The sequence below is a fragment of the Chaetodon trifascialis genome, chromosome 20 (genome assembly GCF_039877785.1).
Source record: "Chaetodon trifascialis isolate fChaTrf1 chromosome 20, fChaTrf1.hap1, whole genome shotgun sequence".
In the NCBI taxonomy this organism is placed as follows: Eukaryota; Metazoa; Chordata; class Actinopteri; order Chaetodontiformes; family Chaetodontidae; genus Chaetodon; species Chaetodon trifascialis.
Window position 1 is genome coordinate 17,838,468 of NC_092075.1, and position 433,346 is coordinate 18,271,813.

At 42.3% G+C, this 433,346-nt stretch overlaps 11 protein-coding genes across 14 annotated transcripts; 4 read left to right on the forward strand and 7 right to left on the reverse strand.

The window, feature by feature from the left end:
* Positions 1-8,177: 8,177 nt before the first annotated feature.
* On the reverse strand, positions 8,178-45,233 carry LOC139349012 (collagen alpha-1(V) chain). Its single transcript, XM_070989456.1, has 25 exons — positions 45,159-45,233; positions 44,792-44,845; positions 44,230-44,283; positions 43,896-44,003; positions 42,955-43,008; positions 42,721-42,828; positions 42,531-42,584; positions 42,274-42,327; positions 41,636-41,689; positions 40,522-40,575; positions 39,755-39,862; positions 39,536-39,589; positions 39,370-39,423; positions 38,807-38,860; positions 37,101-37,154; positions 36,713-36,766; positions 36,568-36,621; positions 36,304-36,357; positions 34,134-34,187; positions 10,196-10,249; positions 10,003-10,056; positions 9,368-9,385; positions 9,020-9,073; positions 8,402-8,453; positions 8,178-8,200 (listed from the first exon to the last, which is right to left on the reverse strand). Exons 1-25 carry the CDS (start codon positions 45,231-45,233, stop codon positions 8,178-8,180), a joined length of 1,464 nt encoding a protein of 487 aa, XP_070845557.1.
* Positions 45,234-49,253: 4,020 nt separating this feature from the next.
* LOC139349013 (collagen alpha-1(I) chain-like) lies at positions 49,254-57,618 on the reverse strand. The gene is made up of 15 exons (XM_070989457.1): positions 57,580-57,618; positions 57,422-57,475; positions 56,955-57,008; positions 56,391-56,435; positions 56,252-56,305; positions 55,297-55,404; positions 54,898-54,951; positions 53,971-54,024; positions 53,768-53,812; positions 53,245-53,298; positions 51,695-51,739; positions 50,606-50,659; positions 50,150-50,203; positions 49,975-50,028; positions 49,254-49,370 (listed from the first exon to the last, which is right to left on the reverse strand). The coding sequence occupies exons 1-15, from the start codon at positions 57,616-57,618 to the stop codon at positions 49,254-49,256; spliced, it is 885 nt and encodes a 294-aa protein (XP_070845558.1).
* A 61,488-nt stretch (positions 57,619-119,106) lies between these two features.
* Positions 119,107-281,211, reverse strand: cacna1bb (calcium channel, voltage-dependent, N type, alpha 1B subunit, b). 3 transcript variants are annotated; one of them, XM_070989612.1, is made up of 50 exons: positions 281,151-281,211; positions 279,451-279,766; positions 275,302-275,580; positions 273,124-273,229; positions 270,230-270,369; positions 219,871-219,962; positions 219,404-219,556; positions 214,552-214,739; positions 198,629-198,732; positions 195,963-196,078; positions 195,765-195,854; positions 193,278-193,367; positions 190,534-190,755; positions 190,334-190,446; positions 190,104-190,216; positions 189,004-189,135; positions 181,043-181,115; positions 180,619-180,736; positions 180,045-180,112; positions 179,239-179,345; positions 177,087-177,149; positions 173,125-173,883; positions 171,447-171,652; positions 170,325-170,454; positions 168,322-168,451; positions 167,442-167,501; positions 166,442-166,548; positions 159,543-159,639; positions 156,737-156,897; positions 156,323-156,460; positions 154,369-154,570; positions 153,648-153,812; positions 152,065-152,175; positions 150,423-150,506; positions 148,863-148,979; positions 148,015-148,080; positions 146,751-146,842; positions 146,471-146,621; positions 145,584-145,711; positions 141,846-141,942; positions 137,998-138,103; positions 137,773-137,880; positions 137,138-137,247; positions 136,326-136,510; positions 134,732-134,861; positions 134,527-134,637; positions 132,036-132,074; positions 129,447-129,705; positions 124,409-124,632; positions 119,107-122,989 (listed from the first exon to the last, which is right to left on the reverse strand). In XM_070989612.1, the coding sequence occupies exons 1-50, from the start codon at positions 281,209-281,211 to the stop codon at positions 122,420-122,422; spliced, it is 7,587 nt and encodes a 2,528-aa protein (XP_070845713.1). In that variant the 3' UTR covers positions 119,107-122,419. The 3 variants fall into 3 exon arrangements, with proteins under 3 accessions (XP_070845713.1, XP_070845714.1, XP_070845715.1); XM_070989613.1 differs by lacking the exon at positions 141,846-141,942 and adding an exon at positions 144,073-144,169; XM_070989614.1 differs by lacking the exon at positions 132,036-132,074.
* Positions 281,212-282,893: 1,682 nt separating this feature from the next.
* Positions 282,894-313,828, reverse strand: ehmt1b (euchromatic histone-lysine N-methyltransferase 1b). 2 transcript variants are annotated; one of them, XM_070988702.1, is made up of 26 exons: positions 313,792-313,828; positions 299,988-300,078; positions 299,369-299,892; positions 297,830-298,040; positions 297,526-297,674; positions 297,157-297,312; positions 296,688-296,759; positions 296,475-296,577; positions 296,063-296,200; positions 294,529-294,806; positions 293,166-293,398; positions 292,827-293,042; positions 292,654-292,736; positions 292,430-292,536; positions 292,221-292,343; positions 291,895-291,996; positions 289,089-289,193; positions 288,848-289,002; positions 288,546-288,713; positions 288,067-288,211; positions 287,878-287,955; positions 287,589-287,704; positions 287,262-287,348; positions 285,088-285,166; positions 284,751-284,926; positions 282,894-284,290 (listed from the first exon to the last, which is right to left on the reverse strand). In XM_070988702.1, the coding sequence occupies exons 1-26, from the start codon at positions 313,810-313,812 to the stop codon at positions 284,101-284,103; spliced, it is 3,906 nt and encodes a 1,301-aa protein (XP_070844803.1). In that variant the 5' UTR covers positions 313,813-313,828; the 3' UTR covers positions 282,894-284,100. The 2 variants fall into 2 exon arrangements, with proteins under 2 accessions (XP_070844803.1, XP_070844802.1); XM_070988701.1 differs by lacking the exon at positions 313,792-313,828 and adding an exon at positions 303,648-303,846.
* A 4,097-nt stretch (positions 313,829-317,925) lies between these two features.
* Positions 317,926-320,592, forward strand: ssna1 (Sjogren syndrome nuclear autoantigen 1). The gene is made up of 3 exons (XM_070989260.1): positions 317,926-318,210; positions 319,166-319,365; positions 320,347-320,592. The coding sequence occupies exons 1-3, from the start codon at positions 318,159-318,161 to the stop codon at positions 320,437-320,439; spliced, it is 345 nt and encodes a 114-aa protein (XP_070845361.1). The 5' UTR covers positions 317,926-318,158; the 3' UTR covers positions 320,440-320,592.
* Positions 320,593-320,700: 108 nt separating this feature from the next.
* tprn (taperin) lies at positions 320,701-344,279 on the reverse strand. The gene is made up of 4 exons (XM_070989395.1): positions 341,907-344,279; positions 326,511-326,712; positions 325,116-325,237; positions 320,701-324,196 (listed from the first exon to the last, which is right to left on the reverse strand). Exons 1-4 carry the CDS (start codon positions 344,103-344,105, stop codon positions 324,134-324,136), a joined length of 2,586 nt encoding a protein of 861 aa, XP_070845496.1. The 5' UTR covers positions 344,106-344,279; the 3' UTR covers positions 320,701-324,133.
* A 1,336-nt stretch (positions 344,280-345,615) lies between these two features.
* On the reverse strand, positions 345,616-348,654 carry tmem203 (transmembrane protein 203). The gene is made up of 2 exons (XM_070989677.1): positions 348,527-348,654; positions 345,616-348,078 (listed from the first exon to the last, which is right to left on the reverse strand). Exon 2 carries the CDS (start codon positions 347,801-347,803, stop codon positions 347,393-347,395), a length of 411 nt encoding a protein of 136 aa, XP_070845778.1. The 5' UTR covers positions 347,804-348,078; positions 348,527-348,654; the 3' UTR covers positions 345,616-347,392.
* A 278-nt stretch (positions 348,655-348,932) lies between these two features.
* Positions 348,933-353,641, forward strand: alad (aminolevulinate dehydratase). The gene is made up of 12 exons (XM_070988839.1): positions 348,933-348,983; positions 349,882-350,007; positions 350,128-350,178; positions 350,646-350,742; positions 351,030-351,165; positions 351,261-351,344; positions 351,741-351,829; positions 352,122-352,177; positions 352,271-352,358; positions 352,447-352,533; positions 352,703-352,832; positions 353,013-353,641. Exons 1-12 carry the CDS (start codon positions 348,949-348,951, stop codon positions 353,069-353,071), a joined length of 1,038 nt encoding a protein of 345 aa, XP_070844940.1. The 5' UTR covers positions 348,933-348,948; the 3' UTR covers positions 353,072-353,641.
* A 2,219-nt stretch (positions 353,642-355,860) lies between these two features.
* npr2 (natriuretic peptide receptor 2) lies at positions 355,861-408,755 on the forward strand. The gene is made up of 22 exons (XM_070988966.1): positions 355,861-357,228; positions 365,459-365,640; positions 367,287-367,400; positions 367,806-367,941; positions 368,993-369,087; positions 373,481-373,616; positions 375,378-375,462; positions 381,400-381,520; positions 382,771-382,845; positions 383,923-384,000; positions 386,998-387,102; positions 389,769-389,840; positions 390,655-390,814; positions 390,896-391,051; positions 392,932-393,100; positions 400,348-400,494; positions 401,177-401,300; positions 403,250-403,318; positions 403,528-403,702; positions 404,809-404,907; positions 407,128-407,219; positions 408,167-408,755. Exons 1-22 carry the CDS (start codon positions 356,532-356,534, stop codon positions 408,227-408,229), a joined length of 3,150 nt encoding a protein of 1,049 aa, XP_070845067.1. The 5' UTR covers positions 355,861-356,531; the 3' UTR covers positions 408,230-408,755.
* A 4,101-nt stretch (positions 408,756-412,856) lies between these two features.
* On the reverse strand, positions 412,857-419,249 carry spag8 (sperm associated antigen 8). Its single transcript, XM_070989659.1, has 6 exons — positions 419,163-419,249; positions 418,432-418,591; positions 418,277-418,322; positions 415,689-415,803; positions 413,839-413,901; positions 412,857-413,334 (listed from the first exon to the last, which is right to left on the reverse strand). Exons 1-6 carry the CDS (start codon positions 419,229-419,231, stop codon positions 413,227-413,229), a joined length of 561 nt encoding a protein of 186 aa, XP_070845760.1. The 5' UTR covers positions 419,232-419,249; the 3' UTR covers positions 412,857-413,226.
* Positions 419,250-427,264: 8,015 nt separating this feature from the next.
* pmchl (pro-melanin-concentrating hormone, like) lies at positions 427,265-427,869 on the forward strand. Its single transcript, XM_070989192.1, has one exon. The coding sequence runs from the start codon at positions 427,318-427,320 to the stop codon at positions 427,714-427,716; it is 399 nt and encodes a 132-aa protein (XP_070845293.1). The 5' UTR covers positions 427,265-427,317; the 3' UTR covers positions 427,717-427,869.
* Positions 427,870-433,346: the final 5,477 nt, after the last annotated feature.

Here is a 433,346-nt window from a genome sequence, read left to right on the forward strand (position 1 = left end):
GTAGTTGAGTCAAATGGTACATGTTGTACAATGTGACCTCTCACCTGCCAACAGTGCATTTAAATTACTATTACCTTCAGCAATGTTGGCTTGGGGGATGGTAATGTCATTCTGTTGGTTAGCCAGTCCATCACATTGGTTCAGAATGAAATATCTGAAAAACTGGATGGATTGAGGTGCAACCTGGTACAGACAATCAAAGTCCCCAGAGACTGAATCCAAGGGGACCCCGACTCTGCGTCCACTGCCACCATGAAATGGACATTTGTGGATTTGATGGATGGACCACACATTCATGCATCCCTCAGGATCGTTGAGGATCCTATGGCTCTTCATCTGGCACCACCAGATGGTCATACTTTAATTTATCCAATAATTCGGTTTATTCAAATAATTGCAAAAACTAAAATACACTGAGCCAACTTTTGATTATACATATTTTTTTTTTAATTCAGCTTACACAATTCATTGCATGAGCTGATGGAGGGATCACACAAGACATATGTCCAGCATGTCATTTCATTTCTAAAAATGATCATTTGTACAAAACAAAGCAATAATGATCTGTCTCAGCCAGCTAAGGCAATCATGTGGAATGATGATGTGACAAATCTAAATACAAAAAGAAAACACTGAATATTAAACAAGCCAGAATTGCAAATCTGTAGCTAAAATACTTCAACTTTAATCCAATTCATCTGGTTGAGATTAATATTAAGTACATTTCTTTCCTGTTATATAGCAGTGGCATGCATCAGCCTTGTATTTGGTTTAAAGAAATACAATGAAGTTTGGGGGATTTCCAGCTGCAGAAGTGCTGTTTTGGCTGAGCCGGTACGCTACGCCTTCACCACAAACTCCCTGAGATCTCACTCAAATGAATCCTCTACTCCCTGCAGACTGTACACAGCACTACTCATCACTCACTGCTGACCGCCTCTTGGACATAAACACCAAATCCTGAAGCTACAAGGCTTGCTTCTTTCCTCTAAACCCAAGCACTTCTCAGATTGAACGAAGTAGAAATTCAGGTTGACAGCAATTACTCAATGCTAAGTGGATGGTAATAGGCACTTATTTTTCATCAGGGGGGAAGAGAAGCTCTGCAGGTCCAGGGTACTACTTTGCAATTTCTCCACAGCTAAACTTAAGCATGATCTTTACAGTATGGTAAAAGAAAATTACAGTATTGCTCTGGGAGAAAAGAGGTGGATCTTTAAGCTCTGGCTGCTTAACTTCAGTCTTTGGTCGACATGAGAATAACAAAAAAAGAGATTCCCCTTAACACAAGTGAATTTGTCATTTCCATTGTTCAAACATATGATCTAATGTAAATCTGCTGGGCAGGTACAGCACATAGGAGAATCAAATTTAATGAAAATTTGGTAAACTCTGGTTCGCTGTCAGCACAAAATTTACTAAAGAAGCCACATTTTTGTCACAGACCTTCAGGGAAATGGGGGAAAATAGTAGCTTGATCATCAGACTGAATTTTGTTTCATTTCATTTTTAAGTTCATGTTAGCAGATTTTTGTTTGGAAGGTAACACTTCCCCCCTGTTTTCCCCTGCATTTAGAGTTAGATATGTTGATTCTTCTTCTTATATATGTCTTACATTTGACAGATTGTTGAGTATCTAATTGTCTCCGCTGTTTCTATGATTTGACCCTGTCTGTGACTGGGTGATGCAGCTTGTGGCCATTTTAGATGCTGTTTATTGTATTTAAAGCTTAATGAAGACCTAAGGCTGAAGCCTCTTTAACATTTTTTGATAACAGTATGCAGGAGTTCACTACTGGCATTATTCTATTTTTCCTTATTGTCAACAAATCTTATGAAAATTGATGCTTTAGTCCAGCTCTAAATATTTTCCAATTACCCTATTCTGTCTGTAGAACTCCTTTCCAAGCTTACTTACAGCTCGTATTATGTTGTTTCATTAAAAAATTTACTGTAGTTATTACTACTGCATTTGTTCGGGACTATTTTCAGCTGCGTATTAATGGAAATTTGGTGCTCTTCCGAGTATTTCCAGCAGCAGGACAGTGTATGTCTGATTGAGTCAAAGTAAACTACACTGTGTGTGTTCATGGTAATGAAGGAACATGTCACCCTGTGTAACTATGTGGCTTACTGATGTGTTTTTAATATTGTTTGTATGACAATGGAGCTCTATGGCACAGAGGAAGACGATACATATAGCAGGCTTTGGACACAAACACAACACTTGTTGGTAGGACTAATTCAGCGTTGGGTTTGGTCTTTTCATGGATGTATCCTTTAACATTTGTAATTGTAACATTTCTGAAGTCTTGTTTTAATGCTGAACTGACTTTAAAACTGTGGAAAAAGCAGCCTCAGTGCCCATGCGTGCGTATATCATCAATTAATGTATCATACCTGAGATGTCAAAAAACACAATTATATGAAACTGTAAAAACAATAAACAATGTTTTGTACCAAAATGAGGAAATTTGGTCTTGCAGTTGACAACAGACAGCACCAAGGATGCATAAGCCAATATGACTGTCCCCCTCTATTGTTTTTCAGTTTAAATAAATGTTGGTCTTTCAAATGAGACTTGATCAGCACCACATCTGACTTCACTTACAGTATTAAAGCAATGAATTTACAGTGAGAGAGTTTACTGGCCTGGTCACATGTGGCCAATGGGACGACAGTAGCCGTGTCCCCATGCAGAACACATTGTTAAGAGGTCAGTTAAGACAGTCTGACTTTTATATACACAATGGGTAGGCTAAGACGGACACCCAAAATACATAAAAATCAAACAGATAGAAAAAAAAAACAATGTATATGAAGGATAAAAGACATGAATTTTTAAATTATTCAATACAAGATAAACGTCTCTGTAAACAAAACTGACTTCTCCTGCTTGTGTCCTCTCAAATTCATGAATATGGAGTCACTTAACTTGAGAGATCGAATCCCCCAAAAACAAGAGAAAAAGGAAGTAACATCTTCAGAAACTGCGAGAGTCGTCGTTCCAGTTTATCCTCTTGGTGTCCATGATTTGAACAGAGGTTTGCATCCTGGACCTGTGAGTCTTCCGGGACAGCACAGCTCTCGAGTATCATCTAGCTGAAACACACAGGTCCGGCAGTGAAGCCAAACTGGTGTGTGAAGTTTTTCCCTCCCATCACGGCTATGTCTCTCAGAGGAAGCAGGTGGAGGTCCTCAAACTCGAACACTGCCTCCCGAGGTCCAGAAACGCTCTCCTCTCCAGGCTGGCACACAGGAAAGAGAACACATATTGTTTATATTTAACTGCAATTTTATTCAATAGAAAAAAATTCTCCAATAAATCTAATTAGGAAGTTGAAGATAAATGATGCTCACTATTGCCAGGCCAGCTAAGACTTAACGAGATTTTACAGCAGCATGATCTGCACTTCCTTAAAAGTTTGGAAGATTTTCTACGTACCACACAATCTTTAAGTGCTCCGAGGTAACTTTGCTTCCTTGTATCGGTGAGGAACTTCACGTCTCTTTCTGTCTGGCCCAGTATGTGTCCTGGATGGCAGGAGTAGGTCATCTTCTGGATGGCAGTGCTGCTGTGCAACTTCAGAAAACGCATCTGCACCACATTAGCACCTGGATAGTAAAACTGATAAGAAAGGAATAAGAATAAATTATGTTAAAAATGTCAGCTGGTGTATTTAGCCTCTTTTAGCTCACTGTTTTATGTTTATGGCATAGGCTCTACTACCTCCAAGTGTCCAATATCATCAATGAACATAGTTTTGATATACTAATCTCACCCCAAACATAGCAATGCTTCGTTTTGGTTGTTCCCTTCACTGGGATTCACTCACCTGAAACCCCTGCTCCATCCTGCTGAGCCACTGAAAAGACCCTTCTTCAGAAAATTCTTCCATCCACACTTTCATGGCCAACTGCAGGCAGAGAAAGAAGGCACGCATTGGCAAATCGAAATGCAAGTCCTGCTTTTGTATAAGAGACTTGTGAAGGTCAATGGTGTTCAGACAGCTGCTGATGAACTCTGGATTAGCATGCAGCTCATGCATGAACCAGAAGTAAATTGGCTACCTCAGTGCAAGATGCATCCACTTCATGCTACCTGAGACCAATTCATATTGTCCTTTGGTTGAGTGAGTTAATTCTTTAAGTATTATTGACTGTATTAGAGTGGAGAAGGTGACAGACGTGTGTTTTCATCCAGACCGCAGAACAGTATAACATGAATGACATCTCTGTCTTGATCGTCCTGATGTCCTTTGTTTGAATGTCGTGTCTCATTTAGCCATGCATTAATCCTCTCCTGCCCACAGGGTGTCAACATTTTTCACTCACAAAGCTTAATTCATAAAATACTGTCTCTCTCTTTTAATGATTTTTTTTTAAATGATATAGCAAGTAAGAGTTACCAAATTCCTAAAAAAAATCAGTATATATCTCTTTATTTAAAAAGGCTAAGATGAACAGTCAAGGTCATCCTTTTGACGTCTAGTAATTGTTTTACACTGGGTTGGATGTCTTTTATTAGCTTTATTTACTCAGGATGGAGCTATAACTCTCTTTCATCAGAGAGTCCAACATGACAGCGCAACTATGTGAAAGCAAAATTATGTAACTATCACTGTGGCCACAACTGGCAATTACAAGATAATGGCAAAGAATAAGTTGTGAAGAGTCATGAAGTTAGTGCTCTGACTCAGAAATGTCAGTTTGCTAACATTAGTTTAGATTAGCCATTTGATGCCATTGAATCAAGCTTGACCACTCAACTGAAAGAGCACGGTGAAGTGAAGCACTGTATGGATACATTAGAGGAAGCTGGTCGTATATGCTCATTGGAAGCTACCTGCAGGGAGCTACAGGTGGCTAACAAGTTGCTAAAGGCCAAGATGACTTGGAGGCTAAATATAAGAATACTCAGAGTCAGAGCAGGTGAGGAGGCTGTTCTGTGTTTAATTCTGGGGCTGTTTGGTGAGGACAATTTTCAAAAAGAACAATCCCACCGCAGCTTGAGACCCAAGCCTGCTGTGGCTGAGCAGCTTCGTGTCGTCATCGCTCAGCTCCAGCCAGACCTCACTACGATTCTCCGCCTCAGCCGTCAGAAAGCGGCGCTTCACTACCAAAGGGGCAGGGGGTGGATTTTTCCAGTCTGCACAGCAGAGGTGACTGCTCAGGTCTTTGATAGGGTGCTGACAAAATGCTGACAGATGCTGGAACTAAGTTCATGCTACGCTTTCCTGCCAAGCTCCATGTTGAGCACAACTCAGCACAAAAGTTTGCAATATCACACTTTCATGTTTCAGAAGATAACCGTTAAGAGATGATCTTAGTGATGCAGTAGGACAATACAGTGTACATATGTATGCATGCACATAGAGCCATTTATTTGTGTCCATACTTATGTACTGCATACCTGTCCAAATGAATCTTTTTCTCCAGGAGACTCTCACAAGACCTACTGGACAGAGGCTCGGCAAGGGCAGCTTGGGTCTCCACCTTTTCTTCCAAAGCTGGTGCTATTGATGCTCTTATATGCAAGTCTATACCGCTTGAATTTAAGTTTCTGACTACTGATCCAGGCAGAATATTCATATTAGTCACAGGCAGAATGAACTCTTATTGACACTGTTGAGTGCGTTCCAAAATTTGCCCTGATTTCTTCTGTTTTAACCTCATTCTCCTACAGAATGATCGTCCACTAAATCAACCCCAGTCTTAAAATCAGAGACTGTATTAAACAGCTTAAGAAATTCTATGAGTCTGGTTGATGTATGGAGACACCAGCACCCCTCAAGCAGAGAGTATTCATTCCCCTCGCCTGTTCATCACAGACATACCTGGACAGATTACTTTCTTTTGGATTACAGGTTCATATCCAACACGCTTCAGTCACCACATCATAGTCTCAGTAAGCAGATGAGCATTCTCTTGTGTAAAATGAAACAGATATTTTGAACTGTGCCATAAAGCGGGTAGATTGCTTTCACGACAGCTCAAATGTTCACAGGCTGAGAGGGCAATCTGCGGGATTCACTCCACCTCTGGGCATATTGTTACTGATCCTAAACAAATAAATTAGAGGCTTGGGGAAATTTTAACACAGCTGTACTCCAAAATTGCAGATTAAAAATGCCAACTGTCAGCACAGATGCCAGGAGTGAACTGGATACTGCATTCACTCTGAGAAATCAAGATGCATTGAACTCTTTTTTTATGTTAATAAAAATCTTGCCTCTTTAAGGGAGTCAAGCTCCCTAATCGTCACCATTTCTAAAACAGTATTTAGCTCACTCTAACATCTTACCCATGCATGTCTCTAGCTTCCACCTCTAGACACTTAATATCACATTTGGTAACTCTCTTTAAAGAGAATATCACCTCTGAACACCTCAAGGATGCACGTGGGCAATGAAATTGGTCTGAAATTGAGCTTTGGGAAAAGGGGTGAAGGAGAATTACGGATTGTTCTGTTAATACTAGACAGCTCGTACAATTTAAAAGTATGCACCTACGCACTATTCAAAGGTCAAGCTGTGTAAGATTTACCACTCCGTTTCCCCGAACAAATGTAAGCTGGGGGATGGGACTTTAACTCACCTCTCCTGGTTATGCCCCAAACTGCATAAGTTCTGGGAGGAGGTATTTCAGTGGTACAGTGTAATACCTGGGAAGCGAGACACCCCTGACTGCAATTTTACTGAACTTGGCTGTTCTGAATACTGCTTTCAGCTACCTTAAGAGAGTCAGCTGACTGTCGTGTTTGGCTTGTTTAAGGCTAAAAGAAGTCTTTAAAGGGAAGGGCATTTATCCATGTCCGTGTCCTGATAAACATTGAGCACCCCTCACTTGCTCCAACTGGACTGCTGGACATTGTGTTGCAGTAGCAGTGGCTGTTGCCTACACAGCTTATTTTGGCATACATGCACAATAAACAAATTGAAATACAAATATACAATATTCACATTTTCATGTATTATTTAATTCTAAAAGTATTGCAATACTTGAAAGGTAGATGTTTGGCTGTGATATGCTGTATTTACTGCTGCTGAAGGTTCATTGCTGTCTAACTCTAGTTTGTGGTTTGGCATTTTTCTGATCTGTAATCACTACCATTGAATTGCTTCATCTTACACTAGTCATGGTCTGTTGGGGAACAAACTATATGTCTAGAAATTTTGTTGTGTGTCCTGAAAACTGGGCTGTAAAGTGGAAGAATGTGTGTGTGTGAAGTCAGTGAATTAAACGATTTCATAAATGATCATAAATGATACTGTTGGAATGATGTCCGAGCTGAAGCAGAATTTTTCTTTAAGGTGTCTGTGTCCCAGGCTCAAGTTCAAGCCATCGCTGCAGAAGTCTCAGTCACCACTCCCAAAGTGTGAGCTGACTGACAATTCATCAAATTGAGATTCAGCTCATACAACACGACTATGCGAAGTTAGCGTGAACGCCATTGATCTAGAGGTGCAATTTTCTGTAGCCTTTCTCTGCTGATGTCTTCATACCTGAGAGTCTTGAGGATGAAGGCAGGTCTGTTTTGATGTGGGAGAGAAGCTGCAGTAGGCCAGCAGAGCGTCAGCAGAGCTGCCCTGGTTGGGGTCAATGTAATACATTCCTGCAGAGAAAGGTCAGCGAGAGCTCAATGGCGGGGCTCCACACTGACAGGCAGACTGGAGCAATGCTGGAAACACAACCACTCCAACATACAGTAGTGGAAGGTGCTAAAGAAATATTAAAGATGATCAAGTGTAACATTTCTTTTCAATATATTGTGTACACAGTACTATTCTGAATTTTTTCAGGACAGACAGATTTGACCATTGACACCAGCCTTTACTGGACTGTTAGCAAAGCCTAAAGAAGCATGTCAGTTACAATGTGACAGCTGAGAGAAGTTTAAATGTCAGAGTTTAGAAAAGTTCACATGGAGGATGATGCACACATGGATCAGCGTCCAGAATTCATGCCAAGTCAGTGATTCCCAAAAATAACTCCATGTGGTTTTACTGCTATTTCACTGTTTTGGGGACTGACCACTGCTGTATTCAGGGTGACAGAGCCAGAGCTCCAGACAGGTGGTGGCAGGACGCTCCTTGCTGCCATCAGGAGGATCCACCAGCAGCCGAAGCTCCTGCTGCACAGAATCCAGCAGAGTCTGGATCAGAGGGTAGTTGGGCTTATCGGACACATACATCAGCTCCTGGACGTGGAAAGAGAATAAAAAAGCAAAACAAAAAACACAGCTTTTAGATACTTTGATATTTGTGGAGACAGATCTAGATGATTTCTTCATTTCATGTCTGTTTATGTTGACACGTCAAATGCTTTTGTAACTGTAGCTGCGTTCGACAAAATACATGAATTGGACAATGAATACATGAATCACGTGCCTTAAGCTGACTCAACGTCATGTTCAGTGACTGTCCTGGGGGTCCGGGAACCCCAGGTGGACCCTACAACAAGAAGACACACAAATTACACGACATAAATATCAATATTAGATAAAACACTTCGCCTCACAAAGTGACTGAATTTTGAAGTGAAAGAAATTTGTCTCTTAAGTGAAAATATACATTATACACTGACAAATATACAAATCTTGAATTCATAGAACAACTGAGTGATGAGGAACATAAAATACCTCAAATCACATAATGTGGTGTTCAAGTGCTAAGGCCCTAAAATTACAGTGCTGGATTACAGTCGAAAAACTCTAAAATTTAGACCCATTTTCCCTGAATGTGAAGCTGATTTGAGCTAGAATCCAGTCAAGTTTTAACAAAGCAAACTGTCAGACACACAGGAACTATGCACACTATGCTAACCTCATATTTAACTTCTCAGCATTGTCAGTGTTGCTCCAGACATCTTAGAATAAATGTACATATTCTGGATGTACGGGATCTATATTGTCTTAAGTGCTTTACATTAATATATTGAGCACATCTGTTTTAACCAAATCAAACTTGAATGCAGAGTTTGCTTCATCCTCTGTGGTCTAACCCTCCTGTAAACTTACAGGGAGGCCCCTCCTGCCGGGCAGACCAGGAAAACCTTGGTAGCCTTTCAAACCCTGCAGGAAAAAAGAAAATGTGATAAGCACAACATACAATTCTGGACTGTTCTGCACGGCAACACGACACCATTAACTATAAAACACGCTGATATGGAAATGAAGACTGCTGCAAAATCCCATTACATTCTAACGCAACCTCCACAGCCTTATGATTACATGTGCCATCAACGTAAACCAGAGGCATCCTGATGCAAAGAACCCTTCAGGGTGTTTGCTTCAGATAATGGTGAGTGAGAGCTGAAGGGAGTTTGATCTGTCAGGACAATAGTGCTGGAGTTGATGATATCATACCTTTAATCCAAACAAACCCTGCAACAGAGGAGAGTACAGGAGAATAGGATATTAGTATGATTTTCCAGTGTGAAGTGGATTTATCAACAAAGAGCTTCAGAGTGCTTTTATCTGCTGCATTAAGAAGCTATCAGCCACAGCGTTGCAGATTTTATAAGCCAAGTCAATGGATTTTTCCCCCTAAGACACAGTGGGTTGAACACAATCATTATGTGCTGCTGAACTGTGAATGATTCAACAGACTGGCAGCTGAAGAAAAGATTAGTTGGCTGACAGATAACTACTTTGCAGGAGAGACTGGAGTGATTATAAAACAATAACATTTCCATCACACGCTCCACCTCGGTGCTCAGTCCATTTTTCAGGCACAATCTGGATGAAAGTGTCTGAGTGACAGATGAACCGCTTACATTCAAAATATGAAATGTCATATATAAATATAAGACAAAAAGTAAGAAAATGCATTGCCTGAATACATTTTGTGTATGCAAAGGGAATGTTAAACACAGTTGTAAAGTTTTTTCCATAAAAGAAAGCAACAAGTGCAACATAAAAGCCAAACTAGAAAACAAAATAACACTTGAATCAAAGATTAATGAAATATGTTCAATAAGCTCTCTGTACATGTAACTTACAGGCAGCCCTGGCATCCCTGGTCTACCCCTCGGTCCTGGTAGACCAATATTTCCCTAAAAAAAAAAAAAAAAAGAAAAGAAAAAGAAGAGAGATGCAAATATGTCAAAGCTGGACAAATGCTATTCTTATCATTATTAAATTGTGGTAAAAATTCTAACTAAACACAAGAGGGAAAATAAGAGGACAAACTACCTGCTCTCCCTTCAGGCCCGGTGGACCTTGCAAACCAACAGGACCACGAATACCCTGAAAAAAAAGGGGGAAAACACAATGTTTTCAGTGACTCATGCACAAGAAAACTCAATAAATATCCAGAAGATCAATATAAATGTGATTCTCTTTTGTACATGAGTACATGTGTGCGTGTGTGTGTGTGTGTGTGTGTGTGTGTGTGTGTGTGTGTGTGTATCCAAAAACAATGCACATCACATATCAGTCATGAGTTATACTTTCTTTTAGTAAACTGCTTTTTCCATAAGAAAATATAAACCAAATAAGATCTTATGCCAAAATAGAATTTACATCCTTCACATCTGAAACTGAACTTGAAAACACTCTTTTAAAACCTCTGGCCTTCGCTACACACAAAAGAATATAAGAATAATAAACAACATTGAATGTATGTATGAATCGATTGATTGACTGTGGAAATCCACCATGCTCCAAGTTCCTAACCCTAACCCTAACCCTGTAAGTTGATAGCTCATGTTTCCACGAAAACCATAAAATAAATATATTATAAAAAAATAAATCTCTCATATTTTCTAAACACAGTATATACTTTACAAACTTTACACTGTTTAGGTGTATATATTAAAATATCTTTAACTACAATGTGCACATTTTTCTAAAAAGAGCATTTTACATTCCCAAAAAATGTGTGTGGTTTGCCTCTCTACTCCCACGTGACTGCCAATGTGACTGTGCTAAACCAGTTTGTTCACATTTTGTTGACATAATAAATCGGGGGGGATACAGCGGTGACTTTTATCTATAACCTACTTAACTTCACTGTTCATACATCCTAATAAACTAAATGTCAACCAGTGTAACAAATTCAGATCATATTTTTTCAGTAACAGAAAAAAAGTTTGCCCTAAGCAAATACTGTATATTACACATTTATTAACATGAAACATTTTACAGATATACAATAAAAGTTTATTGACTGCAGTCATGAATATTTGTACATGGAAATACAGTACAAGTGAAGGATTCACTGAATCCAAATTAAAAAAAAAAAGTGAATCCAGATGCTGACAATTTAGAAGCTGTTGACTAACATAATGTTGAATTTTCTCAGTCGTTACAGGTATTTAGCCTATAGGAGTCTTGTGAGCTGGGGCTTACTGAAAGTACCGAGTTGCAGTACTTTGTGTCATGTACAATAATTATATTTATTTTCAGCGTGAGAAATACAATGTGTGGCGGGAGACTGAAAGACTGAAAAGCGTGACTGTCACAGTCAATGCGTGAGACTTGAGAGCCCTGACACATTGTATTTCTCACGCTGAAAAAAAATTAGAATATCAATTTCTCTGGCACGCCGCTATCGCTACGGAATCAGGAGGAATCAAGCAGGCCTCCCATGGAGTCGAGTCTGCCACTTACCTGTCAATCAAAAAAAGGAAAGGGGGGGCTATACAATAGTCAATCAGAAGCACTTTTGTATCTTGGTAAGATAATGCAACACAGGGCTCAAGTCTCACGGACTGGCCGTGTGAGTCTTTACGGCCAACAACAGAACAGTCCGTGTGGCGCCTTAACATCATGATTCCAAACACGGTGAGAAGGCAGCTGCATCTGGTGGCTGGAGAGACATCGGGGAGATGGGGAGGGTGGTGGCTGGTGGGTGGGAATATGCAAATCTCACCACTTCTCAGGTAAGAGTTGGCGCCAAATTCGATCGTCTCGTTTGGAAGCTGCAGGTAGGGTGCTTTCAGAAATCCATATCACTCAAAAAAGCATGGACGGTCTTATTTCACACTTTAAATCCCTCTAGGAGTTGTGCACGTGTCAATGTACGTCCACTAAAAGTGTTTGTTTTTGTGTTATGGATGTAGCAATTGTCTTTCATACCATAGGCCATAGGGTTGTAACTTTGGGCACCCTGCCTGATACTGTAAGGCAGTATATCATAAAGATTTTTAATTAAGATGTTTCAATTAAGGATTTTTTATATCTATAATTCTAAAAGCCCAAATTTGAACAAAACACAAAAAACAGACACTTGTTCAAAACATAGAATCTGCATCTCAACACCACCAAGACAAAGGAGCTGGTGGTGGATTTCCGCAGGAGGAAATCGGTCCCCACACCCATTTCCATCAACGGTGTGCCTGTGGATGTTGTGCAGGATTATAAATACCTCGGAGTACACCTGGACAATAAACTGGACTGGGCCAAGAACACTGAGGCTGTCTACAAGAAGGGCCAGAGTCGACTCTATTTCCTGAGGAGGCTCCGGTCATTCAACGTGTGTAACATCATACTGAGGGTAGCCAGTGCCATCGACTATGGTGTTGTGTGCTGGGGCAGCAGGCTGAGGGTAGCAGACACCAACAGGATCAGCAGGATCATAAGGAAGGCTGGCTCTGTCCTGGGGGTACATTTGGACTCCTTGGCAGTGGTGCCTGAGAGGAGGATGCTGTGTAAACTGCATAGTATCCTGGATAACAATGCTCACCCTCTCCACAAGGTGCTAACTTCGAGCAGAAGCCCCTTCAGCAACAGACTCATTCCCCCCCGATGTAACACTGAACGCCAGAGGAAGTCTTTCCTTCCTGTGGCCATCAGTCTGTTCAACTCATCTACCTCTGGCCATGAGGGACTGTAGAGACTCTGTGTCCTGAGCCAATGTAGAGACTGTGTGTCACCTGTCACCTTATCATTCTCTTCACTGTCACTTTATTCAGAGACTGGGTTCGTTATTGAGAATAATGACATTTTGTCTTATTGCTGCTGTATTTTTATTTTTATTTCTCATTTTATCTACTACTATATTTTATCATTGTCATCACTTTAAAGGATCAGTCACTCAATTTAATTCTTGCTCATCATATCACTTCATCACTTAATTTTATTCTACTGTGGATTACGCTGCTACATGTTTAGACTGTACTTATTATATTTCATTTATATTTCAATTTTCATATTTCAATATATATTTCAATTCATGCAACTACCGTCACAGTGCGTATTGTTGTATATTATATATACCTATGTTAACTGTCTTTTGTTGCATTCAGTGTTGCGTTTAGTGTGTTTAGTTATTCCGTTATTCTTCACCTTATTCATGTTTTATTATTCTAATAGTGCCTTGCACTTTGTTGCATTTAGTTACGTGTTTTATTTATCCTCTTGTACTACTTCTCCACTTTGTATCGCAACTGCTGCACAGCAATTTCCCTCGGGATAAATAAAGCTTCTTGAATCTTGAATGAAAGGTCAAAGGGAATCTTTTTTCAGGATCTGGTCAAAATGGACAAACTATGTAAAACCTGTAATTTCTGTGAAATGAATATGATTGTTATATGAAAACATTTGATATACATTCCTGTTTTGGTTTATGTAAATATAAACACTTTAATATGTGTTTTCCTGATGCCTCCGCCTTCGCCCACTTGTTATATTTGTTCTGTTAATCTGTTTAATTGTATGGTACCCAGGAGAAAATTTCTGTACCACTTGCTTTTCCAAATAAATAAATTTTATATATATATAAATCAATGGATGGGAAACCCTGTTTTTTTTTTTTTTTACTCTTTTCACATCACTACCTTGAGATCATAATACACTCCAGTGCAAAACATTTAATTCTCAGTAGGAGGCTGGAATCCATTATTCAATAGCTGAGGTCTGCAGTGTACACTGATTATTATGAGATTACACTTTGTAATCTGGCACCTTTCTTGACAACATACAACATATAACTTCAACATAAACATGTCTTTCAAAAGATCTACATACATACACATTGCAAAATAAACAAATGAAATAATGTCCAATACTGTGTTGTTGAATTATATTCACTGGTATCAGCTTGACCCACATTTCACTTGTGACTAACAGATAGCAAATGAAAGGTTTTGACATAATCAATCAATGTTTTGTCATATGAACGCTATCATAAAAAATAAAAGTCACTGTTTTTGCTGAGAAATTGTTTGAGTGAAACATAAAATTTGAAAGTCATTATTTGATTGCAAAGTTAACCACAAATGATTGATTAGTAGGGAAAAGGATGATATTTGTAACAATGTTTAAGCCAAACCAACGCATGAAAAACCTTTTAAACCAGAAAAGAGATTCAGATACAATTATTATTATTATTATTATTTTTTGTCTTTTATTTTTATTTATTTTTATTTTATTTTCATTTTTACTTGTTTTGGTTATTCATTTTGATTGATTTTTTGAATAACCTGAAGGTCCCCCCCCCCCCCTTTTGTTTTCAGGCTGTTCATTCTGATTGATTTTTGAATAACCTGAAGGCCCCCCCCCCCCCCTTTTTTTTTTTTTTCAGGTTATTAATTCTGATTGAGTTCTAAATAACCTGAAAGTCCCCCCTGGATTCTGCAGAGCGACTGGAGATGTGACCTCTCAGTCTGCCACTGCAGCTGTTGACTCTCCAGCTGTTTCTGCACCTCTGTCAGTGAAGCCTTCAGCCTGTTGGTGTGCTGTGTCCGTGCAGCCAGGAGCGTGTCTTTTGCACTCTGGAGTTCCTCTTGCTGCTTAATAGTTCTCATCATTTCATCGATCTTATCGTGAGCCTGAATTTCAGTAACTTTCATTTCTCTTAGCTGATACTCCAGTTTTCTCATCTCTCCATATTTCTTCAACTCAAGCTCCTGCTGGAGATCAGAGTTTCTTTTGAGTATTTCCCTTAACTTCTCCATCTCATCTATTAAGGCCTCATTTTCTCTCTTCAACTTGGTCTGCTCAGTTTTTCTGCTTCTGAACTGCTGGAGATCATCCTCAGTAATGTAAATTGTGGTCTTCTGGGGAGAATCCTGCACACTGTTAGTGTTCTTGACCTGCCTTTTTTGTACTTCTTTCCGCTCCATCTTGGCGGTCTGCTCCGTGGAGCTTTTGTGACTTGTGTCGTGCTGGGGGCAAGCCTCCACACTGCCACAGGCCTTGATCATGTCAGCCTGCTGTGGTTCAGCAGGTGCATGCTGAGGGGCGATGTGGCACGGTGCTGCCGAAAGCTTCTCCTGTTCGTCTTTGGGAGGGGTTTTATCCCTCCTCTGTGACTGAATGGTTGTCACAGCAGGGGTAGCAGCCTGCTGTGGAGCATCCTGATCTGGCCGTTGTAAGATGCGATACCTGGGCATTGTCTTGTATTTCTCCGTCTGGTCGTTATTGGTGAGATGGGGTTTATTTCTCCTCTGTGACTGACAGGCTGGAGCCTTCTGTTGGATGGGGCCCCTTTTACAATCAGTTTTCACAGCCTCTCTTGCAGGTGCTTTTGCAGGGAGGTGGGGCCCCTGATGTGGTGTCCAGGGTTTTTTCCTCAAGACAGGGCCCCTTGCATATTCACGATCCACACGAGCCTGCTGAGTCGCACCTGATGATGCACCCGCGTGTGGTACACTCGCAGGGGTAGCAGCATGCTGTGGAGCATCCTGATTTCGCTGTTGTGATGTGCGATACCTGGGCATTGTCTTGTATTTCTCCGTCTGGTCGTTATTGGTGAAATGAGGTTTATCTGTCCTCTGTGACTGACAGGCTGGAGCCTTCTGTTGGATGGGGCCCCTTTTACAATCAGTTTTCACAGCCTCTCTTGCAGGTGCTTTTGTAGGGAGGTGGGGCCCCTGATGTGGTGTCCAGGGTTTTTTCCTCAAGACAGGGCCCCTTGCATATTCAGGATCCACACGAGCCTGCTGTGTCGCACCTGCTGATGCACCCACTTGTTGTGATACACTCTCAGGGGTAGCAGCATGCTGTGGAGCATCCTGATTTCGCTGTTGTGATGTGCGATACCTGGGCATTGTCTTGTATTTCTCCGTCTGGTTGTTATTGGTGAAATGAGGTTTATCTGTCCTCTGTGACTGACAGGCTGGAGCCTTCTGTTGGATGGGGCCCCTTTTACAATCAGTTTTCACAGCCTCTCTTGCGGGTGCTTTTGTAGGGAGGTGGGGCCCCTGATGTGGTGTCCAGGGTTTTTTCCTCAAGACAGGGCCCCTTGCATATTCACGATCCACACGAGCCTGCTGTGTCACACCTGATGATGCACCCGCACGTGGTACACTCGCAGGGGTAGCAGCCTGCTGTGTCGCACCTGATGATGATGCACCCGCGCGTGGTACACTCGCAGGGGTAGCAGCCTGCTGTGTCGCACCTGATGATGATGCACCCGCGCGTGGTACACTCGCAGGGGTAGCAGCCTGCTGTGTTGCACCTGATGATGATGCACCAGCGCGTGGTACACTCGCAGGGGTAGCAGCCTGCTGTGGAGCATCCTGATTTCGCTGTTGTGATGTGCGATACCTGGGCATTGTCTTGTATTTCTCTGTCTGGTCGTTATTGGTGAAATGAGGTTTATCTGTCCTCTGTGACTGACAGGCTGGAGCCTTCTTCTGGGCGGGGTCCCTTTTACAATCAGTTTCCACAGCCTCTCTTGCAGGTGTTTTTGCAGGGAGGTGGGACCCCTGATGTGGTGTTGACATTTTTTTCCTCAAGACAGGGCCTCTTGCATATTCAGGATCCACACAAGCCTGCTGTGTAGCACTTGATGATGCACAAGCTTGTCGTGGTGCACTCTCAGGGGTAGCAGCCAGCTGTAGAGCATCCTGATTTCGCTGTTGTGGTGTGCGATACCTGGGCATGGTATTGTCTTTCTCCACCCGGTCTTGAGTTTTATCCCCCCTCTGTGACTGACAGGCTGGGGCCTCGACAAATTGCTGATGATTAGCAGTCATTGGATCTTCAGACAGAAAACCTCTGGAAAATGCAATCCTTCTGTCCCAGGTAAACATGCTGTCTAGGAGATGTGGTGCCGGCTGGAACTTCTTCTTTCCTTTGTTCCCACCTTTTCGGTTTTGTTTTCCTGTGGTGTTCGCCATCGAGAAAACTTGTCTCTTTCTATTCAATATATAAGAATTCTCTACAATACTCTGTATCCCTGTACGAGGAACTGCTCTCTCTGAGTGTGAATGAGTTTTTTAAGTTCTGGAGTAAAGTGATGATTTAGATAGAGAAGTTGCACCTAAAGTAGTCTTGTGTTTCCTTTGATTAAAGCCATCAAAGCAATCAAAGGCAATGCTATGGTTACCATGTGCCTTTGATCATGAAAGGAAACAGAATGGAATGATAGAAAGTTGGTTACCATGGAAACCAAGTTTAATCACATGACATGGCCATGTTTTTTTTTGTTTTTTTTTAAATGAGATGGCTATACATGAACTTAAATGATGCTAAAAAGTACCATAATCTTCTATGTGTGTCTATATAGAGAGAGACACACACACACACACACACACACACACACACACACACACACACACACACACACACACACATATATCTTTTCAGACAACGTGCATACGTCACAGGCAGTAGGACTTTATCTGTTTGTGCTTGGTTTGTACATATTTTATGATTTACTGTTGCATGCTTTTATTTGTGTGACTTACTTATTATGGTTTTAGGTCTGTGTTTTAGTGCATGTTGCCGTTTTTGTTTTTGTTTTTGTTTTTTTTTAAGATTACTACTGCCCGTGAACACCACAAACTGCCGAATTAGTGGGAAGTTCTGCCTTCTCTTCTTCTCCCCCAACAAGTGGCCTTTCCACCAATTAAGAACGGGAAAAGAATATCGGCCGAGGGTACAAAGAAGAGCAGGGAGAGGGACCCAGGCGGAGACTTGGAAATAGAGACAGACAGAGAGCAGCGGAGCGTGACGACAAAAAGGAACGCCTGAAAAACGCAGACGCCAGAGGGGTACCGGACAATACGGGGAGGCAGTAGAGGGTCAGCAAGACGCCAAGTAGACAAACACTGCATGAAAAGTCACATTTCCGTCAATTTCTGTCACTGTAAATTGCCGTGGAAGTTCTCTCTCAGCCACTGTGACCATGAGGTGTTAAAATGCAAATGTAAATGTTGCAAAGCTATACAAATGCAAATTGAGATTGTGTGTGTGTGTGTGTGTGTGTGTGTGTGTGTGTGTGTGTGTGTGTGTTCTGTGCCTACAGAATACAAAGATTTTTTTTTTTTCATGAGGATTTAAAAGTGTGTTTAAATAATTTTATAGGTTACATACAGGATAAGTGTCCTGACTCTCAAAGGTCTTTAATTTTCCACTTAAATTGCTAAATCAAAATTGTGAAAATTAAAGCATCTACAGTTCTTGGACACTGGTCACAATTTTTCGCATTTTGCCACCACAACACCAGATGAACAATGCTTGTGTGATTAGCTTGCAAAATTCCAGCAGAGTAAGTCCACTGATGATTCTTTAAGTAGGAATAAAAAGGGAATACACCAAAGTAACTTTTCTTTTTTTAATTTTCGATGATGTCACTTTAAAGGAGTTTACATGTTTTATAAAATATTCAGGTACAAAAATAGAAAATCAAAGTACCTAACAAAATCACAGCATGTTTTTCATTTACGCCACAAAAATGGTCTCGCGAGAAATTCCGAGAGCGCGACCTCGCATATGATTGGACGCCTCCTCTGACGCAATGACGTCGGCAGAAAATGACCTCGGCACGTCTGTGAACGCGAATCGAGCTTGGATTAGAACAGTTACGTTTTGGGTCCTGCTAAACTTTAACTCTGTTCATACAATGGCCGGACGTCGTCTTCAGTTCATCCCAGAACGCACTGCTCTGCGACGAGCGGACGGCCTGGCTGCGGAGCGACCATATCCAGAAAGTCCAAACAATTTAGAGAAGAAACTGCTGAGCGCCTTCAGTGGATTGTCTCGGCTGCTAACGCAGCTGATCGCGCAGTTGGCGAGGAGAATGACCGTGATAAAAGCCAGACTGCTCGCTCTGGAGGAGCAGCCCCGACCGAACTGCAGCTGCGGAGACGAAGAGACGGGTGCGCAAGTTACGTAAGTAACGTTAGCATTTAGTACCACATTGTGCAGTTTTTAGGGCGCCAAACCTTTATTATTCTTATTGCACTACGCTCCGAACGTTTGGTAATCGTTCACGTTACATTTAACATTACAATGTATTTCATATTTTAAAGGAAAAGGTGCGACGTCTGCACAATAGTGACGGACAGAACAGGCGATATGAACCTGAGCAGGGGTAAGTTAATAAAATGCACAGGAAACATTCTGCAGAATATAAGTAAACGTAAACGTTGCATGACCTGTTTGTACTTTTTGTGTTTTACAGACTAAACTCGCCCCACAACGAAACGGTGACGTCATATTTGATGGCGACTTTAACTGGGAGTCCAGACATGGATGGTGTGGACAGCAGTCTTTTAAACCCTTTCTGTTGTTTCTTGTTGTTGTTTTTACTGAAGCCTATCTTAATTATTTCAAACCAATATACATTTTCTTCCAGCGGCCTGTAAGAAATATTATGAGATGGTGTGGAGGAGCTTCAGGTATGCCCAGGTAGCTCTTTCAGTTCAGGCAGCAGCTGTGAAGATTTCAGCTGGCAGCAGACAGAGAAGGAAGCAGGTAAGAGTCCCATGAATGCCGCTTTATTTTCACAACAATGTAAAAATGGGCTGAATTTTATTTATTAGCTGCATTGTTTTTGACAAACATGCTCACATATGTTATCATGTGTTATTGTTTCTTAGCATTACTAATATTATATTAATACCTGTATTTACAGCTGCTGGAAGCAAGAAGGAGTGTCCTAGCTCTCCAAACTCTGCCAGACTCTGCAAGATCGGCTGGAGAGCGACCCAAACTATGTGGCGACACACCGCAAGAGGCTTCGCATCGAGTCCCCTTCAAAGCGACAGGCGCCAACTCAGTATGACCCAGAGGCAGCAAAGAAGCATTTCCAAAGGCCTTAGACTCTTTTTCATGCACCATAGACCAGCGGCATGGCCCAACCCAGAGACTCTTATCAGTGAACCCCTCTGCACATTTCCTTGCTTTTTTTCCCCAGTAGTCATTGATTTTACTTGGTTGATCTTTGTTAATGTGTGTGTCACGATTTCATTAAAGACTTTTTTTCAAAATATTTCTGTCAACTGTGTTCTTTGTGTTCTACTGTGTGGTAGTGTAGAAGGTGGATCGCCAAATAAATCAATGAATCATCAATCAAATAAAATATATCATTTCTATTTTATATATACATAAATATAACAATATAATGATTATTTTTAATTATTAGTTTATTCTATAGTATTTAATTTAATATGTATTTATTATTACTATTACCATTATTATTATTATTATTATTTGTGGTGCACAGATGACCAATAGCAGCAGAGTTGTCATCCAATCACATGATCGCTCACTCATGTGATTGCAGTTGCTATCCAATCACATGATGGTTTCCTTTTAAAATGCCTGTGGAATCATCCAATGGTTGTTTGTGAAGTCAGCAGGCCAGCCTGAGTAGATCAACGTCGGTAGCATTCATGTGCTAATTAGAGCTATTAGCACCTTCGCAAAGGCGCGATTAACCACGCCCCCCGACGATGGTTCGTTTCCGACGATATTCGGAGCCGGCGAAGTTCCCGTAAACTTGCTGTAAATCGCCGAAAATCAAGGAACTTCGCGGGGATTTACGGGTCGAAAATGTGGCTTTTCAACGACTGGAGCAGCGGGCTGGAGAATCAGGCAGAAACCCCAGAGCGTTACAGCTTCACATGTCCACAGCGGCAGGACACAGCCAGCGCTCTGCCTGGTGGGTGGCCTCCGGGACGCTGCCGGCAAGGACAGCTTTAATATGTGTTTTCCTGATGCGAGAAGAAATGGAGTAAGCCCCCCGCCTTTGCCCACTTATTATATTTGTTCTGTTAATCTGTTAAAAACCTGGATTAGCAATTAATAATCTCGCATCCACAATTGGTTGTGGACATTGTATTGTACTCAGGAGAAAATTTCTGTACCACTTGCTTTTCCAAATAAACAATAAATATAAAAAATAAAAATTAAAAAAATCAATGGATGGGAAACCCTATTTATTTATTTTTTTTACTCTTTTCACATCACTACCTTGAGATCATAATACACTCCAGTGCAAAACATTTAATTCTCAGTAGGAGGCTGGAATCCATTATTCAATAGCTGAGGTCTGCAGTGTACACTGATTATTATGAGATTACACTTTGTAATCTGGCACCTTTCTTGACAACATACAACATATAACTTCAACATAAATATGTCTTTCAAAAGATCTACATACATACACATTGCAAAATAAACAAATGAAATAATGTCCAATACTGTGTTGTTGAATTATATTCACTGGTATCAGCTTGACCCACATTTCACTTGTGACTAACAGATAGCAAATGAAAGGTTTTGACATAATCAATCAATGTTTTGTCATATGAATGCTATCATAAAAAATAAAAGTCACTGTTTTTGTTGAGAAATTGTTTGAGTGAAACATATAATTTGAAAGTCATTATTTGATTGCAAAGTTAACCACAAATGATTGATTAGTAGGGAAAAGGATGATATTTGTAACAATGTTTAAGCCAAACCAACGCATGAAAAACCTTTTAAACCAGAAAAGAGATTCAGATACAATTATTATTATTATTATTATTTTTTGTCTTTTATTTTTATTTATTTTTATTTTATTTTCATTTTTACTTGTTTTGGTTATTCATTTTGATTGATTTTTTGAATAACCTGAAGGTCCCCCCCCCCTTTTATTTTTCAGGCTGTTCATTCTGATTGATTTTTGAATAACCTGAAGGCCCCCCCCCCCCCCTTTTTTTTGTGTGTGTTTTTCAGGTTATTAATTCTGATTGAGTTCTAAATAACCTGAAAGTCCCCCCTGGATTCTGCAGAGCGACTGGAGATGTGACCTCTCAGTCTGCCACTGCAGCTGTTGACTCTCCAGCTGTTTCTGCACCTCTGTCAGTGAAGCCTTCAGCCTGTTGGTGTGCTGTGTCCGTGCAGCCAGGAGCGTGTCTTTTGCACTCTGGAGTTCCTCTTGCTGCTTAATAGTTCTCATCATTTCATCGATCTTATCGTGAGCCTGAATTTTAGTAACTTTCATTTCTCTTAGCTGATACTCCAGTTTTCTCATCTCTCCATATTTCTTCAACTCAAGCTCCTGCTGGAGATCAGAGTTTCTTTTGAGTATTTCCCTTAACTTCTCCATCTCATCTATTAAGGCCTCATTTTCTCTCTTCAACTTGGTCTGCTCAGTTTTTCTGCTTCTGAACTGCTGGAGATCATCCTCAGTAATGTAAATTGTGGTCTTCTGGGGAGAATCCTGCACACTGTTAGTGTTCTTGACCTGCCTTTTTTGTACTTCTTTCCGCTCCATCTTGGCGGTCTGCTCCGTGGAGCTTTTGTGACTTGTGTCGTGCTGGGGGCAAGCCTCCACACTGCCACAGGCCTTGATCATGTCAGCCTGCTGTGGTTCAGCAGGTGCATGCTGAGGGGCGATGTGGCACGGTGCTGCCGAAAGCTTCTCCTGTTCGTCTTTGGGAGGGGTTTTATCCCTCCTCTGTGACTGAATGGTTGTCACAGCAGGGGTAGGAGCATGCTGTGGAGCATCCTGATCTGGCCGTTGTAAGATGCGATACCTGGGCATTGTCTTGTATTTCTCCGTCTGGTCGTTATTGGTGAGATGGGGTTTATTTCTCCTCTGTGACTGACAGGCTGGAGCCTTCTGTTGGATGGGGCCCCTTTTACAATCAGTTTTCACAGCCTCTCTTGCAGGTGCTTTTGCAGGGAGGTGGGGCCCCTGATGTGGTGTCCAGGGTTTTTTCCTCAAGACAGGGCCCCTTGCATATTCACGATCCACACGAGCCTGCTGAGTCGCACCTGATGATGCACCCGCGTGTGGTACACTCGCAGGGGTAGCAGCATGCTGTGGAGCATCCTGATTTCGCTGTTGTGATGTGCGATACCTGGGCATTGTCTTGTATTTCTCCGTCTGGTCGTTATTGGTGAAATGAGGTTTATCTGTCCTCTGTGACTGACAGGCTGGAGCCTTCTGTTGGATGGGGCCCCTTTTACAATCAGTTTTCACAGCCTCTCTTGCAGGTGCTTTTGTAGGGAGGTGGGGCCCCTGATGTGGTGTCCAGGGTTTTTTCCTCAAGGCAGGGCCCCTTGCATATTCAGGATCCACACGAGCCTGCTGTGTCGCACCTGATGATGCACCCGCGCGTGGTACACTCGCAGGGGTAGCAGCATGCTGTGGAGCATCCTGATTTCGCTGTTGTGATGTGCGATACCTGGGCATTGTCTTGTATTTCTCCGTCTGGTCATTATTGGTGAAATGAGGTTTATCTGTCCTCTGTGACTGACAGGCTGGAGCCTTCTTCTGGACGGGGTCCCTTTTATAATCAGTTTTCACAGCCTCTCTTGCAGGTGCTTTTGTAGGGAGGTGGGGCCCCTGATGTGGTGTCCAGGGTTTTTTCCTCAAGACAGGGCCCCTTGCATATTCACGATCCACACGAGCCTGCTGTGTAGCACTTGATGATGCAACCGCGCGTGGTACACTCGCAGGGGTAGCAGCCTGCTGTGTCGCACCTGATGATGCAACCGCGCGTGGTACACTCGCAGGGGTAGCAGCCTGCTGTGTCACACCTGATGATGATGCACCCGCGCGTGGTACACTCGCAGGGGTAGCAGCCTGCTGTGTCGCACCTGATGATGATGCACCCGCGCGTGGTACACTCGCAGGGGTAGCAGCCTGCTGTGTCGCACCTGATGATGATGCAACCGCGCGTGGTACACTCTCAGGGGTAGCAGCCTGCTGTGTTGCACCTGATGATGATGCACCAGCGTGTGGTACACTCGCAGGGGTAGCAGCCTGCTGTGGAGCATCCTGATTTCGCTGTTGTGATGTGCGATACCTGGGCATTGTCTTGTATTTCTCTGTCTGGTCGTTATTGGTGAAATGAGGTTTATCTGTCCTCTGTGACTGACAGGCTGGAGCATTCTTCTGGGCGGGGTCCCTTTTACAATCAGTTTCCACAGCCTCTCTTGCAGGTGTTTTTGCAGGGAGGTGGGACCCCTGATGTGGTGTTGACATTTTTTTCCTCAAGACAGGGCCTCTTGCATATTCAGGATCCACACAAGCCTGCTGTGTAGCACTTGATGATGCACAAGCTTGTCGTGGTGCACTCTCAGGGGTAGCAGCCAGCTGTAGAGCATCCTGATTTCGCTGTTGTGGTGTGCGATACCTGGGCATGGTATTGTCTTTCTCCACCCGGTCTTGAGTTTTATCCCCCCTCTGTGACTGACAGGCTGGGGCCTCGACAAATTGCTGATGATTAGCAGTCATTGGATCTTCAGACAGAAAACCTCTGGAAAATGCAATCCTTCTGTCCCAGGTAAACATGCTGTCTAGGAGATGTGGTGCCGGCTGGAACTTCTTCTTTCCTTTGTTCCCACCTTTTCGGTTTTGTTTTCCTGTGGTGTTCGCCATCGAGAAAACTTGTCTCTTTCTATTCAATATATAAGAATTCTCTACAATACTCTGTATCCCTGTACGAGGAACTGCTCTCTCTGAGTGTGAATGAGTTTTTTAAGTTCTGGAGTAAAGTGATGATTTAGATAGAGAAGTTGCACCTAAAGTAGTCTTGTGTTTCCTTTGATTAAAGCCATCAAAGCAATCAAAGGCAATGCTATGGTTACCATGTGCCTTTGATCATGAAAGGAAACAGAATGGAATGATAGAAAGTTGGTTACCATGGAAACCAAGTTTAATCACATGACATGGCCATGTTTTTTTTGTTTTTTTTTAAATGAGATGGCTATACATGAACTTAAATGATGCTAAAAAGTACCATAATCTTCTATGTGTGTCTATATAGAGAGAGACACACACACACACACACACACACACACACACGCACACACACACACACACACACACACATATCTTTTCAGACAACGTGCATACGTCACAGGCAGTAGGACTTTATCTGTTTGTGCTTGGTTTGTACATATTTTATGATTTACTGTTGCATGCTTTTATTTGTGTGACTTACTTATTATGGTTTTAGGTCTGTGTTTTAGTGCATGTTGCCGTTTTTGTTTTTGTTTTTTTTTAAGATTACTACTGCCCGTGAACACCACAAACTGCCGAATTAGTGGGAAGTTCTGCCTTCTCTTCTTCTCCCCCAACAAGTGGCCTTTCCACCAATTAAGAACGGGAAAAGAATATCGGCCGAGGGTACAAAGAAGAGCAGGGAGAGGGACCCAGGCGGAGACTTGGAAATAGAGACGCGGAGACAGAGAGCAGCGGAGCGTGACGACAAAAGGAATGCCTGAAAAACGCAGATGCCAGAGGGGTACCGGACAATACGGGGAGGCAGTAGAGGGTCAGCAAGACGCCAAGTAGACAAACACTGCATGAAAAGTCACATTTCCGTCAATTTCCGTCACTGTAAATTGCCGTGGAAGTTCTCTCTCAGCCACTGTGACCATGAGGTGTTAAAATGCAAATGTAAATGTTGCAAAGCTATACAAATGCAAATTGAGATTGTGTGTGTGTGTGTGTGTGTGTGTTCTGTGCCTACAGAATACAAAGATTTTTTTTTTTCATGAGGATTTAAAAGTGTGTTTAAATAATTTTATAGGTTACATACAGGATAAGTGTCCTGACTCTCAAAGGTCTTTAATTTTCCACTTAAATTGCTAAATCAAAATTGTGAAAATTAAAGCATCTACAGTTCTTGGACACTGGTCACAATTTTTCGCATTTTGCCACCACAACACCAGATGAACAATGCTTGTGTGATTAGCTTGCAAAATTCCAGCAGAGTAAGTCCACTGATGATTCTTTAAGTAGGAATAAAAAGGGAATACACCAAAGTAACTTTTCTTTTTTTAAATTTTCGATGATGTCACTTTAAAGGAGTTTACATGTTTTATAAAATATTCAGGTACAAAAATAGAAAATCAAAGTACCTAACAAAATCACAGAATGTTTTTCATTTACGCCACAAAAATGGTCTCGCGAGAAATTCCGAGAGCGCGACCTCGCATATGATTGGACGCCTCCTCTGACGCAATGACGTCGGCAGAAAATGACCTCGGCACGTCTGTGAACGCGAATCGAGCTTGGATTAGAACAGTTACGTTTCGGGTCCTGCTAAACTTTAACTCTGTTCATGCAATGGCCGGACGTCGTCTTCAGTTCATCCCAGAACGCACTGCTCTGCGACGAGCGGACGGCCTGGCTGCGGAGCGACCATATCCAGAAAGTCCAAACAATTTAGAGAAGAAACTGCTGAGCGTCTTCAGTGGATTGTCTCGGCTGCTAACGCAGCTGATCGCGCAGTTGGCGAGGAGAATGACCGTGATAAAAGCCAGACTGCTCGCTCTGGAGGAGCAGCCCCGACCGAACTGCAGCTGCGGAGACGAAGAGACGAGCAAGTTACGTAAGTAAGGTTAGCATTTAGTTCCACATTGTGCAGTTTTTAGGGCGCCAAACCTTTATTATTCTTATTGCACTACGCTCCGAACGTTTGGTAATCGTTCACGTTACATTTAACATTACAATGTATTTCATATTTTAAAGGAAAAGGTGCGACGTCTGCACAATAGTGACGGACAGAACAGGCGATATGAACCTGAGCAGAGGTAAGTTAATAAAATGCACAGGAAACATTCTGCAGAATATAAGTAAACGTAAACGTTGCATGACCTGTTTGTACTTTTTGTGTTTTACAGACTAAACTCGCCCCACAACGAAACGGTGACGTCATATTTGATGGCGACTTTAACTGGGAGTCCAGACATGGATGGTGTGGACAGCAGTCTTTTAAACCCTTTCTGTTGTTTCTTGTTGTTTTTACTGAAGCCTGTCTTAATTATTTCAAACCAATATATATTTTCTTCCAGCGGCCTGTAAGAAATATTATGAAATGGTGTGGAGGAGCTTCAGGTATGCCCAGGTAGCTCTTTCAGTTCAGGCAGCAGCTGTGAAGATTTCAGCTGGCAGCAGACAAAGAAGGAAGCGGGTAAGAGTCCCATGAATGCTGCTTTATTTTCACAACAATGTAAAAATGGGCTGAATTTTATTTATTAGCTGCATTGTTTTTGACAAACATGCTCACATATGTTATCATGTGTTATTGTTTCTTAGCATTACTAATATTATATTAATACCTGTATTTACAGCTGCTGGAAGCAAGAAGGAGTGTCCTAGCTCTCCAAACTCTGCCAGACTCTGCAAGATCGGCTGGAGAGCGACCCAAAGTATGTGGCGACACACCGCAAGAGGCTTCGCATCGAGTCCCCTTCAAAGTGACAGGCGCCAACTCAGTATGACCCAGAGGCAGCAAAGAAGCATTTCCAAAGGCCTTAGACTCTTTTTCATGCACCATAGACCAGCGGCATGGCCCAACCCAGAGACTCTTATCAGTGAACCCCTCTGCACATTTCCTTGCTTTTTTTCCCCAGTAGTCATTGATTTTACTTGGTTGATCTTTGTTAATGTGTGTGTAACGATTTCATTAAAGACTTTTTTTCTAAATGTTTCTGTCAACTGTGTTCTTTGTGTTCTACTGTGTGGTAGTGTAGAAGGTGGATCGCCAAATAAATCAATGAATCATCAATCAAATAAAATATATCATTTATATTTTATATATACATAAATATAACAATATAATGATTATTTTTAATTATTAGTTTATTCTATAGTATTTAATTTAATATGTATTTATTATTACTATTACCATTATTATTATTATTATTATTTGTGGCGCACAGATGACCAATAGCAGCAGAGTTGTCATCCAATCACATGATCGCTCACTCATGTGATTGCAGTTGCTATCCAATCACATGATGGTTTCCTTTTAAAATGCCTGTGGAATCATCCAATGGTTGTTTGTGAAGTCAGCAGGCCAGCCTGAGTAGATCAACGTCGGTAGCATTCATGTGCTAATTAGAGCTATTAGCACCTTCGCAAAGGCGCGATTAACCACGCCCCCCGACGATGGTTCGTTTCCGACGATATTCGGAGCCGGCGAAGTTCCCGTAAACTTGCTGTAAATCGCCGAAAATCAAGGAACTTCGCGGGGATTTACGGGTCGAAAATGTGGCTTTTCAACGACTGGAGCAGCGGGCTGGAGAATCAGGCAGAAACCCCAGAGCGTTACAGCTTCACATGTCCACAGGGGCAGGACACAGCCAGCGCTCTGCCTGGTGGGTGGCCTCCGGGACGCTGCCGGCAAGGACAGCTTTAATATGTGTTTTCCTGATGCGAGAAGAAATGGAGTAAGCCCCCCGCCTTTGCCCACTTATTATATTTGTTCTGTTAATCTGTTAAAAACCTGGATTAGCAATTAAAATTCTCGCATCCACAATTGGTTGTGGACATTGTATTGTACCCAGGAGAAAATTTCTGTACCACTTGCTTTTCCAAATAAACAATAAATATAAAAAATAAAAATTAAAAAAATCAATGGATGGGAAACCCTATTTATTTATTTTTTTTACTCTTTTCACATCACTACCTTGAGATCATAATACACTCCAGTGCAAAACATTTAATTCTCAGTAGGAGGCTGGAATCCATTATTCAATACCTGAGGTCTGCAGTGTACACTGATTATTATGAGATTACACTTTGTAATCTGACACCTTTCTTGACAACATACAACATATAACTTCAACATAAATATGTCTTTCAAAAGATCTACATACATACACATTGCAAAATAAACAAATGAAATAATGTCCAATACTGTGTTGTTGAATTATATTCACTGGTATCAGCTTGACCCACATTTCACTTGTGACTAACAGATAGCAAATGAAAGGTTTTGACATAATCAATCAATGTTTTGTCATATGAACGCTATCATAAAAAATAAAAGTCACTGTTTTTGTTGAGAAATTGTTTGAGTGAAACATATAATTTGAAAGTCATTATTTGATTGCAAAGTTAACCACAAATGATTGATTAGTAGGGAAAAGGATGATATTTGTAACAATGTTTAAGCCAAACCAACGCATGAAAAACCTTTTAAACCAGAAAAGAGATTCAGATACAATTATTATTATTATTATTATTTTTTGTCTTTTATTTTTATTTATTTTTATTTTATTTTCATTTTTACTTGTTTTGGTTATTCATTTTGATTGATTTTTTGAATAACCTGAAGGTCCCCCCCCCCTTTTATTTTTCAGGCTGTTCATTCTGATTGATTTTTGAATAACCTGAAGGCCCCCCCCCCTTTTTTTTTTTTGTTTTTCAGGTTATTAATTCTGATTGAGTTCTAAATAACCTGAAAGTCCCCCCTGGATTCTGCAGAGCGACTGGAGATGTGACCTCTCAGTCTGCCACTGCAGCTGTTGACTCTCCAGCTGTTTCTGCACCTCTGTCAGTGAAGCCTTCAGCCTGTTGGTGTGCTGTGTCCGTGCAGCCAGGAGCGTGTCTTTTGCACTCTGGAGTTCCTCTTGCTGCTTAATAGTTCTCATCATTTCATCGATCTTATCGTGAGCCTGAATTTCAGTAACTTTCATTTCTCTTAGCTGATACTCCAGTTTTCTCATCTCTCCATATTTCTTCAACTCAAGCTCCTGCTGGAGATCAGAGTTTCTTTTGAGTATTTCCCTTAACTTCTCCATCTCATCTATTAAGGCCTCATTTTCTCTCTTCAACTTGGTCTGCTCAGTTTTTCTGCTTCTGAACTGCTGGAGATCATCCTCAGTAATGTAAATTGTGGTCTTCTGGGGAGAATCCTGCACACTGTTAGTGTTCTTGACCTGCCTTTTTTGTACTTCTTTCCGCTCCATCTTGGCGGTCTGCTCCGTGGAGCTTTTGTGACTTGTGTCGTGCTGGGGGCAAGCCTCCACACTGCCACAGGCCTTGATCATGTCAGCCTGCTGTGGTTCAGCAGGTGCATGCTGAGGGGCGATGTGGCACGGTGCTGCCGAAAGCTTCTCCTGTTCGTCTTTGGGAGGGGTTTTATCCCTCCTCTGTGACTGAATGGTTGTCACAGCAGGGGTAGCAGCCTGCTGTGGAGCATCCTGATCTGGCCGTTGTAAGATGCGATACCTGGGCATTATCTTGTATTTCTCCGTCTGGTCGTTATTGGTGAAATGAGGTTTATCTGTCCTCTGTGACTGACAGGCTGGAGCCTTCTGTTGGATGGGGCCCCTTTTACAATCAGTTTTCACAGCCTCTCTTGCAGGTGCTTTTGCAGGGAGGTGGGGCCCCTGATGTGGTGTCCAGGGTTTTTTCCTCAAGACAGGGCCCCTTGCATATTCACGATCCACACGAGCCTGCTGAGTCGCACCTGATGATGCACCCGCGTGTGGTACACTCGCAGGGGTAGCAGCATGCTGTGGAGCATCCTGATCTGGCCGTTGTAAGATGCGATACCTGGGCATTATCTTGTATTTCTCCGTCTGGTCGTTATTGGTGAAATGAGGTTTATCTGTCCTCTGTGACTGACAGGCTGGAGCCTTCTGTTGGATGGGGCCCCTTTTACAATCAGTTTTCACAGCCTCTCTTGCAGGTGCTTTTGCAGGGAGGTGGGGCCCCTGATGTGGTGTCCAGGGTTTTTTCCTCAAGACAGGGCCCCTTGCATATTCACGATCCACACGAGCCTGCTGTGTAGCACTTGATGATGCACCCGCGCGTGGTACACTCGCAGGGGTAGCAGCATGCTGTGGAGCATCCTGATTTCGCTGTTGTGATGTGCGATACCTGGGCATTGTCTTGTATTTCTCCGTCTGGTCGTTATTGGTGAAATGAGGTTTATCTGTCCTCTGTGACTGACAGGCTGGAGCCTTCTTCTGGACGGGGTCCCTTTTACAATCAGTTTTCACAGCCTCTCTTGCAGGTGCTTTTGTAGGGAGGTGGGGCCCCTGATGTGGTGTCCAGGGTTTTTTCCTCAAGACAGGGCCCCTTGCATATTCACGATCCACACGAGCCTGCTGTGTAGCACTTGATGATGCACCCGCGTGTGGTACACTCGCAGGGGTAGCAGCCTGCTGTGTCGCACCTGATGATGCACCCGCGCGTGATACACTCGCAGGGGTAGCAGCCTGCTGTGTCGCACCTGATGATGCACCCGCGCGTGATACACTCGCAGGGGTAGCAGCCTGCTGTGTCGCACCTGATGATGATGCACCCGCGCGTGGTACACTCGCAGGGGTAGCAGCCTGCTGTGTCGCACCTGATGATGATGCACCCGCGCGTGGTACACTCTCAGGGGTAGCAGCCTGCTGTGTCGCACCTGATGATGATGCACTCGCGCGTGGTACACTCTCAGGGGTAGCAGCCTGCTGTGTTGCACCTGATGATGATGCACCAGCGCGTGGTACACTCGCAGGGGTAGCAGCCTGCTGTGTCGCACCTGATGATGCAACCGCGCGTGGTACACTCTCAGGGGTAGCAGCCTGCTGTGTTGCACCTGATGATGATGCACCAGCGCGTGGTACACTCGCAGGGGTAGCAGCCTGCTGTGTCGCACCTGATGATGCAACCGCGCGTGGTACACTCTCAGGGGTAGCAGCCTGCTGTGTTGCACCTGATGATGATGCACCAGCGCGTGGTACACTCGCAGGGGTAGCAGCCTGCTGTGGAGCATCCTGATTTCGCTGTTGTGATGTGCGATACCTGGGCATTGTCTTGTATTTCTCTGTCTGGTTGTTATTGGTGAAATGAGGTTTATCTGTCCTCTGTGACTGACAGGCTGGAGCCTTCTTCTGGGCGGGGTCCCTTTTACAATCAGTTTCCACAGCCTCTCTTGCAGGTGTTTTTGCAGGGAGGTGGGACCCCTGATGTGGTGTTGACATTTTTTTCCTCAAGACAGGGCCTCTTGCATATTCAGGATCCACACAAGCCTGCTGTGTAGCACTTGATGCACCAGCTTGTCGTGGTGCACTCTCAGGGGTAGCAGCCAGCTGTAGAGCATCCTGATTTCGCTGTTGTGGTGTGCGATACCTGGGCATGGTATTGTCTTTCTCCACCCGGTCTTGAGTTTTATCCCCCCTCTGTGACTGACAGGCTGGGGCCTCGACAAATTGCTGATGATTAGCAGTCATTGGATCTTCAGACAGAAAACCTCTGGAAAATGCAATCCTTCTGTCCCAGGTAAACATGCTGTCTAGGAGATGTGGTGCCGGCTGGAACTTCTTCTTTCCTTTGTTCCCACCTTTTCGGTTTTGTTTTCCTGTGGTGTTCGCCATCGAGAAAACTTGTCTCTTTCTATTCAATATATAAGAATTCTCTACAATACTCTGTATCCCTGTACGAGGAACTGCTCTCTCTGAGTGTGAATGAGTTTTTTAAGTTCTGGAGTAAAGTGATGATTTAGATAGAGAAGTTGCACCTAAAGTAGTCTTGTGTTTCCTTTGATTAAAGCCATCAAAGCAATCAAAGGCAATGCTATGGTTACCATGTGCCTTTGATCATGAAAGGAAACAGAATGGAATGATAGAAAGTTGGTTACCATGGAAACCAAGTTTAATCACATGACATGGCCATGTTTTTTTTTGTTTTTTTTTAAATGAGATGGCTATACATGAACTTAAATGATGCTAAAAAGTACCATAATCTTCTATGTGTGTCTATATATAGAGAGAGACACACACACACACACACACACACACACACACACACACACACACACACACACACACACACACACACACACACACACACACACACACACACACACACACACACACACACACACACACACACATATATCTTTTCAGACAACGTGCATACGTCACAGGCAGTAGGACTTTATCTGTTTGTGCTTGGTTTGTACATATTTTATGATTTACTGTTGCATGCTTTTATTTGTGTGACTTATTTATTATGGTTTTAGGTCTGTGTTTTAGTGCATGTTGCCGTTTTTTTTTTTAAGATTACTACTGCCCGTGAACACCACAAACTGCCGAATCAGTGGGAAATTCTGCCTTCTCTTCTTCTCCCCCAACAAGTGGCCTTTCCACCAATTAAGAACGGGAAAAGAATATCGGCTGAGGGTACAGAAGAAGAGCAGGGAGAGGGACCCAGGCGGAGACTTGGAAATAGAGACAGACAGGGAGCAGCGGAGCCGCCAGAGGGGTACCGGACAATACGGGGAGGCAGTAGAGGGTCAGCAAGACGCCAAGTAGACAAACACTGCATGAAAAGTCACATTTCCGTCAATTTCCGTCACTGTAAATTGCCGTGGAAGTTCTCTCTCAGCCACTGTGACCATGAGGTGTTAAAATGCAAATGTAAATGTTGCAAAGCTATACAAATGCAAATTGAGATTTTGTGTGTGTGTGTGTGTGTGTGTGTGTGTGTGTGTGTGTGTGTTCTGTGCCTACAGAATACAAAGATTTTTTTTTTCATGAGGATTTAAAAGTGTGTTTAAATAATTTTATAGGTTACATACAGGATAAGTGTCCTGACTCTCAAAGGTCTTTAATTTTCCACTTAAATTGCTAAATCAAAATTGACAAAAAGGAACGCCTGAAAAACGCAGACGCCAGAGGGGTACCGGACAATACGGGGAGGCAGTAGAGGGTCAGCGAGACGCCAAGTAGACGACAAGTGACAACGACTGGAGCAGCGGGCTGGAGAATCAGGCAGAAACCCCAGAGCGTTACAGTTTCACATGTCCACAGCGGCAGGACACAGCCAGCGCTCTGCCTGGTGGGTGGCTTCCGGGACGCTGCTGGCAAGGACAGCTGAGGCGCCTGGAGCACCCGACGATGTACAGACCCCCACCGCCTTGGGCTGGGATGTATGCGGTCTGGCCGTCCGTTTCCAAAGACTCTGGTTGTTTTTGTTACGAAGGTTTTACACGTGCCTAGTTGGTATTTTTAGCTTAGTTTTAACCTTTCGGTGAAGGTTTTAATCATCTGTGGCTCCTTTGTTGAAAGCACTGGAAATAAATTCTCTGTACGGCATGTGTCGCTTCCTATCCTTGTAATTTAGATCACTGTCAGTGTACTCCTACCCGATCATACCTATGCAGATGGTTGTTTTTCTTGTCATCTCCTCATGAACAAACTAAATATGAGCAGGGCCTACCTTCATGCCATCACCTCCAGGTGGTCCAAGCAAGCCCATGTCTCCTTTCTCACCCTGAGGACACAAAAAATGTGAACTATGAGCTTGAGCACGACAACAGCTCAGCATAAACAGTACACAACACATTCCACCATTGCTTTTGAAATATGCGAGCTGTCTTATTTAATGGTTGAATTTCTGCTGTCCATAATAGTGATTGGGTGTTTTTCCTCACACATTTTCAATCTTCACCCGTGTATTGGTTATGATGCTGTTACAAGGCCATAGTTGCTGTAAATTATACCAAAAACCTCACAGATTTCACCGATAGCTCCTATTACTGTTCTGTAATGACCTTTAATATTTGACACCTACAATAAAACAAACAGAAAAAGAACTCATTTTATTTATTTTATGTCTTTCTTTTATTATGGAGGAGGTCATGCATTTGGTTGTGTGGATGTGTGCAGTACTGCTCCCATCAGTCTGGTATTTTCTGCACACATTTATGACTGCATGTGCACTCACAATATTTGAAAAAACGGTTTTATTGTAGCATTTATACCTTCTCTGACTGCTGACTCCCCACTCTTCTTTACTGCTTGGTGGGGGCCACCAGTAATCAACACCAACTTCGGTTTACCCTCAGACAAAACTGACAGTAGTGATGTGAACCCAGCTCTGATTTAATCCAAATCTGCATGTACACACAGATCATCCACCCACCACCTACCCAAACTAATTATTTTCTCCAACTGAGAGACCTGCACCAACATGGACATTTCACTCTACCTCTCCTGGTCCCTGTAGGATATATTGCTTTATCATTTATGTTGAGCGGTGTCAGCTTCCCAGATGATGTCTTTACTGTGTTGTACTGATATGAGTTTTTACTTTAAGATTAGGGAGGCTGCCGTCAGTCATTTTAAACATCCTTCCATGTGTGCTGTAGGACAGTGCAGCAAATATCATGGGGCATCTAAGTAGCAAAACTTAAAAGTGTAGTCATTAGAAGAATTCAGCTTTTAGCTTCTGAACTGTTTTTTTTTTTTTTTTTTTTTTTTTTAAAGACAGCTCTCATGGAGCTCAGGATTTATCAGAGGCACAACTGCTTTCACCTGAACATTTTGGACATTTTGGATTGGTCAACATTAGATCATGAACGATCGGCCATGATGTCAGTGTGTTGAAGAGAATTAAGAATTCCTTTATTCATCACATTACACACAACATGCATAGTTGAGGAGGGAAATTGTACATGCCATGCAATTGTGAAATTCTTTCCCGCTTTTTAACCCATCCATGGTCAGTCCTTCCTCCACGGCAGACCAGGAGCGGTGGGCTGCCCGTCGACCAGCGCCCGGGGACCCAACTCTCTTTGTCACCATTGGTCAGGTGGTGATCTTCTTGCATGTTTTTAGTGGGGGTATTTTTATGGAGGATACCCCAGGTGAACACGGGGAGAACATGCAAACTCCACACAGAAAAGCCCCTTATTTTCCTCGAGCAGCAGACACCAAAGCATGGTGGAAGACATGCCCCCTGCACCCACAGTGGGAATCGAACTGGGGCCTTCTAGCTGTGAGGCGACAGTGTTACCACCGAGCCACCGTGCCACCATTTATTAGTAACAAATAAATAATAATAATAAAAAAACTGAAGTCACACTAATAATGTAATAAATATTTTCCTCATTAATGATTTATTATTTCACACACCTGAAAACCATCCACTACGAACCACAATTTAAATTTTTATGACCCAGCCTACCTGATTTATGCATGATGCATGCAGGTGTAACCGTGACATGCATCACTGCCTGGCATAGATCTGCACTCTGAGTGCACTCTTCTATTGATTTTCCTGGAGTGTAATTTTTTCCTGAGGGAAGTTATCTGTATGCGTACATGTACACTGATGTGTATGCATATGTATATATGTACATATTTTGTTGGGTCTCATTAATGTGATACAGAATTTCCTGAATTTTACATTTCACCTATATTTCTAGCTAATGGTATATCAACTATTATTTATTCTTTTTTTTTACTGAGATAAACCTATTATGAACCTACCATTATTTTACAAAAACAAAATGAAATTAGCCTCGTTTTAACAAACTAAATCCAGTGAGATCCGGTTGGGTTTGGCTTTCACTGGATCTGTGTCATGTTTATGAATTTGTGTTTACCTCATTCCCCTTTTCACCTGAATCCCCCACATCTCCACGTAAGCCCGGGATTCCCTTAGTGACAAAAGTAAAAGAAATAAATCAACTGGACATCAATTCACTGACTGATCAAATGCACTTTCAAGGTGAAATTCATTACTTTGCTGATCTCCTCTCTCCAAATCATTGAATGGGCCAGTTTAGTGAACAGGTAGAACTAGTGTACAGACAATGACATAAAAAAACTAATGAATGGATGTTAAGTGAACAAATAAGCTGACTTACAATGAGCCCTGGCCATCCGGGGAGGCCAGTCTGTCCCCCGTCTCCCTTTTCGCCCTGAATTATAAAAGAAACCTACTGTTGGCTCACACATCAGAATTAAACCAGGTGTACACAAAGCCTGTGGCCTTGTTTGCACACATCCCACCTTTGGTCCTCTGTCTCCTCGGGTCCCTCTGACTCCAGCCTTCCCACGTTTTCCCTGTGGACAGATTCGCCATGTTTTTCAGTGAGGCAGACACACACGAAACCTTATGTTTTATGTGTGAGTCTGTTCATGCAGTGTCTTTCAGAATGGCTGTTTCCATTCCCACTTTTATCCCTTGAACGCACCACAATATCTGCATGAAAACTCATATTTTAAACACTTATCAAAGGCGCCATCATCACTAAGTTGTGAAAAAGTACTTGCATTAGTAATATAAATTGAGACAGTGACTGAATATTGAACTTCTTGGATTCATTTGTTTTTATTTTTACATAGAACCACATTTCATTTGCACAAATTTCACAAAAATGAAACCGAAAGCTCTTACCCTCCTTCCAACATGACCTGTCTTTCCTGGTGATCCATTCTTACCATCGTCTCCCTGTAGGGGAAAAACACAAACTGATGAGTGACAAAGCAAACAAGTTTCTTCCTGGATGACCTCTAACTGGGAAAGGAAACACTTAACCGCTGCAGACATTTTTTTGTGTTGCATTTTCGTGTTTTTGAAGAGCTGTCTGTAGTCTAATTAAAGGGACAAAAAAAACAGGCGTTTAGGTGAGAAGAGTCAGTACTGAAGAGTAATTAAAACATTTCGGCACTTCTCACACATTCATTCGAGACTGTAAGAGTGAGGAAACATGAGAGCCTTCACGGAAGTCTTTTACCAGCTGACATGCCCCCTTATTGGATGTGTGTTAGTGATTGGATGCTGCGACTGATTGGACTGACCATACTTGAGCTTCACACCGGAGTGATGACAGATAACTCAAGTGTATCGCTCTATCGCTCTCGCTTTATATTTTATTTGTTTTGTGGTTCACCATCTGGTTACAAATCTGTATGAATTTGAGGTCAAACAACAAAATGACCACAGGCTTGTCTTTTCATGATCTGTTATTTCCCTCATAAAATTTTACGATGGATACAATTGAAGCCAGATCGAGAACAGGAGTGAAACATTTTTATATCATCTATCATCATTTCCATTCAGCCACATGTGAGGGGGTATGGGTTACATAATTTTAATTTCCCTGAAACGATTTCTAGCATATGTTATCTGCATCTCTATTCACTGATATTTTGAGTGTGAAGCCATTAAGATGAAGATTAAGAGATTAAGATTTCACTTTATTAATCACTGCACACACGATACAGGGAGGAGACAGCACACACGCCATGCTTCGTGAAATTATTTTCTCTCCATTTAACTCATCCTGGTAAGTCTTCCTTGACCAGGAGCGGTGGGCTGCCAGCCGACAGCGGCGCCGGGGACCAGTTCCTCTTTGTCACCGTTGGTCAGGTGGTGATCTTCTTGCATGTTTTTAGTGGGGGTATTTTTTTAATGGAGGAAACCCCAGGTGAGCACGGGGAGAACATGCAAACTCCACACAGAAAGGCCCCTTTCCTCAAGCAGCAGGCACTGAAGGCATGATGGAGGACACGCCCCCAGCGCCCACAGTGGGAATCGAACTGGAACCTTCTACTGTAGCTGTGAGGCAGCAGTGTTACCACATGTTCCATCTAAACCATTATAACCAAGAATATGATTATATATATGCTCCAAAATCACCTGTGTGCAACATTCCACAGGTAAACAGGTTGATTGGTAATATGATAGTATCATGATTGGGTATGAATTGGGCATCCTGGAAAGACTCAGTCGACAAGCAAGGATGGAGAGAGGTTCACCACTTTGTGAACACATGATTGTGTAAAGGATATTAACACATGGGCTCAGGAAACACTTTGGAAACGTGTTGGGGGTAAACACAGTTTGTCTGCAAATGATTGCATTATGTTTTTAATTACATTTTATACATTGTCAGAGTATAATAAGACTGATACCACTATCATGCCTGTAGGAGAAATGTGAAAGCTGGACACAGGGGGAAACAACAGACCTGCTAAGCTACTGCAAGATACTTGAACTTGAGATGTTTTGGAAAACTAGAACATGACAAAATTGTTAAATTACGCATTAGGGTGGATAACAAACAACTAGAAAGTCGCTGTGGAACACGAGGATCTTACCTTCTGCCCTTTCATGCCCTGTTTCCCCTCAGCTCCTGGTCTTCCTTGCACTCCCTGCAAAGCAGCAATCGTTTTTCATCATTTTGTTATGAAGATAAGTGGCTGTCGGACACACACATACACACAATAGGTTTTCATCACTTTTGGGGACATTAAACAGACTTAAATTCATTTCCTGGAGACCTAACCCTAACCATAACCTAACTATAGGAGCCATGATGGATTTAGAGTAAACAGATAATTTTGTTATGGCTTATATATTTGCAATTTTGGTTATTTTTGATTTTTAGTTGTTATTTAATAATTATGGTGATTGTGATAGGTCACGTGGATGTGGGTGGTGAGTCATACAAATGGCAAGCAAGGCCCTACCTCAGCCTCTCAGCGACTTTTACTTTTTGGTTTCCATTAGGATAGGCCTGGTCGCTGCACTAACTTTAACTTCAACCTAGCCTTACCGTGATTTGATTGTTTGCTTTATTCTCAATAATTAATCACTTCCAAAACTACTAGTATATTCATGATCCAAAGTGTTTTTGTATTGTGCAAATCCACACACTTACAGGAGCCCCAGTGGGACCTGGGGGACCCTGGGGTCCCATCTCTCCAGAAGACCCCTGAAAAGAACAAAGTTGGAGTTGTTAAAGGAGAAAAACAATATTCCGCAGTAGGAATTAGCATTAACATTAACATTAGCGTAAGTGTTCATGCTCTTCAATAGACATTCACCTCAAACCCTGGCAGAGCTGGAGGACCTTGGATTCCTGGCAGACCATCATCACCCTGCACAGGTAATTCATTATTTAGGTAGTTTTACAGATTTTGTATCAAGATGTATTCATCAATAAGGTGTAGCACCATGCAGACATGCACTTTGTGTGGATGTCTAAGGTGGATTTGTAAATGCGATACAGTGGATACATACTTATAACATGAAAACTTACTAACCTGTTCCCCTGGTGGACCCGGAGCTCCTGGCTCTCCCTTAAGTCCCTGTGGCCCTGGTTCCCCTTTAGCTCCCGGGTCTCCATGAGGTCCAACTTGTCCTACTGGACCCTGTCATGCAGCCATCACAAAAATGTCATATAGTTACCTGAACAAATGACTAAGCCCTTTATTTAGAGTGTTTAGAGTGAGATGCTTGGTGACTGGGCTCAAACTGCAACTAAGCTTCTTTCAGTTAATGAAAAAAGTGCACACATCAGACACAAAAAACTGTACCACTTTAAAACTTCAGCAATCTATCTAAAGATGACATCTGCATTTCCTCAGCTGATGGTTATCTGTTTAAATGTTAATAAACTAAAATGCAGAGCTGAGGCTGATGGAATGGCATTCGTTTTTCATGTATTTTGTTGGTTGTGTTGTTGAGAATTTGTTGATCCCTTATCTGGGCTTCAGTCTAGAGATGAAAAGACGAGCTGATGCAGTCTAAACTCAGTGCGTCCTTTGTATTCATTCAGCAGCAGCACACCACACACTATGATGACCAGTGCAACTTAAATACCACTGCAATTAGTTCAATTTCTCTCTAAATCTCCTAAAGTGCAGTCCTCACACGAACACTTAACCTGCTGATGCTTGCTGTGATATGACAAAGGGGAAATCTTGCATTTAAAAAAGTTGCTTCAATTAGCACTACTGCCAATACAGGAAAACAAGCAAACACGCTTGACAATACAGTGAACAATTTTCTGACATTTGAGGATACTTACAGGTGGTCCCAGCCCCCCCATGTCTCCTCTGACACCACGTGCACCACTTATTCCCTATGTGCAAGACAAACAGAGCAAATGGGTTTCATATTATTTAGTGCCCTGCATAATTATCTTGTCATGTTACGACCTGCAATTCAAATTGATTTTATTTGGCTTTTTATTTCATTTGATTAACACAGCATGCATAATGCTTTGAGGGTGCAAAATACAGAGCTGGTGTGGTCCAATCCCAAGATGGTCTCTTGCCTCATCTCATCTCTTGACACACTCCACATTCATGACAGCAAACAAGGGAAAATTTCAGCAAAGATGCTGATGTGAGGATGGTATCATTGAATAAATCTGGCACAGTTTACCACTTTTGCCTCGTTCATGTCTCTCATGCTGTGTTTCATTGCACCATACTTTCTGTTTTGGCAATCTCAGCTTGTGTGATTCCATCACAAGCACAAGTTTTACTTTGCATCTTGTCACTGTTCAGTCACTGGAGTGACTGAAATTGGGGCACAGTCACACAGTGAATCTGTCCACAGACAGACATATAACACCTGGCAAAGTACTCAAAACCACTTCTGTGGTTATTCCTGTAACAATAGGCTTCTCCGGGTCCACATTTTGCGATGCCATTTGCCACTGTGGTGTCCCAGGAACAGTGACAGCGAAGAAGGCAGACAGGAAATAAGAGGGAGAGAGAGAAGGTCATGACATGCAACAAAGGGCAGCGGCTTAATGGTGCTCTGTGAGGTATTCAAAGCTTATGATCTTTATTTTTTTTTTTTATAACCTAGCCCTGCTTTTTACTTCTCCACAAGCGTATCCCTGAGCAGTCTGGTGAGCTCCTTGGTATTCATGATTGTGTTTTTTAGTCTGTAACAAACTCTGAGGCCCTTCCTGAGCAGGTGTATTGAGATTACATTGCACACAGGTGCTTCATAAATTACATGATCTCTGAAGGCAGTTGGTTGCACCTGAAAACCATATAATATTTCCCTCCACTTCAAAATGATATTCTATTTTATGTTGGTCCATTACACTCAATCCCAATGTGGAAAAGTCCAAAGGGGCTGCACGCTTATGCACGCCATGCTGTACAAAAAAAGTCGGCGTTTACCTGAGGGCCTCTTGGCGCTGGAGGTCCAGTCATTCCCACAGGGCCAGACTCCCCCTGACAAGATGGATGAAAGCATTTTAATGCCATTCCTGTGACATTTATTCTCATTTCACTGATTTCATTCAAGCAGAGCACTGCGGGTGATAAAGTGTATATGTAGGAGAAGAATTAGAGAGAGCACAGCATGTGTCTAGTGAGGCAGGGGTCCTATCTCAGCCAGGTGATTACTGAAAGCCAGCATTGATTAGTCCCTCTAACATTTTGTCACCAGCAGCTGTTCTGTTTGTCCACAGTGGCAACCTGGAGAAGTTACCAAAAGTGTACGCTCGTGACTCTTTGAGAGGTTTATTCTGCAGGAGAAGGATTTTCTTGTGAAAGTAAATTCTTTCTAAATATGCACTGATGCAGAAGAAGTGAACAGAATACCACGGCTGTTCTGCTCTTGTTAAGCAAGTGACCAAATATTATGCATCTTTTTCAAAATTACACACATTTGGATTCATTCGCTAAAACTAAGATCAAGTGCAATCTGCAATTTGGCTGATGAGGATTTTGTGTTGAACAAAACAATTACTGTGTTAATCATTAACACTGTGAGCATATGACAGTGTCTTTTTATTGAAGGACAATGATATTACCTTCGGGCCCTGAGGTCCATCTAGTCCCGGCAGTCCCCGAGGGCCTGTGATTCCCTAAAATAAGCACAAACACAGAAAAGCTGTGACATCACTTTGAACATGTGTGGAGGCAGGAAAAATGGGTAAAAGCATGCATCTGTCAGATGGATCAATTAAAGTCAATCCCTGGTGTCAACAGTTCAAATAAAGGTTAATTTAAAGGCTGCTGATAGCAGTGTGTCATCGGGAGCATCAGTAAAACCTGGGAACAAACTCACCTGTAACCCCATAAGACCAGCAGGTCCCACTTCACCCATCAGCCCTGGTTCACCCTGTTCAACAGGAAGAACATGGCATCAGGAGCAGTTTCGACTCATCAGTATTTGGGGTCAAATATATATAGCACACTTTCATTTTTTCAGCTGGCACACACAACACACCATTACCAGAAAACCGAGGAGTGCTCACCATAAGTCCAATGTGGCCCTTCTCCCCCTTTGGACCCCTTTCGCCATTTTCCCCGAGGTCTCCCCAAGGGCCTTCTCGACCAGACAAACCTAGAGGTCCAACTTCACCCTGCCGACAACAACCACAGCCTGATCAGAGACATCACTCAGAGTCAAAGCAACGCTGTCATCGTCTTCATCAGGGAACTTGTCCATTCGCCCATTTCAACAACCTAAAGTAAAGCACTACACTGACCTTGTCCCCTTTGGCTCCAGGATCTCCAGTTTCACCAGGATGCCCGACATCACCCTGCAGAGGAGACATGAATATCAGTCTGGAGTTGAGAATCTGTCTCACTGCATGTGGAACAAAAACGTTCATTCAGCAGTTTGGGAAATATTCTTATTAACTTTGTGGCAGAGAGCTGGATGAGACGATTGATACCGGACGATGAAAAATGAGGCTGCGTTGTTGTTTCTCCATCTTATCTCTTGCTGGTAATTTGTTTCGGTTTGCTTTTGTTTTGCTTGCATTCTAAATCAAAGGCTCAACCCTGAAGCCTCCACGGATGAGAAACTCCAGCCACATCTGACTGTTTCTCAAGACAGCTTTTTACATTCATTGACAAGTTGAAAAATTGCTTTTAAAAACACCAGTAATGACTTTAAAAATCAATGACACACTCCATTAATACTCTGCTGGACTCCATACACGTTTCTTTTTGTTTTTTTTTATACCCCTGATGCTTCAAGGTACATTTTGAGGTTATAGAAGGTACATTTGAAAAGCCTCGTAGCAGTCTGAGTTCAGCACTGCCATCATCGCATCATTGGGAACATTTTAATTTCATGGTTTATGTAACAGTGATGGTGCTTTAATGCTTTTCACACTGTTTTTATTAGTATTTCATGGAGCACCTGAAATACTTTCATGCTGACAATAATCTGTGACACTAACAAGAAATAAAAAAAGTACGACATGCACATCTGTTCACCATAACAGTTTGTGTTTTGCTGTGTTTGCTGGATACAATGGTGCTGTGATGGAGTCCTTAAATTCTTCACTGAATCGGAAAATCACCTCCTGTGGAGCTGCTCTGTCATTTATGAGACAGCAGGTGGACACGGGTGAGAACATCTGCAAGCATTTTAAAGTGACGACCCTCTCTGTGTAACAAGCAGGTAAACCACACAGACCTCCTTCCCCTCTGGTCCAGGCGGTCCCTGTAAGCCTTTTGGGCCCTCAAGTCCTCTCTCTCCCTGGAGCCCGGGAGGACCAGGTTTCCCACAGGACCCTACGTCCCCCTGTCAAGCATGGCGAAGAAAGAAGGCAGGAAGTCAGGCTTCTCAATGCGAGCCGTCACAGGCTTTTGTTCCCTCACACCTCAGCCTCCAGACTGTTCCACAACATTAATGAAAATCAACTTGGCCGCACGCTGCACAAAACAAACATTGTGATTCCTCAAGCTGCTTGTGTTATGAACAAACAATGGTGTAAAGACTCAGGAACGATGCTGCTGTGGTCACTGACCTGGTCTCCCTTCCGTCCAGACGGGCCTTCAGTTCCTGTTTGGCCATGGAGACCCTGATGATTCAAAAGTCAGAACATCCATCAGCTGACAGGAAAATGTGCACTGCTGGTCCACGTGTAGATGGAAATCCATCATGTTCAAAGCCTGCTGATTCTAAAGGCGATAGAGACTTTTTCCCCTCATCTTATCTACTCTCATCTCTGTCTCAGTCACACATTTTTATTTCTCAAAACATATCAGGAGTATCAGACTGAGCGTCTCCACAATAGCTGACCATAAAGTTCAGATTGGATGCTCCTGTAGATGAAATTACACGTTAAATCACAGGTTTATGACCACACTTTATTTTGAACGTATATGAGTTTTTAGCTGTAGATCTCTGGAGGGTTTTTTTCTCTGCTGCTCTATACGACTGGTAACATCATTTTTATTCCTTTACTTATTCTCTTAATGTATTATCTTTATAATAAAGGGAGTGCTAGAAAACATAAGGCAGGTGAAGAAATAAATCATTTGGAGATTGGACATATTCCTTTCTTTGCTTTATGAAACTAAACCAACCTGTGGTCCATCCTGTCCTGTGGGGCCAGCATCGCCAGGTGGGCCGGGCAAACCCTGGAGGTCACAGCATCAGTTCAGAACTCCACATGAAGGAAGGTCACATAGATGAAACTGACAACTCCAAATGCGCATGCAAACCAAAGAGGCCAGGCACTGAGACACAAGCGAGCACATAATGAAATAAACAAATAAATGGCTCGCACACTGCAGGGCCCGCCGAGTTGTGTATATCTGAGATGGTGCTGTGCACTGATGAAGACCAGTTGTGCTCAAAACACTTTGATGCAGCCATTTCTTTGTTTATTACACAGACAAAGTCTCAGAAGAAAAGACTTGTATCACATGGTTCTGGTGAACTGTGGTTTACCTTGTGTCCTTTTTCTCCTGCTGCTCCTAATAATCCATCTGCACCCTCTGGGCCCTGAGAACATCCAGCAAACATGTGGTCAAATAACTTGTTTATGCGCTTGGTTTTTATGATGTGATGACGGATCAACCAGGTGGTTCACACACTTGTATTTAGATGAAAATATCGCTGGATTTTCATCCAGACTACAAGAATTGAGGAGTTTATAAGTAAAAGCAGCAGTTGATGGTAGGTACCCACTCACTGGGATTCCTACTGGCCCCTGTGGTCCCTGAGGTCCTGGGGGTCCTTGGCTTCCCCTCGGTCCAGGTTTTCCAGTTGTCCCATCAGCACCTGGGAGACCTGGAGGACCCTAGAAGTCACACGACAGGCATTCAGAGTGAAGCTTTTTGAGCAGGGATTGATCTTAAAAATCACGTCATGGCAATAATTTAATCATATTTTAATGTTGCTCAGTGATTTCGTCTGTAATCTGTACATTTCTGCACATTTTGTGCCTGCTGTTGCTTCAGTCTATCTTTGCTATGTGCAGCTTTTCAATAATATTCAGTCAACTGAAGCTAATTTCAGTTGAACTGGTCTATTTTAATTTTAAGAGACAGTTGACAGATGCACGTCAGCACATAAACAAATAGACAGACACAAACTGTTAAGTTTGACTTTGACTATCTGTACACATCAATATGTGCATCCAAGGAATGAGAGCTGATATGTTCCTAATTAGTGAGCTCAGTTAATGGACTGTGAGTAAAACATTATGAGCAGGTGTTGCAGGGACATCAGTGAGAACCAATCAATTACATCGCCTGTTTTCATTCAATTTAGGAGCAGTGGACTTTAATGACTGAGTGAATTATCCTCAGTTAAACAGATGCATTCGTTCAGATTAAATCATATTTACCGCTTTGTAATGCTCCTGAAATGAAGCTCTCACTGTGTGTACAGCAATGCTGATCAAAGGATCTTCAAGCATATGAAAAGCCCGACTGGCGTCAGGAACATGCAGAACCTTGGATTCAATATTTTTTTAATTCAGATGACAACACCAGCTTCTCACTTCTTTGATAAGCAGCATACTCGTGATGTTGGACACCAAACCTGAACTTTACTGCCTGAGAAACCCCCTCTCTCATCATCTCTCTTCGCAATGACTCATATTAATAAAGTGGAGCAAAAGGACAAGAACAAAACTGTGTGCTTCCATCTAAAACACTAAACATATGGCCCCATCACACACAATGATGTGCTGTTGTGACTATCACTCCTATGAACTTGACTTCACTGTGAACGTTAACTTACTGGTGGGCCCCATATCCCTTTGGGTCCTTCATCTCCAGGTCGACCCTGTGAGCAACAACAAAAGCTGAACTTTAGTCGACGGCTGATTCAGAACAGAAAGATGAAAAGAACTGATGTACAGCTTTTAAAAGTTTGTTTTTAGTAGATGGCTCCATATCTGTCGTGCCGAAAAAACAACATTAAGTAAATTCCCAATTTGAGCAGCTTCCACTCCAAATACTTGCACTTCCTCCCTTGGTGTTAGTGGAATGCAAGCGCACTGTTTAAGCTCTATAAAGTGCTTTACATCGTCCAATACAAAGCTACAGAGGGTGCAAGGTTAATGCTAAAGCTAACTGAAAAAGCTCAAGGCTGAGATACTATCATCCAAAAGAGGGACCTTTTATACATTTACTGCAACATCTGAATTTCTTTACAGACAATAAGTGCTACTGTCCAAGACTGACTCACTATTAAATGATTAAAAAATCTGGCATTGCAGTTTGAGTCCATCAACAACATGTGGGGGAAGCAAAACATTTACTTCTCTCTGATTTAGGGCCCAAACCTTCAAACAGTATTAAAAGTTCCTCTCACCTGAGGTCCCCGGGGTCCCTTCTCTCCAGGGGGACCCCGCAGACCCTGAAAAAGAAAAACAGACAAGTCAGAACATGCTGATCACACCCACGGCTCACACTGCTGTCTGAGCACCGTGGGAGCAAATAAGGAAGAGGAGGTCCAAGAGGAGGATGCAGAGATGTGCGTGACGTTCCTTACTAGAGGAGCTCCTGTTTCACTGTGACCAGGCTTGATCTCTGCTGTGGTGTTTCGAATCTCTATCAGATGTATACCTAACGCTGTCTGGACACAGTTTTATACTCTGCTCTTTACTTCACATTAACCTGCATGCTGTATAACATATACAGCACACACTGTGATCAGTTATGTCCAATCGCTGCAGTTTGATAGTAAAAAGGGAGGGGGGAGTGGGCGTCCTCGTCTTCTCTCCATGTGCAGTGTGAAACTTTTAGAGGTTATCCCTCTGGTGAAGCATTAAGTGTTCGAATCTAGTCAGTGCATCATTCTCTGTAGCAGATTTTAAGTGCTGAACATAAACGACCAACTAAGCATGTAAACTGCCTTTTCTTTTATTGTCGGTTGCTTGGTGAGAGATGTATGGTGTGATGGGATTAAACGGTCTGACTTTTCATCTGCTACTCCTCCCACACTTTACCTGGACCTCCGACAAACGGAACGTTTTTTAACCGACTGTAAATCCTGAATAAGACTGTATTGTAATGCCTTCAAAAAGGTTTAAAAATGTCACTTTTGGACAAACGTTTCCCCCTGGCTCTGCCTACTATCCAGAGCCCTCATCACATTTTCATTTATTCCCTCTGAGGATAAATTGTGAACATGATATTTCTTAAAAACATTTTCAGCAAAACCTCACTCAGTTCGTCCATTTGTCCCTTTTGTTGACAGGATCATTTTCTTCCAATGATGGCTGTGGCTTTCAATGCTGCCAGTGATGTGGACACAATAGCACTCAGTTCACCACCACTATTTAGTACCCAAGCCAGCAGCTGACGAATCCACCTCCTCAGCACTGTGTAACTTTACTCCATGACAGATTGATGGATTTCACCACAGCGGTGGGTAACCATGTGAGTGAGCAAAGAGTGTGTCCAATGACACTGCGGGGAGGACTGTGGACAAGGAGTGAACTTCAGAGAAAAGTCCTGCTTCCATTACTGAAAGTAACTCTTTCCATGCAAGAGGGACTTTCTTATTCCCCAATCTAACCAACCAAAAGAGGAGGATTGATTTGAAAGTGTGCAGAAACTCTGACAAGTTTCAAGAGGAAGGTTTGACGTTTCAGCTTCATACTGAATAGTTTGGTTGTGGATAGGCTGCTAGGTTATCATCTGTCATATAAATCAAACACATATGACATCTTTTTTTAATTATTAAACCTATTTGAACCTGTAACGAAAATACTGTTGAAACAATGCTCATGTGTAAGCAAGACGTCTTAAAAAAATAGCAGTTTTCAACCACAGCTAGCCTGATATTAACCTGTATGAAATCAGTGAGCGTGTTACTGGCAATCTGAGGATTGTGGAACAGAGCTGTAACATGTGAGGACCACTGAGGACGTCACCTGGCTCTCTGGATTGCAGCGGACAGGTGGGAAGGGCATTGATTGGAGCAATTTATTTGTCCTCTGTCAGTTGAACCTGTGATCTCGCTCTGCCTTTAGATTTGCCACCAGTGGCCCCAACAAAATCAATCACTGTGACCTGCTCGCCTCCATAAACAGCCGCTCCCTGCACACCAGCTGCACGCTTCACTGGTTTACTCGATTTTTCCATCCGTCCTCGGTGTGACCCACACATATAGCTGCTGTCTTAATCAAATCCTTTGAACAATACTCAGTCCTACTCTCATATACCCCTTAACAGTTCCCAGAGGCTGAAAGATAGGAAATAAACAAAAATAGACTGCAGACACTTACTGCAGGTCCTGGCTTCCCAACAGGCCCAGGTAGACCTCGTAAACCTGGCTCACCCTGGTGCAGAAGAAAAAAGAACAGTTTATTATTGTTCACAGTTAATGTTGTGGTGTTTTTCCTTCCAAAGAAATTATAACAGAACATCTAAAAAAGTGCTCGCTCACCTACATTTTCAATTTCCTCCTGATTAACAATCTCGCCTTCTACAAATGGCTTTTCACTCTCTGAACTCTGTTTGCCATCCTTGACTATTCTCACGCACAACAACATGTTTGAGGCTCCCCTCCCGTTCCTGTCTTCAATCAGCAAAGCTCACCTTTAAATGGCTTTAACATTCGAGACAGGTGGGACAAAGATGACCTTACCCTTTCTCCTGTGAACCCCGGAGGCCCACGCATGCCCACGTTCCCCTGGATACCCTGATGGCAGAGTGAACAACAGAGGGGAAAAATTTATGCCACAGAGGCTCATCCAGCACCTCACAAGATTGCCAGAAAATTGTAGGGATCCATATCTGTGACACGTCTTACAGGCTACGCTCATCATTTTCATTTTCTAGAACATTAACAGGCTGTTTGGAGTATTAGAAGATGGGTAGATTGAGAAGTTTGACTTTTAGGGACTTTCTCAAATTTATTGAAACCACCTTTGTAATACTAACAGCCTGGATTCTTCATGCATTGATTCAGCATGGATTAACAGGACATAAATGACTCTAAATCCAGCAGGAAAAACAGCCAATTGTTTGTGTGAGGACATAAACACCCCCTTATGTCATGTTACAAGCTATCTATACTTAAACCAATCATTACACAGCAATTTGTTGACTTTGAACCAAACATTTAACATGCGAGATATCTGTAAAAACAGTCCTGCTGTGTCATTTTCTTAGTAAAAGCTTCTGAATGACTTACACATACACGTACAGGTAACAATCTGCGCGGTCTTAAAAGTGTCTGTATATGTTGTAAAAAGGTAGTGCAGGTGCATTCCTCGTATCTGCCCCGCTGAAGAATCACTTACATACATGCCTACTGGGCCCTGAGGTCCCTCCACACCTGGCTTCCCTGTGAAACCCTGCAAAAACACGTGACACACATAACTATGTAACACATTGTGACAAAAAACACACACACGCAGCAGATATCTGTGTGTTGATGTAACGAAGGTCATGACAGCTCTGTGCCTGTGGACTGACCCGCTCTCCTGGGGGTCCTGGTAATCCTGGAGGTCCTGGTTTCCCTGGTGGCCCCTGTCAGATAAAAACACTCCATCATCAAAGGTCCAAAGTACCAGTCGATACAATCAGTTTTTCTGTTCAGCCAATCAGTTTGCAGGACTGCGTGGACATTACATCAGCTCAAACACCTTTGTGGCACAACTGACAGTGAAAAGAGGGATGCTGCTGGTCAAGCTGCACATTTAAAGAAATGTTGCTGTCTGACTGGAAGTTCGATTGATAGCACCGTGATGCCTCAGCTCAGCTTTCTGTTGGCTTAAACATTAGTTCCATGGGAAATAGATTTTCAGTGGACCCAGTGGTTCTTCTTCAAGCTACAAGCTTCAGTTGATCTGTTCACCTGCCTGGCTGCCTCGTCTCTGAAAGTTTCTGCCTTCCCAGTGACTCAACCACAGAATGATAACGAAAGCTTACCGGAGAACCTGGTGGGCCATCTGCTCCTCTGTCTCCAGCAACTCCTTGAAAACCCTGAGAAAGTAGCAGAGTAAGAAAAGAAACACTACAAGAAGTGAAACAGGACAGAGCGCGATTGCTAGTTGTTGCTGACCAACAATACAAAAGTGCAAATTTTTGGACAAACTATCATTTATTTCGATCAATTTGCAGCTGTGCACTGAGCTGTTAAATTATTGCTAGAAATTAGCTGAATGAGTATAGTTGCTTAATCTGCCCTTTAATTGTTTCTTGGCCATTTCATCTGATGGGATTCATGAGGCTACAGCCTAACTGTCCGTGTGGGTAATGTATTGCTGATTAAGAGTTTAATTCCTTTCACAGGCTCCATTTCTCATTGTTAACTTGAGCAACTTTGTTTCACTGAAGAGAAATTTTAATGCCACAGTATACATTGATATTACATTCCAACTTTTGGGGCTTTGGGTTTGTGTTGTTCCCTTTCCCGTTTCAACACGACAATGATTTTCCCAGCTTGGTGAACTGGCCTGTACAACCTCATCCAACACAGTCCAACATCAGTGTTGGGCCTCACTAATGCACTGATGGGAGCAAATCCCTGCAACCAGGTTCCAAAATGTGGTGAAAAGCCTGAAACCAGCAGAGTGGAGGCTGTCATAGCAGCAGATTAATGGCCATGGTTTGGAATGACCATGGGTGCAATGATAATACTGCACATACTTCTGACCAAACACTGACTAGCTACATGCATGCATACATAATAAGTCTGTGTGTTATACAAACACACATGAACTTACATGAACTCTGATCCTGCTGCTTGCAGTGAGCTCACCTGATATTTAAACTGCCTAGTAGCAGGTTCTGTCCTGTTAAAGCTTTTTTTCCTCATTGGTAGTGTTTGTTGTGTTTGCCTGCTCATGAATCAATAAAATCCCTGTTACTTAATCCTGGGCTGTCTTGTAAAACTGTAATCATGTGTTTTTATTCTGCTGATGCCCGCAGCTTGTGGCAACGAGCCAAAGAAAGTTGAGCTGGAGGGATGATGTCATGAGCTGAACACTGAGGTCACTGTGAGGCTAACAGTCTTACCGTCAGCCCCTTACTGCCCACGCTGCCAGCTGCACCCGAGGGCCCCTGAAACACAGAAAGACGGAGAAGAGACCAGCAATGCGATTTTTCGGCACAGCAGAGGTCACTCAGAGTGCAACAAGTCAACTTCATCACTTAAATGAATGAACTCATAACTTGACTCTCCATCTTATCAAGACATTTCATCTTTAAAGTAGGAATGCAACACGTTGGGTAATATGCTAACTTGCTTTCTTGCCAAGAGTCAGATGGGAAGATTCTCATTAAATATGAAGCTACAGCCACATCAACAAATACCATCAATAACATCCACACTTTTAAAAATGATTGCAATCTGAATAAATTAAGGCTGAGGTTTGGTTGAGGTTAGGGAAAGAAAGTGGTGATGTTAAAGATGTTACATAGCACATGTTTAACAATTTTGCCATCGCCACACTGGTAGCCGTGCTATGCTGGTGCTCTGCCGTCCTCTTTCACACCCACTTTGCAGCTTTCATGCCTTCATGTCCAAAGAGCCTCGCAGTAGCGAGGTGGCAGAATGAAATGACAGATTACTATGACATAAAGTACTGGAAGTAAATGGGAAACTGGGTCTGTTCAAAGGTTAAAATATCTCAAGGGGATTTATGTGCTGGACAGTTTGTTGGATCTGGCAACCTTAGGGTGACAGAGGATGTATGGATTTAGCAACTCAGATACAACATGTTAATTAGATAGTTTTAGAGGAGCCAGAAGAGGCAGATACCTCCAGACAGTGTCAGACGAGCTGTTTCCCTGTTTCCAGTTTCTATGCTAAGCTAACTGTCTCCTGGCTGTAACAGATAAAAGAGCAGTATCAATCTCCAAACTAAACCTTTGGTGAGAAAGCACGTAAGCATTTTACCTAAAATGTCAAATCAATTTCATAAAAACTGTTTTTCATTTGTTACTCTGCATTTTCTCAAAATAAAGACATTTTAAAATGGAATCACCCCAATTTGCAAATAACAATTGTTTACATTAACTATGAATCTGTTGTTCCCAGAGAAGTTCCCAGAAGCCAAGTGCAAACAGCCCAAAATGATATAAAACAAAGACGCATGCTCTCTCATGTGAGAAGCTGGTACCAAATGAGGGGCCCAGCATCAGCTCTGCACCACTCACAGCTCGACACAGTGTTACTGTACTGCACAAAGACTGCCTCCTACTGCAAGTACCACATACTGCAAGAGTGACCTCCACCCAACCTGGGAGCCAGTTTTGACAGTTTGAGGGCATTTCTATCTTACAGTCTTTCAGTATGTCACTCCTTTAAGCTCGCATCTAACGGCCTTAAAATGCTGTAATTCAGAGAAGCATTTTTCTTTAAACAAGTGTGTGATGATGTGCACACGTATCCCCAGTCTTACACTCTAAAACACACAGAATGCAAGATGAGTAATGAGGTGTGTGTGAAATCCACAGTATTACATAAAAAAAAAGCATTCACAGTAGTAAGTGTGGGACGAAGCTGACACACAGACACAAACACGGCATTTACAGGTGATGGGATTGAAATAGAGAATGGGAACCTGTGTACCAGGCTTTCCTTCAGCTCCCTCTGGTCCAGGTGGCCCTGGCAAACCCTGAAAGGGACCAACCAAAAACACACACACACAAACACACACATGCAAACTGTTCATCCCGTGGAACTCTTTCCACTGTGTAAAATATCTAAACATTACTCTTGTGCAATGTGAGTATACAGGTTTAATATACAGTATGTTTAAAAGGTTGATCTAGAGCGGAGATGTATACTATTCCTGGTGATATAAACATATATTCATACAAGCTTTTAGGTTTTAAGGCCATCAAATGCTCTGAATATGACAAATCTGCTTAAAAAGATAAAAAGAGTGGAAATAAAATCCAACATTATGCATGAAGATGTTAAAATTAAGACCTCATCATTTCAAATTGAAAGGAAATTTAGCTGCTCTTATGGTTTTGTATTTGTAACACCAGTATTCCAAATCTTTAAAGACCTGCATTTTGATGCTTAGAAATTTGGCTTGACTACATTTTAAAATCATGTCCGACAGGCTTAAAGTTTACCGATGGGCCCGGCTGGCCAGTGTGACCCCTCTGTCCAGGCTGACCCTGTGGAAAAGTCAAGAGAGAAGATCAGTAGCGAATACAAAGCAACTTACACACCAGGCACCTAAAGCCAAGCTATCTATCAGGAAAAAGAATATTAATGCCAGCCCTAATATGGCAATAATATTAACTTTTATCTTCATCTATTATTATATGAATACCTTGTTCCCTCTGGGTCCTGGTTTGCCACTTCGTCCATCTGGTCCCCTGTTCCCCTTCAAGAAGATTCACATATTAGTGCCTGTGTGGCTAATATGTGAACAACATGTACAACACTGTCTCCACGTGTGCTTGTGTTGTAATAAACATATTTTGTTTCTGAATTTACAAAAATAATGAACATGGGGCTAATATTAATTTTACTTATTAGCAGAGATTTGCTTCATCATCATTAAATCACAATCACCTTTACAAATGCACACATTCACAGACACTACACTCCCTGACCAGTAGGTGGTGCAGAGAGACTGCAGGAGAGACAGAAGCAGCAGAGGAGCCACAGGTAGAGAACAGAGTCTGGTATGCTGAGCTATGTAAAGCAAAGTTGGTCAGCAGTTTGTTTCCTGTGTTTCACTCACCAACATAACAACATTTATAAGAGAAAACACAATTTTATATCTCTATTCATTTCATTTCAGACGAAAGCATGGCAGCAATGTAGAATACCTCAAAACGGACACCAACAGACACTTGTCATCCCTGGAGGCATTAGATTTTTTTTTTCCTTTTTTTAATGATCAAAATCATATCAACTTAAATCAAATTTTATCTTAAGCTCTTTAACAGCTGATTAAGCTTTGGTTGAAGGCTGAAAGTGAGATGAGTGACTCCAATGAAAACTTGAATTTACAGACATATTCAGGCCTACATTATGTTTTGCTTTTCTGATTTAAGCCATGAAATATTCCTCTGGAACGACCGAGTGCAGACACAGTCAGGAGCGTGTTAAATTCATCTTCTTGCAGTTATTCACTCCACAATATCAGACTGTTAGGTTAACAGGCAGGAGGCCATGTTTCACAGTTAAATGTAAAGTTTAGATCAACATATGAAGTCATCTGGGTTCAGACACACAAATCATCACTGACCTTTAACCCACGGCTGCCCTGTTTTCCCTGAGGGCCGCTTTCTCCATTTGTGCCCTGAATAATAAAAATATAAAATCAGTCAAGCTTATCTCCTCTTTCATCTTCACCAGGCAGCTTCTTTCTCCTGGTTGAAAGAGCACATACCACAATGTTAGGTTTGTTTATTGCCTGTGTAAAACCACTCAAAGTTTGACATGCAGGATAGCTTTCATATTAGTTTATAATAATAACATGAAAAAGTACTGTTTTCCCAACAATGCTATCAGAATTGTACCAGAAAAATAGGAATTTTTTTTTATTTGCATTTTTAAGTATGACCTTGTTGTTGGTGTTGAAAATAAACGGTGAGCATCAAATTTCATTCTTAGTCAGCAAACATCACAGTGCTGCACACTGTACCTCTGTGCCTGCGGGGCCATGCTGGCCCGTGGTGCCTGGGAAACCTGGGAAGCCGATGGGGCCCCTCTCTCCCTGAGGACCACTAATACCTGCTGCCCCTTGGATACCCTGAGATAAAAAACAGAAAGAGAAATTTTCTCACTATGAAAATGTACGGTCATATTATAGACATGAGATGTTAGGGGATAATTTTGCCTTTTGGGAATTATGCTTATTTGCTTTTCTGGAGTCACCGTGAGGTTTCTGGGCAAAAAGAACAGACTTGAGGGAGTAACTGTGCCCGGTCATGAAATAGTCCCTCACATAACCCCCATAAACCCACACACCAACAATAGCTTGAATGACTAGATCTGTTCTTAAGTGCACAGAATTTTCTTAGGTATGAACGAAAACGCACGAGCGGTCCGGCCCAGATGAGTCACGCACATCCAGTCTGCCTAAACTTAATTTCTAAACTTAAATATAGAGTAAGCCTCCACAGTTAGCCAAGAGAGTCTTTTGTGCATATCACACACGTTAAAACACATTTAGTTTTGACAATCTTCAGGACTGATTTGTTCATTTGATAATGGTATGCAACTCGACATGCAGACAGCCTCAAATGGCAGCTTTAGGGCTGTAGATTGCACTAATGATGAAATCTCACAAATATGCACCTCCTTGTGAACAGGCGACACTCATTTACAGCAATACCAAAATATTCTAGCATGTCTCATTTAATGATAGTTTTTGCGTGATTAAACAAACATGTTCACTGGTGAGTTTTAGAGGTGCTGGTGGGCAGACTTTGTTAACTTTGGAAAGAACCAGGATAGCTGTTTCTTTGTGCTAAAATAAGCTAAAGGGCTGCAGGCTGTAGCTTCAAACAGCATTTCCTGTACAAACTTACTAACAAGCATATTCCCTTATGTAGCTCAATGTCAGTGTTATCAAACAGAGAGTAGCTGGCTCCTACTTTGTCGCCTTTAGGTCCCGGATCCCCTTTGTCCCCATCTGGTCCTCTGTTACCCTGTAAAGAAGCAAATGGTCAAAGGGAGGTTCAGCCAACAATGTTTTGCAGTAAACATGTTTGTAAATCAACCACGAGCACGTACCGTTACCCCAGGAACACCCATAGGACCCCGTTCCCCTGGCGGACCCTGTAAATAATCACAAGAAGGATGATGATGGGTTAAATACTTGGGTCCAACAAGCAAATCTGCAAGCAAATTATTCAGTGTAGACAAGTAAAATGATCCCATTCCATATTGAAATCATTTCAAAGATTAATTGTCTAGAAAGCATGTTATTTTGAAGGACTTCTGAGGGAATAAAGAATAAATCTGTGGAATGAAGCGTGCACAGACTAAATAAGAAACACAGCGGCTTCAGTGTCTCACAGCATCACGTCACCCTTCACAGAGACACGACCACCAGTAGAGGGCACTGTGAGGCTGCAGTGTGCCGTCAGGGTGCTTGCAGAGATCAATGAGCAGATATATTTACAGTCTGTCAGTGTGAACGAAAAGGTGGTGGAGTGTCGATCACAAACCCTGCAGACGACGGCCTGTAACGCTCTCACATACATGGAGTCTGCTCATACAAAGTGTGAACCTTCATGTGTTTGACTGGAATATAATGATGTAATACCCTGGAGAATACGTTCAACTGCAACTCACCATGGGCCCCTCAAAGCCAGGATCCCCCCGGGCACCGACGGGCCCCACCGGCCCCTGGTATGAAAACAAAAAGAAAAGAAACAACACAGAGGAGAAAACAATGACAAGATCCTGCATTTTCTTTTCAACTTCTCCTTACGCTCTTTCACCTTATCGGTACAACAGATACAAGTCGGCCTAAAGAAAACCTTTTCTATCATTGATTTACACCATGAATAGTTCTGTTCTAGATTCATCATTAAATCTCCTGTGCACTTCATGAGGTTTAGAATACAAAAGAAGAAGAAAGAAGAACTTTAAACTTACAGGTTCTCCTTTAGTTCCAGGACCACCCGTCAGTCCTGGATGTCCCTGTCAAGATGCACAGATTGACTTTAACCTCTGCACCTCTGACCTAACTGGCTGCAGAGTGAATGGAGCAGCAGCAAAAAATCCCCATTAACAGTCCTGGCTTGAACTGTACTCACTTGGGGTCCTCTGAGTCCTGGAGGTCCAATCTGTCCCTCTAAACCTGGAGGCCCCTAGTCGAAAGAAAAGGAAGGTAACGCATATCAAACCACACAAAGTGTCTGAATCCTTCCACCAAGCTGAAACTGCAGCATATATAACCTGACAATATGTCTACCTGTGGGCCTTTGGGTCCGACACTGCCAGGAGAGCCCATGTCCCCCTGAAAGAAACAAGAAACGACTGATAAACCTGAGTAACCTGCCGAGTTTGGACACTCTGATGTCTGTGAAAGTCTCCAGGCATGACGTATAAAATCAAAATGCTGCATTTGCTTTGGTTTTAATTTTACGCATCTTATTTTCTACATTTATCAACAATTTGGATAATCCATCATCCATCATTTCATTAATCAAACAAAAATGCCAAAAATTATCTGGTTCCAGCTTCTGAAATGAGAGAATTAGTTGCTTTTCTTTGTTATATATCACCACAAACTGAATATCTTTGAGGTTTTGGACTGCTGGTTGGAAAATCTTACCCTTGACCCATTAACTCCTTGAGCACCGACTCGTCCTGTAAATCCTGGTGCGCCCTGTGACACAACAAACAAATATATTAGATATATTGATAACTGGCACTAAATGTTTTGTCATCTGATCTGCCTGCTTACCGTCGGCCCTGGCAGACCTGGAGGGCCATCGAGTCCGCCTTCCCCCTGACAACAGCAAGTTCATAAAATGAATGAATATACTGTCCGAAAGGCTGTCCATCAGTTCGGCCTCTCACTACGTGATCACTTTAAAGGGATAATTCACCCACAATAAAAAATAATCAGGTGTTAATCCCTCAGACCTAATTCAGTTTATTAAGCTATAGTGAAGTTTGTACAAAAGCCAAATACAGACAACACATCATACAGAACTGTGGTGTCAAATATTTCCTTTCTTCCATATTTTCCTCGACATGGGCTTCAAAAGAAGCTGTTTGATGGAAACAAATGCAAACATGGTATGCATTGTCTGGAGCTCAACCACAAAAAGAAGTCTGCAATAGTTTGGAACGCGGCCAAAATATAAATACAGGAGCTAAAATACCGTGTTTGGTTTTGGTACAAGTGTCACTTGTTTCAGTTGCTTAAGGATGATTATTTCAACACTGATTTATAACAGGGGAAAAAGAGGGGTATGACATGCAACAAAGGTCGCCATCTGGAGCCGGGCGACGGCGGCGACCACGCGGCACGCACTGTAACCATTCGGCTGTGGCGCTCCTCATGACAGAATTCAAATTTTTTGTTGAATTACGTAAAATGTCAAAATCACCACATGACAATATAATGAAGCAGTAAAGCAGCAGTGAAGACAGACATGATAACCAAACAGAAGTCAGAACAACGACTCTTCATCCTGAAAAGCTTAAGAGCAACTTCTCAAGTAACTAGAGTCAGACGGCTCATCACTCACATCAGGCCCATGGGGCCCCTCTGGCCCATAGCCACCTCGAATGCCCTGAGGTCCCTGCAGAGAAGATTCAGGTATTCAGTGTTAGCTTCATGACAATAAATCATTAAAATACACAGAAAACACTGTTTTCAGAGGGAGGATTAATCAAGCAGATTACTTGCTCCTGGTCAGACAGCCTCTGCTAATACTATGAGGCAGAGATTCTGATTTCATGCCAAGTAGAATCAAAGTAAACCCAAGAATAGAGCAAAGAGAAAATGGGAGTCATTGCCTCACTGCTTGGAATGCCAAGTTCAAAGAGGGACTGGATTATGGATTAAAAGGGGATTCAGAAGTGCATGTCTTTCACAAAAGCGGATTGTTTGTTTTGTTCCTCTTGTTTTACACCAGTGTACGAAATGTACGACAAGGGGACTGCTATTCCTTATCGTTTTAAATTGATACTGTAATGGAGCTGGCATCTTGTCCGGCGGTACACGTACATGTACATGAAATGTTCTATGTAATGACGTATAAGCAGCTTAATGTCACTGATAAAGGAGAAATGCTCCTGGCTCTGACTTTCTATCCAAGGGTAATGAATATAATGTAAAATCCCCACAGATTCCTGGTTTGTTGCATTTCTAAAAAGACTAAACACTCACTGGTGGTCCGACAGGACCGGGTCGGCCCGGTACGCCAGTTGAGCCCTAAACAAAGAAAAAGCACATTTCACAATCATTGTGAGAGACACAGGTGCTCCACGCCTTTGTATTCATGAAAACATACCACTCACGGTTCCTTCATTCATATTGTGCAGTGTTTGTGTGTTTGGACACAAATTCTAGTTCAAAGGTTAACGATGGCTGGTAATCAAATTGCACCAATTAGTACCTTCTCACCAGGTTCACCCATTTCTCCTCCTGGACCCTTGTAGCCAATGAGACCCTGGAGGGGTCAAGAAAAGCAAAAACACATTATCTGCAAAAATCTTTTCCTTATTGTTTTATCCTCCATTGCCAGAGTCAAAGGTGAACTTAAAGTAGCTATAAAAAACATTTTTATTATGAGCAATGTAAATTTAGCAGCTAGCTGGTGATGATATAGCAGCATTTAAGGAGCCACATTTTTCCTCAGGAGTTGGTGGAGACCAAAAACAGAGGTGAGAGCATGGGGACAACATTTGACATTTACAAGCTTCTTTTGTTAAATGACAAGTGGCACTAAAACTAAAAAACTGCCCTGGCGTTTGTATAAAAAAAACTTGAAATGACATACAGGCAGCAGAAACTGCTTTGGATAAACACGACAATCTCAGTGCTGACTTGTTAGAATACATCAGGAAGGTGCTGCTCAGACTGCATATGCTGCAGTATACGCACGTTGTCTTGGCTCCAATTTCACAAACGGTAAATCTAAAATGTAAATGGGACTGATTGGTTTGCTTACAAAGGCAGCTGTGCCGTTTCATTCCTCACCTCATCACCTTTTTCCCCTTTGGACCCTCGTTCCCCCCTGTATCCCCAGGGACCCTGAAGTCAAACAGAGACACGATGGACAAATTTTAACAATTAAAGAAACACAAAAACGATCTTCTATAGCACACTCGTGCTGTACTGTTTGTCTGCAGCTTAACTGTTTACTACAGAACGTGCCCACCTGCAATCCAGGTGCACCAGGTGACCCAGGCTGACCATCTTCTCCATTTTCCCCATCTCTCCCTGGGGCCCCATCTCGTCCTGGAGGGCCTCTCTGACCCTGCTCGCCCTATTAAAAAACACAAATCATCACTGCAGTTGATACCGTCTGCTTATTTAACAGTCTGTTAGTGAGCAGATACTGGAAAACAACATTAGCCTCGAACTGACTATGGAAAAACAAACAAAATCTGAAATCAAACAACTGAGTGAAATTTCAATCCTCCGCCAGCTGCAGTGAACTCCACACTGGGAAAACTCTATTATGAATGAGAAGTTTGCACTGTGAAGCCACTGACCCTCTCCACCACTCAGCAGAGCCATCCATCACACAGACAAGGCATCACATGAATAACAACACACTGTCTAACAGACTGTGGCCTGCAATAACTCTGCCTGAAGACAGGTGGAAAACATGTTCACTGTATATTCACAGTGAACCACCTGAACCACCTGTTCTGGCTGTGGACAGTGTCATATTTTAAGCTACAGAGGATGATGGATACAGAGTTACACATGCAGGGACTGGCATGATGAGTTTTTTAACCATTATCTAGCTTAGATTTTTTTTCCACTTTTATACACAACCACTGTCATTAGCAATTATTTGGTTGATCATTTAGTCTACAAAATATCATAGAAGTGCTCAAGGTAATGTCTTCTGAACGCGAGTTTTGTCCCACCAACTGTCAAAGATATTCAATTTGGTGGTACGGTGGAACAAGTGGTAACACTTGCGCCTCACAGCTAACCAGTCCCGGTTTGAATCCCGCTGTGGGCGCTGTGGCGTGTCCTCCACCATGCCTTCGGTGCCTGCTGCTCGAGGAAAAAGGGCCTTTCTGTAGTTTGCATGTTCTCCCTGTGTTCACCTGGGGTATCCTCCATAAAATATACCCCCACTAAAAACATGCAAGAAGATCACCCCCTGACCAATGGTGACGAAAGAGAACTGGGTCCCCGGGCGCCAGTCGGATGGCAGCCCACCGCTCCTGGTCTGCCGCAGAGGAAGGACGACCAGGATGGGTTAAAGGCGGAGGAAAAATTTCACCAGTGCATGGCGTGTGTGTGCATGTGGATGTGTTGTGTGACCAATAAAGGGGATTGTCCCTCCGATTCTTCTTCTTCTTCTTCTTATTTGCAATCACATAAAACAGAGAAAAGTAGCAAATGCTAACATTTGAGTAAAAAATGGTTTGTCACACTTGCGAATCAGTTCATCAGAATGATCAAATTGTTGTTGATTATCTTGACTAATACTTTCATCACTGATCACACCTGGAAGCTGCCTGTACAAATACAATTGAATCTTTTACTTTTGGCCACTGATCAGCTTCATTGGAGCAGTTGGGGGTTCAGGGAATCCCTCCAGAGCACCTCAGTAGTAGTAATAAGGGAGAAGTGAGTTCTTTTCTTTGGAAAAATAAATGAGAGTGTGTGGTGCAAAACTCCTTTTTCCTGATTTTCTTTGCAGTTGATTACCTTGTGCACGCTGAGATTTGTCTTGCGACCTCAGGTTGGATACCAGGACTGACAGACATTGAGGTGACATCACCATCAAGATCACCTCTGGCTAATTGTGAACAAACAGAGTGCTTTCTTTCATACATCCAACACAGTGATTCGAACACAAACGTGCCCAGGAGCTCTATATTCACTGCCACATGGAATCGAAACAAAGCAGACGCCAAAGAACATTTCCAAATATCCCAAACCACACTACGCATTTCCCAGCTGAGACCTCATACAATGCATGACAGGCTCACGGGTTCCAGATGGTTCCAATGGACTTCCAGGATGCATGTTTATGTATTTTGAGATGGTTTTTGTGATGGATGTAACAGTTTCATTTACCTTTAGCTTTACAAGCTGCTCACCCAAACAAATTAAGGCAATTATGTGACTGCACTAAATGACAAGAAGGAAGAGAACGTGAAACTTCTGGAATAAGACAAGACACTGGAAAAAAATGGATCAACTACAATTCTGTATAATCAAATTTTGAAAAAATATGGAACTTCTTAATTAAGCAATAAAAATACTTTCACTGCTCACTCTCTCAATATGAGAATGATGACATCATAGGGAGTTTCATGTGCACAGGGTTTCCAAACACCCACTCCCTTTAACCACACTCACTCTGCTCCACCAGCTACACTTCATTTAACTTCACACTCAGCCCCTAAAATCTGCTGCATCCACCAGTGAGTCATTTTTACAAACTCTTATTGTTTTATTGTATGAACAATCATTTTTCAAACCCACAGAACTTAATTTTACATTTTGATCAACATCCCAAAGTTTCTATTGACACCAAGTATGTCAGATTTCATTCAGAGAGCATTTCAGAAACCTGTGAGAGAAATGTCAATGATAAAGTTACTGATGGATCAGGAAGTGATAGTTTGGGGACTAACCATCTCTCCTGGCATCCCTGGTGGTCCTCGCTCCCCAGGTTCACCAGGTGGCCCCTGAGTAGGAAAACCATGGAAAATATAAACCAATCAATAATTCAGAATTTAATCAACATAACAGATTATTCTAAACTAAACTGTGAGTAGAGCACATCTCTAACCTGTATGCCGAGTCTGCCCATTTCTCCAGGTGGTCCTGCAGGGCCTTCTTTACTCTGCAAGCTCACAAAGAAGAAACCATCTTTGGGTCAACAAGAACAAACAAAACAAGGAAATCCCAACAAAGAAAGGACATTGATTGTCACAGCATACTTACAGGCCAACCAGACTGAAGCAGCTGGTAGAAATTGGTTTGCTACAGGAAGAATGGAAAAACAAAGGACAAGTTAAGAATCTGAAATAAATGGAATACCAATACCAATCCTCATTCATAACCACATCATTTGAAATTAATGTATTTTCTCCCAAACTCCAAAGTCTCTGTCTTTGACTTATCATTGACCCTCATTCTGAATGACTGGAAGAATGTGAATGACCTCTGCAGGTTGTCCATATAAAGTTCAAAGCACATACAGTAACAAATCGCCATCACAAACTGCTAACAGACTCTTTATTTTCCTCATCTTTTTTCAATACTGAACTTGTAGTTCTCCATCATGCTGTCATACTGGATGGTGTATTCTACAACATACAGCTGTGGCCACTGCAGAGAATTAAAGAGATGAGGACACAGCAGTTTGCACGCACCATAACTGCGGGGTCAAAGGTTTTACAGATAGTCTGGGGAGCTTATGGGTCTCAGTAAGATGGCTTAACCTTGAGAGAATATTTGATGTCCAGTGTGTCTTTTATGTGACTAACGATAAATGACTCAAGGGCTCAGGGAGAGAGAAGCAACGAAAAGTCTGTCTGCAACTTTAAAGATGCTTAAATGAACACGAGGAAATGTGCTAGCTTACTAGGATTTAGATGAAAATATACATATCAACTCCATCTCTCAGCATTTAGCAGTGACATCAGTCCACAATGTTTAGCCTAGCTTAGCACAAAAGGTATGGAAGCCTGCTTTAATAGTGGGAAAAACATCTTTTACTTACTCCAAAATTGTCTTTTTTACATGTTGTATCTTGTTAGCATGCTAGCACCCCCAATAAGTTGAGTTGAGTTGTAAAAGTAAAATGTGCAAAGCTGTTAACCTTTGAGCACAAGAGGAGATGTCATGGATGGTCTCAAGTGGCCACTTGTTCAGTATTTGAAGTCCCATAGTATATAGAGTCCCAATGGGTGTTGTAACTGCTTGCTGAATTTATGTGTAAATATAAAAGGAACAACATGCAAATGTGGCAACTTTGAAGTTGTTGGAAAGCACTTGAGAGAACTGTGTTAACATTTCCTTTATGTATCCAATCTTTTTATTAAGCCAGGCCAATGTGACCCTGTGCTGTCTCTGCACAGACCTCTCTCACATTTTGATTTGTCAAACACAAACACAAGCACAACCTATATATACACCACAGGGGTGGATGATGTTTTGTAAATTATCCAATGAGAACAGGCACATAAAAGGCAAGCCTGGGCAAATATGGCCCGCAGGCCAGATCTGGCTCACTGAAAGGCTATATGTGGCCTGGGCCTGTAAGGCCAACAAAAACAGCCATTGTCATTTTGCCTGTCATTAAACCAAGATTGGGCCTTTATTCTGAAAGGGGTCAGTGCTGTCTTACCAGTACACAGTGCGCATGGCATAACATAAAACAAAAATAATTAGCCCACAATTCCATCACATGGCTGTTCAGAAAGGATGGCCAGCAGCAGCGCATTACCATGTTAGCCAGCTGTTAGCTCACAGACACCTACGTGCATCATCGATGTGGCCTGCACAGCACACTTCTGACTATATCATTGTGACAGATTTGGTCAGTATGAAGAGGTAAATGCTAATTAGCAATAAACACAAAGTGCTGAGGGTGAAGAGAATGTCACTAGTTTTGTATGTATTTAGTCATAAAATTTCGTCCTGACAGGTCCACCAGAAGAAAAGTTTAGATTAAAAAATTTATTGCAATTCATTCTGAGGGATTCAACCAGTCTATACTAAACTTAACTGCAAACTTGTTCAATAGCTGTTGAGATATTTTGGTCTGGACTAGGGGACCGACCGACTGACAGACCAGGCAACCAGTTAACAGACCAACATTGTCATCCTGAGAGCCATGCTGTGAGTGTGGCCAAAAATGCGAAGTGCAAAAACTATAAAACTCTTGAATTAAATAATCAAGTATCAACTTAAACTAGCTAAAACGAATGCTTCTGGTATACTAAATCCAGAAAGTGATGTTTAAGTTTCTTGTCTACAACTAGCTACTTTTATGACAGTTATGGATGTACAGATGTTCTCTTTATTGTTAAATAGTAAAATATTATGGAGGCACAGATGAAAGAACTATCAGGCCTAAGACGGGAGCTTTGCTCTACATATCAGCCAAAATGCCTTACTGACAGCATACAGCTCATGCTGAGTATGAGACGGCAGTGTGAATCAGACTGCATAGAAGATCTGTTTCTCCAGAACAAGGGCCTGCCACTTAAAAACATTTTTTCTATACTGTAACTGTAGCTACTGCTCATCCAAACCTTAAAAAAATAGTAGGTGCTTCACTTGATTTTCAAGCTCAAATTATGAAAGAGGAATGACTCTACATGGACAGAGAAATAGGATAACAGAGAATCCGTTTAATGAGAAGGAAAGCAACCTACTGTCAAACATTGCATTAAATAAAAGAATGAATGCACTGTGGTCACCATCTTACCTGAAAGGCAGCCCATTCCTCTGCTGTGTTCTTCCACAGGTAGAGGGTTGGTAAACCTGGTGGTCCAGGAGGTCCTGGCTCCCCCTGTTTTCCTGGACTCCCTTCAGGGCCCAGCTTACCCTGTTAGAGATGAAAAGGAAGTGGTGCGTTTATGCAAGACAAATCAATTCATATGGAATACTTGTTTTTTAACATTGCATCATAGAGGAGATTTGATGCAGCATTGGCAGCACAGGCATAAATAATCGGCACATGGACTTAATGGAGAAAGGGACACAAGTTTGTAGGTTGGTATTAAAATGTCTAAGGCAAAACTGAGCTTTAAAAGAAAATATAGCCCTGGATACTATTTCAGAGGTGCAGAGAGCCAAGTGGAGTAACCTAACACATCATCTCAGACTATTATGTCGTAAACAAGCTTCCCTTACCTTATCACCTTTGAACCCAGGCAGGCCAGGCTCACCAGGACAGCCCTGTGACAACAGTAATAACTGTCAATAAGGCTTCAAAAACAAAAACACCATAAAGAAATAAATATTTTTCACCAAGGATACCTGGGTCTGGGTAAGATGGCTTACCAAATCATGTGTCAATTCATCTCAGAAATCTAAAACTAAAGATTTAAAACTACTACTCCTTAGAAGCAAAGACCTGACCTGAGAGATCAGCAAAGCATCAGATCCTTGTAAAACCATCCAATTTGTTGCCTATTTGGCTTCCAGTTAAAAAGCAAAAGGCTTTTCAACTGCCTGTAAAAGCCTTTTACAGACAGCGGGTTTGCCATCAGCATCGGCTCAGTAGGCAAAGCAGTCCCACAGGACACTTCGCAGTCTGTTTTCTTAAACACTACTGAGCTTGGAGGTATAATTTCTGAAGATGACCCTCTGTTGATGACAGTATCAGACATGATGAGGCAGAGGTTATTTCTCTTTGTCAATTGAAGCTGAGGCTCAGGCTGTATCATTGGGGATTAATGAACATGTGCATGTCCCCTGACCACGACTGTACAGGCGCCTGAGTTGGATACCTTGCTAGTACTGCCACCTCATGGATATTCAGACAAATTATTTTCATCCTCTTGAACACTTACACAGGACACACATCTGACCTAGGACAAGTAGCAAATGCTGGGGAATTCTAATACTGAAGTTGCCACATTTCTCTAAGGCATGGAAGGATATCAGATACCAGAGCAAAGTGGCTGCCATACAGTCAGGCGTCCTGAGTGTTTTGGGGGTTTGGTGGTTTACTCAATGCACTCTGAAAGTGCCCAGGAGGTGAATTCTAACTACCCGTCCACACTACATATTGAATGCTATATGATATGCTTGAGCCTGCAACCTTCCAGTGTCCAAGCAAAGTCAATACAGAGTCAGCTACTGTCACCCTCAAATATTCGTGATGCTACAGGCTAACAAATACTACAAACAGCTAAGCAAGGAAGACCTGAACTGCAACACATGAGAGGGAAGAAGAACAGTATTTCAAGCCAACAGGACATCTTCCTTCATGTTCCCTACAGCCGTCTTCAATCACAGTAATAGTGCTGAGGGATCCTGTGGATTTTATGGCAGCGTGACTGCAAAGACTGGTCCAGACATGACCAGATGTGCAGTCTGGTTCTGGTTCTGTCTGCCCTGCAGTCCCTGTGATGACCCACCTCTTCCACTAGGTAAATCTTCTGATTGGTTAGTATCAAATGAGTTCTCTCCTTGGCACCAATCAGAAAACTTGGCAGCCAGAGGTTAAAATTGTCACAATGAGTAATGCTTTGACAAACTGTTGAGACTCCTTAACTGTGCAGTTCCCTTAGTGCTCAGATCAAGGCATCAAAGATATATGGATCAACATATGTTTGAGCAGTGTAACCCTCCTTGATCAGATTCAGATGGCAGCTGATGCAGAACAGCTCTTGTAAGCTGTAAAGCATAAACAGACGTCACACTCTCTTCATTCACAAGGCTTGTCCTAACTTTTTTATCTGATTCAAAGACAGATGGCTGTAATACATCAAATGTACTGTTAAATCAGTGGGAAACAAGCCTTAATTAGAAATATAAAGAAAACAATAATGTCTCATTCGGCAGTTTACATCAGTCAGAGCATCCTAAAAAAGACTTTATTTACTGTCTTTAGTAAAAAGAAAAATCCATTGATGACACTTGGATACATCTGGTAGCATCAAAACAAGGGTATTAAAGCAACAACAAGACCGTAAGTCTACTCACCTCCAGCCCTGGGGGACCCATTCGACCTAGTGGACCTCTCTGGAGCCGGTATTTCTTACCATCTGAGCCCAGGACCACATCTCTGTCTCTGGATACAATGGTCACAATGCCAGGCTGCTCCTTGTCTGGTAGTTTACCATTGTGCTCGACTCTATGATCCTCAACAACTGCGTTTGTAGATGGACCAGAAAGGATGACATGAGGTGTAGGTGAGACAGATCTGGACCTTTCATCTGTTTCCTCCTTTAATTTGTTGGATTCTGTGGATGTTCTGGGATCTGAAGGGATCTTTGGAGGCACAGGAAATCCCACTGAGGGCTTCTTGGTGGCACTTCCTGTATCCAGGTTAATGATGTCATTGGATGGTTTTCCAGGGAACAGTAATGAAGTCCTCCCATTGGAGTCAGTTTTTTTTTCTGTGGTAATGTTCTCTTCCAATAGTTTTGATGACAGCTCAGGCTTCCCCTTCTGGCTTCCTTTAAATCCATTTCTGGAGGGCTTCCACTGAGGGTTGACTTGTCCGCCATTTTGGAAGATTGGATCCAACAAGTCAGTGTCCTCATCCACCAGGAAAACATCCCCACGACCTGTTGAACCTTTAGACCGACTGGATCCTGAAGGCACCGTCCCATCCCCTCGAGAACTCCCTCGTGACAGAAACATTTTCTGTTGAAAAACACAAGAGTTGCGGTTCATTCGAGAACAGCCTTTGAAATATATTTTTGTGTTTCTTTTTGGTTTGTATCATGTTTTGATGTCATTAGCAAGATTGGGTACAGATCTCTTATAATGTGGGACAGTCCATCTGAAGGGCAATAAAGATTACTAAGTGTCAACTTATTCCAGTTTCATTTCTTAACAATCACTACACTCAAAATAATAGCAAATGAATACTAATGGATTGAGAGTGTAGACTTTGTGCTTGCAGATAAGTGAAGCGCAAATAATCAAAGATCAAACAGATTTTCATTGTAAAAGAAAAAAATCTGTGATCCACAGTACGTCAAGTGACTACTGTGTCAAAGAATGAGAAATCATGTGTTGTGTTACTCCTACTTGAAACACTAGCTCACCTGGTAGAGTGGGGGCACTGTGTACTGAGGCTGACTCCTTACCGCAGCAGCCCTGGTTCGTTTCTAACCCGGGCTCTTTGCTGCATGTCATCCCTCTCTCTCCCTCTGTCCTTGACTCTCTTCCTTCCTTCCTTCCTTCCTTCCTTCCTTCCTTCCTTCCTTCCTTCCTTCCTTCCTTCCTTCCTTCATCTGTCACTATCATAATCTTGAAAAAAATAAAATGCTTAAAGTTGTTTCCTACAACCCTCAGAGAAAAACAGTGCTGCAGATCTTCTCCCCTTCATGAAAACTGTCATCAACTCTTTGCTGACATCTGGCATGATTTCATCTGCCTTCAAGTGGATTAGTTTCTCACGTTTTCAAGACAGTTACCCTTGACCCATCTGCCATCACACACTGCACATTACTACTGATCCTTGTCTGATTTCTTTCCAAAACACTTGAATGTGCTGTCTGTAATTAAAATTTCCGTGGTTCTCACTGAAATGTCTGTTGGAACCAAACCACTGTAAAAATGTTTTCTGTTACTATTTAAATTTTCCACATTGCTGGAGCCTCTCTTGGATCTTTGACCTTACATCATAGGTGAGGTATCACATTCACATTTGTAACTGTGTTACTTTTTTGGTCCCAGCCTGATCCAATGCAACACTTCTGATTCTTCTAACTCTTGTCTCCCCTGAGGTTTAAGCTTCTTCCCTCTACAGGAGGACAGCAGAGTCTACGTCATAGGAATAATACTCAAATATTATTGAATTTCTACTTTTGTCCTCATTGTAAATCAGTTTGGTTATGAACATCAGCTATCAAGACGCAAACTTTTATTATTGAATTATGTTAAGTTTCAGCCCCTTAAAACACTCATTCAAAACAAACACAGCAGTTTAAAGTTATGCGGTATCCAGAGGTGACAGGCAAAACACTTGAAAATCAACATGCAACACACCACGGCCCAGGAATTTTCCCTTGCTTGTCATATTGCATTACACACACAAACACACACACGCGCACACACAACAAAACACATCAGAATGTTGGGCCTCAGGGAACAGTGGCGCAGTGAGAGAGGCCTTTTCAGGGGAGGGGACCACAGGGCTATAAATTTCGTTTGATGACCCTAATGGGCTGAAATGGAGAGAACTGAAGTCGAGCTGAGAGGCATATGGAGAGCAGAAGGACAGGAGGAGGAGAGGGAAGCAGGAGTGTGCGCAGTCAGAGTAGAGCAGAGCATTGACAATTCATGAGCTTACACAGGTGAAAGGTGTTCAGATGCATGCTATGCAAAGTCTGCAGAGTCATAATCATTGCATAAGCTAGTCATTTTTAGCCCATTATGATACTTACTGCATACAGGAGTAATTTGCGAAACTACCTTCAGTTATAGCCAAACCAATTTTGTACTTTATACAACTGTAAATTACTTTGAATCAGGCCTCAAGGGGCCCTATTATTTGCATACAGTATGTTAGGGCACATCTGTGAAAAATCTACTTCTTACAAAAATGAATTCTTTCTGCTAATGCAGCTGCACCGCGATACTGCATGCTGGATCACAAACTACCTGCTACTGGCCAAGTACAGTATGTGCATCTCAAGGAATCATACTGGCACCATTCCTCTTCCCTCTAGACCACAGGCTTCAGCTCCAAATCTGGTTCCTGCCATCCTCAAAAGCTTTTCAATGACTCCTGAGTACAGAACATCTGTCCCAGTTATTGTCCAGGCAGATAAGTGAAGAGGTTGCACTACCTTGGGATCCAAATCAACCACTGGACTAGTCTGAAAAAAACTGATGCCCTCTTCGGGAAGGGACACAACAGACTGTTATTCCTCAGGAAAGTCAGATCTTTCAGTGTGTGTGAGAGGCTTTAGCAGATCTTCTGCCAGTGTGTGTTTCTGTCTGTAAAACCCAGCACTCTGTTCTCTCCTGTGGTGTGCTGGCACAGTGGCCTTATGGTCAGAGAGGACAGCAGACTCAACAAGCTGGTAAGGATGGCCAGCTCTGAGTTTGGACTGGAACCGGAAAGCCTGAGTCAGTGGCGGAGAGAAGTATAAAGAACAAGATAAAGCCATCCTCAATAACACCTCTCACCTGCCCTATGAGCTATGGCAGATAAACACTATGGATGCCAACCATTGTAAAACTCAACAGAAGAAGAAGAAGCAACTGTCACCTGTCATCAGTAGACATTTCTAGTGTACAGGTTTCTTGTCAATACGTTTGATCTAATGAAGTAACCTACTGTGATAGATGCCCAAACAACAAAGCAGCTACTTTGGTGTTCCGCCACCTACAAAGACTCGACAAACCAAAACCGAGCAGCAGAAAAGACTTTTCTCTAAGCAGAAGATAACAATAAGCACATCGAAATATGGTGCAAGATATGTCGTTCTCAAGCACAGTGCAGCATTCTCACATCTCGACATAATAAAAAAACAAGTACAGAAGTCACACACTTGTCTCTCGGGCCTGATGCACATTCACCTGCCAAAGACAACCACAGAGACATTTGACCCAACAGCCAGCTGTTGACCAACAACTGGCTGTTGGGTGGAGACAGCTAATCAGAGGCTCAAACAAGGACCAGGAGATGCATCTTCATCATCTACCATGCAGGAAGCTGAAGAGTGCAGACATACATACACACACCTACATATACTGTATCTCATATGTGACACATCAGACAAGCTCAAGTACAACTACATAATCATAACATATGATACTTTGGTGTATACTGTTATAGTTGCCAGTATATATTACTGACCATATTACTCTTACATATATTATATTTTGCTGCTACTAATTGTATCTTTGCTTGAGGCAATACTGCATTATTAGTTCAAGTACAAGACTAGTTGTAAATACTGTAGGTGTAGTGTTGGTGCCTATAATTTTGCATTTTGAGTATAATTATTGTTATGCAGTTTTTATTTTAGCATACTCTTATTTTATGCATGTTTATTTATTTCCTCTACGTTTCTCTATTTATCTGAGCTTGTTACTCTCCCTGTGCTACTTTAGCAGCTGAACTTCACCATCTTGTTGATTGATTAAGGATTATCATACCTTCTTGTGAGCATAACATTTAGCTCAAGGCCATAGGCCCAGCGGTGCTTTGAGGTAAACGCTCACAAATCCATTAGCATGTCTGTAGGTTTATAGTCTTGTTTTATAAGATTGTACATTGAAGGTGGAAAGAGAAACAGCAGAGAGGCAAAGGCAGAGATACTCAAAGTACAGGGATTGAGGCAGACAGTTTGATGCAGTTTACTACAAATTTTGACCACATCTCCTCCAACTGCAACAAAAGAGGAGAACTGGGGGTAGGGGTGGGTATCAAACATGAAGAATAAATTCGTACCATTGGTACCACATTTTATTAAGTAGTACAATTATTACGAATGGGGGACTCAGGTTTCCTATTTGGTTACAGTCATTTGTTCAGGCAAAATTGAACTGAGCATGCTCTGATTGCATTATAAGAAAGAATGATATGTCAAAACATTACCCAGAAGTTATCAGCTGACCCTGGCTTTCATTCATCAAATCTGAAATTTTAGAACAGAAGTCAGTCTTAATACTGTATCTTCAGTGAAACACAGCCCTTGGAGGAAGGTTGGCTGGGTATAGTGAGGGCTTGTGAAGAGCAGAGATAGGCAAGAGACCAAACACGGTGCCCCAGCTGAAAACAAAGGCCCTTTCTCTCTCTTATCCCAGGCCACAGTCAGGCAGCCAGCCCTGGTCGATAAGCTGACACTAGATCTCCTCTGGTCAACACCGTCCCCTCAGCTTATCTCCCCACCAGTCTGTGAGATATCCCTATGAACGCCAGCCCAGGGCATACTTAGTTGGAGTACTATGACACACTGGCCAGTCAGTCAGGAGCCGCTAGCTGTCAAATACCCATCACCAAAGAACAACATACTCCATGAACATCCCGGTATGACATTATATTTTAGGGAAATCTTCCACTTCAGGTTTATTGTGTGGTGCAATATACATATTTCATGTACTTGTCTCAGGGTAGAAAAATGGTGCATTGGCCATCTTATGAAATTAGCTATATAATGTCTCACAGTATGTGGGTCTGGAGGGAGCTTTCCGAAGTGAAGGGCAATGGTAAATGGAAGTGTAGCATGTTTCTACCTCCGTGGACAAGTGCTTTACAATTTGCCTCTCATTCAACCATTCCCAAACACACTGAACCTTTCCTCAAGGCAAGGCAAGTAATACAGTATCTTTTTGACAGTACTGCCAAAGGCTCCATGGAGTCTTTCAGTTTAAAATTCAACAACTCTAAAGATACTCCATAGAGCAGACTCTGTGAAGCTTGCATCTGAGTGGTTCCTGTATCTTGTCAGAGAAACCTCTAATAATCTCAGTCTGTGACTCTTTAAACCTTTGCATCATTTGCCAAGACTGTGTTTACACTTGCTGGCTTTCTATCAGCTCTGTGGTAGCAGCAAGCACAGACATTGTGCCTATTCAATGCGTTTGTTCATGCCTTCGTATCCTAACAACACACCACCTAAAAAGGAAGTACTATGGGAGTGCGTAGGGTTTTGGCCCACCCCAATCTATAGCTGAACCAATGAAAGTCAGGATATCAAGTGGTTGGATAATGCACAAGAAGTATTGAGGTCAAACCAGTGTTTGTCCTTTTTTTTTTTTTTAATAAACTTTTCCAAGCTCCAAGGCAGCCACCGGTCATACTTGCAGGGACTTGAAACGCTCTGATCAATCACACTGTCATATGGCCTTGTCTCAGTTATTATCACTGTGTGGTTATGCAGTTCAAAGTAATTTGAAAAGTCTGGTGATACGGTGCTGTTGGGACAATGTTCAGATAAGTTTGTTAAACTCTCACCGGTCACTTTAGACTGCTATTCATAAAAAGATATTCTAAAATACCTGCTTAATGAGGTCACTATTTGTCACCCACGTATGATAATATACGGTACAATCATATCAGTTCCATGAAAAAAAGTATGTATGAGCAATGTCTACCAATGCTGAGAGAACATGAAGGTTATAAATGCATCTCTGCAAACAGGCATTTTCCCAGATCACAGCAGTGAAACTGCCCTTACTTAAGTAATCAGTGACCTAAATTCTGCTGAACATAAGGTCTCAATTCTTGTGCAGTGTTTGATAGGATTGACTATGATATCTTAATCTCTCGAGTTTTCTGACTGTGTGTCAAACTGGTTTAAAACATACATCAAAGAGAGGAAGTTGTATGTCAGTCTTGGAGATCATGTGTCTGAGAAACATGACATCTCTTTTTGCACAAGGGAGCTGCCTTGACCCATTAATGTTCTCACTGTATGTGCTGCTGCCATCATTTAGAAATCAAAAGGACTAATTCCCTTGTCTTGTCTTTGCCTTCAAGAACACTGTGATCATCTGCTTCTGGTTTATTAGAGGTTTCCAGCGACAGCTGAAAGAAAATCAGGGATGCAGCCTTCGTCAATTACATCCAAAAGCTCTGGAACATACAATCTATAGATATCAGGGAAGCAGCTTGCTTTATCTAGCTCTGACTTCCTGGTATAAGCCTGAAACCTTTGCACTTTTCCTCAGTTACGCACCTCTGCTGTTCATTCTCTTTTTTTCTGAGAAGCACTTGGTGCATGTGATTTCTTTGTTGTATAGCACTTTGATCTGCTTTTCTTATATGAAAGGTGCAATACAATTTAAGTTTATTATTATTATTATTATTATTATTATTATTATTATTATTATGAAGATCAGAACTCAATGTTTCTGCAACTCTCAACAAATTGAGAGAAAACCAGATCAGACCAAATCAGAGTTAGGGGAGATGTTGAGAGCACACACCTGGACTCAATTAATGGTTACAACAAACCACTGTGTCCTTCCATCATCGCAAGTCTCCTCAGGAGCTCACAGATCCTGTGTTATGAGCAATGACAAATCTAAGGAGGCCTCACAGTCTGACACAAGTGCTGCAGGCTACAGCGTTACCATCAACACACATGCACACACACAGACAATGAACAGTTGGTTCTACAAAGGGCTAATCAAAAGGCAAGGTCCGTAAATCTAACTAAGACACAGGTATGCAGACGCTCTCAGACTGGCTGGGTCTTGCAAGCAGCAAGCAGCAAGCAGCGGCAATTTGGGTTTGAAAAATGCATGATGACAGTGGTTTGATATTTCAGGAATAAGGATGGGAACAATGCGCCTGGTAGAGTATAATAACAAACTGAAGACTGCAAAGAAAAGTGAACAATTTCCTATGATTAGTAAAATGTTGGGAAAAAGGAACAAACACTGCCAAGAATCTTCAAACAAAAACAAGGAAACCAGCAACAGTAGGACAGACAAACAGCCAGTGAGGTGTGTGTGTGTGTGTGTGTGTGTGTGTGTGTGTGTGTGTGTGTGTGTGTGTGTGTGTGTGTGTGTGTGTGTGTGTGTGTGTGTGTGTGTGTGTGTGTGTGTGTGTGTTTCAGCCTCCCAACAACACTTGCTGACTGAGGTGATGTGAACAGGGCACAGTCTTAATGTGTCAAATCACTATAAGCACACATGTCCTTACCTGCATGTGTATCTTAATGTCTCTATGTGTGTGTTCACCAGAACTGTCATGTGCACACGAGTTCTTGTGTGTGTGACTTTCTACTGTGGCTCAGCAGGTTGCGCATAGTATTAACACCGTCATCGGTGGGGATTTTATTCCCACCAGGACCACCCATGTTAGAAATCGTTGGGATCAAAGCATCCACCAAATCGCCAGTGGTGGTCCTGGGATATAAGATCATAAAGCATGTCAGAGGGCCAAAAGATCTGACATATTTTAACAATAATATTGCGCAGCAACTTCTGGCTAGCTTCCACTTGGGGCAAGTGCCTATATTGCCACTGCAGGCCTCAGTTTCACATTAGATAGCCATAGTGACCAAAAAGTCATGAAGATAGCCTCCATACAGAACTGAGTTTCATTCTACTGTATGTTTTTGAATGGCAGAACCACAGAGGGGTGTGTCTGCAGAGCAACTTCACTGGAGTTACTGAGTAACGAGGAATGAAAGAGTCCCATGCACTGTGAGTAACTTACACTCAATTAATGTTTCAGTTTGGATGCTTCACTAAAACATTTCATTGTGCAAGAACTTCTTAATAAAATTAGCCAAATCTGCTAAAATTAATAGGTCTATTCAAAAAGCCTAGTATGCCACTGAAAGTCATGAACGTGATACGTTTTGCATACACGACAGACAGTCTATCAGCACTTGGACAAGTAATTACTCAAGAGACAGCTAACTGGAGATGTCATGTATCATATCTCTGTCCGAACATAGGGGCCGCTATGGTGCTAACTGCTAGTGCACAAATGGGCTCTTCTTAATCATTTAACATGTCAACCTTATTTCCAACAAGGTAAAATACTGAAAACAATGTCCCATGAAAAATGTGTATCTCCATAGGAGAATGTTCCCAGTCCCACCACCAATTAAGTTTCATGTTTATTTGATTTAAAAAAAATCAAATCAGAGAAGACCAGAACACACATTTGAATTGATGCTAATACAAAAATGCCAGTAAAATAATACTTGTATGTAATTCTTAATATAAAGGATTAAGAGTGAGCGACATTGTTCGGGGAGATTCAAAGCTGAAAAGCACAGCAGGTGCAACCTTGAACCTTAAACATTGAAGTCAAATCTCAAAGAACCACAAACTGCAAATATGTTCATCACACAAATATTGAATCTGAAAGGAGAAAAACATCCTCACTTCAGCAAAATCAAAAAAAAAAAGCTGCAGATCATCACACACACTACTTTACATCAGTGTAGAACAAAAGAAAAAAGCACAATTTACTAATGCAACATCTGTACGGGGTTACACAGGACAGTACCTTTGCTTTCTGTCGCCTTACACCTTGCAAGTGCAATCCATCTAAATCCAGCAACAGGCATCCCAAAAGCAGGTACCATCCAACTGAGTGCATGGCTGCAGGAGACACTGCAGGTCTGCCTGCACTTCAACTCTGTTCTCATTGTACCCACAGGCAGACCTCTGCACAGGAGGCTGATCCAGCTCCTAGCAGACACACCCACACACCTACTGGGTACACACCATTCCAGAAGTACTGATCATACATCTTGAAAAAATAATCAAATCTGAGACTGCAGCCCAGAACATTAGCATTCAGGGTGGCCTATGTGAATGCTGAGAAAGACAAGACACAATGTCCATGAAATCAGACAACCTAAAGACAGACTTTTGCAAAACAAATACATTCTACCACCCAAATAAGTCAGAGCATGCATCAATGTTACTGCACATTAAATCCTCAGCGTCCAAACTCAACTAGATTAAGAGTGAACATCTGATCGCAGCGAGCTATTGGCACGACACGCAAACCGCAATATCGTGGGAAGCTAAAAATCTGCGAGAATGAGTAACTGCTCCTACCAACTGAGGGAAGCAGAAGGAAGGAAAACAGGCACGATGTGAGGGAATCCCCACTGCTTTCACACATGGATGGATTCCTGTCACACGACTAAGACCTAACAGAGAAAAGGATCTCTGGAGGGGGATTAAAGGAGGGTAAAGCCGCAGTGGCCAGATTCAGCGGAGCAACCGCAGCTGAGAGAATATTTGAGGGGAACTGTTCGCTGAGGATTGTCTGAGTTTGCCTTGATTTACATGACTGGGTCGAAGCGGAGAGAGGAGACCTCCTCTGCATGCAAAGTCGAGAACAGCGGGGCAGCTCTCTGTCACCGGAAGCATTACTTCATGTCTATTAGGAACAAAAGGAGAGGTGGTCTGGCATAAACAGCAATATAAATAGACGAGAGCAGAGGGAGGTTGATTGGGGGTGAAGAGGACCTCAGTGAGCGCTTGAAAACTGCAGGGCAGATGTGCGGGGGAAATCAATGATCTCTTCTTAATTCTAAACAACTTCCCAGCACATCTTTGTCCTCCCCGCCACATAATGGCTTCCAGAGTTCGCTGCTGTCTGCACTGAAAACGTAATCCTCTTTCTACTTTAAGAGCGGGGACCTGTAGTGTCGAGAGAAACAGAAAGGAGAGTGACTGCAAGTTGCTGATGCAGCACTCTTTTGACAACATTCCATCAGTGAGCATTTAACTACAGCTGATTTATTTTCACAGCATGGATAGCCCGTACTAAATTACAGTTTTGGAAAGGTAAATTATTAGTCTGAGCATGTTGGGGCTTCTCAACGTTGAGAAAACTGTTCAACACCTCTTAGTGACAAAATAAAGAAACAACTAGAGCAAGAACTCTGTTTCCATGTTCTTCCAATCCTTGATCCCCTCCTCCTCCTCTTTTATCCCAGCATTGCCTCTTTCAACTACCCACTTCCCCTTGTACTTCCTGATTTGAGGGCCTTCTTTCTTGTCTGTAATTACTTTATTTTCTATTGGAAACGGTTATGAACCTTGCCAAGCAGATGAAAAGTTACGGCTCAATCTATGGTAAAGCGCGGAAAAGAAAAGCTTGACAGTGTGCAGCAATGTCCTGTTGATCAAAAAACAAAGGCGCAGCATTCAGGTCCTCTTTGACTTTTTTTTTTTACAGCAAACTCAAAGCATGTTTCCTCATGCTGTGTGTTTTAATTTAGCAAATAGTTTGTGAAAAGCGCTGCGTGCCATTTAGCCTTTGATGCATCTCAGAGGAAACCCCAGAAAAACATGGATTGAGCTTCAGAATCGATCCCACCAGATGGATTGTGGGGACTGTTTTAATATTAGTCGTTTGTCATCATCCTGTCTTGGGATAGCATCTCACTGGCTCCCTTCTGTTGCTGCTCTGCATTGTTTGTGTTGCAGTGTGTCATCCTCCTGCGAAGCCAACTGTTTGCTTGAAGAGCTCCAAGCATGAACAGACCGCAAAGTGTTTCATTGGACGGTTAATTGATCGTGTTGACCTTTTAAAAATAGCTAACTTAAGACGTGAAAGAGCTGAAAAAATATTGGCAGGGCTGCAATGGGTGGACTTTTTTCTCAAAACTTTATTGCTATAAACTCTTTATTATTTATATAATTTATATGTGCCTGTAAGAAGTTATTTCATTATTTTAACTTTCTTCAAAGTAGAGGTTTTCAAACTGTTAGGGAGGACAAGAGGGGTTGCAGGGGGAGAGACATCCTCAAACCTCTTTAAAATAAAAGAAAGACAGAAAGAAAAAAGACACTTCCAATACCTTCAGACCTTGGCAAAGAATCATCAGATTTCTAAGTTTTCTGCACCAAAGTAATCCAGTGGCAGTGTGACAGACTTTGCAAACTCCTGAAGAAACTTGCATTGAGAACTTCCTTCTTATCTTTGATGCACACACATAAAACAGAACTGGAACAATATAAAGCTGGGAGTGAAATGGGACTCACACAGTATCATACTGTATCTATCTTTCAGCACTATAATTAAGGGAACATTACATTATATCACAATACCATCAACACTGCTTAAATGATGAACTCTTCTGTAGATGCAGTACTGCAGAGAGCCCTCAGAGAACTGGAGCCATTCTTTCACCAGATCCATCATCTTGGAGCCGACTCGATCAGGATTTACATTTTCCACGCTGGCAGAGCGCCGTACAACATCCCAGATAAAGAGTGACGACCTGACTCATCTGCTGCTGGGCCCTTACTGGAGCTTCCTGGCTGAGTACGGGCAGATATTTAGAGACATCTGTTAGTTGAGGACGTCTACCTGCTTCCATCTCTTTGTTGCTAGGAAACCTGGCAAATACATCTGTGTGGAGCGACCTCGTTCTCCAACAGAGAGCAGAATTAAGCGAACAGAACCGAGATCAGTGATGGACTGCGACATTTACTGGTGTGAGATATGTTGTTTTTGCCCAACGATGTGCACATGACAGGAATATTATGTAAAGAATGACTGATTCCAGCTTTGACAGCCTTTCGTCCACACACCTGTGCACAACTTGCCCTGGTACAGCTCTCCTGACAAGCAGTCGATACATCATCCAAACTTCAGCAATGATCTGCGAGATACTCTTTTAGGAGCAGCTCATGCTCCCCTAATGTTCAAGACGAGAGGTGAAGGCAGGCTAATGTGTCTGAATCTCCTCTCTACATCTCAGCTGGATGACTGTGACCTGGCCCCTGACCTCTGACCTTGAATTCAGTTAGCTGCGACCTCTGGCCAAATGTGAAAAAAGAGTCACAGATGGAAGAAAAAAGAGTCAGAGAGGAGAAAGGTAACTGCTCCTCGCAGTGTTAAAAGATCTCATCTTAATGCTCCTTTAAACGCTATCAGCACTCAATGATGACATGTGAAGTGAAAGGAAGTGGTTGCAGTGATGAACCCAAAGACACTCTTTAACACATCTGCAGCTGAGTGTTGTTTTCAGCAGCACGAAGCTCCAACACAACACTAACTGCAAAACAGTTTAGCCATAACAGCTCGACTGCGCTGCTATTGTGCTCTCAGCAGCGTAGTTTCCCGGCAGCAGCAGGCAGCTCTGATAAACCCACTGTACGCTACCTGCCCAGCAGTGTTTAGCAGCTTGTGAGCTACATATTTCCCTTTGAAGTTGGACTAAAACAGAAATAGAATGTCGGACTTAATTTTCCAGATGGGCAGAAACACAACTTCAAATGAATGCTTGTGATCAACTGAGCCTTTTGAGGATGTCGCTTTCATACCCAGTCATGACAATATCACCTGTTACCAATGAACCTGTTTACCTGTCGAATGTTCCAAACAGGTGATTTTGGAGCATTCCATAACTTTGCCAGCCTTTTGTTGCTCCTGCCCCAACTTGTTTGAAATGTGTTTCAGAATGAGTGTATATTTACAAAAACCAATAAAGTTGATCAGTTTAAACATTAAATAATGTTCTTGTGCTGTTTTCAACTGAGTATCGGTCAGAAAGGATTTGCAAATCATTGCATTCTGGTTTTATTTATGTTTTAGATAAGCGTGCCAACGTTTTTTGGAGTCAAAATTATAATAAGCAACTCCTTGCCAGACTTTACATAAAATACTAAATGGACCCTGGTGGATTGGCAGAGTAATGGAGAAGTGTCATAATGATGGATCGTTCTTTTTTCCCATCTTTTTGTTTCTGTATCTGCTTGCCAGTAAAAAGCCATTGTTTGACAAGTTTCATGAAAGAGGCTTCTCTAGAGACCCAAGTGGAAATACTTGGTTATGGTAGGATATGGAACGGGGAATATTATGACCACAGGCGTGTGTGTGTCTGCCTCTCTCGCTCTTGCTGTGACAGATGCAGCTTTAGGGATCAAGTGCAAACGGTGTTAGAACTATTTAGAGAAACTGAAAGCCCTCAAACAAACAGGAATCGCTGTGGTGGCGACGTTCAGCGATGAAAAAAACAATCAAACACAAACTCTGTCATGCTCCATCTCGCCCTCTCTTTCTGACACACACGCATACTGTATATGCGAGAAAATCCACACAAACACCTACACACACACACACACACCATTTAAGAGACTGATCCACCAAGAGCTGATCACTGTCAAATATATAAATTAATACCCAATGAATCGATTATTTTTCCAATCAACTGTCCAGTCTATAAATGTCTGAAAGTAATAAGAAAACTTGTTGCTTGAGTTCAAACTGATATTCAAGATCACTTGTTTTGTTTGACCAAAAATGTTGACTGATTCAGTTTACAATTATCCAAATAGAAGCTACATCTGGGAAGCTGGAAGCAACATTTGGCCTTTTTGCTTGTCAAAATCTACAAATAAGTGCGACAATTTACAAGTAATTCTGACTAATACAGGGCATGTCGCTTACGAGGGTTCAAAGCCATCAACATACGCTGGAGTTCAGAGCTCTGGCTTTGTGATTATATGTTTAGTTAAGGTCCCTGACCTCCAGGAGTGTTTAACATCTAATGGCACATTGGAGGTGCTGTAGATTAACTGGGTGAATGCCATGTCTCTAAAGAGCGCACCTGTCAAGGGAGCCGGTGGCCCCAGTCAGGACATGCATCAAAGTCAGGAAACCCAAACAACATGGCCCCACAGTCAGAAATGTCACGCTTCAAAGACGACAGCAGCAGACCTTAGCGAAAGAGAAAGAGATTTTATTTTTTTTAAAGTTTTCTGAGGAAAGCCAGAAACGTCCTGTAAGTGTGCTTCCACAGGTCTGGTCTGTGTGGATTTAATGAGGAACAGGCTGCAAGGGAACAAGGGCTGTGTCTACAAACATACATTCCCTCCGACATATTTCCCATATGATAGGCTGCAATTAACTATTATTTTCATCATTAATCTGCTGACGGAGCCACTTATTCTGTGAAATTAAATCTAAAATGTGAGAAGTACAGCAAAACTCAAAACATATTCATATTATTATTTATAAAAAAAAACATCAAACATTCACATTTGAGAGTCTGGACACTGTAAATGTTTGACATTTTACCTTGGTGGTGGTTAAAAGAATACTTCGACATTTTGAGAAAGGCAAAAGGAAGCAGGGGGAGACAGCTGGCCAGGCTCACTCAAAGGTGAGAAAATAGAAAATTAATTACCACATTATATCTTGTTTAATCGATACAAAAACCAGTGTAAAAAACAACAAGACATTATGTGCTTATCAAGATGTAACTGGTTGGTTGGTTGGTTTTTCAATGGATATGGTGAAAATGAATATTGATACATTTTACTACAGTCTGCTGCACAAGCAAATGAGCTGATTGATCAGGTGATTTTCAGAAACTGCCGGGGAGCACAGAGGAAGACAGATGATGGCAAGTGAGACCAAAAGCTAAACAGACAAAGAGCAAGACACGTGGAGACGCACAGAGACAGAGAGACAGACATTCAGTCAGAGGAGACACTCTCAGACACAATCAAAAACAGAAAAACAGAAACAGATGAACGGAGAGAGAGAGATAATGAGAAAGAGATGCAGCCCGCTGAAGAGATTTCAGTGACTATAAAGACAGATGTGGTGCAGCATGTTGCAAACATTCCCTACAACAAAACAGCAGGAGAGGGCTTTGTCATCCGCATCATCACAAAGGCATCCCAATGCTATCCTGATGCAGAAACCCTGTGCCTGATGAGGCTGGCATGGCCCGGCATGGCGTGGTATGATCTGCTGCATTTCACTCCTGGCTGTACACTACTGTATAACGTCAAGAGAACCAGATCCTCGCTGCTTTTTTTTTTTCAGGCTTTTTGCATAGACATGAAAATGTAAATTCAAACCAGCTTTGCTTTTCTTTTGCCGCCAAGTGCACGGCCTTTGCTTTGTTTCCACTTCGAACGTGCAGATTCCAGAAACATGGTTTATTCTGTCGGTGCCAGAGTAAACAAGCATATGTACTTCAGGAACTGTGTTTTGTTTGGTCGGAGACATTAAACTGCACTATGTGTAGTCATAACAGATGGATGTTTTAATGTGCTAAGCTAGCTTATTGTGCAATCAGATGTGCTGATCTATTTAAAATATTTACCATCATCAACCCGAGCTTTAAATGTTGTCATTACTTCCTGAATGTGATATACAGTATTTCAATTCAAACAGCATTTTGGAGCAGAATACTTAACAGAGATCAATCTGAAGAGGAAGCCTAAGAGGAAACCTATCAGGTAGCAGTTCTGAAGAGAAAAGCAGTTTGATTTGATAGGACAGGCAGAAAGGTGGGAATAAAACGTGATGACTGTAATAAAGTGGGCAGACCTTGTATTACTATTAAATGTGTGATTGCATGGATCAATCAGCTGTTACCAATGTGGGTAGTCACACCAAATGTACACAGATTCATATTTGTCCACTGACAATTCCAATAAAGTTTTATTCGAACAAGATGGCTGAATCCTCAAAAGATGTTGACAGAGGAGGGAAAAGCAGCATTCATTTGCACAAAAAAAACAGAAAGTGAGAAGAAAAGAAGGTTTGTTTATCTGAATTTAGACCTTTGCACTACGTCTGCATAAAAAAAGCTCAAAAAAAGAAAGGTCCCGGATTCAAATGTCTTGTTGAGTCTGAACAGTCCAAAACCAAAATCATGTATGAAAAAGAAAAGCATGAAATTCTATTGGTTTATATTGATTTTTATGCAAATTTGGTCCCACATGCCCCCAAGAGTCAACAAGAAACAAAGGAACTAGAAAATACTGATCATGCTGATGATCGCCATAGATTACAGCAGGTTTTCTTGCAGAGATTCCCGCTCAGAAACTCTGCTTCTAGTTATAGAACATGAAGAGAAAAAAATACAGATGATCTATTGATCATAGATGCTGTAAATAACAAAACCCAAAAATTCGCAGTGGTTGTGTTGCAAAAGTTAAAATCCATTACCAGTTTTTGGTGGGTGTTTGTCAAATTTTTACGCACTCTTTTCATATTCAAAATAACAACACCAATAAAGTCCCCGATTGTTTTCTTCCAATAAAAACCATAAGAAACGAGCCCAGGCTACAATGAATCAAAAAAGAGACTTTTAGCTTCAGCACCCAGATGAACCCTTTTCAGGCCACAACAAAGACACCAGTGAGCAGAGGCAGACTGATGGACCAGAACACAGACAGGTCAGGAGCAGGCGTCTCATAGGACACACACGCGCGGACGTACGCACAATGGCATACACACATAAAGGCACAGAGGACAAGTCAGCCAAGGACAGGAGGTGGGACGGCTGGCTGGTGCCTCTGACGCCTGAGGCTCTGCACCGCAGCGCTAATTAATGACATACGCTGGACTGGTGGTTTAACAGACAGAGACTGATGAAAAAAGAACAAAGTCAGTGAAACTAGACCACTGCTTGGTACTGTATATATGTATTTCAACTTAAATGAGCCATCTCAGCACTTTATATCCTCCTTACCGTTCTGCCAAAACTCAAAAAGGACTCTTCCCTGGGATTCCCCAGCAGGTCCTCCAGGTCATTCGAGGACAGCAGTATATTCTGTGTGGAAACAGACGACACAGTTCCTAAATTTAACAGCGCACAGCAAAACCGATGAGCGACCAAACACTCACACGGTTATTAAATTCACCAGACTGGATCAAAACCACAGGAGTCAGTGCCGTTTTTGTTTTAAATCCTCTGATGAGCTTTTATCATGCTTCAGAGTACATAACAGGTTCTGCTGTCAAAGCATTAGCTGCAGGAGTCTGAGAGTCTGGGCTGTGGGCTTCACCTTAAACACCTCGGTGACATGTCAGAGCTTTGCTGTTTGCACAAGTCAAAGGAACGGCGCTAAGAAATGACGTGCGTTTCCCTGATTGCGTGTGTTTGTAATAGCACAGAGTACATGAGCGTGTTTTTTTCTTTTCCATTCGTCTTCCTCACCTCCAGGCCGCTGTTGGTGCGTGGGGAGTGAGGAGGTTTCGGGCTGGCGTCACCACAGCGAGGCGGGTGGCGGCTGCAGTGCTGCTGGGCGGCGTCTGGGTCACCCATGAGGAAGGTCAGCTGTCGGAGATGACCCTGCAGTGACGGAAGCATTCAACACAATGAGAGCGATCAAACACACAAGCCGCCTGTCAGACCACCACACAGATTTAAGATGAATTATATCTTTAATAAAAAGCTGCTAATTTCTCATTGTTTTGCCAAATTCAAACTTGATGGTGCGTAATTTGCACATATACAGCTCATCAGGGAAAATGAAAACCCATCTTGAAGTTGAACTTGATGTTTGGTTTTCCATTCATAAATCAAATCTCAAGACAGGTGGACATGTTTCAAAGAACTCCAAATGCTTCGGATGTTTAATGTTTTCTGCAGAAAAACCAAACCTCTCGTGTCTCTGCCAGAAAAATCTCATATCATTCTAAAAATAGAGGGATCACACTCCACATGTCTGCAGTACAGACTTTTGCAGGACACTGTCACGTGGGATCAAGAATTCTCTTTTCTATTTATGATTGATCACAAATTATGGAAATAAATCTTGCAATTCCTGCTAAACAAAAAGTCTGGACACATGTTGACCAGTCCACAGTTCATTTCATCAGTCATTTCTTCTTTGGCAACTATTAAGCAAATGATTAAAAGGAGGACAACAGACACATCCGGTTTCACGTTTCAATCCTAATAAAATCCCTGTGTGGAACAAAACACTGTTAAAAAGTAATGAAAGTGTGAAGCAAGACAGACAAATCTGATGATAAACGTTGGAGAGGATGGATACCTCATCACCCCACAGGCCTGAAAAAGCACCCGATGATTCTCAGCCCTTCAAAACAAAATCAAACCTGCTAAATTACAATCAACTCTGACAGAGAAATCACTACGACCTGTCAGTGTAACAATCACCATTTTACTTTCACAATGAGGAGCTATCTATGCTTACACATGACAAAATCTACAACAAAATAAAACTTTGGGCACCGAGAGAGAACCAAACCAAATTTACTTTGAAATACCATGAGCCATAAACTCAACTAAAAGAATCTGACAGCCACAACACTGAATCTGGAAACTTGAACACTAAAACTTATTAAATAATTTACTGCACAACTCACATAGCTGAAGCCTATTCGTGGAATTACAGCTGCTTTTAAGTTTCATTTTCTTAGCAGGCTTATGGTTATTACTTTAAAGTCTCTTGCATGGCCTTTGGGAATCGAACCATATTCCTGGTAATGTGTAACAGAGCAGAAACAGTGGAAACAATGGGGAGCACAATGGACACCCATGATGATGCAGAAACACATAAAATGAGTCTATGAATCTATTGCCCCAGTGCATGCTGGGAGGGTTCCAAACACACCAACCTCATGTCACTGCAATCATGATCAAGGCCTCTTGTCAATTGATTTTGCATTTGCAGTGGATGACAATAAGAGTTCTAGATCAAAGCAAAGTACAGTCATGTATGGTTTAGCATTGCCTAACAGGAAAGATCGTCCTGTGACAAGACTGTCACCACCTCTGAGTGTGGACGCGCTCTGTCCTTGGAGCTCCGTAAAACGCTGTCACCAGAGGAAACATCCAGTTTATCTGTTGCTAAGAACAAATCCAGATGCTACTTCTCCAGCACTTCTCCTCACCCACACTGTGATACAGCCACGCTGCCCGCTTTGATCCTCAGGCTTGGTGTAACTGGGGCAGCATGACCACAACGCACAGCCAGGTGCATTATGGGCCTTCACAAGCAGCCTCTAATGGAAGAGCCTCTGTTTTTGGCCTTGAGAAAAAGATTTAAAAAGGACCATGCAAGGTAATGTCATGACGACTTCTCAAACCGATCTGCACTTCAGCTGCATTACCACAAAACAATAACGTAACGTTGATGGGAATGAAAGCAGACCTGCTGTTTCTGTGACAGACGACTCAACTCTGGTAAGTTTCAAGAGTTTACCAATAGATTTTCATCCAGAAGTGAACGAAAACGAATAGGTGCCTGGAATGCACTGACAAACTTTAAAACTGAACTGTACGCATTTGAAACCTGTCAGCAAAAATACAATGTTTATATGCATTTTGAGGTTACATATTCTGCTTGTGAATTACCTCTAAAGACATCCAGATTTGGTTAACGATAAAGTAAAATGAAGTGACATGTCGGGGGGGGGCTTAAGGATCCTGAAGTCATCCCCTGTCCAAACACTCATCAGTGTTTCCTCTGTAATTTTATGTAACACTGGTGCCTGGGGGGTAATTGAGGCTGGGGTAAGAGCAGGTTAAAGGGATTTCTAAGTATACTTAATAAAAACAAACACACGGTTTCTAAGCATTACAAGCTACACATCTTCGTGTCTGTGAAGAAAAGGGAATGGGGTTGGATGGAGCCATGGAGCTGGATCTGCTTGTGTGTTCTTTACTGTGTGTGTGTGTGTGTGTGTGTGTGTGTGTGTGTGTGTGTGTGTGTGTGTGTGTGTGCGTGCGCGCTGTAAGGATGAGCAGCCTTGCATGTCTTTTTGGACTAAACTCAAATGAACTGGACTGCACACATGTGGCTTGTTACCCAGCAGCTGGTTTAAATATCATCTCGCTATTGCATAACCATCTGGTCATATGTGTTAGTGCACACACGTGCAACATGGAACAACATTCAAAAATTCTAAAAGTAGCAGTAGGAGAGATTTTTAAATCCGACGAGGGTCATTCAGGCACCCTCAATTTCGTCTTTTCGTCCACAGACGGTTTGACCTGATGTTGATAGAATAAAGGTTGATGAATTCAGCTTCAGGGCATCTTGTAAATGAAAGAAATAGAAAGAATAAGAGAATAGGCAGGAGGGTTCGGGCTTTTGTGCGTTTTCATGTCTTTTAAAATGATTGATGGGAAAATTAATTGAGCAAGAGAGAAAAAGGGAGTTGCGGAGCCACTTACTTCAAATGGAGTCTCAAAGGTCTCGATGATGCCTCCGACCATGAGCAGCCCGTCGGCGCTGATCCCCATGCCGTGGTACACCCAGTCCACGCTCTCCAGCAGAGAGCAGTCCACATACAGCGCCAGCCGCTTGGCAGACACACTGACGGCCACATGGTGCCACTTTCCATCAGACAGACCGCTGACTGGGAACCTGACAGAGGGACACATGGGTGATTGTGTAATCACTGTGTGTCTCGAGCTCAGTGTCTGCAGGAATTAATCAAGGAGATAAGTTCAACTCCTCCTTGCACCCTCCCTTCCTCCTTACCCTTTTTTTTAAGTAAATGGTAATGAATGGTAAATTGACTGTATTTATATAGTGTGTTTCTAACACAAGTCTGCATTCACTCTCTCACACACATTCATACGATGGCTAGGTCACCTGCTCATTAGAACCTTATAACATTCACACACGCTCACGTGCTGATGGCACAGCATGGGGGGCAATTTGGGGTTCAATATCTGGCCCAAGGATACTTCGACATGTAGACTGCCAGGGATCTAACCACCGACCTACTGATAAGTGGACGACAGTTCTACCTCCTGAGCCACAGCCACCCCTTTAAGGAAGACTGTAGGTCACTGTAGGTTTAAACTACATGATTTTAAGTGTTCTTGAGCAGGATGCTACATCCCTGACACCTCCAAAGCTGGTGGTGTCTAGCAAGTGATATTATGTTGGGCTGACAGCTTTCTCTTGTGTCTGTTGGGCTGCTAAGGAACTCCACAACAAGCCAACAAACACATATTATCACCTTATAAACATGCCATGGCTTGGTTGTTGTGTAACAGTTACCTCCACCAGCTCATGAGAAAAAAGTCTGCCTCTTTACCTGCTACGTGCTCCACTTTCTCCACCAGCTAGTCCCCGAGCCCCTACCAACACTGACTGAAGTGACATCGCTTGAGGTTTGGTCAATTGTGGCTTATAAGATTTTTTCCCTGTCAGACTCCCTCTGGAGCTTTTGTCACATACACAGTAGTACTCCCCAACATTTTTAGACAGACTTTGATCTGTAAAATTGTTGATCTAAAAAACAGCATCCTCTAGAGATCAAGCTGGGCTGTAGACCCAACCGAACCCTGTATGTAGAAGCCATCAATGAACATGTTTGGCAGACATGCTGTCTAAAAGCAAACACAAGGTGAAAAACAAAGTACAGTATCTATGTGTGTCTATCTTTTGGCCCAGTTCTGTCTGCTGTCTTGCGGTGATGAATTGCTTTGAGCTCTGTGGTTGCTGAAGAAGTGAAACCTGCCAAGAGGCTTCTAATAAATCACCCCACCTAAGAGACAGCCAATTTACAGTCAAACAGTGAAACAAATACACACATGCTGCAAACAAATACACCTCAACAGAGTTTCCCTTCATCCTACAGACACATTTGCATACACTTTGGCCAAGAAGCAGGAATTGGCATGAGTGGGCCTCAATTACCTGAGATAGACATTGTAATCAAATTCTGACACCTGGATTTTTTTTTTTTTTTTTTTTTTGAATAATGGGTAAAATAAAATGCATGTTCTTGGCTGTCTCACTGGTAGATTTTGCTCAATTTTAGCGATTTAACATGAACAAAAGCTTCTTCAATATGCAGAAGGTTTCACAGCACTCAATACATACATAACTCTCAACTTCTATTGATTTGGTAAAAAGTAAAAGCAAGTAAAAAAAAAAAAAAAAACATTAAGAGGTGGGCTCACTCATAGTGTCGTTGCTGTGTTCCTATGAAGATGACGGCGTAAGCGCTGACCCGCAGCTGCAGCACGATGTGGCTGTCGTGGCTGAGCATGGTGAAGACACTGCGTTCGTCTCTCTGAGGACTCTGCAGCTGCACCAGCAAACTGAACTCATCTGCAAACCTAAACACAAATACAGACACACAGAACCAACAGCTTTAACTTTACATGCAGGAGTTAGGCACTATTAGTAAAAGACAAATATAGAGATGTAGATGAAACCATACCCATCAGTGAGGACCTGCTGAAGCGGGAGAGCCAAGGTAGAGTACTGTCCCACCTCTAGGACCGGACACCTGCTGTCGTCCATAGTAATGGAGGCATTGCTGCCGCTCGACAGGTGAAGAGAAAGCTCCTGCAGAACGTCCACCTCATCTGTAGTGAGACAGTTAGGGAGAAAATACAGCTGAAGCAGCTTCAAACTGTTGTGTCATATAGAAACATCGTGCAGATGTTGAACAGCAGCCCAAACGAGTAAAGATAACGTGGTGCTATAATATTGTGTATTGTGCGTTTCTTCGAGAGTCCAGTCCCAGTTTCACCCACACAAAATGCTTCAAAATGTCTCTTTCCAAGTGAGATTTATATTAATAGAATTGTACCTTTGTTACTGTGCCTGATCTCAATTTTTTCAGCATAGCACTGTATCAGCTTTGATGAAGCATCGATCTGTATGCTGACATGATAACTGGAACCTAAAGCTGCCTTTGTCTCATCGTCAGTGGAACGGACCAACTTCTGCACAACAGTATTTTAAGCATTTCTTTAATTTCATGCAAAACACGCATGCAAAAATGTAGAAAACACAGTGATTCAAAGGAATTTTCATTACAGAGAGGGAGAAGTTCATCTTTCATCTTGCTAATGTTAGTAGCACTCATAATGTTGTTTCACAAAGCCCTTGGATAGGCCATAATGGAGGGAAATTTCAATATTACAGCATGCAATCATATTTAAAACAATGGCGTGCTTCTAACTTTGCTGCAGCAATTTGGGGAAGAACCTTTCCTGTTTCAACATGACAATCCTGCCATAAATCAAGCCAGGTCCATGGAACAAAGGTTCGTCTGCACAGAGTCTTGACTTCAACCCCAACATCTTTTGCATGAACTGGAGCACCGACTGTGAGCCAAACCTTATCAGCCAACATCAGTGCTGTTGCTGTCGAGCAAATCCCTGCAGCCACGTTCTAAAATCTTGCGGAAAGTCTCTTCCAGAAGACTGCAGCCTGCTCCAGCAGTACATTAATGTTTATAGTGTATTCACGGTTTTGGAGTGACATGTTTAACGATCAGTACAAGGTGTAATATTTGAGTGTCCTCATACTTTTAGCCCCTCAGTGTAAATTCATGGCAGCCCCTATCTGCAGCAACCAAACCAAACATTCCTCTGCTGGCACGTAGGAAAAAACCTTAAAATGCTGTGAACAGACCACTGACGGCATCACTGAAAAGCGGAAAACCACTAACAGGGCCGATGCCTTTCAAAGCTGCAGAGGGCTGTTACAAATTCCATCCTATTTTTGGTGCCCTAAAGTGCCAAACATCGGTGTAGCGCTCACCCACTGGCTTTGTTCACATCATTAGACTTAAGTTGAATGTTTACTCCATGTGAACAGGTGAAGTGCCATTCGTCATGTCCTGCCCACAGGTGGGCTTTGTTGACTGATCCTGCGCTTTAACAACTCCTCCTGGGGATTACAAACAAAGCTTCATCATATCTGGAGAAAGTGAGTCACCACTCGAAGACTGCTATTGTATTCTGTTCACCCTCTAACCTGGGTGCTGACTGAGATCATTCCTGACTTAAATGTCAGTGTCATTATGTATGAGGCGGTGATCAGACTAATTCGTCTAACAGAGAAGGTGCATTTGAGGAACATAGAAGAGGAAAGAATTGATTTAACTACAGAACATTCATGTTTGAGTGATCTACATGAGCAGCAGGGTGCCTAACTATGACAATAGTCGCACTAAAGCATGACCCTCTGGGATTAACCACTATGAGCATGTCTCAAACTGTCTTGGGACTTTTTCCAAAGATATGGGATTGTTCAAGCAGATTAAGCTCTACTCCTCTCAGGCACTTTAACAAATGAATCCACATCTGTCAGCCCTTTAGAGAGCTGTTTGCTCTTTACACTCATCCTGACAGCAGTGCCAGACAAATTACTGCTCTGCAGAGAGCCACGGAGTCACACTCCGCTGCCCCGAGGAATGGCATTGTGGGAACATATCTGGTGTCGCACTAAAAATTCCAACATACCAGCCTTCCAGGAATCCTCAAAGATATATGGACGAGAGCTACTTAGAGAGATGATTTGAATAATGGTTTACTTTGCACTTTTAACCTTCAGTTAACAGCCGTGAGGGATTCGAGGTCAAATAGTTTGCTAAGCAGGTAAATCAGATGGTTTTTGCTTGAAAAAGCTTGAAAAAAGGACTTAGAAGCACAACAGCAAGTAAAAAAATAGACATTTCTCATTCGTCTCAGGCCCCAAGGAACCAAGATGATGAAGAGAACATCTGCATAGTTCAATTTCAGACCTTAATCTCAAAATCTACTGCTAATGCTGTTTTCTAAACAGAGACATTCAGCATGAGTGCAGTTAATTCTGCTTGATAATGGGCTGACATCATCAGGGCTATTTCCGGTTTGTTTTCTTTTCATGGATTTAGCCTAGAATTTCCAACAGAAAGCCTGAGTTACATTAGGTTTGACAGGTGTCGCCATTTAGCAGTCAAGCAAGATCCAATGAATGATGCTGCTTGCATTATGGGAAATGTGGGCTTTACTCACACTAGACACTGAGAGCAAAGACATCCAAGCCTCCACCGCATCTGTTTTGATCATTCTTTTTTATTGTCTCTTCTCAGTCCCCTAACTTGTATGGAAGTGCAACACTAAATCACTGGAGTAACCCTTTAAACTGGTATCATGTTTGATGCTCCAGTCCCAAGTTCACCCTGCCCAAGAGGCACTCAGTATCAACTGTAATGATACGATATGATCACATCAATCAAATGTAGGATTTTGCATTGATGTAAAACTAAAGCCAAATGCTTTCAGCCTGTAGTGACTGTACTTTAGATTTTTGTAATTTTTCATGAGAATAATAAAAGCACGGACCCTTATTTTAACAGGCTATTATCACTGCCTTGTCGAACAATTAGTGATTACGGTTTATTATAGAAAGGCCTATTTGGCACTAGAGCATAACTCTACTTTGCAGTTTAAGATTTTAGCTGAGACTTGGATAATGAGGGGATAAGGAGGCAAAGTCAGAGTCTACTATGCCAGCAGACAAACTGATCCACCTGTCATTAGAGCTGAGAGGGAGAAGGTGTAGCAACGATGACGTTGGCATGAAGGCCTCAGCAGAGCAAAAGTGTTGAATGTCAGGTTAGGACGGCTGCACTGTACACCGGCATGAATATAATTGGACATTATATCTCAGCTGGTAGCCAAGCAGCTAGTGAATGAGTGACTGATGGTGAAGCATCTGCCAGAACTAACAAGATACTTTGTGTAATAGACAAACATTTATGCAACGTGCTCTTCCAGTGAGCATCAAATATATAAAATAAAATAAATATCTTACCTTGAAGTACAAATTCTCTGAAGGTGTGTTAACGATATTATGGCTGCAAATAGTGACTGTTTTCATTAATCTCTTGATTTGATTTGTTTTGAATTGAATAAATGTTAATCTAGAAAAGGTCCGTCGCAAGTAGCCAGAGCTCAAAGTCCCACAATTACACAAGCTTCTAATTACGAGTTGCAGTGAAGCATAATAACAACATTAACATCAATCACACAAACTCCACTGTCACAGCGACATGTGTGTAGGATTGCTGATGCTACAATATCTTAATGAGCAGCAATTTACAGCCCCGGGGACCATGGAAAATGTTCTCACACACTTAGTGCTGCTAGTGCTGTGATGGTCTACATTAAGCCACACTCGTGCGGGAGCATTCATGAAAGAACACTGCATGTGCCAGCACTGTGCCCTCAAGGAAAACGGAGGAACATACTCATGTGCTTTCCTCTCAAAACTACAATGAAAGGATTGAGCCATTACAATGTTGGGGGGGTGGGGTGGGGGGTGGGGGTAAAGTAAAGTAAAACAGATGTTGAAGTCCTGCATCAGAAGAAATTTGTGAGCAGTAAGGACTTCAATGGTTACCTCAGTGTTTGGGTAATTTTGCTATTTGTCCTACTTATCCAGAGTCCCAGCAGGACAACATCCTCCGCCACACCGCAATAAATACCCTTCAGGAGTGACTCACAAAACATGACGAAAACCCTATTTATATCTGCATGCAGGCATTATCCATATAAGGACAAATGCATGTTAATGGAAGGTGCAAATGCGGCATGGTCATGGTTTCTGGTTGACATTTCAGGCGGGGGTAACAAAAATTGCTTGCTGTAAGCGATAAATGTTAGCTGGGTATTGTCAGAGATGAATGGGAAACAGCAGACAGTAACACAGCCCCGTTGACTATCAGAGTGACGCTGTTTCAAATAAAATGTCAATCAAGTTTATCAGATCAATTGACAATTTATCAATTCATCTAATTTCCAATTCACATACATTTCATCACTTCCACTATTAATTTCCTAAGCATCTTCATCACTTTCATTTTCTTCAGTTAGTTTTTGATCGTTTCTTAAAATGATAAACTGTAATTTTGTGTTGTGAATGAAGAATGATGAATGTGAGATGGAGAAAGGGATGAAAACATGGCTCTGTTTTCATCATATCATGACTATTGTAATCAGCTTTCGATTCATCAAATCAGTATACATTTCGTCATTTCGCGTTCATTTTACCCGTCTATTTTTCATTTTACAAGCATATTCATCACCTCCAATGTTATCAATTAACTTTGGTTAGTTCCACCCCATATGCATTTGGTTTACTTGTTGGCAAACAGTTGCATATTTACACATCCAGCAGTTCTGGAGCAACATTGGCATTCTTTTGTGAGCATGTTTCTGGCCACCTGCTGAATGTAAGTCCAATATTGACTCTCTTTTGGTCTGTTTTTGGTCTCTATCAACTCCTGAGAGAAATATCTATTTATCTTTCAATACACTATTGCCTGTGCTTGTGGGTTGGAGCACAGCGAGTGTTTATCCTTGCTGCACTGGACAGTCCTACAAGCTGCCGTCTTGTCTGAACTTCCATTGTGTTACATTGACCAGGAGAAGCTCATCGTCAGCAGGTGAAAACAAACCACCACATGTTGCAGGGATAACTGTTTCTGAGCGAAAAAAAGAACGAGCACCAGCCAAACACATTAACACAGAGAGATGAGCATAAACAGAATACAGTGCATCAGGGAAAGGGTACTGAAAATGAAAACACAGGCAACAGCTGTGCATGATCTTCCTTTAATTCCCCCAGTCATTGTAAAGCATTGCGTCTTTTTGTTATCATGACATGCACTGATCCTTCCCATAAATCTCCTCAGTCGCCTTCTGATGAGGGAAAGTGATAATCTGTGGAACAAATAGAGTGATGATCCACCATTGTTATACAAGAAAAGCCTCTTGAGGAACATGAAGACAAATGGTAAAGAGGCCTCAGTAATTCTGTGTTTACTCTACTTCAATCGCTACTACAACTTTCATTGGCCAGAACTACTTTGATTTAGTTGAGAGTTGAACACTTGGGTGTGGGTGGGTGAGGACAATGGATGTCTAACAATGAGCTAAAGTCAGTTTTAGATAACAATGAGTTAAGAAGTTTTTCGTCATTGATGGTCAGCCAGAACTGCACATGCTTGTAGTTTCAACACGACGCAGAGTTAATAATCTGGGAAAAACTGTTGTGTTCATGAGACGTGCATGTGGTTCTCATGCATTCTGCATTGTGCTGTGACGCTACATTAAACGCATCATTCTCCACATGTCAGCGAGCCATCAACACTGTCCTCTGCATGTACATTACCTCTGCAGGTAATTCAATTACCTGTAACACCCTTTCTGCGTCGGTCCAAAGAGATCTTTGCAGTATAAGTATGACTCAAACCTTACATAAGAAAAACAACATTTCAGGTTTGGTGGTTTCAGACATGGAGTCCTCAGAGTTTCAAGTATTGACTACATGGCAGTTCAGTGGCAAAACAAGGCAAGCATTGCCAACCCTACTCTATATCACCAAGTGGATGAAAGAACATGATTTACTTTGGGGGAAATGATTTGAACATGACACAACCTGATACATCCAGCTCGTGTTTCACTGGTGCAATCAATGTGCGAGATCCAACGTTAATAAACGGCCAACAGCCATAGATGCAGCAGATTGAGTAAAACCCACCTAAAGACGCTCTCAGAGTTGCAGAGCTGCGAGGCGTTCAGGTACTTGACCTGAACAGGTGTATACTGGAATCCCACATGCACACTTATGGTAGACTTAGCAAACAAGTCCAATATACATTCAGCAAAACACACACACACCCACACACACACACACACGCACACACGCGCGCACGCACGCACGCACACACATATATATAAAGCTGCTGGCTACACATAGGATCCATCCAATCTCTTCTAAGTACACAAGACATAAATCATCCATAGACTGTACCTCCCCTAATTAGCCTGGAGAAAAGAATACTGTCTTACAATGCTGTCATACATTCTTTGATAAAAATCACTTTGACAGCAATGAAAAATGATTCCCTGAAACATACAACAGATGGAGCAATTTAAAACAAGACATGTTTTACATGAGTGGAGGAAAGAAAAGCCTTGAGCATGTTCGGCATTGTCCTTAGACAACATTCAAATATTCTCATTCCTGAGGGATGATGCTTCAGTGTGAACACGATCACACTCTGAGCAGGATTTTCTCTGGAAATTACTTTGGAGCTGCGGAGCAGAGCGAGGCCAAAAAAGGAAAGCCATACCCTCCAACACAGTCCACATTCATAGCTCCCATAGCTTCAAGCCTCGGACACACTTCTCTTGATTGTACTAATTTTTTTGGCTCAGACATCAGTGGAGCATGTAAGGAGATTACAGACTTAATGGCAGACTGTGACAGTAGGTACCAAAGCTCAGGTCCACCACAAACCAACAATAGGGAATGGCATGAGGCCAGAATAAAGCCAGTCTACACTTCCTCTATTTTTGTAACTCTCTAGAGTTTCAGCAATTATCGGTCTTGGCTGAGACCCAGCTCTGAGTCAGTCCACTGCAAGCAAGGAGGAAAAACTAGCTTACAGGAGAAAGAGTTTGCCAGGTCCTTCCTTCAACAGGAGGTTCAAAACAAAGATGTAACCCATCAATCAGCAATCAGTTGTAACCGGTCAAAACACATTGTAAACAAGTCTCTGTTTAAACTGCCAGATGATATTGTAGTTTTAGATCCATTATGTATGCATGTTTATGGGTCTTAGGCTGTGGCCCAAATATACTGTGCTGTATTACATGATATACACCCATCTGTTCATTCAGACAGCCTTGTTCCTTTGGATTTTAGCACAGTGAGCACAGACAATTGTAAGTGCTGCGAGTGATTAATAATTCTTTCTACTATATGTATCATCATATAGTTAAAATAGAATTGACTTGACAAATGGCTGCTGCAGTGTAAACTGAGACCAGTCTAGTAACTGATTTATGTTTGCATGTGAAAAAATGGGAAAGATGCAGCAATTTCATCAGGGCTGCAACTCACCATTATTTTCATTATTCATCAATCTACAGATTATTTCTTGATTAATCATTCAGTGTACAACTTGTTTTTAAATTCCATCACAAAGGCTTTGTCCAACCAGCAGTCAAAACCCAAATATGTTTAGTTTGCTGTGCAGAAGAATAAGAAAGACAGAAAATATTCATGTTTCACAAGACTGAAACAGGGATTCTATTTTTTTTGCGGGTTTTGCTAAAAAATATTACTTGGACAATCAAGTTTGACATTTGACATTAACTTTGTTTGCAACTGATTCACTGACAAGTCTTTGCTGTGGGGAATGTAGAAGAAGTTGTTAAGAAAACAATGCTTTATGTGAAACAAGTCATGTGTCGGAGAAGAAATGTTTTGTCTTTGTTAAATTGTCCAAAACCACAAAGGCCATAGTGGATTATCCCTCTCACACTACGGCCCCTTGCAAGAAAACACAACATAAAAACTCTTCAGTGACTTTTGAGGCTTTTTAAAATGGAAACTGAAAATATGGTACAATCTTTGACAACTGTGCAATAAACAATCTAACATTACAATAAGTAGGAATCGCCTCAGCCTTAAATTATTTTTGGAACCGCGATGAGGCCACCACATGTGCAAATAACGGACACGCACACTTTCTGACCTGAAGACACTGCTGTTTAACATCCTCTTTTGCAGTCGCACAGCATAAAACTGAATGTCCTGTTGGGATTTTCCACACACTGTTCCTCTGCTGGGGTAAGTTATGGAGGTGAGGCAACCGTGTCAGTCAGCGAGGGTCAGACCTGGCATGCAGGGGTCACTGAGGGTCACTGATATGGGACACAAACACTGAGTGTTCTGCCATGGCACATTGACTTTGTGAGTTGACCAGTGGGGCCTGTTTCCTTGTTAAACACAGACAGGCACGTTTCTGCTGTTTCTACTTTACACAGTGTGCACAGTGACAAACCTCATGGGAGGAAGAAGAGAACAGATCTCTGAGTGTTTATTAATTCATGATGTATATCATTTAGAGCAGTCTGAGGGAAGGCATTCTTGCAAACTGTGAGACTGCAGGTTGAGTATCACATTTGCTGCAAAGAGAGAATGATTTAGGATTTTTGAAGAGTAAAAAGAGACTCCACAGGTGGAGAGTGTGACCTACATCATAACTGGACTGTCTACTCTGTATACATGTTTACCCTGAAATAAGCCTTCTGATTGCTACAAAAACTGCCACCTGAAAATGCTAAAATGTACATTAAGCCTTTTGTTATAAAGCCATCTACTCCAGAAATGTCATGCTTCATCATTAAACTAATCAATTCAAATTCTGAGAACCAAGTACAGCTAAATAATTCACAATGAATCAAACGGCTTCTAGTATTTAGGGCTCTTCTTTCCACAATGAGTGAAATCTCTACATCATGACAAGCAGGTTATTATGACATGCACTCAAAGGTTACTTTTAGTAAAAAGTCCCATAAACTGCAAACCATAAACCTCAGAGGAATGTTGTGACTCGAGGTGGTTCGCTGGCTTAAGAGGGACAGACTGAAAAAAAGACTGAGGGCTCAGATCAGTGTTCAGTCCTTACTAGGGCTTTATCGCCATATCACCCACCACCATTAGCCACAACAAATCAGTAACATGCCAGAATATGTCCCCTTGTAAACATTTAGAAGTCGAAGTGTACCTTGTTCAAACGTTGTACTCTAGAATAAACCTCAGGTTGTAAGAAGGCATGCCTTTGTGTGTGGAGAACCAGTGCTTTTCGTGGCTGGCTACTGCAGCGATAACCACAGGGACATGATAAGACATCCTCCCTTCCAATCTGAATCAAACTCTTCCCGCCCGCCACTGCCTCCTGGTCTGGCCGACTTCCAGCAGCCGTAATCAGGGGAAGCGGAGCCGGCTGCCACGCTGTCTTGTGGTGGGATCACATTACTTTAATAGTCTGAGATGGACCAAAAGATAGCTCAATTACTGTGCTGGTACAATTACTGGGCTCTGCTGTGGTAGAGGGGGCAACTCAAACAGGCAGAAGATTAAAGACTTCCACCTGGCCTGGTGGAAAACGAGGGGGGAATCACCGCGCCAGATAAGTAGGAAATGAGAGATGGAAAGTTGGAGTGAACACAGGAAACATAAGAAACTCCGTGTTCCTAAACATCTCAATCAGTCAGTCATCAACAGAGCTTTGAGTGATGAGCACACCTACTGCCACACGAAGTTTTAAGTGAACAGCAGATTGAGAAACGCTCTCAGATGCAGCACCCTAATGTAAATACCTCCTGTCAGTACAGCCTCAGACTGCTGACTTTATGGAGATCCGATGTTGGGATACTATTTCAAGAGGTCTCTATTACAGGGGATATAGTGAGCTTATGTAAAATCTGTGTTTGTGTGAAGACCGGCTTGTTAACTGGGCCTGTAGCCCAAAGCAGGAAACAGAGGGAATTAAGTGGAGTGAATGGATATAGCAGCTATGCTGTTAACCTGTACATAACAAGGCCCAGCGACTGGTTCAGGACACATTGGATGTGGTCCCTTGCCTTGAAAACCTACAACACTTCCTCATGTGGAAAAGCGGGAAATATGTATTCTCTGGAGGGGAAATTATGGTGCCGTGAACAGCATGAAGTTAGAAAGGTACAGCTAGAGGAACAGGAGGGCTCTGGGCACAGACTGAAACCAGAGTTGAACCAGTAGCAAGTACAAGACATGTACACCATGATACATTCTTTTTAATGCAAACTTCTGGAAGCAGTAAATATTGATTTGGTTTGCTTTTTCTCCAGTCTTTTAATCATTTTTGTTTGTTTTCTAGAATAAATAAATACATCACAAGGAGTTCTTGTCCCTGATTGAATGGACATGCAAGCCCACAGGACTGGTTTTCTTCCTCCATGTATTCAGAGCGGTTATCCACAGTGACTAATCACTCAGTCCTGGAGGGTTGAGAGAGACATAAAAACTTCCTGTGCTGTTTTCCTCTCGTTTAACTGCTGTTGTAATCCGTTCAAATCGGGCCCTCAGAACACTGGAGCCAGTCATCAGCAAAGTATATGAAACATTACAGTGGCATACATTCGAAGAGGGGAGTTCCGTCCTGCTGGTTAACGCTACAATTAGCATGACATCTGCAGGTTCCTGTATTAAATGTAAAATATGAAACAATTCACTATATATATATAAAAAAAGATTCAGCTGTACTGACTGCAGTTTGTGAACTATAGCTATCAAATGTCAATTACTATCAAGGTGTACTTCACTTTGAAATTATTTAAACTAGGTTGCAGTCGGCAGTGGTTGCAGTGGTCACTGCAGAGTTCAAGGTGGAGAGATTTCCACCAGGTAAGATGTGGAACATCATAGGAAGTCTCCTGTCTGGACTTGCCTTAAATAAGTTTCATCACATAAGGTGACAGCACAGCAAATATTCCCAATGATTAGGAAACACTGGGTTTATTATAATCTGATTTTAAGTGTTTGGGAGAGATTACAAATCTTATTTTCCATAAATAAACAGTCCCATTAAAGGAGCCGACCCTTTATGCTCCGAGCTGATGAACACTGAGGATCTGAGGGCAGCTCAAAGTGCTTTAAACCTAAACTTAAAACTTAAGCTTTCAATCAAAGTTTTTGATTGTGTTAATGTTATTTTGTTATTGTTCTTTATTAGTTTTTTTTTTTAATCTAATTAATTGGTTCTTTCATTAAACCTTATTTTTATTTCTCATGTGCATTAGTTTCATTCATGGGCAGCATGAAACCAGATGAGTTGCTCATGGCATGATGGGATAGACTGATCACTGACAGACTATTAAAACTATATTTGTTTGGCTGTGCTGTAATTTCCTGCACCAGCTGTCATTGCCGTTTGCTGTAGCATTACGCTGCACTTACTGTTACTGTAACCATGGTGGATTCTACCTTTTAGTTCAGTTTGCGTCATATAAAAATAAACTAAACACAATAGCAAGTGGAAAATCTAAGACTTTGCAGGTTAATAATGTAAAGTTTATCAAAAGATCTCATCTTTTCACAGAAACTGAGAGACAGTATGAGAATAATAAACTTCAGTCTCTTCAGAAGACTGTGCAGAGCCCCCTTGAACATTTTCTCATTTCCCCTCATGGGATGAATAATATTTAAGTATGACCCAGGGGTGCAGCGAATCCAAACATTAAATGTCTGCGTGCAATTTTACTGCATAATGGATCCGTGGTGAAAAACGACCATGCTTACAGACATGCTAAAGCTTTCAACACACAACAGTTTTCCCCCAAGACAACACCAGTGTTTCCCCCTGATGATTTTCCTTTCAGGAGAGGAAACATACAAGAGCGCCAGTCAACACTTGCCCAGGTCTGCTTCTAAACTGTTGAAACATTCATCAGAGGACTCCAAAGGAAGTGGATGTAGTGATGAACATGCCCTCGGGTCAAATTCCCTGCTGTTTTGCAGAAGTGAATAGCGCTAATGATATAGTTACGCCACTGTACAGCTTGGAGGTATTTCTGCAAATGAAAACTGCTGACTGTGCATGTCACAATGTCAAATATTCACCTTCATTTTTTTCCTGCCTTTAACATACTGACAGGTACTGAACTTGAGACATTAAACAGCCCAATGAGGTCGCTCTTTCATGTTTAATGAATGACATGAGGGCAGAGGGCAGGAGAGAGAGTTGAGAGTCATTCTGGCTGAGGGGAATCAAGGCCATCCATCAGTCGTTCCACTGTTTGACACACTCAACCCTGAAGCACGATGACCTGCAGGTCTCTGAGGTTAAGGTCAGTGTCAGTGCGACTAAACAAGCAACCAAAGAGGATTTTAGACTTCATAAAAAAAACCTCAACTGGCATGATAGCTTGATATACAGCTGCATGACAGGCATTCTTGCACCTAACTCTGCACTTTAAAGCCAATCCTGAATCACTGTTAGGAAATAGTGTATCATGCATAGTCGGCCCTCTATAGTGCATCTTTGTATGGATTCTTGCATGTACTAGTTGTGTGGTCTTGTGGTGATTTCACATCTTTTCATGCCCAGATATCAAATTAAAACCGGCTAAATTGCTAAGATTTCCGGACATCTAAATTGTAAAGAAACATACATGTCAATGAGAAGCAGGTCCTACAATAGCTGCTATGAGCTACAGCAGACCAAGAGGATATTCTACTGACCCATGCTCCATTCTGTTTTAAAATGCAAAAGAAATTTGTCGTGGGCATTTGCGAGACACGGTTGAGTAAGTAAACTTCCAACAGCCACAAATCCATCTCTTGCACTGGAAGTGGTTTATTTTAGACATCCTTAGCTTAGACATCGTGCTGTACCACTGTATGAGAGTGTCATGTTAAAAAGCCACAGTCCATAGATTCAGAGATTTTAACAAAAACAAATGGGCTGCATGTTTTCACAGATGTGAGCCTGACAGTTTGCTTTGCATGAGGGACGCTTCATTTCTCACTGAGAAAGGCACAATGCACATCCAGCTGCTGGGACAAGATCCATCTTTGGACCACACCTACGGAGGCTGCAGAACAGATGAAAAAGGTGAAAAGGCCTTAACAGACCTCCAAGTACATCTGGAGAAGTCGACTTTGCAGACAGCCAGTCCCCAAAGCTGGACTCTGACCAGGCACATAAACAGCACCTGTGGTAATCCACTGGCCTGTGTCCTACAACCAACGTGAGAAGTTCTCTAACCATGTCAAGCCAGGTATTCAGTGAGATTCATCTAAAGGCTTCAGCTTCAGAACTGCAGAAATGTGGGAATATGAGGCAAGTATTTGTGATTACATGTTCATTAACACTTTCCAAGTGCTTGTTCCTTCCTGGTCATGTTCTGAACGCCTTTTTGCAATTCCAAGAACCACACGGCCAGACGAGGAATGTGTCGGCTGAACATGCAAACAGATGGGGGGAGACGGCCTTTGTGCTACATGTGTCTTACATACCGGTTACTAAAACAAAACCGCAGAGGGCAGGGAGGGCAGAACGGCCTGTAAATTAGCATTTTACATGAGATGAGGAAAGCAGAGAAGGGGCTTTTGAATGGCCGAGGGAGTTGGTGAGTCACGTAATGAGCCTGCTGGAACACTGAAGGAGAAACACATCTCAGCTGGAGTGAAACGCGAGCAGTGAAACAAGGTGTGTGTTTGACAGAAGACAAACCAACCAAGATCCCAGCACTGTATGAGAGATGATCATGGGATGGGAAAACAATATTTTCCAACTAAAAGAGGCCACTCTATTTCCACAGAAAACATTAATATCAGCGCCAAGCGCTCTCTCAACAGAATGCAATTAATTTTTAATTTACAGACCCCTGAAGTTTATTGGTTTATTTTCGCGATTGTTGCTGTTACCTGTGAAACACGAACCACAGTAGAAAAACACATCTGAGTTTCCGAATTACATAACTGATCCTGTAACTTCTGTGTTTCATGTTACACCTCTATGTAAGCAAGCCTTCTTTTGAAGCTGGAACATGAATGTGTTTTCAGACTGACACATTAAATAAGATCCAGGCCTGTCAGTGTATGAGAACAGCACTATAATACAGTCTGCTGTCACCTCTGTACAGTCAGCAACCTCTCTACTGCACTGTGTCTGTTTTCATGTGGCAAACATGACAGAGTTAAGTTAAACATAGACCCAATCTGTGCCAAATACTCACAATACTGCTGAAAATGAAATAAGAGTTAACGACCCGATGAGGCTGCACTTTCTAACATACACGTGTTAAAAGCTTTAATCATTCTCACCATGAGAATGACTTCTTTCAGCCACATTAGCAACATGGCTCGGTCCACTGCTTTGGTCCAGACAGAAATATCTCAATGGCTATCGGATGGATCGCTATGAAACACATATTTAGCAGTTTTCAAAGTTACTTATACAGTGAAATATCTCACTTCAATATCTTGAATCCTCATGACTTTGATGATCCCCTGACTTTTCCTCTAGCGCCACCATGAAGTTGATATTTGGTGGTTTTGAGTAAGAGTATTGGATGGACTGCCAAAAAATTTGCTTTCCCTTCACGATGAATTGTAATAAGTCTGATGATCCTTCACTTTTCATCTGTCAACTTCTTCAGGTTAAACTTTTGTTCTGTATTTTATATACTTCAATACATTTATTTATAGCAAAACGTGGAAAACTAATGATAATCGCATCAGATTCAACTGAACTTTGTGTTTTGTGCTAATTAGCAAATGTTAGCATGCTAACACACTAAAACAAGATAAACATCGTAAACATCACTCCTGCTAAACATCAGCATGCCAACCGTCAGTGTTTGCATGTTAGCATGCTGAGATTAGCATTAAGCTAGTGTACAGAGCCGCTAGCGTGGCTTTCAACTCCTAATTTAAGTTTCAATATGGACTGGATGGACATTTACACTTTAACAAACAGTATGACAAAAGGTACAGGTGTGGAAGTAATTGGTTGGTTGGTTAATTGATTAGTCAATCAAAATTTCGATAATGAATTAAGTCATCTATCCTATAAAACACAGAAGATTTGGTTAGACAGGCCTCATGACCTGAAAACTCTTCCCTGCCCTCATAACCACTGCCCTGTCTTGTTCAGGTCATTGTTATCGTGCAGACCACAGCGGACGAGGTAAGAAAACACCAAAGTTATATTGACAAAGTCATTAAAGTGCTTGTAAAAAAACTCTTGTAAATTTTTACAAGGCACACTCAGCTCCGTCAAATGGCCCTGTGCTGTATGAATCCTGACCCTGAGAGTCAAGTTCAGTTGAGTCGGTTGCTCCTCAGGTCTCCAGTAATCCCCTGACTGGCTGAGAGGTCGTACCACAGGGACATTAACACAGGGCAGCCTAAAAAGTGCCTCAGTGAAGGTGTACACATTAGCATGACAATGAAAAGACTCTTTCCTGTCATTCTCTCTGTTCTATGCGTAAGGCAGTGAAGATATCTGCCTCGACATGAGAACTCTGATCAGAAATCAGAAAATGTTAATGTCCAACCTTAAATGTAGGAAATGCTGGTATTATGAAAGTCATTTCTAGCCAGTGTTTTGTCATTTTCATATTGTTCTTCATAGCTGTCAACTGTGTTAAACTATGCCAACATGCTGGAAATGCTTGTTCTCCAGACTGAAAGATGGATGAAGATGTAACATTTAGTAACTGGTTGTCATTCTGATGGAGACCCACGAGCACTGGAAAACGAGTTCTCACAAGCAGTTCGTCCTCAAACTGACCTGCTTTGCATCAACTGATCTACATCTAGTCTCAGCCCTGCAACGCTGTAATGACAGCCACACTCAGACATCCTGACAGGCTTATGCCTGCCTGTAAGGGCGCCAGCAGCACAGATACCGGTGGTTTTCTCTTCATGTCTGTCAGCAGCACTGACCACAGTGGGTTACGTCACTCTCACCTAATCAGCAGAGATGAGAACAGAGCTGGGACACCAGAACCAGGTTATCCTCACTTTACATAGGAGGGAGGGAGCCAAAGAAAATGAGGAAAAAGACAAAGATGGAGGCATGATGATGACGATGATGGATGACAATTGATTTTGCACACCAAGGCAGTTATCCAAGACGGCACTGTCTCACAAGCACCCACTCACTTGAAACAATAGAAATTTGCTAGCACTGCTATCATAGTAGGACATAAATAAGCAATGATGTCATACCATACTTTGTTGAATACCCTCATGAGACCCAACATGTCGACAAGAAGATGGACACAATCTTCAAGTCCCAGTAGCTCATTAAATGTAGAGTATATTGTAGAGAATTAGAAAGCCAAAATGAGCCTTTATGGGTGGCATCTCAACTCCCCCATGTTGGCTCAATGACTGGCACCCTGTCCCTCCTCCAGTCTGTGAGCATTAGTGTGGAAAAGGGGTCCACATGTGTGTAAATTCAGCTTGTATAAAGTGTGACAGGAATGTGGCCAGCTGAGTCTTTATCTGCAACATGTCAATCTGCAGATGTACAATGTCACGTCTCTTGAGAATCCACTGCAGACTGCCTGGCTGAAAGAAGCACAATCAGTCGCATTGTGTGCATCCCAACTGTCTTTCCCATTGTTCATTGTTCACAAGCTTTCTGTCAGCGTGTGCATGTCTACTTTTACTGTACTGTTAAAGACAGTGCCATTATACGAGGTCACAGAGATGAAAGACAAAGAATCCAATTTCTAATTACATGAATGGGATAATGGCTATGGCTAATACTTAATGCTAACAGAAGTGACCATGATGACATGCAGGCTGTTTCTCTGCCATGCAACAACTGTAGCGCATGGTCCTGACTGTAAGATGTGTCCATGTTAATGAAAGATTAAAAACCTGCAAAAAAAATCCCTTTATTGAGTCATTTCTGCAATCTCGTCCTTGAAGTCCTTGAACTTCTTTCACGTATTTAAGTTTTAAAAAGGTTAGGGAAGCTGATTTGTAATGAAAACAAGACATATTTCCTCGTTTGTTTTAAGGTTTTTAGGACTCATAATTAAACAATTGTGGATAGATTATATGGAATTTGTGTTGTAGTGTTTCAGGTTTTTTTTTATGACTGGGGCTGGTCTGGCTATGGACTGATTAGCTGCTTAATGTGTCCAACAGGCAAACATGTGGCCAACAAACATATGCACTGACAAACAGCCAAGCAAACAAGCACAAAAAAAATGGTTAATGTCTCGTTTCAGGGAAGAACAGCTTTGATTAGAGTGGCGCAGTGCCATGCAGGCAGTGAAGAAAGAAAAAAAGCCGTCCTGTGGTCCCCAGAAGCAAATCCTCCAGGGCTGTTAAACTTTGAGCAATCTGGACTTACATGTGAGCAGCGACAGCCAGCGACACACTGGACTGAGCCCAGCCTTCAAAACAAATCAATCACATTCAAGTAAACAAAAGATTAACAGGTTGAACGGGTCATGACAAACAGTGGCTGATAGGCCTTTTAAAAGTGAGGGCATGGTTCACCCACAGAAAAGTAAAGAAAAAAAGAAAACAAATTTGTCTTCCCTCCCTGGCTGTCCCATGTAGAATCTGCTCGAGTTCTGTTAGTCATAACACAGTTGTCAACTGGGCCTTCATCAATCAAGTTCAGCCAAACCAATAAAGATAAGCATCTGCACATGTCTATCATCATGGAGGATGTTTATGAACACGTCAAGTTCATTTCAACCTGTTACGCTATTCATTTAACTTAAAGACCTATTTATTTTATCAAGCAGGTTTACCAGGGTAGAGGGCTTGCCAACAATAATATCATCTTATAAGAGAAGAGGAGATACAGGTGAGTTGAAGCAATCCCAACATTTAAGAATAACACTGGTATTATAACAAATCCTCTCTGCAGAATAAAACCAAAAATGTATCTATTGCCAAATCCTGATTTCTCAGGCCTCTGTGCCCCACAGCTGTTCTGACATCCCAAAACTATAAACCTTAACATTAAAGAGCCATGTTCTCGCACTTGCTGACATATTCTTTCCTGAAGGTGGCCACGCCAGGTGTAGCTGATTTAGAAACAACACCTTTGGAGCGGCATTTTCAGTACCAACGACAGGCAGACGTCTTCAAGCATGCAAGGCTTACACTGTAAAGCTAAAACAAGCTATACAAAGCTAATAAAAGTATAGAGGGAAAATGTCAAAACCAAAATCTTTATTGTTATCAATAAATTTTAAACTCCACCTTGGCTCTTGATTTTTTTTTTTTTTTTTTTTGACCTGCTTACTGAAAACAAACCCCTCAGGAAATGAAACACTGGAGCTGACAGAAGAGCATGACTGGCATATTAAACTGTGCTGGGCCAGTCAGAGTACTCGGTTTATTTTATCATAAGGCACACCTTGCTGATGTCACACACGGGTCAACGAAAAAGCAGATGGCCAGCGGAACAGTTAGTTTATGTGAGAGCCAAGCCAATAAATCTTCATATGAATCTCTGACAATTCACCTTAATCATGTTTAAAATGTGGTTAACTTTTTATGTGGCAAGAAAAAAGTTCCTGTACAATGAGGTAAAACGGGAGTGTGTGGCAAGGACAGGAATTAAGTGTGTGTACATATGTGTCTCGCTGGTATGAAACAACATTGCATCACCTGGCATCTATTTTGTGGAACACAAGCGTATTAAGGCAGTTTCACATGTCACAGCTGAAGCAGTTAAAACTAGCCTCCTGGCTCCACCTTGCCTTTTATTTAATGACGAATTACGATAATATGATAGTTTAAATGTGTCCCATGGGGCAAATGGTTGCCAAATAAAGTCAGGCCCTGCTATTAGACACCAATGTGCACTAGATTTAGGTCTGTACGCCTGCCAGGAATGAATGCACCCTGCCAAACTCATGCCAAGTGCTCTAACTGCACCCTCTGCTCATAACCATAGTCTGGAGTCAGCAAGGAAGCGTGGTTTCTACCTGACGAGACAAGTAGTACATGACAAAAGAACAGATCCTGCAGCCAAATCTGTGAGACAAACAATTTGTGCAGTTACCTCTAGCAGAACCATAACATGGTAATACCACTCAAAGATTGCATGAAATTTGATCAATATCATGACAGTAAAGTACCCTGGCACCATTGTGAATCTAGCCTTGCATCGTTATGGATGATTACTGTGATTTATATATTTATAATAGCAATGTATCAAATGAAAACAATGTGAGAATGTGTCTGTAGCGATGAACCTACAGAGAATTATCAGCTGAATCTGCAGCTCCCTCTGGCTTTACAGAGCTTTATAGTGAGTTTCAGCCAGAACACGTGAGGCCTAAAACCAGACATTATAAAAATCATCAACTGATCAAAAGTTTAAATTTCTACAAGGTTTTCCTCTTTCTTAGTTAGTCTTAAGTACTTGTGGCAGGAAAGACTTTTTTTTTTAAAACATTTTTTTAATTTATGTCCATTATCAGATTGCTCATAATGTGCACTCGCAGTATGTGGGAGCTTTTCGAACGCACGCAAAGACTTCGAGGTGTTATGGGGAAAATTTTTCAAGTGTCCCACTCAATCAAAATAGCCTCACACATCAGGGCGTGGTGATCATCCTGTTAAAGCCTGGTCTGGAAAGAGTTCAGTCCAGTCAGCTACAGAGCACAAAAAACTGCTGTTAGTGCTGTAACTGATGTAAAGGCCACATGTGAAATGACTTGGTTATAGCTCTTATAGATCATATTGATTGATTAGCTTTAATTAAACCACGAGAGTCACCCATGACGTCATTATATAGACTGAGTTTCTCTCAGTGCCCCCCCAACTGAGACTGACTTCCATCACCCCTGGTTTGTTTAGCTGCCCAGACCTCTGTTTACATTCACTGTCACTGCTCTCACAGCATTTTCAGCCACAGCAGGCAGCTGTTTCAGAGACTTCTACCGACTGTATGTTACTTGCTCAGCATAAACCAGCAGACAGGCAGACATAGTGGAGCTTTTATCGGCTGAGCAGCCAGATATTTCCCTCAGGAGTTCGTAGAAATCAAAAACAGAGCTGACATAGAATGAATGGACTCCCATTCAACATATGGCCAGAAACCCAACTCCAAATGAATGATAAAGTTAGTCCACCATTTCTGGTTGTGTAAATAAGCAACTGTTTGCTAAAAGGTTCATCTCAACTTGTTTCCGCTGGCCCTAGTGATAAAAAAAAAACCTTCATTCACTTCCAAAGATGCCCCAGCTTTTTAATTCCCTGTTGGGTTCTGTGTTTATTTTATACCAGGTAGATTCTGTGACTTGATAGTTCAGTGGTGTAATGTACATTTCACAGTATACACTAACTATAAATAGCCTCAATCTAGATTGATACTTTTAAGACAGGAAAATAGGTGCAAAACAACATGCACAAAAGTTCAAAATAAAAACATTTGTAGTTTACCTGCTGCCACCCTGCAGTATTTGTTCATTACACTGTTTATTATTAGATTACACAGAAAAAAAATGAAAGTACAAACCCTTACCACCACAGCTCCATGGTGTTTAAATGGGTAAATGTTTCAACTCAAATCACTAAATATGGCTAATCAATAAAAAAGAATGTAAACCAACAAACCTCAAATAAAAAGAAGCATGACTGCTGGCAGCTTAAGCAGGTACTACCTGCAACACCAGGTGCATACTGTCACCATTAGTTCTTTAATTCAACACCACAAGGCAGGTGTTTAACTTTTGCAAGCTACAAAGAAACTTACGAGTGCTGCACAGACAATGGACGCAATTACGTGTATCAACACTTGAGTCGAAGCTAAACCACAAACGGCATAGCTTCGGACAAAACACCAAATCATTAACTTGCCGGTTCCCCATAAATCTGTGCCTCTGTGTCCTACAGGCTGTAATGTGTCTGCAGGCTCCTTGCGGTGAATGAGCGATGGGAGACGCATTGAGAAACGACACTACAAAGTGCTCAGTGAGGTAAATGCTAAAAAAAGAAAAATAAAAACCCCCTTCTTTTATTCATCTTTAAGGCAAAACATCTGAGGAACTCTGTCTGAACACTATCAAGCCACCCCATCTGTCATCTGGTTCCATTTGGCTTGAGAAGACATTACAGACAAGGAAGGAGGTTCTGGTCCAACATGTGGTTTGCACCTAGCCCTCTCCACCCGCTTTTGTTCACGCAAAGCTAACCACACACTGTAACCTGCTCCACACCCAGAGCCAGACTGATGACCCTGTGTATATTGGAGGGAATGTTACACCACGCATGCCACAGTGTGGGCCTCTGCCTGGTTAAAGCTGGCTAATGGACTCCAGACCAGGACACACCAAGCACTAAGGCTCAAGATCACGTTTCATTGGATGCAGATGCCTGCTTATGGATAAGGCAGTATATTGGCAATGACATCACAAGCTCAACCTGCTGGAAGAGCATGAGCGTGTCAGTGACATGGCTGTTCTTTTGATCTGGTTGGCTCAAGGGTTTGGTGATGTGACATAAGTGTTGCAAAGAGAACCAAATGAACTGAATGATAATGATTATCTATTAAGAGTGAGTTAGAAAAAGAAATACTTGTGTGCCCGCTAGACTTTTGGATTACACTTCTAACATGGGGTTATATCCTAATCCGATTATCACGTTTGTTGATAGAGAAACCTTCTTGCACACCATTTAAAAATCGAAGCTAATGTCATAGCTATCTGCTCATTAGATGACATTGTGTGCTAGTGGAAAATGTGGACCAATGGCGATGACGCTACATGAAAATTCAGAGGGTCACTAGAAACCGCCGCGTTCATCTAACCATGAATAGAGACACTGAATGCGAATGACTCCCTCTATCCAAACTTTTCATTTTAAAGATGCCCTTTCATTGACTTAAATGTTGAGAAATTTTGACTGAAGAAGGGAAAAAGTTCAGGTTTAGGGCTCCAACTAACAATTTTGTTAGCGATTTATCTGCCAAATAATTTACTCCATTGCTTGATTTTTCCAACCAGCAGTCCAAAACCTAACCAATATAATTCATAATCACAGCCTGCATCATTAGACTATGATTACAACAGACTGTTCACCTAATCATTAGAGTTTAAGCCAAGATTCCACCCAAATGCACTTCGGATTAATCCTCTTGGGATCATGATCCACATCAAATTCCAGGACAATCTGTCTGGTAGTTTTTGAGATTTCTTCTGTGGAGTTTCAAAGGACAGACATATTTAAGCCCCACTGCTAACAGGTCAAAAAGGTTCTGAAGTTGGATAATGCAAAGCACATTTATGTCATCCACGGTATATATGATTGAAAATATTTGGAAAAAAAAGGTTTACAGCTATGTCTGTGAAATGATGCCTTCCCATATTCCCAAATTGCTTAAGACACATGAAAAGACTCTGCTGACACTCTCACACTGAAGGTCAAAAGGGTTAGTCAGCAATTTCCACTTCTGAAGAAAGTGCATTAGTGTTGGAGTAGCAGTTAGGCAAGTGGATGGATGATGCTGAGAGGCATGAAGACACAAAGACATGTGCAAACCACTTTGCCTCTATGCAAGAATCACAAAAACTCTTCCCAACAGCTGTTTTGCATACTGTGCTCTAGCGATACCTATCATGGGGTCAGAGGTTACAGTAAGCTATTCCTGCCATATGGGAGTCACATATCACAGCTAGATATGGCTGACTGGAAGGACGGATGGATAAATGGATGAATGGATGAATGGATGAATGGCTGGACTGGAAATGACAGAAAGACTTCATGCTAAGTTCACGGATGTACAGATATAGGCCTGCAATTGCACCCCAAAGGTGTCACTCATTACCACAAGCTCATCCACACTAAACCTGGAAAACTGCCCATGAGGTCAATGGAATTAAGATCCTCTGATATCAGAAAATTCGATTAGAATTTTAGAGTTTTAAATTCTGCTGGTAAAAATGTTCTTAGAAATGCCAAAAACCTTTTTCCTCCATTGATATCCACATGAATTTCATCAAAATCTGACCATTAGCTTCTGGTGGCAGGTATCAGGTATAAAACAAGAGGCAAGAAGACAAGTTGATAGATTGACCTGAGGGTGGCACTGAGAGGTTTCATCCTCTGTGGAGCATTGACATGTTCAGAATATACAATGGCAATATTTAAGGAAGTGGAACACTTGGTCTAACCGCAAACTTGGTCTCTCCACAACTGTTGTGGACAGGCGTAGGCTCCTGCTACGGTGGGGGAGGTGGAGCTGGTGGGCTGGAGCTGGTCACAGGGAATGGCGTCAGGACTGTTCCATTGTCCTTTCAAAACAACAGCAGAACCCATTCAGTTCGTTGACCAGGTGCAAGTGGTTAATGGAGTGGGGGGCTTTAGGCTTGCAGTTTGTAGTTCTTCCAGACAGAAGTGGAGTCACTGGCTGAGAAGCGGAGTTGAATTTTCAGAGTACAGTCGTTAAGCTTCTCTCACCAGCTTGCTAAACCTATCCTGTACTTAGACTCTAAACTTGTCCCTGTGCCCACAGCTAAAGCCCTCTTGCTTTTGCAACCATAACTGAGTTTGGCTGTGAGCCATGGTTTGTCATTATTAAAAATCACCCTGGTGCATGATGGTACACAGCAGTCCTCACAGAAGCTGATGTTGGTTGATGTACAGCAACTGTGAACTCATAAAGACATCAGTAATATGTCAGTACAGTCCAAGTGCGCCTGAAGATCCTCCATAGCTTCACTGTTCCACTGCTTTCAAGTTCTCACAACAGGTTTACACTGCTTTCATTTCTGCCTGTATGCAGGAATCAGCTCGACCATGCATGCAGTTGATTGTAGCGTAACAGTGATTCAAAATATTCTCCTCCTGGTTGGGCATTTAAGACACTGTCTGTATTTGGGAAGTTTATGGATGAGATTACCTTTGTTAAAGTTGCTAAGAACGTTAATTAAGAAGTACGGGTTTGTCCATTTGTCCACAAACAGTATCTGGTCGGCTAGCGTTGCATTCTGCATTGGTAAACACCAACCAAAATGGATGAAACAGACTCATGGGGAACTCATGGGAGTTGAAAGGTTTACAGTTAGTAAAAAATGATTCCAGGTCAGGAGAAGAATGCTCAGGATCACCGTCACATCACTACATAAGCCACCGTTATTATGAAAACAGACACCGCCACCTTTTGCTTTGCCAGAAATTTCTCTGCCGTGATCCACTCTGAAGCCTGCCAGCTGCAGAGCAGAGTCCGCTCCATCAACACAGCCACATCTCCATGAAGCATAAAAACAAAGATGAAGAAGAGTCTCTGTCTTTCCCCACTTTAGCTAAAGTATGAACACAGATGACATGAGAAAAGTGGGAAATAAATGCACTGGGGTTGTTCCCCTGATGTTCATGAGCTGTTCTTCGGTCAAAGAGCTCCAGGTGCCACAGCAGAAGATTGAATTTACAAGCAAAACAAGACAAAACAATGTGCACCAGGGCAAGAAAGCATTCTACAGCCCTGCCAATCAAACAAACTGATCGCTTAATCCAACATCCTATCAGGATGCTTACCATGAAGTAATCAAATACGGCAAGTACGTGACTGACAGGGTGCAAAATGTCTGGGTCCTTCTCAGTTTTTGGTACTTTTTGGTGCATTGCAGGTGCAAAAGAACAATAACAAAGACATCAAATGCGGCACACTGTTGTGCAGACTAAACATGGAGACCACTGAAGTCAGCATTTACGGTTTCATTTCTTAGTCGATGTGCAGCAGAGGCCAGCATGTTCGTGAGCTAATGACAATGAAGATGAAGAGACAGATTTGTAGTTATGGCTTTTTGTGGAGAAATGGCTGCTACTTCTGCATGAAGGTGTGTGTGCCTGTAGTTGGAATGTAGCCTTAGTTTTTGCCTGTTTGACTTCATTCAAAACACAAAATCCCAAAACAGTTAGCCTTGATGCCCAAAAGCTGAGTTCCACAGCACCACATTGCTTTAAACAACCTTAAAGCAGCTTAGGATAAAGTCACTATAACTTACTCTATGTGTTGGCTCATATTCAGGTGTTGATTCATTGTATCTGCAGAAATCACAAATTCCAAATTGAGTGCACTCACCTGTGGAACAGAGCGAGATTAAACTTAGGAAATCTAACCACAACAACAAACACAAGTAGATTATTAGAGCAGCATTACATAACCATCGGCCTACTCAATCATATCCAGTGAAAGTTGCTTTAACACTCTGTCGTCCACAGTAACTCTCTGAAAACATAGAGAAAATGCTCAACATGCTGAGTCCAGTCAGCACACTGCAGGATTTGTTTGTCACCTCACTGGTCTAATCCAAACCCTCAGTTGGTCCCCTGCTCTCTGATGTCTTTGTTTGGGTCTCCCGTGTGGCTCTGACATACAGATGATAGTAATGAGGAAATGTGACAAGGACCAAACTGTAAAATAAACAAAGTATGATGCTGTGGAATCCAGACATGACACACTCAGGCACATGGCAGACCTCCAATCCAAGATCAATTTCAACAAGCCACGGGTGGATGAAACAACTCCAGCGCAGCTCCGAAAACACAATGTAAAGCTCGAGCATGTACCCTGCCATCACTCTTATCAACAGTCCTGATGAAACAAAGGAGATCCAGACACTGAAAACACTGATGAAACAGCAGAGCAGGCTGTGGAAAACCATGTTGTGATTAACGAAGTCTGCTTGGCAGAATAAAAGCATTCCATGTGATTTAATAACTGCAGATGAGCTTTGGCTTCAGTTTCCACATGTGTTTTATGCAAACGAAAGACATTTTGTGTGCATGATGCATCAAGCAAGTCCATACATTTCTTTTGGGCCATTAAAACGGAAACTTATCAATCAAACTGTGTGCGTTCCTCCACAGAGGTCAGGACTGTCTGGATTTTAATTTGCGACCAAAGATGAGACAGAAGATTTTATCTTGGCTCAGACTGATTTCATGCATTTTGCAACTGTGACAACGGCAAAGTGGTTTTTGACAATTAAGTTGCATACTGACAGGCAAAACAGCAACAATGATATAATTTTAGGTTCGCCGTTGCAAAATCAGTGAAGCATTTAACAGCGCATGCAAAGTACATTAATGAAACACCTCAGATTTTGGTTTAAAGGGCTTCAGATTTATGAGGAGACTGATGCTGAATAAATATCAGCAGGTTGCTAATTTGATTTACAAATGCGCTCTAAAAACAATTCTTAATTATTATTTTTTTCCCCTTTGAGAAGCTGTTAAACTAATTGAAGAGAAAGCCGTTAAATGCAACCGGCCCACAGTGAAAATAGCCTTATTGTTTCATTGTGGTCTGAATTCAGTCTTCACAGCTTGCCAAACAAAGTCCTCCACTCAGTTTACAAGTGTTTGAGGCTCGCTCTGGCAGCATGGAGCGATGAGAGGAACTTTTAAAGAGAGCTGCAGCATCAAGAGTTGGACGGGTCGGGGCTGCTGAGGGGACGGGGCTGAGGAGAGGTGGAGGGGTTTCATCTGGGCACAAACTGCACTGAACAAATGATGTAATGATCTCCAGCTGATCAAACCTGACTCCTACTTGTTGTGACTGGGTGTTAAAGAGGCCTCACAGGTGTTTTCTGGTGGATCTTTACAAGTTTACGTCCACAGGAAAAAGGTTTATTGTCTGCATGTATATATGGTGAGATTTCTTTATTATGAGATCAAAATCCAGCGTACATAAAACAACTGAGGACTCAGATTAAAGGCAAGCAAACAACACAGAAAACATGTTGTTGTGGCAAAAACGTTCAGAGTATGAAAATAATGTTCAGTCAAAGGGACTGAATAATACACTCAATCAGACCCGTCTGAATCTAACATTAGTTTTCATGGTGAAAGTCACTTGCTGAAGCGCACAGGCGCGTTTATTCTGCACCTATATCTGCCCTCAGGTCGCACAGGTGTGAACACCACTCTTACCTGTCTGCAGCATCCCGGAGCCGGACTCGCCTCCAAAATCTACCGGTGCATCGTCAGGTGAGGCGCAGCTCGTCGTTATGAGCCCCAGCAGACAAAGTGTCCATTTCAACAAACAGCTGAACATCTTCCCGTTTTAATCAACTTTGTAATTAAAGATTTAAAGACATGCAAACCAGAGCGCTAGACTGTGCTCTGCGTGTACCAGCAGCTCTACTGCGGCTCTCTTTGCTTCAAAGAGAGGAACATCGCAGAACGGTACTTTCTTCTTGAACTTGCAGAGATATTCACTAACTCCTCATCCTCTTCGCCTCTCCTCTTCCTCCTCGTCAGACAGCAGCAGCCTCTCTCCTCCTGCAGCTGCATCCCATCACTGAGGCGCCAAACGAGGGAACGGGGGACCCGCCCCTTTCTTCTAATGTGGACCAATTAAAATCGTGCAAGGCCTCCGCCCAGTCTGTGTTAAAGCCTGGCTGCAATTTATTTGCTAATTGCTCACTTCTTAATAGGAAAGATTGATCCGTTTCTTCGGACCTTGCATCACTCCAGTCTGATTATACTCCAGCATGAGACATATGCTGTCACTTATGACCAGTGTGGAATCACATGATCTTAATTTCATTCAAATCATTCATTTAGGGTCTTGTTTGTGTCCACCTGATGAATGTAAGTATATTCGCTCTCCTTTTAGATCTGTCTTCTGGAGCAAATGTCTGACTCTGTTAAAAGGTTCACCAGCGACAGTCACTTACTTTGTCTGGTTGCAGTTTGGTGCTCAAAACACCTTCCTGCTTAAGCCAAATGTGAGGCTGTGAGAGCAGTGAGAGTGAGTCAAAATAGCAAATTTATGGGTCAGACAAAAAACAATAGCTGAAAATCATTATAAAGCTCTGTAAAGCTGAGGAGAACTGCAGGGGTTGGGAATAATTCTCTCTGGGTTCATCTCCATGAGTGACAACTTTGTCATACAGGTGGTCATGTGACCCATTTTTAATCTAAAAATATTCATTATAGGTGCTTTGATGAAATCATTTGGAATATTTAATCAGACTTGACAAAGCTCTTCCAGAACCACTGAATACTTCATACAACTGTTTTCACAGACATCTTCATCATGAGTAAACTCATCAGTGTAAAATCAGTGAGTGCCCCTTTAATAGTTTTGCTCTCCCCCATTCACATTAATATTAGTTAAAGGTCAAAAGTAACTTTGACTGCATAATGTTTTCCTGGGGGGCAGAAAATTGAAAAGAACCAGGAAAATTATGTCTAAATGTATGTCCATTGGATTTATAGTGAGATCTGTCATATTAGCAAAAACTTAACATCTTCAAGACAAACACAAACTATATTTTGTGAGCCACATCACTCGTCAAGGAGAGGAATTAGACTATATGTGTTTTTCACAAGTAGACTTGGGTTCCTAGTTTCATCTGAATGAGTTTTCAGTTGATTAAAACATACATGTAGCCATTTTATCTGAGGATAACCCCCAAGCTTTGTTTCAAAATGTGAAACTTTGTGATTTGATTCTCCTATATTATGTTATTTATAACTGATGTTACTTAACAATTGCAGAAAGCTACAGCTGAGATTGAATGATGAACATGAATTCAATCCTGGATTTAGATTCAATAAAATGCTATCAACACCCAAAGCTCATTACAAGACATTTCAATGCACTCTCCAGGGATCTACATCTTGTAATTCCATTATCATACCTCTTTATTCAAGGACTTATGATCATACAAAATCCATAGGTACAGTCAAAATGACTGTGGGAGAGACAGTCAAGTAACAGAGCAGGCAGCGAAGGATTCAGCCACTCCAGAACCCTTTTTCTGAGAAAGAGCCTTGTTTCCACTTTGGTGGTTTTGTGACAAAATGTTACTCAAGCTCGTCTTTTTTTTAAACTTTCTTTTTACTTTTTTTCTTGTTTTTCCTTTTTTACCTGAAACAGATACATTGTGTGTTTAGATAATTGGAAAATACAACCAGGAAACAAGTTGTACAAATCATGGACTGAATGAAGTCAAACAATGCCTCTTTTTTTTTCTTTTCTTTTCTTTTGTTTTTTTGCACATGCACATTTTCATTTCAGAACATGCAAACAGGACACGTCTAGAGGGGGCAGCCATAGTAAAACTGTAAGAGGAAAAACTTGGCATCCTGTTTGTGTAGGGCTCATTGGAGGTCTGAAAATGTTGGATCTTTTTTTAAAATCTAGATGAACACAAATCTCTGCTCCATTACGGCAACTTACAGAAACGTTTCAAGACCATAAGACAACGAGCAATCTATTACGCTACCTTAATAAAGAACAGAGCTACGCTGTAGTTAGACCTTCCCGCTCAGAGTCTAAAATGTCTCCTTTTAGATGATCCATCAATAGATTGCACAGATATGAGACAACAGGAAGTCGAATTAAAACACAAGGAGGTAAATAGACTTGGATCAAGTAATATTTGCAAATAATTCACATATTCATAAACTTGCTTAAAGACTGTATAAAGAACACCACAAGATTTAGACAGACCTTGAAATTGGTTATTTTGATTTAATCTGTCTTTTGATTCAAGACACTCATAAACTCGTAAAACATAATCTGTCTGTGCTGTTCCTGTGCAACAGTTGTTTAATTCAAATAAATCCATCAGGTCAATGTTAAAGCATTTCTGTACCCACGTTTCTGATAAATCCTTTTTAAAAAAAAAAAAAAAAAACCCTAATTTGCACCGAAGATATGAATTTGTTCTTTGGCCTGTTACCTAATTTCATTTTAATCTGAAGGTTTTCTGTCAATCAGCTATATCAAGTGTTTTAAGGGTGAATCTTAGTTATTTTCTATACTTTTCTCATTTTCAACAAATACCACGAATAAAGCAAAAACAACAATGACTTGATCCTCCTAACAAGTATTGTTAGTTGTTTATCCAAAACCTGACATAAAGTATCTTACTCTTCTATTTTTCCTCATGAGCTTTACTGTGAACATGCTGCTTCATTGCCATGAACACACACACTGCAGTTTGACTCAACAGTCCCCAGTAATGAACCATATACTCCTGTAAATGTTGTTTCTCTGAGTAACTTTCTAAAAAAAAAAAAAAAATAATACAGTTCCCAGCTGTTTTAGGAAATTACTGAGCATGTTTTAAAAAATAAACATTAATTTGTGACTGGTTTCTAAAGATTTACATCTTCAGTTGGAACCAATGAGCTTGGAGCTGAGTGTCACAGACACAAGTAGGGAAATCTGAAAATACAGACAGACAGACAGACAGACAGACAGACAGACAGACAGACAGACAGACAGACAGACAGACAGACAGACAGACAAAGAGTGGTTGGTATGTTTGGCTCTTTTCATGGGATTTGTTGACAATAACAAAACTGAGAAGAAGACCTTATCCTTTAAGGCTACAAATATGTCATGCCCTGTGGGAAGAAAGAGTCAGAGTATAGTGAGAAAAACAGTTCAACCTGCTGTTATTGACAGAATACCTCAGATTTATTAATACTATTATTCTGGTTCTCTGAGCAAGTTTAAAAACCACTGAAATTGATTTGAAAATACAACTTGACCCAAGCCTGGAAAGAACACAGTTTTATATTTTGGGTGGTTCTATCTGGGTAGGCATCATGCAGTCGACTTGCCAACCTCAAAAATGCCCTGTGATTCACATATATCAGCTTTGATACCACTTGTGCCTCTGTGTGTGTTGTACTGTACATCATATAATACAATTTATAACTCTTCATACATAAAATTTGGTCACAGTCACACTAAAGCCTGAACCTGGAGATTCCAGAGGGTAAAGCTACAGGGCAGATGAAGTGTCGTCTTGTTGCATAGCCCTACTTTAAGTCAACAGTCAGCAGCAACAACACAACTCGTTATGTACCTGCGAATACACAGACAGGTAACCTCTCCTACAAACCCTTACACAATACTGCTCTCAAAGGAATGAGATAAGAAGACAGGAAGCCCGTGAAAGCTGGGCAAATATGGCAGAGATGAGATATATACTGTATGCTTGAGGAGGTGCTTGTGAATATGTGAAATTTGTTGATTAGATTTCAAAAAATGGCACTTTTCTCCATTCAGAGACCATTTCTACCAACTGACTGGCAGTATATTTGAAAGAGAAAGGCAAATGTTTACCACACACTCATAAGCAAAAGTACATATGCTATTTTTTTTTTTTTTGACAAGTTCAAGACCCTGGCATGCACTAGATTTCTTACTTTGGATCTGTAATTCTGACTTACCTACCACAAGATTCAGTACAAAAAAGTGTTGGTTTTTTGCATTCTGTCCATTATACAAGATTCAAACTTTGTTCTCTACACTTTTTCTCAGCTGTGTACATACTTACATCCTCTACTACCTATTCAAGTCCACCTGACCAGACTGCGTCTTAATACATCTTTGAAAACGAGGCACTTAGTATGTATCCACATAACATCAAAAAAAAGAGATATCTGGTCCCTACGTGCACTCCAAAAATTTACATCTGGTACAATTTACAAAAACGTGATCTGAAAACTCGATTCTAGACCTATTCTATCCCATCTAATTGTTTCATTTTTGTTACATTACTCACTGTGTCTGTTTGGTGTCATGGCAGAAGGTTAAGACCTACAGTAAATCTCCTAAGATCTGGTCAGAATTCGGTGATGGCTGATCAAAAAAAAAAAAAAAAAGGAAAATAATTTGGTGGTAGCATCAATATGATCAAGTTCAAAGTCTTTTCTCACCTACATGGCAAACACAAAGAAAATGAAACATACAAAAATAAAAACAGTGTTGCGAGCAGCCATATAAATACCAGGAATGAGGCATCCAGATCTGTCTGAAACACAGTTCATAGTTTCACTCAAAGAATGAGGAGATTTTGGCTTTTGTCTTCTGCTCCAACACTGATTTTACTGGCCAAGGCAAAATACTTAAGGGTCTTCACATGTGCTATAATTTCAGTGCAAGTAAAGGGGGTAGAAAAAGTCATCAGTGTCTTTTGTCCTCAAAGAGTTTGTTGTATAAAAAGGAGAGTAACCAGACAAAGCTGGAATGATTTCTGATCCCCTTTTACAGCACTTTCCACGGGCTTTTTCTTCAATAACTTTCCTTCTGTATTAATCCACTGGCTTCCTGTCAGCTCCCCGGATCTGACATGAGCACTGCCCCATCCTCAGCTAACAGTTTTCTGCCACGTTAGCACCAGTCTTCTTCCTCCCTCTCCCTGAGACTTCCTGTTCCTCGGCTCCCGGGCCCAGGCGCAGAGTTGACCCCGAGGGTGAAGTGGTACCCATTGGGCACCACCCCCGCCCGGCCCTGCGTGGTGGGTGCCGTGACGGGTGCAGCAGCAGTTCCGTGTGAAGCTGAGGCTGTGGTGGAGGCAGTGGTTCTGTCAGAGCGTCCCCCTCCGTGGCTGCTCACAGTGTCCTGGAAGTCCTCTGTCTCTTCAAGGACAGCCTGTTGAGAAGCAACCTGTGGCTGCCGGTTTAAATTAGGGTCCGATCCGATACGGGTGATCGGCATCGGGGTCTCATCGTGGCCCCTGTATAAGCGATCATGCTCTGAAAGGCCACGGCTGAAGCGAGTCTGGAGCCCTGTCGTAGCAGTGCTGGCACTGGACGGAAGAGGCGAGGAGTTGGCGGTCTTGTAGGCCACAGCAGGACGTGGGGTGAGGGGCGTTTGCGGCAGCTGCCTGCGACTGCGGCCTGGAGTGCTCGAACCAGACGGAAGCGTTACAGGGCCAGCTTTAACCACACCGCTACCATGCTGAGGAAACAATATATAGCAAATGACATAAGATCGGTCAATGGGAAGAATTTTATCAAGTGCGGTAAAATGTGAAAAATGTCATATCTCTTCTTAGGTGTGGATAAGAAGTATTTGTGACATAAAAATCATCTCTGTTCATACTTTGAGCCTTTAAAGAACATTGATAGCCGTTTGATCATAATGCTGTGTATGCTTTGGTGCTAAGGTATTTCTTCACATACAGTGTAAGTCCAACACACTTAAGATGACCAGACAGCCCAAAAAATTCAGGACAGCCGGAGCAGTTGTTCCGAAATCTCAAATCCTGTCCTGTTTGTCCCAAAAATTAGACTAAACCTTAATTTTGATGTTTGAGCCTTATAAAACATTAAACAATTCTTTCGGTGTTGGCCTTAGAGGGCACTCTTGCAGCTCTCCATTGGCTACAGCAGTGACTGCAGGGGGACGTTCTTTTAAAACATTAAAGCCTGTAGCCTAAATGAATTGTGGCTAAGTGGCATAACGCATAGCTATGATGTTGTTGAATTAAAACATTTACATCTTTGACATGGAGCCCAGTGTCCTGGAACCTGTCAACATCCAGCAAAAATATTACTTCAGACAGGCAGGAGGAGTAGGGATGAAAATACCCATGGATCATTGCTGCCTTATGAGATCTAAACAAAGCAATTTGAAGCATGTTTTGAAAGATTCTGAAAAGCAGCACTTGCTGAAGTTGGGATGGTCTTCCGATTGGTCACCCCAAACACACTGTTGTGCAACTTAACACCCTCTGAAAATCTTGTTTTTCCTGACATCCAATAGTTTAACATCTCACCTCGCCTCAGTGATGCAGAAGCGTACTTCAGGGTGAGTCAGTACACTATCAATGTTGGTTGTGGTCACACAATTCTGAGCACACCCAATCACATGCATCATCCATCATCTTTAATTTGAACAGCTCATTGCTATAATTGCAGCCGTTTTTATATATTTTGATGTAATCTTAATTTCACAGTTTGGTTTGGTTTTATTCTGTCATGAAACAATATACAGACATACTGCACTTGCAAAAACATACATAAAAACAAGACAGATACTCAAAACAAAATAGATTTAAGAGAATATACAATATGTACTGTATCATGTACTGTATATACAAAGTCAAAAAAGCTGGTCAAAGAAAACTGCTGCACTGTCCTAAAATTAGGGGACACTGAATCCATCGATTCCAACTCTGTTCACAACTATGGATGTGAACACCCTACAATTAAAACTGAAAGTCACTTAAATTTCATATAGTCACTGTTTTCATTTCAAATCCAATGTGCTGGAGTACAGAGCCAAAACAACGAGACATGTGTCACTGTCCAACGGCTGCAGGGTGCAGGACACGCAAGAAGTCACTCGCTGAACCACATGTGGCAGGTAACTCACCTGTCTGAGCAAGCCAGTGTCCTGTCCCTCTCCAGGAGATGTGGATCGACTGGGACCGGCTGACTTGGTGTGACACTGCTCCCTGCTGCCGTAACGCTCACAGGAGTAGTAACGCTGTTTCTCTCCTGCTGAGGAGTGGTGCCTCCTCTCATGAGGCCGGCTGCGGTCCCGCTCCCTCGCTCGTTCCCTGGACAAACCTTCGGCTGAAGGGTCGGTGAACGAACCTGGAGGATGGTGCAATCAAGTGAGATAAGAAAGAGCAGGTAGACCATACAGAACATGGTTTAGCTGTCACTTTTATTACCAGTTCTTCATGTTTGAAGAAAACATGAATTTAATGTCTGAATTCACCTTTATTGTATTAGCCAATTGATTTAGGTGATATTGTGATCCATTGTCAGCTCCACGATATGTATAATATATTTCTACTGTGAAGTTTTGTTCCACAATATTTCTATTACACCTCTAATTAAAGGCAAATGGCCCATCTATGTGTGTGTGTGTGTGTGTGTGTGTGTGTGTGTGTGTGTGTGTGTGTGTGTGTGTGTGTGTGTGTGTGTGTCATCTTGGGTGTGTGGCATAAAGCAAAGCACTGTGGTGAAATTACTGTCTTCAGTGCTGGAATAATTCCAGTTTTCCGATTAAAACCGCGATGACAGAAACACAGAAGCCTATTCATCATTCTGATGTGTCAGATCTGCCTCGAGAACGACAAGCTTCGAGGAGTGAAACTCTCCATCGTTCTCTTGCTGTTTCTGCTGAGGAGAGCGCTGCTGGATGTACTGCTATCTCACCAAGACATAGCCATAAATCCCTGTGCTGGGCCTGTCCACTGTGGCCTTTTATCTCAGCAATAAAGCCCAGCTGCTGCCCTCCAGTGTTAACGCAAAAAACACCCTGCCACCAGCTCTCAGCCTCTGATTGCTCTAGCAGACGACCCCTGATGTCAAACAAAGAGTGTGACCATGACCCTCGACACTGAACAAGTATTGAGTTGCATGAATCTGTCTTATAATGCTAATTTTCCATACACTATGAGAATCAATTTGCAAAGACCTGGAACTTGACTGATATAGTACGTAATCCATCACATTTCGGCCTTTGTTTTTGGTCAGATTTATGTTACTGTTACTTCCAGATACTATTTTGAAAATCCCTCTTGGTGGTGCATTTATGGACACTGTGACATTTATGGTTTAAGAGCCAGCTGTGTATCCTAAAATCTAATCCAAGGGAAACACAATATGCCAAAATGGAAGGTGTGAAAAGAATTATGTGAATTTTGAATTTTCTTGAAATAAACTGCTTGTTGTTGCTGCTCAGCTGACTCTAAGGTATTTGAGCACCCTTGAATAGACCACCATGGGTTCTGGGTTTGGATTTTTTGCTCAGAAATGGTTTCATGTGTATTTGTCTGATAGAACACAGGTAATCTGCACTGATGGTCTCAAACCAACCTCCTTTAGCATAAATAAGGAGTTCCACAAGGTTCTGTTCTGGGTCCTTAACATATTTACATTTGCATTTGGCTCCTCTTCATCTCAAGCTCTGTCAAGATAACCATCTGTCTTTAACATTCTTAGACATCTCTGCATAAACTCAAACTTGTACTGAACCACATTCACATGGTGGCCATTTTCCCCTGATATCACGTTCAGGGTGGGATGCTCAAATGCTGTTATCTAAAAAGGATAATGTGGTAGAGCTGTGTTACAGGTTGCAAGCTGTAGAGAGTCGGGCAAATCTTTGTCATTTCACCACTTTCTGATTGATTAGCAACTGAAAAGACAGATAGTTATCAACCTATTTGATAACCCATCAGCTACAATTACACAAGGCTAACATTAGCATTTAACCATTTTGTAACATTTCCGTTTGAGAGTCTTATGATAAGAAAGGCACACATCAATTCTAAAACAACGCATATCTTGGACACATTTAATTAGCCTGCAAGTAAAATGTACTGCATGCTTGCAAGTTTGTATGACTTGCAACCTGGTTTACAGCAGAACAAAGTGATCCTTTTAATAAGAGCATTTGAACTTCCCACCCTGTGACGTCAGAGGAAAATGGCTGCCATGCCAGTACAGTCTGAAGTGGTACTGAAGTGTCACATTTAAACAGCATGTGCAGCAACAAGCACAAAAACTAAAGCTAAAAATTGATTTCTCATATCTGAATAAACAATGTTTGTGTCTTGAGGACAGGAAAATAACTTTATATATAACCATCATGTCTATGCATGACTATGGAGGTATCCTTCATTTTCTTGCTACTCGCTCTACCTTAAAAGCAGCTTGAGGCAGCTCATCATTGTGCTAGATAAATCGTTATGTTCCCTTACGCTCTCAGGTGTCTCTTGAAAAAAATACTGTATCTTGATTTCAATGCGATTACTTGATTCCATGAGATTTATACAACAAATGTTCCAAATGATAAGCGGTAATGAAAAGTCTATGCATTTGTGTGGATGGGAAAACTATTCAAAAGTGACAGCACAGTCATTTACAGCAAGTGATGTAATATGTCAAATTCACTTATTTTAGTGCCTCCCAACACATCAAATGCTCTGACTCTGCACTCTCTCTCTCTATACATTCATTTTATTTCTGACATTTTTACAGATGACTCCAGTGTTCAGCTTGAGTGGTAGACCTGACTTCATTCATGACAAACTGCCAATGACTGCTGCCATACCGTGTGTGTATGTCAGATGTATTAAAAGAATTAAGGGTACTATACAGTGTGTGTGTGTGTGTGTGTGTGTGTGTGTGTGTGTGTGTGTGTGTGTGTGTGTTGATTTACTGTACAGTATATGAGAAGTTAGAATGATGAATGTGTTTGTGTGTGAAACAAGGCAAAACCTTTTTCTTAATGTGACACAGTTCATTTCTGTTTTTCAAAATGAAGAAAATGTAAATGTAATTTTTCTCAGCTGAATTTTGCAGCTCTACATGTGAAATCCGTGGACAGATCAGTCTTCCCAGTGCTTATGGGAGAGCTTGGTCTACATTTTCTAAATGTAACTGTTTCTGTCGAGGGAACAAAGGAAGAAAAAGGGAAAAAAAGAGAGAGAAAAAAAATCCCCAGCAAAGCAGATTTTCCTCTGAGAGCTCACAACTCTCTCTGCTAATCAGATGGAAAGCCTGACATGTAAAATCCCTCGATGAAGTGCAGCAGAAACCCCTTCACCTACATAACTCGATCATGGAACCTTAATCCTATAAAGAATTTCTGCAGCAACGTTAAGACATCCAAGTGATCTACTAGAAGAGCCTGGCCTGATATCACTGTCTCTCCATATGAGTGATGCCAATTTTCTCTGTGGATACTCCTCGCTGTATTATATGAATTAATTTTGCTGCGTTAAATGAGTTAATCTCTCAACAACCTAATATATGCCCCCTTAATGGACTTTAGAAAATTTCTTTGTTCATGAGTTTTAAGCTCGATGTGATGACATACAGTGTTTGTAGGAAAATGTTAAACTCTTACATCTTATTAGTGTTGTAGGGGTGTCCTGGTGGGTGTAACAAAGCATGTGAAGCACGACTAATTAATTTTTGCTGAAGAGTGGTCGCTGTGGAAACAAGTGGTAATTACAGGGTAAAAGCACATTGCATTTACCTTCATTTCTTAAGACTACCTTTGGCAGGAAACAACAAAAATGTTCACAAATGTTTTATCTTTATATAAAATGACAAAAGTACAGTAGATACTGGATATCATAAGGTTTAACTAAAGGCTCCTTAGCAGTGGATAAAAAACCCACGACCATTTGGCTTCTGTCCTCGGTGGGAAAGTGTATAATTGGCATTAATTTGAGAGTCAAATGACTCCACTGTTGTCACAGGTATTTATCTTCTCCAGCTCTGATCGGCAGTTATGGAAACAAGACACCCAGATGGACGTGCTAATTTTCACCCCTCTTCCAGCGCAATGATGGCATGCTTTGAGGTTCCGGACTCCGGTGCATAAATCTTTCCTGATATCAAACAGAACTGTCAACCTGTTACACTCTATTTCCATCTCATCATTATCATCATTATTTCATAAAAAGAAAAAAAAAGATCAGAAAGGACAAATTCATCTACTGGCAGCTGAAATGAGTCAATTGCCTATTTTAGCTGGTTTACCTGTGTTTAAAAACCTGCATGCATGGGCTAATTTTGGTGTAAAAGTGGTATCTGCTTCAACCTATCTGCATAGTATCTGCATGCATTTCTCGCTGAAATGAATTAGAGGGCTGCATTTTGTTTTCATACAATGCTCATGCCAGTCATGACGTTGTGTTCTAATGTTCTGTGCAACACATCTTCATACCTAAAGGACTGAATAGGTCAATTGACAGTGACTCCCAAAACTATGCTTACGGTCATTATTTGCTTAGCTTTGGGCACCAGAACTACTAAGTTTAAGTTTATGATTGGGATTAAAATAAGTATATTACAGTACACACATGCTGTAACATAAGTACACTATGTAAATGAAAATAGGTCCATCCATCCATCCATCCATCCATCCATCCATCCATCCATCCATCCATTCATCCATCCATCCATCCATCCATCCATCCATTTTCTATACCACCTATCCCTTTCGGGGTTGCATGGGGTGCTGGAGCCTATCCCAGCCATCAACGGGCGAGAGGCAGGGTACACCCTGGACCGGTCGCCAATCAATCGGTAGGTCAACATTGATTTTCGGTTTTCGGACTCAAACATTGGTCTCCTGGGTGAAAGTCCTGTGTATGTTTGACCCATTCATCCATCCATCCTCCTCCATGTGCAGACTTTCTTGCTCTGTATACTACACCACGTGACTTCCTCTCTTGCTCTCATTATAATTACTGAGACCACTAGAAAACATCACCTAAAATTAAATGTAAATTTGGGCCATAATAACCTACTTGCATGGACAACCAACACGGCCACTATGTTCAGTTACCTACAGTTACCTACTGATGAATGAAAGCCTTTCAGAATCAATTAAAAAGTTTTACTCATCATAATATAAGCTTGATTTTTTTTGTCCTCACCAACAGTGCTGGACGGTTGAACTGATGCAGCTCTATCCAGGGACTTCTGCTTCTTTGTCTCTTTGTCCCTGCGTCGATGGCAGCGATGGTGGTGGTGATGGTGGTGGGCTCTGTCCTGGCCCTGGATTTGCCCCGACGCTGTTGTGGACTGGGCCAAGCCAGGCCGTTCTAGGTCATACTCCCTCAGCCCGATCTCCTGGCGATGGTGTTGCGTCAGCGAGGATGCTGAGCGTCTGATAGGACTGAGGTCAACAATCGGCTGAGAGGGAAAGAGAAATGTGGAGAGGTGTGAGGAAAAAGTAGGGCAGAGGGGTGGCTGTGGTAGTTTTACCCAAACCACTACTGGATCACCAACATATCCACAACATACAAAAGACACAACCAGTGGACGGCAACCTTTTGTCTTCAGATCGACGTTCAACCCGTTCTTCTCCAGGCACAGAAAAGTTTGAGAAGAATGAACACAAATGTGTGACAGAACTTGGATACTTACCCTTTCAAAACTTAAATAATTTGTAAGCTAGCAGGCGCCTCTGCTAGTGAACAAAGAAGAGGTGGGGTGTTGACTTTGGCCTTTGTGGCATTTCTCACTATTTCAACATGCCACTTCTAACCTTGGAAGGAAGTGTTATCTTTCTGTAAACTGCTAATGCTTGCTAATCAACACATTATGTTGCACCTAATTTTAGGCTTTATTGCCATCACAGGGAATGGGAACATTTCAGCTGCTCAGGAATCATTAAATTCATTATGATAATAAAGTTGAGAATAGAAACTCACTGGATGGAAGGAAGTTCTACTGCTGTTGAGGAACACTCCAGCTGGCCATGTTTGGTTTTACATGGTTTGTATTGTCTTTAATAAACACAAGTCAATAAAGACAGTTATGACATTTTTTCTGTCTTTTTCATCATCATCATTTAAGTATGGTGAACTTGTTGGCAAACAGTTGCTTACTTATACATTCAGCAGTTATGGAGCAACATCTCTGACCACCGGACGAATGTAAGTCCACTGTTCACTCTCTTTTGGTACTGTTTTTGGTCTCTACCAACTCCAGAGGGAAAGATGTAACTCTTTAGCTGTTTAGTGCTCCACTGTGTCCACCAGCTCGTTGCTAATCGTGTCTGTCTGCTGTCTGGTACTGAGCAGAGGTTTTTTTTGCGAACAGCTGCTTCTCGCATGAGAGTGGTTAGACTTACAGTGTAACAACACAATGGCACAATCAGTTGAAAACTATTATAAAGCCCTGTACAGCTGAGAGCTGTCGAGTTGGATGAGCGACACCTTTTGCGTAGTTTTAACACTGTCATTTGATACTTTGCTGTTATAAAACATTGATTATAGTGGCTTTAAGTGAAGTGCATTCATTAAGATTCTCTCCAGCGATTCATACTTTGACTAATGCTTTGAGGACATTGACACTCACCCCACCTAATTCTTATCTTACTGACCAGCACAGCTATCAGGTAACAAACTGATGTGATAGGGAACTGGAACAGCAGCTAAGTTACCACCCCACCTGCTGGTTACTGTATAGCAGTAAATAGTTTTTGAGGACTTTAGTTTCCAAATGTATTTATCTAGATCATATACTGTAGCATCCAGTGCTAAAAATGTGCTTAGTCATGCTGCTATAAGGAACTTTGAATAGTCACTAAATGACAAATGTTATGCTGATGAACTACTATTTTTCTTATTTGTTCTATCACAGACAGATTTAGGGTGATTGCGCTGTTCCTCTTGTTCCTACCCCACAGCCTAGCCTGTAGCTACAGTCAGGGACAACAATGTCACAACACTGCAGAAAAGATTCATGTTACCAAGTCATTTTATATAGTATGCAGTCTTAAAATCTTACTTTTAAGATCAACGCCATAATATGCTCTTAATAACAAATGAAAATAGTATAGAGTCCAGAAAGAGAAATAAATCGAAGGTGCAGTAAAAGAAAGTGAAAGAATAGCGATGAATCAGACTTGTTCTGTTTGCTTTTGTTCTCATGTGTGAAAATAAGATTTTAAGACTGGCAGTAACATCAAATGACAGATAAGGTTGGATGGCTTTTTGTGGTGTGTTAGATAGAAAATGTTATTTCAAAGCAAGAAAGCAGCAGTACTGTCCCTGCCTTGTCTAACAATCACACACCAACTCACAGATAAAACTACACACTACTACCATACTACATAACAACACTTACATACACACCACCACGTTTTACCAAAGTGTAGTACTGTATTGTACTGCTGTAGTTAATGGCTGAAAAGCAGGACAGAGTGCGTGACATACCCTGGATACACTGGACTACTGCACTGGATACTTTTCCAGGGATGGGTATGCTTGGTGGATAATGTAAATTTCTGTATTTCATGTAATGTGACTATCAGGAATTTCATGGAATGACCAGTGTATACTGTATATGTAGGAGGGTCACTTTGTCCATGATGGCTAGATGGTGTGAGCTCTGCACTGAGATGAGAGGAACACATGGAGGCAAACACAGACATGAGAGGAGAAGAAGAAAAAGAGGGAGAGCACGAGAGGAGGAGAGAAGAAGAAGAAAGAGGTGGTACAACAGGTGGTACATACTGCCAGGTGGGTCCCAGGGGCGTGGCGAGGGTGGCTCCGCTATCAGACAGCACACACAAGAGGGAGGTGGGCAAAACATTAGCAGTGGGCATTGAAATTAGGAGAAAGGGAAAACAGAAGAGGAGAGACTAGTGATAAGGCTGGTGATAGATATTTTCTTAATGTCAGTAAATCAGATGAAAAGACCCAAACCAATAAGGTGTTGATCCTACTAACAAGTACTGTCTGTTAACCAAATCCTGATAGATCTCATTCCTCTGTGCCATGGGGCTCCTTTCTTGCACACAAACTGTGTGACCATGAACTCACACATATTTTGACTAATGCCGCACATTCAGCATCCTGCTGCTCTAAATACTCATTACAACACCCAATGCGTATTAATCTGCAGCTGAAAAAAGTCCCCAACACTATTTTCACCAAACACTAACTCAGCTAGCCTTTCTTAGACATAAAATTTGTTAATATTTGTAGGCTGTTTTTAAAGCTTACATCCTCAGGGGTAGGACTGGGAAATCATAAGGTATTGAGAGTAGGACTAACACATTGTGGGTTTTGGTCTTTTCATGGGATTTGTTAACAATAACCAAAGCGCAGAATAACGCCAGCCTCATCCTTTAAAGAGAGAGAAGAGAGATCAAAAGGCAACATAAACATAAGGAAAGCACATGTTAAGTGTTGTGGGAGAGAGGTGACAGAGAGAGACAGACAAGAACACACAGAGACAGGCAAACAGGGCAAACAGCGAAGCGAACCAGACAAGATCAGACAGGTGAAACAATCCAGCAACGGAGCAATGAGACACAGAAAAATCATCCTGACATGACATCCATATGCAGCAGACAAGAGCAATTACTGAAAGTAAGAAAATGACAGTAAAAAGGTAAATGATTTAAACATGGATGAAAGTAAGTGACAGTCATAAAAATCAAAGGATTACTGCAGACACTCTCAACTGTTGGATCAGATCCTGTTGCAGGTGAGTCTGAGTATTGTATGAAATATAATAATAATTACTGGGGGAAACAGGGGAAACAAAAAAGCATTTTCAAAACAGCATCCTTAGGATTTCCAACTAAATTCAAGTCACACTTATTTACTATTTCACAATGTTTTACGTTGAAGGCCAGATTTTACAGATGCTAAATTCTAGAAATCCAGTATCTGTATATCTGTATATATCCAGTTCCTATTTCAATGCAAAACACAAAAGCCACACTGTGGCTCTCTACTTTCAAATGATATTTCAGTACCATGTGATCATTTCTGGTTTTCCACTGAAATTCTTTTGCTTTTTTCAATATTCATTGAAAATTAAGTTCAAGCCATTCATCATCTCTCTAAAATGAATTCAGTCTTAATATATCAATATTTGAAATGCAGATGATATAAACTTAAAGGAAAAGTTAAGCATTTTGGGATATATTTTTAGTTGTTAGATCTTTCTAAGACTTAGATAAGAAAATCAAAGTCACTGTGCATGTATTAAGTGTGGAGCTTGAGCCAGGAGGTGGTTAGCTTAGCATAAAAACTGTAACCATGAGAAAACAACTAGCCTAGCTTTGTCCAAAGTTCAAAAACACAGCAACCATAACACAAACAGTAATGTTAAATTAACATGTGTGGTTTTATAGGGAGCTCCGTGCTATAATTATTGCAATTTCTTTAAACTGCTTATTATGGTAAGCTAGGCTAATTGCCTCCCAGTTTGACCTCCATACATGAAGCAGAAACTGGGTCTGGTATTAATCTTCTCAAGTAACTCTCAGAAAGATGGGAAATTATTGTCCTTCCTAAAGTGTTGATCTATTTCTTTAAGAAAAGGGGGGTAAAAGGGGATAAAACAGCATTGAGACTGAGTTTAATTATTGAGACTTACAGGCTCATCAAGTGGACTTTTCTGCAAAATGCACAGTTTATCTTTTTGAAGGACAAAAGCTCAGTGAGATCAATTTTGAGTCATAAGTCAGGAACACACACTGCAGCTCAACTGGTCATTCAGTATCCAAATGGTCAATATTCCTGCCTTCTATTGTAAACGAGTAAAAACTGGCACCATGTTTAATCTACTGTATGTAAGACATTAGTGTGACATCTGTGTTGTTCACTTGGCTGAGTCCATCTATCCTGAATTTCCTCCTCGCCATAAATGTGAAATCGTCAGACTGAGGAGGTTGGGGTCAGCAGGATGAACTGATGTGGACTGACAGAGAGCGATTCCGCTTCTGTTAGCTTACGGCTGCTTTCACTAACCGATTACTGCTCAGCTTTGCACCAGCCTTTTTCAGCTTTTTCAAATGCCCCCCGACCTGAGCCACCGTTTTTTCTACTAATTTATATTTCCATTACATTGCAGAAGCCACTGTCTAAGGTATCCACAGTGTCTTTTCCAAACCTGAACCAAAACAAATCAGCTGTGAATGAACCAAAGAGACCTTTGCTGTGAGCGCTGCAACAACAAACATGGAAGCATGAGCAATGGTGGGCTTACGTAGTACTCAGCATTGAGTCGGGGCAGAGAAGCTGCTCTGCAGTGGCCTTCCAGGCTTGGATATCCTTCTGTGTCTGAAATGTTCTCCACCTGCTTCAGTTCAACCAATTCCTGAAAGAAGAAGAGGAAGAAGAAGTAAGACTTCACAGAATGTTAGAATGTAAAATAACCTTTCAGTGATGGAGTTTTTTCTGTGTCTGTGTACCTGAGGTCTGGTGGATTGAGGCACGTCCTCTGACTGGCCTCTCTGTAGTTTCCTCCGGCCTTTGGGCCTCTGTGTTGGCTGAGAAACATCTCCGGACTGGGAATGTTTTATGGCACTCCTCTGGTTTAGTCTGTACACAAACACAAAAGATCTGACTGTATTACTGGCAGCTAGTCATTGTTGTAGGATAAGATGTGAATTGAGAAAAGACCATTTCTGGAATAACCAAAGATTGTGCATGATTGACTGTTTGTGCCCTCAGAACCACATTTCAGTGTTTCTTGAAATTTTAGACCAAACAATTAATTGATTAATCGAAGTAATACCTGTCTGATCAGTTGAAATAACTTCTATCTGTAGCCCTCGTGTTTCTTCAGATTGAATTTGATATTGGCATCCTTCCATTTCTGTTTAGTATGCAATCAATTTGAAGACTGACAAATTGACGAGACCGGAGGCGTAGCATGAGCCGCACATTAGCATGGCAGAGGCAGCAGCTTCAGTGCTCCATCTGTGTCTACACAGGATGCTTTCAGGCACAGTATTGAGTGGAGATCACTTGCATTTTGACAGCTGCCGATACACAATCACTACAGTTGCACATGTAAAAAGGAAGAAGACGGACTTGTAATGTAAAAATACGCTTAGTGTGAGTTTGTGTTCTTTCAGGAAAGGGTGCAGCACTAGTGACAATACTGTAGCGATGCCAACCCGAACAGCAACTCCGTGTGTGACCCTGGACAGTGAACACATCACAGCAGCAGAAGCCTGCACCTGGACATTCTTCATGTACAGCATCAGGAAGGTTCACCCCATCCTGACTGGGGAGGAGGCCCAGAGGCTGTTCAAGGTGTTCGTAATCTCCTGCTTGGACAAGCCCCTTGTCAGAACCCCCCCCCCTGTTATCAGACCAGTGCAACTAGTCCAGAATGCTGGTATTCAACCTGCCATAGTTATCCTACAACACTCAGCTTCTTCAGAAAAGAGAAAACAGGAACTTCTCACACCCAAGCCATGGCTAATACCGACTTTGTGGCGCGAACATTTTGCTCCTGTCACTCTGAGGGCCCTGTGGCTGCTCGTGGTCCTCAGTGGTAAAATTACCTCCCCGCTGACATCCTGACAGCAGAGTCACTGCTCTTCCGCCATAGGCTGAGAACCCACATTTTCAGACAGTTTCACATTTTCTACACTGAGTCATCCCACCCTCACCTGCTTATTAATGCTGAGCTGTAGGACTGAACACAGCTGTTTGTTTGGAAAGGATACCTCAGTTTTTGATTAAATCCACAGAACATCTAGCTTTTGCTCCAATGGAATCTGAATTCACTTATTCTCAGTTATCATTTCTGACAAAATAGTGTGCTAAATGTGAAGTACTATATGTCTAAAACAAAAGAAACTAGATTGAGAAGAAGAAATCTTTCTTTACGACATGAAGGTAGTTTCTCTTTATGTTAAGTTCTCTTTTCTAAGAATATATTGTCTAATATATTGTCTTGTATTTGAAGGTAATATTAGAATATCAATGAAGACAGCTCCATATGGATATATTATGTTTCTACTGGATATGACAGAGAAGACAATCGCTCACATTGTGTCCCTGTTAACCGAGGTGGCAGTGGTGGTGGTGGTGATGGTGGTGGTGGGCAGTGCTTCTAGCTTCGCCTCTGGCTCAGGCTGGGGTGGGAGGGGCTGTTTGGGGCTGGAGAACGATGGTTCTGCTTCCAGTATCTGAGTGAGGGGCAGCACGGGACGGAACAGCGCCCCCAGTTTACTCTGCAGGACAAACCAACAGCAGTGTCATAAATGGACTCATCACAATTTGACAATTTGATTAAGGGAGCAGCATAAAGAAGTGTGTATAGACTGAGGGAGCACCACATCAGTTTAGATGAAGGTTTATGTAAGAGTAGAAGGGCAAATGTGGTTGTACTTGCTTAATAAATAGTAAATAAAAATGATCGTATTATTTTTATTTCGTCTCATATTCAACCTTCACAATTGAAAGAAGTGTAAGACAGAGAAGTGCAGGTTGCTGCAGCTGTATACATGATCTCACTCCATTGGCAGATTAGCTCAATCTGTATTGTGAGATACACTTTATTAAATTATAAAGCTCGAGTTTAATTCATTAATGATGCTAATCAAGATTATTTGTCTTTTAATTCAGCTCGTTTCAGAGTTAATGTCTTAAGACTAAAAGCATGAGCTGGAAACTGTGTCCCTTAAATATCATAGGATTATATCTCGTTAGTCTGCTTAGTCAGCATGAGAAAATAATTTTATACACAAAGTAACACCCAACTAGATTTTAAATCCACATGTATCATCATGAACACAAGATGTTTCTTTCCTGTCTAAACCACCTCTGAGCTCATGGACAATTTTTGAATCATACTGCACCTGAGGTCCCCCTGAAGACTGCTGCTGCTGGAGTCTCTTGGCACGATTCTGCTTATAGTAGTCAAAGATCATGAGAGCTGCATAGACTTTCCCCACAGTCAGCTCATTGTCTGGAGAGGAGAGACCTGAGTGAGAGACAATTCCACCATGTGGGCAGTAGATGGTGCCAGATGAGTAACAAAGTGGAACTCAGAAAGGGGGACATGGACAGAATGGACTGGTCATTGTGGCTGCAAACTGAGCTGTACTGTCATGCAAACAATCTACACCTCATCAATTCAACTGTATGTTTTCTAGATTTCCTTGGTATCAAATGTTTAAAATTTTTTCTTCTTGAATTTTCTACATGTGTAGTAACTTGAAAAAAGAAAACAGAAAAATGCATATCAGTGCACAAACATCAAGCAGAAAATAAGTGAATGTCTTTACTTGTATAAGAAACTAGCTGAAATTACCAATTTTCCTCTATTATTGTATTTAAAAGAATTCTTTTTTTTTTTTTTAGGAAAATCAGACATTTAAGGACTCAATAAAGAGGGAAGAGGAAAATGTTAGGAAACCAAGCAGGAAGAAGTCAAGTGACAAGCAAACAACTGGGTTTCAGTGGAGCCCAGCAGAACTCAAACAGAACTGACATTTATGTGGCGTCACCAGCAGATCCACAGTCTTCTGCGACAGGTTGGGCCAGACTCGGTTTATCTCCCTCTTCAGGTCAACGTCGCACAGACGCTGCGCCAGGACCCCTGGGGACGTGCCCACAAACATGTCACATCAAATCTGCACCACAGTGATCACAGCCATTAACTTTAACGTCAGTCCGGCCGCAAGGGATTCTGGATTTTGTAGTTTCAGTCTCTCACCAGATGCCAGTTTGATCTCCAGGGCCGTGCGTATCAGGGCCATCAGCGTGGAGGTGAAGTGCACCGTGTTGTCATCTGCAATGGGCATGTTCATCTTCACCAATCGCTGAGAGGAATGGAAGCAAAGAGGAGGGGCCATGAACCAGGAACAAATGATCAACAGCTCAGGGAAAGCGGGCTGGATTAGAGATGTGACTACAATCCAAATTAAAGGGAAGCTGTTTAAATATTAGGCTTTGCACAACTAGTCTACTTCAGGTAAAGAAATCCTGTTTGTCCGTCCTGGGTTTTGCAAAAGTCAGCTGTATTTCATTTACAATGAAATGCATCTGAGAAAAACATCAGTCTTCACATTTGAGAAGCTAGAACCTGCAAATTTCTGTTTATTAAATGACAATTTCTGTCAAACTATTGCTTGATTAGTCAAATAGTCATTTCAGTCCATGCAAAGGCCTCAGCCTGTGTGCCCATCATACACACCTTTTCATAAGCTAACAGCACTAAACAGATGAATGCGGGCAGCTCTGTGCTGTTTATGGCTGCTGCTGTTGCTATGAGACTATTGCAAATGCACTGGAAGCGTAGCACACTGCTACAAGCTACAATATGATGAACTTGTGATGCTGAGCATTGTTAGCTCTGTGAACATGTTAAGCTCAATGCTGCTGTCTTTGTTCTGAAAATAATGACTTAGAAGCCTGAGGAGAAAAAAGAGGTCACTGACCACCTAATTGCCTTAAAAAGAAATAAAATAAAAAAAATCTGCCAGTGCCATTAAAATATTTAAATTCTTCCAATCAACCATTTCCTTCAGTATGTTTCTGGAAATATGTGTCTGTAGCTTGAAAGAAAAAGAGTTTGTCGCTGCACCAGACTCAAGCAATGAGAAACCTGATGTGTTTTTAGAAAATTTGAATTGAATTGAAAACATGACAACAACTTTGATGCAGATTAAACGTTAAAGTTGCTTTAATTTGCAGATTCTAGCCTCTCCAATGTGAGGGCTTTCTGTTCTCTTTCTGTTTTACATGGTGAAAACAAACTGTTGGTTGGACAAAATGAGCACCTTAAAAAGTCACCTTCAGCTCTATTTTCACTATTTTCTTACATTTTATAGACTAAATGATGAATTGGTTAAGTTAAAAGTTAAAAAAAGGGCTATTCTTCATTCACTGCTGCGTGCTGCAAGTACTAAAATTTGGTAACTATCAGCAGCAATTACTAGGCAGCACGCAGGCATCATCATTTTTAATTAATCATTATTTCTAGAGTAGGTTATAAAGCTAAAAAAATTATCCAAAATAGGAACTGCTAAGCATAAATCCACACCATGCAGGGCTTTTGGATCAATACTGCAATGAAATGATTCATACAGACATGCATGTTTGAGTTAGTACACCACATTCACAGTGAGGCTGGAGGGACAGCAGAGGCATGTACTGGATATAAAACTCCTAATCAAAAGAAGACATTAAGAACTGAAAGACAAAAGAAAAAAAAAATTAATCATCAGAAACATTTGTGAAAAAGGAAAACCGTAGCTGATGGTTGCCATTTTTTTCCAAGCCAAGATAAGAAAAAAGAGACCGTATATTCACTGCGGGAGCATAACAATACAGATGGAGAGATGGCGAGATGAGAGGCAAGAAACAGGAGGAGGAGGAGGAGGAGGAGGAGGAAGTGCCTCAACTGGAAAGCATCTACGCATGAAAAGTCTTGCATCTTTTTCCCAGAAAGAGAGAGCAGAGGAATGGCAAGCTGCAGACATGAGCGTCAGACAAATAAAGAAACACATAATCACAAAGCACATATGTGGAGGACACATGCTTGCAGACAAAGACTCCACATGCACACGCACACAGACACACACAGTGAAGTTAGAGGAAGGAGGAAAGAGGACACAAATCCCCAGAGAGGGTGAAGGAGAGATCATTCAAAAGAGAGAGTGAAGCTCTGCCTGAAGACAGAACATAAAACAGAAAACAAGAGGGTAACGGGGACAATTATGACTGTCAGGGGAAGATGTGTTCATTACGAAGGGAGGTTAACTAGGAGTGCGATCAACTGCAAAGCAGTGGGATGGGAAAAACTCAAAAAACAGAGATGGGGGAGAAAAACGGTGGCCTTGCTCTCAAATGCACTGCTGCTCTCTCTGTGTGTCTTGGTTCATGTCTTTCTCTGTCGATTCACAAAAACAGGAGTTATATTTGGAGATGCAACCACGTCAGACCCAGACATTTTTAACTGGGGCAAGGGCAGGGCCGTTTTAAACGTGATTCATTTCGACAGCTGTGCATGCACTGGAACCACTCACATTAAGTCTTCATGCTAAGAGGTAAGCAGCTGGCACAGGAACTACCTGAGGATCATTGAGCTGCGTACTTCAACTTCACTCCTATACAAGTCTTATATATAGTCATGGGGTAAATGTGCCAGCCTCTCCTTCAGTCAAGTAGGTGCTGTGATGCATTTTTTTTTTTTGGCCAATAGTGGGAAGATGAACTACAAAACAAGTTATTCCATATGTTTCTCCATAATTTGGGAATATGGCATTCCTCACACAAATCTCCAGTATCATAGTTTAGGATGTTAGCATGCTAACATGCTACACAGCACTAAACACAAGCCCCACCTGACACTGATGTGAGTATCAGTTCTAAACTAATCATGGTACTTAAAATATTTGGTCAAAAATCAAAGCATTGGGCAAATCTTGACCTGGTGATGGTGCTATGAAAAGTTCTTACAATTCATCCTGAGGGCAACAACGACTGGATTTCAAGGCCATCCATTCAATAGTTGTCAAGACATCTCACTCTGAGCCAAAAATGCCCCTGGGAGTGGATGTCGGGACAAAGTTTCATAGGATCCAGACGTACTATCCCAAGAGCTCTGCTGTAGCATGGCAAACACTATCTTTTATCAGTTTTCCAGAAGGTTGCATCTTCAAAGGTGTTTTCTTGATCTGGCAGATATCCACAGTCTCCCCTGAATAATAAAATAATTGTTAGCAGGTTTTTTGCTGGGTGCTTGTAAAGTCCACTGCATGGGCCGATGGCAGGCAGAGCAGAGCCTGGCGCAGTCTGTGAAACGCTGGTTTCACCCTGGGCTAATATTTTACCATCTCAAGCAGACTGCAGACAACTGTGAGATCACAAAAGAGAGAAACACTTGAAGATGCAACCTGATGGTGGATAACAGGTACAAAAATAAAGATACTTACCCCTTAGGTTTGGGAACACTAGGTGAACAAATCACAGAGTAACATACACTCCTGAAGTCATCAGTGGGTCTAGGTCTGTCCCAACTCCTGAGAAAAATATCTGGCTCTTCAGGCAATAGATGTTCCACTTCCTTCTCTGTCTAGTCCCTAACTTTGTGTCTGCCTGTTGTTTGGTGAACTGAAAACAATTCCCTGTTGCTGCTGGAGACACTGCAGCTACCAAACAAACGAAAGGGACAAAAAAACATAACGTCCTTGGCCGAATTAATATCGAAGTTAGGATTTTTATTCTATACTAGCAGCTGGTGCTGTTATTTTGATGCTCTTATTTTCTAAGATGATTTTGTGGAGGTCAAATATTATGATTTTGCTCAGCTCCTCCAATCTATTTTTTGCATGTCAGTGTTACATGGACCTGAAGGAGACGATTAGAGTGTTCGACAAACCCTCACAGAGCAAGGCAAGGTCACAGAGCTTCACAGATGAACAGAAAGAACACAACAGCAGGCCAGAAGATACTGACTGCAACACACTGACAGAAGCCTGAAGATGTTTGACAGGAGGAAGCAGGGAGCCAGCAGTGACTGCAAGAGGGAGGGGGGACAGAAGGGAGGAGTGATTCTACCTTATAGGCGACTCTGGGGGGACATTTCTTTCCCAAACCTAGCGGAGGGGACATGTCGCGAAGCATCTCGTACATATCGCGGTAAGTCATGCGGCCGCTTCCCGGGGGAAAGATGGTACGAGGCCATGGAAGAAGGAATGAAGATTTCCCAGGTGAGGAGGTGTTGGGATTAAAAGCGGTAGGAGGGGGTTACACCATCACAGAAAGTGGCAAAACCCAAAAGAGAGAATGGGAGGGGAAAAGAGAGGAAAAGACAGAAATCCTTGTTAATAAGATTTCCAGGATATCAATGATCTGGAATGCCATCCTAGCTGGGTTTAAGGATTCAGGAATGGATCCCAGAGGAAGGAGGGGAGGATGCTCCGGAGGATTCCCTGTGGAGAGATGCTGGATGGAGGGATCCTGGTGGAAGATATGCATTTTGGAATGAGAGTGCATTTTACATTAAAGGATTACTCCTCCGAAAATCTATATTTAGAGTATCAAACATGGCAACCCAGTCTCACAGCATAATTATCAAAACATTCAGAGAATCTTCTCATACTGCCCTGGCAACATAATCCCCCTGTCCACAGATTACCCTTACATTCACTATATAGTATATACAGTATATAAATAAATATATACATATACAGTATATGTATACTGTAGTATATACTGTACACTACATGCAGCAGAGTTGCAGAGCTACATGGAGACGATGGTATGGTATGGAAGTAGAGCATTCAGCTCTGTTGCTGAGAAACTAAGAGAATTTAAAACATATTTTGATTAAAAATATATCTTTGTTTCTCTCAATCAGCGTTAACGTTATGAAAGAAAAACACATTAATATCGTTGCATTAATTCATTTGTTGCTGTGGTGGCTCAACTGGTGCTGCTGGTCCCATGATGTGCTTGAGGCCCAAAAGCTTCCACATACACAGTCATGTAAAACAATGATTTTTTTTTGATGACTTTGAACTGCCAGGATTTCAATACTTGCATTGGGAGTTTCAAGATATTTATGCTCATGTGTCATGTGCTGTATACGTCTGTGCACAAATTGTGTTGGAATGAATTGGACACTGTCCAAGACCACAATGTTCAGCTCTTTTAAAAGAGTACTCCACACTGCACTTCTGTAGAATTGTTGAACTTACAGCGCCTTTAAAAAAGTATCAAAACTGATGCAGCAGAACCAGAGACACCCTTCCCCTTAAGTCCACATATTCTTCTCACATACCCATAATGCAACTCAATTGCCAACAGTTCAGTCGGAGAGCTGTTGCTCGTTGGAAGTAGCGGCTAATGTAGCCTCGAGCTGCTAGCCTCATGCATTTATGAGGAGCTTTACGCTAAACTTGCTCTTTCTTTTTTCATTTCAAACTGTCATCTTTAGTCACAACTGATGCTGACTCATGTGACATCACTTGAGGACAATTACCAGGTTTCACACAGCTCCCTCTAGAGCCACAAAAGGCTACAGTATATACAACATTTTGCACATATGCAGTAGTACTCGCCAACACCTGTAAACTGATGTGCAAAATTAGTGGAGTTCCACTTTAAAAAGTTCTAGTCTGTCCTTCTATAACTGTTATTCTTTGTCAGACAGAAAGGACATTTTTGGAACATAAAACAGGGAGAAGTGGATTATGCTGCAGAAGTGGTTTGAGAATTTTCTCTGGCTGTTTTGATGTTTTCATTCATTCTCTTTTGTTATGACTCACTGTCATCGCCATTGGAATCCACTGAAATCCAAGAAGGACATACTCTGTAGTCAGTGCAGCGACTTTCCTTCTCAAAGCATCGGCTCCAAACTTTTCAGAGCCACGTTTCAAGGAGGGGTCATTATTTCAGAGTCAAAAGACAGATTTTCAGTGGAGTATTCCTTTAAGATGCCCTCTGTTTCAGCATGCTAAGAGGCATTAGCAGTAACCAAAGTGGAAACAAAGCACACAATGCTCTCTCCTCACTGCCCACTCTTCTTTCACTCCTGTGTTTAGAAGCAGGGGAATATATTGGACATAGCATCTGATGCCTTTTGTTTGAGCCTAACTTGCGGCATTGTTTCCTGCACTCGCCATGGTTACCTGCCAGCTGGTTAGTGGAGGATCGATGCGTGTTTGTATGCATGTGTGGCTGGGTCATTCTCTGGCACTGCAGGGAATGAGAACAGACATTTACAGTCCGAAAACCATCACAGTCCCTTTGAAAACAAAAGGGACTGTGTGGGAGTGCAAACCTTATAAGCCACCCTGTTAGGGCACTTCTTCCCCAGGCCCAGGGGAGGTGAGATAAAACGCAACAATTTGTACATATCCTGATAGCATATCCTCCCACTGAAAAAGACAACAGATGTTCAAGAGGTTAGTTCACAGGTTATTTCATTACATCTATCTAAAATAATCTGATATCAGTTAGTGGGTGTTAACTTCAGATAAATACTCAGCAAGCAGCAGCATAAAGAACACAGTGTAATCAGTGGCAGCCGTTCTGACTTGTTGGTGTTTGTTTTGAGTATTAAAGGATTCAATTAATTTTTTACTTCGAGTTAAGTGTCTGGCACCCAATCCCTGATCCTTTTTTTCTTTTGCTGACCACAAATACTGACCTCAGGTCTGTAGCGAGGCAATTTAAATTTAGAAATAGTTTTTTTTTTTGAAGATGAAAAGAATGAAATCTTAAAAATAGCTAAATTATTTGGACTTTTCATCTTTGATTTCTATTATGTTTACTTTTTTGTTCCCCTTAACGTAGTCACAAAAATACTGGAAGCAGAGTTCTTAATAACCATCATGTGCAAGTTTTCAATTGTACTGTGGTGTAATCTTTTCTTCCCAGAGGAAGAAAAAAAATGGCTGCAAACTAATGTGGTCATTTTCTTCCTGCAACAACAACATTTGGATGTTTGAGGGACATTGCATGGTGAAATCCTTTTAAATAAGAGCAAACTGATCTGTTCTGCTGAAAAATTGTGATGAACAAATAAAAACTGAAAACAATGAGCCTTAAACACACTGCTTGCTGCAACCGGACATAAAAATGAGTTAAAGCAGTTAAAATATGCTGAATGTTACTGAAGGCACTTCTCTGAGAGCAGCTAATTTATATTCAAAGGAATAAATAATAATTCCTCCCCCGTAATGTCTGTCAGGAGATGGCAATTTCATATTTCACATCTCACACCTCTCCCTGAGTCCTGACTCACTGGCAAGGCTCCTGTGAAGGCCTCTTTAAAACTTAATGAGCCTTACATAATCTGAGACAAATTACGCCTAACGCTGTCTCACTCAGAATTTGTATTGTGTTTTAGTCAAGTTAAATGCTGCTGGTGAAAGGCGGAGAGGGCGCTAACATAAACCTGGATTCCCCTTTTGGATGAATAGAAATGGTTTCTCTTCACACCACAGTAGCACACTGAGGAGCTTTGGGGCCCACCGGCTTACAGGGGCGAGGACTGAGTGGACGCCAAGCGGAACGCTGGATTTACATGCATCAGTCCGGCCGACAGGGGGCTCGTCACCAGCTGAGCCGACACTGGGCTCAGGCTTAATGTCATTCACCCACCGCTGCTCAGATGGGATTTTTCCAGCTGCACATCACAGAGTCATCCTGCTGGAACTCCCAGGCCATTCTTAGAGTGTCCCGTTTCCTAGCCTACCTCTCTTCCAAAAACAAGCCCCCTCTTCTTTAACGCCGACATTGGGGACGATATTGAAGCTGCACAGGTCAGAGATCAGTCTAAGCACTTACCAGGCAGCCGGGTCATACTCTGCCCACACGCGGATGAATTCATCAAGGTGATGAGGCCCCAGGATGGAGGCGTCCCTGGTCAGATACTCAAAGTTGTCCATGATGACAGCGACAAACAGGTTCAACATCTGAGAAATGGAAACACACAAAATACTATTTGTTTCTATGTTCAATGTTAAACTTAAATTTGAAGAGAAACATTAGAGAAGTTTTCTGTTGATTGATTTCTGTCGATTATTAACAGCATGTTTCATTTGTATTCAACTTAAAGGACCATTTTAGCCCAAAAATATGTATTTATATTACTGCTGATCATTTTGCAAAACCTGTACTTTTAGATGAATTTGGGTCATATGACATGCATCTTTCCAGAACTGACCCTGCTTGCAACTGCATGGACAACCCCATTTCACTAATGTTGGCAATGATTATTATTATTGATTTAAGACCAACCCATGAATATAAAATTGTACAAAAAGTATGAAATTAAGTTACTTGATGGGATTTTCTCACATACCCAGTAGCCTATTTGCATTTTCTTGCCATTTTTCTGTCTACTCACTGTGACTGTCAGCATTTTCAGAGTTGTGCTCTGTACAAGAAGACCTTGTTTACTTTAAACCGCAAACAGGGTCTTCTCACAGCAGGACACAAGACAACTTGAGTTTCATGAGGGCCTAAAATCTGGGTGAAAATAAGTTTTCTGGGTCTGGGTCTCTTTTGATCATCAAAACAAAAATGATGAGCATTAGTTACAATGATCTAAGTTTGATGAAGTTAACCAAGTTCTAGCTATTAGTTAATGAACTATTGCATAGAAAACCAACAAACTGTAGACTTTCATACAGTATGAGACCAGATGGCGCTCTGTTTTCATTCATACTGACCAGGAAGGAGCAGAGGAAGATGAAGGAGACAAAGTAGAAGTAGGCAAAGTCACTTCCGCACTCCTTCCCCACAGTTCCTGAGAGCTTATCACACGGCCGGTTACTGAGACACGCCAACATGATCTCATGCCACGACTCGCCTGTCGCACTCCTGAAACGCAAATCGCATTAAAGGTACACAGACGCTTACACTGAAGTGAATGTAAACGCTGCTCATCAGTGGCAGGAGCAGGGCTCAGCGTTAGCAGCAGGTATTTTTAGAATATGGGAGCAGGATTACCTGAAGAGAAGGGTCAAGGCCTGGAAAAAGGTCTGGAAGTTGTTGTGGTGATTTATTGCCGTCTCCTCAATCAGCTCGATGTTTCCAAACACCTGAGGCAGCAGGGAGCAGGTGGGTGAATGCAAACCTCAAAACTTAAAGCCCTACACTATGTTATTATGAGCTACTGTAGCACAGACACGACAACAGATCTGGTCCTCAAACTGAGACCCAAACACGGCCCATACCTACGTCTTTAAAGGCCTTCAAAGCATTCTTCTCAACCACCTTTTTAATTTGACTGATTCCTGCATGAACACATTTTCTTTCATCTCTCTTCTGTTTCTGTTTTATGTACTGTATTGCCAGATTTTGTGTATAAAATTCTATCTATTCTTTACCTTTATTATTGCTCAGTTTACATATATACATCGTCAGCCTTCCATGCCTATAAATCTTGATTGATTTGAACTGAAATTGCCACAACTTGATGTCCCAAGGTGAGTCCAGTAAAACAACCCAGAGCTCTCTTTTTAAATATTTATTTGCCCCTCAGCGTGTCCACCCTGCTGGCCTATGAGCAATGGCTGCCGGTCCCAGGAGACCTCGGACAGCAGTCAAATATGTGTGTACAGCATACAGCAACTGACTTTTTCAGCACAAACACTATGACAATCTTATACACAAGAGAAATAAAAAGTTATATCAGTTTTTATCAGCTACCTCTAAAAAACATGAAAAATCCACTTCAAAATCAAGCACCTGTACAGCATTACGCAATCCAAGGCAACAACCATGCAATGCATGCTTAGCTTATGAAATGTATAATATTAAATTTTCATTGAAACTGTGTCAGAAATTCAGCTGTATGGTAAAGTTACTGGCTGCTTGCTGGAATACAGGTAAAACAGCTCTTTAGCTAATCTTACTCGCTGGTCAGAGTAGGGATCTGCTAGCCAGACTCTGTCCAAAGGAAAAGCCTACCACCTTCAAGCAGCTCTAAAGCTCTGGGAGCATCCTCAGGTTGACAATAAGACTCTAATAAATAGTCCAGAATAACAGGAGGATGGGGATAATGTCAGCCAAGCACAGCCTGTACACACCGACACAGTTCTGAGAGGAGGAGGTTTGATTAGGCCAAATAGGTCAAAACACCTGTGGAGGGGTACCACGGGTGTGCAGGGACTCTGGGTTAATGAGAAATCCTCACTTTCCAGGAGGCATCTATCGCTGAGTCATTACATCCTGACTTCACTTTAGCCCAGCTGCTTATGTCACAACGCACCTGCATTCCAATGATGGCATAGATGAAGAACAGCATGGCAATGAGCAGGCAGACATATGGCAGAGCCTGAAAACAAACAGAAATACAGGTTTAAGTCAGAGCACAGATACATGGCACAGCAAATTCCCCACATGTACACACATAGAGAAAGTGCATGACTTCTCTTTTGATCTCGCCCTCTTTCTCTGCAAACACGCTCACAAATCTGATTCTCCACAGCGGACTAGAGCCCTTGTAAGATTTTACAGTCTTGTTTAAGAACTTGAGCAGTCAACCTGACCTGCAGGGTCGATTCTTTTAACCAGCTATTTATATCACTGCGAGGAGGAGGCGAACATTTGTTGTAATTAAATAGCCACCTTTTAACACTCTGCAGATACTGTCCATTTTCATTGGACTTAAAAGCTCTCACCACTGACATTAAACCTGCTATAAATTCCCTCGGCTGCGGCCCGGCGCTACGCATTTACCTCAACTTGTCCCGGAGGATTTAGAGAGCAAACCGGCACTGCGTGAAAATCCAAACTGCTGTCTGCTGAGAGCTATTCAGTTCAAGTTCAACAGAAGTCTGCAGAGTGCCTCTGCCTGCTTTTCAGTCCTCTATCCCACTGTGTGTATTTCCTGTGATATCCTTTTATTCAACTATCAATCAATCTAATTGAAAAGCTCTACACTGAAATCCATGCCAAATAAATCTGCATTCTCGTTCATTTGTTCCTGACTGAATGTCTTTTGTGCCTCTCTGTAAAACAGATGTTTTCAATCATAGTCCATAAATCAAGTTTGCATACATGTTTTACACACAATGAACAGTTTGTGTGTTTAGGTCACCGTGTGCGCTAACTCACCTTGAAAGACTGAACAAATGTCCACAGGAGGATGCGGATGGTGTAGCCCTGCCTCAGCAGCTTGATGAGACGAGCCGCTCTGAACAGCCTCAGGAAACTCAGGTTGATCATCTTGTCCTGGGAGAGAAGGACAAGTTTCAGGTAAAATTTTACCCAAATACAACATCTGACTGTCCTTTGTTCTCTAAATCCAAGCAGCACAGATAGCAAGTGGCGTATCGCTTGCATGAAAATCAGTGTTTTCATTCTGTTTCCTTTAAGGATTTAATTGAAGTTGACGGTTTACCTTCTTATGCGAGTTATGTAGGAAATTTAGACTGCAATGGCTTTAAAATATTCAATTGCAATTTCTTCAGTCAAAACAGTAACAAAAGATGATGATGTTGTGCAATAGTGTGGGATCATGGGAGTTGTCTTCATTGTTAAACAAGCTCCTGTATTCATGTGTGTCTACAGATGGATCTAGAGGGGGAAGGGGGCACCATTGAGAGGCATCCAAATGAAACACGGGGTGAGATCATGTAATCTTGCTGCACAAACCAGCCAATTTCAAGTTAATTTTATACTCTTGCAGTGATCTTGTCTTAGTTCAAGATTTTGATGTAAACCACGGAAACTAAATGCCTTGTTGGGGGTGAAATTCTACATTTTTACATCAGGTCTTATGCAACTGGAACAGTTGTAGGCGATTGTCTCTCTGTTAAAGTACACGTGTTTAATAGCTCTTTGTCTTTTCTATCATGTCACACTGAGGATTCAGTAGGCAGACACTTTAAGCTAAGACTGTGGGAGAGAACAACACACACTGACAGGGGAATTGACAAAATCAGCAGCCAACAAGAAAAGCCACTTACCGTCTAAAGGTGTCAGTTGTGACAGAGGGGGCAGAGTGAGGGCACAGGCGCCAGGAGAGAAACAGCAGAAGATGGAAACAGCAAAAGAGAAAAAAAGCAGAGAGGAGAGCGAGAGAGAAGAGACAGAAAAGAAGACTAATGGTCACATGAAACATGAAAAGAAAGTCACAAGAAGAGAAAGAACGACTTTGCCACACAGAAAGCGCCGGCGCTGCGCCTCAGCCCTCCATCTCCACAATCAAATACCTTCGTCCATTTTTCATCCGTTCTAATTCAACAAAGGAAACTAAAAGCTCCGGGCTGGAACAGCAGCATCAGTCCTCCTGCTGCCCTGTGGCTACCTTTGTTTTATGCATTGATTTTCATTTCGTGTATTGATTTTCATGATGTCATTCTTTTGCTGGCAACTTTCTGGATTGAGCTTCTGATTCAAGGGCTGAGACTGTGAGAGCAGAGCAAAACATGGTTCCTACATTCAGGATGTTAGAGCGGAAGTGGTTTGTTCAGATTGCTAAAAATTTGTGCTGAAACTGTTGATAAAGTACATATCATCTTTTCCGTTAGCACAGTTCCCTTCATCTGACTGGATTAAATCTACCCTCTGTATCGCAGCATGCTACCCTTCCATGATGCTCATGGACGAAATGACCCATAAGAGACTGGTGTAATGGCACCCAGAGGAGCCCGTGATGGCCGCAGCACTTACCTTAATCTCTGTAACCAAGATGTCTGTGATGCTTCCGAGCACAGTAACAAAGTCAAACACATTCCAGGCTGCTTTCAGGTAGTTCTAAAAGACAAAGAAGATACCGAGAGATTAGACTGGATTTCATTCAAACTTTAAAATGTTCAGCCTCTTTGGTATAACTGTTCAGACGAGGGCTAAAAATATATTATTTTAAATGTAAAGTCTATAAAATGTCAGAAAATGTCCAATGTGACTTCTTCAAATGTCTTGTTTTGTCCAACCATCTGTCCAAAATCAAAGGATAATCAGTTTACAGTGACAAAAACGTTTTTGCTAGAAATAATTCCCTCAATGATTAATCAATTATCAATCTAGTTGCCAATTACTGTCAACTGACTCATCAATTAATCAGCTTACTGTTACAGGTCCAGCTCAAACCTGCCTTTAAGATTTTAATCAACATTTCACACAATCTGAACTGATCACATGTAGATTTAGAGTCAATTAAATGGTCCATGCACAGGCGATTAATTCTCTAACATGTGCAGGAAATTTAATGTTAAATATTTTGCTGGTGGCTGTGGCTATGCTCTCAGCAACCGCATTGAGCACCTGGTCATGGCGCCAAAGATAGCAACCTTCCCCAAGGAGATGGGGAAGGTCTGAGGAGATGTTCTTAAGATCCTCTTCCAAAGCAAAGAGGGTATGAAGCTGTCTCATTCTTCCCCTCGACAAGCAGGTTTGTTGGGCTTGGCACAGCATTGTAGACAGCTTGAACAAAGGAACTGGATGGGCTGGAAGTCTGCTCTCTCTGCCCTCCGTACAGTATGTGGATTTACAAAACAAAGATGTACAAAACTGCTCCCATAGACTGAAGGCAAAAATCTGGCTCAGACACACAAACAAACAACAAAAACAAACAAAAAAAATCGCCAAAAGACAAGAAAACCTAGACATTCCCTTAGGCACACAAATCTACATGTGCATATACAACACACACAGACACTGACACACTCCCCTGCATAAACTAAGTGCTGAGCTGCTGCCTGCAGCCTGGACCCCCTCAGACTGGTCAATCATCCAGTTCCTGGGGCCAGAGGCTGCTGCCAGGCCCCGCAGCTGCAGTCTGAAGAGATACAGCAGCCGAGTGTTTATACCAGCAGATGCGAGCTCATCCATCTGGGCTTAACAGCTAAACAGGTGGAGGCAAGTGGTGTGTGAGAAAAGCTATTTAATAAATGGGCCTGGTAAATGGAACAGAGCCAGAGATGAAATGCCTCGCTGCAGGCTCGATGGCCCCATGTTGGGGCAGATTTATTCTCTTTGAGCACTCTTCCATTCATCCCTTCTTTTGTTAAGTTCAACCCCCCCCCCCCCCCCCTTTTACTTTCACTGCTTTCTGATCTTTTTTCCGTTGGAAGAACCCTGACACAGTGATTTCTAAATGCTAATGACCACAAATCAAAAAATTGTTTCACATGGACAACACCATCAGCAACATTGAGCACTATGAGCACAGTGAGATGCAGAAGTCACTCTCAGTCTGATTTTTCTGGCAAATTTGCATTTCCACAGAGAGTTTCTCCCTCATGTGCGTAAACAGAAACACAATATAACAATATTGCAGAGCACAGTGCAGCATATGGTACTGAAAGCTCACCAGTGGACCGAAGGCAATAATCTTGAGGATGCACTCCAGTGTGAAGAGGGCTGTGAAAACGATGTTTAGGTATTTCAGCATGGACTCATACAGGTCTGGAGCTCCATAGAACTGAGGACAGGAGGCAAAACATACCCTGAATATCTTGAAAGATTTAGAGAAGAACCACAGCAAGTGTGTAAAAGGTGAATCCTTTACCCCATTAACTGCACACTTTCATTTCTCACAGAGATCAGATAGCTTTACAATACTGAAAGCTACAAGTGTTAATGCAACCAAAAAGCACTGTACTTATATTTGATTGCTCAGACACACTAGCAAGATGCAAGAAGTGTGCAGGCATTTGTCAGTCCCTGCTGCAAGCATACATTTCAGTCATCTCCAGTATCAGTCGGCTCTGTGTCTTGTGATAATAGAAGGTGACTGTGAAATTATCTGTGGCTGTATTTGTTTGTATTCATTGTTAGTTCTACACCTGGTACTACCAATGTTACAAATAATATTATGTTACAAAAAAAACGTACCACTGCAAATTCTTAGTAATATCGCTTTTGGCCACCAGGGGCAGCACTGAACACACTGATAAAGCAGCACTGGAGTCTGCAAGCAAGGAAGAAACTTGAGCAATCTCTGTTTGTATTATTATATATATTACATTTGCTTGTTTTGACTTTCATCCTTTCCATCTGAGTAAATAATTAGCGTTTTCATTAACTTTCTTCTAAACCATCTATCACAGTCCCAGCTGGCCAACTAACCTTTTTTTTAGCACAAGTTATCCAGAAGTATTACGCTACTCTTTTTATTCTTTTGGGTAGTTTTAATAGTTGACACAGTTTTAAATACATTACTGACACCTCTCACAGTTTTTGTTAGTTTCATTTATTTATGTTAAAATTAAAAACAATCTGCAGCAGTAGTGTCTTATGGCCTGCCCAAATTTGCAGTGTGGGAAATGACTGTGGGTCCTGGATTTCTTATCTGGTTACTGGAAACACAATTGTGTTTAGAACAAGAGCAAGCCTACACGTATTTAAGATCACACTTAAGCAGTATATGAACAGCCTTTCAAAGTGTTTCTTCAGATTTTATAGTCAGAAACTGACAAAGCGAGGTATATTAGAAATACTCCTGGATTATATAAATGAAACCACAACCAGCAGGAGAACAGAGCTCCTCTCTGGCAGCACCCTGCTTTGCAAAAACTGGCTTTTTCATTTCTTTAGGGAATTTGTCTTCTGAGTAGATAAGTGAAGGAATTGCCAAGACACGAGTACTTTGCCCAAATAGCAGCAAGCACTGTTTGGCAGAAGTGTCACAGGGGTGTGCTGGTGGTGGTGTTTGACCATGTCTGAAGGCCAGACCAGTGCTGCTGTGACTGCATTTCTGCCTTAAAAACCAAAGATGAAATGGTACAGATTCGGGGAATCAGCTTCTGCAGGGCCTTTTAAATATTTCAGCAGTGTGCTGTATCTTACTGGGAACTGAATAACTACCACTGAGCCAATAAACTAGTTTTTTCTGGCTGAGAGGTATCTGAGAGGGATTGGCGCTTTGCCTCGTTAGCAGGAGGAATCGCTGACCTTCATCATCAGCACGACTGTGTTGAGGGCGATTAAAGTCATGATGGCGTACTCAAATGGAGGCGACACAACAAATTTCCACATCTTGTACTGGAAGGACTGCTTGTTCTCTGGCATGTATCTTGTCAGCGGCTTGGCGTTGATGGCAAAGTCAATACAAGCCCTCTGTTTGATGAGAAGACAAAACAAAAACAGATAGTGGATGAATCCTCTCTGATACAGGATCTTCACACCTTTCATCATAGAAGAGAAAAGTGCTGGAAAATCAAATTTAAAAACATGAAAGACAGCTGGTGCGCCACAAGAGTATTTTCTAAGCCTTTCGTAATATTAAAAGATGAGACCACAATTTGAAGCTCTCTGATCACTATCCAGCACTTTGTAGACAAAAAACAACATGATTTTAACAAAGTCCCTGTGAAGTGGAGATGAAGAGAGCGGAGAACATAACCCCAACTGTTTTCTTTTTCTGTGCTTTGTTGTGTTTGAGGGGATTGTGGGTCATATTAGATCTAATTTGCCTGGAAGTGATGTTTAGAAGTGGATCAGCATGTGCTCTGATTTCTAATGAAGAAAACATTTGTGATGCAAGAGACATTTTGAGAAACTGGTGCTTCTGGAGAAATAGCCAGCATGTGTTCTGCTTGCATGTAGGGGAGGGGGTGTCATTGTTTTTCTCGAGAAAAGCAAATAAGGGCATCACTCTCCACCACTCTCACACCTCATTCTTTTCCAGGCTACACTCTGACATGGCCTTGTCTCCCTGCTCCTGGAAGGTGATGATGATTAAAGCCACGAATATGTTGACAAAGAAGAAGGGGAACACCACAAAGTAGACCACGTAAAAGATGGAAGTCTCCATGCGGAAGCCTGGGTTGGGGCCCTGATCCTCATAAGTGGCGTCCACAGAGTGCTTGAGGACCCTGAAAAGAAGGAAAAGATGAACTGACAAGAAATTCAAACATCCATGCAGACTTCCCTGAAAAGCACAGGGTAATAACTAAAACATCTCTAGAGATTCACTGAATTCAGGCCCTCTTCCTTTGTCTGGCCTAGTCCATAAATTTCCCTCAAATGGTATCTGCCCATCAATTCCAGAGTTGTCAGGCTCCTACGTTCCTTCACCCAGTGTTCAGACATATATTCCTGAATCTAAAATTAAATCCTGGAAGTGGAGTCAGGCCAGTCTGATGAAATAACAATGAAATCAATCCGTCTTTAAATGTACAGGGAACATTTCCCAAAATATTCAGTGAAGGTTTCGAACAATCCTCATGGAGGACTTCTGACTGAATGAATGAAGGCAGTCAGGAGCCCTGTGCGCCTTGAATAGAGCCTATATGGTGATGACCATGTGGGCCCAGCTGCAGTGTGTATCCTCACATGCTCACACAGCATTACAGGTTATCCCGCTAAGATAATAAGGGCTCACGGTTCTCCTGCTGTGAAATCAGCAAGTGTTTGATGGCTCTCTGGCAGACTTGTTCCTCACTGTCTGTACACTTTCCATAAGTTGTTTTGCAGTGTGAAGCACTTTTGACTTTTTGAAAAGTGCTCTGCAAATAAAGCCAATGGCAAACTGTCCTCGAAAGACAGCATCAGTCATTTCAGCAAGGACTCTAAAACAACATATGTTTGAGTTCAAGTGACAGAGCCCTGCAGAGGCAGGAGTAATTATGCAAAGGAGGAAGTAGGGTGCCATTGTTATGAGTGACGGAGTCCAGAGAGGGAGGAGGTCATTGTGGATGATGGGTCACTACAACATCTCACTTTTACACAGGAGAATACTGTTTTTTCCCATTTCCAATCACATGTGGCAAGTTTTTCTTTTTTTTTTTTGAAAGCATGACCATGATTGCTGTCTGACCTTAACCACATGTTAACTTAACCTTTTAATAGTGAACTTTCTCTGTGCTGTCACCAGGTGAAATGCTTGTTTACACTGCACATTTGGAGATTAAAGTGATTCTGATTATCTTAATAGAGTTGTAGTTTTTGTCACTTGGGCTGTGCGGAAATGTACAATTTCTTATGTATCCCATATCATACAAATGGGGAAATACTGTATATTTAAATGTACAATTCATTTGTAAGTTGACTCTTGCTGAGGTGCCATTGTGCTGTCACTACTTGTTTAGGAGTGTGTGATTTTAAATGATCATGACTAGTTCAACGGTTTACTTTTCATCTTCAGGTGAGTGCAATGAATGAAATGAGCAAACAGCCATCAACAGTCCTTGACAGAGATGATGGCGATGATGATGATAAACGTTACTTCAGCTCAGACACAGAATGGCAGACTGAAGCCATCTATGCAATGAGCCTTGATTACATCTTCGGAGAAGGCGCAGTAATTAAGGCTGGGAGAAATCACTCAGGTTTAATCTGCGCTGTACTATCAGCTTCCAGGTGTGCTAGGAGAGCGTTTCAGGACAAATCGCTGGCATGCAGAAGAATAAATATTCAACAAGACTTCAAATACTCAAGCACTGATATTGAACACATTTTAAGCTATATATTGTGGCTATCTTTAATTTTTGAACCAATTCATTCCCAATATTTATCTGATTTATCATTTTCCTGTTCAGCCTGTAAACCACTGTGTGTACAGCTGACTTAAAGTGACATTTCATGTATGAAAGGTGCTACACAAATGAACGGTTGTTCTGACTTACACTGGCCAGCCCTCGCCGGTGGAGACGGTGAAGAGCGTTAGGAAGGCCCAGAGAACGTTGTCGTAATGGAACTCGTACTTCTTCCACTCTCTGGGCTGCGCTGCGACGTCGTCCCTGTCATAGTCCAGAAAATGACCCCTGAGAGAGAGAGAGAGACAGGAGGAGGGACAGAATCAGGCGAGAGGTGATGTGATCAAAAGAGGAGATAGAGACAAAACTAGATGGTCAAGAAACAAGAGGAAAAAAGTGACTGAGAATTTCAGTATAAAGTCAAATGTTACCATGGCTGGAAATAGAGGTATGATGGTGGAGTCTCAACTGACAAAAGTCAGTTACTTTATGGATGATTTAAGACATTTTGAAAATATACATTGATTAAAAAGACATTAATGACGAGGGGTTTGGATGATGTACCTGCAGTCTTTCTCCAGACCCTTGGACTCGTCGGTGCAGTAGAAGAATTTGCCTTTGAAGAGCTGCACAGCGATAACAGCGAAGATGAACATGAAGAGGATGTAGACGATGAGGATGTTGAGAACGTTCTTCAGAGAGTTTACAACACAGTCGAACACCGCCTGGAATATTTACACACACACACACACACACACACACACACACACACACACACACACACACACACACACACACACACACACACACACACACACAGATCAGTTGAGATCACAGACATTTTTAGGAGACTGTGTTGATGTCCACCATTCCCAGGAAGCTAACCATAACTGTGTCATTACCTTCTGTTTAATCATTCAAAGATGAATTGTTTATTTTGAATTATGGATGGATAACACTGGTCACGCATGTCTATGTGAGCCTCACTGTATATCAGAGTTCTGCTATTTGGGCTGCATTCAAGTTCATTTGAACTTGACTTTTTGAAAAAGTGACAGACCCATTTTGAAAACAGGTGAAAACCGGATGATGTCAGCTCGTGCTGCGATCTCTATACAAGATGAAGCGCTTTCTCCATCCTGACATGTATGCGATCTAACCCAATGAATATGCTGCTGCATGAACGATCACCATCAAGGCTTTTGTCTCCAGAACGAGGATAGAGCACATTTCACTCCTCTCTACCAGCCTGTCCATCAAACCACTCTGCCCAAGTATCTCAGAAGACTTGTGGACGAGCCGTCTGTCTGCCAGCTCTGATCTGTCTCAATCATCGCACTTCTATTACTCCAATCACATCTTTCGCCTTTTGTCAGATCCATTTTTCTCGGATGATCAGCCGCCTTCACCAACCAGAGGGAAGCTGTCATTTCTGCATCAGAGGAAACAGTTGAGGTTCTTGCCTCGATGGGGGTCACAATCCAAAATTCTTCACTTTCCACACTTCTCTAAAGCCACTACATAGACTTCAAAGTGTGGCACCCCTCAGTGGTTGCATCGAGAAGGTTTCACTGGTCTAACTTTTCTATTAACCAAAAACGATGCCATCAGGATCACTTGAAACATAATATGAAATAAACGTGAAAGTTTCTTTGCAAAAGAAATACCATCCTCAGTTGTGCTGATGTGACCAGTTGAATGGGAACGTGGACTTTCTGCGCTGAAGTTTCTTTTCACATTTCCTGACATTTCCTCATGTTTTGCTCCTCGTCTGAGCACTGTTCAAGTAGACAGCTGTACTAAAGAAGCAGTCTAGACTTATAGGATCAGAGGAATCATAGGGCCGTTCACATAGCCACCTTTGAAAAGTTACTCCTCCGCAGACCTGGAGTCAGCTGGGAATCATAAAAGTTCAAATGAAGTCCGGTGGTGTCCCAGTTTCAAATGATACTTGTCATATCGGTTTTGCAGTACACTCTTCTTGTCTCCACTGTCTGTATGTATGCTCACTATATTCCACACACTCATTTTATGGCTGCCAAAGTATGCGTTAACACAAAGGACAAAAGGCTAACTATGCAACAGACAAACAGGAGCTATCTATTTTAGTGTGTATTTTAGTCTGATAAATTTCAAAACTGTATCTAAAAACCAGAATTTTAGACAGTATTTTGAATCTAATCCTCAAATAAACTATTGAGCATCATGCATTTTGTCATTTGTCTCCTCTCTCGCTCAACGTTTTCTCTTTTCTCATCCTCCACTTCTTTTTCTTTGCTGCTCAAAAGGCTTTCTCTGCACATTTCTCTATGGGTTCATGGCTTTAGCTTAGCTATAGCCTTTATGCACAGTTTGCCCTGAGGGGCTTCCATAGTCCAGGAGTTTTACTTTGGTGTATTTTACAAATGTTTTGTAATTTCCGTCACCCTGTGGCAGCTGTCTACTAAACACTTACTGCAGTTTTAAGACACGTCAGGCCGGCCTGTTCATAACTGCAAGCAGTTACTAAGTCTCTGCTCACTGGAACCATTCTCCTAGAAATCAAAGTGAATACCATCATTATGTCCGATGCAACTTAGGCTCTTTTATCCTTTATTTTAGGGTGTGTACTTTTACAAACTCTTATCACATGGGCATCTGACTTAATGGACCACATTTTCTCTGGGTAGCTCCACATGCTCACAACCTGCCAATGGTGACAAAGGTTGTGAGTTCAAGAGCCGGTTGATGCAGACTAAACATCTCATACCTGCTCAGGCATTGTGCAAAGGTTTAATGACAGTTATCTTCCTCCTCTTCCACCTTCTTCTTCCTCCTAAAAATGCCTGGCTTTGCCTCACTGCTGCACAGCAGCTATGATGTGACACTGTTTTTTGCTCTGACTGATTTCCATTGAACTTCATTGGAACAGTTGTTTTCAACAAAGCAGCAGCTCCAAACTTTTCAGGGTCACCCTCCAAACCTTGAGGATGTGAGTGTTGGATGCTCAAAACACAGTTTCTGAAAAATTTTATCAACCTGCTCCATCTGTGCCCATATCTTTTGAGGTTTGAGTGAATGTACTGAGAAATAAAAGGCTAACCTGCGCAGAACTACTTCAGTAATGGAAGCAATTTCAGTCACTTGCATCCAATTTGTGCCTTCACAACCCAGAACACCCCAAAGGTCAAACAGCTCAAACCTTTCATCTACAGCCAGACATCAAGTATTTATTTATGATTCAAAACACGGTTGGTTTAAAGCAGGTATATCAATTCCTCCTTGATATAGTGTAAATGCATTTGGCTGACACCGGCAGCGGCCCCAGCTGCTCTGCATGCTTTGTTTTTCCTCAGAATGGACTGGTGGGTGATAGATTAGATTACTGTACCTTCAGCTTGGGCAGCCGTTTAATGGTCTTGAGTGGCCGCAAGACTCGGAGGACCCTCAAGGACTTGATGGTGTTGATGTCCTTGCCTTTCGTCCCTCTGTGCAGAAAGTACAGTTAGTGGTTGATGTCAAGCATTCATAAACCATGTTTCGTCCCATCCTCCATGAACACGAGCTGGTTGCAGTACGTCAGGTATACTGCATACTCCTGCTTATACTCTGTTAGTAGTACATGCATGTGGGTTTGTAATGTTACTCTACAGAAGCATGCAACTAGGGAGGAAGAGTAATTCTTTCAAAGTAATTAAGTACCTTTACGTTACATTTAAGCACTGTAATGATGAAATACACATTTCAGATGTTGCTGCTTTATGTAGAATTTTCTACCAAAATGGAAATGCACTAGTCTATTTTATTATTGTGGTTACATTCTTTCTTTCTTTCTTTCTTTCTTTCTTTCTTTCTTTCTTTCTTTCTTTCTTTCTTTCTTTCTTTCTTTCTTTCTTTCTTTTTCCCATCCTTCCTTCCTTTTGTTCTCTTATTTCTTTCTTTCCCAGACCCTCCTTTCTTCTCTTCATCCCTTCAATTCTCTGGATTTGAGCAGAAGCCTGGCTAGTGAGTAACCTCAACATATACTGCAGTTTATAGGTTTACAAAAGCTAACACGCTAACATGTTTCTGCAGAATAACATACACAAAGAATCAGCCCCTTGGTTGAGGACGCAGCTTCTTTGCTGGAACCACTGCTGTCAGTCATTGCAGACGCTGCAGGTTTTGTTAACAGGTCACAGAATGGAAGGTGTGTGTGTGTGGGTGGGGGGTTAAAAACTAGCTGTTATGCTAATAACATAAAGCTGAGCCATCATTCACTCAGAGACTGACATTGGCCAAGGGCAGTGGGAGAGGGACTTTTAATTAATCAGTCACACGCACACACAATGTGGCTGTCACTCTCAATAAATAGTGTTTCTGGTTTGTTTCTTCTTGACTCCCAAAAATTGAGAGGACTAGAAAGGCAGAGTGTGTACATATTTAAATGTGTGCGTGGCAATAATTTTATGCGTGAAGGATGTGGATGGGGACACAAGCATATGAGAAAGAAAAGAGTCTAAAAGCCCTGTTAGTGGCCCGTCGAGGCCCTGCTGCTTCTACATCAGCAACAACCAACCAATGTTTTCATCCCCAGGGGGACAAAAACAACTCCTACTGTAAAAAGCTAACAATTGTAAAAGATAAAAATACACCCACAGGTCATTAAACAAACATTATAAAAATGCATGCAGCCTTTGTCTAATGTGCATTCGTCACAGCACTTTCAGAAACATTTTGTTTTTAAGGTCTCTGGAGGGTTGTATCTTTTTTTGTCACCTTCCAAAACACAAGTGCAAAAGCAGATCTGCCATCTCCCAGCGCCATCCGTTTTGTTGCTTCTCCTGGGAAAATCCTGGAATTTGCATGGCCCTCACACTTTATGATGAATAATCATCATACATGGATCCATAAGCTTCAAATGAAAAATCTAAATATTCCCCTAATTTTGAAACCCAAATGTTGGCAGGTATGCAAAAGTGTGAGGATGGATTAAACTGTGTGTTTCTCTGCTCTAACACAAGCTGTAAACATCCTCCTCCTCCAGTAGTGACCTAGTGTTACTTCCAAAGATACAGTAAGGGGAATGTCTTAACCTAACTATATTGCTGTATTGTGCAGGCTTACAAGACACCAACAATGCTGCTCCTTTATTTTCAAGACTGCAGAGATGTTGGCTTTTTGCCTGGGACAAAGCCTTATACTGTGTATGTGGCCATCAAGTGCACATTCAAGACACCTCAGGACAGAGTTTTCAACTGATAATCGACAGTCGTCATTACAGCTGACAAAATCCAGTCCACAGACTTGCAAATAGGCAGTAATGAAGTATACATACAATTCAACAAACAGGGAGAAAAGTTTCCACTTGTCACTATTGGGTTACCCTGATCTACTTCCTATTCAACTGCATCTGGTCATTTCCTGGTTCTTTCTTGAACACTCGAAAATAAATGAGTCAGAGAAACTGAACATGCTGTCCATTTCTCTGTCATTGGCAAAAAATCTGAAAGTCCTTTCCAGGAATTTAAGATACATATGAGCTCCTTTCTGGGGAGGGGACCTTCAAAATAAAACACTATGACACTATCAGTTGCCTATTGGCACAATCTCTTTTTCTCTGCACCTTCTTTTGCTTTAAATGTCCCCAAACACACATAGATACACATTCACACAGGCCCTGATCAGTCTGTTAGTGCTCATTAAAAAAACAAAAAACACCTGGTTGGCCAGTGGAAGGCATTTAGGGACTGAGGGAAAAACAGCTGTTTTAGTTGTTTACAGTTCACTGAGTGAAAAAACAATTAGAATAATAAAATTATGTTTTTTTATGTGATGTAAAAGCCCGTAACATGTGGTGAGGACGGAGCTCAAACAGGAGAGAAGCATGGTTCCATACATTTTAGGCTCGGGGGCCTTTTCTTTTCTCAGTGGAAAACTCTAAGTCTACCAAAATGGCATGCAGCTCTCATGCTTGGATGACTCGGTTACCCTGGCATGCAATCTGTAGAGTCAATGCCAGTCCTCGCTATTCAAGGACCTCAACACATTGAGACGGCAAGAACAGTCTCCCAATAGCTTTCAGAAGCGCCGTGGGCTATGAATGTAATGTGTGTATGTGTGTGTGTGTGTGTTCGCATCAACGCAGCGCAGATCAGCACTGCTTAACGTGCTCAAAAGCCAGGGATGTGAGGTTGTCCTCCGTGATCATGACTCTGGACCTCTCAGCTGGCCCCTCCTGAGAGTGAGGAGCATTTCCTGTTTAGGGATGTACGACCTGACCTCCAATCAGAAGCACTTTCCTGCCTCAGCAAAACAGCGCCTTGTATCCAGAGGCTTCACATGATTTACATGAGGAATTTTGAATAATATATGTGCAAATATATTTGAGTTCAATGGTAACAAACAGCTAAAGCTCATTATTTTCATGTTTAATGGTACTATGTTGATTATCAAAAAATATATATAAAAAAGATTAAAATAAGACTTTATTTTGTTTGTTTTTCAGGGGATCTGGTGCATAATTAGCAGCTCATTTACATTTTCCTTTCTATTTTCTATTAGGTGGAGCATTTTCTGATGTTGCAAGAGGATCTTCTTATTGTAAAGCGAGTCAGCATTTTCTTCCAGCTGAAAAAACATATTGTTACTGCAAGAGAATTAAGAGATTACAAACATCTTTTGAATGTACTAAAGCATTGTTGTACCTTTCATTAAAAATAAATGCATTTCGCAAAAGCCTAAGACTTAAGCCTTACAACAGAATGTTTTATAGTAAAAATATTATTATATTATTTTCCTTTCATATGCTGGCTACGCAGAATGTAACCCTGCTTTTCAATGAATCAGCCACTCGAGGTGGACTCAGGTGAGAAGCTATGATCTTTTATTGATTTTGGAGTCCACTGCATAAAGGAGGAGAGAAGTGGGTGAAAGGGAAAGCGAATCAAACTGTAGACTATAATCTCTTAGTGATTTGAGCGATTAAAGCCACTTAAGTCAAGATTAAAAGAGACTCACATGAAGGTGAAACAATCAATATGGGCTTTTTCGCTTTCATATAAGTGAGTTTGCGAGCTATTCGGTGCAGATCCATACTAATGCAGCTATATGTTGGACTTCTGAAAGCTATGATGTGGAGTTCCCAATATTGTCTTTTTTTTGTCTGGGTGTCCCAATATTGGTACATGGGTATTTTCCTAAAAAAAGGGAAGAGAGGAAGGAGGGAGGGAATCATGGTCATATCCCAAACATCTTGGGATGGAGGGCGACAAAGTTTATTTGGAAAGGTTGACAAGAGGGGTGTTCCATGTTTCACATGTGGGGAAAAGGGAGAAAGGGAACAATAAGCAAAAGGTAGATAGGGACAGTTCCCACCTGGCCACGCTTTGTTGCGATCTGATGAGAAAAAGCAATGATGAGCATACGCGCACACAAACACAAATAAGACACAAACACCACCCACATAAAAAGAGCAAACGGGCATATGAAGATAGACAAAGCAAAAGAAACATTTTAAGCTGATATCAGGCAGACATTATTTGGCCTTTCAAACTTACGACATCAAAACACACTGAAAAGAAAACAAAGATAAGAGACAAATAGAAGCTCATAAAGTAATTCCCTGTGAAAGAGCAAAGCAATAGACAGGTCTGATAAAACACTGGAATGACTCTGCATACTGAACATGTCTCTAAATCAGTTTTATAGCAAGAGGGTGATCACGACAACATGGACAGTCTCAGAGAACCAAAGATGAGAGGACACTGTTGATGAGAACCATCGACTGTATGACTACATTCACGCTGCAGCTGAGAAAATCTAACCTGATTTTACCCCTCATGTGGCTTTTTAAAGCCATGATCCCACATTCCCAGATCAACAGCAGCTAACTTGCTGATTATATTAACAGAGCAAATGTAAAAATAAGATCTACATCCAAAAAATTGTGACCCTGTAAGCCATGCAAAGTGAATGTAGCCCTACATGTTTACATGTCATGACTGTGAGCAGATGAGGGGCATGATAGGAGGGACAAAATGCTGGACAGGAAGTGAAAGGGAAGTGGTTGAATCTGATAACCTCTGGATGAGTGAATCTCACTCTTCTATCTGCATCAGGACTGGGGCACAGCATACTGGACTAAGCCTGCTGAACAGGACGAGGCTGTTATACTCTTGCAATATGTGTTTAACAGTGCATTAGCACGATACTGACAGAATGCTGAAAGCTACATCATCCTGCATCTTTATTGCACTTTTGTGTCTAAAAATGAAAAAGAAATGCTTTTTATCTACCATTTACTCTGCATTCGCATCTTTTTATCTGTGGAAGCAGCACTCAGATCCTTTGTGTTCATAATATGTGCAACACCTTTCGCTCTTATGAAAGCTTGAACCTGTGAAACTGTTGTCTCTGACAGCCCAGTATGTTTCTTATTCACAGTGCTGCCACGCTGTGCATTTTGGATATTGTTCCTACTAATGCACATAAAATATATCCGATAAATAGAGAACAGGTAATTGCACTTATGTAACCCAAATACAGATGTAACACAAACACAGTTACATAACACAAACAGAGTAAATGCCAGTATCTTTGATCGTGACTGTGGCGATGATGATAAGAATAGCAAATAACAAAATATGACATTTTTTCAAAACATTTAGCCGAGAGAAGGAGGCTGCTGCAGATGCGTCTGTAAACTCTGCAAATGACGCTGGTAAGATGGACAGGAGGGAAGGGAGGAGACACAAACAGCAAGACAAGCACATGGATAGATATATAGGCACAGGGAGCAAGCATTACCCCATAAGGCTCCTGAAAGTAATCCAAGCCAGAAAGAAAGGAGGGGAGGAAAAAAGGTGAAAGAGAGAAGACAGAGACAGAGTCAGCAGACAGAAAAAAAGACAGACAGAAGCATCAATCTACAGCTGGCAAAAGAGAAGAAATCAGAGCGACAGAAAGCAGTACAAAGAAAAATACACCGGTGATGAACTGGATAAACTTTCAGGACAGAGTCGATAATGTGAAATAGAAGTGGACGGGAAAATATCTGACAGCGCTGGTTGAGACAGAAAATGTAATCACCTCCTCATTCCTGAGACTGGAGACATGTCTGTAGGCATGAGCCTGTAAGGGGCTCATTAACTCCCTTTATACTGTGGCAATAGATAAGATTTATTTCTGATTGGCTGGAAGGTGTCTGTTAAAATCACATAACAGGATACCCTAATTTCTAAATCAGTGTGAAGCCATAATGAACTGCAGGTTACCGCAACACTACCGCCTCTTTTGCTGTTAGTTAACTCTCACGGATAGAAAGGACCTAACCAGTGTTTGAATTGGGTCAGTACTCACCCATGAGGAGCACCAGCATGTTGAATTTCTGTACCACAGTACTTATTATTTACTCATTACACATACAGACACTTTAATGTAATGAATGTAGGTACTCAAGATATAATGATTGTAAGTGTAGGGAAAAATGGGTCCGTTTTCCTTCACAAAATAGTTGCAGGAGCAGGCATGAATGTACAACTGAGTGAGGTAAAACATGTGGTGTAGTTTAGTCAGAGAGCTGCTGGAGCTTTACTTTCTGCACGTGGTAAATGAGCACAGCATCAGCGTGATAATACCTTCCGAGGTGTCACAATATGCAAAATGATTACTTTGGCTGAGAAAACTCCACCAATTGTTTTCAAATATGAAGACACACAGTAAAATACAGACTAGGCAGATCTAGATTCCAAGATGTCAATCCTCGCTGTGATTTAAAGCGACACAAAAACATGACAGGAAAGATGTAATTTGTTAAACAACCATTAAACTACATTTAGAAAACCATTATTTCCACAATGTATCGAGCTGCAGGAGTTGCAATTACGTGCCAGCTTAGAGACTAGTGCCATCTCTTTTCCTCTATTCCTTCTGTCCCCTCCTGAACCTCAACCCTATCAGCCACGCTGTGCATGGCCCATTAGCTGACTAGCAAGGAGGGGCTGTGGAGACTTTATGTAACAATGAAAGATGAGTTTGACATTGTCATGTCGGCTAAATAACCCCAGGGAGCACAAAAGCCTGAACGTTTGCGAGGAATAATTGGATGAACACACTGGAGTTGTTTGTTAGAGGGAAACACAGGAGCAGGGGCACTGAGCCTGATGGACAGTGGAGAGAGGGTCACATCAGCTAAAAATACTGGAATACAAGACCACCGTTGTTTCAACACATTGTGGTGTGACTGTGTCCATCCTTGAAATCCATTACATTCAGAGCCCTGCTGGGATAATAGACGAAAAGATGACTTACGAGCAGGCAAAGGCCACCAGAGCTCCGCTGACCACAATGAAGTCCAGAATGTTCCACAGGTCACGGAAATAAGAGCCAGGGTGGAGGAGCAGTCCCAAGTCAATCATCTGGAGTCACAGAATAAACAGAATAAGTTAAAAAAAATCATCCAAACACAGACGCTTTCTTTGTTTTAAAGCCTCTTTTACCAACTATTCTGACCCCCTTAGCTCATAATTCAATTCAATTCAATTCAATATTCCTTTATTAGTCCTACGAGGGGAAATTCCAATATACAGCAGCATCAATAAAGTGTATAAAGTATTAGAACAAGTGCAATGCAAATTCAAAACAAGTATATATACAAGAGTGGGATAAAAGAATAACGTCATCCTAAGAAATTGTAGATAGTATTTACAGATTGTTATGCACTGATTATTGCACATTATTGCATTATTGCACAGGTTATTGCACAGATTGTAAACATATTATTGTACTGATTACTTGGAGCAGTTTCTGTTGTACAGTCTGACAGCTGCGATACCTCTCCTTCACACGGATGTAGCATCCTGTCACTGATGGAGCTCCTCAGTGCAGTGAGTGAACATAAAGTAAACATCTTTATAAGACTTTAGAAGGTCTAGAGCTGTCATTATCTAAAGCATGTAAGAAATGTAAAACCACAAACCCAATTAGCAATGCCGGTGACACCGTGATACAGGCCACTGTGTGCTACTGCAGCCTCCCCGTAAACAGATTTGGTAATTTGCAGGTCAAAAGACGACTGGAAGAAGTTTAGTTGAAAATGACTATATGTTGACAAGAAGCAAGTGCTAATTAGATAGAAAAACAGATATTACTGAAAAACAACTGGTAACGTAAACATCTAAAACAGTTTCAGTTCTCAAATTTTGCCCACCCTGCAATCCTAGATGGTTTCTGACCTGCAAATGACCAAACCATCAGCCTGTTTTTTCAGAGCTCAAATCAAAGTGCACCTCCACTTTGACAGCCATCTCACCTTAATCACCATCTCAAAGGTGAAGACTCCAGTAAACACATAATCCAGATACTTGAGAACCTGCAAAAACAGAGTGTGAGAGAATATCCTGTGAGATGACTCGTCAACAGACCCTGTGACAGATGTTTTTGGTTTAAGACACTTGGGAAGTGTGTGTGTGTGTGTGTGTGTGTGTGTGTGTGTGTGTGTGTGTGTGTGTGTGTGTGTGAATGGACCAGATATGCACAACATGTTCCTCTGCCCTGTCAGAGGTCTCAAGCTCTGTCAGTTTTGCACTCCCCTGCACTAACACACTTTGCCTGAACACCCACACAAGACGAAGCACACACACGCACACACAAATACACAGCACGCAAATGCACAGTCACAGCATCACCTCAGATTCCCTCTGTGCTCCTGACTAGAATACAAATTAGTTGTGCTTATCTGTCAAAATGCAAAAACTCAAGTCATGTGTCTGTTTGCTTGTATTACCTTCTCATTCCAAACATGGGCTAATGTGCTATTCAGGGATATGAAGAGCATAGAAACATTTTGCCAAACTGGATACGTGCCATATTTGAGAAGATTTCTCAAGTCAGAGTGACAGCGATTGACTGAGGATTACTCAGAAAAGCTTGTTTTTGTGTTTCCTACTGTTTGTTCCTCAATTTGGGCAAACTGTCAAACCCTGTTAGGAAGGACTTCCTAAAGCTGTCCAAATTAATCAGCCAGTCAGTCCAAAATGAGATGTGCTTGTACACGAATCCTCATGCACTTGTGTGAGCATGCACATTTTCATTTTCAAATACTGGTCTGTGTGACTACGTCCATCCGAGAACCAGTGTGTTCGTTCCTTCCAGATGTTTATTCATGGAGTCTAGATGTCAGTCTGACTCACGTTGTTGCGCGGTGCGTTGGCTTGCACGGGATCCTCAGCTGCCAGAGCGATGCTGCTCATGGTAATGACCATCAGGATGCACATTTCAAAGTAGCGTAGGTTGACCACGTAGTGACACAGCCGTCGCACCCTGCAAGACCACACACACACGTAAACACACATGGACGCAAATGTAAAAGTAAATTAGTAGAGTCATGACAGCTCACTAAGTATACTCAGGTGACCTCCCATAACAGGCCAAGGACAAAATGTGCATCCTTCCTTGTCAAAATAATACACAAAAGTGAGCATGTATCAGCCTCAGGGGTCCAACATGACTCCAACATGAAAAACCGAAAACTTCATTTGTCTGTTTCTATATAACACTAAAAACACCTTTTTTTTGCACTTTCTTGGGTTAATAATTTGACATCATCAAAGTTAGGAAGTGTACCACAGGTCTTTTGGAAGGTCACTGCTTGTATCTGTGCTTTAATTCTTTCAGTCACCACTAAGAGTTCATGATCATATGAAGGGTTGGAACACAGATCAACTGAGCTTTATCCTCAGCCTCAGCTCCCTCACCACAGCAGTCAGTAGTGGCTGCATCATAGCACATCTGCACTTTTGCTCACTCGTGAAAAATATCCTGAGATACTCATTCCCTTGAGGCATTGACCCATCGCTTTTCCAGCAGATTGCCGTGGCCTCAGATTTGAGGTGCTGGTATTTTTTCAAACTGCTTACATCAGCTACAAACACCCCAGTGTGCTGGTGGTCACGGTCTAAGGAAGCCAACGGAAGCACATCATCAGCATAAAGGAACTCTTGCGCCAGTCATACAAAGTCAGGGTAGCAGTTACCTCTGAAATAGAGGGTTTGAACATGTCCAAACATGTACCAGGATGCACAAAAAATTCTTACACAGGAAGTAGTTCAAGACGGTCCCTGTCTTCTGATCTGTTGACAGCTCTCCCTCAATGCAACTGTCCAGCTGCAGAATTTAAAATATGACTATGAAGTCAAAGGTTGATCTTTGGACTTAAGGTGTTTTTGAAACTTATGCTTAGACAAGACTTTCAAAATGGACAATCTATAACTCTATACCTAGAAATGCAATAAAAAGAAGCACCACTCAGGCTAAGATTGCAGAGGCTATTCTTGGTGATTACCCATTTCCTCAGATTTACTCGTCATTGTTCATGTGAGAATTCTGCCGAGAAGCCAGGCAGCACTCTCTCCAAGACGGCACCCAAACAAGCCAAGAGGGCCAGAAAGTCCAGACTGCATAGACAACGCTCACACCTTCACAGGCGCTATGAGGTGTTAATAATATTCTGATCTCTGGAAAGTTACTGGGGGGCAAGTAGTTTATCTTTTGTCGTGATGATTCTGAGCAGTGGTACTACAGGGTTCAGACAACAGGCAATCTACCAGGACTGATATTTGATAAGTGATCCCACTCCGAGAGACGCAGTAGCTGGAGAAGGTTTTGTTCCGCAGGGAAAATCTCAACGCACTGTTGGTCAGCCAGAGTCTCAGTAGTGTCATACTGTAACACTAGTCTTTCACCCATCTCTGGAAAATATGAGAGTCCAGGACCTGCCAGCTTTTCCACATTCAGTGGTGTGCTTAGAGTTAAGCTAAATTTGATCTCACTGGCATCTGCTGCACCTGCTTCACTACCTGAGAATAGACAGTGGATATCCTGATAACAACTTTTTGTAGCAAGAGAATCAGTCCATCAAGTACCCCAAGTACACTGAGTACATGCCTGCTTCTGGTCATCTTTTCTTTTTGGTCAATATAAATTACGAATCAGGATTTGATTGAACTATATTGGTTTTAATTAAGCAATGAATGGGGATGCAGAGATATGCGAAATGTTTGATGTGCTGCTTATTTAACAAGGTGGGTTAAAAAAAGGGGTGTGCTTTATGGGCTTTCTATTGTTCTAAATTCAGCCCAAACTATCAATCTTATTCCACATCACTCCTCTCAGTCACCTCCCAGTTATGACTCACGGGTTTGTTTGCCCGAAGATGAACATGGAGCTATAGGGAAGGATCTGCCGAGGCCCATTAGCCGCCTCCTCCTCCTCCAGATCTTTCTTCTCCTCACTGAGTTGGAAGTTGTCACAGTCGATGTTGTTCACTGGTGTGAAAAAATAAATACACTCATTTAGCTCAGAGAAGAACAAACTTTAGTAAATAGTGAGATTTTCTCTGTGGTTTTGAAATGCATGCCACTGATCTGTGTTGTTGTTTTATGCTTGTATTTACTTTCTGCATTCATAAAAGCGTATAATCAGTAACTTGGCTAATTAGAACTTTTTCATATGAAAATCTTTGTTGATTATAGGAAGAAACATGATAACTTGCGAAAACAAACACACATACTTGTGTGATGTTAAATGAAGCTGTTTTTACACTTATAAGTAGCTACAGTATTTCTGAACTGGAAGCATTCTTTAGATTATGAAAAGAGCATCTGAAGCTAATAAAGAAAAGTTGTAAAGAAATGCAATTTAAGTATTATAGCAGAGTAGACTGCTTGTGGCATTATCAGTTGCTTTTAGCTGGTTGATTTTTTTTTTAGTTGGTGTTTGATTATTAACCATTTTAGCATCATGCCTCTGTGGATGGCAATGAAATATCTCAATCACTACTGGCACCATCTTCAGGTCAAAGTTTTAATTTGTCCAACACACTGGTCTATGATCAAATACATGTAAAACGAATGACACTCTCATCAGCATCAGCTGTACTATTTGTTTAGTGCTAATTAGCAGATTTTATTATATCAACATGCAATGCTAAGATGGTGAGCATGCTAAACATAATACCTGCTTAGCATCAGCATGGTGGTATGACCATTGCAAGCATGTTAACATACTGATAATAGCATTTAACTCAAAGCATTGCTATGACTCTTGTGAGGCTCACTGAGCATCGATCTGCGGCTATGGTGACATTCCTAATTAGGATTAATCACCATTAATGGCTCTGCTATAAAGTGTTGACTAGTGGAAATATTATAATAAGATGATTTTAGCTCACAACCAAGAGAAATAAAACTTGAAAAATAAAACCATCATCATTCCCATTCCATCCCCACTTGATGTGACAGTGACATGATGTACTCACTGGGTATGATGGTGGTTTCTCCAGGCGGGGCAGTGATGGTGACAGGGATGTGGATGGCGTTGCTGTTGAGGCCAGCCTGGCTGGCCCTGGTGGAGTTCTTCTGGTTGTCAGCATCCTCTTGCTTTTCCCCAAGACTCAGGCTGCTCCGCATTGCCTGCAGAGGACTGGAGGCGAGGCCATCCTCCTCAGCATCTGGCTGCCTCTCCCTGGGGGAAGAGATGTGTATCTTATCACAGGCATCGTTATACTCTGCTTTCAGGGAGCTTCAAGCGTTTTCTGCCAAATGAGATCCATATGAGAAAGTTTCTCTGTCCTCCTGGGAAATGGACCACAACTTATGTGGCAACAAACCAGACGTTACTGAACCCAAACACAGAGTTATATGGTGTTTATGCATAATGACAAACTGATGCAAATACTGTCTTCGAATATGAAATTTAAGTCTAAGAAATATACTTGAGAATTAATTGGGGAATACATATTGCACAGAGCGAGTCTGTGAGACTGATGCTGCACTTTGTAGTCTGCTTGTGTAGCATTGCACTTAATATGGTGATGAGACGCACAACAAATGATAACTTCTCTATTTCCAAACACAGTTCATCAGTGTTTCCACTGTCTGGCTCTACACATTCTCATGATTATAGCTGAACAAAGGTGGACTCTGACCTGTGTTTCCACAGGAGCTGGCTGGAGATTCCACCAAAGCAGTGAATGCATGCTTGACTTTTCCTGCTGTATGAGTATCAATAGTAGTGAATCAGAGATGGAGTAAATATTTACAGGTTTAGGATACGATAACATTACCACTTCCATCCTGCAATGACTAATTTTTAGGCCACTTTGGGGCAGCAGAAACACGTTGATCTGCCTCCTTGTTTTTATTACATTACGTTTGATGATTCTGCACATCTGATAAATGAAGGGCCAATATTCATTCTTTGTTATCTGCTCCATAGAGCTCAGGGGAGCTGCAGATTCAGCTGATAATTCTCTGTCAGTTCATCACTACAAGTGACCCTTTGTTTTCAGGTGTCATTTGATACATTGTTGAAATAAATTGGATTTAAATGAGAAATATGCTAGAAATATTGGCTATAATGATAGAAGCAAAACTATGAGCTAGCATTGAGTGACTACATAAGTATAATAAATATAATAAGGTATGCCAGTGGATTCACATTCATAACTGTGCTTCAGCACAAAGGCGTCAACATGACAGAAACGCTGAGAAGGTGTCTCTTTTGTTTTGATGATAGCGAACAAGTGCTGTCTGTGTTCTTATTCTGTCGTCCTATCACCTATTCATAGCAACGCCACCAGCTGAAAACATTAGAAAGAACATCATTTTTATTGGCATAAACTATTAATTTGCATAGTTTTTGATGATGACAGTGCTAGGCAAAGCATTTCAGGGAACACGGCAGAAAAAAAGGTATTTACAATGTCAAAAGCAAAAAAAAAAAAAAAAACCAAAAAAACAAGACCCAGCTGAAATAAAAACAGGAGATTCCTTTGAAAAGCACTCTGTGTACTTAAAATAATTTCTAATTATTTAAGATGTAGGAAACAATCTAAATTTAGGCTGTTGTAGTTATTAATTATGAATAAACATTTTATATCACCAATAGAGTATATATAAAAATCTTATATTTATAGAATCTGTCTGCTGTCTTACCAGTGACCTTTTGTTCCATTCTTGCTCCTCTTGCAGTCGTCTCCGTCCAGTGCAGACTGATCTCTGACCATACGAGAGCAGCGTCCCTTCCTCTCTCCATTGCTATCTCCTCCTCCTCCTCCTCCTCCCTTCCCCTTGCGCTCTCCCTGTGCACCATTTGCTATCATCCCATTTCCCTCTTTCGGAGGACGATGGGAGTGATGGTGGCGATGGCCCCTTTCTTCTCCTCCTCCTCCTCGCATGTCATTGGCCTCCTCCTCAGGGGAGCCGGCCTGGTGGTGGTGCCTGTGTCCCTGCCCTCCGTCGCGGCTGTGGCTCCTTTCCACTCTCCTCTCCTTCGTCTGGGCGCCGTTGGCGTTGTGATCTCTGCTCCTGCTATGATGGGTGTGGTGCCTCCCTCCCCGGCTGTCGCCTCCATCCCAGCTCTCTCCATTCTTATCACGGTGCCGGTGATGCTTCCTGGAGTGGGGGTGGAAGTTGTCTCCCAATCCATCCTGCCTAGGATCCCCTGCTTCCACCCGTCCTCCTTCAGGAGGCTTGCTGGGTTTGTCCCCGTCCCTGGCCTCTACCACGAGCGGCCGATCCAGGTGAGTCTTCATTTCAGGATGCAGGTGAAGGGCGGAGGACATCCGGAGGCGCTCCTCGGGGTCGAGCTCGTTGAACAAGGCCTCACTGCTCGCCCTCATGTTGTGTCTCCTCAGCTGGTTGGTCCTCTGCTCCCACACTGACATGGTCTTTGCTGACCGCTGCTGCTCCTTACTGCACACAGGAATCAAACCCAAAGAAAAAGATCACCTGACAATGAAAAAGACTTTTATGTGTCTCGTTTTTCTCTTCTTATGAGTTCTTTTTTGTATGGGGTGTGGTTGAACATCACCACAGTTTCATCCATAGCCGGACAATCTTATGCTAATAATTCTATTAAATTCTAGTCATGGAGCCTGTAATAAAGTACAATAAGTAATAAAGAACCAGACAAAAGGTGGTCTATGGATGCATCAGCATGAATGTTCACCATGGTAAAGCTTTCACTTACCATGCTTAAGTGTTATATGGAGAAGTGGCTCAAATTTCAACTACAAAATTTGAATATTTTAAATGTTACAGCACCTAAGATGATAAAGTTTGTCTGATAATGACAGTTGTCACATTCTGTCATCATGACAAGACCAGATAATGGAAGGCTCTCACCTTATTTTTTTATTACCTAAAGTCTTCCCACATGCCTTTGATACAAGCATAAATGCTATTCAGTCACACTTCTGGGAAAAAAACAAGGAATTCCATCTATAAGGAGATATTATGGGATGCGTGGGTGAGGAAATTTATGAACTAATTTAATCTGCACCCTTCGTACTTATTTTATAACAACAATTCTATCAGAATCTATTTTTGTCACAGGAAACAGCAACATATCTGTAGTGATATGGTAATTTCTCCAATTTTCTCTCTGGATGACTTACTACTCTTTTGATTGGATGAAACAAAGGCTCTCTGCAGTGTTTTCATGCATTGCTTTTCAAGGCTTCCTTGTTTGACTCACTCAAATGACTAAGAATTGAAGGAAAGCACACTTTTCATGGACTAGATCAGATGCAAGCAACTGATGAAAACTTGTTTTGCCAAGAAAGAAAGACTAATATAACAACTTTCTCTGCTTTCTCTATATTACAAAAGCACCTAATTCATCCATCTATTCCAGATACTCCTCAATAAGGAACACATTCCAGGCTTGAATACATGCGGGTAGATCACAAGTTGTCCTTTGAAGTCAAAATTGATTGCAAAAATCTAATTCAAACTTGTACAAGTCCAAAAGAGTATTTCAGAAATGAGACTTTGAAGACTTTTTCAAGTCCACCAATACCAACATGCCCATAGAGTATGCACACTGAAAGACTTATTGGTAGCTGTAATTGTTTTCCTCTCCATGCTGGCCATGAATAGATCCCTTTCTAAAGCAATTTCAACGCACGAGATGGACGACAAAATCCACAGTCCTGCTTCTGTGCATAAAAGGATTCAGTTCAAAGTTCAGTTAACACTGATCTGAGACTTCAATCCACTGCCAAACAAAAATACAAAACAATGTCAAATTTTGCTTTGAAGGATGTGCTATTTCTCTTGAAATTTAAGGCTGAAGAGTAAAGGATTAATTATATTCAGAATTCCATAATGGGACTATGGAAAGCAGAGCCGGGCACAGTGTGTGACTCAGCCACCTTGTGAAATACACCTTCTGCAAGGAATTCAGTCCAGACAGTGCTGTTTATTTTGTTTTGACCTCCTGATATGAAACTGCATCTTCTTTATTATTTTGGTTTCACAGTGGCAGTCAGAAGTCAGACTTGTCCGACACGTCATGTGGCAAACCTCGCTGATCTGGCATGCAATTAAATGGAAATCATTTTTCATTTATCTCTGTTTGCCTCAGGTCATGTGTGAATGGGGCAGGCATGGAAATGTGCAATGGGCGATGGCCATTCCTGACATGTATCTTCTTGGGGGAAAGCAACAAGCTGCTTCCTGAGTTAAGAGGAATATGGTGACACCAACGAGTGAAATAAGATTTTTGAACATGGGGGTTCTCTACAGAAGTGAAAAGAGTCAAAAGACACAATCAAAAATCCTTTGATGTGTCTGTATTTTCCATCTATCATGTATGAAGGCATTGCAAACGGTTTCTGTGTCTGCACAGTATGATTTATTTACATGGGGCTTTATGGGTTAGTTAAGTTTGTTCCATCTGGTCACCTGTACCTCAAGATTCGTCGGGCGGGGGAGGAGTAGACAGTATAACTCCTAAAAGGCAGACAAAAGACACAGACAGACAGAAGGCAGAGGACATGGGACAGACATCCACTGACAGGTGAGCAACAGACAAACAAGTGGTGTTAATATGTTTAGAAAGGAAAATGAGAGACGTAACACTGAGGAATTTGAGATATAATAACAAAGCGCATGCACCCGCTGAAAAACACAGACGGAGGGCAAAGAAATTAGAGTCAGTGATAGTTTTAAATGTACGTTATCTAAAAGAGGTGAGATGTTAAAGAAGCAACGAATCGCCGGGCAGGGGAGACAACTAACAGCTGGCCAGTGCGTTTCATTTTGGCTGCGGCTCATATTGTCTTTTAAAGTAATGTCCTGGGGTGTACAATTACAAACACGCTGGAAATGTCAAACTGCCCGCGGTGATGGCAATGCTGAGAGAAATTAAACATTTATAAACAAATTATTCACATCAGAGAGCACAGAGCGGAAGATGAATTTCTGTAAGCGCTGACACAGAGGAGCTGCAGCCATAAACAAAGTACACAATGGTTGGTTAAGGCCAGAGGGAGGCATAACTGTGTTTATGTATCAGCGATTTCCACTCACAATTATGCGCACACTGGCCTCAGAGCTTCAAATGTATTATGGGTTTGTGCTATTTACATGTAATTGCATTTCTCTGCTCTGCGAGGCACTTTGTTATGACTTGTTTTTTTCTTATAAGAATCATAAATACATTTCACTTTACCAGCAATGAAGACATGACAGACTGCATTTTAGTTTTATGGAGGAGAAGAGAAAAGGAAAAAAGAGAGGAGAGGAGACAAGGAGAAGACGAGAGAGTAAACAAGGAGAAGAGAAGAGAAGAGAAGAGAAGAGAAGAGAAGAGAAGAGAAGAGAAGAGAAGAGAAGAGAAGAGAAGAGAAGAGAGGAAACAAGGAGGGAAGAAGAACAGAGAGGACACAAGAAGAGAGGGGAAGTCAAGAAAGCGGACCAAAGATGACTGGGAGAGGAAATGAGGAGAGAAGAAGAAAGGGGAAAACAAAAGGAAAGAAAAATAGAGAGAAGAGCAGATGAAGGAAAAGAAGTGGAGAGGAGAGGAGAGGAGAGGAGAGGAGAGGAGAGGAAAACAACCGAGGAATGAAGAGGAGAGGAGGAGAATATTGTAACAGAGAGTGATAACTCACGGTGACTGAATGCTGTTGATGGACGACCTGCGAGAGAGTGCATCTCGATTTTGCTTTACAAAACTGTACATGCAGAACAAAAACAAAAGAAAAAATGAGACACAAATCTGAGGGGGGGGCAGGTGGACTGTCAGCCTGTCTGACCACCTGCCCCCTCCTCCCTTACAGTTAAGGACAATCTGTGCAGCTACTTCAATAACACAACAGCAACAAAAGCGTGTCCATTAGCAGAGACATTTCAGAATGACACAAAACTAAAAAGTGAAAACAGTTTACGAGTTTCATTCCAAAACAAGAAAGGCAGCAGTCAATCTTTAGATGCTAAAACAGATTTGAAATAGTCAGACTGTAAAGTCATTTCTAATCAGGATTGTTTGATTTTTATTCATTTTGTAATGAAACCCTGTGTTTCTCTGGAACAGCACACACAATGCACATAAAACAGTTCATTTGAAATAAAAGCATTTGGTACCTCACTGTTCAACCAATGAAAATATTCAGAGGACGCTGAGGGAAACACACAGGATCACATAATAACAGACACGACAATGAAGAGGAAGAGATTAAAAAACGAGTGAACCAGTCATTTGCAGAGCTGATCATTTTCCACAGTCTAATTGACCGTTTCTTCATGAGCAGGATGCCAATTAAGGAGTGTGAATCAAAGATGATCACATTGTCAAATGAATGGAGGGCTGTCACACAAAGGGCTGCACGGAATTCTATAACACAATCAAATGCATTATTGTTTTATTTCCCACATTAACAGAACAGATGGGCATCAAAGAAAGCCACATTTTAACCTCCAGCGCTACATATTGTAGCTATTAATCACTGATAAGGATGAAAACGCTCCAGTTTTCACACCAGCTTCTCTTGACATACTGTCAGAATTTCAGCGTTCATCCAGGCTCTAAAAATAGGCTGAATTTGGAGGCGCAATTAATTTCCATGCTGACGCGAGACCCCCGAACCTGTCAATCACAGGCTGGCTGTGGAGGGTGGGGGGTGGGGGGGGTCAAAAGTTTTAGCGTGACAAGAACTTTCTGGTTATATAAAGACATCCCTGTCATCGTCATGTTAGAGGAGAATGGAAGTTCTGACAGGGCAGATTAAGGTTTTCATCTATCTTTGTTTATCTGTTTGTATCTGTCATTCTTTCAAAATAAGTCCAAGGGATGAAGAAATAGTTGACATTCTGAGTTGGAAACTGTGCTGAAGTAGAAGCCTAGATTCATCCTTTCATGAATTCAGCAGATCTTTTAGTCTTAAAGCAGACATCCATATTGGTTTTGAATTTAAGGTGCACTGTGAAGTTTTCTCTGCTTTGTTTACATCCATGCTGGCCCACTCCTAATGTTCATGGTACCTTAAATAAAGCATAGAATTAATTTTATTCATCTGTATTGGAGTCAAGGTGGCCATTCCCATTAGATACAATATCACAATACTGGGTAGTTGTAGATTCAATACAGTTTTACCCTATTTGTCATCTAAAATTATCATTCAGGAATCCCATAGGGAGAAAATATGGAGAGCTGCTCACTGAGAGCTACTGACTGTAGTCATGACAGACAAATTTCTACAGCAGGTCAATAACTTGTTCTGACGTAGGACACCAGTTTTGAAAATAAAATGTCATTTTGGCAGCATGTAACAAGGCTTAAGATGTTCAATCATGCATCGAATAATCACATTTTTTCAACATGTGGCAAATTGGAATTTTTTGCAATTTAGGTTCCACAAAACACTAAAACGTCACCTTCTTTCTTGAATTACATGTTGCTGCTAAAGAGGACAAAAACCAGTGTTAAGATGTAGACTTTGGCCTAACAGGCTCTGTGAAATTAATAAATATGAACAAGAAATGAAGTAAACTGGTGGAAAATAAAATGTGTTGTTGATTTAAGGTTCCATAAGTGCTTCTATTATTGAAGAGGGCAGACAGTGGGGTGCAATAAACCAGGTGACACCACAGGAGCAGGCTCATAGTGGGAGAAAATGAAAGTTCAGGAGGTATATCAGACACATGTACTCAGACTGAGAGGGAAGAACATCTGGCAGGATGACACACTGAATGACAAAAAGACATTTATCTCCAGTGTGGGCGAACAGAGCTGCTGTCAGGGGAGAGGGATGCTCGCAAACTTACGCAGCTATTGAGATGTTGGCTGCTGACATCGGACTGACTTCCTTCACCTCCATAGCCTTCTGCAGGGCAAGCTTCTTATTGGCTGCCTCCTCCTGCTCCTCTTCATCCTGCAGCCAGTGAGAACGGGGGCGTAAAACTGTGCTTAATGAAAATGTATTACGACACTGATGTCCTGTCATACACGGTATTAAAGAAGTGGATGGAGCAGTCGGAGAACCGAAGCCAATGAGGAAGTGCCTTAAACTGGCATTCTTTCTGTTGGCCAGCAAGGGGCGACTCCACTGGCTGCGAAAAGAAGCCGAACTTGTTTCAAATTTTACAAGAAAATGATTAGTGTTAAGTTTTCAATACAACACAATGTTCATTTTGTCAATTATGGTCCCATTTAGAGTAGTAGGGCTTTAGGACGTGGCTACTCTATGATTGACAAGTTGCTACAATGGTGCCACCAGTGTGGCAATGTGTATCCATGTACATTTACAATAGTAATGTACAACAGCCATGAACTTGTTTTTGGGTTTTACTTGTACTGTATGTGTGTGACCCTCTCACACTGTGTCCTCAGTTCATGAAAGTTAATTGTAACACTGTGGTCCCCTAACAAAGTCCCCTTCAGTGTTTGGTTGCACACTAAGGGTCACTTCCTTCACCCAGTCAATGTGCGCTGTGCACATGCAGGGATTTTCTTAGGTGTTGGTTTGACGTGTTTCAATATGAAGTGGAAAAAATCCTACACCTACAGTATATTACCATACATTATTAAAGTGTCCGCAAATATAACAGTCAGACAATCCGGCCCAGCCTACCTTAGTCAGCTCCTGTGCATTTGCGAGGTTATCGACAGCGATAGCCAAGAAGACATTTAGAAGGGTGTCTGAATAACAGCAAGACTCAGGAGAAAATCCAACTGTAGAAAACATATATTCTGTGTTTTATTTTCCACCAACTGAAGCAGGGCCTAAAAATTATGATTGGGTCAAACTGTCAGAGTCCAGCCAATATTTTGGTCCCAAGCAGAAAAACACAACTGCAGGTTAGGGTCTGTATTTATCAATTATCTCAGAGTAAAGAATCAGTCCTAACTGGCAAAAAAGTAACTTTTTAGGTCACGCAGTAAAAAAGCTGTCGCAACTACCTTAGACAACATTCAGGAGGAGATAGTGTTAAGGCAGAGACATGCATTCTGTGTGAGGAGCTCCTTGATAACGATGAGCTTCAGCTTTTGACGTCCACAAAATAAGGCACATGCTCTCTCCAAAAATCTGAGGCTGTGTATAACTTGGGTCTGTCACAGCCACAGTCAGTACATTTATTTCCCTTCCACTCTGCATAAATATATATGGATAATCATGCCAAGTTACAAGACGTCAAAGAGGATACAGTTTCCAAAGAGCGTGAGGACGATGAAGTAGACGGAGGAAAACATGCCGCGGCGAACGCCTCCTTGAGACTCGATCCCGTGGTACATGACGGCGTTCCAGTCCTCGCCAGTCAGAATCTGAGGAAGACAAAAGAGTCAGAGCTACGCCGGGGACACAGGCGGGCTGTAAATCACCGTGCAAATCTCAGAGTGAAGAATTAAATTACTTTACAGAGTGAAAGGTTATGAGCAGACTAATTGAAGGATTATCAGCGAACTTATTCGGGGACAGAAGGTACACAGACCAGTCATTCCCTCTAATTAAAATGACTGATAGCAATCTTTCTTGTTCCATAGCGCCTCTATTCTCTCATTTATTCAGACGGTGTGAAGTACACCTCAAGTGTGTGCGTTAGTGTGCAAGTCTGTGTAGAGGGGTCTTACCTGGAACACAGTGAGGATGGCTGCTGGGAAGGTATCAAAGTTTGTTGTTGGTGTTTCATCTTCAAAGTTAAACCTAGAAGAATCGGAATCAGAACAGCATCATTACAAAGAGAGGAAAAGTGACAAAAATGCAGTCAGAGTCAGATCCTAATGGCATCTGCCTGTAGTCCAGGAGAAGATACAGGGAAAGGCACATTTGATTATTTCAAAAATTTTAATTAAAATAAACAAATCTAAAAAAAAAATAATGTTAGGAACTTGTTAACACCACATGTTTCTGCTCAGGAGAAACATGACACAGCACAAAAACACGCACATTCACGCCTTGAGTCACAGCTGCACCTTCTCGCCTTTTCTCCTCCTGCAACACTTTCATTGTCTACTGTCGGTCCACAATGCCCCCCCACATACACACACATATACGCACACACGTGTACTTCTGTGCTTGTGAGGACCTCGCTGACATAATGCATTCTCTACAGCCTCAAATGTGACCTTGAAAGTTTATTTGTAGCTTATTTTTTAGAAGTAACAAATGCAAAGAGTTAAATTAGCAGCGGCAGCTGAGATGAGGTGACCCAAATCAAACACACCCACAGTGTTGCACGACCAACAGGTGCCTGCTGGGCATGGGTGTCTTAGGAACTAGATTCTTGACTCAAACATAGCACCCACTCACTTTCATAAAAATTACTCACTGAGTGCATGAGCCAAAAAAGTTTTCCAGCTTCCGTGCTTGCTTCCACGTTCCTCCTGCTGGCTTCACCCAGCACTTAGATGCTTAACATTGGGATGACGTCATGCAAATAAAAATAGCTTTTCTAAGCTCTGCAAGGTTTTATATATATAAAATATTGATGGGTTAAAAACTTGCATCACAAAGAGAGATAATTGACCGTGTTTGCAGTTGGAGGCGTCCTGTCAACAGTTTTAAAGATGTCCCGTCTATAATGTGGTCTATAGGGAACATTTATTAGTGAAATACTGTGACCACTAGAACAAGCTGGCATTAAGCCTGAGGGGTGCTGTCGTATCCAGCTCTCCTAATTTATCCATGATGTCCATACAGACACTGTATTGATACGTCTCCAAGTTCTCTGGTGACACTTTATTCTGCCGTTAGCTAACTGTATATTTTAGCTTAATAATGCCTGCCTTGTCTTTTCTGCTTAATTCTAATAAGGCGGCACTGAATAAGGTGGTTGTATATTTCTGCACAACTGGCAATCAGTTGTACCCATAGACTGCAAAGTGGCGTCTATAGAAAATGCAGTATTATTACCAACAATACACATGTGGTCACTTTCAGTTTTACCTCAAAATAAAATGGTTAACATAATCTGTTAAACTATTGTGCTAAACTATGGTTCTGCTTATGTTTCTTGGCCTTTGTTGTTGTGTTCCCAGATCTCAGCACTTAACCTAGTGAGTGCCATTTATCAAAACTGACAGAAACAAAAATTAGACCCAACTTAAAAGAAACCAAAGTTATTCTTTAAATATCAAAACCATATATCCATTTCCAACCTTTGCCATAACATTAATTTTAAACCAAATAATAACTTTTACTCTAAAACAGAGCCTTAACCCTAAAACAGCCTCCTGAATGAATGAAACTAGGACCAGACAAAACATCCTCACGTTGAAAAAATGTCTGAAACTCATTCTCAGTCCTCACAAAGACAGAAGTACAGCACAAGCCTTGGAGCATGTTTTTCAGATTCCTTCACAGCTTCAGACAGAGACTAGCATAATCACAGATGAAGGGAGTTGTCTTGTATTGATAATGGATGAGACAGAAGGAGAGCGAGAGAAACATGCAGCAGCAGGAAACATTAGCCACCAGGGAGCCACGGCTCCAACTTTCAAGTCCAAAACACACTGCCTCTGCAGCTCAGGGCTGCATCACGTGACTCGTGTCATACGTACAGAACGGAGGCACCGCAATGCAGCGCATCAGCAAACCCACAGGGCATATCAACCATAATATCAAGCAAATAGAGTGAATTTGGAGTGATGTCCAGTACACAAATCTTCTTTTCTGTTGACTTGATTCCTCACCTGGACTTCTGCTCACCAGGAAAGGGCTTTTAAAAAAGTAGCTTTAGAATACTGAGACTGTTGGTTCTGGATATCTGAGTTTCTCCTTGTCTGCTGTGACAGGGACAACACCACAGAAAAAGACATGCTATCAGCTGACAAGAGAAGAAATCAAAGTAGCCTGGATATGCCAGACCGAGGGAAAAAAAAAAAAAAAATCTTTTGCGGGGTGTCGATGCTCTGGAACTTCAAACACCTCCAAACTGCAGCTGTGTGAATGAGCAGAGTACAGTACGGACAGCCCTCGACACACACATCCCACAGTGCCAGTATGTTTTGGGCTCAACACTACAGCACTCCTGAAAGGAAAGTTGAACACACTTCAACACGATGGAAAGACAATGACACAACGTCAGAAAAAACAGATTGAGAGTGAATGAATGAATGAATGAATGAATGAATGAATGAATGAATGAATGAATGAATGAATGAATGAAGGGAGAATCAGCCTTTACAGTTTGTAATGCTGGCACGACATTGTTAGTGCCATCTTTTTTAGCTCTGAACAAAAGCTGCTTTCAAACACTTTCTACAACTCCTAACAAATATTAGAGGGTACATAATCATCAACTCAAAGGTCAATGACTTGAAGTAGTAGTAAAGTGGATCCAAAGTGGTTTCAGCTATCTGGGTTTACACACAACCTGAAACACTTTGGGTATTAAGGTCTAATTTCATCAGCACAGATGTATGACTAAAGATCTGTCTTAATATCATCACTGCTACCACTACTGTCATCACACATGCACACTTTCTACACAAAGGATCGAAATCTCTTTCAGAAAGCCACAAATGACCCAACAAACCTGCCAAAACCTGAATCCGTGGTCTTGAAACTGAAGAAGACAATGAGAAAATGACACAGAGATGCGTGAGGACGGGTTGGTCATTCACCTGAAAATAGCCTACATCGCTAATCATTCATCATTTCGAGTGTCAGTTCTTGAAAATAAAGAGACATGTGCAAGACACATCTGGAGTTGGACAAAAGACACTGAAGCGATAGTCAAGTTTGAGAGCAAGTGTTATGTTAAATGTGTATTGTTGTGGGAAAAATTGTGAAACCAGCGAGTTTACAGTACACAGCCTTGATTATGCTTTGATATGAAGGCGTATGAAAGAAGTTTTGAACACACTTAGACAGAAAATACACAACACAGTTAATGCATATGCATGCAGTAATGCTCCGCTGAACGTGTTTACAGAAAATCATCAGTCATTATTTCTGCTGTGTGGAATGGATGAAATGTCTTGTGATGTGCCACGTAAAACAGGAGGAGGAGGCAGAGGAGAGAAAAAAAATGTGTCCGGGGACAAAAACACACGAAGGAAGCGAGGACGAAGGAGGAAGAAGGGTCCGTAAAAATGAGGAGAGGAAGTGGAGCATGCTGTTACCACAGTGACCGTCTGCACAAATGGCAGCTGGTTTCTCCTCTCAGAGCAGATCCTGTGATATGTGTGCATGTGTATATGTATGTGTGTGTGTGTGCCTGTGTGTACTGCATGCATGCGTACTAGATACGGACTGATCCTGGATTTTTGGGGCAGATAACGATATGTGACATTAACAAAACCGGATTTTTTTCCATAGACACATAACAAAAAAATTTTGTGATGATGGCACATCTGAGTAAAGATATTTTATAATTGAACAATAAACTTTATCATCAAAGAGTCACTGAACAGTCACTCTGAGCAGTAAACAGTGATTTTTAATGACTATAAGCAAACAAATTAAACAAAGGTAGGTTAAGTTAAGTCAAGTATACATCATAGCTTTGGAAGGGCATGTTCGACTATCTCTATGTGGCTGTAATGTTCGTGTCCGCATACTTTTGGCCATGTGGTGAGTCACTGAAAACCCATCACCCAGCATGTATTAGTCTGGCTCTAATGTGCACTGTACATGCATGAGGGAGCTGGAGTGGGAGGGGGTGAGGGAAGAGAGAGGAGAGGGGGGAGGGAGAAGCTAATTCAATAAGCTTTTTCTCCCTTGGTATGTCATCATAATGTCTCTCCATCTACCTTTGTCCCTCCCTGTCTCATTACTGCATCCCCCATCGCCCACCACTCTCTCCACCCATTTCTCATCACTCCGCCTTTCTCCATTTCGCCTCTTCCCTCCTTTCCTTCTTTTCTTTCTTCCCTGCCCTGTCTACTCTCCACCAGCTCCTCCTCTTTCCCACACTCGTCCCTCCATCCTCCTCTCCTTCCTTGAGGATTAGCAGGCCCAGTGCAGGGAGCGGCGGCGGCGGTTTGTGTGCGCCGACCTCTGTTTACTCTGATAATAGGGATTGGGAGCGTGCTGTTTGGCTTCCAAGCGACATCCACGAGGACTTCATTAAATCAATCCTGAAAACAAGAGTCCCGCAAGGCCAAACTCCCCACAAGCTCGTGCCCTATCCCCATATCTACTCTATCCTTCAGACAATAGCAGCAGGTTTGCTTTGTGCAAGTGAACGCAGCACACATTTCTGAGAACACGCAGGCATGTACAAGTGAACTGGAGATAACGGCTGTGTGCTACTGAAAAAGCAAACTGAGCAGAGCACTGGGGCTGTGACATGAATCAGGACACACACGGCATCCAGCAGTCTTATGAGAAACCAAGAAATGAAACTGGCTCTTTGCTGGACGAGGAAGGGGCAGAATACAAATGTGAATGTGACGATTAGAGCTGCTTATAACTGAAAATGGTTGAAGTCCAGCAGCCTCTCTACAAATGCTCAGATTCTCAAAGTTTTTTTTTGTTAATATTTTGCAATAAACGGTGGTAATATTAAGGAACTGAAATTCGATTGAAGCATTTCTGTCAATAGCCTAATGTGACCTTTTTGATCTGAATACAGTTTACGAGGTAACCGTAGTCACTCCTATCATGCCATATATATAGAAACTCAGTTAGAGCGATGCATAGGCTGGGGGAAGTGCTGCCTAAGGAAGGAAAGCTGTCCCCGTCACTCCAGGCTTGATTTTTACTCAACTTTGACTTGTAAAAGTATTTCTGAATTTGATGATTTTTATGCTTCTGGACATTATTCCAATTTGACCAGCTGCAGTGTAATGATGGTGAGGATTCAAGAGAAATTCAAGGGGATTGGTTGAATTTGTGTCATATCTTCACTCACAAAGTCCTAGATGAACTGATCATTTTGAATATAGATTAACTCCTCCATTTGTCTCTTTGTCTGATTAAATGTTAATTTTTAAAACACTCTGAGATGACTATGTAAGACTGGTTGGCATTCAGATTAAAAAGAAATCCTTATGAGGTGATCGTCACAGTCCAACAGTCCAGAGGTTGTACAATCACTGAGCCTGCACACCGACGAAGGCCTCAGCTGGAAATATAAAATGAGATCCCTCCTGTTAGTGTCCACAGTCAGAATGAGACAACAAAGAAGGGCTGCACCTTTAAAATTGAAAGCTGCAAAACAGCAACCAGAAAAATTCATTATTCTATTACCGTAAATCCTGCACGTTTCCTTTGAGCTTATCACATATTCTTTCCCAACAGTCGGCGATGTGAGTCTCAGCAGGGAAACGGTCCTCTGCCTCGGGCTGTTTTCAATTCAATTCTCACAATTTTACCAGCAGATTACTTTTGGTGTTTTGAGAGCAGGCACATAATCTCTCAGCCAAAAATAAAGTCAGGATATTACAAAGCATCTCTTCTTCTTAACGAGCCATTTCATCTTCTATTTAGGGTTGAAAGCCCATTTTTCATCAAAAAATTGGAATCATCTCCTTGAGGAATGGCTGTGGTTCCCCTGGTTTTGATACAATTCACCATTTTCTTAAACAAAAAGGGACGTTATCTGCAAGCGCAGGATGTACCCATTCTTCTTTTTCTTCTTTGTGGTGATTCTTGGAGAAATCTGAAATTCTTTGACATCTTGGGTTCATTTTTAGACTTTAAGGGAAAAATGTAGGCCTGAAACAGCTGTGAGGACAGACATTATTGGCAGAGAACAGCATGCTCGGCCTGATACGATCGGCTGGCTGGAAGCACGATGTGGACGTCAGACTCATCTCACACTTGTCCATCACCAGAGACTAATGCGATGCTAATGATGGCGCAGACTGTTGTAAGGCTCAGCGCCATGGCAACAGCCTGCTGCTTCAAAGACATCCTGTTGTGGTGTGCTGGTGTTTGTGAAGGCCGTCAGTCCGAGGAGACGTGACTACATGTGAAAGTGGCATTTCACTTGAGAGTGTACACTACCTGACACTGCAGTGGCAGCACGTAACAACATATACTGGTGAGTGTGCACTGAAACCATCTGAGGTCGCTGCTTTCAGTCAAGCTTAATGGTAATTGTGAGTGACTCATCTGTCTTACAAACTGCCACGAGCAAAGATTCTGACCTTCTAAAGGTTACGTATGTATGAAACACATCTATCATCTCAAAATGTCTTGAAAATCGGGTATATACATCACATTCTATGCATTCTGTGTTACACAGGGTTAAACGTAAAAATATCTGTAGTGAGCATGAGGCGAATTCAGACTTTCTGCAAGTTTAAGAAGCATAGCTGCACAGAGCTGCAAAAAACAACAAAGCAAAAGCTTCTCTTCTGAGTGAAAACAGTCATTATTCTTGCGACCATAAGAGGTCAAAGCGAAGGTTACACGTCAACAGCTAATGCTACAGTTTTTCTGGTGAGGACAAATTACCCCGTGAGCTATCATTTATTTAAAGGGCCTTTCACCTATTTTACACGTTGACTTCAGTTGAAAACAAACAAACAAACAAACTCCGGGGATGAGAATGCTCTCGACATGGCGGGTTTAATAAAAGTCGCTATCAAATTGAATCATAAGAAGTGTTGGAGCCACTGTGTATGACCCATCGTGATGATTAAAAGTCAGGCTGCTGCATTCATTTTGACATTTGATTTCTTCTTCACCAATCTGCCTCAGTTTATTTGGAGAAAACAATACAAAACTGTATTTTACCAACTGTAAAATGATTGCTTTAAGTGTCCCTTGTAAATATCAATCAAAGCTTATAGACGGACTTCCTGTTTAAGCCTTGACCTGCTTTATTTGCCATAGCTGTGCATACAGCTTCCCCCCCGCACCGAGGGATCATTAGCAGCATTTTTGGTCTGCTCAGTTTTACATGCAAACAAAGTGATATAGGTAATCTGGATAAGCTGCTGGCTTGTTTACGACAGCTGCTTGTGTTTCTTGTCCCGCTGGACTGCATTGTAGCGATGTTGCTGTTTTCCCAGAAATTGGCATTATCCTTTGTGTGTAATGTATTCTACTAAGAACTAAGAAAATAAGAACCACATTGTAATAAACCCAAATTATCCTTTAGGGACTTTCTCAAATTAAGGATTTCTTTCCTTACGAACTGCAAAAGATATGCACTGCCTTTAAATTAAAGAACTTCACAACATCTAATATAATGTAAAAGGTTAAAAAAAGAAAACCTAGATACTCAACCTGCCTGGTCAAAGCAGGGTCTGTGTGACGTGAGGTGATGGACACTAAAATGTGTGTGTAAGAGCTGAGCCAGATGGGGCCGGATGCCAGGCCTTTGATTACCTGCAGCCAGCCTAGAATCATGAGGTGTTCCTGTTATTAGAAGACATGGGACTCCTGCTGAGAGTGATATCAAAGGGCCCCAGTCGGTGCTGCTGCTCTGCCAGCTACCTGCTGTGTCAACACGTCTGTCACCACCGCCACGCAGGGCCAGGGATCACACACAGGGAGGAGGGTTAGATGGAGAGATGGATGGAGGGGGAGAGCAGAGGATGTGTGTGTGTGCATATGTGAGTCTGTGTTCAATCGTGGATGGATGGAAAGAGGAGGAGAGAGAGCGCAGGAAGAGGCTAGAGAGATCACTCACTGTCCTCCGAAGAGCTGCATGCCCAGCAGAGCGAAGACCACGATGAAGAGGAAGAGGAGGAAGAGCAAGCTGATGATGGACTTCATGGAATTAAGGAGGGAGACCACGAGGTTCCTCAGTGAATTCCAGTATCTGACAGGAGGCAGCAAACAGAGAAGAAATAACTTTCTTTTCCCGTTAAATGTTACTCGACAAACAGGCAGTGAAAGAACAGACAAACAGTGCTTGAAAAAAGACTGAGACACAAACAACCCAAACTGTGGAGAACAGGGAGGAACAAATGGCAGTATGAGCTGTAGGTGGCATAAAGCAAATCAATGTGTCAGGGTCTACAGCTGCCAGGTTCAGTGAATCACTGGATTACAGCTAATCTAATGACATAAAAGGATTGCCATCAAACTCTAACAGGATTGTCAATTCAGGGAGAAGAGAATTAAGAAAGCCCGGAGAGAAAGTGCAGCTCCTGAACAGTAAAACTTCTCCAAAATGTGCTGTTTTAAAAGAATAAAAACCCAGATTTTGATACAATGCGTATCAGATGAGGTGTGTACCTTTATGTAAGACACCGGCTTTTTGTCTTTCTTGCCTAACCGCCTGAATACACAGAATCAGCAACACATGAATTAATGGAGGAACATACAGTTAGAACCATGTTAATGTGTCATTCTGAGCCTCAAACGCTGTACTGTGAAGTACCGAAAGCCACAGTCGACTGATTTTATGAAAACAGAGACGTACCAATGTCTTCCGTAGCTCTAGAGGAGCGTAAAGTCTAAGTGAAAAACAACTCTAATGATGAAATCCGGGTTTCATCCACCTGGAGGGTCTGAGATGTGTGAGATTTCAAAGACCTGGGTGTTAAGCAGGCAAGGAAGGTTTAATGAAAGATGCTATTGAATTGCATTCTGGGATATGCAGGTTGTTTTTAAAGTGTACAAAGATCTAAAAGTCAGGACTACGGTTACCATAATGCCTTTGGAGATGTAAACAGAGGTGTAATGTTTCCTTGGCTGACAACAAATGAAAGCAAGCTTTTCCCTGATGCAGCCTAATGGACTCCCTGCCTGTGGTCTCTCTCGTGTGCTTTGAATTGAACTCACTTGGTGACTTTGAATATCCTGAGCAGTCGCAGGGCTCTCAACACACTGATACCAAACGATGCTCCTGGTTTAATCATGTCCCAGATCACCTCACAAATACTGCCCACAATCACCTGGAGAGCAGAGGATGGAGGTTATCAACTGCTGTATGTGTTTTAATAAGCTGAACGAGAGGCTGATGGTCAGCCACACAAACCGAACTGGCACCGCCACAGCTGATAGCAACTTACCCCAAAGTCAAAGCAGTTAAAGGAGGAGTGGAAATAATTCCTCGCTCCGAGGCCGTACATCTTCAAGGTCATCTCAGTTAGGAACAAACCCAGGAACACAAACTCTGTTGTGTCTGTATAACAAAACCAAGAGAAACTAGTTTTACAGGCCATCAATTGGTGTGTGGGAGTACGACTGTGTGTCTGCATGTGTGACTTACAGAGGGCCCTGGTCAGCCAGTCGGGCTGGTCGTAGTGGACGATGGCCACACACAGAGTGTTGAGGCCCACCAGACACAGAACGATCCAGTAGAAGCTCTGAGCTTTCACCATGCGGCGGATGAAGAACCGGATCCTCTTCTCCTTCCGCCGGAAGTAGGAGGAACTGTCCATCTTACCGCTGCTTTTCACACTGGCCCGACCAAACGGGGAGCCCGGAGGAGCTGAGGGCGATGATGAAGAGAGGTGACAGAGGAAATGAGTGAGCGTTCAGCAGTTAAATATTTGTCACTGATTCAGTCTTCACAGTGAATCAGTGTGTGTGTTTTTTTGTCCTCTTCCTGCTACTGTGATGAACAGCTTCCCTATCCTCACCCGACTCATCAAGATCATAATTCTAATATATATTATGATGGTTACGCATGTGCACACGTTGAGGAAAAACACATGGTGGTACTAGAATTAAAGATAAATTATTAACTTGCTTTTACTGAACAACTGATGCAAAAATGTCATTTTTGTGGGTGTTAATTGATCAGGGACATATATTTGAACTTCTAAAGAAGGCTGAAACTTCTGCACCTCAACCACAACCAACAGTGATCACTGTGTTCTGGGTGCACAGTAAATTCCAAGCTAGTGCCAGGACAGTTAGCATAGCTTAGCATAAAGGAAGCAGAAAGAAACAGCTACAATATCGATTCCAAAAAAGTTGGAATGCTTTGTAAGTGTTTCTGAGCCAATGTATTAAAGTCCTTTATCCAATCATAAACTATGCATGTCACTACTGAACCTGTTTACCTGTGGAATGTTCCAAACAGGTGTTTTGGAGCATTCCACAACTTCCCTTCCCTTGAGAACGTTACATATATTGCTTTTGTATCCTTTTCAATTGAGTATATGTCAAAACAAGCAAATGATCACCTTCTGTTTTATCCATGTTTTACACAGTGTGCCAACTTGTTGGAATTGAGGTTGTAGTTCCAGCATGTAGTTCCTTCAAACCACAAAATTTGATTTATTTTGTCCACCAATAATGTCATCCAAACTACAGTGACATGTGGTCAGGGGAGGCAGTACCTCACCTGTTAAAATATAATTAAGAAAAAACTTGTGGTTTATAAATTCATTAAGAGGAGGAAATTCAGTTCATGGCTGTTCTATAAATTTGTTTTCTGTATGATTTCAACGTTTCTATGGTCAAAATCGCTAAATTTACGCATTTCCTGTTCAAACACGTGGGAGAAGGGCGAGTTGAGGCAGCGATGAGCTGTGCCTCACTTCTGACTGACGCAGGCACTTGCTGTCTCATTATATTGGCCATAAATGCGCAGTGAAAATGCTCCGGGTGAGGCAGACAGTACCATGCCACACTGATAGGTGGCAGTGCTGAGCTCCACTGGCACAACGCACGTCGCTGCGTGCTCTCCTACTCAGAGGGCGATAGTGAGTGTTCAATTTTAATAAAAAAAATAAGAGAAATCAGCCAAAAAAAAACCCCAAGAAACATTTAAATTTTAAAAAATCATATTTGACCTTATATTAAATATTCTTTGTTAAACAGTGTGGAATTGAATAAAGCATAAAGAGTCAGTGCATCACCAGTCATGAACCTCACCGCACGTCACTGTTGTAGAATGTGTCATACTGTGTAGTTCCCTTTCAGTTAATACTGGAGAGCTGTCCACATTTCACATTTAGGCTGCCCCATATTGGTGTGTTGGAACTTTGTGCTTCAGTGAAATGAACAGTTTCATCTCGCCTCCACCTGCTCACGCTGCATTCCCTCTAACAATGATGTATCTATGCTGCTCTGGGCTCGCTTTCTGCCAGGCTTTGCAGGACTGCTCTTGTACCTCTGGTTATCAAAACTGCAAAGCTTGTTGGCAGCATCCACAAGTTCGTGCTGCAGTTGCGCTACTACCAAGTTGCAGGATATTAGAGCTCAGGGATCTCAATGTTTTTATGTGGAAGTGTGACAGTGTGGTTGGGATCCATTCCACTTCGCATTTGCAAACAAGTGCTGAGAATCATTTGAGGCCAAGACTTCAAGTGATAAGTGACAAAACTGACCCAAAGGACAGTTATAAAAGCCTAAAATCACCTGAACCCTCCTTGAATTTTTTCTTGCAGCTACTCATTAAAAACTATGCACCTAATACATTTGTGCTGCAGGCATCCCGCGTGAAACAAGTAAGAGGAGAGTGCAGTGCATCTAGTCCCTGGGCGCTTAATTTTATGGAAAACAGTCATGAGATGAGATAAAAAGCAGTGAAGGTAACAAAATGATTTCAATTACCATGCTTATGCTCATTTCCAACCCACAGACAAGCAATTATTGTACATGTTGTCTTTGCAGGGACCATGAAGACCATTAATATTTAAAAGTCTAATGCTAATGTGCTTCAGGTGATTCTCTTGCTATTTTAATTTAACAGTCTAATTAGAAAAGTTAATTATAAGTCTTTTCCCTCGAGACAGAGCTTCAGGTCTCCAGATCAAGATGGTGCCATCATGTGCATTGTTAAGTTTGTGTGCAGTATCTCACAACATGTTCTATAGTGCTGAGATGACATGGCAGACTAATCTGATAAATGAAGAGCAGAGTCAGAGGGCACGGTTATGTTCATTGCAGAAGACAGGCTTTTATGGTGGCTTTTATTGTAAAGGTCGACTGTGAGCGGACAGCATGTGAAGGTCAGAGGTGATCCGCTGCTGGCTGCAGATAAAAAGATGTGAGACTTACCAACAGAGGAGATGTCTGCAAAAGGGTCCTCCCCCTCCTCGGCACTGATCAGGTCGCTTTTACCTTTCTTGGCTTTGCCTCGTTTCAGGACTGACAAGAGAAAAGCACACACGAAGGGCAAAATAATCAGATATGATTCTCAAAAAAAAGTGTATAGGAATACTGTAGAAGAATGGAGCCATTCTGTTGTGGAAAACTTCTTTATTACAAGTCTGTGAAAGAGAAGTCAGTTCTAGCCAGAAAAACAAGCGTTTTCAAACTGCATATCAATGGAACTCTCACCGCATAACATGTGTGCATGTGTGTGTGTGCAGGCAAGTGGAGGGTTGAGCTAATTGGAAGCTATGAATAGCAGTCATCAATCATGTTCTTCATCTGGATATTTTCTGCCTTCCCGCTTGAAACCAGCCTTGGAATGAAAAACTGCCAGCACGACATAAATATGATGGTCATGTGACCGGCTCCAGAGCGGTGGGCTCATTCTCAAGATCAACAACCCTGTATCTCTGCTCCAAAAGGCTGCTGGGAGGCAGAATCAGGCAGCGAAACGAATGCGGCTCAGAGACAGAGTGACACTTAAATGACCTCTTTCTTATCAAATCACTTTGGTCTGTAATTGACAGCTAAAAAAGATGTCTTTTCTTATGACAAGTGAAACAATCAGCCTGCGCGGCTAGAATATCTCGACTTGTTTCCAATTTAAACCATGTTTCAAGAATGTTCCAGACTTCTGAGAATAAGGCAGCTCTCTGCCATCTGATCAAAACATTGTCCCAGGGTTCAATCATTTTAAGATGATTAAACTTTCAAATAAACAACAAAAATGATTTGAGAAGAAGGAGATTTTTGCAGTGAAGTCCACGAATTTGACAGAAAGTAAATCTAATTTATTTTTACTCCACCCCTTAGATGAGGTGGTAACAAGTTTTTTTTTTTTTTTTTGCCTCAAACATATTTAAAGTACACTGAAAAACTGCCTAAAGTTCACCCATCCTTTCCCTAAATGACACATCCAGCCTAACAGATAATTTCTTATCTCCAACGACTAGGTAAGCGTTGGATAAATTGTTTTCCATAAAGAATTTCAAATTGCTTCGACTGAGCTGTGATTGGCACTTTGCTCCACCTCTCATCCCGGACGTTCATCTGACGAAGACCAACTCTATATTTTCTGCTTGAACAACATTAGAGTGGTTTTTCTATAACTGTGGAGTCAGACGTCTTAATCCCTGATATGTAACTAATGGAGAAAATAAGGCAGCTGAGTGCTGTCACTTTCCTGGAATCATCAGCAGGGATGTGTTTCCAGCGTGAGCCCATTTACTAGCAGATGCATGTGTGTGTGTGTGTGTGTGTGTGTGTGTGTGTGTGTGTGTGTTGGGAAGTGTGGTATAGTGAATTTACTTGGACAAATTCAATCAGACTAAAGCTGTAAAGCCCACTAATTAACCCATGCCTTCACACCAGACCTAACAGACTGACATCATGGTCGAGAGAGGGAGAGGGAGGCAGTGTGAGAGAGCGCTGAATAACAGTGAGTACAGGAGTACAAGAGTACAGAGTGGAAACCATGATCACCGCTCAATAACTTGATCATAAGTGCTGATTATTAACATTCATTAAGATCTGACTGCTCTTATATATGACTGGCTGCCATGGCTTCATGTTGTCGGGCTAATGTCAAACTGAGGAATCGCCTCACTCATATACTTTATATATTATACTGCAATGTTAACTTAAAAATAGCTTGTCAAAACTGAAATCGGGACATATATAAATATCAAATCAAAGTTTCACATGCTGAATCTCATTATATGTCTAGAAGGCAAAGATCTGGAGTTGCACAGTTGAGAGGTTGGCAGTTTCCAAACAGAAAATGAGTTGTGTGAGCTGTGTGATTGTGTGGAGTGGAGTGCGTTTTTGTTTTGTACTATATATATTGTGATTGTCGATGTTCTATGAAATGGCTCAACAGATCCCTGAAACATTTAGTTGATTTAGATTTAGATTCAGAGTAAGCCTGCACTTGTGTTGGTTTCAACGTAAGCTCCAGAGTACTTTCAAGCCAGTTTTAATGAAATAAAAATCTTGTTTTGTGTCAAATCAACACTCACATCAATCTGACAGACCAATATTTTGAATTCTGTAGAGCTGGAAAACACAAGAACACAGCATTTCCATCTAGAGCTCAAACTATCCAATTACATACAGTATGTACACACAGATTGAGCCTTTCGGGAACGCCTGCATTGTACAATATGATGAGATTCAGAAATGCTGAATCAGCACTCCACAGGCAAACCAGAGACAGATCACATTCATGATGGATGATTTTGGAACGATTTATGCACGGCACATTGATTCTGTAAAAAAAAACCCATTGGATAGAAATGGTGAATCGTACCTCTCTGTGCCTGGTTTACCATTGTCCTCCTGTGGTGATGGACCATGGTAAAGCAGGCAACAGACACTCAGCCCTGTTTTCACCTGGAAGGTTTTGTTTCCTCTTGTACCACGCACCATCCAGCGGGGACTTCTCCTCTGCAATCTCATCCTCCTCCTCCAGCAACACCTCCTCTGCAGCGGGAGAGAGAAAGGAGAGGGGGACTTTCTATCAGTTTCTCATGTTTTTCTCACACAACAAACACATGCCAGCTCTCACACTGTTTCAGAGATGAGTCGAACCTGCTTTGCAGATCCACTCCAAGTATCCGGTGAGCTCTCTCTCGATCTGCTGCTGCCTCCGAAGCTTCAGGAACTCCTGTCTCTTCTCCACGCGCTCTCTCTCTTTGGCAAATTCTCTGTTGGGTCATACAGAGATATCGTTTATACACAGCAGGAATAAATGCATGTAACCTGTTATGACATTTGGCAACTTGGATTTAAAGCTGAGTTCTTTTTTCCCCCTCTTTGTCAGACACCTGCTGGGAGAGAACCTGCACATGAACATTCACCTCACAGAAACAAAGTGATTTACAGGCACTGCATCATGGAAATGGATGAAATAGTTTGAGTGTTCATCTGAAGGATTATTACCTGTGAACAGCAGGGCAGTTGCCGAGGTCAAAAGAAAATTAAAAGGCTTTTGGCAATGGTGGAGCTGAGATATTTCTGAAACGTATTAAATGTGTAGATGCGGAGGATCCATCCTGCAGTTCCCTGGCTGCCTATCAGCACACTGTGTGGAATTTTATATCAACATAGGAATTTCTATTGTCAGTAATGTTCTGGAAAGTCCAAGAACAGTTTAAGATCAAATAAACAGATTAATTACACTTAATTAAAGGAATTGTTCAACATTCGGTGGCGCAGCAGGTAGTGCGCGTGCCTCACAGCAAGAAGGTTGCCGGTTCGATCCCCGGGTCGGGCCTTTCTGTGTGAAGTTTGCATGTTCTTCCCGTGCATGCGTGGGTTCTCTCCGGGTACTCCGGCTTCCTCCCACAGACCAAAAACATGCTCATTAGGTTAATTAGTGACTCTAAATTGCCCCTAGGTGTGAGTGTGAGCGTGAATGGTTGTCTGTCTTGTGTGTTGCCCTGCGATCGGCTGGCGACCGGTCCAGGGTGTACCCCGCCTCTCGCCTGTTGACGGCTGGGATAGGCTCCAGCCCCCCCTGCAACCCCGAAAGGGATAGTCGATATAGAAAATGGATGGATGTTCAACATTTTGAGAAATTAATTTTTTTGCCAACAAAACTGGAGCCAGCAGACAATTAACGTAACTTAGCTTAAAGACTAGAAACAGAAGGAAACAGCTAGCGTAAGTTAAAGAAATCCACCTACCATCACCCTTGTTTCTTAGGTGGTACACAGACAGGATATAGGGTGTTAATTAGTGAGCATTACAGGTGCTGGTAGTTGCTGTTTTTTTTTTTTTTACCTTTGCGAAGAACCAAGCTTGCCGTTTCCCCTGCTTTCAGTCTTCATGCAAAGTTAAGCTAATAGTGTTCTGGCTGTAGCTTCTTGGTCAGTGCACAGATATTGTGTCAGTCTTCTCAGAAAGAGTCTGTGTTTTTCATTTACTTTACATGTGGAGGTTTAGTAGTTTATGACATTGATGAAAATCCAATATTATAATTATAGTGTTGCTCATTGATTTGAAACATTGCCCCTAAACACTGAAACTTAGGGATGTCAACATGAAAGCGAATGATCGTAGCAGCCTTCAATCCAAAACAGGGGTCACAGTTCAGTTTTGCTGATTTAGGACCCAATGACCAAACCTTTTTTTTTTTTTTTTCTTGAGATGATGCAAGTTGATGACATGTCTCCACTTGCATTGTTTCATTTATCACGCAATCTGACCTGTTTCAAAGCTGATGCTGAACTGTCTGACACTGCAGCAGACATATTCCATCTCACAGTGTGTGACATGCAACGTACCTGCTATGAAGATTGCTGTTATCACACAGGGTATAGAGGCCGTATGTTTTTATGACAAGCAGAAAGATTCGATTGTGGTGGACAGTAACTTTACAAGCATGGGACAAAAAAGGAAACCACCTTCCAATCCTTATCCTGGGATACAGTTTTGAAAGGGAGAATATGGAAAAGGGCAGGGAGGCTCCTTCAGCCGTGGGTTTCCTGAGACTTCCACACAAAAAACCACACACACGCTTGCTTTCATCCAGATTATGGTGAGACAAGGGGCTGTGAGTCACGGCAGGTGAGAAGAGGCTCTTTGCGACCACGGACACAATGAGACGAACGGACGTCGGGACCAGGAGCACAGAGGAGCTGGATGATTAAAGCCACAGCGAGAGGCCTTTTCATGACCCGCGAGGATGACAGGGACAGATGATGAGAGACAGGGAGTAAAAAGGAGAAGCGCTAGATGATGAGGAGAGGAGGTGAATAATTGGTTGATTTACTCAATTCACCCTTAACTGAGTCTCCCCATCGCAAGCAGATACTGTCTTGAAGCTGTGTGCAGGACATAGGCTGAGTTTGAATAATGCAGTATGGTCACAGAGATTTTGGTTCCTCAAGACATCCTGTCCTCGATTTAATTTCTGAGTTGTGTGAACATTGCTGATCCTTCAGCGCTGCTTGTTGCTGTCCACTTTTGCAGATTTTCACAGAAAATTATCAGCGTTTTCAAAATGAAATGAGAAGTTCTCCTTTTAATTAGGATATAATGTTCCCATTTATCCCAATTAATCCCAATTTATAAATCCTGTTTACCCAGATTTTGCATTATTGCTTTTTCTTAGTCCATGATTTTCCTTTTTTGAAAACAAATAAATAAATAATAATGAATGCTGAGCCATAATCAGCATTAGCATTAAACATAATTTGACCCCAGTTGGAGCAGACCTGGAATCTGTGCATCTACGTTATGAGATGACTTACCCTGAGAGGACACCCAGCACTAGGTTGAGCATGAAGAAGGAGCCGATGATGATGAGAGGGATGAAGTAGAGCCAGTTCCAGGTGTTTCCTGCTACATCATTGGTCTGGACACACAAACAACACAGACATAAGTGAGAGGATAGTTTCTGCTTTTCTTAGAATTTAAAAGCAAGTCATTACATTACATAAAGGCATTCTGATTACCATTACACACATTCCACCTATGGAGGATTCATTTGTCAGTCATGGGTAGAATACACGGGTAGGACTTAAGTGGGAAAACCAAACTGCAAAAGGGCACCAGCCGAAATGAACTCCTGGATTGTCAGGTAGATTCATTTCATTGAATTAACGTGTTTAAATATGTTAAGTTATGCTTCATTGATCTATAATCTGTATGTGTCGTTTAAGTCATTCTAGTAAGGAACGGACAATGTCCCAAATTAAAAGTTATTTTGTTTGTTTGTGTACTTTGAACCAGCTTGAGCTGACAGTGGATGGATGACAGTGGATGGATGACAGTGGATGGATGTGCTTCTCATCCACAGCTGTGAATGAGAATGTATTTCTTGAAAAAACTTGGCTGACTGTCAAAAACTTTTGCCAACTTGCCTCATTAGAAAAATAGTGACAACTTGAAAAAAAGCAATTAAAAAACTCTGCCCGTCGTCTCTGTGAACTTCGTACTAAACACCCTCCCCCAACAAAAGTCCGGCTAACAAAAAGCCCACTCTGCTATCGTGACCAGACAACTGCTTAATTCAACAAGAGTTACGGCATCTGCTTAAATTGGCCACAAATAGGCGTGACAATTCAGACTGACTATGACCTGTCATGGCTGGAGGTTGGTTAAATGACTTACACTTTCACATACAGTACAGCATGCAAACACACACACACACACACACACACACACACACACACACACACACACACACACACACACACACACACCTCATCACTGAGCCATGTCATTTGATCTATGCTGATTCATTGACTGTGAGCTAGTACACTGCAAAAAATACAGAGATTCAAACAAAGTTTATTATTTAAGCCCCTTGAATGTTCCAGCTGTATGTGATTGTTGAGCGCGTCATTCAAACACCATGCTGCCTCCACGGACTCTTCTGTTCTGAGAGGACTTTTCCACCAGATTTTAGGACGTGGTTGTAGGAATTTGCTCCCATTCTGCTACAAGAGCATCAGTGAGCTCAGAGACGGTGTTCCAGTTCATCCTGCAGGTGTTGGATGGGGTCGGGGTCAGGGTCAGGGCTCTGCGCAGACCAATCAAGCTCTTCCACAACAAATTAGAGAAATATTTTTTTTAATGGGGCATAGGCATATTTTTATGAGAAAGGAAAAGCTCTTCAACAGATTGTACAATTAAATATCATTGTATGCTGTAGAGTAAATATTTACATTTGGCCATTTTGTATATATGGCATATGTGTATTTCCCCCTTTTGAAATGAATGTATTTAAGGATTTTACTGCCACTGATATCCTCAAAGCCTTTTCACAGTCAGTGTAAATAATCCAATTAATGACAGCTGAATTCTATTTAGCTGCTTCAGTTTCAGGGCCCTGGTATTTCTCATGCCAGCTCACTGTCACACTGACTACATTCACATGCACAATACTGTTTCACTATTATTCCAAATATGACAATATTCTGGTCAGGTAGACCCCCGAATGAAAGAGGAAGGCTGTGTTTGTTAATTGTATACACGACTGCATGTAAACAGGAATATTTGTGCAATGTTAATTTTCAGTAGCCATGTAGATAGCATAAGGAAAATGGCCTTTTTCAGAATGAGGGCAAAAAAACTGAATATTTTGGGCATTTAACTGTATGATATGGACAAAATTGTAGAATAAACCATTTCATTTTGGCTGGCTGGTGAACATGACTCCCAGTGAGTGAAAATGTTGCTCTGTTTAAGTCAGAGGGGCAACTTTTTGCTAACATGTTAGCCCTGTCAGTCTTATGGGGTGACAATGTGTCTGATGCTGTGTTTACAGCTTGTTCCTCTGGTCCAAGTGGTCTTCTGTACTTCTGTACCAAGCTGCAGCAGGACCGATATTCCTGCTTGTTTCCCCCCGAGGGGTTCTGGGAGTCATCACCCTCCATGTCTGAGAGCACTCCCACACAGCAGCCTGTTAGCGGGGGACAGACCTGCGGACTGATGGGCTGTGTGAAGCATGGTGACATTTTGCAGACGCCAATGTCGGAGCGCTGCCACATGCTGGCTGTAATTGTGATGGGGGGTTCAGGGCGGCTGAATCAGCAGGCTTGAGATCTATATTATACACCCTAGTATGTGAGATGAACACACATACAGTAGCACACCCTCTGTCTCAGCTGTCAGAGGAGCAGCGGCCCACACACCAGGATAAATGGCAGGCAGAAGCTTCACTGTGTTGCTTTGCATCATTTCCTTCTCTGCATGTCTGACATCTCATCACTGTTTCATCATCTCATCAGTCAGTCTTCATGTCTTTCTCTGTGACTCTCCCTCTTGCTCTCCACATTCAGTAAATTCTTTTGGTATGAACGTTACGTGAACATCCTCCCATCATCTCAGTTCAATTCAACAGAGCATAAAGGAAAAGTTCAATATAATGGGAGATATGCTTATTTGCTTTCTTTTCGCAAGTAAGATGAGAAGATCTACATCAATCTAATGGAACCATGATGTTGTTAGCCTAGCTTAGCATAAATACTGGAAGCAGGTGGGGGAAGCAGCCAACCTGACTCTGTCTGATGTTAAAAAATATGTCTATCAATACCTCTAAAACTCACTATCAATCAATTTTATCTTAGGTCAAGTTTCATACTGAAACTATTTCTTGGTGGACAATCCCTGACTGCAGTGATTGTGCAGGACCCCCTGAACTTTTTCCATCACAGTGAGGTTTGCTTTCCTGTTTGACCTCTTTGGCTCAGTCCCATTTCTCTCATCAGTGTCATTTCCAGGTGTTTACAGAGAGAAAGTTTTGAGAAAATAGATAAATAAATGTATGCTACCTGTGCAGGTCCAGCAAGTTAGTGAACAATTAGCTATTAGCACTGCAGAGTCAGATCTTTCCCTCAGGAGTTGGTGGAGATCAAAACAGAGCTAATGGGAGAGTAGATATTGGACTTGATTCATAAGGAAGTCTGAAACACAACTTCTAAAGAATCTCAATGTCACTCCATGTCAGCTGACTCTGTAAATAGGCAACTGTTTGCTCATACATTTGCCATATTCATTTTATAAAGCGGCAGTAAGCTAATGTTAATTTAGCTTGTTGAAATGCCTCCAAGTGGTTTAAAAAAAAGAAAAAAAAATATGTGTAATCTTATAAATAAGGTTTAGCTGAGTCTGTATCCGTGCTCAGACTTAGGGAACATCACCTCTGTTTGCAGTGGCAACAGATATCAAACTACTCTCTCTGGGGAACCCAGGATGCCTGGTGTGGAGGAGAAAATGAAGTGGAAATGCACTCTGTTGCATCAGCTTTCAGTCCCAGAGTCAGCTGGTGAGGAGGAGAGACTTTTCTCTCCTGTTGACACAGCCTTAATTCTTCAGCTAACTGCTCCGGCAGACAAGCTGAGTTCAGTTCAGTTTATGCAAATGGTTTTCAGGTTCAGGAAGCCAAAGAGCTGCTGGTTTTCTCCCATTTAAATAAGCTAATCGCACGTGAGCACATACAATCTGACTTTGGACTACTCATGAACATATTAGGTGTATAAAAAAATATTTTTTGCAGCAGTAACACTATATTGTAATCTGCAGCTTTTCTTGATTTTCTCCACATTTTTCTCTTAAACTTGCATCAGGCATGACAATTCGATCGTTTACATTCCTGATCCTGAACATCCCTGACTTTCCCCTCCAGGACAGTCATATGAAAAAAGTTGTGTGCAGCGTAATCCAGCTGTGAAATATAGGAAAGAAAAGAGAAAAAAAGACAAGAAAAGAAAAGAAAACCTGTACAACAGCCCCTGGGCACATGGAAGGACATCTATCACTTCAACTTATCATATGTCACTTCTGGGCGGAGGGTGTGATCCAGTATTCTATATTACAAACAGCCTCTGGTTCTGTCAGGCAAACACATCTGTGGCTTCATCTACATTTACTTCATATATTTAGGCAAACATGTGTGTGTGTGTGTGTGTGTGTGTGTGTGTGTGTGTGTGTGTTACTTTATCATCTATGTCAAAGACAATATATAATAATGGCCCTCTCCTACTATTTGTGCATAACACACAGTACATTCCACCAAAACGTAGTCTCGGAGGCCGTTTTTCATTCTGTATTTCACAGATTTTTGTATATAAGGATCACCAAACCCTAAATTGTTCCAACAGACTATCCCACAAGCTGCTTTGGTCTTGAGAATCTGCCCATTTCTCTGTAAAATAGCATATTGTATACAGGATGTATGTGCCATTTAAACATGAGGGCTGATGAGCTCACCCCACCTTTAAGTGCACTGAGTATGGAGCCATGCAATGAGATTAAACCACACTGTGTGCACAGCAGGAGAGCAAATACAGGGCATATGGCAATCAAGGCCACTGGCTATACTAATGTAGTTCATTACAAAACTGCTGATGCACTGTGTTGCCTTGAGCAAGGTACTTCTAATGACCCCATATGTCGTTTAAGTATAGTGTCATGAGTAAAATGTAGTTCTGAGAATAATGAGCAAAAGGGCTTTCTATTCAGTTACACTGAAACGGATAAAGGCAATCCCGCAAAATTATCGCTAATCAAAGATAATTATAGTATTTAAAAACGTGTTAAACAAAAAAAATCCCATTATGAAGGTTGCACATTTATCAAATTTTTTATTGTATCAACATGTCTTAATAAGTCTTAAATGTTGTCTGGGATTATCAGAAATCTGAACTTTGCTTCTTACTTCTGGTTGATGTCAACCTCTCTTTCTTTAATTATGATGATGGTTCACTTCAGCCATGCAGCTACTGGCTAGCTTGGTTTAAGTATTAGCAATCCTATTTCTCTGTGGAAATGGACATAAGAAAGTTGATTACCAACAAGAAAGGCTCACCTAATGAGGGAGCAGGTGCAGCCACACTACAACAATAAGCAACCACTGGCAGGTTTCTAAACCCCAGTGATGTGAGGGGAACTAGCGATGATGCTACCACTAACCTAGCAACCTCAGCAGGAACAAGTGCAGCCACCTCCATGAAAGGCGATGCTGTTTCCCTCACAGACAGCTTAAGGCTTGTGCATTCTTGGATTTAACATTTACCAATAAAAGGCTGTAAAGAATGTGTTGACCAAGCACTGACGAAGCATGTCACAATGCTAGAAAGATCATTTCTCTCAACTTGCTGTCGAGAAGGACCTGACCAAGAAATAAAAGACAGGGTGGTAAGAAAGTTTACTGAGGATTTTCCTTTCATCTGGGAACGTTGGCTGCGGGTTTATTGGGCTCATCTTGAGCCACTGTAAGTGTAGTAAGTAAGCCACAATCCCATTGCTTGTATCATTTTTGTGTTAGTTGTTTTCCCGCTCTAAAACATGTCTTTTTTAGTGTATGTTTTCCAATATCGAAGTATAGCCCAGACATGTGAGAGTAGAGTAAAATGTCCCCCGAGCTGCAAGCTGCCACAGTCTTGCTTCTTTGATGTGTAACTTAGTGCTGTCTATGGTGCTGATGCGACTGTCATGACGTTCCTGTTTTACCGACTTTGTTTTGCACTAATAACTGACTCAGGCCTTAGACTGAATTCAAGTCTAATAGAGGGGTGAGACTGCATGACTTCAGCATACTTTGCCATTCTTATAAACAATACGCTGCACTATCAGGTCCCAATTAATTCATTCGCACTGAACCAAACAGTCCGTGTTGAAATGGATTCAGACGAGTCAGACTCTGAGGAAACCATATTCATTTAATTCAGGTGCTGCTGTTACTCACTTCACCTGCTACAGGTGGTAATATTGGTGGTAAGATATATTAACTATGACATGTCCATATCATGTCTGTAATTTGGCATTTAGTGGACAATCTATTCAAGTGGAAATGTATGAGCTTCATGCTGTTGAAATCTGTAATTTTTGAGATATTCTATTGTACAGAACCTAAAACCAGAACCTCCATGCTGAAGGTAAAATGATGACACCCCCCAGAAAAGCTGCCTCCTTCATTCTGATGACATCTAACAACAAACTTTAGGTGATGACTTACATCCAACTTAGTTTGATGTTTCCATATGAGTTCACTTGATATCGTTATTCCACCTCTGTTATTCCCGTGAGTCATCACTGGCTGACTGCTCTGAATGATCAGTGAGGAAAAAGCAAAAGCTGCTGCATAATTTGGAGTCATGCATCATGCGGTTGTGCTGTGACAGTGTACTCCCACTCTCAGCTTACAGTGCTGCCACCACACGCACATGCACACACTTTCTCTGATGGCAAGGAAAGCCTGCTGAGATGAAGACAGGCACTCAGAATCGATTCTGCAGCTCCTTACAGTCCTGAATCATTCACAACAAGCAGCGGTGAATGTGCTCAACAGCTCTGGTGGCACACAGAGCAAAAGGTCCTCTGAGAGCTGCTTGGAGAAGAAGAATATATCCAAACACTTTTCTGGTTAAACTGACTTTGAGCATCTCATCATCCCTCTTAAAATCTCCCATTTTCCTCTGTTGACGGTAAATTAATTTGCTGCAGGCTAATTTAAGTGACATTTAATCAGGCAGTTTGACTTCAAAAGGCTGATCAATGTGGACACGAAGTTCCTTTCACATCAAAGTACCCAAAGAGCCTCACAGGCTAAAGTCTGGAATCCAGACCAGCACATTTTAAGGTCTTTCACCTCATTAGTAGCAGCTGTACATCCCAAATAGCACCTTGAAAAAATTCACAAATTCCACTAAAAGGCTAATCACTTCTTGTACTGTGAAAACCTCAAATGTACGTTGCTTTGGATAAAAGCTCCCAAATGACAAATTGTGAATTGTAATTGTACTAATGCCAAAAATCCTGTATTAGGCTGCACCTGTCTTGTAAGAGATGGACAGGCTAACAATCGTACTTGCATATCTAACAAATATTAAAAATCAAAGCTCCACAAACTAATATTTTTCTATTTATGTAGCCTAAATATTGAATCAAGTGAGGTGTGAAAGGGGTCACTCGCTCTGATCTGAGTCTTGTGCAGCTGATAGCTTGGTTTCACGGCACATTTACTGTATGGTTCCATCTCATCAGTTTTGTTTCCAGCAGGCAGCTGTTTTCAACAAACAAGCTCCCATAAAGCTGCTGTGCTCTACCTGCCCAGCACTAAACGGCAGACAGGCAAAGTCAGCGGCTAGCTTGTGAAGAAAAGGGGAACCTTTAGCAGCAAAATAGACAGACATCTTTCTAAGGAGACAAAAAAACAAAACTAAAATGTGTTCTCTCTTTGTTGGCTTGTTTTGTTTTCTTCTGCACCCTTGTGGAAAAAAAAAAAACATCTTTGATACAGAAGACAAGACATGACATATCTAACTCAAACATGTTTTCATTGCTCTGTAAATCTCCTTTCCAGTTTCAAAAACTGACCCCCTCACAGTGGCGGTACTGGAAATGTCAGGGGATGTCCCCACAGGCAAGGCACACTGAAGCGGACCTGACAACTTCAGCATCTTCTCTGTGATATCAACTCTCCAGCGAGCTCCAGTGCCTCCACTGACATTAAAGGATTCACACAGAGCCATGACTGACTGCTCACACAGTATCTAACTGTCCCTGCGCACTGCTCTATTTTTATGAGGCTTTGACGACTGCCCTGACAGCACAAGACGTCACCGTGACGAGGTCAAGGAGCACCTGTCTCTGTGACACACACGGCTCTAATGAAGTGAGAGGAAAAGGTGCCTGTGACCACGGGCATCTCACACACACGTAACCACACAAACCCACATATAGATCTCAGTAAAAGATGCCACAACTCAAGATCTGAATCGACCATGCATGACAGTATGGTAGAACAACAAATGATAGCTTTTTATAGTGATAACACTACTACTAGCAGGGACACAAGGTGTAAAAATATTCACTGACTGCAGAACGTCACGGTTCTTTAGTGTTTTCTTTTAAAAAAATCAAGACTTCCTTCCTTTAACAGTGTTTCAACCAAGTGAAACAGCACATATTTGGTTTCAAACTCTATATATCTCTCTATAAGATCCATGAGATTAAATACCTGTGACCAAATATTACTTAAATGAGTGAGAGAAAAAACACTTGTCATAATTTAAAAGAAAAGAGTTTAACTCAGTTAATCTACTTCATAAGGATCAGAATTCAACATTTGAATACGAGATTCAAATAAGACCAAATACAACATTTAGTGGCAGGTAAATTTCTTGCAGCGTAAAGCCTGAACATGACACAGCTGAGATAATTAGGTCCGCGTCTAATTTCATGGAAGTCGTTGGGTCGCCAGGAGAGACAAAGGAAATAAAATCACGGGGCGTGAAACGAAGATTGCCACATTACCAACGCTGAGAGGCCACCCACACATCCCGCTGCTGCTACAACAGCGTCACTTCCCCGCTGACTGGCTGAGAGCTAAAGCAGCGCTCACAGTGCGAATCAATGCAGGCCTTTGCCGACTTTTGTAGATCACTGTCCTGGCATTTTTGCTACAAACGAGTGTCTAGTGGAGACAGATGGGCATGGTGGGATCATGTCATGATGGTACCTGAGATTTGTCACAGTTCACAAGGTCTCAGAGGTTTGTCAAAGTCTTTTCAGAGACGCTGGAGACAGATAGGTATTTTTGCTTTTCATTCATTTTATTGGATTTAAAAAAAAATCTGTCTGAATTATGCATTTACTCTACATTTTGACTCATAACACTTCATACTTCAAGGAGCAGCATTTTTTATTTTTTTATTTACTGAGAGGGACTGTGGTGCATAATCAGCAGCTCATTTCCAGTTTCTCCCATTTTTCTCTTTAGGAAGATGTTGTTGCCTGAAACCCCTGTTTACTGTAAATAATATCTAACATCCTGTGGCTTGCTGCAACAAGTTCATTTTCAAGCTTTTCAGCGCTGCTTCCAGTGAGATCACGTTGTCACACTTTGAGCAGCTCCCTCTGGAGCCATAAAAGTCTTCCTGCAGCTTTTTTCACATAGATGTAAAACTTCTCCCCAAAACCTTTAAACAAACTGTGATCTGTAAAAACCAGTGGAGTTCCCCTTTAAGGTTTGGTTTGTAGCACAAGCTTGATTGAGGTTAGACAAAGCTTTTGGTCAAGGTGACAGTTATTCACATCTGTTTTTCCAACAGTCTCCTCACAAGAGAAACAACAGCATTTGCCATTTATCATGCCATGAATGGTTAGGCAAAGATTCTGTTTGTTTCCTGCTTCCTACTTTCCTGTTAATGATCTATCTTGAACTTTTTAACCAAACAATATTCCCCCTGCCTTAACCAAAGCAGGGTACAAAGGGTCTAAAATGTGAGAATGATGTCAGACACAACAAGTCAGATCTGATCAAGTTGCTGCTAGATGGCGATAACAAAGCAGTAGTATCTAAAATGGGATCTGAAGGTAAAAATGGAGGTGAATATATTTTGCGCTGGAAAGAGGTGAATGGTATGGCATGGTCTGTTTAGGCCCAGAAGCAGTTCAGATTATTTATTGTGTTCAAATGGGGAAAATCAGTACTGCACTAATTGAAATCATACAGGGGAATGGCAAACCTTACTTCATATTAAGATCCGGTTTACACTTTGGACAGTGTTTATCACAACAGGAGAAATAGTGGATGGGAGGACATATGAAGGGAAATCCAGCAAATGACAGAATAATTTGGGAGGGTACTGCTTATTATTGTTCTCTGCTTGGGTAGTTTTAACTTCTGGATGCGTATTCCACTATAATCTGGCCTCATTCTGGAGTCGCATATGAGCAACATCCACCATGTGGTTTAGCTGCTAAAGACGACACTGATGGGAGGATACTTTGCTCAAGTCAAAAGCACAGCTCTGCAGCGGCTGGCAGCATTCTGATCATTAGCATAAGCTGAAATCTCTCTTTTCATTTGCACAGCCTCCCTTTTCCTCGGCTCTGTTCATGATTAAAACATCAAGAAGGAGCATTGACTCCGTTTGGTGACATTCCCCCGTTTCCAGCCTCTCTCACTGGGTTTAAAACTTGGATTTCATCATGTATCAGGACTTATGTTGGGCTTGCTGCCATCCTCAGCATAAAGGCACTTTGGCCAAAGCAGTACATTGCCTTATGAGGTCATATTGCATGGTGGAAAAAGCTGAGTCGGGTTCAACTTTTCTGCCAGGCAACCATGCTTCTTCTGGACAGAACCCTCTGCATCTCTGCTATCATTGCACCAACCAGCGGCATCACTGAAATGGATGAGAGTTTTACTCTTTTGCTGTGCCTTTACACCGAGTTTGCGTCATGCACATATGTGTAGCTTTTCAAGGATCTGAGCAAGTGTTTCAAATATTAAATCCTAAAGGTTTAAAAATTTAAGTGTTTGTTATACACAGTCATGGCTTCTTGGCATATATTACAGTGAACTGTGAGCGCAGCTTTCCTCAATTTTCTTCAGCTGCTCAACAAATTCTCTTCCTCTCATTACCAGTGCTGTTGTTTAACCATGGGGAGATTCTGTCCGTCGAGCTCTCTCATGTTGTAGCTGGCGGTCTGTTGGGCTTTCAAACTGGTGTGCTTTAGAAAGCAATTAACCTAACGTAATGCCAACTCCAATGTTAAAATTATTTTCAGAAGTTTTATTCATTATTGCTGTTTTTTCATTATTTTGCAGTGGTGTAACCCTATTTGCTTAGAGTGTGCAGAGGTTGTGGAAAGTAAAATGGAAAGTGATTAATTTATTGAAGTAGGTACATTTTTTTTTAACTTGGGTAGGTTTTTCAAAGGGTAATTGTACTTTAACTTAGGTATAGGTTTTCAGCACTCTACCCACTGCTGCTCACTGGCACCTGTGATAACATGCTCACACCATCAAAGTACTATTGTTGCTCTGAATGTGCCCTCATTGTCGCCACTATTCAGCTGAAAAATAGCATGGCAGACAGCAGTGCTCCGTTCCACTACATCAGCTGCCTGGAGACCACAGAAACCTGGAACGTGGCCTCGCCGAGGGAGGTGAAGTCATGAAGGAAGTGGGGGGATGGATGGCAAAGAGGAAGCAATGAGAAAAGAAGAAGAAGAGGGAGGAGGTTTGCAATGACTGGGAGGATGGGGAGAGGTATGCTGCATTTTCTTTTGCACCATTAGAGAGGAAGGTCTGAGCGATCCCCCTCGGGCCAGACATAGCATAGTCATCAATCTACAAGGTTAACGCAGGGTTATGGTATATAAGTATATAATCCACAGAATAGAGCCCCCGCCTAGATGCTATTCTGGTTTCATGATGGTATAGACTTCACCCCACCCCATTCCCCCCACCTCTGTACCAAGAGTGCATCTACATTTGTAGACTCAGGATATTAATGCATACATGACATGCACGCACGCTCCACTGCATTCACACAAATACACTTATGGCTCTTTTCCACTGCGTAATGTTGTCATGGTTTCTCCTTTTATTTCCAGTCTTTGCCACAATCTTCAGGGAAAACTTTGTGGAGCGTTTCAGGCCTGGTCAGATGGTGAATTACAAGTAGTTCCAGGAGGTGTCTAACAGTGCTGTCAGGATGAATCAAAGAAATGTGTCATCACTTCACAAGGATGACTATAAAAAAACAATAACTAGCATTTACTAATCTGTCTGCAATGATAACTTTGTTTTTCATCAACCAAAACTGTTGGAATGGGCATGATGGACCAATGACATGAAATGAGAGCAATTGGATGAATTGAGGAAATACATTACATAGTTAAAGAGGGCTGGGAAAGGTTAAGGGGAAAAAAGAAGTGCAAATTGTTAGTCACCAAGGTGTTTCACTGCATTGGACACCATACAGGGCCTCCGATCAGACTGTGTTGCGTGTTTTGAAATAGCAAATTACTACTGTAGCACCAAAAGCCTCGGGTTGTGAAGCATCTCATGTCAGAGGTTGTTATGGAAGTCATGTGTCCTGTTATAGAAAGTAACAGAAAAGGAGGAGGCACAGGCCACCTTTCTTCAATGCTACTAGGCAGCAGTCATGAAACATAGTTAGCGAATGAAATGGCCACAAAAAAGAGTGGATGAGATGGAATCAGCTGTACAGGATGTTGTATGTTAGCTGGTGAGATACATCCCTCATCTCTGATTGGTTGGGGCAAAACAAAGCACCAACATGAACACCATGTCAGGCTGAATTAGCAGGCTGTGGTGAACCCATGGCTCGGCCTGTCTCAACACTGAGAGGGAGCGTTAATGTTAGCAAGTGGTGACTGTAGAAAATACTGTTGCTTTAGGTAACTGCAGTTTGATGTAGCTTGCAAATGGATTTACAGCAGTGGTTTAACTGTTTTGGAGAATCTTCTTAAAGCCTGCCAATGCATCTCTGTCATCCAGTTACAAACTCATAACCACACACAAGGCCACATGCTGATGGTCCACTGGCACGCTGAATGTGTCAGCAAAGGCAGATGGATGTATAGGTGTGAGGCAGGTGTCAGAAAGGTGTTACACTTCAGTGAAACTCCTTCCAGGACTGTGAGAACACTCTCCAATGAGCCCAATGCTGTCTGTGTGTGATGAAGTAAAGCCAGACCAATTAAAACAGTCTCAAAATGAGCCTCATCTGCGTCAACAGGGTGTGTGAATGAGTCTCTACAAGGCCATGTGAAATCTCTCCCACCTTAAAAAGAAGGCAAAGACAGAGGACTGTATGGTGGAATTCAACAGTACAGAGAGAGGAGACCTGGTTGAATAGGTGGGCAGGAAGAAATACGGCAATAAAATCCACATAAAAATGCTGGAGTAAAAATAAACTGGTGGATCAAAAGGAGTGACTTTGAGCAGGAGGAAAGGAAAAAGATGGAAATACAAAGAAAAACTACCGACAGAGAGAAAAGGCATTCTCGGATCACAGCAGCGTGGGTCTGCAACGCTTAGGATAATGAGCCAGAAAAAGCGACGGGAGATATTTGGAGTGAAACACAGAGGAAGAGCAAGAAGAAGAAGGAGGAGGAAAGATGGCTCTGTAAGTGGCTCACAATCTAGTGCCAGTAAGCTGCCATCTCCTGGGAAAGGAGAAGATGAAGCAGGAGAAGGAATGGAGGCAGGAAAAGGAAAAACAGAGGTGTTCAGGGAATTAAAGAAGACAAACAGAGTGAGGGGAGAGTGAACTGGGAAAATGAAAGGATAACAGAGGAACAGGTACTTAAGAAGCACATGTACAAATAATGCTACAAATAATTTGCCAAGTAAAAGAAGAAAACAAGAAAAATTGATCAGGTTTCACAGACTTTAGAGAAATCCACATTGGCTGCATGAAATATGACATGAAAGAAAGCAGGCAGCTCTCTGTCTGTCTATGAACAGAAGCAGTGTTGTATGAGGCCAAAGCCTTCAAGCCTTCAGCGACCAAACACGCATTCAAGGTATCCAGTGGAGCATCACAGTAACCCGTCACATCTGCTCCCAACTGCAATTCCACTGAAGTTTAACAGAATTAACATGGTGCTTTTATGAGGTGCTGGGCAGCACAGGTAGCTGTTTATGTCTGTAATGCACATATAAGTGCCCAGTTCACAGGGCAAACCTCAAAGATAACATTGGAAATCTAAATCACATACTAAGCATTTCCTCATTTGGCAGATGCTAGTGCAATATGCGAGGCTCACTGTACATTTGATTTTGCATACCTCATTTGGTAAAATAAAACAGATGAAGATCTGAGTCAGACAGCCATTGTGGGACTGGCCCAGACACTTCATCATTTTTTAGTTCTGCTTGGCTGGACGTCCCTCATCCTTTAGGGATTCTTGTTTTCCTTTGTGTGCTCAGGGTTTGTGTGTTTTTAAAAGGAACTATCATGCTTTTGGCTGCCCTGAAAAACCAAAGAGGTGCTGGTATTTAGATCACAAAACCATCTGGTTGGCGACAGAGAGAAAAATTGCTAAAAACTATGGCTGGTGGGGATCGTCCCAGTGACCCAGTTGTGAAGACATACGTCACATGGCCATAACGTCCCTGTTTTGTGTCCAGACACGGATTGTTACCTGATATTTAGTCGCCCTCTCTTTCTATGTTTCTGTTTGCACCACTTCTCATTGTACATACTCCCAACTGGCAACTTTGTGCATGAACTGAATGAAGATTTCCATTTCTATGCAGATGACATCCAGATTTGTATTCATGTCCTTTTCATGTATTGTTCCATGCATTTTCTTGTCATGCCGCACTGCTGTTAAAGACTTCACCTGGCTCAATCAGCGGGCCAAACACCATTCCATATTTTATATTGTTATTATCTTCCTTTTGTGCAATTGCTGAGACACTGACATGCCATTTTGAGTTCAAAATAAACTTACTCTCTTATACTCTTTGCAAACACACATACTGTACACGGAGACTAACAGTGGGCAGGTACAGTGTGTCTTCTGTGCCACTGCTGCTATCTTACCATCCATGCAGAAAGCCAACTGGCACGTTGGGCCTATGTGGGCCTATGTTTACCTGTTTACCATCTCTGCTTCAGCAGGCTTGCTTCCACACACACACACGCACGCACGCACGCACGCACGCACGCACGCACGCACGCACACACACACACACACACACACACACGCGCGCGCGCGCGCGCATGCGCACGTGCACACACACATACACAAAACAGCCAAGATATGAAAGATGAGCAAGTCTAAGGTTTGCAGATGGAGTGGTGAGTGGATGGTGTCATGTTTAATTCTCTGAATGGAAAATCTGAGAGGGTAAAATGAATGAATAATACTCTCCACTTCATCACCATTTACCCTCAAGGTGCCCTTCGGTAACAAACCAATCCTCCAAATGCTCCAGGGGAGCAGCTCAGTGGTCACAGTTTTGTGGCTGGCAGCTCACAGGTGTGAATGTGTGTCACTATATGAATGTTAAGCACGTGAGTGGTAGATAAATGTGTTTATTCTCAACAAAATCCTTCTCTAAATGAATTATTCATGGTTTTCTAAGGATTTAAACTATCCCTTGTGGTTCCTAGAGGGTAAAATGTTCATTACACCCCAAAGTTTGAAGGTTATGGATGGCAAAAACTACATTCTGTTAGTCTAGACACCTTCAGTGGCAGGGCGAACATTAGTAAGTGTGTCCTGCTATTGGAAAGTCCAGGAGGTCATTAAAATCAATATGGTTTATCTCCATTAGAGTGCAAGATGTTTTAATGGTGATCTGCTCATTGGAAATTAAGATACTTTAGCCTTTTAAGGACGGCAGTAGAAGAAAGCACATGATGCGTCCAGTAGTTCATCCTCTGATGAACATGAAGCATCTCCCATCAGTTTATTTTTACATTTCTGATGTATTAGTGGAAGTTTTGGCCTGAGGGTAACAAAGGTCAGGAGGTCTCCAGACACATCACTGTAGGGCTCATCCTCAGAGAACATGAATATCAATTCAGTCCTTATTTTTCAAGACACCAAGTCTTGAAAAACAAGTGTTGTTCCACAGGAAAATTTGACCTGAGAAAGGTACTAGACAAAGTTTCAAAGCGTGACCACAATCCTTCTCCTTCTGAGGACCATGGACAGACATACCAGTCTGACTAATTACCGTGATACTCTGGACCACACTGTTTAAAGAGAAGTTGACTAACAAAGACGTCAACTAAACCTCAAGCCCTGCCACTGGGGAGTATAAAATAGCTGAGCAAAGACTGAAGATTTTGTTAAAGAATATGTGAGGAAAAAGAACAGACAGCAAGAAACCAAGCTTACACAACAAACAACAACAATCCAAAGCCTTTCGTGCATGTAGACTCACGCTGTAGAGGATTTCCACCCAGCCCTCCATGGTGATGCACTGGAACACAGTAAGCACTGCAAACAGGATGTTGTCAAAGTTGGTGATACCAAAGTTGGGTCCTGTCCAGTACTCTCTGCACTCGGTGCCGTTGGGGCACGTCCTGGCCGGCGGCTCCATACCACAAGGCCAGTCTGCTGCAATCTCACCTGATGAAAAAGACACAAATGGAGGAAGGGAATGAGTTTTGAAAGGCTTGTGGATGAATAGATAAATCTCAAAGTGACTGAGTGATAGAATGATGATTCCAGTGACCCCAAATGCTGATAGGTTTTATGTGGGTCAGAACTGTAGTGGGGACAGCAGAGGAGCCAACATGTCCTGCTACTTTCTCCAGCTGCCTCAAGTTGCTCTGATGCATCCCATGATCTCCTATCAATTAGTCATCAGTCATGCCAGTAACATTTCCAAAGGAAAAGACCCAGGGACATCCCTCCCATGTGCCTCGCCCACTTCAACTGGTTCCAATCAATGCAGACCATTGACCTCCTAACCTTATCATGCAGAGTGAGGCAGCAACCCTATTCCGCCAGTCATCACACAAAGCTTGTGACCACAGGTGAAGGTCAGTACAAAGATCGACAGCTGAATTTAGAGCTTTCCTCTGTGGCTTGGCTCACTATTCATCAGCGTGCAGCAACAAAGCCCTTCTCCACTCAGAACATCTGGAAATGACCCATTTGTCAGCTGCCCCTTTTCCCCAACAGTTACTTAATGATGTATTTTCAGATGGCGCTAACAGTGCTGCATGAGAATATTTGAATCATTTAAATCAGGGACAAACAGTTGTACCAGTGTGATTGGGAGAACTGAGGACAGCATATTACACCATACTGCAAAGCTGTGCAGGTGTGGTGGAGGTTAAGGTGGTGACCATAATTCACAATGTCCCAATTCTTTGTACTTCTGACTTTCAAATAAAGGCATAAAAACAGTGCAGGTGAAAGATTAAGAGAATGAAACTAGCAATGGAATACGATGAAACCCCAGCATGAAAGAAGCTCAGTTTTTGTGTCCTTTTGTGTTTGATCCCCCTGGCTCAATCACACAGAGATCTCTGCTGTCCTCACAGTTTGTCTTGCATGTTTAATTCAAACCAGTGGATGATACTTGTGGAACCTGCTAGTGCGCAGTGTGCACTACAGCTGCAGCTGTAGCTGCCAGCACAATTTAGACCACACTAGCCAAAAGGGCCTGAGTCACACCATGATTTAAGTGATGCTTATTGGTCTTTACGTGCACGAATCCAGTCTCAGTGTTACCCACAGAGACACACAGCATTCGAGAGGAAGTGCACTTAGGAAATTATTTAATTGAGATGTGACTGAATTAAACTGCGACGCACACAGTCGTGTTTTAAGTTTATAGACTGTTTTTACACCTCTGTCTTGTTAGCCCTCAACATGTCTTTCCTGATGGAAGTACATGAGGATACAATCAACACACTAATGAATGCCAGAAGCATCATATAGGATATGATTTATGTGCAACAATGAAATTTGATTAAGTTGTGCTTTGCTGTGAATTTGCAAAAGAAGCGTTTTCGGGTTTCGTCAGCTTAATGTGGATGTGGACTAACTAAGCATCTTGCTTGAGTTTTCAGGGATTATGAAGTGACAGTGAGCTGTAGAGATCGTATCAGAGTACATGGAGGGTGCTGAGAGTTTGTTTAAACGATGTGCTGGCACACATGTCAGCAGATGGGGATCAGAATAAAGAATAAATGTGCTGAGTATAACAGATGCCCTGAGCACCCAGTGTTTCATAAGGGATAGTGCCACGATCACAAGTTGGGCCAAGTTTTAACGATGATTTGCAGAGCCAGATTGCACAGCCAACATCCCTCTGGTGTCACTCCAGTAAAATATGTCCTTTCCTTCCTGCTGACAGGTGCTGTGTCAGCCAGACTCAGTGTCCATGGACGATATGGGAACATCTCAGGTCTCTATTTTCTTCGACTGGGTGCAGTTCCTAATTGAAATTAGAAAATTTACAAAATTAGTGCTCATTATCTAAATGTTGTTTTATTTTTTTGAAATAATTTATTTTAGTGGTGTTCCTTCTTAAAGGTTGTGAAAAATTAAATATCAGTCCCTTTTGCAGTGATTACACACTGATATTTAACAACCTTTTTTAATTTATTCATGTTAAAATTGGTATAAATGACATCAAAATCAAAAAAGAAAATCCAAATAAATATGTTGAAGGACATATTTCATAGTGCTGTGGGCTTTTCAAAGTCACATTCATGGTAAACATACGGCCATTAAATTTCATGAGCATATGAACAAATATGTAGGAATACCCACTGCATATTTTAGTGAGCCTTGAGTATCAGCACAGAATTTCGATGCAATGAGCAGTGCACGTCATCATTGGTCATATAAATCCTCAAAAGACTGCATCTTAAACCATTTTGGGCTGTGGAGTTTCTTTGTCATCCAGTTGAATCCCTCTGTGTGTTTGTCTCACACTGAACTTAATTAATAGCTCATGACAGTATGTTTATTTATTTATGTAAAGGCAAATTCTCCCCAGAGAGAGTTAAAGAGAAGAAGAAAGAATTTGTGACCACGCAAAGTACAAAGAAGCCAGGGCCTTGAATGAGCTCAAGTGAAGGGACACCACAATGAATACTTACTTGAGAAAAACAGAAATACACAAACATGCTCAGACACACAAGCTCTTCATGATTTTATCCAGCATTACCTGCTTATGACACACACACGAAGAAAAAACACAGCAGCCTTCACTTAGAAAGTTGCCACCAGTGATGTTCAGCTTAATCAAACCCTGCTGCGTCCCTGTGACTAAAATAACTCAATAACACATGTACTGTACATTAGCAGGCTGTCACAACTGCTCACACCACTACAAGCACCCTGACTGGGCTGAAACATGCGCACACACACACACACACACACACACACACACACACACACACACACACACACACACACACACACTCACGCACGCGTGCACACATGCATGCATGCACACATTCTCATAGAAAGACACATATTTTACAGCTGGCCCAGCCAATAACCCTCAAGTCACACGTTCACACTCTATCTGACACCAACAGCGGGGAAATAAAGCTTTCTCATAATTTTGGGGAATGGGTAATTTCAGCCAAGCAGTCTGGCTGTTTTCTATAATTACTATAATAACAACACCGTAATTGTAACCTGGCTGGGATTTATCAGAAACGTTTTTTGGTTGCTAACTCACACACAGGGGAGGAGGCTCATCTTTCCTCTTTACTTTCACACATTAAAGAAGCACACCGGCAATTTTGGTGGTTCGCGCTCAACTTAACATGAAAGCTGACCATTGTACAAATTGTGTTTTGGACTTTTTTTGGATTTGAAACACATCCCATAACTCTTCTCCAGTGCACCGTGCTTAATTCATGAAAAATTTAAATTATCAGCCTTCATGCTACCCTGATGTGGAGAATAAAGCATGACGTACTGAAGAAGAGTGCGACATGAAGTTAGATGGATTTGCATGGAAGGCCGCCGTGTGTGCTCTCTCAAAGTTAGAAATTGGTGGATATCCATTCCTTCTCAAAAACCAATTGTCAGATAACCGGATGACATTTTGAGCAACCCTACGCTGCTCCTTACACTGACATTGTTTTCACAACTGTAAATTCCTTGGAAGGTTGTTGGAAAGGGCAATGTAGCTTGATACTGATTATAAGGAAAAGTAAGATATGGTGCTACATTTTCAACTAATTCCAGTCCTTTGGTATTTACCCCTACTTGAACAGTATGTAATATATATAAATGTACCTTTCTGTGTGCTTGTAAATTAAGTCTACAATTTAACAAATGTGGAGAATGAAGTTCCCATAATTACATGGCTGAATAGAACTTTTAAGTTTGATTTTCAGAGGAGTTTCTTTGAAAGATTTGCTGAAACAATACACACTGGAAAAACACACCCAGACTAACTCAAATCAATGTAAATATCGCTTTATTATTTGGAAACCTTATTCTCCATATTTGTTTCATTGTATAATTTAATGTACGTCTACATCTGTTCATTTGACCTGCTGTTCAGCTGACTGAAGGACATTTACTTTTGGCCACCAAATGAGTACTTTCAGAATTTTCTCTATCATTAGTGCCAAATTACAGAGGCCTTTCCAGGAAGCATCCTAAGAAATTATTGAGACATTTAAGGATAAAATCAAAAGCTTCCCACAGCATTGGTGGTGTCAAGATTTGATTTTTTTTTTTTTTTTTGACAAATCATAATGGAAAACAATGGCTGCCTGACAGGTAAAACACATGGACACCACATTGGAAAAGGTAAGCAGAAAAATCAACCTAATATAGATTTAAGGAGACAAAACGTCCAAAACACTGTGATGGAGAAGCTGCTCAACTCCCACTCACAGCAAAAAGTGTCATCAAGTGTCAGTTTCATTGTGAGACTGAATACAGAAGCATCCCTATAGAGTTACAGCTGAAGCTATCAATCAACACCTGAAGACTGAAAATATCATTCATCAAAATCAAACTGTGAAAAATGGCTGTCCAAGATTCTGCTGTGCACTTTGTAACGTTGATATAGGCACGCTGCCTGTCAGCGCTGTGAATGTGCCGCTACTCATACGCCACATGTACACATACAACTTATGAATCATTTATGCACGCCTGTATAAATATGCAATGCAATATATGTTCTCATCCAGAGCAAACACAGGAACAGCTGAAAGGAAAAAAGTTTGTCCTGGCATCAACTCGGCTGATAATCAGTGTTGTCGCACAAACACACGCCGCAGCCAAGCTGTCGCTCTCACCAGTGTCTAACTTGAAGCAGGTGGTGTGGAATTTGCCCATGTAAAACTCCACCCCGATGATGGCAAACATGACGATGGCGAAGAAGAGCAGCAGGCCGATCTGAAGCAGAGGAACCATGGCTTTCATTATGGACTTCAACACCACCTGCAGACCTGAGAGACAGAGGAGGATGGGAGGGTGTTAGCAGGGCTCTCTGTTGAAAATGCCTGCTTCAAAGGATTAGGCTTACTGCAGCTTGGGTTTCATTTGTTGTTCTGGTCATTATTTCTACCAGTTAGGATTAGCAACTGCTGAGATCTGGGAACAACATCACAACAACTAAGCTGAAGTTGGTCTGTAAACTGTGATGGATTTTTACTGTCTGATCATCTGACTGTTAACTGGTTTTAAACAGCAAGAATGAAATGACAGCATGATATTGATGCAGTCAATCATTGTGTCTTCAAATGCCAAAGGAGAGACTTACTGGGGATTCCTGACACGAGTTTCAGGGGTCTCAGCACTCTCACCGCTCGCAGTGTTCGCAGGTCAAAGTCCGAGCCCACCGTGGCCAGGATTCTGTATATAGACACAAACATCCATTAAGCATAGTGACGCAGTATTTCACCTCAGCACTGATACACACAATGTCAGGTTTCAGCTAGCAAACGCTGTCACTACTGAACAATCTGCTCATTTTTTGAAGTTTATTCAACTGTGTTTTAGTTGATAAAATGTCAGAAAACTCTTGACGCTTGAGAAACTGGAGCCAGAAAAGTTTTTTGCTTGACAAATGCTAAAAACACTTTGATTATCAACACTGCTCTTTATTATGACTCCCTATTTTATCACTCCAGCTTTCACGACAGTTCCTGATTATCCTGTAATGTGACTAATCTTCAAGTGTAGGAAATGTCAGAAAAGTGTGAAAAATTTTCATCACAAAGTTTCTTTATATCTACAGAGGAAGCAGGTCCTCTTCAAAGGAGTCTGCCATGTTGTACTGCTAAGTTTATACTGTAGCCCAGAATGGACAAACCAAACACTGAGTCAAGAGAGAGCCTTTCACGCTATTCACGAATGTCATGGCCATCGTAGGTTCTCCAACACATTCTGCGACCTCACCGCTAGATGCTACAAAATCTGCAAATCTTACAAATCACTGGACTTTTAATATGTTTTTTCAGTTAATCAATCTATTGCATTGTCTATAAAATGTCAGAAAATAATTTTAAAAAGCTAATCACAGTCTTCCAGGTGACATCAAATTGCTGTCCAAAACCCAAATATATTTAAATCATAATGATAAAAAACAGAGAAAAGAATTTCACACACACACACACACACACACACACACACACACACACCCTACAGGTTGCTCACACATGTCTGATAACATCAAGTGGAAGAGCAACATACTGTGGTGGGGTTTGTGTGTGCATGTGTGTGTGTATGCACCGGCCACTGAGCCTCAGCTGGCAGCCCTCATTACAGGCTGTACACAGAGGGGGAGACTTAAGTGCTCCACTGAAACACACAGAAAAAAACAAATGCTCGAGGGGAGAGAGAGACAGAGAGAGAGGGAGGGAGAGAGAGAGAGAGAGAGGGAGAGGGAGAGAGAGGGAGAGAGAGAGAGGGAGAGAGAGAGAGAGAGAGAGAGAGAGAGAGAGAGGGAGAGGGAGAGAGAGGGAGAGGGAGGGAGAGAGAGAGAAAGAGAGAGGGAGGGAGAGAGAGAGAAAGAGAGAGGGAGGGAGAGAGAGAGGGAGGGAGAGGGAGAGAGAGAGAAAGAGAGAGGGAGAGGGAGAGAGAGAAAGAGAGAGGGAGGGAGGGAGAGAGAGGGAGAGAGAGGGAGGGGGAGAGAGAGGGGGGGAGAGAGAGAGAGGTAGGGAGAGAGGGGGAGAGACAGAGAGAGAGAGAGGGAGAGAGAGAGAGAGAGAGAGAGAGAGAGAGAAAGGTAGAGAGGGAGAGAGAGAGGAGACTTATAAAAAGAATTACTGTAAAGAGATGGAAGTGAAACGCAACCAGTTGTGATATTAATTTGATCTGGAAGCTAACAATCATTCCTTCACTCTGTCTGGTTTGGGAGACCTTGCTTCATACAGGAGGTGCAGACTAACATATACAGGATGGCACGACGCTGAGACATTCTTAGCATTTTGACTTGCTCCGAATGGTTGATATATTATACATACATTGTTCCGTGAATACATTTTCTGGCAGTCTACAGCACGCAATATTGTTTTCAAAATGAACCATGGACACACAATAAGCCCTGGTTTACCTGGATCTTTCACATATTCCACCCCACCCATGTGTCTCCTTCCCCACACTGAAACAGAACCTACACCTCTGCCTTTTTCATTGGAAACAGTATTTGTGATGTGTTTTTTTTTTTTTTTTTAACACATGTGAGTATAAATGATATGATTTCTAACATCCCAAATGGGTATGATTTTTAAACCTCTCAGTTAAGTACCGTCAGGGGCCCCAAAGCAGGCGGAAAATCCTCAAGGGTGCAGGAGCTTTTATGTAGAGGGTAGCATACACTCATGACTGACTGAAAGAGATTCAGCACATACATACACACATACAGAGAGAGAGAGAGAGAGAGAGCAAGATGGGTGAAAGTGGGATGAAAGTGCTGCTTTGTAATATAGAATATATTGTTTTATACATATTTCATGCGCAGGCGTTGCAGTTGATCAGCTTCTCAGACAGTGATGGATTTCCAAATGCCCCCTTTTATGATTTTCTCATTACTTTTCCATGTGCAAATTAAGATTGTTATTTATCATACTGATTTACAATTTTCTGCTCCACACAGGAAACCTGCAGTAGATTATCGCAGTGAGACGTCAGAGCTGAGGGATGGCTTGAAGATGATATTTTGATGAGGCCAGCAAAACAGTCTCTTAATATGTACACATCAGCATGCAGATGCATACATATAAACTTGAATTAAGTAAGTCACACCCAGTACTGAACACCTAAACCCACTCTGTCTGTGCCTCTCCCCACTGTACTAAAACAAATCAAATCAAAGGCTCTTCCAGATTCTGCTGAAATTCAACCTTCGTTCGCACAGATTTGACTGACTGAGATGAGCTCCTACTGACCAGAACTGAAAACACGACAGAGCAGCTTCAGCAAGTTCTGTCTAACATGAAACCAAATCAACCAAACCATGGTATACTGGTGCATAACAATAAAACATAAGACGAAGATAAGAGCAAGTACTGCAAGTCAAGAAGCTCCACATATGACCACTATTTGAATGACAGTTGGACAGTTTTGTGCAGGAATGTGCAAAAGTTCACAGAATCTAAGAACATATGCAATGTGCCAGACAGAATAAAAATGAAAAGGTTGTTGATGCTGAAGACTGATGGAGTAACAGTAACCAGAATATCAACACACAGATTCAATCAACAACCTGAAAAAAACAGCACATATGATCATAGAATTTAGGTAAAGAAATACGGAGGCAAACTAAGAGTGGATGCCAAGACAATATACATGTATATATGCAATATACCAACACCTATTAAGCTATAAATGCACTATTTTCAGTTTCCTGTGCCTTCACCTAAACTAAACAAGCTGAAATTCCGCACCTAGTTTCTTTATTCATGATGTGCTATTCTGTGACTGCTACTACAGCCACTTACACGACTACTGCTACAACTACTGGCACTATTAGTACTGTGTCACACACCCAATAGCAATCATGCAGTACTCCCTCACAGTACACCCTCACTGCCAATCTGATGAGAATTGCCTACAATTTAAATACCTTGAAGGACATGTGATAAAGTGGGTGAAAACATACCATTTGTCCCCATTGTCACCATCATTATGCTATATTTCTTACATATTTAATTATGCTTTTTAATTGTCTGTTTAGTCACAGTTCCATCATTGATCTGTAATTTGAGTAGTTTGTTTTTTGTTGGTTTCAGTTGACATACCATCATTTCTGGTAAAAATAAAACACAGACAAGTAATGTTAAGTTTGGTTATGGTATACTGGTTCAGTTATGTGTTCCATGAGTTAATTATCTTCCTTTGCTTCTTACCAGATCCACTGAAGGTCAGTGAGAATGAATAATGCTGCCTGTTGTCAGCAGAGGTACTGCAGTCCCCTGCATCATGTATGGTACAGACTAGATTGGCTCCTGCTGATGGAAGGGGCTATGTTTTCTGGTGCTTGTGTTACTATGACTTTATGCCAAGTTAACTGTTCATTTGTTCATTTTTGATTTGTACATATTTTTAGTTACACCTGTCTCATTTTACCACTTTTCTTTTGTAAATAAACCACCTGTGTTACCTTGGTGGTCTGCCTCCTACAATCCCTCTAGCCGCTCTGGTAAGGCTTTGCCACAGGATAATCCCACGGCTCTGGCAGTAGAAACAAAATACTGTATCATGTACTACTTCACTTGACATATTTGGGTTTCAAATCTCAAATTTCAGGTTTGGATTTCCACACTGGGCACACTGTACTGTCAAATTTTGACATTTGAGTCAGACCAGTCATTAAGAAATGTTCGCATTCTGGGTGTGACGTTAATGGCCGAATGAGCAGCAAGCAAGAACAGTCTATTCACAGTCCATGAGGCCACTGTGACCTGAAGAAACAGAACGAAAAGAGGATTTAAAAACATGAATCATCCCTCTGTGCTGTTTTTATATCCTCCATGATCAATAACTCACTTTGTTCTGCTAAGTGCACACATGTACTGTATGTGTGTCTGTGTGTGTACGTTTGCCTGTGATTTGATGACTGTGTAGACAGACAGTCGGGAAGGCTGAAGAAGAAGCTATGAGTTTTAATATCCCTTTATCATCACCACAAGATATCTATGTGGGTGCCAGACACTGGCACAGGAAATATGGAGGGTGATGCTATCGTCTGTCACTCTCTCACACACTCACAGCCACGTCCTTTTTCTTCATATTATCACACACAGGTAAGACCATTCAAATCTTCACACACAAAAAACACACAAATATGTTTAAGAAATTCACATGCATCATAAAATACCTGTCTCCCTTGTCGTTCATCACATATATATCCAGATCTTGTGATTCAGCCTTTATCACTGGAGTATAAATAGACCCTAAACTAATTTAACCTTAAGAAACAATGGAGGAACAAGACAGAAAGACAAGAAAAGACAGAGTGATTCATGCTGCTTCTCAAAATCCAAAGGAAGGAACATGCCTTTCACTTCAGCAAGCTGTCTATTAAATTCTGTTCTCCACACAAAAAAAGAAAAATAAGTGACTTATAATCATGCTCCCTCCCTGGTTAAAGGACATACTTTTAGAACTGAATTCCACTTTCCTCCTCGCGGTTCAATGGATGAATGTTTTAACACATAGATGGAAGTATAGAGTGTCCATTGGGTGACATGGCCGCCAGGAGAAAGGTGAGAAAAACCAGCTTGAGCAGCACTACCTGTTAAATTTAAGACTTTACGCTATATGTCAGAAAATCAAGCTGTGCATATCAATATTTTCTGTAAGATCATTGACAATGGAACCTTTTAGCCTCTTATAGCTCATTGGTTTGGTTTTATGGTTAATTTCATTTTGGTTCCATCTTCCCTTTAGCCTTGTTTCCAGCAGCCAGCAGCTGTTTTTAAGCAAAGTAACTGATAAATCCACTGTACTCTACTTGCCCAGCACCACCACCAGAGTTAACAGCCGGTTGGTGAACAAAGTGGAACACTTAGAGCCACATATTGTTTCTCAGGAGTTGGTGGTGAAACACAATTCCTAATTAATGCTAATGTTGCCACAAGTTGTGCAAAGACAGCCGTCTGCTAACAGGTTCGCTGTTACAACCTTTGAAGGCAGGGCTGTTTGTTCGGCAGCTTGTTTTGGATTAACTTAGCTTTGAAAGAATCCTTTGACATTTTGGGAAATGTGCTTTCTCACCAAGAGTTGAATAAGAAGATTGACACCACTCATGTCCCTATGTTACGTGTAAAGCTACAGCCAGCATAAAGCCTCAGAGCAGGAGCAAACAGCTGCCCTGGCTTTATATCTCACTTGTGTAAAAGTGTAAAAATGACTAACTGAATAAATGAATTGGATGAATGAATGGTTTGTGAGATTGAGAGATGGTGGTATGTGCATAATTTATAGCGTGGTACACAGAAATGTGAGCGGTTACTAAGGAATGTGAGGGGAACGAATCCAGAACGTTAATGAGTAAATCTTCAAACGAACGAGGACTCACCATAATTATCAAATGTCAAATGGATAATAATGAGTTAGTAGATATATACACATAAATATATGTGTAATGAAGTAATGAAAAAAACTACAAGTATAACGTACTAGCTTACTTCAGGAGGAACAAAAAGAATTTAACTAATGATTAAGTAACTAATTAAAAAATGAATTTGATTTGTAATGAATGAATAATTACTAGTTTGTGCTTTTCAGCGACTGATTCAGAGTTAATTAGGAAGAAAGTGGTCATTTCGATTCTCAGACTCTCCAGAACTGATCAGTACCTCATGGTTTGTTTACACAGTATTTCCATGTCTGTTCTTGAGTAACTCATCTCATCTACTATCTGGTCAACAATTCTGTTCGTTCCTCACTCCTTCCTTAGTCATGACTCACATTTTTGTCTATTGTACTGTAAAGTGTTACCCATATTTTCTAACTTAAGACAGAGGAAAGTCTCATCTATCTCTGTTCAACTACTCCTTTAAAGAAAGTGATGGAAGAAACAGAAGCCAGCCAAAATGAAAAACACAGAGGCGGACTCTGTGGACGGAGCTGAGAAAAAGAGGAAAATGGAGAAACGCAGCCTTCTCGTGAGGCTGAGTGATGTAGTTTAATTACTGCGACCCTGCCCAGCTGGGGGCCGGGGGCTGTGATTGAGTTCTTCACACATCCCGTTAAGAGGAGACGGGGGGCTCTCAGAGGACAGACAGGAGAACATGGTGCTGAAAACCTGACTGTATAACCGCCTGCCTGTGTGTCTGAACGTTACCAGCTGGTCACACACTGTCTGTCTGCTTTCAGTCACTGTCTCTCTGCATGCTTGGCTGCCTCGCATTCGAACAGAGCCAGCTAGTGAATATTTTAATTCAATAACTGCTTGACAAGCTGGTGTTTTTGCATTAAGTCTGCCTACCTTTCGGCTCAATCAGGAGAATGAGGGGTGATAATTATCCCTGAACCAGTCACAGTCTGTGCCAGTTTCTCCTGAGGTTATCCTGCTTTGTTCTGCAAGGACTCCATCATCTACCTCTAATGTGGCTGCTTATGCAGGTATCATATCAATTCATGACTTTCAAAGCTTTTAGTACTTAACATTTCTCCAAACAAAACACAATGCAGGCACTCCTCGTTGCTGCGGGAAAAACTGCACGTAAAACACAGTTTTGGCAGATAAAGGTAGGAGGAAAAGCCACTAGAGGGGGATTCTGTCAAATGTTTCTGATCTGCTGTATAGCTCGGATTTTTTTTTGCACTTTTTGCTGTAAGGCCCAAGGATGGCACTGCATCTTGGCTGATCCGTCTGTTCCTGACAACTCCTAACCAGATCCCCAGAGGGTGATTCCTAATGATTTTGATAAAAGCCAGACCTTATTATCAAGCACCGCAACCACGTCAACATTTCCTCTTTATCAATGTGGCTCATTTGAAAACTACTGGGAAGATTTTCAATTAAATTTGCTGTGGATCACAGCTGGGGGATCTGGCAATAGATGCTACACAATCTATACCCTGGTATACTGTATTTCTCTTTAATATCTCTGATTGTTTTAGGCCATTGCTAGTTAAGTGGGTAATTAATGAGCAGGACCTCTTAATGAAAACATTCAAATTACAGGATTTATACCACAATGTAATGAAGAAACATAAGATTAGCCAAAACCAGATGATCATGTGTGTTTATTTTAAATACAAACTGTGTCTCAAGTTAAAATCTGGAAAATGTACTACATAACAATGCAACCCTGTATCATGCCAAGGTGTGTAATGCACCACGCTGGTGTCACATTTTGCATCAACTAGGCAGGAAAACACCCTCTTATTCCACGTCAGCAATAATAAATAGCAAAGTCTGATTGGACTTTCAAAATAAAGCCTGCTGAAAAATATTTCAGGTGTCGTTTGCTGTTTGATTTGGTTTAGACACCAAAACTACCTGATCAGGTTTCATTTAAATGCGTTACTTCCTTAAAACACATGGGAATGGAACTCTAATATGTGTGGCTCTCCACTCCACCCCAACCCTCATCCTACAAATGGGCTTTGTTGCCTTTTGTACTATATACTATACAGTATATATGTAGTATAAATTATATATATTTGTCCTTCGCTACCGTCATTATTGCCTCCTGCTGGGATTACACACATGTACTTTTCACACATAGGCACAGCAAACGTCTCACTGACACGCTATCCTCTAGGCATCTATTATACCCTTTGGTGTCAGACTGCGCTGCACAGTATATATGGACATGGTAACATAAACTTAAAGAGACAAGACAGATGATTGCATCTGCATTGCCCAAACCTAGTCTGTGATTGTCACCTACCTCTCTGTGCGTTTCACTTCGGTGTCACAGCTATAACTGCATCCCATAAAACTCATAACATTTCTATTATTTTTCATTTACACAACAGTTAAGAGTGCATGTTTAGAGTCCACTGATGTGCTGGCAGACAAACACAGAGAAGACACACAATGTCGAAAAAACAGACCTCATCATTAGACACAGACCATTTCTTGCCAATTAGACCTCATTTCTACCATCTGATCTAATAGGAAACGAGCCAACCAATCATGAGACTTCAGTGTCTCACACCCTGTTTGTGTGTGTGTGTGTGTGTGTGTGTGTGTGTGTGTGTGTGTGTGTGTGTGTGTGTGTGTGTGTGTGTGTGTGTGTGTGTGCATGTGCTTGAATGGTGGTGGACCGTATTGCCGTGATGTTATACGATGTGAGTGGACAGCTGTGACAGAGTCAGGAGAGCAAGCATTTCCCCCAATGCACATGAGGACAGAAGGGGGTACTCATGAACTCATCGTGGCTGCCAGAGCCACTCGCTGTCAAATATGGCTGCTGTTGTAGTGCTGTGCTTCTAAATTAACACTGCATGCATGCGCCCACACGCACACGCACACACACACACACACACACACACACACACACACACACACACACACACACACACACACAGGCAGGCTTCCTCCTTATTAGACTCATAAACAAGTCAAAGGCAAGGGACTGAAAAAAACAAGCTAGCTCACATCCTCGGGCGAGAATGTAACATAAGCTCTGATATTTTTAATCAGGTGGGGTCTGACAACCTCCTATTTGAGTTACATCCAACAGAAATGGGAAGAACATGCAAAAACAATACAGATATTGTTTCAGTTAATGTTGTCGGACCTCAGAGAACTGGGTGCTCTTGTTCTAAAAGTGAACTCAAATTCTCTACTCGTCCAAACTACAGTAAAAATGTTGGGTATGTCGACAGTTACTCAGAAAACATAATAAATTGCTTTTCACTAACATTGCTTTACTAATTACTCCACAGGAGAAGTAATTAGTGACACTAGTTTACACTCTGACATAAAGCATTTTGCTGTACAAACAAATCAGACAATGATTCCCTTTCCATCCTTGTCATTCAAAGTGATGGGCATTAGGTCTACTTCCTGCTCCTCATCAACCATCTTTAATTTATTCTTTTCCAGCTAGCTGACACATGCTTTAGTCACTAGTAAAGTAAGATGAGAAGAATGATGTGAATTTAAACTTGTGCTGTCAACATGTACATATTGCATCTTTTGTATTCATCAACTGGAGCTGCAAAACTAAACATGGCCATCAATGAGCAGAAAGTTATTCATAGCTAGCCAACAAGATACACTATAACTTGGAAAAAAAGTGAAATTGTTGGATGGTATTCTTCTTAGTCAGGGAGTGCTACAGCAGGGAATCATAGCTTAGACAACAACATGCTTCCAGCTGTGAAGACGTCGTTTTCCTTCTTTGATGTAGAAGAAACTGACTGGCTTGCATCGTCAACCCCACCCATGTCTTATCACCCATCACCTTATAATAGCGGAAATAAGCAATCCATATATAAATATATAAAGAGGTAGCAATCAGTGGATTTCTGTTTCAAGTATATCTCTGGATATAGCTAATGTGCCAACCAAACACATTAGCAAGGACTTTTCAATCCTAGTAAATAAAGCTTAAAAGTCACATCAAAGACTCTGCAGGTATGTCCGTCTAAGTGTCAGACCAGTTTGTTTGCTGTTCAGCTGGCACAGTCTTGCCTCAGCAAACAGAAATAAAACAGAAAAAGAGTGTGTTCCCCTTTTACTCTCCTCTCTCTACTTCCTCTCCTCCTGTTCCCTCCTACTCCGCATACATCTGAATGCTAATCAACCCAGTAATGAATCCCAAGCTGTCAAAACAGAACACACAGGTTGCTCCTCAGTGCCACATTCAGACGAGTTGAGGTTGAAGTGAAATCATAACAGAGAACTGTGGTCTGTCTTTTTTTTTTCCCACACATACTGTAGTTGCCTGAAGTGAGTAATGACAGAAAGTAGAGTGAGAGGGAGGGGTTAGGGTGCTAGCCATCTAACCTGAGCCTCCCCTGATGACTAAAGCTTTCTTCAATAACCTCAACAATATTAGTGACACTCTGTCCCACTCAAAGCAAACATGAGTCTCGCAATCTAGTGCTGCATACTGATTCTTTGTATTTTAGCTCTCAAACAGTAATCAAAGCAGAAAAAGATGAGAGATCTTATGGAGTGATATTGTCTTCTGAGTTTTGGACGACCCAAACACGACTGAATTTTCAGCAAGAGACCTGAGGCCTGTACCATAAAGCTGGATTACGGCTTAGCGAGATAACTTCAGGCTTAACCCTGGCTTTTCGGTACCATAAAGGTGGCTTACTTTCTATCGGGCTACGTTGCCATGGTAACCTATGCTGAACACCTAACCTGCTCCGGAGCAGGATAAGTTCAGGATAAGAGCTCAGCAGGTATAAAAGCCCCACCTACTGACCAATCAGTTCTCTTGGAAAATGGCCTGTCCGTTTTATGAGAACCTGGTGGATCTTGTGCGAAGAGCACTCAGGCATGAGAGAATATTTAGAGATCGCTGTAATCCGTTCGAATTGTCTGAACAATCACTGAACGAAAGGTACAGGTTTTTGGGAGAGGGGTTACAATACATCTGTCAGCTGCTGGAGCCTTACATCAGTAATGTAACGCACCGCAACCACGCGCTGACAGTCCCGCAGACAGTGTGCATTGCACTGAGGTTTTTTGCCACAGGTAATATATTTCTTAGTGATGTTTGTAATTATTATGATGTCTTTAAATCCCTCGTTGGATGGGTTACAAGCAAGCCACAGATAAAATGCCATTAATCAATTATTTGTTTGATTAAATCATGGATTGATTCATTCATTCATAGGTACTTTTATGTATTCTGTTGGCGATGCCGAAAACCTCAGGAAAAACACAGTATGTAGAGCTATTCATAAAGTCGCGGGGGCCCTGACTGAGCTTGTCGATGCATTCGTGGTGTTTCCCGGCCACCTGCCCACGCAATGCATCAAAGAGGGCTTTTATGACATCGCAGGTAAGCAAGGTTGATGTGTAATTTGCATAATGTAGACTAAGCCCTGGGATGTTTGCCGTTGTATATTGTATTGTATATAGCCTCCAACATGTAGGCCTACATATACATATGCTACATGTATAAGATATAGTAAGCGTACTGACCACTTTGAAGTATATTTTTATACTTATGTTTGATTTGCTCCCATGTTCTCTTTGCTCCACTCGGGTTGCATCTGAAATAATAAGGCTAATCACATGCCATAACGAAAAATTTCATACACACATACATTTATGGAACACACAAATGTTACTGTAGTCAGATATACAAGTGCAGTCATAGTGGGGAAGTAATATTATAATGGAACTAACTTACGCATTGACACAGTCGGCGATTTTTTGCCAGCAATCCTTGCGCCGTTTGGCAGCTGCAACTGTGTTGCTTTTTGCCTGGATTATTGATTTGTATTCCTCGTATTTATTAATTATTATTGTTTGCTCCTCCGTAGTGAAATATGCGGCTCGGGCTGATTTTTCCATGTTTGCGATTGGTCGCATGCAGCAAACTCCGCCCTTTTTATGTGAGCGCGCACAGATCTAGATTGGACAAGCCTGAATTGAATTAGTGAGTTGATAGCCGGCTTTATGGTACCGAAAATCCGGAGGGCGGATGTCTCATTAAGTGAAGCCCGATAAGTAAGAGGAAGCCCGGCTAGGTTAATCAAGCTTTATGGTACAGGCCTCTGATCTTAACGGGACAGTAAGACAGTCTGACTCAGTCCGAATCAACCTGAGGCCATTTAGACCTGATCCAAAATGTGGTGGATCCAAACAGACCCAAGTAGAGAAAGAGCACCGTCACCAGCACCACCAGGAGAATGATGCTGAGTGACGAGCAGCTCAGGTTAAAACAAAACAAAACAAAACAAAACAAAACAAAACAAAACAAAACAAACAAAACAAAACCAAAAAAAAAAGCTTGCTAATCATTTTTCCTGCACTTTGCAGCTTTCATCCTCCATCTGCCTCAAATAGCATATTTTCCTCCTGTCATGACAGACTTCATATAATTTGGACCAGGTCTGACTTGGGTTACTAACTGAGTGGTCCCATGAAGGTCACATTCAGAGGCTCTCTGCGAGTTCTCATCAGATTCGGTAAAGGTCTGGTATGGAAATATTTCTAAAATGCTAATTTTAAGGGCTAAACTGAATCTTTCACTGTGGAGTGCATCTAATAAATCCTTGAGTCCAAACTGTAATGAAAGTGTTTCATGTAAAGTGACATACTTAAAGGTACCATGTGGAGTTTTTGCCCTGTAGTTGCACCGTGAAGTGATGCTTTTATGAGTGGGTCCCTTTTTGTATTGCACAAGGAGGCAGATGACACAATGCACACTCCAATGACCAATGTTTTTTTACGCTCGCAAACTGAGTTTTAAGTGGCGGTAATGTAGCAAGAACTGCAGCAATGCCTGCAAAGGCAGGGAGGAGAACGACTGCAACCCAGTCACCAGAACGTCGGCATTGTACGTTTCTGCAAACCACAGACACATTCAATTTGTAGGTTTCATAATTATTGTATCAACATTTCTACAAAAGGTATCAAAGTGATGTAGTTCAGACATCATGAGGGGACGATAATGGCGAGATAGCTAGCAAGACGACTGCCGAGCAGATGTCCACCGTAGGCCATGTTTGTGGCAATGAGACAAGGCGTTTTTTAACGAAACATCAAGACATTTTCCTGCCGTGGTTGTGGTGATAATCCTGACTATTTAAAGACGAAATGTGATCTTTTCCTAAAACTAGCCAAGTGTTTTTTTTGTACCCACACCTAACCAGACCTTCACTTTAAAGCACTGTCACGACATAAAATTGAAAGTTTCAATGTAAAGAACATAAAGAAACAGCAATTTTCAACATATCCCTGATTTGCAGAAACTTACAATACCAGCAATTAGTCTGACAATTGGGTTGGTTTGATTTCAAGTCTTGAATAATTTCTTGTTCGCACAGCACGGAAAACTACAATTACTTGAACACTTGCTACAAAACAGAACACTATGAACATTTGCATGCAGTACATTCTGCAAATTCTGAATATGTAGCATGGATTAGCTCTAGTCCTGCTTTGTGTTTGTGTCCCAGGAGATTAGAATGTGTTTGGAAAACTTAAATCCAGATGTTACAATAAAAGCACTGCACATCAGATAACACATGGATCCAACCAGGAAGCAGATGCACAGCAGCCGGAAGCTTGACTGGCTGTCAAACCAAAACAGACTCTCAGGAGAGAGCTGCTGTGATTTTTAAATAAAGCATTCATTGATACAATAGATTTACTCTCAGTTTTAAAGGACATAAATATTCCAGGTAATGGCAAGCCTAACAATCTGTGTTCTGGTAAAAACATTTTAGAGACAATTAATTGCTTAATGCTCTTAGTTCTGTTGGTCCATAAAAGTTCACAGGGGCTGATAAGCCAAGGCTGTTTTTACTAGAAGCTGCATTTTTTAAGTCCTTATCTTATATTTTTTTTTATCTGACTGTGGTAACAGAAAGCATCCCCGACTTGTGGAGGGCAACCTATGTCATGCCTTTGCATAAAGGGGGTCATGAAGGGTTTTTATCTCAGCAAGTGCTGCAGAATCTCTTACAACTAGACAAGCTCATCATTTTTAATCAATTTAATTGTCTTTGGGTGGACATAGAGCAGTGTGAATGCATGCATGTGTTATCGATAGCAGTGGTACTAGTATTAGCAGTACTAGTAGCATAACAGGCGTGCTGTACGTACATACAGTAATCCAGCCACTGACTAAAATGGAGGACCATATTTTCACTGTATGAGCGTTATCATCAGAGGACACTTCCACCCAAGGAGAAATCTTGACAAGATGTGCTGTGATTTATGTGTGGGAATGCAATCAACCCCAACCTCCTCAGCTGAATCCTCTCTGCAAAGCTGCATGGATCTGACATTATGGCACACATCCATTTCATGGGTAGACTTCCATTGTATAGATCATGAGGTACATCAGTGGAAATGTAGCCTGGGGGCTTGATGAATCTCAGCCTTCATATGAAACAATGTTTCCTGTCTGGCTCTCTTCTGTCTGCACAGTATATAAGCACGGTACGTTCTAAACAAAGGTTATCTTTATGGTGTTTTTCAAAAGCAGGGTGCTTACCAAAAAAGCTAATAAAGAACAACGGAGAGAGGAGAATAACAGGCACACACACACACACACACACACACACACACACACACACACACACACACACACACACACACACACACACACTAATAAAAAGTAAGATTAATATAAAGCCAGACAGTAAAGATACAGATACAGACAGAATTTGTTTATCTCAGCCAGAGGAAGGCCTGTAACTAATGAAGTATAACTTAAGATCAGCAAGCACAGCATGTCTCCGTTCTTCTCCATCTTCAACTCCAAACATAGCTTGAGTTAAAAATGTTGATTATGCATCATTCCATCAAATAAAAATATTCTAGATGATCCTTCTGTGCATCTCTTTCCATACATTTCACACAAATTCAGCCCGACATATTTGGTATCTTTGGAAACTTTGGCTTCTCAACAAGAGTTCTGAAAGTTCTATGAGGTGCAGCATGAGTTCGTAACGGCTGACTCACTGGTGGGTCAGTGGGGTTTGAGAGGTTAATTAAACCTGGGTCCTCCTCTTGCTTAACAGTAATAAACCAAATTTTATTCAGGCATTCAGCTTTAATCTTCAAATCCCCCTTTCCTCTGCCGGACCTGACTGAGCTACACGTGGCCACACAGCACAGTGTTACAAACATCTTTATCATACATGTACTTTTTCTGTGTAACTGTACGATCTGTAAGAATTGTAAAACTAAAACAATACCAACCAATAAAAATGTATATATACCAATCTATGTATGAATGCACAGAACTCATAAAACACTGAAGGTATACAAGATAGAATTAGTGACAAGACATATCATCTTCTAATCATCACCCTAACTGAAATAACATAGAACGAATAACATATACTTTGTAATGAAAGGCTTCATGATTACAGAGACGGACTTACAGTCTATTGTCATAGAAATATGGTTGAGGACTCAAATAAGACTCGAGATCCTAATTGTATTTTCTGAGTGTTGTGGTTGCCATATTGATTCCAATTTTTTTTGTTTTTCAACTTTATGTCTTTTTGGATTGAATTTGGCTGCACGGTGGCGCAGCAGGTCGTGTGCGTGCCTCACAGCAAGAAGGTTGCCGGTTCGATCCCCGGGCGGGCCTTTCTGTGCGAAGTTTGCATGTTCTTCCCGTGCATGCGTGGGTTCTCTCTGGGCAATCCGGCTTCCTCCCACAGACCAAAAACATGCTCATTAGGTTAATTGGTGACTCTAGGTGTGAGTGTGAGTGTGGTGGTTGTTTGTGTGTATATGTTGCCCTGTGATCGACTGGCGACCGGTTCAGGGTGTACCCCGCCTCTCGCCCATTGGCAGCTGGGATAGGCTCCAGCCCCCCCGCAACCCCGAAAGGGATAGACGGTATAGAAAATAGATGGATGGATGGATTGAATTTGTTTTTCACCACTTGCTGCCCTCTGTGGTTACAGGGGCCATCTTGACACCAGCTTCATCCCAAAGGCAGTCATGATGCTGACATTCAGACTCCATGCTGCCTCCTCAGATTGTAACAGCATCAGCTAAAATTCTTTCAGTAACAAATGCTTGCAACGACGTGTGTCTCATTTTCACCACCTTAAAGCCAAGCAACTGTCCTTTATTTTTATGCATTTGTCACAGACTTTTGTGCTGCTGGTGGTGAAAAGAATCTCCAGACCTGCTGACATGCTAACAGCCAGGCTGTCGTTCACAGAAGTGTAATCAGCGGGGAGAGCTATCTGTCTTGAAAGAAAAGCTCCCGAATGTGCGGCCGCCACTGAATCTGGATCAATGTCACACTCAAAAAACAGACTCTCTTCACAAATTTACTCTCAACAACAGCGCCAGTAGTGTAGTTTAGTGTAGTTAAGGCAATGTGCCATCAAATTATCAGTTATATATAATTTATATCTTATCTAATCATGAAGGTTAGAATTGCCTCAAAGATCAACAGGGGATCAAAGCTCATTAAAAAAAGGAAAATTGGAATTGTAAATATTTGGATTCTTTAGTCACGCAGCTGGTAAGGTGTACAGCAATTTAACCACAGGCAAGTAAATAGTGGCTACCGCTGAGTATGACAAAAATAAATAGAGCAATTAAACCGTGCAGAATTAATGTTTTTAGCAGCTGGGTGCAAATACATAAAAAGTAAATGACAGTGGTGATTACTTTAAAATTAAAGGAAGCTTTCTTAATACAATACATCAATGGTAAAGAATATAAAATAGCTATAATGAGGAAGTATGGTATTTTATTAACGTAGTCTCTGCAGGAGTCACATAGAAACCTTGAAGGAAACAATGAATGATGTTAAAATTAAAGTGGTTGGATTGCTGTTGAGACAGTGTTTGACAAAGTGTGACAAACGTTTAAGCAAATGAAGGCGAGGTACTGCACGGAAACAAATCCATCAGACTGCACGGATGCTACACACAGCATCGTCTAACTGCTGTTTATTTCAACTGGTGTCAAAAGCAAAGTGCCCACGGAGAAGAGAGCACATCTAATATAAATGCAGGAGTTTGAGGAGAGGCCACAACCTCAGCTTCAGCAGGAGGGGCCCCGAAACTAAGCACCAAAAGAGAAAGGATGACTCACACACTTAGATAATTTGCTTTGTCTGAACTCACCGAACAGAGATTCAGTATGTGCACACTGTTGTGTTTGAATGTCTGGGAAGCACAGTAGCTGAAGTAAAGAGAAACCTGCAATTTGCGATAAAATACATGCATGGCTTAAATGCTGAAGGCCTGAACATGAATGCAGAAGATGGACAAGTTACATCACTTTCTTTGTCACTTTGGCTGGAGTACAATTTGTCTGCGGTTAAGATTCAGATTCCTTGTTTAGCAGTTTGTCTTCTGAGCGTTTGCCTTCAATACGGTCATCCCTGGCTGGTTCATGTCCCACATCAGGTGACATTTTATTACCCTGATCGTTCCTTAAACCATATCTTTGTTGCCGTATACAAATGTTGTGGGAATATCCAAGATTTAATGTTGACAGAGGATGAACGCTCTGTCTGACACACTGATGACACGCATAATCCAGGCTGCAGTACGCTTTCACTGAGAGATATTTTACCAATGCAAAATAGAGATAAGGTTGTTAGTATGGAACAGAAACCTTTGAAATACAGCTCCATTGATGTGGAGGGAGCAGAGACATGATGGATGGACAGACGCTGCCTTCATCCAAATTTTAATAGCATTACAAGGCCAAGAGGGGCTCTGTGTGCCCTGTTTATCAGCAAGGCAGGAGCTCTGAGCCCATGACTCCACTTACAAAGCTCCAGTCACAAAGTATCTTTCCAGTTTTGCCTGAATGGGAGTGCCAGGTTTGGGATTTTTTAATATGAAATCAGATTTTCAATCAGCAAATTCAAAAGTCCCAATAAGAACCAAATGTCCGAGATCAGCCGGAGTATGTTTCAAACGTACACAGCAGCAGCACGAGAGATCAATTCAGCTGGCATTTCAGTAAAAGGTACGCATTTGATAGTTCAAAGCCATGTTTCAGTGAATCATCAGTGAGGAATGCATTAGACATGACTGACCTGTGAAGGCTAGTGTTCTATGGGAACTCATCTCTGAGCAGAAACAGCTCAGAGGTCCAGTTACTGGTCAGCTTTGTTCACACAGTCACCAGAAGGCATCAGAAATTCAAGTTTCCTGGTAACCAGACGTGGGATGAACTCAGTCTCAATGGGATGTGACTGAGAAGACAGAATTAAGTGGAGCGAGGCTAAATAAAATCTGCTGTGCTGCAGGTGCCCGGGGTTTTTATGGGTGACGGAGGATCTAATCTATGCTAATCAATTTACTCTCTGTCAACAAATTAAATGTTTAAGCAAACATAATGATCAGTGTATCCTGGCAAGGCACAGCAGATATAAAAGCAAATAAATCTGTCCCAGGAAAAATGTTTCATACAAAGATGCTGGGAACCGATGGTTACTGTACAACAGTGCTTCCCAAACTTTTTTCTGCTGGGCACTCCTTCAGAAACATGTCCAGGCTTTTTCCCAGCAGACCTTTTGACTTGTGACTGAGATCATCTGTGCACATGAATCCAGGCCCAGTCCGCTCCTGCACACAACTTTCACAGCCTCCGCTTTACTGTCATCGACTAAATCACTTGCAGCTATTTGTATCGGTGTTAACAGCTAATCTGCTCGCCACATCGCTCACTCACAGTCACAGCGGCGAGAACAAATAGTGAGTCGTCTTTTGATGCAGGAGATGCGCAGGACGCGTAGAGCCAGCTCAACACACGCTGCTCCTGTTCCACTCGTCTGTAATCCCTTTACATGCTTCTGACTGCTGATTCCATGTCCAGCCCCTATCAGGGTGTTTTAACAAACATCTATGATCCACTGCCAGGAGAAAAAGATTTTTTCTTTTATTCTCATGCAGAAAATCATGTTAGAACAGGACCGGTAATGTCCGGTGTTATTAAGTCGGGTCAGTGTAAGATGAAAACATAATCTCAACATCAAAACAGGCATTTGTGAAGCGACTGTGCTCTGCATGCCTAAGCTTTGAGGCACATGTGCAACCCTTTATTGCTTATGTTAAACCTTCCTCACGGAGCAAAGTGGGATTTAGGATCATTGAATTATTGACTTCATGAAAGGCCAGCTCGCTGTTCTGGGTCTGCTGCATATTAAGCATTAACAATCACGGCGGGACGGGGAAAATAATTATTTTCTCCGCAGTTGGATGGGAGAGGTGAGAATAAGAATTTTCAGAGTTTATTTCTCCCCATTCTCTAAATGAGAGGCATGCATAGACGGTATGGTTTATTTGAAGGGGTGTGCATAATGCCGGGATCAGACGACTTGATTTTTTTTGTCTTTGTTGATGGTCATTGTGTCAGATCTAACGATCACAGTGCCTTAAACTCTTGCTGTGTCTTGGTCAAGTGGCTGTTGCATGACCCAGACCAATCACAGCATTTCACCACACCAATCACGCGCAAGTTCAGATGTCATCGGGGAAGGGGGTGGTGCAACTGTCAATCATGGCGACAGAGGCAGCTGTGGATGTGCTATAACATTAAAAGCAAATGCAAACCTTGCCTGTCTTTCGTTGTCCCAACTGACAGCAGCAACCTCAGAATCCCTCCTCCTCCTCCTCCTCCTCCTCCTCCTCCTCCTCCTCCTCCTCTTCTTTGTCGATGTCATTACCTGACTTTACCTGAAATTATCATATGTGGTCGGTTGTGATATTGATTGTCATGAGACCATTGGAGGTATCATGAATATTTTCATCTCAAATAAAATTGACGATCACAGGAAACACTAGTTTGACAAAATAACCTTAACCCTTTGCCCAATTTTCAGGCTTTTTCTAGAGCTGTGATGTGCGGTGAAAAGCTCTTCAAAAAGAGTGTGTGGATCTTGAGACCTACATGTAGTATAAAAGAAAACATGAATATACTGAACTGTAATACTGGCTACTGTATTCTGCTGTGGTAACACTATTTATGCTGAATCCCCAACCTCTGTTTACACACACACACACACACACACACACACACACACACACACACACACACACACACACACACACACACACACACTGGAGATTTACCCGAACCATCACCATAACCACTACTTTCCTAACCCAAGCCTTCACCCTAAAATTTAATGCTTTATGTTATGGGGACTAGTGTTATGTCCCCATAAGGAAGGCGAGACCCAAAATGTTACACACACACACACACACACACACACACACACACACACACCTAAACAAACTTATGGATGCAGGCTATAGCTAATCAATGTTGGAAATGAACCTGTGTGGCCAGTCCTGTTCTGAACACCATACCCCATAAATCATCTTGCCTACAAGGCCATTACTGAGAGCTATTAGCAATGCAGTAATCAGCCTTCAACTCATTAGCAACAAGAAGATAAATCAACACAGTGGCTGTTGCATAATGGAGCCCTTATCACAGGAACTCCAGTCAGTGATGGAGGCAGCGGAAGGCGTAACGGAGCAAAAAATGACACTTGCACCTCTTTTTTGAACAGTTGCTGCAAAAAATAGCCCAGTGACAACCCTATTAGATGTAGGCATTAAATACATGGAGAAAATTATCTTAAACACCTTTGAACCTTCTGATTATTGATTGATTGTATGTCAGACATCCCATGCACATCTAATATTGCGTGTGAAAAGCATTTTACATAATACAAGTTCAAATATGCAATTTTCAGGCTTCTCAACCGTCCTCTGACCAAAGCATTCACTCACACTTTTACACATAGAATAAATTCATTGTGTCATTTTCGGATATTTCACATCATATCATGTTTTACAGGTGAAAACTCAAACATTTAAATAACTGAATTTGGGCTGAATTCATGTTTACAGAACACAATGAATGTGCTTCATGTTTGTGCACCCCATAAAACAAAAACCTCCAAAGAGGTGTTGGCACTTATTTCAACACTGAAAAAATTTTATTCAAATTGCAGTTGAGGTCGGTCCTGGCAGCATCAGGAGGGTTGTGGATTGAGGATGTGATAAATGAGGTGGAAAATGAGAAGGTTACGTGTGGGAGAGCTCTGGGAAGTTCAAACCAGTGCCACCTCTGCGCTCCACACACAGGTCCACACAGGTGCTGCCAAGCCAGGGGCCTGGGGACCAGCCACAGGAGCCAAACACGCACACACAGTGAGTGCTGCATGTCATAATGCTTTCTGTACGGACTGACTGGAGCCCCTTCATGATTAATTACGTTCAATATCTCTCTATTATTCACACACCAGCAGCAGTGCTGTAGCTATACATCATCCATCTTCAGATTGCTGCGAGTGATTTGTGTCATAATAACAGTGTGGGAGGTGCCGTGGAGGACAACACGCATACATGAGCATAAGCGCATAAGAACATTACCCACACATGCACAAAAACAACTTGTCAACAACCACATCTTGTCTCCGTTTACCAAAGCCTCCCCCCTTCCTGCCGTCCCCCCTCTTCCACCCTTGACGTCTCACTATTATGTTGGTGAATTGGAGCTGAAGAGAAAGCGGGACGCCTTGACACAGAGCTGCTAATGCAGAGCAGCTACACTAACACGTCATGTGCGCGGTCGGTGAGCACGTCTACAGGACTGTGAGGGATAGACAGCACTGACACTGCATTCAACACATACCCTGATCCCCCACCCTGCCCCCTCCGGAGTGGCCTTACAAACACAACAATGATGCAATGCAAATACACATCACTGTACAACTCACAGGGTCCAATGACATGAACTCTCCATAGAATATTTGATGAAAACAGTGACATTTAAGCCCATTAATAATAAATTATGTATGCTTATATTCCACACGTTTTATATTTAAAGTTAATAAAATGGCCATTGCAGTTGGAGGAGACCAAACCTGAGCTAACAGGAGTATTCTTTCTGCTCTGCTGTGGTTCTGTTGGATTTGTTAGTAGCTACTTGATAATCCTATGTCTGTTTTACAGGGTGACACAATGTCAGGTGTCACAGGTTATCAATTATTATTTTGACTGGTTACCAAACATCAAGAGGGTGGGTCACATCTAATATCAGGCTGTCAGAGGGCAGGGAGAAAAACATTAGCAATATGAATGCATGAGAGTGACATGCTGATGGGGAGCAGCGCTTCCTTTCTCGCTGCTGGCAGTCAAGGCTTTTCTGTATATGTGCTTGCCTGTTAGGGGCTAAAGACAGTCTAAAGGCTTACAGCGAGAATATATAGAAGGAATTTCAGTCATCAAAGGGTTGATGATGCTGCTGCTGCTCCTCTAACATGCTTCAAAAATAGTTTCCAGGCTTCACTCTTGTCTGTTTTGTTCATTTGGCTGGTGGCTAAATGTTCATCCGCGTTATATACGCTACAGGGACAGAGCTGCAGTCAAGGCCATGTGAACAGGTAGTTCTGATGTCTGTGTTACTGCCGCGTGACTGATCCAATGAGGTACAGGTAGGAACGGGCCATAGTATATCTGTATAGCTATATGTTCACAGAGCTTGAAGCTACAATCCATTCACATGTGCTTTCATGCCATTAGAAAGCTCTCTAGATACACATTGCTTTAAGTGCCGCATTTCAAGTTCAAAGACCACTTGGCCCGCTACTTAGTGTTGACCTGCGTTCCATTTAATTGAAACCAACTTTCTTATGACTAAAGGTCACAACACTGGAGGAGGTTTTACTTAAAGTTTTTCAGATTACAAAAACAGGACAGGTGCAACTTTAGATCAGACCACACTTTGACGGTGCAGTGATTCGTGGAACTATTAGTATAAATTTCTACAGCATGCATTACATGTGACATCAAGCTAACAATATACAAACCGAAATATGTTCTTACAATTTAATTTGTTCCTGTCTGATAAGATTTAGAAGCAGTGCCAGAGATTTAGTGAATATTCATGCAGAGATATGTCAATACTGCTGGAGTGTACTGTAAGCAAAGGAGGAAATATATGCGAGAAAGAGGAAGACGTGATGAGACAAATCGACTGACAGGGTCAGAGGGAAAGGTGAGGGAAGAACAATGCCCTTAAATAGACACACACAAAAAAAAAAGAAGAAGAAGAATAAAAACAGGGACGGGCCGAGTTCAAGGGAATGAATCAAATCCATCAGCTGGACCTGTTTACCAGCTGGCACTGTGCCTGAGAGCCGAGGTGAGTGAGAGACTGTTTGTTTCAATCTGTTTGCCAGGCTGCCCGTCATGCTGTTTGAAAACACACAGAACCAATGAATGAAATGTATACACAAAGACCTTGGCTGCAAAACGAAAAAGTCTTTTTACAAAATGAATGTCACTTTGGCTGGAAAAAAGCTACAACCGTAACAAGCCTCATCCTGTACTTTCATCAAGGAATGCTGACTGTGAGTAATGAACTTCATTTAATTACTTGGAAGTGAGCTCTCAATATCTGCAGTGATATTTAGCCTAATGCATCTCTGCATTGTTGGAGTGCGCTTTTTATTTTGTTCTTCTTCTCATTCCCTGTTGCCTGACACCTGATTTCTCTGTGGAGCTGTAAACCAAACAGGATGCTACAATGTGGCGTCAAAGAGGCTTTTTGTGCTTTGTGCTTTGTGACCAGCTTCGTGGTCGCATCATGTCGCGATTTACAGCACGCTGCTGAAAATCAGATCAGGTGTTTTTCTCTAAATCAGTCACGAGAGTCACAGGAAGGAATGTTCAGTTTAAAAACAACTTGTTCGCCAACAATGTGTGCTGTTGAGCAGGGCTGATGGAAAGCACTGACAGTAGCCTGTGCCTGTGCATCAGCTTATAGTACTGAACTATATCTGCAGGCACACTTCTTATTTTTTTGACTGACGTTTTTACATCACAGCTGATGATTAAATGTACTGAAACGTGAGCGTGTGTGCTGGAAACGAAGAAGTTCACATGAGGTATGTTGTCTAAAACATGTCTGAGGGCAAAATTGTGCACAGCTGCTCTGAACGGCGGTACCCTGAGGCTGAGTGAGCAGCATGTTGTTATAGTGAGTGACGAGGCCCGATGAATCACACAAATAAGCTTTTTCCAGGTTTCTTCAGGTGGAGAAGAATGAAAAAGAGAGCTGAGCTGAGGAGTGGAGTTCAAATCCTGTCTACCTTCAAACCCTCCAAACGCTGAATGAACAGGATGGTCTTGTTGCATCGTCGATTTCAGACGTGTTTGATGATCAGAGTGTGCTGCCTACTCTACCCTTGAATCTGTTGACTCTACTGTCATTGCGTTGTCTAGTCTCCAGCCCATAATCTGTCACTCTGCAGGCTAATAACAGGAATAAAAGGCACAATATTTACAGCTCTTTATTAAAGGTTATGTTTGATTACAAGCAAACATAAGACCAAAAGGCTACTGGGGATCAATGCACACAGACTAGCACACTCACACAACTTTTTTTTTTTTTTTTTTCCAATTCAACTGCAATGAAAAGGTTTAGTTATTTAAATTACAGCAAAGTAAATAGAAACCAAGGGTATCTGGGTGTTGTGTAGCTGTGCTTAGTTTGCAGGTAAATTTGAAGTAAAGCCTTTTGCAGCTGATTAACACTTATTTCACATTTCATTGTGATGTTCTTGTCCCTTTTAGCCACAAATTCAAAATAATGTGAATAAAGGCTGTCCTCTCAGCCATATTGCTACAGTATCTGAGCTACATATGTACACTGACACAACCGATGGATTGGATACCTTCCACTAGTACGCAGCCACACCCAAGAAGTGGGAAAGAAACAGAAACAGTGCAAATGCCTGTTCTGCTACTTGTTAAAAAGTAATCTGAGTACTCTAACGCATTACATTGTAACAACACTTTTGACAATACAACAAGCACTTCAGTTGAAGCATGCTGATGCTTTTACAGGTAGAAGTGAGGTTTGGTATGCAGATTATTATAGATACGTATACATCCCAGAGCACCGGCACTCTACAGCTGTGTGTAAGGTCAAACAGAGCCAAGTTTGAACATAATGTCCAACTAAGGACAGAGTTTATACACTGTTAAAATTTTACGGGTTGCACCAGTTGTCATAGTTCCAATGTAGACATAAGTTACAACTTAAATCTTATGCATAATGCTTAATAGGTGTTAAGTACTATGTAAATGCTGTTAGCATAGTGCTTGTTTTGGGCATGTTCTCCACCACAGACAAGAAACTGCTCCTGTCATAGCACAAGAAGCAAACAAGAAGTTAACATAGCATGACACTATACTATAGGGCTAGCAAAGCTGGAAAAGCTAACTTTGGCATTAGAGACTAATGTTTTAGTGTTGGCAACGGAATATATAGGACTAGGTAATGGTCTAATTAACAATGACTAATTTATACCAGCTTGCCATGGGCAGGTGTATTGGACTGTAGTGTCATCGGACAGGCCGTGAATACAATAGCGTTCTCATAATTTCAGATAAGGTGTATTGATGTAACAGAATCAGTAGTTCAACCGTAGACCAAATGTGGCACACTTCAGCAAGTCATCTTCTCCACTTGTGAGATACTGCACTTACTTGACTGGAAAAAAAACAAACAAACAAAAAAAAACCTCACCATGTGTGTCCTCATTGTGTCCAGATACAGATTAAACAAGACTCAGAGTGGGCTTCACTCAGATAGAGGGAGTATCACAGCACTCAAAAAGCAGAAGAAATTGTCTGCATTCACAAAACTGGTCCAATGGTGCCATTTTTTTGAGCAAAATGAGAGCTGAGAGGACAGCGGTGTGATGAAGAAGGATTCATTGTAATGTAGCACACTGAAAAGGGTTTCTGTAGACAGAAATGTCTTCATTTTCAACTCCTCCTTTCATAATTAAAAAATTATCAAAAGCATCTGAAACCTTTGGACCACCACAGACCAGTTTTTTTTTTTTTTTCTATTTTTATCAAAATAACCAGTTTAGATGATTGATGGAGGTTTCCACCTCTCTGACTGCTTTCTAGGTTGCACACACACCTGTTGCCTTCAATGAACTCTATACACTCATCTACATTTACAATATATTGTAATATTCATATCTTCTTATCTACAAACACACCTGGCTGTTTGTAGATAAAATCATCTGTACACTAGCTGCGTCTGTGATGACTGACGTGTCAAACCACATGTAAGTTATCACAGGGCTTCTTCCACAGGCTGGGTCAGAGGCTTTGTGTGTGCGTGCGTGTGTGTTTCCTTCCATGTTTGTTTGGTGGTATATTAACATGTACATATGTGCTGGTGCCAATCATGTCCGCTCACAGCTGCCTGAGGTTCAGTACCAGCTGGCCGAGTGACAGCGTAACATGTTCCAAAGTCAGTGCACAGCTTCCTGTCTAGGAGGGAGAGCAGGTGTGTGTTTGGCTCATACCTCCAGCTAAAGAGAGGCCTGTTTGGACATGAGGTCTTATATGACATCGTTGTAATGGGCAGAGAGAGAGACAGAGAGAGGGACCGAAAAATGCAGAGATCAGGGAAATCGTACATTTGGCCAATTTCAACATTTAGGTCATGTCCAAAAAGAGCAATGAAATCCTATGAACACTCTAAAGCCATCACCGCCACAACTCTGCGTTTAAAACAAGATAAGATGTAGAGAAGTCCACTGAGACAGCTGGTCCCAAGGCACAGCCCTCACACAATCTGGACAGAGCAAACTAAAGCCAAATAAAAAGAAGAAGTAGCTCAGCTCTTGGATGTCTAATTAAAAGAAAGAGTAAGTACTGTTTGTTTTGGCGGGTGTGAAAGCTGCCAGTCAAACCCTGGATGAAAATCTGAACACACCTGAACAGTTTGAATGAGGAGAGGATTGTGACCGCTTCCTGTCTGTGCTGCTGACAATGAAAACAAAACAAAACAAAAAAAGCCTGATGGTTTACAACTTGTACTGGCCTGACGGCACTTTATTATCGTCTAGCCAATAAAGCAAAGTAATGTGATATGATTAAATGTGGTGTGTCTGTAAGTGTGTGTTGTGTGTGTGTGTGTGTGTGTGTGTGTGTGTGTGTGTGTGTGTGTGTGTGTGTGTGTGTGTGTGTGTGTGTGTGTGTGTGTGTGTGTGTGTGTGTGCGTGAGTGAAAGGGTCAGAGCAAAAGAGCGCCTGAGCCTCCTGGATCCAACTGTCATTTATGAGAAAGTGGACATGCTTGAAAGTCACTGGGGCAAGTGAGGAGCACCGAGGCGAGAGACTCGCTGGCGACAGATCACACCTCGTCACCATAGAAACAGGAAGGCGACATGACAATGCCTCTATTAGGCTCGTGGAAGATGCACAGCGGCAGTGAGGAACGAGTACGAGAGTCAGAGTCAGAATGTGGTGTGGGTGGGAGGGAGAGAAAGGAGGCGGGAGAAGGGGGCAGGGAGGGGAGGCATGAATCACGTATTTGTGTTTGTTTTGTTAATTCCACTCTCTGCCGCGGTGCCCGGGCATATGGATTCATTTAATGATGACAATATAAGACATAAAAATAAACTGTTCTCCAGGGTGCTGTTTACATCCAGGCCATCTCTGTCCAGACCTTGATTTGAAGGGGAATATTATTTCTAATACACAAACTGGTTCAGCATTCTTCCATATGTCAGCTCCAATATCTATAATGGTGTAAGCAATAATAACAATAATGGACAAAAGAAAACAGTGAACACGCACACACACACACACACACACACACACACACACACACACACACACACACACACAAAAACACAAGCACAGACCATTTCACGTCATGCTGATCACAATCACAACCTAAACCACATTGAGGAAACCATGTTCTCTGCAATTAGACCAGCTGTTCTCAATCAACTGGTTGAAGTCTGACATTTGTCCCTAAATGTGGTACGATTCAGAAAAACACACATACTATTATATATGCAATTTCTCTCAAATCCAAGCATCATCCATGGTTCCTGGTAAGCATGTGTGCTGACAGCGATGGAGCAGAAAAACACAGTCCTCTGATGAACGGGAAAACAGTCAGACAGAGGCAGAAAGATGGCAAAAGCAAAAACAAAAGCGGCTGTGAGGTGCCGATGTGGCAGTGTATAATATATATAGAGAGAGGGATTTATATCTAATTTTACGTAATGTAAAAGGATTCCCAGGAGCTTTAATCACAGTTGCTGTATCCTCAGATGACATCAAAAAAGCACCAAGACATTAGAGACTAGCATCTCCCATTCATTTTCATAGATTTTCCGCTTTAAAAGGAATAAAGGAACTGTGGGAATTTTGGGAAACATGCTTATTTACTTTCTGTCCAGTACTGAGAGGGGAAGATCAATATGAATCTCTGAATGTTTGTGTCGAACTGGAGTCAGGGTGTCTGCCTAACAACAACACTAAAACTGCCTTAAACTACGCATTTTGTTTATTTATCTCGTACATATACAGAAATGGGAAAATTTTAGGTGGCGTGATGTGACAAAGACAAATGAAGTCAGAACTCTACCCTCACCGGCTGATTCAACAAGAAGCACAAACATGTATATACACCAATATGGTAACGCAGAGGAACCCTGACACAAGCCATGGAGGAGATGGTGGGATGGAATACGGTCCATTGTGGAGGTTTGGGGACATCTGAGGCAGCGTTAACATTTAAATGTCATTTGCTGGGACGGGAGGACTTGTTGGCAGCGTGTGACCTCAGGGTGATCGTCAGAGGAGAGAAATGAGGGAGAGACAGAGAGAAACAGATGAAAAGATAGAGACCAACTGAAGGAAATAAGCTGAAACATTCAGCAGGAGGGAAAGAACGACTTTAAGACAAACAACAGAGAGAACGAGCTTTCATGGCTTGCACTGACACCAAAGCTTTGTTGTTTTGTAGACAGAAACACACTGACTTTCATTATAACCACAGACTGCACAGCAAGTGACCATGAAGAAGCAACAATTTAACACGACTAATAGCCTGGCACAGCGGTGCTAAATGCTAATGTCAGCAAGCTACCACACTCACAATGCTAACATGCTGATGGTCACCACTTTACTTTAGCATGTTAACTTGCTAACATCTGCTAATTAGCAGTGAACACAAAAGTTCAGCTGAGGCTCATGGGATAGTCATCAGTTTTGGCGGTAACTGATTGTAAAGATGAAATATTTCAGTCGGGATCAAAGTGGGTGTCCCACGGACTGACACGATGATCCCTACCGCCACACTGCAAGCTTTGGGAACCTCAAAGCTTAGGTTCCTCAACCATATTCATCAAAACATAGCTTGAAGAAGAGGTGTGCATATAACAGTCTTACTGATATGCTCAGTTTTTGTGAAATGTAGCATCCTGCTACAGCTTTCAGTAAGCACAGTCTAATGGTGCCATAGTGTCAGTATCAGTAAATGAGGACAGCTTAAGTCATGTTACTACTTTACTGCTTTCTATGAAATTTCACCCTCTAAAGTCAAAGGAACCAATGAACAGAAAACGTCTTCTCTTACTAACTTGATTGTCAGAATAGATCTGGCGTGAACAGAGCAGAGCATGACCTGCTGGTCATAAAGAGTGAAGGAGAGGCAGACAGAGGCTGCTGACCAAAAGGGGAGGGGGGTATTGTATGTATACCAGCCTTTGCGTAAAGAAGACAATAACTTCAATGTAGCAGAGCAATAAGGACTGATTCCCCACAGGAGCCATTCTGACAACATGTGCTGTGATTTATGCCAAAGAATGTAATCAAGTCCTCAACAGAAACATTCCTGCAAAGCTACCTTACCAGCGTATATACGACACTCACTATATGGACTAGAGCCTGCAAGAGTGACGGACATAGACATTTACATCATCCATAAAAACATGTTTCTGCTTTTATGAAAATACCCATAAAGATAAAAAAAAGGAAATATTACACTTGTCTGATCTTTCCACTGTAAACCTGCTTTATTATGAAGAGTTTTAGTTCCCTGCCTCATGCAATGTCACACCCGTATCTACCAAATGTGCTGTTTTATAATAAGTTGTCAGCTTGCAAGAGGAGATGTCAAGTGGAGAGGAAGTGCAATCAGCTCTTGTCAATAAAGCTCAAAATATCAGGAGTGAATTTGATGCATGTCATAATGAATTTGCAAACACACGCCTTGTTGTCAGTTGCCAGCTGGGAACTGGCAGCGTATCACAGCACCTTGACACCTTTTTACTCTGAAAACGCTTTCAGTTTCTGAAGCTATTAAAGACTTTCACATGAGTCTGATCAAGGTTTCGAATTAATGAGACTATATGAATGAGAACATTATATGTGTTGTCAGGGTGTTTTAGAAAATGATACCTTTAAAATTGTTGGTACATTAGGTTAGAATAAGGACGGACTGAAGAAGTCTGTTTTTCAAAACACGGTAGAGCAAAATGGACCTCAGTTTAATTACCAGTGCCTCAAAACTGTGCTTGAGTACAGTATGTGTGCAAATGTACCTTCCACAACTGCTCTTAAGTTGCTGCTCCAGCATCGTTTTAAACATAACCAAAGAGAACGCGGCACCTTGAACATGGACATCTTTACATATACGTCTCTGTCGACAGAATCAGTATTATCGTAGAGTTTCGTACATGGATGTGGAGGCCCATCAGTAAGAGTGGAGCTCTGAGTCTGTGCTAAATCTGACATCATTTTTGCATGATGTTCTGGTCTATATCTGGCAACCCAGTCAGACCCATCTCCTCTCCTCCTTCTATCTACTGCTGATCACTGTCATAAGTGAAAATGATGCAAGGCTCTATTTGATTCATCCCTTCAGCTCCTCTCTCACACTTTCTCTCTTGTTCTCTCTTATTACTGCCTGCACCTCTCCCATCTGTCTCTACTAATGTAGCATGGATACACAGCAGTAAATCAGTCCCCCCCCAATGTCAAATGTTACTCCTAAATATCTCCATTCACACAGTAAGAGGCAGACATTGTGGTGAAGGAGTGGGAAGCGAGTGGGAATGGGAGCCAGTGGAGACAGATATTGATTATAAGGACGCTCACAGTGTGGTCAGCAGCATGCGCCGTGAGCTCCTTTGTTTTCCAGGAAGGACTGCTTGAAAAAAAACCCACCTTGCTCAGGAGGTGAATAAAACATAATATTCATACCTGTCGGCATGGAGACAAGGTAAATGTCTCTAAGTCATCACATGCCTCCAGTAGTCTGTCTCACACACTGTTTTGGGGTTTGGGGTGCTGAATGCCTTATTTATTCCAATGATAGGTACACTCCTGAAGTCACAATGGGCTTTAGCGTACAGAGGTTCTTATTAATGATTTTCTCACTCACAAAAGCTGCTAATTCTTTTAAGAGCCTTTGTTTTTTTAGTCCGCTTTGAGGCACACAGGAGGAAGTGATGGTGTTCATAAAATGAGGTATGTATTATGAAAGCTGGATACAACATGAAAGAGTCAGCCTTAAGAAACCAACCAACGTGCACTTACTAGTGTTTGTATTATGACTTTTTAAAAGATTTAAAATGTGTAAAGCTGTATGCATTGATGTCATCCCAATGTAATGTCAATGGGACGAGCTGGCGGGTTCAGGGGAAGAGACGCGAATGTAAAAGTGGGCTGCACAATGTGAAAGCCAACTGCGAGGAGAAAAAATGACAGGTCGTCACATATCCAGCTGGTTCCTGCAAGCTAAGATATCAGGCGTACATTATGTTCAGTATAGCAGAAAACTGACAGCCTTGTATGATCCAATCCAAGAGGTTCAGTTGAGCAACACATCTGTGAATTTGAACTTTTATCACACGCACAGTGGTTTAGAATACTAGAAGCAGGATTTTACTACTCTGAAAAGTCATCCTGGTGGGAACAATTTCATTTTTTGTCGCAACGATCATAAGGTAATTTGCAGACATACAAAGTTACAAAGTAATCTACAAGGAATGTGTACAATATTCCTACATGAGACAGGTTGTCATGTGTCCACTTGGTTCTTCATAACTGGGGCATTGGGTCCAAATTATATTCAGTATGATCTGGTTGGCAGGGTCCAATTGGGGGTTGTATTGAAACAGGTCTGTCAATGTGACTAATAAACAAGTGAATTCAATGGGATGATGTATGGCTCTGATCATGGGGTGTGTCCATCAGGTTTGGGTGGCATTTAGGTTTCAAATGAAAAGGGTGACTAGAAGGTGGAATCACCTCCCAGCTGCTCATGTCTTTCTTATAGTATGTGAAGGGTCAAAGCTCCCTGCTCCCCATAAAGACCTGAGAACTCCTGATTTACACCTGTAGTTATGCTTAGCTGTCCACTTCACCCTTCGCTGTGTGGTGTTATGTCCTTTTGTTAGGCTTTAATGGTCTGCTTGTGTATGTTTGTCTGGAGGAAGCAATGGACAGACCTCTCCAAACATCTTCCTCCAGGACAAACAGAAGTATTGATCACTTCTACAAACAAGGCTAGGGTAAAAGAGGAAGTATTACATTGTTCAAACATTGATAAGTATTTAAGTATTGCTAGTTATTATTGATTTAATCTGTAATTCAGGAAACAGTGACAACATGGTTTAAATGCTTCATTGAGTTTGTTTGAGGTGCTCTTCAGATGGTGATACATGTAGAAATAAAAATCACAAGAAATCTCCAAGGAACTCTCTTTTTAAACAATTGCAATGCCTTTACTGTCATGGCGACCTTTAAACAAACTCAGATCAGGGGGTCAAATGCATGGGGGTTTGTTTAAGGGTCTAACATGACCAAAGCCATGAGAATGAAGGTTTTTGTGCTGTTTAAAAAGAGAGTGCCTTGGAGTTTTCATTTTATTTATATGTGAAAAGTTTGAAAATATGTTTTAGCTAATGCTTTTGTATTTTCAAGTGAGTCAGTAAAGTTATTTTAAATGTGTCTCTTGCAGCAGGGTAGATGCACTAATAGTGATGCAGACCGTGATGCTGGTTCTTTGGTGGTGAGGATGAAAACACCTTGACTGTGCTTCTTGAAGGACAAACATCCAGCTTGTCTTCGTTTTGGGGGAGGGTGAGCCACTTCCTTTCCCATTTACACTCCAGTATTAGCCAGTCTCTCCAGAGATTGGCTGGGAGTCACACAACACACTGCTCACCTGCTTCTCTTGGGAGTTTCAGTCTCACTGCACAACAGCAAAGACTTTCAACTAGTTTTCTTCCCTCATTCAACATTCTATCTTTGGAACAGAGGCAGCACAGGTCAGGGATGGTGGGGATTGGGAGAGAAAGGTGTTGAGATGGAGATAATAACAGTCATCATCTTGCCATGGAGCCTGTGCACAATCACATAGGTGTAAGGATGTATATGTTGACTGGTGCGAATTGTATTCATAGTCATGAGAGATTGATTTCTAATGTGACCTAAACCTTTTCTTGAAGGTAATAATAGCCTCTTTGACCAATCCTGGGGTCAATGATGAGGTATTGTCACAGTCACAGGCTTGTACTTCTTCAGAGTGGGGTCTTATAAGCCTATTGGAGCTTAGATACCTGGGACAGATGAGAGTAGAGGAAGGAGAGAGGACAGTGGTGTGTTGTTGATGGTGTAATTCTTTGTTAAGATTGTGATGGACAATGATCCATCCCTGGTTTAGTTTCTGTCTGTATCTATTTGTAAACTCAAATGAAGTGAATCCAGTGCTGAGCTCAGTGCATGTTTGGGTAATGGGAAGCTTGTCCAGGATATGGACTATAGCGTTAAATAAAATAGGCTGTTTGTGTGTGGTTTTGCTTTGCTAACTAATGTGGCTAATTTGCTTTAGATTAGCATATTAACTCGGTGTGGGACTGGGAGAGGCTCCAGAGTTGTATCGCTCATTCAACTGCATAAGCTATCATTTACCAACGAAAAGCAGGGAGAGAGAGAGGGGATGACAAGCTGCAAAGGGCCCCTGGTAAGGACAGAGCCTTAGTACACAGGGGCCCGTGCTCTACTGGGTGAGCTACACCAAAAGTGATACAGTTTTTTTAAAAGACAACGTTATACACAAGATATCTCATAACCTAATGAGCAGATTGCCATGAACCTTACTGAGCAGATTCAAAGGACCACCCTCAGAACAAGCTGAACATTATTAGCCTCATTTCTGGTAAGGCTCTTCAAATATTAAAATCTACTTTGTACTTAAGAGTTTCATGTGATTCAGAATCTCAGATGTATATATCATCCTTACAACCAGCCGTGGTGCAGCCTTGAACTGTGATTTTGATGGACATACGATGCCCGTGACCTGATTGATCCTTAACATCGCCACTCTCAGAGCGTTAACAGGCTTGTTCAGCCGCCCACACTGCTGAGTAGACATTTAGCCTGAAGGCCTGCCTGATCCTATAGACCAATGAAGAGAAGGAGATACTCAGCTGGCAGATTAGTCTCGAGATACACTGATTCTCAGCACCCACCTACCTTAACCCAGTCTCCTCATCCATCTAGAATCAATACTGACATTGTGTAAACTGACCAATCATCAGATAACCACCAGTGTTGTCTGTAGCGCCCGGTTGTGGTGCCAAAACACAGTGTTTTTCTAAAAAGATACCAGCTTTCCTTGTTTGCTCAATTTGCTTAGATAAGAGATGGGATAATTATGGTGTTACAGAACATCGAATTAGCAGCAGGAAAACATTAGCACTCCAACTGCAATAATGGCTGTGCAAAGCTGAAAACGCCCACTGAATTAATGAGTCTCAGAAACACATACTTGAGAAGATAATTTACACCTGTAACATCTGAAACAACATCTTCGCTTATTATGGTTAACACAGTTGAGAGGTTGGATTTTAATTGCTGCACAAATTAAGTGGTGAAGCACAAAAGGAAAAAGGCACAACGGAGCACACTGGGCTTCTTACAATATATAAAAAAGTCAACTAAATATTCACCCAAGCATGCATGCCCACACACCCACATTCACACAACAAGCACTCCAGAGTCAGTCGAGTGGTCCCTGAAGCATGGATAACAAGGATTCTTCAGAGGAGGCACAAGCTGACCATCATATCAATAGACTACAGGGCCAGGATCAATACAGTAGCACAAGAGCATAACAAGCCAACACAGAGAGAAGGAGCAGAGGACAGACCAGTAGTGGTAAAACTCTATACACACTATAACCTCTACAGGTGCACCTATGCAGCCTGCTCTGAAGGAAAGAGTTTGCAGCACTTCACAAAGAGAGCAGCTGTCTGACATATTGACCAAACTGTCCATATTGTTGGTGATAAACACCTCAACGTTGTTGTTAGTTAGTTCGTTCAGGTTGGCTTGTCATCACAGTGACATCTGGCACCTGTACAGGGACCCATACCAAAACCTGTGTCACTGACTGATGGACACACTAATGGTTCAATTGTTGTGCATCAATAAAACGTTCAACACTTAACTTCCTCTCAAACTACAAATTGTTTTTACTAAAGCAAGCTAGACTCAGCTAACAATGTCCTCACTACAGCTCCATGCAAGCAAATAAGAGTTCAGTATTTCCCAAAACGCTGAACCTTTTCTGTAAAGGGTAGCAGCAGAAGCCTGAGCATAAACGGTGCAGAATGCCCCATAATCCAATGTAGACACTGGCTTATTAGTAATAAATAAACAAATAAATAATTAATATTTCAGGGAATTAGGCAGGGCTATATGCATGTTGTTGTTATAAACATAATAACAGACAACAAAAAATTATTTAAAAAAAAAAACTAAAATGTATACTTTCAAGTATACTCACAGTACACAATGTACACAGACATACAGAGGGTACAGTACAGTACACTCTGTTCTGCCCGGACTGGAGACCAGCATAGCCTACAGTGTGGCTGACGCGGTAGAGAGTTGTCTATTGAGTGACTAGCAGGTTCACTTCACTCTGAGATGGTTATACAAAGGACGCAGGAAATGGAAAATAAGAATGTAAAAAGGGTGCACACTGAGACTCGACCGTAATATCGTCAGCAAAGAATGGAGTACATAAGGTTATGTATACTGTTTATTGTGGTAGCTAATACTTCAGCACTTTGATCTCAGCCTCTCTTATCTGCCTCATTTTCCCTCCACTCTGTTGTGCCCTGCACCTCTCTGTGTGTGACTCTGTCAGTTATTCCACAGCAAGAGAGCTTACATGGGGGGCCGGGGAGGGTGAACAAACAGAGCGCCTCTCCACTGAGGCGAGACGGAGAGAAGACGAGATGGAGAGGAGGAGGAGGAGGAGGCGACGAGTGCTTCGGCAGCGGCAGCATCCTCCTGGTAGATGTAATGAGACAGAGGGGAAGAAAAACCGGAGGAGGGATGCTGTTTCTCTCACCGCACAGTGCAAAGAAAACACCCCACGCCCTCTGCTCGGCCCGAAGCCGGAGGCAGCAGGCAGCGAGGAGGAGAGGCTCTCTGTGCCAGAATTCACTCCATTACGCAGATGTTTGGGTACAGGAGGGGATGCCGCAAAAAGCCACTTTACAGCCCTTTTTGGGGTCGGCAATATGGCTCAGAAAACAAGGGGAGCCAATCCATCCATTACGCCAGCAAAATGACCAAGTGGGGCCCATTTTGTGGTCCAGCTGCTGCCCTTAAAGGTGAAGTCTGAGGGAACTCTAGTCAGCCAGTCGCCTGACTAGAGTTCCCTCAGTTAGACAATGATCTAAGTGGGGATCAGTTAGATAATTCAAGATTCACAATATTGCCGTTTCCTTGGATTTGGATTTGAAAGGCCTGCGACACACACAATTTTTTGCCTATTGCAACGCGCTCCTCACTGGTCTGCTTTAAAATGTAGTCTGTTTGTACATTCTTTCTGTCAAACACATTGTATCTCAGTTGTAGAGTGAAAAGAAAGAACGCCTTCCTAACACACCTCCACACTATTAGATGACCATCAAAACTGTATCTGCAATACCTCCTACTGAGATCAAAAGAGCCTGTGGGATAGAAGGAGGAAGTACAGTGTGTGTTGGCAGACACTTTTAAATGATCGTTCTGGATACAACCAGAAATATTACAGGGATATATACTAATTTATATGACAGTATACAGGATATCATGGTATGTCCCGCTCTGATAAGAGCTCTGATGGAGTGAGAACATCCTGCCTCTAGTGTATCTTAAGTTCTTTCTGTCAGATTCAGAATAAGAAAAACTGATCGTTGATACGGCTCATAGTTGAATAAAAACAGACAGTACATGTAGTATTCAAACTATCTCTATCTTGGATGAAATAAGATACACACAGTGAATACTGCTGTCTGTAAATGCTTCATTGGTTGCAGTACAAACTAGAAGAAGAGAGCCAAACAGAATGATTACCACAACCTGTCAACATTTTTACCATAATCACAGAGGGAACGAACAGGTCAGGCAGGATGACTAGAAGTTCAGTAAATATTCACTTAACAATGGTGGCATTTAAAGTGAAATGATTTTATTCCTGATGATAGTTTCCCTGCAAATAAAAGTGCTTTCTTCACACTGCTGAACCTGAGAATGCCTGCTTACAAATCAGGATAGCTTCTCATGTGAGTGATGTTGTACTTAAGAAATATCAAGATACGAGAGTAAGCGGTGTGTAGGCCTGTGTCACAGGTGACAGTCATGTAAACATCCTGCAGGCTGACGTGTCATTCTGAGAACAGCACGATAAACGCTGACATTCTATTCTGCGCCGCTGACTGCAGGCTCGAGGATGCTCTGTTATTTACCAAGAGCTGTGCAAGCTTCACTAACACAGCCTCCAGGTTGAAAGCTGACCTCTGTCCGCCGGAGGAGCACTAACCATGAAGATTTTTAAAGCTGGACATGGTTTGGCTCCTTTTGTGAGATGCGGTTTTTCAAAATTCAAGTCCAACTGGATGTTTGCCGTCCAGGCATTCATAGTTTGCCCTGTCAGTGGACTGTGAGAACTATATTCAGCATCTTTGAAACAACATTTTAGCACTTACTCAAGTATTTATTTGTATCTTTCTGTTTTATCATCACTGTATTTGTTAAATTGCTCAAATTCCACTGTGACCCTATACTCTTTTAAACCTCATTAGGTTTAAAATGCTTATACTGTACATGAGTTACATGCTAAATGATTAAACTATTTATTCATTGACAAAACTACAACACTCTCAGCCAGTCACATCAATGATCTCATTACTTTGAAACAGCTGATGCATGACAACAACAGCTCAACAAATCACCTTGTCCAGGAAATCATCCTGTGTGGATGGTGCAGAGTGACACCATGTGAGCACACAGCACCATAGATGTGCAGCCAGAGGCAGATGGTGTGCGTTTTTAACGGTTCATTAGGTAGAAACAAACAACAACAACAACAACAAAAATAGCTTGGTGAGGCAGTTCATATGATCGCATCAATTTGACGTTATTCAGTCACAACTCCACTGTATCTCACACTGCAGACTGTCGACATATCTCCGTTCCGACGGCCCGCCCTCAGACCACAGGATCATTTCCTGTTTGTTTTTCTGCCCATCTATTGACACAAACGCTACGTTCCCGTTACTCATACTATACACCGTTAGAAAGCTATGATTCTCGTGAATCGATTGATGCAAACCATTTCAAGATGAATCCCAACAGGGGGCACATTAAACGCCAACAGCAAACAAACAACCGTTTTTAAAATTAACACAATATTGTGGCAATTCACCGATTATGTCTGTCAGTGATCCACAGCTTGATAACACTCAGACAAAAATGGCCTGGAAACATTGACAAAAACCCACATGATCCACTGCAGTAAAGATATTCAGTCCAAAACAAGACAATAATCCACAGAGAGGTGTTTTCTCCTTTCAAATTGGGAAGCGATGTGCTCGTCTTCTGCTTGTCTTCCATGTTTTTCCCCTATAACAACTTCCACAAGCGTCTGCTCTCCGGAGTCTCAGGTTTCAAATGACGTCTCACTTGACCAATCATGATCTGCTATACAAAGCTGAGCAAACAGAGCGGCCAATAACAGTGAGTTGAACAGAGGGCCCTCCTTCTCTTTTTCCATGTGAAGAAAAAAATCCCTTCTACATCAGAGTGTTCAAAGTTCTATTACTGAGTGCCAGTAGCACTCACAGTGATTCTGACTGCTGGGCATAAAAGTTCAGAGTGTTCCCTTTCAAAGGAGACCAAAACCATGCATGTAGTCTAAATGGTTCGAGAACAGCTGTCAATTCACTTTGGGTATGACTTGGACAGGCTAAGCTTTACCGAAATGGTAAGGGGTTTTAAATGTGATACAGTAGCACGTTTGAAGAAGAAAACACAAACTGCTGAAATCTTTTTTAAAAAAGTTGCAAAAGAGGCTGCACAGGATTACTGAGCTCTAGTAATCCGATATCTCCCACATAAACGTCAGAATACCTAGTTATAACATACCAGTCTGATGTGTGTAGGGGTGTGTGTGGTTATCCTAAAGCAGCCTGGCTTCATTTGATTGTAATTTAACCAAGGTGAACACAGTGGACAGCTGTGCGTAACAGCACTGCGCTCTGATGTGGCACTTCTCAAATCTGAGGCTGCAGATTGATCATCATTATCTGTCCTGCTGCCTTCAGACGTCTGCAGGGATTTAATGAACTGGTGGAGAAGCTTTGCACACAGTGTAAAGCAGCTGTGGGTAACAGATACTGCAACAATCACTTGTATTCATGTAGAGCTAAAAGCCAACTAGCTTACAGAGGATCCTGCTTTCAACACTTCATTTTTTGATGCTGATTTAAACACATCCACTGGCTGGGCAGTGTTTAACACAATTAGTTTAGTCATATGTCAAGTATTATGTTTCATTGCTGCACTTCTGCTCTTTTTGTTTGTTTGTTTGCTTGCTTGTTTTTTTGCCTGTGTTGACAAAAGTCATCAGATTGGCAGCAGACTGACAAATGTGGTTCTGAGATGTCGACTCTCAGTGCAAAGACACAGATTCTACCAAAATACCAGCAACTCACTTTGCACTGCCTCGTTTAAATGCGCCTCCCACCTGTTCGCGCCTCTGCTCTCACCTGTGCACTGTGCGCTCTGCACGGAGCGCCAACATACCATACAGATGGGAAAGTGAACGGTCTAAGTGCTGTTTGCGTTGGTTGTTGTGCCGTAACGAAAATGGGGCCTTGAAAGTCAACAGGCACTCGAGTGGCTCTGTGAGGCTGGATTTAGGCACAGCTGTGCTTTGAGCTAAATGATAGCTTCAGCATGCTAACATGGTCACAATAACAATGCCGAAATGCTTTCCCATGCTTTTCGTCCCAGTTCAGGTCAGTAAGATTCCTCCTCTGGGGCCATGAATGTCTGCATAAAATTTCAGGGCAACCCATCCTACAGTTGATGAGAAATTTCACCCTGAACCAAAGTGTTTGACTGGCGGGCAGTCCAGCTGATGGTCTGGTCCATTCCTAGAGCCATACCATTAGCATGGCTCAAAAATACCATCCTCTAAAATCCAAGGATTTACAACTTTTAGCTATTTCATTTGAATTGAAATCTTCGGAGATTGGACTGTGTGTTGCTCAAAACAGGCAAACTGGGGAACATGTCACCTTGGGAACTTCTGAACTGGTGGTAGTGAAAATAATCATTAATTGCAAATGTATTTCTTTTTCATTTGGCCGTGTGCCACTGCAGGATAAAAATACACATTCCATGAATATCACTTTCTCTCATCTCTCCTTCCCACAAAACGCAGTTGGACTACCTGTAACGTGACGGATGTTTGCCAGGAAACAACACGTTGTTTGTAATTAGCTCTGGGCTGAATCATGTGGGACGAGGGTAACCTGCTAGTCAGCCACACCAGCTGTGGTGTAGTGCAGTTCCTCTGCCTACAGGAAATGACAAGCATCACTTTCAGCCACGCTTGACTGGACGCTTGGCAGGAAAGTCAACAGAGACACAAAGTTGTGTGTATTAGTGCGTGTGTTTGTGTGTACGTGCGTAAGACAAAGAGCGAGGGAGCGATTACTCATGGCTTTTTGTGCGTGTGGGTTTTCATGTGTCTAGACATGTGTGAGTGTGTGTGTGTGCTTCACTTACACATGTGTGCACATCAATTAGTCCAACAGATCTGTGATTAATGTGCACTATAGGGCGTCTCTGTGTGCTTGCCAACTTCCCTCTCAGCTAAATGAAGCCACGTTATCCTTCGAAAGCTTCTATATTATGAGCCATGCCTTCTTACCAGGGGCTGCGTGTCACAACTGGTGCAAATGATGCAAGATGTGACCGTCTCGCCAAGAAGCTGCCAAATATATGTCACGATGATAATTGGGTTGAGCCACTGTATGTGAAGCCATCTAGCTAGCAGCCATTTCAGTCAAAAGACATAAATAGGTGGTGGCAAAGGGACAGATGCAAGCTGGATTTGTTACATCCAGTGTTATGCTGAGTCACCTTGGCGCACTGTATTTCCATTCTCATAGATATTCATGAACTGGGGCTTGCCTGCTGGTTGGTGTGAGCTCTGATTAGTGAGTTGGTTGACTCAGTTGTCCAAACATACCAATGCTTATGTGGCAAATGTCACATCCACTTCAAACTATAGGCTGGAATTGACAATAAGCTTGGGCGCCCTGGTGATCTCAGGGTTAAGGTGCCATGATCGACACTCACATTCAGCTGTCATCTTTTGTTGCATGTCATTCGGGATCTTTCTCTCTCATCGTGTCCTGTTACCTGTCTCCTGTAAGCTGTGCAATTAAGACATAGAACGGTTATTTTAAAAAACTGCCAATAATCTGTTTATTTTTTGTGCTACTTCCCAAACTTTGACTGCTGGAGCAGAGAAAGTAATTAATGAGACAATCACAATATGATGAGTTTGACCGCCATGATGAGCAACTAACAAACAAGCAAAAGAAAAAAGGCTAGATGAGGGCGGCACAAAAATTGGCAAAAAAAAGTGTGAATGAGTTGGATGCAGCTGCGTATACAGGATGTTGGAAGTCGACTGACAGAATCTCTTACATGTGTGTATGTATTTGATCCACATGGAAAACTTCAACCTCCAATAAACTGTGTGACTATGATGATGATGATTTTCATATATGAAGTATACCGTTGAAATTGATGTTTAGAGTTTTGAGCATTAGCTGACACAGCAGCTTTAGCTAAATCACAACCCACAACCTCCTAAAGTATACTCCTACATGGTCCCTGACTAAAAACTGCAACAAAGTACATCAAATATACATGACAGAGTTCAACAACAGTTTTTTTTAACACAGTGATGGAAGCCAGTTTATGTACTCTGCTTTGGCTTATCTTTACATCATCTTTTCTTTCATTACATCCAAAGATGATATATATCCTCTTTTCCTCATGTTCATCATTCTGAATGTCTGAAGTTGTAAAGTTGTACTCTGTAATTAACAGGTGATTGTTCCATTGACAGAAAATTAATGGAAAGCAATTTTGATTGTTGATTAAGTAATTAATGAAGTCACCAGTGATGCAGAATGTGCAATTTCTGGTTCTCCAATATGCCATGAGTGATTTCTCTAACTTGAATTTCTTTGGGTTTGGATAGGACAAGCAATTTTAAGAAGTCCCTTCGAGCTCTGAGACATTGTTCACTACTTCCGAAAACTATAAAATGATTAATGGAATAATAGCAAAAATGATATCAGCATAATCAATCATGAAAAGAATGGCTTGTTGCAGCTCTGCCTCACTTTCTTATTCCTGACCATGTCCCTGTGCGAGCAGGAAGAGAAGGAACTGTCTGGGCACCCGCTGCTCAGACAGACAGAGCAGAGCTGGTTTCAGTCGGCTATGATGTGAACAACATGGCATCAGCATCAGCGGCACTGAGCCGGCCTCACAGAGCACACAGCGTTCAGTGGCTGAAGGGATCGCTAACTGGCAAGACGACGTCAAGCAGAACAGCCTGTGCTGAGAACACAACCACCACACGCACACACACAACCAACCAAAACCAATACAACCTCACAGCTGTCAGGTCTCTGACCACATCTGTCAGTACAGCAGATATCCAGAAAAGGACCACTAACATCAGTGAAAGCAAAGCTCCATGATTGAACTGAAAAACACCTCTGAGAAACCAACTGTCTGGATTAAAAGAAACTTCAAGAAAAGGAAGTGAGGAGCAAGTTAATGAGTGCTGGTGTCTGTAAATCTCTGTAACGTCTCACTGAGAGGATTATGAGCCCATCCTTCATCACTACTACACACCCAGCACTCAGGATGCAGCTGGGTGAAGAAACAGAGCAAAACCCTCCTGCTCCAAGTTCCACCTCAGCTGGTCAAAACTGTAGCTAAATATGATTGTATTAAGAAATGGGTGGTGCTGCTGCACACCCAGATCTCAGCAGTTAAAGCAACATTATTATCACCAATAGAAATGATGGCCAGAGCTGCAAAAATGACACCCAATTTGTAATAACACAGAATTACCCTTTAAGTTCTGATTCACTCTGTTTTTGTATGAGAAAAGAGCCATGTAGAAAACATTTAGGTAGTGATTATGACAATTGTTAAAAATCTCCTTTGTCATATATTGTATAACTGCTTTCGGGAAGTGATGACATGCAACATGTGTGCTCGAACAAAAAAATCAACAGTTCTTTGCTTGCAAAGTAAAAGTAAAAATGGTGTGCACAAACGTCACAGAGCATTGAAAGAAGACTAAAGAGTCTACAGCCATGCAGGTGGCTGTGAGACTGTACTTAATTTTCTTAATACATCTGTGGTAAAGGATGTGAGCAGTGTGGTGCTTTGAGCTAATGGCTAACAGTGACATGCTAACATGCTCACAGTGACAATGCTAACATGCTGATGTTAAGCAGGTATAATGTTTACCATGAAAAGTCAAGGGAATTGTCATGTCATCATCAAGATACTGAGGTATTTTATAGGATTTAAAGTAAATTTAAAAGGTACAATGTGTAAGACATGGCCGCCTGTCGAAGGTCACTCAAAGCAAATAGGGGGCAGTATATCATGAGAGTAATTGGTAACTGCTGCTCACTGTACTCTTTGGCTGTAGCCACTAGCTGCCATAAGCTAGTTAGTTCAGAGAGTGGCCCTATTAGCTGAAACGAATCCAGATTCAGGTGTACCATTGTATTTGCCTTTTTAATAAAAGAAAACATGTAAGAATATTTCCTTTCTCCATTTTTCTTACATTTTGTCAGCATTTTATTTAAATGTTAAACTAAAAAAGCTAAGAGCGCTTGTGAAATGTACTCATCCCTCTCATACAGTAACAGTGACAGTGGTGGACTAACAGACCGACAACAGGCCATCAGTAGACTGACACCGCCACCCACAGAGCCATGCATGCAGCTAGCATTACTAAAACTATACAGAAACATTTTGTGGATTCAACACATGTCACATGTCATGAAGTGCTATTTAATCCGAACCCTGCCCTCAGCCCTCAGGTGCAGTTGGATGGGACACATAGACATACAAATTCACAGAGAAACAAACCCCGTCCACATCAAGCACACCTGTAACGTCAGCAAGGCCAAGACTATCAGACCTACATGATCACACACTCGCATTCTGGCAGACGTTCAAAGGCAGCGTTTATTCATGCTGCCGGGTGCAAGCATAAGCTAAAGTGGCCCAACCCCTCTGTAGTCTCTGCAACTATACTTTGAAGCCTCTCATTGTGTTGAGGCCCGTTGCCTGAGAGGCACATGAAAGGACACCACAACTTTGAAGTCGACACAAGTGCCGACTCTCGCCCTGACCACTTACGCCCCGGACTGGTAAATCAAACATACAGATAAATAAATAAAAACAACTGCCCTGGCTTCTGTTTCCCTGGAGATGACAGCGGGATTATTGTTCTCAGTGACTTCACCCGGGAGCCTTAGATTGTGGTTGCCATAGAGTTTGCACGGGCAGTAAAAGGCCATTTGAGGCTTTGGTCAATAACAGCAACGACTGGCTATCAAAGGCCAAGAGGTAGGGGAGGTTAAATGTTGAACCTCTAAATCATTCAGATGTTACCGAGACATTTTAACACCATAAAATATATATGTACATAGAGTAGTGTGCATATTAAGTTAGTGGCATTATATTTATTCCCAAATCAAACTCATCAATGTACTGAGCTCAGGCTGCTTTCTTCAGTTATCCACCTGCCTTTGACTTCTTCTAGATATCCAACCTGAATGACTGACGATCTCTGAATGTTCTCAATTGTAAGAGCTCTGTCTAAGTGCATAAATGGTCCTGCCTCAGGAGGAATTTCCCAATTGATCAAAAGGTATAATAGCAAAGGAACCACAAGCAGGCAAGCCATAACTGTACCGTTCCAATGCACGATGCAAATCTTTAGTCGGTCATCTTTTTCAGTAAAAATGTCACAAATATGCTGTACCATCTGAATTACAAACACAGTCATACTGAGTTTTGAATGCACACAAACACATCCAAGTCAGTTTTATCCATTTATTTGTTTAGTTGTTTTATCCTGTATTTAAAAGTCTACATACACTATACTGTATCTGCTGCAGTTCTTTTTCTTATGTAACAGTATTTTCCTGCACTTTCTTCTGTCTCGATTAAGTAATTGTACAAATAAAGCAAATAAATACAAGTTGTTACTCCTACACATGTGAGAAGCTTAGTAACAGCCAATTAGTACCATTTTTCAAATGCTGATATGTCTATTAAAAGAATGCTACGGCCATTTAGCATCGGGCTTCCATGTCACTGTTTAGAAGCACTTCTTGCGCGCCATGAAGTCTAAGTGACAAGGTTCATGGGATCAAGAACTCTTGAAAAAGGAATCCATCATTCCTGACTTTATTGAAGACATGTCAGTCTGAATCAGGCAAGTTCAAGTTGTGTCTGACTTTGCCTGATGAACATCTGAGGACAAAATCATTGTCAACAGATTCCTTGTTTTCTTTGCGTTTTGCATTGCACAGAATGCAGGTCAAGACCCCATAATTCAATGGGTGTCTTTCACTGGACCCTGGCTTTCATTAAAACCCACCTTTTTCCACCTCCACACCCCCACACTGTGACACAGGTTTTCTCTCCAAGGCCAAGCTGAGATACCCAGGTGATGTCAGTTCCACAGAAGATATTAAACCGCCAATCAGACGTGATTACTCATCATGGTCACAGTAAACAATATTATACATCACTCTCTTGGCTTCCTACATCTCAAAAATGCAAGACACCACTTTTCAACACTCTCCATGGCTTTAAAAGGTATTTAACCTGAACTGATTCTCCCAGTTTCTGCTCTGAAAGGAGGAAAAACATGCTGCTTACAGACTGCAGAATGAATGGACTCTCACTGAGTTTGGCCTCTGAAATTTGAGTGTGAGTATCATTTAATCCCCTTCTTCTTGGATTTTTAAAAGTATTCTTTCCAGCTTCTGAGTCACAGTTTCCCAGTTTCTGTGAGCTCGATGCTTCATGCTGGCAAATGTTGGAAAAGAAAATGGTTTTTTGAAGCAGTGCAGGCTTCTCACCCTTTCTCTTCATGTCACGAAAGCGGTCGTCCTCAGCATGTGATTGGTCATGTCTAGCTCCTCATCAGGGCTCAGTGTTCCTGGGCTGGTCGGCTCAGTGTTCTATTGATTAGGCCTTTGGCAACCCGGGCAGATTTATTCTCTTATTACAGGCTCCTAATGCCTTATCAGGACAGATTAAAGGTCTGCTGCTGCCTCCAGCTACACCATCATTTAGATCCTTTCATTAGAATTGGATGGCTGTATCGATATAATTATCCTAAGAACTAAGCACTGGAATTCTACAAAAGGCAGAACTAGTCCTGAGCAAATAGAAAAAAGAGTAAGATATATGATTGATTTAGGTAATATGAGATGATTAATAGAGCTGAAATGAATATGTTTTAAATGCAAACAAAGCAGGATTATTTATTTCTTCCCTCGTCGGGGAGCCACAATTAAATCTTCTAAATTAGATTTCTGGACAATCAATAAAAACCCTCACTGGTCACTTTTGATTGATTATCAAGCGCTTTTAAAATATTTTTTTATCAATCAGTCATGCTTTGATCAATAGCATCCAACTGTAGCAGTCTCCAGTGTTCATCTGTGGGTTTCTCACTGACTGATGTCTTCTTCTCTTGCTACTCCAAATAAGTAATCATTTCATCATTTCTACCGTGCTTAAGTTTAATTATGATCGCTAATTTTTGCCTGCATGCAGCTCATTCCCTCTGCAGACTAAACGGGACAAAGCAGAAACAGATTTTAACACCCAGGTGTGCAGTAAAGTCTGTCTAATCCTCTTAACCTCAGGCTAAACATGTGAGGACATGGTTAAATGTCTCTTCTGTGTTCCATCAGGACTATTTCTCCCAGGATCAGATTCTGCTTGTATTGCGATCCGGCGAGCCGCACCACACCCAGAGGTGATCTGATTGATTGCGAATTGATGTGGCCTTGGTCCGGACACCTTCAGCCCCCCGATCCCGCAGGAGCATGTTGAGCACAAAGCCAATAGAGCGTCACACACACACACACACACACACACACACACACACACACACACACACACACACACACACACACACACACACACACACATACACATACACAGAAACCCCCGATGACGCCGAGGCACATTATCTACTGTGGTTGCTTGGCAACCAAACGGAGACACACATACACAACATAATGGTTAATTTGTATCCAGCTGTGTCAGCAGTGGGTAGCCAAAACTGAAGAGCTATTTCTCTGGCTTTAGTCTTTGATGAGATGAAAAACTAAAAAAGATTTAAGATACGTGACACCTCGTAAACAAGAAAATATGGACATACTCTGATAAAATCATTAGATATCTGGACAATTGCATATTTAAATAACTTTTCAAAACATGAATAAGCCTCTTCTTCATACTGTATAAAGCAACAGAATGCAAAGCAAAATGGTGTTCGCACCACTGCTGTTTGGATGCACGAGGTGAATCACATGGCACAGACAGCAGCTGCGGTCTTTCTACATGAAGATAGTGGAATTCGAGTGTTTTGCTCCAAGCGGCGTGCCTCCGTGTGATCTCAGCCTTACATTTAAAGGACGCCTCCTTTCATCTCCCAACACACGATTCCTTCCACTGTGTAGGTATTGCAGGGGAACATTAAATCCAGTCACAGCTCCAAACACAATCTTCCCACTTGAGTGCCATGTGAAAGAAAAAGAACGGGCATCTCTCAGCTGTTAATGTGCTGGCTTGAAACAGGAAAAGAAATGCTTGAATTCTAAACACCAGCTTTCAGAGTGTTGGCCTAAAATGCATGAAGTGTAATTTCAAATTCGTGTGTTTGATTACAAAGGAGTCGGAGGGAAATCTGGCACTTCGTCCTCTTCTACCCTCTGATGTCCCTTCATTTTGATCTGTCTATTTTCCCCATCACCCCAAACACTTGTGGTCACTGCTTCTCTGTAGTCTTTGCTCTGTTCCTCATTCAGTGTCCACCTTCATTAATTTGTTTATTGACTTTCTGCATTATTTACAGCACAAACCCGAACCGGAGCTCATACAGACAATACAAACAATATCCATCCATCCATTATCTATACCGCCTATCCCTTTCGGGGTTGCGGGGGGCTGGAGCCTATCCCAGCTACAATGGGCGAGAGGCGGGGTACACCCTGAACCGGTCGCCAGCCGATTGCAGGGCCACATGCAAGGACAAACAAACATTCACACTCACACTCACACCTACGGACAATTTAGAGTCACCAATTAACCTAATGAGCATGTTTTTGGTCTGTGGGAGGAAGCCGGAGTACCCGGAGAGAACCCACGCATGCACGGGAAGAACATGCAAGCTTCACACAGAGAGGCCCCGCCTGACCCGGGGATCGAACCGGCAACCTTCTTGCTGTGAGGCACGCGCACTACCTGCTGCGCCACCGTGCAGCCCAATACAAACAGTGGTTTGTATTGTGGTGCTTTTCTAACATGGGAGGACTGTTTTTCAGGCAGTGAGGAGTGATTCCAAGCATATTAATAGACTACTTTTACATTGTTGTACAACTACTTTTATCTAAGTAAAAATCAAACGTTTCATCCAGCAGTGGGAATTAGCGGTGAGCTGATCATCATGATCTGTACTGAGGAGGTATTTTGTGAAATGATGGCCTCTCTTTGAACTTTTTCCCTGCATTCACAGATGTGAGCAGACTCTAAGGAACGAGGGCAATGCTCAAAAAGCACTGCTTCTCTGCCGACACATACAACACATACAATATATACAGTAAGTTGTAAATCTAGTCAGCAGGTCAGGTGTCCCAATGGAGAAAAAACACATTTCTAGGGACAAAAACTAAGCAAGTGTCCCATCAGGATGCACCTTGTGATGAAGAAAGTGAGGGTGCCAAGCTACTTAGGGGCCCATATAGTAATAAACATGATATTAATAATATTTTACATACTCCATGTGACTTTGCTAAACTGATGTGGTCCATTTGGACAGGGACAGGTTGTGGTTAAATTACAATGAAGCATTTTGCAATTGTCTAATAATCTCCAACCATAATAATGTAATAAATGTGTCAGCTTGTGTGTTTATGAATGGTTACCAGCTTATGCAGCACCACAGGACAACATGATTACTGTCTCTGAAAAAATGAGGAAACTTTTCAAAATCTCCTGGACTCCTCTGCTGGAGCCAGGAGTAGGATACACCTAACGTGCAGTTAGAGGTTTACCATGGAGTTAAGGAACTAGAAGTTTGAAGGACACATCAATTATGTGAAAGCTCCTGAAAAGCTCACCTGAAATAATATCTGGCATCCAACAAGAGCAGAACAAACTACACTCTTACAAACATGTTATTATCCTTGCACTAATGGTTAAAAGCAGAGAAGGAGCACCATGCCACCTTCCAGACAAAGCTTCAGTGCTGCCTGAGCTGAAACCCCGGGAGTAATTACTCAGAACTATTGACCTGACCGTTGCTTTATCATTGACTCTTTTTTGATAATGAGAAACACAGGCCATTACATGTCTCCAAAGCCCCCGAGTCTGACAGCTTCCCTGCCAGGCAGCCACTCTTGTCCGAGCCCCACTAAGAGCTGCTCCAACAGAGAGAGAGAGAAACACAACATTCAGCTATGACAGCCTCTGTCCAAGAAATCGCTGTTCCACTTGGCCAATAACTTGACATGCACTTATTTTTCAAACACATACAGTATATCAAATAAAAATGAATGTTCCATTTGCAATGCAGTGCTGCTCAGGTGGTGAGGCTCAGGTCATCTGGTGTGATTGTTGAGAACAAATGTTTTACACTGTACAGCCAAAAGCAGCGGACACCCGAACGTATGATCGTCAGATACTCCATAGATGTTAAGGTCAAGGCTCTGTGCTGGCCACATAATATGTGGACAGGGTGCCCAAACAGCATAGGCCAGCAGCAGTGTTAAAATCTAGGACAGAAATTGAAAGGCTAAAGCAACAAATGTGACTCATTTCACATCTTTTACAGGCTTGTGCGACTTGTTGAATAACTTATAGATGCTTGTAGGCATGCTCTAACTGGAAGAAGGTGATTCCACTACACTCTCACTCACGGCGCTCACAGATACACACAAAAGAAACCACTCTCTCACTTATGACCTCCATCCCCAGCTGACACCCAGCGGGCGAGGGACTCACCCCGTGAGGACGACCACGAAGTCCATTACATTCCAGCCGTTGCGGAGGTAGGAGCCTTTGTGAAACGCAAAGCCCAGGGCGATGATCTTAATGGCAGCCTCGAAACAGAATATTCCAATAAAGTAAGGCTCTGTGTCGTCCTACAGAAAGAGAGAGAGGATGAGTGGCAGGGGAAGATCTTTTTGTTCAAGGTAAGAGAGTGCTTAATGAAGCATTCAGTGAAAGGGAGGGGTAAGTAAAAGAGAGAGGGCTCCTTTCACTTCTTGCACCAGCGTGAACAGAAGTGCAGGAAGTGGAGTCTTCTTCTTTGGATGAAAAGACAGTAAATACTGTGAAAACAAATATTCACACACACAGCATGATCTTAACATTGGTATTGGTATATCAATTTAGCTTCAGATCGGTTCATTTAATGCATTCAAACATACAAAATTATCTATTTAACTTCAATTGATAGCAGCCCAGTACCTGTGGAAAATACAGATATTCCAACAGGACTGTATTTGGTCAAAATATCACGTCAAGCAGGGGTCAGAATGAGAGAGGGGAACCTCTACTGAGGGCATATTTTAGGGCAACTCTCTTGCACAATATAAGGGTTATATGAAGCATGGAAGTGGAAATGACTTGGAGCAAACAGTCAGGCGCATGGGGGCTTTTTGAGACAACCAAAAGGGCATTGGGACTTTCAAAAGGCTTATTGGGTAATTTGAGCTCCTAGGCTGGAATTTGGACTAACCAAAAGAGAACTTGGGCGGTTCAGTTAGCCCTCTGGTGTGACATTTGGGCAAAAATAAAGGCCAGATTCACTTGGTGCCACTATGGCCAATCAGAAGGGCACCTGGGCTGACAAAAATGAAGCATGGAATTGGTGGGCACCTGAGGTCCTCTTGACAGCAGTAAAATGATAGCAGTTTGGCCAACCAGAGGAGCATATGCATAGAGCAAAGGGGTACTTGGGTTAACATTTTGACCAACCAGAAAGGCACTTGGTCTGCTCCGGTGTTGCATTAAGACAAAAATGAAGCGTGGAATAATGGAGCTGGGGAGCCATTGAGCAGTCCAAGTGCGACATGAGAGAGACATCAAATGTTACATTAGGGCAAATCAAAAGCACAACATCATCCCAGTAGGACAAAGACATTCCTGTTTGAAAGGGCACTTTGGCACTCAGAGCATATGCCAACACACATGACTGGACAAGATTGATTTGGACATGCTGCATCTCTCCCTAAAAGTGTTAAACAATCCACAGTGTGTCACACTTTGATCACTTACACTATGTGGCTAGGTTAACCCTGGGCCTTGCTTTAACTACGCCAGATGGATCAGGCGTGTATGACATGACACTTTTTCCTTTGCCTCCATTAATATCTGCAAGGGCCTGGGGCAATGTGCAGGGCATGAGTGGAGGATATCTCACGCCTACACTAACCTCTCCCCTTCCATTTCTCTCTCTCGCTCCCAGCATACTACAACCTGACAGTCAGTATCTCCAACCCCCAGCTTCACCCGGCCTCCAACATAAATAATCACATTAAAGCAGCGTGACAGGCCTGAGCACTATAAGAAATGTGACCTTTTCTATAGCACAGGCCGACAACAGTGAGTGTCCAGTGATAATAGATATGTTGCACGATGGTTACTGTATCAAGCGTGAAGGCTGTGGCGGTAAAATAATGACGGTTTGTTGTTGTTGCTGAGAAGCAGATGAGCTCCTGGCCAATAAGAGAAGCCGTAGGAGTCTGCAACATTTCTACAATGACAGGCATTCAGTGTGACGTACAGTATATTCATTTTGGTATGCTGTAAAAAGACCAAATTCATAGGCAAAACAATTGAATGTCTTATGTAATGACAGGGTTGGAGGGCTGCCTGGATTCATGTCTGTACTTATAGCGTGCTAATATCTATTATACATACATCTAAAATACTCCTGAATTATAAATACCCTCACGGAAGACAGCTGGGGAAATCCCCAAGGATCACGGCGCTAACGACTTACAATGGATCTGAAATACTTTTACAGAATAGCTTCTATCATCGCCTCCACTTGCTCACGCCTCCTACTCTGTTGACAGAGCTTCATAAATAATAGCTGATCCCTTGTTCTAATTAAAAGGCTTCTTGTTGTATTACATCCTCGAGGTGGAGGAGGCCGGGAGAGGGTGCTTGTTTTCCCCTTTGTGTAACCGCTCTAATCACTTTCTCAGGTGCTGAACACTTCCTTTTTGTTTTCCTCATTGTCACATCTTCACTGCTGAATTTAGATTGCAGCCGCTGAGATCATTTGAAACAGGAGCAGGTGGTTGAGTATGACAGGAATTCATTGACTTTTTCCACATCAAGCTGTTGCTCTTTGTAACACTCTCCAGCTCTTTATTTTAAGACAAAGTCCCCTGAGCTACGACACCCTCAAGAACACGAACAGGAAAGTGCTGAAGCATGAAGCTATGTGCTACTCAGCTTTGTTTTGTGTTTTTTCCCCGGTACACAGGGCGGGTTCTGCCACTTGACCTCCCCGTGCAGCAGTCTCTGGTTAGCTGTGCAATGTGACTGTCAGAGTTCAAATGTTGGTTTAAACTGAGTGCATATGTGAGCAGCTGTGGGAACAAGGATCCAGAGCAAAGGATCAAAGGCGGCTCACTGAGAGGCTCTGCTGACTTACAAGATAGGAGCTGGAGGGGAAGAAATGTAGGGACAAACACACGGGGTGAACACAGCCTGATGAGTGGAGGTGCTGATACAATTAAGCTGTTTCAAGTCACTTCCTGGCAACTCTGGGACCCTGACTCTACTGATAAGGGTTAGAACGGGATCACTCTCCATATCAGCTGAGAAGTTATTTGCCTAAAAGGAAGCGACCTCACAGACAGACATGTTGAAGCACTTACCAGACGTTCGGACATGGGCGTCTTGTCGCTGGCAGGTAGATGCTGCTCCAGGGCCAAGACGATGCAGTTGGCAATAATTGTAGCCAGGATCATGTACTCAAATGGAGTGTGAGGGTTAAGGAGCAGTTGAAAGTGAAGTTGCATTCATTTCACAGCACAGTCAGAAATGATATTTTGTCATGGAATGTGTTTTCAATCGGGATTAAGAGTGTAATGAGTAACCAATCAAGGAGTCTAATAAAACAAGGGCACCCAAGAATAGCAGGCAGCATTAAACTGTACAGCGAAGCAAATCATCCTGCACTCTGCTTTATGACAAATGCCATTAAACTTAAATTTGGAGGCGTTCTGTCCACTAAAGCGTGAAGCTTCCATCATGTTCTGGTTGAAGGCTTTCTAGAAAGAAAGCATCCTATACATGCACCCATGATGCTTCCAGATGGTTGACCATTTCCTAGCATTTTCAATGGTTGGCTCATTCTGCGTTTCATTTTCACTGGGTCATTGCCTGCAGGTCAGGGTCTATTGAGGGTCTTTGAATCGCAAGGGAATAAGAAGCTTATGACCATTAAAGCCAAGATGTAGAATTATTACCCATAACACACCCAACTACCCAGATTATGCAATCAGGATACTGTTTTCCTGGCAGTGAATTTGAAAAGAAAACGGCTATAATGGCTACTGTTGCTGTTCCAGCTGGGACTTTCGCTTTCCTGTCTGTTTTCCTTTTGGTCCTGCGGAGTGTGCAGTTCAACTCGTATCTATTTACAGAGGGCACGGATAAATTCCTATTATTATTTCACGACAGCTAACGTTGTTCTCACTGTCATCCACAGAGCACGGAGCAGCAGAAGCTGTCCTCTCCTGTTTGTCACTCTGGCTTTCCAGCCTGAGGAGCTCCACTGCAAAAAGACATTTGTTTCATCTGCTTTGTCTCATTAAATGCGAAAGAATAAGGCTCGAAACTGTTCTTTCACCTGTTTTCAATCCAAATGTATCAAGACTTACGCTGTAAGAATGGCTTTCAAGACATTTCATTGTGAGAACACGTTGTTTCTTCAGCACCGAGTGGATTTTTGAGCAGTGAGCGGAGGGACTGTCTATACTAGTCTAATCTTTTTTTAAAAAAATCAAAAATGTGAAATGCTTAGGATTTAGAGACTTCTTTTCCAAACAAATCAGCTTTCAAGACTTTTCTTGAATTAAATGTCACTGTCTTCATGGGCTGCTATTGTGGATTCAATCTTATTTTAGGATTCTGAGACTTTTCCCATGTTGAAATAAGTAGAAACGCTTCAGAAACATGTCACCCTGGCAGAATCTGTCATTCATTCCCAAAGAGAAAATATTAAGATTTGGAATGTGACCATGACTCGCTCGTTGGAGTGGGCTGCCTTTTTTTTTTTTTTTTGTCAGCGTTGAAAGAGCGGCGTGGAGCGGTGAGCGTGGGCGACTTCAGCACCATGGAGAGGGCTCCTAACTAAGACGACGAGGCGGTTGTGCAACCCTGAACCAACGGTCTCTTTTCACCAGAATAAACTGCGCTCTTCCTTGAGAAGGACACGGGGAGTGGCGCGCAGCCAGTGGAAGCCGCCACATCACTGACTGCGCGTTGCCCTTTTACGCACGCAGCTTTCTATTGACTTCTAGTTGCGTCAATCAATAGCAATGTTTGATCATTATTAAGTGACGCTGGGATCGCTGTGTGCACGGCCGGCAGACAGTTTACAGCTGACATTTGGACAAAAGAACTTATCAGTCGATGTGGACGCCCACAGGCTGTGTGCTGAGCTGGGGACAGAAAAGGCGACTGAATGGGCGGATGTGAAGTCTTTTCACTGCGCGCACCTTTTGAGAAAACATCTTTGTGTCACGTTGGACAGAGATAAGACGCGGGGCGACAGGTGCAGCCAGCGTTGCGCGCTGAGGGGGACACACACGGACACTGTGGTAGCTGCTCCACAGGCGAAACATAGCTGATCATTCACACCCTAAACTGAAAGCATTGAAGTGAATCCACATCAGCAGCTAAACTTAACAGCTTGACAAACACGCATGCGGGCGATGGTGTGTTTCTGTTTTTCAACCATCTGTGTGTGGTTGCCAAGCGAGGACAGACAGGTTGCAGGCTTCAGATGCACCTGCTCTGTGCGTGCTGCTGCTGGTCAGGAAGGATATGGCCACTCTGTTATTCGCTTTGCATACTTCCTGATGAGATTGTCTTCTCGGAAGATGAAGAGGGAGCGGTTGACAGTGAGGCAGTTCTGTTTGACAGGGTTCGGGTTGTAAATGGCCATTGTCCGGGCTCTCTGGGCCATCGACTGCTTGTACACCCTCTGGCCACCCGGAGCGCCACCACCTCGCGCTCCCCCTCTCCCGGCGCCCGGTCCACCCCTCCCTCCGCCGCCTGCGCCTCCTCCATAGCGGGTGGGTAGATCTTCTGCGAAGCGAGCCATTCTGGAAACGCACAGATCCAAAAGGGAAAATCCAAAGTGGTGTCAGTGGAAATGGAGGGGAGACGCATCACAACAAACACACTTCATTCAAACCACAGCTTAGCGTTAGAGAGTAGCCAGAGAGCGCTGCGTTTGGAAAACGGACAATAAGGTGGCCCCACTGAAAAGCGTGTTCTCTTGATCCTGTCCACTCATTCATCTTCAGTGAAATGTAAAACCTAAAACTTCACAGCGATAACGCGCGTCAGCTGTAAAATTGGTCACTTCGCTGAGGCATCCATGTCAGCCGGGCTCTGAGTGAGGAAAGAAAAACGAGGCTGGAAGAGCAGATCACCCTGTCTCTGTCCAAAGCCCTGACAGCATCGTGTCAGCATCCAAACACCAGTTGATGCGTTCGGGCTGTCAGTCAAAATAAGCAGGAGCGACGGAAAACTCTGAAATCCCTTTGTGTTCTCCTCCCAGCTGAAAGCAAGAACAAGACAAGCCAATCCAACACGAGCGCCTGTCCTGTGATTTCTGTTTGATCGCTCGCTGTATGGGGGCTGAAGGCTATAAAGCAAGTCCTCACTGGAATAAGGAAGAGCGCATGTGACCAGAATGGGCCTATCGGTGACTGGAGCGTACAGACGCGCTCACCGTCCGTTGGCTGCTGAGAGGAGACTGCAAAACTAATGAAGTTGAGAAAAGCCCTGCGGGTCAGAACAGGAGCGGTAATCAGTCTTTCTTTTCAGCATCACATGAGGAGACAGCAGCTTAGGAAAGATGCTGAGCGGCTCTCACGGTCCATGTTAAACATGATGGAAACATGGATGTGGAAAAGTTTGCGTACCTACCTTGTTGGCAGAATCAAACACTCGCCTTTGAATAAAAACAAAAAACGACATAAGGTCAGTGATCGTGTGTCAACCTACACATTGATCTCAGTTTTCATGTGTTCGTTTATCCTTAACCTTTGTGTTCTGTTGACTTTTGCTTTACTTCTACATTTTTGGGGTCCCACTGAGGCCACGGCTGTACACGTCAAAATATAACAACAACAACAACAATAATAATAATAATAATCTTGCACATGTGAAGAAGGCGACAGAATTTGGAAATAATAAAGAATTTGTACTAGACCAAATCAGGAAAATATGTGTTTTATGTGTTATACAGGAACAAATACTTTGCTTGCCTACATGGTGGTATCCCACATGGTGACATTAACTGATGTCAGGGGTCAGTTAGACCTCAGAGAGGTCTTAATGACTTCGTATAAACCAACTGTTCATAACTGTAAAACTCCATATTTGGGATTTTAAAGGGATAATGTGTGTCTAATGTGCAGAATTCATTGTTTTAACCATGTTTTACAGCTAAAGAAACTTCAAACAAAGGTAAGGTTGCATATTACGTAATAGACCTCTGGACATGTCATCGGGTTTACAAGTTCCTAAAATCTGAAAAGGTCATGAAATATGAGAGTGATTAAACAATTTTTAGTTTTTAGGACCCTGTGACTGCAGCCAGTGCTTTCTAACGATTAGCACAGACACTCCTCTGACATGTTTTATCTCCTCTCAAATTTTCTGTATATTCTTTTGTGGCACGAGACAGAAACATTGGTTTATACTAGTACGCAGATGTTCTGACCTTTGCTGGCTGCTGTCCAGGCTGTGTCAGCAAAGCGCACTGGAGTGGACTGTCTGCTCTGTACAGGCCAGTGGAGACACAGTTAAATATCTGAGAATATTCCTCAATTACTGTCTCTGTTTCTCTGTAAATCTTGATTATGTTTAAAGAAATGCATGCAGCATCAGTGACTTCACAGCTTTGAATGACCCTCACTGTTATTCTCACAGGATATCACTGCACGACATGGTGGCTGTAATATAGGAGGAAGGGAGCGGCCAGTAAACTAATCAGGAGGCCACAGAGCCAGTTGGGGGCCACCCGAGGACAGAGGATGAGGAGGAAGGTTCTGCATATTGCACAGGAACCTTCGTCTCTGCGTTTTTAGAGGCTAAACTGGCAACAAAGAAAATATCTGAGTTTTATTCCTCAGTTCGCAGTTCTTGCTGGTGCAATTTTAATTTGTTGTTTGTCTACTTAGTTTTTGTGTATTGTCTTTTATTACTAGGACTTTTCATACTGCCGGTGTTGTGTGCTGTGTGTGTGTGTGTGTATGCTTTAAAGAACCATTTTATTGCTGTATATGTCAGTTATTTATCATAGGAAGGAAATAAATGAGCCATGTTTATGGTGGCTACAGGGATTCACAGATCATTATAAACTGTTTAGGCCGACGTCAATCACTGCTGAGGATGTTTTGTGTGTGCCGTTTAGCGGGGATGATGGTCAACATTAGACTTAGAAAATGAATTCAAATGCAACCTCAAAGCTTTTTGCTTGCTTGAAGCTTGTATTTGTTTTCGCGTGGCAGCATTTCTTGTCTTTTTCTCAAGAGTCAGGTTATGCTGGAGCCAGTGTCATTAAAGCAGCTCATAACTTGAGCTTCTTCTTCTAGTTGTGATTTTTCTCCATTTTTCTGTTTTTGTCATTGGATTAACACAAACTAGACTTACACGTTCAAAAAACACTGCACCATGAATACACAAAGGTATATGAAAGGGATGTGTCCACATACTTTTGGCCAGATCGTATAAGCTTTGAAACTGTGGGGAGGCGATGCCTTTTCAGACTGAAGGTGTTTCAATTAAGTTTTAGAACAAGGCTCAGGGACAAAGTCCACACCTTGAACACATCCTATATCCACACAAAGACATTCCCTTCCCCTTTGACTTTTTGCATCCCTCCCCCAAATATCGCCCTTTTCTTTTCTCCCGTCCTTCTCTCTATTCTTTAAATGCAGGAACCACTAGGGGCAGAAATCCCAAGCATTTGAAGAGACAGCTCCCTCACCTAGAGTCTCAACTCTCCCGTTCCCTCCTGTCTCCCCGCTGCCAGCTGACACCTGTCCATCATCGCACTCCTCCATTCATCCCAGATTTATCCCCTAATCCCTCACCCTTCTTCCTCTTACCCCTTCATCTCTCTCCTCCATCCATATGCAATAATTATTCTAAATAATCTTAGCGATTTGGTCTTTGTTTGTGAAATTTGGAATAAAACTACACAATGTCATTTATTGCACAGACCTACCGCGCAATATCTGAGCAGCTGTGATAACATCAGACTTTGCTATTTGAATGCGTTTGCTGTTTGGCCTTTGTTCAGTCTAATTAACTCACTGCACACCAGAGTTGTTGTTAGCTTACATCTGGAGGCCACTTACACATTGATCCAGTCTTGTGTTATTTCGCTCATTATTAATTTACCATGTAGAAATCAAATGTAGCTGAAATGTAGCATTATCTGCAGCCAAATCATTAACAGTAATGCTCTGGATACGGCTGAGGACCCATCTAGTGGTTTAGCTCACGTACTGCAGAAAGAATGTGAAACAGCCTGTATTATTAGACTTGTGCTGGAGAAACTGCTGAGGAAAATAACAATGTTCCCCCACGAAAAATATGCACTGAACTGGAGTAGGCTATGGGCTTCTTTTGTAAAGAGGCTTAATTACTAACTGGACAAAGATGGCCGACTGCCCCGGGGCCCAACTCCATGGCCCCTCCCTGACTCCACCAGTGCCATGTAGTATCCCAGCACTGGCAAACTGTACACACTGCAAAGGGAGACGATGGAAAGGTGGATTATAACGGAGGCCTGGCAGTTCATTATTGGTAGACATGGCACTTTAATCCAGCTATAAGTGGATGAAGGTGAATCTTATCCTTTAGTCTCACCAGTGATTTCCAGTGTCTGTGTAAGAAAAGTTAAATGCAAAGTTTTACTTGTCCATAAGCATTTCGTTGAAGGTTTGTCTCACCTGCCGGTCCATGACGTGCTGCTCAGGAGCTCGTGCTTCCTGATCATCTGATGCACACCGTCTCTCTTTGACACTCTGCTCACACCGTCCAAGTGTAAAACCGCATCATACTCCTGCCTGGTGTCTGTGTCAGCGGCTCTCCAGGACGGCTCCTCCGGCTCTCCGACGCCAGTGTCCGACCCCTCCGCCGACCCGGGCTTCTCCTCCACCCACTGACTTGGACGGCGATTCTTGTCAGGTGATGGAGCCCAGGTATCCTCGTACTCTGCCCCCAGGGTGAGCATCCTCCAGGAGCCCAGTGTGGCTGAGCGCACCGCTGGTGGGTGAAAGATACCATTACACAGGAAGACACAACTTAAGCATGTCAGCATCCTTTTTTAAAAAAAAAAAAAAAAAAGAAAAACAAAATCAGAATCAAAATCATCAAAATCAGTAAAAGTGTTTTGGTATCTACACTTGCCACTGAAGCCTGAAAGGTGACGATAAAAAGTCTGTAACACTAATGCAAACTGCTGCAAATGAGCTGCTATTCATTATATATAAAGATAAGCGCTTCAAGGACCAGTGTGTAGGATCTAGTGGCATCTAGTGGTGAGGTTGCAGATCACAACAAAGCGATTACCCTTCATTTACCTTTATTCACTTTGCAAGTGTGTAGAGAATCTGTGGGGGCTGCCAAAAACATGAAAGGTGCTATTTAGTGCCAGTATTTGGTTTGTCCATTGTGAGCTACTGTAGAAACATGGCAGTGCAACATTGTGGAAACTGTGGAAGACAATGTGCTCCCTCCGTAGATACAAATAGCTCATTCTGAGGTAAAAACATGAGCACGATTCTTACTGTCAGATGATTATATACTAATTAAAACATGATGATGAATATTGTGCTCCATTTCTGCCAATAGATCCCCTAAAATCCTACACACTGGACCTTAAAGTCGTAGCTGAAATTAGTCGGTGCACACAGGGCCGGTCCAAGCCTTGTATATGCCAAACATTTTGACGTCACAGTAGGACAAGCACAGGTGTAAAAAATGAAATGAATGATGGCTGAATTCTATTTAGCTGCTTCAGTTTCAGGGCTTGTGTGCTGTGCATGCGGGCTCACTGACTACGTCGACATGTAGTCTCCCCCTTATTCTGAAAAAAAAAAAAGAAAAGAATATTCCTACCGAGCTGTTTACGTGGCTAATGACAAGGACTATTTCACTCTTAATCCTATTTCCATGCAGCCATGCATGCTCTGATTAACAAACAAATATTTGCGTATCTGAAAACCTGCTGATATCTTTCATTATGTTTAATAGTTGGTGTGTTTTTCCCTCCGACCACAGACTGGCTCATTCAACATTGCGTGAATCTCTCTGGATAATCACAATTCATTTTCACTGCTTGGTCCCCCAAACACAGTCGATCCCACGGGTCTGTCAAATAATAGGCTATGCTCAGAAAATGATTATCCAAATGATTTTCACCTGTATCACTTATTAATCCATCAGTAAAACGCAAAAAAAAAAATCAGACACATCATTCTGTGTTGCAGAAATATCTGTTTTCTGCTTTTTTATGCTGTGAATCGTCGCTTGACCCCTGAGACTTTTCCTCTGATCCCTTAAGAGGAGGCCCTGCCCCTCAGTTTTTACTCTGTATTCACTACCTCCACAGTTACTAATACAATGAAGAAAGGCAGAACAAACGTACCATAAACCACAGTAGATCGTCTCTCTGCCCATCTGGAGTTGAGAGGAACTGTTCTCTTCATAACTGCTCTCCAGGGTTACTGAGATAAATCCAGCCGAACAGATGCAGCAAGTGTTCGGCCTCTGCACAGGTCATGTATGTCTGCCTGCAGGAGGGTCCCCTGCCAAGCGCCAGGGCAGGGGCACCAAAGGCAAAAAAAAAAAAAAAAAAAAAAGTTTCTCCCACCTTGGAATGCGGAAAGGCTGCTTCCTGTCCTGCCAGTTAAGAACTGTGTTATCAGACCAACCGTCTTCAGCGCTCAAGGAGAGATTTCTCTGATTCAATTATCGTCTCTGTTTTCGCTGTCCGCCCTGGTAACCAGGAAGGGAGCAATCATCGGCTGGTTTATGAGACCGAAAAGGCCTGCAGACGCACAGTCACTCGCTTCCTGCTGGGTTTTTTCACATCGGTGCTGCAGGGGACATTTGAAACCCAAATCTATAACCTGTTTGATCCTACAAAACATGATTGGATTTGAGTTTTTAATATTTTCTTCCTTGATTGATTTTAATTGCAATTTAGTTCAGTAGTAGTTTACTAAGGTGCTGTGCTGAAAACATTGTACTTTACTTGAATATTTTCCATTTTTTCATCAGCTTTACAGGAAAATATTGTACCTTTTAGTTTCCATCAGCTGTGCTTACTAGTGATTTTTTCTGATTAAGATTTTAAAGCTAAAAAGCTTTTCAGACACTACACAGCTTTGTTTAGCTTGTTGAAACTGCATGTTAGGCCTGCAGGCAGCATGTTTCCATGGGTGGCATCGTCAGTCGCTTTGCTGACATCACTTTGGTCTAGACTGAAACATTGAACTAAAACTGGATGGACTGCAAAGGAAACACATATTCATGGCCTCCAGACGATTAATACCTGAAACATTTGTGACTTTCTGTCAAAGCGGAACTTTTTGTCTGGTGCTAATCAATGCATGCTAACATGCTCAACTCAGATGGTGAGATCCCTGCTGGAAATTACACAAGGTCACCTCAACACCCCCAACATAATGATAAAAGTTTAAATTATCCCACCTTGACAGATGCGACTAGAGAGATGGAGGCGTCCATCAAGCACACTTTGAACACACGTCTACTGTCCTGAGGGAAAATCTAATCAGGCAGATAAGTGAAAACACCTGTGTGGGTGTGCAGGACCTTTAACAATGACTTACTTTGTCTTTAATTCCTCATATATGAGAGCTCTGAATATGAAGTGAGCGATAGACTGTAAATATCCTTGCTTTAGCCGCTGCAATAATTGGAACCTGCTATTACTGCTGCTGCTCCACTGCTGCTCAGTTGTAGCTTCTATCTGTTCAAAATGCTCTTCAGTAGCTCTTTGAAATCAAGGCACAAACGAGAGGCTTTGAATGTCTTGACTCATTAAAGAAAACGGAGTGTGCGAAGTGTCAGCAGCTCGGATGCCACAGCTGCTCAAATATTTCAGCGCCGGGCCCTGGGCCCGTCTGTCAAAGCTGAGCTGCTGCTCGGTTCGTGCAGGGTCAAACTGACTGCAGGCTTCATCTGAGGATTTTTAGTAATGTTTTTGTAGTTGACAAGATACGGCGCTAGAAGCGATCTCTCCCCGGACCTGAAGAAAATCTGCAAAATGACAGAGCTGGATTCAATTTTAAGATTTTTAGGGAGCAAAGTAGCAAACAGGCGCGCCCTCCAAGAGAAAGTACAACAAGTGAAGCATAACAGAAAAAATGCATTAGTAGTAAATTTATTGAAAAAGATACAACCAATTAGATGGATGGTTCACGGTCCAGAAATATGTAACAGAACGTTATGGAAGTGCATTTTTAATAACCTTTTTTTTCCATGTATACCTTTCAAGACTTTGCACAACAGTCACTGCTTTACTAACAACACTTAAAAAGATGGGTTGGCTTGTGTCGGCAAAATGATGGAAGAAAATTAAAAACAGCCTAACTACAGTAACTACGATTAGAAAACTGGAGTTAAAATGAAACATAAAAAACTTAAAACATTCTCTTATTTTACAAACTATGTTCACTTCCAGAATAAAAATGAAAGCAAAAGTAAAAACCTTTGTCAGCACCATTGTCTTGTTTGTTTTTTTTAAACTCTGTTTAATCAGTTCCTCAACAACTGTGGCGAAATATCTGACACATTAAACATGCTTAAGAAAAAGATCTGCCAATTTATTCAGACTAGAAACGCCTCATTTTGGAGGAATGGTACAGCATCCTTGTATCAGACAATCAATCCTCACTTGAGTGGCAACTTTAAAAAAAAAAACGGTTCAGCTTTTCGCACCATTTCTTTGTCTTTCACATCGTTAATTCATCAACTATGGTGGCAAATGTTGGACATGTCTCTTCAAACACTGCAACAAAGATGAAGTGGCAACATGATTCAATATTTATCAGCTAATTCTGCTGGAATGGTTGATGATAAATGACCGCAAAGGTCAAACAAGTTAAACCCAGTTTGTCTTTGCAAAAGACAACGATACCCTCATCCCCGACCCCACAATTCCTTGACCATGACTCGATAAGAAAATCCATTTAACAATATCAACCGATCTTAAAAAAAAGACAAAGAAGAAAAAATACACTGTTCTCCTTCCCAGTAAAGTTATATATGAAATGTAAAGACTGGTTTTCATTGTCCCTGTGGTGTTTGCTGTGCGTGATGTCGCTGCCCCCTGCTGTTCATGTAATGCAGGAGCAGTGAGTTCCTCCAGGATTTGAGTGTGCATCTGGTTCTGGTTTTGACAGCGTTTTACAGGTTCTCATGAAGGCTGATGGTCCGTGGTTTGAATCAGAGGTGGAGATATAGTACAAGTTCACTGATAAAAGTTCAAAGTTCGAAGAGGATGGAGACAGGCGTCCCTGTGTGTCCGTCAGTCATGTGTAGGTGTAGCGGAGCTTAGTGTGAGGAGGGTTTTAGGAAGGACTGGAGGGACTGTTGGAAGAGCTGGTGTCAGGCGAAGCGCTGGGCTGCTGCTGGTTCTCCGGCGTGCTGTCTGCCTGCAGCGACGCCATGGCCGCTGATGAGTACTTGCACTTGGAAGAGCCGCATTCGCAGCTGAACAGCTTGCTTTTGACTTCCCAGAAGTGGTCGCCATAGTCAAATCTGAGAGGAGAGGATGAGAAAGCAGGTGATTACAGAAAAGTACTGTCATTTAATCAAAACCCGTCTTCAGCTTCCACCCAGGGTTGAAGGAAAAATACAACTTTAATATTTTCGCCTGTAGTTATATACAATCTATAAAACACACCTTGATTTTACACTGGCAACAAAATATAACTTAGGCCTTTAATTGTGTCACTTCTCAAAATGATTTATTTTGTTCAATTATTATTCTGCACAGAAACTGAAGTATCATAGTACACATCATGCTGCATCCCACTGAAACTTAACAGTGGAAACGGTGAACCTTATCGTCTATGTATCACACGAGGGACATATCAGTCACCCACAACACTTCTTTAAACTTTCAAACACCAATATCGAACTCAAATATCAGTATTTGTTGGGCTCTCTGCATCAAACAGGGATTCTCAACAACAAAAAAGACGTAATGTTGTCTCACCCGAGCTCCTCTCCAGCCGCGATGTTTTCACTGGCAAAGAAGGCAATGTGTGGGAACCGAAGGTCCTGGTGCGTCGTGAACACTCGACAGGCGAACAAGTTGGGCTCGCACATGTGATTGAGGAAGCGGCTGATGTTTCCATAGAAACGGGCATCGATGCAGTACAGATCTTGCGGCTGGGAGGGAACATAAATGAAAGGCTGGAAGTAAAAAAAAGAAGCTGAAAGTGGCCGGCTGAGAGGAGAAGTCTGCCCGGGAAGAAATCTCAAGTTCAAAGTTAATGTGAAAGCAACAGAATGTTCAAGAAGAATCCTGAAAAAATCCATTGGTGCTTTACCTTATCATCCAGGCTGAACAGGTAAGCGTCATTCTGCCTCATCTCTGCTTCTGCTTCCGAGATGATCTCACCTACGTACCTGTTCAAAGGCAGGCGAGCTGTCAGTAGCTGCAGAGGCCGCTCACAGTGTGTCAAGATTTCACAAACGTGGAATTAGAAGGTTTTATTTGGCGAGACTGCGGCTGTGAGATACTGAGCTTCACAGATTTAACATCCCTGCTGGTAAAGCTCTGATGTGTTTTCAAATCTTTTCAGATTATTTCACCCAAAAGGTTATTCTTAATTAACCAAATGACACCGCGCATATTATTCAACGCTGAAAGGTCATCAGTGAGTGGATGACTCAATTCTAATTTCAACATATTAGAAGCCCAAGATGAGATATTTAACTACCAAATTCAGTTTATCACGCCATCAATTTATCAATCAAGCTGGTCTGATGTACACGCATCCCCTGAAACTTTTCAACAAGCAAGCAGCAGTGAGAGTCAGAAGCACGGGTCCGCTGTCACGCTGTTGATCCTTACACGGCTCAAAGTGACATGTTTGAGTTTCTCTGGAACAACTGCGGGTTTGCTTCAAAACTTGACTGGCAACATATCAGCACGGAGCAGCTATGCAAACAAAGAGTCAAGAAGACGAAACAGAACCTTAACCAACATGGAGGCAAACACTAGAGACTGTAAACACACATCCTTCACCTGGAGTCTGCTGCCAGTGTTTGAATCTAAGTATAAATGTCATTTTAAATGTCTGACGTGTATTTAAATGATGCATTCCAAAAATAAAAGGACTTTCTCAATATGCGTTCTTCTCTGTACTTGTTTTCTTGCGTACTTGAGAAACGTCATCAGTCTCAAATCTTGCCAAGTACAGTCAAATACCCGGATGTGTTCTTGCCCCTCCCATTTTATCGAGGATTGGGTGGTGACTTGTGTGGACTTGGGGCAGCCACGTATCCTGCGTATAATGCATTTTCCGATTATTTTATGTGAGAAAGTGGATGTTAAAACTTAAAATCTGTGGTCGATTCATCACGATAGCGTGTAGTTTAAAATTTGCTCCAAAGTTTTCGGAGATGTGTCGTCCTGCCAACGTCATCAAGTACGCTGTTGTCCCAATTGCAGAATGACCGTCCTGCGTCCTCCCGTCCTAAAGAGACTGTACTCCCAAGTCGAACTTGCTAAGTCCGAACTGCCAAGTTCGTAAGTCCGAACTTGGCGTACTTGGTATGAGAAACGGCCAATGTGAAGTGGTGAGTGACCAAGATGGCTCCCCTGAAAAGATTTACTTCATCTGTAGGAACCAGTGGACTTGAGGCTGAGTGTCACAAACAGGAAGTGAGCAAGCCCTGAGAGTTTTTTCATTGGATGCTTTGACAATTAAAAAAAACATTTAGTGCAACACCCGCCAGATCGCATGCTGTGCAGACTGTAAAGCCCCTTGAGGACATGAAATAAATAAAATTGACTGATCCTTTAAGGTGCTTTCATTGCCTATAGTCACTATTAAAGGAGCTAGTCTATTACTAGCCACTGAGATGTCTTACCCCGGTGTGACCTGGTTGATGCGCTTCGCTGGTTAATTACCGTAACTGTGTGTTGCTTCCTCCAAGAATCTAAGGCAATTCGTTGCAGCATAACAATTTCTTTATTACTTTATATCATTTCTTCTATAGACCAAACACTCAGCTTCCCAGTAATAATTTCAGCGCCACAGCGGTCAAAAACCGTTTGCCCTCCCGCGGCCAAACAGCTGACATCAACAGGAATCCTCCTACCTTAATACCTGAGTCCGTAGACTTACAGCGACGCCAGTGTTCACAACAGTGAATAGCACACACAAACCTCATAATGTATTTAACTCATATTTGGCTCCTACAGTCACAATACATTAGCAGTGTAGTGGCTGACACATCAGCCAAACACCTCAGTGGCATACTCAGCACTTCTGAACAGGAGAAAGCAGAGGGGACAACGATGTCTCTGCTGGGCTCACAGTCTGAGCCTGTTCTGATCACTCAATAAATAAATACATAAGAATAAGGAGAGAGATTGCTAAGGATGGAAACTGTGGCTTTTTGAGGCTAAACACAAGTATCCAACAACAAAAGGGCTCAAAATTCAAGATGAACTGCAAATATAGCGCAGGTTTTATTTGTAAATGGGACTTACTCGCATATAAAGCTCCCCTGTGGTATGTCTTGGAGTGCACGGACACCCCAGCCCTTCTTAGCCGTCCTGAAAAGCTGAAGCTTGGTCCTGGAAGATGGACAACATATTGACCTTTATACACATGTAAACAGGATGTGCTGGAGGACGCACATCAACGCAAAGCAGCATCACATCACCGCAGCCTTAAATATGTCATTTGAATTTGCTTCCTCTGACTAGTGTACCACCAAAGACGTTGTTGGGATTAAACAGCTGCTGCAGCTACTTTTATTTATTTTTATTTGACATTTCTATCTGTGTACACACATCGAGGTGAGCTTTGAATACCTGAGTCCATTCTGCACTACGCGGTTCTTACAGGTCCTCCAGCAGGAGCATGCGTGGTTACACTCAAAGATGAGAGGAGGCTCCTCCCGGCAGAATTCAGGTAGAAGACGACCGCTCTGAACAGGACAAAAATAAGTAAATGGAAATAAATATACATATCCTTCATATTCATATACATGGTCTCTGGACAACCTGTCGTTGTGCTGTTTTCATGACCCCTTAATTCCAATGAAGTGATTCTTTGGTTGGGGAAGAATTACAGTGCAGTCATATAGACATCAGTCCTCACCTTGTCGTACCAGCAGCGCAGACTGAGCTGTCCACACATGCAGATACTTGTCGAGCAGTCCTCCTTACAAACACAGTACTGTTGGCCGTAGACAGAGGATAATATCGGTCACTTCACATTGCCCAGCACGGGGGGAAAAAAATAATTTTCTTTCCTTTAAAAGGCCTGATGAAATGGCTTCCAGCTCACCTGTAAGTGTGTTATGTTCCTGTCGATGTTCATGGGGGAGGTGACACAGTTCTCGGGGATGTATTTGTAGCCGTCTGGACAAGGTTCACCGTCGACAGAGTTGACACAGGGAATGGGAACTCTCTCCTGACCCAGAGCTATGTCACTGTAAAGGGAGCAGACGATGCTGAGGGGCTGTCAACAGTTTCAAAGTCAAGCCAATTCTCATGCAGAGATGCTGGCCAAAGAAAAAACGCCTGGGTTAAAACTGCAGCTGTCTGACAAACCTTTAACTCTCACGTATTATTATACCTGTGACTGGAGAGGAGGGATGGCAGGTTAACAATGGGATGCATTTTGGTTATCTTCTAACATAGGCGGTGGCACCCCCCCTCATATTTCCTGCTGCTTACACCCCTCACCACACACCTTCCCCCAACACAGACCCTAACATTTCTTTGACTAGCTATTTTCCAAAAGGAAAGCACGAGGATTTCAACCTGTGAAGGACTTTCTGCTCTGCAGTCAGCCGGCTTTTCTTGGCGTCCCTCTCCCTCCTGTTGGCCTGCAGGGCCGTCCACGCCTTGGAGCTGTGGCTGCAGCAGTCTGGAGGAGTTTCTCCCTCGCGGTTCTTCAGGAACACATCTGCTCCACGAGTCAGGAAAAGCCTGAGGAGACCACATTTTACTGATCATCAACAACACGCCACTTCTGAAGACCTTTTTCACTGCTCTGCTGAGTGAATCCTCTTGTTGTTAATGACAGCTCAAGAAGCAATTTTGTTTAATGTTCTTCGACTCACGTGACACAGTCCAGACGATTCTCGCGAGCGGCGATGTGCAGAGGAGAGTCTCCGTGGATGTTGACGGCCTGCAGGTCACAGTGGGCGTTCAGGAGCAGCTCGGCAATGTCCACGCTGCCCGAGAACGCTGCCCAGTGAAGGCAGATGTTCTCTTCCTAGAAGACAAAACAACATAAATCAACAATTGTCTTACATTTGCTTCTCCTGTGAAGAATGTCAAGCACAGAACTCCTTGGCCGACCTTGTCCCTGATGCTGATGTCAGCTCCTTTGGCCAGAAGCAGCTTCACCTGGTCCACATGCTTGTACTCTGTCGCCCAGATCATGGCTGTCCAACCTCCATCATCCTGAGGAAAAACAATACTTTCAAACTCAGCAAACTGATCCCTGATCAGCTGAGTGAAGCTCATGAAAAGAACAACACATTGATAAGTTGTGCAAACATCCAGAAAGATAAACAAAAAGCTGTTTTCTAATCCTTTAATGGCATCTATACTGAAATATGAAGCAGCACTGTTGCCCACTTGGTGCAAAGCTTTATATGAGGAGAGACTGTGCCTTTTCATCACAGCTGTCCTAATGTCTCGCTACTTGCAGCAAGGTCAGACATTTGAAACAATGACGCATCAGGTGCAGTGCAGTCCTTGCTCTCCCAGTTCGCAGGTCCCCCAAGTGTCTATATCTAATTTCCTGGCATCAAAATGCATTTGAAGGACACATCTAAAACAATACAGAACATTTACTTTATACTCATTGTACAACCTTAGAAAGTCATGAAGTGCTTCAGGAGGAGCAGCTCTTCCCTCAGAGTCGAGTGTTTTGATCGTATGTAGTGAAGTGAACATTTGAACTGAACAGAAAGTCAACCTGCCTCTAGTTGGAGATTTTACTTTTGCCATGTGGACTTCGAGAAGATGTTTACCTTTTTTTTTTAGACCATTTATGGTAACAGAACAACCATCACTTTTCGATTATCTTATCCCAAAGTACAATTTCAGTGGATGACTCTCTCTTTTGTTACATTTCATTTCATGTACACAAACCAATTTTCAAAGTTGTGGTTCTGAAAGTTTAAAGTGTTTTTTTCGAAGGGGAGTTAAGTGCTGGAACCGTTTTCCTCTGGACGCAGTGACTTCCTGCATATCTGCCGGTCATTCCCACTGTGACGACAGGTCCCTATGAAGCCACTCAGCCAAGAGACAGTTGGACCATGAACCTACATGTAAAACCGTATCTTGTCTCTTCTGACATTTGTTTGTACACAGATTTGAACCAATCAGATATAATGTGTTAATAATTGAGCTTTAGAGGTGCTGGTAGGCAGACTTTGTTACCTTTGGGCAGAGCCAAGCAAGCTAAGATAATGGACTCCCAGCTCATGGTTAAAGAGAAAGTTCAGTATTTCTCACTACAGGGCCCTGTTTTTATTTTTTCTGTCTAAGTGACTAATGGGAATACCAATTTCTATAAATTGGTCCAGTATTGAGTGAGAGCTCTGCAGCCAGCAGCTGTAAAATGGGCTACAGTGTAATCATTTTCGCGCCATCGGTGTGCGTCATTAAAAGTGCTTGTTTTTGCCACTGCCTGGCTCAGATTGTTGTTGTAAGTGTCAGACAACATCGTGGAATGGACCCTACAGAGTCAATCAATCATTTATCATAATGGCCACATTTGGAATTTGTTTTCAGTACAGAGTGGCAGTAAAAGCTCAATTGAGCAGTGTCAGTGACATCACAGAGGCAGACATCACAATAAGGGTGGAAGAAGAGTCAGGGTGGGAGGACAGAACCCAGGGGGCCGGCTGTGCTGAAGGTCAGATTTCTGCACCAGGATTATGGTTGAGTCCTGGGGATATTTTTTGTTATTGGTCATCACCTTGAGTTTTTTTTCCCCGAGTGGTTCTACTGTCGTTTGATTTCCTGTGAACCAGGGTTTCGCTGTTTTGGTGGGGATGCAGATTTTGATGTATGTCGTCACAGAGTCAGAGAGTTCATTGAGGCTGTCGACACCTACACTGAATAGATCCACAAAATGTTTTTGTTTACCTTTCGCTTGATCTGTTCTATTTGTTATCGTGTCTAATCAAGTCTCTCTCAAGGAGAAGTCTCGTTCTGAAGTCTCACAAGAGTTGAGTTGTTGCAGGAAAACAGGTGGAAAGGAGAGGGAGAGTTGGAGAGAGGATAGTTGGGAAGGGTTTGTTGTGTTGGAGTACAGATAGCACAGCTTAGTGCTATCAAAGAGATTTTCAATGTCATGGCTGAATTTCTTTCACATCTTGCTCAACTTCAGAACGAGACTTCTCCCTTCTCTTGAGGCAGACTTGGTTACACACAAACAGACTGCAAAAGGTGAAGAAAAACATCTTATTTCTCTGCCCATAATGATGTCAGACGCTTAGAAAAACAATCTGAACTGGTCAGTGGCAAAAACGAAAACTTTTAGCGGATATATTTTGAGAGCGCACAATTGCCTGAAAGGGTTAGATTGCAGCAAGTTCTGTGGTGCTCAGACTTCCTGCTGCTCAGTACTGGGCTAATTTCAAAAACCATTGTCCCCATTGGTCACTTAGACATAAAAACATAGCCAGGAAAGAGTCCAGGCTGAAAAATCATTATGATAGCAAATTTATGTCTGTATTAAAGCTCAATCAAGAATTAACTGACCCCTTTAATTTCAATTAGTTCTGCAGTTGCGAGCCTGACGGGCAAATGTCTACAACTAATTTCTTAACTCTGCTGAGGCATTACTGACATTCAGCTGTACGTTTTCAACCACCTGAACAGACGTCTCTCTCTACATATGTGAGTTGTGTCTAAAGTAATCAGCTAGAAAGGAGAAAGCAATTGGAGAGCAGCATCAAATGCTTATAAATGCAAAACTGACATATTTAAAACACACACACACACACACACACACACACACACACACACACACACACACACACACACACACACACACACTGTAAAAGCCTCACAGTGAAGTCTCTTTACACCTGATATCACTGAGAGGATCAAAACAACTGAAAGGACAATGCGAAACTGTACCGACCTGACAGTTGATGTTGATCAATCCTGTGGACAGAAGGTGCTCAACGATGTTGTAATGGCCAGACTTTGCCGCTAGGTGGAGACACGTGAAGCCTTCAACATCCTGAGAGCAGCACAGAAACCAATTATTGACAATTTCAGATACAGAGAAACTTCCAAAAACGTATCCGTATATGCAAGTGATGAAATGATAAGTCAATTCTGAAAGCCAAGAATCTTTGAAGAAACCAGCTTAACATCTTGAATTAAATTAGTTTCCTTCAGTTTTTCTTTAAGCGGCAGAGCTATGACAGCTGCCAGCCTTGGAGAAACCAGTTACAGGTTTACCTTGTGCGTGGCGCTGGCTCCAGCTCTCAGCAGGTACAGCACCGTCTCCATGTGGTTGTTCTCACAGGCCTCCATCAGCGGCGTCCGCTGATCTTCATCGCACATGCTCAAGTTCGCACCGGCCTGAAGAGACAGACATCAGAAAGCTAATGTCAAATTCTTGGACAGCTTGCCAGAGTACTTAAGCATGATAAAAAAAAGAGTCGTACTTGTACAAGCAAGTGGCAGATGTCTTTGTGTCCGCCCTCGGCTGCAGCGTGGAGCGGGGTGCGTTTGTTCTGAGATTCCATCTTGAAGTTTGGGTCGATACCGTCCACTGGAAGGTAAATGGAGAAGGAAGCTATTTGATTAAAAAACATATGGATAAAGAAAAGCTGAACAGCAGAGGTTTGTGAAGAACAGAGCTGATGAGGCACAGGGCGGGTTAACATACCCAACATGAGAAAGACCTTCTTGAGCTCTCCCTGTTTAGCCGAGAGGTAAAGTTGTTTGGGGTGGAAACGCAGCTTCTTAGGCCTAATCGGAAACACACACACATGAAAAAACATTGAAGCGGTTTGTCTCAAAGGATTTTTGGCTATTCAGATAAATTGTGGTAGAACTTACTTTTCTGTGTCCAGAGCTACCAGGATGCTCTCCAGAGTCTCTCTTGGTGGTCCTTGAGGGACTGCAGGTGGGTCCATAGTGCCCGCTGGGGCCTGCAGTCCTGTGGTCCTTGACATCCCAGGAACAAAAGAGGTGTCGAGTCCATGTGCCGAACGGATAGGCAGTGAGCTGTCGGCCCTGCCGCTGACTTCAGCCCCTGTGGCCATTCGAGAAGAGCTGGAAAACAAAATATAGAAGCATTTTAGTTGTGCAGTGCATGAATACATTTTCTTCGTTAAATCTAGGGAAAGAAAAGCTGCTAATAATTATGTCAGGCAACTTCCTCAGCCGGCAGCTTACCTGCCAGTGGTGGTGTCTGCTCGGCCCTCGGGGACCCCGGGTGTGGCAGGACCTTGTGCGAGCGTCGGGGGCACGGTGGAGGTGGTGTCGGCCTTGGCAATAGTGACCTCCTTGGCCTTACTGGCCTCTTCTCCACAGTGGGGACAGAAGCTTTGACCTTTCAGCACCGAGGCACAGGCAATATGGAAACGGTGGGAAATGCTGACGTCTGGTTGGCACTCCATGAAAGTCCCCTACATGATGAAAATGAAAAAAAAGAAGTATGTAAGCAAAAAATAATGGTCCTCTCTGACTGTGTTTACACTGTGAGAAGTCAGTTCATGGCAAGAAATCAGAAAACACCTTCACATGCGCTGCAATAGTCTGATTTCTTTGAAGCTCCAGTTTATGGCTGCAATTAATGATCCGTTTTATTATCTATTAGCACACTGATTACTGAATGAAAGGAAACAGTGGAAAATGTATATCAGAATTTCCCAGGGCTCTTATGATGTTAAAGTAAACACCCAAAGCTTTTCATTTTATCACCATAAAAGAAAAAATGGCAAATCCTCACACGTGACAAGCCAGAACTGGAAAACGTTTTACTTTTTCTTGATAAATGACCTTTTCGTCTGACATAGTAAAACACTGAAATCCTTTCAAGGCTGGTTTAACACATACTTGAGCTGTCCAGTGAATGCACATCAAAACACGTGTTGATCATGGTAGTGACATGTGAATAACGGACTGCACTAACGTCTAATGGTCTATTTTAACATCCACGCTTCGGCCACACTTTGCCCTTTTCAAGTCAAGTTGAGTGTACATTTTGCCTTCATTGTATAGGTCACGGCAGAAAACAGCAGGAAACATGGGAGGAGAAAGAAAAGAGGCAAACAGAGTTCTCTGATCTGATTCAAACCTGACATTGTGCGAAGCCCCCACAGTGAGAACAAGTGTTAAGGAGATATCATCTCGTATCCGCTCATAGAAATGTCACTTATCGCTGGAAACTGCTTCTATGTTGTTTCTTTACCTTAATTTTATTTATTTATATTTCCTGGTTCAGATACAGAGTTTATTCCAAGTGACAGAGAAACAGGAGATTTGTGTTCAGCGTGGATTTCAACCAGAACTTGAAGCAGAACAAACTGTGGCTGAATCTTTCACTTTTCTTTTGGTTTGTTTCGTTTCGTCAGTTTGGTGCAACTTCCTTATTACCCAGACTCATGTGTGGGTTCAAATTCAGAATCATATATAGGATTGTATAAATTGTTCTACACTCAGCAGACCCCCGTTTATCTGCACACTGTATATTCCAGTGAGACATGATCAAACTGCAGCTGTAGGCCTGAAATTGATCAAGTGACTGTGCGCTCACCGCCCTGCAGAAGAAGCCACAGCCCGGGCAGCACTGGTGCTTCACCATGCCGTTGCGGTGGTCCTCGCACAGAACCAGCAGCTGAACGGAATTGGAGGGACGCATCATTTCATGTTTCAGTATGGCACCCTGGCAGCGGGTCAGCTGTCCGTCAACGCTCTCTGTGGCCATGCACTTCCTGTCGGCCAGGATGAGGATCTCTCGGCTCTTTGGCGTCTCCATGCGGCAGCTGCAGAGCGGGAGCTCCTGAGCCTCCTCGATGGCTGACGCTGGAGGGTCTGCAAAGAGGCAGAGTCCGACTTATTTACCTCAACATCAACTTAAATTGGTTCTAATTAAGTCAGGAGAAGGACACAGTGCCCCAGATCGCAGGTTGGCTGGAAAATGTGGCAATGGTGTCACTTCTTCAGTTGATAGCATCCCAAAAAAACCACCCACGCGTAGACAGGCTGGGCATCAGTTTATATTTATTTGATACTAGTGCTACTATGATACCTGATTTGTGTGGACAGGTTTGTAAAAAATATTGATGCCGTTTCATTGAGGAAATCATCTGCTTGATTGGTTAACATCCCCTCTTTCATGTTTGTGCCTGAACTCTTTCTAAATCTGTGCAGTCGATTGCATAACAGCTCCTAATGCTGCCTCGTGGTTGTAAGCCTGCACCAACCAGTCAAGTTGCAATTTACATCCATGTCTGTCCACACTCAATTAATATGTGTAGTGAACACTTACATCAGCAAAACCAATGAGTTGGTGGAGCTTAAAATACGGATGTTGGTGCAAAGAAGCTACAAACTGTTAAAAGGTGGATGCTTCGCACACATCTTCAAGCCAGCAGCTCAGAAAATCTACACAATGAGCACGGTTTCAAGGTGGACGCCCAAGATTAGCATCTGTGATCTGAGTTATGGTGTTGAATAATGGCCAGAAAGGTGTTTTTGCAGAACATTATCATGTCACAGTGAAGCTGACCTCTGACCTTTTGGATAGAAAATGTCATCCCTTCCTCATGTTATCCTGTGAGACATTTGTGTGAAATCTTGTCATAATTACTGAATGAATTCTTGAGTTATGGCCAAAAATGTGTTCTGTGTTTAATCAGCAAAATCTAACCAGTTCATCCTTGAGTCCAAGTGAAAGTCTATGCCAGATGTAATGAAATTTCCTCAAGGTGATCACATTCAGGGACAAATGGACGACCCAACAACCCGTAAATCATAGTGCCTCTAGCCATGGAGAACACACTGTGAACAAAGGGCTTAAGGCAAAAACAAAACACTGAGTCAGCTTTATTGTACTATAAACAAAACCGTTTGCCATCACAGTAATTTAGAAGAAGCTATGAGTGCATACAAATTCTGGCCTGGGTTCAGGTCCCAGATGTTTTCAGCCATATAAATCGGTCCGATGTTGTGAAGCTAAGAAAAGCATCTAAAAAGGTAAGACACAAGAGTGACTCTGGATGGGTGAACGCGTGGGATGGATTATTCTGAACAAGTGTAACGAGCTTCCTCATTTCCTCTAAGCTCACCTTTGTTCTGTGAGGGAACCGCAGGCTCCTGGGGCTTGTTGAGGTTGACAGACTCGGGTGAGGGAATCTGTGTGTACTCCTTCCCATCGTCTGCCTGGGCATGAGCTGAGGCCTGAGGCTGATCCTCCGCCTCTGGGTCTGAGCAGAATAACAGTGATCAGTCAGAAGATGCTGCACTGTTTACCATCAAATTCAAGCGAGTCGCAAAAACAAAGCAAACAGAAAACACAGCCTTAAGCAGCAATGCCATTATAATGTTCTTCAGTCTGATAAGTCTGGTGTAACATGCACCTGTAGACTGCAGTATAAGAGTCCTTTCAGCGTTTTCAGATAAATGAACGTTGCTAACGACTTCCTGACATGGATTACAGGTGGGCGGGTGCATGACACCGCACAAGTGCGATAGGATCACCTTTGGCCTTTATCCTCCTCTTCCGTTTCCTGGACGGCCTGAGCCACGCGCTGTCTGCTTTCGTTTTCTTTTTCAACTTCTTCTTCAGACTCGACTCCGTGCTCTGAGATGATTCCAAAACGGAGAGAAAGTCATTTATAACAAGCGGAGACAGAACAAGCACCGTGGCTGCACGCTGAAGTGGTTCAGCTGACTAATGACGGTGGGTCCTACCAAGTCGGACTCTGTGCCCTCCTCCTCTCCATCTTCTTCTCCAGACTCTTCAGACTCCTGCTCGTCTCCCACCTCCACCACAAAAAGAAAACACAGTTCATCACCAGCCTTTATCACACATTGGAACCGGTTTCACTCGAACACATCACAGCGATCCTCTTAAACTCAACCTCAGGAATGTGAAACCTCTTCCGCTGGAGCCACACCTGGAAAATTACACTAAAAACCTGACTGAACGTTAGCACCTCACATATTGGCTGTTCATCCATTTGTCAACATTGATACTTCTTAAGACTCTGATTCATCACTCTTTTCCAACAGCTGCTTTCTGAAAAGACTGAAAAGCTCAGTCTACTTTCTGCATACAATCAGAATATTCCAAACGACACAGACAACAACTCGCCTTTAAGTCCTGCACTTGGATTTCTGGATACTAAGGAAAGAAGACAACAGCGTTTTATCTTCCGACCTGAGAGACGGGTTCAGATGTTGCTTCGTGGACAGCGCTGACAGCTTCTTCCGCTGGCTGCTGTCGGTCCTCTTCCTCAGACTCCACATCCTCAGACTCTTCCTCCTCAGATGCATTTTCAACCTTCTCTCCATTTATGTTTGCTACCTCTTTAGCCTGCTTGACAACAAGTCAAATTCAACAACTTATTCATCGGACAGGTCTTGGTTTTAGTTTAGTTTAGTTCAGCCTCTTTTGTAAAATCAATGCAAAAAAAGACTATTTCTCTCCGTGTTTGGACTGTCATGGATTACACCAAATCTCAGATACTCTAATGAGAATAAAGAATATAAAACAATACTGAGCCTTCATAGATGTAGGAGCACAGACCTGCGGACTCTTGGCAGAGTGTTGTAGTTCCTTAAACATTTCCAGCACAGTTCTCTGCTTAAGCACTTTGGTTTTCTTCTTGGGAACCAGACTGTACGTTCCCATCCTCCTCTTCTTCTTACGGGATGACAACCCTCCTGAGTAAGAGCCTACAGCACGAGAGAACACAGACATTTACAGACAAACCCCCAACAGAGATGATGCTCTGTTCCAAACCACTGACTACTTTTCTGTGAAACCCCCAAAACAAAGTTTCTCCTCAGCAGGTCAGTTTTTGTCTTGTGTTAGTGGAATCTGTGTGGACCTAGATGGAGTTTGGCTGGAGCTGGGGGAGCGGCGTGTGCTGCAGGAGCTGCGGGAGCTGGAGGCGCTGTAGAGGCTGATGAAGCCGTTTGTGCTGAAGCTGCCGTATCCGGTGGACTCTGAGGTAGATGGTTCTGAGCGTCAGGTGCAACAGGAGTCTCCATTTTCGCCATTTTGGCACTCTTTGCTTCTCTTAATTCCCTGTTAAGAAGCTGTTGGTGACAAGAACCAAAATGCATTTAAGATCACTGACTGGCCAACTGAAGCGTCAGTTAAACTTTGATACTGGGCCGTTTTCTTTTTTCTTGCCAACTGACACCACAAACACTCAGATTTGCTTCTTTTAAACAGGAACTAATTCACTTGATTGATTGGACTGGCTGCAGTGTGAGGGGTTTATAGACATAATCTTGATGTTACCAACTGGATCAGAGGCACCATGAATGATTTAGAATAAGGTTAAAATCATGTGGTGTGAAAGGAACAGCAATGGAATATGAGCAGAAACCTGCACAGCCAATGAGAGGAGCTGACCCAGGATGTGTCACCAACTTTATGTTGCGTACTCGTGTAAGATAAGATAAAACTTTATTGATCCTACGCTGGGGAAATTAAGTTGTTACAGCAAAAACAGTGGCATAGAAGGGTCGATAAAGTTATGTACAGATTATAAAAATACTAACTGCCACAGAGCAGATATATGGCTGTCATCATTTGCAGTGCTTAAGATTCTGTGAGATCCAATTCCCTGGAGTCGCTACTCTGAAATCGTTTACTATAAACGGCAAGTGTGTGGTCCTGCATCTTGAGTGACTCGCGTAGCAAATAGTCAAATAGTCAGCATTGAAAGAGTTATGTCTGCTGTAAAGGAACACAGTTCACAGCATTGAAAGCAACAGTTTTGTCATGTCATATGTGATTTTGCATACATTTGCCTCATTAACACTATGTGGCCAAAGGTATGTGGATACATTGTGCATCAGTTTGGAGAAGGCCCTTTCCTGTTTGCTGATCATGTGCACAAAGCCAGGGCCTTGAATTAATGTTTTTTTCCTTGCTTGGTGTGGAAGAGTCCTGACCTCAAATACATCCAACCCCTGTGGAACAAACTGGAACAGCGACTGTGAGACCTCATCAGCCAAAATCAGTGCTGCAGCTCACAAATGCTAATGGGAGAAAATCCCTGCAGCCAGGCTCCAAGATCTTGTAGGACGTCTTCCCAGAAGCACTAGGGCTGTTGGCCCATGGTTTGTTCAACTGACACGTTCAAATGAAATCTCTATGGCCCCTCACACTTTGTTTGAATGTCCATATACATTTGTCATTTACTGCACACACATATTATTCTATTATTTATCTTGTGCTAATAGATAGATAGATAGATAGATAGATAGATAGATAGATAGATAGATAGATAGATAGATAGATAGATAGATAGATAGATAGATAGATAGATAGATAGATAGATAGATAGTTTATTCATCCCCAAGGGAAATTCACACAATTTCAACTCCTCTGTCACCAGATTCTGATGGTTTACCTTTTGTGCCGGGCTGACAGCAGGTCTGGACATGGTCTTGCGTGCTCTGTGTATCGTGACGGGTGTTGGAGCTGGCGCAGGAGGTGATACTGTGCCATTTTTAGTGTCTTGTGTCCCTTGTTCTGATGTAGTCCCTGTGCTGGAGTCAGTCCTTAGTGCACCTGAACTCTGTGCACACCCAGGCACCAAAGCAGGTGGGGGTATGGCCGTGTGTCCCCCTGCCAGCGAGTCCGAGGGCAGCCAGTTAGTCCTGTGAGGGGAAACTCCCACACCTGCCGTCGCTGCAGAGCCGCCTTCCTGCTGCTGCTTAGTGAGAATGAATCCATTGCTTCCAGTAATTGAACCGTGCGGCGGCTCCGTGTCTGACGTGCCATTTTCGTTTAGCAGCAGTAAAGTCTTGTTGTTGCCGGTTGCAGAGCTGTGTGTTGGGCTCTTGTGCCTTGTGTCATCACATTCGGCGCCGTTGAGCATTGCCTCTGCTGCAGGGGACGAGGCCAGTCTGGCTGCTACCTCTTTGTCTCCATCTATCGAAGAAAACAAACAAAGAAATGATGCAAATTACAATGCAAACATGTCATGTTCAGAAATTAAGTGCTGTCAAGTTTAATTTGGCTAATACCTGGCTTCTCCTCTCCATTGCTTGCTGCACTGAGTTCTTCCTTCTTTGTGGAGGCACCCTTATCCACGCTGCCTTTGGCTAAACCAGCGGGCTGTTGAGAAAAGCAGACAGATGAAGGCAAATCTAATTTAGAGCCCCAACGAATAATCATTTCATCATCATTACCAATTAATCTGTGGGTAACTTCTTCAATGAATCAGTTAGTCTGAACATAGTTAAAAATGCCCATCATCCTCAGCTTTCAAAGCCCAGAGTAGACGTGTTTTGTCTCACCAACAGCCCAAAACCCAAAGACATTCCATTTACAATATCAGTGCAGAAACGATTACCTGAATCATTTGACAGGTCGATCGACAGAAAGCTAATTGCTAACAATTTTCATTCACGATAAAATTGTTTCTGTCATTTATAAAGGAAAATATCAAACATTCTCTGAGGATTTGCTGCTTTTGTCTGTTTTATATTACTGCAAATTGAAAATCAGGTGGGTTTAGACTGTTAATCTGCCAAAACAAGACTTTTAATGATCAACTCACCTGATGAAACAATAGCTGGCAGACTAGCTGATAATTAAAATAATTGTCATGGCCCTTAATGATACAAAACTTGACAATGTTTGGCCTTTTTGCTTGATCTGATTATGAAAAATTACTGTTGATTCCTTTTCTACTGACTGTCTAACCAACTCATTCACAGATGTGTTAACACCTCCACGTATGTGTGCAGTGAATGCAGTGTAGAAAACCTCTTTCCTTCTGCCTTTCAGTGATGTGTCTTTGTCAGATTCAAAGACTATAGAGTAAGCCAAGAGAATGAGGGCAACCCCCATGCACTCTCATTGTCTGTCTTCTGCCTTTCTATGCTATAGCCAACCAGTAGAGCAATAATGCAATGCAAGAGCTTCAAAAGAAATCTCAACCACCCACAGACCGGTTTTACATCTCACAGGAGGAGGCAGCTGGAGAGGCTACAGGAGGAAATGCAAACCTTTTTCTTTCTCCTGAGCAGACCATCAACCTCGAGCTCACTCTGGGAAAACGGGCCCAAAGGAAGCAAGAGGAAAAACATCATGCCTCTCTTCACACTTAGGGAGCGTTTTAGACCAGATGTCAAAGGAACTGATCTTAGGTCAGTTTGACCTTGAAGAGCAGCATACCGTGGACTGAGCAGGGTTTGCACTCTCCTCGACCTTATGCGAGGCTTGCACCAAGCAGAATTGAGGGAAATACACAGACAGACAACAGGCTGGGTTCACATCTCATCAGTAGTAACAGCAAGTACTGCTAGCCCAAGCAAAAGGCCTGCAAGAGACAGAGACCACTGAAAGCTTGATTTTAACAAACTGATTTAACCAGTTAACATCTCCTCTCCAAGAGCTCTGACAGTCGAAACCTCACATTTAACACACGCCATGTCTGAAACCTGCAGACAACCCTAGCCCCCAACTAAGTGAGCCATCAGGACAGATTTCCCAAATCATTCTCCAAACACGTGCTCCTGAGTCCCTGAGCCGAACATGGACATGCACCTCGTCAAACAGCAACAAGGTCAGGCCAAGAGCCGAGCTGTGAGCACAATGACCGAGGGGGTCTCCCCAAAGAACATCTAGTCTGGGACAATCCTCTGCGGCGTATGATCTCAAGGAATCTAGTGAGCACATGTGAGGGTGAAGTGAAGAAGACTCCTTCAGTTCCCTGTTTTCATGGATTGAGGAGAGCCAGTTAGAGAAAGAGCACCAGCCTCATCCCTCCCCCTAGTGGTGGAAAGTGGAACATACAGACTGGAGACTGAAAGGAGAGGGGGGAGGGGAGGCAGAGAAGGCTGTCTGCAGATCTCCGCCATTTCGCAACCAGATTGTTTACTGACACAACGCGGCCATTGCAGCGTTTTTCCACTAGATGGGGAACATAGGGGTCTGGAGGCTCGTGGATAGGGATATGGGGGCTGCTAAAAGAGGCTCCAAATGTGAAGCCAAGGTTGTGTGTGCTGATCAGGAACCTTAAGAAGCACATAAAAAATGGAGTGATGTACTTAGAATAGACCAAAGCGTCAGCTATGGCTGTTAAAACATGACTCCAGTGGTTCAGAGTTTAGATTCCAGATCGGACCTGTTTCTGAAACTGCAAATAATCGTAGTAATTATTAGAAATATGCTTCTTATTGATTATATCTAATTCTAGTTATGTAACACACTCGAATGCATCAATCATTCACAGTCCCTGCAGCATAACGTGAACCTGGTATGTGACGAGGCCTGAAAACAATTGAGAGCTAACTAAACACAAAGCACAATCACATGACACAATCACCTGTTACACTGCCAACGACAAGCGCAAGGTGCCAACACCCAAATGAGATAAAAGGAGAGAACAGTGGATGAGATGCCATTCGGGCCTCCTAAGGCTGTGATTTCCACATTTTTGGCATGTGATCCCTCTAAATGAGGCAGTATGTCCTCGTGAACTTCTCAGACTGTTTCGTTCGGATATTTTTGAAAGCCTGAAGAAGTGAAACTATACAGTATCTCACCAAAAAAGCAAAGGTTGGAGAAAAAGTCAGAAAAATACTTCATTTTGCACAGCAGAAATCATTCTCACATATTCCCAAAACAAGAAACACAAACATGGGGCTTTGGTGGTGGACCTAATGACCTGCCAGTCTCCTGCCAGCGCAATCGCAACAACCCCAGTCTGCATCTGATGTGTCATGACATGCCCCCCCCCCCCCCCCCCCCCCCCCCATTTCCTGTCACCTGCCTTCTGTCACTGTCTAAATAAAGGCAAAAATCTCACCCTCCAAAAAGAGATAACAAAATATTAGAGGCTGCTTTGCATGAAAGTTAAAATGAACTCCAGGAATAAGTCAATACTTCGCCTGTCCAGTGACTATTATGCAAAGTGAATGATCAGAAAGCTGTTCAGAAGATCAAACCCTGTAGCTGGTAAACATAGAGGCTCACACCGCAGCCTGACATGCATCCTTTGGACTGATAAGTAGCCACTGCAGCCTGATGTTAAGAGTATATTCCTGATCGCTTAGCCAAGGCTGCAAATACACCCAGTCGCCAGGGACCTCATTATATACTGACCATGGGGGATATATGCAGGAGGGATAAAAGCAAAGGTGTGACAAAAGAAGGCTGGATCTGAGATTTAAAAACAGCCCTCTTAGGGTAGTTTCCAGACCTTCACGAGGTGGGACATTCATCTTCATGTATCGAGTGATTCACGTCACATTTCCCACACTGTGACTGCTCTATATACAGCTGCTGTGCTATTCCACGAGGAGCTCTCTCCAACACCAGGATCCAACACGACACACTCAAATCTCTCGCTGATTAAGCAACACTGCTCCCAAAAAAACCCCCCAAAAACAACAAACTAAAAAACTGCTCCAAGAGATTAAGTCCTCGATTTCTGTAATCAAGACCAATCAGTTGCTGATAAAGGAGCAGCAACTCTCTCAAGAAGTGCATCTTACAAACTGAGAAACCATGTCATCGAGAAGACAGCAAGAGTTCAAACCTATTGATTGTAACTTTACTAAAAGGAGCTGAGAAGCAAGACCACACATCTCCTCAGACCATTCAAAGCTAACCAAGGGTGAAGAGTATAAAGCTAACATGTCTTTTCCCTTGTGTGCCTCCAGGAAGCATCATACCTGCTTTCTTCTCATGGCCTCCATTGAGAAGAAGAAGGCGTCAGAGAGGGAGTGTGTGAGGGAGAGTGTGTGGGAGAGAGAGAGAGAGAGAGAGGGAAGAGGGAGGATAGAGAGGGAGAGAGAGAGCGAGAATGTGTCGAACAGATTGTTCCTCTTTTCCTTTTCTTTCCCCGCATGCACATTCACCTCGTCGGTCATGTGACCTGGTGGCTCCCTCTGTCGGTCCTCCTCTTCAGAGGGTCTCCACCGAGCATGCTCAGTCATTTCAAACTGTAACACCACTCCATTTCTTTAAACTGGAAGACCTGATTGCCACTGAAGATCCCCACTGGAACAGACATGCCTGAACAAACACTTCATACCCAGTAAGACCGGAGAAATACATTTATAACTCCTGCATAACATCTACCCTCCTCTGTTTTTTATCTCACAAAAATCACTCACTCATGTTCTTTTCTTCTATGATCATTACTACTATCATTTGTTGTTGTTGCTGGGGGGGGAAATGGCTTCATAGCCGGCGTGTATGTACATCCACTTTAAGAGCACCAACAGAAGTAGGAGGAATTAAATGGTAGGAAGTAAAAGCGTGAAAGCCCTGGAAGCAACCCGGATGTCAGTGCAGAGCCTGGGGAGCCAAATGTTTTCAGTCGTGGACATCAGGCCACATCCGAACCTCTTAACAGGAGAGTCTTTTGTCTCCACTGAGCCTCGGGCCAGCGAAGACAGCAACAGAAAGCAGCCAGGCCATGCAACAGATATTAAGTCACAGAAATTAAGTAACAAACTGACCTGCCACTGAGAATAACTTCCAAAAGCAACCACAAAAAGACCAAAACAAATAAATATGAAATATCTGTTGTGCTCAGTACAAACTGAGTGAATACAAATGTTCCAATACCAACTTAGCTTAATGCATCTTTGCAAAGGCTTTCTATTGTCAGGTCTTTGTACTTCAAGTGGTCTCTTGATATTTGCTCTACATTCACATTTATTTTCACATTGATTCTTGATTAGGACGACAACCTTTTCGTCATAATAACAACATCTAACAACCTGATATACACATGAGAAAAGCAGCAAATGCTCACATTTGAGGGGCTGGGATAAGTGAATGTCTGCCATTTTTGCTTAATTAATGACAAAAGCTGCAAAGTGAAATGTATTTTCTCCTGAGGGAACATTACAGGCCTGTGGGAATTCAGACATGTTGGTGGCTTCTCCTATTTCACCACTGAACAATGACAAACAACCTGGTCCTGACAAACAGGCTTCGATTTAGCAACTTTAAGGTCATCAGGCACACAAAAAAAGCAGGGAAATAAGTTCTTCCCTCCAACCATGGCGGAGTTGCAATAAAGTAAAGATTCAGAAAGTCAAACAGATACAATATACAAGAGAGTTGAAAAGCCAACATGGTATGTTAGGAAACATTTCTAGCACAGGTTAACAGTTACTGACAAGCTATGCAAAGGCCACAAGTCACAAAAGGAGGCCACCCATAAGAGGAGATCAATTTAACTCAAAGAGGACCTTATTGCTCACAGACAATGACAAAGCCTCATCCTGAATACAAGAGAACCTGGAGCCTGTAACACTATAATGTCAAACTCATTTTAACTACAGCATAGCAAGTGTTTATGTCCGTCTGAGCCTCTATCAGGACTCAAGGTTGCATATACGCACTGTAACAAAGCTAAGTGCATGTCATGATTGTACAGATTTTAATTTAAACAATGAAGTGATGGATCAAACCATTTCAAGGTAACAGGGCCAAAATGTTGAAGCAAAGCAGATGGCAGACTATTACATGGTCTTGGCTGTAGCCATGCCAACAGCCCTGCGTTCTTTGTAGAGTTGTTTAGCCATGCCAGCAGCATGGCTCTTTGGATGGCAATGCCTATCTATCTATCTATCTATCTATCTATCTATCTATCTATCTATCTATCTATCTATCTATCTATCTATCTATCTATCTATCTATCTATCTATCTATCTATCTGTCTGTCTGTCTGTCTGTCTGTCTGTCTGTCTGTCTGTCTGTCTGTCTGTCTGTCCACTACTTAGGTCCAGTTTGAAATATTTCAACAATGACTGAATTGATGGTTCTCAGGATGAAGCCTACAGATCTCAGTGGTTCCATACTTTTCCACTAGATTAGGTTAACATTTTTGGTTTAGAGCTGACAACTACTGGATGCATTTCCATGAAATTTGGTAGATATTCAGTGTCCTCAGAGGATGGATCCTTATGACTTGTCTCAGCAACTACTGGACAGATTGCTACGAAACAGGGTACAGATATTCATGTTAAGGATATTCAGGATGAATTGTATTCATTTTGTTTATCACTTAACGTTTGATCTAGGGCAGGCATGAGGAACATTGGCCTCTGGGCTGTATGCAGCCCGCCCAACCATTTGACCTGGCTCGGGACACAATTCATACAAAAAAGCAACTCAGAAATATTAAAACAATTCTCGAAACAGCAATTCCCTTTTTACTGAAATGAAAGAAAACAACAAAATAACACGTCCTTCTGAGTGGTTCCTGAAGCTGCTCTATGTAGCAATTAGGGTGAAGTCACAGGTGAAGTCACGTCAACAGATCATGCCGACTGCCAAGAAAAGCTAAGGTGGAATGTTGTGCTTTTCAAGACAAACAGGCAAATAATGATTTTTTTGTTGAAGCGAAACCAAGCCAGTGTGCCTATTTCAGACCTGTGAACCCTTTCCATTTCCTGGGATTCTGCCATATTTTGCCCCTCTCTCCTGCTGTTCTCCTGTTTAAATATATTCCCGTAAATCTCATGACCACCTATATTTGATGTGTTTGCTAAATTCCCTTTCGGTAGAGCAGGTGGCAGTATGTAGAACATGAGCTGTAACGTCGAGTGATGAGAAGTCATACACTCAAATGGCATCTGTCAATAAGGCAAGAAGAAGGAGAAGAAGAAAAAGAAGATGGGTGAACTTGACAGGGATGGTGTAGCTGCCAAAAAGGCTACAAGTTTGAGCAAGAGCCTCACCAAATGGGAGAAGGCATACCCATCCTTCACGACAGGCAATGTCGGTCAAACTTGTGCTTTTGTTAAAATATGCCACACAGATTTTAGTGTATCATATGGAGACAAAAGAGACAAATCTGCCCAGTATAAGCATGCCCGAGAGGCATAGAGACATGGTCCACCAATGGCTGTATTTACACTATCTCTGCACTTTTGTGTTTTCATTTATATTATACCAGGAGGTTAACACCATTTAACTTTCAACCAGGTACCTGATTCGGGCTACCTACTTGTAGTTACCTACTTAATATAGGAACAAGTTAACCCAATCCCTGTTGCTCGGACATTTTAAAGCAAGTGGTTTCCTTATGGTTATTTTAGCATTCTTGGTCTGCACCCTTGTTTAAATCTGAAGGGCATGCGGGTGGCGGGACAGTTTAGGGTGGGATGCTGGAAAATTTCCCTTATTTTCAAATCCCAATGTTGACAGGTATGGCGGAAGTTAGTTTGTGTGGACACACTCACAGTGAGGAAAAAGGCCAATCTCAAGCTCGAAACATGCAAAACTTGACAAGCTGCAAAGCCAAATGCACTTAGATAGTGTTTACGCTCTTCTGTGGAGTTTGGGTGTCCAACAAGCAGCTTTCAAAAGACCACATTCTGACACAGATGGTGTTATGCAGGCAAGTTTTATGGTGAGTGGGCTAAAAGCTAAGAAGCGGAGACCTCAGTCAGAAGGAGAAATTGAGAAGGAGTGCCCTGTTACTGTTGCAGAGCTACTGTCACTAGACAAAGTAAAACTGTTCCCTATTGTCAGTTTGTCTGGAGGATTTAATGAAGATGAAGGATAAACCTGCAGTGGAGCTCAGCGATATCAAGTCAAGTCTTTGTGTGATCTGGCCTTCATGGTGGACATAACCTGTCAGAGCTGAACTTAAAGCTCCAGTCAGTGTCTCAGCTCTTTGCTTTCAAATGTCATAACCTACTACAGTGTGCGGCTATTTTCAAAACTGGCTCTGCAAAGACTCAGTCAAGATCGACTGACCTAAACCTTGAAAACCAGCTGCAAGTAGCATCATCATCACTGCCGTCATCAGACGCCTTGCCAGAGAGAAGCAGTTCCAGCCATCACAGAGGGTAGTGTGATATATGTAATTATTTCGCAAGGCTGTTATAAAAGCTGAAATGGCCGTTTAATAGGAAGGTTCCCAGCCCCTGACCCAGCTCCATCAGCTAGCGGCAAAATGTTTAATTCTTTAAGTATTCTGGTTGATGACCAAGAACTAATGACATTCCCATCAGCCTCCACTCTAGTTTGTGTTAATAGTCAAATGTTAGCATGCTAATACTCTAAGTAAGTTAAGTAAGTATAAGTTACATTACCCTCTAAACTCCAGCACATTAGAACGGTCAGTGTGAGCACCTTAGCATGATGTTACTATTCAGAACAAAGTACCACTGTGCTTCAGTACAGTCCTTTGTACTTTTCAATACGAGTGCAAGACAACAGCATGACAGTCGGACTGGATGGCTACTTCCTTTTACTTCTTCATTCAGCCTGACATCATAATTGTGTACGCTCATGTCTCGTTGGGAGGGGTGTATTTTGTTTTGTTGTCCTAACCAATACAACTTCTCCGTCATGCTGACAGTATCTTAATTCAAGACAGAAGCTGCAGAAGCAGTTGCTCAGACCAGTTAATGTTTTTTATCGGGATGCACGATGATATTGGCACATGTTTGGTTTCACGGGATAAAGTCTTTTAAATGAAATAGCAGAATCTTCTGTGCCATTCGCTTGAGTTCGAAAGCCTATCAGCATTGAGATTCTCCAGAGTCACTAAGGTCTTGACATCCTGACTTTGAATCAAACATGGAGGACCTGCAGTCAAACTGGCACGAGTAACCCGAGGCGAAAATTCACATTTGGTCCGAACACACCAGGAGTTTCTGATCTGTTGATAATTCCTGAACAACTGCACTTTATGGTCTATACAGAGTTTATACAGAGCAACACAATAGACTGACCAACATGCACACATTGAGGCACACTGTAGCAGATCTCAAGTACTTTCACCATATGCTTAAATCTCATATTCTTTAGACAGTGTATGGTCACATAACTGCACAGACAAACATTCCTAGAACTTAAGCTACTGCTTTAGTCTGAATCTGCAGTAAGCAGCTGCTTTGAAACTTTGGGGAGAATGACTCGCCTTCCAGTCTGTTTTTGCCTCATTCTGCTAATCATAATAATTCTGAAACTGAGACCGTTGATGGCGTTGCAGAATTGTTACACCCCTACTGTTCAGTGCTGTCTCCCATGTCATAGATTGTGAAAAGACAGAGGTGGCTGAATTTTGTAAAGAAAAATCTACTTCTTACTTGACTAACTGCAATGCAGATAGAGCCTAGTTTTGAGTTTTTGAGCTTGAAGGACTGTATAGGCCACATAATTGACCTCTATTTTTAAATTAAGTTAATATTTTATTGGGTTTAAGCAAGAGCATGTGTAGCCTATTAATTTCGCTATATTTATTCAACAGTACACTATGCATATTTCAGTTGGCTTTGCTGCACAGTAGTACATTGCACTTACTTTCACGTTATCCCTTTGGACAGAGATGACATTTACTTGTTTAGCAACTTGTGTAATAGGTCAGATTTGCCCTAGTTGTAGTTATCGTAAGGATTATCTCAGGGACAGCATCATCCAAGGCGGTTAAACAAGGATGATTTTTTTCAGTTTCGTGTGAAAATGTAAAAAATAAATGTTAAGATTTATATGTAACTTCAGTTAAAGTAGTTTTGTTATACTGCCTGGTGAATGCCTACATTTTGAGGAGCACTGGAAAAGCATCTGAAATCAGCACAAATGAGTTTATTGACATATCGGATATTGACAAAAATCCAATATCGTCCATACCTAATCTTTCACACCGTGTTGCCCAAAGAAATATGTTGATTTAAGAATTTTGATTTCTGCTAGTCAACCTTAAACAATCTAGATGGCCAGGTATCTATGTAGGGAGATGATGTACCTGCTCTTACAGTAATCCAGCCTACAAAGCTCTGATTGGTCGAATGCTTTCTCCAAGCAGCTGAAACAGTCGTCAGTGGGCATAGCACTGTTCTAAGTAGAACTAGTGAAAGATGTGAGGAGTTATTTAGAGGTCCATTACCATACTACAGAAGCAACAGCAGAGTTTTGCTACCAAACTTCTTCTACCAAGCTTCTTTTGATACCTTACTGAAAGGAATAAATACACTTCCTGTGAATCTCTTTTCATTGAACAAAAGCCAAAGTTCTCAAATGTTAAATGTTCTGACTGTACATTCAATGGAAGCTTTCAGTATTAGATAGTTTCCAGTTCTGAGTGCTAAGGCCACATTTCTGTCCACACCAAAAAAATGACTCAGCACCCACTGGCTCAGAATGACTGGTGAGTATCCTTCCACCATGGACAAAAGTCCCCTCAAAATAAAAAACAGACAAATTTTCATATGAAAAATTAAACCAGATTCAGTAAATAACTGAATCATTGTATTAGTTTCAAATGGATATTGCAATGTTTTTGCATGATGCAAAGATTGTGAATTTGGTGCCCTATTTCTTGCACTGGATTTGCTAAAAATTTGGTCTGGATATTCACGGTTGTTTCGTATCTAGGGTTCTAATGAACGCTGCCAACTCCTGGGGCTTTTAGACCTTTAATCTAATGTGCCAAACTTTCAACAGTGCAGTTGCCTCAGAGCTTTGCTTGTCTTTCGAAAGGTGACCCAAGTACAGTGCTGAGTATTTCTTCGTTAAAGGTCACTTCCCTCCATCGTCTCTATAGCTGACAAAACTAGTCTTGTGACGACACTGACTGGGGATGTTTTTTGGCCCTGGTTGGAGTCCTTTAATTGTGCATCTGTCAATAGTGATCCGATACTCATATTTTTATAAATGAATCGGAGAGCTGTAATCTTCTAAATTTGCTGCACCTTATTTCTCACAAGCTTGTTGATCCAAATAGCCTGCTGAAGGTCCTGGTTCAAACTAGAGCTGATAAGCTTAAATTATTGATGCAATATGAATTAAAGGATAAGTGACAGAATGTGACTCAGACAAACTGACAGTATGCAATCTGCTCATTTTACAAGAGAGGATTGTTGGAGATGTTGGGACCACAAAAAAAGCTTTATTGTTCAGTGTTGTTACAGAGTAGAGGTTCTTCCAAACAAATGGTGTTTGGCTGAGTAAAGTCACCAGCTCACAGAGAGCACTTTGGACGATTATATATTGCCCATCAGAGTTTAGTTGACTCCATCGCTGTTGGTTTTTTTGGGCTGATTTATTTTGCCAACTGTATTTGTTGTATTGCATAATTTTCCATTGTTAGTTGGAACAGTGGAAAGAGTGACAAAGATGGTTTAGATGATTTTTATTCTGTTTCTGTCAAGTCTGAAAGAAATATGTTTTACTGTGAGTGCACAAGGCAACTACAATCAAGCTAACATTAGCTTTAATTCAGCGTAAGACAGAAACTTGAATTCAGAAGCTGCCCGGTTCTACTCTTCTAATAAACATGGGAAACAGCCATAAAAATATTTCCTTCCTTCACATTTCTGAGTTTATTTTGTTTATTTATCAGACTAATAAATACATCTAGCAAACATGCCCCTCACACACATCTCCATACAGCTCAGACACCTGTGCAAAATATCTGCATTACCATTGTAATGACAGACACAACACAGTGCAAGACTCTGGATTGGCTTATTTTCTTTGTCCATCAGTGTTGGATGGACCTCTCATAAGGATGTGCTCTGAGATGTGTGTAGGGTGTGCAAACACACTGGCCTTCATTAAAAATGAACTCTTGATAAGTGTAGTGGGTGCATACAGTACATTGTGTTGCACTGTGCCTTTTCAGTTACATCCTCTCTGTCAATATAGCAAGGTGAAAGTGTAACCTAAGAACAATAGTGGCAATCTAGGATTGATTTTTGGAATGTGTGAATTAAATCTGAACAGTACAAGAGCTGTGATTCTTATGTGAACTGACACCCCCCCCAACCTCTAGTGATCAAGTAAACTGCATCATATCAATCATACCTGATGCAGGGCTCTGCTTAATTAATGCCACATGGAGCAACAAGGTCACACCTTACAGCAGCACCATGATACCCATACAATTCTAGGAGGACATGACATGAGCTGGGTGGTATTCTTCACAAGGCCAATAATGGCAATTTCACCTCAACACTATACTTCAACTACAGGAGCCCAGAGCACTCCTTAACATTCAAGCAAACCTTTTCTCCTGCTGTGTCTCCTGTCTGAATGCACACACGGACTGAATGCTGAATGAAAGCCATACATACACACTGTACACCAAGTGACCAGGAAATGAGAAACACCTGTGCTATGTAATGTAATATACAGGCGCCCTGCAGTCAATACTACCTTACCTTAAGCTGAAATCTATTCCTTTTTTTTAATATATGCTAATAATTTGACAGTGAATTTTGCCATCTGCAGGTGGATAATGGTGCATAAACATTTACTGTGAAAGGACTTGCTGTTGATGTCCTACTAATCAGTCTCTGGGTAGCCGACTGCTATCTGTTTGGACAATGCAAATGATGTCAAGTCAAATGAGGACCGCTATACAGGAAGTAGCATGTTTAGCACTTTTTTATCATTTCAGTCAGTGAACAACTCCGAAAGCTGGCACACATTTCAACTTTTGATTATGATAGAAAGTGAAAACTGATGATGGTGAGGTGTGTGGATTTTAGGCACATGGTTTCTAGTAGCTGTTTTTCTCACATGGAAACTGACATTATTTTGGGAAGGATGTAGAAATTCAACATCATCAGTATTTAAAGAAGACATCACTAGAAATAAATGGAGGAATGTTTTTTTCTTAATTGTTAAAAAGGCTGAAGTGACACTTGAAGGCCACATATTGTATCCATGTGTCATACATCAACAGATCACACAAGACCAAGTTAGGAGTGCAAACGGAAGTGGCTGCATAGCTCAATGCCCACACCTTTCTTTGCTGCACTTCAAGATCCTCCTCAGCACTGCTGAGCAGATATCATCTCAGCGCTCTTCGAGCGACCTCTGCCGAACAACATTGGATCCTATCTCTCACAAAAAGAACAAGAAACAAAGACTGAATGTCTGATACATTTGAATACTTCTGTGCCATTGTAGCCCAGCGATCGGTTCAATCGACCCATCTTTACTGATGAAATCTTCAGAAAACAACAATGCAACCTGTTACAGTCAGAACTGGACAGGTTTATACCGACCGTAAGCCATGACACTAACTGCAGATAGCTAACAAAGACAAGTCTGCACCAGGACAATCATTTCCAAAAGAGTTTAATGCGAAAAATAATCATGCAAAGAGCGTCAAAGCCGGTTTAAGAGCTGGCACCATATGTTTACAGTGGGAGGTTGTAAGAAGCCCTGCCAATATTGCCTTCATTTGACTGCATCAGTTATCATGTAGCTAACAGACTTCACAGCATAATGGAAAATAACATTACCAGCCGAGCACTTAGTCGTATTGTACCAAATTTTACGGAGGCTAGTCTCTCTCATTTAAAGAAGATGTTAGCCTCTAGAAGCTGTTTGTTGTGTGGATTTGAGAAAGTGTGCACAGTCTGCTAACTAGCACGGCTGCTAGCAGCTAGCTAAACATCAGTGTACAAAATAGACGTCAGTAAGCCGGTGACAGATAACACAGCTGAAATCATGAATTAAATCAGGCAAAAAACGCATGCATATCTATCCGCAGTTTATTTTGAACCGCTAAAGCTGGAGAAGCAGCACAGTGACGTGAGCCTGGACCATGTATGACAAAACTCCACAGCAGAGCCCACAACGCGGGCGGACATATCATTCAGGTTCCGGGGCGCAGCATCTTCCTGCACATTCAATTGCCCTCCGGTCCAGCACAAAAGCAGGAGACTCTAGACTGGCAGCGGCAATTTACGACAAAACGACACATCGACACCAACAACTCGCCCGTTTACAAGGAGGTTTCTGGCCGCCGGGCCGGAACACCTTTTCCAAGGACCGGAAAACAGTGCGAAAGTAAAACAAGCTCGGTGTAGATACAGCTCACACACTCACCTCGGGTCCAACCGAAGCCATGGTGCCTGGACGTAAACTCCGCCCACCCACGATTACGTCACATTTATTGATTTGCTGACGGCGTAATACCACACCTGGGACAATCATTGTCAATATTATTGTCAATAATAATCATAATGATAATAATACATACAATACATGTTAATATCACAGCGGATATATCAGGAAATTAGAAAGCACAGGAAACAGCACGAGTAGCCTGACTACGCACTGATTTGCACACAATTATCTTTTACAGATTTACAGGTACAATCCATTAACCAGCTGCAAACCCAAAAACCCAAACTGACACAGACGCTGACTGACAGGTCTTCTAATCCTTGGACAATATTGTTGACAGGGAAGTCAATCTCTGATGTTGAGCGATACAGTCTCCAAACAGGGAAAACAGGAAATGTTCTTCACCAAAATGTTGCCACAAAGCTGGAAGCACACTGTCACACACTAAAACATGACTGTATGCTGTCGCATTAAGATATCCCTTCAGTGAAACATCATCAACATCGAATCATGAAAGAGAGATCCAGACCAAAATAAGACAGGTCCAGTCCACCATAGACACACTGAAGACAGTTGAATATACATTCCATCATCTATCATCCTGAAGAAAATAACACACAATTATCCCAACAAAGCAAAGGCTGGGAAAGACAAGACAAGACATACAAATTTCGTCTTGTGGGACATTCAGGACAAGTAATGAATGAATGAAGAATTCGTCAGACCAACCAGAGAAGGATGTCTTAACCTAGGGGCAAGCAGTGGCTGCCAGAGGTAGTCCTATCACAGCTACAAACCAGCAATCAGAAACACCTGCTCACAAACTGAGACAGGACAACTCAGGGTGGAAATATCAGCTGCTCTTTCCAGTACAAAAGCTCTCGCTTCTTCACAATACATGAAAGGAAGATGGTGACATGAAAAAAAGACCAGAATATCACCATCTTATGGGCTGACTGAGGGAGATGCACAGTAATCCTGCTATCAGCTGACTCCCATACTGACACAGTATATAAAACACAAACACTGCTACAGGAAAAGGTCAGATAGACTGCCTACAACAGTCCAAGGAGGACAAGGCCATTGATGATTCATTGTATCACAGCCACCTCCATGCATATGTAGACTCCCCAAAATATACACTCATTTAGCAGTATCAACATAAAACATTGCCAAGTACCTAGAAACTACTTGGTCTAGTTTTAGATATCATGTTCTAAAACTGAACCATGGTGTCTTATGATGTTACCTTACTTTTCATATGTATACCAACTAATGAGGCAGTGCAGACTGAGAGGAAAAGCCAGCTCAAGGCCTGCACGCTAGACAACAGAACCAACCTCAGCCTACATATGGCTTCTCTCTAAATGCTGCCTACAGTATTTCAAGTACAACATGCTTGTACAGAGGGACGCTTAGCTGCACAATGGGTTCACCAGTGTGTTCCACTGTGGCTAACCTCTACATGGAGGGAGCGGAGAGCGACACCTCAGGGAAGTCCTTAAAGCTTGGGGCCATCCAAACTTGGCAGTCATCCAAATACCAACAATATCTGATAAGAACAGCACAACAGTAGAGAAGAAAGGAAGAACAGGTATGACAACACAGTTATTCCATGTGAGCCTGGAGCGTCTGAGAAACTCAGGAGGATCTTCAGTGAACTGTGCATAGGTTTTGTAAGGTTTTAGTTTTAGTTACTGTGTAACTGGAGCAGGGAGCATGTGTTCACTGATGATGTCATCACGGGCAGAAAGTAGATTTACTCAAGTACCAGACATACAAGTTGGAGATATTTGTATTTTATACTTTTTACTTTTACTAATTTCATTTAATTTCAGTGAGGCTACAGATTGTAATTTTCCTACATTCACCTCACAGCTATAGTTCAGTTTCAGTTTTATTAACACTGACATATAAAATCATCAAGAACTTAAAAAAATATGATGCAGTTTTACAGAGGAAACCAACACTGTATAAAGTTAGTTATTAACCATCTCAATCTGATGCCATCAAAATGCAGCTCACATGTTAATGCATCAGAAATAACAATCCAATAGAAATATATCTAAATATCTACACACTCTGAAAAGTAACTTTCTGTATTACAGCACTTTGATTCGAACATTTTTGAATGCAGGAATCCTTTGCATTGTGGTATTGCTACATTTGTTCACTATAATTTAAAAGTGACACTAAGTATAGTGTAAAAAAGAGTATTGATTCAAAATAATGATAGATTAATTCAGCAACTTTTGAATGATGAACATGAACAAATTGCAGCAAAGCAAAAATGAAAGAAAGAATTGTAAAGTGTCATTTATACTAATCAATGGAAGGACGCTGCTTCACAGGATACACCTGACTGATGAAGTATTCTTATCTTATCCAAATAAACTGACTATATATGATTAATCTGCATCACAAAGTGTTTGAAAGAAGGACATCTCCACATTCTGGCCATGTGAAAAGATAAAATCGCAGCAGATTAGTGTAGGGAAATAGATTGTATCATCAAAATCGCTATGGCTCCAGAATTCATTTCAGAAGCTGTGATCCCTCTTCAAATAATTTACAAATAATATGAATGTGGAGAATGAAAGTCCACCATTTACTTCAGAAACAGCAGCTGACAAAACTCAGCACAAAGTCCATTTAGAAGCTGCTCTGTATCACATGAGCTGATGCATGTCATGGAATTGTTCACGTTTCAATTCCTCTCATCACAGTACACATATATTCTTTTACAGTGTAGACCTTTTTAAAATCAAAAATATGTTGGCATGGAGTAAGAAAAGCAAAAGTGTAAATAGCAGACTTAATGATGGCTGAATTCCATTTAGCTGTTTCAGGGTCTGCTGTGGGGCGAAATGTAGATGACTGGACAGATCTGCATTGAGGACACACTTTTCTGCCTCCCACTTCTACTTTATTACAATAACTTTCTTCTTATCATTAGAGACCAACCTCTTACACCCACAACTGTGAAAAATAAGACAAAGTGTGGGTTATGAACCCAGCAACGTGATTTCATGATTAATGCAACAAACTCATTCATCTGAATTACACTAAAACACTAACACCAACTTCCTTATAATATTAAGCATACTGATGAGGGTCTCAGCTCTGCATCGTAACAATGGTTCATAGACTGTAAAGTGTGCTAATTATCTGACTGTTAATAGGCTGATGAATTATTATAGGAGCAGTTTTCAGCTAACAAAACGGTAGTTTTGAGCTACCGTTCTAATGACCTAAATGTAGGACTACCGTTTGATCAGCTGTGTAGTAGCAGCGATATCCACCAGCTTACCTTTCTCTGCTCTGCCACAATGGTACGGTGTTGTGCTCCTGCCTTACGGCGCAGAGCCGCCTCTTTGCTGCTGCCAGACTTTGTCGGTCGGTCTGTAGACCTAAACACAGATGGAGCAGCTTCTGGCTTTAACCTGTTTGTTTTACGAGTCACCAGGACACCTGATTCAAAAGCCTTCTCTTCAATGTAGTCCTCTTTTACAAAGTGCTCGCTGCAAATCCTAGCTGCGGGACTGAGAGGGGGACTCTCGCGTTTGAGAGCAGCTAGCCAGCGAAGGAGAACCGATTGCCGCTTTAGTGGCAAAACATGAAAATGTACAGTCTTGCCTTGGTTTTTAATCCTGTAAAACTCATTGCTACAGCCTGGAGCGATACAAAAATGACCTCCCTTGTAGTTCTTTTTTCTTTCTGGTTCCATTTTGTCACTGTTGTCACCAGTGGAGTATTGAAAGACCGCGATCCAACCAACCTCGTGACGTCACGCTCTATACCAAGACAATATGGCTGCGCCCTTGTTTGACAACATAAACTTTGGGAGTTAATTTCTTTTCTTACAGTTTATTAACAAGCTTATTCATTGACTAAGGTTTTGGTGTGGGGAAACCTTGCATCAATTGTTGTAAACTTTGTTAAGTGTTTCCTGTCTCCTAACGTATAACGACACATAACGAGAGCATATTTGGCAGTGGTCAGAGGGAGGCGCAAGCGTGTCAAGATAGATGTAAAGCACCTAAATTCAGAAGACGAAGAAGTAATCCTGAGCCGTCGGTAGGTCGGTGATGTGTCCGGTAGCCCCTGTCGTTCAGTTGTCCGGGAAACCCGCCATGTACGAGCGCTTTGTGTGACACACTCCTCTGTGGTTACGTATATCTTTGGATAGCTACATGTCTGCTACATGGAGCACTTAGTTTAGCCAAACAAATGGCAAGCTGGCCAGAATTTAGACAAGATTTAACGAGCTTCAGCAGTGTCTTGCCACGGTCAAATCTTTAGACGTTACGTTAGTTAGCTTAGGCGGACGTTAGCTAAAATCCAACATGACCCAAAAAGCTGCTGCTCTGCAGACGTACAACAATGAACTTGTCAAGTGTAAGTGACTTGTTTTTCTTATCGATAACTAACTTGATGGATCAGTAGTCATGTAAGTAGCGAGATGCAGGTAATTAACTATATGTGACAGTTTTGCCGGCGGGTTGTTTCGCCCTGACCGCAAAGACACTACTTCAGTGTTAAGCTAACGTTAAACTGGGAAAGAGAACATGTCTTCTTGTGGGAGTCGCTTTTGTTTGTGAAGTCAACTTTGGCTCCAAACGTACTCACTTTCCAGTATTTTCGAAACAGATTGTGAGTCTGGCAGTGTGATATCCTCTGCTCTACTTGTGCTGTTCTAGTTCTTGACCTTTCAGCTACTTTAACCAGCAAACGGGACACTGCTGTACAATCTGATTAAGCTAATGTGATACAGATTACACTCTCACATGGAAATCAGCCTTTAACCCTCCGCAGACCCCACGAGTGCAGCCGAGGATCAACAGCTGTCATGTTTAGTTCCTGGTGTAGGGCTTTTGATCCTCTGTGTCAAATTGCCAGACCCCTTCTGAAGATCGAGTTCTGTTTTGAGTGATTAAAATTAGCTAAACATGTTTCAAACGATCAAAAACTGTAGTTGTAGGATTCATTCAGATATTCATGTTGCAATATGAGTTCATGGTTGATATTACTACACATTCATCGGTGAAGATTCAAGTGTTTTATAGCAAATTAAAGCTGTTTAATTATTACTGAAAATTGATTATGATTATTTTCTTAATATATACTTCCCTTTTTTTATTTGTCTCTGTTACATCCTTTGGTCTTAGAGCTCAAGACCAACAGTCTAAAACCTAAAAGATATTCATTTTGGAATTTGGAACTAGATGATATCTGTCATTTTTCTTGACAAATAACATAAAAAGTCACGCAGGTACAGCATCATCCATCACTGGCCTGAACTGATCTGGTGCAGCTCCGGCGTAGGTGCAGTAACCCTTTTTTTTCCCGCCAGGTATTGAGGACCTGCACTCCAAACGGGAGGAGTTGAACCGGCAGATCAAACAGGAGGAAGAGGAGAAAGATCGACTGCAGCACGACATCCGAGTCCTCTCGGAGAAGCTGAGCAGAGTCAACGAGAGCCTGGCACAAAGACTCGCTGCACGCGCCACCTTCGACCGCACCATCGCAGAGACCGAGGCTGCATACACTAAGGTGTGTGCACAGTATGTTGATTATGGAACACTTAACTTTTTGTACCATTTTTGTTCACTGATTGTGCCTAAGTGTGTTTTTTTAAGATAGAAAAATAGGTTACCTGTTAAGTTACCTGGTCAGTCAATGAGAGATATTTCTGTGACATGGCTGTAGAAGACACTGATGTAGTACAGCACTGGATGCTTTGTCATATCTGCTGTAGATCAAGTGTTAAGAAAGTTTTAGATTTCAGCTTTAAGCCAAAAAACAGCAGCAAGTTCAGTCGGTTGTATCGAATAATTGCTCACCAAATACCATCTTCTCAGTCACTCGTCGATGGTGATGTTAGAAGTGATGTGCTTTACTGCTTCCTAAGGTGAGACAGCTGAGGAAGCTTGTTTGGTAAATTGAATATTTTGGGGGTTTTTGATGGTTATTTAAAGTTCAACTCATTTGAAATTTAGTTTCAGTCTCATGTAACCTTACAACAACAAGCATAATAAAGAAAAACTAGCTCTGGCATCTGGAACAGAATTGATATTGGCAGATATCCAAATTCAGGTATCAGGATCAGTGAATCTCATGTTAAACATCATTTAACATGATCTATAGGAATGGACCAGCGTTTGGGACGTTTCCCCTTGGGTATTGTTCCGTGGCTCATGAACTGCCTCTGCTGCTTTTTGATTTATTCTCTGTGGTTTCTAGTTTCTAGTCAGTGACGCACCATCATGTTGTCCTTGTGCAGCACTTTCATCTCACGCAGGCTCATCCCACCCTCTGATGCTGAACTCCCTGAGCACTCACGCTAATCACTGCAAACAAACACTCCAAAGCTGCTCTTATTAAAAAACAACACGCCAGTCAGCAGCGCCTGGGCCCTTTTTCAAATTACTTGTACAGCACACACCACACCGTCAGCTGGACGTCGTCTCGGTAATGTTTTTAAGCACCTGCAGTATATTTAATGTGATTTCTTTTTCACTTTTCCACCTATAGATCTTGGAGAGTTCTCAGTCTCTTCTGAGCGTCCTGAAGCAGGAGGCAGGAAACCTCAGTAAAGCCACAGAGCCCCGGAGGAAGGAGCACTAATGGCAATGAAAGGTCACTGGACTCTCGTTTTGACCACAATGCCACACTTGACTCTGCACTTAACAGTTCATACTCCACTCTGGACTGTTTGTAATATATTTAATTGATTTACTGTGAGTTCCTTATTCTAATAAATGTGTTTCTTATCACTTCCATGACTCTTGCTTTTTGACTCAACACGTATCATTTAATTTCTTCTATTTCCAGTTTTCAGCTCTTTCAGCTGTTCCTAAGGATGTAGATGACACATATACAGTATTTACATCTTCAAGTCTTCTATTTATTGAGCTTTCATTTGTACAAGAATGACATCACTTTGTTTTTTTTTTATTTGCCCAAATCATTGACAATAACTTTACAGTAAGCACATCTGCTGCGATGTAGATTTACAGACATGGGGGAAAAGTAAAGGGGGAACAGGATGGAGCTTCTACCACAGTTGCTACAGTGTGACCAACACAAACTGCTCACTTTGCAACAGGAGTACACAGATGGGAAAACACTGCTGTGAGAGACTGCATGTACACTTCAGAAGTCAGGTCGTGTGTCTCTGTATCCCAGTAATGGTCATCAGAGAAGTTCTCGCTGGTGTCATATAAGATGATCAGGAGATTCCCACGATTCACTGCCTTTGTTTGGTCCTTCAGTTCACAGAAAGACAGAGAGCTAAAGAATCCCACAAAGAGTCGACGTCCCCCTTGGGGTTTTGGTCAGTGAAGGCAGCAGCTACCACAGATGGATCCACAGGCGCGTTACGAGACGGTCAGCTGCGACTCCACAGCAGGTCCGAGTGAGGCTGTCTAAAGAACCACACCAGTGTGTCAGAGGAGTTTTAGCTGCTCCATTATAAATCACATGAAATTCATATTTTTTTATTTTCATGCCAAGCTGTATGGTCTTTTCTAACCGTTCCAAGCATTCATTGGTTTCCTTCATTTCCTCGTGGTACGGTAATTGGTACTCCTGAAACTTGCTTGAGCTGTGTAATCCATCACAGTGAGCATTAAGTGCATTCATTTTTGTTTTACATTACAGTTACCATACATTATGATAATGTATGATAATGGGAATCGAAAAGCCTGCACTGCATATTACAGGGCTGGACTCTGAACTGCAGTACCAACATCAGTAGAGTACAGAATGCGTGCTCACATTCATGATCTTTTTTCCTGTTTTTGTGATGAGACAAACCAAAATTTTGCAAGTTTGAGGCGGCAAAATTCTTGTTTTGCTGCATTCTGGTACGGAAACACTCCAAACGTTACCCAGCCCGACTTCATTATGGTGCAAAGGTAAGTCGTCTAGCAGATTTTCTTGCCAGAGGAAACCAATGGACGTGGAATAGTTAATAAAATACATTCAAACTCCTAAACCACGGTTGGCAGAGTGGTTAGCAGCAAAGCAATGTAAATGTGTTTTGTACTAAACAGGCTAAAGCATATAAAATCACTGGTGTGGCCCTTTAAAGCTACTGTACGACACATCAGGTCAAGTGGCCAATGACAAGTAAACAAGGATTTGAGGGTTTTTTTAGGCAGTAACCTCAGGACAAAGATGAAGTCCAGGACCTGTGTGGAAAACTACACTTGGTGGTCACAGCTTCAAGGCCGACAATCATAAGACTTTTGATGCAAGGCTGTGGCAAACAGTAAAAAAAGTAGACATGGCATTCGTCGGCAGTGCATTCATCGTGTACGACTGAAGAGTTCCATTCCAACAGAAACCAATACCTGCAGTCTAAAAAATGATCCCACCCACCGAGGGCTCATCATCATCAAGAGCAGGTGTCAGCGGTGGCTGTTGTTTCAAAACAAAACTCTCCAACTGGACTTCTTGTTCTTTTAAGAGCACATTTCCTCTGTCGCCCACTCTGTTCCTTCTCACGAGGTGCAAAACGAAGCTAAAAGCATGACAGTGCAAACATATTTAACATCCAAGACTCCAGACGAAACATCCTAAATTCATCGTCTCCTAACAGCGAAGTCCAACTGAAAAAAAGACATGAGGAAGAAACATCTGAAAACATGGTGGAAACTGTACAACAATACTGGCCGCGGGGTCGATCCTGGGTGCGGGAGGAATGGATGTGAGGCCGTTACAGCAACACTTTAATTGGTTGGCATTATGAGTTTTAAAAAAATCATCTGGAAACTTGGTGCATTCTTGAATATAAAACAATCAGAATTTTAAAAAAAGAAAAAAAATTACATATTTTTTCAAACACACAATGTCGCATTCGCTCTCACAAACATGCCGCATTATGAACGATCATAACCTTTGCCTTCGTTGCTTCAGTGGACTGGCTTCTTCATCTGTGGAATGTGAAAGTACATGAGGTCCGACTTGAAAAAAAAATCTAAAAAAAACTGACAAACAAACGTCCGGTGGGGCCGTTTGCACCAGTCTCTTCTTTCCACACCACCAAAAATTAGTCTTTGCAAAAAAATGCCTTTTGTACACGAGCAGGTCTCAGACATGCAAACTTCAACTTTAAGCAGGAATAAATACACAAGAAGCCAGAAAAAGTGGTCAGGAGGTCAAACAGCTTTTGATAAATGTGACACAGATACCTTGATAGAGCATATACAGAAACATTCTACAGTATGATGATTTTGTCACCAGCAATACGGACGTACAGACATTATTGGCCGAAGGTCACTTTTTCAAGCGTTCAATCAGAAATCAGAGTCGCTGCTGATTGACAGAGATCTTCCCTGGGGGTGCATATTTTCCCTCCCTCGATGCAAAGAAGGGAGTTTGGGTTGAAGTTTGCGTGCCGTTAAAAGACTCTTCTAGCAGATGTCCAGCAGCAGCTTCAATACAGCATAGTTTGCCAGAAAAGATACAAAAACTAAAAGGCATACAGAAGCTTTACAGTGAAAGAGCTCCAACCAGGCTCAACTCAACACATGCAGGTACAAAAACAAACCAAGACAAAAAAACTACAATTGTGGCACCCTTTCACCAATTTTTTGTTTTCGTGTGTTCGAGTCTGCCGGCGATCGACACAAGCGTCCTCCATGTCCCTCGTATTTTCGTCCTGATGACATCCACGCTAACACAGGACTCCATCACCGTGGCGTTACCTACACATGGGCACTGGCGGCTTCCTGTTCTTTTAAGGAGTTTGGTCACTCGCTTCCAGCTCCTTTGCTCGTCAACAACCCCCCCCCCCCGTGCAGCAAGTGCTGATGCAGAGGATCGCAGGAGGGTCATGAAAGCTGGCGAGCTTCTTCCAGAGGCTGGAGAGGAAGACAGGCGTCTCTCTGGGTGTTGACGGTCGACTTGTCATTTTCTTGGTGAGGATGAGGAGGGAGGGAGGCTGACAGATCAACTGTGCAGGATCGTAGAGGAAAGACAGTCCAGCTGCTTTTGGATTTGTTGCGTCGGGTCGGGAAGAAGGCGGGAAAGGAACACTCGCCGTCTGAAAAACTGTTGTTCCGCTCTGATATGCAGTTGATAACGTGGCATGCGGTGGTACCGTGGCAGGAATCAGAACCCCCCCCCCCAAAAAAAAGAAAAAAAACAACAAAAGAAAACCTTGTCTTTCCTGATCAGGAAGATGTGCTTCGAGGCGGCTGGAGTGTAGAGCTGGAGGCAGCTCAGGCCTGGGGGTGACACACCTCGCTGGGCTCTGGCTGCAGTCTGGTCCCACAGGTGTGTTTGCTACTGTACAGCTGATTGGTCCGATTGATCAGAAGTAAAGAGCGGGTTCGCTGCTGTAGTCAGACAGGGAGGAGCTGTCTGCCGGGGTGAGCTGAGGACACAGTTTAGACGTTAGAACTGATGTGCGCAGCAACTCGTAAGCCAGTGTCATCACAAAGCAGACGTCTTTGTTCATCAATGTTTCTGCCTTGATACTTCTATCTTTTTCATTTCTGTTAGGGCTGTCGTATAGAATGGGAGATAAAAGGCCGTCTGGACTGAATGCGGCCCTGCTGTCCTCAGCTGACTCAGCAGGATGAGCAATTTTGTGCCTTCCTCATACAAGGTGCTGACAGGATTCCTCAACCAACATTTAAGACTTTTAAAGACCCTTTTCCTGCTAGTTAACTTTGAGATTGAGACCAGTTTTGCCACCAAAATATCACAGAATGAAACCATATCCTAATAGTCTGCATGACTGTTACACTGCAGCACAAAAATCTACTTAAAAATTTTAAAAAATTGCGGCCTTTCAGTCTGAATTTAAGATAACACCGCACACTTAAAAGGTACAAGCTCCAATCCATCCATAATGTCAGGAAGAAAGATAACAGATAAATCAAATGACACAACACGGGAACCTGCTGTCACTCTCAATTATTCAGCTGTCACTGTCATAAAATGTTGTCTATCGGACAAAGATGCCAAACTGTTGCTGGTTTCTAATTCTCAGAAGAAAAATCTGTTGCATTTCTCTGTTTCATATCATCATGAATTGAATATCTTTGGGCTCTAGAGACTTGTGATCTACATCTCTCACTAATTCTGGCACAAATCAAATACTTACATAATTGACATGTGTGAGTAAAATGAAGAGGAGAGTCAGCACTGGGAGATGCTGCAAACTCCGCAGACTGATTACTGGGAATTTAAACTGGGACTGAGGTGAGAGGAGACGGCACCTGGCACTCCGCTCGAAAACAGAAAGTGTGTAAACAGCTTTGGTTTGATGAATGGAGGCGTCCTCTCACCATTACTTCCTCTGTCATCTGTGTCTGTTGGGAAGCGTCCTCCTGGTAAACACTGTCTTCATGTTTGTGCTCCTGCCAGGCACTGAAGTCCACCGAGTGCTTGGGAACATAGCTGGAAAGGTCTGCAGACAATAAAAAAGACATTGTGTCACTAAAATGTTCAGACATTTCTTCCATTATTCATTTTACTTTTATATCCTGGATCCTTTTTCAACCACACACGCACCGAGGAATGATTTCTTTTGCCACACATGTTGTTAAACGCAGTACTGGATATGTCCAGTAGGGGTCTCTGTCACCATACTTAATGTAGTTTGTCCCTTTCAGCTTTCACTGTGCACAGGAGGGCAGTGACAACAGATAACAAATAAAGAGTGGAAAACAGCAGTTTTATGTGCATTTTCAGCTGAACTCCGAGGCTTGATGAAAAGGGTTGTTGGACACATAAAGACATTTAAAATACCATAAAACTAGACTCAAAAATGACTAAAATCAACTCGAAAGACTCCAGCTGCACTGTATGTTAACATCGTTACAAGGCGGGCGTTATGGGATGGGCTGCTATGTGTAGACTGGCTCAAATAATTCAATCAGACAGCGCTCCTCTCCTGTTTCTCTGCCTTTTTACTGGCTCATCATGGGAAGGGCTGAACTGCAGAGTGAAAAGCAGATCTTCACCTCATCCCTCAGAACAACAACTGGTGGATTTCCTCATTGAAATACAGACCATAATACCACTGGCTACAGTTCAATACTTGCCTCCGTTCAAGACTTGTACACAGAATATATCCATCGCTGTGCTTCCTCGTCTAAATCAAAGCACACTGCATGATGGTGTTTTGCTGCAAAGTGCACTTTTTAATGTTGAGTAATCGCTGTGGATCCTGCTCTCTATTCACATTTTGCCTCTTGTTTATTTATTCTCATCGCTGCATGAAACTGTCCTGCTTTTAATGTTTGATTTTCTCTCTGGCCAATGCTTCAGATTTTGTTTCCTCATTAATTATTTTGTTTTTCTTGATCTTGTGTGTCCCAGAAAAGCCTTCTGCTAACTCTTTTGCATAAGTGCTACATAAATAAACTTCATGGCGTGATTTGTATTTATGTCCATCCAAAGAGGAGAGCTCGTGGGGTGTCCAACATGAAAAGGGTTCATTCTCTGAGGAGCATGAATGGGTTCAATAACTTAAATGACAATTCTGGCAGATTTTAGATTTTCTGGCATTTGAATCAGAAATTTTGACCCAATGGTTGCTGCAGGTCAAAGTTCAGAGGGTCACCAGCCGAAACATCAGAAGAGTCATCCTCTGGGGACCATGAATATCAACAGTGACATGAAAGAGACACTGGGCCATGTGGACTTAAGTGTTGGACATGCATGTCATGCCGTCTCACCGTTGCTGTTGGTCGTGTGCGTGGGCGAGCTGGTGAAACTGGGCCGAGGGATGTGGATGCGTCCCACCATGCTCGGCTGTTCGTCCGCTACCTTCTCATCTCGCCTGTCCTCCTCGTCCTCCTCCCCGCTGTCCCACACGCTGCTCTCCGACGGATACTCATACGTGCTCTTGAGACTCGACTCGTTGAAAGAGATCTTGAGCTGCAAAGGGCGCAGACAGAGTTGGAAACGAGGGAATAAGTGATTATTTCTCATTTTTCACAAGTTGCTGTGCTGCTTTGGCTTGGAAGTAGTTATTTTTTGTGGTCCTGATTAAGTGTTTTTCCGAAGTAATTAATAAAAAATAACAGAGGAACAACATACAGCAAACCAGTATCACTGGGTAAACGACTGACGGCTGATTTCCCAGCCTGCATATGTTACTTTCATGTCTCTGGCACCACACGAAAACAACAACACCAGTTGCTTGTTCATGGTTAAGAGCGAGTATATGATTTTTTTCTTTTTAATCTAGCTGGCCGGAAACTCAAGAACGTAATTTCCTGATCTAAACTACAGTTTTCTCTAAATTACTCCCCCCTCAAAGGCCAATGTTCACACCTCAAAGACACATCAGCCACTGAGGTCTGTTTACACAGGGCCAATTCAAGCAGTCTAGTCCCATGCAAGATTTCACCACCCTCATCCAATCACAGTTAATGATGCCCTAAAATCCCAGAGGTCGGCATAGTGGTGTTTTCCAGGGCTTTCAACCACATCTGAAGCCGCACCTGTTATCACATGACTGGAGTTATTTTTATTGAATTACAACATTAGTTATTGTTCCCCTACAGGAAATCCAAAAATGCCCTCTCATCTCCATGTTTTGGTATTTTGGGGCCAGAGAATCCAGAGTACATCATTCTTAATTTCAGAAAAATGAATAAAAACATGTATGTTTGAGTTCACATTTTGAATTTGTTTGTAATTGAGGGGCCCTCGGCGGCTACTCATATGGCTTCAGCAGACGAGCTCTTTGTTGACAAGCCAGATGTGTTTACCATGAAAACAAACCACCAGCTGTTTGACTGTTTGCCTGCTGGGTTGTCTGATGGAAAGGCCAAACTTTACAGGCGTCGGCCAGATTTCAAAGTGTCAGATATCAGACGATTCAACAGAATAGTGACATCACTTTCCTTCAAGAAGGCTGCATTTTCCGAGCATGGCAAACATTAACAGGTTATTGCTTCCTCATTGCTCATCATTAAACCATCTATACCTCACCTTTCCACGTGTTTCAGCCCTTGAATGACAGCGCAGTAATGCCAGTTTAGCTCAACAAGAACCAAGTGCCTCATAAGTTATTCAGCAGAGCTTTTGATTGGGATTCCTTGAGAGCCAGCTGCAGTTTAGGCCCGTCTGAGGCTTCATGTCCTGTACTTCTCGTGTCCTCTAAGCGGGACAGGTGGCGGCCTCGCAGGAGCTTGGGGCCTGTGATTGATTGTCTCAGAGAGTCCACTGTCTGCTTGGCAATGCTTCACTGGGCTGCAAACACGGATCCGTGGGGTGAGACGGGCCCTCGCACTTTGCTGCACCATGTAATCCAACATGAATGGCGAGTCTGCGATCGGAGCTGGCTGTGGTTTCAGCTGTCAGTGAGCACACTGACTGGCACTTATTCTCAAAGGAGACATCTCACCGCCTCGGAAGGAGAGGAATGCGACCGATTCTCTCAAAAGTTACAATACAATTTCCAGGATATCATTTAAGTTGCTGCCGTAACATGAGCAATCAACATCTGTCTACATATTACAGATGTGTTTCTTCTTCCATTTGCTGCTTTTCAGTTTCTCTTAACTTTTCTCAGGCCCCTTATGCAAAGAGAAAATGGATTTTTCCCATCCGCACGCCTCTATTTTAGATCATTTCCCTCAGCAGTGCTGTTGTCACTTCTCTTTTGGCGCCCACAAACATGATGGATTCCGTTTTAGAATGACAGAAAGACCACAGGCTGTTTCTAAAAAGTTACCGTTCATGTGTCCTGGCCTCATGTAGCCGTTTTAAACTGGTTCTATTTGCTCTCCTGAGTTGCCATGGAGATGACAGCCGATACACACACAAACACACACGTAACCGTAGGTTTGTCCGTCAGCTGACTGCTCTTAACGTACAGTACCTGGCTCCATCTACTCTGCAGGCCATGAACTAAATCTGCCCTAATCTCCATCACAAGGCCACAAGCCAGCAGCTCCACCTCAGACTCAAGACCAGTCAGGGTTCACACTTAACCTCAGGCTCAAAAATGTCCTGCCTGTTCCATATCCTGAATGACTTCCTCTTCTGGTCTATCTCTGTAATTATGGTGAGGTCTGTGATGGTGGAGAGGTCGTTTCTTTGCAACATTTGTGAGCCAGTGAGCCTCTGCGTTAAAAGATGTGAGTACACTTTGAACCGCAGACGACTATAGATTCAGGGTAAAGGAGTGCTGGTTACAGATGATGGTCTACAGAATGGAAATGTGGGTCTAAAGGTTCCACAGGTAGTCTTTAGATTAAAGACAAGGGTCTATAAACTCAAGACAAGCGATAAGGTATATAGACTAAAACAAGGTCTGCAGATTAAGGATGAGAGATGAGAGTCAGACGAGGGTCTGTGGATTCTGCATGAGACTCTATGGACGAAGATGGGCCACAGGTCTGTGGATTACGGTCTGCAGATTAAAGATGATGGTCTATAATCTCAGAACGATGGTGTTTCAGGACTATAGATTAAGGATGAGGCTGGACAGGATGAGGTTCCATAGATTCAGGACTAGAGTCTACAGATTAAGCATGTGGGTAAGAAATTATGGTTGAGGGTTGAAAAATGATGGACAAAGGTCTATAGATCTGCACACAGGTCTAGAGATGAAGATAACAGTATGTAGACTCAGGCCTAGAGTCTGGAGGTTCAGGAAAATGATTAAAACAAGTCTTCAGACAGCAGAGAGTCTACAGATTCTGGAAGCAAGTCCACAGATTCAGAACAATTGTCCACAGGTTAGGGACAAAGGACTTTATATGAGGATGAGTGCCCACAAGTAAAGGCCATGGTTCCATAGACATGGCATGGGAGTCTATAGATTAAAGATGGCCTAAAGGTTCAGGACTAGGGCCTTGTTCAGTACTATACAGTAAAGACAACAGTCCACAGATGAGGGACTAAGGATCTACAGACTGAGAGCAAGGACCCATAGCAGTTGTTGATATCTGATTATGGCTGAGTAAAAAAGCACAGAGAAATAATTATGTATGTTAAAATAAAGATATCGGTAACGAGGCTGTATTGTTTCACTCTCACACTGATATATCCACGTCAGGCAGCAGTGTGGAGAAGGACCAGGGTTCAAAGGTCATTCTACGAACCCTGTGATCTTAACAAGGAGCCGTAACAAGTGTGAACTTTCAACCAGTCCCTCGCTCACCTACTGTGGAGCACTTTAACGCTGAGATTATACCCGCAACATCACGTGCGTTTCTATTCTATTGCAGTCTGTACAAGTTCTTCAGGCTTCAAGGTATTGAAAACAGTCCGAAGACAATATATTTAATGTTTGACCTCATTAACTTCATTGATTTTTGTGGGTATATGCTTCAAACGGGGCAGACGACGCTCCCACATTAGTACTCAGCCACAGTCAGTGAGCAATCTACAAAACATATCAAACCCTGTGGACAGACACGGGCTCTGACACTATGTTACCCTCTCTAAAAGGGCCCTCAGTCCCAGGCATCCCCTATTTTTAGCCCCAACACTGCCTTTTTTTTAGTGCCTGTGTTAAATCCTACACCACAAAAAGCATTTTCTTGCTAAACTGGCATCCTGTCTTGGAGGAAGTCTCTGGGTGCCAAACGCGAATCCATCAATAAATCAGGCTCGCTGCCGGGCTCGCTTCCTCTTTCGCTGTCTTTCACTTTTCTTTCTGTCTGGTGTACCAGCGCTCTTCTCACACGAGACCCTTGCTAAATGAGACCCTTCATTGACGTTGTCTCTCTGACATTTGAGCTATTTAGCAGCAGCATTAAACAAACATAGAGCAAAAGAAGGAGGAACAAAAATAAATGTGGGTAAAGAAGGACCTCTGCCTGCTGCTGCTGCTCGTGTTTGAGCTTTCGTTGTGGGTGTTTTTCTACGATAAAGGCCTGCATCATGGAGGCAGAAGTGATTCGTCTTCTGTCCTCAGGCTGAGGGAAGGGCCAACAGGGGCCTGGACTCAACCCTGCTGTCTTTCTCCTTCACCACAGGGTGCACAGACAGGAAGCTGCGGCATTAACCAACAACAATGGACAAATGAACCTGGTTTTGTTTTATATTTATGTAAGGCTGACGATGCTTCGCTGCACGCGTGTGCACATGTGTGTGAGAAGCTGGTGCTTTGTGCCAGCTCGCGTAAAGACAAAGTGATGGGGAAATTGTTTTCTCTCACATGCATCTTGATTTGGACGTGACCTGCAACCCTATTTCTTGCATTGTATTGTTATTTTTAGGTTGGTATTAAAAATAGCATTTATGTTATGTAGCAAGTCCTGTAAGTCAGGTTGTGGGTTGAGACAGCTTAAATAAACACAACACGCCTTCATAGAAAACACATTACTCATCATTTCAATATATATAAAGAAAATCTTGTGTCTGTCTTAATGAAATCTCAGAAATCTTGATTAATATTTGCGTGAATCTACGGTACTTCTCCTTCACTAAAAGCCTCCACATCTTAAGTTGAGAGCAAAAGAGTGAGGGGAGGAGACGGGGATGGGAGGGAAGCTTCTTAAACGGGAGAAAGAGAAAGAAAAAGATTCTTGCGACACAATCAAACTGTTCAGGAAGCTTGTAAATCATTTCTGCTCAATCGTAGATTTTTTGCTTGCTGGGGAAAAAAACCCCGCCAACAACAAAAAACAGGGTTTTTGAAGCTGAATATAAAATGAACACGACGTGCTGGGACTGTCGGCAGAGTCGGGGGCTGCTGCAGCAGCTTTGACTCCACCAGACTGAGACATCAAACGGGAGAAGACACCGAGCCGAGTAAATAATACTCCTGCAGAAATGTATTCCACAAGTTCCTTTCGCCCGAGCTTCATCGGCTCGGTCTTTTTGCTGTTTGCATGTTGTGTATGAGGCACAAAAGGACATGGGGAAGACAGACAAAAGGAGAAGTGAGGGAGAGAGGAAGAAGAGAGTCAGCAGATGAGATTATGTCTTCATGAATGTGCTTCGGCCAATGGGCGAGATGGGAGCTGTGCCAGGAATATTTTCCAGGCCACCCAGCACGGCGTGTCCTCGTTTGGTGAAAAGTGGCTCTTACTGAATGGATGCACGCACACACGCACACACACACACACACACACACACACACACACACACACACACACACACACACACACACACACACACACACACACACACACACACACACACACACAGAGTCATCTGCCAGTACTGATCGCATTGAACTGGAAATCTGCTGAGTTACAGTGGAGCTGTGACAAAGTAATGCAACTTTAACAACTGAGGGTGTAGCAGCCTGTGAGCCTTTGTGGCTACATGGTGTGCCTTCGACTGGGTGTGCATCTGTATAAAGGCTGTTTCTATATTTACCTCAGTGGGGACAGGTGACACAGGGTGTGGCGTGTTGGGATCGGGTGTGCACCTGCCCATATACAGCATCATATGATGCCTCGAAATTACATCAGTTATATCAAAATGTCTGCCAAAACACTGTGCCCAGTATTAGAGTCCTCTAAAAGGAGCAACCGTGTGTACCTGCCTGGAGACTGACCAGGTGCCTGATTAGAGCTAATCTCCAACCAGGCAGATAATATTAGAACAGCACCACAATGAACCGGCTGAGGAGTTCAGCTGCAGCTGCATTAGCTCTTAAAGAGAGGGATAATGAAGCCTACATGTGCCCAAACAAAGCAAGCGGTGTACCTCGGCACTGCGCTGGGAGCTGAGGAAGACTAGTGTTAACTAAAGAAGGTATTCACGTCATGTTTCAAAGGTCTGCTCTCTGCTCCTACATGATTAGAAACTCCTCCAACAACCTTCAACAGCTGCACCAGTCAATTAAGCACGAAAGCATATTCTGACATTGCGGGTTATATATGATGTCTTTAGCCTAGCTTAGCATAAACACTGCAAGCCGGGTGGAGGCTTCAGGAGAGAGGCCTTCTGACAACTCAATGATGAATGAGATGTTGTGCTTTAATGTGCTGTTTTCATGGTTGTGGAAGGTGGATTTTAAGATGTATGAGGCTGATGTTAGCAGAAGTACTTCAGGAGAGGAGATATAAAACACTATCGCTATGCTAACAGGTGTGACATTTTGAGAAAAGGGACAATCAATCACACAGAACTACAAAAGGATTTCTAAAATAGGTCTTTTCCATTGGACTTTTTGGAAAGTCCAGGTGACAACTTGCTGCACCCAGCCTCAACAACCTTCACCACTACAGTAGGACAGACTGTATGTAGCCTGAGAGACAAACCCCAAAAATCTGGACAAACAAAACTGAAACCACCTTATGCTTCAGGGAGTTCCTGAGAAACTTGCACAATGCCACAACGGTATCTTATAGCACCATAAAGTGTGCTATTTATTGCTACTTACTGTAATGACTTGCTCTCCTTTGTGAACAGTAATGCCACAAGTACGAACACTAAAAGCCCTCTGCTCTTCCGCCTGGCTGAAAGAGAGTCCTGACGATCTAAAATTAATCATCTGCTACTGAATAGTGGTCCTACCTGTACACACATTCTTTACAGTAATTATTAGGGACTTGCTGCATGCCAACAGCAAACAGCTGCCAAGAAGACACACCTTAGCCGGAAATGACCTTTGAATGAGCTTAAGATAGAGAAGACGAACCAACCGATCCCACGATGTCCAGCTCCAACCCAAATATCAGAGCTTCAGGCGAGCAGCAACCCAAAATATTCCAGTAAAAGGTCAGCGCTCGTTGGAGCTAGAGGCACAGCACACCTACTGGAAACCCCTGCGGCTGTCAACCCTGAAGTAGACTCAGGCCAGGATGTACGCGCTCTTGCGTAGGTGCTGTCAGATGTCTCATCACATATGAGGCTAAATCAGTTCAGCGTTTCCGTGGAAGTGCTTCAAGTGCCGCAACCATCAATGATCAAGTACCACAGCACTGATGGAGCCGCGGATACTCACTCACACGTGTAGGTGGTTGGTGCTCGCAGCTTGGGCTGGTGGTGTGGGCAGCAAGTAGTGTAAAATGTAAAAATCTGTGTTTACACTGCAGTGTCTCCAGGAGACTGCGTGAGTCACTGCTGTAATAGTATGCCCTTTGTAGCCGTGCGTGAGTGTGTGTGTGTTTAAGGCTCGCTGAGCTATCAGGGGCGGATTATCTGACTGATAAGAAATGGATGGGAGACGAGACACATCTCCCAAAATATTTGTTTCAGCGAGCCCACCAATAGATCTCCTCAGACCAGCGGAGCTGTTTCAGCAATAATTTGTCCCTTCTGTGAGCATTTTTGCTGATAGGAAAGAGCTGGCACAGACGAATACACGCTGTAAGGTGATACCGGCAGGGCGGCAGGGCGGGGATCGAAACCTATCAGCAATCCACACACTGTCAATATGAGCTCATTTAGGGCCTTTAATACACAAAAACTCCCGTCTGGACTGAACGAATGTAGCCAGGGTGTGTCTGGAAAGCCACAATCAGGACAAAGGCCAGGACAGGATCCCGCAGACTGGATCAGGGAGGATATTCTCAGAGGAAAATCATTTGTTTTTCATTGTTCAATCTTTCATCTTCTCTTTCTCAACCTTTAGGAAGTGAAATCGTGCTTGAATGGCACCACAGCTAATCTTGTGGTGAATGTCCCCGGGTTTAAAGAGCATTTGAGTTGACTCAGAAACTGTGATTCAGCTGACAGCAGTGACAAGTTGATTTTATAGCTGTCAAATATTCTGCTTGCTATTTATGGTGGTCAAAATTGACTAAGGGCTCCTCAAAAATATCCGTTTTTAGCCATGCTAGCAGCTGTCCACAGTATGAGGCAGAAATCTGTTGCATTTAGTGCTAATTAGCTAAAGTTAGCATGCTAACACGCTGAACTAAACAAACATTACATAAATATCAGCATGTTGGCATTGTCATTGTGAGCATGCTGCAATGCTATTGTTAGCATTTAGCTTAAGCAGTGCAGTCTGTGCCATTGTACAACCTCACAGAACCACTGGCATGGCTGCAGGCTCTTAGCTGTGTTGCTATGTGTTTATGTCTAAAAAAAGCATATGTTATCATTATCAGAAGTCGCAAATATTGATATTATAGACAAGTTCTAATAAATATGTCCCAGACAGTGAGATGGTAGAAGTAAGGGATGACCCATGATATGGTAGAATATAAAGACAAGTCAACAAATGAGAACAGAAACATCCACTGAAATTACTGACCTCGGCTTCACACTGAGCCTTATGAAAACACATCAGTCCCCTCTTAAACATCTGAAGGCTGAGCTGTTTGGCTCTCCGCCCACAGAAACACTGATTTTAGCTTTGCTGATTACAGAAAGCGCTCATCAGGAAGCCCCATTCAAACATGTGTATTAGACGATCTTTCAGCTTTACCATCAAAATGCTACGTATCCTCCTACAGCACCCACACTGATGGAGCAACGTGTGCGTGTGTGTGAGAGAGAGAGAGAGAGAGAGAGAGAGAGAGAGAGAGAGAGAGAGAGAGAGAGAGAGAGAGAGGGAGAGAGAGAGTGTGTGTCCTTATCCTGGAATCCTAATGACAGGATAGAATGGCCGCGGCCCGTGTTGCCCCGGCGACAGGCGCCATGGATATGTGACAGAGGGAAACGGGAGAGCGGAGGTGGAGACGGGCAGTCAGAGACAGAGAGAGACAAACATGGCAGGAAAACAGACAGCTTCTGATCATGTAAACAGGAAAACAAATTATTAAGGGCATCAATGATTCACACGGCCACAGACAGAAACATCGCACGCAGCCTCCACGGAGGGAGCATTTAAATAAAATTTACATTATGCACAAAAAGCAGCACATAAAGTCCCAACAGTGTTTTGCATTCGTAATCAAGGACAGAGAAGGGATGTATTCTTCAGCCTTCAAGGCAGCTGGGCAGGTTTTACTACACATTTAAACTCCCACTTATCAATACGACCTCGCAAATTAACCAAGGAAAGATTGATGTCAAAGCAGAGGGTGGAAAGACCCCCACAGATAGAAAAAGTCGGTGGCTTCTACCTGCCTCTTTCACTCGCCCACTGTTTCTTTTTATAAACTTCCAAAAAGCCCCGTCTGTTGACGTCCTCTGCTTTTAGTCTCTTCATCTTCTTACTCATGCACTCTAAACACACACACACACACACACACACACACACACACACACACACACACTGAATTAAACATGACTATGATAGTGGGGCTTTGCTGGCTGAATTCTAATTACACTGACTTTGCAGGGTTGCACATGAGCCTGAGGGCTGTGTGGGAAACCTGCGAGCGTGTGTGTTTGTACATCGGTGTTTATGCAGAAATTAGGCATGGCTGTGCTTGAGTGTGTGTGTGTGAGAGAGAGAGAGAGAGAGAGAGAGAGAGAGTGCGTGTGTGTCCACATCCTGCAGCCACAGAGCCCTCGGAAGAAATGACAAGCTTGTTAAGAGGAAACCATATTTGCACCGCCTGTGATATCAGTAATAAAAAGAGAACTAGCACCTCTCTCATGTGACAGTCAGCGAGAGACAAAGTCATTTTGATTTTTTTTTTTTTTTTAAAGTTGCTGCTGGGACAGTGAGTCAAGGGCACCTTCGTCTCATCTAAACACCAAATCGAGTGAAGACTGCTGTCCTTCACTGCAAAGTTTCCCTTTCTGGCTTCACCAGACAAGATCCTGACTTACGGTCTAATTCAACAACAAAAAGCTTTTATGCAGTAATTAGATATTTCAGAGGCAGGGAAGAGCACTGAGCGATGCGGCAGCTCAGTGCGGGAAGAAAGAGAGGCAGAAAAGTTGGATCCAGGCCTCTAAAGCCATCGCTCTATTGTATATAGTCCTTCCAACTTCAGCTTTTTTGGTCACAGTCATTACTTTCACTTCAGCTGGAGGATCACATGTTCCTCTAGAGCCAGAGCAAACTGTCTGACTGTCTTGCTTTTTTAATACAAATTTAGATGATCAGCGGATAAAGCAGGGTGCCTGGAAGGTTCATCTGTTCTGATTTAAGATGTTTTAAAACCTTAACTGGCAATTAGAAATAAAACAGACCAGTGTCATCATGGGAATAAGACAAACAACGTTTAACCACCAGATGATCCATAGCCTGTAGTTTAACAGTGTGTGAGGAAATTGTGACATTTCAGGGCTTCAAAAACTGAAATTAAAGCTGCACTAATTGGTATTTTTATATTCGGCTACCCATAGATCAAATGTCTGTAATGTGAAAGAGGTTGTCTGTAGTCGACAAACCCTCACATCCGCCTCTGCAGATCCTCACACCTCTACTGAGCATTTTAGCATCTTTAAGCTCATTGTTTTGGTTTTGCAGCCACAACTTTACTGGTATGGTTGAGTCACGCTGCTATTGTTAGCTTTGTTTTTAGAAAAAAAGCTCTGACTCAGAACTATTGTTGTCATGAACATTATAGACCAGAATCACAGGATATTTTTATACCTTCCTTATGTGACTATACACATATTTTACTAACCTAAAAAGAGGATTGTGTGTGAAGTTACTGACACAGTTACTCTTTAAACATGGAGTGTCTCAAGGTGATGCTTCTTAGGCTCTAAACGGTGAACATGTTGGAGATACACGCTCCTGATCTGAAGCATTTTTCCTCTTGCTTCACCTCAGCCTCAATAAAGAGAAAAAGCACTCGGGTTAGCGGGCGTCCGCCTGTTATTTTGATGTAAAGGAAACACTTTTTTTTCTTCAAAGCAAGGGGGTGGGGTGGTAGGTTTTCAGGAAGCGTGAGGGAGGAGAGACGGGGAATGACTGCTGGGTGGTAAATAATTAAACACAATGGACTTTCACACCTGTAGCCCAGGCGCACATGTAAATGTAGGAGAGTGCCCTTTCATTGGCCTTCCTGTGTTACAGAGAGCTTTTAACCATTTAGGTTTGGGTATTTTTAACCTGCTGTATGCATGACATTTCACCACAAGAAAAAAAGCAGTGTTCTCTAAACACAGATGTAGATAGTGCACAGAAGGTGGAGTGATGTGTTCAATGCTGCAACAACATGACTTTTTCATGAGCTGCTTTCTTTACACCGCAAGTTTTATTCTTAGAGCAGCAGCTAGCGTGGAACTTTCTTGTTGCACCAACACATGGCATCAGCACATAGGGTCAAATGTACTGCAGTGATTCTTATTGTTGCACTATTTTCAATGTGGGAATGACCAACGTGATCAATTTCTGCCTTTTGGTCCTGGTTCATTTCTTCTAACAAACAACCTAAGAGCAGAAAACATGAAGTCACATGATGTGTGAGGTCTCTCAAACACTGTCATCCTGCATCATCAGAGCAACATGCACCCACAATCAGCGACTGACCTCACTGTGCCATATGTATTTTTCTATCTCCTGGGGTGACATTAAGAGCTCAAAAGGTAAGATTGCAACTGGAGTCACTTTCTGATAAATCAGAGAAAATGCCTGTGCCCGCCTGCAGACATGCATATGTATTACCATGGTTACCAAATGATCTTCCAATGATGTACATACAGAAGCTGCTCACGTCACCGGTTCATCTGTTACCTTTAGTCCTCAGAAAACCCTGAAGCTCGTCCTGTGCAGGAGGCTAATGGTAGCTGGAAGGCTGCAGGAGATGGTGACACTGAATATACTAAAGATCAGGACTGCACCAAAGTACAATCCTATTCCTGGTTTGTCGATTTAAAATCATCATTTCTATTTTTTTCAAGTGAACAGAGCAACAATCTTTCAAGGGACCTTTGCTGAAGTACCCAATGAGCACAAATACTCCCACTGGAAATCACTGCCCAAGGCGATCACTTCCTTGTCAGCTCCCATGACCAACAGATGGACTGAATAGTAGTTCAGCTTTTGTATGAATGCTTAAAATCACATATCCGTCATCACAAACTCCTATCGTTGATCTGCTTTGCTTTCACGCCACAAACAAACTGCACCAGTCTGACTGGAACTGCACTGAGACTCAGACAGTCTCAGCTCAGCTCTGCAGCAGAGTTTGACTGACAGCTTTCACAGCAGCCTGAATAAACAGAACCAGATGATTTGATCTGTACTGAAGAAGTTTATATGTAAAAGTGCCATTCAAACACAGCTGACTGTGCTGATTTAAAGTTACATAGCAGATTAATATCTAACCAAATCCACAAGACTAACAGTCATACATGTGAATAATCATCACTTTCGGTATTAAACACACAACCTTCTTGACCAAACTGACACATAAATGTGTTGAAGCAGTTTAAAAATTAGGCATCTGAATAGTTACTCAGTGCAAACACTGGAAAAAGGTGAGCTAAATGGGTAAAATTTCTCTCACTCTCTGGATGTTGCTCTGACAAACACATGGGCCCGTCTCCCTTTTCCCATAATAACCGGTCATAGGGAACAGAGACTTCAAAAACAAACCAGTCCGCCCCCTCTAGTGTCTTGCTGCCAGCTGTAACTCTTCTCGACAAAGAGCGGCGGCATCTACCGCAAGGAAATAAGACAATCTGTCAATTCTGCCTGGGTCAAGTCAAGAGAGTCCAGTCCAATCACACTACAGATGAAAACAGAGTCAATCCTGGCCTGTCTGTTTCACTAGAAAGCCCAAGTCGATTTTATGCAAATGCGGGAGTGATGCGGTACAAGAAGCTGCACTTGACCTACATACTGTAGCTCTTCCACAATTCCTTCCCCAATAGAAAGGAGGAGATCACAGGAAGCTGGAAGCAAGGGGACAGGCCTTATTAACTACCACTGCACAGGAATAAAGCAGTGCACAGTGGGTAGAGGACAAAAGACAGTGGTGCTTGTGGGGCGATAAAGACGGGAGTACAGGAGAGACTGCGCTGGATGGAGTCCAGCATTCAGCACCCGTGCAAGCCTTGAGAGAGTCAGGAAAATCTACAGGAAGAGCTGATGATCTGCTTTAGTCGAGTTCTCAACTTCTGACGTGCAAATGGAACATTCTTTTTCCGCCAAGCAGCTTGTAAAAAAGGTTTGGGTTTGTTGGAAAAAGAGCGCTCAAAAAACCCAATCCCAGACCAGAGCGCTGAGCCCAGGCCCTTCTCGGAGGCTGGTCTCACACAGAAGCAGCACTGAGCAAAAATTCCACACAAATTATACAGGCCAGGCCAAGCCTCGATGCTTTTGTAATTGCCTGTGCAGCCCTGCCCTGAAAAGAAGAGAAGAAAGAGAAAAAATCTGGGCCTTGATGATGACGAAGAGGAGCAGACAGACAACAAAAGGAGAAAGTGTTTGGCTAGTGAGCGCCAAGGACAAAGGACAGAACGTTTTCATGTCTCATGGCCACGGTCACCGGCAGTCTACCACGCACATGTGCACACAATGAAAAGAACGTACAACACAAGCAGGGTGAATGGCTTCAACTTCCTCACACAAGCCTGCAGCCTAAATGTCTGTCATTATAAAGTCATGATCTGCGGGCGAGCATCACTCAAAGCCACAGAACTTTATTTTAAATTTGAGTCAAAATCCCAAAAATATGATGCAGAATTACAAGAAAATTTGGGGAAAGTGCTGGGCAGGACAATCCTCATTTGAAGTAATGGTGCAGCAGTAAAAAAATTGGCATTGTGGGTTCGAGTTTTGGTTGTCAAAATAAGTCAAATGCAAACTACCTACTACACAGTACGGATGTGATCCAGTTCCAACAATGTGACAGCCGAGTCTGAGCGTATGCTGGTCACTGTTTCCACTTGATAAAATCATGAGTAGCCTGAGCTTCTTGCCCTGATTGTAAGGAGTAGTTGGATTTACTTGGAAAGCGGAAGATTACAACAGACCAGGTCAAGGAAACAAGACTGCTGGCCAGCGTCTAAGAGGCTGACACACCGGCTTAGATTGAAAAGCTGCCAGAAGGCTCAAAATATTCAGCATTAGAGGCGATGTGGTGCTGTGTGGATCACAAAGGGGAGGGTCGTGATGTAAGTGAACTGTGGAAATGCTTTTTTTTCCCCACTTTGGCTGACAGAGTACAGTAAAGCGAGGACTGACGGTGTGCTTTGGCTGGACTCGCGCTCAGGATGCTGTGGTTACATGCTCCACACCCTGAGCATCTGAGCCCCCGGCACGCTCTTCATAATGTCTTATTCTAGGGTCAAATTCAAGCCACAGGCAGACATATTTGGCTGTTAAGAGCAACGTAAACACGGCCATGCTGATATAATGCTTGACACTCAGGCAGGATCTGAGAGCAGCCTGCAGCAACTCGCAAAATTAATTAAAAACACCCTCTGATATTTAATTAATCCCTAATATAGATGAAACAGGAGCAATTTGCAGGGAGACCTTGGCCAAGCGAGCACCAGATATCTGATTATGATTGGAAGATAAGCGTGAAGCACAAAACACAAAGTTTGCTATCATTTAATTATGATTTAGGACTACTCCTGGGGATGTCTCAGCTCTGAACCAACAGATGAATGCAACCGTAAAAGAACCAATAAATGTGTTCCTCAGAGTCTGGGACAGGTCAGAGCTGGCCCGAACCCCGGAGCCAAATCCTGAGAACTGAATACAGCCTTGATGAGATTGTTCAGTCAATAGGCTTGGAGGGCCACCTAACCCAGTAATGCGCTCTGCGACAAATAACACGCCATTGTGGGACGGCAATCCACAGGAAAAAGCCCAGTGTGTCGTTCCAAGTGGCTGTGTAAACACACGCTTTTAATCCATCAGGCCTGAGAGCAGGTCAAGTGATGGGATGTGGAGATTTAGAGTAGCAGACACGCTCACTCACACCACAACACATGAAAATAACTGGCAGGATTAACCGGGAGGTGGAAATGCTGCTTGAATCCCGACAAAGCACAGGTGAGCGCAGCGCAGCGGCTCGGTGAAAGAAGACGAGACAGATGCACACAGATGCAACGAAAACAAAAGCAGAGCCTTTCCTGTGTGACGCCTCGCGACTAAATTTAGATCAGAGGAAACTTTAATGATCCCTCTGGGAAGATTTGGCACATGTTATGCATGAGACCGGAGGCACACAATAATATTCCAACTTACTGCGTGCTGCAGCGTTGATGTATTTGTTTTCACTGAAAAACTATGATCTAGCCATTAGGGCTGTAAACAACACTGACTTTCATCACTGGTGAAGCTGTCTCATGCGCGATTGTGAAAAAGCAAAGTGTGTTTCAGTTTTTGCTCTCACCTTCTTGCCCGTGGAGCCCGTCTTGGAGAGGCAGGACTTAGCGAGGGAAAGGTACCCGCCGATGACCTCAATCTCCTCCACAGCAGGGTAGCGTTTCTTCAGCAGGGAGCCCAGCTGAGCGTACGGGGCCTGCGGGGGCGTGGACCCCGGCGGAGCCTCATTTGAGGCTTCCTGCTGGGGCTCAGGTGAACTCGGCTGGGCCTCGGGCTCCACCCTACGTTTAGGCACCACAGTGAAGGTGTTCCCCTTTCTCCTCTGTACCATGGGGCTGGGAGCAGGGACATGCTGCGGGGGCTCCACCTCAATGTCGTCTATGTTTGTTACTGGCAGATGATCCACGGGGGGTTGCTCTGGAGCCGGGGAGGCCGTGGAAGGGACAGGAGACGGAGCAGGAGAGTCTGAGGGAAGCCGAGAGAAGGAAGGTGAGGACGGGAGAGCTGGAGAAGAGGGGGGTGAAGACGCGGCAGGTGGGGAGAAGGGAGCTGGGGTTAGAGAAGGAGATGGAGACAAAGATTCTGAGGTCAGAGGAGGCTCAGGACTTGTGGCAACACAGGGAGATGGTTCAGGCTTGGATGGCCATGCCGGTGTCTTGAGCGCCTTCTCCTCCTGAAGTTTCTCCTCATTCTTCTTTGAGGGTGTTAAAGTGGACATAGGGGTGTGGGAGGTTGGCACTCCTGGCATGGGCACCTCTGCCACTCTACGGGAGGGGGAAGACTTGATGGGGCTGGACGGTGTCGGGCTGCCTGATGCAGATGAGGCAGCAGGGCGGCGCTTGGGGATCACTGTGAAGGTGTTCCGGGACTGCAGGCGCAGGTTTGCGAGGGCCCGCGCCTGCGTGTCCCCATCAGGAATTTGAGTGAGGTCAGGCTTTGAGGAGGGTCGGATCTCAAAGTCAGGTGTGGAGCGCAACACCTTGGGCGAGATGGGGCTTGAGGGGGGCTCGGCACGGGCACGGAGGGTCTCCGGAGAGCATGGCACCTTGGGTTTGGGTGGCACCTCGGCGCCCTCCCAGTCTCTCTCCCTGGTGGGTTTGGTTTGGCCCCTGTCTGGCTCATCTCTGGGGGTGACAGCTGCGTCACGGCCTCCGCTCTCCTCAAACCGCTGACGGAAGGAAGACACAGACTGCGGGGGTCCAGTGGAGCGCTGGGGGCTGCCCAGCTCAGAGACAGCTGACTGTGGCTTTGGTTTGGAAGACCAGGGACTCTGGAAGACAGGCGACGATGGCTGGCTGCTGCCCGGGCTGCTGACTGACGGGCCTGGCCTGGGCTTTGGCACCAGATCTGGCTGTGGCTTGGGCCAGAGTCTTGGCCTGCTGCTGGCACTACAATCCAGGTCCAGCAGGTTCTCTGTGCTGTGGGACTTCTTCTGCAGCTTCCCGTAGTTGCTGTCAAACTTCTGCAGCATCCGACTAACTCTGCCTTGACCCTCACCTGTCCCATATGATGAGATCTCTTGATCAGGGCGGCCCAGGGTGCTCAAGTTCTCCTCACTCTTGCTTAACGTGGTGTCATAAATAACCACTTCCTTGGCTCTTATCTCAGTAACAGCACTCCCTCTCCGGTCAAGGAGGTCGTTCAGAGAGCTATAACTACTGACACCGTTTTGCTGCCATTTAGGCCCGGTTTTTAGCCCTCCAGCTTCCGGAAAGTAATCTGGATCCGACTCAATAATGATAATGTTCTCTGCGCGGATAGTCCGTATGCCGGGGACGCTGCCGTACAGCTCCAGGATGTGCTGGACCGGACGAGCGCTGTTTTCTCGGTCCTGTCGCCTCCTCCGCTCCTTCTCCAGCTTGATGAACGGGTTCTCCTCCAGCGGGCCCAGGCTTTCCTGTAGCACCAGGCTCTCCTGTCTGTCGTCCTCTCTAGAAGCTGTCCTCTCTGCGACCGTCGGTCGTGCCTCTTTGTTGTTCGTGAAGTGCTGGCTGGCTGTGGTGATGGTGTAGTTCCGCCCGGACCCGCCGCTCGCTCCGCTGTCACTCTTGGGTCCGCTGCTGCTGCCGTTCACATTTCCCGTCAGCTCGCCGTTGGCCCGCTGCGGGCCCGCACCACTGGGACTTGTCTCCGCGGCACCGGCTCCTCCAGACCCACCGCCCTTCGCTTTCCTCCTCTCCAGGATCTCTCGCTTCCAGGCCGGCATCCTCGGGCTCTCTTGGCCGGCCTCTTGACGGAGGACGCGTACCTCTCCTCCGCCAGACATTGCAGAGGGTTGTAAGGAGGTGATGTCGAGGAGAGAGGCAGCCTCCGAGGCGGTTCTGCCGCGGTCCGGTGCGGCTAGTAAACCTGTATCCGGCTCAGACTGTCCCTGCAGCACCGATCACCGCACACTCACACACATCCCCGCGGTCTCTTTTTTTCTCTCTCCTCTCCGTCTGCTTGCTCACTCTCTGGCAGCCTCTCTCCACACAGCCCCTGAACGCAGCCCCGCCCCTCCGCAGCAGCACGAGCGGCTTCGGCAGCCCCATCCGCTTCTTGATTGGTTGCCATGCGTAACAGACACGCCCCCTCCCTTTCCGTAGAATGGTGCACTTTGAAGCAAACCACTCCCTTTTCTATTGTTGACTGGGCAACTAAGGCCTGTCAATCAAAAGTGTTGCGTTCAGGTTCCACCCACCCCTCCCTAATCTTGTATTGAATTGAACGTAAGTATCGGTTGTAGCCTCTACTTTGAGTGATTAAATATAAATTTGTTGTCAGAACTTCATTTTATGTTTACTAATTATTTGAAAACAACCATAACCATGCCGTGACACTTCCAAGACTTACGTAGTTCATCTACTACGTCAGAAATATTATCAGTATTATTGCATTATTATTTGTATGATTTGCTTTTGCCACACGCCTGGAAACAGTGTTGCAGTGTGGGAACACTGCAGCCCTGAGGTGATCCGCTGGCGGGTGGTGGCTGACGCCTGTTCATTCAGCATTTACCGGCGATGCCACCACCTGTCGATAATCCGGCTGCAGTTAACACGTGAGCTGAGAAGAAGCCTGCCGCACATGAATCAGCACTAAGAGGCCTATTATTGGGTACTACAGGAGATTACTGTACCTCATCAAACATTTATCACCTGACCATAATTAAGAAGAGCGAGGCTGAGGGGAACAGAGGAAGTGCATTATCAAATACTGAACAGACACTGAACAAAATCTGTTGGAAGTTAAAAGAAATGAAACCACAACTGGTAAAACAGCCAAAGAGGACGAAGAAGTCACATGTTCTGTAATATTCCCGTGAACCTGACTTGTGACATCGGTCTTATTTTTCTGGTATATCTTTGGGGCTAATATTTTAAAACATGATTCTTTTAATCTACCATATTACATAGACAAACATTAAATTCCACTGATTTAAGACTCAATCCATTACGCAGCATGTCTATGTACAACAATAATGCTGCCTATCTTTGACAGAACTCTGATAAAAGAATAGGATATGGAGTGTGATAAATCTTACTGGGGTCTGTAACTAGATTTCCGTCAACATGCTGAATTTATTATAACAAATAAATAAATGAAGAAGCAGGGAACTGTAATTTAAAAACAAATTGTGATTTGTAGTGACTGAGTAGTAAATGAAAAAAATGTGCAAAAACATCAGTATGATGTGGTCCTTCACATTGTGGTTTACCACGCCCATACGTTAGGACGGTGGCGCCCCCTTGCGGCCAGAGACACCAAGACCACACAGCTCCACCACTCCAGACCCACGACTTTAACGGCTTTAATGTTCATTAGACACCACTGGTTAGATGTTGATGGTTTATTTACATGTATATACACATGACAACAAGGATGCCATAACAAGAAGAGAAGAACATAAATAAAATCTGGTGAATTTCTTTCCAAAAATCAACATATACATATTACACAGAATTTCACATCAGGAATTACCTGAAAATGAGGCCTTAAATACATGCAGTACAAATACATGGTTTGACACAGATTTAATACATTACATATTGTACAAATAAACAGCAATATTCAGGGAAGACGTGTGAACACAATTGACTGCATGTGGAAATTGCATTCAGTTCTTCTACACTGGTGTGAGGCTATAAGCTGACAGCAAGTTTCAGAACCAGCTTCTTGCTGTTCAGACCATTCTCACTGACGGCACTGACAAGCCAGGCAACTCGGGGAGGGGGAATTGTGTGAGCAACACTCCCAGCAACAGACAACAAAGTGTGACACAAGATAATAAACCTTACCAAATTGTGCTGCCAAACAACATCTTGCTCTAGGGGGAAAAAAGGGAACTCTTTAAGCTCTATTAGCCATGACAGTTGCCCCAAAAGGTGCCTTGGGTGTTTCAGCCTTTTGGTTTGAGCAGTTTATTTAATTTACACGTGTTGCGTGCTCATTAAAACATAACCCTGGTATAAATTTTCTTCATGGCCCATTTTCTGCCATTGATTGCACAATGTAAAGGCACACCATGTCCCAAATACACATCTACTGCTCTGACTCTTTGTATTCCTTCAATATGAAAAACTTACAGCCATCCTGGTGATGAGGAGGCTCAGAAAAACCGGGGCAGATAATTCACTGATATTCCACTGTTCTTGTTACAATCTACTTCCATTCAGTCTCCATCTCAACTCACTGGAGCTATAAGTACCATTAAGTATGTGGACACTACATGGCCAAAAGTATGTGGTCACCCTGTTATTCTTTTATGACTGTTCTTGTTCCAAAGCCATGGGGGTTGCTCTAACAGCCTCCACTCCTCTGATTTCAGGCTTTCCACCAGATTTTGGAACCAGGCTGCAGGAATTTGCTCCGATTCAGACACCATCAGTGAGGTCCAACACTGATTCTGGGGGATATGGTCTGACTCACATGCGTTTCAGTTCATCCCAAAGGTGCTGGATAGGGCTCAGGTCAGGGCTCTGTGCAGGCCAGTCAAGTTCTGCCACACTTACAGGGAAAGCCATTTCTTTATGGACCAGGCTTTGTGCATGGTGGCTTTGTTGTGTCGAAACAGGAAATGGCCTTCCTCAAACAACCACAAAGCTAGAGGCACACTCTTCTTTAAAATATCGCTGTCTGCTGCAGCAGTAACATCACCCCTTCATTGGAACAAAGGAGTCAAACAGCTCCAGACCAGACTTATACAAATGTACATGGACAGGAGTGTCCACATATTGTTGGCCGTACAGTGCATTTCAGAATTTAGTGACACATAGAGTAGATTATCCGCCTCTTTTTTTTTTTTTAAATACTCTCTTGTAACTTAAGCGAGCACTGAAAATGTGTGTTCCCTTTGATGCTATTAGAAACACAAACGATACAAAGCTGGATTCTGGTGAGATCTGGAACATTTGCACGGAAATCTCACAACTGCTATTGTGTAAAAAAAGGTGGCAATTAGCCAAAAGAAAAATTACACCACTGTTATGCTTTAAATCTCTAATGGCAGACAAAGATTGCTCTTCATTTCTGTGATGTTGGTGATGTGAAAGCATGACCACTAACTGCCTCCCCTCAGTTGACACGGCATGCTCGGATCATCAGCAGCTGCAGCAGGATGAACAGTGGCGAGACAATGAGGCCAAACCACAGGTCTCTGGCTTGCTCCTGCTCCGCCAGCTTCTGGCACAGCAGCACCTCGCACACCAGCTTCAGGCTGAGCACCGTCAGCACCCAGAGGAGCCGCAGCACCGCCAGACGCTTCTCATTCTCCTGGTAAAGACGGATGGACACGATGGCCGTGAAGTAGGTGCTGAGGCCGTCGGCAGCAAACAGCGGGACGAACACCAGCCACCAGCTGAGGGTGAACATGTCAGCTCGCAGAGCAACCAGCATGCTGAAGACCAGCAAAGCTAACAGATGGAGGAAGAGTTCAAAGGTGGCAAAGCCCAGCCACTGGACCAATTCCCTCAGAGAGAACAGCATAGCTGTGGACAGCAGGGTCTTCAACCAGGGACGGACTGACTGAGGACGGCCGAGCCACACACTGGGCAGCCCTGGTCAGGGGTCAAAGTGCTCCAGATTGAGGGTAGTGGAGGTGGTGTGAAGTCACTGATTGTGCCTGGGCAGGAATGGTAAGGTACAACAGAGATGACCCACTTTTTTCTTGGCTACATCTTCAAATCCACCCTGAAGAGGATGGTGAGCGGGGACGTGACTGCAGGAAGTAGTCCCAGTCTCAGCCTCTCTGGAAAGCTGTCCTTATGTATGATGAATAAAACATAATATTAGAAAAGCTGATACAGCGTCCTACATCTGACAAAACCGGTGGAGAAAACAACTCTGCATACACCCAATTTAGAGAAGACAGGGCCCAAATCAGATCTCACTACATTGGGAAACAGCTAGTGAGGAAATGCTGTGATTCCAGCTATATTTCTCCATCATTTCATCACACTGTCAGTTCAATATTTAACCTGATTAGCATTCGTAACATACAAACCGCTACTGGTAGACTGACACGCGGTGTAAAATTAACGTTACAGGTCACAAGTTACAATTACAGCGATGATGCAGACTGAAGCCGTGATCCTTGCACTACAATCAAGCTAACTACAGAGTCCAGATGAAACAGCCCTTCTGATTACCACGACGTCTGTACAGCCATATAAAAAAAAATCATTATATTGGGACCAAACATTTCTTTACCTTAATAACAGTCAGATGTTTTCTCCTCCATCCAGCTAGATGCGAAACTGTCAGTACACAAGGCTAACAAACTGTTAGCATCGTAGCTTCAGTTTTTTTCTCGCTTTCTGGCAAATAGCGCGAGAAGTAAAACTGGATTGTACGGTGGCCGAAATGATTAATTTTTGTTTGGTTCGCAAATCTTTTGATTTGCTAATCGTTTGCGTTCCAGTAGTTCCAAGTGCTAAATCATCGTTGAACGACGTGGGTTATTGTTATTTAGAGAGATTAGATTAGAGATAGATTTTTAAACTATATATCCATGTGGGTTTCTCGTTAAATAGTTTCGACTTCATACTCCAGTCAGTAGGTGGCGGTAGTGCCCATTCGCCCGCGAATCGTCGGTCAAAATCAAAGAAGGGACAGTGCTGAGCGTGAACTGAATGAGTACAGAAGACAGCAACTGTCATCGTCACAGGTAAGTTCACTGGCTTAATTTAGTATGTGTGTAGCTTTTATTCATTTTCCTGTATTGTAATCTCACACATTTATGACTTAAGTTGTTACGGCTTGTGGTTATCGTTGTCCACATTCAGTTAGTTAGTACGAAGGTATTTTCCCAGACAAGGTTATAAAATGACTTGCAACTGTTAACCCTGTTCTGCTTTGGGGAAATAGCATATGAGCAAACAGCCAGTGAAAATGGCAAAATGTATGTTAAAAATGTATGTATGTGTGTTAAATGTGTTAAATGTGTAAATGTATGTTAAAAGACAATTGCAGCGGTCATTAGTAATTTCTTTCAAGCTATTTCGAATTAAATCTCACTACTTCATGCATCAAAAATGACTCGTCTTAAAGTTACATTTTGAAATTTACAGCTGTTACTTTTCTTCACATCGGTCATACGTTTATTTAAATAAGCTTGTTGTAGCGAGGCTAAACTGCAATGCTAACAGGATGTGAACACTACATATCCAAATATTACAGCTGTATGTATGTTTTAATTGTGACCTGTAAAATGACTGCTGATGAAAATAGCTCTCAGCCAACAGTACTTCCAAAAACAACATTCATGCTGCGTATTGTTCATGGTGATTCATTTATGTTTTTCTTAAAAACCCACAGATAAAATAATCAAATGTGATGGGTGCTCAGAAAAAGCATGTGCATGGAGAAAACCATTGTCCATTCTTCTTCTTATTTAATAGTTTGAAACTCTGCAGCGTGTTTACTCTACAGTGACGCAGAGTCAAAGCTTCTGAAAGAGGTGTAGCATCACGCATGCTTGGTCAGATTTCACGGCTGAGATGAAGCACAAGAATGTGAAAGCAGTATTTTTCCACGCTTGATTACAAATGGTGTCTCTGTCTCAGGATAAAGATGCAGACACCAGCAGAGTCGATCCTCCACAGTGGCTATTTCCACCCGACGCTCCGACACTGGCAGGCCTGCAACACAGATTTAAGACCTGACAATCTCATCTACCCGATCTTCATCACGTAAATGAACTTCCTCTGTTTCAAGTTTAGATGATCAAGTGGAGTGTAGTACAGTATTTTTGATGTTAAGACTCAATCAGCTTGTTCTCAATCGTGGTGCTTTGTCACTCTCTCCTGCAGAGACAGTGCGGATGCAGTGGAGCCCATCGGCAGCCTGCCAGGTCAGGCCAGGTAAGAGTCAGAGCAATAAATCCTATCACAGACATTTCATAACTGCAAGCTGCCAGGTTCAGGTTCATCTTTACAGCAACAACAACAACAACAACAAAGGCCCTTTTTTTCTCAGCAATTTACAACGTATTTCTGCCCAGGAAAGGAAAACAGCTTCCTCATTGCACTGTGGGGATTAAAGCATTTAAACAGAAATCACACAACACTGTGTCACACTGCAGCTGTGAATTCACTGAGGGCGTTTTCTTCAGATAACAGCAGTCAGCCAGGGTGGACCCAGAGCCAAACACTGGACCTTAACCGAGATAAGAAGAGAATCCGTTGGATCCTTATCCCTCGCACAAAAAACCCAAATGCAGGCCTCTGAATTACACAACACTGGGACTGAACTGCACTAAAGTTCCTGTTTGAAATGTGACCTTTTGTGTGTGTTGTTACATTCATACTTCATGTATTCACATCCATAGATATGGTGTGAACAAGCTGGAGGGGACGTTGCAGCCGCTTGTGGAGAATGGCTTGAAATGCGTGCTGATTTTTGGTGTTCCGGCAAAAATCCAAAAGGTATGTAAAAGAGAGGGGGAAGACATGTTTACCTCTGAAACAGTAAAACGTAACAGGGATGTGTGCTTACAGTCTTTGTTTCCATTTAGTTTTGCATATATCTATATATCTAACAAGCTTTTCCGTTTGTCCGTTTCTCTAGTTAATGTGCAAATAAGCAGCATGTTAGTTCATTCATGTCATATGAGCCGATCGATGCCCGTGGTTTTGGACTGAGATGTTCTGAGTGGCAGTCAAAGTGTTTCTTCACATTCAAACACACAGTGATCTTTGTGCTTTCTCCTCAGGATGACAGGGGTTCAGGCGCCGACACAGACGACACGCCGGCTGTCCTGGCAGTGAAGAAGATCAGGTCTTTGTTCCCGGAGCTGCTGGTGGCATGTGATGTCTGCTTGTGTCCCTACACATCACATGGACACTGTGGTCAGTGTCTCCTCCCAACATTTACCGTCTGTTGCTTTCAGCAGCACAAATTTGGATTGTAATACATATATTTCTGTCTGTTCTTGTTCCTGTAGGTATCCTGAACGATGATGGGACTCTGGACAATGATGCCAGCTGCCTGCGCTTAGCAGAAGTGGCGCTGGCCTATGCTCGAGCTGGTAAATCTTATTTCTTGTGTTTAAAGGTTATTTGTATTTTTGGAAAACAGACATTAAGCAATAAGCACTACCCCTCCTTCTACTCAGTGAGACTCTCCTTTTTTAACAATCTGTGAAATTAAGAGATTCACCAACTTTTACTTTTTTTATTTATTTAGCCTTTATCATCGCATATTTTCATTCACCCAAATCTGCTGATAGAGAAGCTGATATGTCTGCATCTATGACGTTTTGGTTAAGCTTTTCAGGCATTCTGTTAGTCATGGAATTGAGCCTAAGAACACTTTTAAAGGCAAACTGATGTCACTTTTTAAAGCTGAAGTCGTCCAATAGTTACTGATATTGTACTGGTGCGTCCCTAATCATGTAGTCACGGTCGTGTGTGTTGTTCTGCAGGCTGTCAAATCATCGCTCCCTCTGATATGATGGATGGAAGAGTGAGAGCCATAAAACAAGCCCTGATATCCAACGGTTTTGGAAACAAGGTAAAGGACTGACAATCCCTGCAGTTTTAAGGACTATAATGTCAAGCTTACTATGTCTCAAAGGTTCTCCTTATTGTCAATAAAGCCCATGAAAAAAAAAGCAAAACCAACAGCATGGTTGGTTTTCATGGTAATGGAGGAACATGACACCCAGTGCAACAGTGTGGCTCATGAACATGTTGGACCATGGAGCTCTGTGACATAGAGGAATATTTAATAATAAGAAGAAAACATTAAACCGCAAAGGATGTAAAGTAGTTTCTTAGCATGCTCTCTGTGTACTCTCCTCCAGGCTTCAGTGCTGAGCTACAGTGCAAAGTTTGCCTCTTGTTATTACGGTCCTTTCAGGTAAGTAAACGCTGGACAATCAGGCGTTAACAGATCAGTCACAAAGCACTTTGAAGGGAGAGTAGACTGAATGTCCCTGCTGTGTGTATACAGAGATGCTGCACAGTCCAAACCTGCCTTTGGGGACAGACGCTGCTATCAGCTGCCTCCTGGAGCCAGAGGACTCGCCATTCGAGCTGTGGTAAGTTGTTTCACGTGTGCACGTTTGGCTTCCAGGTGTTACTGTATGTGCTAGCAGCTGTAGGAGTCACTGTTGTTCTGTGCTGCAGGAGCGAGATGTGAGAGAAGGAGCTGATATGCTGATGGTGAAACCAGGTCTGCCATATCTGGACATCATGAGAGAAGTCAAGGACAAGGTCTGTAATAAATCAATCTAGGTGGAGAACAGTGCTGAAACAATGCATTTTGGCAAGCATGCTTGGTTGACAAAATCCTTGAAGTATGTTTAGGCAAAACTGAAACGCTAAGCCCTTTGGAGGAAGTGTTTACACAGGGATTAACTTTCTTTTCCTTGTGTCTCGTCAGTTTCCGACTCACCCTCTGGCTGTGTACAACGTGTCGGGTGAGTTTGCGATGATATGGCATGGAGCGCAGGCTGGAGCCTTCGACCTGCGGGCTGCTGTGATGGAGGCCATGACCTCCTTTCGTAGGGCAGGTGAGTGGGGGGGGGGGGGGGGGGGGTGTTAACACTCTGTCCACACATGAACAAAGATGACATCCACACTAATTAGAAACCTGTGTTACTGTAAATCTACGTCACTGTAAATCATCATCGGTTCAGCTCAAGGTGTAATCGGACTTGGTGCTAACAGTTTTTCCACACTCTGTGATGCAGGTGCTGACATCATCATCACCTATTACACACCTCAGCTGCTCAGCTGGCTGAAGGAGTAAAGAATGAAGGTGTGAGGCCAAAGGGTGAGCGACGGACCTACAGACAGACCAACAGACTCCTTTAAAAAGTACACACCTGCTGTTGACTCAAGCTAACAAAGAGGGCTTAGGTAAATAAAGTGCATGACAACAAGGAACCCGCTTGTTTTTAGGCCTTTATTTCACTTTTTCTGCACAGTTTTGAGACAACAATTCAAACAGTGGGACACGTGATTGTCTGTATCAGGTTGATTTGCAGCAGGGATTGCTTTTAAGGAGAATCTTTGGATCCAAGTTATATTTCTGTTGAAGCTTTTGAAGGGCTATAGCTGAACAATGAGAATGTAAAAGCTGACAATCTTGTTGGTGTTGTCTAGCAGGAAATGTCTCCTGTGTGTCTTTGGGATCAGCATTAAATAAAGTCAGTCATCTCTCTTAACTGGTGTGATTCATGTGGAATGTACATTTGTATGAAGCATGGCTTCACAAGTGTCTGATATGTGTGTGTGATTGCTTCCTCACATTAAACACTGTCATCCCTTGGCACATTGTTACTAACAAGAGGAAATAAAGTCATTCATCCAGAGCTACAAGCGTGCGTGTGTGTGTTATTTAACATTGATGCAGTGTGTTGAGTAATGAGCCTCCATGGACCTCTCTACCTGTAAATAGATATCACAACGCTGCATTAAAAACCTTTTAGCACCGCTTCTGTTATGCAACATCACAGTGGCAGTTTTAACTGCCTGAATCTCATTTCGTGGGAGTTGAATAGATCTTGATACTCCTCTTGCTCATTAAGTATGGAGGTACACGTTAAAATCGCTGCTGCTGTGCATGTTGAGGGCTGACCATATCAAATTAAAACCAGGTGACATACTGAAAATGTCAGAAAATATTCACTCTTACAGACTGATTATGATTTAAAGTGTGCTACCTCTGTCATACTTGTTTAACACTTAGAACATAAATGATATGTAAGATGTACAAATTAAAAGGTATATATGTATGTATGTGTGTGTGTGTGTGTGTGTGTGTGTGTGTGTGTGTGTGTGTGTGTGTGTGTGTGTGTGTGTGTGTGTGTGTGTGTGTGTAAGATTGCATATTATACCCAAAGTGAATATAAAAAAGTATATAACTCGTGCAAAAAGTGTATTTAAACACACTTAATTACATCTTTTTAATTACAGCTGTTGTACTTATGATATGTTCTAAATACATTGAGAACAATTGCAGTAGGTCTACTTTTCAGTATACTAAAAGTAGGTGCAATTTAACATGTTCTCTTGCGTGTGATTTAAGATTTGGATGTGTTATTTATCTCTTTCGGTGGGCTGTTTCTCCCTGTGTGCTGCTGACAGATGAACCTCTTCACTGGAACATGTCTGCCCTCAGTAAAATGACTCATTGCTAAACTAAACGAGCTGGAAGGCGAATGTTTCTGCAGTGTGAAGCCCTTGACTGCTGACATCCGAGGCGCTCTTGAAAAGCTGTAAGACGATGAAGCATGTACGTCTAATTCGAGATGCTGTCTGTGTGGGCAAAAAAGGCGACTGCAGGCGGACGCACGGCGCCGTTTTAGTTGGCTACTTGTCTTCAAACCCTGCGGAGTGTGTCCTTTCACATCTACAAGCATCCTGCAGTACTCTGCTCATGACTGAGCACAAATGTTGTGATTAACTACAAGAAAGTTGTGCTTGGAGTGTACATCAATAAAAATGAGCCTGTGGTGGACCTCTGGATTCCCGATGATGATGATGATGATGATCGCTGCTTTTTTCCAAGAGAGGAGCCGTGAACTCAGAATCTGTGTCATCTCTAACTAGTCTGGCAGCTACAAAGCACATAAAGGATTTTTAGATTCTGTTTTTGAAAACTAATGAAGCGTCCGCGCTGTGCGTCCGTGCGTAAATGCGCGCTGCACCTGTCAAACTGGAGACTGCAGATTCATCATAGACCACCTTAGTCGCATTAAAGGTGGGATCTCCGAGAAACATTTTATTTTTTCAATGTAGTTTGGAAAAAAAAAATCTCCCTCAAAAAACAAACGTTCAAGTGATTCAATATTTACACATAAGAACACATAAAATACAACCCAAATCCCAAAACAGTATATCTCATTCACAAAATCTTCAAATGAGATTTGGACGATAAAGTTGTTTTGATATCTCGTTGGAGGCATTCTTTTAAAATAACTTCTCTAAATTCTACTAACATCCTCCAGACACATAAGAAAGCAAACTCGATTTCCAGCATCTATCTGCCATTAATCCTCAAACTGATGCTGAAGGTGGTTTGTGTTTCCTGAACCCTGTCAGCTCAAACTGTGAAATTCTCCATGAATCAAACTTTAAAGATCCACTCCAGACATGTGTGAAGACATGTGAATATACTTTATACTTTAATTCAAACACAGACCAGCAGGAGGAGCTGTTCAGTAACTGTGATTGATGCGCTGCCAAGCCCATCAAATCAATCAATCAATCAATCCACAGCGCCATCAACAGGCAGCGACTTTTTGACAATAGGCCACAGACAAATAAACAATCTGTTTGAAAAAATGGTGCCATAATATGAAATCCGCCCCGCAAATAACTGACATGCTGAATATTACACACTAAATTAATTAAAAGGCGCACGTGAATCTCCAGTTTCTCAGCTGTAATTCTGCAGACTGCAGCGGATCGATACTGTACTCTGCAACCAGCAGGGGGCGACTCACGCCCGTATTCCGGTTTATTTATGCACTGCAAAAAATAGCCCTTTCAAATATTTCAACGTGTAATCCCGTCCGTCGCACTTTGCTTTACAGTCAGATTGTTTCATTCAAACATGAACAATTTGTACACACGCTGACTGTTGTTCTGTGCCTCGTGCAGGTCCGTTTGTGAGTGTGTTTTTAGACACACAAGTCTCACTCAGGATCTGCTGTGATATTTAAGGGGGCAGAATAAACGAAATTCTTCCGTTGATTAGAAAAAACCCGAGAGATATGATCTACATCGAAATCATATCACTTCTCGGAAACTCTGGATTATTTACCGATGGGATCACCGTTTTACGCGCAGTGGTCAACAGATTAATGGAAGTGGACTTTTCTTGCAGTGTGTGACGTGTGGGGGCCGAGCAGAGGGCTGCTCTGATTTAAGTTGCAGTCATCTGGATGGATGTTATCACTCTCCGAGAGACTGTCGGCGTGAGGACCACGCTGCGCTGGAAAAGTCGCTTTGGGGAGTACGCGAACTTCATTTAACGTGGATTTACGCAGCGAAGACGCATGGCACAGCCGGGCTGGCGTGACAGGATGACGCCTTTACCGACTTTGTGTGACTTTTGAGAGAGAAGGGAACAGAGAGCGACGAAGACGGATACTTATGGTTAGGTGTCGGGGTGCCACAGCCGGCAGAGTCTCCTCTCCAAACGGTGCGCTCTCCGTGGCCACACTTTCCTCTGTGGGACTTCCAAGCGGCTGGGACGCAACATGGGATGCAGAAGCGCGCTGGGATGCTGCCTGCTCGCGGTGCTGTCCTGCTGCCTCCTCCCCGGCTGCAGAGGTAACATAACCGTAGCGGTGATGCTGCCGGACAACCACCACAAGTATCCGTGGGCTCTGCCGCGCGTCTTCCCGGCCATCCTCATGGCGCACGAGGATCTGCACGGGAAACACGGGCTGCTGCTCGGTCGCTACATCAACATCCTGAACTACAGCACCGAGGACCCTGCCGCGGGCTCATGCGCCGAGAGCCGAGCGCAGGTAGTGGCCGTGGACGCCAAGCTTTACATCCGCCCGGACGCTTTCTTCGGACCCGGGTGCGTGTACCCGCTGGCCTCCGTGGGGCGTTTCGCGTCCCACTGGAAACTCCCGCTGATCACAGCCGGTGGACCCGCATACGGCTTCGACAAGCGAGATGAGTACCGGACCATCGTGCGCAGCGGGCCGTCCACCACCAAACTGGGGGACTTTGCCAACGTCCTGCACACGCACTTCAACTGGACGTCCCGGGCCGTGGTGATCTTCCACGACCTGCGTCAGGACGACCGGCCGCATTACTTTCTGTCGGAGGGGATCTACCTGAACCTGAAGGAGGAGATGAACATCACGGTGGAGGCCCAGCCGTACGAGGACGACTTCAAGTACTACAAGGATCTTATTACTTTCATGAAGGAGCGCGGGAGAAGTAAGTACATGCTGGGGGGGGGGGGGGGGGGGGGGGGGAGTGTGATTTGACATTTGAAATCCTGGGAATTAGCACATGAAACACTGGCGCTCCCACAAAGACGCAAATCCAGGCCCGCGGGGTTATATATATATAAAAAAAAAAAGTAAGAAAATTCAGGGTTATAAAATACACCCAAAAACAACTTTTAATGTTTTCTGCTGGCTACCATAGAAATAATGTCAGTGGATGATCTGATGGGAAACCATTTAATAAAACTGTCTCATTGGCTGCAGGCAGCTTTCTTTCTTGAAGGAAATACAGTGAATGCATCAGTCGACCTGTGCCTCAGGAGGAAAATATTTTGAAGTATATGTCTGTTTAATGTGAAGCAGTAATTAAAGGTGTTTTACAAAATGCTGCAATGGGAGATTCCGCTTTTACACAATGAGGTCAGAGTGACTTTTTTCCCCGGCAGATACAAACAGAGGTGGACTGGAATAGGGGCAGGGAAAAGCCTGTTTATTCCGGAGTTATTACAGAGGAATGTTTAGGCTGTGGGCAGTCTGCTGCCGCTGCCGGTTTATTGCCTTGTGGAGGACCACCACCTGCGTTTTTTAAAGCCGGAGACAGACAGAGGTTAAGATCGAATGGGTGCCCTCCAAGCCAAAACATGCCTTGGAGGCCCATGTGTGGTTCACTGCGTACATTCACGCTGCTGTTCATTGACTCATGACTCATGCTGTGAAGCTAAACTTCATCCAATATTAGTGGAGATGCCAACGTCTCCAAAGGTGCCAGGCTGTTTGGGGTAAATGTGTCTAAAATTTTAAAACGATGTGCAGGTCGATAGAAGATCTCTGTTTGATGGGATGATACAGCCGGTGTTTGATTATTTCACTCAGTGGAAACGTCTCAAAATACAACACAAGCCTGTATGATGCTGTCAGCAGTGTTGCGTTAATAAGATGTTCCACTCCTTGAGAGTAATAAAAAAGGGAAACTAAATGGTTAACAGAGTTCGTGTAGAAATATTGTGTCCAGCTGCAAAACAGTCATTTGGCTTTTGAATAAAAGTACAGCTTTTTTGTTTTGTTTTTATGTTTGGCTGAGGCGTAAATCACACAGCAGAGTGGCTGTTAAATCACTCGTCACTGTTCTCGCCTTAAGTTTAATTAACTGGAAACATTGTGGGGCTGACTTCATGATTACTGCCGTTGTGAAAAGTTAATTGTGTGACTGAGAGTCTGGACTGCGGCGCGTGTGTCTGTGGATGAGGAGAGGCAGAGATCGACAGAATGCAAGAGCAGAAGGGCAAAGTGTGCAAAATAACACCCAACACTGATCCTTTATAGATCTGTCAAAAGCCACTAACAGGAACAAAGTTTGGTTTACCAAGTTGTGGAAATATTATAGTCATGAATGTAAATAATCCTGTAAAATTAGAGTTGGTAAAATACATTTATTTGTTTTCTTTCCTAGAGTCAGATGTGAATTTGACATCAGTGTGATGTCTGCGCAGGAGTCAGGAGGCAATTAGCTTAGCTTAGCATAAAGTCCTTACCAACACCTGTAAAGCTCACCGTTTAACATGTTTTCTCTCGTGTTTTTTGCCTGTACAAGAACAGAAAAGACATCAGTTTGTTGTTTAAGAGGAAGTTATGTGCTGGAACTATTTCGATAGCTGGGTGCAGTGACTGTGTGCACCTTTCTCAAGCCTTGTCCTCACAGGGAGGTCGCCAGGTTTGGTACCGACATGCCCGTACAGCGCTGATCACTATATCTGGCAACCCGCGCTGTAGCTGGAGATGTTGCATTGATTTGCTTGTCAGGTGGATAAACTGCTGTTTGTCAGGAGACACTTCCTTAGCGTAACTAGCCCTAAAATATGCATTACTGGTCATGCACAGATTTTGCAAAGAAGATGCAATGCGTTAATTATAGCGAGCTTAGGAGGCATTGATAATCACATGTTTGGACTGTGGAGAGAGGCAGGCTAGCTGTTTCCCTGTATTTCCAGTCTTTATGCTAAGCTAGGCTAACCACATCCCTACTCAAGCTCTGTAGCACACAAGCATGAGATGATGTTGCTTATTTGATGATATTATTTGTTTGTTTTATGTTCCTTTTAGTCAGAGATTTTCCACAACCTGGCAAACAAAAGGTCTTCTTATTTCTTATCAGGGCTTCAGCTAACTCTTCAATCTGAAAATGCCCAAACACAGAGGATAAGAATCAATAAAATAATTGGTATTAGTTGTTCCTCTGGGACTGTCTTCTCAAGAAAAAAAGAAAACATTAGCATCAGTCTTAATCAACCACAGCAGTCATATCAGCAATACTAATATTACTGCTTTAATGCATTTGTAATGCTAATGTGTGACAACAGACATGGGCGTCAGATCAGAAAACACTTGGCTTTCTGATCTGATCTGGCTTTGGAGGCCAATTTAAATAATGTGTTTGGTCTTCTATGAGTTCAGCGCTGAAACGTTTTAGGTAATGCTTGAAAGTCAGTGTCATTCCAGTGTGTCATCAAAAGACTGTTGTTTTTCCAAAGTTAATATATTCTAACAGCCACATTTATCACATTTCAAATGCAAAATTGGACTGAGCGTGCAAAGTTATGAGTAATCAAGAAAGTAATGGGAAAAAAGTACAATAATTTCCTGAAATGTTTGAGTAAATATGCTCCCGCTTCATAATTGACACACAGTATAATGTTTTTCTCAAACTTGAATGCTTGTGCTCTTGCATTCATATTCAGAGATGCATCTGATCCTGATATGCAACTATAGTGCATGGGTGTGTTGCAAAATATTTATCTCCCTATACTCCTGGGAATTTTGGGAGGGAATCATTTTTGGAACCAGCTCAACATCTCGCAGCAAAAACCGCCTCTAACCAGTAAATCTTGGTGTATTATAGTTTCTGGCACTGTGGAACAAACAGTTTGAAACCTCTTAATCTGTTGTTACAGTAACGGCATCAACAAATAATGGAATAAACACAGAGTAAAGGTAATTAAAGGGCGGCGCAGCAGCAATGGAAAGAGGTGAAAGGTGCAAGCGATCAAACACCCCCCCTTCCCAGATGAATTATGGAGTTGCCGCAGTGAGCTGGAGGTCAGGGAAGCTAATGGTTTTGTCAGGGCTTGTCCTGGCTCGGCATTCAGCTCACTTTTAACCCAGCAGATAACCTCCGGGCTATCGGCTCTGTAATGTCACCTGACTGCCGACTGGGTTCAAACAGCAAGAGGCTATGAGCTGAGGTGGGAAAGGAAAACTGAGGCTTTTAACATGGAGCCACACATCATTGGAGCTTTGACAGCTGACCGAGTTAATTGCATGCCGTTGCAGAGTTAAACACCCCTTCCATCACCACCTTCAATTTCCCAAATTCCTCATTTCAATACCTGGAAAATGCAGATGTGGGGCGCAACCCTGCACACTTACTTAAGGTTTGAAGAACTGATAACTTACTTGAAAGTGTTTTCCATGATGTGAAACTTCCTCGGGTTACTCCGCTGCATTCCTTTTACTCCTGACAGCTACAGATACTGTACTGTACTTCTGATTTTACGTTCGACATTAGATAAGCTCATTGCCAAACACCCAGACTCTCCAGACCCTCTGAAGCCCTAAAAGTTGCAGGATCACTGCACGTCAGTATTTATTTGGTAGTTTGACTAATTGCAACGTTGTAGGGGAATTTACACCCATAAAGCACAATAACAGCTAAGGCAGGCCCTGCATTATTTTGGACTGTAATTTTGTGGCCCAGTCTTGCTGTGGTTCCAGGCCTCTAAATCACTGGTAATTGAACGATGCTAAGAGTCTACAGTCATGCCGGCAGCTCTGTGAGGCTGTACTTAGCTTTAAGCTAACTGCTAACATCAGCATCCCAATGTGCTTACAGTGACAGTGGTAACATGCTGATGTTTAGCAGGTATTATGTTGACCAAGATATGGATGCTAGCATTAAACATGTGATAATTAGCATGAAAGTGTAGCTGAAGCTGATTTGAGTGTGATTGTATTTGGTCATGAACCAAATTGGTGACTGACTTGCAGGTCCAAATTTTAAAGTCATTACACTCCCATGAATATGTACCTTCAATATGTGCACCAAATTTAACAGCAATCCATCCAGTAATTAAAGACATTTCACTAAAAAAAGCCAAGTGATGGATATCTAAAACTATGGGCTCTCTGACCCGTTCAGTACAGGTGTGCAGTCCCTCTTCCAGCTCTGGCACAGTGTGAGATGAAAGCAGTTCTCTGAACACTGTGAATATATTCCAGCTCCCATCACAGTGCCCAGTGACACTCTCGCCTTGATGCTTTTCAGTCCGTTAATGGCACACAAGAGGGAAAAATTTCAGCTGTGTGAGTGGAAGAGTACATCAGGCTGCGTTGCTTTTTCTTTTTTCTTTTTCAAGTACATATGCCAGTGTTTTGCATCTCGCCGTGAGTGATGGAAAGAGTGTCTCTTCACAATGAAGCTCAGGTAGTGCCTCTGTGTAACAGCAGAAATCCTGCTTCACTCCCAGGAAGCAACAATGGCCGAGGGTTAGACGAGCGACATGTTGCTTTTGCGCATTCTGTTTTGTCTTCTATGCAAAGAAATGCTACAGAAGTCTTTATTTACAACAGAGCCGTAAAAGCCCCCCCAGACAGATTAGAGCATGAAAGAGAAAGAGCTGGAGGATAATCTTCTCTGAAAAAGATTCAGCTACAAGACAAACATGACACGATAGAAAATCCAGCGTAATCCAATCGACAAGGCAACAATAACACGCTGAGAGCAGTAACTGGCTTGCTTCCTGTCTGTGTACTTGCATGTGATTATCTATGGAGCCATCAGCAGTGAAATGGCCCAATTTACAAGCCAAACACAGTGTAATTAAGAATCTAAGTAATGAAAATGAGTGGTGCAGGGACGTGACTTTTCCACTGGTGTACAGAGTTTGTAATACAGGCCTTCATATACAAAAATAATAATCTTTACAAATCTGCCCTAGAAGTGAGTCCATATCACCTGCTTCCAATGCAAAGCAGCTTGTTTTCAACAGTCCATAAATGCAAGAGTTCATTTACTTGATACCATACAAACTCACTATGAAATGACTCAAATAAAAGGAGACTGTTAACTAACAATGCACACTGACAGACGAATGCTTCCTGAAGCAATTTCATTATTTTCAGGTTTCGTTCTTTTAGAGAAGAGTTGAATCAATGTAGCATCATTTTGGAGGTTGTTCTTTGCTGTTTCTTGTGCATGAAAGGCAAACTCTACCAGTAACAATGAGAACTACTGTGAGCCATCAATGCTAACGTCTGTATAAAAATACAATGTGTTAGTTTTGTTATTATTATTTTAAGCTCTTATTTAATCAAGTAAGTCTCATCATGTGCCTCAGAGCACAGGCAGGAGGAAGAGGATCGAGCTAAGGAAGCAATTACACGTTCCAACTGAATTTGCCACCAAACCCTTTGCTACGCTGTTAAATGCCCTAATGAGGATCAGCACATCCAACTGCAGATCTGTCTGCAAGTGTTTCCAGGCTGCAGGGCCAGAGAACATACAGTAAAAGCCTGTTTGCCCATTTCAGTGCAAACCTTAGGGACAGACCGTAAGAGATTATCATTTGAAGTCCCTTTATGCTTCACAGGAGTATCCACAAGGCAGATAGAGATAAACTAGGACTGTGGATGAACAGAAAAAAGGCATTCCTCTAAACAAATCACATGGCCTGTTGTGGAGCTCTCAGGAGTTACTTGCTTTTATACTGTGCGATAATTTCATGCTTTGTAACATTTTCTGTGTTTTCCTTGGCACAGCTCCTTTGGTTTAACTTGGGTGTCATTATCTTGACACATGGCAGACTGCGTTGTTATCGAGGAGAAAGCACTCACAGCTCACGCATTTGTCATCTATGTGTGTAATGTGTTGGTTATTTTAATAGCAGAAGATTTGAGCCGATGTTCAGATCTGGGTCAGCATCAAAACACACATTAGGAACAGAAATCACAGGCTGAGAAATCCTTTTAAAAATCCTGGTTTGACATCAGAACACTAATCACTTGTTCTTTGGTTGTACCTCAGAAATGGCAACAGATATGTTGCTAAATCAGACAACAGCACTTAAAACAACAAAGTGGAGGAAAAAATAAGACTTTTTTTTAGGTTTATGTAGAATTACTCAAGCAAATTAGTCTCATTAAGATATGAATTTAGGACTTTATAACGGGCTTAATTATACAAGCAGGAGATTTTCTGCAGTGGAGCCGAAACAAGGCTGATTACCATCCCAGAGTCTGTGAAGTGGAACAACTTGTACCAAACAATTTAATGTGCTTTTGTGTAAAGTAAAGCCCTGGCAGGTCCGTGTACTGTACGACTGCTACAACACAGGAGGACATTTTCCCCCAGCTGTGCAGCACGTTTGTTTTGGGAGTGGTCCAGGAGACAGCGGGACTACTTGGCACGGGGAGCCATGTTGGAGGAGGTGAGAGTTGGGGTCTAAACAGCAGCCGACTTTGGTCTAACACATGAGGAAATGTCTGCTAACTTGGAGGACTGCCTCGCAGCTGGCAGCAGCCACTCTGACACACGCTGCAAGTGGAAATAATTTTACCTTTTTTTATTCATGACTCAACGGCAGCGAGGGTGTAGGTGGCAGAGCGAAGGTAGTGGGTGGAGACACTGCGAGAGGCTCGAACAGAGGTCTCAAGTTTGAGTCCTGCTCCAGCGAAGCATGAAGCGCTGCCTCCTCTTTGAGCAAGACAGCGTCTGCCTGCTCGCTGACTTTAAAGCTAACATTTCTAACTTTCTGTGTATGTTTGAACTGTATCCAAAAATACCAAAAATAGGGTCTAGAATTTTAATTCTGTTTCATGCAGCCATTTTTGTTGTACAGCTGCTCGTGTTTAGACTACATTGAAGGGTTGAGAGCAATGGCTCCTGTGAAATGAAACATTTTCATGAATATTTCTGGATTGGAATAAAGTTTTCTCAGTTTTTCTGAATCAACAAATCCGTCATAAAATAACAAAAACCTGTGTTTTTAGTCCCTGTCCCTTTAGAATGACAGATAAGTGTTTTCTGCTCTCACTGCTGTGCTTCAGGTTTGGTTAAGTCGAGGCATTAAAACACTGCTTTGTTAAGGTTAGGAGACCTTGGTTTTGTTGACCCCTCCATCCCCACCTGAACGTTTCTGCTGGAGGGCTTTGCCACTTTAATGTAAAAATATTGTTTTGAGGCATTTTCTGAAAGGACTGCTGCTTTTTCTTTTCTTGCCATTCTGGTTTGAGTCCTCTGAACCAATATTCGTCCTCCTCTTTGATTGATTTCTGCCTCACTTCTGGCTTCCTCACTGCCTCTGATAGATTCAGTGTTGCATACGCAGCAGGTGATCTATCTGAATCAGACGTTTCGAACATCGAAATGTGTGCCAGCTACCAAAGAGTGTTATCCACTGCTCGTGTTGTGCTACAGAACATGGTGGAAAATGTGTCACACAGCTCCAATGCGGCCACAGTGAATGTGCAGGGCTGCACGCATTACAGCACCATGCATGTGACATAAAAATCACAATATTTAAAAGAAGTTTCAGATTTGTGCTTTTAAAGCTGATTTTGTGGTATCTTTGACATCTTCCGAAGCCTCTCCCAGCTCGCTGTGGATGTTTTGAAACTCAACACGAGTCACAGCTGAGGTTCAGAACATCCACACAGAGCAAGCTGAAAGAAAACTTTGGGCAAACAACAAAATCAAGCAGTGCATCTCCAAGCGAAGAGGCTAGTTAACCCCTGCCAGCCAGCTGCTTTCTCTTCCCACTGCTCCAGCCTCAGACCTGTGGGCTTCCAGGCTCTTAGCCCACCCTCTGCTCTCCACCCTCAGTCACTGTGTCTGCTCTGCTTGGTGCCTGTCGCAGATGGTGATCTGGTTCTGCCTGTATGTGTATGCGTGCCTTACATCTGGCACTTATTCTTATATGGAATATTTCAGATTATGTTCTTATACAGATCAACTGAAATTATCTCGAGTGTATCAGAAAGAACACAAAATGATGCAGATTGCTGCATGACAATGAAGAAAAATCTGAATTGAACTCTTGGCCTGTTTAAAGAAAAGCAGTATTCTAAAGAAGCGAGTGACTGATGAGGATAAACATGTTTTCTTCTTCTTCTTCTTCTTCTTCTTCTTCTTCTTCTTCTTCTTCTTCTTCTTCTTCTCCTGTCTGCAGTTGTGTACATCTGCGGTCCTCTGGAGACTTTCCTGAACATCATGAAACTGTTTCAAAGCGAGATCCAGGACCCAGAAAACTACGCCATTTTCTATCTGGACGTGTTTGCAGAGAGCCTGGCGGATCGCAAACCGTGGCAGAACTCCGACTCGGACTGGGCCGATCCCATCAAGGTCTTTAAGGTACGGTGGACACAGAGCACGACATGCACATGCATGCACGTAGACACAGCGCACAGTGTGTGGCAACAGCCCCAGCAGCCAGGTGGGTCATGATTCTTGATAGATTGAGACTGTGCTCAGACTCTTTGTAGATTTATTGAACCTGCATTTGGCATGAGGAATGTGTGTCTCTGACAACACATATTTAATTAGCTGTTCCTGCTCATTTTGTTCTCTTAACCTCAGTCTTTGTCTTGCTCTATTTACCAGATCAGACAGAGCAAAGTCCTTAAATTGAGTTGAAAATTTGGTTGAAATACTTTCAGATTCACTTGTTTCTAATAGCTTATATGATGTTTCTTAAATCAGAATCAGGGGAAGCTTTTATGGTAATGACAGGCATATAATAGAGGCTTATGTGCACTCTGACCATCTTTGGAGGCTACATCATGTTTGCCAATGGACGGACAAATTGAGTCTCCCAAATGACAAGGACCCCTCAACCCCGGCGACCACTTTAAGGAGTGAAATTCTTGCATGACATTAACGAACGAGGAGATGTGTTTTCACAGGAAGCCATTTAGCCTGACAAATTAGTGCACTGTGACATAAGAGAGCGGGTACAGACGTGTCGGTCGTCTAATTTATCTCCCTAAAGGTCACACTGGCTTCTCTTAATTGTCTTTAATTCAAAGTTTTGTAAGAGAATGTTTTTTTCTGAATTATACTCCAGCATAATGTTAAACTGATTGTGGCAATTTTGCTCATAATGGATGCACGAAATGCTTTAAATGCAGTTGAAACATTAACTTTAATGCAAATGAATGTCCTCAGTTGCATCCCATTTTCATGACTTTCAGGTGATTTACTGTTTGCATAATTCCTCACATATATCCACCTTTTACCCCTGCACATTTAGAATACCCTCTTAGTCCTAATAATTGGCCCTCTCACATGTTTATTATTTAAGAGCAAACTGATAATAATAACTGATAATAATAATAAGGTATTCTTCAAAAACTGCTTGAATCAGCCTCCACACGCTCGTGAAGTTGTAGCTTGCATCACGGTGCTGTTTACAAAGGTTGGACTTATTTCAAGAAGAAAGCAATTTTAAGATTGGAGACATGATTTCATGAGTAATTGATGGGATTTTTTTCCAGTGTTGGGATTGAACACAGCGATCTCAGTATCTGTCCATCGGAATATGAACTGCTGCTAACCTTGGCTGGAGAGCAACATTTTGGCTCTCGTTCTGCTGATCATGCAAGGCGATAATTTGTCTGCGAGCCATCGCATGGCTCATTATGGCAATATGCTTCCTTCGGAGCAATAATTGCTTGTGGAAGTTTGCGGTGGGATTCCAGCAGGCGTTGTAACATAAAAAAACATCTACTGCCCTTCCAGTGAGGAGCAAAGCTGGAGCGCTTCACAGAAATGCCTGAAACTTGTTTCTGTGATAGCAGCAAGTATATCAACTGAATCAAAGGTTGCTTGGTCAAACATTAACCATCTCTGTCTGCACTGTTCTACAGCCAGCATTTTCCAAATAAACAAAATATGATTGTGATAATGCAACAACATCTTTTTATATATATTTCTATTAGTCATGCCCACATCTCACGCTGCAGTGTTTTAATGTTTTTCCCTCTGTGTGTCTCCTCCAGTCTGTTTTCGTCATTACGTACCGGCCGCCTGATAATCCAGAGTACAAAGACTTCCAGAGGAAACTCCATGCCAAAGCTCAGAGGGATTTCGGTGTGCATTTGGAACCATCACTGGTAATTTATAGCCTATGAAAACCTTGTGTGTTCTCAGCAGCATCACTGCCTCTTTAATCTTTTATAAGACATTCTGTGTGGAAAAATCCCCTCTGTGCTGTGTAATTGTCAGCAGTTAATGATAAATGATGTTGACAGTGATGTTCGCAATTAATACTTTTTCTTTTATTACTGCTTTCATCTCAGCTATTAAATATGGGACTTTGACTAAAGTACATTAGGCTGTAGGCTATCTTTAAGAAAAATGATCATTTCACTTGTTTATGGGTATTTGGCACTGTCTCTGGCCAAAATGACATAATTTCATCATTTTATTCCATTATTAAGGTCTTTAATTATAACAGTGTGCATTGCACAAACTCTCATTGTTGCTGGTTGTTCAAAATTGGGTCTCTCTTCTTGCAGATGGACTACATCGCCGGCAGTTTCTACGATGGTTTTGTGCTCTACGCAAAAGCCTTGGAGGAAACGCTGGCAGAGGGTGGAGCCCAGAATGACGGCATTAACATCACGATGAGGACGCAGAACCGCCGATTCTGGGGTAAGCAAATGTTCTTTCAACTTGTAAGAATGCTGCTTTCGATGTGTGTGCCACACTGACTCCTAAGCTGTGGATGTGACCTCATGCAAAATGTGAACTTGATGTGTGAAAGCCTCCACCTCCATTTGCTGCAGGTCATGGCTGCCTCTCAGATAACAGGCCTGTCCAATAAACATGCAGCGAGGCCAAGTGACAGGCCCAGCTGGCTGTTATCGGAAAGCACCATTGACCCCAAAATGCGATTAAAATACACCCTTTCAACACAATAATTAGAGAGTCATTGAATAGTTATCACACAGCTCTCCAGTTAATAGTCATTGATGCTTGATATGGGTGATCACACACTTCCTTGTTAGCTGGCTGGAAGAAGCAGAACAATGGGATTTTGTTGCTTCAGCTTAAAAGGGCTGAGGAGGGTCATTTTGCCCAGCACGATGGGAAAAAAACAAGTCAAATAGGCCCCGTGTTGAAAATAATAATGGAAACTTTCACTTCATTATTGTTGATTTTTTTTTGACAGCGTTCAATGTTACCTGGTTTTACTGAAGCAAAAGCTTTTTCAAATATCCACAAGTGGCTCAGTCAAAGCATTTTGTTCCACTTAGAGGTCACATTCCAGCTACACGCGATCAGTGGAGTGAAATGCTGGACACTCTGCTGCTACTGGCGTGATTTTCACCATTATCTGTTTGAACAGAGCTCCATTACAATCTGTGGTGCAAAGAAATCAATGTTGTGAGCCTAATTGATCCTCTGTGTGTCTGTGTTTGCACGAACAATGTCAAATAATGTGTCTTGAAGGATGACTTGCAAAATCGTGCAGGTAGGGGAAAAAAAGGAGGTACATAAAATCATTATAACAAAAACACTGTGCTGATAAAGAGGGACAAAGTGTCCATGTTTAGGATGCCTGTGACTCAAAAAACTCAAAACAAATGTACCGGGGAGCCGATGTACTGAGCTCTGCATGTGTCATAAAAGGACTTATATGACATGACACAGTCTTGATGGCTTAACAGACCCTTGATGTGGATATTGTTTGTGTTTTTAGGAGTGACGGGACTTGTAACCACAGACCACAAAAATGCCAGGGATATAGACGTGAACCTGTGGGCGATGACCGACCAGGAGACAGGGGAGTACGGCGTAAGTCATGCTTTCAGTGCCTTCATGTTCGATGTGTCCGACAGAGGTTGACGAGTAGATCCTGCACGTCCCATGTCACGTGAAGAGATGTAGTTTTCTCCTGTGGTGTGCAATGTTTTTTTACATGAAACAGGATGGGAAGTGATTTAAAAGAGCAAATTCAATGAGTTAAAGGCTTCAAAATAGAACAATGATGTTAGCTTTCTTCGTGGTTTGGATCATTTGCCTCCTCTATCAGCCATACTGTCTTTCATCTGAAGACATCATGTTGTTATTGCTCTTTTTTTTTTCGAACTATGGTCAGAGCAGAGAGGTTGGCTGAATGGACCAAAAACCTTGGATGCTTTTGCAGGAAAATGCTGGGATTTTAATACAAAACTATGTAAGATGTTCATGTGTTTTCTTGACTGTGAAGACGGTGGAACAATGCACCCAGAGGCACACTGATTGTCAGGCAGAGCTGCTGCAGTTTAAAAACAGATCTGGCATGGAGACATTTCTGTTGTGCATGGACTGGGCTGATAAGCAAATGAGGAAGGACTCAGGCGACCTTTTTCTTTCACACCGTGTTATTTTTCACTGCTAACGCTGATACCAGAATTACCCGAGTTTCGCGACCAACAGTGCTTTCTGACACCTTTTCTTTCACAAACATGAACGTCTGTTTCTACATTTCAACCCTTTTCAGCCATAAACAACCTTTTTTATTCAACAAAAGAAGCCAGAGTTTACAAATGTTAAATCCTGTATAAGCACAAGCAGCAATAGGAGAGCTTTGTCTAAATAAAGTCTGAAAGTGGCAAAATTTTTCAGCTTTTGGTAAGTGGCAGTTTTGACTACTCAGTACTGTGACTTGTCATCAGATTATTTGGCCGAGACCTGGGAATGAACAGGGCTTTTATGTAAATGAGGATTAGATTTGTTTCTCATATATCATGTTGTTTTTCTCTGCATGCATTACAGCGTCCTCACATGAGGTTCAGTGTGGAGCATTATTGATAAAAAGCCTCTTGAAGAGCTTTTCATTTGTGTCTGTGATGCATGTCTGTGATATTTAGTCCCCATAATTACTGTAGTGTGTACACAAGTACTAATAATAGTCATCAGCATAGAAACATAAAACATGTCTCCTGCAAAATAGTCTTTGAGGTCAACTGAGCCACTTTTTGAACTTGTTGATATAAACTGCAGATCGTCTTTATGACTCATTTTCAGCCTCAGTGTATCAATCTGTTTGCACTGAATAATAAGAGTGACTGAAAACAATGCAGGGTTAATTCACTTCATGTGTCTGTAATTACTCTAATGCTTTTCAGCAGAATGTGTGTAGTTTCAAACCTCAGTCCTTGCTGGTGTTTGGCTGTTGATGCAGAGAAAGCAAATGGATATGACCATGTGGGAGATATTCAGGGGTCCTGACTTCTCTAATGATAAGATGCATAAAACCTCAAATTTCCCTCACAGTCAGTTGAAAATATTTGTGTATGTTGTGCTCCACAAACTGCTGTGAACTGCTCCACCATGTGTTTTTTTTTTTTTGTCTCTGAGGGTAGAAGAAGTGGGTTAGCTACATTTGACTTCAGTTAGAATTTTATAGCGGTCCTCAGAGGCTGTCAAGCGTGACTTCCTGGTCTCATTGGTCCCCGGCTTTTAATTGGTCCATTCACATGGCCGATTGACCCGAGTAGCCAGCAGCCAGGTCGGTTTCAGCTTTGACAAGCTAGACGGCTGAATATGATGAAGAACTTGATTTTCAGGATGGAATATCCATCCATCAAAATGACTCGTAAACATCGATGGACGGCTGCATCTTCATGTTTTTTCCATAGTTAATTCTTTTTTTTCTATTTTCCTTTTCTACTTCGGTTTTCTTTTTATATTTATCTGCCAAGTGGATGAGTGTGCTTCTTTTACATGTCAGCATTTACAAAAAAGATGCACTCCATCAGGCCCATGTTCAAGATATAAAATATGTCATTGCTGTTGATGCTATGCACATGATAAATTACTGTCTTATTGTCTTATTTGGTGTTCCAGAATGGGTGTGCAGGGTTTTTGTCATTTTTTGTGTAAATAAGATCAAGTGTTTTTATACATCTGTACACGCAGTACTATGATTTTACTGTAAACTAAATTGAAAGTCTTATATTTGTGAGGATAAGAGTTAACCTACAAACACTTAATATGACTCCCTGTCCACATACTTCTGTGTGACAATCATTATTTTTTTTCATAATCTGTCAAATCACTACTTTCTAACTCCACATCCCAACATTTTTTTCATTTTCTAACATATAGTCACCAACCGACTTTGACTCAAATGACCGCTTGAGGGCATTTATTACTGTAATTAGATCCCTGTGGAGCCACAGAAGCCTTTATACAACTCTCTTCACGCTAACACCTGTAAACAACAGGTGTGAAAAGTTGGTGGAGTTCACCTTTAACTCGACAGTCTACGATGATATTTTAGACAGTAATTAGTTTCCAGCTTTGTGGCATCTGACCCTGTTTTATTATAACACTTGTCCTTATCTCTTACCCACCAACATTTAGCCAAATATATGTTTTCATCATACAGTGTGTTTACACTTTATGTATGTATTCCTCTGTGTGCATACTTGAGGTACTCTGAACACATTTGCTTCGCTGCTCCAGAGTGAACACAAGATGAAGTGAATTGTTGGATTTTTCTGGCAGTGCAGTGCAGTAAACACAGCCCCTGAACTCAAATCCTGCAGCTATTTCAGACTGTGCTCCCTCTGCCCCGTCACCCATCACATTCTGCATTGTTTTGATGACCTTCTGCAGGGGTGATGGTCTTCAGGGTTTTAGCAGAGAGGACACGACATGCCTGGTGTATAGATGGAAAACATAAAAACTCCTCCAGCTGGTTAGAAACACCGGAGTCACATTTCACAGCAGGACAACAGATGCTGCTCATGAGGCTGTACCGTCAAAATAAAGCTCTCACACACAGAGACACGCACACACGCACACAGGATGTTGGTCAGACGTTCCTTGCGTAGTGAGAGGTATGATGGAGACACTGTATCGTTTCTCATCAAGTACATACGAATCAGTCATAAAATATAACCCTTGATGAGCTAATATTTAGATTTTTATGCTTGCCATCCAAAGGTAATGATTTATTTGCTATTTTATTCCTAGCTATGTTAAATGTCTCATGGCAGGCAATCTTTATGTTCACCATCTTAGTTTAGCATGTTAGCATGCTAACATTGACTAATTTGCGCTAAACAGAAAGGATGTCTGAAGCTGATGGAAATGTCATTCGTTTTGTTATCATTAGTGTTGCAGGTGTAAAGCAAAGTATTAGACAGATTGAAATTTTGACCAACTTTGCCATCTCTACAAGCAGAGCTTAATCTGATGCTCCAGATGGTTTGTTAAACATCTTGGACATCATCCATGGAAACTGAAAAGCAGGCAATATATCACCGTCAATCATGGGCTAACTTCAACCAATCAGATTAACGAACCATATAATGTAGGGGAGCGAATCCTTTGCAGAAGCCAGAAAACGTCTTTTCCTCCTTCAGTGCTTTTAAGTGTTCTTGTTTTAATGAAGACATGCTCTCCAGTTCTGAGATACCTGATGCAGGAGCATCTACATTTATCTCTATAAGAGCAACCATTGTTTTCTCTGAACGGTCGCTTTTCTCACTGTCATCACACTGAAACACCTGTAGCTGCCAGTAGTTCCTCACAGGTAGCTGATTAGGCCAAACGGCTGTTGTTCAACAGCAAGATGGATTCTCGGCTCTTGTGATCCTGTGTGATCTTGTGAATCCAGCTGCCTTGCAGGGTAGGCCAGAGCTAGCGTGGCTAAAAATACAGTAGAAAAGCGTGTGGGTGGATATGGATAAGGGAGAAAGCAGTGGATACGGAGTCATATGGCATGTGCTGCTAGACTAAAATTAGTATTTAGTATATATTATTGTTTTTTGTTCCAACAACAAATGAATAGATGTTTAATTTTGAGGTCTAATAGCAAGTACTGTAGTTAATACATGTTTATCTTGAAATATGGACAGTAAAGCAGGCACAGTGCCAAGATTTCACTTTTGCACTGGACAAAGTAATGCTGGCTTGACCTTTTAATGATGGAAGTAATAATATTTGTCTTCCTTTGATGGTTTCTAACTGGTAATCTGACTAAAACAGAAAGGACAGACATGCTGCGCAGGCAACTAGCATGTCTGGTTGATGATGGCACTTTTTAAACCATTTTCTAAAAGGTGACACCTGCGTTCTGCTGACAAATGATTAACGATGTTAATCAACATTGTCCATAACTATATGATATAAAGGATGAAAGGAAATTGCTATTTTCATTCATTGAAGTGAGCATTTTCCTCTGTGTTTGCAGCTTGTTGCATACTACAATGGAACCACCAAAGAGATCATCTGGTCCCAGACAGAGAAGATCCTCTGGCCCAATGGGGGCCCACCGCTGGATAACCCCCCCTGCGTGTTTTCCACAGACGACCCCTCCTGCAATGATGGTATGACGAGTCTGCTGTATCCATCGTAACAACACACTGCATAAAAAGAATTCTGACAATCAAGTTCATGTACAGCACTAATTTATTCCACACTTAGCGACAGGTTTTTTCTCTTGGCTGAGACTGAGATTGAGTCAGTCATCAGATGGATATTACAGTGCACTAATGCTCTGTTTATATTATGTGTCATCTCTTCGGGTCTGTGGTATTTGCATCAATTCCATGATCAGAAATGTGCTCTTTTTCTTGAGTTTCATCCCAAATGTTCCCCTCAGTGGAGTAAAAGGAAAATGTAGTGTATTATTTGCTGGAAATGGTCTTTGTTGTATGAACAGAGTGACAGTTTCAGTGGGAAATGTCACAGATCATAAACCGAAGAGGAAAACCACTGCAATTATAAATGCATTTTGGTGTGAACGAGGGATAATGAGTGGAGGAGCAATAAATCCGACTCTGTCCCAAATTTGAAGCTATCTGCAAATAATTTGCAGAGTTGTCGGCTTCTCCAGTGTCACGTACAGAACCAGGGATGATGAGTACTCAGGAATTTGATGAAACTTATTGATGGCTAACAGCTTGACAATGTGTACGGACACAGAAAGCACAAAGACAACAATGTCTCAGCTACAGAGTACCATGAGTTTTCTTAAAGAGGAGGACATCAGTGCAATGAAGAACAGCAATTAATAGCAAACTCTGCAAAGAGAAGCCAATACTAGTCAATATTCTGCCATTTTTTTCACTCAGAAGTCATGAAAACAAATTTTAAAAAGCAGACAGATCAAGTCATTGCGTGCATTGTCTTCGTCTGGTGTTATGTCACTGTGGGGTTGCCAGGTTTGATGCCATCATGTACAGAAACCAAACCTGTGCACACTCCCCCGAAACTATGAATTATCCTTTTACCTTTATGTTTGTGTGTGGTTTTATGATAGTGATAGATGTGCCGAAAAAAATTAGCAAATGTTAGCATGTTAATACGCTAAACTTAGATGATGAGCATACTAGACGCTGTCTGCTAAACATCTTCATGTTAACATTTTCATTGTAATCATGTTAGCATGCTAACAGTTAGCTCAAAGCATCACTGTGTCTAATTGGCCTTCAGTGTCAAAGAGAAGCAAGCATGGCCATGGACTCTGGTTTCACTTTGGTTGGAGGCAGACAAGCTGTTTCCCTTTGCCTCCAGTCTTTTCGCTAAGCTAGGCTAAACATCCTGACTCCAGCTGTGTAAATACTGCAGTTGATATTAATCCTCTAATAAATCTAATCATTCTTGAAATGAACACAAACACCATCTGTGATATTGTCCTTTGTTGTCCTCTGGGAAAATGGTCTGTTTTGACTGTTTCTTTCTACGTCACTTTCCCAAATTGTGCACATTTACCCAAACTTTGAACAAAACCCTAAATCTGCAACTAACTTCAAAATCTACAGTTTACTGTTTGATGAATGCCGTGAAGCGAAACATCTTCTGGTGCTGACTCGTGTTAGAAATCATATTTCTATCATGATGAGCCTGTCCTGTGATTCACAGCAGGTGGTATAAAGAGTGTCCATGAGGATTTTAAATATCTATCAGCGCCGTGTAATCGTGTGAAATTGTTGCTGGTGTTACGTGAATGCAGTGAAGCTGCAGGAAGTCACAGCTGTGTTTTCCACAGCACAGTGCTGTTTTTTTTTCTTTGCAAAGATATGAATGTGGACATCTGTTGAACATGTGAGAGGCCACTGAGTGTTGAATGCTTCTCCTGTTTCCAGGTCATCTGCCAGTTCTCGGTATTGTGGCTGTGGGCTCTGGCTTAGCGCTCATCATTTTCGGTATCTCCAGCTTCCTCATTTACAGGTGAGTTTGATCGCACCGTGCTGACGCCTCCCGTCTGCACTGCTTTTAGCTCAAACAGTAGAAATGCAGGGGTGATTTTTTTTTTTCCCATTCCTCTCACATGAAGAAAAAGAGAGAGACATGTTTGCTGCTATAGGTGCCAGTGTGGTATTTACACAGTTGTTGCTATGGCAACAGCTCAGCAGGTGACGGTGTTAAAGCAGCGGTGATGTGTGCTTAAGCTGCCGAGTGAGCTCATGCACGGGCCCCAAACAGCCCTTATCTCACTTCATGATCATTAGCGTGTTCATTAGGTTTGTTTTCTTTGCGCTGGATTAAAGCTAAATGCCACCCGTTTTAATAATTCACACACCGCTGGTGCCGTCTGTAAAATCTCAGTCAAGGGGAAGTTTGTGCTTCTCTCTAGGGATCACATGTTTGTGTGTCGGCTGTCGCAAGTCTTTTGGCTTTTAACATCCTGTTAGACGAATGATGTCTGAACGAACTTTTAAACAGCACGGGTCTCGATCTTATGAAGTCATTTTGGCCTGTAAGTGAGTCCGAAAAGTCTTATTAAAACAATAGAAAAAAACCTTCCTCTGTGGTCAAATATGTAGCAAATCATCTGTTTCAGAATGCAGAGTCCGGTGTCATTTTTCTGTGTTTTGTAGCGCAGCGGTCTTATTCTGTTGGCCCCTCATAGATACCAGCAGCCACATGTTCAGATTCTTGAAACGAGAAGGACCTGACGCTTCCTCCTTTTCCCCTCGTTAAGTTTTTTTTTGGGGGGGGGAAGGGGGATTTTTTTCCTTATCCAAACCGATGGTCTGAGCATATGGTCTGTGCCATATGCTGTAAAGATTGTGAAGCCCTTTGAGGCAAATTTGTGATTTTGGGTGGTAATAATTGAATTTACTTGACGTGACCATGGCCACAAACATGTCTTCAGTGTTGTTTCTGGGAATTTTGGGATTTTATCATCATGTTTATGTCCTACAATTACAAATCTAACTATCTGTCTGTCTGTTTCTGTCTGTCTGTATTTATATATCAATATCTATATATATCTATGTCTATCTATAGATATGTAGATGTGTGAAAGAAGTCATTGAGTGTTTTGGTGTGGGGTCAAAACATTTTCTTGTGTGGTGGTGGTAGTGGTGGGGGAGTGGTGGGGTGGGGGCTGTGGCTGGAGGAATTTGCACTCATGACCTCAGTATTTCTAAAATCCTTGCTCTGGAACACATAAGTTTAATTTGAAACAAGTTAAAATAATCTTACTGTTTTCTGTAGATTTTTTTCATTTGTTTCAAGAAAGCACAGTTTAGAAATGGAACGGACGGCATGTAATTAGTTGTTTAAATGAGTGTTTGTGGTAATGGTCGCCCCTGTGCAGCTGTGTGTGCTGCCTGCCACTTTTTAAATGTCACAATGCGTACAGTATATGCTACAAGTGGTTGCACAGAAAATAATCATGCATGCCCTTAGCAATCAAGCAACTGGAAAATTCTGGGTGATATCAGGGGTAAAATCTGCATGAATAACAAAATTGAATGTTTCTATTTTTCCCTTCCTCAAAGGTGTCATTACATAGAGCGTTAATTGTGTTCACGACTAATAAACACAACGATTTTTGTGTAAAAAGGAGCTGATTCGTACGTATGCCATGACACAACTACAACTAACAAATCACACCGGTAGTCTGATCACTTTTCTAATAATGACTATTAACACAAACAAGTGTTAATCACCAGCCAATCAGAATGGAATTTAATCAGAGGAATGGTGGAAGAAAGACGGAGGAGCAGCTATCCACTTGAGGTAATTCCACTGAACCTGAATCTGAGTTGATCTTGTTCGATACGAAAAAGTAGCAGATAATTGGAGGCAGATTGTGCACTTCATTCTGAAAACATTTACATCTTCTTCTCTGTTCTCTTTTCTCTCCAGCTCACAGTTCAGCAAGCACAGCATGGATTTCCTAACTAGCTAGCTAGTTTTCCTGCACTCTTGGCCAGTAAGTTTTGTGAAATATGCTCTTCTTTCCCTGGAGCTCTTTAAATAAAAAAAAAAAAAAAAATCTGGAATCTAAGTGTAACCTTTGGTGATTTATGGATACAAGTATCTATTTCTGCTATGGACCAACCCAGCAGGGAAACTCTGAAACATTTTTGGTCCTGACCCACAGTTTTGCACTCTCTGCTCCAGTCCAGCTATATTTAGATTCATCATTTACATAAATGATAGTTTTATATATGGAAAGCTGTTTTGCACAGACCTCAACATGTTGTCCTTTATTGGATTTTAAGTCAACTTCATGGCCCCAAGGCCATGAAGCTAAAAATGTTGAAGTAAAAAGCATAAAATACATCATCAGGAGACGTTCAGTGTCTCAGTGTGATGGCTCTGTTTGATAGTAAAGGCTAACAAATCACTTCCTGTTTTTGCAGACACCAGTGGAGCTATGCTGATGGACAGAGAGGCAGATGGCAGAGCTGTTTACAGCCGTCTTAAAGATCATCGAGCCGCTGAGAGGCCTCCATGTTCAGTACTTGACCTACAAAAACACCACTAAAATGTCTAAAACACTTTGGAGTTTAGCCATTAGAAGTAGTTATTCTCAGATCAATCAGTCAACAGCCCAGAGCTTCTCAACCTTGGGGTCGTTTAATGTACACAGTGGGTTGCAATTTAAAAGACTGATATATGAATATTTATTTTTAATAAATGAAAATATATGATCGTTTCTATCCATGATGTATTTGCTGCTGCTGATGTGTATGTTTTTAATACATGTAACAAAAGATTTTTATAGTCAGATAACTTAAATTTGTAATTGTGGGGGTAATGGGAATTTCCAGATTTAAATCCAGTTCACAGGCAGGGAAGGTTAAGAAACCCACAGTGAGTCTGTAATAACTTGAGGAAATTGTTGAAATGATTGTTTTCTATAAGAAATGGGTGGTTGGGTGGTAATAGGTTACTCCTCTCATGTGATACAACTGTTGCAGTGTAACATGTACAAAATAGTCAAATTTGGTGAATATGGAATTAAATAAAAAAGCAAACTATATATTAAATTGTCTGTTTCTTTGTATTGCTTTCTGGTAAAACATATGAATGTCCTAATTTGCACTCAAGCCTCAAATTCAGTCTTCAGTCAGAGTAAAGTGCTGGTACAATATTCTTGAAACATCCTGATTTTGGTGAGGATCTGGTGGTTTACTGAACTTTAAGAATATTTCAGCACTAGAAAACTGACCAAATGACTTGCAAAGCCAGAAATATTTTTGCAGTGTACATGTCACCGATTTCAACTTTTCATGGAGCGCTTGTTAAATGTCGTGCAGCAGATTTAACCAGGTGGTCAGCTGCTCTCAGTTGATCTTGGAGTCTGCTGTGCAGCAGCAGTGTGAGGGGATGTTAAGCAGAGCTGCAGTGGCTCTGTTGTTTTAATAGAGGGGTTGGTCCAGCAGAGGTATTCACATATGGGACTTATGAAACAATAGCCCCAGTGTGGAGGCCCACACTTGCCCCTCTGGCTGCCAGAGGTCTCTAAACGAGGCTCCTTAAATAGAAAAATACCTGCTTTTTTTTTTTGCCGGTGGCGGGTAGGGCTGGAGGGCACCGGTACTTTAATGGTGTTTCCTGCCTTCAAAATGGATTCTCATAGGCACTGGAGTATTTGTAGACACAAGCAAGCGCCAGGATCTTCTTTAGGTTTTTCGACTGCATCATTTGTCCTGGTGAAAAAGAATCTGATTTGAGGCCAACTGGGATGGTTCGAGGAAAGGCTAAAACACGGTGATATGCAAACGCTGCAATAATTTCCTGCAGCCATCTGGAAGTGTTTTACACCTTTGAGTTTGGGTTGGAATGTATGGGCTCTGCTCGTTTTTCATTTCTACAGTAAGTGTTTCAAACTGAATAATGAACTTCCTCCTCCGTCCCAAACAACAACAACAAAAAAAAAAAAACAGCCTCTGGTTTGCTTGAATCTGGACTAACAGTTTTATTTTTTAAGGGTCTTTGCCATAAATCATTAAGTGTCAAGAAACAGCAGCTCATCCTAAGATTTGCCCCAGATGTGCTGACTTGCTGTGGTGCTTGGGGATTGCCAGTCAGACTGATGCTCAGAAATAATACTTAAAACATGTCAAAAATAAAACTGACATGAAAATGACAGGATGAATAAATCTTGTTAAAGCAGGATAGAATATATATATGTATATATTTATATACACACACATGCACTGAATGGGCTGAACAAGATAAGTAGTCAAAACAGTTTTCTTTGAAATGCTAACATAATATAACATAACCTATTTTATCCAAATTCATTGTAACCTAACATAATGGTGTTAATACATTAATATAACATGACCTAACCTACGCTAACATGCCGCAATAATAACTTGAAATATAACACAATGTAAGCATAGCCTATCCTATCGTAAGAAACCTAAGATAAGGTAATGTAACGTAACACGAGCTAACCTAGTGTAATGTACTGTCAGGCAGCATAACTTCATCTATATAATTAAATATCTACTCCTGTTAAAGTGATGCAAGTTTTTTGTTATTTGTAAAATCTTTGTGAGAGCATGGTGACAATTAGTTACTGTGATAATGAAAATTTTGATTACAACCAAGTAATTAGCATATGCATAAATATGTTGATAAGCATAGTGCATGATGTATTGCATGGTTTGATACAGCTGTAGATTTAGAGATTCAGAGACCAAAATTAGGAAGATGGCATTTTGGTTCCTTTGATTGTTTTCTGAATCAATCACATCCATTCTTCTGTTTTAAAGAACCCTCATTTTTTACAGTTTATTTTTGTACCAGCGTTAGTACTGAGATGAGGTTAAAACATCTGAGTTCGCTCTCAGTGAGTTTGCTAAAATTAAAGAGCGTGGGAGGTAGAATTGAAATGGACTCTAATCTTCATCATTGTTTTTCACTAAAGAAAAGACCTATGAGTCATCAGAGCAAGTGTCCATCGCGTACCTTCGACTAAAGCTGAAGAAAGGAGGCTTTCTCTGGAGTTTGAGCTCAAATACAGTGCATGCAGGGGATGCAGGAAGCTCAGTTTGATCAGTTTAGGGCATGTTTAGGGCATGTAGGACATAAAAGTCTGTAAATACTATTCCCGGTACACCCTTTTGTATATACTTTGTGTTAACTGCATGCACTTTGTCTTTTAATATTCTATTCTGTTATTGATGCTGCTGTGAAATTCGGAATTTCCCCTTGAGGGACGAATAAAGGAATATTGAATTGAACTGAATTGAGTTTAGCAGTCAGTCAACTCTTCATCTCATGTCACACTAAGTTTTTTTACAAGGGCCAAAAGTAATGAGTGGTTGAATGTTGATTCGACAGCATTTCTATTTACATAAAGTTACTGATTAAAAATCTGCTGATTTCTCTAAAAATCCAGTCTGGGTGTTTACTCTGTGATGTTGCACATCTCAGCATGTGCGTGAAAGAAAGAGCCCTTTGTCCAGGACTGTAAAAAAAAAAAAAAAAAGCTCAGTCAGTAGTGCATATGAACCAGTGACATTAAAATCCCCCAAAAGCCAAACACACAAGCCTGCGAGCATCAACGCACGTGCATTGCTGCATGCTGCCGCTGGACGTGGAGCATTCAGTCAGATCTGAGACTGCTATCTCAGGAAATACCACCAGCACAAATGGAGATCAAACCTAACTGCGCAAATGGGGCAATTATCTCTCTGTTTAAGGCGACTTGCTAGATTAAATCTCTATTGTTTTAAATGTCATTATTAAAATGAAACCATGAGGCAACAGACCACCTGGCCTCTGAGGGATTCTTTATTATTTAGTCTAATGGCCGCAACAACCCAAAGCCGCTCCACTTGACTGGAGATAGTTCCTCTGCTGTTTGTGCCGTCCTTGTTGAGTTCACCACCTGGTTTTTGCTCTTTGCAGGAAACTGAAGCTGGAGAAGGAGCTGGCTGGAATGCTGTGGAGGATTCGGTGGGAGGACCTTCAGTTCGAGAGCCCCAATAAATACCACAAACGAGCCGGCAGTCGGCTCACCCTGTCACAGGTAGATGATCATCTCAAACTACGCTGCTGTGAGCAGATTTATGTGTTTGCGCTGTCAGGCAAAACCTGATTAAAACGTGCAGGTGAGGTGACAGACACACCAAAGCGCTTCATGGCTTCTGAGGGTTAAAAACTTAATGTTACACCCACATGATCTCATATTACAGCTGGCAGCCCTGAACATTTCTTCAGAATTCTGAGCTTTATATCACCTTTTTTTCTCCCGTCAGTGTTGCTGGCACAGCCTCCAATGTGTGATTAACAAGTTGTTGTTCTTCTGGCAGCGTGCGTTGCCATGTCTGCCAGTGGGAAAGACTCGATGCTCAGTGCGCTGCTCTCATTCATGCACGGCTGATTATCGGTCTCGAGATGCCACCGTTGTAAAATTGTACCCACCAGGAATCGAAAATGCTAATTTGACATGTTTGAAGTTTCGGGCTGCGCCCTGCGTACACACTGTGCGCTTTGTGTTAAAATGCTTGTCTTAGAAAAAAGCAGATCTGCAGCCCTGAGAGAGTCCAAATCCTTTGTTAGTTTACACATTCCTGAAAGCTTTCCCAGTGGTTTATTGAAGGTGGCTGGGTTTGCGGTGGCAGACGCATATTAAATGATTGTTAAAATAAGCCCTGGTCTGGCCCCACTCCCTACACATATAATAGCTCATCACGTTCTTTCAGTATCAGGTTGTGTTGTCTGAGGGCTAATGCATCTCCTTTGGGTTGTGTTTCATCCCACATGTGCGAGCGTTCATGAGAAGCACATGCGCACACCTTTTTCATTACTGGTTTTCGGTCCAATTGCTGGGATAATGTGTGTGTGTGTGTGTGTGTGTGTGTGTGTGTGTGTGTGTGTGTGTGTGTGTGTGGAAAACACAGTCATTTTCCAGACCGATGTATTTTCCACTGTGCCATGTGTTGCCAATATTTGCATTCTATACAAATGCGTAGTCGACTGTGCTGGCTGTCTGTATGCAGCGCGCCCACTTGATTTTTATTCACTCTGTGTGCACTGCAGACATTTGCCCAAGGACTCGAGTTGGTATTATAAAAACTGAAAACACTTTATTTTCACAAACGTAAGAGAGAGGCATTTTCATGTTGCACAGAGAATTATGAGAAAGTCAGTGGATGAACCCTCTTTGAAGCCATGTTGCAGTGAAGTGGAAGCAGAGTCTTAATCCTCAGCTCTAATCTACACACTAACTGACTTTTTTTTTTTTCTCCTTCTCACTACTCCTCTCCACCTTCTCAGAGAGGCTCCAGCTATGGCTCCTTGATAACTGCCCATGGAAAATATCAGCTATTTGCAAAAACGGGCTATTTTAAGGTAAGGCTTACTGAGTTCTGACATTTTCAACTCCTGCGCACTCCTTTCCCACCCACACATGTGCACACTCGCGGAGAAAGCCGGAGAGCTGGAGAGGAGAGAGAAAGAGAGAGTGTGGGCGAATTTAGGTAGTTGGTTTGAGCTGCAGAATGCGTCAGTTTTCTTCTTCTTCTCTCTCTTTTTTTTTCTTTGTTTCTACACTCCCGCCTCGCAGTCTGGACATGGCCATCAACTTGTTGCTGCGGTTAATTTATCCGTTTAAGGTGGAGGAGGTTTGAGGAAATGTGACAAAAAAGAGCCCTCTGAGTAATGAGATAGCTGTCTTTGTTTTTAGCTGCATGATGGAGGTTTTATGTAAATGCTGATGTCACGGTTACAGCTTGAACGCCTCATAGATCATTGGAGGTACTGATGCACTTCTCAAATTCAATGCAGGCCAGAGGTGATTAAATCTGACACCAAAGCTGAAACAGAGACAACCTGCAAATCCTGGAATATAACCACTGAAATGAAGTGTTCTTTTCTCAGCAGTGAGAAGCCAAATATATCTCCTTCTTCAGCAGACGGCCATCATCAGCTCCTGTGCTGTAGATTTTATTTTGACTGAAAGTTAAAGCCCCCGGATGGACTCACACATGAAGTGGCGGCTGTGTTTCCTAATTTCTACAACAGCGTTTTATCTCCAGTCTGTCACAGCTGTGGCTCAGAGATATTCACCTCGCTCCCTTCGTTTACTGATCCTCACGTATCAAAGCAACAGATACAGTTCCTCTTCTGCAGCAGACTGAAATAGGCCCCAAACGTACAGTACCTGTAGGCTATACTGCAACATGCTGTTCCCTCCTCTGAATGCCGCTTGATTTCTTCTCATTTTCACGGTCCTTGTTTGCACTTTTTCCAGTATCAGCATGTTGATGTTTGTTCTGCCTCATTTACATGGAGACCAAAGTGCATCCTTGTTGGTCTTTTCTCTTCTCTGTCTTCATGTTATAAATAGCCGCGTATAAACTGAACTCTGCATCGCTGTCGTCCCTCAGTCTGCATTCATTGCTCTGGCTCTTCTCGTGCCGCACACAGGGGAACCTGGTGGCCATCAAGCACGTCAACAAGAAGAGGATAGAGCTGACCAGACAAGTTTTACTGGAGCTCAAACATGTAAGTGTTCATTAAATGTCCTATGTTTTTTGTTTTTTTTTAATCTTTTTGAGGATTTGAGCTGATTATTGTGTATTAATTAATTCAGATCACTTTTCATTTATACAGCCAAAAATCACAAATGAGTCAAGGTGCATGCAAGATTCTACCCTTAAATCAATAATTTGTGTATTTAAAAATGGGCCAAAATGAGTTCTTGCAGTGTATTGTTTTCAGTCACCAGCATATCGAGCACTTAGTGAAAAGGCACTAAATCATCTGCAAAAGGTCCAAAATGCAGCTGCATGGTTTATCTGGAGCTAAGACAAAAGAACGCATTACCCCAATTTCACTCTCCCTTCACTGGTTTCCAATTACAGCACTTAGGGAATACATTTCAAAATTCTTCATTAGGAGTTAAATGGATTGGCTCCACGCTATATTTCTGGCCTCCAAAACTGCTGCTGTACCAGGCGCACACTGATGTCAGCAGAGCATGTTCTTCTCACAATTCCTGAGTCTTTTCACTGTTCAATTTTATTTCTCTCTCTCTTGTGTTCTTTATTTAGCCGCTTTGTAAATATGCTGAGAAGGTTCACTCCAAATGAAGTTATCATATTATTGTTAGTATCATTCCACGGGCCAAACTTCTCTTTTGTACAAGAGAAACATTAAAATCGGGCAGACTGCTGATACTTTGCTTTCTTACCACTGCAATAATCAGTATTTTTCATCGTAAAATCAGATCACATGACGACATGACGAGCAGGCAGATGCCTTCAATGACAACGCTCTAAAAAAATCACTGTACTCTACCTGCCAGCTCCAAACTGCAGACAGACGACTTTAGCGACTAGCTAGTGAATAAAGTGAAGTTGGTGGAGATCAAAAAGGTCTCTTCAAACAAATGGTCATGTTTGTGCTTTCATCTTCATCAAAAAAATCATCTAAAGCAGGTTTAAGGAGTATAATATCAGTTGGCTTCTCAGTCAAAGACTTTGGTCCACAGCAGCGAATCTTGGCAACTAAAGGCCAGACTGTTTTGCAGTTTGTATATTTGAGTCTGATCTTTTTGGTCACTGCTCCACCTTTCCTCTAGTGCCACAAAAACATTGACATTTCCTCTTACACAAAGGACATATTAGCATGTAATGGGAAGGATGCAATGGAATGTTTTGAGGTCACTCCTGCACACCTGAACCCTGAACCTTTCTTTTAATGACCACATGACTCTAATTTCCCCCACAGGACAAAAGGACTATTTTTAGCTCCTCTTCTAGTATTTTACCAAAAACAGTAAAGTACTTTTTTGCTCTGTCCAACTCTTTCGTATTTTGGGGTGTGGTTACACAGCCTCTATTCTGCCTGCAGTTTCACTTTTAGTCTTTTTTACTTCAGAAGAGGAATCCAGAATTCTTGCGTGTGGCCATGAAATCCATCTGAGAGACTGTTGGCTTGTGCTGTTGTTTCAGTGGCCTCAGTGTGAAGACAGCCATGCACTGAGGCCTTGGGGTGGATCTATCTCCTCATATTGGCACAGAATACCTTGTGTGACTCAGCTAGACCGTAAAAGCTTCATTTACATTTTTTGGCTCTGGCTCCTCATTAGCACGTTCACTGCAGGGTGTTGCTCGTTAAAGAGCTAACGTCCTTAAACTGTCTGTTCAACGTCGTCAACAGAAGCCGTTGATGAAAAGGTCCCTTTGGATGGGAAATATTTACAAGCGAGCAGTAAGTACGCTGAAGGAGAAAAAAAATCCACACAATTTATGTGGTTTAGTGATGGAAACACAGTGTGGCACAGGGAAACCCATAACTCGGAAATTACATGGGTGCTCATGAACAAGATGGATGCTCGTGTGGAAGATTTTTGGCCTTTTCTTCACTTTTAACATCTCCAGCTCTCCTTAGTCAGTCTCTCTCTGTCTCAGCTCTGTATTTTTGGTCCTTGTTCGTGGGAGTTGCAGGCCGTTGGAGGAGAGCAGTTTGGGCTTCTCGGATGCCTCTGTGGCCTCTCGGTCAGTCAGCAGGCACACATGGGAGAGAGGCTGCTGTCTGAGCTGGCAGCTTCTCAGACACCCCGGGGGCCTGATCGGCTGTCAAACCTCAGCTCATGAAAAAGCCAACCAGATGGGGGAAGAGACAGGCCTGCCAGTGGAAACTTAACCACTTGTCTTCCAGCGCTCCGTCGACCCCTCTCCTCCTCTCCCCGTGGTGGTTCTCCGCCCGCCCCTCCCCAGAGTGCAGCAGGGAAAATTATATAGGCCAAAGGGTAGGCTAACATCCCCGGAGCCGTGAAACAGGAACGACTAACTCCCTGCTTTTGGTGTGAGAGCGGCTGTCACTCACTGTGCTGAAAGAAGAAAAGCACACTGTTGAAATTACGAACACCGTTTTTGAAGTTCCAGTCTGGCTGCAGAGAGATGTCTTTTTTCTCAGCGCTGCTTCTGTCAGCACTCGTCTGACTTGGAATGAAGGCACAAGGAGGACGTCCATGTAGCTTGTTTCTCATGAAGGGAATCTGTCAGAAAATGTCCTGTTCCCTCCTAATCACTTGACGACAAACATCTCTCTGTGCTTTTCCATGCGTTTCTGAACACGTGTTTATCGTGGAAGCAGTGTGTGATGATTTTCTATGTAGAGCAGCGATACACCTTCTGCCTGCTCCGCTCTGATATTCCTGCTCATACATCCCCTCAACACCTCAGCCTTTTTTTTTTCATCATCCTTAGCACACAGGCTCATTCATAAGCTCCAAGGCCAATTTATGCACATGCACGTTTCAACTGGGTGCCCTGAGGAGGAATGCGTTTCAACGTGTAGAAAAAGACCCCGTGCCAACTAGCCGACTGCAAATAGACTATTTTGATGAACTGCTGGCAACGTTATTCTCTAAACTTTGTGCATAAATGAACCGTCAGTCCTCTCCCCCGGCCTCTGTTTCCATGGGGTTTGGGAATGTGATGTTTGGAAAGAGTTCCACTCACAGTTGCTGTGTGTTTGTGTGGTTATTTTCAGATGAGAGACGTTCAGTTCAACCATCTAACCAGGTTCATCGGAGCCTGCATTGACCCTCCCAACATCTGCATCGTAACGGAATACTGCCCCAGAGGCAGCCTGCAGGTAATGTCTCCAGCTCCTATACTTTTACTCATTACCACTGCACTGCTGCAGAAAGGCACGACAGATGACTTTAGATCGGCGTAAAATTGCCAAAATTCTGCTCCTTCAAGTCCGCCTCCACTCAAAAATGTGTGTGCAGCACGATGTGTGTGCAGAGTTTGACACTCAAAGGCTGTTTTCACACACATTTGCTGGAGGGGAGTTTCCCTTTAAGACATGAATATAAGAGCAGGATTCAGTGACATCACAAGTTTGCAAACCAATTATGGTCCAGTGTGCAATTTGCACAAGTGCGATGTGTAAACTGCAGGTCACATCCACTGAGAATGGACTCTTCAGTGAAGGAGGGGGCATCTCGAGTCCAGCAGTTAAACCTTTGAAATGAAAAATATCTGCTATGTTTCAGTGAGGGAGAAAGAGTAGATGTAGGTTTGAGAATTTTCAGAAAGATAATTTCACTTTTTTGTGGAAACATTATATGAGACACAAAAATTATTATTCATAACCATACTTTCAAAATGCCTGGGGACGATCTTTAATATTAATCAGGCAATATTTGATTCTCAAATCATTCTTTCCTCATAAAATGAACTGTTCCACAAGTCAGCCCTCTGCACAGTCCCTGACATGAATCAGAATTTCTTGAGAATTTCTTGAGAAAGTGCATCAACAGAAAATTAAAGGAATACTTTGACATTTTGGGAAGGACACTCACTTTGTGCTGGAGCTTAAGACCATTTAGCTTAGCTTAGCATAAAGACTGGAAGCAGGGGGAAACAGCTAGCCTGGTTCAAAAATCTGCCATACTGCGCCCCTAAACCACACATCTTGTTTGTTTAATTAGTGTAAAAAGGCAGCACAGTGGTTTACTGGAGTCGACACAGAAGTCAGGAAGACATGGGCCAGCCGTCCACTGGTCACCAACAAATATTCAGCATCCAACAAACAACAATTTTCAGAATCATCTGATTGTGTAAGAAGTCATTTATCAAGCAAAGCAAAGCAAAAATTCTCTGGTTCCAGCATCCCTAACGTGTGGATATGCAGGTCATCTTTGTTTTATATTTTTATGAAGTGGATATCTTTGGGTTAGGGACTGTTGATGGAACAAAACAATCATTGGAAGATGTCAGCTTGGGCTCAGCAAACTTCTGATTGGCATACTATTTTCCATGCCACGTTTTTTACATTCAAGAAGTTCATGAAAAATAGGCAAAAGGGTTAAAAATGTCTTACCTAACAACAGGAAATCCTGGATCCACACCTCAAAACAAATGGCTTGTTTCTTGGCTCATGGCCAAACTCTCCACCAAACTTCACTGAAGTCTGTTGACAGCTAACAAACAAAAAATCACGAGCGAAAACAAAACCTGCTTTGCTGACGTAACAACTTCAATACTGACTTAATGCTGCTCACTGATGGGCTTTTCTTGTCGAGCACGGTGAGAGTAAACAGTGTTCGCATGGGCAGCCTTTTCAGCTATTCCTGGAAGTGTTTGTATCGAGCTCTGCCCACTGCGCTCTACAGGACCAGGCGAAATCCCCTTGTTTAGCCCACCATGAGCGCACAGTATGTGGTGAGCTCACCTTTGCCATATTTTTGTCTTTGTTTTATGTTCAATCGTTGCTTTGTGTGTTTTTTTTTATTCCAATGACGAATGATGCTTTCAGTGAACTTGTTCCTGGCCTGCACTCTGCGTTCCCGACACTCCAGCGGATTCTTGAAATGGACAAGCTGGAAGATGATGGGAAACTCTTCATCAGTCACATTTGTAGAGAAGGACTTTTCTGTAAAACTCAGATACTGCAGTGCGGACTAATTGTGATTGGTTGCGGTCCAAATATAATTTTTTCTTACACACACACACACACACACACACACACACACACACACACACACACACACACACACACACACACACACACACACACACACACACACGTGTAGACACACCACTCCAGACAGTTGCAAAGCAGACAAGTGCTATGTCACCATGGAGAGGCTACCCATGCAACTCCCACCATTACTTAAGTCAACTAGCTATTATAAGAACAGTTTGCTTATATATGACTGAGAAGCATTCATTTAATACTGGAAAAATAAATGAGCACGAATTGAAAAAACCTTGCACTGCGCTCTGTGTGCTGCTGCCGATGCTGCATCATCTGGCACTCAAATGTGAAAATGGGGCCTCGTCACTTTTACCCAAAAGGGGGAAAAGTGCTACCAAAATCCTGCTTGTTGCCAAAAATAGAGCTACCACTGAGAATGAGTGGAAAAAATGAAGGGAGTTAGTACTATTCTTGGTCCTAATGCGTGCTAGCACGGGCCCTGACAGCTTCTGGGCCCCGGTGCAGCTACACCTGTTGCACCAATGTTTATGCCAGTGCACAGATAGCTGCGAGTGATATGATGTGGCTGGAGGTCAAAGCTGGATGTCGATTCCAGTAACTGGCATGGCTGCAGGGCCTTTGAGGGTTATTCATTAACATCCTGCAGGGCTAAATTTATGACCCTGAGGATGAAAAAGGATATATTTTATCTGGACTGGAGGCATTTCAGTATTTAGTCCCAAAATAAACTAAGATAAAGCAGAAGTGAGATGTTTCTCATGTCTGTCAAAGTTTTCTGCTTCATGTTTGATTTGGTTTTGTTTTTTTTCCAGGACATTTTGGAGAATGAGAGCATCAACCTGGACTGGATGTTCCGCTACTCCCTGATCAATGACATAGTGAAGGTACGTGGAGGCCACTGAAAGAGCCGTAAACAAAAAAACAGAAATCGAAGGCAGGATTGAAACGTCGATTTATTTGATGCTTTCATATAAATATTGTCAAAGAGGTCATTTTCAATGTTATGTTAGATGCTTTGTGTGCCCAAGAGACACAGAAAAAAATGTTTCTGTTGCCATGGTTTCACATGGAGAGTTTGTGAAAGAGTGAGTGAGGCAGAGAAAGAGAGCAAGCTTGACCAACACACAAAAATGGATTTTTGGCACAGTACAGTGGATGAAACCACAGTAAATATTGCTGCTGTATAGTGTAAAGTAGGACAGAAACATAATCATGAACTTTGCTAAAATTTCCCTGCAGCTTAATCAAAAGTAATCACAGACTTACTTTGGGAGATTATTTTTAATCCTTCCTAACAAAGACCTTTTTGTCAGAGTGGTCTCTTGGACGCACTCGATATTGAACTTCACGCATGACAAAGCGCTCTGGCTAAAATTCTCCACACAGATAGCAGTGCTCTGCAGAGAAGAGGCGCTGATGAAGCTTTGAGGGACATTTGACTCACCGTTTCCACAAGATATTAAACATGAGTACACTGAGTACCCACCATCCCCCTCCCAGAAGAATTAACAGTAATTTCACAGACTGCCGTCCTTGAAACGCGGCCTCTTTGCAAAACCTTCAGCATACATCCACTTGTCAACGCGTATTATTTCCATATGTCTGGAAATGTGTGTTTTCGTGTATGATTTACTGTAGAGGAAAAAAAAGGGAGCGAGAGCACCCCTTAATGCTTGACTTCACGCTCCTCTCCTCCAGGGAATGAACTATCTTCACAACAGCTACATTGGCTGCCATGGAAATCTGAAGTCATCTAATTGCGTGGTGGACAGTCGGTTTGTTTTGAAAATCACGGATTATGGCTTGGCCAGCTTCCGCTCGTCCTGCGAAAACGATGACTCGCATGCACTCTACGCAAGTAAGTCCAGTTCGTTTATTGTGTCGCAGCGCTGAATCTTCAATCAGCTCCTGTTGTTTCTGACTGCGGGTGGTTTTTCAGAGAAGCTCTGGACGGCTCCTGAGCTGCTCATATACGACCGCCATCCTCCTCAAGGGACTCAGAAGGGTGATGTGTACAGCTTTGGCATCATACTGCAGGAAATAGCCCTGAGGAATGGACCTTTCTATGTGGAAGGCATGGACCTCAGCCCCAAAGGTAAACACAACTGTCTTTTATGGGCCTCAGCTGACCGCTGGGATCCTTTAAATCAGCAAGCAGGCAGCAAACTAACATGTAAGACATGAATGCTGATCAGGATCAGATCAGGACACACAACGTATGTCACTTGCCATATCTCTGTAACATTATAAAGCTTCTATACAAGAAACTAGCGAGAAACATTTCTGAAGACTGTTTAGATGACAAGGACAGAAAAGACGGAAGTTTCCAGAGTTAGAACTTCATTCAGGGACATTTCAAAGCTGACCTTTGGAAGGTCAAACCACTCTACGGTGGCCCTGCAGCTCCGTACTCAAACAAAGGAACACATGTTGGCCAGATGTCAAAGACAGGTGGAGTCACAAGAACCAACACATCTCATATCTGGTAGATTGCTCCTGAGAAACACCTCAAACAAAGCGCAGAAAGGGAAAATGAAGTACAAGAGTACAAAAAAGCAAACTATAAAATGTAAAAATAAATTAATGGCTATTTGTTGTACATCCTGAGGAAGTGTGAGCAGTTGTTGCATGTTGGTTTAAAAATTTCTATTCATGTATGCTCTTGAAAACTAGATATTTTATTTACTTATTCCATATTAATACCATTTAGTGCCAATGAGAAAACAACCCGAGCAAAACGCATCAGTGTACGACAAGATGCAGGCAGCATCAACAGCCATGAGGCAGCGATGCAACAATAACAGGTTTTCTTTGCATTGGCAGGATGAACCTCAAAAGCATCAGCAGAGGAAAAAACAGAGGGATAAACAGTAGCTCATGATAGCTAAGTGGCCTCCTGCCAACATGAGATCACTCTTGTGAAAATGATATCTTTGGACAACAGCCTTCCTGAGAGATCTCTTGCCTTGCGTTAGCTCTCTCACTGGAAAACTCCACCACGTTACTGTTATCTTCTTACGTCAGCTAAGAGTAAAAAAAAAAAAAAAAAAAAATCTGTGCTTAATCACTGCTCACACGTTGGCTCTTCAGCTTCCTGCACACATGTTGCGGTTTGACCAGTTTCTTCTACTTTTACCTCCACCGCCGCTTCTGCTTAGGGACAGCAGGAAAAACCTCTGGAGCAATCGAAGATCAGGAGTTCACATCCTCCATGTGATGACTTTCACTGGCTTTTTATTCATAATCGCACAAGATGCTGATTGTACAAATGCCTCATACTCCTCCATTTACAGCCTGAGAGCAGTGAAAGCTGCCTCCTGCTCCCTAGTGTCTGAATGTGTTCAATCCAGAGCTATAATTGTAATTTTAGGCTTTAAAATATGATTAGAATCTTCTAATTACTTTTATGGGTATTTCATGATGAAGCTAATAACAGAGAGGAGAGGATGTTAGGAAGGATGTCTCCTAGAAACTTTTAAATTGATGCGATTAATGGATCAAACAGGAGAAATCGGCAACAAGAGTTGATCAGCAGTGCCATCTACATGAAGGCTCACACAGCAGAAAGAGCACATGAACGACAGAACTATCAAGGGTCCAGGGTCGGAAGTTCACACAGTCACTTACTGCAGCTTAAGGAACAGGAGGGAAGCTTTAGTAACACTGCAAAGGCACTATGAGATCAGTAAGGAGGTATTAAAATGTACGGGTGGTGGCAGAATATCAGAAAGTTTTTCCTCAACAAAAGTCGCTTTGAGATTTGTTAAATGCAGTGTTTTGTTCTTTTATATTGTAAGGTGTTTCCGTTATTTTGTCAACCCAGTGTACACACATTTTTCACAGCGGTGTTCAGCTGCACGTAGTCCCGCTGAACAGAACGAAATGTGAAGTGAGCCTGATGATTCTAACAGCCTGGCACAAACACACACACACACTTCCATCTGGAGAACACACTCTGTCCTCTCTCCGCCGCAGAGATCGTTCAGAAGGTGAGGAACGGTCAGAAGCCGTACTTTCGGCCCAACACGGACAACAGATGCCACTCGGAGGAGCTGACCATCCTGATGGAGGGCTGCTGGGCCGAGGACCCGACCGAGAGGCCCGACTTTGGCCACATCAAGATCTACGTGGCCAAACTCAACAAGTGAGACTGGCACTTTTCTTCTTTTCATGGCCCAATGCTTAGAAAGCCCCTTCACTGAAATTTCAAAAGCAACCTCAGAAATCTCAAACACAAATATCCCACGAACAAATCTGCATAGCCTCGATACAGCTGGAGGTAAATGAGAGAATAGATTTTGTCCTTTGGGTAAATCAGTGACAGTTGAAGCAGAGCAGCTGGAGGACATCAGAGGGAAAACCAGAAAATGTTTTCTTCATAAAATACGGTCCAGTTGCACCAACATCGGCGACATAGTTGGTGGTGCGTGACGTAGTTCACTTCTCAAGGGACATTGTACCCAAGTTCCATTGCGCAAGAGCGGGCGTTCATGGCGCGGGCCGGGATGGAAAGAACGTTCTCCCTATTAGAAGTCAGTGAACCATCGCCGTGATGTTGAAGCTGTTATTTTGAGGTAAGATTTAAATGACTGGAGAATGAATTATGGCAAAACACAAGGAGCTGGAAGCACTCTTGATTGAATTAACTACACTTCCAGCCTTGTTTTCAAAGCGGAGATAATTTGACAAATTGAAATGGACGGAGGCCGTTCTTTCTCAGGCTATCACTACCTTCTCTGCCAAGCTCGAGATCTGAACGCTGTGTTGAGAACCCGAAGTCCCTTTGACGGCCGTGCAAGTTGATACGTTTAAGAGATTCAAAAAGGCAAACGGGAAAAAAGGATCATGCTCTGGAAATCACCAAGACAATTTCAGATAAAAGGCTGCTTGTGATTCCTGACAAGCAGCTACAGACAGGAAGTGCTCTTTGCTGCCTTTCCATCTCTGAGTGTGTGTGTGTGTGTGTGTGTGTGTGTGTGTGTGTGTGTGTGTGTGTGTGTGTGTGTGTGTGTGTGTGTGTGTGTTTATGTAAGAAAGGGTAGTGTGTGAGTCCATGTTTCTGGTATTGTTTTCAATGATCCCATGAATCATTCATATGCATATTTTTGGTTGTGAGTTTTGTGTTGACGCAGGAATGGAGGAACATGTTTTCCCTTGAGTAGGGCAGCTCTGTCAGAAAGAGTTAGTGTACGAAGCATCCCTGCTGACATTAAGTGACATTATAGAGCACACACACACACACACACACACACACACACACACACACACACAAGAACACACTCAGGAATACACAATTTCTAGCACATTTTTGCATTTGAACTAGAGGCTGGTAGGAACTGTATGGGGAAGTTGACCATACTAGTATACTATATGTACAGATAAGCATTAGCAAGTTATCACATTCAGTTTTTCAGGTTTTATTATAACTTTTTTGAAATCGGGGTTGTAAGATGAAAATAATCAAGTGAAGTCGTACACTACACAAGCTTGATGCATTCAGTCAACACATCCTCATCCAAGGTCATCAAGTACCACCGGCGCTTTGTCACACTCCTCTGTGTCCCCATGCACAAGGTGTCCTTTAGAGTCTGTGTGCGACCTGCAAAGCCTTCCTACAAGAAAGCCTTTCTACCACAAGTTTAATGTTGAAACACCCTCAGTTGTGAAAGGGTCATAGTTTGGTTTAGGTTTAGGCATCAAGAATACTTGGTAAGGTGTAGGAAAAATGTATTATTATGGATCCCTCTGCTTTTCTTGGCAAGGCCTGCCCTATGTGCCTCTGAATGGCTTATCCTGATACTCTCACCCTAACCTTAACCACTCTCACTCCTCATGCCTAAACTGAACCAATCCAACCAACGGAGGGCAACCAGTCAGAGGCAGAATAGGCCGAGCCTTGCCAAGAAAAGCAGTGGGATCCATAATAACCCAGAAAAAACATTGACTTTAGGTTTCACACGGGAAACAAACCCTGGTCTCTTGAGCTCCACCTCCCTAAGGTCACTCTTTTGAACAGTTGGTTTGACCATCTAATATTGGCACGGATGAGTTTGCATTGGAGACAGCTGAAAGCCTGCTGCGTCTCTTACAGACGCTCAAGGTTAGTGAGTCTGTATGAGACGCTGAGGGGCCTAACAAAATGTCAGCATTTGATCACCTGTGAATGATTCACCAAAGAAAATAACGGAGAGCTTATCTCATAATGATGACTCACTGTCTCATAACAACGAGAAAAGATGTCAGAATTGTGAGAAAAGAGCTGAGAATCACTAGAATACTATCTCATAATTATGAAACCTTTCCCCATGAGATCTTTTCTAATTATGAGATAAGGAAGTCATCGTTAAGAGATAAGGTCTACAGCTTTTTCCTTCAGTAAATACACTGTGCTGCTGTAAGACACAACCGCATGGATCACTCATTACAGATGCGTTGTGGGATTAATTGGTTTTCAAACACACAGAATTGTACATATAAGCTCCTGATAAATTTCAAATGCTCAATCCTGATTGCTGCACAGAAGTAGGTGACATCACTTTGTCCAAATTGAGACATCAGTGAGGAGAACACAGAAATACAGAAATCTCTCATATGAAATAACCAAAACTGTTTTAACTTTGGAAGAAAATACCCACCATCACTCAGGGCCTTTAAATTCTTGCAAGATCCCAGAGGTTTTCAAAAAGGAAATACGCAGAAAATTGTGCACAAAGAGATGTGGAAAATTTCAATTTGTTATACTGATGCGGCCATAAAACAAACATGGCGCCTTGGGTTTGAATGCTTCACTAAATAAAAGCACATATAGCTCCAATAAATGTTGGAACAAGTGGATACAGAAATACACATGTGACATTGCTGTATATGCAATTCCACATGTTACAAAGGCATTACAGGGTATATTTCAGGGTAAAGTGAGGGCTGAGGAGGTAATGCAGGCTGAATGCAGATTCAAGCTGCCAGAGGTTTTAATGTTCTGCCTGCCAGCCGCGGTCGACCTTTCTGTCCCGTGAGTTTTGACATGGAGATCAGGATACGGGTCATGGTTCATTACGCTGAATGGCAACTTGGAAGCTTTCTGCTCCTGGTGTGGTCGTGTGTGGTATCTAGCCGAGCTTCGGATGGAATTACGCTTGTATGTCACAGGGTGTAGGTGCCTCTGGCGAAGCAGCTGATGGACAGTGCAGTGCTGAATTTCACCTGTTTCAACCACTGGATGCATGTGTCATACATGGCCAGCCCACGGTGTGCTGCTGTGTTTGCATTCTTCATTTCATTTTGTGATACTGAGCGATAAGCATAAATCCAGCTTTAGCCATGCATGGTCACAGATTACAGCTAATGCACCAGTGATGCTTCCCGTCTGCCTTTCATAGCTGCTCCAACTAGTTACAGTATTCAATATTCTAATTATTATTTATCATTTTAAAAGACTTGCTGTTGACTTTAAGTGCCATTAACAAGCTATCCATCATCATGAAGATTCCACTGCCTTTATAAATTTAGTCTTTTTTCCACACAGCGGGGTGATGAGAAGGATACTGTGAACTGTCCTTTTCTGCATTGAAAGGTTGCTGTTCTCAGTCGATTTGTGGATACCAGACCATCCTTTTACCTCATCAACAAGGAAGAGTTCAAAACAGTTACTGCACACAAATGCTTTAAGATGCAGTAATAATCGGCCAACATAGACAACTAAAATAGTAACTGCTTAGAAGACACATGTGAAAATTACCTTTGATGGGCAGAAATGTAAAGTACATATCATATGTTGAGTATGCAACACTACAAATCCACATGTTGATTTGGTGGAGGAGCAAGCTAAAAACAGGTGCTTTGGGGAATCTATAAACAGATCTGTGCCCGGTGTTTCCCTCAGCCTGACCTCTCCTCTGTGAGCTCTGATGAGCTCGGTGATGTATGGCTTTCCATTTGCAGCGGAGAGCTCGACATGATTGACATCCTCAGGAGCACTCAAGGATGCTCTTGACAGCCGCACGCTAAGCCCCTCCTCTTGTGTGTGAGGCCCGTCGTCACAGAGGCCTGTGCCTTAATGCAGTGTTTGCCGGTTATTTTCATTAGGTAAATGCATGTTGTTGACATGACGTGATGGATGGGCTGTTATTTTTGGTGCTTGTGTATGAGCTTTGGCTTGAAGGGCGCCGTAACAAGAGGGGTGTTCAGCAGTAAACGTGTGTAACACACAGGGAGCTGACACTTCGCTCACCATGAATAGCCGACCTCTCCATGCCGACATCAAGTCTCCCACTGCTCGCCATCACTGCTCATACTGCAGAAAGGATTCGTTACACTTTCTGTTCAGCACTGAATTGTTTCTAAACTGTTTTTGCTGAAGCAACTGGCACATCAGTCCACAAATCTGAGGAGAATGGAACTTCTTAAAGCATGTTTGCCACTATGTAAACAAGAAAGCACTCAGAGCGCGCATACCTCTGCCAAGACTGCACAGCGGTCTGCATTGTGTTTTAAATAGTAGAGAATGTTTTTAATTTTTAATCAGCTAGTCTGGATCCACATCCACATCAAAATACACAGTGACAGACAAATATGCTGACTGGCTGATGACAGCCGTGATTTCCTGAAACTACGTAAAGCCTGTTTGGCTTTGTGCAGTTACCTCAGTTGGTCTAAATGCATCAAGTTGCTGTAGCGTTTCACACATGGACGTGTCGTCTGCATTTGCTTGCAGTTGCTGCATGTGTCAGTAATTTTCTAATAATTTCATAGTAAGTTTCCTGGAAATAATTTGATACAAACTACAGGGAAAAAAATCCAGAGACAGTCACTGGAGTTTGGCCAGTTGTGTTGTGCGTTGGAGCAGTTGATGAGATCCAGACAGACAGAAAACTTCTCCATTTATACACAAGTAAATAATCACGTATTATTGTACGCTTTTAATTTTATACTCGTCTGCAGACAAAGCTCACATTTTTACATGTTCAGATGACCTGCAGTGCACTGCCTAAAAGACTCCAGCTTATGCTAGCAATTACGCGGAGCTAATTAAGTGGACATGTTCCAATTGCAAACTGTCCGTTTTCCCCAAAATTAATTACATCATCTTTCCAGTTCTTTTTTAGGAAATTATAGGAAATAAAGCATTACTAGCAAGCTCATCCAAATAATTGCAAAATGTTTGGTTGAAATCGGTTGGAGGATTCATGGAAAAGTTCTTTCACACAGCGAGCAGTTACTGCTACAGATGCAGTGATGTTGGTTCTGTATTTTGATTGGTCAGCAGTAGGGCGCAGCTCCATCACTGTAGCTACCAATTACCTCTAACGGTTGTCGGCTAATTTTACTCTAATATTTTTTTAATTACATTTGTTCACAGCAGGAAAATAGGGGTACAGATCAGACAGTAGCAGTAAAATTTGCTCCTAGATCGTTTTCCTTGTGTGGTTTCTGTGGTTGTCATGGTAACATGGCTTGCCACGGCAGCACAAAAGTTCAAGCATCGTCAACTCAGACGTCAGCGGCGCATAGCCTTGTGAGACACAAGAGCACCGACTACCCCCCCTCTCGTTACCGCCGACCTCGGTTTCATAGCTGGTGACTGCTTGTGGTCTGAAAGCTGATTGGAAAGCACAAACAAGAAGTTCTTGATGAATGGACAGATGGTGGCGTACTGACAAACCTCAGTTGTGCCTCAGTCCGTGGCCTTCTATCAACAGACAAATGCATGGTAACAAACGAGTTATCTGATATGTCTTCACTTGGTTTTGGAACTGGGTGCAGGATTGAATCACTTGCTGAAATGATTCTTTTCTGGCTTCTCATCTCTTTAGCGTTACGCTCACCGTACACACAGCTCTCAGTTTCCACTCTTACTATTAGTTTGGATGAATGGTGGTAAAATGTGGATGTCTGTGATTCTCAGCGCATGGACGGTGATTGCATTCAGAGCGTTGATACTCATCACCGTCTCTCATGTTTCCCTCTGATGTTTGGTTCTTTAAACTTAAACAACATGTGGGTGTGTGTAGGATCTGTGACCCACAAGAAGCATGGCCGGATGCCAGGCATTGATGCTTTTAGCCGCCATGGTGGTGTGGATGACTCACTGTCTTGCTCCGCTGGAGTAAATGCGTGTACATGCATGTGTGCGTGTGTGTGTGTGTGTGTGTGTGTGTGTGTGCGCGTATGAAGCATATTAAGCATATGAATGTTGAAATCTCCTGAGGAACACACATTACACAACATGTGTATTATATAGTTATAAAATATACGTTAACTGCTACGAGTGCAGCAGCAGAGACGTAAATAGAGGCATTTCACAGAACGTTTGGGGTGTCTGGTTTCCTTCCATGTTGGAAGGTAACAACAGCTGCTGTGTGGTCATATGTGACTGATACTGTGTACAAACACATCGTATACAAGATAAAACAGAAATGTGTTATTGGAGCAAAGCACAGTTCCTGTTGTAGCTCTGAATGATTAGACATGTACACCGCCATTTAACCCCTGAAGGCACTGCAGTCATTATTACATTAAAGTATTAATGCTGAGAGAGCTGAGCTTGTGTTTCTCAAACTGCAAAGCTGCTCAAAGTCTGTTTATTTAGCATGGTTAGTGCTACGCAGCCGCAAAAAATCCTAATGATCCTGATGATCATCTCCGTTATCTCAACAAAAATATTTTAACAGAAATCTGTTAGAAACTGGGCATTTACCAGGTCAAGAAGGTCTGACCAAATTATGTTGTTGCAACCAGAGTTTTTGGAGTTTGACCCACTTTTGGGACTGAAAATCTGGAGCCTTCATTTCCTCAAATTCTACCACAAGTGTCAGTCCTTAGACTTGGTCAGTCTTCACATTTGTGGTTTGACACTTACTGTATATAGTTTTCACCTCGAATGGAGAAGTTTTATTTTACTCTTTTAAATCCGACTGGATTTGAAGTGGTTAAAATACAGATCGTTTGTCACTTAAATCTGATTGGTGGAGCCAATTCACAAAGCAGTTAGAATGATATGACATGATAAACATGTGTGAGTGCAGATAACCAAAGGGAATTTCATCGATTTTAAATACCAAAGTCTGTTTGCAGTACTACTGTAGTATATGTGAAAAATATTTTTTAAAGACCGCTGTGGCTCCAGAGGGAGCTGTGTGAAGTCTGATAAACTGCCTCAAGTGATGTCACTTGAGTCAACATTCAAGTTTAGTTAGTTTAGCTAGCAACGTGTGAATGCACTAACTGCTACTAGCACAACACACCCAAATCTCTGACTGGTGGTCGAGTTGTATTGTGGGTAATGTAGGCAGATCTCATCACTTACGGATAGGACTGATGGACAAAACCATGAAAGATGACGCTGGCCAGGTGTTTGTGTGGATATTACCTAATTCTACTCTGTGTTTTCCATAGGGAGGGCAGCACCAGTATTCTTAACAACCTGCTGTCCAGGATGGAGCAGTATGCCAATAACCTGGAGAACCTGGTGGAGGAGCGAACACAAGCTTACCTGGAGGAGAAAAGGAAAGCCGAAAACCTCCTCTATCAAATTTTACCACAGTAAGAAAAAAATGATTAATCACTTTCACAATTTGTCCTTCCATCCAAACGCTTAAAACTCCAATTAACCCAGCAAATACGGTGCGTGTTACCAGCGTGGCTCTATGACAGGCTGTCAATTGTGTTAAATCCCTGTATTAATTAAAGACTCCAAATCCCTCCCAACACTACATTTCATTAACAGATACACGTTTCCCCGTGGTGCGATCTCACTGTAGATGAAAGGAAACAGAGGGAACTGACAGGCAAACTGCTCATTAAGGCATTTGAATAACACCACAGAAGCAAATCCCATCTTTCTCGCCCATTTATCCTCTTTTCCTGCTTCTTCAAAGCCATCCAGACAGATGGAGAAAGGCCTGAGAAAGGACAGATATTATTTCTCACTTGCCCATTTCTGGCACAGCGCTTTTGCCTTTGGTATTATTTGATTAGAGAAAATTAGCGTGAGCAGAATTAGCAAAGATAAGCTGATGTCTAGTTACAGTAGAATTGAACGTGCCAGGCGTTCTGTAGTTGTGTTTTAGGAAGACTTTGAGGATTTTTAGCTAAACCTGACTAAATAAATGTTTCTATGTCTTCAGGCATTTGATTTTTCTCCTCTGATCTGCCCTTTTCAGAACTTATTTTACTGTTTCGTGGCATGAACATGTTGACCTCACGTCTCTCTCTCTGCACGCAGTTCAGTAGCAGAGCAGCTAAAACGAGGGGAGACGGTGCAGGCAGAAGCATTCGACAGCGTCACCATTTACTTCAGTGACATTGTGGGCTTCACGTCCATGTCTGCAGAGAGCACACCGCTGCAGGTACACAGCAATCAATATGTCACTGCAATCCTGTGAATCATTCCCACTCTGCAACTCAGCGTAGCTTTGTGTTCGTCGGTGTATCTTAAAGATCCGATGTTTGAATCTTCTTTCTCTATTCATGCATGAAAGTGCTCACCAGTATCAGGTCTCTACCTACGGTGTGTCTCATAGTTCCCACAGTGTGTTTTCCCACACATGGGCTGCAACTCAAAATAGTGCAGTTGTTAGATGGAAGAGCGTGTTGACGCAGAGCTGAGTCACATTTGCCACCACATATCTCCCTCTCGCTTGGATACCAAAGGGAGGTTACTGGACCAAATACATTATCATAATGCCACATCCAGGCAGAGGCTCTGAGGTGGTGATGGACACCTTCGCGTGCAGTGGGGATCACCTCAAGAACGGACATGCTCTTCTTAAGTTCAGCCTCTTTATCTTCACAAGTTGTGGGAAAGAACCAATTATGCTTCTTGAGCTGGACAGAATTTCAAATGAAGGATCTTCAACTGAAACAATATGAATGCCGTTCACTGCATTTCTATGTGCATTTGAGAATAATACAGTACGATAAAATACTGCTAAATACAGAGGAGGTGACAGACCCCAAAAACCTCCACCTGCAGTGGAAATGTCCATCCGTGTTCCCACTGTCAGCCAGTCAGTCGATGTGCTGACCTGTAATTGCAGTGGCCCTCCTCGTGCACCCTAACAGCCATTTGAAAATGTTGTGCATTAGTGAGATACATCACTCCTCTAATCATAGTGAAACCCAATTTATGAACATATGAAGGATGTCTCCTGCATCGAAAAGGTTTTAAGTATAATTACTGTATAATTATAAATCTGTAGTACAATTAGATGATTAGAGAGATTATTCACCTTTCAATGATTTCCACTAAAATATAGCTGTGTGGAGCTGCTGAAGGGTCTAAGGATGAGACAAGGACAGTCATAAAGTGTTTCTTCACCAAAGCACCCCAGAAATCCTGTTTGAGTGCCAGTACTGCATGTTTTTATAGGGAGTAAAATTAACTTGCAGATATTTTAAGAGGAAGGACATGCATTGAGCATGAGCTTGTTAGGCCTCAAGGATGCACACAGTATGTTTTGATGAGTGTAGATGTAAATTATATTTGTTTACAAGAAAACTCCGATTTGTTCAGGTTAACACAGTAGAAAATATAGGCCTCTTTTAATGCTACTTTTACATCAGTGATATAAACAGACCGTTAACAGCACCAGTAAACATCCAGAACCTAGATTTCATTGTTTTCTAACTGACAGCCCTCACATTAAAAGACCTGTCAATCATGCGAGTGACTGTAGGTTCTCGTCATGTGTTTTGAGTTTGGGTGTGAATCACGCAGTGTGCCTTTAAGAGTTCAGAACAACTGGATCTGAAGTTTCTCACAGTTTAGGTCCTGCTCTATGACAGTTTAAATGTTCTCATTCACTCCACACTGCTCACTCCCAAAGTACAGCACAGAGTGTCCTGACTGCATCAGGAGGAGCCAGCTGTGTTTTATTTCAAGTTTAGTCACAGTTCTAAAAAAAGTGAACATTAACAGATGATGAATAAATGACAAATTGTTCTTTGAATAAACAGCCAACCTCTGACATGACTGCTGCATCACAGCTAATTACGCCCCACACTTTGTTCAATTTAATACAGATTGTGTTTGAAATAGTCCATCTGTGGATTTGATTGATGATCCTGTAAATGTGTGTGTCAGTGAGCCTCAGCGGGCAGTCGTCCAGTGACAGACAGATAATGTGGGAGAGTGTGAAGCTTTGCACACACACTGGTCTGTCAGTGTTTAACAAAAGAAAACAGTGTAAACTGTTCATTTGAGTCACTATTCTTTCATCCGACATAAAGACTTCAGGACTTATCCCGTCGCTTTACAGGCGACATATAATTAAAACTCCTCTGTGTCTCTCTGCAGGTTGTCACATTGCTCAATGATCTGTACACCTGTTTTGATGCCATCATTGATAACTTCGATGTGTACAAGGTGAGTCAGGATGATCAGTGGGAATAATTATAATTATAAATTTGCTTATTTGTTTCTAATCTGGAGTTTATCTCTTGAGTACAAGCATTTTATAGTGTGAGGGCTGAAATAGGGAATAACAAGAGTCTTTATGCTCTCGTGATCTACTCACTGATGCATCCCAGAATCCTGGGAATACAGCAGCAAAATGATATGACTTTGTCCCTCAGGTGGAGACCATCGGAGACGCCTACATGGTGGTGTCAGGGTTGCCGGTGCGGAACGGAAAACTACACGCCAGAGAGATCGCTGGGATGTCGCTGGCTTTGTTAGAGCAGGTCAAAACATTCAAGATCCGACACAGACCCAACGATCAGCTGAGACTCAGGATAGGTATACACACAGGTGAGTCCTGAACCTCCGCCTGATCTGGATCTGGAGTGTGCATCTGCTCCGAGGTGACCTGATTCAGTTCTCATAATGGCTGTTTTCCATCCTTCCGAGGTGTCCTTGACCAAAGCGTCGATGAGTCAACACCATCATTTACTTTCTTGTAGACAAAAGCTGCAGTTGCTCTGGGCAGCCAACTGAATATTTTCCTCAACAACCAACAAAAATGTTGATTTTCTTACTCACAATGCCGTGTGCAGCTGCATCGATCTCGTCCCTGCTTGTCCCCAGTTTTGGGGCCATTTTTCTGTTGCTATTTTTCATTGATTTTCGCTATTTTTCTTCCTCTGGCACATTCTTAATTTGCCTCGTGTCCATCAACAATTGACTGGGTTCTGGTAGGAAAACAGCCCGTAATGAGCACAACACCAGACCCTTTTGAATTGTCAAATAAATCCCAAGATGCGGGCAGTGAGTCGGGGGTCTGAACGAGGCGACTTGAATATTGTTATTATGAGAACTTAGACAGTGGATCAGCTGATTAAAGAGAAATGTACTTGTGTTTGATTGAACTGTGTAATTCAGAGAACTGGATTACATAGTCTTGAATCAATGTAAATGTGTGAGGGTGGACAATGAAAGTAGGATTTTTGTATTAGTCTGCACTAGTTTTAGCCAGGTATATTTCATAAACTGGCAACTGAGTGCACATCAAGTGCTGGACAGTGATTTGTAATGTCCCACCTCTGGATACCAAAGCACTGACTGGACATAAACAGTCAGGATGGTTTATCTTGATCTGTCTGTAGCATTTAGCCTGATGTAAGAGGCTTCTGACACATTATTTGGTCTGTATCAGCTCATGGCGGCACTGTTTATGTTCTTATTCAGACTCTTGACGTGCAGCAGAAATGGACCAGCATGCGTAGGCTGGTACTTAGCATTGTCAGAGTAATTTGAAGCATTCTGAGTACAATTTTAATTCAATCACACCTCTGCGGCCCTATTGAAAAATACTTTCACTGTGGCAGCTGTGTGATAATGACAGCAGCTCCTAGCATGCCAGATATGATTGTTTTTTCCACTGTAAAACCAGACTGTAATGAGCTTGTGTTTTATAGGGCCAGTCTGTGCCGGCGTGGTCGGTCTGAAAATGCCCAGGTACTGTTTGTTTGGAGATACTGTCAACACGGCATCTCGAATGGAGTCCAACGGAGAGGGTGAGTGTCACTGTCACTTGTTTTTGTTCGATCTTTCGACTCCTGTGCCTTCTGGATTTTATATCAGATGTCTCCACACAGAGGAACACGTTTTACACAAACGATGTACTGGTGGCAAGGCCCTCATTATTTGCTGTTTTTCAGTCTTTACAGGGACTTCCAGTTTATTCTTTATCTTTGAGATAGTTGTCCCTCTGCTGTTTTATTATATATATTTGTCATTCAGTTTTGCCATATTGTAATTCTACCAGTGTGTCCTGGTTGAAGGATCCCTTCTCTGTTGCTCGTCCTGTGACGACACAAGTGCAGAGTCACCACGACACATATAGCTTATACTGATTTTAATCTTAGACTTGGCAGGATAAGCAGCAACAAGTGCACAGTCTCTAGTAATGTACAGTGAATGAAACACCAAGCAGTCACAGGCAGGCAAAGATCCAGGAAGTGCAAAATATCAAATCTCTTTCAGTGTTTGGTGCGGCATACACCAAACAGTTTCAGGTAAACAAAGATCCAGGAAGTGTAAGGGAAGACTTGTGGTCAGGGACAAAAGGTTGAGATATTTACAGGGGAACAGGAGAACAGGCAAGTTCAGCAGCAGGAGATCAGTCCACTAGTAATTGTTAGAGAGTCTTGCATAGAAATAGTGACAGTCTGGCCAAGAGTGAGTGTGGCAGAGCATCTTAAATGCTTCTCTGATTGCTATGAGCCTCAGGTGTGTGATCAGGTGAGCGGGCAGGTAGTCGTGGCTGAGTGTGGAAAAGTGCTGATGGGACAGGTGAGCAGATGAGGAAACAATGGCAGCAGGTTCTTCCTCGTTCATATCGATGTTGGAAGGACAGGGGGTGTACATTTGTGGAAACTGTAAAGCTCTCTAAGACAAATATGTGATTTTGAGCTGTATAAATAAAAGCTTCTATTTTATTGCTTGCCCTAACATTAGGGTTCCTAATAATTTCTGTTGCATATGAGACATTTTTTTCATTCAGGAAGGGTGTACACGGTTTAAACCTAAAGCCAAGAATACAGTTTCATTTTTACAAAATACTCACTAATGTCCAGAAACAGCTGGGCACTGTCATTTTTAACAAATGCTACTTAAATAGTGCATTTGCCGGGGACTATTTTCAGCTGCAGATATAGATTTATTTAGTACTCTAAGGAGTATTTACAGCAGCAGCAGGATGGTGTATGTGCGATTGACAGTATAAACTGTAGTGTGTGTTCATGTGAGTGAAGGAACATGTCGGCCAGAGCAGCAGTGTGGCTCACTGACTGATGTGTTTTTAATCATTTCAGCTCTGTGGCACAGAGAAATAAGACATATCAGCCTTTGGGTCCACACACAATACCTGTTAATAGATCAGTTTATTGTTGGTTCATGGGATTTATTATCCCCTGACTTTGTTTGGTGTAATGGTAACACTGTTTTAATGAGGAGAGTTAAGAACTGTATGACTGACTGGATGTAGAGTCTAAAAGTTTGCTGATTATACTGTATTTTTTTTTAAATGGAGCTCAGGGAGAGTCATTGTTACCAAGGTAACAACTGATAGGGTCCTAATAAACAGTAAACAAGCACTTATTTGAACAGCTGATTAAATCTTGTCCGTGTCAGTCCACAGAACATACTACAAGCATGTTTCTCCCACCTTTGCTGAAGTGTAGATGATCAGCTGATGTGGTGGGATGGAAACAGTCTGCAGTGATCTGTGATTTCAGAGTTGAATATACGATGTGTTGACCTGCTCAGTCTAATTATTTCTACACTGACAATTCTGTTCTGAACTGGCAGTGACAGGAAGTGGTGTTATGAAACTGTGGTTGGATATTTTGCGAGCGAATCATCGGACGTATTGATTAACCACCGAGTCGCTTCCTGTATTGTGCCTCCACTGGTAAATAATTGATAGCACTTACAGCTAAGGGCCCTTAGCCAGCGATAAACTGTACAGCCTGACGCTTCGCAGGCAGGAATCACGTCTCACATCTCTGCACTGTGTGCACTAATTGGACAAAACAATACAGATTTTCATCACCGTTAGCATTTCAGCCACTGGCGTCTGATGTGACTGAATGCATCGTCTCGCCTCAGTGCTGTTTCCTCCTCTGCTGTCAGTCCTGAAGCAGTGATAAAAGCAGCGTAGTGGTCATTCAAATACTGTCATTTACAGTGAAAATGCTCATTCTGGTCTGTTGTGCTCTTGCTGTGTTTTGCAGCCTTAAAGATCCACGTATCCTCAGCCACCAAAGAAGTGCTGGATGAGTTTGGCTACTTTGATCTCCAGTTACGAGGAGACGTAGAAATGAAGGTAAGAGCCCTTCCTTTGCTTTCTCAAAACCGACCAAGCTGAAGCACCAGAAAAAGAGCAAGCCTCGCGCGAACAAAGGCTGTCCTGCTTGTGTTTGTGACAGCTGAATGAAATGCACTCACGCTGCAAAAAAGCCTCTCTCTGTACGACTCATTTGGCCTCAGACTCTGACCTGAAGAGAGAAAATTCTGCCAGCAGGGTGAAATACTGACTGGTGCAATTTGCCTTGTTTATTTATTTGAAATAGGTAAAATAAATGTACTGTAAGACTTATTATGAGATAAATACTATGAGATGATTTATATGAGAATAAGTTGTCAAAATTAACATTTTTATAGTATTATATTCCTTAGTTTCAAATTGGAAAATGCCATCCTGTTGTATAAATCCTTCTGTGTAATGGGGCTGCCAGATGCATCCCATATTTTTATGCCTTAAGTGTTCAAATAATTGAAGAATTTGATGCTGCTCCATGGATTGGGCTGCAACTAGAGGTTTTTTTTTCCATGGTCTTTGATTCATTGGATATAATTAATTGCTCAGCCTATAAAATCAGGGCTGTAGCCACCATTGAGACATTATGTCCTCAGTATTTCTTGTTTGTTTGTTTCTGGGAATGTAGGGATTTTATTAAAAACATGAAACAATTTATGTAAAGGATGATTGTGATATTCTTTAAAGTTGATATCTTTAAAGAACTTTAATGAAGTTAAATAAGCAAAGTAAGTCAGCATGGAGAATTCTTTAAAACAGCATTTTCAAATGACAGTGTGATGACAGTTAATCTGATTATGCAATGCTTCATTTGCGGAGAAAGGTGGAGGCGTAAGCTGAACTGCAGGAACAGTCAGGGTCACCCTTAAACAAAGGGCAGCCTAATAGAGGACATTACCCCCATCCCCTCTTCATCTCCATTGATGAACCTATTGATTTCTGTGCTTTTCCAGGGCAAAGGCAAAATGAGAACGTATTGGCTTCTTGGGGAGAAGACTGATGTGTATGTTATCTGAGAGGCCTGCTGATCATGTGGCAGCAGCGGAGGAGACGACAGCAGAAGCTCTGATGGCTGAGCCGCTACTTTATTTGTTCTAGAATAAGTCCTTATTGGTGATTTCCGTGCAGAGGAAAAGAGAACGACACCATACGACAAAAACAGAGGGAATTCCAGGTATATTTATTACCTGCATACTGTAACTGCAAAAAAAGAACAAAAAAAAATAGCAAAAATATTGTAAAAGTTGTTTTTTGTATGAAGAACCTTTCTGTCCTCGGAGTGAGTACTTTTCACTGATAAATTCTTATTTTTTGTGCTTTCTATATTAAGATTTGTATAATGTGTTTGGAAGTCAATGATGTATTAATATTTCCTTGAAACATCCATTGAAGTTTTGGAGGCACAGCGTTGCAATTGATGTCACTGCAGGGGTTCATCAGCCGCGTTACACAGTACAAGATAATATGTATATATGTATATCCAAGATACTGTAAGATATTTTGTTCAATAAACTGAGTGAAACACTCTTTTTCCAGTTACGGACCAGGCTGTGTTTTGTGAGTGTGGCTCGTTGTTGACGTTTGCATCCACAAAGGATGTAACATGAGACGGGCAGAAAATGAGTCTGTTCTATGCATCAACTGTAAAGGCGCCTTCACGCCGCTCATGTGTACTCTCTAAATATATCTGGGCCACATCCTCCCGACAATACTCACCCAAATGCTTTCATCCAAGTTCAACCCAGAAAGAATTTATAAATGACCTTGTGCTGTGCCCCCAAAATATTGGATGTCCCGCTAGAATTGCACATTTAAAAGGCAGGAAGTGCTCGCAGGGCTGATGCAGAGGCGTAGCAGCCAGTTCATCAGAGGGGCAGTCTGCCCGCTGTAACCTTTCAAAGATGTCTGCTGAAATTAAGCTGCACCTCGAAGATGTTTTCCTTCTATCTATATCGGCTCTGCGCTTTCCCCCTCACAAGCCTTAACAATTAGTTCAGGTGTGTGTGATGTATATTAGCCCTGTCGCATCACATTCATTTCATGACACTGCCAGGACTATTATTATTATTATTTCTAAAATGTGCCACAGAGAAACAGAGCATGAAGCATCTGGAGTCTAATTAAATGCAAGCAAGCAGTGGACAGATAAGGGAGGAAGTGGAGAGAGGCGAGTCGGCAGCTGTGTGTTTGTTGTAATGACATCACCGCTCATTAGATGCTCATTATCAGTTGTGGAATGGGGGCATGGGCACTGTGTGTGGCCACGTGTTGGTGTGTGTGTTTGTGCGTTTCATCTCTGCAGGAGAGCATCCTCCCCTCCTGCATGGCTCTAATTACCGCCCACTTTCTCGCAGGGACACAGCGGCTGTTAGAGCGGCAGCGAGCACAGCGAAGGTCTCTGCTGAACCCTGCGCTGACCCGCTAACTCCTAACAACTAAGCAGGCTGCCTGTCAGCCTGTCATGAGCTATTTTCTGCCTTTTCACACAGCAGAGACCTTCAAGTACAAAGCCTCCAAGCGCACTGCAGAAAAAGTGTACACAAGTCGAATAATCCTCCAGATCACTTTAAATAACCAGAGCATTTTGAATTGTTGGGTGAATTCAGGTGCCAGTGCTAATATTAATAGTTCCCATTAAGAACACTCGTGTGGTGCTTTGCAGGTGAAAACTGGATGGTTTGTCTGAGCATGTTTGAGTGCTTCTACCTTTATTAAATAGCAGACAGTCGAAGTGTAACATCTTCTTTTTGTTTTTTGTTGTTCACTTATTGCTGTATTTCTTGTATCCATCTGTGTGACTGCAGCCTGCAAATCCACTCAACTCTCCTCTATGCAGCTCTTGTTTCAGCAGCATTTCAAGGGCTGAATGTGTATTTAGGACCGACACAAAGTTTGCGTCTCACGATTACATTCAAGTCTTCGAGCGAAGCATCCGTTTTCTGAAAGATAAAACCCTGGCAAAACCAAGAAGGTCACTTACTGCTATGCTGAAGGTATTTCCACAATCCTTAACGACTCCTCTTACATCTGCTGCACAATAAAAACACATCTTCAACGAGTTTGCCAAGTTGGAGTCCAAACAAAGACAGTATAGTGAGAAGTGCAATATTTTGTTGCTCAATTTGTACGACACAAGAAAATGTAAATGCACCTATACTGTGTATGAAAATTAATGAAAAGAAATGATATAGACAAATGTAATGAATATTAAATTTAGGCTGGTGTACACATGAGAGCACAAACTCAGACTAGTTAAGAGCTGCTTCTGAAATATCGTCCCTTAAATCCTGCCAAAACAGTGGTTATTAGTCTCAAAAATATATTTTGAAAAATCCACTTCACATACAGTTTGGCATACCTTAACATCTTCTTTTTAGGCTGAATTTGTCCCAAAAAGACCAAAATGATCCAATGACAAAAACAACAGAGCCACAAGTGAAACTGAAGAAAATGAAAATCGCCGTGTCGCATTTCATTTGAAATGTTAAGCGCAAATTTGCTCCGAGGCCTCGGGTTTCAGAGGCAAATTGGTTTTCGTGTATCATCCCATGAGATAATGAAATGTTTGGAGAGAAAAGCTGCATAAATATAAGCTAAAATTACCTGTCGCCATAGCTACCGCCTACTAATCCCTGCTGAAAGCACAGAGAGGATCAGCAGTGCACTGGTACTGTCCCCTGATTGACACAGCACATACATGAATCTGTAGCATAGCACATGCAATTCACATCTGCGTGCTCCGGGCCTGTGAGCGCAGGTCTTTGTGAAGGTGCACAGGCACTCGCTGTGCTATTTTCTGAGCCTTGATTGTTTTCTTGTTATTTCCTTCAAGGACAATGGCAAGATACTTAGCCGGCGTAGGAGGAAAGTGGGGCTTTTTTGTTCCTCAGCACCATTCGATGGCAATAATTAGAGGTTTCAGAAGAAATGATAGAAAAAGATAAATGGAGCCTGTAAACAAACAAGGCTCCCCGGGCAGGCGGAGGCAGCGTGAGGAAACAGCACAAACAACGGTTTCAGCTACAAAAGGTGTGATGTTGTCTGTAAATTTGAAAGATAAATCAAAGTTCTTAGTCAGCACTAGCTTGTTTCAAACTACTCCATCTGGCTCTAATAAATCTTAAGGAATGTCATAGGTGATAAAGACCACAGCGATGTGGAAATCAGTATCCACCCCAACCTCCTCTGCTAAACAGCAGAGCCTTTGCTGCCGAATGTAGCTGTATGATTTGCGGTCAATGGCCCATTGTTGTGTTGTGATAGTGTCTTATTGAAACAGGCGTGATTTGGGCAGGCTGAGAGCAGCAGGGCCGTACTGATGTCACATTTCGGGGGAGGTTGCTCTGACTTCATTAGGAATTTCATCTGTGGCAGAGAGCTTTTGGACACGCCATGAGGAGGCTGCTGGTCCAAGAAAGACAGTGACCTGGTGGTGAGTTAAACACACACACCTCTCAGATAAGAAGGGTTACATTCACCAGGAAGTTTAGGTCATCTTCACATCTAATGGAGAGGTAGAAAGTTACTGAACTTAGATTTGTTTTATCATGACTCTAGTGGCAATGCAACGCTTGACAAGTGTGTCTGACTGAACTGTGCCAATCTGTCAATCAGTTGTTGGCAAACTTCTGTAGCGTTAGCCAATCACAAAACAATTACGACACAGTAGGAACAAAAATTAAAAAAAAAAAAGTTTCAAGGGGACAAAGGAGATATCAAACATACCCACCAGTCCTTTGTAAAGATTAGAGATCAGAGTTTAGAGTACACATTTTTAGCAAACCTTAACGTCCTCACAGGATGTAAAATGAGCCAAACTGTGGTACTTTGAAAGTAAGATTCAAAGTGTGTGAACATGTTATCTGTAATAACATGATTTAATTTATGTTTTTGTTCCTGTCTCTCATCACACATACTGTTTGACAGGAAACACTGTAACTCCAGTGAACACCATTACCCCAGCACATGTCCATCCACATGTCCATATCACCTCTTCTACTCACACTGATTGCGTCATATAATCTGCTGTTGGTGCAGTCAGCTGCACAACAGTTCCCCCTACAAGCTCGCATGTGTAAATATTTTGTAAAAACTAATACGTAAGATCTAGTTTGTGTGATGCAGTCTGTTTTATTCTAATGACGCATCCTCTCAACTTCCTCCACACTTCCAGCTAAATTCCGTTTGCTCTTAAAAACAGATGCTGATGCTGATACACTAATTGCGACAATGAAAACTACATTTCCAGTTATGCACAGCAGCATCCCATTCCAAATAAATCCCACTTTTGCCTACTGCCTTTGCTCTGCTTATCCAATCTGTTTCCACTTCATGAAAGCATTTACATGTGGTTAGAATGTTTACAGGCACATGTGCGTATATGTACTGGAAATGATGTGGTTAATGTTTCCAGAAGCGGTAGCAGCAAACTAGTAGCTTGGCTCAACGGACAGGAGGTAAGGCATTAACAGAAATCCAAACTTCATCAACATAAAATGCGGAGAAGAAAAAGGAGATGAATGTGTCAGAGAAAGACCAGAAAAGGAGCAAGATGAGAGAGAAGAATGAGGAGCGATGCGAGCCAACGTCTCCTCGTTCTTTTACTTGTTTACTGGCTGTGGTCTGCACTGTGTGCCACCGTCAGCGGTGCTGACAGATACAGTAAACAATTATTTTTAGGAAGCCAAACATGGAGGCAGATGTTTCTCAGCAAATCCGTCCATCAGAAACCTGTTAGCGTGTTTTATGAAGTTCAGAGATAGTTTGTTTGGCAGGTTTAAAGTCCAAATGTCAGTGCACTGCTGTCTGGGTTTTGTCAACATGATTTCAGCTGAGCCTCTGCTACAGATCTGTGTTTTTCAGGCAATAACACTAAAACGTTATCACCGTTCTAATTTTAATAAACATCTTCATATACACACATGGTGTAGATACTTCAAGCTTACTTTTAAACTGCGTTAGCTCTTTCATATTAACGGGTAATAAAGTGACGAAATGCGATTGTCGTGCTGCCTCAGTCATCAGGTGGGAGGTCGATCTCGTCCAGCCGCTCACTGATGGGTGTGCTGAACAGGGCTGACTTCCTGAAAGGTGCTTTCAGGGTGCGTATGGCAGTCACACCCTGTGACACAAAACGACACAAGAATAATATTAAACCACGATTAGCATTTTCCATATTACTGCTCATCCTGTGTGTTAAAAAGACATGAAGACTGAAGAACCTGAAGCATACACATCATAAAGGACGACATTTGGCACAGTGTAGAGAGGGAATAATGGGGGAAAGAGCTTTGAATACAGTCACAAACATCCTCCTCTTGACCTGCAGTAGGTGGATACATGCTGCTCCTCTAAGAGCTGCTGCCTCCTCCTCTGACAATATATGGTGCCATTAGTGGCTGCATGTTATTTCTAAAGAAGACACTAAGCACACAGACTACAGGCAGGAGGGTTCAGCATCAGGAAGAAAATTCATTAGATATTGATCATATATTCCTCTTATTCCAGAAATAAATCATTCATGGAATGGAACAGAAATTATTTCATGGGTTTGTAGCATTTAGCCAAACGAAGACATAACAGCAACGAAAATAACACCCTGTGTTCACAAAGTAATCTGACACACCTGTATCCGCTGACAATTTTCAGTCCAAAATGTGATGGCCTGGTCAGTTTTATAATCATGAACCTAGAAAAGAGACAAGAAGACTCATGAGCAGCAGTGTGAGTTTGATTTCTGCTCCTATTTCCGAAGCAGCACGACTCTACTAGTACATTTTAGGACCATTATGTGCATAAAAAGTAAGAGTTCTTTTCTTTATTGACTAATCTGCCTTTTAATGAAATGAATAATTGTTTGTATATGAAACTAAAATAATTTAGTCCAGTCAGCAAGTCCAAAAGCTCAAAAAGATTCTATCTGAGACAGAAAAACTCATCACAGAAGAAGCTGGAACCAGAGACTGTCATGGATTACCAAGATTAGTTCTCTACATCCCAGCTACCTTCCTCTGTGTCCTTTCTCTGCGTAACTCTTATTCTCCACAAATATTTCCTCACATTTTGCGAGAGTCCAGGGGTCATCACATAAGCAGAGAGTCAGCTGATGCTATGAAAACGGTCCGGAATCGTCAATTTTTATGAAGGTGATGCAACAGAAAATGTTATTTTCCAGTTTTACGTCCCACAGTAACACTCGGTTCTCCTCAGTTAATGTGTGGCATTCCTTCTTCAAGGACATGGTGTGTTGTATAAGCGTGCGCTGCTGTCAAGGACAATAATGTGCAACAATATACTTGTGATCTGCATTGTTTTTGTTTGTCTGCAGTCTTCCCAGAAGTCCTCCGATTTTAGAGGCATCTTTATGTTTGTTTGTATTGTCTCTTGGCCTTCTGCTTTTTTATGTTTACAGGAAGACATGAGAGGAAAAAGAACAGAAACTGGAGGAAATAACTGAGGAAACTGGCAGGTTTTGAAATCAGTCAGGCTGAGCTGCCACACATAAACAAACAAGTGCTACATGCTAAAACTGTGTCTGTGCAGCCGGTACAGCGGCTGTTTGAGGTGAATATATGCCAACTGGGGAAAAAACACAGGAACAGTCAAATTTATGCAAATAAAGCAGAAAATCGCTTTGCCTGCAGTCTAAACATACCTTTCCTGTGAGAGATTAGTGGGTCAGACAGCAATATTTGGGTTTAACTCGGGTTTTCTGGCATCACAAAGATGGCTTATTCATAACCTGAGTGGATCACCACTGAATTCTATGCAGCATGGCTAACCTGCTTCGGAGCAGCTTAAGTTCAGAGGATCATGGCAGAAGTCATTCGTACAGGATCTGGACAGAAGTACTGAGTATACAAAAAATGACAAGTACAACAAACATTTTTTGCAGGACCATGTGCCCACTCTGGTTTTCTAAGAATCAGTTTATGCTTTCAGACCGATGATTTACAGTTTAACACACTAACAGCCAATAAACACAGGATTCTAACAGGGTCCCTGACAGCGTAGACAGTTTTTTCAGGACATCAGTCATATCCTCTCGTGTCATATGAAGCACGACACTCATGGTTTTGATGGTATTTGATGGTGGCTTGTAATTAAAAACTGCCTCTTTCACATCAACAGTCTTGCAGCTCACTGCACTCTTCACGCTACAGTGGATGTCTACTTTAGCATGCTTTTAGTGCCATGGTGCCAATTAAAATTTGCTGGTAATTCGAAACAGACACAGCTATTTGTGCAATAGATGAAAACTCACACTTTTGCAAATGTAACAAAGAAATTAATCATCCAAATATCAAACTGATGCAACATATTGGGCAGAATTTTAATTCCAGTGCCAGTGCTGAAGTTGTGTTTAAGGCAGGATAAACAATATACTGTTTTAGATTCAACACAGGAGATTTAATCTCATCACTCTCCAATAACTTGCATACACACACAGAGTGTACTGTGTATACAGGCACTTACTTGTGTTGTTGCAGGGGTAAGAGGCACAAATCCATCAACACAGAAATCCTTCTGAGTTGTGGAGCAGAACTCGGCTTTGGGAGTTGTTGGTTTCTGTTCAGCGTGAATCCTCTCACTGTGAAAACAAGAAGATATCAGGCTCAGTATGTGGCAGCCATGGAGGAACATCACATATTTCACTTAAGAGACCAGTGTGTAGGATTCAGAGGCATCTAGGAGTGATGTTGCAGACTACAACCAGCTAAACACCCTTTGCCTCAACCTCCTCTACAGGAAACACGAAATAAGTGATGGGCTCTCTTTAGAGCCAGTGTTTGGTTTGTCCATTCTGGGCCACTGTAGAAAGGTAAACATAGCGGTGCGGCACGGTGGTGGTCAGGTCCAGTGAATACGATTGAATGTGTTCATCACTTTAAGGTTGCAGCTGGTAAAGGTGGAGCCAATTTGAATTACTTTATACATTGAGGGATCAATAAAGTCTTATCTTAACTTATAATAAAACATCATTATTTATCCATTGATTATATCTTGTATTGTTAATCTCTAAACTAAAAAGTAAATTCATCAAAGAAATGTAATGGAGACAATATTTGCCAATAAGTTGTCGTGGAGCAGAAGCAAAAAGTATCAGAAAAACGAAATTCTCGAGTTAAGCACAAGTACGTCAAAATTATACTTGAGTACAGTACTTGAGTAAATGTGCTTAGTTACTTTGCAGCACTGGCCTCACACCCTCTTTGTGGTCCAACACATTCAAGTGTTTTCTTCAAAATGAATGACTTCTAGAATCTACTCGAAGATCCTTCACACCCACACAGGTGATTTCACCTCTTTTGGCTCAGCAGACATGTTGGGACATGTATGGTCTGGACATGCTACATGAAAAATAACATAACTTTTGTTGTGAACCGGCACTGTATGAATAAAACTAAATTGAATTGAAATGAAGTCACCATAGTTCATTTACTAATAGGCTACATGACAATTCGCTCATTTGATTATTCTTCGATCCATGTGCGACACGGAAATCATCCACCATCATCACCCATCCTCTCATTCCTGGCTGGAGGATTGATGAGAGAGGAGGGTTGCAAAGACACATGAAACCATCTTGCAGGAAGTCTTTTATCTGACTGTCACTGCCTGTTATTGGAAATCTGTTGCAGCTAATCAGGCTGCTTGGAAACCACATCACCAGAACACAGCATATTAAACCATCGTGAGCAGGCAGATAACAGTGTCATGCAAAAAGTGACTGTGGTATATATAACCCATGTGTAAATCATGTCAGTGTAGGTTCCAAATGCAGGCCTAAACAAGGACATTATACACATCAAACACATAGAAACATAATTTTTGCCTATAATCACATTATGCGTCATGCCTGATTACACTAGAAACTGCAAACACTTCTTTAGCCACAACTGCAATTACTTACTTATTATTATATTATGTTCTCTGTCTCACCATCTAGTTACAGTAAGTGGTTCTGTGGATGCAATATGAAAATGAAAAGAAGCTATGCAATATTTGTGACTCACTTTACTTGCGATAAAAACATTTAAGGCTATTTATATGTGTGTGACTACATAGCTAATTGAGCCTGTAACCATCTTGGAGCATCTTATCTTATCTTTTCCTATTCTGCCAACACTGCCTGAATGCAGCATACGACACAAGTGAGGAAAGCGGGGAAACAGTTAACTGGCATGTATCTACAGATATGGACTATGTCGTCTAGCCCTGACAGGTGTAAGAGGACTGCCAGCACAGTGAGGCGGATAGCAGTCAAGCACAGTGTGTTCATGCCCACACAGTCCTGAGAAGAGGTCTAATCAGTACAAACAACTGTGTGGGTGAAACAATGGTATGTAGGGTCTTTAAGAGTTGTGATGTAAGACATTTCTTATCCTTGCACATATCATTTAATGTCACTCAGTGGATCAATGGCCATCATATACACTGGAATAAAGTTTCCGAGTTGTGTGACTAAAGACTGATGTGATGTTTAAGCCATAAAAAACAAAAGCCTTCAACCCTTCAAACCTCTGACCCAGCGGCCTCTGTCAATGTTAAAGGATTGTATTTAACATAACAACTGAAGAGCCCAGAAAAACGCTCTGAGCTCCTCGTTGGATGGGAACCTGGTATGAATCCAGCGGCGTTGGTGTGTACTTATAAAGTCCAGGAAGTTCAGTGTATGGCTCAAGACTGAGTGATGAGACACTGTCTACTGCCGAACAAGTCGTTTTCATCGAAGACATGATGCTTTGAGTTCTTTATGAGCAGTTAACTCGCGTGCGATGTTAATAACCACATCTGTGGGGAGAGACTCTATAAACCCCATTAGGATGACTGGCCTCCATGTAAAATAACATCATAAAATCTGATTTAAAGGATATTACAGCTGTGATTGAACAGTAAAACAAACCCAGACGTGTAAATATTACATCACTTTCCTCCAACATGTTTCTTCTCTGCTTTCTCTCCTCAAGACGTGGTCAGGCAGCGTTCTCCATTTCCATAAACAAACCATTTCCAGCAGTAATTTATTTTGCATCATAATACATGTTTCATAGTTGATTTACCTTATCATCTGAGTGATGTGTTTTTCCAGAAGCTCGCCTCTGATGCCTGAGCCATGGAAACAGAAAAGCAGAGAGCACACAGCAATTGGACTGCATTGGGAAAAGATTCACTGAACTGGGACATAAGAAGCAGAAACAAAAAGACGTAAACGTACCCCGCAGCCTCACCCCTGGACTCTTTGGAGGGAGGTAATTGGCTTTATGTGTGGTGATACTCTCCATTTTAGACTCCTGGTCCATCCTGAGAATCCCTCTGTGTCCATGTCTCAGGATTTTGGCCCTGGTCTCCTCTGTGTCAAGAGCTGCAGCAGTCCCCTGGATCAGTGGATATACAGGGTTTAGATCCAAAAAATGCATGTTACATGTTACAATCTAAAGAAGTACAATACAACTTTTGTAAAGCTGATAATGTTTGATTTTTGACTTTCAATGATTTTATACAAAACTTCTTGTTTGTGTTAGATGCTACTGATACTTTATTGTTTGATTTGATTTTAGTTTAGTTTTTGTCTTTCACTAGACAAAACCCATATTCCTCTGAACCTGTGTTTTGTTTAGGATTTGAACTGACATGATTTATCGATTAATCAGTTAGTGAGTCAAAACAAAATTTCTCTACAACTATTTTGATCAGGGAAAATAAACATTTGCTGTTAGAGTTCATAGATTTCCTGCTTTTCTTTTTCTTATAGGAGAGCAGACTGTCTGTGATATGGACTGTGCAGATCAAAAAAAAAAAAACGTTAACATCAAGGTAACGATACTTTCTGTTGCTTTTTATTGTTAAGAAAAAGATACTGCGTTGTCATAAGTTGCTCCTAATTTTGAAGTTATGCATTAAATTTGGACAGTTTGTAGTTTATTAAGCAGTTTGAAGTGCGCTTACCTCTTCCATCCGGTTGTGTAAGATGCATTTTCCGGTTTTATTTTCCACAGTGGCCCGTTGTTCGGTCATTACCGCGCCTAGATAACTACTGAACTTCACCAGAATGTGCAAATAGTCAACAACATGTAACGTCCTTAAAAATCTCTCAAAAAAAGCCACAACCAATATCAACTAGCAACGGATTCAGTTGACGGAAGTGTCGCCATGGCAACGAAAGAAGTGACGCGAGTTTCCTATCCCGTTTCTTTAAAAACCCTCAATTTCTTGCAAAAGAATTTTGTAATATTCATTCTGTATTGCATTATGACATGGTTTTCCATCTACTTATTTTTATGCGTATTTTCAATTTGGTGATGGAAACGCCGAAAATTTCACAATAGGTTTTTAAACTTGGCGTCTGCTTCGTTGAAGAGACTGAACGTCGCGGCAGACGAAATGTGACCTCCACGAGAAGCGACGAGAAGAACGTTCCTCAAATAAATACACGAGACGAACAGAAGTGTCACATCTCCGACATTTTTTTTTTTTTGGTATTGTTTCCCACAATTTCAGGGTTGACTGGCGCTCTTTAAAATTACGTCATCTCATTGCGCCATCTTCTTCTGCACTGCTCGAATGGCACCGACAAGAGGATGGGCGCCACCTACTGTTTGCAATCAATGTGCTCAAATTCTAGCATTTTCTTTTGCCGATTTTAATTGATATTAAAATTTCGACGGAAACTTGACTGTGGATGTTTTTCCTCCTTCCTTTTGTTGTTAATAGATACAGAGTTTATCTCTACTGAAATGTGCGTTTTTAAGGGGAATTGCCTATTTAAACGTCCAAAACAATTAATAGGAGTAACACAGTAGCACCTAGGCTACATGTAAAGTTTTCTACCTTATTTGCATGGTCTGCTCTTATTTATTCCAAAAAGATACAAAGTGCATATGCTGACGTTTCATCATCAAAAAAAGTTTATCTTTCTGTAAAAGTTACTGGCTGTATGTTGAATACCAACCACAATTCTAAAAAAGTTGAAAGGTTTCCTCTCATAGAAATGTGAAGGGATGGAGAATGCTCACATTCTCTCAGGTGTGCACAGAAGCACATCCGCTTGTCTCCAGGAGACAGCTGTGGGTGAAAGCGTTGTCCCCTGAGGTGCAATTAAAGTGAAGAGAAATGACTCTCTTTTCATATGATCACCTGGCAAAATGTCTGTACATCCATCCACTGATTGATTCTATCATCAACCTTCGCCATGCTGCCAAACCAGGCATGTGGTAAAGCAAGTCAGACATTTTTCCCAAACTCATGTTTCTCCATTCCATAAGACAGAGCTGATAAAAGAGCCTAAATGTGACAAGTAGAACTATAAACATAAATTACCAGCAGAACATGGGTGAAAACATGCTTAAATCATTGTATAGTCGCTCTGAATATGTTGTTCCATGCACTTAAATTAAGTGGCCATCAAAAAATGTTGATTTCAACCTAAAACACCTATGCTCTTGTCATTTCTAATTAATAAAAATGCAATTTTCCAATCATGAAAATCCTTCCAAAATTTTAAACAATGTCACATTTGCTATGTTTTGGCAGGATTTGGACTCAATAGCGGACACGCAGGTAGTAAGGGTAAAATAGGAATTTTTTGAAGTAGTAATAAGAGGAGACTCAGAACAGCAGGTGAAACACGAGGCACTGAGGTGGAGAGCAGCTCAGAGATATGCTGGAGCACACAGAGCTCAGATGGTGTGAGTACAGCGTAGAGGGCATGTGGTGGTGGAGGCACAGGTGAAACTACGTGGTGACGGTAGAGGGCATGAGGCTCGAGGCAGGTGGAGGGAAGAGGCTGGGCAGCATGGTGGCTGTGATGCTTGAGGTGGAGATCGGTGCAGAAGAACTCACTGAGCAAAAGGGAAAAAAAGATGAGCACTCCTGATTGACAGGAGAGAACAAAAACTACAGCTTCACTTACACTCATAGGTAGCACAGACAAATGGCCAACAATACTGCTAACCATTAGAAACAATCTGGCAACGAGTCCTCTGCAGTCCACAGTCTTGATGCTGTCCTTGATTGTGATGAGTCCCAGCTGTGTTGAAAGCACCTGGAGAACCACGCCCAGCCTCTGCCAAGAGAGAACACACAGGAACCAAAGCCCCACCCCTCTCCACAGTACACATATAGAGTAGTCAAGTTTTCCAAACCACCACAACATTCAGACCATCTGAACTGTCTTTGAGGAGAGACAAAGATTACGGTTTCCCCACATGTTGTCACATGACCAAAATTCCATAATTAGGTTACATAACAACAGCTGATCTGGTTCCATGTGCTGATAAAGACTGTGAGATTACACTTGAAAGCTCAAAAATAACAAGTAATTGGACCTTGAGTCGATTATTTTCATCATATGTACTGTATCATAATCTGCGTCCTATAATCTGATAATTTAAAAAAAAATGCACTGGATTGTATTGTTCTGTGTTTTCAGTCCAGCCACAATCAGCAACATCTGTCTAAAGCAGATCCTCACTTCACATTTTCACAGTTATGTGCTGCAGCTCACTTGTTATACCCTGAAGGTGAATATAATTTGCTGCCAAACCAAGGAAAAACATCATCATTTGGTAAGAAAAAAACAAAAAAACAACTCAATTTGAGAATTCATTTATTTGCTCAGTAACCTTGTTGAATCACTCACTCATTGAGAATCGCATACCATTTATTCATATCGATGCAAACCCTGCTAAATTTAACACTCAGTGCCTGTTACCTTGGATATGAGACACAGAACAAACCACTGAGTCTGTTGCTGAGAAACAGCCGAGGAGTTTTCACTGTCAGACAGCCAGAGTGTCTGGAACAGTCTACCGCCTCAGCGTGAGGCACAGTCAGAAATCTAATTAATGTTTTATGGACGCTAGACTGTCAAACTGTGCCTCGTCATGCCACGCAAACTAATGTGTGTCCGCCCATTATTTTATAGTGATCTGTGATTATGTTGGCTGTAAAAACCACATGTACTGTAGTATGTGCTGCAACAAAGGCACAATGTGATGCTGATGTTTCGTCACTGGAGGGGTGAGGTAATCAAAAAGTACATACCTTTCTGGAGGACAAACTAGGAAGGTTCTAGCATTATACTGGAAGTACAGCTGATGGCAATGTCATTAATTTTGCAGGTATTTGATCTTAAACCAAAGACTAACATTTTTGATGAAAAGTCACCTAAGTTACTGAAAGTCATCCTGGAGTGACGTGTGGACCAAATTTCATCCAATAGCTGTAGAGAACTTTCACTAAGCACCCAAAAAGTCAATCTCATGTGCTGCTACAGGAAAAATCAGTCTTGACGAAAGCATGCATCTTGAGAGGCTCTTTCGCTGTCAATTAAAAGTTGGCAGTGTGCTTTCCACTGAGTAGAAACGTGGTGTTTTTCACGGAGGGTAACTGGCATCAGCAGAAAAGAGAGAAAAGATGTAAAGATGTAGAGTCTAGGAAACTATTTTTAACCACATTTTTAAAGCGTCTGAATCCATCAAATGTATTTTCACATCTTTAACTCGTAAAGAGGGAGTGACTTCAGAAACGGCCTGTTTCTGATTCTTATATGGCTACATTCAGATTGGTCCATGGAAACAGCTGACATCACCTTTTACCAAAAGGGCTCCACCTTCAAATCAGTCAGAAACATGAAATGAAATGAAATTAATGAAAGAAACAACCAGTGTGGTCCTCACTTTTGCAGATAATGACATATTTCGGAAGGATTCCGTCGCTCAGAGTAAGAAGTGATTAAGAAAGTAGGTTTCCAGGCCCATTTAGTACCAACATGTGCTGCATGTAAGTTCTTCTCTATCTCTGGACCAAAAATAGTTTAAGATTTATTCCCAAAGCAGAAGTGTGTAAGGAGCTTGCAGCATTTCTAAAGCTCAAACTCCTGAGCAGCATTCCCACACACAACATTAGCATTGTGGCTTATGTGTGGTCACTGAGGCGAGTGTGAGCTGGATGGCGATCGGGTTTTCCAAATCCCGTCCATGTAGCTCATTATTCCACCGCCCCATCGAAATACATGATGCTGCGAGAACTTTCACTGGGTCTGTCTCTCTGAAGCAACACACAGAGTGCCGATGTTACTATTTTGGTATCACATTGTGATTACATGTTGACTGACCATCTCCATGACTACCAGCATCTCTGCAGATGTATTGATGAGATACGAATGTGCTGGACCGTTTTCTCTCTTTCTACTCAGTTGGAAATCCCGCATCCACGGCTGTGAGACACTTTTGCTTTCTGTGGGAATTGTATAATTTGTGTTTTAGCCAAATCACTCTGAGACATACAGCATCAGATCCAAGATCAGCTTTCATCTCCTTACTTTCATCTTCCTCTGCAGTCACATCCTGACCCTCAGACCAACTCTGGCATCGTCTACCAGTATAAGTATGACCATCAAATGGCTCAAAGCTGTATTTGGCTTTCATCTTTCTTCAGGGTGTGTCTGGAATTGTGTTGTGTGCCATCATTATTGTCTTCAGGACAAAACATAGTCACAAGTCCATCGTGAATTCTTGGAATTTCATTTGCAGCACAAACTTGTGATGACCCTCTGACTGATCCAAGAACAATATTGAGGAGGAAACAGCAGGGTTCGTGGGTCGGAAGACAGCACTCTCAATTCCATCCTCAAGGCTCTGATTGGACTTTTGGAGATGTGAGAAATAATTAAGAGGTCTGGATCCAGGCAGTGAAAGCCTACCTCTCATCACTTATTGTATAGTACAGTCTCACTGCTGGCATTCACCTTGTTTCCAGCAGCAGCAGCAGCAGCAGCAGCAGCAGCAGCAGCAGGAAGCTGTTGTTGGCTAATATTCTACAATAAACCCTCTGTGCACTTCCTATCCAGCGTCAAACAGCAGACAAGTTAGTGATTAGCTGGTGAAGAAAGTGGAGCATTTAGTAGCTAGAGAGTTGGTAGAAACCAAAGCAGAGCTAAAAGGAATATTAGACTTCAATAATCAGGAGGACAGAAGAAGCAGGTCCAGGAGACATCACTATAACCACATAACTATCATTGGTAATTTTACTGCAGTATGCACTATATCTAATGTGGACTGTAAACACTTCAGAGGAGAAAAAATGTGCAGAAATGCTGCCTCCCACATTATGCAGTGTCCACAGGTTTGATTCCTGCCAAGGAACTTCGTTGCAGGTCACCTCTCTCTCTCTGCCACCTTGTTTCCTGCCTCTCTCTGAACTGTCCCTTGCAATAAAGGTAATGCAAAATTTAGAAAAAAATGGAGTAAAGAGTCAAATTTTTCCCTCTGAAATGTTCTGGAGTGAGCCAAAACGGAAACACTCAGGTGAGGTATTTAAATACAATTCTGCACGGGTAGATAATCACATTATAGCTATTTTCCACCGCCGCCTTGGTGTAAAAGCAGAACTCTCTAGTTACCTCTCTGAGAACACGCAGTGCATTTCGAGCAGAACTTCCTGCTCCTGTAAATGGAAGCCCTCGGTGCATGTTGCGGTACAGAAATCCTTAACCTGCCTGTGAGCGAACGAAAACTGAGATTTCAATCTGTCAGACCTCAGGACGGGCTGGCAGGACACAGCGAGTTGGAATTGCAACAACATAATTCAATTTGTGCCTGTTAATACATTCACTGCTCTCAGATCTGTGCCTTGTATTTATCTAGCTGGAATAACACTTAAGCTTGCACCGTGTGGCCCGCCGCTCGGTGTTGTAATAAAGAGAAGCGCCGCTGTGCTGAAGGGGCTGGTGTTATGTACATCTTCTCTCAGCACACGGTTGGGTCTTTTGACGCCCCCTTCAAAGCCTGAGCCGAGGCCTCATGTTTTGGTTGGCGCCCATCAGTGTAGTCAGCTGGTCAGCACATCTTGGCCTCTTGCTTCAAGAAATCCCTTTTTTCTTCTTCTTGTTTTGGCCGAGTGTAGAACTGTCTATGGCACATGACCACCTTCAGCTGGCGGCTGCTCCCCGACACCCGAGGGCAAACATGCAAAATGTTCCCTGCCTCTGCATCTCTGTTTTTCAGGAATGTAAGGAAAATGATTGGGTTGTTTTATCAAAATGTATGGAGCAAAGTGTCAGAGTACAGTCAGCAGTTTACTTATTTCATTTTCCTTTAGGTCGGTCATGAAAATGTGGTTTAAAAATACAAAAATATGTTTTTTAATGGACGCGTGGCATGCAGTTGTAATCCAATAACCACACAGATCAACTGAGAAAGCAGCTCTGCCTCTGACTGCTCTCAACACTTCACTTCTTTTTGTTATTTTCCCACTTATCTCCTCATTTTTGTACAGTCATGATGTGGAGATACACAGTCTCTTTGCCTCGATTCGCATCGCCTGGAGCAAAGTTTGTCTCTTTCCACTGACTTATATTCATTCTGCACACACCATCCTAGTGGAGGTGTGCTAAGCGTGGAGCATCAACACTAGAGACCAGGATTTCAAGTTTCATCTCCTGCAGCAACATTGCTTTCCTGAGCTCTGAGCTCCAAACATGTTGCCTTTACCCATTTGGATATTTCAGCCATGTTAGGCCTTTATTCTGTGTGTGCTTTTGTGTCATATGTGTCATTTAAATATTGAAGTTGGAAGTTCTATTTAAGTGGATAATTCTCTAAACTTTAACCATAATTTATCTGTCGTGATCCATAATCTTTTACCTGCTCTCAGCCAACTCTTGTCTTAGTTCCCAACATGATGTGGTCTTTTTCATCATCCTGTTACTGGCAGACTTACCATGTGGATTTGAAGTGTTCATCTTCATTCCTAAAACACCTCTGCTGTACAGCACCTATAAGACGAGCTCCACCCACCCCATCAGTGATGCATACTCTGTGACGACCTGGCAACTACGAGAGAAAGATAACATTTAAACAAAGCCGTTTGTCTCCAGAAAACCACACAAGGCCTTTCAGACGGTAATAAAAACAGGGTGTAGATGATTCTCAAATACCAGACTTTTTAGAAACCACAGACATGATTTTCAATAAGAAACGGTCCCTGGCACTTCCCATCTGAACTGCCCAGCTGCACATTACCAAGACTAAAATAACCTTAACAGTTTAATGACATCAAATTATACGTCTAGCCATCAAAGTTTTAGAATGTGCTGCGAAACATGTCAGTAAAATCTGAATCCATTCTCTGTCAAACTACTCTGTTCAGCTGTGTTAAGTGTAATTTTACTGCTCATAAGCTTGTTATCCGCAGCCTCTCCTCCAAAGCTCTTAGCTGGAGGATTTAACAGCTTTTTTCAAATTTTGCTGGAACAGCCGATGCCATGAAATTATCTGAATCACAATTAAAAACTTTGTGAATTTGTCAGCGCGTTTGATCTGACTCAAATGCCACCTGCAGAAATAATTTATTTTACTTAAATTAACCCATTTCATATGGATCTTATGCAAGCCCAGGTGTGCAAAGCTCCTGCAACACCCATCTGGCAACCCTAATTAGGCAGGATTGTAATTACGCCCGGCAAGAGATGAAATCAGCTTCAACCTCAGGGCCTCGGGAGCAGATCAACTGTCTGTTCTCCTCAAAGAAACATTTCCTAACTTTATCTTTGTCACATCAGCAAGGAGCTGCTGCCACGAACACACAAACACTTCAGGAATCGCTTGTTTTTGTGCGCTAATCCAAGCTTAAATCCCTTATTGAACATGTTTGCAACAACGACATGAGAGCACAGCTTTGAACACAGAGTGTTTGACGCCACAAATAGCTCCATGGGTGGGTAATCCATCCTTGTTGTTTTAAAGGGCAGTAAGTTTGGATTAATGCTTTACTTGCTGTCGTCTGTTCAAAGAATTCCCACTGTCTCATTGTCAAGAGTCTAATATCAGCCACCACATTGGATATGATTTTAATTAACTTTCCGGCAAAACAACACTTGAACACTGCGAGAGTTCTACCCAATTGCCTTTTAAGTCTTTTAGCTGATTTCCTGAACGCAACAGGAGAAGCCATGACGAGAAATGATTCAACGTGGCCAGTCCAGCGTGAAATGATATAAAAGCAGATGATCTGATCTCTGAGCGACAACAACGATCAAGAGCTCTGGAAAGAAACTTGTCCACGAAGCCAGCGCTTTTGCACCACCTGAAAGATCTTCACCATGAGACAGTCACTCATCTTCGCTGCAGCACTCTTGTTCCAGTGCTATGCACTATCAGAGGCGTTACCCATGGGCAAGACTGAAGACAGCTCCTTGGAGCAAGATACTTTCACCTTGCCGCTGAGTGACGAGCTGGCAGAAAACAGCCTCGGCGATGCAGATCTGGCCACCATGGGTAAAACCAGAGGGCCGAGGGTAATTGTCGTCGCCGATCCAAGCCTGTGGAAGGACCTGCGGGAGCTGCACAATGGGCTGTCCCTCTACAAACGGAGAGCTGACGACCACAGCCAGGTCATCGAGCACAGAGATGCCAGCCACGACCTGAGCATCCCCATCCTGAGGAGAGACACGATGAGGTGCATGGTGGGACGGGTGTACCGGCCATGCTGGGAAGTCTAGGACAGTTTGCTTTGCTCGTCACGGCTCCACAGCAGAAGACCACTGCCGCATCCTTTCCTGCCTCACACTGAGATGTAACATAATCCAAAAATCTGTGTATGTATATTTAGATTATTGCAGATCTGAGAAATAAAATCACTGAATTCTGCCTCATGGCTTGTGCATGTTTGGTATCTCTGTCTAACTGTGAAACTCTTACTACTAATACTGAGATGCTGAGGAAGTCTAATTTTCTGTTCTTAAGTGATGGCATAAAAGAACTGAGAGGATGAAAGGAATAGTTACAGCTCGTAACATCACAAACTGCACTTACTACAGCTCCATATCTCATGCACAAGCATGAAAGTGGTATTTATCCATTTCTTTAAGACTCAAAATTAGACATTAGACAGAAGAAAGAAGAGGACTTGGTGTGACACATTTCCAAAAAGGCATAAAGTCATGCATTCTGGCAGTAGCACTTCAAATAGCTGTAGTTTGTACATTAACAGGTTGGTTCCGGCTGTAGTTTGGCTTCCTCTGGAGTTACTGTAGGTCTGGTTCAATATACACATCAGATTTTCACACTGGGGTTTGCTACATCAGATCGTGATTACTGGTAAATGACCACTGTCTTCCGTGTGTTGGTGGCCTTTTGCCTGCAGAATAAAGGCACGCTCTTGGGAGAGTATCTCCATTCATACAAGAGCTTATCTACCATGAGAGCCGAGGTGTGCATTGCAATAATGCCAGAGCATTAGGCAACACTAAGTGATTTCTTAAGCTTTGCAGATGTGTCCTGCACATCTGCCTTCAACTAGAAGAGGCACAATTTAATAGGAAATGACCTTTCAGTCAATCAGGATAGGAATCACGCTTCCTGATGTTCAGATGATGTGGGCCATTATAGTCGCTGTGGTTTCCGCCTCGACAAGTGCCGCTAATCAAACACAGATCACTTGGTGCGCACTTCTTTTCAGCAATCAGAGTTAAAGAAACTGTCGTTTATTTTTAGCTCTACCAAAGAAGTGTCAATGAAATTTGATGACAAATTCTTGCGCATCCTCTCTTTTTTGTGCAGTTTCCACCATTGTTTATGACAAATGAGGTCCAGTTGTGAGACTAATTATGCTAATACAATGTACAGCAATCCACTGTTTTTAATGAGGTCTTTGTGCCACCAGAGAGGACAGATTAACCCTTTAGGTGCAGTAAGACGATGTCGGTGCAGAATGATGATCTGTTTGCGTGGGGTTCATACAGTATGCGTTCACACTGCAAACTAATTCAAAGTGGTCATGTTGTGAATACTTGCAGCACCTTCTCTGCTGGGAATCACCATTTTAAAGAGAAAAAAGTTTCTGGTGCTTGATTGCTGTCAAAGTGACTGAACTAAGAACAGCAGAACATTCCTCACAAAATACAGAGTGAGAGCAGTGAGTCAGCAGAAAGGAGGATGTGTTTCTGGGAATGTCTGCACCTTTTCGGTATTTGGAAGTCAGCTTCTGGTTGGAAAAACAATTAGGCTGAAGACTTCGGCAGATCTCCAGCATGTGAAAAATGGAATGCCAACTCTCCCAAAAAGATTCATGGTACATTTAAACTTTATCAGACTGTTTAATGCTCTGTTTAACAACATGAGACCTGTAAATCCTTTAAATTCGATGAACATTAGATGGCCTGTTTTTAGAATGGTTTACCCCAACAGAGAGGACAGAATTTTTATTCCCATGGATGATGCGATTGGTTGGATCATGACATTAACCCTGACATATTAACCATATACTGGGTGATCCCTGACTATTACTCTAGCGCCACCCTCAGGTTGACATTTTTGGTTTTGAGTAAAATGTCTCGACAATTGGATGGATTGTCATGAAATTTGGTATCCATGGTCCCCAGAGGACGAGTTTTCCTTTTGTGCCACGAACAGGTCAAAATTTCAATTTAGCAGCCTCAGCTGTACTTTGTGTGTTAACATATATTAGCATGCTAATGTGCTATACTAAGATGGTGAGCATGGTCTTATACCTGTTGAATATCAACATGCTATCCTGTCATTGCCACCAATGTTGCTTCAGTGTTCTTAACAATGGCCTCCACAGCCTCTTAGCAAGCACGAATGAGGCTGCAGACCCTTGTTTTATTGTCGGCAATGGTTTGGCATGTGGACATAATGTCATAATGTTGGGAAGATTTACTCATCTAGTGTAAGCGGAATTATGTTACATAAACTATTTACCACGAGATAGAAACAACTACTGCAGTGTTTTTTTTTCCCCTGTTTGACCATCATGCTCTACAAACAGTTTGTAGCCTTGCTTTTAAAAATGATGACAAATTACAAGGAGAGCCTTTTGGCATTTATATACCTCATAATCGTAGCTCAGATAAACATTTTATGAGAAGGTGCTTTGTTTTACCGATAACTGTGCAACATCTGGAAACCATTAAACAAGAGGCTGTTTTTTTAATCACTTGTTGGTTATTTGTGGTTTTTGAATTAACTCACCATCAATGCTGTCAGTCTGACTAATGCTGAACACTTTCCTGAGATGTTTCCGAACACTTTCTTTATCTTATAGTACACAATAACACTGTTGCCATAAAACCACATTTTGATAATTGAAAAATGAATCAAACACAGTCCCGTATAGACATTCTTTGTACGCCACTCTGTAGAAAGTGAGGTATAATAATACCTGCAGAAAAATGCAGGCATTGCTGTGAACTGGATTTATCATTTCAGAGTTTTTCTTGTTTGTCCCAGGGTTCAGGGTCCAGGCTCCTTCTCAGCTGACATAGAAGCGCTGTGTCGCTGTCTGTGTTGCACACTCCTGTGGGAGAATAAATAGATTTATTTAGTACAGCTGTAGAGAAATGTGTTGTTGACGTTTGATTTCCCATTATTGCTTGTGAATATAGAGTTGCAGGAAGCTTGAGGATACAGCCAAATTTGTACGACAGCTATCAGTAAAGGTGACTTTACTGGGTCGATTTGGATGTAACTAAACATTTTAAGGACAAAATATATAAATTTACACATATTTTACAGCATCTGTCCCATCTTACTTAGTGTTTGCAAGTGAACAGCATCAACTGCAATAATCAGCATGACCAGGAAATTTTGACAAGATAAATAGTAAAGATCCTCTTTGCTGCGTCCCTCTGTGACGGCTGAGAGCTGAACTTCTGTTCAATAGTTGCTTTTGTTCACCAAAAATATGTTGTTAGCAACTTAGTATGTGACCTGCTGTTCAAAATGCTTCTTCCTGGTTTCTGGTCTTAATTTTTAGCTTATGGCTCTGAGTCCGATAACAGCAAATACAGTTAAATTGATACAAATGCGAATGTAAACTTCACATTAAACCTCTAATTATCAAACCAACAACAAAAGCCTTTATCAAGGCCATTAATTATTGGTGATTTCCCATTAAGTTTTTTCCCATTAAGTAAGTATTATACCTCATAATGAACGCTTGGCCAAACACACTGCTACAGTTAATCGAGGGATTAAAAGGCACTTTGTATCCTCTGCAGGGAGGCATTGTAAGGCTTGCTTGCCTTGCATGTCGTTTCTTCCGGAAGAATAGCACTATTAATAGCTGAGGAACAGCAGGAGAAAGGTTAGCAATCCATTGAAACTGTCTTGGACTTCATTATCAAAGGGTGGAAATCACAGCTTGGCTGTCTGCTTCATGTTACATGCTACTCAGTCCCATTTCCCACGGAGCGATTCCATTTAAGAAGATAATGATAAGCCTCTGGACAGTTGAACTTAGCAAATGTGGCTTTAATGAGTGTGATACTTCTTGAGTGGGGTTTTTTAAAAGAATTAGAATTACAGCATTTTTGGAAGACAATCAACGGGCATTAAATTAGAGTCAGTGGCTACAGAGACATGCTGTCAATGCAGGGTCCGTTTTCAAGCACGGTGCAGCTGTGAGGTGCAGGATAAACAATATGCTGTGCAGGCACACTTAACATGTCATTCACGCATAATTGGAAATGTGGTTACGCATACTGTATATATTGTAGCACAAAGGACAAATTAGTGTGTAATCAACAGTCCTGTGATATGGCAACAAAGATCGCTTTACTAAAGTGTTGACTTGATGGAACCCAGAACATTTTCCATGGCTTACCTTAACAAGACACTGAATGGAGAATGGATGTTGTGCACTGTTTCTCTGACTGGTTTACAATGACTAGTCTGGACACCTAAACACGAGCAAGAGTGTCTGTAGGCACACGAATAGACAGCGTCGTTTTATTCTGAAAACAAACTATATTCTAGAGCCATGACAACGTAAGTCATGTGTCATGGTGATACTGTATTTTTTAACATCCCCATAGTCATATCTTATGCACACAAATGATTAGAGTCATATCTTGTGCACATACGATAATTTGTTATACACTGTAATACATTTTGCCACATGAGAGGCCCATATATATAAAACAATAGAAAAAAATGAGAAAAGAAAAATACGTCTAAGAAGAAAGTGGGTGCTGGTGGGTCAAAAATCAATTATGCCATTTATTGCTTTGATCATTTATACTATATATATACATACTTCCAGTTGATGAAAGAGGGAATGATAAATAAGACAAACTTAGCATGATGCATGTTGGTGCACCAACAATGGAAGTAACCCAGAAGAATGAATTTCTGTGTATATCTGCAGCTCCCTTTGAATCTCGATCAGTTCCTGATGTGGCTCTTTGCAGCACAAAGCAGAATTAGTGGTATTTTGCCATAACAGAGGAGAGCAGGGATGGTTTTAACATGCTAATGTTTTGGACAGAGGGACAATTCAAGCTGTGGCAGCGGAGGCCTGCAGTCATCTGAAAGGGCTGAGACAGCTGACGCAGTGAAAGGAGGTGAACACATGAAGGCTAATTATAGCAGGAAAGGAGTCATCTGTGTATGGTTTCTGCGCATTTTTGTTTGTTCAACAGTGCTCGTTTTGCACGGTTTACAACAAATGGCTTTCACCCTCAATGGGGTACCTTGGAAAAAAAGAGAACATCTGGAAGCCATTTTTGGCTCAGATTATTCAGTCTAGGCTGTCAAGATAAAAATCAGTGCATTGTTTTACCAAAATGCAACAACTGTGTTTTGTATTTATTTATGCCCTCAAGATATTTTGACTAGCTTACTTATGAACTGAATAAAAATCATACCGGAACATGGATTTGCCAATCGCATTAATATTTTCAGCACTTTAGATGGTAATCTTGATCATATATATGGAAATGTGTGATTTTTGTTAAGGAGAAAATATCTGCTGGTTCAGCGTAAGACTACACACAGAGTGAACATTTACAGTTGCATATTTTTGCTGCCTCGTGTCACTCCTTTAAGCTAAACATCAGCAGAAGGAGCTGAACCTGTATAACCTCAGGCCTCATCGGGTCCACTCTCCACAGTGAGCCTCACCAAGACCCCCATCCCTCTTGCCCAGACTCGTCTTTTCAAAGATGCCCCTCTAGCACTTTGTGGCCCCATAACAGAGGAATGAGAGGCTCGTACACACCACACACACACACACACACACACACACACACACACACACACACACACACACACACACACACACACACACACACTCACACCACTGCCCTGCCTGAAAAGTAATTTCTCATTG

Excerpts from the sequence above, each read along its gene's own strand:
- tmem203 (XM_070989677.1), bottom strand. The coding sequence starts at position 347,803 with ATGCTGTTCTCTCTGAGGGAATTGGTCCAGTGGCTGGGCTTTGCCACC.
- npr2 (XM_070988966.1), top strand. The coding sequence starts at position 356,532 with ATGGGATGCAGAAGCGCGCTGGGATGCTGCCTGCTCGCGGTGCTGTCC. Across the intron at positions 373,617-375,377 it reads CGACCCCTCCTGCAATGATG|GTCATCTGCCAGTTCTCGGT; the intron begins GTATGACGAGTC and ends TCCTGTTTCCAG. Across the intron at positions 403,703-404,808 it reads CAGGATAGGTATACACACAG|GGCCAGTCTGTGCCGGCGTG; the intron begins GTGAGTCCTGAA and ends TGTGTTTTATAG.
- spag8 (XM_070989659.1), bottom strand. The coding sequence starts at position 419,231 with ATGACCGAACAACGGGCCACTGTGGAAAATAAAACCGGAAAATGCATC. Across the intron at positions 418,323-418,431 it reads TCCAGGGGTGAGGCTGCGGG|GCATCAGAGGCGAGCTTCTG; the intron begins GTACGTTTACGT and ends TCCATGGCTCAG. Across the intron at positions 415,804-418,276 it reads CACATCACTCAGATGATAAG|TGAGAGGATTCACGCTGAAC; the intron begins GTAAATCAACTA and ends TTGTTTTCACAG.
- ehmt1b (XM_070988701.1), bottom strand. The coding sequence starts at position 303,845 with ATGACCGACGAGGTGAATGTGCATGCGGGGAAAGAAAAGGAAAAGAGG. Across the intron at positions 296,760-297,156 it reads CATCTGAACCCGTCTCTCAG|GTGGGAGACGAGCAGGAGTC; the intron begins GTCGGAAGATAA and ends TTTGTGGTGGAG. Across the intron at positions 288,714-288,847 it reads AATCGTCTGGACTGTGTCAC|GCTTTTCCTGACTCGTGGAG; the intron begins GTGAGTCGAAGA and ends TGGTCTCCTCAG.
- ssna1 (XM_070989260.1), top strand. The coding sequence starts at position 318,159 with ATGACCCAAAAAGCTGCTGCTCTGCAGACGTACAACAATGAACTTGTC. Across the intron at positions 318,211-319,165 it reads CAACAATGAACTTGTCAAGT|GTATTGAGGACCTGCACTCC; the intron begins GTAAGTGACTTG and ends TTTTCCCGCCAG. Across the intron at positions 319,366-320,346 it reads CCGAGGCTGCATACACTAAG|ATCTTGGAGAGTTCTCAGTC; the intron begins GTGTGTGCACAG and ends TTCCACCTATAG.
- LOC139349012 (XM_070989456.1), bottom strand. The coding sequence starts at position 45,233 with ATGTTTGCTGGATGTTCTCAGGGCCCAGAGGGTGCAGATGGATTATTA. Across the intron at positions 44,846-45,158 it reads CAGGAGAAAAAGGACACAAG|GGTTTGCCCGGCCCACCTGG; the intron begins GTAAACCACAGT and ends TGTGACCTCCAG. Across the intron at positions 40,576-41,635 it reads CAGCGCCAAGAGGCCCTCAG|GGAATAAGTGGTGCACGTGG; the intron begins GTAAACGCCGAC and ends TCTTGCACATAG.
- tprn (XM_070989395.1), bottom strand. The coding sequence starts at position 344,105 with ATGTCTGGCGGAGGAGAGGTACGCGTCCTCCGTCAAGAGGCCGGCCAA. Across the intron at positions 326,713-341,906 it reads CGGGCTCCACGGGCAAGAAG|CTCAAGATCTCTTTCAACGA; the intron begins GTGAGAGCAAAA and ends CGCCCTTTGCAG. Across the intron at positions 325,238-326,510 it reads GCACACGACCAACAGCAACG|ACCTTTCCAGCTATGTTCCC; the intron begins GTGAGACGGCAT and ends TATTGTCTGCAG.
- alad (XM_070988839.1), top strand. The coding sequence starts at position 348,949 with ATGAGTACAGAAGACAGCAACTGTCATCGTCACAG. Across the intron at positions 350,743-351,029 it reads TTCCGGCAAAAATCCAAAAG|GATGACAGGGGTTCAGGCGC; the intron begins GTATGTAAAAGA and ends CTTTCTCCTCAG. Across the intron at positions 352,833-353,012 it reads GACCTCCTTTCGTAGGGCAG|GTGCTGACATCATCATCACC; the intron begins GTGAGTGGGGGG and ends TCTGTGATGCAG.
- cacna1bb (XM_070989612.1), bottom strand. The coding sequence starts at position 281,211 with ATGAAGAGAACAGTTCCTCTCAACTCCAGATGGGCAGAGAGACGATCT. Across the intron at positions 150,507-152,064 it reads TTATTGCCTTCGGTCCACTG|AACTACCTGAAAGCAGCCTG; the intron begins GTGAGCTTTCAG and ends TTTGTCTTTTAG. Across the intron at positions 141,943-145,583 it reads GAGTATGACCCGGCTGCCTG|CGGCCGCATGACTTACCGCG; the intron begins GTAAGTGCTTAG and ends TCCCCCGGGAAG.
- LOC139349013 (XM_070989457.1), bottom strand. The coding sequence starts at position 57,618 with ATGGGCTCTCCTGGCAGTGTCGGACCCAAAGGCCCACAG. Across the intron at positions 53,813-53,970 it reads CAGGACCCAGAGGGAACAAG|GGTCAGCCTGGACAGAGGGG; the intron begins GTATTCATATAA and ends ACTTTTCCACAG. Across the intron at positions 49,371-49,974 it reads AGGGCCCAGTAGGCATGTAT|GGTATCCAGGGGAACGTGGG; the intron begins GTAAGTGATTCT and ends CTCTGCCATCAG.
- pmchl (XM_070989192.1), top strand. The coding sequence starts at position 427,318 with ATGAGACAGTCACTCATCTTCGCTGCAGCACTCTTGTTCCAGTGCTAT.